This window comes from Spermophilus citellus (assembly GCF_964194105.1).
Source record: "Spermophilus citellus genome assembly, chromosome: 2".
NCBI lineage: Eukaryota > Metazoa > Chordata > Mammalia > Rodentia > Sciuridae > Spermophilus > Spermophilus citellus.
Window position 1 is genome coordinate 118,174,565 of NC_138183.1, and position 576,716 is coordinate 118,751,280.

The following is a 576,716-nucleotide window of genomic DNA, read 5'->3' on the forward strand; positions in this document are numbered from 1 at the left end:
GGCTCACCAAATTTCGTTCTTCTAGGTTAAACTGTTCGTTGGCAGTAACAGTTTAAATTTTTAGGTTTCACTCTGTTTTCTCCTATGAGGATACATATACTTGGAAGTCTAAATCAAACACGGTTTGTGCTAGCTCTTTGAAACTTGACACAATAAAGTAGTTCCAAGTTCTATCTCTACGGTTTGTTTCCTATTAATGTAGCCCTAAGCACAGACCAGCGCAAATCACTTTCATGGAAAGGGGTTGCCAAGCTTCCAAAAAGTACGAGTTTCCTGAAATATCAGCACACATTTTTTCACATAATCTTGATGACACTTACAGGTAATGATCAGTACCCCAATGCCACTTGGCTCACCAAATTTCGTTCTTCTAGGTTAAACCGTTCCTTGGCAGTAACAGTTTTAATTTTTAGGCATCACTCTGTTTTCTCCTATATGGATACATGTAGTTGGAACTCTAAATCAAACACGGTTTGTGCTAGCTCTTTGAAATTTGACACAATAAAGTAGTTCCAAGTTCTATCTCTATGGTTTGTTTCCTATTGATGTAGCCCTAAGCAGAGAGTGGCGCAAATCACTTTAATGGAAAGGTGTTGCCAAGCTTCCAAAAAACTTCGAGTTTCCTGAAATCTCAGCGCACATTTTTTCCCAAAATCTTGATGACACTTACAGGTAATGATCAGTACCGCAATGCCACTTGGCTCACCAAATTTCGTTCTTCTAGGTTAAACCGTTCGTTGGCAGTAACAGTTTTAATTTTTAGGTTTCACTCTGTTTTCTCCTATATGGATACATGTAGTTGGAACTCTAAATCAAACACGGTTTGTGCTAGCTCTTTGAAACTTGACACAATAAAGTGGTTCCAAGTTCTATCTCTACGGTTTGTTTCCTATTAATGTACCCCTAAGCACAGACCGGCACAAATCACTTTCATGGAAAGGGGTTGCCAAGCTTCCAAAAAGTACGAGTTTTATGAAATCTCGGCACACATTTTTTCACCCAATCTTGATGACACTTACAGGTAATGATCAGTACCCCAATGCCACTTGGCTCACCAAATTTCGTTCTTCTAGGTTAAACCATTCGTTGGCAGTAACAGTTTTAATTTTTAGGTTTCACTCTGTTTTCTCCTATATGGATAAATGTCGTTGGAACTCTAAATCAAACACGGTTTGTGCTAGCTCTTTGAAACTTGACACAATAAAGTAGTTCCAAGTTCTATCTCTACGGTTTGTTTCCTATTAATGTAGCCCTAAGCACGGACCGGCGCAAATCACTTTCATGGAAAGGGGTTGCCAAGCTTCCAAAAAGTACGAGTTTCCTGAAATCTCAGCACACATTTTTTCACCCAATCTTGATGACACTTACAGGTAATGATCAGTACCCCAATGCCCCTTGGCTCACCAAATTTCGTTCTTCTAGGTTAAACCGTTCGTTGGCAGTAACAGTTTTACTTTTTAGGTTTCACTCTGTTTTCTCCTATATGGATACATGTAGTTGAAACTCTAAATCAAACACGGTTTGTGCTAGCTCTTTGAAACCTGACACAATAAAGTAGTTCCAAGATCTATCTCTATGGTTTGTTTCCTATTGATGTAGCACTAAGCAAAGACCGGCACAAATCACTTTCATGGAAAGGGGTTGCCAAGCTTCCAAAAAACTTCGAGGTTCCTGAAATCTCAGCACACATTTTTCACCCAATCTTGATGACACTTTCAGGTAATGATCAGTACCCCAATCCCACTTGGCTCACCAAATTTCGTTCTTCTAGGTTAAACCGTTCGTTGGCAGTAACAGTTTTAATTTTTAGGTTTCACTCTGTTGTCTCCTATATGGATACATGTAGTTGGAACTCTAAATCAAACACGGTTTGTGCTAGCTCTTTGCAACTTGACACAATAAAGTAGTTCCAAGTTCTATCTCTATGGTTTGTTTCCTATTGATGTAGACGTAAGCAGAGACTGGCGCAAATCACTTTAATTTAAAGGGGTTGCCAAGCTTCCAAAAAACTTCTATTTTCCTGAAATCTCAGCACACATTTTTTCCCAAAATCTTGATGACACTTACAGGTAATGATCAGTACCGCAATGCCACTTGGCTCACCAAATTTCGTTCTTCTAGGTTAAACCGTTCGTTGGCAGTAACAGTTTTAATTTTTAGGTTTCACTCTGTTTTCACCTATATGGATACATGTAGTTGGAACTCTAAATCAAACACGGTTTGTGCTAGCTCTTTGAAACTTGACACGATAAAGTAGTTCCTAGTTCTATCCCTATGGTTTGTTTCCTATTGATGTAGCCCTAAGCAGAGACTGGCGCAAATCACTTTCATAGAAAGGGTTTGCCAAGCTTCCAAAAAACTACAAGTTTCCTGAAATCTCAGCACACATTTTTTCACCCAATCTTGATGGCACTTACAGGTAATGATCAGTACCCCAATGCCACTTGGCTCACCAAATTTCGTTCTTCTAGGGTAAACCGTTCGTTGGCAGTAACAGTTTTAATTTTTAGGCTTCACTCTGTTTTCTCCTATATTGATACATGTAGTTGGAACTCTAAATCAAACACGGTTTGTGCTAGCGCTTCGAAACTTGACACAATAAAGTAGTTCCAAGATCTATCTCTATGGTTTGTTTCCTGTTGATGTAGCCATAAGCAAAGACTGGTGCAAATCACATTCATGGAAAGGGGTTGCCAAGCTTCCAAAAAACTTCGAGGTTCCTGAAATCTCAGCACACATTTTTCACCCAGTCTTGATGACACTTTCAGGTAATGATCAGTACCCCAATCCCACTTGGCTCACCAAATTTCGTTCTTCTAGGTTAAACCGTTCGTTGGCAGTAAAGTTTTAATTTTTAGGCTTCACTCTGTTTTCTCCTATATGCATACATGTAGTTGGAACTCTAAATCAAACACGGTTTGTGCTAGCTCCTTGAAACTTGACACAATAAAGTAGTTCCAAGTTCTATCTCTATGGTTTGTTTCTTATTGATGTAGACCTAAGCAGAGACTGGCGCAAATCACTTTCATAGAAAGGGGTTGCCAAACTTCCAAAAAACTACGAGTGTGCTGAAATCTCAGCACACTTTTTTTCACCCAATCTCTATGGCACTTACAGGTAATGATCAGTTCCCCAATGCCACTTGGCTCACCAAATTTCGTTCTTCTAGGTTAAACCGTTCGTTGGCAGTAACAGTTTTAATTTTTAGGTTTCACTCTGTTTTCTCCTGTATGGATACATGTAGTTGGAACTCTAAATCAAACACGGTTTGTGCTAGCTCTTTGAAACTTGACACAATAAAGTAGTTCCAGGATCTATCTCTATGGTTTGTTTCCTATTGATGTAGCCCTAAGCAAAGACTGGCACAAATCATTTGCATGGAAAGGGGTTGCCAAGCTTCCAAAAAACTTCGAGGTTCCTGAAATCTCAGCACACATTTTTCACCCTATCTTGATGACACTTTCAGGTAATGATCAGTACCACAATCCCACTTGGCTCACCAAATTTCGTTCTTCTAGGTTAAACCATTCGTTGGCAGTAACAGTTTTAAATTTTAGGCTTCACTCTGTTTTCTCCTATATTGATACATGTAGTTGGAACTATAAAACAAACACGGTTTGTGCTAGCTCTTTGAAACTTGACACAATAAAGTAGTTCCAAGTTCTATCACTATGGTGTGTTTCTTATTGATGTAGACCTAAGCAGAGACTGGCGCAAAACACTTTCATGGAAAGGGGTTGCCAAGCTTCCAAAATACTACGAGTTTCCTGAAATCTCAGCAAACATTTTTTCACCCAATCTTGATGACACTTTCAGGTAATGATCAGTACCGCAATGCTACTTGGCTCACCAAATTTCGTTTTTCTAGGTTAAACCGTTCGTTGGCAGTAACAGTTTAAATTTTTAGGTTTCACTCTGTTTTCTCCTATGAGGATACATATACTTGGAAGTCTAAATCAAACACGGTTTGTGCTAGCCCTTTGAAACTTGAGACAATAAAGAAGTTCCATGATCTATCTCTACGGTTTGTTTCCTATTGATGTAGCCCTAAGCAGAGACTGGCGCAAATCACTTTCATGGAAAGGGTTTGCCAAGCTTCCAAAAAACTTCGAGTTTCCTGAAATCTCAGCAAACTATTTTCACCCAATCTTGATGACACTTTCTGGAAATGATCAGTACCCCAATCCCACTTGTCTCACCAAATTTCGTTCTTCTAGGTTAAACCGTTCGTTGGCAGTAACAGTTTTAATTTTTAGGTTTCACTCTGTTTTCTCCTATATGGATACATATAGTTGGAACTCTAAATCAAACACGGTTTGTGCTAGCTCTTTGAAACTTGACACAATAAAGTAGTTCCAAGTTCTATCTCTATGGTTTGTTTCCTATTGATGTAGCCCTAAGCACAGACCGGCGCAAAACACTTTCATAGAAAAGGGTTGCCAAGCTTCCAAAAAACTAGGAGTTTCCTGAAATCTCAGCACACATTTTTTCCACCAATGTTGATGACTCTTTCAGGTAATGATCAGTACCCCAATCCCACTTGGCTCACCAAATTTCGTTCTTCTAGGTTAAACCGTTCGTTGGCAGTCACAGTTTTAATTTTTAGGCTTCACTCTGTTTTCTCCTATATGGATATATGTAGTTGGAACTCTAAATCAAACACGGTTTGTGCTAGCTCTTTGAAACTTGACACAATAAAGTAGTTCCAAGTTCTATCTCTATGGTTTGTTTCCTATTGATGTAGCCCTAAGCAGAGAGTGGCGCAAACCACTTTCATGGAAAGGGGATGCCAAGCTTCCAAAAAACTTCGAGTTTCCTGAAATCTCAGCAAACTATTTTCACCCAATCTTGATGACACTTTCAGGTAATGATCAGTACCCCAATCCCACTTGGCTCACCAAATTTCGTTCTTCTAGGTTAAAACGTTCGTTGGCAGTAACAATTTTTTTTTTAGGTTTCACTCTGTTTTCTCCTATGAGGATACATATACTTGGAAGTCTAAATCAAACACGGTTTGTGCTAGCTCTTTGAAACTTGACACAATAAAGTAGTTCCAAGTTCTATCTCTACGGTTTGTTTCCTATTAATGTAGCCCTAAGCACAGACCGGCACAAATCACTTTCATGGAAAGGGGTTGCCAAGCTTCCAAAAAGTACGAGTTTCCTGTAATCTCAGCACACATTTTTCAACCAATCTTCATGACACTTACAGGTAATGATCAGTACCCCAATGCCCCTTGGCTCACCAAATTTCATTCTTCTAGGTTAAACCGTTCGTTGGCAGTAACAGTTTAAATTTTTAGGTTTCACTTTGTTTTCTCCTATATGGATACATGTAGTTGGAACTCTAAATCAAACACGGTTTGTGCTAGCTCTTTGAAACTTGACACAATAAAGTAGTTCCAGGATCTATCTCTATGGTTTGTTTCCTATTGATGTAGCCCTAAGCAAAGACTGGCGCAAATCATTTTCATGGAAAGGGGTTGCCAAGCTTCCAAAAAACTTCGAGGTTCCTGAAATCTCAGCAAACTATTTTCACCCAATCTTGATGACACTTTCAGGTAATGATCAGTACTCCAATCCCACTTGGCTCACCAAATTTCGTTCTTCTAGGTTAAACCGTTCGTTGGCAGTAACAGTTTTTATTTTTAGGTTTCACTCTGTTTTCTCCTATATGGATACATATAGTTGGAACTCTAAATCAAACACGGTTTTTGCTAGCTCTTTGAAACTTGACACAGTAAAGAAGTTCCAATTTCTATCTCTATGGTTTGTTTCCTATTGTTGTAGCCCTAAGCAGCGACTGGCGCAAATCACTTTCATAGAAAGGGGTTGCCAAGCTTCCAAAAAGTACGAGTTTCCTGAAATTTCAGCACACATTTTTTCACCCAATCTCGATGGCACTTACAGGTAATGATCAGGACCCCAATGCCACTTGGCTCACCAAATTTCGTTCTTCTAGGTTAAACCGTTCGTTGGCAGTAACAGTTTTAATTTTTAGGTTTCACTCTGTTTTCTCCTATATGGATACATGTAGCTGGAACTCTAAATCAAACACGGTTTGTTCTAGCTCTTTGAAACTTGACACAATAAAGTAGTTCCAAGTTCTATCTCTGGGGTTTGTTTCCTATTGATGTAGCCCTACACAGAGACTGGCGCAAATCACTTTAATGGAAAGGGGTTGCCAAGCTTCCAAAAAACTTCGAGTTTCCTGAAATCTCAGCACACATTTTTTCCCAAAATCTTGATGACACTTACAGGTAATGATCATACCGCAATGCCACTTGGCTCACCAAATTTCGTTCTAGGTTAAACCGTTCGTTGGCAGTAACAGTTTTAATTTTTAGGTTTCACTCTGTTTTCTCCTATATGGATACATGTATTTGGAACTCTAAATCAAACATGGTTTGTGCTAGCTCTTTGAAACTTGACACAATAAAGTAGTTCCAAGTTCTATCTCTATGGTTTGTTTCCTATTAATGTAGCCCTAAGCACAGACCGGCGCAAATCACTTTAATGGAAAGGGGTTGCCAAGCTTCCAAAAAGTACGCGTTTCCTGAAATCTCAGCACACATATTTTCACCCAAACTTGATGACACTTACAGGTAATGATCAGTACCCCAATGCCACTTGGCTCACCAAATTTCGTTCTTCTAGGTTAAACCGTTCGTTGGCAGTAACAGTTTTAATTTTTAGGTTTCACTCTGTTTTCTCCTATATGGATACATGTCGTTGGAACTCTAAATAAAACCCGGTTTGTGCTAGCTCTTTGAAACTTGACACAATAAAGTAGTTCCAAGTTCTATCTCTATGGTTTGTTTCCTATTAATGTAGCCCTAAGCACAGACTGGCGCAAATCACTTTCATGGAAAGGGGTTGCCAAGCTTCCAAAAAGTACGAGTTTCCTGAAATCTCAACACACATTTTTTCACCCAATCTTGATGACACTTACAGGTAATGATCAGTACCCCAATGCCACTTGGCTCACCAAATTTCGTTCTTCTAGGTTAAACCGTTCGTTGGCATTAACAGTTTTAATTTTTAGGTTTCACTTTGTTTTCTCCTATATGGATACATGTAGTTGGAAGTCTAAATCAAACACGGTTTGTGCTAGCTCTTTGAAACTTGACACAATAATGTAGTTCCAAGATCTATCTTATGGTTTGTTTCCTATTGATGTAGCCCTAAGCAAAGACCGGCACAAATCACTTTCATGGAAAGGGGTTGCCAAGCTTCCAAAAAACTTCGAGGTTCCTGAAATCTCAGCACACATTTTTCACCCAATCTTGATGACACTTTCAGGTAATGATCAGCACCCCAATCCCACTTGGCTCACCAAATTTCATTTTTCTAGATTAAACCGTTCCTTGGCAGTAACAGTTTTAATTTTTAGGTTTCACTCTGTTTTCTCCTATATGGATACATGTAGTTGGAACTCTAAATCAAACACGGTCTGTGCTAGCTCTTTGCAACTTGACACAATAAAGTAGTTCCGAGTTCTATCTCTATGGTTTGTTTCCTATTGATGTAGACCTAAGCAGAGACTGGCGCAAATCACTTTAATTTAAAGGGGTTGCCAGGCTTCCAAAAAACTTCGAGTTTCCTGAAATCTCAGCACATATTTTTTCCCAAAATCTTGATGACACTTACAGGTAATGATCAGTACCGCAATGCCACTTGGCTCACCAAATTTTGTTCTTCTAGGTTAAACCGTTCATTGGCTGTAACAGTTTTAATTTTTAGGTTTCACTCTGTTTTCTCCTATATGGATACATGTAGTTGGAACTCTAAATGAAACACGGTTTGTGCTAGCTCTTTGAAACTTGACACAATAAAGTAGTTCCAGGATCTATCTCTATGGTTTGTTTCCTATTGATGTAGCCCTAAGCAAAGACTGGCACAAATCATTTTCATGGAAAGGGGTTGCCAAGCTTCCAAAAAACTTCGAGGTTCCTGAAATCTCAGCACACATTTTTCACCCTATCTTGATGACACTTTCAGGTAATGATCAGTACCCCAATCCCAGTTGGCTCACCAAATTTCGTTCTTCTATGTTAAACCGTTCGTTGGCAGTAACAGTTTTAATTTTTAGGTTTCACTCTGTTTTCTCCTATATGGATACATGTAGTTGGAACTCTAAATCAAACACGGTTTGTGCTAGCTCTTTGAAACTTGACACAATAAAGTAGTTCCAGGATCTATCTCTATGGTTTGTTTCCTATTGATGTAGCCCTAAGCAAAGACTGGCACAAATCATTTTCATGGAAAGGGGTTGCCAAGCTTCCAAAAAACTTCAAGGTTCCTGAAATCTCAGCACACATTTTTCACCCAATCTTGATGTCACTTACAGGTAATGATCAGTACCCCAATGCCACTTGGCTCACCAAATTTCATTCTTCTAGGTTATTCTGTTCGTTGGCAGTAACTGTTTTAATTTTTAGGTTTCACTCTGTTTTCTCCTATATGGATACATGTAGTTGGAAATCTAAATCAAACACGGTTTGTGCTAGCGCTTTGAAACTTGACACAATAAAGTAGTTCCAAGTTGTATCTCTATGGTTTGTTTCCTATTGATGTAGCCCTAAGCAGAGACTGGCGCAAATCACTTACATTGAAAGGGTTTGCCAAGCTTCCAAAAAACTACGAGTTTCCTGAAATCTCAGCACACATTTTTTCACCCAATCTTGATGACACTTACAGGTAATGATCAGTACGCTAATGCCAGTTGGCTCACCAAATTTCATTCTTCTAGGTTAAACCGTTCGTTGGCAGTAACAGTTTTAATTTTTAGGTTTCACTCTGTTTTCTCTTATATGGATACATGTAGTTGGAACTCTAAATCAAACACGGTTTGTGCTAGCTCTTTGAAACTTGACACAATAAGGTAGTTCCAAGTTCTATCTCTTTGGTTTGTTTCCTATTGATGTAGCCCTAAGCAGAGACTGGCGCAAATCACTTTAATGGAAAGGGGTTGCCAAGCTTCCAAAAAACTACGAGTTTCCTGAAATCTCAGCACACATTTTTTCACCCAATCTTGATGACACTTTCAGGTATGATCAGTACCCCAATCCCACTTGGCTCACCAAATTTCGTTCTTCTAAGTTAAACCCTTGGTTGGCCTTAACAGTTTTAAATTTTAGGTTTCACTCTGTTTTCTCCTATATGGATACATGTAGTTGGAAGTCTAAATCAAACACGGTTTGTGCTAGCTCTTTGAAACTTGACACAATAAAGTAGTTCTAATTTGTATCTCTATGGCTTGTTTCCTATTGATGTAGCCCTATGCAGAGACCGGCGCTAATCACTTTCATTGAAAGGGGTTGCCAAACTTCCAAAAAACTACGAGTTTCCTGAAATCTAAGCACACATTTTTTCACCTAATCTTGATGACACTTACAGGTAATGATCAGTACCCCAATCCCACTTAGTTCACCGAATTTTTTTCTTCTAGGTTAAACCGTTCGTTGGCAGTAACAGTTTTAATTTTTAGGTTTCACTCGGTTTTCTCGTATATGGATACATGTAGTTGGAACTCTAAATCAAACACGGTTTGGGCTAGCTCTTTGAAACTTGACACAATAAAGTAGTTCCAAGTTCTATCTCTATGGTTTGTTCCCTATTGATGTAGCCCTAAGCAGAGACTGGCGCAAATCACTTTCAGGGAAATGGGTTGCCAAGCTTCAAAAAACTTCGAGGTTCATGAAATCTCAGCACACATTTTTTTCACCCAAACTTAATGGCACTTACAGGTAATGATCAGTACCGCAATGCCACTTGGCTCACCAAATTTCGTTCTTCTAGGTTAAACCATTCGTTGGCTGTAACAGTTTTAATTTTTAGGTTTCACTCTGTTTTCTCTTATATGGATACACGTAGTTGGAACTCTAAATCAAACACGGTTTGTGCTAGCTCTTTAAAACTTGACACAATGAAGTAGTTGCAAGTTCTGTCTCTATGGTTTGTTTCCTATTGATGTAGCCCTAAGCAGAGACCGGCGCAAATCACTTTCATGGAAAGGGGTTGCCAACCTTCCAAAAAACTACGAGTTTCCTGAAATCTCAGCACACATTTTTTCAACCAATCTTGATGACACTTTCAGGTAATGATCAGTACCCCAATCCCACTTGGCTCACCAAATTTCGTTCTTCTACGTTAAACCGTTCGTTGACAGTAACAGTTTTAATTTTTGGTTTCACTCTGTTTTCTCCTATATGGATACATGTAGTTGGAACTCTAAATCAAACACGGTTTGTGCTAGCTCTTTGAAACTTGACACAATAAAGTAGTACCAAGTTCTATCTCTATGGTTTGTTTCCTATTCATGTATCCCTAGGCAGAGACTGGCGCATATCACTTTCATGGAAAGGGGTTGCCAAGCTTCCAAAAAACTACGAGTTTCCTGCAATCTCAGCACACATTTTTTCACCCAATCTTGATGGCACTTTCCGGTAATGATCAGTACCCCAATGCCACTTGGCTCACCAAATTTCGTTCTTCTAGGTTATTCTGTTCGTTGGCAGTAACTGTTTTAATTTTTAGGTTTCACTCTGTTTTCTCCTATATGGATACATGTAGTTGGAACTCTAAATCAAACAGGGTTTGTGCTAGCGCATCGAAACTTGACACAATAAAGTAGTTCCAAGATCTATCTCTATGGTTTGTTTCCTATTTATGTAGCCCTAAGCAAAGACTGGCGCAAATCACTTTCATGGAAAGGGGTTGCCAAGCTTCCAAAAAACTTCGAGGTTCCTGAAATCTCAGCACACATTTTTCAACCAATCTCGATGGCACATACAGGTAATGATCAGTACCCCAATGCCCCTTGGCTCACCAAATTTCGTTCTTCTAGGTTAAACCGTTCGTTGGCAGTAACAGTTTTAATTTTTAGGTTTCACTCTGTTTTCTCCTATATGGATACATGTAGTTGGAACTCTAAATCAAACACGGTTTGTGCTATTGAAACTTGACACAATAAAGTAGTTCCAAGTTCTATCTCTACCGTTTGTTTCCTATTAATGTAGCCCTAAGCACAGACCGGCACAAATCACTTTCATGAAAAGGGGTTGCCAAGCTTCCAAAAAGTACGAGTTTCCTGAAATCTCAGCACACATTTTTCACCCAATCTTGATGACACTTACAGGTAATGATCAGTACCCCAATCCCACTTAGTTCACCGAATTTTTTTCTTCTAGGTTAAACCGTTCGTTGGCAGTAACAGTTTAAATTTTTAGGTTTCACTCTGTTTTCTCCTATATGGATACATGTAGTTGGAACTCTAAATCAAACACGGTTTGTGCTAGCTCTTTGAAACTTGACACAATAAAGTAGTTCCAGGATCTATCTCTATGGTTTGTTTCCTATTGATGTAGCCCTAAGCAAAGACTGGCACAAATCATTTTCATGGAAAGGGGTTGCCAAGCTTCCAAAAAACTTCGAGGTTCCTGAAATCTCAGCACACATTTTTCACCCTATCTTGATGACACTTTCAGGTAATGATCAGTACCCCAATCCCAGTTGGCTCACCAAATTTCGTTCTTCTAGGTTAAACCGTTCGTTGGCAATAACAGTTTTAATTTTTAGGTTTCACTCTGTTTTCTCCTATATGGATACATGTAGTTGGAACTCTAAATCAAACACGGTTTGTGCTAGCTCTTTGAAACTTGACACAATAAAGTAGTTCCAGGATCTATCTCTATGGTTTGTTTCCTATTGATGTAGCCCTAAGCAAAGACTGGCACAAATCATTTTCATGGAAAGGGGTTGCCAAGCTTCCAAAAAACTTAGAGGTTCCTGAAATCTCAGCACACATTTTTCTCCCAATCTTGATGTCACTTACAGGTAATGATCAGTACCCCAATGCCACTTGGCTCACCAAATTTCGTTCTTCTAGGTTATTCTGTTCGTTGGCAGTAACTGTTTTAATTTTTAGGTTTCACTCTGTTTTCTCCTATATGGATACATGTAGTTGGAACTCTAAATCAAACACGGTTTGTGCTAGCTCTTTGAAACTTGACACAATAAAGTAGTTCCAAGTTCTATCTCTATGGTTTGTTTCCTATTGATGTAGCCCTAAGCAGAGACTGGCGCAAATCACTTACATTGAAAGGGTTTGCCAAGCTTCCAAAAAACTACGAGTTTACTGAAATCTCAGCACAAATTTTTTCACCCAAACTTGATGACACGTTCAGGTAATGATCAGTACCCCAATCCCACTTGGCTCACCAAATTTCGTTCTTCTAGGTTAAACCGTTCGTTGGCAGTAACAATTTTAATTTTTAGGTTTCACTTTGTTTTCTCCTATATGGATACATGTAGTTGAAACTCTAAGTCAAACACGGTTTGTGCTAGCTCTTTGAAACTTGACACAATAAAGAAGTTCCAAGTTCTATCTCTATGGTTTGTTTCCTATTATGTTGCCCTAAGCAGAGACTGGCTCAAATCACTTTCATGGAAAGGGGTTGCCTAGCTTCCAAAAAACTACGAGTTTCCTGAAATGTCAGCACACATTTTTTCACCCAACCTTGATGACACTTTCAGGTAATGATCAGTACCCCAATCCCAGTTGGCTCACCAAATTTGGCTCTTCTAGGTTAAACAGTTTGTTGTCAGTAAGAGTTCTAATTTTTGGTTTCACTCCGTTTTCTCCTATAGGGATACATGTATTTGGAACTCTAAATCAAAGACAGATTGTGCTAGCTCTTTGAAACTTGACACAATAAAGTAGTTTCCAGGTCTATCTCTATGGTTTGTTTCCTATGGATGTAGCCCTAAGCAGAGACTGGTGCAAATCACTTTCATGGAAAGGGGTTGCCAACTTCTAAAAAACTACGAGTTTCCTGAAATGTCAGCACACATTTTTTCACCCAACCTTGGTGACACTTTCAGGTAATGATCAGCACCCCAATGCCACTTGGCACACCAACTTTCGTTCTTCTAGGTTAAACCGTTCGTTAGCAGTAACAGTTTTAATTTTTAGGTTTCACTGTTTTCTCCTATATGGATACATGTAGTTGGAACTCTAAATCAAACACGGTTTGTGCTAGCTCTTTGAAACATGACACAATAAAGTAGTTCCAAGTTCTATCATTATGGTTTGTTTCCTATTGATGTAGCCCTAAGCAGAGACTGGCGCAAATCACTTTAATGGAAAGGCGTTGCCAAGCTTCCAAAAAACAACGAGTTTCCTGAAATCTCCACACATATTTTTTCAACCAATCTGAATGACACTTTCAGAAATGATCAGCACCCCAATCCCACTTGGCACACCAAATTTCGTTCTTCTAGGTTAAACCGTTCGTTGGCAGTAACAGTTTTAATTTTTAGGTTTCACTCTGTTTTCCTTTATATGGATGCATGTAGTTGGAACTCTAAATCAAAGACGGTTTGTGCTAGCTCTTTGAAACTTGACACAATAAAGTAGTTCCAAGTTCTATCTCTATGTTTTGTTTACTATTGATGTAGCCCTAAGCAGAGACTGGTGCAAATAACTTTCATGGAAAGGGGTTGCCAAGCTTCCAAAAAACTACGAGTTTCCTGAAATCTCAGCACACATTTTTTCAACCAATCTGGATGACACTTTCAGTTAATGATCAGCACCCCAATCCCACTTGGCACACCAAATTTCGTTCTTCTAGGTTAAACCGTTCGTTGGCAGTAACAGTTTTAATTTTTAGGTTTCACTCTGTTTTCTACTATATGGGTACATGTAGTTGGAACTCTAAATCAAACACGGTTTGTGCTAGCTCTTTGAAACTTGAGAAAATAAAGAAGTTCCAAGTTCTATCTCTATGGTTTGATTGCTATTGATGTAGCACTAAGCAGAGACTGGCGCAAATCACTTCCATGGAAAGGGGTTGCCAAGCTTCCAAAAAACTACGAGTTTCCGGAAATCTCAGCACACATATTTTCACCCATTCTGGATGACAAGTTCAGGTAATGAGAGTACCCCAATCCCACTTGGCTCACCAAATTTCGTTCTTCTAGGTTAAACCGTTCGTTGGCAGTAACCGTTTTAATTTTTAGGTTTCACTCTGTTTTCTCCTATATGGGTACATGTAGTTGGAACTCTAAATCAAACACGGTTTGTGCTACCTCTTTGAAACTTGACACAATAAAGAAGTTCCAAGTTCTATCACTATGGTTTGTTTCCTATTGATGTAGCCCTAAGCAGAGACTGGCGCAAATCACTTTCATGGAAAGGCATTGCCAAGCTTCCAAAAAACAACGAGTTTCCTGAAATCTCCACACATATTTTTTCACCCAATCTTGATGACACTTTCAGGTAATGATCAGTACCCCAATCCCACTTGGCTCACCAAATTTCGTTCTACTAGGTTAAACCGTTCGTTGGCAGTAACAGTTCAAATATTTAGGTTTCACTCTGTTTTCTCCTATATGGATACATGTATTTGGAACTCTAAATAAATGACCCCTTGTGCTAGCTCTTTGAAACTTGACACAATAAAGTAGTTCCAAGTTCAATCTCTATGTTTTGTTTCCTATTGATGTAGCCCTAAGCAGAGAATGGTGCAAATCACTTTCATGGAAAGGGGTTGCCAAGCTTCCAAAAAACTACGAGTTTCCTGAAATCTCAGCACACATTTTTTCACCCAATCTGGATGACACTTTCAGTTAATGATCAGCACCCCAATCCCACTTGGCTCACCAACTTTCGTTCTTATAGTTTAAACCTTCGTTGGCAAGTAACAGTTTTAATTTTTAAGTTTCACTCTTTTTTCTCCTATATGGATACATGTAGTTGGAACTCTAAATCAAACACGGTTTGTGCTAGCTCTTTGAAAATTGACACAATAAAGTAGTTCCAAGTTCTATCTGTATGTTTTGTTTCCTATTGATGTAGCCCTAAGCAGAGACTGGCGCAAATCACTTTCATGTAAAGGGGTTGCCAAGCTTCCAAAAAACTACGAGTTTCCTGAAATCTCAGCACACATTTTTTCACCCAATCTTGATGACACGTTCAGGTAATGATCAGTTCCCAAATCCCACTTGGCTCACCAAATTTCGTTCTTCTAGGTTAAACCGTTCGTTGGCAGTAACAGTTTTAATTTATAGGTTTCCCTCTGTTTTCTCCTATATGGATACATGTAGTTGGAACTCTAAATCAAACACGGTTTGTGCTAGCTCTTTGAAACTTGACACAATGAAGAAGTTCCAAATTCTATCTCTATGGTTGGTTTCCTATTGATGTAGCCCTAAGCAGAGACTGGTGCAAATCACTTTCATGGAAAGGGGTTGCCAAGCTTCCAAAAAACTACGAGTTTCCTGAAATCTCAGCACACATTTTTTCACCCAATCTGATGACACTTTCCGGTAATGATCAGTATCCCAGTCCCACTTGGCACACCAAATTTCGTTCTTCTAGGTTAAACCGTTCGTTGGCAGTAACCGTTTTAAATTTTAGGTTTCACTCTGTTTTCTCCTACATGGGTACATGTAGTTGGAACTCTAAATCAAACACAGTTTTTGCTAGCTCTTTGAAACTTCACACAATAAAGTAGTTCCAAGTTCTGTCTCTATGGTTTGTTTCCTATTGATGTAGCCCTAAGCAGAGACTGGCGCAAATCACTTTAATGGAAAGGGGTTGCCAATCTTCCAAAAAACAACGAGTTTCCTGAAATCTCAGCACACATTTTTTCACCCAATCTTGATGACACTTTCAGGTAATGATCAGTACCCCAAACCCACTTGACTCACCAAATTTCGTTCTTCTAGGTTAAACCGTTCGTTGGCAGTAACCGTTTTAATTTCTGGTTTCACTCTGTTGTCTCCTATATGTGTACATGTGGTTGGAACTCTAAATCAAACAGGGTTTGTACTACCTCTTTAAAACTTGACACAATAAAGAAGTTCCGAGTTCTATCTCTATGGTTTGTTTCCTACTGATGTAGCCCTAAGCAGAGACTGGCGCAAATCACTTTCATGGAAAGGGGTTGCCAAGTTTCCAAAAAACTATGAGTTTCCTGAAATCTCAGCACACATTTTTTCACCCAATCTTGATGACACTTTCAGGTAATAATCAGTACCCCAATCCCACTTGGCTTACCAAATTTCGTTCTTCTAGGTTAAACCGTTCATTGGCAGTAACCGTTTTAATTTTTAGGTTTCACTCTGTTTTCTCCTATATGGGTACATGTAGTTGGAACTCTAAATCAAACACGGTTTCTGCTAGCTCTTTGAAACTTGACACAATAAAGTAGTTCCAAGTTCTATCTCTATGGTTTGTTTCCTATTGATGTAGCCCTAAGCAGAGACTGGCGCAAATCAATTTCATGGAAAGGGGTTGCCAAACTTCGAAAAAACTATGAGTTTCCTGAAATCTCAGCACACATTTTTTCACCCAATCTTGATGACACTTTCAGGTAATGATCAGTACCCCAATCCCACTTGGCTCACCAAATATCGTTCTTCTAGGTTAAACCGTTTTTTAGCAGTAACAGTTTTAATTTTTAGGTTTCACTCTGTTTTCTCCTATATGGATACATGTATTTGGAACTTTAAATCAAACAGGGTTTGTTCTAGCTCTTTGAAACTTGACACAATAAAGTAGTTCCAAGTTCTATCTCTATGGTTTGTTTCCTATTGATGTAGCCCTAAGCAGAGACTGGCGAAAATCACTTTCATGGAAAGGGTTTGCCAAGCTTCCAAAAAACTACGAGTTTCCTGAAATCTCAGCACACATTTTTTCACCCAATCTGGATGACACTTTCAGGTAATGATCAGTACCCCAATCCCACTTGGCTCACCAAATTTGTTCTTCTAGGTTAAACCGTTCGTTGGCAGTAACAGTTTTAATTTTTAGGTTTCACTCTGTTTTCTCCTATATGGGTACATGTAGTTGGAACTCTAAATCAAAGACGGTTGTGCTAGCTCTTTAAAACTTGACACAATAAAGTAGTTCCAAGTTCTATCTCTATGGTTTGTTTCCTATTGATGTAGCCCTAAGCAGAGACTGCCGCAAAACACTTTCATGGAAAGTGGTTGGCAAGCTTCCAAAAAACTATGAGTTTCCTGAAATCACAGCACACACTTTTTCACCCAATCTTGATGACACTTTCAGGCAATGATCAGTACCCGAATCCCACTTGGCTCACCAAATTTCGTTCTTCTAGGTTAAACCGTTCGTTGGCAGTAACAGTTTTAATTTTTAGGTTTCACTCTGTTTTCTCCTATATGGGTACATATAGTTGGAACTCTAAATCAAACACGGTTTGTGCTAGCTCTTTGAAACTTGACACAATAAAGTAGTTACAAGTTCTATCACTATGGTTTGTTTCCTATTGATGTAGCCCTAAGCAGAGACTGGCGCAAATCACTTTCGTGGAAAGGGGTTGCCAAGCTTCCAAAAAACTACGAGTTTCCTGAAATCTCAGCATACATTTTTTCACCCAATCTGGATGACACTTTCAGGTAATGATCAGTACCCCAATCCCAGTTGGCTCACCAAATTTCGTTCTTCAACGTTAAACGGTTCGTTGGCAGTAACAGTTTTAAGTTTTAGGTTTCACTCTCTTTTCTCCTATATGGATACATGTAGTTGGAACTCTAAATAAAACACCGATTGTGCTAGCTCTTTGAAACTTGACACAATAAAGTAGTTCCAAGTTCTATCTCTATGGTTTCTTTCCTATTGATGTAGACCTAAGCAGAGACTTGCACAAATGACTTTCATTGAAAGGTGTTGCCAAGCTTCCAAAAAACTACGAGTTTCCTGAAATCTCAGCACACATTTTTTCACCCAATCTTGATTACACTTTCAGGTAATGATCAGTACCCCAATCCCACTTGGCTCACCAAATTTCGTTCTTCTAGGTTAAACCGTTCGTTAGCAGTAACAGTTTTAATTTTTAGGTTTCACTCTGTTTTCTCCTATATGGGTACATGTAGATGGAACTCTAAATCAAAGACGGTAGTGCTAGCTCTTTGAAATTTGACACAATAAAGTAGTTCCAATTTCTATCTCTATGGTTTGTTTCCTATTGATGTAGCCCTAAGCAGAGACTGGCGCAAAACACTTTCATGGAAAGGGGTTGGCAAGCTTCCAAAAAACTACGAGTTTCCTGAAATCACAGCACACACTTTTTCACCCAATCTGGATGACACTTTCAGGCAATGATCAGAACCCAAATCCCACTTGGCTCACCAAATTTCGTTCTTCTAGGTTAAACCGTTCGTTGGCGGTAACAGTTTTAATTTTTAGGTTTCACTCTGTTTTCTCCTATATGGGTTCATGTAGTTGGAACTCTGAATCAAACACGGTTTGTGCTAGCTCTTTGAAACTTGACACAATAAAGTAGTTCCATGTTCTATCACTATGGCTTGTTTCCTATTGATGTAGCCCTAAGCAGAGACTGGCGCAAATCACTTTCATGGAAAGGGGTTGACAAGCTTCCAAAAAACTAGGAGTTTCCTGAAATCTCAGCACACATTTTTTCAACCAATCTTGATGACACTTTCATGTAATGATCAGTACCCCAGTCCCACTTGGCTCACCAAATTTCGTTCTTTTAGGTTAAACCGTTCGTTGGCAGTAAGTTTTAATTTTTAGGTTTCACTCTATTTTCTCCGATATGGATACATATAGTTGGAACTCTAAATCAAACACGGTTTGTGCTAGCTCTTTGAAACGTGACACAATAAAGTAGTTCAAAGTTCTATCTCTATGGTTTGTTTCCTATTGATGTAGCACTAAGCAGAGACTGGCGCAAATTACTTTCATGGAAAGGGGTTGCCAAGCTTCCAAAAAACTACGAGTTTCCTGAAATATCAGCACATATTTTTTCACCCAATCTGGATGACACTTTCAGGTAATGATCAGTCCCGCATCCTACTTGGCTCACCAAATTTCGTTCTTCTAGGTTAAACCGTTTGTTGCCAGTAACAGTTTTAATTTTTAGGTTTCACTCTGTTTTCCTTTATATGGATGCATGGAGTTGGAACTCTAAATCAAACCCGGTTTGTGCTAGCTCTTTGAAACTTGACACAATAAAGAAGTTCCAAGTTCTATCTCTATGGTTTGTTTCCTATTGATGTTGCCCTAAGCAGAGACTGGCTCAAATCACTTTCATGGAAAGGGGTTGCCAAGCTTCCAAAAAACTACGAGTTTCCTGAAATCTCAGCACACAATTTTTCACCCAATCTTGATGACACGTTCAGTTAATGATCAGTACCCCAATCCCACTTGGCTCACGAACTTTCGTTCTTCTAGTTTAAACCTTCGTTGGCAAATAACAGTTTTAATTTTTAGGTTTCACTCTGTTTTCTCCTATATGGATACATGTATTTGGAACTCTAAATCAAACACGGTTTGTGCTAGCTCTTTGAAACTTGACACAATAAAGAAGTTCCAAGTTCTATCTCTATGGTTTGTTTCCTATTGATGTAGCCCTAAGCAGAGACTGGTGCAAATCACTTTCATGGAAAGGGGTTGGCAAGCTTCCAAAAAACTACGAGTTTACTGAAATCTCAGCACAAATTTTTTCACCCAAACTTGATGACACGTTCAGGTAATGATCAGTACCCCAATCCCACTTGGCTCACCAAATTTCGTTCTTCTAGGTTAAACCGTTCGTTGGCAGTAACAATTTTAATTTTTAGGTTTCACTCTGTTTTCTCCTATATGGATACATGTAGTTGGAACTCTAAATCAAACACGGTTTGTGCTAGCTCTTTGAAACTTGACACAATAAAGAAGTTCCAAGTACTATCTCTATGGTTTGTTTCCTATTGATGTTGCCCTAAGCAGAGACTGGCTCAAATCACTTTCATGGAAAGGGGTTGCCAAGCTTCCAAAAAACTACGAGTTTCCTGAAATGTCAGCACACATTTTTTCACCCAACCTTGATGACACTTTCAGGTAATGATCAGTACCCCAATCCCAGTTGGCTCACCAAATTTGGCTCTTCTAGGTTAAACAGTTTGTTGTCAGTAAGAGTTTTAATTTTTGGTTTCACTCTGTTTTCTCCTATAGGGATACATGTATTTGGAACTCTAAATCAAAGACAGATTGTGCTAGCTCTTTGAAACTTGACACAATAAACTAGTTTCCAGGTCTATCTCTATGGTTTGTTTCCTATGGATGTAGCCCTAAGCAGAGACTGGTGCAAATCACTTTCATGGAAAGGGGTTGCCAACTTCTAAAAAACTACGAGTTTCCTGAAATGTCAGCACACATTTTTTCACCCAACCTTGGTGACACTTTCAGGTAATGATCAGCACCCCAATGCCACTTGGCACACCAACTTTCGTTCTTCTAGGTTAAACCGTTCGTTAGCAGTAACAGTTTTAATTTTTAGGTTTCACTCTGTTTTCTCCTATATGGATACATGTAGTTGGAACTCTAAATCAAACACGGTTTGTGCTAGCTCTTTGAAACATGACACAATAAAGTAGTTCCAAGTTCTATCTCTATGGTTTGTTTCCTATTGATGTAGCCCTAAGCAGAGACTGGCGCAAATCACTTTAATGGAAAGGCGTTGCCAAGCTTCCAAAAAACAACGAGTTTCCTGAAATCTCCACACATATTTTTTCAACCAATCTGAATGACACTTTCAGGTAATGATCAGCACCCCAATCCCACTTGGCACACCAAATTTCGTTCTTCTAGGTTAAACCGTTCGTTGGCAGTAACAGTTTTAATTTTTAGGTTTCACTCTGTTTTCTACTATATGGGGACATGTAGTTGGAACTCTAAATCAAACACGGTTTCTGCTAGATCTTTGAAACTTGACACAATAAAGTAGTTCCAAGTTCTATCTCTATGGTTTGTTTCTTATTGATGTAGCCCTAAGCAGAGACTGGCGCATATCACTTTCATGGAAAGGGGTTGCCAAGCTTACAAAAACTAGGAGTTTCCTGAATTCTCAGCACACATTTTTTCACGCAATCTGAATGACACTTTCAGGTAATGATCAGTTCCCCAATCCCACTTGGCACACCAAATTTCGTTCTTCTAGGTTAAACCGTTCGTTGGCAGTAACAGTTTTAATTTTTAGGTTTCACTCTGTTTTCTCCTATATGGGTACAAGTATTTGGAAATCTAAATCAAACACGGTTTGTGCTAGCTCTTTGAAACTTGACACAATAAAGTAGTTCCAAGTTCTATCTCTATGGTTTGTTTCCTATTGATGTAGCCCTAAGCAGAGACTGGCGCAAATCACGTTAATGGAAAGGGGTTGCCAAGCTTCCAAAAAACAACGAGTTTCCAGAAAACTCAGCACATATTTTTTCACCCAAACTTGATGACACTTTCAGGTAATGATCAGTACCCCAATCCCAGTTGGCTCACCAAATTTGTTTCTTCTAGGTTAAACAGTTTGTTGGCAGTAACAGTTCTAATTTTTAGGTTTCACTCTGTTTTCTCCTATATGGATACATGTAGTTGGAACTCTAAATCAAAGACCGCTTGTGCTAGCTCTTTGAAACTTGACACAATAAAGTAGTTCCAAGTTCTATCTCTATGGTTTGTTTCCTATTGATGTAGCCCTAAGCAGAGACTGATGCAAATCACTTTCATGGAAAGGGGTTGCAAAGCTTCCAAAAAACTACGAGTTTCTTGAAATCTCAGCACACATTTTTTTAACCAATCTGGATGACACTTTCAGGTAATGATCAGCACCCCAATCCCACTTGGCACACCAAATTTCGTTCTTTTAGGTTAAACCGTTCGTTGGCAGTAACAGTTTTAATTTTTAGGTATCACTCTGTTTTCTACTATATGGATACATGTTGTTGGAACTCTAAATCAAACATGGTTTGTGCTAGCTCTTTGAAACTTGACACAATAAAGTAGTTCCAATTTCTATCTCTATGATTTGTTTCCTATTGATGTAGCCCTAAGCACACTGGCGCAAATCACTTTCATGGAAAGGGGTTGCCAAGCTTCCAAAAAACTACGAGTTTCCTGAATTCTCAGTACACATTTTTTCACCCAATCTGGATGACACTTTCAGGTAATGATCAGCACCCCAATCCCACTTGGCACACCAAATTTCGTTCTTCTAGGTTAAACCGTTCGTTGGTAGTAACTGTTTTAATTTTTAGGTTTCACTCTGTTTTCTCCTATATGGGTACATGTATTTGAAAATCTAAATCAAACACGGTTTGTGCTAGCTCTTTGAAACTTGACACAATATAGTAGTTCCAAGTTCTATCTCTATGGTTTGTTTCCTATTGATGTAGCCCTAAGCAGAGACTGGCGCAAATCACTTTCATGGAAAGGGGTTGCCAAGCTTCCAAAAACTACGGGTTTCCTGAAATCTCAGCACACATTTTTTCACCCATTCTTGATGACACTTTCAGTTAATGATCAGTACCCCAATCCCACTTTGTTCACCAAATTTCGTTCTTCTAGGTTAAACCGTTCGTTGGCAGTAAAACTTTTAATTTTTAGGTTTCACTCTGTTTTCTCCTATATGGATGCATGTATTTGGAACTCTAAATCAAAGACGGTTTGTGCTAGCTCTTTGAAACTTGACACAATAAAGAAGTTCCAAGTTCCATCTCTATGGTTTGTTTCCTATTGATGTAGCCCTAAGTAGAGACTGGCACATATCCCTTTCATGAAAAGGGTTTGCCAAGCTTCCAAAAAACTACGAGTTTCCTGAATTCTCAGCACACATTTTTTCACCCAATCTGGATGACACCTTCAGGTAATGATCAGTACCCCAATCCCACTCGGCACACCAAATTTCGTTCTTCTAGGTTAAACCGTTCGTTGGCAGTAACCATTTTAATTTTTAGGTTTCACTCTGTTTTCTCCTATATGGGTAAATGTACTTGGGACTCTAAATCAAACATGGTTTGTGCTACCTCTTTGAGAATTGACACAATAAAGAAGTTCCAAGTTCTATCTCTATGGTTTCTTTCCTATTGATGTAGCCCTAAGCAGAGACTGGCGCAAATCACTTTCATGGAAAGGGGTTGCAAAGCTTCCAAAACACTACGAGGTTCCTGAAATCTCAGCACACATTTTTTCACCCAACCTTGATGACACTTTCAGGTAATGATCAGTACCCCAATCACAGTTGGCTCACCAAATTTGATTCTTCTAGGTTAAACCGTTTGTTGGCAGTAACAGTTCTAAATTTTAGGTTTCACTCTGTTTTCTCCTATATGGATACATATAGTTGGCACTCTAAATCAAAGACTGCTTCTGCTAGCACTTTGAAACTTGACATAATAAAGTAGTTCCAGTTCTATCTCTATGGTTTGTTTCCTATTGATGTAGCCCTAAGCCGAGACTGGTGCAAATCACATTCATGGAAAGGGGTTGCCAACTTCCAAAAAACTACGAGTTTCCTGAAATCACAGCACACGTTTTTTCTACCAATCTGGATGACACTTTCAGGTAATGATCAGCACCCCAATCCCACTTAGCACACCAAATTTCGTTCTTCTAGGTTAAACCGTTCGTTGGCAGTAACAGTTTAAATATTTAGGTTTCACTCTGTTTTCTACTATATGGGTACATGTAGTTGGAACTCTAAATAAAACACGGTTTGTGCTAGCTCTTTGAAACTTGACACAATAAAGTAGTTCCAAGTTCTATCTCTATGGTTTGTTTCCTATTGATGTAGCCCGTTTCCTATTGATGTAGCCCTAAGCAGAGACTGGCGCAAATCACTTTAATGGAAAGGGGTTGCCAAGCTTCCAAAAAACAACGAGTTTCCTGAAATCTCAGAACACATTTTTTCACCCAATCTTGATGACACTTTCAGGTAATGATCAGTACCCCAATCCCAGTTGGCTAACCAAATTTTGTTCTTCTAGGTTAAACCGTTCGTTGGCAGTAACCGTTTTAATTTTTAGGTACCACTCTGTTTTCTCCTATATGGGTACATGTAGTTGGAACTCTAAATCAAACACGGTTTGTGCTAGCTCTTTGAAACTTGACACAATAAAGTAGTTCCAAGTTCTATCTCTATGGTTTGTTTCCTATTGATGTAGCCCTAAGCAGAGACTGGCGCAAATCACTTTCATGGAAAGGGGTTGGCAAGCTTCCAAAAAACTACGAGTTTCCTGAAATCTCAGCACACATTTTTTAACCCAACCTTGATGACACTTTCAGGTAATGATCAGTACCCCAATCCCTGTTGGCTCACCAAATTTGGTTCTTCTTGGATAAACCGTATGTTGGCAGTAACAGTTCTAATTTTTAGGTTTCACTCTGTTTTCTCCTATATGGATACATGTAGTTGGAACTCTAAATCAAAGACCGCTTGTGCTAGCTCTTGGAAACTTGACAAAATAAAGTAGTTCCAAGTTCTATCTCTATGGTTTGTTTCCTATTGATGTAGCCCTAAGCAGAGACTGGTGCAAATCACTTTCATGGAAAGGGGTTGCCAACTTCCAAAAAATACGAGTTTCCTGAAATCTCAGCACACATTTTTTCTACCAATATGGATGACACTTTCAGGTAATGATCAGCACCCCAATCCCACTTGGCTCACCCAATTTTGTTCTTCTAGGTTAAACCGTTCGTTGGCAGTAACCGTTTTAATTTTTAGGTATCACTCTGTTTTCTCCTATATGGGTACATGTAGTTGGAACTCTAAATCAATCACGGTTTGTGCTAGCTCTTTGAAACTTGACAGAATAAAGAAGTTCCAAGTTCTATCTCTATGGTTTGTTTCCTATTGATGTAGCCCTAAGCAGAGACTGGCGCAAATCACTTTCATTGAAAGGGGTTGCCAAGCTTCCAAAAAACTACGAGTTTCCTGAAATCTCAGCACACATTTTTTTAACCAATCTGAATGACACTTACAGATAATGATCAGCACCCCAATCCCACTTGGCACACCAAATTTCATTCTTCTAGGTTAAACCGTTCGTTGGCAGTAACAGTTTTAATTTTTAGGTTTCACTCTGTTTTCTCCTATATGGATACATGTAGTTGGAACTCTAAATCAAACACGGTTTGTGCTACCTCTTTGAAAATATACACAATAAAGAAGTTCCAAGTTCTATCTCTCTGGTTTCCTTCCTATTGATGTAGCCCTAAGCAGAGACTGGCGCAAATCACTTTCATGGAATGGGGTTGCCAAGCTTCCAAAAAACTACGAGTTTCCTGAAATTTCTGCACACATTTTTTCACCCAAACTTGATGACACTTTCAGGTAATGATCAGTACCCCAATCCCACTTGGCTCTCCAAATTTCGTACTTCTAGTTTAAACCGTTCGTTGGCAAGTAAGAGTTTTAATTTTTAGATTTCACTCTGTTTTCTCCTATATGGATACATGTAGTTGGAACTCTAAATCAAACACGGTTTGTGCTAGCTCTTTGAAACTTGACACAATAAATAAGTTCCAAGTTCTCTCTCTATGGTTTGTTTCCTATTGATGTAGCCCTAAGCAGAGACTGGCGCAAATCACTTTCATGGAAAGGGGTTGCCAAGCTTCCAAAAAACTATGAGTTTCCTGAAATCTCAGCACACATTTTTTCACCCAATCTTGATGACACGTTCAGGTAATGAACAGTACCCCAATCCCTGTTGGCTCACCAAATTTGGTTCATCTAGGTTAAACCGTTTGTTGCCAGTAACAGTTCTAATTTTTAGGTTTCACTCTGTTTTCTCCTATATGGATACATGTAGTTGGAACTCTAAATCAAAGACCGCTTGTGCTAGCTCTTTGAAACTTGACAAAATAAAGTAGTTCCAAGTTCTATCTCTATGGTTTGTTTCCTATTGATGTAGCCCTAAGCAGAGACTGGTGCAAATCACTTTCATGGAAAGGGGTTGCCATCTTCCAAAAAACTACAAGTTTCCTGAAATCTCAGCACACATTTTTTCACACAATCTTGATGACACGTTCAATTAATGATCAGTAACCCAATCCCACTTGGCTCACCAAATTTCGTTCTTCTAGGTAAAACCGTTCGTTGGAAGTAACAGTTTAAATTTTTAGGTTTCACTCTGTTTTCTACTATATGGGTACATGTAGTTGGAACTCTCAATCAAACACGGTTTGTGCTAGCTCTTTGAAACTTGACACAATAAAGTAGTTCCAAGTTCTCTCTCTATGGTTTGTTTCCTATAGATGTAGCCCTAAGCAGAGACCGGCGCAAATCACTTTAATGGAAAGGGGTTGCCAAGCTTCCAAAAAACAACGAGTTTTCTGAAATATCAGCACACATTTTTTCACCCAATCTTGATGAAACTTTCAGGTAATGATCAGTACCCGGATTCCACTTGGCTCACCAAATTTCGTTCTTCTAGGTGAAACCATTCTTTGGCAGTAACTGTTTTAATTTTTAGGTTTCACTCTGTTTTCTGCTATATGGATACATGTAGTTTTAACTCTAAATCAAACACGGTTTGTGCTAGCTCTTTGAAACTTGACACAATAAATAAGTTCCAAGTTCTCTCTCTATGGTTTGTTTCCTATTGATGTAGCCCTAAGCAGAGACTGGCGCAAATCACTTTCATGGAAAGGGGTTGCCAAGCTTCCAAAAAACTATGAGTTTCCTGAAATCTCAGCAAACATTTTTTCACCCAATCTTGGTGACACATTCAGGTAATGATCAGTACCCCAATCCCTGTTGGCTCACCAAATTTCGTTCATCTAGGTTAAACCGTTTGTTGCAAGTAACAGTTCTAATTTTTAGGTTTCACTCTGTTTTCTCCTATATGGATACATGTAGTTGGAACTCTAAATCAAAGACCGCTTCTGCTAGCTCTTTGAAACTTGACAAAATAAAGTAGTTCCAAGTTCTATCTCTATGGTTTGTTTCCTATTGATGTAGCCCTAAGCAGAGACTGGTGCAAATCACTTTCATGGAAAGGGGTTGCCATCTTCCAAAAAACTACAAGTTTCCTGAAATCTCAGCACACATTTTTTCACACAATCTTGATGACACGTTCAATTAATGATCAGTAACCCAATCCCACTTGGCTCACCAAATTTCGTTCTTCTAGGTAAAACCGTTCGTTGGAAGTAACAGTTTAAATTTTTAGGTTTCACTCTGTTTTCTACTATATGGGTACATGTAGTTGGAACTCTCAATCAAACACGGTTTGTGCTAGCTCTTTGAAACTTGACACAATAAAGTAGTTCCAAGTTCTCTCTCTATGGTTTGTTTCCTATAGATGTAGCCCTAAGAAGAGACCGGCGCAAATCACTTTAATGGAAAGGGGTTGCCAAGCTTCCAAAAAACAACGAGTTTTCTGAAATATCAGCACACATTTTTTCACCCAATCTTGATGAAACTTTCAGGTAATGATCAGTACCCGGATTCCACTTGGCTCACCAAATTTCGTTCTTCTAGGTGAAACCATTCTTTGGCAGTAACTGTTTTAATTTTTAGGTTTCACTCTGTTTTCTGCTATATGGATACATGTAGTTGGAACTCTAAATCAAACACGGTTTGTGCTAGCTCTTTGAAACTTGACACAATAAATAAGTTCCAAGTTCTCTCTCTATGGTTTGTTTCCTATTGATGTAGCCCTAAGCAGAGACTGGCGCAAATCACTTTCATGGAAAGGGGTTGCCAAGCTTCCAAAAAACTATGAGTTTCCTGAAATCTCAGCAAACATTTTTTCACCCAATCTTGGTGACACATTCAGGTAATGATCAGTACCCCAATCCCTGTTGGCTCACCAAATTTCGTTCATCTAGGTTAAACCGTTTGTTGCAAGTAACAGTTCTAATTTTTAGGTTTCACTCTGTTTTCTCCTATATGGATACATGTAGTTGGAACTCTAAATCAAAGACCGCTTCTGCTAGCTCTTTGAAACTTGACAAATTAAGTAGTTCCAAGTTCTATCTCTATGGTTTGTTTCCTATTGATGTAGCCCTAAGCAGAGACTGGTGAAAATCACTTTCATGGAAAGGGGATGCCATCTTCCAAAAAACTACAAGTTTCTTGAAATCTCAGCACACATTTTTTCACACAATCTTGATGACACGTTCAATTAATGATCAGTACCCCAATCCCACTTGGCTCACCCAATTTCGTTCTTCTAGGTTAAACCGTTCGTTGGAAGTAACAATTTAAATTTTTAGGTTTCACTCTGTTTTCTACTATATGGGTACATGTAGTTGGAACTCTCAATCAAACACGGTTTGTGCTAGCTCTTTGAAACTTGACACAATAAAGTAGTTCCAAGTTCTCTCTCTATGGTTTGTTTCCTATAGATGTAGCCCTAAGCAGAGACTGGCGCAAATCACTTTAATGGAAAGGGGTTGCCAAGCTTCCAAAAAACAACGAGTTTTCTGAAATCTCAGCACACATTTTTTCACCCAATCTTGATGACACTTTCAGGTAATGGTCAGTACCCCAATCCCACTTGGCTCACCAAATTTTGTTCTTCTAGTTTAAACCGTTCGCTGGCAAGTAACAGTTTTAATTTCTCTGTTTCACTCTGTTTTCTCCTATATGGATACATGTATTTGGAACTCTAAATCAAACACGGTTTGTGCTAGCTCTTTGAAACTTGACACAATAAAGAAGTTCCAAGATCTATCTCTATGGTTTGTTTCCTATTGATGTAGCCCTAAGCAGAGACTGGCGAAAATCACTTTCATAGAAAGGGGTTGACAAGCTTCCAAAACACTACGAGGTTCCTGAAATCTCAGCACACATTTTTTCACCCAACCTTGATGACACTTTCAGGTAATGATCAGTACCCTAATCACAGATGGTTCACCAAATTTGGTTCTTCTAGGTTAAACCGTTTGTTGGCAGTAACAGTTCTAATTTTTAGGTTTCACTCTGTTTTCTCTTTTATGGATACATGTAGTTGGAACTCTTAATCAAAGACCGCTTGTGCTAGCACTTTGAAACTTGACACAATAAAGTAGTTCCAGTTCTATCTCTATGGTGTGTTTCCTATTGATTTAGCCCTAAGCAGAGAATGGTGCAAATCACTTTCATGGAAAGGAGTTGCCAAGCTTCCAAAAAACTACGAGTTTCCTGAAATCTCAGCACACATTTTTTCACCCAATCTGGATGACACTTTCAGGTAATGATCAGTACCCCAATCCCACTTGGCACACCAAATTTCATTCTTCTAGGTTAAACCGTTCGTTGGCAGTAACAGTTTTAATTTTTAGGTTTCACTCTGTTTTCTCCTATATGGATACATGTAGTTGGAACTCTAAATCAAAGACCGCTTCTGCTAGCTCTTTGAAACTTGACAAATTAAGTAGTTCCAAGTTCTATCTCTATGGTTTGTTTCCTATTGATGTAGCCCTAAGCAGAGACTGGTGAAAATCACTTTCATGGAAAGGGGATGCCATCTTCCAAAAAACTACAAGTTTCTTGAAATCTCAGCACACATTTTTTCACACAATCTTGATGACACGTTCAATTAATGATCAGTACCCCAATCCCACTTGGCTCACCCAATTTCGTTCTTCTAGGTTAAACCGTTCGTTGGAAGTAACAATTTAAATTTTTAGGTTTCACTCTGTTTTCTACTATATGGGTACATGTAGTTGGAACTCTCAATCAAACACGGTTTGTGCTAGCTCTTTGAAACTTGACACAATAAAGTAGTTCCAAGTTCTCTCTCTATGGTTTGTTTCCTATAGATGTAGCCCTAAGCAGAGACTGGCGCAAATCACTTTAATGGAAAGGGGTTGCCAAGCTTCCAAAAAACAACGAGTTTTCTGAAATCTCAGCACACATTTTTTCACCCAATCTTGATGACACTTTCAGGTAATGGTCAGTACCCCAATCCCACTTGGCTCACCAAATTTTGTTCTTCTAGTTTAAACCGTTCGCTGGCAAGTAACAGTTTTAATTTCTCTGTTTCACTCTGTTTTCTCCTATATGGATACATGTATTTGGAACTCTAAATCAAACACGGTTTGTGCTAGCTCTTTGAAACTTGACACAATAAAGAAGTTCCAAGATCTATCTCTATGGTTTGTTTCCTATTGATGTAGCCCTAAGCAGAGACTGGCGAAAATCACTTTCATAGAAAGGGGTTGACAAGCTTCCAAAACACTACGAGGTTCCTGAAATCTCAGCACACATTTTTTCACCCAACCTTGATGACACTTTCAGGTAATGATCAGTACCCTAATCACAGATGGTTCACCAAATTTGGTTCTTCTAGGTTAAACCGTTTGTTGGCAGTAACAGTTCTAATTTTTAGGTTTCACTCTGTTTTCTCTTTTATGGATACATGTAGTTGGAACTCTTAATCAAAGACCGCTTGTGCTAGCACTTTGAAACTTGACACAATAAAGTAGTTCCAGTTCTATCTCTATGGTGTGTTTCCTATTGATTTAGCCCTAAGCAGAGAATGGTGCAAATCACTTTCATGGAAAGGAGTTGCCAAGCTTCCAAAAAACTACGAGTTTCCTGAAATCTCAGCACACATTTTTTCACCCAATCTGGATGACACTTTCAGGTAATGATCAGTACCCCAATCCCACTTGGCACACCAAATTTCATTCTTCTAGGTTAAACCGTTCGTTGGCAGTAACAGTTTTAATTTTTAGGTTTCACTCTGTTTTCTCCTATATGGATACATGTAGTTGGAACTCTAAATCAAACACGGTATGTGCTAGCTCTTTGAATCTTGACACAATAAAGTAGTTCCAAGTTCTATCTCTATGGTTTGTTTCTTATTGATGTAGCCCTAAGTAGAGACTGGCACATATCCCTTTCATGAAAAGGGTTTGCCAAGCTTCCAAAAAACTACGAGTTTCCTGAATTGTCAGCACACATTTTTTCACCCAATCTGGATGACACCTTCAGGTAATGATCAGTACCCCAATCCCACTCGGCACACCAAATTTCGTTCTTCTAGGTTAAACCGTTCGTTGGCAGTAACCATTTTAATTTTTAGGTTTCACTCTGTTTTCTCCTATATGGGTAAATGTACTTGGGACTCTAAATCAAACATGGTTTGTGCTACCTCTTTGAGAATTGACACAATAAAGAAGTTCCAAGTTCTATCTCTATGGTTTCTTTCCTATTGATGTAGCCCTAAGCAGAGACTGGCGCAAATCACTTGCATGGAAAGGGGTTGCAAAGCTTCCAAAACACTACGAGGTTCCTGAAATCTCATCACACATTTTTTCACCCAACCTTGATGACACTTTCAGGTAATGATCAGTACCCCAATCACAGTTGGCTCACCAAATTTGGTTCTTCTAGGTTAAACCGTTTGTTGGCAGTAACAGTTCTAAATTTTAGGTTTCACTCTGTTTTCTCCTATATGGATACATGTAGTTGGCACTCTAAATCAAAGACTGCTTCTGCTAGCACTTTGAAACTTGACATAATAAAGTAGTTCCAGTTCTATCTCTATGGTTTGTTTCCTATTGATGTAACCATAAGCCGAGACTGGTGCAAATCACATTCATGGAAAGGGGTTGCCAACTTCCAAAAAACTACGAGTTTCCTGAAATCACAGCACACGTTTTTTCTACCAATCTGGATGACACTTTCAGGTAATGATCAGCACCCCAATCCCACTTGGCACACCAAATTTCGTTCTTCTAGGTTAAACCGTTCGTTGGCAGTAACAGTTTAAATATTTAGGTTTCACTCTGTTTTCTACTATATGGGTACATGTAGTTGGAACTCAAAATAAAACACGGTTTGTGCTAGCTCTTTGAAACTTGACACAATAAAGTAGTTCCAAGTTCTATCTCTATGGTTTGTTTCCTATTGATGTAGCCCGTTTCCTATTGATGTAGCCCTAAGCAGAGGCTGGCGCAAATCACTTTAATGGAAAGGGGTTGCCAAGCTTCCAAAAAACAACGAGTTTCCTGAAATCTCAGGACACATTTTTTCACCCAATCTTGATGACACTTTCAGGTAATGATCAGAACCCCAATCCCACTTGGCTAACCAAATTATGTTCTTCTAGGTTAAACCGTTCGTTGGCAGTAACCGTTTTAATTTTTAGGTACCACTCTGTTTTCTCCTATATGGGTACATGTAGTTGGAACTCTAAATCAAACACGGTTTGTGCTAGCTCTTTGAAACTTGACACAATAAAGTAGTTCCAAGTTCTATCTCTATGGTTTGTTTCCTATTGATGTAGCCCTAAGCAGAGACTGGCGCAAATCACTTTCATGGAAAGGGGTTGGCAAGCTTCCAAAAAACTACGAGTTTCCTGAAATCTCAGCACACATTTTTTAACCCAACCTTGATGACACTTTCAGGTAATTATCAGTACCGCAATCCCTGTTGGCTCACCAAATTTGGTTCTTCTAGGATAAACCGTATGTTGGCAGTAACAGTTCTAATTTTTAGGTTTCACTCTGTTTTCTCCTATATGGATACATGTAGTTGGAACTCTTAATCAAAGACCGCTTGTGCTAGCTCTTGGAAACTTGACAAAATAAAGTAGTTCCAAGTTCTATCTCTATGATTTGTTTCCTATTGATGTAGCCCTAAGCAGAGACTGGTGCAAATCACTTTCATGGAAAGGGGTTGCCAACTTCCAAAAAATACGAGTTTCCTGAAATCTCAGCACACATTTTTTCTACCAATATGGATGACACTTTCAGGTAATGATCAGCACCCCAATCCCACTTGGCACACCAAATTTTCTTCTTCTAGGTTAAACCGTTCGTTGGCAGTAACAGTTTAAATATTTAGGTTTCACTCTGTTTTCTCCTATATGGGTACATGTAGTTGGAACTCTAAATCAAACACGGTTTGTGCTAGCTCTTTGAAACTTGACACAATAAAGTAGTTCCAAGTTCCATCTCTATGGTTTGTTTCCTATTGATGTAGCTCTAAGCAGAGACTGGCGCAAATCACTTTAATGGAAAGGGGTTGCCAAGCTTCCAAAAAACAACGAGTTTCCTGAAATCTCAGGACACATTTTTTCACCCAATCTTGATGACACTTTCAGGTAATGATCAGTACCCCAATCCCACTTGGCTCACCAAATTTTGTTCTTCTAGGTTAAACCGTTCGTTGGCAGTAACCGTTTTAATTTTTAGGTTTCACTCTGTTTTCTCCTATATGGGTACATGTAGTTGGAACTCTAAATCAATCACGGTTTGTGCTAGCTCTTTGAAACTTGACACAATAAAGAAGTTCCAAGTTCTATCTCTATGGTTTGTTTCCTATTGATGTAGCCCTAAGCAGAGACTGGCGCAAATCACTTTCATTGAAAGGGGTTGCCAAGCTTCCAAAAAACTACGAGTTTCCTGAAATCTCAGCACACATTTTTTTAACCAATCTGGATGACACTTTCAGGTAATGATCAGCACCCCAATCCCACTTGGCACACCAAATTTCATTCTTCTAGGTTAAACCGTTCGTTGGCAGTAACAGTTTTAATTTTTAGGTTTCACTCTGTTTTCTACTATATGGGTACATGTAGTTGGAACTCTCAATCAAACACGGTTTGTGCTAGCTCTTTGAAACTTGACACAATAAAGTAGTTCCAAGTTCTCTCTCTATGGTTTGTTTCCTATTGTTGTAGCCCTAAGCAATGACCGGCGCAAATCACTTTAATGGAAAGTGGTTGCCAAGCTTCCAAAAAACAACGAGTTTTCTGAAATCTCAGCACACTTTTTTTCACCCAATCTTGATGACACTTTCAGGTAATGATCAGTACCCGAATTCCACTTGGCTCACCAAATTTCGTTCTTCTAGGTGAAACCATTCTTTGGCAGTAATTGTTTTAATTTTTAGGTTTCACTCTGTTTTTTCCTATATGGATACATGTAGTTGGAACTCTAAATCAAACACGGTTTGTGCTAGCTCTTTGAAACTTGACACAATAAATAAGTTCCAAGTTCTCTCTCTATGGTTTGTTTCCTATTGATGTAGCCCTAAGCAGAGACTGGCGCAAATCACTTTCATGGAAAGGGGTTGCCAAGCTTCCAAAAAACTATGAGTTTCCTGAAATCTCAGCACACATTTTTTCACCCAATCTTGATGACACGTTCAGGTAATGATCAGTACCCCAATCCCTGTTGGCTCACCAAATTTGGTTCATCTAGGTTAAACCGTTTTTTGCCAGTAACAGTTCTAATTTTTAGGTTTCACTCTGTTTTCTCCTATATGGATACATGTAGTTGGAACTCTAAATCAAAGACCGCTTGTGCTAGCTCTTTGAAACTTGACAAAATAAAGTAGTTCCAAGTTCTATCTCTATGGTTTGTTTCCTATTGATGTAGCCCTAAGCAGAGACTGGTGCAAATCACTTTCATGGAAAGGGGTTGCCATCTTCCAAAAAACTACATGTTTCCTGAAATCTCAGCACACATTTTTTCACACAATCTTGATGACACGTTCAATTAATGATCAGTACCCCAATCCCACTTGGCTCACCAAATTTCGTTCTTCTAGGTAAAACCGTTCGTTGGAAGTAACAGTTTAAATTTTTAGGTTTCACTCTGTTTTCTACTATATGGGTACATGTAGTTGGAACTCTCAATCAAACACGGTTTGTGCTAGCTCTTTGAAACTTGACACAATAAAGTAGTTCCAAGTTCTCTCTCTATGGTTTGTTTCCTATAGATGTAGCCCTAAGCAGAGACCGGCGCAAATCACTTTAATGGAAAAGGGTTGCCAAGCTTCCAAAAAACAACGAGTTTTCTGAAATCTCAGCACACATTTTTTCACCCAATCTTGATGACGCTTTCAGGTAATGATCAGTACCCGAATTCCACTTGGCTCACCAAATTTCGTTCTTCTAGGTGAAACCATTCTTTGGCAGTAACTGTTTTAATTTTTAGGTTTCACTCTGTTTTCTCCTATATGGATACATGTAGTTGGAACTCTAAATCAAACACGGTTTGTGCTAGCTCTTTGAAACTTGACACAATAAATAAGTTCCAAGTTCTATCACTATGGTTTGTTTCCTATTGATGTAGCCCTAAGCAGAGACTGGCGCAAATCACTTTCATGGAAAGGGGTTGCCAAGCTTCCAAAAAACTATGAGTTTCCTGAAATCTCAGCAAACATTTTTTCACCCAATCTTGGTGACACATTCAGGTAATGATCAGTACCCCAATCCCTGTTGGCTCACCAAATTTCGTTCATCTAGGTTAAACCGTTTGTTGCAAGTAACAGTTCTAATTTTTAGGTTTCACTCTGTTTTCTCCTATATGGATACATGTAGTTGGAACTCTAAATCAAAGACCGCTTGTGCTAGCTCTTTGAAACTTGACAAATTAAGTAGTTCCAAGTTCTATCTCTATGGTTTGTTTCCTATTGATGTAGCCCTAAGCAGAGACTGGTGAAAATCACTTTCATGGAAAGGGGTTGCCAACTTCCAAAAAACTACAAGTTTCTTGAAATCTCAGCACACATTTTTTCACACAATCTTGATGACACGTTCAATTAAGGATCAGTACCCCAATCCCACTTGGCTCACCAAATTTTGTTCTTCTAGGTTAAACCGTTCGTTGGAAGTAACAGTTTAAATTTTTAGGTTTCACTCTGTTTTCTACTATATGGGTACATGTAGTTGGAACTCTCAATCAAACACGGTTTGTGCTAGCTCTTTGAAACTTGACACAATAAAGTAGTTCCAAGTTCTCTCTCTATGGTTTGTTTCCTATAGATGTAGCCCTAAGCAGAGACCGGCGCAAATCACTTTAATGGAAAGGGGTTGCCAAGCTTCCAAAAAACAACGAGTTTTCTGAAATCTCAGCACACATTTTTTCACCCAATCTTGATGACACTTTCAGGTAATGATCAGTACCCGAATTCCACTTGGCTCACCAAATTTCGTTCTTCTAGGTGAAACCATTCTTCGGCAGTAACTGTTTTAATTTTTAGGTTTCACTCTGTTTTCTCCTATATGGATACATATAGTTGGAACTCTAAATCAAACACGGTTTCTGCTAGCTCTTTGAAACTTGACACAATAAAGAAGTTCCAAGTTCTATCTCTATGGTTTGTTTCCTATTGATGTAGCCCTAAGCAGAGACTGGCGCAAATCACTTTCATGGAAAGGGGTTGACAAGCTTCCAAAAAACTACGAGTTTCCTGAAATCTCAGCACACATTTTTTCAGCCAATCTTGATGACACGTTCAGGTAATGATCAGTTCCCCAATGCCACTTGGCTCACCAAATTTCGTTCTTCTAGGTTAAACCGTTTGTTGCAAGTAACAGTTCTAATTTTTAGGTTTATCTCTGTTTTCTCCTATATGGATACATGTAGTTGGAACTCTAAATCAAAGACCGCTTGTGCTAGCTCTTTGAAACTTGACAAAATAAAGTAGTTCCAAGTTCTATCTCTATGGTTTGTTTCCTATTGATGTAGCCCTTAGCAGAGACTGGTGCAAATCACTTTCATGGAAAGGGGTTGCCATCTTCCAAAAAACTACAAGTTTCCTGAAATCTCAGCACACATTTTTTTACACAATCTTGATGACACGTTCAATTAATGATCAGTACCCCAATCCCACTTGGCTCACCAAATTTCGTTCTCCTAGGTTAAACCGTTCGTTGGAAGTAACAGTTTAAATTTTTACGTTTCACTCTGTTTTCTCCTATATGGATACATGTAGTTGGAACCCTAAATCAAACACGGTTTGTGCTAGCTCTTTGAATCTTGACACAATAAAATAGTTCCAAGTTCGATCTCTATGGTTTGTTTCCTATTGATGTAGACCTAAGCAGAGACTGGCGCAAATCACTTTCATGGAAAGGGGTTGCCAAGCTTCCAAAAAACTACGAGTTTCCTGAATTCTCAGCACACATTTTTTCACCCAATCTTGATGACACTTTCAGGTAATGATCAGTACCCCAATCCCACTTGGCTCACCAAATTTCGTTCTTCTAGGTTAAACCGTTCGTTGGCAGTAACAGTTTTAAATTTTAGGTTTCACTCTGTTATCTCCAATATGGATACATGTAGTTGGAACTCTAAATCAAACACGGTTTTTGCTAGCTCTTTGAAACTTGACACAATAAAGTAGTTCCAAGTTCTATCACTATGGTTTGTTTCCTATTGATGTAGCCCTAAACAGAGACTGGCGCAAATCACTTTCATTGAAAGGGGTTGCCAAGCTTCCAAGAAACTACGAGTTTCCTGAAATCCCCGCACACATTTTTTCACCCAGTAATGATGACACTTTCAGGTAATGATCAATATCCCGATCCCACTTTGCTCACAAAATTTCGTTCTTCTAGGTTAAACCGTTCGTTGGCAGTAACAGTTTTAATTTTTAGGTTTCACTCTGTTTTCTCCTATATGGATACATGACATTGGAACTCTAAATCAAACACGGTTTCAGCTAGCTCTTTGAAACTTTACACAATAAAGTAGTTCCAAGTTCTATCTCTATGGTTTGTTTCCTATTGATGTAGCCCTACGCAGAGACTGGCGCAAATCACGTTCATGGAAAGGGGTTGCCAAGCTTCCAAAAAATTACGAGTTTCCTGAAATCTCAGCACACATGTTTTTTATCCAATCTTGATGGCACTTTCAGGTAATGATCGTTACCCCAATCCCACTTGGCTCACCAAATTTCGTTCTTCTAGGTTAAACCATTCGTTGGCAGTAACAGTTTTAATTTTTAGATTTCCCTCTGTTTTCTCCTATATGGATACATGCAGTTGGAACTCTAAATCAAACATGGTTTGTGCTAGCTCTTTGAAACTTGACACAATAAAGTAGTTCCAAGTTCTATCTCTATGGTTTGTTTCCTATTGATGTAGCCCTAAGCAGAGACTGGCACAAATCACTTTCATGGAAAGGGGTTGCCAAGCTACCAAAAAACTACGAGTTTACTGAAATCTCAGCGCACATTTTTCACACAATCTTGATGGCCCTTTCAGGTAATGATCAGTACCCCAATACCACTTGGCTCACCAAATTTCGTTCTTCTAGGTTAAACCGTTCCTTGCCAGTAACAGTTTTAATTTTTAGGTTTCACTCTGTTTTCTCCTATATGGATAAATGTACTTGGGACTCTAAATCAAACACGGTTTGTGCTAGCTCTTTGAAACTTGACACAATAAAGTACGTCCAAGTTCTATCACTAAGGTTTGATTCCTATTGATGTAGCCCTACGCAGAGACTGGCGCAAATCACTTTCATGGAAAGGGGTTGCCAAGCTTCCAAAAACTACGAGTTTCCTGAAATCTCAGCACACATTTTTTCACCCAATCTGGATGACACTTTCAGGTAAAGATCAGTACCCCAATCCCACTTGGCTCACCAAATTTCCTTCTTCTAGGTTAAACCGTTCATTGGCAGTAACAGTTTTAATTTTTAGGTTTCACTCTGTTTTCTCCTATATGGATACATGTAGTTGGAACTCTAAATCAAACACGGTTTGTGCTTGATCTTTGAAACTTGACACAATAAAGTAGTTCCAAGTTCAATCTCTATGGTTTGTTTCCTATTGAAGTAGCCCTTAGCAGAGACTGGCGCAAATCACTTTCATGGAAAGGGGTTGCCAAGCTTACAAAAAACTACGTGTTTCCTGAAATCTCAGCACACATTTTTTCACACATTCTGGATAACACTTTCATGTAATGATCAGTACCCCAATCCCACTTGGCTCACCAAATTTCGTTCTTCTAGGTTAAACCATTCATTGCAGTTACAGTTTTAATTTTTAGGTTTCACTCTGTTTTCTCCAATATGGATACATGACGTTGGAACTCTAAATCAAACACGGTTTCTGCTAGCTCTATGAAACTTGACACAATAAAGTAGTTCCAAGTTCTATCTCTATGGTTTGTTGCCTATTGATGTAGACCTACGCAGAGACTGGCGCAAATCACTTTCATGGAAAAGGGTTGCCAAGCTTCCAAAAAACTACGAGTTTCCTGAAATCTCAGCACACATTTTTTCACCCAATCTTGATGGCAATTTCAGGTAATGATCAGTACCCCAATCCCACTTGGCTCACCAAATTTCGTTCTTTTAGGTTAAACCGTTCGTTGGCAGTAACAGTTTTAATTTTTAGGTTTCACTCTGTTTTCTCCAATATGGATAAATGTAGATGGAACTCTAAATCAAACACGGTTTGTGCTAGCTCTTTGAAACTTGACAGAATAAATTAGTTCCAAGTTTCATCTTTATGGTTTGTTTCTTATTGATGTAGCCCTAAGCAGAGACTTACGCAAATCACTTTCAAGGAAATGGGTTGCCAGGCTTCAAAAAAACAACGAGTTTCCTGAAATCTCAGCACACATTTTTTCACCCAATCTTGATGACACATTCAGGTTATGATCAGTACCCGAATTCCACATTTCTCACCAAATTCGTTCTTCTATATTAAACCGTTCGTTGCCAATAACAGTTTTAATTTTTAGGTTTCACTCTTTTTTCTCCTATATGGATATATGTAGTTGGAACTCTAAATCCAACATGGTTTGTGCTTGCTCTTTGAAAATTGACACAATAAATTAGTTCCAAGTTCTATCTCTATGGTTTGTTTCCTATTGATATGGCCCTAAGCAGAGACTGGCGCAAATCACTTTCATGGAAAGGGTTTGCCAAGCTTCCAAAAAACTACGAGTTTCCTGAAATCTCAGCACACATTTTTTCACCCAATCTTCATGACACTTTCAGGTAATGATCAGTACCCCAATCCCACTTGGCTCACCAAATTTCTTTCTTCTAGGTTAAACCGTTTGTTGGCAGTAACAGTTTTAATTTTTAGGTTTCACTCTGCTTTCTCCTATATGGATACATGTAGTTGGAACTCTAAATCAAAGACGGTTTGTGCTAGCTCTTTGAAACTTGACACAATAAAGTAGTTCCAAGTTCCATCTCTATGGTTTGTTTCCTATTGATGTAGCCCTAAGCAGAGACTTACGCAAATCACTTTCAAGAAAAGGGTTTGCCAAGCTTCCAAAAAACTACGAGTTTCCTAAAATCTCAGCACACATTTTTTCACCCAATCTTGATGACACTTTCAGTTAATGATCAGTACCCCAATCCCACTTGTTTCACCAAATTTCGTTCTTCTAGGTTGAACCGTTGGTTGCCAATAACAGTTTTAATTTTTAGGTTTCACTCTGTTTTCTACTATATGGATACATGAATTTGGAACTCTAAATCAAACACGGTTTGTGCTAGCTCTTTGAAACTTGACACAATAAAGTAGTTCCAAGTTCTATCTCTATGGTTTGTTTCCTATTGATGTAGCCCTAAGCAGAGACTGGCGCAAATCACTTTAATGGAAAGGGGTTGCCAGGCTTCAAAAAATCTACGAGTTTCCTGAAATCTCAGCACACATTTTTTCACCCAATCTTGATGAGACTTTCAGGTAATGATCAGTACCCCAATCCCACTTGGCTCACCAAATTTCGTTCTTCTAGGTTAAGCCGTTCGTTGGCAGTAACAGTTTTAATTTTTAGGTTTCACTCTGTTTTCTCCTATATGGATACATGTATTTGAACTCTAAATCAAACACGGTTTGTGCTAGCTCTTTGAAACTTGACACAATAAAGTAGTTCCAAGTTCTATCTCTATGGTTTGTTGCCTATTGATGTAGCCCTAAGCAGAGACTGGCGCAAATCACTTTAGTGGAAAGGGGTTGCCAAGCTTCCAAAAAACTACGAGTTTCCTGAAATCTCAGCACACATTTTTTCACCCAATCTGGATGACACTTTCAGGTAGTGATCAGTACCCCGATCCCACTTGGCTCACCAAATTTCGTTCTTCTAGGTTAAACCGTTCGTTGGCAGTAACAGTTTTAAATTTTAGGTTTCACTCTGTTATCTCCAATATGGATAAATGTAGTTGGAACTCTAAATCAAACACGGTTTTTGCTAGCTCTTTGAAACTTGACACAATAAAGTAGTTCCAAGTTCTATCACTATGGTTTGTTTCCTATTGATGTAGCCCTAAACAGAGACTGGCGCAAATCACTTTCATTGAAAGGGGTTGCCAAGCTTCCAAGAAACTACGAGTTTCCTGAAATCCCCGCACACATTTTTTCACCCAGTAATGATGACACTTTCAGGTAATGATCAATATCCCGATCCCACTTGGCTCACAAAATTTCGTTCTTCTAGGTTAAACCGTTCGTTGGCAGTAACAGTTTTAATTTTTAGGTTTCACTCTGTTTTCTCCTATATGGATACATGTAGTTGGAACTCTAAATCAAACACGGTTTGTTCTAGCTCTTTGAAACTTGACACAATAAAGTAGTTCCAAGTTCTATCTCTATGGTTTGTTTCCTATTGATGTAGCCCTAAGCAGAGACTGGCGCAAATCACTTTCATGGAAAGGGGTTGCCAAGCTTCCAAAAAACTACGAGTTTGCTGAAATCTCAGCACATATTTTTTCACCCAATCTTGATGACACTTTCAGGTAATGATCAGTACACCAATCCCCCTTGGCTCACCAAATTTCGTTCTTCTAGGTTAAACCATTCGTTGGCAGTAACAGTTTTAATTTTTAATTTTCACACTGTTTTCTCCTATATGAATCCATGTAGCTGGAACTTTAAATCAAACACGGTTTGTGCTAGCTCTTTGAAACTTGACACAATAAAGTAGTTCCAAGTTCCATCTCTATGGATTGTTTCCTATTGATGTAGCCCTTAGCAGAGACTGGCGCAAATCACTTTCATGGAAAATGGTTACCAATCTTCCAGAAAACTATGAGTTTCCTGAAATCTCAGCACACATTTTTTCACCCAATCTTGATGACACTTTCAGTTAATGATCAGTACCCCATTCCCACTTGGCTGACCAAATTTTGTTCTTCTAGGTTAAACCGTTCGTTGGCAGTTACAGTTTTAATTTTTAGGTTTCACTCTGTTTTCTCCTATATGGATACATGACATTGGAACTCTAAATCAAACACGGTTTCAGCTAGCTCTTTGAAACTTTACACAATAAAGTAGTTCCAAGTTCTATCTCTATGGTTTGTTTCCTATTGATGTAGCCCTACGCAGAGACTGGCGCAAATCACGTTCATGGAAAGGGGTTGCCAAGCTTCCAAAAAATTACGAGTTTCCTGAAATCTCAGCACACATTTTTTTATCCAATCTTGATGGCACTTTCAGGTAATGATCGTTACCCCAATCCCACTTGGCTCACCAAATTTCGTTCTTCTAGGTTAAACCATTCGTTGGCAGTAACAGTTTTAATTTTTAGATTTCCCTCTGTTTTCTCCCATATGGATACATGCAGTTGGAACTCTAAATCAAACATGGTTTGTGCTAGCTCTTTGAAACTTGACACAATAAAGTAGTTCCAAGTTCTATCTCTATGGTTTGTTTCCTATTGATGTAGCCCTAAGCAGAGACTGGCACAAATCACTTTCATGGAAAGGGGTTGCCAAGCTACCAAAAAACTACGAGTTTACTGAAATCTCAGCGCACATTTTTCACACAATCTTGATGGCCCTTTCAGGTAATGATCAGTACCCCAATACCACTTGGCTCACCAAATTTCGTTCTTCTAGGTTAAACCGTTCCTTGCCAGTAACAGTTTTAATTTTTAGGTTTCACTCTGTTTTCTCCTATATGGATAAATGTACTTGGGACTCTAAATCAAACACGGTTTGTGCTAGCTCTTTGAAACTTGACACAATAAAGTACGTCCAAGTTCTATCACTAAGGTTTGATTCCTATTGATGTAGCCCTACGCAGAGACTGGCGCAAATCACTTTCATGGAAAGGGGTTGCCAAGCTTCCAAAAACTACGAGTTTCCTGAAATCTCAGCACACATTTTTTCACCCAATCTGGATGACACTTTCAGGTAAAGATCAGTACCCCAATCCCACTTGGCTCACCAAATTTCCTTCTTCTAGGTTAAACCGTTCATTGGCAGTAACAGTTTTAATTTTTAGGTTTCACTCTGTTTTCTCCTATATGGATACATGTAGTTGGAACTCTAAATCAAACACGGTTTGTGCTTGATCTTTGAAACTTGACACAATAAAGTAGTTCCAAGTTCAATCTCTATGGTTTGTTTCCTATTGAAGTAGCCCTTAGCAGAGACTGGCGCAAATCACTTTCATGGAAAGGGGTTGCCAAGCTTACAAAAAACTACGTGTTTCCTGAAATCTCAGCACACATTTTTTCACACATTCTGGATAACACTTTCATGTAATGATCAGTACCCCAATCCCACTTGGCTCACCAAATTTCGTTCTTCTAGGTTAAACCATTCATTGCAGTTACAGTTTTAATTTTTAGGTTTCACTCTGTTTTCTCCAATATGGATACATGACGTTGGAACTCTAAATCAAACACGGTTTCTGCTAGCTCTATGAAACTTGACACAATAAAGTAGTTCCAAGTTCTATCTCTATGGTTTGTTGCCTATTGATGTAGACCTACGCAGAGACTGGCGCAAATCACTTTCATGGAAAAGGGTTGCCAAGCTTCCAAAAAACTACGAGTTTCCTGAAATCTCAGCACACATTTTTTCACCCAATCTTGATGGCAATTTCAGGTAATGATCAGTACCCCAATCCCACTTGGCTCACCAAATTTCGTTCTTTTAGGTTAAACCGTTCGTTGGCAGTAACAGTTTTAATTTTTAGGTTTCACTCTGTTTTCTCCAATATGGATAAATGTAGATGGAACTCTAAATCAAACACGGTTTGTGCTAGCTCTTTGAAACTTGACAGAATAAATTAGTTCCAAGTTTCATCTTTATGGTTTGTTTCTTATTGATGTAGCCCTAAGCAGAGACTTACGCAAATCACTTTCAAGGAAATGGGTTGCCAAGCTTCAAAAAAACAACGAGTTTCCTGAAATCTCAGCACACATTTTTTCACCCAATCTTGATGACACATTCAGGTTATGATCAGTACCCGAATTCCACATTTCTCACCAAATTCGTTCTTCTATATTAAACCGTTCGTTGCCAATAACAGTTTTAATTTTTAGGTTTCACTCTTTTTTCTCCTATATGGATATATGTAGTTGGAACTCTAAATCCAACATGGTTTGTGCTTGCTCTTTGAAAATTGACACAATAAATTAGTTCCAAGTTCTATCTCTATGGTTTGTTTCCTATTGATATGGCCCTAAGCAGAGACTGGCGCAAATCACTTTCATGGAAAGGGTTTGCCAAGCTTCCAAAAAACTACGAGTTTCCTGAAATCTCAGCACACATTTTTTCACCCAATCTTCATGACACTTTCAGGTAATGATCAGTACCCCAATCCCACTTGGCTCACCAAATTTCTTTCTTCTAGGTTAAACCGTTCATTGGCAGTAACAGTTTTAATTTTTAGGTTTCACTCTGCTTTCTCCTATATGGATACATGTAGTTGGAACTCTAAATCAAAGACGGTTTGTGCTAGCTCTTTGAAACTTGACACAATAAAGTAGTTCCAAGTTCCATCTCTATGGTTTGTTTCCTATTGATGTAGCCCTAAGCAGAGACTTACGCAAATCACTTTCAAGAAAAGGGTTTGCCAAGCTTCCAAAAAACTACGAGTTTCCTAAAATCTCAGCACACATTTTTTCACCCAATCTTGATGACACTTTCAGTTAATGATCAGTACCCCAATCCCACTTGTTTCACCAAATTTCGTTCTTCTAGGTTGAACCGTTGGTTGCCAATAACAGTTTTAATTTTTAGGTTTCACTCTGTTTTCTACTATATGGATACATGAATTTGGAACTCTAAATCAAACACGGTTTGTGCTAGCTCTTTGAAACTTGACACAATAAAGTAGTTCCAAGTTCTATCTCTATGGTTTGTTTCCTATTGATGTAGCCCTAAGCAGAGACTGGCGCAAATCACTTTAATGGAAAGGGGTTGCCAGGCTTCAAAAAATCTACGAGTTTCCTGAAATCTCAGCACACATTTTTTCACCCAATCTTGATGAGACTTTCAGGTAATTATCAGTACCCCAATCCCACTTGGCTCACCAAATTTCGTTCTTCTAGGTTAAGCCGTTCGTTGGCAGTAACAGTTTTAATTTTTAGGTTTCACTCTGTTTTCTCCTATATGGATACATGTTTTTGAACTCTAAATCAAACACGGTTTGTGCTAGCTCTTTGAAACTTGACACAATAAAGTAGTTCCAAGTTCTATCTCTATGGTTTGTTGCCTATTGATGTAGCCCTAAGCAGAGACTGGCGCAAATCACTTTAGTGGAAAGGGGTTGCCAAGCTTCCAAAAAACTACGAGTTTCCTGAAATCTCAGCACACATTTTTTCACCCAATCTGGATGACACTTTCAGGTAGTGATCAGTACCCCAATCCCACTTGGCTCACCAAATTTCGTTCTTCTAGGTTAAACCGTTCGTTGGCAGTAACAGTTTTAATTTTTAGGTTTCACTCTGTTTTCTCCTATATGGATACATGTAGTTGGGACTCTAAATCAAACACGGTTTGTGCTAGCTCTTTGAAACTTGACACAATAAAGTAGTTCCAAGTTCTATCTCTATGGTTTATTTCCTATTGATGTTGCCCTAAGCAGAGACTGGCGCAAATCACTTTCAAGGAAAGGGGTTGCCAAGCTACCAAAAAACTACGAGTTTCCTGAAATCTCAGAACACATTTTTTCAACCAAACTTGATGACACCTTCAGGTAAGATCAGTACCCCAATTCCACTTGGCTCACCCAATTTCGTTCTTCTAGGTGAAACCGTTCATTGGCAGTAACAGTTTAAATTTTTAGGTTTCACTCTGTTTTCTCCTATATGGATACATGTAGGTGGAACTCTAAATCAAAGACGGTTTGTGCTAGCTCTTTGAAACTTGACACAATAAAGTAGTTCCAAGTTCCATCTCTATGGTTTGTTTCCTATTGATGTAGCCCTTAGGAGAGACTGGCGCAAATCACTTTCATGGAAAGGGGTTGCCAAGCTTCCAAAAAACTACGAGTTTCCTGAAATCTAAGCACACATTTTTTCACCCAATCTGGATGACAATTTTAGGTAATGATAAGTACCCCAATCCCACTTGGCTCACCAAATTTCGTTCTTCTAGGTTAAACCGTTCGTTGGCAGTAACAGTTTTAATTTTTAGGTTTCACTCTGTTTTCTCCTATATGGATACATGAATTTGGAACTCTAAATCAAACACGGTTTGTGCTAGCTCTTTGAAACTTGACACAATAAAGTAGTTCCAAGTTCTATCTCTATGGTTTGTTTCCTATTGATGTAGCCCTAAGCAGAGACTGGTGCAAATCACTTTCATGGAAAGGGTTGCCAACCTTCCAAAAAACTACGAGTTTCTTGAAATCTCAGCACACATTTTTTCAACCAATCTTGATGACACTTTCAGGTAATGATCAGTACCCTAATCCCGTTGGCTCACGAAATTTTATTCTTCTAGGTTAAACCGTTCGTTGGCAGTAACAGTTTTAATTTTTAGGTTTCACTCTGTTTTCTCCTATATGGATACATGTATTTGGAACTCTAAATCAAACACGGTTTGTGCTAGCGCTTTGAAACTTGACACAATAAAATAGTTCTAAGTTCTATCTCTATGGTTTGTTTCCCATTGATGTAGCCCTAAGCAGAGACCAGCGCAAATCACTTCCATGGAAAGGGGTTGCTAAGCTTCCAAAAAACTACGATTTTCCTGAAATCTCAGAACACATTTTTTCACTCAATCTGGATGACACTTTCAGGTAGTGATCAGTACCCCAATCCCACTTGGCTCACCAAATTTCGTTCTTCTAGGTTAAACCGTTCGTTGGCAGTAACAGTTTTAATTTTTAATTTTCACTATGTTTTCTCCTATATGGATACATGTAGTTGGGACTCTAAATCAAACACGGTTTGTGCTAGCTCTTTGAAACTTGACACAATAAAGTAGTTCCAAGTTCTATCTCTATGGTTTGTTTCCTATTGATTTAGCCCTTAGCAGAGACCGTTGCAAATCACTTTCATGGAAAGGGGTTGCCAAGCTTCCAAAAAACTACGAGTTTCCTGAAATCTCAGCACACATTTTTTCACCCAATCTGGATGACACTTTCAGATAATAATCAGTACCTCAATCCCACTTGGCTCACCAAATTTCATTCTTCTAGATGAAACCGCTCATTGGGAGTAACAGTTTTAATTTTTAGTTTTCACTCTGTTTTCTTCTATATGGATATGTTGTTTGAACTCGAAATCAAACATGGTTTGTGCTAGCTCTTTGAAACTTGACACACTAAAGTAGTTCCAAGTTCTATCACTATGGTTTGTTTACTATTGATGAAGCCCTAAGCAGAGACTGGCGCAAATCACTTTCATGGAAATTGGTTGCCAAGCTTCCAAAAAAGTATGAGTGTCCTGAAATCTCAGCACACATTTTTTCATCCAATCGGGATGACACTTTCAGGTAATGATCAGTACCCCAATTCCACTTGGCTCACCAAATTTCATTCTTCTAGGTTAAACTGTTCATTGGCAGTAACAGTTTTAATGTTTAGGTTTCACTCGGTTTTCGCCTATATGGATACATGTAGTTGGAACTCTAAATCAAACACGGCTTGTGCTAGCTCTTTGAAACTTGACACAATAAAGTAGTTCCAAGTTCTATCTCTATGGTTTGTTTCCTATTGATGTAGCCCTAAGCAGAGACTGGCGCAAATCACTTTAGTGGAAAGGGGTTGCCAAGCTTCCAAAAAACTACGAGTTTCCTTAAATCTCAGCACACATTTTTTCACCCAATCTCGATGACACTTTCAAGTAGTGATCAGTACCCCGATCCCACTTGGCTCACCAAATTTCGTTCTTCTAAGTTAAACCGTTCGTTGACAGTAACAGTTTTAATTTTTAGGTTTCACTCTGTTTTCTCCTATATGGATACATGTAGTTGGGACTCTAAATCAAACACGGTTTGTGCTAGCTCTTTGAAACTTGACACAATAAAGTAGTTCCAATTTTTATCTCTATGGTTTGTTTCCTATTGATGTAGCCCTTAGCAGAGACTGGCGCAAATCTCTTTCGTGGAAAAGGGTTGCCAAGCTTCCAAAAAACTACGAGATTCCTTAAATCTCAGCACACATTTTTTCACCCAATCTGGATGACACTTTCAGGTAATAATCAGTACCCCAATCCCACTTGGCTCACCAAATTTCATTCTTCTAGATGAAACCGCTCATTGGGAGTAACAGTTTTAATTTTTAGTTTTCACTCTGTTTTCTCCTATATGGATACATGTAGTTGGAACTCGAAATCAAACACGGTTTGTGCTAGCACTTTGAAACTTGACACAATAATAGTTCCAAGTTCTGTCACTATGGTTTGTTTCCTATTGATGTAGCCCTAAGCAGAGACCGGTGCAAATCACTTCCATGGAAAGGGGTTGCCAACCTTCCAAAAAACTACGAGTTTCCTGAAATCTCAGCACACATTTTTTCATCCAATCTGGATGACACTTTCAGGTAATGATCAGTACCCCAATCCCACTTGGCTCACCAAATTTCGTTCTTCTAGGTTAAACCCTTCGTTGGCAGTAACAGTTTTAATTTTTAGGTTTCACTCTGTTTTCTCCTATATGGATACATGTAGTTGGAACTCTATATCAAACACGGTTTGTGCTAGCTCTTTGAAACTTGACACAATAAAGTAGTTCCAAGTTCTATCTCTATGATTTATTTCCTATTGATGTTGCCCTAAGCAGAGACTGGCGCAAATCACTTTCATGGAAAGGGGTTGCCAAGCTACCAAAAAACTACGAGTTTCCTGAAATCTCAGCACACATTTTTTCAACCAAACTTGATGACACTTTCAGGTAATGATCAGTACCCCAATCCCACTTGGCTCACCCAATTTCGTTCTAGTTAAACCGTTCATTGGCAGTAACAGTTCTAATTTTTAGGTTTCACTCTGTTTTCTCCTATATGGATACATGTAGGTGGAACTCTAAATCAAAGACGGTTTGTGATAGCTCTTTGAAACTTGACACAATAAAGTAGTTCCAAGTTCCATATCTATGGTTTGTTTCCTATTGATGTAGCCCTTAGCAGAGACTGGCGCAAATCACTTTCATGGAAAGGAGTTGCCAAGCTTCCAAAAAATTACGAGTTTCCTGAAATCTCAGCACACATTTTTTCAAACAATCTTGATGACACTTTCAGGTAATGATCAGTACCCTAATCCCGTTGGCTCACCAAATTTAGTTCTTCTAGGTTAAACCGTTCGTTGGCAGTAACAGTTTTAATTTTTAGGCTTCACTCTGTTTTCTCCTATATGGATACATGTAGTTGGAACTCTAAATCAAACACGGTTTGTGCTAGCTCTTTGAAACTTGACACAATAAAGTAGTTCCAAGTTCTGTCTCTATGGTTTATTTCCTATTGATGTAGCCCTAAGCAGAGACTGGTGCAAATCACTTTAGTGGAAAGGGGTTGCCAAGCTTCCAAAAAACTACAAGTTTCCTGAAATCTCAGCACACATTTTCTCACCCAATCTGGATGACACTTTCAGGTAGTGATCAGTACCCCGATCCCACTTGGCTCACCAAATTTCGTTCTTCTAGGTTAAACCGTTCGTTGACAGTAACAGTTTTAATTTTTAGGTTTCAATCTGTTTTCTCCAATATGGATACATGTAGTTGGGACTCTAAATCATACACGGTTTGTGCTAGCTCTTTGAAACTTGACACAATAAAGTAGTTCCAATTTCTATCTCTACGGTTTGCTTCCTATTGATGTAGCCCTTAGCAGAGACTGGCGCAAATCTCTTTCATGGAAAGGGGTTGCCAAGCTTCCAAAAAACTACGAGTTTCCTGAAATCTCAGCACATATTTTTTCACCCAATCTTGATGACACTTTCAGGTAATGATCAGTACCCCAATCCCACTTGGCTCACCAAATTTCGTTCTTCTAGGTTAAACCGTTCGTTGGCAGTAACAATTTTAATTTTTAGGTTTCACTCTGTTTTCTCCTATATGGATACATGTAGTTGGAACTCTAAATCAAACACGGTTTGTGCTAGCTCTTTGAAACTTGACACAATAAAATAGTTCCAACTTCTATCACTATGGTTTGTTTCCTATTGATGTAGCCCTAAGCAGAGACCGGCGCAAATCACTTCCATGGAAAGGGGTTGCCAAGCTTCCAAAAAACTACGAGTTTCCTGAAATCTCAGCACACATTTTTTCACCCAATCTGGATGACACTTTCAGGTAATAATCAGTACCCCAATCCCCCTTGGCTCACCAAATTTCATTCGTCTAGATGAAACCGCTCATTGGGAGTAACAGTTTTAATTTTTAGTTTTCACTCTGTTTTCTCCTATATGGATACATGTAGGTGGAAGTCTAAATCAAAGACGGTTTGTGCTAGCTCTTTGAAACTTGACACAATAAAGTAGTTCCAAGTTCCATCTCTATGGTTTGTTTCCTATTGACGTAGCCCTTAGCAGAGAGTGGCGCAAATCACTTTCATGGAAAGGGTTTGCCAAGCTTCCAAAAAACTACGAGTTTCCTGAAATCTCAGCACACATTTTTTCACCCAATCTGGATGACAATTTTAGGTAATGATAAGTACCCCAATCCCACTTGGCTCACCAAATTTCGTTCTTCTAGGTTAACCGTTCGTTGGCAGTAACAGTTTTAATTTTTAGGTTTCACTCTGTTTTCTCCTATATGGATACATGTAGTTGGAACTCTAAATCAAACACGGTTTGTGCTAGCTCTTTGAAACTTGACACAATAAAATAGTTCTAAGTTATATCTCCATGGTTTGTTTCCTATTGATGTAGCCCTAAGCAGAGACTGGCACAAATCACTTTAATGGAAAGGGGTTGCCAAGCTTCCAAAAAACTACGAGTTTCCTGAAATCTCAGCACACATTTTTTCACCCAATCTTGATGACACTTTCAGGTAATGATCAGTACCCCAATCCCACTTGGCTCACCAAATTTCGTTCTTCTAGGTTAAACTGTTCGTTGGAAGTAACAGTTTTAATTTTTAGGTTTCACTCTGTTTTCTCCTATATGTATACATGTAGTTGGAACTCTAAATCAAACACGGTTTGTGCTAGCTATTTGAAACTTGCCACAATAAAGTAGTTCCAAGTTCTATCTCTATGGTTTGTTTCCTATTGATGTAGCCCTAAGCAGATACTGGCGCAAATCACTTTCGTGGAAAGGCGTTGCCAAGCTTCAAAAAAACTACGAGTTTCCTGAAATCTCAGCACACATTTTTTCACCCAATCTGGATGACACTTTCAGGTAGTGATCAGTACACCAATCCCACTTGGCTCACCAAATTTTGTTCTTCTAGGTTAAACCGTTCGTTGGCAGTAACAGTTTTAATTTTTAATTTTCACTATGTTTTCTCCTATATGGATACATGTAGTTGGAACTCTAAATCAAACACGGTTTGTGCTAGCTCTTTGAAACTTGACACAATAAAGTAGTTCCAAGTTCTATCTCTATGGTTTTTTCCTATTGATGTAGCCATTAGCAGAGACTGGCGCAAGTCACTTTAATGGAAAGGGGTTGTCAAGCTTCCAAAAAACTACAAGTTTCATGAAATCTCAGCACACATTTTTTCACCCAATCTTGATGACACTTTCAGGTAATGATCAGTACCCGAATCCCACTTGGCTCACCAAATTTTGTTCTTCTAGGTTAAACTGTTCGTTGGCAGTAACAGTTTTAATTTTTAGGTTTCACTCTGTTTTCTCCTATATGGATACATGTAGTTGGAACTCTAAATCTAACACGGTTTGTGCTAGCTCTTTGAAACTTGACACAATAAAGTAGTTCCAAGTTCTATCTCTATGGTTTGTTTCCTATTGATGTAGCCCTAAGCAGAGACTGGCGCAAATCACTTTCATGGAAAGGGGTTGCCAACCTTCCAAAAAACTACGAGTTTCCTGAAATCTCAGCACACATTTTTTCACCCAATCTGGATGACACTTTCAGGTAATAATCAGTACCCCAATCCCACTTGGCTCACCAAATTTCATTATTCTAGATTAATCCGCTCGTTGGGAGTAACAGTTTTAATTTTTAGTTTTCTCTCTGTTTACTCCTATATGGATATATGTTGTTGGAACTCGAAATCAAACACGGTATGTGCTAGCTCTTTGAAACTTGACACCATAAAGTAGTTCCAAGTTCTATCACTATGGTTTGTTTACTATTGATGAAGCCCTAAGCAGAGACTGGCGCAAATCACTTTCATGGAAATTGGTTGCCAAGCTTCCATAAAACTATGAGTCTCCTGAAATCTCAACAGACATTTTTTCATCCAATCTGGATGACACTTTCAGGTAATAATCAGTACCCCAATCCCACTTGGCTCACCAAATTTCGTTCTTCTAGGTTAAACCGTTCGTTGGCAGTAACAGTTTTAATTTTTAAGTTTCACTCTGTTTTCTCCTATATGAATACATGTAGTTGGAACTCTAAATCAAACATGGTTTGTGCTAGCTCTTTTAAACTTGACAAAATATAGTAGATCCAAGTTCTTTCTCTATGGTTTATTTCCTATTGATGTAGGCCTAAGCAGGGACTGGCGCAAATCAATTTCATGGAAAGGGGTTGCCAAGCTACCAAAAAACTACGAGTTTCCTGAAATCTCAGCACACATTTTTCCAACCAAACTTGATGACACTTTCAGGTAATGATCCGTACCCCAATCCCACTTGGCTCACCCAATTTCGTTCTTCTAGTTTAAACCGTTCGTTGGCAGTAACAGTTTTAATTTTTAGGTTTCACTCTGTTTTCTCCTATATGGATACATGTAGTTGGAACTCTAAATCAAACACGGTTTGTGCTAGCACTTTGAAACTTGACACAATAATAGTTCCAAGTTCTGTCACTATGGTTTGTTTCCTATTGATGTAGCCCTAAGCAGAGACCGGTGCAAATCACTTCCATGTAAAGGGGTTGCCAACCTTCCAAAAAACTACAAGTTTCCTGAAATCTCAGCACACATTTTTTCACCCAATCTGGATGACACTTTCAGGTAATAATCAGTACCCCAATCCCACTTGGCTCACCAAATTTCATTCTTCTAGATTAATCCTCTCGTTGGGAGTAACAGTTTTATTTTTTAGATTTCTCTCTGTTTTCTCCAATATGGATATATGTTGTTGGAACTCGAAATCAAACACGGTATGTGCTACCCCTTTGAAACTTGACATAATAAAGTAGTTCCAAGTTCCATCTTTATGGTTTTTTTTCCTATTGATGTAGTCCTTAGCAGAGACTGGCGCAAATCACTTTCATTGAAAGGGGTTGCCAAGCTTCCAAAAAACTACGAGTTTCCTGAAATTTCAGCACACATTTTTTCACCCAATCTGGATGACAATTTTAGGTAATGATAAGTACCCCAATCCCACTTGGCTCACCAAATTTCGTTCTTCTAGGTTAAACCATTCGTTGGCAGTAACAGTTTTAATTTTTAGGTTTCACTCTGTTTTCTCCTATATGGATACATGAAGTTGGAACTCTAAATCAAACACGGTTTGTGCTAGCTCTTTGAAACTTGACACAATAAAGTAGTTCCAAGTTCTATCTCTATGGTTTGTTTCCTATTGATGTAGCCCTAAGCAGAGACTGGTGCAAATCACTTTCATGGAAAGGTCTTGCCAACCTTCCAAAAAACTACGTGTTTCCTGAAATCTCAGCACACATTTTTTCACCCAATCTTGATGACACTTTCAGGTAATGATCAGTACCCGAATCCCACTTGGCTCACCAAATTTTATTCTTCTAGGTTAAACCGTTCGTTGGCAGTAACAGTTTTAATTTTTAGGTTTCACTCTGTTTTCTCCTATATGTATACATGTAGTTGGAACTCTAAATCAAACACGGTTTGTGCTAGCTCTTTGAAACTTGACACAATAAAGTAGTTCCAAGTTCTATCTCTATGGTTGTTTCCTATTGATGTAGCCCTTAGCAGAGAGTGGCGCAAATCACTTTCATGGAAAGGGGTTGCCAAGCTTCCAAAAAACTACAAGTTTCCTGAAATCTCAGAACACATTTTTTCACCCAATCTTGATGACACTTTCAGGTAATGATCAGTACCCGAATCCCACTTGGCTCACCAAATTTCGTTCTTCTAGGTTAAACCGTTCGTTGGCAGTAACAGTTTTAATTTTTAGGTTTCACTCTGTTTTCTCCTAAATGGATACATGTAGTTGGAACTCTAAATCAAACACGGTTTGTGCTAGCTCTTTGAAACTTGACAATATAAAGTAGTTCCACGTTCTATCTCTATGGTTTGTTTCCTATTGATGTAGCCCTAAGCAGATACTGGCGCAAATCACTTTCGTGGAAAGGGGTGGCCAAGCTTCCACAAAACTACGAGTTTCCTGAAATCTCAGCACACATTTTTTCACCCAATCTGGATGACACTTTCAGGTAGTGATCAGTACCCCAATCCCACTTGGCTCAGCAAATTTAGTTCTTCTAATTTAAATCGTTCGTTGGCAGTAAAAGTTTTAATTTTTAATTTTCACTATGTTTTCTCCTATATGGATACATGTAGTTGGGACTCTAAATCAAACACGGTTTGGGCTAGCTCTTTGAAACTTGACACAATAAAGTAGTTCCAAGTTCTATCTCTATGGTTTGTTTCCTATTGATGTAGCCCTAAGCAGAGACTGGCGCAAAACACTTTCATGGAAAGGGGTTGGAAAGCTTCCAGAAAACTACGAGTTTCCTGAAATCTCAGCACAAACTTTTTCACCCAATCTTGATGACACTTTCAGGTAATGATCAGTACCCCAATCCCACTTGGCTCACCAAATTTCGTTCTTCTAGGTTAAACCGTTCGTTGGCAGTAACAGTTTTAATTTTTAGGTTTCACTCTGTTTTTTCCTATATGGGTACATATAGTTGGAACTCTAAATGAAAGACGGTTTGTGCTAGCTCTTTGAAACTTGACACAATAAAGTAGTTCCAAGTTCTATCTCTATGGTTTGTTTCCTATTGATGTAGCCCTAAGCAGAGACTGGCGCAAATCACTTAAATGGAAAGGGGTTGCCAACCTTCCAAAAAACTACGAGTTTCCTGAAATATCAGCACACATTTTTTCACCCAATCTTGATGGCACTTTCAGGTAATGATCAGTACCCCAATCCAACTTGGCTCACCAAATTTCGTTCTTCTAGGTTAAACCGTTCGTTGGCAGTAACAGTTTTAATTTTTACATTTCACTCTGTTTTCTCCTATATGGATACATATAGATGGAACTCTAAATCAAAGACGGTTTGTGCTAGCTCTTTGAAACTTGACACAATAAAGAAGTTCCAAGTTCCATCTCTATGGTTTGTTTCCTATTGATCTAGCCCTAAGCAGAGACTTACGCAAATCACTTTCAAGAAAAGGGGTTGCCAAGCTTCCAAAAACTACGAGTTTCCTAAAATCTCAGCACACATTTTTTCACCCAATCTTGATGGCACTTTCAGGTAATGATCAGTACCCCAATCCCACTTGGCTCACCAAATTTCGTTCTTCTAGGTTAAACCGTTCGTTGGCAGTAACAGTTTTACTTTTTAGGTTTCACTCTGTTTTCTCCTATATGGATACATGTAGTTGGAACTCTAAATCAAACACGGTTTGTGCTAGCTCTTTGAAACATGACACAATAATAGTTCCAAGTTCTATCACTATGGTTTGTTTCCTATTGATGTAGCCCTAAGCAGAGACCGGCGCAAATCACTTCCATGGAAAGGGGTTGCCAAGCTTCCAAAAAACTACGAGTTTCCTGAAATCTCAGCACACATTTTTTCATCCAATCTGGATGACACTTTCAGGTAATGATCAGAACCCCAATCCCACTTGGCTCTCCAAATTTCGTTCTTCTAGGTTAACCCGTTCGTTGGCAGTAACAGTTTTAATTTTTAGTTTTCACTCTGTTTTCTCCTATATGGATACATGTAGGTGGAACTCTAAATCAAAGACGGTTTGTGATAGCTCTTTGAAACTTGACACAATAAAGTAGTTCCAAATTTTATCTCTATGGTTTGTTTCCTATTGATGTAGCACTAAGCAGAGACTGGTGCAAATCACTTTCATGGAAAGGGGTTGCCAACCTTCCAAAAAACTACGAGTTTCCTGAAATATCAGCACACATTTTTTCACCCAATCTGGATGACACTTTCAGGTAATAATCAGTACCCCAATCCAACTTGGATCACCAAATTTCATTCTTCTAGATTAAACCGCTCGTTGGGAGTAACAGATTTAATTTTTAGTTTTCTCTCTGTTTTCTCCTATATGGATATATGTTGTTGGAACTCGAAATCAAACACAGTTTGTGCTAGCTCTTTGAAACTTGACACAATAATGTAGTTCCAAGTTCTATCTCTATGGTTTTTTCCTATTGATGTAGCCCTTAGCAGAGACTGGCGCAAATCACTTTCCTGGAAAGGGGTTGCCAAGCTTCCAAAAAACTACAAGTTTCCTGAAATTTCAGCACACATTTTTTCACCCAATCTTGATGACACTTTCAGGTAATGATCAGTACCCGAATCCTACTTGGCTCACCAAATTTAGTTCTTCTAGGTTAAACCGTTCGTTGGCAGTAAAAGTTTTAATTTTTAGGTTTCACTCTGTTTTCTCCTATATGGATACATGTAGTTGGAACTCTAAATCTAACACGGTTTGTGCTAGCTCTTTGAAACTTGACAATATAAAGTAGTTCCAAGTTCTATCTCTATGGTTTGTTTCCTATTGATGTAGCCCTAAGCAGAGACTGGCGCAAATCACTTACATGGAAAGGGGTTGCCAATCTTACAAAAAACTACGAGTTTCCTGAAATCTCAGCACACATTTTTTCACCCAATGTTGATGACACTTTCAGGTAATGATCAGTACCCCAATCCCACTTGGTTCACCAAATTTCGTTCTTCTAGGTTAAACCGTTCATTGGCAGTAACAGTTTTAATTTTTAGGTTTCACTCTGTTTTCTCCTATATATATACATGTAGTTGGAAATCTAAATCAAACACGGTTTGTGCTAGCTGTTTGAAACTTGACACAATAAAGTAGTTCCAAGTTCTATCTCGATGGTTTGTTTCCTATTGATGTAGCCCTAAGCAGATACTGGCGCAAATCACTTTCGTGGAAAGAGGTTGCCAAGCTTCCAAAAAACTACGAATTTCCTGAAGTCTCAGCACACATTTTTTCACCCAATCTGGATGACACTTTCAGGTAGTGATCAGTACCCCAATCCCACTTGGGTCACCAAATTTCGTTCTTCTAGGTTAAACCGTTCGTTGGCAGTAAGAGTTTTAATTTTCAATTTTCACTATGTTTTCTCCTATATGGATACATGTAGTTGGGACTCTAAATCAAACACGGTTTGTGCTAGCTCTTTGAAACTTGACACAATAAAGTAGTTCCAAATTTTATCTCTATGGTTTGTTTCCTATTGATATAGCACTAAGCAGAGACTGGTGCAAATCACTTTCATGGAAAGGGGTTGCCAACCTTCCAAAAAACTACGAGTTTCCTGAAATCTCAGCACACATTTTTTCACCCAATCTGGATGACACTTTCAGGTAATAATCAGTACCCCAATCCCACTTGGATCACCAAATTTCATTCTTCTAGATTAAACCGCTCGTTGGGAGTAACAGATTTAATTTTTAGTTTTCTCTCTGTTTTCTCCTATATGGATATATGTTGTTGGAACTCGAAATCAAACACAGTTTGTGCTAGCTCTTTGAAACTTGACACAATAATGTAGTTCCAAGTTCTATCTCTATGGTTTTTTCCTATTGATGTAGCCCTTAGCAGAGACTGGCGCAAATCACTTTCCTGGAAAGGGGTTGCCAAGCTTCCAAAAAACAACAAGTTTCCTGAAATTTCAGCACACATTTTTTCACCCAATCTTGATGACACTTTCAGGTAATGATCAGTACCTGAATCCCACTTGGCTCACCAAATTTAGTTCTTCTAGGTTAAACCGTTCGTTGGCAGTAACAGTTTTAATTTTTAGGCTTCACTCTGTTTTCTCCTATATGGATACATGTAGTTGGAACTCTAAATCAAACACGGTTTGTGCTAGCTCTTTGAAACTTGACACAATAAAGTAGTTCCAAGTTCTGTCTCTATGGTTTATTTCCTATTGATGTAGCCCTAAGCAGAGACTGGCGCAAATCACTTACATGGAAAGGGGTTGCCAATCTTACAAAAAACTACGAGTTTCCTGAAATCTCAGCACACATTTTTTCACCCAATGTTGATGACACTTTCAGGTAATGATCAGTACCCCAATCCTACTTGGTTCACCAAATTTCGTTCTTCTAGGTTAAACCGTTCATTGGCAGTAACAGTTTTAATTTTTAGGTTTCACTCTGTTTTCTCCTATATATATACATGTAGTTGGAAATCTAAATCAAACACGGTTTGTGCTAGCTGTTTGAAACTTGACACAATAAAGTAGTTCCAAGTTCTATCTCGATGGTTTGTTTCCTATTGATGTAGCCCTAAGCAGATACAGGCGCAAATCACTTTCGTGGAAAGAGGTTGCCAAGCTTCCAAAAAACTACGATTTTCCTGAAGTCTCAGCACACATTTTTTCACCCAATCTGGATGACACTTTCAGGTAGTGATCAGTACCCCAATCCCACTTGGGTCACCAAATTTCGTTCTTCTAGGTTAAACCGTTCGTTGGCAGTAAGAGTTTTAATTTTCAATTTTCACTATGTTTTCTCCTATATGGATACATGTAGTTGGGACTCTAAATCAAACACGGTTTGTGCTAGCTCTTTGAAACTTGACACAATAAAGTAGTTCCAAGTTCTATCACTATGGTTTGTATACTATTGATGAAGCCCTAAGCAGAGACTGGCACAAATCACTTTCATGGAAATTGGTTGCCAAGCTTCCAAAAAACTATGAGTTTCCTGAAGTCTCAGCACACATTTTTTCACCCAATCTGGATGACACTTTCAGGTAGTGATCAGTACCCCAATCCCACTTGGCTCACGAAATTTCGTTCTTCTAGGTTAAACCGTTCGTTGGCAGTAACAGTTTAAATTTTTAGGTTTCACTCTGTTTTCTCCTATATGGATACATGTTGTTGGAACTCTAAATCAAACATGGTTTGTGCTAGCTCTTTGAAACTTGACACAATAAAGTAGTTCCAAGTTCTATCTCTATGGTTTATTTCCTATTGATGTAGCCCTAAGCAGAGACTGGCGCAAATCACTTTCATGGAAAGGGGTTGTCAAGCTACCAAAAAACTACGAGTTTCCTGAAATATCAGCACACATTTTTTTAACCAAACTTGATGACACTTTCAGGTAATGATCAGTACCCCAATCCCACTTGGTTCACCCAATTTCGTTCTTCTAGGTTAAACCGTTCGTTGGCAGTAACAGTTTTAATTTTTAGGTTTCACTCTGTTTTCTCCTATATGGATACATGTATTTGGAACTCTAAATCAAACACGGTTTGTGCTAGCTCTTTGAAACTTGACACAATAATAGTTCCAAGTTCTATCACTATGGTTTGTTTCCTATTGATGTAGCCCTAAGCAGAGACCGGCGCAAATCACTTCCATGGAAAGGGGTTGCCAAGCTTCCAAAAAACTACGAGTTTCCTGAAATCTCAGCACACATTTTTTCACCCAATCTGGATGACACTTTCAGGTAATGATCAGAACCCCAATCCCACTTGGCTCACCAAATTTCGTTCTTCTAGGTTAAACCGTTCGTTTGCAGTAACAGTTTTAATTTTTATATTTCACTCTGTTTTCTCCTATATGGATACATGTAGGTGGAACTCTAAATCAATGACGGTTTGTGATAGCTCTTTGAAACTTGACACAATAAAGTAGTTCCGAGTTCCATCTCTATGGTTTATTTCCTATTGATGTAGCCCTTAGCAGAGAGTGGCGCAAATCACTTTCATTGAAAGGGGTTGCCAAGTTTCCAAAAAACTACGTGTTTTCTAAAATCTCAGCACACATTTGTTCACCCAATCTGGATGACAATTTTAGGTAATGATAAGTACCCCAATCCCACTTGGCTCACCAAATTTCGTTCTTCCAAGTTAAACCATTCGTTGGCAGTAACAGTTTTAATTTTTAGGTTTCACTCTGTTTTCTCCTATATGGATACATGAAGTTGGAACTCTAAATCAAACACGGTTTGTGCTAGCTCTTTGAAACTTGACACAATAAAGTAGTTCCACGTTCTATCTCTATGGTTTGTTTCCTATTGATGTAGACCTAAGCAGATACAGGCGCAAATCACTTTCGTGGAAAGGGGTTGCCAAGCTTCCAAAAAACTATGAGTTTCCTGAAATCTCAGCACACATTTTTTCACCCAATCTAGATGACACTTTCAGGTAGTGATAAGTACACCAATCCCACTTGGCTCACCAAATTTCGTTCTTCTAGGTTAAACCGTTCGTTGGCAGGTAACAGTTTTAATTTTTAATTTTCACTATGTTTTCTCCTATATGGATACATGTAGTTGGGACTCTAAATCAAACACGCTTTGTGCTAGCTCTTTGAAACTTGACACAATAAAGTAGTTCCAAGTTCTATTTCTATGGTTTTTTCCTATTGATGTAGCCCTTAGCAGAGACTGGCGCAAATCACTTTCCTGGAAAGGGTTTGCCAAGCTTCCAAAAAACTACAAGTTTCCTGAAATCTCAGCACACATTTTTTCACCCAATCTTTATGACACTTTCAGGGAATGATCAGTACCCGAATCCCACTTGGCTCACCAAATTTAGTTCTTCTAGGTTTAACCGTTCGTTGGCAGTAACAGTTTTAATTTTTAGGTTTCACTCTGTTTTCTCCTAAATGGATACATGTTGTTGGAACTCTAAATCAAACACGGTTTGTGCTAGCTTTTTGAATCTTGACAATATAAAGTAGTTCCAAGTTCTATCTCTATGGTTTGTTTCCTATTGATGTAGCCCTAAGCAGAGACTGGCGCAAATCACTTTCATGGAAAGGGGTTGCCAACCTTCCAAAAAACTACGAGTTTCCTGAAATCTCAGCACACATTTTTTCACCCAATCTGGATGACACTTTCAGGTAATAATCAGTACCCCAATCCCACTTGGCTCACCAAATTTCATTATTCTAGATTAATCCGCTCGTTGGGAGTAACAGTTTTAATTTTTAGTTTTCTCTCTGTTTACTCCTATATGGATATATGTTGTTGGAACTCGAAATCAAACACGGTATGTGCTAGCTCTTTGAAACTTGACACCATAAAGTAGTTCCAAGTTCTATCACTATGGTTTGTTTACTATTGATGAAGCCCTAAGCAGAGACTGGCGCAAATCACTTTCATGGAAATTGGTTGCCAAGCTTCCATAAAACTATGAGTCTCCTGAAATCTCAACAGACATTTTTTCATCCAATCTGGATGACACTTTCAGGTAATAATCAGTACCCCAATCCCACTTGGCTCACCAAATTTCGTTCTTCTAGGTTAAACCGTTCGTTGGCAGTAACAGTTTTAATTTTTAAGTTTCACTCTGTTTTCTCCTATATGAATACATGTAGTTGGAACTCTAAATCAAACATGGTTTGTGCTAGCTCTTTTAAACTTGACAAAATATAGTAGATCCAAGTTCTTTCTCTATGGTTTATTTCCTATTGATGTAGGCCTAAGCAGGGACTGGCGCAAATCAATTTCATGGAAAGGGGTTGCCAAGCTACCAAAAAACTACGAGTTTCCTGAAATCTCAGCACACATTTTTCCAACCAAACTTGATGACACTTTCAGGTAATGATCCGTACCCCAATCCCACTTGGCTCACCCAATTTTGTTCTTCTAGTTTAAACCGTTCGTTGGCAGTAACAGTTTTAATTTTTAGGTTTCACTCTGTTTTCTCCTATATGGATACATGTAGTTGGAACTCTAAATCAAACACGGTTTGTGCTAGCACTTTGAAACTTGACACAATAATAGTTCCAAGTTCTGTCACTATGGTTTGTTTCCTATTGATGTAGCCCTAAGCAGAGACCGGTGCAAATCACTTCCATGGAAAGGGGTTGCCAACCTTCCAAAAAACTACGAGTTTCCTGAAATCTCAGCACACATTTTTTCACCCAATCTGGATGACACTTTCAGGTAATAATCAGTACCCCAATCCCACTTGGCTCACCAAATTTCATTCTTCTAGATTAATCCTCTCGTTGGGAGTAACAGTTTTATTTTTTAGATTTCTCTCTGTTTTCTCCAATATGGATATATGTTGTTGGAACTCGAAATCAAACACGGTATGTGCTACCCCTTTGAAACTTGACATAATAAAGTAGTTCCAAGTTCCATCTTTATGGTTTTTTTTCCTATTGATGTAGTCCTTAGCAGAGACTGGCGCAAATCACTTTCATTGAAAGGGGTTGCCAAGCTTCCAAAAAACTACGAGTTTCCTGAAATTTCAGCACACATTTTTTCACCCAATCTGGATGACAATTTTAGGTAATGATAAGTACCCCAATCCCACTTGGCTCACCAAATTTCGTTCTTCTAGGTTAAACCATTCGTTGGCAGTAACAGTTTTAATTTTTAGGTTTCACTCTGTTTTCTCCTATATGGATACATGAAGTTGGAACTCTAAATCAAACACGGTTTGTGCTAGCTCTTTGAAACTTGACACAATAAAGTAGTTCCAAGTTCTATCTCTATGGTTTGTTTCCTATTGATGTAGCCCTAAGCAGAGACTGGTGCAAATCACTTTCATGGAAAGGTCTTGCCAACCTTCCAAAAAACTACGTGTTTCCTGAAATCTCAGCACACATTTTTTCACCCAATCTTGATGACACTTTCAGGTAATGATCAGTACCCTAATCCCGTTGGCTCACCAAATTTTATTCTTCTAGGTTAAACCGTTCGTTGGCAGTAACAGTTTTAATTTTTAGGTTTCACTCTGTTTTCTCCTATATGTATACATGTAGTTGGAACTCTAAATCAAACACGGTTTGTGCTAGCTCTTTGAAACTTGACACAATAAAGTAGTTCCAAGTTCTATCTCTATGGTTGTTTCCTATTGATGTAGCCCTTAGCAGAGACTGGCGCAAGTCACTTTCATGGAAAGGGGTTGCCAAGCTTCCAAAAAACTACAAGTTTCCTGAAATCTCAGCACACATTTTTTCACCCAATCTTGATGACACTTTCAGGTAATGATCAGTACCCGAATCCCACTTGGCTCACCAAATTTCGTTCTTCTAGGTTAAACCGTTCGTTGGCAGTAACAGTTTTAATTTTTAGGTTTCACTCTGTTTTCTCCTAAATGGATACATGTAGTTGGAACTCTAAATCAAACACGGTTTGTGCTAGCTCTTTGAAACTTGACAATATAAAGTAGTTCCACGTTCTATCTCTATGGTTTGTTTCCTATTGATGTAGCCCTAAGCAGATACTGGCGCAAATCACTTTCGTGGAAAGGGGTGGCCAAGCTTCCACAAAACTACGAGTTTCCTGAAATCTCAGCACACATTTTTTCACCCAATCTGGATGACACTTTCAGGTAGTGATCAGTACCCCAATCCCACTTGGCTCAGCAAATTTAGTTCTTCTAATTTAAATCGTTCGTTGGCAGTAAAAGTTTTAATTTTTAATTTTCACTATGTTTTCTCCTATATGGATACATGTAGTTGGGACTCTAAATCAAACACGGTTTGGGCTAGCTCTTTGAAACTTGACACAATAAAGTAGTTCCAAGTTCTATCTCTATGGTTTGTTTCCTATTGATGTAGCCCTAAGCAGAGACTGGCGCAAAACACTTTCATGGAAAGGGGTTGGAAAGCTTCCAGAAAACTACGAGTTTCCTGAAATCTCAGCACAAACTTTTTCACCCAATCTTGATGACACTTTCAGGTAATGATCAGTACCCCAATCCCACTTGGCTCACCAAATTTCGTTCTTCTAGGTTAAACCGTTCGTTGGCAGTAACAGTTTTAATTTTTAGGTTTCACTCTGTTTTTTCCTATATGGGTACATATACTTGGAACTCTAAATGAAAGACGGTTTGTGCTAGCTCTTTGAAACTTGACACAATAAAGTAGTTCCAAGTTCTATCTCTATGGTTTGTTTCCTATTGATGTAGCCCTAAGCAGAGACTGGCGCAAATCACTTAAATGGAAAGGGGTTGCCAACCTTCCAAAAAACTACGAGTTTCCTGAAATATCAGCACACATTTTTTCACCCAATCTTGATGGCACTTTCAGGTAATGATCAGTACCCCAATCCAACTTGGCTCACCAAATTTCGTTCTTCTAGGTTAAACCGTTCGTTGGCAGTAACAGTTTTAATTTTTACATTTCACTCTGTTTTCTCCTATATGGATACATATAGATGGAACTCTAAATCAAAGACGGTTTGTGCTAGCTCTTTGAAACTTGACACAATAAAGAAGTTCCAAGTTCCATCTCTATGGTTTGTTTCCTATTGATCTAGCCCTAAGCAGAGACTTACGCAAATCACTTTCAAGAAAAGGGGTTGCCAAGCTTCCAAAAACTACGAGTTTCCTAAAATCTCAGCACACATTTTTTCACCCAATCTTGATGGCACTTTCAGGTAATGATCAGTACCCCAATCCCACTTGGCTCACCAAATTTCGTTCTTCTAGGTTAAACCGTTCGTTGGCAGTAACAGTTTTACTTTTTAGGTTTCACTCTGTTTTCTCCTATATGGATACATGTAGTTGGAACTCTAAATCAAACACGGTTTGTGCTAGCTCTTTGAAACATGACACAATAATAGTTCCAAGTTCTATCACTATGGTTTGTTTCCTATTGATGTAGCCCTAAGCAGAGACCGGCGCAAATCACTTCCATGGAAAGGGGTTGCCAAGCTTCCAAAAAACTACGAGTTTCCTGAAATCTCAGCACACATTTTTTCATCCAATCTGGATGACACTTTCAGGTAATGATCAGAACCCCAATCCCACTTGGCTCTCCAAATTTCGTTCTTCTAGGTTAACCCGTTCGTTGGCAGTAACAGTTTTAATTTTTAGTTTTCACTCTGTTTTCTCCTATATGGATACATGTAGGTGGAACTCTAAATCAAAGACGGTTTGTGATAGCTCTTTGAAACTTGACACAATAAAGTAGTTCCAAATTTTATCTCTATGGTTTGTTTCCTATTGATGTAGCACTAAGCAGAGACTGGTGCAAATCACTTTCATGGAAAGGGGTTGCCAACCTTCCAAAAAACTACGAGTTTCCTGAAATATCAGCACACATTTTTTCACCCAATCTGGATGACACTTTCAGGTAATAATCAGTACCCCAATCCAACTTGGATCACCAAATTTCATTCTTCTAGATTAAACCGCTCGTTGGGAGTAACAGATTTAATTTTTAGTTTTCTCTCTGTTTTCTCCTATATGGATATATGTTGTTGGAACTCGAAATCAAACACAGTTTGTGCTAGCTCTTTGAAACTTGACACAATAATGTAGTTCCAAGTTCTATCTCTATGGTTTTTTCCTATTGATGTAGCCCTTAGCAGAGACTGGCGCAAATCACTTTCCTGGAAAGGGGTTGCCAAGCTTCCAAAAAACTACAAGTTTCCTGAAATTTCAGCACACATTTTTTCACCCAATCTTGATGACACTTTCAGGTAATGATCAGTACCCGAATCCTACTTGGCTCACCAAATTTAGTTCTTCTAGGTTAAACCGTTCGTTGGCAGTAAAAGTTTTAATTTTTAGGTTTCACTCTGTTTTCTCCTATATGGATACATGTAGTTGGAACTCTAAATCTAACACGGTTTGTGCTAGCTCTTTGAAACTTGACAATATAAAGTAGTTCCAAGTTCTATCTCTATGGTTTGTTTCCTATTGATGTAGCCCTAAGCAGAGACTGGCGCAAATCACTTACATGGAAAGGGGTTGCCAATCTTACAAAAAACTACGAGTTTCCTGAAATCTCAGCACACATTTTTTCACCCAATGTTGATGACACTTTCAGGTAATGATCAGTACCCCAATCCCACTTGGTTCACCAAATTTCGTTCTTCTAGGTTAAACCGTTCATTGGCAGTAACAGTTTTAATTTTTAGGTTTCACTCTGTTTTCTCCTATATATATACATGTAGTTGGAAATCTAAATCAAACACGGTTTGTGCTAGCTGTTTGAAACTTGACACAATAAAGTAGTTCCAAGTTCTATCTCGATGGTTTGTTTCCTATTGATGTAGCCCTAAGCAGATACTGGCGCAAATCACTTTCGTGGAAAAAGGTTGCCAAGCTTCCAAAAAACTACGAATTTCCTGAAGTCTCAGCACACATTTTTTCACCCAATCTGGATGACACTTTCAGGTAGTGATCAGTACCCCAATCCCACTTGGGTCACCAAATTTCGTTCTTCTAGGTTAAACCGTTCGTTGGCAGTAAGAGTTTTAATTTTCAATTTTCACTATGTTTTCTCCTATATGGATACATGTAGTTGGGACTCTAAATCAAACACGGTTTGTGCTAGCTCTTTGAAACTTGACACAATAAAGTAGTTCCAAATTTTATCTCTATGGTTTGTTTCCTATTGATATAGCACTAAGCAGAGACTGGTGCAAATCACTTTCATGGAAAGGGGTTGCCAACCTTCCAAAAAACTACGAGTTTCCTGAAATCTCAGCACACATTTTTTCACCCAATCTGGATGACACTTTCAGGTAATAATCAGTACCCCAATCCCACTTGGATCACCAAATTTCATTCTTCTAGATTAAACCGCTCGTTGGGAGTAACAGATTTAATTTTTAGTTTTCTCTCTGTTTTCTCCTATATGGATATATGTTGTTGGAACTCGAAATCAAACACAGTTTGTGCTAGCTCTTTGAAACTTGACACAATAATGTAGTTCCAAGTTCTATCTCTATGGTTTTTTCCTATTGATGTAGCCCTTAGCAGAGACTGGCGCAAATCACTTTCCTGGAAAGGGGTTGCCAAGCTTCCAAAAAACAACAAGTTTCCTGAAATTTCAGCACACATTTTTTCACCCAATCTTGATGACACTTTCAGGTAATGATCAGTACCTGAATCCCACTTGGCTCACCAAATTTAGTTCTTCTAGGTTAAACCGTTCGTTGGCAGTAACAGTTTTAATTTTTAGGCTTCACTCTGTTTTCTCCTATATGGATACATGTAGTTGGAACTCTAAATCAAACACGGTTTGTGCTAGCTCTTTGAAACTTGACACAATAAAGTAGTTCCATGTTCTGTCTCTATGGTTTATTTCCTATTGATGTAGCCCTAAGCAGAGACTGGCGCAAATCACTTACATGGAAAGGGGTTGCCAATCTTACAAAAAACTACGAGTTTCCTGAAATCTCAGCACACATTTTTTCACCCAATGTTGATGACACTTTCAGGTAATGATCAGTACCCCAATCCTACTTGGTTCACCAAATTTCGTTCTTCTAGGTTAAACCGTTCATTGGCAGTAACAGTTTTAATTTTTAGGTTTCACTCTGTTTTCTCCTATATATATACATGTAGTTGGAAATCTAAATCAAACACGGTTTGTGCTAGCTGTTTGAAACTTGACACAATAAAGTAGTTCCAAGTTCTATCTCGATGGTTTGTTTCCTATTGATGTAGCCCTAAGCAGATACAGGCGCAAATCACTTTCGTGGAAAGAGGTTGCCAAGCTTCCAAAAAACTACGATTTTCCTGAAGTCTCAGCACACATTTTTTCACCCAATCTGGATGACACTTTCAGGTAGTGATCAGTACCCCAATCCCACTTGGGTCACCAAATTTCGTTCTTCTAGGTTAAACCGTTCGTTGGCAGTAAGAGTTTTAATTTTCAATTTTCACTATGTTTTCTCCTATATGGATACATGTAGTTGGGACTCTAAATCAAACACGGTTTGTGCTAGCTCTTTGAAACTTGACACAATAAAGTAGTTCAAAGTTGTATCTCTATGGCTTTTTTCCTATTGATGTAGCCCTAAGCAGAGACCGGCTCAAATCTCTTTCATGGAAAGGGGTTGCCAACCTTCCAAAAAACTACGAGTGTCCTGAAATCTCAGCACACATTTTTTCACCCAATCTTGATGACACTTTCAGGCAATGATCAGTACCCCAATCCCACTTGGCTCACCAAATTTTGTTATTCCAGGTTAAACCGTTCGTTGGCAGTAACAGTTTTAATTTTTAGGTTTCACTCTGTTTTCTCCTATATGGATACATGTAGTTGGAACTCTAAATGAAACACGGTTTGTGCTAGCTCTTTGAAACTTGACACAATAAAGTAGTTCCAAGTTGTATCTCTATGGCTTGTTTCCTATTGATGTAGCCCTAAGCAGAGACCGGCGCAAATCACTTTCATGGAACAGGGTTGCCAAGTTTCCAAAAAAACTACGAGTTTCCTGAAAATTCAGCACACATTTTTTGACCCAATCTTGATGACACATTCAGGTAATGATCAGGACCCCAATCCCACTTGGCTCACCAAATTTCGTTCTTCTAGGTTAAACCGTTCGTTGGCAGTAACAGTTTTAATTTTTAGGTTTCACTCTGTTTTCTCCTATATGGATACATGTAGTTGGAACTCTTAATCAAACACGGTTTGTGCTAGCTCTTTGAAACTTGACACAATAAAGTAGTTCCAACTTCTATCTCTATGGTTTGTTTCCTATTGATGTAGCCCTAATCAGAGACTGGCGCAAATCACTTGCATGGAAAGGGGTTTCCAGGCTTCCAAAAAACTAAGAGTTTCCTGAAATCTCAGCAAACATTTTTTCACCCAATCTTGATGACACTTTCAGGTAATGATCAGTACCCCAATCCCACTTGGCTCACCAAATTTCGTTCTTCAAGGTTAAACCGTTAGTCGGTAGTAACAGTTTTAATTTTTAGGTTTCACTCTGTTTTCTCTTATATGGATACATGTAGTGGGAACTCTAAATCAAACACGGTTTGTGCTAGCTCTTTGAAACTTGACACAATAAAGTAGTTCCAAGTTCTATCTCTATGGTTTGTTTCCTATTGATGTAGCCCTAATCAGAGACCAGCACAAATCACTTTCAAGGAAAGGGGTTGCCAAGCTTCCAAAAAACTACGAGTTTCCTGAAATCTCAGCACACATTTTTTCACCCAATCTTGATGACACTTACAGGTAATGATCAGTACCCCAGTGCCACTTGGCTCACCAAATTTCGTTCTTCTAGGTTAACCCGTTCGTTGGCAGTAACAGTTTTAATTTTTAGATTTCACTCTGTTTTCTCCTATATGGATACATGTAGTTGGAACTCTAAATCAAACACGGTTTGTGGTAGCTCTTTGAAAGTTGACACAATAAAGTAGTTCCAAGTTCTATCTCTATGGTTTGTTTCCTATTGATGTAGCCCTAAGCAGAGACTGGCGCAAATCACTTTCATGGAAAGGGGTTGCCAAGCTTCCAAAAAACTACGAGTTTCCTGAAATCTCAGCACACATTTTTTCACCCAATCTTGATGACACTTTCAGGTAAAGATCAGTACCCCAATCCCACTTGGCTCCCCGAAAATCGTTCTTCTAGGTTAAACCGTTTGTTGGCAGTAACATTTTAATTTTTTAGGTTTCACTCTCTTTTCTCCTATATGGATACTTGTAGTTGGAACTCTAAATCAAACACGGTTTGTGCTAGCTCTTTGAAACTTGACACAATAAAGTAGTTCCAAGTTGTATCTCTATGGCTTGTTTCCTATTGATGTAGCCCTAAGCAGAGACCAGCGCAAATCACTTTCATGGAAAGGGGTTGCCAAGCTTCCAAAAAACTACGAGTTTTCGGAAATCTCAGCACACATTTTTTCACCCAATCTTGATGACACTTTTAGGTAATTATCAGTACCCCAATGCCACTTGGCTCACCAAATTTCGTTCTTCAAGATTAAACCGTTCGTTGGTAGTAAGAGATTTAATTTTTAGGTTTCACTCTGTTTCTCCTATATGGATACATGTAGTTGGAACTCTAAATCTAACACGGTTTGTGCTAGCTCTTTGAAACTTGACACAATAAAGTAGTTCCAAGTCCTATCTCTATGGTTTGTCTCCTATTGATGTAGCCCTAAGCAGAGACTGGCGCAAATCACTTTCATGGAAAGGAGTTGCCAAGCTTCCAAAAAACTACGAGTTTCCTGAAATCTCAGCACACATTTTTTCACCCAATCTTGATGACACTTTCAGGTAATGATCAGTACCCCAGTGCCACTTGGCTCACCAAATTTCCTTCTTCTAGGTTAAACCGTTCGTTGGCAGTAGTAGTTTTAATTTTTAGGTTTCACTCTGTTTTCTCCTACATGGATACATGTAGTTGGAACTCTAAATCAAACACGGTTTTTGCTAGCTCTTTCAAACTTGACACAATAACGTAGTTCCAAGTTCTATCTCTATGGTTTGTTTCCTATTGATGTAGCCCTAAGCAGAGACTGGCGCAAATCACTTTCATGGAAAGGGGTTGCCAAGCTTCCAAAAAACTACGAGTTTCCTGAAATCTCAGCACACATTTTTTCACCCAATCTTGATGACACTTTCAGGTAATGATCAGTACCCCAATCACACTTGGCTCACCAAATTTCGTTCTTCTAGGTTAAACCGTTCGTTGGCAGTCACAGTTTTAATTTTTAGGTTTCACTGTTTTCTCCTATATGGATACATGTAGTTGGATCTCTAAATCAAACATGGTTTGTAGAATCTCTTTGACACTTGACTCAATAAAGTAGTTCCAAGTCCTATCTCTATGGTTTGTCTCCTATTGATGTAGCCCTAAGCAGAGACTGGCGCAAATCACTTTCATTGAAAGGGGTTGCCAAGCTTCCAAAAAACTACGAGTTTCCTCACATCTCAGCACACATTTTTTCACCCAATCTTGATGACACATTCAGGTCATGATCAGTACCCCAATCCCACTTGGCTCACCAAATTTCCTTCTTCTAGGTTAAACTGTTCGTTGGCAGTAACAGTTTTAATTTTTAGGTTTCACTGTTTTCTCCTATATGGATACTTGTAGTTGGAACTCTAAATCAAACACGGTTTGTGCTAGCTCTTTGAAACTTGACACAATAAAGTAGTTCCAAGTTGTATCTCTATGGCTTGTTTCCTATTGATGTAGCTCTAAGCAGAGACCGGCGCAAATCACTTTCATGGAAAGGGGTTGCCAAGCTTCCAAAAAACTATGAGTTTCCTGAGTCTCAGCACACATTTTTTCACAAAATCTTGATGACACTTTCAGGTAATGATCAGTACCCCAATCCCACTTGGCTCACCAAGTTTTGTTCTTCTAGGTTAAACCGTTCGTTGGCAGTAACAGTTTTAATTTTTAGGTTTCACTCTGTTTTCTCCTATATGGATACATGTAGTTGGAACTCTAAATCAAACATGGTTTGTGCTAGCTCTTTGAAACTTGACACAATAAAGTAGTTCCAAGTTCTATATCTATGGTTTTTTCCTATTGATGTAGCCCTAAGCAGAGACTGGCGCAAATCACTTTCATGGAAAGGGGTTGCCAAGCTTCCAAAAAACTACGAGTTTCCTGAAATCTCAGCACACATTTTTTCACCCAATCTTGATGACACTTTTAGTTAATGATCAGTACCCCAATCCCACTTGGCTCACCAAATTTCGTTCTTCAAGGTTAACCCGTTCGTTGGTAGTAAGAGATTTAATTTTTAGGTTTCACTCTGTTTCTCCTATATAAATATATGTAGTTGGAACTCTAAATCAACAAGGGTTTGTGCTAGCTCTTTGAAACTTGACACAATAAAGTAGTTCCAAGTTGTATCTCTATGGCTTTTTTCCTATTGATGTAGCCCTAAGCAGAGACCAGCGCGAATCACTTTCATGGAAAGGGGTTGCCAACCTTCCAAAAACTACGAGTTTCCTGAAATCTCAGCACACATTTTTTCATCCAAACTTGATGACACTTTCAGGTAATGATCAGAACAGCAATCCCACTTGGCTCCTCAAATTTCATTCTTCTAGGTTAAACCGTTCGTTGGCAGTAACAGTTATAATTTTTAGGTTTCACTCCATTTATTCCTATATGGATACATGCCGTTGGAACTCTAAATCAAACACGGTTTGTGCTAGCTCTTTGAAACTTGATACAATAAAGTAGTTCCAAGTTGTATCTCTATGACTTGTTTCCTATTGATGTAGTCCTAAGCAGAGACCGGCTCAAATCACTTTCATGGAAAGGGGTTGCCAAGATTCCAAAAAACTACGAGTTTCCTGAAATCTCAGCACACATTTTTTCACCCAATCTTGATGACACTTTCAGGTGAAGATCAGTACCCCAATCCCACTTGGCTCCCCGAAAATCGTTCTTCTAGGTTAAACCATTCGTTGGCAGTAACATTTTTATTTTTTAGGTTTCACTCTCTTTTCTCCTATATGGATAATTGTAGTTGGAACTCTAAATCAAACACGGTTTGTGCTAGCTCTTTGAAACTTGACACAATAACGTAGTTCCAAGTTGTATCTCTATGGCTTGTTTCCTATTGATGTAGCTCTAAGCAGAGACCGGCGCAAATCACTTTCATGGAAAGGGGTTGCCAAGCTTCCAAAAAACTACGAGTTTCCTGAGTCTCAGCACACATTTTTTCACAAAATGTTGATGACACTTTCAGGTAATGATCAGTACCCCAATCCCACTTGGCTCACCAACTTTTGTTCTTCTAGGTTAAACCGTTCGTTGGCAGTAACAGTTTTAATTTTTAGGTTTCACTCTCTTTTCTCCTATATGGATACATGTAGTTGGAACTCTAAATCAAACACGGTTTGTGCTAGCTCTTTGAAACTTGACACAATAAAGTAGTTCCAAGTTCTATATCTATGGTTTTTTCCTATTGATGTAGCCCTAAGCCGAGACTGGCGCAAATCACTTTCATGGAAAAAGGTTGCCAAGCTTCCAAAAAACTACGAGTTTCCTGAAATCTCAGCACACATTTTTTCACCCAATCTTGATGACACTTTCAGGTAATGATCAGTACCCTAATCCCGTTGGCTAACCAAATTTTATTCTTCAAGGTTAAACCGTTCGTTGGCAGTAACAGTTTTAATTTTTAGGTTTCACTCTGTTTTCTGCTATGTGGATACATGTAGTTGGAACTCTTAATCAAACACGGTGTGTGCTAGCTCTTTGGATCTTGACACAATAAAGTAGTTCCAAGTTGTATCTCTATGGCTTGTTTCCTATTGATGTAGCCCTAAGCAGAGACCGGCGCAAATCACTTTCATGGAAAGGGGTTGCCAAGCTTCCAAAAAACTACGAGTTTCCTGAAATCTCAGCACACATTTTTTCACCCAATCTTGATGACACTTTCAGGTAATGATCAGTACCCCAATCCCACTTGGCTCCCCGAATTTCGTTCTTCTAGGTTAAACCGTTCGTTGGTAGTAAGAGATTTAATTTTTAGGTTTCATTCTGTTTCTCCTATATGGATACATGTAGTTGGAACACTAAATCAAACAGGGTTCGTGGTAGCTCTTTGAAACTTGACACAATAAAGTATTTCCAAGTTGTATCTCTATGGCTTTTTTCCTATTGATGTAGCCCTAAGCAGAGACCGGCTCAAATCACTTTCATGGAAAGGGGTTGCCAAGCTTCCAAAAAACTACGAGTTTCCTGAAATCTCAGCACACATTTTTTCACCCAATCTTGATGACACTTACAGGTAATGATCAATACCCCAGTGCCACTTGGCTCACCAAATTTCGTTCTTCTAGGTTAAACCGTTCATTGGCAGTAACAGTTTTAATTTTTAGGTTTCACTCTGTTTTCTCCTATATGGGTACATGTAGTTGGAACTCTAAATCAAACACGGTTTCTGCTAGCTCTTTGAAACTTGACACAATAAAGTAGTTCCAAGTTCTACTCTATGGCTTGTTTCCTATTGATGTAGCCCTAAGCAGAGCCCGGCACAAATCACTTTCATGGAAAGGGGTTGCCAACCTTCCAAAAAACTACGAGTGTCCTGAAATCTCAGCACACACTTTTTCACCCAATCTTGATGACACTTACAGGTAATGATCAGTACCCCAGTGCCACTTGGCTCACCAAATTTCGTTCTTCAAGGTTAAACCGTTAGTCGGTAGTAACAGTTTTAATTTTTAGGTTTCACTCTGTTTTCTCTTATATGGATACATGTAATGGGAACTCTAAATCAAACACGGTTTGTGCTAGCTCTTTGAAACTTGACACAATAAAGTAGTTCCAAGTTCTATCTCTATGGTTTGTTTCCTATTGATGTAGCCCTAATCAGAGACCAGCACAAATCACTTTCAAGGAAAGGGGTTGCCAAGCTTCCAAAAAACTACGAGTTTCCTGAAATCTAAGCACACATTTTTTCACCCAATCTTGATGACACTTACAGGTAATGATCAGTACCCCAGTGCCACTTGGCTCACCAAATTTCGTTCTTCAAGGTTAACCCGTTCGTTGGCAGTAACAGTTTTAATTTTTAGATTTCACTCTGTTTTCTCCTATATGGATACATGTAGTTGGAACTCTAAATCAAACACGGTTTGTGGTAGCTCTTTGAAAGTTGACACAATAAAGTAGTTCCAAGTCCTATCTCTATGGTTTGTTTCCTATTGACGTAGCCCTAAGCAGAGACTGGCGCAAATCACTTTCATGGAAAGGGGTTGCCAAGCTTCCAAAAAACTACGAGTTTCCTGAAATCTCAGCACACATTTTTTCACCCAATCTTGATGACACTTTCAGGTAAAGATCAGTACCCCAATCCCACTTGGCTCCCCGAAAATCGTTCTTCTAGGTTAAACCGTTCGTTGGCAGTAACATTTTAATTTTTTAGGTTTCACTCTCTTTTCTCCTATATGGATACTTGTAGTTGGAACTCTAAATCAAACACGGTTTGTGCTAGCTCTGTGAAACTTGACACAATAAAGTAGTTCCAAGTTGTATCTCTATGGCTTGTTTCCTATTGATGTAGCCCTAAGCAGAGACCGGCGCAAATCACTTTCATGGAAAGGGGTTGCCAAGCTTCCAAAAAACTACGAGTTTTCGGAAATCTCAGCACACATTTTTTCACCCAATCTTGATGACACTTTTAGGTAATTATCAGTACCCCAATGCCACTTGGCTCACCAAATTTCGTTCTTCAAGATTAAACCGTTCGTTGGTAGTAAGAGATTTAATTTTTAGGTTTCACTCTGTTTCTCCTATATGGATACATGTAGTTGGAACTCTAAATCAAACAGGGTTTGTGCTAGCTCTTTGAAACTTGACACAATAAAGTAGTTCCAAGTCCTATCTCTATGGTTTGTCTCCTATTGATGTAGCCCTAAGCAGAGACTGGCGCAAATCACTTTCATGGAAAGGAGTTGCCAAGCTTCCAAAAAACTACGAGTTTCCTGAAATCTCAGCACACATTTTTTCACCCAATCTTGATGACACTTTCAGGTAATGATCAGTACCCCAGTGCCACTTGGCTCACCAAATTTCCTTCTTCTAGGTTAAACCGTTCGTTGGCAGTAGTAGTTTTAATTTTTAGGTTTCACTCTGTTTTCTCCTACATGGATACATGTAGTTGGAACTCTAAATCAAACACGGTTTTTGCTAGCTCTTTCAAACTTGACACAATAACGTAGTTCCAAGTTCTATCTCTATGGTTTGTTTCCTATTGATGTAGCCCTAAGCAGAGACTGGCGCAAATCACTTTCATGGAAAGGGGTTGCCAAGCTTCCAAAAAACTACGAGTTTCCTGAAATCTCAGCACACATTTTTTCACCCAATCTTGATGACACTTTCAGGTAATGATCAGTACCCCAATCACACTTGGCTCACCAAATTTCGTTCTTCTAGGTTAAACCGTTCGTTGGCAGTCACAGTTTTAATTTTTAGGTTTCACTGTTTTCTCCTATATGGATACATGTAGTTGGATCTCTAAATCAAACATGGTTTGTAGAATCTCTTTGACACTTGACTCAATAAAGTAGTTCCAAGTCCTATCTCTATGGTTTGTCTCCTATTGATGTAGCCCTAAGCAGAGACTGGCGCAAATCACTTTCATTGAAAGGGGTTGCCAAGCTTCCAAAAAACTACGAGTTTCCTCACATCTCAGCACACATTTTTTCACCCAATCTTGATGACACATTCAGGTCATGATCAGTACCCCAATCCCACTTGGCTCACCAAATTTCCTTCTTCTAGGTTAAACTGTTCGTTGGCAGTAACAGTTTTAATTTTTAGGTTTCACTGTTTTCTCCTATATGGATACTTGTAGTTGGAACTCTAAATCAAACACGGTTTGTGCTAGCTCTTTGAAACTTGACACAATAAAGTAGTTCCAAGTTGTATCTCTATGGCTTGTTTCCTATTGATGTAGCTCTAAGCAGAGACCGGCGCAAATCACTTTCATGGAAAGGGGTTGCCAAGCTTCCAAAAAACTATGAGTTTCCTGAGTCTCAGCACACATTTTTTCACAAAATCTTGATGACACTTTCAGGTAATGATCAGTACCCCAATCCCACTTGGCTCACCAAGTTTTGTTCTTCTAGGTTAAACCGTTCGTTGGCAGTAACAGTTTTAATTTTTAGGTTTCACTCTGTTTTCTCCTATATGGATACATGTAGTTGGAACTCTAAATCAAACATGGTTTGTGCTAGCTCTTTGAAACTTGACACAATAAAGTAGTTCCAAGTTCTATATCTATGGTTTTTTCCTATTGATGTAGCCCTAAGCAGAGACTGGCGCAAATCACTTTCATGGAAAGGGGTTGCCAAGCTTCCAAAAAACTACGAGTTTCCTGAAATCTCAGCACACATTTTTTCACCCAATCTTGATGACACTTTTAGTTAATGATCAGTACCCCAATCCCACTTGGCTCACCAAATTTCGTTCTTCAAGGTTAACCCGTTCGTTGGTAGTAAGAGATTTAATTTTTAGGTTTCACTCTGTTTATCCTATATAAATATATGTAGTTGGAACTCTAAATCAACAAGGGTTTGTGCTAGCTCTTTGAAACTTGACACAATAAAGTAGTTCCAAGTTGTATCTCTATGGCTTTTTTCCTATTGATGTAGCCCTAAGCAGAGACCAGCGCAAATCACTTTCATGGAAAGGGGTTGCCAACCTTCCAAAAACTACGAGTTTCCTGAAATCTCAGCACACATTTTTTCATCCAAACTTGATGACACTTTCAGGTAATGATCAGAACAGCAATCCCACTTGGCTCCTCAAATTTCATTCTTCTAGGTTAAACCGTTCGTTGGCAGTAACAGTTATAATTTTTAGGTTTCACTCCATTTATTCCTATATGGATACATGCCGTTGGAACTCTAAATCAAACACGGTTTGTGCTAGCTCTTTGAAACTTGATACAATAAAGTAGTTCCAAGTTGTATCTCTATGACTTGTTTCCTATTGATGTAGTCCTAAGCAGAGACCGGCTCAAATCACTTTCATGGAAAGGGGTTGCCAAGATTCCAAAAAACTACGAGTTTCCTGAAATCTCAGCACACATTTTTTCACCCAATCTTGATGACACTTTCAGGTGAAGATCAGTACCCCAATCCCACTTGGCTCCCCGAAAATCGTTCTTCTAGGTTAAACCATTCGTTGGCAGTAACATTTTTATTTTTTAGGTTTCACTCTGTTTTCTCCTATATGGATAATTGTAGTTGGAACTCTAAATCAAACACGGTTTGTGCTAGCTCTTTGAAACTTGACACAATAACGTAGTTCCAAGTTGTATCTCTATGGCTTGTTTCCTATTGATGTAGCTCTAAGCAGAGACCGGCGCAAATCACTTTCATGGAAAGGGGTTGCCAAGCTTCCAAAAAACTACGAGTTTCCTGAGTCTCAGCACACATTTTTTCACAAAATGTTGATGACACTTTCAGGTAATGATCAGTACCCCAATCCCACTTGGCTCACCAACTTTTGTTCTTCTAGGTTAAACCGTTCGTTGGCAGTAACAGTTTTAATTTTTAGGTTTCACTCTGTTTTCTCCTATATGGATACATGTAGTTGGAACTCTAAATCAAACACGGTTTGTGCTAGCTCTTTGAAACTTGACACAATAAAGTAGTTCCAAGTTCTATATCTATGGTTTTTTCCTATTGATGTAGCCCTAAGCCGAGACTGGCGCAAATCACTTTCATGGAAAAAGGTTGCCAAGCTTCCAAAAAACTACGAGTTTCCTGAAATCTCAGCACACATTTTTTCACCCAATCTTGATGACACTTTCAGGTAATGATCAGTACCCTAATCCCGTTGGCTAACCAAATTTTATTCTTCAAGGTTAAACCGTTCGTTGGCAGTAACAGTTTTAATTTTTAGGTTTCACTCTGTTTTCTGCTATGTGGATACATGTAGTTGGAACTCTTAATCAAACACGGTGTGTGCTAGCTCTTTGGAACTTGACACAATAAAGTAGTTCCAAGTTGTATCTCTATGGCTTGTTTCCTATTGATGTAGCCCTAAGCAGAGACCGGCGCAAATTACTTTCATGGAAAGGGGTTGCCAAGCTTCCAAAAAACTACGAGTTTCCTGAAATCTCAGCACACATTTTTTCACCCAATCTTGATGACACTTTCAGGTAATGATCAGTACCCCAATCCCACTTGGCTCCCCGAATTTCGTTCTTCTAGGTTAAACCGTTCGTTGGTAGTAAGAGATTTAATTTTTAGGTTTCATTCTGTTTCTCCTATATGGATACATGTAGTTGGAACACTAAATCAAACAGGGTTCGTGGTAGCTCTTTGAAACTTGACACAATAAAGTATTTCCAAGTTGTATCTCTATGGCTTTTTTCCTATTGATGTAGCCCTAAGCAGAGACCGGCTCAAATCACTTTCATGGAAAGGGGTTGCCAAGCTTCCAAAAAACTACGAGTTTCCTGAAATCTCAGCACACATTTTTTCACCCAATCTTGATGACACTTACAGGTAATGATCAATACCCCAGTGCCACTTGGCTCACCAAATTTCGTTCTTCTAGGTTAAACCGTTCATTGGCAGTAACAGTTTTAATTTTTAGGTTTCACTCTGTTTTCTCCTATATGGGTACATGTAGTTGGAACTCTAAATCAAACACGGTTTCTGCTAGCTCTTTGAAACTTGACACAATAAAGTAGTTCCAAGTTCTACTCTATGGCTTGTTTCCTATTGATGTAGCCCTAAGCAGAGCCCGGCACAAATCACTTTCATGGAAAGGGGTTGCCAACCTTCCAAAAAACTATGAGTGTCCTGAAATCTCAGCACACACTTTTTCACCCAATCTTGATGACACTTACAGGTAATGATCAGTACCCCAGTGCCACTTGGCTTACCAAATTTCGTTCTTCTAGGTTTAACTGTTCATTGGCAGTAACAATTTTAATTTTTAGGTTTCACTCTGTTTTATCCTATATGGGTACATGTAGTTGGAACTCTAAATCAAACACGGTTTCTGCTAGCTCTTTGAAACTTGACACAATAAAGTAGTTCCAAGTCCTATCTCTATGGTTTGTCTCCTATTGATATAGCCCTAAGCAGAGACTGGCGCGAATAACTTTCATGGAAACGGGTTGCCAAGCTTCCAAAAAACTACGAGTTTCCTGAAATCTCAGCACACATTTTTTCACCCAATCTTGATGACACTTTCAGGTAATGATCAGTACCCCAATCCCACTTGGCTCCCCAAATTTCGTTCTTCTAGGTTAAATCGTTCGTTGGCAGTAACAGTTTTAATTTTTAGGTTTCACTCTGTTTTCTCCTATATGGATACATGTATATGGAACTCTAAATCAAACACGGTGTGTGCTAGCTCTTTGAAACTTGACACAATAAAGTAGTTCCAAGTTCTATCTCTATGGTTTGGTTCCTATGGATGTAGCACTAACCAGAGACTGGCGCAAATCACTTTCATGGAAAGGGGTTGCCAACCTTCCAAAAACTACGAGTTTCCTGAAATCTCAGCACACATTTTTTCATTCAAACTTGATGACACTTTCAGGTAATGATCAGAACCCCAATCCCACTTGGCTCCTAAAATTTCATTTTTCTAGGTTAAACCGTTCGTTGGCAGTAACAGTTTTAATTTTTAGGTTTCACTCTGTTTTCTCCTATATGGATACATGTAGTTGGAACTCTAAATCAAACACGGTTTCTGCTAGCTCTTTGAAACTTGACACAATAAAGTAGTTCCAAGTTCTATCTCTATGGCTTGTTTCCTATTGATGTAGCCCTAAGCAGAGCCCGGCACAAATCACTTTCATGGAAAGGGGTTGCCAACCTTCCAAAAAACTATGAGTGTCCTGAAATCTCAGCACACACTTTTTCACCCAATCTTGATGACACTTACAGGTAATGATCAGTACCCCAGTGCCACTTGGCTTACCAAATTTCGTTCTTCTAGGTTTAACTGTTCATTGGCAGTAACAGTTTTAATTTTTAGGTTTCACTCTGTTTTATCCTATATGGATACATGTAGTTGGAACTCTAAATCAAACATGGTTTGTGCTAGCTCTTTGAAACTTGACACAATAAAGTATTTCCAAGTTCTATCTCTATGGTTTGTCTCCTATTGATGTACCCCTAAGCAGATACTGGCGCAAATCACTTTCATGGAAAAGGGTTGCCAAGCTTCCAAAATCTACGAGTTTCCTGAAATCTCAGCACACATTTTTTCACCCAATCTTGATGACACTTTCAGGTAATGATCAGTACCCCAATCCCACTTGGCTCCCCAAATTTCGTTCTTTTGGTTAAACCATTCGTTGGCAGTAACAGTTTTAATTTTTAGGTTTCACTCTGTTTTCTCCTATATGGATACTTGTTGTTAGAACTCTAAATCAAACACGGTTTGTGCTAGCTCTTTGAAACTTGACAAAATAAAGTAGTTCCAAGTTGTATCTCTATGGCTTGTTTCTTATTGATGTAGCCCTAAGCAGAGACCGGCGCAAATCACTTTCATGGAAAGGGGTTGCCAAGCTTCCAAAAAACTACGAGTTTCCTGAAATCTCAGCACACATTTTTTCACAAAATCTTGATGACACTTTCAGGTAATGATCAGTACCCCAATCCCACTTGGCTCACCAAATTTCCTTCTTCTAAGTTAAACCGTTCGTTGGCATTAACAGTTATAATTTTTAGGTTTCACTGTTTTCTCCTATATGGATACATGTAGTTGGAAATCTAAATCAAACACGGTTTGTGCTAGCTCTTTGAAACTTGACACAATGAAGTAGTTCCAAGTCCTATCTCTATGGTTTGTCTCCTATTGATATAGCCCTAAGCAGAGACTGGCGCAAATGACTTTCATGGAAACGGGTTGCCAAGCTTCCAAAAAACTACGAGTTTCCTGAAATCTCAGCACACATTTTTTCACCCAATCTTGATGACACTTTCAGGTAATGATCAGTACCCCAATCCCACTTGGCTCCCCAAATTTCGTTCTTCTAGGTTAAATCGTTCGTTGGCAGTAACAGTTTTAATTTTTAGGTTTCACTCTGTTTTCTCCTATATGGATACATGTATATGGAACTCTAAATCAAACACGGTGTGTGCTAGCTCTTTGAAACTTGACACAATAAAGTAGTTCCAAGTTCTATCTCTATGGTTTGTTTCCTATTGATGTAGCACTAACCAGAGACTGGCGCAAATCACTTTCATGGAAAGGGGTTGCCAACCTTCCAAAAACTACGAGTTTCCTGAAATCTCAGCACACATTTTTTCATTCAAACTTGATGACACTTTCAGGTAATGATCAGAACCCCAATCCCACTTGGCTCCTAAAATTTCATTTTTCTAGGTTAAACCGTTCGTTGGCAGTAACAGTTTTAATTTTTAGGTTTCACTCTGTTTTCTCCTATATGGATACATGTAGTTGGAACTCTAAATCAAACACGGTTTCTGCTAGCTCTTTGAAACTTGACACAATAAAGTAGTTCCAAGTTCTATCTCTATGGCTTGTTTCCTATTGATGTAGCCCTAAGCAGAGCCCGGCACAAATCACTTTCATGGAAAGGGGTTGCCAACCTTCCAAAAAACTACGAGTGTCCTGAAATCTCAGCACACACTTTTTCACCCAATCTTGATGACACTTACAGGTAATGATCAGTACCCCAGTGCCACTTGGCTTACCAAATTTCGTTCTTCTAGGTTTAACTGTTCATTGGCAGTAACAGTTTTAATTTTTAGGTTTCACTCTGTTTTATCCTATATGGATACATGTAGTTGGAACTCTAAATCAAACATGGTTTGTGCTAGCTCTTTGAAACTTGACACAATAAAGTATTTCCAAGTTCTATCTCTATGGTTTGTCTCCTATTGATGTACCCCTAAGCAGATACTGGCGCAAATCACTTTCATGGAAAAGGGTTGCCAAGCTTCCAAAAAAACTACGAGTTTCCTGAAATCTCAGCACACATTTTTTCACCCAATCTTGATGACACTTTCAGGTAATGATCAGTACCCCAATCCCACTTGGCTCCCCAAATTTCGTTCTTTTGGTTAAACCATTCGTTGGCAGTAACAGTTTTAATTTTTAGGTTTCACTCTGTTTTCTCCTATATGGATACTTGTAGTTAGAACTCTAAATCAAACACGGTTTGTGCTAGCTCTTTGAAACTTGACAAAATAAAGTAGTTCCAAGTTGTATCTCTATGGCTTGTTTCTTTTTGATGTAGCCCTAAGCAGAGACCGGCGCAAATCACTTTCATGGAAAGGGGTTGCCAAGCTTCCAAAAAACTACGAGTTTCCTGAAATCTCAGCACACATTTTTTCACAAAATCTTGATGACACATTCAGGTAATGATCAGTACCCCAATCCCACTTGGCTCACCAAATTCTGTTCTAGGTTAAACCGTTCGTTGGCATTAACAGTTTTAATTTTTAGGTTTCACTCTGTTTTCTCCTATATGGATACAAGTATTTGGAACTCTAAATCAAACACGGTTTGTGCTACCTCTTTGAAACTTGACACAGTAAAGTAGTTCCAAGTCCTATTTCTATGGTTTGTCTCCTATTGATGTAGCCCTAAGCAGAGACTGGCGCAAATCACTTTCATGGAAAGGAGTTGCCAAGCTTCCAAAAAACTACGAGTTTCCTGAAATCTCAGCACACATTTTTTCACCCAATCTTAATGACACTTTCAGGTAATGATCAGTACCCCAGTGCCACTTGGCTCACCAAATTTCCTTCTTCTAGGTTAAACCGTTCGTTGGCAGTAACAGTTTAAATTTTTAGGATTCACTCTGTTTTCTCCTACATGGATACATGTAGTTGGAACTCTAAATCAAACACGGTTTCTGCTAGCTCTTTCAAACTTGACACAATAACGTAGTTCCATGTTCTATCTCTATGGTTTGTTTCCTATTGATGTAGCCCTAAGCAGAGACTGGCACAAATCACTTTCATGGAAAGGGGTGCCAAGCTTCCAAAATCTACGAGTTTCCTGAAATCCCAGCACACATTTTTTCACCCAATCTTGATGAATCTTTCAGGTAATGATCAGTACGCCAATCTCATGTGGCTCACCAAATTTCGTTCTTCTAGGTTAAACCGTTCTTTGGCAGTAACAGTTTTAATTTTTAGGTTTCACTGTTTTCTCCTATATGGATACATGTAGTTGGAACTCTAAGTCAAACACGGTTTGTGCTAGCTCTTAGAAACTTGACACAATAAATTAGTTCCAAGTCCTATCTCTATGGTTTGTCTCCTATTGATTTAGCCCTAAGCAGAGACTGGCGCACATCACTTTCATGGAAAGGGGTTGGCCAGCTTCCAAAAAACTACGAGTTTCCTGAAATCTCAGCACACATTTTTTCACTCAAACTTGATGACACTTTCAGGTAATGATCAGTACCCCAATCCCACTTGGCTCCCCAAATTTCGTTCTTTTAGGTTAAACTTTCATTGGCAGTAACAGTTTTAATTTTTAGGTTTCACTCTGTTTCTCCTATATGGATACATGTAGTTGGAAATCTAAATCAAACAGGGTTTGTGCTAGCTCTTTCAAACTTGACACAAAAAAGTAGTTCCATGTTCTATCTCTATGATTTGTTTCCTATTGATGTAGCCCTAAGTAGAGTCTGGCGCAAATCACTTTCATGGAAAGGGGTGGAAGCTTCCAAAATCTACGACTTTCCTGAAATCTCAGCTCACATTTTTTCACAAAATCTTGATTGCACTTTCAGGTAATGATCAGTACCCCAATCCCACTTGGCTCACCAAATTTCGTTCTTCTAGGTTAAACCGTTCGTTGGCAGTAACAGTTATAATTTTTAGGTTTCACTATTTTCTCCTATATGGATACATGTAGTTGGAACTCTAAATCAAACACGGTTTGTGGAAGCTTTTTGAAACTTGACACAATAAAGTAGTTCCAAGTACTATCTCTATGGTTTGTCTCCTATTGATGTAGCCCTAAGCAGAGACTGGCGCAAATCACTTTCATGGAAAAGGGTTGCCAAGCTTCCAAAAAACTACGAGTTTCCTGAAATCTCAGCAAACATTTTTTCACCCAATCTTGATGACACTTTCAGGTAATGATCAGTACCCCAATCCCACTTGGCTCCCCAATTTTCGTTCTTCTAGGTTAAACCGTTCGTTGGCAGTAACAGTTTTAATTTTTAGGTTTCACTCTGTTTTCTCCTATATGGATACATGTATTTGGAACTCTAAATCAAACACGGTTTGTGCTAGTTCTGTGAAACTTGACACAATAAAGTAGTTCCAAGTTCTATCTCTATGGTTTGTTTTCTATTGATGTAGCCCTAAGCAGAGACTGGCACAATTCACTTTCATTGAAAGGGGTTTCCAAGCTTCCAAAAAACTACGAGTTTCCTGAAATCTCAGCACACATTTTTTCACCCAAACTTGATGACACTTTCAGGTAATGATCAGTACCCCAATCCCACTTGGCTCACCAAATTTTGTTTTTCTAGGTTAAACCGTTCCTTGGCAGTAACAGTTTTAATTTTTAGGTTTCACTCTGTTTTCTCCTATATGGATACATGTAGTTGGAACTCTAAATCAAACACGGTTTCTGCTAGCTCTTTGAAACTTGACACAATAAAGTAGTTCCAAGTTCTATCACTATGGCTTGTTTCCTATTGATGTAGCCCTAAGCAGAGCCCGGCACAAATCACTTTCATGGAAAGGGGGTGCCAACCTTCCAAAAAACTACGAGTTTCCTGAAATCTCAGCACACAGTTTTTCACCCAATCTTGATGACACTTTCAGGTAATGATCAGTACCCCAGTGCCACTTTGCTCACCAAATTTCGTTCTTCTAGGTTTAACTGTTCATTGGCAGTAACAGTTTTAATTTTTAGATTTCACTCTGTTTTCTCCTATATGGATTCATGTAGTTGGAACTCTAAATCAAACACGGTTTGTGCTAGCTCTTTGAAACTTGACACAATAAAGTAGATCCAAGTACTATCTCTATGGTTTGTCTCCTATTAATGTAGCCCTAAGCAGAGACTGGCACAAATCACTTTCATGGGAAGGGGTTGCCAAGCTTCCAAAAAACTACGAGTTTCCTGAAATCTCAGCACACATTTTTTCACCCAATCTTGATGACACTTTCAGGTAATGATCAGTACCCCAATCCCACTTGGCTCCCCTATTTTCGTTCTTCTAGGTTAAACCGTTCGTTGGCAGTAACAGTTATAAATTTTAGGTTTCACTCCGTTTTCTCCTATATGGATATATGTCGTTGGAACTCTAAATCAAACACGGTATGTGCTAACTCTTTGAAACTTGACACAATAAAGAAGTTCCAAGATGTATCTCTATGGCTTGTTTCCTATTGATGTAGCCCTAAGCAGAGACCGGCGCAAATCACTTTCATGGAAAAAAGTTGCCAAGCTTCAAAAAACTACGAGTTTCCTGAAATCTCAGCACACATTTTTTCACCCAATTTTGATGACACTTTCAGGTAATGATCAGTACCCCAATCCCACTTGGCTCACCGAATTTTGTTCTTCTAGGTTAAACCGTTCGTTGTCAGTAACAGTTTTAATTTTTAGGTTTCACTCTGTTTTCTCCTATATGGATACATGTATTTGGAACTCTAAATCAAACACGGTTTGTGGTAGCTCTTTGAAACTTGACACAATAAAGTAGTTCCAAGTCCTATCTCTATGGTTTGTCTCCTATTGATGTAGCCCTAAGCAGAGACTGGCGCAAATCACTTTCATGGAAAGCAGTTGCCAAGCTTCCAAAAAATTACGAGTTTCCTGAAATCTCAGCACACATTTTTTCACCGATCTTGATGACACTTTCAGGTAATGATCAGTACCCCAATCCCACTTGGCTCACCAAATTTCGTTCTTCAAGGTTAAACCGTTCGTCGGTAGTAAAAGTTTTAATTTTTAGGTTTCACTCCCTTTTCTCCTATATGGATACATGTAGTTGGAACTCTCAATCAAACACTGTTTGTACTAGCTCTTTGAAACTTGACACAATAAAGTAGGTCCAAGTTCTATCTCTATGGTTTGTTTCCTATTGATGTAGCCCTAAGCAGAGACCAGCACAAATCACTTTAATGGAAAGGGGTTGCCAACCTTCCAAAAAACTACGAGTTTCCTGAAATCTCAGCACACACTTTTTCACCCAATCTTGATGACACTTACAGGTAATGATCAGTACCCCAGTGCCACATGGCTCACCAAATTTCGTTCTAGGTTAAACCGTTCGTTGGCAGTAACAGTTTTAATTTTTAGGTTTCACTCTGTTTTCTCCTATATGGATACATGTATTTGGAACTCTAAATCAAACACGGTTTGTGCTAGTTCTGTGAAACTTGACACAATAAAGTAGTTCCAAGTTCTATCTCTATGGTTTGTTTTCTATTGATGTAGCCCTAAGCAGAGACTGGCAAAAATCACTTTCATGGAAAGGGGTTTCCAAACTTCCAAAAAACTACGAGTTTCCTGAAATCTCAGCACACATTTTTTCACCCAAACTTGATGACACTTTCAGGTAATGATCAGTACCCCAATCCCACTTGGCTCACCAATAATTGTTTTTCTAGGTTAAACCGTTCCTTGGCAGTAACAGTTTTAATTTTTAGGTTTCACTCTGTTTTCTCCTATATGGATACATGTAGTTGGAACTCTAAATCAAACACGGTTTGTGCTAGCTCTTTGAAACTTGACACAATAAAGTAGTTCCAAGTCCCATCTCTATGGTTTGTCTCCTATTGATGTAGCCCTAAGCAGAGACTGGAGCAAATCACTTTCATGGAAAGGGGTTGCCAAGCTTCCAAAAAACTACGAGTTTCCTTAAATCTCAGCACACATTTTTTCACCCAATCTTGATGACACTTTCAGGTAATGATCAGTACCCCAATCCCACTTGGCTCACCAAATTTCGTTCTTCAAGGTTAAACCGTTCGTTGGTAGTAACAGTTTTAATTTTTTAGGTTTCACTCTGTTTCTCCTATATGGATACATGTAGTTGGAAATCTAAATCAAACAGGGTTTGTGCTAGCTCTTTGAAACTTGACACAATAAAGTAGTTCCAAATTCTATCTCTATGGTTTGTTTCCTATTGATGTAGCCCTAAGCAGAGACTGGCACAAATCACTTTCATAAAAAGGGGTTGCCAAGCTTCCAAAAACTACGACTTTCTTGAAATCTCAGCACACATTTTTTCACCCAATCTTGATGACACTTTCAGGTAATGATCATACCCCAGTCACACTTGGCTCACCAAATTTCGTTCTTCTAGGTTAAACCGTTCGTTGGCAGTCACAGTTTTAATTTTTAGGTTTCAATGTTTTCTCCTATATGGATACATGTAGTTGGATCTCTAAATCAAACATGGTTTGTGGAAGCTCTTTGACACTTGACTCAATAAAGTAGTTTCAAGTCCTATATATATGGTTTGTCTCCTATTGATGTAGCCCTAAGCAGAGACTGGCGTAAATCACTTTCATGGAAAGGGGTTGCCAAGCTTCCAAAAAACTACGAGTTTCCTCACATCTCAGCACACATTTTTACACCCAATCTTGATTACACATTCAGGTCATGATCAGTACCCCAATCCCACTTGGCTCTCCAAATTTCCTTCTTCTAGGTTAAACTGTTCGTTGGCAGTAACAGTTTTAATTTTTAGGTTTCACTGTTTTCTCCTATATGTATACATGTAGTTGGAACTCTAAATCAAACACGGTTTGTGCTAGCTCTTTGAAACTTGACACAATAAAGTAGATCCAAGTACTATCTCTATGGTTTGTCTCCTATTAATGTAGCCCTAAGCAGAGACTGGCACAAATCACTTTCATGGAAAGGGGTTGCCAAGCTTCCAAAAAACTACGAGTTTCCTGAAATCTCAGCACACATTTTTTCACCCAATCTTGATGACACTTTCAGGTAATGATCAGTACCCCAATCCCACTTGGCTCCCCGAATTTCGTTCTTCTAGGTTAAACCGTTCATTGGCAGTAACAGTTTTAATTTTTAGGTTTCACTCTGTTTTCTCCTATATGGATACATGTAGTTGGAACTCTACATCAAACACGGTTTGTGCTAGCTCTTGTAAACTTGACACAATAAAGTACTTCCATGTTCTGTCTCTATGGTTTGTTTCCTATTGATGTAGCCATAAGCAGAGACTGGCGCAAATCACTTTCATGGAAAGGGGTTGCCAAGCTTCCAAAAAACTATGAGTTTCCTGAAATTTCAGCACACATGTTTTCACCAAATCTTGATGACACTTTCAGGTAATGATCAGTACCCCAATCCAACTTGGCTCCCCAAATTTCGTTCTTTTAGGTTAAACAGTTCGTTGGCAGTAACAGTTTCAATTTTTAGGTTTCACTCTGTTTTCTCCTATATGGATACATGTAGTTGGAACTCTAAATCAAACACGGTTTGTGCTAGCTCTTTCAAACTTGACACAATAACGTAGTTCCAAGTTCTATCTCTATGGTTTGTTTCCTATTGATGTAGCCCTAAGCAGAGACTGGCGCAAATCACTTTCATGGAAAAGGGTTGCCAAGCTTCCAAAAAACTACGAGTTTCCTGAAATCTCAGCACACATTTTTTCACCCAATCTTGATGACACTTTCAGGTAATGATCACTAGCCCAATCCCACTTGGCTCCCCGAATTTCGTTCTTCTAGGTTAAACCGTTCGTTGGCAGTAACAGTTTTAATTTTTAGGTTTCACTCTGTTTTCTCCTATATGGATACTTGTAGTTGGAACTCTAAATCAAACACTGTTTGTGCTAGCTCTTTCAAACTTGACACAATAAAGTAGTTCCATGTTCTATCTCTATAGTTTGTTTCCTATTGATGTAGCCCTAAGCAGAGACTGGCGCAAATCACTTTCATGGAAAGGGGTTGCCAAGCTTCCAAAAAACTACGAGTTTCCTGAAATCTCAGCACACATTTTTTCACCCAATCTTGATGAAACTTTCAGGTAATGATCAGTACGCCAATCCCAATTGGCTCACCAAATTTCCTTCTTCTAGGTTAAACCGTTCGTTGGCAGTCACAGTTTTAATTTTTAGGTTTCACTGTTTTCTCCTATATGGATACATGTAGTTGGAACTCTAAATCAAACACAGTTTGTGCTATCTCCTTGAAACTTGACACAATAAAGTAGTTCCAAGTCCTATCTCTGTGGTTTGTCTCCTATTGATGTAGCCCTAAGCAGAGACTGGCGCAAATCACTTTCATGGAAAGGGGTTGCCAAGCTTCCAAAAAACTACAAATTTCCTGAAATCTCACCACACATTTTTTCACCCAATCTTGATGACACTTTCAGGTAATGATCACTAGCCCAATCCCACTTGGCTCCCCGAATTTCCTTCTTCTAGGTTAAACCGTTCGTTGGCAGTAACAGTTTTAATTTTTAGGTTTCACTCTGTTTTCTCCTATAGGGATACATGTAGTTGGAACACTAAATCAAACAGGGTTTGTGCTAGCTTTTTGAAACTTGACACAATAAAGTATTTCCAAGTTCTATCTCTATGGTTTGTCTCCTATTGATGTAGCCCTAGGCAGAGACTGGCGCAAATCACTTACATAAAAAGGGGTTGCCAAGCTTCCAAAAAACTACGAGTTTCCTGAAATCTCAGCACACATTTTTTCACCCAATCTTGATGACACTTTCAGGTAATGATCAGTACCCCAATCCCACTTGGCTCCCCGAATTTCGTTCTTCTAGGTTAAACCGTTCGTTGGCAGTAACAGTTTTAATTTTTAGGTTTCACTCTGTTTTCTCCTATATGGATACTTGTATTTGGAACTCTAAATCAAACACGGTTTGTGCTAGCTCTTTGAAACTTGACACAATAAAGTAGTTCCAGGTTGTATCTCTATGGCTTGTTTCCTATTGATGTAGCCCTAAGCAGAGACCAGCGCAAATCACTTTCATGGAAAGGGGTTGCCAACCTTCCAAAAAACTACGAGTTTCCTGAAATCTCAGCACACATTCTTTCACAAAATCTTGATGACACTTTCAGGTAATGATCAGTACCCCAATCCCCCTTGGCTCACCAAATTTTGTTCTTCTAGGTTAAACCGTTCGTTGGCAGTAACAGTTTTAATTTTTAGGTTTCACTCTGTTTTCTCCTATATGGATACATGTATTTGGAACTCTAAATCAAACACGGTTTGTGCTAGCTCTTTGAAACTTGACACAATAAAGTAGTCCCAAGTTCTATCTCTATGGTTTGTTTCCTGTTGATGTCGACCTAAGCAGAGACCGGTGCAAATCACTTTAATGGAAATGGGTTGCCAAGCTTCCAAAAAACTATGAGTTTCCTGAAATCTCAGCACACATTTTTTTCACCCAATCTTGATGACACTTTCACGTAATGATCAGTACCCCAATCCCACTTGGCTCACCAAATTTCGTTATTCTAGATTAAACAATTCGTTGGCAGTAACAGTTTTAATTTTTAGGTTTCACTCTGTTTTCTCCTATATGGATACATGTAGTTCGAACGCTAAATCAAACACGGTTTGTGCTAGCTCTTTGAAACTTGACACAATAAAGTAGTTCCAAGTCCTATCTCTATGGTTTGTCTCCTATTGATGTAGCCCTAGGCAGAGACTGGCGCAAATCACTTTCATAAAAAGGGGTTGCCAAGCTTCCAAAAAACTACGAGTTTCCTGAAATCTCAGCACACATTTTTTCACCCAATCTTGATGACACTTTCAGGTAATGATCAGTACCCCAATCCCACTTGGCTCCCCGAATTTCGTTCTTCTAGGTTAAACCGTTCGTTGGCAGTAACAGTTTTAATTTTTAGGTTTCACTCTGTTTTCTCCTATATGGATACTTGTATTTGGAACTCTAAATCAAACACGGTTTGTGCTATCTCTTTGAAACTTGACACAATAAAGTAGTTCCAGGTTGTATCTCTATGGCTTGTTTCCTATTGATGTAGCCCTAAGCAGAGACCAGCACAAATCACTTTCATGGAAAGGGGTTGCCAACCTTCCAAAAAACTACGAGTTTCCTGAAATCTCAGCACACATTCTTTCACAAAATCTTGATGACACTTTCAGGTAATGATCAGTACCCCAATCCCCCTTGGCTCACCAAATTTTGTTCTTCTAGGTTAAACCGTTCGTTGGCAGTAACAGTTTTAATTTTTAGGTTTCACTCTGTTTTCTCCTATATGGATACATGTATTTGGAACTCTAAATCAAACACGGTTTGTGCTAGCTCTTTGAAACTTGACACAATAAAGTAGTCCCAAGTTCTATCTCTATGGTTTGTTTCCTGTTGATGTAGACATAAGCAGAGACCGGTGCAAATCACTTTAATGGAAAGGGGTTGCCAAGCTTCCAAAAAACTATGAGTTTCCTGAAATCTCAGCACACATTTTTTTCACCCAATCTTGATGACACTTTCACGTAATGATCAGTACCCCAATCCCACTTGGCTCACCAAATTTCGTTATTCTAGTTTAAACAATTCGTTGGCAGTAACAGTTTTAATTTTTAGGTTTCACTCTGTTTTCTCCTATATGGATACATGTAGTTCGAACGCTAAATCAAACACGGTTTGTGCTAGCTCTTTGAAACTTGACACAATAAAGTAGTTCCAAGTCCTATCTCTATGGTTTGTCTCCTATTGATGTAGCCCTAAGCAGAGACTGGCGCAAATCACTTATATGGAAAGGAGTTCCAAGCTGCCAAAAAACTACGGGTTTCCTGAAATCTCAGCACACATTTTTTCACCCAATCTTCATGACACTTTCCGATAATGATCAGTACCCCGATCCCACTTGGCTCACCAAATTTCCTTCTTCTAGTTTAAACCGTTCGTTGGCAGTAACAGTTTTAATTTTTAGGTTTCACTCTGCTTTCTCCTATATGGATACATGTAGATGGAACCCTAAATCAAACACGGTTTGTGCTAGCTCTTTGAAACTTGACACAATAAAGTACTTCCAAGTTCTATCTCTATGGTTTGTTTCCTATTTATGTAGCCCTAAGCAGAGACTGGCGCAAATCACTTTCATGGAAAGGGGTTCCAAGTTTCCAAAATCTATGAGTTTCCTGAAATATCAGCACACATTTTTTCAGCCAATCTTGATGAAACTTTCAGGTATTGATCAGTACCCCAATCGCACTTGGCTCACCGAATTTCGTTCTTCTAGTTTAAACCGTTCGTTGGCAGAAACAGTTAAAATTTTTAGGTTTCACTGTTTTCTCCTATATGGATACATGTAGTTGGAACTCTAAATCAAACACGGTTTGTGCTAGCTCTTTGAAACTTGACACAATAAAGTAGTTCCAAGTCCCATCTCTATGGTTTGTCTCCTATTGATGTAGCCCTAAGCAGAGACTGGAACAAATCACTTTCATGGAAAAGGGTTGCCAAGCTTCCAAAAAACTACGAGTTTCCTTAAATCTCAGCACACATTTTTTCACCCAATCTTGATGACACTTTCAGGTAATGATCAGTACCCCAATCCCACTTGTCTCACCAAACTTCGTTCTTCAAGGTTAAACCGTTCGTTGGTAGTAACAGTTTTAATTTTTTAAGTTTCACTCTGTTTCTCCTATATGGATACATGTAGTTGGAAATCTAAATCAAACAGGGTTTGTGCTAGCTCTTTGAAACTTGACACAATAAAGTAGTTCCAAATTCTATCTCTATGGTTTGTTTCCTATTGATGTAGCCCTAAGCAGAGACTTGCGCAAATAACTTTCATAAAAAGGGGTGGCCAAGCTTCCAAAAAACTACGACTTTCCTGAAATCTCAGCACACATTTTTTCACCCAATCTTGATGACACTTTCAGGTAATGATCAGTACCCCAGTCACACTTGGCTCACCAAATTTCGTTCTTCTAGGTTAAACCGTTCGTTGGCAGTCATAGTTTTAATTTTTAGGTTTCAATGTTTTCTCCTATATGGATACATGTAGTTGGATCTCTAAATCAAACATGGTTTGTGGAAGCGCTTTGACACTTGACTCAATAAAGTAGTTTCAAGTCCTATATCTATGGTTTGTCTCCTATAGATGTAGCCCTAAGCAGAGACTGGCGTAAATCACTTTCATGGAAAGGGGTTGCCAAGCTTCCAAAAAACTACGAGTTTCCTCACATCTCAGCACACATTTTTTCACCCAATCTTGATTACACATTCAGGTCATGATCAGTACCCCAATCCCACTTGGCTCACCAAATTTCCTTCTTCTAGGTTAAACTGTTCGTTGGCAGTAACAGTTTTAATTTTTAGGTTTCACTGTTTTCTCCTATATGTATACATGTAGTTGGAACTCTAAATCAAACACGGTTTGTGCTAGCTCTTTGAAACTTGACACAATAAAGTAGATCCAAGTACTATCTCTATGGTTTGTCTCCTATTAATGTAGCCCTAAGCAGAGACTGGCACAAATCACTTTCATGGAAAGGGGTTGCCAAGCTTCCAAAAAACTACGAGTTTCCTGAAATCTCAGCACACATTTTTTCACCCAATCTTGATGACACTTTCAGGTAATGATCAGTACCCCAATCCCACTTGGCTCCCCTATTTTCGTTCTTCTAGGTTAAACCGTTCGTTGGCAGTAACAGTTATAAATTTTAGGTTTCACTCCGTTTTCTCCTATATGGATATATGTCGTTGGAACTCTAAATCAAACACGGTATGTGCTAACTCTTTGAAACTTGACACAATAAAGAAGTTCCAAGATGTATCTCTATGGCTTGTTTCCTATTGATGTAGCCCTAAGCAGAGACCGGCGCAAATCACTTTCATGGAAAAAAGTTGCCAAGCTTCAAAAAACTACGAGTTTCCTGAAATCTCAGCACACATTTTTTCACCCAATCTTGATGACACTTTCAGGTAATGATCAGTACCCCAATCCCACTTGGCTCACCGAATTTTGTTCTTCTAGGTTAAACCGTTCGTTGTCAGTAACAGTTTTAATTTTTAGGTTTCACTCTGTTTTCTCCTATATGGATACATGTATTTGGAACTCTAAATCAAACACGGTTTGTGGTAGCTCTTTGAAACTTGACACAATAAAGTAGTTCCAAGTCCTATCTCTATGGTTTGTCTCCTATTGATGTAGCCCTAAGCAGAGACTGGCGCAAATCACTTTCATGGAAAGCAGTTGCCAAGCTTCCAAAAAACTACGAGTTTCCTGAAATCTCAGCACACATTTTTTCACCGATCTTGATGACACTTTCAGGTAATTATCAGTACCACAATCCCACTTGGCTCACCAAATTTCGTTCTTCAAGGTTAAACCGTTCGTCGGTAGTAAAAGTTTTAATTTTTAGGTTTCACTCCCTTTTCTCCTATATGGATACATGTAGTTGGAACTCTCAATCAAACACGGTTTGTGCTAGCTCTTTGAAATTTGACACAATAAAGTAGTTCCAAGTTCTATCTCTATGGTTTGTCTCCTATTGATGTAGCCCTAGGCAGAGACTGGTGCAAATCACTCTCATAAAAAGGGGTTGCCAAGCTTCCAAAAAACTACGAGTTTCCTGAAATCTCAGCACACATTTTTTCACCCAATCTTGATGACACTTTCAGGTAATGATCAGTACCCCAATCCCACTTGGCTCCCCGAATTTCGTTCTTCTAGGTTAAACCATTCGTTGGCAGTAACAGTTTTAATTTTTAGGTTTCACTCTGTTTTCTTCTATATGGATACTAGTATTTGGAACTCTAAATCAAACACGGTTTGTGCTAGCTCTTTGAAACTTGACACAATAAAGTAGTTTCAAGTTGTATCTCTATGGCTTGTTTCCTATTGATGTAGCCCTAAGCAGAGACCAGCGCAAATCAGTTTCATGGAAAGGGGTTGCCAAGCTTCCAAAAAACTACGAGTTTCCTGAAATCTCAGCACACATTTTTTCACAAAATCTTGATGACACTTTCAGGTAATGATCAGTACCCCAATCCCCCTTGGCTCACCAAATTTTGTTCTTCTAGGTTAAACCGTTCGTTGGCAGTAACAGTTTTAATTTTTAGGTTTCACTCTGTTTTCTACTATATGGATACAAGTATTTGGAACTCTAAATCAAACACGGTTTGTGCTAGCTCTTTGAAACTTGACACAATAATGTAGTCCCAAGTTCTATCTCTATGGTTTGTTTCCTGTTGATGTAGCCCTAAGCAGAGACCGGTGCAAATCACTTTAATGGAAAGGGGTTGCCAAGCTTCCAAAAAACTACGAGTTTCCTGAAATCTCAGCACACATACTTTCACCCATTCTTGATGACACTTTCAGGTAATGATCAGTACTGCAATCCCACTTGGCTCACCAAATTTCGTTATTCTAGTTTAAACCATTCATTGGCAGTAACAGTTTTAATTTTTAGGTTTCACTCTGTTTTCTCCTATATGGATACATGTAGTTGGAACTCTAAATCAAACACGGTTTGTGCTAGCTCTTTGAAACTTGACACAATAAAGTAGTCCCAAGTTCTATCTCTATGGTTTGTTTCCTGTTGATGTAGCCCTAAGCAGAGATCGGTGCAAATCACTTTAATGGAAAGGGGTTGCTAAGCTTCCAAAAAACTACGAGTTTCCTGTATTCTCAGCACACATATTTTCACCCAATCTTGATGACACTTTCAGGTTATGATCAGTACCCCAATCCCACTTGGCTCACCAAATTTCGTTATTCTAGTTTAAACCATTCATTGGCAGTAACAGTTTTAATTTTTAGGTTTCCCTCTGTTTTCTCCTATATGGATACATGTAGTTGGAACTCTAAATCAAACACGGTTTGTGCTAACTTTTTGAAACTTGACACAATAAAGTATTTCCAAGTTCTATCTCTATGGTTTGTCTCCTATTGATGTAGCCCTAGGCAGAGACTGGCGCAAATCACTTTCATAAAAAGGGGTTGCCAAGCTTCCAAAAAACTACGAGTTTCCTGAAATCTCAGCACACATGTTTTCACCCAATCTTGATGACACTTTCAGGTAATGATCAGTACCCCAATCCCACTTGGCTCCCCAAATTTCGTTCTTTTAGGTTAAACAGTTCGTTGGCAGTAACAGTTTCAATTTTTAGGTTTCACTCTGTTTTCTCCTATATAGATACATATAGTTGGAACTCTAAATCAAACACGGTTTGGGCTAACTCTTTGAAACTTGACACAATAAAGTAGTTCCAAGTTGTATCTCTATGGCTTGTTTCCTATTGATGTAGCCCTAAGCAGAGACCGGTGCCAATCACTTTAATGGAAAGGGGTTGCCAAGCTTCCAAAAAACTACGAGTTTCCTGAAATCTCAGCACACATGTTTTCACCCAATCTTGATGACACTTTCAGGTAATGATCACTAGCCCAATCCCACTTGCTCCCAGAATTTCGTTCTTCTAGGTTAAACCGTTCGTTGACAGTAACAGTTTTAATTTTTAGGTTTCATTCTGTTTTCTCCTATAGGGATACATGTAGTTGGAACTCTAAATCAAACACGGTTTGTGCTAGCTTTTTGAAACTTGACACAATAAAGTATTTCCAAGTTCTATCTCTATGATTTGTCTCCTATTGATGTAGCCCTAGGCAGAGACTGGCGCAAATCACTTTCATAAAAAGGGGTTGCCAAGCTTCCCAAAACTACGAGTTTCCTGAAATCTCAGCACACATTTTTTCACCCAATCTTGATGACACTTTCAGGTAATGATCAGTACCCCAATCCCACTTGGCTCACCAAATTTCCTTCTTCTAGGTTAAACCATTCGTTGGTAGTAACAGTTTTAATTTTTAGGTTTCATTCTGTTTTCTCCTATATGGATACATGTAGTTGGAACTCTAAATCAAACACGGTTTGTGCTAGCTCTTTCAAACTTGACACAATAACGTAGTTCCAAGTTCTATCTCTATGGTTTGTTTCCTATTGATGTAGCCCTAAGCAGAGACTGGCGCAAATCACTTTCATGGAAAGGGGTTGCCAAGCTTCCAAAAAACTACGAGTTTCCTGAAATCTCAGCACACATTTTTTCAGGCAATCATGATGACACTTTCAGGTAATGATCACTAGCCCAATCCCACTTGGCTCCCCGAATTTCGTTCTTCTAGGTTAAACCGTTCGTTGGCAGTAACAGTTTTAATTTTTAGGTTTCACTCTGTTTTCTCCTATATGGATACATGTAGTTGGAACTCTAAATCAAACACTGTTTGTGCTAGCTCTTTCAAACTTGACACAATAAAGTAGTTCCATGTTCTATCTCTATGGTTTGTTTCCTATTGATGTAGCCCTAAGCAGAGACTGGCTCAAATCACTTTCATGGAAAGGGGTTGCCAAGCTTCCAAAAAACTACGAGTTTCCTGAAATCTCAGCACACATTTTTTCACCCAATCTTGATGAAACTTTCAGGTAATGATCAGTACGCCAATCCCATGTGGCTCACCAAATTTCGTTCTTCTAGGTTAAACCGTTCGTTGGCAGTAACAGTTATAATTTTTAGGTTTCACTGTTTTCTCCTATATGGATATATGTAGTTGGAACTCTAAGTCAAACACGGTTTGTGCTAGCTCTTTGAAACTTGACACAATAAAGTAGTTCCAAGTCCTATCTCTATGGTTTGTCTCCTATTGATGTAGCCCTAAGCAGAGACTGGCACAAATCACTTTCATGGAAAGGGGTTGGCAAGCTTCCAAAAAACTACGAGTTTCCTGAAATCTCAGCACACCTTTTTTCACCCAATCTTGATGACACTTTCAGGTAATGATCAATACCCCAATCCCACTTGGCTCCCCAAATTTCGTTCTTTTAGGTTAAACAGTTCGTTGGCAGTAACAGTTTAAATTTTTAGGTTTCACTCTGTTTTCTCCTATATGGATACATGTAGTTGGAACTCTAAATCAAACACGGTTTGGGCTAGCTCTTTGAAACTTGACACAATAAAGTAGTTCCAAGTTGTATCTCTATGGCTTGTTTCCTATTGATGTAGCCCTAAGCAGAGACCGGCGCAAATCACTTTCATGGAAAGGGGTTGCCAAGCTTCCAAAAAACTACGAGTTTCCTGAAATCTCAGCACATATTTTTTCACAATATCTTGATGACACTTTCAGGTAATGATCAGTACCCCAATCCCACTTGGCTCCCCGAATTTCGTTCTTCTAGTTTAAACAATTCGTTGGCAGTAACAGTTTTAATTTTTAGGTTTCACTCTGTTTTCTCCTATAGGGATACATGTAGTGGGAACTCTAAATCAAACACGGTTTGTGCTAGCTCTTTGAAACTTGACACAATAAAGTAGTTCCAAATTCTATCTCTACAGTTTGTTTCCTATAGATGTAGCACTAAGCAGAGACTGGCACAAATCACTTTCATGGAAATGGGTTGCCAAGCATCCAAAAAACTACGAATTTCCTGAAATCTCAGCACTCATTTTTTCACCCAATCTTGATGACACTTTCAGGTAATGATCAGTACCCCAATCCCACTTGGCTCACCAAATTTCCTTCTTCTAGGTTAAACCGTTCGTTGGCAGTCACAGTTTTAATTTTTAGGTTTCACTCTGTTTTCTCCTATATGGATACATGTAGTTGGAACTCTAAACCAAACACGGTTTGTGGTAGCTCTTTGAAACTTGACACAATAAAGTAGTTCCAAGTCCTATCTCTATGGTTTGTCTCCTATTGATGTAGCCCTAAGCAGAGACTGGCGCAAATCACTTTCATGGAAAGCAGTTGCGAAGCTTCCAAAAAATTACGAGTTTCCTGAAATCTCAGCACACATTTTTTCACCGATCTTGATGACACTTTCAGGTAATGATCAGTACCCCAATCCCACTTGGCTCACCAAATTTCGTTCTTCAAGGTTAAACCGTTCGTCGGTAGTAAAAGTTTTAATTTTTAGGTTTCACTCCCTTTTCTCCTATATGGATACATGTAGTTGGAACTCTCAATCAAACACGGTTTGTGCTAGCTCTTTGAAACTTCACACAATAAAGTAGGTCCAAGTTCTATCTCTATGGTTTGTTTCCTATTGATGTAGCCCTAAGCAGAGACCAGCACAAATCACTTTAATGGAAAGGGGTTGCCAACCTTCCAAAAAACTACGAGTTTCCTGAAATCTCAGCACACACTTTTTCACCCAATCTTGATGACACTTACAGGTAATGATCAGTACCCCAGTGCCACATGGCTCACCAAATTTCGTTCTAGGTTAAACCGTTCATTGGCAGTAACAGTTTTAATTTTTAGGTTTCACTCTGTTTTCTCCTATATGGATACATGTATTTGGAACTCTAAATCAAACACGGTTTGTGCTAGTTCTGTGAAACTTGACACAATAAAGTAGTTCCAAGTTCTATCTCTATGGTTTGTTTTCTATTGATGTAGCCCTAAGCAGAGACTGGCAAAAATCACTTTCATGGAAAGGGGTTTCCAAACTTCCAAAAAACTACGAGTTTCCTGAAATCTCAGCACACATTTTTTCACCCAATCTTGATGACACTTTCAGGTAATGATCAGTACCCCAGTCACACTTGGCTCACCAAATTTCGTTCTTCTAGGTTAAACCGTTCGTTGGCAGTCACAGTTTTAATTTTTAGGTTTCAATGTTTTCTCCTATATGGATACATGTAGTTGGATCTCTAAATCAAACATGGTTTGTGGAAGCTCTTTGACACTTGACTCAATAAAGTAGTTTCAAGTCCTATATCTATGGTTTGTCTCCTATTGATGTAGCCCTAAGCAGAGACTGGCGTAAATCACTTTCATGGAAAGGGGTTGCCAAGCTTCCAAAAAACTACGAGTTTCCTCACATCTCAGCACACATTTTTTCACCCAATCTTGATTACACATTCAGGTCATGATCAGTACCCCAATCCCACTTGGCTCACCAAATTTCCTTCTTCTAGGTTAAACTGTTCGTTGGCAGTAACAGTTTTAATTTTTAGGTTTCACTGTTTTCTCCTATATGTATACATGTAGTTGGAACTCTAAATCAAACACGGTTTGTGCTAGCTCTTTGAAACTTGACACAATAAAGTAGATCCAAGTACTATCTCTATGGTTTGTCTCCTATTAATGTAGCCCTAAGCAGAGACTGGCACAAATCACTTTCATGGAAAGGGATTGCCAAGCTTCCAAAAAACTACGAGTTTCCTGAAATCTCAGCACACATTTTTTCACCCAATCTTGATGACACTTTCAGGTAATGATCAGTACCCCAATCCCACTTGGCTCCTCGAATTTCGTTCTTCTAGGTTAAACCGTTCGTTGGCAGTAACAGTTTTAATTTTTAGGTTTCACTCTGTTTTCTCCTATATGGATACATGTAGTTGGAACTCTAAATCAAACACGGTTTGTGCTAGCTCTTGTAAACTTGACACAATAAAGTACTTCCATGTTCTGTCTCTATGGTTTGTTTCCTATTGATGTAGCCATAAGCAGAGACTGGCGCAAATCACTTTCATGGAAAGGGGTTGCCAAGCTTCCAAAAAACTATGAGTTTCCTGAAATCTCAACACACATGTTTTCACCCAATCTTGATGACACTTTCAGGTAATGATCAGTACCCCAATCCAACTTGGCTCCCCAAATTTCGTTCTTTTAGGTTAAACAGTTCGTTGGCAGTAACAGTTTTAATTTTTAGGTTTCACTCTGTTTTCTCCTATATGGATACATGTAGTTGGAACTCTAAATCAAACACGGTTTGTGCTAGCTCTTTGAAACTTGACACAATAAAGTAGTCCCAAGTTCTATCTCTATGGTTTGTTTCCTGTTGATGTAGACCTAAGCAGAGACCGGTGCAAATCACTTTAATGGAAAGGGGTTGCCAAGCTTCCAAAAAACTACGAGTTTCCTGAAATCTCAGCACACATATTTTCACCCAATCTTGATGACACTTTCAGGTAATGATCAGTACCCCAATCCCACTTGGCTCCCCAAATTACGTTCTTTTAGGTTAAACCATTCGTTGGCAGTAACAGTTTAAAATTTTAGGTTTCACTCTGTTTTCTCCTATATGGATACATGAAGTTGGAACTCTAAATCAAAGACGGTTTGTGCTAGCTCTTTGAATCTTGACACAAAAAAGTAGTTCCAAGTTGTATCTCTATGGCTTTTTTCCTATTGATGTAGCCCTAAGCAGAGACCGGCACAAATCACTTTCATGGAAAGGCGTTGCCAAGCTTACAAAAAACTACAAGTTTCCTGAAATCTCAGCACACATTTTTTCACCCATTCTTGATGACACTTTCAGGTAAGAATCAGTACCCCAATCCCACTTGGCTCCCCGAATTTCGTTATTCAAGGTTAAACCGTTCGTTGGCAGTAACAGTTTTAATTTTTAGGTTTCACTGTTTTCTTTTATATGGATACATGCCGTTGGAACTCTAAATCAAACACGGTTTGTGCTAGCTCTTTGAAACTTGACACAATAAAGTATTTCCAAGTTCTATCTCTGTGGTTTGTTTCCTATTGATGTAGCCCTAAGCAGAGACTGGCGCAAATCACTTTCATGGAAAGGGGTTGCCAAGCTTCCAAAAAACTACGAATTTCCTGAAATCTCAGCACACATTTTTTCACCCAATCTTGATGACACTTTCAGGTAATGATCAGTAATCCAATCCCACTTGGCTCACCAAATTTCTTTATTCTAGTTTAAAACATTCATTGGCAGTAACAGTTTTAATTTTTAGGTTTCACTCTGTTTTCTCCTATATGGATACATGTAGTCGGAACTCTAAATCAAACATGGTTTGTGCTAGCTTTTTGAATCTTGACACAATTAAGTAGTTCCAAGTTGTATCTCTATGGCTTTTTCATATTGATGTAGCCCTAAGCAGAGACTGGCGCAAATCACTTTCATGGAAAGGGGTTGCCAAGCTTCCAAAAAACTACGAGTTTCCTGAAATCTCAGCACACATTTTTTCACCCAATCTTGATGACACTTTCAGGTAATGATCAGTACCTCAATCCTACTTGGCTCCCCGAGTTTCGTTCTCCTAGGTTAAACCATTCGTTGGCAGTAACAGTTATAATTTTTAGGTTTCACTGTTTTCTCCTATATGGATACATGTAGTTGGAACTCTAAATCAAACACGGTTTGTGCTAGCTCTTTGAAACTTGACACAATAAAGTAGTTCCAAGTCCTATCTCTATGGTTTGTCTCCTATTGATGTAGCCCTAAGCAGAGACTGGCGCAAATCACTTTCATGGAAAGGGGTTGCCAAGCTTCCAAAAAACTACGAGTTTCCTGAAATCTCAGCACACATTTTTTCACCCAGTAATGATGACACTTTCAGGTAATGATCAGTACCCCAATCACACTTGGCTCACCAAATTTCCATCTTCTAGGTTAAACCGTTCGTTGGCAGAAACAGTTTTAATTTTTAGGTTTCACTCTTTTCTCCTATATGGATACATGTTGTTGGAACTCTAAATCAAACACGGTTTGTGCAAGCTCTTTGAAACTTGACACAATAAAGTAGTTCCTTGTTCTATCTCTATGGTTTGTTTCCTATTGATGTAGCCCTAAGCAGAGACTTGCACAAATCACTTTCATGGAAACAGGTTGCCAAGCTTCCAAAAAACTACGAGTTTCCTGAAATCTCAGCACACATTTTTTCACCCAATCTTGATGACACTTACAGGTAATGATCAGTACTCCAGTGCCACTTGGCTCACGAAATTTCTTTCTTCTAGGTTAAACCATTCGTTAGCAGTAACAGTTTAAATTTTTAGGTTTCACTCTGTTTTTTCCTATATGGATACATGTAGTTGGAACTCTAAGTCAAACACGGTTTGTGCTAGCTCTTTGAAATTTGACACAATAAAGTACTTCCAAGTTCTATCTCTATGGTTTGTATCCTATTGATGTAGACCTAAGCAGAGAGCGGCTCAAATCACTTTAATGGAAAGGGGTTGCCAAGCTTCCAAAAAACTATGAGTTTCCTGAAATCTCAGCACACATTTTTTTCACCCAATCTTGATGACACTTTCACGTAATGATCAGTACCCCAATCCCACTTGGCTCACCAAATTTCGTTATTCTAGTTTAAACCATTCGTTGGCAGTAACAGTTTTAATTTTTAGGTTTCACTCTGTTTTCTCCTATATGGATACATGTAGTTCGAACGCTAAATCAAACACGGTTTGTGCTAGCTCTTTGAAACTTGACACAATAAAGTAGTTCCAAGTCCTATCTCTATGGTTTGTCTCCTATTGATGTAGCCCTAAGCAGAGACTGGCGCAAATCACTTATATGGAAAGGAGTTCCAAGCTGCCAAAAAACTACGGGTTTCCTGAAATCTCAGCACACATTTTTTCACCCAATCTTCATGACACTTTCCGATAATGATCAGTACCCCGATCCCACTTGGCTCACCAAATTTCCTTCTTCTAGTTTAAACCGTTCGTTGGCAGTAACAGTTTTAATTTTTAGGTTTCACTCTGCTTTCTCCTATATGGATACATGTAGATGGAACCCTAAATCAAACACGGTTTGTGCTAGCTCTTTGAAACTTGACACAATAAAGTACTTCCAAGTTCTATCTCTATGGTTTGTTTCCTATTTATGTAGCCCTAAGCAGAGACTGGCGCAAATCACTTTCATGGAAAGGGGTTCCAAGCTTCCAAAATCTATGAGTTTCCTGAAATATCAGCACACATTTTTTCAGCCAATCTTGATGAAACTTTCAGGTATTGATCAGTACCCCAATCGCACTTGGCTCACCAAATTTCGTTCTTCTAGTTTAAACCGTTCGTTGGCAGTAACAGTTAAAATTTTTAGGTTTCACTGTTTTCTCCTATATGGATACATGTAGTTGGAACTCTAAATCAAACACGGTTTGTGCTAGCTCTTTGAAACTTGACACAATAAAGTAGTTCCAAGTCCCATCTCTATGGTTTGTCTCCTATTGATGTAGCCCTAAGCAGAGACTGGAGCAAATCACTTTCATGGAAAGGGGTTGCCAAGCTTCCAAAAAACTACGACTTTCCTTAAATCTCAGCACACATTTTTTCACCCAATCTTGATGACACTTTCAGGTAATGATCAGTACCCCAATCCCACTTGGCTCACCAAATTTCGTTCTTCAAGGTTAAACCGTTCGTTGGTAGTAACAGTTTTAATTTTTTAAGTTTCACTCTGTTTCTCCTATATGGATACATGTAGTTGGAAATCTAAATCAAACAGGGTTTGTGCTAGCTCTTTGAAACTTGACACAATAAAGTAGTTCCAAATTCTATCTCTATGGTTTGTTTCCTATTGATGTAGCCCTAAGCAGAGACTTGCGCAAATCACTTTCATAAAATGGGGTTGCCAAGCTTCCAAAAAACTACGACTTTCCTGAAATCTCAGCACACATTTTTTCACCCAATCTTGATGACACTTTCAGGTAATGATCAGTACCCCAGTCACACTTGGCTCACCAAATTTCGTTCTTCTAGGTTAAACCGTTCGTTGGCAGTCATAGTTTTAGTTTTTAGGTTTCAATGTTTTCTCCTATATGGATACATGTAGTTGGATCTCTAAATCAAACATGGTTTGTGGAAGCGCTTTGACACTTGACTCAATAAAGTAGTTTCAAGTCCTATATCTATGGTTTGTCTCCTATTGATGTAGCCCTAAGCAGAGACTGGCGTAAATCACTTTCATGGAAAGGGGTTGCCAAGCTTCCAAAAAACTACGAGTTTCCTCACATCTCAGCACACATTTTTTCACCCAATCTTGATTACACATTCAGGTCATGATCAGTACCCCAATCCCACTTGGCTCACCAAATTTCCTTCTTCTAGGTTAAACTGTTCGTTGGCAGTAACAGTTTTAATTTTTAGGTTTCACTGTTTTCTCCTATATGTATACATGTAGTTGGAACTCTAAATCAAACACGGTTTGTGCTAGCTCTTTGAAACTTGACACAATAAAGGAGATCCAAGTACTATCTCTATGGTTTGTCTCCTATTAATGTAGCCCTAACCAGAGACTGGCACAAATCACTTTCATGGAAAGGGGTTGCCAAGCTTCCAAAAAACTACGAGTTTCCTGAAATCTCAGCACACATTTTTTCACCCAATCTTGATGACACTTTAAGGTAATGATCAGTACCCCAATCCCACTTGGCTCCCCTATTTTCGTTCTTCTAGGTTAAACCGTTCGTTGGCAGTAACAGTTATAAATTTTAGGTTTCACTCCGTTTTCTCCTATATGGATATATGTCGTTGGAACTCTAAATCAAACACGGTATGTGCTAACTCTTTGAAACTTGACACAATAAAGAAGTTCCAAGATGTATCTCTATGGCTTGTTTCCTATTGATGTAGCCCTAAGCAGAGACCGGCGCAAATCACTTTCATGGAAAAAAGTTGCCAAGCTTCAAAAAACTACGAGTTTCCTGAAATCTCAGCACACATTTTTTCACCCAATCTTGATGACACTTTCAGGTAATGATCAGTACCCCAATCCCACTTGGCTCACCGAATTTCGTTCTTCTAGGTTAAACCGTTCGTTGTCAGTAACAGTTTTAATTTTTAGGTTTCACTCTGTTTTCTCCTATATGGATACATGTATTTGGAACTCTAAATCAAACACGGTTTGTGGTAGCTCTTTGAAACTTGACACAATAAAGTAGTTCCAAGTCCTATCTCTATGGTTTGTCTCCTATCGATGTAGCCCTAAGCAGAGACTGGCGCAAATCACTTTCATGGAAAGCAGTTGCCAAGCTTCCAAAAAACTACGAGTTTCCTGAAATCTCAGCACACATTTTTTCACCGATCTTGATGACACTTTCAGGTAATGATCAGTACCACAATCCCACTTGGCTCACCAAATTTCGTTCTTCAAGGTTAAACCGTTCGTCGGTAGTAAAAGTTTTAATTTTTAGGTTTCACTCCCTTTTCTCCTATATGGATACATGTAGTTGGAACTCTCAATCAAACACGGTTTGTACTAGCTCTTTGAAACTTGACACAATAAAGTAGGTCCAAGTTCTATCTCTATGGTTTGTTTCCTGTTGATGTAGCCCTAAGCAGAGACCAGCACAAATCACTTTAATGGAAAGGGGTTGCCAACCTTCCAAAAAACTACGAGTTTCCTGAAATCTCAGCACACACTTTTTCACCCAATCTTGATGACACTTACAGGTAATGATCAGTACCCCAGTGCCACATGGCTCACCAAATTTCGTTCTAGGTTAAACCGTTCGTTGGCAGTAACAGTTTTAATTTTTAGGTTTCACTCTGTTTTCTCCTATATGGATACATGTATTTGGAACTCTAAATCAAACACGGTTTGTGCTAGTTCTGTGAAACTTGACACAATAAAGTAGTTCCAAGTTCTATCTCTATGGTTTGTTTTCTATTGATGTAGCCCTAAGCAGAGACTGGCAAAAATCACTTTCATGGAAAGGGGTTGCCAAGCTTCCAAAAAACTACGAGTTTCCTTAAATCTCAGCACACATTTTTTCACCCAATCTTGATGACACTTTCAGGTAATGATCAGTACCCCAATCCCACTTGGCTCACCAAATTTCGTTCTTCAAGTTTAAACCGTTCGTTGGTAGTAACAGTTTTAATTTTTTAGGTTTCACTCTGTTTCTCCTATATGGATACATGTAGTTGGAAATCTAAATCAAACAGGGTTTGTGCTAGCTCTTTGAAACTTGACACAATAAAGTAGTTCCAAATTCTATCTCTATGGTTTGATTCCTATTGATGTAGCCCTAAGCAGAGACTGGCACAAATCACTTTCATAAAAAGGGGTTGCCAAGCTTCCAAAAAACTACGACTTTCCTGAAATCTCAGCACACATTTTTTCACCCAATCTTGATGACACTTTCAGGTAATGATCAGTACCCCAGTCACACTTGGCTCACCAAATTTCGTTCTTCTAGGTTAAACCGTTCGTTGGCAGTCACAGTTTTAATTTTTAGGTTTCAATGTTTTCTCCTATATGGATACATGTAGTTGGATCTCTAAATCAAACATGGTTTGTGGAAGCTCTTTGACACTTGACTCAATAAAGTAGTTTCAAGTCCTATATCTATGGTTTGTCTCCTATTGATGTAGCCCTAAGCAGAGACTGGCGTAAATCACTTTCATGGAAAGGGGTTGCCAAGCTTCCAAAAAACTACGAGTTTCCTCACATCTCAGCACACATTTTTTCACCCAATCTTGATTACACATTCAGGTCATGATCAGTAACCCAATCCCACTTGGCTCACCAAATTTCCTTCTTCTAGGTTAAACCGTTCGTTGGCAGTAACAGTTTTAATTTTTAGGTTTCACTATGTTTTCTCCTATATGGATACATGTAGTTGGAACTCTAAATCAAACACGGTTTGTGCTAGCTCTTGTAAACTTGACACAATAAAGTACTTCCATGTTCTGTCTCTATGGTTTGTTTCCTATTGATGTAGCCATAAGCAGAGACTGGCGCAAATCACTTTCATGGAAAGGGGTTGCCAAGCTTCCAAAAAACTATGAGTTTCCTGAAATCTCTGCACACATGTTTTCACCCAATCTTGATGACACTTTCAGGTAATGATCAGTACCCCAATCCAACTTGGCTCCCCAAATTTCGTTCTTTTAGGTTAAACAGTTCGTTGGCAGTAACAGTTTCAATTTTTAGGTTTCACTCTGTTTTCTCCTATATGGATACATGTAGTTGGAACTCTAAATCAAACACGGTTTGTGCTAGCTCTTTCAAACTTGACACAATAATTTAGTTCCAAGTTCTATCTCTATGGTTTGTTTCCTATTGATGTAGCCCTAAGCAGAGACTGGCGCAAATCACTTTAATGGAAAGGGGTTGCCAAGCTTCCAAAAAACTACGAGTTTCCTGAAATCTCAGCACACATTTTTTCACCCAATCTTGATGACACTTTCAGGTAATGATCACTAGCCCAATCCCACTTGGCTCCCCGAATTTCGTTCTTCTAGGTTAAACCGTTCGTTGGCAGTAACAGTTTTAATTTTTAGGTTTCACTCTGTTTTCTCCTATATGGATACTTGTAGTTGGAACTCTAAATCAAACACTGTTTGTGCTAGCTCTTTCAAACTTGACACAATAAAGTAGTTCCATGTTCTATCTCTATGGTTTGTTTCATATTGATGTAGCCCTAAGCAGAGACTGGCGCAAATCACTTTCATGGAAAGGGGTTGCCAAGCTTCCAAAAAACTACGAGTTTCCTGAAATCTCAGCACACATTTTTTCACCCAATCTTGATGAAACTTTCAGGTAATGATCAGTACGCCAATCCCAATTGGCTCACCAAATTTCCTTCTTCTAGGTTAAACCGTTCGTTGGCAGTCACAGTTTTAATTTTTAGGTTTCACTGTTTTCTCCTATATGGATACATGTAGTTGGAACGCTAAATCAAACACAGTTTGTGCTATCTCCTTGAAACTTGACACAATAAAGTAGTTCCAAGTCCTATCTCTGTGGTTTGTCTCCTATTGATGTAGCCCTAAGCAGAGACTGGCGCAAATCACTTTAATGGAAAGGGGTTGCCAAGCTTCCAAAAAACTACGAGTTTCCTGAAATCTCAGCACACATTTTTTCACCCAATCTTGATGACACTTTCAGGTAATGATCAGTACCCCAGTTTCACTTGGCTCCCCGAATTTCGTTCTTCCATGTTAAACCGTTCGTTGGCAGAAAGACTTTTAATTTTTAGGTTTCACTCTGTTTTCTTCTATATGGATACATGTAGTTGGAACTCTAAATCAAAAACGGTTTGTGCTAGCTCTTTGAAACTTGACACAATATTGTAGTTCCAATTTGTATCTATATGGCTTGTTTCCTATTGATGTAGCCTTAAGCAGAGACCGGTGCAAATCACTTTCATTGAAAGGGGTTGCCAAGCTTCCAAAAAACTACGAGTTTCCTGACATCTCAGCACATTTTTTTTCACCCAAACTTGATGACACTTTCAGGTAATGATCAGTACCCCAATCCCACTTGGCTCACCAAATTTTGTTCTTCTAGGTTAAACCGTTCGTTGGCAGTAACAGTTTTAATTTTTTGGTTTCACTCTGTCTTCTCCTATATAGATACATGTAGTTGGAACTCTAAATCAAATACGGTTTGTGCTAGCTCTTTGAAACTTGACACTGTAAAGTAGTTCCAAGTTCTATCTCTATGTTTTTTTTTCCTATTGATGTAGCCCTAAGCAGAGACTGGCACAAATCACTTTCAGGAAAAGGGTTGCCAAGCTTTTAAAAATCTACGAGTTTCCTGAAATCTCAGCACACATTTTTTCACCCAATCTTGATGACACTTTCAGGTAATGATCAGTACCCCAATCCCACTTGGCTCACCGAATTTCGTTCTTCTAGGTTAAACCGTTCGTTGTCAGTAACAGTTTTAATTTTTAGGTTTCACTCTGTTTTCTCCTATATGGATACATGTATTTGGAACTCTAAATCAAACACGGTTTGTGGTAGCTCTTTGAAACTTGACACAATAAAGTAGTTCCAAGTCCTATCTCTATGGTTTGTCTCCTATTGATGTAGCCCTAAGCAGAGACTGGCGCAAATCACTTTCATGGAAAGCAGTTGCCAAGCTTCCAAAAAACTACGAGTTTCCTGAAATCTCAGCACACATTTTTTCACCGATCTTGATGACACTTTCAGGTAATGATCAGTACCACAATCCCACTTGGCTCACCAAATTTCGTTCTTCAAGGTTAAACCGTTCGTCGGTAGTAAAAGTTTTAATTTTTAGGTTTCACTCTGTTTTCTCCTATATGGATACATGTAGTTGGAACTCTCAATCAAACACGGTTTGTACTAGCTCTTTGAAACTTGACACAATAAAGTAGGTCCAAGTTCTATCTCTATGGTTTGTTTCCTGTTGATGTAGCCCTAAGCAGAGACCAGCACAAATCACTTTAATGGAAAGGGGTTGCCAACCTTCCAAAAAACTACGAGTTTCCTGAAATCTCAGCACACACTTTTTCACCCAATCTTGATGACACTTACAGGTAATGATCAGTACCCCAGTGCCACATGGCTCACCAAATTTCGTTCTAGGTTAAACCGTTCGTTGGCAGTAACAGTTTTAATTTTTAGGTTTCACTCTGTTTTCTCCTATATGGATACATGTATTTGGAACTCTAAATCAAACACGGTTTGTGCTAGTTCTGTGAAACTTGACACAATAAAGTAGTTCCAAGTTCTATCTCTATGGTTTGTTTTCTATTGATGTAGCCCTAAGCAGAGACTGGCAAAAATCACTTTCATGGAAAGGGGTTTCCAAACTTCCAAAAAACTACGAGTTTCCTGAAATCTCAGCACACATTTTTTCACCCAAACTTGATGACACTTTCAGGTAATGATCAGTACCCCAATCCCACTTGGCTCACCAAATTTTGTTTTTCTAGGTTAAACCGTTCCTTGGCAGTAACAGTTTTAATTTTTAGGTTTCACTCTGTTTTCTCCTATATGGATACATGTAGTTGGAACTCTAAATCAAACACGGTTTGTGCTAGCTCTTTGAAACTTGACACAATAAAGTAGTTCCAAGTCCCATCTCTATGGTTTGTCTCCTATTGATGTAGCCCTAAGCAGAGACTGGAGCAAATCACTTTCATGGAAAGGGGTTGCCAAGCTTCCAAAAAACTACGAGTTTCCTTAAATCTCAGCACACATTTTTTCACCCAATCTTGATGACACTTTCAGGTAATGATCAGTACCCCAATCCCACTTGGCTCACCAAATTTCGTTCTTCAAGTTTAAACCGTTCGTTGGTAGTAACAGTTTTAATTTTTTAGGTTTCACTCTGTTTCTCCTATATGGATACATGTAGTTGGAAATCTAAATCAAACAGGGTTTGTGCTAGCTCTTTGAAACTTGACACAATAAAGTAGTTCCAAATTCTATCTCTATGGTTTGTTTCCTATTGATGTAGCCCTAAGCAGAGACTGGCACAAATCACTTTCATAAAAAGGGGTTGCCAAGCTTCCAAAAAACTACGAGTTTCCTGAAATCTCAGCACACATTTTTTCACCCAATCTTGATGACACTTTCAGGTAATGATCAGTACCCCAGTCACACTTGGCTCACCAAATTTCGTTCTTCTAGGTTAAACCGTTCGTTGGCAGTCACAGTTTTAATTTTTAGGTTTCAATGTTTTCTCCTATATGGATACATGTAGTTGGATCTCTAAATCAAACATGGTTTGTGGAAGCTCTTTGACACTTGACTCAATAAAGTAGTTTCAAGTCCTATATCTATGGTTTGTCTCCTATTGATGTAGCCCTAAGCAGAGACTGGCGTAAATCACTTTCATGGAAAGGGGTTGCCAAGCTTCCAAAAAACTACGAGTTTCCTCACATCTCAGCACACATTTTTTCACCCAATCTTGATTACACATTCAGGTCATGATCAGTACCCCAATCCCACTTGGCTCACCAAATTTCCTTCTTCTAGGTTAAACCGTTCGTTGGCAGTAACAGTTTTAATTTTTAGGTTTCACTATGTTTTCTCCTATATGGATACATGTAGTTGGAACTCTAAATCAAACACGGTTTGTGCTAGCTCTTGTAAACTTGACACAATAAAGTACTTCCATGTTCTGTCTCTATGGTTTGTTTCCTATTGATGTAGCCATAAGCAGAGACTGGCGCAAATCACTTTCATGGAAAGGGGTTGCCAAGCTTCCAAAAAACTATGAGTTTCCTGAAATCTCTGCACACATGTTTTCACCCAATCTTGATGACACTTTCAGGTAATGATCAGTACCCCAATCCAACTTGGCTCCCCAAATTTCGTTCTTTTAGGTTAAACAGTTCGTTGGCAGTAACAGTTTCAATTTTTAGGTTTCACTCTGTTTTCTCCTATATGGATACATGTAGTTGGAACTCTAAATCAAACACGGTTTGTGCTAGCTCTTTCAAACTTGACACAATAACGTAGTTCCAAGTTCTATCTCTATGGTTTGTTTCCTATTGATGTAGCCCTAAGCAGAGACTGGCGCAAATCACTTTAATGGAAAGGGGTTGCCAAGCTTCCAAAAAACTACGAGTTTCCTGAAATCTCAGCACACATTTTTTCACCCAATCTTGATGACACTTTCAGGTAATGATCACTAGCCCAATCCCACTTGGCTCCCCGAATTTCGTTCTTCTAGGTTAAACCGTTCGTTGGCAGTAACAGTTTTAATTTTTAGGTTTCACTCTGTTTTCTCCTATATGGATACTTGTAGTTGGAACTCTAAATCAAACACTGTTTGTGCTAGCTCTTTCAAACTTGACACAATAAAGTAGTTCCATGTTCTATCTCTATGGTTTGTTTCATATTGATGTAGCCCTAAGCAGAGACTGGCGCAAATCACTTTCATGGAAAGGGGTTGCCAAGCTTCCAAAAAACTACGAGTTTCCTGAAATCTCAGCACACATTTTTTCACCCAATCTTGATGAAATTTTCAGGTAATGATCAGTACTCCAATCCCAATTGGCTCACCAAATTTCCTTCTTCTAGGTTAAACCGTTCGTTGGCAGTCACAGTTTTAATTTTTAGGTTTCACTGTTTTCTCCTATATGGATACATGTAGTTGGAACTCTAAATCAAACACAGTTTGTGCTATCTCCTTGAAACTTGACACAATAAAGTAGTTCCAAGTCCTATCTCTGTGGTTTGTCTCCTATTGATGTAGCCCTAAGCAGAGACTGGCGCAAATCACTTTAATGGAAAGGGGTTGCCAAGCTTCCAAAAAACTACAAATTTCCTGAAATCTCACCACACATTTTTTCACCCAATCTTGATGACACTTTCAGGTAATGATCACTAGCCCAATCCCACTTGGCTCCCCGAATTTCCTTCTTCTAGGTTAAACCGTTCGTTGGCAGTAACAGTTTTAATTTTTAGGTTTCACTCTGTTTTCTCCTATAGGGATACATGTAGTTGGAACACTAAATCAAACAGGGTTTGTGCTAGCTTTTTGAAACTTGACACAATAAAGTATTTCCAAGTTCTATCTCTATGGTTTGTCTCCTATTGATGTAGCCCTAGGCAGAGACTGGCGCAAATCACTTTCATAAAAAGGGGTTGCCAAGCTTCCAAAAAACTACGAGTTTCCTGAAATCTCAGCACACATTTTTTCACCCAATCTTGATGACACTTTCAGGTAATGATCAGTACCCCAATCCCACTTGGCTCCCCGAATTTCGTTCTTCTAGGTTAAACCGTTCGTTGGCAGTAACAGTTTTAATTTTTAGGTTTCACTCTGTTTTCTCCTATATGGATACATGTAGTTGGAACTCTAAATCAAACACGGTTTGTGCTAGCTCTTGTAAACTTGACACAATAAAGTACTTCCATGTTCTGTCTCTATGGTTTGTTTCCTATTGATGTAGCCATAAGCAGAGACTGGCGCAAATCACTTTCATGGAAAGGGGTTGCCAAGCTTCCAAAAAACTATGAGTTTCCTGAAATCTCTGCACACATGTTTTCACCCAATCTTGATGACACTTTCAGGTAATGATCAGTACCCCAATCCAACTTGGCTCCCCAAATTTCGTTCTTTTAGGTTAAACAGTTCGTTGGCAGTAACAGTTTCAATTTTTAGGTTTCACTCTGTTTTCTCCTATATGGATACATGTAGTTGGAACTCTAAATCAAACACGGTTTGTGCTAGCTCTTTCAAACTTGACACAATAACGTAGTTCCAAGTTCTATCTCTATGGTTTGTTTCCTATTGATGTAGCCCTAAGCAGAGACTGGCGCAAATCACTTTAATGGAAAGGGGTTGCCAAGCTTCCAAAAAACTACGAGTTTCCTGAAATCTCAGCACACATTTTTTCACCCAATCTTGATGACACTTTCAGGTAATGATCAGTACCCCAGTTTCACTTGGCTCCCCGAATTTCGTTCTTCCATGTTAAACCGTTCGTTGGCAGAAAGACTTTTAATTTTTAGGTTTCACTCTGTTTTCTTCTATATGGATACATGTAGTTGGAACTCTAAATCAAAAACGGTTTGTGCTAGCTCTTTGAAACTTGACACAATATTGTAGTTCCAATTTGTATCTATATGGCTTGTTTCCTATTGATGTAGCCTTAAGCAGAGACCGGTGCAAATCACTTTCATTGAAAGGGGTTGCCAAGCTTCCAAAAAACTACGAGTTTCCTGACATCTCAGCACATTTTTTTTCACCCAAACTTGATGACACTTTCAGGTAATGATCAGTACCCCAATCCCACTTGGCTCACCAAATTTTGTTCTTCTAGGTTAAACCGTTCGTTGGCAGTAACAGTTTTAATTTTTTGGTTTCACTCTGTCTTCTCCTATATGGATACATGTAGTTGGAACTCTAAATCAAATACGGTTTGTGCTAGCTCTTTGAAACTTGACACTGTAAAGTAGTTCCAAGTTCTATCTCTATGTTTTTTTTTCCTATTGATGTAGCCCTAAGCAGAGACTGGCACAAATCACTTTCAGGAAAAGGGTTGCCAAGCTTTTAAAAATCTACGAGTTTCCTGAAATCTCAGCACACATATTTTCACCCAAACTTGATGACACTTTCAGGTAATGATCAGTACCCCTATCCCACTAGGCTCCCCAAATTTTGTTCTTCTAGTTTAAAACGTTCGTTGGCAGTAACAGTTTTAATTTTTAGGTTTCACTCTGTTTTCTCCTATATGGATACATGTATTTGGAACTCTAAATCAAACACGGTTTGTGCTAGTTCTGTGAAACTTGACACAATAAAGTAGTTCCAAGTTCTATCTCTATGGTTTGTTTTCTATTGATGTAGCCCTAAGCAGAGACTGGCAAAAATCACTTTCATGGAAAGGGGTTTCCAAACTTCCAAAAAACTACGAGTTTCCTGAAATCTCAGCACACATTTTTTCACCCAAACTTGATGACACTTTCAGGTAATGATCAGTACCCCAATCCCACTTGGCTCACCAAATTTTGTTTTTCTAGGTTAAACCGTTCCTTGGCAGTAACAGTTTTAATTTTTAGGTTTCACTCTGTTTTCTCCTATATGGATACATGTAGTTGGAACTCTAAATCAAACACGGTTTGTGCTAGCTCTTTGAAACTTGACACAATAAAGTAGTTCCAAGTCCCATCTCTATGGTTTGTCTCCTATTGATGTAGCCCTAAGCAGAGACTGGAGCAAATCACTTTCATGGAAAGGGGTTGCCAAGCTTCCAAAAAACTACGAGTTTCCTTAAATCTCAGCACACATTTTTTCACCCAATCTTGATGACACTTTCAGGTAATGATCAGTACCCCAATCCCACTTGGCTCACCAAATTTCGTTCTTCAAGTTTAAACCGTTCGTTGGTAGTAACAGTTTTAATTTTTTAGGTTTCACTCTGTTTCTCCTATATGGATACATGTAGTTGGAAATCTAAATCAAACAGGGTTTGTGCTAGCTCTTTGAAACTTGACACAATAAAGTAGTTCCAAATTCTATCTCTATGGTTTGTTTCCTATTGATGTAGCCCTAAGCAGAGACTGGCACAAATCACTTTCATAAAAAGGGGTTGCCAAGCTTCCAAAAAACTACGAGTTTCCTGAAATCTCAGCACACATTTTTTCACCCAATCTTGATGACACTTTCAGGTAATGATCAGTACCCCAGTCACACTTGGCTCACCAAATTTCGTTCTTCTAGGTTAAACCGTTCGTTGGCAGTCACAGTTTTAATTTTTAGGTTTCAATGTTTTCTCCTATATGGATACATGTAGTTGGATCTCTAAATCAAACATGGTTTGTGGAAGCTCTTTGACACTTGACTCAATAAAGTAGTTTCAAGTCCTATATCTATGGTTTGTCTCCTATTGATGTAGCCCTAAGCAGAGACTGGCGTAAATCACTTTCATGGAAAGGGGTTGCCAAGCTTCCAAAAAACTACGAGTTTCCTCACATCTCAGCACACATTTTTTCACCCAATCTTGATTACACATTCAGGTCATGATCAGTACCCCAATCCCACTTGGCTCACCAAATTTCCTTCTTCTAGGTTAAACCGTTCGTTGGCAGTAACAGTTTTAATTTTTAGGTTTCACTATGTTTTCTCCTATATGGATACATGTAGTTGGAACTCTAAATCAAACACGGTTTGTGCTAGCTCTTGTAAACTTGACACAATAAAGTACTTCCATGTTCTGTCTCTATGGTTTGTTTCCTATTGATGTAGCCATAAGCAGAGACTGGCGCAAATCACTTTCATGGAAAGGGGTTGCCAAGCTTCCAAAAAACTATGAGTTTCCTGAAATCTCTGCACACATGTTTTCACCCAATCTTGATGACACTTTCAGGTAATGATCAGTACCCCAATCCAACTTGGCTCCCCAAATTTCGTTCTTTTAGGTTAAACAGTTCGTTGGCAGTAACAGTTTCAATTTTTAGGTTTCACTCTGTTTTCTCCTATATGGATACATGTAGTTGGAACTCTAAATCAAACACGGTTTGTGCTAGCTCTTTCAAACTTGACACAATAACGTAGTTCCAAGTTCTATCTCTATGGTTTGTTTCCTATTGATGTAGCCCTAAGCAGAGACTGGCGCAAATCACTTTAATGGAAAGGGGTTGCCAAGCTTCCAAAAAACTACGAGTTTCCTGAAATCTCAGCACACATTTTTTCACCCAATCTTGATGACACTTTCAGGTAATGATCACTAGCCCAATCCCACTTGGCTCCCCGAATTTCGTTCTTCTAGGTTAAACCGTTCGTTGGCAGTAACAGTTTTAATTTTTAGGTTTCACTCTGTTTTCTCCTATATGGATACTTGTAGTTGGAACTCTAAATCAAACACTGTTTGTGCTAGCTCTTTCAAACTTGACACAATAAAGTAGTTCCATGTTCTATCTCTATGGTTTGTTTCATATTGATGTAGCCCTAAGCAGAGACTGGCGCAAATCACTTTCATGGAAAGGGGTTGCCAAGCTTCCAAAAAACTACGAGTTTCCTGAAATCTCAGCACACATTTTTTCACCCAATCTTGATGAAATTTTCAGGTAATGATCAGTACTCCAATCCCAATTGGCTCACCAAATTTCCTTCTTCTAGGTTAAACCGTTCGTTGGCAGTCACAGTTTTAATTTTTAGGTTTCACTGTTTTCTCCTATATGGATACATGTAGTTGGAACTCTAAATCAAACACAGTTTGTGCTATCTCCTTGAAACTTGACACAATAAAGTAGTTCCAAGTCCTATCTCTGTGGTTTGTCTCCTATTGATGTAGCCCTAAGCAGAGACTGGCGCAAATCACTTTAATGGAAAGGGGTTGCCAAGCTTCCAAAAAACTACAAATTTCCTGAAATCTCACCACACATTTTTTCACCCAATCTTGATGACACTTTCAGGTAATGATCACTAGCCCAATCCCACTTGGCTCCCCGAATTTCCTTCTTCTAGGTTAAACCGTTCGTTGGCAGTAACAGTTTTAATTTTTAGGTTTCACTCTGTTTTCTCCTATAGGGATACATGTAGTTGGAACACTAAATCAAACAGGGTTTGTGCTAGCTTTTTGAAACTTGACACAATAAAGTATTTCCAAGTTCTATCTCTATGGTTTGTCTCCTATTGATGTAGCCCTAGGCAGAGACTGGCGCAAATCACTTTCATAAAAAGGGGTTGCCAAGCTTCCAAAAAACTACGAGTTTCCTGAAATCTCAGCACACATTTTTTCACCCAATCTTGATGACACTTTCAGGTAATGATCAGTACCCCAATCCCACTTGGCTCCCCGAATTTCGTTCTTCTAGGTTAAACCGTTCGTTGGCAGTAACAGTTTTAATTTTTAGGTTTCACTCTGTTTTCTCCTATATGGATACATGTAGTTGGAACTCTAAATCAAACACGGTTTGTGCTAGCTCTTGTAAACTTGACACAATAAAGTACTTCCATGTTCTGTCTCTATGGTTTGTTTCCTATTGATGTAGCCATAAGCAGAGACTGGCGCAAATCACTTTCATGGAAAGGGGTTGCCAAGCTTCCAAAAAACTATGAGTTTCCTGAAATCTCTGCACACATGTTTTCACCCAATCTTGATGACACTTTCAGGTAATGATCAGTACCCCAATCCAACTTGGCTCCCCAAATTTCGTTCTTTTAGGTTAAACAGTTCGTTGGCAGTAACAGTTTCAATTTTTAGGTTTCACTCTGTTTTCTCCTATATGGATACATGTAGTTGGAACTCTAAATCAAACACGGTTTGTGCTAGCTCTTTCAAACTTGACACAATAACGTAGTTCCAAGTTCTATCTCTATGGTTTGTTTCCTATTGATGTAGCCCTAAGCAGAGACTGGCGCAAATCACTTTAATGGAAAGGGGTTGCCAAGCTTCCAAAAAACTACGAGTTTCCTGAAATCTCAGCACACATTTTTTCACCCAATCTTGATGACACTTTCAGGTAATGATCAGTACCCCAGTTTCACTTGGCTCCCCGAATTTCGTTCTTCCATGTTAAACCGTTCGTTGGCAGAAAGACTTTTAATTTTTAGGTTTCACTCTGTTTTCTTCTATATGGATACATGTAGTTGGAACTCTAAATCAAAAACGGTTTGTGCTAGCTCTTTGAAACTTGACACAATATTGTAGTTCCAATTTGTATCTATATGGCTTGTTTCCTATTGATGTAGCCTTAAGCAGAGACCGGTGCAAATCACTTTCATTGAAAGGGGTTGCCAAGCTTCCAAAAAACTACGAGTTTCCTGACATCTCAGCACATTTTTTTTCACCCAAACTTGATGACACTTTCAGGTAATGATCAGTACCCCAATCCCACTTGGCTCACCAAATTTTGTTCTTCTAGGTTAAACCGTTCGTTGGCAGTAACAGTTTTAATTTTTTGGTTTCACTCTGTCTTCTCCTATATGGATACATGTAGTTGGAACTCTAAATCAAATACGGTTTGTGCTAGCTCTTTGAAACTTGACACTGTAAAGTAGTTCCAAGTTCTATCTCTATGTTTTTTTTTCCTATTGATGTAGCCCTAAGCAGAGACTGGCACAAATCACTTTCAGGAAAAGGGTTGCCAAGCTTTTAAAAATCTACGAGTTTCCTGAAATCTCAGCACACATATTTTCACCCAAACTTGATGACACTTTCAGGTAATGATCAGTACCCCTATCCCACTAGGCTCCCCAAATTTTGTTCTTCTAGTTTAAAACGTTCGTTGGCAGTAACAGTTTTAATTTTTAGGTTTCACTCTGTTTTCTCCTATATGGATACATGTAGTTGGAACTCTAAATGAAACACGGTTTGTGCTAGCTCTTGAAACTTGACACCATAAAATAGTTCCAAGTTCTATCTCTATGGTTTGTTTCCTATTGATGTAGCCCTAAGCAGAGACTGGCGCAAATCACTTTCATGGAAAGGGGTTTCCAAGCTTCCAAAAAACTACGAGTTTCCTTAAATGTCAGCACACATTTTTTCACCCAATCTTGATGACACTTTCAGGTAATGATCAGTACCCCAATCCCACTTGGCTCACCAAATTTCGTTCTTCAAGATTAAACCATTCGTTGGTAGTAACAGTTTTAATTTTTAGTTTACACTCTGTTTTCTCCTATATGGATACAAGTAGTTGGAACTCTAAATCAACATGGGTTTGTGCTAGCTCTTTGAAACTTGACACAATATAATAGTTCCAATTCCTATCTCTATGGTTTGTTTTTTATTGATGCAGACCTAAGCAGAGACTGGCGCAAATCACTTTCATGGAAAGGGGTGCCAAGCTTCCAAAATCTACGAGTTTCCTGAAATCTCAGCACACATTTTTTCACCCAATCTTGATGACACTTTCAGGTAATGATCAGTACCCCAATCCCACTTGGCTCCACGAATTTCATTCTTCTAGGTTAAACCGTTCGTTGGCAGTAACAGTTTTAATTTTTAGGTTTCACTCTGTTTTACCTATATGGTTACATGTAGTTGGAACTCTAAATCAAACACGGTTTGTGCTAGCTCTTTGAAACTTGACACAATAAAGTAGTTCCAAGTTCTATCTCTATGGTTTGTTTCCTATTGATGTAGCGCTAAGCTGAGACTGGCGCAAATCACTTTCATGGAAATGGGTTGCGAAGCTTCCAAAAAACTACGAGTTTCCTGAAATCTTAACACACATTTTTTCACCCAAACTTAATGGCACTTACAGGTAATGATCAGTACCGCAATGCCACTTGGCTCACCAAATTTCGTTCTTCTAGGTTAAACCATTCGTTGGCAGTAACAGTTTTAATTTTTAGGTTTCACTCTGTTTTCTCCTATATGGATACATGTTGTTGGAAGTCTAAATCAAACACGGTTTGTGCTAGCTCTTTGAAACTTGAAACAATAAAGTAGTTCCAAGTTCTATCTCTATGGTTTGTTTTCTATTGATGTAGCCCTAAGCAGAGACCGGCGCAAATCACTTTCATGTGAAGGGGTTGCCAAGCTTCCAAAAAACTATGAGTTTCCTGAAATCTCAGCACACATTTTTTCTCCCAATCTTGATAACACTTACAGGTCATAATCCGTACCCCAATGCCACTTGGCTCACCAAATTTCGTTCTTCTAGGTTAAACCGTTCCTTGGCAGTAACAGTTTTAATTTTTAGGTTTCACTCTGTTTTCTCCTATATGGATACCTGTAGTTGGAACTCTAAATCAAACACGGTTTGTGCTAGCTCTTTGAAACTTGACACAATAAAGTAGTTCCAAGTTCTATCTCTATGGTTTGTTTCCTATTGATGCAGACCTATGCAGAGACTGGCGCAAATCACTTTCATGGAAACGGGTGCCAAGCTTCCAAAATCTACGAGTTTCCTGAAATCTCAGCACACATTTTTTCAACCAATCTTGATGAAACTTTCAGGTAATGATCAGTACCCCAATCCCACTTGGCTCCCCGAATTTCGTTCTTCTAGGTTAAACCGTTCATTGGCAGTAACAGTTTTAATTTTTAGGTTTCACTCTGTTTTCTCCTATATGGATACATTTAGTTGGAACTCTAAATCAAACAGGGTTTGTGCGAGCTCTTTGAAACTTGACACAATAAAGTAGTTCCAAGTTCTATCTCTATGGTTTGTTTCCTATTGATGTAGCCCTAAGCAGAGACTGGCGCAAATCACTTTCATGGAAAGGGGTTGCCAAGCTTCCAAAAAACTACAAGTTTCCTGAAATCTCAGCACACATTTTTTCACCCAATCTTGATGACACTTTCAGGTATAGATCAGTACCCCATTCCCACTTGGCTCAACAAATTTCATTCTTCTAGTTTAAACCATTCGTTGGCAGTAAGAGTTTTAATTATTAGGTTTCACTCTGTTTTCTCCTATATGGATACATGTAGTTGGAACTCTAAATCAAACACGGTTTGTGCTAGCTCTTTGAAACTTGACACAATAAAGTACTTCCAAGTTCTATCTCTATGGTTTTTTTCCTATTGATGTAGTCCTAAGCAGAGACTGGCGCAAATCACTTTCATGGAAAGGGGTTGCCAAGCTTCCAAAAAACTACGAGTTTCCTGAAATCTCAGCACACATTTTTTCACCCAATCTTGATGACACATACATGTCATGATCAGTACACCAATGTCACTTGGCTCACCAAATTTCGTTCTTCTAGGTTAAACTGTTCATTGGCAGTAACAGTTTTAATTTTTAGGTTTCACTCTGTTTTCTCCTATATGGATACATGTAGTTGAAACTCTAAATCAAACACGGTTTGTGCTAGCTCTTTGAAACTTGACACAATAAAGTAGTTCCAAGTTCTATCTCTATGGTTTATTTCGTATTGATGTAGCCCTAAGGAGAGACTGGCGCAAATCACTTTCATGGAAAGGGGTTGCCAAGCTTCCAAAAAACTACGAGTTTCCTGAAATATCAGCACACATTTTTTCACCCTGTCTTGATGACACTTTCAGGTAATGATCAGTACCCCAATCCCACTTGGCACACCAAATTTCGTTCTTCTAGGTTAAACCGTTCCTTGGCAGTAACAGTTTTAATTTTTAGGTTTCACTCTGTTTTCTCCTATATGGATACATGTAGTTGGAACTCTAAATCAAACACGGTTTGTGCTAGATCTTTAAAACTTGACACAATAAAGTAGTTCCAAGTTCTATCTCTATGGTTTGTTTCCTATTGATGTAGTCCTAAGCAGAGACTGGCGCAAATCACTTTCATGGAAAGGGGTTGCCATGCATCCAAAAAACTACGAGTTTCCTGAAATCTCAGCACACATTTTTTCACCCAATCTTGATGACACATACATGTCATGATCAGTACACCAATGTCAGTTGGCTCACCAAATTTCGTTCTTCTAGGTTAAACCGTTCCTTGGCAGTAACAGTTTTAATTTTTAGGTTTCACTCTGTTTTCTCCTATATGGATACATGTAGTTGGAACTCTAAATCAAACACGGTTTGTGCTAGCTCTTTGAAACTTGACACAATAAAGTAGTTCCAAGTTCTGTCTCTATGGTTTTTTTCCTAATGATGTAGCCCTAAGCAGAGACCGGCGCAAATCACTTTCATGGAAAGGGGTTGCCAAGCTTCCAAAAAACTACGATTTTCCTGAAATCTCAGCACACATTTTTTCACCCAATCTTGATGATAATTTCAGGTAATGATCAGTACCCCAATCACACTTGGCTCACCAAATTTCGTTCTTCTAGGTTAAACTGTTCGTTGGCAGTAACAGTTTTAATTTGTAGGTTTCACTCTGTTTTCTCCTATATGGATACCTGTAGTTGGAACTCTAAATCAAACACGGTTTGTGCTAGCTCTTTGAAACTTGACACAATAAAGTAGTTCCAAGTTCTATCTCTATGGTTTGTTTCCTATTGATGCAGACCTATGCAGAGACTGGCGCAAATCAAATTCATGGAAAGGGGTGCAAGCTTCCAAAATCTACGAGTTTCCTGAAATCTCAGCACACATTTTTTCAACCAATCTTGATGAAACTTTCAGGTAATGATCAGTACCCCAATCCCACTTGGCTCCCCGAATTTCGTTCTTCTAGGTTAAACCGTTCGTTGGCAGTAACAGTTTTAATTTTTAGGTTTCACTCTGTTTTCTCCTATATGGATACATTTAGTTGGAACTCTAAATCAAACAGGGTTTGTGCGAGCTCTTTGAAACTTGACACAATAAAGTAGTTCCAAGTTCTATCTCTATGGTTTGTTTCCTATTGATGTAGCCCTAAGCAGAGACTGGCGCAAATCACTTTCATGGAAAGGGGTTGCCGAGCTTCCAAAAAACTACGAGTTTCCTGAAATCTCAGCACACATTTTTTCACCCAATCTTGATGACACATACATGTCATGATCAGTACACCAATGTCACTTGGCTCACCAAATTTCGTTCTTCTAGGTTAAACTGTTCATTGGCAGTAACAGTTTTAATTTTTAGGTTTCACTCTGTTTTCTCCTATATGGATACATGTATTTGAAACTCTAAATCAAACACGGTTTGTGCTAGCTCTTTGAAACTTGACACAATAAAGTAGTTCCAAGTTCTATCTCTATGGTTTATTTCCTATTGATGTAGCCCTAAGGAGAGACTGGCGCAAATCACTTTCATGGAAAGTGGTTGCCAAGCTTCCAAAAAACTACGAGTTTCCTGAAATATCAGCACACATTTTTTCACCCTGTCTTGATGACACTTTCAGGTAATGATCAGTACCCCAATCACACGTGGCACACCAAATTTCGTTCTTCTAGGTTAAACCGTTCCTTGGCAGTAACAGTTTTAATTTTTAGGTTTCACTCTGTTTTCTCCTATATGGATACATGTAGTTGGAACTCTAAATCAAACACGGTTTGTGCTAGCTCTTTGAATCTTGACACAATAAAGTAGTTCCAAGTTCTATCTCTATGGTTTATTTCCTATTGATGTAGCCCTAAGTAGAGACTGGCGCAAATCACTTTCATGGAAAGGGGTTGCCAAGCTTCCAAAAAACTACGAGTTTCCTGAAATCTCAGCACACATTTTTTCACCCTGTCTTGATGACACTTTCAGGTAATGATCAGTACCCCAATCCCACTTGGCACACCAAATTTCATTCTTCTAGGTTAAACCGTTCCTTGGCAGTAACAGTTTTAATTTTTAGGTTTCACTCTTTTTTCTCCTATATGGATACATGTAGTTGGAACTCTAAATCAAACACGGTTTGTGCTAGCTCTTTGAAACTTGACACAATAAAGTACTTCCAAGTTCTATCTCTATGGTTTGTTTCCTATTGATGTAGACTTAGCAGAGACCTGCGCAAATCCCTTTCATGGAAAGGGGTTGCCATGCGTCCAAAAACTACGAGTTTCCTGAAATCTCAGCACACATTTTTTCACCCAATCTTGATGACGCATACATGTCATGATCAGTACACCAATGTCAGTTGGCTCACCAAATTTCGTTCTTCTAGGTTAAACCATTCCTTGGCAGTTACAGTTTTAATTTTTAGGTTTCACTCTGTTTTCTCCTATATGGATACATGTAGTTGGAACTCTAAATCAAACACGGTTTGTGCTAGCTCTTTGAAACTTGACACAATAACGTACTTCCAAGTTCTATCTCTATGGTTTGTTTCCTATTGATGTAGCCCTAAGCAGAGACCGGCGCAAATCACATTCATGGAAAGGGGTTGCCAAGCTTCCAAAAACTACGTGTTTCCTGAAATCTCAGCACACATTTTTTCACCCAATCTTGATGACACATACATGTCATGATCAGTACACCAATGTCACTTGGCTCACCAAATTTCGTTGTTCTAGGTTAAACTGTTCGTTGGCAGTAACAGTTTTAATTTTTAGGTTTCACTCTGTTTTCTCCTATATGGATACATGTAGTTGGAACTCTAAATCAAACACGGTTTGTGCTAGCTCTTTGAAACTTGACACAATAAAGTAGTTCCAAGTTCTATCTCTATGGTTTGTTTCCTATTGATGTAGCCCTAAGGAGAGACTGGCGCAAATCACTTTCATGGAAATGGGTTGCCAAGCTTCCAAAAAACTACGAGTTTCCTGAAATCTCAGCACACATTTTTTCACCCTGTCTTGATGACACTTTCAGGTAATGATCAGTACCCCAATCACACTTGGCACACCAAATTTCATTCTTCTAGGTTAAACCGTTCCTTGGCAGTACAGTTTTAATTTTTAGGTTTCACTCTGTTTTCTCCTATATGGATACATGTTGTTGGAACTCTAAATCAAACAGGGTTTGTGCTAGCTCTTTGAAACTTGACACAATAAAGTACTTCCAAGTTCTATCTCTATGGTTTGTTTCCTATTGATGTAGCCCTAAGCAGAGACTGGCGCAAATCACTTTCATGGAAAGGGGTGCCAAGCTTCCAAAATCTACGAATTTCCTGAAATCTCAGCACACATTTTTTCACCCAATCTTGATGACACTTTCATGTAATGATCAGAACCCCAATCCCACTTGGCTCCCCAAATTTTGTTCTTCTAGGTTAAACCGTTCGTTGGCAGTAACAGTTTTAATTTTTAGGTTTCACTCTGTTTTCTCCTATATGGATACATGTAGTTGGAACTCTAAATCAAACACGGTTTGTGCTAGCTCTTTGAAACTTGACACAATAAAGTAGTTCCAAGTTCTATCTCTATGGTTTGTTTCCTATTTATGTAGCCCTAAGCAGAGACTGGCGCAAATCACTTTCATGGAAAGGGGTTTCCAAGCTTCCAAAAAACTATGAGTTTCCTGAAATGTCAGCACACATTTTTTCACCCAATCTTGATGACACTTTCAGGTAATGATCAGTACCCCAATCCCACATGTCTCACCAAATTAGGTTCTTTAATTTAAAACGTTCGTTGGTAGTAAGTGTTTTAATTTTTAGGTTACATTCTGTTTTCTCCTATATGGATACATATAGTTGGAACTCTAAATCAAAAATGGTTTGTGCTAGCTCTTTGAAACTTGACACAATAAAGTAGTTCCAAGTTCTATCTCTATGGTTTGTTTCCTATTGATGTAGTCCTAAGCAGAGACCGGCACAAATCACTTTCATAAAAAAGGGTTTGCCCACCTTCCCAAAAAATACGAGTTTCCTGAAATCTCAGCACACATTTTTTCACCCAATCTTGATGACACTTTCAGGTAATGATCAGTACCCCAATCACACTTGGCTCACCAAATTTCATTCTTCTAGGTTAAACTGTTTGTTGTCAGTAACAGTTTAAATTTTTAGGTTTCACTCTGTTTTCTCCTATATGGATACATGTAATTAGAACTTTAAATCAAACACGGTTTGTGCTAGCTCTTTGAACTTGACACAATAATGTAGTTCCAAGTTCTATCTCTATGGTTTGTTTCTTATTGATGTAGCCCTAAGCAGAGACTGGCGCAAATCACTTTCATGGAAAGTGTTGGCCAAGCTTCCAACAAACTATGAGTTTCCTGAAATCTCAGCACATATTTTTTCACCCAATCTTGATGACACTTACATGTCATGATCAGTAAACCAATGTCACTTGGCTCACCAAATTTCGTTCTTCTAGGTTAAACCGTTCGTTGGCAGTAACAGTTTTAATTTTTAGGTTTCACTCTGTTTTCTCCTATGTGGATACACGTAGTTGGAACTCTAAATAAAACACGGTTTGTACTAGCTCTTTGAAACTTGACACAATAAAGTAGTTCCAAGTTATATCTCTATGGTTTGTTTTCTATTGATGTAGCCCTAAGCAGAGACTGGCGCAAATCACTTTCATGGAAATGGGTTGCGAAGCTTCCAAAAAACTACGAGTTTCCTGAAATCTTAACACACATTTTTTCACCCAAACTTGATGGCACTTACAGGAAATGATCAGTACCGCAATGCCACTTGGCTCAACAAATTTAGTTCTTCTAGGTTAAACCGTTCGTTGGCAGTAACAGTTTTAATTTTTAGGTTTCACTCTGTATTCTCCTATATGGATACATGTAGTTGGAACTCTAAATCAAACACGGTTTGTGCTAGCTCTTTGAAACTTGACACAATAAAGTAGTTCCAAGTTCTATCTCTATGGTTTGTTTCCTATTGATGTAGCCCTAAGCAGAGACCGGCGCAAATCACTTTCATGTAAAGGGGTTGCCAAGCTTCCAAAAAACTACGAGTTTTCTGAAATCTCAGCACACATTTTTTCTCCCAATCTTGATAACACTTACAGGTAATGATCAGTACCCCAATGCCACTTGGCTCACCAAATTTCGTTCTTCTAGGTTAAACCGTTTGTTGGCAGTAACAGTTTTAATTTTTAGTTTTCACTCTGTTTTCTCCTATATGGATACATGTAGTTGGAACTCTAAATCAAACACGGTTTGTGCTAGCTCTTTGAAACTTGAAACAATAAATTAGTTCCAAGTTCTGTCTCTATGGTTTGATTCCTATTGATGTAGCCCTAAGCAGAGACCGGCGCAAATCACTTCCATGGAAAAGGGTTGCCAAGCTTCCAAAAAACTAAGAGTTTCCTGAAATCTCAGCACACATTTTTTCACCCAATCTTGATGACACTTTCAGGTAATGATCAGTACCCCAATCACACTTGGCTCACCAAATTTCATTCTTCTAGGTTTAACCGTTCGTTGGCAGTAACAGTTTTAATTTTTAGGTTTCACTCTGTTTTCTCCTATATGGATACATGTATTTGGAACTCTAAATCAAACACGGTTTGTGCTAGCTCTTTGAAACTTGACACAATAAAGTAGTTCCAAGTTCTATACCTATGGTTTGTTTCCTATTGATGTAGCCCTAAGGAGAGACTGGCGCAAATCACTTTCATGGAAAGGGGTTGCCAAGCTTCCAAAAAACTACGAGTTTCCTGAAATATCAGCACACATTTTTTCACCCTGTCTTGATGACACTTTCAGGTAATGATCAGTACACCAATCCCACTTGGTACACCAAATTTCGTTCTTCTAGGTTAAACCGTTCCTTGGCAGGAACAGTTTTAATTTTTAGGTTTCACTCTGTTTTCTCCTATATGGATACATGTAGTTGGAACACTAAATCAAACACGGTTTGTGCTAGCTCTTTGAAACTTGACACAATAAAGTACTTCCAAGTTCTATCTCTATGGTTTGTTTCCTATTGATGTAGTCCTAAGCAGAGACAGGCGCAAATCACTTTCATGGAAAGGGGTTGCCATGCGTCCAAAAAACTACGAGTTTCCTGAAATCTCAGCACACATTTTTTCACCCAATCTTGATGACACATACATGTCATGATCAGTACACCAATGTCACTTGGCTCACCAAATTTCGTTCTTCTAGGATAAACCGTTCCTTGGCAGTAACAGTTTTAATTTTTAGGTTTCACTCTGTTTTCTCCTATATGGATACATGTAGTTGGAACTCTAAATCAAACACGGTTTGTGCTAGCTCTTTGAAACTTGACACAATAAAGTAGTTCCAAGTTCTATCTCTATGGTTTGTTTCCTATTGATGTAGCCCTAACAGAGACTTGCACAAATCACTTTCATGGAAAGGGGTTGCCAAGCTTCCAAAAAACTACGAGTTTCCTGAAATATTAGCACACATTTTTTCACCCAAACTTGATGGCACTTACAGGTAATGATCAGTACCCCAATGCCACTTGGCTCACCAAATTTCGTTCTTCTAGGTTAAACCGTTTGTTGGCAGTAACAGTTTTAATTTTTAGGTTTCACTCTGTTTTCTCCTATATGGATACATGTAGTTGGAACTCTAAATCAAACACGGCTTGTGCTACCTCTTTGAAACTTGACACAATAAAGTACTTCCAAGTTCTATCTCTATGGTTTGTTTCCTATTGATGTAGTCCTAAGCAGAGACTGTCGCAAATCACTTTCATGGAAAGGGGTTGCCAAGCTTCCAAAAAACTACGAGTTTCCTGAAATCTCAGCACACATTTTTTCACCCAATCTTGATGACACATACATGTCATGATCAGTACACCAGTGTCACTTGGCTCACCAAATTTCGTTCTTCTAGGTTAAACCGTTCGTTGGCAGTAACAGTTTTAATTTTTAGGTTTCACTCTGTTTTCTCCTATGTGGATACATGTAGTTGGAACTTTAAATCAAACACGGTTTGTACTAGCTCTTTGAAACTTGACACAATAAAGTAGTTCCAAGTTCTATCTCTATGTTTCGTTTCCTATTGATGTAGTCCTAAGGAGAGACTGGCGCAAATCACTTTCATGGAAAGGGGTTGCCAAGCTTCCAAAAATCTACGAGTTTACTGAAATCTCTGCACACATTTTTTCACCAAAACTTGATGACACTTACAGGTAATGATCAGTACCCCAATGCCACTTGGCACAACAAATTTCGTTCTTCTAGGTTAAACCGTTCGTTGGCAGTAACAGTTTTAATTTTTAGGTTTCACTCTGTTTTTTCCTATATGGATACATGCATTTGGAACTCTGAATCAAACACGGTTTGCGCTAGCTCTTTGAAACTTGACACAAAAATGTAGTTCCAAGTTCTATATCTATGGTTTGTTTCTTATTGATGTAGCCCTAAGCAGAGAACAGCACAAATCACTTTCATGGAAAGGGGTTGCCAAGCTTCCAAAAATCTACGAGTTTCCTGAAATCTCAGCACACATTTTTTCACCCAATCTTGATGACACTTTCAGGTAATGATCAGTACCCAATCCCACTTGGATCACCAGATTTCGTTCTTCTAGGTTCAACCGCATGTTGGCAGTAACAGTTTTAATTTTTAGGTTTCACTCTGTTTTCTCCTATATGGATACATGTAGTTGGAAATCTAAATCAAACACGGATTGTGCTAGCTCTTTGAAACTTGACACAATAAAGTAGTTCCAAGTTCTATCTCTATGGTTTGTTTCTTATTGATGTAGCCCTAAGCAGACACTTGAACAAATCACTTTCATGGAAAGGGGTTGCCCAGCTTCCAAAAAACTCGAGTTTCCTGTAATCTTAGCACACATTTTTTCACCCAATCTTGATGGCACTTACAGGTAATGATGAGTACCACAATGCCACTTGCCTCACCAAATTTTGTTCTTCTAGGTTAAACCTTTCGTTGGCAGTAACAGTTTTAATTTTTAGGTTTCACTCTGTTTTCTCCTGTGTGGATACATGTAGTTGGAACTCTAAATCAAACACGGTTTGTGCTAGCTCTTTGAAACTTGACACAATAAAGTAGTTCCAAGTTCTGTCTCTATGGTTTGTTTCCTATTGATGTAGCCCTAAGCAGAGACTGGCGCAAAACACTTTCATGGAAAGGGGTGGCCAAGCTTCCAAAAAACTACGAGTTTCCTGAAATCTCAGCACACATTTTTTCACCCAATCTTGATGACACTTTCAGGTAATGATCAGTACCCCAATCACACTTGGCTCACCAAATTTCGTTCTTCTAGGTTAAACTGTTCGTTGACAGTAACAGTTTTAATTTTTAGGTTTCACTCTGTTTTCTCCTATATGGATACATGTAGTTGGAACTCTAAATCAAACACGGTTTGTGCTAGCTCTTTGAAACTTGACACAATAAAGTAGTCCCAAGTTCTATCTCTATGGTTTGTTTCCTATTGATGTAGCCCTAAGAAGAGACTGGCGCAAATCACTTTCATGGAAATGGGTTGCAAAGCTTCCAAAAAACTACGAGTTTCCTGAAATAGCAGCACACATTTTTTCACCCTGTCTTGATGAGACTTTCAGGTAATGATCACTACCCCAATCCCACTTGGCACACCAAATTTCGTTCTTCCAAGTTAGACTATTCCTTGGCAGTAACAGTTTTAATTTTTAGGATTCACTCTGTTTTCTCCTATATGGATACATGTAGTTGGAACTCTAAATCAAACACGGTTTGTGCTAGCTTTTTGAAACTTGACACAATAAAGTACTTCCAAGTTCTATCTCTATGGTTTGTTTCCTATTGATGTAGTCCTAAGCAGAGACTGGCACAAATCACTTTCATGGAAAGGGGTTGCCAAGCTTCCAAAAAACTATGAGTTTCCTGAAATCTCAGCACACATTTTTTCACCCTGTCTTGATGACACTTTCAGGTAATGATCAGTACCCCATTCCCACTTGGCACACCAAATTTTGTTTTTCTAGGTTAAACAGTTCCTTGGCAGTAACAGTTTTAATTTTTAGGTTTCACTCTGTTTTCTCCTATATGGATACATGTAGTTGGAACTCTAAATCAAACACGGTTTGTGCTAGCTCTTTGAAACTTGACACAATAACGTACTTCCAAGTTCTATCTCTATGGTTTGTTTCCTATTGATGTAGCCCTAAGCAGAGACCGGCGCAAATCACTTTCATGGAAAGGGGTTGCCAAGCTTCCAAAAACTACGTGTTTCCTGAAATCTCAGCACACATTTTTTCACCCAATCTTGATGACACTTTCAGGTAATGATCAGTACCCCAATCCCACTTGGCACACCAAATTTCGTTCTTCCAGGTTAAACCGTTCCTTGGCAGGAACAGTTTTAATTTTTAGGTTTCACTCTGTTTTCTCCTATATGGATACATGTAGTTGGAACTCTAAATCAAACACGGTTTGTGCTAGCTCTTTGAAACTTGACACAATAAAGTACTTCCAAGTTCTATCTCTATGGTTTGTTTCCTATTGATGTAGTCCTAAGCAGAGACTGGCGCAAATCACTTTCATGGAAAGGGGTTGCCGAGCTTCCAAAAAACTATGAGTTTCCTGAAATCTCAGCACACATTTTTTCACCCAATCTTGATGACACATACATGTCATGATCAGTACACCAATGTCACTTGGCTCACCAAATTTCGTTGTTCTAGGTTAAACTGTTCGTTGGCAGTAACAGTTTTAATTTTTAGGTTTCACTCTGTTTTCTCCTATATGGATACATGTAGTTGGAACTCTAAATCAAACACGGTTTGTGCTAGCTCTTTGAAACTTGACACAATAAAGTAGTTCCAAGTTCTATCTCTATGGTTTGTTTCCTATTGATGTAGCCCTAAGGAGAGACTGGCGCAAATCACTTTCATGGAAAGGGGTTGCCAAGCTTCCAAAAAACTACGAGTTTCCTGAAATATCAACACACATTTTTTCACCCTGTCTTGATGACACTTTCAGGTAATGATCAGTACCCCAATCACACTTGGCACACCAAATTTCGTTCTTCTAGGTTAAACCGTTCCTTGGCAGTACAGTTTTAATTTTTAGGTTTCACTCTGTTTTCTCCTATATGGATACATGTAGTTGGAACTCTAAATCAAACAGGGTTTGTGCTAGCTCTTTGAAACTTGACACAATAAAGTACTTCCAAGTTCTATCTCTATGGTTTGTTTCCTATTGATGTAGCCCTAAGCAGAGACTGGCGCAAATCACTTTCATGGAAAGGGGTGCCAAGCTTCCAAAATCTACGAATTTCCTGAAATCTCAGCACACATTTTTTCACCCAATCTTGATGACACTTTCATGTAATGATCAGAACCCCAATCCCACTTGGCTCCCCAAATTTTGTTCTTCTAGGTTAAACCGTTCGTTGGCAGTAACAGTTTTAATTTTTAGGTTTCACTCTGTTTTCTCCTATATGGATACATGTAGTTGGAACTCTAAATCAAACACGGTTTGTGCTAGCTCTTTGAAACTTGACACAATAAAGTAGATCCAAGTTCTATCTCTATGGTTTGTTTCCTATTGATGTAGCCCTAAGCAGAGACTGGCACAAATCCCTTTCATGGAAAGGGTTGGCCAAGCTTCCAAAAAACTACGAGTTTCCTGAAATCTCAGCACACATTTTTTCACCCAATCTTGGTGACACTTTCAGGTAACTATCAGTACCCGAATCCAACTTGGCTCATCAAATTTCGTTTTTCTAGGTTAAACCGTTCGTTGGCAGTAACAGTTTTAATTTTTAGGTTTCACTCTGTTTTCTCCTATATGGATACATGTAGTTGGAACTCTAAATCAAACACGGTTTGTGCTAGCTCTTTGAAACTTTACACAATAAAGTAGTTCCAAGTTCTATCTCTATGGTTTGTTTCCTATTGATGTAGCCCTAAGCAGAGACTGGCGCAAATCACTTTCATGGAAAGGGTTGGCCAAGCTTCCAAAAAACTACGAGTTTCCTGAAATCTCAGCACACATTTTTTCACCCAATCTTGATGACACTTACAAGTCATGATCAGTACACCAATGTCACTTGGCTCACCAAATTTCGTTCTTCTAGGTTAAACCGTTCGTTGGCAGTAACAGTTTTAATTTTTAGGTTTCACTCTGTTTTCTCCTATATGGATACATGTAGTTGGAACTCTAAATCAAACACGGTTTGTGCTAGCTCTTTGAAACTTGACAAAATAAAGTACATCCAAGTTCTATCTCTATGCTTTGTTTCCTATTGATGTAGTCCTAAGCAGAGACTGGCGCAAATCACTTTCATGGAAAGGGGTTGCCAAGCTTCCAAAAAACTAAGAGTTTCCTGAAATCTCAGCACACATTTTTTCACCCAATCTTGATGACACTTTCAGGTAATGATCAGTACCCATTCCCACTTGGCTCACCAAATTTTGTTCTTCTAGGTTAAACCGTTCGTTGGCAGTAACAGTTTTAATTTTTAGGTTTCACTCTGTTTTCTCCTATATGGATACATGTAGTTGGAACTCTAAATCAAACACGGTTTGTGCTAGCTCTTTGAAACTTGACACAATAAAGTAGTTCCAAGTTCTGTCTCTATGGTTTGTTTCCTATTGATGTAGCCCTAAGCAGAGACCTGCGCAAATCACTTTCATGGAAAGTGGTTGCCAAGCTTCCAAAAAACTACGAGTTTCCTGAAATCTCAGCACATATTTTTTCACCCAATCTTGATGAGCCTTTCAGGTAATGATCAGTACCCCAATCACACTTGGATCACCAAATTTCGTTCTTCTAGGTTAAACTGTTCATTGGCAGTAACAGTTTTAATTTTTAGGTTTCACTCTGTTTTCTCCTATATGGATATATGTAGTTGGAACTCTAAATCAAACACGGTTTGTGCTAGCTTTTGAAACTTGACACAATAAAGTAGCTCCAGGTTCTATCTCTATGGTTTTTTCTTATTGATGTAGCCCTAAGCAGAGAATGGCGCAAATCACTTTCATGGAAAGGGGTTGCCATGCGTCCAAAAAACTACGAGTTTCCTGAAATCTCAGCACACATTTTTTCACCCAATCTTGATGACACATACATGTCATGATCAGTACACCAATGTCACTTGGCTCACCAAATTTCGTTCTTCTAGGATAAACCGTTCCTTGGCAGTAACAGTTTTAATTTTTAGGTTTCACTCTGTTTTCTCCTATATGGATACATGTAGTTGGAACTCTAAATCAAACACGGTTTGTGCTAGCTCTTTGAAACTTGACACAATAAAGTAGTTCCAAGTTCTATCTCTATGGTTTGTTTCCTATTGATGTAGCCCTAACAGAGACTTGCACAAATCACTTTCATGGAAAGGGGTTGCCAAGCTTCCAAAAAACTACGAGTTTCCTGAAATATTAGCACACATTTTTTCACCCAAACTTGATGGCACTTACAGGTAATGATCAGTACCCCAATGCCACTTGGCTCACCAAATTTCGTTCTTCTAGGTTAAACCGTTTGTTGGCAGTAACAGTTTTAATTTTTAGGTTTCACTCTGTTTTCTCCTATATGGATACATGTAGTTGGAACTCTAAATCAAACACGGCTTGTGCTACCTCTTTGAAACTTGACACAATAAAGTACTTCCAAGTTCTATCTCTATGGTTTGTTTCCTATTGATGTAGTCCTAAGCAGAGACTGTCGCAAATCACTTTCATGGAAAGGGGTTGCCAAGCTTCCAAAAAACTACGAGTTTCCTGAAATCTCAGCACACATTTTTTCACCCAATCTTGATGACACATACATGTCATGATCAGTACACCAGTGTCACTTGGCTCACCAAATTTCGTTCTTCTAGGTTAAACCGTTCGTTGGCAGTAACAGTTTTAATTTTTAGGTTTCACTCTGTTTTCTCCTATGTGGATACATGTAGTTGGAACTTTAAATCAAACACGGTTTGTACTAGCTCTTTGAAACTTGACACAATAAAGTAGTTCCAAGTTCTATCTCTATGTTTCGTTTCCTATTGATGTAGTCCTAAGGAGAGACTGGCGCAAATCACTTTCATGGAAAGGGGTTGCCAAGCTTCCAAAAATCTACGAGTTTACTGAAATCTCTGCACACATTTTTTCACCAAAACTTGATGACACTTACAAGTCATGATCAGTACACCAATGTCACTTGGCTCACCAAATTTCGTTCTTCTAGGTTAAACCGTTCGTTGGCAGTAACAGTTTTAATTTTTAGGTTTCACTCTGTTTTCTCCTATATGGATACATGTAGTTGGAACTCTAAATCAAACACGGTTTGTGCTAGCTCTTTGAAACTTGACAAAATAAAGTACATCCAAGTTCTATCTCTATGCTTTGTTTCCTATTGATGTAGTCCTAAGCAGAGACTGGCGCAAATCACTTTCATGGAAAGGGGTTGCCAAGCTTCCAAAAAACTAAGAGTTTCCTGAAATCTCAGCACACATTTTTTCACCCAATCTTGATGACACTTTCAGGTAATGATCAGTACCCATTCCCACTTGGCTCACCAAATTTTGTTCTTCTAGGTTAAACCGTTCGTTGGCAGTAACAGTTTTAATTTTTAGGTTTCACTCTGTTTTCTCCTATATGGATACATGTAGTTGGAACTCTAAATCAAACACGGTTTGTGCTAGCTCTTTGAAACTTGACACAATAAAGTAGTTCCAAGTTCTGTCTCTATGGTTTGTTTCCTATTGATGTAGCCCTAAGCAGAGACCTGCGCAAATCACTTTCATGGAAAGTGGTTGCCAAGCTTCCAAAAAACTACGAGTTTCCTGAAATCTCAGCACATATTTTTTCACCCAATCTTGATGAGCCTTTCAGGTAATGATCAGTACCCCAATCACACTTGGATCACCAAATTTCGTTCTTCTAGGTTAAACTGTTCATTGGCAGTAACAGTTTTAATTTTTAGGTTTCACTCTGTTTTCTCCTATATGGATATATGTAGTTGGAACTCTAAATCAAACACGGTTTGTGCTAGCTTTTGAAACTTGACACAATAAAGTAGCTCCAGGTTCTATCTCTATGGTTTTTTCTTATTGATGTAGCCCTAAGCAGAGAATGGCGCAAATCACTTTCATGGAAAGGGGTTGCCATGCGTCCAAAAAACTACGAGTTTCCTGAAATCTCAGCACACATTTTTTCACCCAATCTTGATGACACATACATGTCATGATCAGTACACCAATGTCACTTGGCTCACCAAATTTCGTTCTTCTAGGATAAACCGTTCCTTGGCAGTAACAGTTTTAATTTTTAGGTTTCACTCTGTTTTCTCCTATATGGATACATGTAGTTGGAACTCTAAATCAAACACGGTTTGTGCTAGCTTTTGAAACTTGACACAATAAAGTAGCTCCAGGTTCTATCTCTATGGTTTTTTCTTATTGATGTAGCCCTAAGCAGAGAATGGCGCAAATCACTTTCATGGAAAGGGGTTGCCAAGCTTCCAAAAAACTACGAGTTTCTTGAAATCTCAGCACATATTTTTTCACCCAATCTTGATGACACTTTCAGGTAATGATCAGTACCAAATCCCACTTGGCTCACCAGATTTCGTTCTTCTAGGTTAACCCGTTCGTTGGCAGTAACAGTTTTAATTTTTAGATTTCACTCTGTTTTCTCCTATATGGATACATGTAGTTGGAACTCTAAATCAAACACGGTTTGTGCTAGCTCTTTGAAACTTGACACAATAAAGTACTTCCAAGTTCTATCTCTATGGTTTGTTTCCTATTGATGTAGTCCTAAGCAGAGACTGGCGCAAATCACTTTCATGGAAAGGGGTTGCCAATCTTCCAAAAAACTACAAGTTTCCTGAAATCTCAACACACATTTTTTCTCCCAATCTTGATAACACTTACAGGTAATGATCAGTACCCCAATGCCCCTTGGCTCACCAAATTTCGTTCTTCTAGGTTGAACCGTTCGTTTGTAGTAACAGTTTTAATTTTTAGGTTTCACTCTGTTTTCTCCTATATGGATACATGTAGTTGGAACTCTAAATCAAACACGGTTTGTGCTAGCTCTTTGAAACTTGACACAATAAAGTAGATCCAAGTTCTATCTCTATGGTTTGTTTCCTATTGATGTAGCCCTAAGCAGAGACTGGCACAAATCCCTTTCATGGAAAGGGTTGGCCAAGCTTCCAAAAAACTACGAGTTTCCTGAAATCTCAGCACACATTTTTTCACCCAATCTTGGTGACACTTTCAGGTAACTATCAGTACCCGAATCCAACTTGGCTCACCAAATTTCGTTTTTCTAGGTTAAACCGTTCGTTGGCAGTAACAGTTTTAATTTTTAGGTTTCACTCTGTTTTCTCCTATATGGATACATGTAGTTGGAACTCTAAATCAAACACGGTTTGTGCTAGCTCTTTGAAACTTTACACAATAAAGTAGTTCCAAGTTCTATCTCTATGGTTTGTTTCCTATTGATGTAGCCCTAAGCAGAGACTGGCGCAAATCACTTTCATGGAAAGGGTTGGCCAAGCTTCCAAAAAACTACGAGTTTCCTGAAATCTCAGCACACATTTTTTCACCCAATCTTGATGACACTTACAAGTCATGATCAGTACACCAATGTCACTTGGCTCACCAAATTTCGTTCTTCTAGGTTAAACCGTTCGTTGGCAGTAACAGTTTTAATTTTTAGGTTTCACTCTGTTTTCTCCTATATGGATACATGTAGTTGGAACTCTAAATCAAACACGGTTTGTGCTAGCTCTTTGAAACTTGACAAAATAAAGTACATCCAAGTTCTATCTCTATGCTTTGTTTCCTATTGATGTAGTCCTAAGCAGAGACTGGCGCAAATCACTTTCATGGAAAGGGGTTGCCAAGCTTCCAAAAAACTAAGAGTTTCCTGAAATCTCAGCACACATTTTTTCACCCAATCTTGATGACACTTTCAGGTAATGATCAGTACCCATTCCCACTTGGCTCACCAAATTTTGTTCTTCTAGGTTAAACCGTTCGTTGGCAGTAACAGTTTTAATTTTTAGGTTTCACTCTGTTTTCTCCTATATGGATACATGTAGTTGGAACTCTAAATCAAACACGGTTTGTGCTAGCTCTTTGAAACTTGACACAATAAAGTAGTTCCAAGTTCTGTCTCTATGGTTTGTTTCCTATTGATGTAGCCCTAAGCAGAGACCTGCGCAAATCACTTTCATGGAAAGTGGTTGCCAAGCTTCCAAAAAACTACGAGTTTCCTGAAATCTCAGCACATATTTTTTCACCCAATCTTGATGAGCCTTTCAGGTAATGATCAGTACCCCAATCACACTTGGATCACCAAATTTCGTTCTTCTAGGTTAAACTGTTCATTGGCAGTAACAGTTTTAATTTTTAGGTTTCACTCTGTTTTCTCCTATATGGATACATGTAGTTGGAACTCTAAATCAAACACGGTTTGTGCTAGCTCTTTGAAACTTGACACAATAAAGTAGCTCCAGGTTCTATCTCTATGGTTTTTTCTTATTGATGTAGCCCTAAGCAGAGAATGGCGCAAATCACTTTCATGGAATGGGGTTGCCAAGCTTCCAAAAAACTACGAGTTTCCTGAAATCTCAGCACATATTTTTTCACCCAATCTTGATGACACTTTCAGGTAATGATCAGTACCAAATCCCACTTGGCTCACCAGATTTTGTTCTTCTAGGTTAACCCGTTCGTTGGCAGTAACAGTTTTAATTTTTAGATTTCACTCTCTTTTCTCCTATATGGATACATGTACTTGGAACTCTAAATCAAACACCGTTTGTGCTAGCTCTTTGAAACTTGACACAATAAAGTACTTCCAAGTTCTATCTCTATGGTTTGTTTCCTATTGATGTAGCCCTAAGCAGAGAGTGGCACAAATCCCTTTCATGGAAAGGGGTTGCCAAGCTTCCAAAAAACTACGAGTTTCCTGAAATCTCAGCACACATTTTTTCACCCAATCTTGATGACTCTTACATGTCATGATCAGTACACCAATGTCACTTGGCTCACCAAATTTCGTTCTTCTAGGTTAAACCGTTCGTTGGCAGTAAGAGTTTTAATTTTTAGGTTTCACTCTGTTTTATCCTATATGGATACATGTAGTTGGAACTCTAAATCAAACACGGTTAGTGCTAGCTCTTTGAAACTTGACAAAATAAAGTACATCCAAGTTCTATCTCTATGCTTTGTTTCCTATTGATGTAGTCCTAAGCAGAGACTGGCGCAAATCACTTTCATGGAAAGGGGTTGCCAAGCTTCCAAAAAACTACAAGTTTCCTGAAATCTCAGCACACATTTTTTCACCCAATCTTGATGACACTTACATGTCATGATCAGTACACCAATGTCACTTGGCTCACCAAATTTCGTTCTTCTAGGTTAAACCGTTCGTTGGCAGTAACAGTTTTAATTTTTAGGATTCACTCTGTTTTCTCCTATATGGATACATGTACTTGGAACTCTAAATCAAACCTGGTTTGTGCTAGTTCTTTGAAACTTGACACAATAAAGTAGTTCCAAGTTCTATCTCTATGGTTTGTTTCCTATTGATGTAGCCCTAAGGAGAGACTGGCGCAAATCACTTTCATGGAAAGGGGTTGCCATGCTTCCAAAAATCTACGAGTTTCCTGAAATCTCAGCACACATTTTTTGACCCAATCTTGATGACACTTACATGTCATGATCAGTACACCAATGTCACTTGGCTCACCAAATTTCGTTCTTCTAGGTTAAACCGTTCGTTTGCAGTAACAGTTTTAATTTTTAGGTTTCACTCTGTTTTCTCCTATATGGATACATGTAGTTGGAACTCTAAATCAAACACGGTTTGTGCTAGCTCTTTGAAACTTGACAAAATACAGTACATCCAAGTTCTATCTCTATGCTTTGTTTCCTATTGATGTAGTCCTAAGCAGAGACTGGCGCAAATCACTTTCATGGAAAGGGGTTGCCAAGCTTCCAAAAAACTACATGTTTCCTGAAATCTCAGCACACATTTTTTCACCCAATCTTGAGGACACTTTCAGGTAATGATCAGTACCCATTCCCACTTGGCTCACCAAATTTCGTTCTTCTAGGTTAAACAGTTCGTTGGCAGTAACAGTTTTAATTTTTAGGTTTCACACTGTTTTCTCCTATATGGATACATGTAGTTGGAACTCTAAATCAAACACGGTTTGTGCTAGCTCTTTGAAACTTGACACAATAAAGTAGTTCTAAGTTCTGTCTCTATGGTTTGTTTCCTATTGATGTAGTCCTAAGCAGAGACCGGCGCAAATCACTTTCATGGAAAGGGGTTCCCAAGCTTCCAAAAAACTACGAGTTTCCTGAAATCTCAGCACACATTTTTTCACCCAAACTTGATGAGACTTTCAGGTAATGATCAGTACCCCAATCACACTTGGCTCACCAAATTTCGTTCTTCTAGGTTAAACTGTTCATTTTCAGTAACAGTTTTAATTTTTAGGTTTTACTCTGTTTTCTCCTATATGGATACATGTATTTGGAACTCTAAATCAAACCTGGTTTGTGCTAGCTCTTTGAAACTTGACACAATAAAGTAGTTCCAAGTTCTATCTCTATGGTTTGTTTCCTATTGATGTAGCCTTAAGCAGAGACTGGCGCAAATCACTTTCATGGAAAGGGTTGGCCAAGCTTCCAAAAAACTACGAGTTTCCTGAAATCTCAGCACACATTTTTTCACCCAATCTTGATGACACTTACATGTCATGATCAGTACACCAATGTCACTTGGCTCACCAAATTTCGTTCTTCTAGGTTAAACCGTTCTTTGCAGTAACAGTTTTAATTTTTAGGTTTCACTCTGTTTTCTCCTATATGGATACATGTATTTGGAACTCTAAATCAAACCTGGTTTGTGCTAGCTCTTTGAAACTTGACACAATAAAGTAGTTCCAAGTTCTATCTCTATGGTTTGTTTCCTATTGATGTAGCCCTAAGGAGAGACTGGCGCAAATCACTTTCATGGAAAGGGGTTGCCAAGCTTCCAAAAATCTACGAGTTTCCTGAAATTTCAGCACACATTTTTTCACCCAATCTTGATGACACTTACATGTCATGATCAGTACACCAATGTCACTTGGCTCACCAAATTTCGTTCTTCTAGGATAAACCGTTCGTTGGCAGTAACAGTTTTAATTTTTAGGTTTCACTCTGTTTTCTCCTATATGGATACACGTATTTGGAACTCTAAATCAAACCTGGTTTGTGCTAGCTCTTTGAAACTTGACACAATAAAGTAGTTCCAAGTTCTATCTCTATGGTTTGTTTCCTATTGATGTAGCCCTAAGTAGAGACTGGCGCAAATCACTTTCATGGAAAGGGGTTGCGAAGCTTCCAAAAATCTACGAGTTTCCTGAAATCTCAGCACACATTTTTTCACCCAATCTTGATGACACTTACATGTCATGATCAGTACACCAATATCACTTGGCTCACCAAATTTCGTTCTTCTAGGTTAAACCATTCGTTGGCAGTAACAGTTTTAATTTTTAGGTTTCACTCTGTATTCTCCTATATGGATACATGTAGTTGGAACTCTAAATCAAACACGGTTAGTGCTAGCTCTTTGAAACTTGACAAAATAAAGTACATCCACGTTCTATCTCTATGCTTTGTTTCCTATTGATGTAGTCCTAAGCAGAGACTGGCGCAAATCACTTTCATGGAAAGGGGTTGCCAAGCTTCCAAAAAACTACAAGTTTCCTGAAATCTCAGCACACATTTTTTCACCCAATCTTGATGACACTTACATGTCATGATCAGTACACCAATGTCACTTGGCTCACCAAATTTCGTTCTTCTAGGTTAAACCGTTCGTTGGCAGTAACAGTTTTAATTTTTAGGTTTCACTCTGTTTTCTCCTATATGGATACATGTATTTGGAACTCTAAATCAAACCTGGTTTGTGCTAGCTCTTTGAAACTTGACACAATAAAGTAGTTCCAAGTTCTATCTCTATGGTTTGTTTCCTATTGATGTAGCCCTAAGGAGAGACTGGCGCAAATCACTTTCATGGAAAGGGGTTGCCATGCTTCCAAAAATCTACGAGTTTCCTGAAATCTCAGCACACATTTTTTCACCCAATCTTGATGACACTTACATGTCATGATCAATACACCAATGTCACTTGGCTCACCAAATTTCGTTCTTCTAGGTTAAACCGTTCGTTTGCAGTAACAGTTTTAATTTTTAGGTTTCACTCTGTTTTCTCCTATATGGCTACATGTAGTTGGAACTCTAAATCAAACACGGTTTGTGCTAGCTCTTTGAAACTTGACAAAATAAAGTACATCCAAGTTCTATCTCTATGCTTTGTTTCCTATTGATGTAGTCCTAAGCAGAGACTGGCGCAAATCACTTTCATGGAAAGGGGTTGCCAAGCTTCCAAAAAACTACAAGTTTCCTGAAATCTCAGCACACATTTTTTCACCCAATCTTGATGACACTTTCAGGTAATGATCAGTACCCATTCCCACTTGGCTCACCAAATTTCGTTCTTCTAGGTTAAACAGTTCGTTGGCAGTAACAGTTTTAATTTTTAGGTTTCACTCTGTTTTCTCCTATATGGATACATGTAGTTGGAACTCTAAATCAAACACGGTTTGTGCTAGCTCTTTGAAACTTGACACAATAAAGTAGTTCCAAGTTCTGTCTCTATGGTTTGTTTCCTATTGATGTAGTCCTAAGCAGAGACCGGCGCAAATCACTTTCATGGAAAGGGGTTCCCAAGCTTCCAAAAAACTACGAGTTTCCTGAAATCTCAGCACACATTTTTTCACCCAAACTTGATGAGACTTTCAGGTAATGATCAGTACCCCAATCACACTTGGCTCACCAAATTTCGTTCTTCTAGGTTAAACTGTTCATTTTCAGTAACAGTTTTAATTTTTAGGTTTTACTCTGTTTTCTCCTATATGGATACATGTATTTGGAACTCTAAATCAAACCTGGTTTGTGCTAGCTCTTTGAAACTTGACACAATAAAGTAGTTCCAAGTTCTATCTCTATGGTTTGTTTCCTATTGATGTAGCCCTAAGCAGAGACTGGCGCAAATCACTTTCATGGAAAGGGTTGGCCAAGCTTCCAAAAAACTACGAGTTTCCTGAAATCTCAGCACACATTTTTTCACCCAATCTTGATGACTCTTACATGTCATGATCAGTACACCAATGTCACTTGGCTCACCAAATTTCGTTCTTCTAGGTTAAACCGTTCGTTGGCAGTAAGAGTTTTAATTTTTAGGTTTCACTCTGTTTTCTCCTATATGGATACATGTAGTTGGAACTCTAAATCAAACACGGTTAGTGCTAGCTCTTTGAAACTTGACAAAATAAAGTACATCCAAGTTCTATCTCTATGCTTTGTTTCCTATTGATGTAGTCCTAAGCAGAGACTGGCGCAAATCACTTTCATGGAAAGGGGTTGCCAAGCTTCCAAAAAACTACAAGTTTCCTGAAATCTCAGCACACATTTTTTCACCCAATCTTGATGACACTTACATGTCATGATCAGTACACCAATGTCACTTGGCTCACCAAATTTCGTTCTTCTAGGTTAAACCGTTCGTTGGCAGTAACAGTTTTAATTTTTAGGATTCACTCTGTTTTCTCCTATATGGATACATGTACTTGGAACTCTAAATCAAACCTGGTTTGTGCTAGCTCTTTGAAACTTGACACAATAAAGTAGTTCCAAGTTCTATCTCTATGGTTTGTTTCCTATTGATGTAGCCCTAAGGAGAGACTGGCGCAAATCACTTTCATGGAAAGGGGTTGCCATGCTTCCAAAAATCTACGAGTTTCCTGAAATCTCAGCACACATTTTTTCACCCAATCTTGATGACACTTACATGTCATGATCAGTACACCAATGTCACTTGGCTCACCAAATTTCGTTCTTCTAGGTTAAACCGTTCGTTTGCAGTAACAGTTTTAATTTTTAGGTTTCACTCTGTTTTCTCCTATATGGATACATGTAGTTGGAACTCTAAATCAAACACGGTTTGTGCTAGCTCTTTGAAACTTGACAAAATAAAGTACATCCAAGTTCTATCTCTATGCTTTGTTTCCTATTGATGTAGTCCTAAGCAGAGACTGGCGCAAATCACTTTCATGGAAAGGGGTTGCCAAGCTTCCAAAAAACTACAAGTTTCCTGAAATCTCAGCACACATTTTTTCACCCAATCTTGATGACACTTTCAGGTAATGATCAGTACCCATTCCCACTTGGCTCACCAAATTTCGTTCTTCTAGGTTAAACAGTTCGTTGGCAGTAACAGTTTTAATTTTTAGGTTTCACACTGTTTTCTCCTATATGGATACATGTAGTTGGAACTCTAAATCAAACACGGTTTGTGCTAGCTCTTTGAAACTTGACACAATAAAGTAGTTCTAAGTTCTGTCTCTATGGTTTGTTTCCTATTGATGTAGTCCTAAGCAGAGACCGGCGCAAATCACTTTCATGGAAAGGGGTTCCCAAGCTTCCAAAAAACTACGAGTTTCCTGAAATCTCAGCACACATTTTTTCACCCAAACTTGATGAGACTTTCAGGTAATGATCAGTACCCCAATCACACTTGGCTCACCAAATTTCGTTCTTCTAGGTTAAACTGTTCATTTTCAGTAACAGTTTTAATTTTTAGGTTTTACTCTGTTTTCTCCTATATGGATACATGTATTTGGAACTCTAAATCAAACCTGGTTTGTGCTAGCTCTTTGAAACTTGACACAATAAAGTAGTTCCAAGTTCTATCTCTATGGTTTGTTTCCTATTGATGTAGCCCTAAGCAGAGACTGGCGCAAATCACTTTCATGGAAAAGGTTGGCCAAGCTTCCAAAAAACTACGAGTTTCCTGAAATCTCAGCACACATTTTTTCACCCAATCTTGATGACACTTACATGTCATGATCAGTACACCAATGTCACTTGGCTCACCAAATTTCGTTCTTCTAGGTTAAACCGTTCTTTGCAGTAACAGTTTTAATTTTTAGGTTTCACTCTGTTTTCTCCTATATGGATACATGTATTTGGAACTCTAAATCAAACCTGGTTTTTGCTAGCTCTTTGAAACTTGACACAATAAAGTAGTTCCAAGTTCTATCTCTATGGTTTGTTTCCTATTGATGTAGCCCTAAGGAGAGACTGGCGCAAATCACTTTCATGGAAAGGGGTTGCCAAGCTTCCAAAAATCTACGAGTTTCCTGAAATTTCAGCACACATTTTTTCACCCAATCTTGATGACACTTACATGTCATGATCAGTACACCAATGTCACTTGGCTCACCAAATTTCGTTCTTCTAGGATAAACCGTTCGTTGGCAGTAACAGTTTTAATTTTTAGGTTTCACTCTGTTTTCTCCTATATGGATACACGTATTTGGAACTCTAAATCAAACCTGGTTTGTGCTAGCTCTTTGAAACTTGACACAATAAAGTAGTTCCAAGTTCTATCTCTATGGTTTGTTTCCTATTGATGTAGCCCTAAGTAGAGACTGGCGCAAATCACTTTCATGGAAAGGGGTTGCGAAGCTTCCAAAAATCTACGAGTTTCCTGAAATCTCAGCACACATTTTTTCACCCAATCTTGATGACACTTACATGTCATGATCAGTACACCAATATCACTTGGCTCACCAAATTTCGTTCTTCTAGGTTAAACCATTCGTTGGCAGTAACAGTTTTAATTTTTAGGTTTCACTCTGTTTTCTCCTATATGGATACATGTAGTTGGAACTCTAAATCAAACACGGTTAGTGCTAGCTCTTTGAAACTTGACAAAATAAAGTACATCCAAGTTCTATCTCTATGCTTTGTTTCCTATTGATGTAGTCCTAAGCAGAGACTGGCGCAAATCACTTTCATGGAAAGGGGTTGCCAAGCTTCCAAAAAACTACAAGTTTCCTGAAATCTCAGCACACATTTTTTCACCCAATCTTGATGACACTTACATGTCATGATCAGTACACCAATGTCACTTGGCTCACCAAATTTCGTTCTTCTAGGTTAAACCGTTCGTTGGCAGTAACAGTTTTAATTTTTAGGTTTCACTCTGTTTTCTCCTATATGGATACATGTATTTGGAACTCTAAATCAAACCTGGTTTGTGCTAGCTCTTTGAAACTTGACACAATAAAGTAGTTCCAAGTTCTATCTCTATGGTTTGTTTCCTATTGATGTAGCCCTAAGGAGAGACTGGCGCAAATCACTTTCATGGAAAGGGGTTGCCATGCTTCCAAAAATCTACGAGTTTCCTGAAATCTCAGCACACATTTTTTCACCCAATCTTGATGACACTTACATGTCATGATCAATACACCAATGTCACTTGGCTCACCAAATTTCGTTCTTCTAGGTTAAACCGTTCGTTTGCAGTAACAGTTTTAATTTTTAGGTTTCACTCTGTTTTCTCCTATATGGCTACATGTAGTTGGAACTCTAAATCAAACACGGTTTGTGCTAGCTCTTTGAAACTTGACAAAATAAAGTACATCCAAGTTCTATCTCTATGCTTTGTTTCCTATTGATGTAGTCCTAAGCAGAGACTGGCGCAAATCACTTTCATGGAAAGGGGTTGCCAAGCTTCCAAAAAACTACAAGTTTCCTGAAATCTCAGCACACATTTTTTCACCCAATCTTGATGACACTTTCAGGTAATGATCAGTACCCATTCCCACTTGGCTCACCAAATTTCGTTCTTCTAGGTTAAACAGTTCGTTGGCAGTAACAGTTTTAATTTTTAGGTTTCACTCTGTTTTCTCCTATATGGATACATGTAGTTGGAACTCTAAATCAAACACGGTTTGTGCTAGCTCTTTGAAACTTGACACAATAAAGTAGTTCCAAGTTCTGTCTCTATGGTTTGTTTCCTATTGATGTAGTCCTAAGCAGAGACCGGCGCAAATCACTTTCATGGAAAGGGGTTCCCAAGCTTCCAAAAAACTACGAGTTTCCTGAAATCTCAGCACACATTTTTTCACCCAATCTTGATGACACTTACATGTCATGATCAGTACACCAATGTCACTTGTTCACCAAATTTCGTTCTTCTAGGTTAAACCGTTCTTTGCAGTAACAGTTTTAATTTTTAGGTTTCACTCTGTTTTCTCCTATATGGATACATGTATTTGGAACTCTAAATCAAACCTGGTTTGTGCTAGCTCTTTGAAACTTGACACAATAAAGTAGTTCCAAGTTCTATCTCTATGGTTTGTTTCCTATTGATGTAGCCCTAAGGAGAGACTGGCGCAAATCACTTTCATGGAAAGGGGTTGCCAAGCTTCCAAAAATCTACGAGTTTCCTGAAATTTCAGCACACATTTTTTCACCCAATCTTGATGACACTTACATGTCATGATCAGTACACCAATGTCACTTGGCTCACCAAATTTCGTTCTTCTAGGTTAAACCGTTCGTTGGCAGTAACAGTTTTAATTTTTAGGTTTCACTCTGTTTTCTCCTATATGGATACATGTATTTGGAACTCTAAATCAAACCTGGTTTGTGCTAGCTCTTTGAAACTTGACACAATAAAGTAGTTCCAAGTTCTATCTCTATGGTTTGTTTCCTATTGATGTAGCCCTAAGTAGAGACTGGCGCAAATCACTTTCATGGAAAGGGGTTGCCAAGCTTCCAAAAATCTACGAGTTTCCTGAAATCTCAGCACACATTTTTTCACCCAATCTTGATGACACTTACATGTCATGATCAGTACACCAATATCACTTGGCTCACCAAATTTCGTTCTTCTAGGTTAAACCATTCGTTGGCAGTAACAGTTTTAATTTTTAGGTTTCACTCTGTTTTCTCCTATATGGATACATGTAGTTGGAACTCTAAATCAAACACGGTTTGTGCTAGCTCTTTGAAACTTGACAAAATAAAGTACATCCAAGTTCTATCTCCATGCTTTGTTTCCTCTTGATGTAGTCCTAAGCAGAGACTGGTGCAAATCACTTTCATGGAAAGGGTTGGCCAAGCTCCCAAAAAACTACGAGTTTCCTGAAATCTCAGCACACATTTTTTCACCCAATCTTGATGACACTTACATGTCATGATCAGTACACCAATGTCACTTGGCTCACCAAGTTTCGTTCTTCTAGGTTAAACTGTTCGTTGGCAGTAACAGTTTTAATTTTTAGGTTTCACTCTGTTTTCTCCTATATGGATACATGTAGTTGGAACTCTAAATCAAACCTGGATTGTGCTAGCTCTTTGAAACTTGACACAATAAAGTAGTTCCAAGTTCTATCTCTATGGTTTGTTTCCTATTGATGTAGCCCTAAGGAGAGACTGGCGCAAATCACTTTCATGGAAAGGGGTTGCCAAGCTTCCAAAAATCTACGAGTTTCCTGAAATCTCAGCACACCTTTTTTCACCCAATCTTGATGACACTTTCAGGTAATGATCAGTACCCCAATCCCACTTGGCTCCCCGAATTTCGTTCTTCTAGGTTAAACCATTCGTTGGCAGTAACAGTTTTAATTTTTAGGTTTCACTCTGTTTTTTCCTATATGGATACTAGTATTTGGAACTCTAAATCAAACACGGTTTGTGCTAGCTCTTTGAAACTTGACACAATAAAGTAGTTTCAAGTTGTATCTCTATGGCTTGTTTCCTATTGATGTAGCCCTAAGCAGAGACCAGCGCAAATCAGTTTCATGGAAAGGGGTTGCCAAGCTTCCAAAAAACTACGAGTTTCCTGAAATCTCAGCACACATTTTTTCACCCAATTTTGATGACACTTTCAGGTAATGATCAGTACCCAATCCCGCTTGGCTCACCAGATTTCGTTCTTCTAGGTTCAACCGCTTGTTGGTAGTAACAGTTTTAATTTTTAGGTTTCACTCTGTTTTCTCCTATATGGATACATGTAGTTGGAACTCTAAATCAAACACGGTATGTGCTAGCTCTTTGAAACTTGACAAAATAAAGTACATCCAAGTTCTATCTCTATGCTTTGTTTCCTCTTGATGTAGTCCTAAGCAGAGACTGGCGCATATCACTTTCATGGAAAGGGGTTGCCAAGCTTCCAAAAAACTACCAGTTTCCTGAAATCTCAGCACACATTTTTTCACCCAATCTTGATGACACATACATGCCATGATCAGTACACCAATGTCACTTGGTTCACCAAATTTCGTTCTTCTAGGTTTAACCATTCGTTGGCAGTAACAGTTTTAATTTTTAGGTTTCACTCTGTTTTCTCCAATATGGATACATGTAGTTGGAACTCTAAATCAAACACGGTTTGTGCTAGCTCTTTGAAACTTGACACAATAAAGTAGTTCCAAGTTCTATCTCTATGATTTGTTTCCTATTGATGTAGCCCTAAGCAGAGACTTGCACAAATCACTTTCATGGAAAGGGGTTGCCAAGCTTCCAAAAAACTACGAGTTTCCTGAAATCTTAGCAGACATTTTTTCACCCAATCATGATGGCACTTACAGGTAATGATCAGTACCCCAATGCCACTTGGCTCACCAAATTTCGTTCTTCTAGGTTAAACCGTTCGTTGGCAGTAACAGTTTTAATTTTTAGGTTTCACTCTGTTTTCTCCTCTATGGATACATGTAGTTGGAACTCTAAATCAAACACGGTTTGTGCTAGCTCTTTGAAACTTGACACAATAAATTAGTTCCAAGTTCTATCTCTATGGTTTGTTTCCTATTGATGTAGCCCTAAGCAGAGACCGGCACAAATCACTTTCATGGAAAGGGGTTGCCAAGCTTCCAAAAAACTACGAGTTTCCTGAAGTCGCAGCACACATTTTTACACCCAATCTTGATGACACTTTTAGGTAATGATCAGTACCCCAATCCCACTTGGCTCACCAAATTTCGTTCTTCTACGTTAAACCGTTCGTTGGCAGTAACAGTTTTAATTTTTAGGTTTCACTCTGTTTTCTCCTATATGGATACATGTAGTTGGAACTCTAAATCAAACACGGTTTGTGCTAGCTCTCTGAAACTTGACACAATAAAGTAGTTCCAAGTTATATCTCTATGGTTTGTTTCCTATTGATGTAGCCCTAAGTAGAGACAGGCGCAAATCACTTTCATGGAAATGGGTTGCGAAGCTTCAAAAAAACTACGAGTTTCCTGAAATTTCAGCACACATTTTTACTCCCAATCTTGATGACACTTACAGGTAATGATCAGTACCCCAATGCCACTTGGCTCACCAAATTTCGTTCTTCTAGGTTAAACCGTTCGTTGGCAGTAACAGTTTTAATTTTTAGGTTTCACTCTGTTTTCTCCTATATGGATACATGTAGTTGGAACTCTAACCAAACACGGTTTGTACTAGCTCGTTGAAATTGACACAATAAAGTAGTTACAAGTTCTATCTCTATGGTTTGTTTCCTATTGATGTAGCCCTAAGCAGAGACCGGCGCAAATCACTTTCATGGAAAGGGGTTGCCAAGCTTCCAAAAAACTACGAGTTTCCTGAAATCTCAGCACACATTTTTTCACCCAATCTTGATGACACTTACATGTCATGATCAGTACACCAATGTCACTTGGCTCACCAAATTTCGTTCTTCTAGATTAAACCGTTCGTTGGCAGTAACAGTTTTAAATTTTAGGTTTCACTCTGTTTTCTCCTATATGGATACACGTAGTTGGAACTCTAAATCAAACATGGTTTGTGCTAGCTCTTTGAAACTTGACACAATAAAGTACTTCCAAGTTCTATCTCTATGGTTTGTTATCTATTGATGTAGCCCTAAGTAGAGACAGGCGCAAATCACTTTCATGGAAATGGGTTGCGAAGCTTCAAAAAAACTACGAGTTTCCTGAAATTTCAGCACACATTTTTACTCCCAATCTTGATGACACTTCCAGGTAATGATCAGTACCCCAATGCCACTTGGCTCACCAAATTTCGTTCTTCTAGGTTAAACCGTTCGTTGGCAGTAACAGTTTTAATTTTTAGGTTTCACTCTGTTTTCTCCTATATGGATACATGTAGTTGGAACTCTAAACCAAACACGGTTTGTACTAGCTCTTTGAAATTGACACAATAAAGTAGTTACAAGTTCTATCTCTATGGTTTGTTTCCTATTGATGTAGCCCTAAGCAGAGACCGGCGCAAATCACTTTCATGGAAAGGGGTTGCCAAGCTTCCAAAAAACTACGAGTTTCCTGAAATCTCAGCACACATTTTTTCACCCAATCTGGATGACACTTACATGTCATGATCAGTACACCAATGTCACTTGGCTCACCAAATTTCGTTCTTCTAGGTTAAACCGTTCGTTGGCAGTAACAGTTTTAATTTTTAGGTTTCACTCTGTTTTCTCCTATGTGGATACATGTATTTGGAACTCTAAATCAAACACGGTTTGTACTAGCTCTTTGAAACTTGACACAATAAAGCAGTTCCAAGTTCTATCTCTATGGTTTGTTTCCTATTGATGTAGCCCTAAGCAGAGAACAGCGCAAATCACTTTCATGGAAAGGGGTTGCCAAGCTTCCAAAAATCTACGAGTTTCCTGAAATCTCAGCACATATTTTTTCACCCAATCTTGATGACACTTTCAGGTAATGATCAGTACCCAATCCCACTTGGCTCACCAAATTTCGTTCTTCTAGTTTCAACCGTTTGTTGGCAGTAACAGTTTTAATTTTTAGGTTTCACTCTGTTTTCTCCAATATGGATACATGTAGTTGGAACTCTAAACCAAACACGGTTTGTGCTAGCTCTTTGAAACTTGACACAATAAAGTAGTTCCAAGTTCTATCTCTATGGTTTGTTTCCTTTTGATGTAGCCCTAAGGAGAGACTGGCGCAAATCACTTTCATGGAAAGGGGTTGCCAAGCTTCCAAAAAACTACGAGTTTCCTGAAATATCAGCACACATTTTTTCACCCTGTCTTGATGACACCTTTAGGTAATGATCAGTACTCCAATCCCACTTGGCACACCAAATATCGTTCTTCTAGGTTAAATCGTTCGTTGGCAGTAACAGTTTTAATTTTTAGGTTTCACTCTGTTTTCTCCTATATGGATACACGTATTTGGAACTCTAAATCAAACATGGTTTGTGCTAGCTCTTTGAAACTTGACACAATAAATTAGTTCCAAGTTCTATCTCTATGGTTTGTTTCCTATTGATGTAGCCCTAAGCAGAGACCGGCACAAATCACTTTCATGGAAAGGGGTTGCCAAGCTTCCAAAAAACTACGAGTTTCCTGAAGTCGCAGCACACATTTTTTACACCCAATCTTGATGACACTTTTAGGTAATGATCAGTACCCCAATCCCACTTGGCTCACCAAATTTCGTTCTTCTACGTTAAACCGTTCGTTGGCAGTAACAGTTTTAATTTTTAGGTTTCACTCTGTTTTCTCCTATATGGATACATGTAGTTGGAACTCTAAATCAAACACGGTTTGTGCTAGCTCTCTGAAACTTGACACAATAAAGTAGTTCCAAGTTATATCTCTATGGTTTGTTTCCTATTGTTGTAGCCCTAAGTAGAGACAGGCGCAAATCACTTTCATGGAAATGGGTTGCGAAGCTTCAAAAAAACTACGAGTTTCCTGAAATTTCAGCACACATTTTTACTCCCAATCTTGATGACACTTACAGGTAATGATCAGTACCCCAATGCCACTTGGCTCACCAAATTTCGTTCTTCTAGGTTAAACCGTTCGTTGGCAGTAACAGTTTTAATTTTTAGGTTTCACTCTGTTTTCTCCTATATGGATACATGTAGTTGGAACTCTAAACCAAACACGGTTTGTACTAGCTCGTTGAAATTGACACAATAAAGTAGTTACAAGTTCTATCTCTATGGTTTGTTTCCTATTGATGTAGCCCTAAGCAGAGACCGGCGCAAATCACTTTCATGGAAAGGGGTTGCCAAGCTTCCAAAAAACTACGAGTTTCCTGAAATCTCAGCACACATTTTTTCACCCAATCTTGATGACACTTACATGTCATGATCAGTACACCAATGTCACTTGGCTCACCAAATTTCGTTCTTCTAGGTTAAACCGTTCGTTGGCAGTAACAGTTTTAATTTTTAGGTTTCACTCTGTTTTCTCCTATATGGATACACGTAGTTGGAACTCTAAATCAAACATGGTTTGTGCTAGCTCTTTGAAACTTGACACAATAAAGTACTTCCAAGTTCTATCTCTATGGTTTGTTTCCTATTGATGTAGCCCTAAGTAGAGACAGGCGCAAATCACTTTCATGGAAATGGGTTGCGAAGCTTCAAAAAAACTACGAGTTTCCTGAAATTTCAGCACACATTTTTACTCCCAATCTTGATGACACTTCCAGGTAATGATCAGTACCCCAATGCCACTTGGCTCACCAAATTTCGTTCTTCTAGGTTAAACCGTTCGTTGGCAGTAACAGTTTTAATTTTTAGGTTTCACTCTGTTTTCTCCTATATGGATACATGTAGTTTTAACTCTAAACCAAACACGGTTTGTACTAGCTCTTTGAAACTTTACACAATAAAGTAGTTACAAGTTCTATCTCTATGGTTTGTTTCCTATTGATGTAGCCCTAAGCAGAGAACAGCACAAATCACTTTCATGGAAAGGGGTTGCCAAGCTTCCAAAAAACTACGAGTTTCCTGAAATCTCAGCACATATTTTTTCACCCAATCTTGATGACACTTTCAGGTAATGATCAGTACCCAATCCCACTTGGCTCACCAAATTTCGTTCTTCTAGTTTCAACCGTTTGTTGGCAGTAACAGTTTTAATTTTTAGGTTTCACTCTGTTTTCTCCAATATGGATACATGTAGTTGGAACTCTAAATCAAACACGGTTTGTGCTAGCTCTTTGAAACTTGACACAATAAAGTAGTTCCAAGTTCTATCTCTATGGTTTGTTTCCTTTTGATGTAGCCCTAAGGAGAGACTGGCGCAAATCACTTTCATGGAAAGGAGTTGCCAAGCTTCCAAAAAACTACGAGTTTCCTGAAATCTCAGCACACATTTTTTCACCCAATTTTGATGACACTTTCAGGTAATGATCAGTACCCAATCCCGCTTGGCTCACCAGATTTCGTTCTTCTAGGTTCAACCGCTTGTTGGTAGTAACAGTTTTAATTTTTAGGTTTCACTCTGTTTTCTCCTATATGGATACATGTAGTTGGAACTCTAAATCAAACACGGTTTGTGCTAGCTCTTTGAAACTTGACAAAATAAAGTACATCCAAGTTCTATCTCTATGCTTTGTTTCCTATTGATGTAGTCCTAAGCAGAGACTGGCGCAAATCACTTTCATGGAAAGGGGTTGCCAAGCTTCCAAAAAACTACAAGTTTCCTGAAATCTCAGCACACATTTTTTCACCCAATCTTGATGACACTTTCAGGTAATGATCAGTACCCATTCCCACTTGGCTCACCAAATTTCGTTCTTCTAGGTTAAACAGTTCGTTGGCAGTAACAGTTTTAATTTTTAGGTTTCACTCTGTTTTCTCCTATATGGATACATGTAGTTGGAACTCTAAATCAAACACGGTTTGTGCTAGCTCTTTGAAACTTGACACAATAAAGTAGTTCCAAGTTCTGTCTCTATGGTTTGTTTCCTATTGATGTAGTCCTAAGCAGAGACCGGCGCAAATCACTTTCATGGAAAGGGGTTCCCAAGCTTCCAAAAAACTACGAGTTTCCTGAAATCTCAGCACACATTTTTTCACCCAAACTTGATGAGACTTTCAGGTAATGATCAGTACCCCAATCACACTTGGCTCACCAAATTTCGTTCTTCTAGGTTAAACTGTTCATTTTCAGTAACAGTTTTAATTTTTAGGTTTTACTCTGTTTTCTCCTATATGGATACATGTATTTGGAACTCTAAATCAAACCTGGTTTGTGCTAGCTCTTTGAAACTTGACACAATAAAGTAGTTCCAAGTTCTATCTCTATGGTTTGTTTCCTATTGATGTAGCCCTAAGCAGAGACTGGCGCAAATCACTTTCATGGAAAGGGTTGGCCAAGCTTCCAAAAAACTACGAGTTTCCTGAAATCTCAGCACACATTTTTTCACCCAATCTTGATGACACTTACATGTCATGATCAGTACACCAATGTCACTTGGCTCACCAAATTTCGTTCTTCTAGGTTAAACCGTTCTTTGCAGTAACAGTTTTAATTTTTAGGTTTCACTCTGTTTTCTCCTATATGGATACATGTATTTGGAACTCTAAATCAAACCTGGTTTGTGCTAGCTCTTTGAAACTTGACACAATAAAGTAGTTCCAAGTTCTATCTCTATGGTTTGTTTCCTATTGATGTAGCCCTAAGGAGAGACTGGCGCAAATCACTTTCATGGAAAGGGGTTGCCAAGCTTCCAAAAATCTACGAGTTTCCTGAAATTTCAGCACACATTTTTTCACCCAATCTTGATGACACTTACATGTCATGATCAGTACACCAATGTCACTTGGCTCACCAAATTTCGTTCTTCTAGGTTAAACCGTTCGTTGGCAGTAACAGTTTTAATTTTTAGGTTTCACTCTGTTTTCTCCTATATGGATACATGTATTTGGAACTCTAAATCAAACCTGGTTTGTGCTAGCTCTTTGAAACTTGACACAATAAAGTAGTTCCAAGTTCTATCTCTATGGTTTGTTTCCTATTGATGTAGCCCTAAGTAGAGACTGGCGCAAATCACTTTCATGGAAAGGGGTTGCCAAGCTTCCAAAAATCTACGAGTTTCCTGAAATCTCAGCACACATTTTTTCACCCAATCTTGATGACACTTACATGTCATGATCAGTACACCAATATCACTTGGCTCACCAAATTTCGTTCTTCTAGGTTAAACCATTCGTTGGCAGTAACAGTTTTAATTTTTATGTTTCACTCTGTTTTCTCCTATATGGATACATGTAGTTGGAACTCTAAATCAAACACGGTTTGTGCTAGCTCTTTGAAACTTGACAAAATAAAGTACATCCAAGTTCTATCTCCATGCTTTGTTTCCTCTTGATGTAGTCCTAAGCAGAGACTGGCGCAAATCACTTTCATGGAAAGGGTTGGCCAAGCTCCCAAAAAACTACGAGTTTCCTGAAATCTCAGCACACATTTTTTCACCCAATCTTGATGACACTTACATGTCATGATCAGTACACCAATGTCACTTGGCTCACCAAGTTTCGTTCTTCTAGGTTAAACTGTTCGTTGGCAGTAACAGTTTTAATTTTTAGGTTTCACTCTGTTTTCTCCTATATGGATACATGTATTTGGAACTCTAAATCAAACCTGGATTGTGCTAGCTCTTTGAAACTTGACACAATAAAGTAGTTCCAAGTTCTATCTCTATGGTTTGTTTCCTATTGATGTAGCCCTAAGGAGAGACTGGCGCAAATCACTTTCATGGAAAGGGGTTGCCAAGCTTCCAAAAATCTACGAGTTTCCTGAAATCTCAGCACACCTTTTTTCACCCAATCTTGATGACACTTTCAGGTAATGATCAGTACCCCAATCCCACTTGGCTCCCCGAATTTCGTTCTTCTAGGTTAAACCATTCGTTGGCAGTAACAGTTTTAATTTTTAGGTTTCACTCTGTTTTTTCCTATATGGATACATGTATTTGGAACTCTAAATCAAACACGGTTTGTGCTAGCTCTTTGAAACTTGACACAATAAAGTAGTTTCAAGTTGTATCTCTATGGCTTGTTTCCTATTGATGTAGCCCTAAGCAGAGACCAGCGCAAATCAGTTTCATGGAAAGGGGTTGCCAAGCTTCCAAAAAACTACGAGTTTCCTGAAATCTCAGCACACATTTTTTCACCCAATTTTGATGACACTTTCAGGTAATGATCAGTACCCAATCCCGCTTGGCTCACCAGATTTCGTTCTTCTAGGTTCAACCGCTTGTTGGTAGTAACAGTTTTAATTTTTAGGTTTCACTCTGTTTTCTCCTATATGGATACATGTAGTTGGAACTCTAAATCAAACACGGTATGTGCTAGCTCTTTGAAACTTGACAAAATAAAGTACATCCAAGTTCTATCTCTATGCTTTGTTTCCTCTTGATGTAGTCCTAAGCAGAGACTGGCGCATATCACTTTCATGGAAAGGGGTTGCCAAGCTTCCAAAAAACTACGAGTTTCCTGAAATCTCAGCACACATTTTTTCACCCAATCTTGATGACACATACATGCCATGATCAGTACACCAATGTCACTTGGTTCACCAAATTTCGTTCTTCTAGGTTTAACCATTCGTTGGCAGTAACAGTTTTAATTTTTAGGTTTCACTCTGTTTTCTCCAATATGGATACATGTAGTTGGAACTCTAAATCAAACACGGTTTGTGCTAGCTCTTTGAAACTTGACACAATAAAGTAGTTCCAAGTTCTATCTCTATGATTTGTTTCCTATTGATGTAGCCCTAAGCAGAGACTTGCACAAATCACTTTCATGGAAAGGGGTTGCCAAGCTTCCAAAAAACTACGAGTTTCGTGAAATCTTAGCAGACATTTTTTCACCCAATCATGATGGCACTTACAGGTAATGATCAGTACCCCAATGCCACTTGGCTCACCAAATTTCGTTCTTCTAGGTTAAACCGTTCGTTGGCAGTAACAGTTTTAATTTTTAGGTTTCACTCTGTTTTCTCCTATATGGATACATGTAGTTGGAACTCTAAATCAAACACGGTTTGTGCTAGCTCTCTGAAACTTGACACAATAAAGTAGTTCCAAGTTATATCTCTATGGTTTGTTTCCTATTGATGTAGCCCTAAGTAGAGACAGGCGCAAATCACTTTCATGGAAATGGGTTGCGAAGCTTCAAAAAAACTACGAGTTTCCTGAAATTTCAGCACACATTTTTACTCCCAATCTTGATGACACTTACAGGTAATGATCAGTACCCCAATGCCACTTGGCTCACCAAATTTCGTTCTTCTAGGTTAAACCGTTCGTTGGCAGTAACAGTTTTAATTTTTAGGTTTCACTCTGTTTTCTCCTATATGGATACATGTAGTTGGAACTCTAACCAAACACGGTTTGTACTAGCTCGTTGAAATTGACACAATAAAGTAGTTACAAGTTCTATCTCTATGGTTTGTTTCCTATTGATGTAGCCCTAAGCAGAGACCGGCGCAAATCACTTTCATGGAAAGGGGTTGCCAAGCTTCCAAAAAACTACGAGTTTCCTGAAATCTCAGCACACATTTTTTCACCCAATCTTGATGACACTTACATGTCATGATCAGAACACCAATGTCACTTGGCTCACCAAATTTCGTTCTTCTAGATTAAACCGTTCGTTGGCAGTAACAGTTTTAAATTTTAGGTTTCACTCTGTTTTCTCCTATATGGATACACGTAGTTGGAACTCTAAATCAAACATGGTTTGTGCTAGCTCTTTGAAACTTGACACAATAAAGTACTTCCAAGTTCTATCTCTATGGTTTGTTTCCTATTGATGTAGCCCTAATTAGAGACAGGCGCAAATCACTTTCATGGAAATGGGTTGCGAAGCTTCAAAAAAACTACGAGTTTCCTGAAATTTCAGCACACATTTTTACTCCCAATCTTGATGACACTTCCAGGTAATGATCAGTACCCCAATGCCACTTGGCTCACCAAATTTCGTTCTTCTAGGTTAAACCGTTCGTTGGCAGTAACAGTTTTAATTTTTAGGTTTCACTCTGTTTTCTCCTATATGGATACATGTAGTTGGAACTCTAAACCAAACACGGTTTGTACTAGCTCTTTGAAATTGACACAATAAAGTAGTTACAAGTTCTATCTCTATGGTTTGTTTCCTATTGATGTAGCCCTAAGCAGAGACCGGCGCAAATCACTTTCATGGAAAGGGGTTGCCAAGCTTCCAAAAAACTACGAGTTTCCTGAAATCTCAGCACACATTTTTTCACCCAATCTGGATGACACTTACATGTCATGATCAGTACACCAATGTCACTTGGCTCACCAAATTTCGTTCTTCTAGGTTAAACCGTTCGTTGGCAGTAACAGTTTTAATTTTTAGGTTTCACTCTGTTTTCTCCTATGTGGATACATGTATTTGGAACTCTAAATCAAACACGGTTTGTACTAGCTCTTTGAAACTTGACACAATAAAGCAGTTCCAAGTTCTATCTCTATGGTTTGTTTCCTATTGATGTAGCCCTAAGCAGAGAACAGCGCAAATCACTTTCATGGAAAGGGGTTGCCAAGCTTCCAAAAATCTACGAGTTTCCTGAAATCTCAGCACATATTTTTTCACCCAATCTTGATGACACTTTCAGGTAATGATCAGTACCCAATCCCACTTGGCTCACCAAATTTCGTTCTTCTAGTTTCAACCGTTTGTTGGCAGTAACAGTTTTAATTTTTAGGTTTCACTCTGTTTTCTCCAATATGGATACATGTAGTTGGAACTCTAAACCAAACACGGTTTGTGCTAGCTCTTTGAAACTTGACACAATAAAGTAGTTCCAAGTTCTATCTCTATGGTTTGTTTCCTTTTGATGTAGCCCTAAGGAGAGACTGGCGCAAATCACTTTCATGGAAAGGGGTTGCCAAGCTTCCAAAAAACTACGAGTTTCCTGAAATATCAGCACACATTTTTTCACCCTGTCTTGATGACACCTTTAGGTAATGATCAGTACCCCAATCCCACTTGGCACACCAAATATCGTTCTTCTAGGTTAAATCGTTCGTTGGCAGTAACAGTTTTAATTTTTAGGTTTCACTCTGTTTTCTCCTATATGGATACACGTAGTTGGAACTCTAAATCAAACATGGTTTGTGCTAGCTCTTTGAAACTTGACACAATAAATTAGTTCCAAGTTCTATCTCTATGGTTTGTTTCCTATTGATGTAGCCCTAAGCAGAGACCGGCACAAATCACTTTCATGGAAAGGGGTTGCCAAGCTTCCAAAAAACTACGAGTTTCCTGAAGTCGCAGCACACATTTTTTGCACCCAATCTTGATGACACTTTTAGGTAATGATCAGTACCCCAATCCCACTTGGCTCACCAAATTTCGTTCTTCTACGTTAAACCGTTCGTTGGCAGTAACAGTTTTAATTTTTAGGTTTCACTCTGTTTTCTCCTATATGGATACATGTAGTTGGAACTCTAAATCAAACACGGTTTGTGCTAGCTCTCTGAAACTTGACACAATAAAGTAGTTCCAAGTTATATCTCTATGGTTTGTTTCCTATTGTTGTAGCCCTAAGTAGAGACAGGCGCAAATCACTTTCATGGAAATGGGTTGCGAAGCTTCAAAAAAACTACGAGTTTCCTGAAATTTCAGCACACATTTTTACTCCCAATCTTGATGACACTTACAGGTAATGATCAGTACCCCAATGCCACTTGGCTCACCAAATTTCGTTCTTCTAGGTTAAACCGTTCGTTGGCAGTAACAGTTTTAATTTTTAGGTTTCACTCTGTTTTCTCCTATATGGATACATGTAGTTGGAACTCTAAACCAAACACGGTTTGTACTAGCTCGTTGAAATTGACACAATAAAGTAGTTACAAGTTCTATCTCTATGGTTTGTTTCCTATTGATGTAGCCCTAAGCAGAGACCGGCGCAAATCACTTTCATGGAAAGGGGTTGCCAAGCTTCCAAAAAACTACGAGTTTCCTGAAATCTCAGCACACATTTTTTCACCCAATCTTGATGACACTTACATGTCATGATCAGTACACCAATGTCACTTGGCTCACCAAATTTCGTTCTTCTAGGTTAAACCGTTCGTTGGCAGTAACAGTTTTAATTTTTAGGTTTCACTCTGTTTTCTCCTATATGGATACACGTAGTTGGAACTCTAAATCAAACATGGTTTGTGCTAGCTCTTTGAAACTTGACACAATAAAGTACTTCCAAGTTCTATCTCTATGGTTTGTTTCCTATTGATGTAGCCCTAAGTAGAGACAGGCGCAAATCACTTTCATGGAAATGGGTTGCGAAGCTTCAAAAAAACTACGAGTTTCCTGAAATTTCAGCACACATTTTTACTCCCAATCTTGATGACACTTCCAGGTAATGATCAGTACCCCAATGCCACTTGGCTCACCAAATTTCGTTCTTCTAGGTTAAACCGTTCGTTGGCAGTAACAGTTTTAATTTTTAGGTTTCACTCTGTTTTCTCCTATATGGATACATGTAGTTGGAACTCTAAACCAAACACGGTTTGTACTAGCTCTTTGAAACTTTACAGAATAAAGTAGTTACAAGTTCTATCTCTATGGTTTGTTTCCTATTGATGTAGCCCTAAGCAGAGACCGGCGCAAATCACTTTCATGGAAAGGGGTTGCCAAGCTTCCAAAAATCTACGAGTTTCCTGAAATCTCAGCACACATTTTTTCACCCAATCTGGATGACACTTACATGTCATGATCAGTACACCAATGTCACTTGGCTCACCAAATTTCGTTCTTCTAGGTTAAACCGTTCGTTGGCAGTAACAGTTTTAATTTTTAGGTTTCACTCTGTTTTCTCCTATGTGGATACATGTATTTGGAACTCTAAATCAAACACGGTTTGTACTAGCTCTTTGAAACTTGACACAATAAAGCAGTTCCAAGTTCTATCTCTATGATTTGTTTCCTATTGATGTAGCCCTAAGCAGAGAACAGCACAAATCACTTTCATGGAAAGGGGTTGCCAAGCTTCCAAAAAACTACGAGTTTCCTGAAATCTCAGCACATATTTTTTCACCCAATCTTGATGACACTTTCAGGTAATGATCAGTACCCAATCCCACTTGGCTCACCAAATTTCGTTCTTCTAGTTTCAACCGTTTGTTGGCAGTAACAGTTTTAATTTTTAGGTTTCACTCTGTTTTCTCCAATATGGATACATGTAGTTGGAACTCTAAATCAAACACGGTTTGTGCTAGCTCTTTGAAACTTGACACAATAAAGTAGTTCCAAGTTCTATCTCTATGGTTTGTTTCCTTTTGATGTAGCCCTAAGGAGAGACTGGCACAAATCACTTTCATGGAAAGGGGTTGCCAAGCTTCCAAAAAACTACGAGTTTCCTGAAATCTCAGCACACATTTTTTCACCCAATTTTGATGACACTTTCAGGTAATGATCAGTACCCAATCCCGCTTGGCTCACCAGATTTCGTTCTTCTAGGTTCAACCGCTTGTTGGTAGTAACAGTTTTAATTTTTAGGTTTCACTCTGTTTTCTCCTATATGGATACATGTAGTTGGAACTCTAAATCAAACACGGTATGTGCTAGCTCTTTGAAACTTGACAAAATAAAGTACATCCAAGTTCTATCTCTATGCTTTGTTTCCTCTTGATGTAGTCCTAAGCAGAGACTGGCGCATATCACTTTCATGGAAAGGGGTTGCCAAGCTTCCAAAAAACTACCAGTTTCCTGAAATCTCAGCACACATTTTTTCACCCAATCTTGATGACACATACATGCCATGATCAGTACACCAATGTCACTTGGTTCACCAAATTTCGTTCTTCTAGGTTTAACCATTCGTTGGCAGTAACAGTTTTAATTTTTAGGTTTCACTCTGTTTTCTCCAATATGGATACATGTAGTTGGAACTCTAAATCAAACACGGTTTGTGCTAGCTCTTTGAAACTTGACACAATAAAGTAGTTCCAAGTTCTATCTCTATGATTTGTTTCCTATTGATGTAGCCCTAAGCAGAGACTTGCACAAATCACTTTCATGGAAAGGGGTTGCCAAGCTTCCAAAAAACTACGAGTTTCCTGAAATCTTAGCAGACATTTTTTCACCCAATCATGATGGCACTTACAGGTAATGATCAGTACCCCAATGCCACTTGGCTCACCAAATTTCGTTCTTCTAGGTTAAACCGTTCGTTGGCAGTAACAGTTTTAATTTTTAGGTTTCACTCTGTTTTCTCCTCTATGGATACATGTAGTTGGAACTCTAAATCGAACACGGTTTGTGCTAGCTCTTTGAAACTTGACACAATAAATTAGTTCCAAGTTCTATCTCTATGGTTTGTTTCCTATTGATGTAGCCCTAAGCAGAGACCGGCACAAATCACTTTCATGGAAAGGGGTTGCCAAGCTTCCAAAAAACTACGAGTTTCCTGAAGTCGCAGCACACATTTTTACACCCAATCTTGATGACACTTTTAGGTAATGATCAGTACCCCAATCCCACTTGGCTCACCAAATTTCGTTCTTCTATGTTAAACCGTTCGTTGGCAGTAACAGTTTTAATTTTTAGGTTTCACTCTGTTTTCTCCTATATGGATACATGTAGTTGGAACTCTAAATCAAACACGGTTTGTGCTAGCTCTCTGAAACTTGACACAATAAAGTAGTTCCAAGTTATATCTCTATGGTTTGTTTCCTATTGATGTAGCCCTAAGTAGAGACAGGCGCAAATCACTTTCATGGAAATGGGTTGCGAAGCTTCAAAAAAACTACGAGTTTCCTGAAATTTCAGCACACATTTTTACTCCCAATCTTGATGACACTTACAGGTAATGATCAGTACCCCAATGCCACTTGGCTCACCAAATTTCGTTCTTCTAGGTTAAACCGTTCGTTGGCAGTAACAGTTTTAATTTTTAGGTTTCACTCTGTTTTCTCCTATATGGATACATGTAGTTGGAACTCTAACCAAACACGGTTTGTACTAGCTCGTTGAAATTGACACAATAAAGTAGTTACAAGTTCTATCTCTATGGTTTGTTTCCTATTGATGTAGCCCTAAGCAGAGACCGGCGCAAATCACTTTCATGGAAAGGGGTTGCCAAGCTTCCAAAAAACTACGAGTTTCCTGAAATCTCAGCACACATTTTTTCACCCAATCTTGATGACACTTACATGTCATGATCAGTACACCAATGTCACTTGGCTCACCAAATTTCGTTCTTCTAGATTAAACCGTTCGTTGGCAGTAACAGTTTTAAATTTTAGGTTTCACTCTGTTTTCTCCTATATGGATACACGTAGTTGGAACTCTAAATCAAACATGGTTTGTGCTAGCTCTTTGAAACTTGACACAATAAAGTACTTCCAAGTTCTATCTCTATGGTTTGTTTCCTATTGATGTAGCCCTAAGTAGAGACAGGCGCAAATCACTTTCATGGAAATGGGTTGCGAAGCTTCAAAAAAACTACGAGTTTCCTGAAATTTCAGCACACATTTTTACTCCCAATCTTGATGACACTTCCAGGTAATGATCAGTACCCCAATGCCACTTGGCTCACCAAATTTCGTTCTTCTAGGTTAAACCGTTCGTTGGCAGTAACAGTTTTAATTTTTAGGTTTCACTCTGTTTTCTCCTATATGGATACATGTAGTTGGAACTCTAAACCAAACACGGTTTGTACTAGCACTTTGAAATTGACACAATAAAGTAGTTACAAGTTCTATCTCTATGGTTTGTTTCCTATTGATGTAGCCCTAAGCAGAGACCGGCGCAAATCACTTTCATGGAAAGGGGTTGCCAAGCTTCCAAAAAACTACGAGTTTCCTGAAATCTCAGCACACATTTTTTCACCCAATCTGGATGACACTTACATGTCATGATCAGTACACCAATGTCACTTGGCTCACCAAATTTCGTTCTTCTAGGTTAAACCGTTCGTTGGCAGTAACAGTTTTAATTTTTAGGTTTCACTCTGTTTTCTCCTATGTGGATACATGTATTTGGAACTCTAAATCAAACACGGTTTGTACTAGCTCTTTGAAACTTGACACAATAAAGCAGTTCCAAGTTCTATCTCTATGGTTTGTTTCCTATTGATGTAGCCCTAAGCAGAGAACAGCGCAAATCACTTTCATGGAAAGGGGTTGCCAAGCTTCCAAAAATCTACGAGTTTCCTGAAATCTCAGCACATATTTTTTCACCCAATCTTGATGACACTTTCAGGTAATGATCAGTACCCAATCCCACTTGGCTCACCAAATTTCGTTCTTCTAGTTTCAACCGTTTGTTGGCAGTAACAGTTTTAATTTTTAGGTTTCACTCTGTTTTCTCCAATATGGATACATGTAGTTGGAACTCTAAACCAAACACGGTTTGTGCTAGCTCTTTGAAACTTGACACAATAAAGTAGTTCCAAGTTCTATCTCTATGGTTTGTTTCCTTTTGATGTAGCCCTAAGGAGAGACTGGCGCAAATCACTTTCATGGAAAGGGGTTGCCAAGCTTCCAAAAAACTACGAGTTTCCTGAAATATCAGCACACATTTTTTCACCCTGTCTTGATGACACCTTTAGGTAATGATCAGTACCCCAATCCCACTTGGCACACCAAATATCGTTCTTCTAGGTTAAATCGTTCGTTGGCAGTAACAGTTTTAATTTTTAGGTTTCACTCTGTTTTCTCCTATATGGATACACGTAGTTGGAACTCTAAATCAAACATGGTTTGTGCTAGCTCTTTGAAACTTGACACAATAAATTAGTTCCAAGTTCTATCTCTATGGTTTGTTTCCTATTGATGTAGCCCTAAGCAGAGACCGGCACAAATCACTTTCATGGAAAGGGGTTGCCAAGCTTCCAAAAAACTACGAGTTTCCTGAAGTCGCAGCACACATTTTTTACACCCAATCTTGATGACACTTTTAGGTAATGATCAGTACCCCAATCCCACTTGGCTCACCAAATTTCGTTCTTCTACGTTAAACCGTTCGTTGGCAGTAACAGTTTTAATTTTTAGGTTTCACTCTGTTTTCTCCTATATGGATACATGTAGTTGGAACTCTAAATCAAACACGGTTTGTGCTAGCTCTCTGAAACTTGACACAATAAAGTAGTTCCAAGTTATATCTCTATGGTTTGTTTCCTATTGCTGTAGCCCTAAGTAGAGACAGGCGCAAATCACTTTCATGGAAATGGGTTGCGAAGCTTCAAAAAAACTACGAGTTTCCTGAAATTTCAGCACACATTTTTACTCCCAATCTTGATGACACTTACAGGTAATGATCAGTACCCCAATGCCACTTGGCTCACCAAATTTCGTTCTTCTAGGTTAAACCGTTCGTTGGCAGTAACAGTTTTAATTTTTAGGTTTCACTCTGTTTTCTCCTATATGGATACATGTAGTTGGAACTCTAAACCAAACACGGTTTGTACTAGCTCGTTGAAATTGACACAATAAAGTAGTTACAAGTTCTATCTCTATGGTTTGTTTCCTATTGATGTAGCCCTAAGCAGAGACCGGCGCAAATCACTTTCATGGAAAGGGGTTGCCAAGCTTCCAAAAAACTACGAGTTTCCTGAAATCTCAGCACACATTTTTTCACCCAATCTTGATGACACTTACATGTCATGATCAGTACACCAATGTCACTTGGCTCACCAAATTTCGTTCTTCTAGGTTAAACCGTTCGTTGGCAGTAACAGTTTTAATTTTTAGGTTTCACTCTGTTTTCTCCTATATGGATACACGTAGTTGGAACTCTAAATCAAACATGGTTTGTGCTAGCTCTTTGAAACTTGACACAATAAAGTACTTCCAAGTTCTATCTCTATGGTTTGTTTCCTATTGATGTAGCCCTAAGTAGAGACAGGCGCAAATCACTTTCATGGAAATGGGTTGCGAAGCTTCAAAAAAACTACGAGTTTCCTGAAATTTCAGCACACATTTTTACTCCCAATCTTGATGACACTTCCAGGTAATGATCAGTACCCCAATGCCACTTGGCTCACCAAATTTCGTTCTTCTAGTTTAAACCGTTCGTTGGCAGTAACAGTTTTAATTTTTAGGTTTCACTCTGTTTTCTCATATATGGATACATGTAGTTGGAACTCTAAACCAAACACGGTTTGTACTAGCTCTTTGAAACTTTACACAATAAAGTAGTTACAAGTTCTATCTCTATGGTTTGTTTCCTATTGATGTAGCCCTAAGCAGAGACCGGCGCAAATCACTTTCATGGAAAGGGGTTGCCAAGCTTCCAAAAATCTACGAGTTTCCTGAAATCTCAGCACACATTTTTTCACCCAATCTGGATGACACTTACATGTCATGATCAGTACACCAATGTCACTTGGCTCACCAAATTTCGTTCTTCTAGGTTAAACCGTTCGTTGGCAGTAACAGTTTTAATTTTTAGGTTTCACTCTGTTTTCTCCTATGTGGATACATGTATTTGGAACTCTAAATCAAACACGGTTTGTACTAGCTCTTTGAAACTTGACACAATAAAGCAGTTCCAAGTTCTATCTCTATGATTTGTTTCCTATTGATGTAGCCCTAAGCAGAGAACAGCACAAATCACTTTCATGGAAAGGGGTTGCCAAGCTTCCAAAAAACTACGAGTTTCCTGAAATCTCAGCACATATTTTTTCACCCAATCTTGATGACACTTTCAGGTAATGATCAGTACCCAATCCCACTTGGCTCACCAAATTTCGTTCTTCTAGTTTCAACCGTTTGTTGGCAGTAACAGTTTTAATTTTTAGGTTTCACTCTGTTTTCTCCAATATGGATACATGTAGTTGGAACTCTAAATCAAACACGGTTTGTGCTAGCTCTTTGAAACTTGACACAATAAAGTAGTTCCAAGTTCTATCTCTATGGTTTGTTTCCTTTTGATGTAGCCCTAAGGAGAGACTGGCACAAATCACTTTCATGGAAAGGGGTTGCCAAGCTTCCAAAAAACTACGAGTTTCCTGAAATCTCAGCACACATTTTTTCACCCAATTTTGATGACACTTTCAGGTAATGATCAGTACCCAATCCCGCTTGGCTCACCAGATTTCGTTCTTCTAGGTTCAACCGCTTGTTGGTAGTAACAGTTTTAATTTTTAGGTTTCACTCTGTTTTCTCCTATATGGATACATGTAGTTGGAACTCTAAATCAAACACGGTATGTGCTAGCTCTTTGAAACTTGACAAAATAAAGTACATCCAAGTTCTATCTCTATGCTTTGTTTCCTCTTGATGTAGTCCTAAGCAGAGACTGGCGCATATCACTTTCATGGAAAGGGGTTGCCAAGCTTCCAAAAAACTACCAGTTTCCTGAAATCTCAGCACACATTTTTTCACCCAATCTTGATGACACATACATGCCATGATCAGTACACCAATGTCACTTGGTTCACCAAATTTCGTTCTTCTAGGTTTAACCATTCGTTGGCAGTAACAGTTTTAATTTTTAGGTTTCACTCTGTTTTCTCCAATATGGATACATGTAGTTGGAACTCTAAATCAAACACGGTTTGTGCTAGCTCTTTGAAACTTGACACAATAAAGTAGTTCCAAGTTCTATCTCTATGATTTGTTTCCTATTGATGTAGCCCTAAGCAGAGACTTGCACAAATCACTTTCATGGAAAGGGGTTGCCAAGCTTCCAAAAAACTACGAGTTTCCTGAAATCTTAGCAGACATTTTTTCACCCAATCATGATGGCACTTACAGGTAATGATCAGTACCCCAATGCCACTTGGCTCACCAAATTTCGTTCTTCTAGGTTAAACCGTTCGTTGGCAGTAACAGTTTTAATTTTTAGGTTTCACTCTGTTTTCTCCTCTATGGATACATGTAGTTGGAACTCTAAATCGAACACGGTTTGTGCTAGCTCTTTGAAACTTGACACAATAAATTAGTTCCAAGTTCTATCTCTATGGTTTGTTTCCTATTGATGTAGCCCTAAGCAGAGACCGGCACAAATCACTTTCATGGAAAGGGGTTGCCAAGCTTCCAAAAAACTACGAGTTTCCTGAAGTCGCAGCACACATTTTTACACCCAATCTTGATGACACTTTTAGGTAATGATCAGTACCCCAATCCCACTTGGCTCACCAAATTTCGTTCTTCTACGTTAAACCGTTCGTTGGCAGTAACAGTTTTAATTTTTAGGTTTCACTCTGTTTTCTCCTATATGGATACATGTAGTTGGAACTCTAAATCAAACACGGTTTGTGCTAGCTCTCTGAAACTTGACACAATAAAGTAGTTCCAAGTTATATCTCTATGGTTTGTTTCCTATTGATGTAGCCCTAAGTAGAGACAGGCGCAAATCACTTTCATGGAAATGGGTTGCGAAGCTTCAAAAAAACTACGAGTTTCCTGAAATTTCAGCACACATTTTTACTCCCAATCTTGATGACACTTACAGGTAATGATCAGTACCCCAATGCCACTTGGCTCACCAAATTTCGTTCTTCTAGGTTAAACCGTTCGTTGGCAGTAACAGTTTTAATTTTTAGGTTTCACTCTGTTTTCTCCTATATGGATACATGTAGTTGGAACTCTAACCAAACACGGTTTGTACTAGCTCGTTGAAATTGACACAATAAAGTAGTTACAAGTTCTATCTCTATGGTTTGTTTCCTATTGATGTAGCCCTAAGCAGAGACCGGCGCAAATCACTTTCATGGAAAGGGGTTGCCAAGCTTCCAAAAAACTACGAGTTTCCTGAAATCTCAGCACACATTTTTTCACCCAATCTTGATGACACTTACATGTCATGATCAGTACACCAATGTCACTTGGCTCACCAAATTTCGTTCTTCTAGATTAAACCGTTCGTTGGCAGTAACAGTTTTAAATTTTAGGTTTCACTCTGTTTTCTCCTATATGGATACACGTAGTTGGAACTCTAAATCAAACATGGTTTGTGCTAGCTCTTTGAAACTTGACACAATAAAGTACTTCCAAGTTCTATCTCTATGGTTTGTTTCCTATTGATGTAGCCCTAAGTAGAGACAGGCGCAAATCACTTTCATGGAAATGGGTTGCGAAGCTTCAAAAAAACTACGAGTTTCCTGAAATTTCAGCACACATTTTTACTCCCAATCTTGATGACACTTCCAGGTAATGATCAGTACCCCAATGCCACTTGGCTCACCAAATTTCGTTCTTCTAGGTTAAACCGTTCGTTGGCAGTAACAGTTTTAATTTTTAGGTTTCACTCTGTTTTCTCCTATATGGATACATGTAGTTGGAACTCTAAACCAAACACGGTTTGTACTAGCACTTTGAAATTGACACAATAAAGTAGTTACAAGTTCTATCTCTATGGTTTGTTTCCTATTGATGTAGCCCTAAGCAGAGACCGGCGCAAATCACTTTCATGGAAAGGGGTTGCCAAGCTTCCAAAAAACTACGAGTTTCCTGAAATCTCAGCACACATTTTTTCACCCAATCTGGATGACACTTACATGTCATGATCAGTACACCAATGTCACTTGGCTCACCAAATTTCGTTCTTCTAGGTTAAACCGTTCGTTGGCAGTAACAGTTTTAATTTTTAGGTTTCACTCTGTTTTCTCCTATGTGGATACATGTATTTGGAACTCTAAATCAAACACGGTTTGTACTAGCTCTTTGAAACTTGACACAATAAAGCAGTTCCAAGTTCTATCTCTATGGTTTGTTTCCTATTGATGTAGCCCTAAGCAGAGAACAGCGCAAATCACTTTCATGGAAAGGGGTTGCCAAGCTTCCAAAAATCTACGAGTTTCCTGAAATCTCAGCACATATTTTTTCACCCAATCTTGATGACACTTTCAGGTAATGATCAGTACCCAATCCCACTTGGCTCACCAAATTTCGTTCTTCTAGTTTCAACCGTTTGTTGGCAGTAACAGTTTTAATTTTTAGGTTTCACTCTGTTTTCTCCAATATGGATACATGTAGTTGGAACTCTAAACCAAACACGGTTTGTGCTAGCTCTTTGAAACTTGACACAATAAAGTAGTTCCAAGTTCTATCTCTATGGTTTGTTTCCTTTTGATGTAGCCCTAAGGAGAGACTGGCGCAAATCACTTTCATGGAAAGGGGTTGCCAAGCTTCCAAAAAACTACGAGTTTCCTGAAATATCAGCACACATTTTTTCACCCTGTCTTGATGACACCTTTAGGTAATGATCAGTACCCCAATCCCACTTGGCACACCAAATATCGTTCTTCTAGGTTAAATCGTTCGTTGGCAGTAACAGTTTTAATTTTTAGGTTTCACTCTGTTTTCTCCTATATGGATACACGTAGTTGGAACTCTAAATCAAACATGGTTTGTGCTAGCTCTTTGAAACTTGACACAATAAATTAGTTCCAAGTTCTATCTCTATGGTTTGTTTCCTATTGATGTAGCCCTAAGCAGAGACCGGCACAAATCACTTTCATGGAAAGGGGTTGCCAAGCTTCCAAAAAACTACGAGTTTCCTGAAGTCGCAGCACACATTTTTTACACCCAATCTTGATGACACTTTTAGGTAATGATCAGTACCCCAATCCCACTTGGCTCACCAAATTTCGTTCTTCTACGTTAAACCGTTCGTTGGCAGTAACAGTTTTAATTTTTAGGTTTCACTCTGTTTTCTCCTATATGGATACATGTAGTTGGAACTCTAAATCAAACACGGTTTGTGCTAGCTCTCTGAAACTTGACACAATAAAGTAGTTCCAAGTTATATCTCTATGGTTTGTTTCCTATTGCTGTAGCCCTAAGTAGAGACAGGCGCAAATCACTTTCATGGAAATGGGTTGCGAAGCTTCAAAAAAACTACGAGTTTCCTGAAATTTCAGCACACATTTTTACTCCCAATCTTGATGACACTTCCAGGTAATGATCAGTACCCCAATGCCACTTGGCTCACCAAATTTCGTTCTTCTAGGTTAAACCGTTCGTTGGCAGTAACAGTTTTAATTTTTAGGTTTCACTCTGTTTTCTCCTATATGGATACATGTAGTTGGAACTCTAAACCAAACACGGTTTGTACTAGCTCGTTGAAATTGACACAATAAAGTAGTTACAAGTTCTATCTCTATGGTTTGTTTCCTATTGATGTAGCCCTAAGCAGAGACCGGCGCAAATCACTTTCATGGAAAGGGGTTGCCAAGCTTCCAAAAAACTACGAGTTTCCTGAAATCTCAGCACACATTTTTTCACCCAATCTTGATGACACTTACATGTCATGATCAGTACACCAATGTCACTTGGCTCACCAAATTTCGTTCTTCTAGGTTAAACCGTTCGTTGGCAGTAACAGTTTTAATTTTTAGGTTTCACTCTGTTTTCTCCTATATGGATACACGTAGTTGGAACTCTAAATCAAACATGGTTTGTGCTAGCTCTTTGAAACTTGACACAATAAAGTACTTCCAAGTTCTATCTCTATGGTTTGTTTCCTATTGATGTAGCCCTAAGTAGAGACAGGCGCAAATCACTTTCATGGAAATGGGTTGCGAAGCTTCAAAAAAACTACGAGTTTCCTGAAATTTCAGCACACATTTTTACTCCCAATCTTGATGACACTTCCAGGTAATGATCAGTACCCCAATGCCACTTGGCTCACCAAATTTCGTTCTTCTAGGTTAAACCGTTCGTTGGCAGTAACAGTTTTAATTTTTAGGTTTCACTCTGTTTTCTCCTATATGGATACATGTAGTTGGAACTCTAAACCAAACACGGTTTGTACTAGCTCTTTGAAACTTTACACAATAAAGTAGTTACAAGTTCTATCTCTATGGTTTGTTTCCTATTGATGTAGCCCTAAGCAGAGACCGGCGCAAATCACTTTCATGGAAAGGGGTTGCCAAGCTTCCAAAAATCTACGAGTTTCCTGAAATCTCAGCACACATTTTTTCACCCAATCTGGATGACACTTACATGTCATGATCAGTACACCAATGTCACTTGGCTCACCAAATTTCGTTCTTCTAGGTTAAACCGTTCGTTGGCAGTAACAGTTTTAATTTTTAGGTTTCACTCTGTTTTCTCCTATGTGGATACATGTATTTGGAACTCTAAATCAAACACGGTTTGTACTAGCTCTTTGAAACTTGACACAATAAAGCAGTTCCAAGTTCTATCTCTATGATTTGTTTCCTATTGATGTAGCCCTAAGCAGAGAACAGCACAAATCACTTTCATGGAAAGGGGTTGCCAAGCTTCCAAAAAACTACGAGTTTCCTGAAATCTCAGCACATATTTTTTCACCCAATCTTGATGACACTTTCAGGTAATGATCAGTACCCAATCCAACTTGGCTCAACAGATTTCATTCTTCTAGGTTAAACCGTTCATTGGCAGTAACAGTTTTAATTTTTAGGTTTCACTCTGTTTACTCCTATATGGATACATGTAGTTGGAAATCTAAATCAAACACGGATTGTGCTAGCTCTTTGAAACTTGACACAATAAAGTAGTTCCAAGTTCTATTTCTATGGTTTTTTTCCTATTGATGTAGCCCTACGCAGAGACCGGCGCAAATCACTTTCATGGAAAGGGGTTGCCAAGCTTCCAAAAAACTACGAGTTTCCTGAAATATCAGCACACATTTTTTCACCCAATCTTGATGACACTTACATGTCATGATCAGTACACCAATGTCACTTGGCTCACCAAATTTCGTTCTTCTAGGTTAAACCGTTCGTTGGCAGTAACAGTTTTAATTTTTAGGTTTCACTCTGTTTTCTCCTATATGGATACATGTATTTGGAACTCTAAATCAAACCTGGTTTGTGCTAGCTCTTTGAAACTTGACACAATAAAGTAGTTCCAAGTTCTATCTCTATGGTTTGTTTCCTATTGATGTAGCCCTAAGGAGAGACTGGCGCAAATCACTTTCATGGAAAGGGGTTGCCAAGCTTCCAAAAATCTACGAGTTTCCTGAAATCTCAGCACACATTTTTTCACCCAATCTTGATGACACTTACATGTCATGATCAGTACACCAATGTCACTTGGCTCACCAAATTTCGTTCATCTAGGTTAAACCGTTCGTTGGCAGTAACAATTTTAATTTTTAGGTTTCACTCTGTTTTCTCCTATATGGATACATGTAGTTGGAACTCTAAACCAAACACGGTTTGTGCTAGCTCTTTGAAACTTGACAAAATAAAGTACATCCAATTCTATCTCTATGCTTTGTTTCCTATTGATGTAGTCCTAAGCAGAGACTGGCGCAAATCACTTTCATGGAAAGGGGTTGCCAAGCTTCCAAAAAATTACAAGTTTCCTGAAATCTCAGCACACATTTTTTCACCCAATCTTGATGACACTTTCAGGTAATGACCAGTACCCATTCCCACTTGGCTCACCAAATTTCGTTCTTCTAGGTTTAACCGTTCGTTGGCAGTAACAGTTTTAATTTTTAGGTTTCACTCTGTTTTCTCCTATATGGATACATGTAGTTGGAACTCTAAATCAAACACAGTTTGTGCTAGATCTTTGAAACTTGACACAATAAAGGAGTTCCAAGTTCTATCTCTATGGTTTGTTTCCTATTGATGTAGTCCTAAGCAGAGACTGGCGCAAATCACTTTCATGGAAAGGGGTTGCCAAGCTTCCAAAAATCTACGAGTTTCCTGAAATCTCACCACACATTTTTTCACCCAATCTTGATGACACTTACATGTCATGATCAGTACACCAATGTCACTTGGCTCACCAAATTTCGTTCTTCTAGGTTAAACCGTTCGTTGGCAGTAACAGTTTTAATATTTAGGTTTCCCTCTGTTTTCTCCTATATGGATACATGTAGTTGGAACTCTAAATCAAACACAGTTTGTGCTAGATCTTTGAAACTTGACACAATAAAGTACTTCCAAGTTCTATCTATATGGTTTGATTCCTATTGATGTAGCCCTAAGCAGAGACCGGCGCAAATCACTTTCATGGAAAGGGGTTGCGAAGCTTCCAAAAAACTACGAGTTTCCTGAAATCTCAGCAAGCATTTTTTCACCCAATCTTGGTGACACTTACAGGTAATGATCAGTACCCCAATGCCACTTGGCTCACCAAATTTCGTTCTTCTAGGTTAAACCGTTCGTTGGCAGTAACAGTTTTAATTTTTAGGTTTCACTCTGTTTTCTCCTATATGGATACATGTAGTTGGGACTGTAAATCAAACACGGTTTGCGCTAGCTCTTTGAAACTTCACACAAAAAAGTAGTTCCAAGTTCTATATCAATAGTTTGTTTCTTATTGATGTAGCCCTAAGCAGAGAACAGCGCAAATCACTTTCATTGAAAGGGGTTGCCAAACTTCCAAAAAACTACGAGTTTCCTGAAATCTCAGCACACATTTTTTCACCCAATCTTGATGACACTTTCAGGTAATGATCAGTACCCAATCCCACTTGGCTCAACAGATTTCATTCTTCTAGGTTAAACCGTTCATTGGCAGTAACAGTTTTAATTTTTAGGTTTCACTCTGTTTTCTCCTATATGGATACATGTAGTTGGAAATCTAAATCAAACACGGATTGTGCTAGCTCTTTGAAACTTGACACAGTAAAGTAGTTCCAAGTTCTATCTCTATGGTTTTTTTCCTATTGATGTAGCCCTACGCAGAGACCGGCGCAAATCACTTTCATGGAAAGGGGTTGCCAAGCTTCCAAAAAACTACGAGTTTCCTGAAATATCAGCACACATTTTTTCACCCTGACTTGATGCCACTTTCAGGTAATGATCAGTACCCCAATCCCACTTGGCACACCAAATTTCATTCTTCTAGTTTAAACCGTTCCCTGGCAGTAACAGATTTAATTTTTAGGTTTCACTCTGTTTTCTCCTATATGGATACATGTAGATGGAACTGTAAATCAAACACGGTTTGTGCTAGCTCTTTGAAACTTGACAGAATAATGTACTTCCAAATTCTATCTCTATGGTTTGTTTCCTATTGATGTAGTCCTAAGCAGAGACTCGCGCAAATCACTTTCATGGAAAGGGGTTCCCAAACTTCCAAAAAACTACGAGTTTCCTGAAAATTCAGCACACATTTTTTCACCCAATCTTGATGACACATACATGTCATGATCAGTACACCAATGTCACTTGGCTCACCAAATTTCGTTCTTCTAGGTTAAACCGTTCGTTGGCAGTAACAGTTTTAATTTTTAGGTTTCACTCTGTTTTCTCCAATATGGATACATGTAGTTGGAACTCTAAATCAAACACGGTTTGTGCTAGCTCTTTGAAACTTGACACAATAAAGTAGCTCCAAGTTCTATCTCTATGGTTCGTTTCTTATTGATGTAGCCCTAAGCAGAGAACGGTGCAAATCACTTTCATGGAAAGGGGTTGCCAAGCTTCCAAAAAACTACGAGTTTCCTGAAATTTCAGCACACATTTTTTCACCCAATCTTGATGACACTTTCAGGTAATGATCAGTACCCAATCCCAGTATGCACACCAAATTTCGTTTTTCTAGGTTAACCCGTTCGTTGGCAGTAACAGTTTTAATTTTTAGGTTTCACTCTGTTTTCTCCTATATGGATACATGTAGTTGGAACTCTAAATCAAACACGGTTTGTGGTAGCTCTTTGAAACTTGACACAATAAAGTAGTTCCAAGTTCTATCTCTATGGTTTGTTTCCTATTGATGTAGTCCTAAGCAGAGACTGGCGCAAATCACTTTCATGGAAAGGGGTTGCCAAGCTTCCAAAAAACTACGAGTTTCCTGAAAATTCAGCACACATTTTTTCACCCAATCTTGATGACACATACATGTCATGATCAGTACACCAATGTCACTTGGCTCACCAAATTTCATTCTTCTAGGTTAAACCGTTCGTTGGCAGTAACAGTTTTAATTTTTAGGTTTCACTCTGTTTTCTCCAATATGGATACATGTACTTGGAACTCTAAATCAAACACGGTTTGTGCTAGCTCTTTGAAACTTGACAAAATAAAGTACATCCAATTCTATCTCTATGCTTTGTTTCCTATTGATGTAGTCCTAAGCAGAGACTGGCGCAAATCACTTTCATGGAAAGGGGTTGCCAAGCTTCCAAAAAACTACAAGTTTCCTGAAATCTCAGCACACATTTTTTCACACAATCTTGATGACACTTTCAGGTAATGACCAGTACCCATTCCCACTTGGCTCACCAAATTTCGTTCTTCTAGGTTTAACCGTTCGTTGGCAGTAACAGTTTTAATTTTTAGGTTTCACTCTGTTTTCTCCTATATGGATACATGTAGTTGGAACTCTAAATCAAACACGGTTTGTGCTAGCTCTTTGAAACTTGACAAAATAAAGTACATCCAATTCTATCTCTATGCTTTGTTTCCTATTGATGTAGCCCTAAGGAGAGACTGGCGCAAATCACTTTCATGGAAAGGGGTTGCCAATCTTCCAAAAATCTACGAGTTTCCTGAAATCTCAGCACACATTTTTTCACCCAATCTTGATGACACTTACATGTCATGATCAGTACACCAATGTCACTTGGCTCACCAAATTTCGTTCTTCTAGGTTAAACCGTTCGTTGGCAGTAACAGTTTTAATTTTTAGGTTTCACTCTGTTTTCTCCTATACGGATACATGTAGTTGGAACTCTAAATCAAACACGGTTTGTGCTAGATCTTTGAAACTTGACACAATAAAGTACTTCCAAGTTCTATCTATATGGTTTGATTCCTATTGATGTAGCCCTAAGCAGAGACCGGCGCAAATCACTTTCATGGAAAGGGGTTGCGAAGCTTCCAAAAAACTACGAGTTTCCTGAAATCTCAGCAAGCATTTTTTCACCCAATCTTGGTGACACTTACAGGTAATGATCAGTACCCCAATGCCACTTGGCTCACCAAATTTCGTTCTTCTAGGTTAAACCGTTCGTTGGCAGTAACAGTTTTAATTTTTAGGTTTCACTCTGTTTTCTCCTATATGGATACATGTAGTTGGGTCTGTAAATCAAACACGGTTTGCGCTAGCTCTTTGAAACTTGACACAAAAAAGTAGTTCCAAGTTCTATATCTATAGTTTGTTTCTTATTGATGTAGCCCTAAGCAGAGAACAGCGCAAATCACTTTCATTGAAAGGGGTTGCCAAACTTCCAAAAAACTACGAGTTTCCTGAAATCTCAGCACACATTTTTTCACCCAATCTTGATGACACTTTCAGGTAATGATCAGTACCCAATCCAACTTGGCTCAACAGATTTCATTCTTCTAGGTTAAACCGTTCATTGGCAGTAACAGTTTTAATTTTTAGGTTTCACTCTGTTTACTCCTATATGGATACATGTAGTTGGAAATCTAAATCAAACACGGATTGTGCTAGCTCTTTGAAACTTGACACAATAAAGTAGTTCCAAGTTCTATCTCTATGGTTTTTTTCCTATTGATGTAGCCCTACGCAGAGACCGGCGCAAATCACTTTCATGGAAAGGGGTTGCCAAGCTTCCAAAAAACTACGAGTTTCCTGAAATATCAGCACACATTTTTTCACCCTGACTTGATGCCACTTTCAGGTAATGATCAGTACCCCAATCCCACTTGGCACACCAAATTTCATTCTTCTAGGTTAAACCGTTCCCTGGCAGTAACAGATTTAATTTTTAGGTTTCACTCTGTTTTCTCCTATATGGATACATGTAGATGGAACTGTAAATCAAACACGGTTTGTGCTAGCTCTTTGAAACTTGACAGAATAAAGTACTTCCAAATTCTATCTCTATGGTTTGTTTCCTATTGATGTAGTCCTAAGCAGAGACTGGCGCAAATCACTTTCATGGAAAGGGGTTCTCAAGCTTCCAAAAAACTACGAGTTTCCTGAAAATTCAGCACACATTTTTTCACCCAATGTTGATGACACATACATGTCATGATCAGTACACCAATGTCACTTGGCTCACCAAATTTCGTTCTTCTAGGTTAAACCGTTCGTTGGCAGTAACAGTTTTAATTTTTAGGTTTCACTCTGTTTTCTCCAATATGGATACATGTAGTTGGAACTCTAAATCAAACACGGTTTGTGCTAGCTCTTTGAAACTTGACACAATAAAGTAGCTCCAAGTTCTATCTCTATGGTTCGTTTGTTATTGATGTAGCCCTAAGCAGAGAACGGTGCAAATCACTTTCATGGAAAGGGGTTGCCAAGCTTCCAAAAAACTACGAGTTTCCTGAAATCTCAGCACACATTTTTTCACCCAATCTTGATGACACTTTCAGGTAATGATCAGTACCCAATCCCAGTTGGCACACCAAATTTCGTTTTTCTAGGTTAACCCATTCGTTGGCAGTAACAGTTTTAATTTTTAGGTTTCACTCTGTTTTCTCCTATATGGATACATGTAGTTGGAACTCTAAATCAAACACGGTTTGTGCTAGCTCTTTGAAACTTGACACAATAAAGTAGTTCCAAGTTCTATCTCTATGGTTTGTTTCCTATTGATGTAGCCCTAAGCAGAGACTTGCACAAATCACTTTCATGGAAAGGGGTTGCCAAGCTTCCAAAAATCTACGAGTTTCCTGAAATCTCACCACACATTTTTTCAACCAATCTTGGTGACACTTTCAGGTAATTATCAGTACCCGAATCCAACTTGGCTCACCAAATTTCGTTTTTCTAGGTTAAACCGTTCGTTGGCAGTAACAGTTTTAATTTTTAGGTTTCACTCTGTTTTCTCCTATATGGATACATGTAGTTGGAACTCTAAATCAAACACGGTTTGTGCTAGCTCTTTGAAACTTTACACAATAAAGTAGTTACAAGTTCTATCTCTATGGTTTGTTTCCTATTGATGTAGCCCTAAGCAGAGACTGGAGCAAATCACTTTCATGGAAAGGGTTGGCCAAGCTTCCAAAAAACCTACAAGTTTCCTGAAATCTCAGCACACATTTTTTCACCCAATCTTGATGACACTTACATGTCATGATCAGTACACCAATGTCACTTGGCTCACCAAATTTCGTTCTTCTAGGTTAAACCGTTCGTTGGCAGTAACAGTTTTAATTTTTAGGTTTCACTCTGTTTTCTCCTATATGGATACATGTATTTGGAACTCTAAATCAAACCTGGTTTGTGCTAGCTCTTTGAAACTTGACAGAATAAAGTACTTCCAAATTCTATCTCTATGGTTTGTTTCCTATTGATGTAGCCCTAAGGAGAGACTGGCGCAAATCACTTTCATGGAAAGGGGTTGCCAAGCTTCCAAAAATCTACGAGTTTCCTGAAATCTCAGCACACATTTTTTCACCCAATCTTGATGACACTTACATGTCATGATCAGTACACCAATGTCACTTGGCTCACCAAATTTCGTTCTTCTAGGTTAAACCGTTCGTTGGCAGTAACAGTTTTAATTTTTAGGTTTCACTCTGTTTTCTCCTATATGGATACATGTAGTTGGAACTCTAAATCAAACACGGTTTGTGCTAGCTCTTTGAAACATGACACAATAAAGTAGTTCCAAGTTCTATCTCTATGGTTTGTTTCCTATTGATGTAGTCCTAAGCAGAGACTGGCGCAAATCACTTTCATGGAAAGGGGTTGCCAAGCTTCCAAATATCTACGAGTTTCCTGAAATCTCACCACACATTTTTTCACCCAATCTTGATGACACTTACATGTCATGATCAGTACACCAATGTCACTTGGCTCACCAAATTTTGTTCTTCTAGGTTAAACCGTTCGTTGGCAGTAACAGTTTTAATTTTTAGGTTTCACTCTGTTTTCTCCTATATGGATACATGTAGTTGGAACTCTAAATCAAACACGGTTTGTGCTAGGTCTTTGAAACTTGACACAATAAAGTACTTCCAAGCTCTATCTATATGGTTTGATTCCTATTGATGTAGCCCTAAGCAGAGACCGGCGCAAATCACTTTCATGGAAAGGGGTTGCGAAGCTTCCAAAAAACTACGAGTTTCCTGAAATCTCAGCAAGCATTTTTTCACCCAATCTTGATGACACTTTCAGGTAATGATCAGTACCCCAATCCCACTTGGCTCACCAAATTTCGTTCTTCTAGGTTAAACCGTTCGTTGGCAGTAACAGTTTTAATTTTTAGGTTTCACTCTGTTTTCTCCTATATGGATACATGTAGTTGGGACTGTAAATCAAACACGGTTTGCGCTAGCTCTTTGAAACTTGACACAAAAAAGTAGTTCCAAGTTCTATATCTATAGTTTGTTTCTTATTGATGTAGCCCTAAGCAGAGAACAGCGCAAATCACTTTCATTGAAAGGGGTTGCCAAACTTCCAAAAAACTACGAGTTTCCTGAAAACTCAGCACACATTTTTTCACCCAATCTTGATGACACTTTCAGGTAATGATCAGTACCCAATCCCACTTGGCTCAACAGATTTCATTCTTCTAGGTTAAACCGTTCGTTGGCAGTAACAGTTTTAATTTTTAGGTTTCACTCTGTTTTCTCCTATATGGATACATGTAGTTGGAAATCTAAATCAAACACGGATTGTGCTAGCTCTTTGAAACTTGACACAATAAAGTAGTTCCAAGTTCTATCTCTATGGTTTTTTTCCTATTGATGTAGCCCTACGCAGAGACCGGCGCAAATCACTTTCATGGAAAGGGGTTGCCAAGCTTCCAAAAAACTACGAGTTTCCTGAAATATCAGCACACATTTTTTCACCCTGACTTGATGACACTTTCAGGTAATGATCAGTACCCCAATCCCACTTGGCACACCAAATTTCATTCTTCTAGGTTAAACCGTTCCCTGGCAGTAACAGATTTAATTTTTAGGTTTCACTCTGTTTTCTCCTATATGGATACATGTAGATGGAACTGTAAATCAAACACGGTTTGTGCTAGCTCTTTGAAACTTGACAGAATAAAGTACTTCCAAATTCTATCTCTATGGTTTGTTTCCGATTGATGTAGTCCTAAGCAGAGACTGGCGCAAATCACTTTCATGGAAAGGGGTTGCCAAGTTTCCAAAAAACTACGAGTTTCCTGAAAATTCAGCACACATTTTTTCACCCAATCTTGATGACACATACATGTCATGATCAGTACACCAATGTCACTTGGCTCACCAAATTTCGTTCTTCTAGGTTAAACCGTTCGTTGGCAGTAACAGTTTTAATTTTTCGGTTTCACTCTGTTTTCTCCAATATGGATACATGTAGTTGGAACTCTAAATCAAACACGGTTTGTGCTAGCTCTTTGAAACTTGACACAATAAAGTAGCTCCAAGTTCTATCTCTATGGTTCGTTTCTTATTGATGTAGCCCTAAGCAGAGAACGGCGCAAATCACTTTCATGGAAAGGGGTTGCCAAGCTTCAAAAAAACTACGAGTTTCCTGAAATCTCAGCACACATTTTTTCACCCAATCTTGATGACACTTTCAGGTAATGATCAGTACCCAATCCCAGTTGGCACACCAAATTTCGTTTTTCTAGGTTAACCCGTTCGTTGGCAGTAACAGTTTTAATTTTTAGGTTTCACTCTGTTTTCTCCTATATGGATACATGTAGTTGGAACTCTAAATCAAACACGGTTTGTGGTAGCTCTTTGAAAGTTGACACAATAAAGTAGTTCCAAGTTCTATCTCTATGGTTTGTTTCCTATTGATGTAGTCCTAAGCAGAGACTGGCGCAAATCACTTTCATGGAAAGGGGTTGCCAAGCTTCCAAAAAACTACGAGTTTCCTGAAGTCGCAGCACACATTTTTACACCCAATCTTGTTGACACTTTCAGGTAATGATCAGTACCCCAATCCCACTTGGCTCACCAAATTTCGTTCTTCTAGGTTAAACCGTTCGTTGGCAGTAACAGTTTTAATTTTTAGGTTTCACTCTGTTTTCTCGTATATGGATACATGTAGTTGGAACTCTAAATCAAACACGGTTTGCGCTAGCTCTTGGAAATTTGACACAAAACAGTAGATCCCAGTTCTATCTCTATGGTTTGTTTCTTATTGATGTAGCCCTAAGCATAGAACGGCGCAAATCTCTTTCAGGGAAAGGTGTTGCCAAGCTACCCAAAAACTACGATTTTCCTGAAATCTCAGCACACATTTTTTCACCCAATTTTAATGACACTTTCAGGTAATGATCAGTACCCAATCCCACTTGGCTCACCAGATTTCGTTCTTCTAGGTTCAACCGATGTTGGCAGTAACAGTTTTAATTTTTAGGTTTCACTCTGTTTTCTCCTATATGGATACATGTAGTTGGAACTCTAAATCAAACACGGTTTGGGCAAGCTCTTTGAAACTTGAAACAATAAAGTAGTTACAAGTTCTATCTCTATGGTTTTTTTCCTATTGATATAGCCCTACGCAGAGACCGGCGCAAATCACTTTCATGGAAAGGGGTTGCCAAGCTTCCAAAAAACTACGATTTTCCTGAAATATCAGCACACATTTTTTCACCCTGACTTGATGACACTTTCAGGTAATGATCAGTACCCCAATCCCACTTGGCACACCAAATTTCATTCTTCTAGGTTAAACCGTTCCCTGGCAGTAACAGATTTAATTTTTAGGTTTCACTCTGTTTTCTCCTATATGGATACATGTAGATGGAACTGTAAATCAAACACGGTTTGTGCTAGCTCTTTGAAACTTGACAGAATAAAGTACTTCCAAATTCTATCTCTATGGTTTGTTTCCTATTGATGTAGTCCTAAGCAGAGACTGGCGCAAATCACTTTCATGGAAAGGGGTTGCCAAGTTTCCAAAAAACTACGAGTTTCCTGAAAATTCAGCACACATTTTTTCACCCAATCTTGATGACACATACATGTCATGATCAGTACACCAATGTCACTTGGCTCACCAAATTTCGTTCTTCTAGGTTAAACCGTTCGTTGGCAGTAACAGTTTTAATTTTTAGGTTTCACTCTGTTTTCTCCAATATGGATACATGTAGTTGGAACTCTAAATCAAACACGGTTTGTGCTAGCTCTTTGAAACTTGACACAATAAAGTAGCTCCAAGTTCTATCTCTATGGTTCGTTTCTTATTGATGTAGCCCTAAGCAGAGAACGGCGCAAATCACTTTCATGGAAAGGGTTTGCCAAGCTTCAAAAAAACTACGAGTTTCCTGAAATCTCAGCACACATTTTTTCACCCAATCTTGATGACACTTTCAGGTAATGATCAGTACCCAATCCCAGTTGGCACACCAAATTTCGTTTTTCTAGGTTAACCCGTTCGTTGGCAGTAACAGTTTTAATTTTTAGGTTTCACTCTGTTTTCTCCTATATGGATACATGTAGTTGGAACTCTAAATCAAACACGGTTTGTGGTAGCTCTTTGAAAGTTGACACAATAAAGTAGTTCCAAGTTCTATCTCTATGGTTTGTTTCCTATTGATGTAGTCCTAAGCAGAGACTGGCGCAAATCACTTTCATGGAAAGGGGTTGCCAAGCTTCCAAAAAACTACGAGTTTCCTGAAAATTCAGCACACATTTTTTCACCCAATCTTGATGACACATACATGTCATGATCAGTACATCAATGTCACTTGGCTCACCAAATTTCGTTCTTCTAGGTTAAACCGTTCGTTGGCAGTAACAGTTTTAATTTTTAGGTTTCACTCTGTTTTCTCCTATATGGATACGTGTAGTTGGAACTCTAAATCAAACACGGTTTGTGCTAGCTCTTTGAAACTTGACACAATAAAGTAGCTCCAAGTTCTATCTCTATGGTTCGTTTCTTATTGATGTAGCCCTATGCAGAGAACGGCGCAAATCACTTTCATGGAAAGGGGTTGCCAAGCTTCCAAAAAACTACGAGTTTCCTGAAATCTCAGCACACATTTTTTCACCCAATCTTGATGACACTTTCAGGTAATGATCAGTACCCAATCCCAGTTGGCACACCAAATTTCGTTTTTCTAGGTTAACCCGTTCGTTGGCAGTAACAGTTTTAATTTTTAGGTTTCACTCTGTTTTCTCCTATATGGATACATGTAGTTGGAACTCTAAATCAAACACGGTTTGTGGTAGCTCTTTGAAACTTGACACAATAAAATAGTTCCAAGTACTATCTCTATGGTTTGTTTCCTATTGATGTAGCCCTAAGCAGAGACTTGCACAAATCACTTTCATGGAAAGGGGTTGCCAAGCTTCCAAAAAACTACGAGTTTCCTGAAATCTTAGCACACATTTTTTCACCCAATCATGATGGCACTCACAGGTAATGATCAGTATCCCAATGCCACTTGGCTCACCAAATTTCGTTCTTCTAGGTTAAACCGTTCGTTGGCAGTAACAGTTTTAATTTTTAGGTTTCATCTGTTTTCTCCTATATGGATACATGTAGTTGGAACTCTAAATCAAACACGGTTTGTGCTAGCTCTTTGAAACTTGACACAATAAAGTAGTTCCAAGTTCTGTCTCTATGGTTTGTTTCCTATTGATATAGCCCTAAGCAGAGACCAGCGCAAATCACTTTCATGGAAAGGGGTTGCCAAGCTTCCAAAAAACTAAGAGTTTCGTGAAATCTCAGCACACGTTTTTTCACCCAAACTTGATGACACTTTCAGGTAAAGATCAGTACCCCAATCACACTTGGCTCACCAAATTTCGTTCTTCTAGGTTAAACTATTCGTTGGCAGTAACAGTTATAATTTTTAGGTTTCACTCTGTTTTCTCGTATATGGATACATGTAGTTGGAACTCTAAATCAAACACGGTTTGTGCTAGCTCTTTGACTTGACACAATAAATAGTTCCAAGTTCTGTCTCTATGGTTTGTTTCTTATTGATGTAGCCCTAAGCAGAGACTGGCGCAAATCACTTTCATAGAAAGGGGTTGCCAAGCTTCCAAAAAACTACGAGTTTCCTGAAATCTCAGCACACATTTTTTCACCCTATCTTGATGACACTTTCAAGTAATGATCAGTAACCCAATCCCACTTGGCACACCAAATTTCGTTCTTCTAGGTTAAACCGTTCGTTGGCAGTAACAGTTTTAATTTTTAGGTTTCACTCTGTTTTCTCCTATATGGATACATGTAGTTGGAACTCTAAATCAAACACGGTTTGCGCTAGCTCTTTGAAACCTGACACAAAAAAGTAGTTCCAAGTTCTATATCTATAGTTTGTTTCTTATTGATGTAGCCCTAAGCAGAGAACAGCGCAAATCACTTTCATTGAAAGGGGTTGCCAAACTTCCAAAAAACTACGAGTTTCCTGAAATCTCAGCACACATTTTTTCACCCAATCTTGATGACACTTTCAGGTAATGATCAGTACCCAATCCCACTTGGCTCACCAAATTTCGTTCTTCTAGGTTAAACCGTTCGTTGGCAGTAACAGTTTTAATTTTTACGTTTCACTCTGTTTTCTCCTATATGGATACATGTAGTTGGAACTCTAAATCAAACACGGTTTGTGCTAGCTCTTTGAAACTTGACACAATAAAGTAGTTCCAAGTTCTATCTCTATGGTTTTTTTCCTTTTGATGTAGCCCTAAGGAGAGACTGGCGCAAATCACTTTCATGGAAAGGGGTTGCCAAGCTTCCAAAAATCTACGAGTTTCCTGAAATCTCACCACACATTTTTTCACCCAATCTTGGTGACACTTTCAGGTAATTATCAGTACCCGAATCCAACTTGGCTCACCAAATTTCGTTCTTCTAGGTTAAACCGTTCGTTGGCAGTAACAGTTTTAATTTTTAGGTTTCACTCTGTTTTCTCCTATATGGATACATGTATTTGGAACTCTAAATCAAACCTGGTTTGTGCTAGCTCTTTGAAACTTGACACAATAAAGTAGTTCCAAGTTCTATCTCTATGGTTTGTTTCCTATTGATGTAGCCCTAAGTAGAGACTGGCGCAAATCACTTTCATGGAAAGGGGTTGCCAAGCTTCCAAAAATCTACGAGTTTCCTGAAATCTCAGCACACATTTTTTCACCCAATCTTGATGACACTTACATGTCATGATCAGTACACCAATATCACTTGGCTCACCAAATTTCGTTCTTCTAGGTTAAACCATTCGTTGGCAGTAACAGTTTTAATTTTTATGTTTCACTCTGTTTTCTCCTATATGGATACATGTAGTTGGAACTCTAAATCAAACACGGTTTGTGCTAGCTCTTTGAAACTTGACAAAATAAAGTACATCCAAGTTCTATCTCCATGCTTTGTTTCCTCTTGATGTAGTCCTAAGCAGAGACTGGCGCAAATCACTTTCATGGAAAGGGTTGGCCAAGCTCCCAAAAAACTACGAGTTTCCTGAAATCTCAGCACACATTTTTTCACCCAATCTTGATGACACTTACATGTCATGATCAGTACACCAATGTCACTTGGCTCACCAAGTTTCGTTCTTCTAGGTTAAACTGTTCGTTGGCAGTAACAGTTTTAATTTTTAGGTTTCACTCTGTTTTCTCCTATATGGATACATGTATTTGGAACTCTAAATCAAACCTGGATTGTGCTAGCTCTTTGAAACTTGACACAATAAAGTAGTTCCAAGTTCTATCTCTATGGTTTGTTTCCTATTGATGTAGCCCTAAGGAGAGACTGGCGCAAATCACTTTCATGGAAAGGGGTTGCCAAGCTTCCAAAAATCTACGAGTTTCCTGAAATCTCAGCACACCTTTTTTCACCCAATCTTGATGACACTTTCAGGTAATGATCAGTACCCCAATCCCACTTGGCTCCCCGAATTTCGTTCTTCTAGGTTAAACCATTCGTTGGCAGTAACAGTTTTAATTTTTAGGTTTCACTCTGTTTTTTCCTATATGGATACATGTATTTGGAACTCTAAATCAAACACGGTTTGTGCTAGCTCTTTGAAACTTGACACAATAAAGTAGTTTCAAGTTGTATCTCTATGGCTTGTTTCCTATTGATGTAGCCCTAAGCAGAGACCAGCGCAAATCAGTTTCATGGAAAGGGGTTGCCAAGCTTCCAAAAAACTACGAGTTTCCTGAAATCTCAGCACACATTTTTTCACCCAATTTTGATGACACTTTCAGGTAATGATCAGTACCCAATCCCGCTTGGCTCACCAGATTTCGTTCTTCTAGGTTCAACCGCTTGTTGGTAGTAACAGTTTTAATTTTTAGGTTTCACTCTGTTTTCTCCTATATGGATACATGTAGTTGGAACTCTAAATCAAACACGGTATGTGCTAGCTCTTTGAAACTTGACAAAATAAAGTACATCCAAGTTCTATCTCTATGCTTTGTTTCCTCTTGATGTAGTCCTAAGCAGAGACTGGCGCATATCACTTTCATGGAAAGGGGTTGCCAAGCTTCCAAAAAACTACGAGTTTCCTGAAATCTCAGCACACATTTTTTCACCCAATCTTGATGACACATACATGCCATGATCAGTACACCAATGTCACTTGGTTCACCAAATTTCGTTCTTCTAGGTTTAACCATTCGTTGGCAGTAACAGTTTTAATTTTTAGGTTTCACTCTGTTTTCTCCAATATGGATACATGTAGTTGGAACTCTAAATCAAACACGGTTTGTGCTAGCTCTTTGAAACTTGACACAATAAAGTAGTTCCAAGTTCTATCTCTATGATTTGTTTCCTATTGATATAGCCCTAAGCAGAGACTTGCACAAATCACTTTCATGGAAAGGGGTTGCCAAGCTTCCAAAAAACTACGAGTTTCGTGAAATCTTAGCAGACATTTTTTCACCCAATCATGATGGCACTTACAGGTAATGATCAGTACCCCAATGCCACTTGGCTCACCAAATTTCGTTCTTCTAGGTTAAACCGTTCGTTGGCAGTAACAGTTTTAATTTTTAGGTTTCACTCTGTTTTCTCCTATATGGATACATGTAGTTGGAACTCTAAATCAAACACGGTTTGTGCTAGCTCTCTGAAACTTGACACAATAAAGTAGTTCCAAGTTATATCTCTATGGTTTGTTTCCTATTGATGTAGCCCTAAGTAGAGACAGGCGCAAATCACTTTCATGGAAATGGGTTGCGAAGCTTCAAAAAAACTACGAGTTTCCTGAAATTTCAGCACACATTTTTACTCCCAATCTTGATGACACTTACAGGTAATGATCAGTACCCCAATGCCACTTGGCTCACCAAATTTCGTTCTTCTAGGTTAAACCGTTCGTTGGCAGTAACAGTTTTAATTTTTAGGTTTCACTCTGTTTTCTCCTATATGGATACATGTAGTTGGAACTCTAACCAAACACGGTTTGTACTAGCTCGTTGAAATTGACACAATAAAGTAGTTACAAGTTCTATCTCTATGGTTTGTTTCCTATTGATGTAGCCCTAAGCAGAGACCGGCGCAAATCACTTTCATGGAAAGGGGTTGCCAAGCTTCCAAAAAACTACGAGTTTCCTGAAATCTCAGCACACATTTTTTCACCCAATCTTGATGACACTTACATGTCATGATCAGAACACCAATGTCACTTGGCTCACCAAATTTCGTTCTTCTAGATTAAACCGTTCGTTGGCAGTAACAGTTTTAAATTTTAGGTTTCACTCTGTTTTCTCCTATATGGATACACGTAGTTGGAACTCTAAATCAAACATGGTTTGTGCTAGCTCTTTGAAACTTGACACAATAAAGTACTTCCAAGTTCTATCTCTATGGTTTGTTTCCTATTGATGTAGCCCTAATTAGAGACAGGCGCAAATCACTTTCATGGAAATGGGTTGCGAAGCTTCAAAAAAACTACGAGTTTCCTGAAATTTCAGCACACATTTTTACTCCCAATCTTGATGACACTTCCAGGTAATGATCAGTACCCCAATGCCACTTGGCTCACCAAATTTCGTTCTTCTAGGTTAAACCGTTCGTTGGCAGTAACAGTTTTAATTTTTAGGTTTCACTCTGTTTTCTCCTATATGGATACATGTAGTTGGAACTCTAAACCAAACACGGTTTGTACTAGCTCTTTGAAATTGACACAATAAAGTAGTTACAAGTTCTATCTCTATGGTTTGTTTCCTATTGATGTAGCCCTAAGCAGAGACCGGCGCAAATCACTTTCATGGAAAGGGGTTGCCAAGCTTCCAAAAAACTACGAGTTTCCTGAAATCTCAGCACACATTTTTTCACCCAATCTGGATGACACTTACATGTCATGATCAGTACACCAATGTCACTTGGCTCACCAAATTTCGTTCTTCTAGGTTAAACCGTTCGTTGGCAGTAACAGTTTTAATTTTTAGGTTTCACTCTGTTTTCTCCTATGTGGATACATGTATTTGGAACTCTAAATCAAACACGGTTTGTACTAGCTCTTTGAAACTTGACACAATAAAGCAGTTCCAAGTTCTATCTCTATGGTTTGTTTCCTATTGATGTAGCCCTAAGCAGAGAACAGCGCAAATCACTTTCATGGAAAGGGGTTGCCAAGCTTCCAAAAATCTACGAGTTTCCTGAAATCTCAGCACATATTTTTTCACCCAATCTTGATGACACTTTCAGGTAATGATCAGTACCCAATCCCACTTGGCTCACCAAATTTCGTTCTTCTAGTTTCAACCGTTTGTTGGCAGTAAGAGTTTTAATTTTTAGGTTTCACTCTGTTTTCTCCAATATGGATACATGTAGTTGGAACTCTAAACCAAACACGGTTTGTGCTAGCTCTTTGAAACTTGACACAATAAAGTAGTTCCAAGTTCTATCTCTATGGTTTGTTTCCTTTTGATGTAGCCCTAAGGAGAGACTGGCGCAAATCACTTTCATGGAAAGGGGTTGCCAAGCTTCCAAAAAACTACGAGTTTCCTGAAATATCAGCACACATTTTTTCACCCTGTCTTGATGACACCTTTAGGTAATGATCAGTACCCCAATCCCACTTGGCACACCAAATATCGTTCTTCTAGGTTAAATCGTTCGTTGGCAGTAACAGTTTTAATTTTTAGGTTTCACTCTGTTTTCTCCTATATGGATACACGTAGTTGGAACTCTAAATCAAACATGGTTTGTGCTAGCTCTTTGAAACTTGACACAATAAATTAGTTCCAAGTTCTATCTCTATGGTTTGTTTCCTATTGATGTAGCCCTAAGCAGAGACCGGCACAAATCACTTTCATGGAAAGGGGTTGCCAAGCTTCCAAAAAACTACGAGTTTCCTGAAGTCGCAGCACACATTTTTTACACCCAATCTTGATGACACTTTTAGGTAATGATCAGTACCCCAATCCCACTTGGCTCACCAAATTTCGTTCTTCTACGTTAAACCGTTCGTTGGCAGTAACAGTTTTAATTTTTAGGTTTCACTCTGTTTTCTCCTATATGGATACATGTAGTTGGAACTCTAAATCAAACACGGTTTGTGCTAGCTCTCTGAAACTTGACACAATAAAGTAGTTCCAAGTTATATCTCTATGGTTTGTTTCCTATTGTTGTAGCCCTAAGTAGAGACAGGCGCAAATCACTTTCATGGAAATGGGTTGCGAAGCTTCAAAAAAACTACGAGTTTCCTGAAATTTCAGCACACATTTTTACTCCCAATCTTGATGACACTTACAGGTAATGATCAGTACCCCAATGCCACTTGGCTCACCAAATTTCGTTCTTCTAGGTTAAACCGTTCGTTGGCAGTAACAGTTTTAATTTTTAGGTTTCACTCTGTTTTCTCCTATATGGATACATGTAGTTGGAACTCTAAACCAAACACGGTTTGTACTAGCTCGTTGAAATTGACACAATAAAGTAGTTACAAGTTCTATCTCTATGGTTTGTTTCCTATTGATGTAGCCCTAAGCAGAGACCGGCGCAAATCACTTTCATGGAAAGGGGTTGCCAAGCTTCCAAAAAACTACGAGTTTCCTGAAATCTCAGCACACATTTTTTCACCCAATCTTGATGACACTTACATGTCATGATCAGTACACCAATGTCACTTGGCTCACCAAATTTCGTTCTTCTAGGTTAAACCGTTCGTTGGCAGTAACAGTTTTAATTTTTAGGTTTCACTCTGTTTTCTCCTATATGGATACACGTAGTTGGAACTCTAAATCAAACATGGTTTGTGCTAGCTCTTTGAAACTTGACACAATAAAGTACTTCCAAGTTCTATCTCTATGGTTTGTTTCCTATTGATGTAGCCCTAAGTAGAGACAGGCGCAAATCACTTTCATGGAAATGGGTTGCGAAGCTTCAAAAAAACTACGAGTTTCCTGAAATTTCAGCACACATTTTTACTCCCAATCTTGATGACACTTCCAGGTAATGATCAGTACCCCAATGCCACTTGGCTCACCAAATTTCGTTCTTCTAGGTTAAACCGTTCGTTGGCAGTAACAGTTTTAATTTTTAGGTTTCACTCTGTTTTCTCCTATATGGATACATGTAGTTGGAACTCTAAACCAAACACGGTTTGTACTAGCTCTTTGAAACTTTACAGAATAAAGTAGTTACAAGTTCTATCTCTATGGTTTGTTTCCTATTGATGTAGCCCTAAGCAGAGACCGGCGCAAATCACTTTCATGGAAAGGGGTTGCCAAGCTTCCAAAAATCTACGAGTTTCCTGAAATCTCAGCACACATTTTTTCACCCAATCTGGATGACACTTACATGTCATGATCAGTACACCAATGTCACTTGGCTCACCAAATTTCGTTCTTCTAGGTTAAACCGTTCGTTGGCAGTAACAGTTTTAATTTTTAGGTTTCACTCTGTTTTCTCCTATGTGGATACATGTATTTGGAACTCTAAATCAAACACGGTTTGTACTAGCTCTTTGAAACTTGACACAATAAAGCAGTTCCAAGTTCTATCTCTATGATTTGTTTCCTATTGATGTAGCCCTAAGCAGAGAACAGCACAAATCACTTTCATGGAAAGGGGTTGCCAAGCTTCCAAAAAACTACGAGTTTCCTGAAATCTCAGCACATATTTTTTCACCCAATCTTGATGACACTTTCAGGTAATGATCAGTACCCAATCCCACTTGGCTCACCAAATTTCGTTCTTCTAGTTTCAACCGTTTGTTGGCAGTAACAGTTTTAATTTTTAGGTTTCACTCTGTTTTCTCCAATATGGATACATGTAGTTGGAACTCTAAATCAAACACGGTTTGTGCTAGCTCTTTGAAACTTGACACAATAAAGTAGTTCCAAGTTCTATCTCTATGGTTTGTTTCCTTTTGATGTAGCCCTAAGGAGAGACTGGCACAAATCACTTTCATGGAAAGGGGTTGCCAAGCTTCCAAAAAACTACGAGTTTCCTGAAATCTCAGCACACATTTTTTCACCCAATTTTGATGACACTTTCAGGTAATGATCAGTACCCAATCCCGCTTGGCTCACCAGATTTCGTTCTTCTAGGTTCAACAGCTTGTTGGTAGTAACAGTTTTAATTTTTAGGTTTCACTCTGTTTTCTCCTATATGGATACATGTAGTTGGAACTCTAAATCAAACACGGTATGTGCTAGCTCTTTGAAACTTGACAAAATAAAGTACATCCAAGTTCTATCTCTATGCTTTGTTTCCTCTTGATGTAGTCCTAAGCAGAGACTGGCGCATATCACTTTCATGGAAAGGGGTTGCCAAGCTTCCAAAAAACTACCAGTTTCCTGAAATCTCAGCACACATTTTTTCACCCAATCTTGATGACACATACATGCCATGATCAGTACACCAATGTCACTTGGTTCACCAAATTTCGTTCTTCTAGGTTTAACCATTCGTTGGCAGTAACAGTTTTAATTTTTAGGTTTCACTCTGTTTTCTCCAATATGGATACATGTAGTTGGAACTCTAAATCAAACACGGTTTGTGCTAGCTCTTTGAAACTTGACACAATAAAGTAGTTCCAAGTTCTATCTCTATGATTTGTTTCCTATTGATGTAGCCCTAAGCAGAGACTTGCACAAATCACTTTCATGGAAAGGGGTTGCCAAGCTTCCAAAAAACTACGAGTTTCCTGAAATCTTAGCAGACATTTTTTCACCCAATCATGATGGCACTTACAGGTAATGATCAGTACCCCAATGCCACTTGGCTCACCAAATTTCGTTCTTCTAGGTTAAACCGTTCGTTGGCAGTAACAGTTTTAATTTTTAGGTTTCACTCTGTTTTCTCCTCTATGGATACATGTAGTTGGAACTCTAAATCGAACACGGTTTGTGCTAGCTCTTTGAAACTTGACACAATAAATTAGTTCCAAGTTCTATCTCTATGGTTTGTTTCCTATTGATGTAGCCCTAAGCAGAGACCGGCACAAATCACTTTCATGGAAAGGGGTTGCCAAGCTTCCAAAAAACTACGAGTTTCCTGAAGTCGCAGCACACATTTTTACACCCAATCTTGATGACACTTTTAGGTAATGATCAGTACCCCAATCCCACTTGGCTCACCAAATTTCGTTCTTCTATGTTAAACCGTTCGTTGGCAGTAACAGTTTTAATTTTTAGGTTTCACTCTGTTTTCTCCTATATGGATACATGTAGTTGGAACTCTAAATCAAACACGGTTTGTGCTAGCTCTCTGAAACTTGACACAATAAAGTAGTTCCAAGTTATATCTCTATGGTTTGTTTCCTATTGATGTAGCCCTAAGTAGAGACAGGCGCAAATCACTTTCATGGAAATGGGTTGCGAAGCTTCAAAAAAACTACGAGTTTCCTGAAATTTCAGCACACATTTTTACTCCCAATCTTGATGACACTTACAGGTAATGATCAGTACCCCAATGCCACTTGGCTCACCAAATTTCGTTCTTCTAGGTTAAACCGTTCGTTGGCAGTAACAGTTTTAATTTTTAGGTTTCACTCTGTTTTCTCCTATATGGATACATGTAGTTGGAACTCTAACCAAACACGGTTTGTACTAGCTCGTTGAAATTGACACAATAAAGTAGTTACAAGTTCTATCTCTATGGTTTGTTTCCTATTGATGTAGCCCTAAGCAGAGACCGGCGCAAATCACTTTCATGGAAAGGGGTTGCCAAGCTTCCAAAAAACTACGAGTTTCCTGAAATCTCAGCACACATTTTTTCACCCAATCTTGATGACACTTACATGTCATGATCAGTACACCAATGTCACTTGGCTCACCAAATTTCGTTCTTCTAGATTAAACCGTTCGTTGGCAGTAACAGTTTTAAATTTTAGGTTTCACTCTGTTTTCTCCTATATGGATACACGTAGTTGGAACTCTAAATCAAACATGGTTTGTGCTAGCTCTTTGAAACTTGACACAATAAAGTACTTCCAAGTTCTATCTCTATGGTTTGTTTCCTATTGATGTAGCCCTAAGTAGAGACAGGCGCAAATCACTTTCATGGAAATGGGTTGCGAAGCTTCAAAAAAACTACGAGTTTCCTGAAATTTCAGCACACATTTTTACTCCCAATCTTGATGACACTTCCAGGTAATGATCAGTACCCCAATGCCACTTGGCTCACCAAATTTCGTTCTTCTAGGTTAAACCGTTCGTTGGCAGTAACAGTTTTAATTTTTAGGTTTCACTCTGTTTTCTCCTATATGGATACATGTAGTTGGAACTCTAAACCAAACACGGTTTGTACTAGCACTTTGAAATTGACACAATAAAGTAGTTACAAGTTCTATCTCTATGGTTTGTTTCCTATTGATGTAGCCCTAAGCAGAGACCGGCGCAAATCACTTTCATGGAAAGGGGTTGCCAAGCTTCCAAAAAACTACGAGTTTCCTGAAATCTCAGCACACATTTTTTCACCCAATCTGGATGACACTTACATGTCATGATCAGTACACCAATGTCACTTGGCTCACCAAATTTCGTTCTTCTAGGTTAAACCGTTCGTTGGCAGTAACAGTTTTAATTTTTAGGTTTCACTCTGTTTTCTCCTATGTGGATACATGTATTTGGAACTCTAAATCAAACACGGTTTGTACTAGCTCTTTGAAACTTGACACAATAAAGCAGTTCCAAGTTCTATCTCTATGGTTTGTTTCCTATTGATGTAGCCCTAAGCAGAGAACAGCGCAAATCACTTTCATGGAAAGGGGTTGCCAAGCTTCCAAAAATCTACGAGTTTCCTGAAATCTCAGCACATATTTTTTCACCCAATCTTGATGACACTTTCAGGTAATGATCAGTACCCAATCCCACTTGGCTCACCAAATTTCGTTCTTCTAGTTTCAACCGTTTGTTGGCAGTAACAGTTTTAATTTTTAGGTTTCACTCTGTTTTCTCCAATATGGATACATGTAGTTGGAACTCTAAACCAAACACGGTTTGTGCTAGCTCTTTGAAACTTGACACAATAAAGTAGTTCCAAGTTCTATCTCTATGGTTTGTTTCCTTTTGATGTAGCCCTAAGGAGAGACTGGCGCAAATCACTTTCATGGAAAGGGGTTGCCAAGCTTCCAAAAAACTACGAGTTTCCTGAAATATCAGCACACATTTTTTCACCCTGTCTTGATGACACCTTTAGGTAATGATCAGTACCCCAATCCCACTTGGCACACCAAATATCGTTCTTCTAGGTTAAATCGTTCGTTGGCAGTAACAGTTTTAATTTTTAGGTTTCACTCTGTTTTCTCCTATATGGATACACGTAGTTGGAACTCTAAATCAAACATGGTTTGTGCTAGCTCTTTGAAACTTGACACAATAAATTAGTTCCAAGTTCTATCTCTATGGTTTGTTTCCTATTGATGTAGCCCTAAGCAGAGACCGGCACAAATCACTTTCATGGAAAGGGGTTGCCAAGCTTCCAAAAAACTACGAGTTTCCTGAAGTCGCAGCACACATTTTTTACACCCAATCTTGATGACACTTTTAGGTAATGATCAGTACCCCAATCCCACTTGGCTCACCAAATTTCGTTCTTCTACGTTAAACCGTTCGTTGGCAGTAACAGTTTTAATTTTTAGGTTTCACTCTGTTTTCTCCTATATGGATACATGTAGTTGGAACTCTAAATCAAACACGGTTTGTGCTAGCTCTCTGAAACTTGACACAATAAAGTAGTTCCAAGTTATATCTCTATGGTTTGTTTCCTATTGCTGTAGCCCTAAGTAGAGACAGGCGCAAATCACTTTCATGGAAATGGGTTGCGAAGCTTCAAAAAAACTACGAGTTTCCTGAAATTTCAGCACACATTTTTACTCCCAATCTTGATGACACTTACAGGTAATGATCAGTACCCCAATGCCACTTGGCTCACCAAATTTCGTTCTTCTAGGTTAAACCGTTCGTTGGCAGTAACAGTTTTAATTTTTAGGTTTCACTCTGTTTTCTCCTATATGGATACATGTAGTTGGAACTCTAAACCAAACACGGTTTGTACTAGCTCGTTGAAATTGACACAATAAAGTAGTTACAAGTTCTATCTCTATGGTTTGTTTCCTATTGATGTAGCCCTAAGCAGAGACCGGCGCAAATCACTTTCATGGAAAGGGGTTGCCAAGCTTCCAAAAAACTACGAGTTTCCTGAAATCTCAGCACACATTTTTTCACCCAATCTTGATGACACTTACATGTCATGATCAGTACACCAATGTCACTTGGCTCACCAAATTTCGTTCTTCTAGGTTAAACCGTTCGTTGGCAGTAACAGTTTTAATTTTTAGGTTTCACTCTGTTTTCTCCTATATGGATACACGTAGTTGGAACTCTAAATCAAACATGGTTTGTGCTAGCTCTTTGAAACTTGACACAATAAAGTACTTCCAAGTTCTATCTCTATGGTTTGTTTCCTATTGATGTAGCCCTAAGTAGAGACAGGCGCAAATCACTTTCATGGAAATGGGTTGCGAAGCTTCAAAAAAACTACGAGTTTCCTGAAATTTCAGCACACATTTTTACTCCCAATCTTGATGACACTTCCAGGTAATGATCAGTACCCCAATGCCACTTGGCTCACCAAATTTCGTTCTTCTAGTTTAAACCGTTCGTTGGCAGTAACAGTTTTAATTTTTAGGTTTCACTCTGTTTTCTCATATATGGATACATGTAGTTGGAACTCTAAACCAAACACGGTTTGTACTAGCTCTTTGAAACTTTACAGAATAAAGTAGTTACAAGTTCTATCTCTATGGTTTGTTTCCTATTGATGTAGCCCTAAGCAGAGACCGGCGCAAATCACTTTCATGGAAAGGGGTTGCCAAGCTTCCAAAAATCTACGAGTTTCCTGAAATCTCAGCACACATTTTTTCACCCAATCTGGATGACACTTACATGTCATGATCAGTACACCAATGTCACTTGGCTCACCAAATTTCGTTCTTCTAGGTTAAACCGTTCGTTGGCAGTAACAGTTTTAATTTTTAGGTTTCACTCTGTTTTCTCCTATGTGGATACATGTATTTGGAACTCTAAATCAAACACGGTTTGTACTAGCTCTTTGAAACTTGACACAATAAAGCAGTTCCAAGTTCTATCTCTATGATTTGTTTCCTATTGATGTAGCCCTAAGCAGAGAACAGCACAAATCACTTTCATGGAAAGGGGTTGCCAAGCTTCCAAAAAACTACGAGTTTCCTGAAATCTCAGCACATATTTTTTCACCCAATCTTGATGACACTTTCAGGTAATGATCAGTACCCAATCCCACTTGGCTCACCAAATTTCGTTCTTCTAGTTTCAACCGTTTGTTGGCAGTAACAGTTTTAATTTTTAGGTTTCACTCTGTTTTCTCCAATATGGATACATGTAGTTGGAACTCTAAATCAAACACGGTTTGTGCTAGCTCTTTGAAACTTGACACAATAAAGTAGTTCCAAGTTCTATCTCTATGGTTTGTTTCCTTTTGATGTAGCCCTAAGGAGAGACTGGCACAAATCACTTTCATGGAAAGGGGTTGCCAAGCTTCCAAAAAACTACGAGTTTCCTGAAATCTCAGCACACATTTTTTCACCCAATTTTGATGACACTTTCAGGTAATGATCAGTACCCAATCCCGCTTGGCTCACCAGATTTCGTTCTTCTAGGTTCAACCGCTTGTTGGTAGTAACAGTTTTAATTTTTAGGTTTCACTCTGTTTTCTCCTATATGGATACATGTAGTTGGAACTCTAAATCAAACACGGTATGTGCTAGCTCTTTGAAACTTGACAAAATAAAGTACATCCAAGTTCTATCTCTATGCTTTGTTTCCTCTTGATGTAGTCCTAAGCAGAGACTGGCGCATATCACTTTCATGGAAAGGGGTTGCCAAGCTTCCAAAAAACTACCAGTTTCCTGAAATCTCAGCACACATTTTTTCACCCAATCTTGATGACACATACATGCCATGATCAGTACACCAATGTCACTTGGTTCACCAAATTTCGTTCTTCTAGGTTTAACCATTCGTTGGCAGTAACAGTTTTAATTTTTAGGTTTCACTCTGTTTTCTCCAATATGGATACATGTAGTTGGAACTCTAAATCAAACACGGTTTGTGCTAGCTCTTTGAAACTTGACACAATAAAGTAGTTCCAAGTTCTATCTCTATGATTTGTTTCCTATTGATGTAGCCCTAAGCAGAGACTTGCACAAATCACTTTCATGGAAAGGGGTTGCCAAGCTTCCAAAAAACTACGAGTTTCCTGAAATCTTAGCAGACATTTTTTCACCCAATCATGATGGCACTTACAGGTAATGATCAGTACCCCAATGCCACTTGGCTCACCAAATTTCGTTCTTCTAGGTTAAACCGTTCGTTGGCAGTAACAGTTTTAATTTTTAGGTTTCACTCTGTTTTCTCCTCTATGGATACATGTAGTTGGAACTCTAAATCGAACACGGTTTGTGCTAGCTCTTTGAAACTTGACACAATAAATTAGTTCCAAGTTCTATCTCTATGGTTTGTTTCCTATTGATGTAGCCCTAAGCAGAGACCGGCACAAATCACTTTCATGGAAAGGGGTTGCCAAGCTTCCAAAAAACTACGAGTTTCCTGAAGTCGCAGCACACATTTTTACACCCAATCTTGATGACACTTTTAGGTAATGATCAGTACCCCAATCCCACTTGGCTCACCAAATTTCGTTCTTCTACGTTAAACCGTTCGTTGGCAGTAACAGTTTTAATTTTTAGGTTTCACTCTGTTTTCTCCTATATGGATACATGTAGTTGGAACTCTAAATCAAACACGGTTTGTGCTAGCTCTCTGAAACTTGACACAATAAAGTAGTTCCAAGTTATATCTCTATGGTTTGTTTCCTATTGATGTAGCCCTAAGTAGAGACAGGCGCAAATCACTTTCATGGAAATGGGTTGCGAAGCTTCAAAAAAACTACGAGTTTCCTGAAATTTCAGCACACATTTTTACTCCCAATCTTGATGACACTTACAGGTAATGATCAGTACCCCAATGCCACTTGGCTCACCAAATTTCGTTCTTCTAGGTTAAACCGTTCGTTGGCAGTAACAGTTTTAATTTTTAGGTTTCACTCTGTTTTCTCCTATATGGATACATGTAGTTGGAACTCTAACCAAACACGGTTTGTACTAGCTCGTTGAAATTGACACAATAAAGTAGTTACAAGTTCTATCTCTATGGTTTGTTTCCTATTGATGTAGCCCTAAGCAGAGACCGGCGCAAATCACTTTCATGGAAAGGGGTTGCCAAGCTTCCAAAAAACTACGAGTTTCCTGAAATCTCAGCACACATTTTTTCACCCAATCTTGATGACACTTACATGTCATGATCAGTACACCAATGTCACTTGGCTCACCAAATTTCGTTCTTCTAGATTAAACCGTTCGTTGGCAGTAACAGTTTTAAATTTTAGGTTTCACTCTGTTTTCTCCTATATGGATACACGTAGTTGGAACTCTAAATCAAACATGGTTTGTGCTAGCTCTTTGAAACTTGACACAATAAAGTACTTCCAAGTTCTATCTCTATGGTTTGTTTCCTATTGATGTAGCCCTAAGTAGAGACAGGCGCAAATCACTTTCATGGAAATGGGTTGCGAAGCTTCAAAAAAACTACGAGTTTCCTGAAATTTCAGCACACATTTTTACTCCCAATCTTGATGACACTTCCAGGTAATGATCAGTACCCCAATGCCACTTGGCTCACCAAATTTCGTTCTTCTAGGTTAAACCGTTCGTTGGCAGTAACAGTTTTAATTTTTAGGTTTCACTCTGTTTTCTCCTATATGGATACATGTAGTTGGAACTCTAAACCAAACACGGTTTGTACTAGCACTTTGAAATTGACACAATAAAGTAGTTACAAGTTCTATCTCTATGGTTTGTTTCCTATTGATGTAGCCCTAAGCAGAGACCGGCGCAAATCACTTTCATGGAAAGGGGTTGCCAAGCTTCCAAAAAACTACGAGTTTCCTGAAATCTCAGCACACATTTTTTCACCCAATCTGGATGACACTTACATGTCATGATCAGTACACCAATGTCACTTGGCTCACCAAATTTCGTTCTTCTAGGTTAAACCGTTCGTTGGCAGTAACAGTTTTAATTTTTAGGTTTCACTCTGTTTTCTCCTATGTGGATACATGTATTTGGAACTCTAAATCAAACACGGTTTGTACTAGCTCTTTGAAACTTGACACAATAAAGCAGTTCCAAGTTCTATCTCTATGGTTTGTTTCCTATTGATGTAGCCCTAAGCAGAGAACAGCGCAAATCACTTTCATGGAAAGGGGTTGCCAAGCTTCCAAAAATCTACGAGTTTCCTGAAATCTCAGCACATATTTTTTCACCCAATCTTGATGACACTTTCAGGTAATGATCAGTACCCAATCCCACTTGGCTCACCAAATTTCGTTCTTCTAGTTTCAACCGTTTGTTGGCAGTAACAGTTTTAATTTTTAGGTTTCACTCTGTTTTCTCCAATATGGATACATGTAGTTGGAACTCTAAACCAAACACGGTTTGTGCTAGCTCTTTGAAACTTGACACAATAAAGTAGTTCCAAGTTCTATCTCTATGGTTTGTTTCCTTTTGATGTAGCCCTAAGGAGAGACTGGCGCAAATCACTTTCATGGAAAGGGGTTGCCAAGCTTCCAAAAAACTACGAGTTTCCTGAAATATCAGCACACATTTTTTCACCCTGTCTTGATGACACCTTTAGGTAATGATCAGTACCCCAATCCCACTTGGCACACCAAATATCGTTCTTCTAGGTTAAATCGTTCGTTGGCAGTAACAGTTTTAATTTTTAGGTTTCACTCTGTTTTCTCCTATATGGATACACGTAGTTGGAACTCTAAATCAAACATGGTTTGTGCTAGCTCTTTGAAACTTGACACAATAAATTAGTTCCAAGTTCTATCTCTATGGTTTGTTTCCTATTGATGTAGCCCTAAGCAGAGACCGGCACAAATCACTTTCATGGAAAGGGGTTGCCAAGCTTCCAAAAAACTACGAGTTTCCTGAAGTCGCAGCACACATTTTTTACACCCAATCTTGATGACACTTTTAGGTAATGATCAGTACCCCAATCCCACTTGGCTCACCAAATTTCGTTCTTCTACGTTAAACCGTTCGTTGGCAGTAACAGTTTTAATTTTTAGGTTTCACTCTGTTTTCTCCTATATGGATACATGTAGTTGGAACTCTAAATCAAACACGGTTTGTGCTAGCTCTCTGAAACTTGACACAATAAAGTAGTTCCAAGTTATATCTCTATGGTTTGTTTCCTATTGCTGTAGCCCTAAGTAGAGACAGGCGCAAATCACTTTCATGGAAATGGGTTGCGAAGCTTCAAAAAAACTACGAGTTTCCTGAAATTTCAGCACACATTTTTACTCCCAATCTTGATGACACTTCCAGGTAATGATCAGTACCCCAATGCCACTTGGCTCACCAAATTTCGTTCTTCTAGGTTAAACCGTTCGTTGGCAGTAACAGTTTTAATTTTTAGGTTTCACTCTGTTTTCTCCTATATGGATACATGTAGTTGGAACTCTAAACCAAACACGGTTTGTACTAGCTCGTTGAAATTGACACAATAAAGTAGTTACAAGTTCTATCTCTATGGTTTGTTTCCTATTGATGTAGCCCTAAGCAGAGACCGGCGCAAATCACTTTCATGGAAAGGGGTTGCCAAGCTTCCAAAAAACTACGAGTTTCCTGAAATCTCAGCACACATTTTTTCACCCAATCTTGATGACACTTACATGTCATGATCAGTACACCAATGTCACTTGGCTCACCAAATTTCGTTCTTCTAGGTTAAACCGTTCGTTGGCAGTAACAGTTTTAATTTTTAGGTTTCACTCTGTTTTCTCCTATATGGATACACGTAGTTGGAACTCTAAATCAAACATGGTTTGTGCTAGCTCTTTGAAACTTGACACAATAAAGTACTTCCAAGTTCTATCTCTATGGTTTGTTTCCTATTGATGTAGCCCTAAGTAGAGACAGGCGCAAATCACTTTCATGGAAATGGGTTGCGAAGCTTCAAAAAAACTACGAGTTTCCTGAAATTTCAGCACACATTTTTACTCCCAATCTTGATGACACTTCCAGGTAATGATCAGTACCCCAATGCCACTTGGCTCACCAAATTTCGTTCTTCTAGGTTAAACCGTTCGTTGGCAGTAACAGTTTTAATTTTTAGGTTTCACTCTGTTTTCTCCTATATGGATACATGTAGTTGGAACTCTAAACCAAACACGGTTTGTACTAGCTCTTTGAAACTTTACACAATAAAGTAGTTACAAGTTCTATCTCTATGGTTTGTTTCCTATTGATGTAGCCCTAAGCAGAGACCGGCGCAAATCACTTTCATGGAAAGGGGTTGCCAAGCTTCCAAAAATCTACGAGTTTCCTGAAATCTCAGCACACATTTTTTCACCCAATCTGGATGACACTTACATGTCATGATCAGTACACCAATGTCACTTGGCTCACCAAATTTCGTTCTTCTAGGTTAAACCGTTCGTTGGCAGTAACAGTTTTAATTTTTAGGTTTCACTCTGTTTTCTCCTATGTGGATACATGTATTTGGAACTCTAAATCAAACACGGTTTGTACTAGCTCTTTGAAACTTGACACAATAAAGCAGTTCCAAGTTCTATCTCTATGATTTGTTTCCTATTGATGTAGCCCTAAGCAGAGAACAGCACAAATCACTTTCATGGAAAGGGGTTGCCAAGCTTCCAAAAAACTACGAGTTTCCTGAAATCTCAGCACATATTTTTTCACCCAATCTTGATGACACTTTCAGGTAATGATCAGTACCCAATCCAACTTGGCTCAACAGATTTCATTCTTCTAGGTTAAACCGTTCATTGGCAGTAACAGTTTTAATTTTTAGGTTTCACTCTGTTTACTCCTATATGGATACATGTAGTTGGAAATCTAAATCAAACACGGATTGTGCTAGCTCTTTGAAACTTGACACAATAAAGTAGTTCCAAGTTCTATTTCTATGGTTTTTTTCCTATTGATGTAGCCCTACGCAGAGACCGGCGCAAATCACTTTCATGGAAAGGGGTTGCCAAGCTTCCAAAAAACTACGAGTTTCCTGAAATATCAGCACACATTTTTTCACCCAATCTTGATGACACTTACATGTCATGATCAGTACACCAATGTCACTTGGCTCACCAAATTTCGTTCTTCTAGGTTAAACCGTTCGTTGGCAGTAACAGTTTTAATTTTTAGGTTTCACTCTGTTTTCTCCTATATGGATACATGTATTTGGAACTCTAAATCAAACCTGGTTTGTGCTAGCTCTTTGAAACTTGACACAATAAAGTAGTTCCAAGTTCTATCTCTATGGTTTGTTTCCTATTGATGTAGCCCTAAGGAGAGACTGGCGCAAATCACTTTCATGGAAAGGGGTTGCCAAGCTTCCAAAAATCTACGAGTTTCCTGAAATCTCAGCACACATTTTTTCACCCAATCTTGATGACACTTACATGTCATGATCAGTACACCAATGTCACTTGGCTCACCAAATTTCGTTCATCTAGGTTAAACCGTTCGTTGGCAGTAACAATTTTAATTTTTAGGTTTCACTCTGTTTTCTCCTATATGGATACATGTAGTTGGAACTCTAAACCAAACACGGTTTGTGCTAGCTCTTTGAAACTTGACAAAATAAAGTACATCCAATTCTATCTCTATGCTTTGTTTCCTATTGATGTAGTCCTAAGCAGAGACTGGCGCAAATCACTTTCATGGAAAGGGGTTGCCAAGCTTCCAAAAAATTACAAGTTTCCTGAAATCTCAGCACACATTTTTTCACCCAATCTTGATGACACTTTCAGGTAATGACCAGTACCCATTCCCACTTGGCTCACCAAATTTCGTTCTTCTAGGTTTAACCGTTCGTTGGCAGTAACAGTTTTAATTTTTAGGTTTCACTCTGTTTTCTCCTATATGGATACATGTAGTTGGAACTCTAAATCAAACACAGTTTGTGCTAGATCTTTGAAACTTGACACAATAAAGGAGTTCCAAGTTCTATCTCTATGGTTTGTTTCCTATTGATGTAGTCCTAAGCAGAGACTGGCGCAAATCACTTTCATGGAAAGGGGTTGCCAAGCTTCCAAAAATCTACGAGTTTCCTGAAATCTCACCACACATTTTTTCACCCAATCTTGATGACACTTACATGTCATGATCAGTACACCAATGTCACTTGGCTCACCAAATTTCGTTCTTCTAGGTTAAACCGTTCGTTGGCAGTAACAGTTTTAATATTTAGGTTTCCCTCTGTTTTCTCCTATATGGATACATGTAGTTGGAACTCTAAATCAAACACAGTTTGTGCTAGATCTTTGAAACTTGACACAATAAAGTACTTCCAAGTTCTATCTATATGGTTTGATTCCTATTGATGTAGCCCTAAGCAGAGACCGGCGCAAATCACTTTCATGGAAAGGGGTTGCGAAGCTTCCAAAAAACTACGAGTTTCCTGAAATCTCAGCAAGCATTTTTTCACCCAATCTTGGTGACACTTACAGGTAATGATCAGTACCCCAATGCCACTTGGCTCACCAAATTTCGTTCTTCTAGGTTAAACCGTTCGTTGGCAGTAACAGTTTTAATTTTTAGGTTTCACTCTGTTTTCTCCTATATGGATACATGTAGTTGGGACTGTAAATCAAACACGGTTTGCGCTAGCTCTTTGAAACTTCACACAAAAAAGTAGTTCCAAGTTCTATATCAATAGTTTGTTTCTTATTGATGTAGCCCTAAGCAGAGAACAGCGCAAATCACTTTCATTGAAAGGGGTTGCCAAACTTCCAAAAAACTACGAGTTTCCTGAAATCTCAGCACACATTTTTTCACCCAATCTTGATGACACTTTCAGGTAATGATCAGTACCCAATCCCACTTGGCTCAACAGATTTCATTCTTCTAGGTTAAACCGTTCATTGGCAGTAACAGTTTTAATTTTTAGGTTTTACTCTGTTTTCTCCTATATGGATACATGTAGTTGGAAATCTAAATCAAACACGGATTGTGCTAGCTCTTTGAAACTTGACACAGTAAAGTAGTTCCAAGTTCTATCTCTATGGTTTTTTTCCTATTGATGTAGCCCTACGCAGAGACCGGCGCAAATCACTTTCATGGAAAGGGGTTGCCAAGCTTCCAAAAAACTACGAGTTTCCTGAAATATCAGCACACATTTTTTCACCCTGACTTGATGCCACTTTCAGGTAATGATCAGTACCCCAATCCCACTTGGCACACCAAATTTCATTCTTCTAGTTTAAACCGTTCCCTGGCAGTAACAGATTTAATTTTTAGGTTTCACTCTGTTTTCTCCTATATGGATACATGTAGATGGAACTGTAAATCAAACACGGTTTGTGCTAGCTCTTTGAAACTTGACAGAATAATGTACTTCCAAATTCTATCTCTATGGTTTGTTTCCTATTGATGTAGTCCTAAGCAGAGACTCGCGCAAATCACTTTCATGGAAAGGGGTTCCCAAACTTCCAAAAAACTACGAGTTTCCTGAAAATTCAGCACACATTTTTTCACCCAATCTTGATGACACATACATGTCATGATCAGTACACCAATGTCACTTGGCTCACCAAATTTCGTTCTTCTAGGTTAAACCGTTCGTTGGCAGTAACAGTTTTAATTTTTAGGTTTCACTCTGTTTTCTCCAATATGGATACATGTAGTTGGAACTCTAAATCAAACACGGTTTGTGCTAGCTCTTTGAAACTTGACACAATAAAGTAGCTCCAAGTTCTATCTCTATGGTTCGTTTCTTATTGATGTAGCCCTAAGCAGAGAACGGTGCAAATCACTTTCATGGAAAGGGGTTGCCAAGCTTCCAAAAAACTACGAGTTTCCTGAAATTTCAGCACACATTTTTTCACCCAATCTTGATGACACTTTCAGGTAATGATCAGTACCCAATCCCAGTATGCACACCAAATTTCGTTTTTCTAGGTTAACCCGTTCGTTGGCAGTAACAGTTTTAATTTTTAGGTTTCACTCTGTTTTCTCCTATATGGATACATGTAGTTGGAACTCTAAATCAAACACGGTTTGTGGTAGCTCTTTGAAACTTGACACAATAAAGTAGTTCCAAGTTCTATCTCTATGGTTTGTTTCCTATTGATGTAGTCCTAAGCAGAGACTGGCGCAAATCACTTTCATGGAAAGGGGTTGCCAAGCTTCCAAAAAACTACGAGTTTCCTGAAAATTCAGCACACATTTTTTCACCCAATCTTGATGACACATACATGTCATGATCAGTACACCAATGTCACTTGGCTCACCAAATTTCATTCTTCTAGGTTAAACCGTTCGTTGGCAGTAACAGTTTTAATTTTTAGGTTTCACTCTGTTTTCTCCAATATGGATACATGTACTTGGAACTCTAAATCAAACACGGTTTGTGCTAGCTCTTTGAAACTTGACAAAATAAAGTACATCCAATTCTATCTCTATGCTTTGTTTCCTATTGATGTAGTCCTAAGCAGAGACTGGCGCAAATCACTTTCATGGAAAGGGGTTGCCAAGCTTCCAAAAAACTACAAGTTTCCTGAAATCTCAGCACACATTTTTTCACACAATCTTGATGACACTTTCAGGTAATGACCAGTACCCATTCCCACTTGGCTCACCAAATTTCGTTCTTCTAGGTTTAACCGTTCGTTGGCAGTAACAGTTTTAATTTTTAGGTTTCACTCTGTTTTCTCCTATATGGATACATGTAGTTGGAACTCTAAATCAAACACGGTTTGTGCTAGCTCTTTGAAACTTGACAAAATAAAGTACATCCAATTCTATCTCTATGCTTTGTTTCCTATTGATGTAGCCCTAAGGAGAGACTGGCGCAAATCACTTTCATGGAAAGGGGTTGCCAATCTTCCAAAAATCTACGAGTTTCCTGAAATCTCAGCACACATTTTTTCACCCAATCTTGATGACACTTACATGTCATGATCAGTACACCAATGTCACTTGGCTCACCAAATTTCGTTCTTCTAGGTTAAACCGTTCGTTGGCAGTAACAGTTTTAATTTTTAGGTTTCACTCTGTTTTCTCCTATACGGATACATGTAGTTGGAACTCTAAATCAAACACGGTTTGTGCTAGATCTTTGAAACTTGACACAATAAAGTACTTCCAAGTTCTATCTATATGGTTTGATTCCTATTGATGTAGCCCTAAGCAGAGACCGGCGCAAATCACTTTCATGGAAAGGGGTTGCGAAGCTTCCAAAAAACTACGAGTTTCCTGAAATCTCAGCAAGCATTTTTTCACCCAATCTTGGTGACACTTACAGGTAATGATCAGTACCCCAATGCCACTTGGCTCACCAAATTTCGTTCTTCTAGGTTAAACCGTTCGTTGGCAGTAACAGTTTTAATTTTTAGGTTTCACTCTGTTTTCTCCTATATGGATACATGTAGTTGGGTCTGTAAATCAAACACGGTTTGCGCTAGCTCTTTGAAACTTGACACAAAAAAGTAGTTCCAAGTTCTATATCTATAGTTTGTTTCTTATTGATGTAGCCCTAAGCAGAGAACAGCGCAAATCACTTTCATTGAAAGGGGTTGCCAAACTTCCAAAAAACTACGAGTTTCCTGAAATCTCAGCACACATTTTTTCACCCAATCTTGATGACACTTTCAGGTAATGATCAGTACCCAATCCAACTTGGCTCAACAGATTTCATTCTTCTAGGTTAAACCGTTCATTGGCAGTAACAGTTTTAATTTTTAGGTTTCACTCTGTTTACTCCTATATGGATACATGTAGTTGGAAATCTAAATCAAACACGGATTGTGCTAGCTCTTTGAAACTTGACACAATAAAGTAGTTCCAAGTTCTATCTCTATGGTTTTTTTCCTATTGATGTAGCCCTACGCAGAGACCGGCGCAAATCACTTTCATGGAAAGGGGTTGCCAAGCTTCCAAAAAACTACGAGTTTCCTGAAATATCAGCACACATTTTTTCACCCTGACTTGATGCCACTTTCAGGTAATGATCAGTACCCCAATCCCACTTGGCACACCAAATTTCATTCTTCTAGGTTAAACCGTTCCCTGGCAGTAACAGATTTAATTTTTAGGTTTCACTCTGTTTTCTCCTATATGGATACATGTAGATGGAACTGTAAATCAAACACGGTTTGTGCTAGCTCTTTGAAACTTGACAGAATAAAGTACTTCCAAATTCTATCTCTATGGTTTGTTTCCTATTGATGTAGTCCTAAGCAGAGACTGGCGCAAATCACTTTCATGGAAAGGGGTTCTCAAGCTTCCAAAAAACTACGAGTTTCCTGAAAATTCAGCACACATTTTTTCACCCAATGTTGATGACACATACATGTCATGATCAGTACACCAATGTCACTTGGCTCACCAAATTTCGTTCTTCTAGGTTAAACCGTTCGTTGGCAGTAACAGTTTTAATTTTTAGGTTTCACTCTGTTTTCTCCAATATGGATACATGTAGTTGGAACTCTAAATCAAACACGGTTTGTGCTAGCTCTTTGAAACTTGACACAATAAAGTAGCTCCAAGTTCTATCTCTATGGTTCGTTTGTTATTGATGTAGCCCTAAGCAGAGAACGGTGCAAATCACTTTCATGGAAAGGGGTTGCCAAGCTTCCAAAAAACTACGAGTTTCCTGAAATCTCAGCACACATTTTTTCACCCAATCTTGATGACACTTTCAGGTAATGATCAGTACCCAATCCCAGTTGGCACACCAAATTTCGTTTTTCTAGGTTAACCCATTCGTTGGCAGTAACAGTTTTAATTTTTAGGTTTCACTCTGTTTTCTCCTATATGGATACATGTAGTTGGAACTCTAAATCAAACACGGTTTGTGCTAGCTCTTTGAAACTTGACACAATAAAGTAGTTCCAAGTTCTATCTCTATGGTTTGTTTCCTATTGATGTAGCCCTAAGCAGAGACTTGCACAAATCACTTTCATGGAAAGGGGTTGCCAAGCTTCCAAAAATCTACGAGTTTCCTGAAATCTCACCACACATTTTTTCAACCAATCTTGGTGACACTTTCAGGTAATTATCAGTACCCGAATCCAACTTGGCTCACCAAATTTCGTTTTTCTAGGTTAAACCGTTCGTTGGCAGTAACAGTTTTAATTTTTAGGTTTCACTCTGTTTTCTCCTATATGGATACATGTAGTTGGAACTCTAAATCAAACACGGTTTGTGCTAGCTCTTTGAAACTTTACACAATAAAGTAGTTACAAGTTCTATCTCTATGGTTTGTTTCCTATTGATGTAGCCCTAAGCAGAGACTGGAGCAAATCACTTTCATGGAAAGGGTTGGCCAAGCTTCCAAAAAACCTACAAGTTTCCTGAAATCTCAGCACACATTTTTTCACCCAATCTTGATGACACTTACATGTCATGATCAGTACACCAATGTCACTTGGCTCACCAAATTTCGTTCTTCTAGGTTAAACCGTTCGTTGGCAGTAACAGTTTTAATTTTTAGGTTTCACTCTGTTTTCTCCTATATGGATACATGTATTTGGAACTCTAAATCAAACCTGGTTTGTGCTAGCTCTTTGAAACTTGACAGAATAAAGTACTTCCAAATTCTATCTCTATGGTTTGTTTCCTATTGATGTAGCCCTAAGGAGAGACTGGCGCAAATCACTTTCATGGAAAGGGGTTGCCAAGCTTCCAAAAATCTACGAGTTTCCTGAAATCTCAGCACACATTTTTTCACCCAATCTTGATGACACTTACATGTCATGATCAGTACACCAATGTCACTTGGCTCACCAAATTTCGTTCTTCTAGGTTAAACCGTTCGTTGGCAGTAACAGTTTTAATTTTTAGGTTTCACTCTGTTTTCTCCTATATGGATACATGTAGTTGGAACTCTAAATCAAACACGGTTTGTGCTAGCTCTTTGAAACATGACACAATAAAGTAGTTCCAAGTTCTATCTCTATGGTTTGTTTCCTATTGATGTAGTCCTAAGCAGAGACTGGCGCAAATCACTTTCATGGAAAGGGGTTGCCAAGCTTCCAAATATCTACGAGTTTCCTGAAATCTCACCACACATTTTTTCACCCAATCTTGATGACACTTACATGTCATGATCAGTACACCAATGTCACTTGGCTCACCAAATTTTGTTCTTCTAGGTTAAACCGTTCGTTGGCAGTAACAGTTTTAATTTTTAGGTTTCACTCTGTTTTCTCCTATATGGATACATGTAGTTGGAACTCTAAATCAAACACGGTTTGTGCTAGGTCTTTGAAACTTGACACAATAAAGTACTTCCAAGCTCTATCTATATGGTTTGATTCCTATTGATGTAGCCCTAAGCAGAGACCGGCGCAAATCACTTTCATGGAAAGGGGTTGCGAAGCTTCCAAAAAACTACGAGTTTCCTGAAATCTCAGCAAGCATTTTTTCACCCAATCTTGATGACACTTTCAGGTAATGATCAGTACCCCAATCCCACTTGGCTCACCAAATTTCGTTCTTCTAGGTTAAACCGTTCGTTGGCAGTAACAGTTTTAATTTTTAGGTTTCACTCTGTTTTCTCCTATATGGATACATGTAGTTGGGACTGTAAATCAAACACGGTTTGCGCTAGCTCTTTGAAACTTGACACAAAAAAGTAGTTCCAAGTTCTATATCTATAGTTTGTTTCTTATTGATGTAGCCCTAAGCAGAGAACAGCGCAAATCACTTTCATTGAAAGGGGTTGCCAAACTTCCAAAAAACTACGAGTTTCCTGAAAACTCAGCACACATTTTTTCACCCAATCTTGATGACACTTTCAGGTAATGATCAGTACCCAATCCCACTTGGCTCAACAGATTTCATTCTTCTAGGTTAAACCGTTCGTTGGCAGTAACAGTTTTAATTTTTAGGTTTCACTCTGTTTTCTCCTATATGGATACATGTAGTTGGAAATCTAAATCAAACACGGATTGTGCTAGCTCTTTGAAACTTGACACAATAAAGTAGTTCCAAGTTCTATCTCTATGGTTTTTTTCCTATTGATGTAGCCCTACGCAGAGACCGGCGCAAATCACTTTCATGGAAAGGGGTTGCCAAGCTTCCAAAAAACTACGAGTTTCCTGAAATATCAGCACACATTTTTTCACCCTGACTTGATGACACTTTCAGGTAATGATCAGTACCCCAATCCCACTTGGCACACCAAATTTCATTCTTCTAGGTTAAACCGTTCCCTGGCAGTAACAGATTTAATTTTTAGGTTTCACTCTGTTTTCTCCTATATGGATACATGTAGATGGAACTGTAAATCAAACACGGTTTGTGCTAGCTCTTTGAAACTTGACAGAATAAAGTACTTCCAAATTCTATCTCTATGGTTTGTTTCCGATTGATGTAGTCCTAAGCAGAGACTGGCGCAAATCACTTTCATGGAAAGGGGTTGCCAAGTTTCCAAAAAACTACGAGTTTCCTGAAAATTCAGCACACATTTTTTCACCCAATCTTGATGACACATACATGTCATGATCAGTACACCAATGTCACTTGGCTCACCAAATTTCGTTCTTCTAGGTTAAACCGTTCGTTGGCAGTAACAGTTTTAATTTTTCGGTTTCACTCTGTTTTCTCCAATATGGATACATGTAGTTGGAACTCTAAATCAAACACGGTTTGTGCTAGCTCTTTGAAACTTGACACAATAAAGTAGCTCCAAGTTCTATCTCTATGGTTCGTTTCTTATTGATGTAGCCCTAAGCAGAGAACGGCGCAAATCACTTTCATGGAAAGGGGTTGCCAAGCTTCAAAAAAACTACGAGTTTCCTGAAATCTCAGCACACATTTTTTCACCCAATCTTGATGACACTTTCAGGTAATGATCAGTACCCAATCCCAGTTGGCACACCAAATTTCGTTTTTCTAGGTTAACCCGTTCGTTGGCAGTAACAGTTTTAATTTTTAGGTTTCACTCTGTTTTCTCCTATATGGATACATGTAGTTGGAACTCTAAATCAAACACGGTTTGTGGTAGCTCTTTGAAAGTTGACACAATAAAGTAGTTCCAAGTTCTATCTCTATGGTTTGTTTCCTATTGATGTAGTCCTAAGCAGAGACTGGCGCAAATCACTTTCATGGAAAGGGGTTGCCAAGCTTCCAAAAAACTACGAGTTTCCTGAAGTCGCAGCACACATTTTTACACCCAATCTTGTTGACACTTTCAGGTAATGATCAGTACCCCAATCCCACTTGGCTCACCAAATTTCGTTCTTCTAGGTTAAACCGTTCGTTGGCAGTAACAGTTTTAATTTTTAGGTTTCACTCTGTTTTCTCGTATATGGATACATGTAGTTGGAACTCTAAATCAAACACGGTTTGCGCTAGCTCTTGGAAATTTGACACAAAACAGTAGATCCCAGTTCTATCTCTATGGTTTGTTTCTTATTGATGTAGCCCTAAGCATAGAACGGCGCAAATCTCTTTCAGGGAAAGGTGTTGCCAAGCTACCCAAAAACTACGATTTTCCTGAAATCTCAGCACACATTTTTTCACCCAATTTTAATGACACTTTCAGGTAATGATCAGTACCCAATCCCACTTGGCTCACCAGATTTCGTTCTTCTAGGTTCAACCGATGTTGGCAGTAACAGTTTTAATTTTTAGGTTTCACTCTGTTTTCTCCTATATGGATACATGTAGTTGGAACTCTAAATCAAACACGGTTTGGGCAAGCTCTTTGAAACTTGAAACAATAAAGTAGTTACAAGTTCTATCTCTATGGTTTTTTTCCTATTGATATAGCCCTACGCAGAGACCGGCGCAAATCACTTTCATGGAAAGGGGTTGCCAAGCTTCCAAAAAACTACGATTTTCCTGAAATATCAGCACACATTTTTTCACCCTGACTTGATGACACTTTCAGGTAATGATCAGTACCCCAATCCCACTTGGCACACCAAATTTCATTCTTCTAGGTTAAACCGTTCCCTGGCAGTAACAGATTTAATTTTTAGGTTTCACTCTGTTTTCTCCTATATGGATACATGTAGATGGAACTGTAAATCAAACACGGTTTGTGCTAGCTCTTTGAAACTTGACAGAATAAAGTACTTCCAAATTCTATCTCTATGGTTTGTTTCCTATTGATGTAGTCCTAAGCAGAGACTGGCGCAAATCACTTTCATGGAAAGGGGTTGCCAAGTTTCCAAAAAACTACGAGTTTCCTGAAAATTCAGCACACATTTTTTCACCCAATCTTGATGACACATACATGTCATGATCAGTACACCAATGTCACTTGGCTCACCAAATTTCGTTCTTCTAGGTTAAACCGTTCGTTGGCAGTAACAGTTTTAATTTTTAGGTTTCACTCTGTTTTCTCCAATATGGATACATGTAGTTGGAACTCTAAATCAAACACGGTTTGTGCTAGCTCTTTGAAACTTGACACAATAAAGTAGCTCCAAGTTCTATCTCTATGGTTCGTTTCTTATTGATGTAGCCCTAAGCAGAGAACGGCGCAAATCACTTTCATGGAAAGGGTTTGCCAAGCTTCAAAAAAACTACGAGTTTCCTGAAATCTCAGCACACATTTTTTCACCCAATCTTGATGACACTTTCAGGTAATGATCAGTACCCAATCCCAGTTGGCACACCAAATTTCGTTTTTCTAGGTTAACCCGTTCGTTGGCAGTAACAGTTTTAATTTTTAGGTTTCACTCTGTTTTCTCCTATATGGATACATGTAGTTGGAACTCTAAATCAAACACGGTTTGTGGTAGCTCTTTGAAAGTTGACACAATAAAGTAGTTCCAAGTTCTATCTCTATGGTTTGTTTCCTATTGATGTAGTCCTAAGCAGAGACTGGCGCAAATCACTTTCATGGAAAGGGGTTGCCAAGCTTCCAAAAAACTACGAGTTTCCTGAAAATTCAGCACACATTTTTTCACCCAATCTTGATGACACATACATGTCATGATCAGTACATCAATGTCACTTGGCTCACCAAATTTCGTTCTTCTAGGTTAAACCGTTCGTTGGCAGTAACAGTTTTAATTTTTAGGTTTCACTCTGTTTTCTCCTATATGGATACGTGTAGTTGGAACTCTAAATCAAACACGGTTTGTGCTAGCTCTTTGAAACTTGACACAATAAAGTAGCTCCAAGTTCTATCTCTATGGTTCGTTTCTTATTGATGTAGCCCTATGCAGAGAACGGCGCAAATCACTTTCATGGAAAGGGGTTGCCAAGCTTCCAAAAAACTACGAGTTTCCTGAAATCTCAGCACACATTTTTTCACCCAATCTTGATGACACTTTCAGGTAATGATCAGTACCCAATCCCAGTTGGCACACCAAATTTCGTTTTTCTAGGTTAACCCGTTCGTTGGCAGTAACAGTTTTAATTTTTAGGTTTCACTCTGTTTTCTCCTATATGGATACATGTAGTTGGAACTCTAAATCAAACACGGTTTGTGGTAGCTCTTTGAAACTTGACACAATAAAATAGTTCCAAGTACTATCTCTATGGTTTGTTTCCTATTGATGTAGCCCTAAGCAGAGACTTGCACAAATCACTTTCATGGAAAGGGGTTGCCAAGCTTCCAAAAAACTACGAGTTTCCTGAAATCTTAGCACACATTTTTTCACCCAATCATGATGGCACTCACAGGTAATGATCAGTATCCCAATGCCACTTGGCTCACCAAATTTCGTTCTTCTAGGTTAAACCGTTCGTTGGCAGTAACAGTTTTAATTTTTAGGTTTCATCTGTTTTCTCCTATATGGATACATGTAGTTGGAACTCTAAATCAAACACGGTTTGTGCTAGCTCTTTGAAACTTGACACAATAAAGTAGTTCCAAGTTCTGTCTCTATGGTTTGTTTCCTATTGATATAGCCCTAAGCAGAGACCAGCGCAAATCACTTTCATGGAAAGGGGTTGCCAAGCTTCCAAAAAACTAAGAGTTTCGTGAAATCTCAGCACACGTTTTTTCACCCAAACTTGATGACACTTTCAGGTAAAGATCAGTACCCCAATCACACTTGGCTCACCAAATTTCGTTCTTCTAGGTTAAACTATTCGTTGGCAGTAACAGTTATAATTTTTAGGTTTCACTCTGTTTTCTCGTATATGGATACATGTAGTTGGAACTCTAAATCAAACACGGTTTGTGCTAGCTCTTTGACTTGACACAATAAATAGTTCCAAGTTCTGTCTCTATGGTTTGTTTCTTATTGATGTAGCCCTAAGCAGAGACTGGCGCAAATCACTTTCATAGAAAGGGGTTGCCAAGCTTCCAAAAAACTACGAGTTTCCTGAAATCTCAGCACACATTTTTTCACCCTATCTTGATGACACTTTCAAGTAATGATCAGTAACCCAATCCCACTTGGCACACCAAATTTCGTTCTTCTAGGTTAAACCGTTCGTTGGCAGTAACAGTTTTAATTTTTAGGTTTCACTCTGTTTTCTCCTATATGGATACATGTAGTTGGAACTCTAAATCAAACACGGTTTGCGCTAGCTCTTTGAAACCTGACACAAAAAAGTAGTTCCAAGTTCTATATCTATAGTTTGTTTCTTATTGATGTAGCCCTAAGCAGAGAACAGCGCAAATCACTTTCATTGAAAGGGGTTGCCAAACTTCCAAAAAACTACGAGTTTCCTGAAATCTCAGCACACATTTTTTCACCCAATCTTGATGACACTTTCAGGTAATGATCAGTACCCAATCCCACTTGGCTCACCAAATTTCGTTCTTCTAGGTTAAACCGTTCGTTGGCAGTAACAGTTTTAATTTTTACGTTTCACTCTGTTTTCTCCTATATGGATACATGTAGTTGGAACTCTAAATCAAACACGGTTTGTGCTAGCTCTTTGAAACTTGACACAATAAAGTAGTTCCAAGTTCTATCTCTATGGTTTTTTTCCTTTTGATGTAGCCCTAAGGAGAGACTGGCGCAAATCACTTTCATGGAAAGGGGTTGCCAAGCTTCCAAAAATCTACGAGTTTCCTGAAATCTCACCACACATTTTTTCACCCAATCTTGGTGACACTTTCAGGTAATTATCAGTACCCGAATCCAACTTGGCTCACCAAATTTTGTTTTTCTAGGTTAAACCGTTCGTTGGCAGTAACAGTTTTAATTTTTAGGTTTCACTCTGTTTTCTCCTATATGGATACATGTATTTGGAACTCTAAATCAAACCTGGTTTGTGCTAGCTCTTTGAAACTTGACAGAATAAAGTACTTCCAAATTCTATCTCTATGGTTTGTTTCCTATTGATGTAGCCCTAAGGAGAGACTGGCGCAAATCACTTTCATGGAAAGGGGTTGCCAAGCTTCCAAATATCTACGAGTTTCCTGAAATCTCAGCACAAATTTTTTCACCCAATCTTGATGACACTTACATGTCATGATCAGTACACCAATGTCACTTGGCTCACCAAATTTCGTTCTTCTAGGTTAAACCGTTCGTTGGCAGTAACAGTTTTAATTTTTAGGTTTCACTCTGTTTTCTCCTATATGGATACATGTAGTTGGAACTCTAAATCAAACACGGTTTGTGCTAGCTCTTTGAAGCATGACACAATAAAGTAGTTCCAAGTTCTATCTCTATGGTTTGTTTCCTATTGATATAGTCCTAAGCAGAGACTGGCGCAAATCCCTTTCATGGAAAGGGGTTGCCAAGCTTCCAAATATCTACGAGTTTCCTGAAATCTCACCACACATTTTTTCACCCAATCTTGATGACACTTACATGTCATGATCAGTACACCAATGTCACTTGGCTCACCAAATTTTGTTCTTCTAGGTTAAACCGTTCGTTGGCAGTAACAGTTTTAATTTTTAGGTTTCACTCTGTTTTCTCCTATATGGATACATGTAGTTGGAACTCTAAATCAAACACGGTTTGTGCTAGGTCTTTGAAACTTGACACAATAAAGTACTTCCAAGTTCTATCTATATGGTTTGATTTTTATTGATGTAGCCCTAAGCAGAGACCGGCGCAAATCACTTTCATGGAAAGGGGTTGCGAAGCTTCCAAAAAACTACGAGTTTCCTGAAATCTCAGCAAGCATTTTTTCACCCAATCTTGGTGACACTTTCAGGTAATGATCAGTACCCCAATCACACTTGGCTCACCAAATTTCGTTCTTCTAGGTTAAACCATTCGTTGGCAGTAACAGTTTTAATTTTTAGGTTTCACTCTGTTTTCTCTTCTATGGATACATGTAGTTGGAACTCTAAATCAAACACGGTTTGTGCTAGCTCTTTGAAACTTGACACAATAAATTAGTTACAAGTTCTATCTCTATGGTTTGTTTCCTATTGATGTAGTCCTAAGCAGAGACTGGCGCAAATCACTTTCATGGAAAGGGGTTGCCAAGCTTCCAAAAAACTACGAGTTTCCTGAAGTCGCAGCACACATTTTTACACCCAATCTTGATGACACTTTCAGGTAATGATCAGTACCCCAATCCCACTTGGCTCACCAAATTTCGTTCTTCTAGGTTAAACCGTTCGTTGGCAGTAACAGTTTTAATTTTTAGGTTTCACTCTGTTTTCTCGTATATGGATACATGTAGTTGGAACTCTAAATCAAACACAGTTTGCGCTAGCTCTTGGAAATTTGACACAAAACAGTAGATCCCAGTTCTATCTCTATGGTTTGTTTCTTATTGATGTAGCCCTAAGCATAGAACGGCGCAAATCTCTTTCAGGGAAAGGTGTTGCCAAGCTACCCAAAAACTACGATTTTCCTGAAATCTCAGCACACATTTTTTCACCCAATTTTAATGACACTTTCAGGTAATGATCAGTACCCAATCCCACTTGGCTCACCAGATTTCGTTCTTCTAGGTTCAACCGATGTTGGCAGTAACAGTTTTAATTTTTAGGTTTCACTCTGTTTTCTCCTATATGGATACATGTAGTTGGAACTCTAAATCAAACACGGTTTGGGCAAGCTCTTTGAAACTTGACACAATAAAGTAGTTACAAGTTCTATCTCTATGGTTTGTTTCCTATTGATGTAGCCCTAAGCAGAGACCGGCGCAAATCACTTTCATGGAAAGGGGTTGCCAAGCTTCCAAAAAACTACGAGTTTCCTGAAATCTCAGCACACATTTTTTCACCCAATCTTGATGACACTTACATGTCATGATCAGTACACCAATGTCACTTGCCTCACCAAATTTCGTTCTTCTAGGTTAAACCGTTCGTTGGCAGTAACAGTTTTAATTTTTAGGTTTCACTCTGTTTTCTCCTATGTGGATACATGTAGTTGGAACTCTAAATCAAACACGGTTTGTACTAGCTCTTTGAAACTTGACACAATAAAGTAGTTCCAAGTTCTATCTCTATGGTTTGTTTCCTATTGATGTAGCCCTAAGCAGAGACTGGCGCAAATCACTTTCATGGAAAGGGGTTGCCAAGCTTCCAAAAAACTACGAGTTTCCTGAAATCTCAGCACATATTTTTTCACCCAATCTTGATGACACTTTCAGGTAACGATCAGTACCGGAATCCCACTTGGCTCACCAAATTTCGTTCTTCTAGGTTAAACCGTTCGTTGGCAGTAACAGTTTTAATTTTTAGGTTTCACTCTGTTTTCTCCTATATGGATACATGTAGTTGGAACTCCAAATCAAACACGGTTTGTGCTAGCTCTTTGAAACTTGACACAATAAATTAGTTACAAGTTCTATCTCTATGGTTTGTTTCCTATTGATGTAGTCCTAAGCAGAGACTGGCGCAAATCACTTTCATGGAAAGGGGTTGCCAAGCTTCCAAAAAACTACGAGTTTCCTGAAGTCGCAGCACACATTTTTACACCCAAACTTGATGACACTTTCAGGTAATGATCAGTACCCCAATCCCACTTGGCTCACCAAATTTCGTTCTTCTAGGTTAAACCATTCGTTGGCAGTAACAGTTTTAATTTTTAGGTTTCACTCTGTTTTCTCCTATATGGATACATGTAGTTGGAACTCTAAACCAAACACGGTTTGTACTAGCTCTTTGAAATTGACACAATAAAGTAGTTACAAGTTCTATCTCTATGGTTTGTTTCCTATTGATGTAGCCCTAAGTAGAGACCGGCGCAAATCACTTTCATGGAAAGGGGTTGCCAAGCTTCCAAAAAACTACGAGTTTCCTGAAATCTCAGCACACATTTTTTCACCCAATCTTGATGACACTTACATGTCATGATCAGTACACCAATGTCACTTGGCTCACCAAATTTCGTTCTTCTAGGTTAAACCGTTCGTTGGCAGTAACAGTTTTAATTTTTAGGTTTCACTCTGTTTTCTCCTATGTGGATACATGTATTTGGAACTCTAAATCAAACACGGTTTGTACTAGCTCTTTGAAACTTGACACAATAAAGTAGTTCCAAGTTCTATCTCTATGGTTTGTTTCCTATTTATGTAGCCCTAAGCAGAGAACAGCGCAAATCACTTTCATGGAAAGGGGTTGCCAAGCTTCCAAAAAACTACGAGTTTCCTGAAATCTCAGCACATATTTTTTCACCCAATCTTGGTGACACTTTCAGGTAATGATCAGTACCCAATCCCACTTGGCTCACCATATTTCATTCTTCTAGGTTAAACCGTTCGTTGGCAGTAACAGTTTTAATTTTTAGGATTCACTCTGTTTTCTCCTATATGGATACATGTAGTTGGAACTCTAAATCAAACACGGTTTGTGCTAGCTCTTTGAAACTTGACACAATAAAGTAGTTCCAAGTTCTGTCTCTATGGTTTGTTTCCTATTGATATAGCCCTAAGCAGAGACCAGCGCAAATCACTTTCATGGAAAGGGGTTGCCAAGCTTCCAAAAAACTAAGAGTTTCGTGAAATCTCAGCACACGTTTTTTCACCCAAACTTGATGACACTTTCAGGTAATGATCAGTACCCCAATCACACTTGGCTCACCAAATTTCGTTCTTCTAGGTTAAACTGTTCCTTGGCAATAACAGTTTTAAGTTTTAGGTTTCACTCTGTTTTCTCCTATATGGATACATGTAGTTGGAACTCTAAATCAAACAGGGTTTGTGCTAGCTCTTTGAAACTTGACACAATAAATAGTTTCAAGTTCTGTCTCTATGGTTTGTTTCCTATTGATGTAGCCCTAAGCAGAGACTGGCGCAAATCACTTTCATAGAAAGGGGTTGCCAAGCTTCCAAAAAACTACGAGTTTCCTGAAATCTCAGCACACATTTTTTCACCCTATCTTGATGACGCATTCAGGTAATGATCAGTAACCCAATCCCACTTGGCACACCAAATTTCATTCTTCTAGGTTAAACCGTTCCTTGGCAGTAACAGTTTTAATTTTTAGGTTTCACTCTGTTTTCTCCTTTATGGATACATGTAGTTGGAACTCTAAATCAAACACGGTTTGTGCTAGCTCTTTGAAACTTGACACAATAAAGTACTCCCACGTTCTAACTCTATGGTTTGTTTCCTATTGATGTAGTCCTAAGTAGAGACTGGCGCAAATCACTTTCATGGAAAGGGGTTGCCAAGCTTCCAAAAAACTACAAGTTTCCTGAAATCTCAGCACAAATTTTTTCATCCAATCTTGATGACACATACATGTCATGATCAGTACAACAATGTCACTTGGCTCACCAAATTTCGTTCTTCTAGGTTAAACTGTTCGTTGGCAGTAACAGTTTTAATTTTTAGGTTTCACTCTGTTTTCTCCAATATAGATACATGTAGTTGGAAGTCTAAATCAAACACGGTTTGTGCTAGCTCTTTGAAACTTGACACAATAAAGTAGTGCCAAGTTCTATCTCTATGGTTTGTTTCCTATTGATGTAGCCCTAAGCAGAGACCGGCGCTAATCACTTTCATGAAAAGGGGTTGCGAAGCTTCCAAAAATCTACGAGTTTCCTGAATTCTCAGCACACACTTTTCTCCCAAACTTGATGACACTTACATGTCATGATCAGTACACCAATGTCACTTGGCTCACCAAATTTTGTTCTTCTAGGTTAAACCGTTCCTTGGCAGTAACAGTTTTAAGTTTTAGGTTTCACTCTGTTTTCTCCTATATGGATACATGTAGTTGGAACTCTAAATCAAACACGGTTTGTGCTAGCTCTTTGAAACTTGACACAAAAAGGTAGTTCCAAGTTCTATATCTATGGTTTGTTTCCTATTGATGTAGCCCTAAGGAGAGACTGGCGGAAATCACTTTCATGGAAAGGGGTTGCCAAGCTTCCAAAAAACTACGAGTTTCCTGAAATATCAGCACACATTTTTTCAACCTGTCTTGATGACACTTTCAGATAATGATCAGTACCCCAATCCCACTTGGCACACCAAATTTCGTTCTTCTAGGTTAAACTTTCCTTGGCAGTAACACTTTTAATTTTTAGGATTCACTCTGTTTTCTCCTATATGGATACATGTAGTTGGAACTCTAAATCAAACACGGTTTGTGCTAGTTCTTTGAAACTTGACACAATAAAGTACTTCCAAGTTCTATCTCTATGGTTTGTTTCCTATTGATGTAGTCCTAAGCAGAGACTGGCGCAAATCACTTTCATGGAAAGGGGTTGCCAAGCTTCGAAAAAACTATTAGTTTCCTGAAATCTCAGCACACATTTTTTCACCCAATATTGATGACACATGCGTGTCATGATCAGTACACCAATGTCACTTGGCTCACCAAATTTCGTTCTTCTAGGTTAAACCATTCGTTGGCAGCAACAGTTTTAATTTTTAGGTTTCACTCTGTTTTATCCAATATGGATACATATAGTTGGAACTCTAAATCAAGCACGGTTTGTGCTAGCTCTTTGAAACTTGACACAATAAAGTAGCTCCAAGTTCTATCTCTATGGTTTTTTCTTATTGATGTAGCCCTAAGCAGAGAATGGCGCAAATCACATTCATGGAAAGGGGTTGCCAAGCTTCCAAAAAACTACGAGTTTCCTGAAATCTCAGCACACATTTTTTCACCCAATCTTGATGACACTTTCAGGTAATGATCAGTACCCAATCCCACTTAGCTCACCAGGTTTCGTTCTTCTAGGTTAACCCGTTCATTGGCAGTAACAGTTTTAATTTTTAGATTTCACTCTGTTTTCTCCTATATGGATACATGTAGTTGGAACTCTAAATCAAACACGGTTTGTGCTAGCTCTTTGAAACTTGACACAATAAAGTACTTCCAAGTTCTATCTCTATGGTTTGTTTCCTATTGATGTAGTCCTAAGCAGAGACTGGCGCAAATCACTTTCATGGAAAGGGGTTGCCAAGCTTCCAAAAAACTACAAGTTTCCTTAAATCTCAACACACATTTTTTCTCCCAATCTTGATAACACTTACAGGTAATGATCAGTACCCCAATGCCACTTGGCTCACCAAATTTTGTTCTTCTAGGTTAAACCGTTCGTTGGCAGTAACAGTTTTAATATTTAGTTTTCACTCTGTTTTCTCCAATATGGATACATGTAGTTGGAACTCTATCAAACATGGTTTGCGCTAGCTCTTTGAAACTTGACACAATAAAGTAGATCCAAGTTCTATCTCTATGGTTTGTTTCCTATTGATGTAGCCCTAAGCAGAGACTGGCACAAATCCCTTTCATTGAAAGGGTTGGCCAAGCTTCCAAAAAACTACGAGTTTCCTGAAATCTCAGCACACATTTTTTCACCCAATCTTGGTGACACTTTCAGGTAACTATCAGTACCCGAATCCAACTTGGCTCACCAAATTTCGTTTTTCTAGGTTAAACCGTTCGTTGGCAGTAACAGTTTTAATTTTTAGGTTTCACTCTGTTTTCTCCTATATGGATACATGTAGTTGGAACTCTAAATCAAACACGGTTTGTGCTAGCTCTTTGAAACTTGACACAATAAAGTAGTTACAAGTTCTATCTCTATGGTTTGTTTCCTATTGATGTAGCCCTAAGCAGAGACTGGCGCAAATCACTTTCATGGAAAGTGTTGGCCAGCTTCCAAAAAACTACGAGTTTCCTGAAATCTCAGGACACATTTTTTCAACCAATCTTGATGACACTTACATGTCATGATCAGTACACCAATGTCACTTGGCTCACCAAATTTCGTTCTTCTAGGTTAAACCGTTCGTTGGCAGTAACAGTTTTAATTTTTAGGTTTCACTCTGTTTTCTCCTATTTGGATACATGTATTTTGAACTCAAAATTAGACACGGTTTGTGCTAGCTCTTTGAAACTTGACACAATAAAGTAGTTCCAAGTTCTATCTGTATGGTTTGTTTCCTATTGATGTAGCCCTAAGCAGGGACAGGTGCAAATCACTTTCATGGAAAGGGGTTGCCAAGCTTCCAAAAAACTACGAGTTTCCTGAAATCTTAGCCCACATTTTTTCACCCAATCTTGATGGCACTTACAGGTAATTTTCAGTACTGCAATGCCACTTGGCTCACCAAATTTCGTTTTTCCAGGTTAAACCGTTCGTTGGCAGTAACAGTTTTAATATTTAGGTTTCCCTCTGTTTTCTCCTATATGGATACATGTAGTTGGAACTCTAAATCAAACACGGTTTGTGCTAGATCTTTGAAACTTGACACAATAAAGTATTTCCAAGTTCTGTCTCTATGGTTTGTTTCCTATTGATATAGCCCTAAGCAGAGACCGGCGCAAATCACTTTCATGTTAAGGGGTTGCCAAGCTTCCAAAAAACTAAGAGTTTCGTGAAATCTCAGCACACATGTTTTCACCCAAACTTGATGACACTTTCAGGTAATGATCAGTACCCCAATCACACTTGGCTCACCAAATTTCGTTCTTCTAGGTTAAACCGTTCGTTGGCAGTAACAGTTTTAATTTTTAGGTTTCCCTCTGTTTTCTCCTATATGGATACATGTAGTTGGAACTCTAAATCAAACACGGTTTGTGCTAGCTCATTGAAACTTGACACAATAAAGTACTCCCACGTTCTACCTCTATGGTTTGTTTCTTATTGATGTAGTCCTAAGCAGAGACTGGCGCAAATCACTTTCCTGGAAAGGGGTTGCCAAACTTCCAAAAAACTACGAGTTTCCTGAAATCTCAGCACACATTTTTCTCTGAATCTTGATGACACTTACAGGTAATGATCAGTACCCCAATGCCACTTGGCTCACCAAATTCCGTTCTTCTAGGTTAAACCGTTCGTTGGCAGTAACAGTTTTAATTTTTACGTTTCACTCTGTTTTCTCCTATATGGATACATGTAGTTGGAACTCTAAATCAAACACGGTTTGCGCTAGCTCTTTGAAATTTGACACAAAAAATAGTTCCAAGTTCTATCTCTATGGTTTGTTTCTTATTGATGTAGCCCTAAGCAGAGAATGGCGCAAATCTCTTTCAAGGAAAGGGGTTGCCAAGCTTCCAAAAAACTACGAGTTTCCTGAACTCTCAGCACACATTTTTTCACCCAATTTTGATGACACTTTCAGGTAATGATCAGTACCGAATCCCACTTGGCTCACCAGATTTCGTTCTTCTAGGTTCAACCGCTTGTTGGTAGTAACAGTTTTAATTTTTAGGTTTCACTCTGTTTTCTCCTATATGGATACATATATTTGGAACTCTAAATCAAACACGGTTTGTGCTAGCTCTTTGAAACTTGACACAATAAAGTAGTTCCAAGTTCTATCTGTATGGTTTGTTTCCTATTGATGTAGCCCTAAGCAGAGACTGGTGGTGCAAATCACTTTCATGGAAAGGGGTTGCCAAGCTTTCAAAAAACTACGAGTTTCCTGAAATCTCAGCACATATTTTTTCAACCAATCTTGATGACACTTTTAGGTAACGATGAGTACCCCAATGCCACTTGGCTCACCAAATTTCGTTCTTCTAGTTTAAACCTTTCGTTGGCAGTAACAGTTTTAATTTTTAGGTTTCACTCTGTTATCTCCTATATGGATACATATAGTTGGAACTCTAAATCAAACACGGTTTGCGCTAGCTCTTTGAAACTTGACACAATAAAGTAGTTCCAAGTTCTATCTCTATGGTTTGTTTCCTATTGATGTAGCCCTAAGTAGAGACAAGCGCAAATCACTTTCATGGAAATGGGTTGCGAAGCTTCCAAAAAACTACGAGTTTCCTGAAATCTCAGCACACATTTTTTCTCCCAATCTTGATGACACTTACAGGTAATGATCAGTACCCCAATCCCACTTGGCTCACCAAATTTCGTTCTTCTAGGTTAAACCGTTCGTTGGCAGTAACAGTTTTAATTTTTAGGTTTCACTCTGTTTTCTCCTATATAGATACATGTATTTGGAACTCTAAATTAAACACGGTTTGCGCTAGCTCTTTGAAACTTGACACAATAAAGTAGTTCCAAGTTCTCTCTCTATGGTTTGTTTCCTATTGATGTAGCCCTAAGCAGAGAACGGCGCAAATCACTTTCATGGAAAGGTGTTGCCAAGCTTCCAAAAAACTACGAGTTTCCTGAAATCTCAGCACACATTTTTTCACCCAATCTTGATGACACTTTCATGTAATGATCAGTACCGCAATGCCACTTGGCTCACCAAATTTCGTTCTTCTAGGTTAAACCGTTCGTTGGCAGTAACCGTTTTAATTTTTAGGTTTCACTCTGTTTTCTCCTATATGGATACATGTAGTTGGAACTCTAAAGCAAACACGGTTTGTGCTAGCTCTTTGAAATTTGACACAATAAAGTAGTTCCAAGTTCTATCACTATGGTTTGTTTCCTATTGATGTAGCCATATGCAGAGACTGGCGCAAAACACTTTCATGGAAAGGGGTTGCCAAGCTTTCAAAAAACTACGAGTTTCCTGTAAACTTAGCCCACATGTTTTCACCCAATCTTTATGGCACTTACAGGCAATGATCAGTAGCGCAATGACACTTGGCTCACCAAATTTCGTTTTTCTAGGTTAAACCATTCATTGGCATTAACAGTTTTAATTTTTAGGTTTCAATCTGTTTTCTCGTATATGGATACATGTAGTTGGAACTCTAAATCAAACACGGTTTGCGCTAGCTCTTTGAAACTTGACAGAATAAAGTAGTTCCAAGTTCTATCTCTATGGTTTGTTTCCTATTGATGTAGCCCTAAGCAGAGAACGGCGCAAATCACTTTCATGGAAAGGGGTTGCCAAGCTTCCAAAAAAACAACGAGTTTCCTGAAATCTCAGCACACATTTTTTCACCCAATCTTGATGACACTTTCAGGTAATGATCAGTACCCAATCCCACTTGGCTCACCAAATTTCGTTCTTCTAGGTTAAACCGTTCATTGGCATTAACAGTTTTAATTTTTAGGTTTCACTCTGTTTTCTCCTATATGGATACATGTAGTTGGAACTCTAAATCAAACACGGTTTGTGCTAGCTTTTTGAAACTTGACACAATAAAGTAGTTCCAAGTTCTATCTCTATGGTTTGTTTCCTATTGATGTAGCCCTAAGGAGAGACTGGTGCAAATCACTTTCATGGAAAGGTTTGGCCAAGCTTCCAAAAAACTACGAGTTTCCTGAAATATCAGCACACATTTTTTCAGCCAATCTTGAAGACACTTTCAGGTAATGATCAGTACCTGAATCCCACTTGGCTCACCATATTTGGTTTTTCTAGGTTAAACCGTTCATTGGCAGTAACAGTTTAAATTTTTAGGTTTCACTCTGTTTTCTCCTATTTGGATACATGTATTTGAACTCAAAATTAGACACGGTTTGTGCTAGCTCTTTGAAACTTGACACAATAAAGTAGTTCCAAGTTCTATCTGTATGGTTTGTTTCCTACGATGTAGCCCTAAGCAGGGACGGGTGCAAATCACTTTCATGGAAAGGGGTTGCCAAGCTTCCAAAAAACTACGAGTTTCCTGAAATCTTAGCCCACATTTTTTCACCCAATCTTGATGGCACTTACAGGTAATTATCAGTACTGCAATGCCACTTGGCTCACCAAATTTCGTTTTTCCAGGTTAAACCGTTCGTTGGCAGTAACAGTTTTAATTTTTAGGTTTCCCTCTGTTTTCTCCTATATGGATACATGTAGTTGGAACTCTAAATCAAACACGGTTTGTACTAGCTCATTGAAACTTGACACAATAAAGTACTCCCACGTTCTACCTCTATGGTTTGTTTCTTATTGATGTAGTCCTAAGCAGAGACTGGCGCAAATCTCTTTCCTGGAAAGGGGTTGCCAAGCTTCCAAAAAACTACGAGTTTCCTGAAATTTCAGCACACATTTTTTCACCCAATCTTGATGACACTTTCAGGTAATGATCAGTACCCCATTCCCACTTGGCTCATCATATTTCGTTCTTCTAGGTTAAACCGTTCGTTGGCAGTAACAGTTTTAATTTTTAGGCTTCACTCTGTTTTCTCCTATAAGGATACATGTAGTTGGAACTCTAAATCAAACACGGTTTGTGCTAGCTCTTTGAAACTTGACACAATGAAGTACTTCCAAGTTCTATCACTATGGTTTGTTTCCTATTGATGTAGACCTAAGCAGAGACTGGCGCAAATCACTTTCATGGAAAGGGGTCGCCAAGCTTCCTAAAAACTACGAGTTTCCTGAAATCTCAGCACACATTTTTTCCCAGAATCTTGATGACACTTTCAGGTAATGATCAGGACGCCAATCCCACTTGGATCACCAAAGTTCGTTCTTCTAGGTTAAACCGTTCTTTGGCAGTAACAGTTTTAATTTTTAGGTTTCACTCTGTTTTCTCCTATATGGATACATGTAGTTGGAACTCTAAAACAAGCACGGTTAGTGCTAGCTCTTTGAAACTTGACTCAATAAGTAGTTCCAAGTTCTATCTCTATGGTTTGTTTTCTATTGATGTAGCCCTAAGCAGAGACCGGCACAAATCACTTTCATGGAAAGGGGTTGCCAAGCTTCCAAAAAACTACGAGTTTCCTGAAATCTCAGCACACATTTTTTTCACACAATCTTGATGACAGTTTCAGGTAATGATCAGTACCCCAATCCCACTTGGCTCACCAAATTTCCTTCTTCTAGGTTAACCCGTTCTTTGGCAGTAATCGTTTTAATTTTTAGGTTTAACTGTTTTCTCCTATATGGATATATGTAGTTGGAACTCTAAATCAAACACGGTTTTTGCTAGCTCTTTGAAACTTGACACAATAAAGTAGTTCCAAGTTCTATCTCTATGGTTTGTTTCCTATTGATGTAGCCCTAAGCAGAGACTGGCGCAAATCACGTTAATTGAAAGGGGATGCCAAGCTTCCAAAAGACTACGAGTTTCCGGAAATCACAGCACACATTTATTCACCCAATCTTGATGACACTTTCAGGTAATGATTACTACCCCAATCCCACCTCGCTCACAAAATTTCGTTCTTCTAGGTTAAACCGTTCGTTGGCAGTAACAGTTTTAATTTTTAGGTTTCATTTGTTTTCTCCTATATGGATACATGTATTTGGAACTCTAAATCAAACACGGTTTGTGCTAGCTCTTTGAAACTTGACACAATAAAGTAGTTCCAAGTTCTGTCTCTATGGTTTGTTTCCTATTGATATAGCCCTAAGCAGAGACCACCGCAAATCACTTTCATGGAAAGGGGTTGCCAACCTTCCAAAAAACTAAGAGTTTCGTGAAATCTCAGCACACGTTTTTTCACCCAAACTTGATGACACTTTCAGGTAATGATCAGTACCCCAATCACACTTGGCTCACCAAATTTCGTTCTTCTAGGTTAAACTGTTCGTTGGCAGTAACTGTTATAATTTTTAGGTTTCACTCTGTTTTCTCGTATATGGATACATGTAGTTGGAACTCTAAATCAAACACGGTTTGTGCTAGCTCTTTGACTTGACACAATAAATAGTTCCAAGTTCTGTCTCTATGGTTTGTTTCTTATTGATGTAGCCCTAAGCAGAGACTGGCGCAAATCACTTTCATAGAAAGGGGTTGCCAAGCTTCCAAAAAACTACGAGTTTCCTGAAATCTCAGCACACATTTTTTCACCCTATCTTGATGACACTTTCAAGTAATGATCAGTAACCCAATCCCACTTGGCACACCAAATTTCGTTCTTCTAGGTTAAACCGTTCCTTGGCAGTAACAGTTTTAATTTTTAGGATTCACTCTGTTTTCTCCTTTATGGATACATGTAGTTGGAACTCTAAATCAAACACGGTTTGTGCTAGCTCTTTGAAACTTGACACAATAAAGTAGTTCCAAGTTCTATCTCTATGGTTTGTTTCCTATTGATGTAGCCCTAAGCAGAGACTGGCGCAAATCACTTTCATGGTAAGGGTTGGCCAAACTTCCAAAAAACAACGAGTTTCCTGAAATCTCAGCACACATTTTTTCACCCAATCTTGATGACACTTACATGTCATGATCAGTACACCAATGTCACTTGGCTCACCAAATTTCGTTCTTATAGGTTAGTCCGTTCGTTGGAAGTTACAGTTTTAATTTTTACGTTTCACTCTGTTTTCTCCTATATGGATACATATAGTTGGAACTCTAAATCAAACACGGTTTGTGCTAGCTCTTTGAAACTTGACACAATTAAGTAGTTTTAAGTTCTATCTCTATGGTTTGTTTCCTATTGATGTAGCCCTAAGGAGAGACTGGCGCAAATCACTTTCATGGAAATGGGTTGCCAAGCTTCCAAAAGACTACGAGTTTCCTGAAATATCAGCACACATTTTTTCACCCTGTCTTGATGACACTTTCAGGTAATGATCAGTACCCCAATCCCACTTGGCACACCAAATTTCGTTCTTCTAGGTTAAACCGTTCGTTGGCAGTAACAGTTTTGATTTTTAGGATTCACTCTGTTTTCTCCTATATGGATACATGTAGTTGGAACTCTAAATCAAACACGGTTTGTGCTAGCTCTTTGAAACTTGACACAATAAAGTAGCTCCAGGTTCTATCTCTATGGTGTTTTCTTATTGATGTAGCCCTAAGCAGAGAATGGCGCAAATCACTTTCATGGAAAGGGGTTGCCAAGCTTCCAAAAAACTACGAGTTTCCTGAAATCTCAGCACATATTTTTTCAACCAATCTTGATGACACTTTCAGGTAATGATCAGTACCCAATCCCACTTGGCTCACCAGATTTCGTTCTTCTAGGTTAACCCGTTCGTTGGCAGAAACAGTTTTAATTTTTAGATTTCACTCTGTTTTCTCCTATATGGATACATGTAGTTGGAACTCTAAATCAAACACGGTTTGTGCTAGCTCTTTGAAAATTGACACAATAAAGTAGTTCCAAGTTCTATCTCTATGGTTTGTTTCCTATTGATGTAGTCCTAAGCAGAGACTGGCACAAATCACTTTCATGGATAGGGGTTGCCAAGCTTCCAAAAAACTACAAGTTTCCTGAAATCTCAACACACATTTTTTCTCCCAATCTTGATAACACTTAGAGGTAATGATCAGTACCCCAATGCCACTTGGCTCACCAAATTTTATTCTTCTAGGTTAAACCGTTCGTTAGCAGTAACAGTTTAAATTTTTAGGTTTCACTCTGTTTTCCCCAATATGGATACATGTAGTTGGAACTCTAAATCAAACACGGTTTGCGCTAGCTCTTTGAAACTTGACACAATAAAGTTGTTCCAAGTTCTATCGGTAAGGTTTGTTTCCTATTGATGTAGCCCTAAGCAGAGAACGGCGCAAATCACTTTCATGGAAAGGGGTTGCCAAGCTTCCAAAAAACTACGTGTTTCCTGAAATCTCAGCACATATTTTTTCTCCCAATCTTGATGACACATACATGTCATGATCAGTACACCAATGTCACTTGGCTCACCAAATTTCGTTCTTCTAGGTTAAACCATTCGTTTGCAGTAACAGTTTTAATTTTTAGGTTTCACTCTGTTTTCTCCTATATGGATACATGTAGTTGGAACTCTAAATCAAACACGGTTTGTGCTAGCTCTTTGAAACTTGACACAATAAAGTAGATCCAAGTTCTATCTCTATGGTTTGTTTCCTATTGATATAGCCCTAAGCAGAGACTGGCACAAATCCCATTCATGGAAAGGGTTGGCCAAGCTTCCAAAAAACTACGAGTTTCCTGAAATCTCAGCACACATTTTTTCACCCAATCTTGGTGACACTTTCAGGTATCTATCAGTACCCGAATCCAACTTGGCTCACCAAATTTCGTTTTTCTAGGTTAAACCGTTCGTTGGCAGTAACAGTTTTAATTTTTAGGTTTCACTCTGTTTTCTCATATATGGATACATGAAGTTGGAACTCTAAATCAAACACGGTTTGTGCTAGCTCTTTGAAACTTTACACAATAAAATAGTTCCAAGTTCTATCTCTATGGTTTGTTTCCTATTGATGTAGCCCTAAGCAGAGACTGGCGCAAATCACTTTCATGGAAAGGGGTTGGCAAGCTTCCAAAAAACTACGTGTTTCCTGAAATCTCAGCACACATTTTTTCACCCAATCTTGATGACACTTACATGTCATGATCAGTACACCAATGACACTTGGCTCACCAAATTTCGTTCTTCTAGGTTAAACCGTTCGTTGGCAGTAACAGTTTTAATTTTTAGGTTTCACTCTGTTTTCTCCTATATGGATACATGTAGTTGGAACACTAAATCAAACACGGTTTGTGCTAGCTCTTTGAAACTTGAAAAAATAAAGTACATCCAAATTCTATCTCTATGCTTTGTTTCCTATTGATGTAGTCCTAAGCAGAGACTGGCGCAAATCACTTTCATGGAAAGGGGTTTCCAAGCTTCCAAAAAACTACAAGTTTCCTGAAATCTCAGCACACATTTTTTCACCCAATCTTGATGACACTTACATGTCATGATCAGTACACCAATGTCACTTGGCTCACCAAATTTCGTTCTTCTAGGTTAAACCGTTCGTTGGCAGTAACAGTTTTAATTTTTAGGTTTCACTCTGTTTTCTCCTATATGGATACATGTATTTGGAACTCTAAATCAAACCTGGTTTGTGCTAGCTCTTTGAAACTTGACACAATAAAGTAGTTCCAAGTTCTATCTCTATGGTTTGTTTCCTATTGATGTAGCCCTAAGGAGAGACTGGCGCAAATCACTTTCATGGAAAGGGGTTGCCAAGCTTCCAAAAATCTACGAGTTTCCTGAAATCTCAGCACACATTTTTTCACCCAATCTTGATGACACTTACATGTCATGATCAGTACACCAATGTCACTTGGCTCACCAAATTTCGTTCATCTAGGTTAAACCGTTCGTTGGCAGTAACAGTTTTAATTTTTAGGTTTCCCTCTGTTTTCTCCTATATGGATACATGTAGTTGGAACTCTAAATCAAACACGGTTTGTGCTAGCTCTTTGAAACTTGACAAAATAAAGTACATCCAATTCTATCTCTATGCTTTGTTTCCTATGGATGTAGTCCTAAGCAGAGACTGGCGCAAATCACTTTCATGGAAAGGGGTTGCCAAGCTTCCAAAAAATTACAAGTTTCCTGAAATCTCAGCACACATTTTTTCACCCAATCTTGATGACACTTTCAGGTAATGACCAGTACCCATTCCCACTTGGCTCACCAAATTTCGTTCTTCTAGTTTTAACCGTTCGTTGGCAGTAACAGTTTTAATTTTTAGGTTTCACTCTGTTTTCTCCTATATGGATACATGTAGTTGGAACTCTAAATCAAACACGGTTTGTGCTAGCTCTTTGAAACTTGACAAAATAAAGTATATCCAATTCTATCTCTATGCTTTGTTTCCTATTGATGTAGCCCTAAGGAGAGACTGGCGCAAATCACTTTCATGGAAAGGGGTTGCCAAGCTTCCAAAAATCTACGAGTTTCCTGAAATCTCAGCACACATTTTTTCACCCAATCTTGATGACACTTACATGTCATGATCAGTACACCAATGTCACTTGGCTCACCAAATTTCGTTCTTCTAGGTTAAACCGTTCGTTGGCAGTAACAGTTTTAATTTTTAGGTTTCACTCTGTTTTCTCCTATATGGATACATGTAGTTGGAACTCTAAATCAAACACAGTTTGTGCTAGATCTTTGAAACTTGACACAATAAAGTACTTCCAAGTTCTATCTATATGGTTTGATTCCTATTGATGTAGCCCTAAGCAGAGACCGGCGCAAATCACTTTCATGGAAAGGGGTTGCGAAGCTTCCAAAAAACTACGAGTTTCCTGAAATCTCAGCAAGCATTTTTTCACCCAATCTTGGTGACACTCACAGGTAATGATCAGTACCCCAATGCCACTTGGCTCACCAAATTTCGTTCTTCTAGGTTAAACCATTCGTTGGCAGTAACAGTTTTAATTTTTAGGTTTCACTCTGTTTTCTCCTATATGGATACATGTAGTTGGGACTGTAAATCAAACACGGTTTGCGCTAGCTCTTTGAAACTTGACAAAAAAGTAGTTCCAAGTTCTATATCAATAGTTTGTTTCTTATTGATGTAGCCCTAAGCAGAGAACAGCGCAAATCACTTTCATTGAAAGGGGTTGCCAAACTTCCAAAAAACTACGAGTTTCCTGAAATCTCAGCACACATTTTTTCACCCAATCTTGATGACACTTTCAGGTAATGATCAGTACCCAATCCCACTTTGCTCAACAGATTTCATTCTTCTAGGTTAAACCGTTCATTGGCAGTAACAGTTTTAATTTTTAGGTTTCACTCTGTTTTCTCCTATATGGATACATGTAGTTGGAAATCTAAATCAAACACGGATTGTGCTAGCTCTTTGAAACTTGACACAGTAAAGTAGTTCCAAGTTCTATCTCTATGGTTTTTTTCCTATTGATGTAGCCCTACGCAGAGACCGGCGCAAATCACTTTCATGGAAAGGGTTTGCCAAGCTTCCAAAAAACTACGAATTTCCTGAAATATCAGCACACATTTTTTCACCCTGACTTGATGCCACTTTCAGGTAATGATCAGTACCCCAATCCCACTTGGCACACCAAATTTCATTCTTCTAGGTTAAACCGTTCCCTGGCAGTAACAGATTTAATTTTTAGGTTTCACTCTGTTTTCTCCTATATGGATACATGTAGATGGAACTGTAAATCAAACACGGTTTGTGCTAGCTCTTTGAAACTTGACAGAATAAAGTACTTCCAAATTCTATCTCTATGGTTTGTTTCCTATTGATGTAGTCCTAAGCAGAGACTCGCGCAAATCACTTTCATGGAAAGGGGTTCCCAAGCTTCCAAAAAACTACGAGTTTCCTGAAAATTCAGCACACATTTTTTCACCCAATCTTGATGACACATACATGTCATGATCAGTACACCAATGTCACTTGGCTCACCAAATTTCGTTCTTCTAGGATAAACCGTTTGTTGGCAGTAACAGTTTTAATTTTTAGGTTTCACTCTGTTTTCTCCAATATGGATACATGTAGTTGGAACTCTAAATCAAACACGGTTTGTGCTAGCTCTTTGAAACTTGACACAATAAAGTAGCTCCAAGTTCTATCTCTATTGTTCGTTTCTTATTGATGTAGAACTAAGCAGAGAACGGTGCAAATCACTTTCATGGAAAGGGGTTGCCAAGCTTCCAAAAAACTACGAGTTTCCTGAAATTTCAGCACACATTTTTTCACCCAATCTTGATGACACTTTCAGGTAATGATCAGTACCCAATCCCAGTTGGCACAACAAATTTCGTTTTTCTAGGTTAACCCGTTCGTTGGCAGTAACAGTTTTAATTTTTAGGTTTCACTCTGTTTTCTCCTATATGGATACATGTAGTTGGAACTCTAAATCAAACACGGTTTGTGGTAGCTCTTTGAAACTTGACACAATAAAGTAGTTCCAAGTTCTATCTCTATGGTTTGTTTCCTATTGATGTAGTCCTAAGCAGAGACTGGCGCAAATCACTTTCATGGAAAGGGGTTGCCAAGCTTCCAAAAAACTACGAGTTTCCTGAAAATTCAGCACACATTTTTTCACCCAATCTTGATGACACATACATGTCATGATCAGTACACCAATGTCACTTGGCTCACCAAATTTCGTTCTTCTAGGTTAAACCGTTCGTTGGCAGTAACAGTTTTAATTTTTAGGTTTCACTCTGTTTTCTCCAATATGGATACATGTACTTGGAACTCTAAATCAAACACGGTTTGTGCTAGCTCTTTGAAACTTGACAAAATAAAGTACATCCAATTCTATCTCTATGCTTTGTTTCCTATTGATGTAGTCCTAAGCAGAGACTGGCGCAAATCACTTTCATGGAAAGGGGTTGCCAAGCTTCCAAAAAACTACAAGTTTCCTGAAATCTCAGCACACATTTTTTCACCCAATCTTGATGACACTTTCAGGTAATGACCAGTACCCATTCCCACTTGGCTCACCAAATTTCATTCTTCTAGGTTTAACAGTTCGTTGGCAGTAACAGTTTTAATTTTTAGGTTTCACTCTGTTTTCTCCTATATGGATACATGTAGTTGGAACTCTAAATCAAACACGGTTTGTGCTAGCTCTTTGAAACTTGACAAAATAAAGTACATCCAATTCTATCTCTATGCTTTGTTTCCTATTGATGTAGCCCTAAGGAGAGACTGGCGCAAATCACTTTCATGGAAAGGGGTTGCCAATCTTCCAAAAATCTACGAGTTTCCTGAAATCTCAGCACACATTGTTTCACCCAATCTTGATGACACTTTCAGGTAATTATCAGTACCCAAATCCAACTTGGCTCACCAAATTTCGTTTTTCTAGGTTAAACCGTTCGTTGGCAGTAACAGTTTTAATTTTTAGGTTTCACTCTGTTTTCTCCTATATGGATACATGTAGTTGGAACTCTAAATCAAACACGGTTTGTGCTAGCTCTTTGAAACTTTACACAATAAAGTAGTTACAAGTTCTATCTCTATGGTTTGTTTCCTCTTGATGTAGCCCTAAGCAGAGACTGGCGCAAATCACTTTCATGGAAAGGGTTGGCCAAGCTTCCAAAAAACCTACAAGTTTCCTGAAATCTCAGCACACATTTTTTCACCCAATCTTGATGACACTTACATGTCATGATCAGTACACCAATGTCACTTGGCTCACCAAATTTCGTTCTTCTAGGTTAAACCGTTCGTTGGCAGTAACAGTTTTAATTTTTAGGTTTCACTCTGTTTTCTCCTATATGGATACATGTATTTGGAACTCTAAATCAAACCTGGTTTGTGCTAGCTCTTTGAAACTTGACAGAATAAAGTACTTCCAAATTCTATCTCTATGGTTTGTTTCCTATTGATGTAGCCCTAAGGATAGACTGGCGCAAATCACTTTCATGGAAAGGGGTTGCCAAGCTTCCAAAAATCTACGAGTTTCCTGAAATCTCAGCACACATTTTTTCACCCAATCTTGATGACACTTACATGTCATGATCAGTACACCAATGTCACTTGGCTCACCAAATTTCGTTCTTCTAGGTTAAACCGTTCGTTGGCAGTAACAGTTTTAATTTTTAGGTTTCACTCTGTTTTCTCCTATATGGATACATGTAGTTGGAACTCTAAATCAAACACGGTTTGTGCTAGCTCTTTGAAACATGACACAATAAAGTAGTTCCAAGTTCTATCTCTATGGTTTCTTTCCTATTGATGTAGTCCTAAGCAGAGACTGGCGCAAATCACTTTCATGGAAAGGGGTTGCCAAGCTTCCAAATATCTACGAGTTTCCTGAAATCTCACCACACATTTTTTCACCCAATCTTGATGTCACTTACATGTCATGATCAGTACACCAATGTCACTTGGCTCACCAAATTTTGTTCTTCTAGGTTAAACCGTTCGTTGGCAGTAACAGTTTTAATTTTTAGGTTTCACTCTGTTTTCTCCTATATGGATACATGTAGTTGGAACTCTAAATCAAACACGGTTTGTGCTAGGTCTTTGAAACTTGACACAATAAAGTACTTCCAAGTTCTATCTATATGGTTTGATTCCTATTGATGTAGCCCTAAGCAGAGACCGGCGCAAATCACTTTCATGGAAAGGGGTTGCGAAGCTTCCAAAAAACTACGAGTTTCCTGAAATCTCAGCAAGCATTTTTTCACCCAATCTTGGTGACACTTACAGGTAATGATCAGTACCCCAATGCCACTTGGCTCACCAAATTTCGTTCTTCTAGGTTAAACCGTTCGTTGGCAGTAACAGTTTTAATTTTTAGGTTTCACTCTGTTTTCTCCTATATGGATACATGTATTTGGGACTGTAAATCAAACACGGTTTGCGCTAGCTCTTTGAAACTTGACACAAAAAAGTAGTTCCAAGTTCTATATCTATAGTTTGTTTCTTATTGATGTAGCCCTAAGCAGAGAACAGCGCAAATCACTTTCATTGAAAGGGGTTGCCAAACTTCCAAAAAACTACGAGTTTCCTGAAAACTCAGCACACATTTTTTCACCCAATCTTGATGACACTTTCAGGTAATGATCAGTACCCAATCCCACTTGGCTCAACAGATTTCATTCTTCTAGGTTAAACCGTTCGTTGGCAGTAACAGTTTTAATTTTTAGGTTTCACTCTGTTTTCTCCTATATGGATACATGTAGTTGGAAATCTAAATCAAACACGGATTGTGCTAGCTCTTTGAAACTTGACACAATAAAGTAGTTCCAAGTTCTATCTCTATGGTTTTTTTCCTATTGATGTAGCCCTATGCAGAGACCGGCGCAAATCACTTTCATGGAAAGGGGTTGCCAAGCTTCCAAAAAACTACGAGTTTCCTGAAATATCAGCACACATTTTTTCACCCTGACTTGATGACACTTTCAGGTAATGATCAGTACCCCAATCCCACTTGGCACACCAAATTTCATTCTTCTAGGTTAAACCGTTCCCTGGCAGTAACAGATTTAATTTTTAGGTTTCACTCTGTTTTCTCCTATATGGATACATGTAGATGGAACTGTAAATCAAACACGGTTTGTGCTAGCTCTTTGAAACTTGACAGAATAAAGTACTTCCAAATTCTATCTCTATGGTTTGTTTCCTATTGATGTAGTCCTAAGCAGAGACTGGCGCAAATCACTTTCATGGAAAGGGGTTGCCAAGTTTCCAAAAAACTACGAGTTTCCTGAAAATTCAGCACACATTTTTTCACCAAATCTTGATGACACATACATGTCATGATCAGTACACCAATGTCACTTGGCTCACCAAATTTCGTTCTTCTAGGTTAAACGGTTCGTTGGCAGTAACAGTTTTAATTTTTAGGTTTCACTCTGTTTTCTCCAATATGGATACATGTAGTTGGAACTCTAAATCAAACACGGTTTGTGCTAGCTCTTTGAAACTTGACACAATAAAGTAGCTCCAAGTTCTATCTCTATGGTTCGTTTCTTATTGATGTAGCCCTAAGCAGAGAACGGCGCAAATCACTTTCATGGAAAGGGGTTGCCAAGCTTCAAAAAAACTACGAGTTTCCTGAAATCTCAGCACACATTTTTTCACCCAATCTTGATGACACTTTCAGGTAATGATCAGTACCCAATCCCAGTTGGCACACCAAATTTCGTTTTTCTAGGTTAACCCGTTCGTTGGCAGTAACAGTTTTAATTTTTAGGTTTCACTCTGTTTTCTCCTATATGGATACATGTAGTTGGAACTCTAAATCAAACACGGTTTGTGGTAGCTCTTTGAAAGTTGACACAATAAAGTAGTTCCAAGTTCTATCTCTATGGTTTGTTTCCTATTGATGTAGTCCTAAGCAGAGACTGGCGCAAATCACTTTCATGGAAAGGGGTTGCCAAGCTTCCAAAAAACTACGAGTTTCCTGAAAATTCAGCACACATTTTTTCACCCAATCTTGATGACACATACATGTCATGATCAGTACACCAATGTCACTTGGCTCACCAAATTTCGTTCTTCTAGGTTAAACCGTTCGTTGGCAGTAACAGTTTTAATTTTTAGGTTTCACTCTGTTTTCTCCTATATGGATACGTGTAGTTGGAACTCTAAATCAAACACGGTTTGTGCTAGCTCTTTGAAACTTGACACAATAAAGTAGCTCCAAGTTCTATCTCTATGGTTCGTTTCTTATTGATGTAGCCCTATGCAGAGAACGGCGCAAATCACTTTCATGGAAAGGGGTTGCCAAGCTTCCAAAAAACTACGAGTTTCCTGAAATCTCAGCACACATTTTTTCACCCAATCTTGATGACACTTACATGTCATGATCAGTACACCAATGTCACTTGGCTCACCAAATTTCGTTCTTCTAGGTTAAACCGTTCGTTGGCAGTAACAGTTTTAATTTTTAGGTTTCACTCTGTTTTCTCCTATATGGATACATGTAGTTGGAACTCTAAATCAAACACGGTTTGTGCTAGCTCTTTGAAACATGACACAATAAAGTAGTTCCAAGTTCTATCTCTATGGTTTGTTTCCTATTGATGTAGTCCTAAGCAGAGACTGGCGCAAATCACTTTCATGGAAAGGGGTTGCCAAGCTTCCAAATATCTACGAGTTTCCTGAAATCTCACCACACATTTTTTCACCCAATCTTGATGACACTTACATGTCATGATCAGTACACCAATGTCACTTGGCTCACCAAATTTTGTTCTTCTAGGTTAAACCGTTCGTTGGCAGTAACAGTTTTAATTTTTAGGTTTCACTCTGTTTTCTCCTATATGGATACATGTAGTTGGAACTCTAAATCAAACACGGTTTGTGCTAGGTCTTTGAAACTTGACACAATAAAGTACTTCCAAGTTCTATCTATATGGTTTGATTTTCATTGATGTAGCCCTAAGCAGAGACCGGCGCAAATCACTTTCATGGAAAGGGGTTGCGAAGCTTCCAAAAAACTACGAGTTTCCTGAAATCTCAGCAAGCATTTTTTCACCCAATCTTGGTGACACTTACATTAATGATCAGTACCCCAATGCCACTTGGCTCACCAAATTTCGTTCTTCTAGGTTAAACCGTTCGTTGGCAGTAACAGTTTTAATTTTTAGGTTTCACTCTGTTTTCTCCTATATGGATACATGTAGTTGGGACTGTAAATCAAACACGGTTTGCGCTAGCTCTTTGAAACCTGACACAAAAAGTAGTTCCAAGTTCTATATCTATAGTTTGTTTCTTATTGATGTAGCCCTAAGCAGAGAACAGCGCAAATCACTTTCATTGAAAGGGGTTGCCAAACTTCCAAAAAACTACGAGTTTCCTGAAATCTCAGCACACATTTTTTCACCCAATCTTGATGACACTTTCAGGTAATGATCAGTACCCAATCCCACTTGGCTCAACAGATTTCATTCTTCTAGGTTAAACCGTTCGTTGGCAGTAACAGTTTTAATTTTTAGGTTTCACTCTGTTTTCTCCTATATGGATACATGTAGTTGGAAATCTAAATCAAACACGGATTGTGCTAGCTCTTTGAAACATGACACAATAAAGTAGTTCCAAGTTCTATCTCTATGGTTTTTTTCCTATTGATGTAGCCCTACGCAGAGACCGGCGCAAATCACTTTCATGGAAAGGGGTTGCCAAGCTTCCAAAAAACTACGAGTTTCCTGAAATATCAGCACACATTTTTTCACCCTGACTTGATGACACTTTCAGGTAATGATCAGTACCCCAATCCCACTTGGCACACCAAATTTCATTCTTCTAGGTTAAACCGTTCCCTGGCAGTAACAGATTTAATTTTTAGGTTTCACTCTGTTTTCTCCTATATGGATACATATAGTTGGAACTGTAAATCAAACACGGTTTGTGCTAGCTCTTTGAAACTTGACAGAATAAAGTACTTCCAAATTCTATCTCTATGTTTTGTTTCCTATTGATGTAGTCCTAAGCAGAGACTGGCGCAAATCACTTTCATGGAAAGGGGTTGCCAAGTTTCCAAAAAACTACGAGTTTCCTGAAAATTCAGCACACATTTTTTCACCCAATCTTGATGACACATACATGTCATGATCAGTACACCAATGTCACTTGGCTCACCAAATTTCGTTCTTCTAGGTTAAACCGTTCGTTGGCAGTAACAGTTTTAATTTTTAGGTTTCACTCTGTTTTCTCCAATATGGATACATGTAGTTGGAACTCTAAATCAAACACGGTTTGTGCTAGCTCTTTGAAACTTGACACAATAAAGTAGCTCCAAGTTCTATCTCTATGGTTCGTTTCTTATTGATGTAGCCCTAAGCAGAGAACGGCGCAAATCACTTTCATGGAAAGGGGTTGCCAAGCTTCCAAAAAACTACGAGTTTCCTGAAATCTCAGCACACATTTTTTCACCCAATCTTGATGACACTTTCAGGTAATGATCAGTACCCAATCCCAGTTGGCACACCAAATTTCGTTTTTCTAGGTTAACCCGTTCGTTGGCAGTAACAGTTTTAATTTTTAGGTTTCACTCTGTTTTCTCCTATATGGATACATGTAGTTGGAACTCTAAATCAAACACGGTTTGTGGTAGCTCTTTGAAACTTGACACAATAAAGTAGCTCCAAGTTCTATCTCTATGGTTCGTTTCTTATTGATGTAGCCCTATGCAGAGAAAGGCGCAAATCACTTTCATGGAAAGGGGTTGCCAAGCTTCCAAAAAACTACGAGTTTCCTGAAATCTCAGCACACATTTTTTCACCCAATCTTGATGACACTTTCAGGTAATGATCAGTACCCAATCCCAGTTGGCACACCAAATTTCGTTTTTCTAGGTTAACCCGTTCGTTGGCAGTAACAGTTTTAATTTTTAGGTTTCACTCTGTTTTCTCCTATATGGATACATGTAGTTGGAACTCTAAATCAAACACGGTTTGTGGTAGCTCTTTGAAACTTGACACAATAAAGTAGTTCCAAGTTCTATCTCTATGGTTTGTTTCCTATTGATGTAGCCCTAAGCAGAGACTTGCACAAATCACTTTCATGGAAAGGGGTTGCCAAGCTTCCAAAAAACTACGAGTTTCCTGAAATCTTAGCACACATTTTTTCACCCAATCATGATGGCACTTACACGTAATGATCAGTACCCCAATGCCACTTGGCTCACCAAATTTCGTTCTTCTAGGTTAAACCGTTCGTTGGCAGTAACAGTTTTAATTTTTAGGTTTCATCTGTTTTCTCCTATATGGATACATGTAGTTGGAACTCTAAATCAAACACGGTTTGTGCTAGCTCTTTGAAACTTGACACAATAAAGTAGTTCCAAGTTCTGTCTCTATGGTTTGTTTCCTATTGATATAGCCCTAAGCAGAGACCAGCGCAAATCACTTTCATGGAAAGGGGTTGCCAAGCTTCCAAAAAACTAAGAGTTTCGTGAAATCTCAGCACACGTTTTTTCACCCAAACTTGATGACACTTTCAGGTAAAGATCAGTACCCCAATCACACTTGGCTCACCAAATTTCGTTCTTCTAGGTTAAACTGTTCGTTGGCAGTAACAGTTATAATTTTTAGGTTTCACTCTGTTTTCTCGTATATGGATACATGTAGTTGGAACTCTAAATCAAACACGGTTTGTGCTAGCTCTTTGACTTGACACAATAAATAGTTCCAAGTTCTGTCTCTATGGTTTGTTTCTTATTGATGTAGCCCTAAGCAGAGACTGGCGCAAATCACTTTCATAGAAAGGGGTTGCCAAGCTTCCAAAAAACTACGAGTTTCCTGAAATCTCAGCACACATTTTTTCACCCTATCTTGATGACACTTTCAAGTAATGATCAGTAACCCAATCCCACTTGGCGCACCAAATTTCGTTCTTCTAGGTTAAACCGTTCCTTGGCAGTAACAGTTTTAATTTTTAGGTTTCACTCTGTTTTCTCCTTTATGGATACATGTAGTTGGAACTCTAAATCAAACACGGTTTGTGCTAGCTATTTGAAACTTGACACAATAAAGTACTCCCACGTTCTACCTCTATGGTTTGTTTCCTATTGATGTAGCCCTAAGCAGAGACCGACGCTAATCACTTTCATGGAAAGGGGTTGCGAAGCTTCCAAAAATCTACGAGTTTCCTGAAATCTCAGCACACACTTTTCTCCCAATCTTGATGACACTTACAGGTAATGTTCAGTATCCCAATGACACTTGGCTCACCAAATTTCGTTCTTCTAGGTTAAACCGTTCGTTGGCAGTAACAGTTTTAATATTTACGTTTCACTCTGTTTTCTCCTATATGGATACATGTAGTTGGAACTCTAAATCAAACACGGTTTGCGCTAGCTCTTTAAAATTTGACACAAAAAAGTAGTTCCAAGTTCTATCTTTATGGTTTGTTTCTTATTGATGTAGCCATAAGCAGAGAACGGCGCAAATCACTTTCATGGAAAGGGGTTGCCAAGCTTCCAAAAAACTACAAGTTTCCTGAAAACTCAGCACACATTTTTTCACCCAATCTTGATGACACTTTCAGGTAATGATCAGTACCAAATCCCACTTGGCTCACCAAATTTCGTTCTTCTAGGTTAAACCGTTCGTTGGCAGTAACAGTTTTAATTTTTACGTTTCACTCTGTTTTCTCCTATATGGATACATGTAGTTGGAACTCTAAATCAAACATGGTTTGTGCTAGCTCTTTGAAACTTGACACAATAAAGTAGTTCCAAGTTCTATCTCTATTGTTTTTTTCCTTTTGATGTAGCCCTAAGGAGAGACTGGCGCAAATCACTTTCATGGAAAGGGGTTGCCAAGCTTCCAAAAATCTACGAGTTTCCTGAAATCTCACCACACATTTTTTCACCCAATCTTGGTGACACTTTCAGGTAATTATCAGTACCCGAATCCAACTTGGCTCACCAAATTTCGTTTTTCTAGGTTAAACCGTTCGTTGGCAGTAACAGTTTTAATTTTTAGGTTTCACTCTGTTTTCTCCTATATGGATACATGTAGTTGGAACTCTAAATCAAACACGGTTTGTGCTAGCTCTTTGAAACTTTACACAATAAAGTAGTTACAAGTTCTATCTCTATGGTTTGTTTCCTATTGATGTAGCCCTAAGCAGAGACTGGCGCAAATCACTTTCATGGAAAGGTTTGGCCAAGCTTCCAAAAAACCTACAAGTTTCCTGAAATCTCAGCACACATTTTTTCACCCAATCTTGATGACACTTACATGTCATGATCAGTACACCAATGTCACTTGGCTCACCAAATTTTGTTCTTCTAGGTTAAACCGTTCGTTGGCAGTAACAGTTTTAATTTTTAGGTTTCACTCTGTTTTCTCCTATATGGATACATGTATTTGGAACTCTAAATCAAACCTGGTTTGTGCTAGCTCTTTGAAACTTGACAGAATAAAGTACTTCCAAATTCTATCTCTATGGTTTGTTTCCTATTGATGTAGCCCTAAGGAGAGACTGGCGCAAATCACTTTCATGGAAAGGGGTTGCCAAGCTTCCAAATATCTACGAGTTTCCTGAAATCTCAGCACACATTTTTTCACCCAATCTTGATGACACTTACATGTCATGATCAGTACACCAATGTCACTTGGCTCACCAAATTTCGTTCTTCTAGGTTAAACCGTTCGTTGGCAGTAACAGTTTTAATTTTTAGGTTTCACTCTGTTTTCTCCTATATGGATACATGTAGTTGGAACTCTAAATCAAACACGGTTTGTGCTAGCTCTTTGAAACATGACACAATAAAGTAGTTCCAAGTTCTATCTCTATGGTTTGTTTCCTATTGATGTAGTCCTAAGCAGAGACTGGCGCAAATCACTTTCATGGAAAGGGGTTGCCAAGCTTCCAAATATCTACGAGTTTCCTGAAATCTCACCACACATTTTTTCACCCAATCTTGATGACACTTACATGTCATGATCAGTACACCAATGCCACTTGGCTCACCAAATTTTGTTCTTCTAGGTTAAACCGTTCGTTGGCAGTTACAGTTTTAATTTTTAGGTTTCACTCTGTTTTCTCCTATATGGATACATGTAGTTGGAACTCTAAATCAAACACGGTTTGTGCTAGGTCTTTGAAACTTGACACAATAAAGTACTTCCAAGTTCTATCTATATGGTTTGATTTTTATTGATGGAGCCCTAAGCAGAGACCGGCGCAAATCACTTTCATGGAAAGGGGTTGCGAAGCTTCCAAAAAACTACGAGTTTCCTGAAATCTCAGCAAGCATTTTTTCAGCCAATCTTGGTGACACTTACAGGTAATGATCAGTACCCCAATGCCACTTGGCTCACCAAATTTCGTTCTTCTAGGTTAAACCGTTCGTTGGCAGTAACAGTTTTAATTTTTAGGTTTCACTCTGTTTTCTCCTATATGGATACATGTAGTTGGGACTGTAAATCAAACACGGTTTGCGCTAGCTCTTTGAAACCTGACACAAAAAAGTAGTTCCAAGTTCTATATCTATAGTTTGTTTCTTATTGATGTAGCCCTAAGCAGAGAACATCGCAAATCACTTTCATTGAAAGGGGTTGCCAAACTTCCAAAAAACTACGAGTTTCCTGAAATCTCAGCACACATTTTTTCACCCAATCTTGATGACACTTTCAGGTAATGATCAGTACCCAATCCCACTTGGCTCAACAGATTTCATTCTTCTAGGTTAAACCGTTCGTTGGCAGTAACAGTTTTAATTTTTAGGTTTCACTCTGTTTTCTCCTATATGGATACATGTAGTTGGAAATCTAAATCAAACACGGATTGTGCTAGCTCTTTGAAACTTGACACAATAAAGTAGTTCCAAGTTCTATCTCTATGGATTTTTTCCTATTGATGTAGCCCTACGCAGAGACCGGCGCAAATCACTTTCATGGAAAGGGGTTGCCAAGCTTCCAAAAAACTACGAGTTTCCTGAAATATCAGCACACATTTTTTCACCCTGACTTGATGACACTTTCAGGTAATGATCAGTACCCCAATCCCACTTGGCACACCAAATTTCATTCTTCTAGGTTAAACCGTTCCCTGGCAGTAACAGATTTAATTTTTAGGTTTCACTCTGTTTTCTCCTATATGGATACATGTAGTTGGAACTGTAAATCAAACACGGTTTGTGCTAGCTCTTTGAAACTTGACAGAATAAAGTACTTCCAAATTCTATCTCTATGGTTTGTTTCCTATTGATGTAGTCCTAAGCAGAGACTGGCGCAAATCACTTTCATGGAAAGGGGTTGCCAAGTTTCCAAAAAACTACGAGTTTCCTGAAAATTCAGCACACATTTTTTCACCCAATCTTGATGACACATACATGTCATGATCAGTACACCAATGTCACTTGGCTCACCAAATTTCGTTCTTCTAGGTTAAACCGTTCGTTGGCAGTAACAGTTTTAATTTTTAGGTTTCACTCTGTTTTCTCCAATATGGATACATGTAGTTGGAACTCTAAATCAAACACGGTTTGTGCTAGCTCTTTGAAACTTGACACAATAAAGTAGCTCCAAGTTCTATCTCTATGGTTCGTTTCTTATTGATGTAGCCCTAAGCAGAGAACGGCGCAAATCACTTTCATGGAAAGGGGTTGCCAAGCTTCCAAAAAACTACGAGTTTCCTGAAATCTCACCACACATTTTTTCACCCAATCTTGATGACACTTTCAGGTAATGATCAGTACCCAATCCCAGTTGCCACACCAAATTTCGTTTTTCTAGGTTAACCCGTTCGTTGGCAGTAACAGTTTTAATTTTTAGGTTTCACTCTGTTTTCTCCTATATGGATACATGTAGTTGGAACTCTAAATCAAACACGGTTTGTGGTAGCTCTTTGAAACTTGACACAATAAAGTAGTTCCAAGTTCTATCTCTATGGTTTGTTTCCTATTGATGTAGTCCTAAGCAGAGACTGGCGCAAATCACTTTCATGGAAAGGGGTTGCCAAGCTTCCAAAAAACTACGAGTTTCCTGAAAATTCAGCACACATTTTTTCACCCAATCTTGATGACACATACATGTCATGATCAGTACACCAATGTCACTTGGCTCACCAAATTTCGTTCTTCTAGGTTAAACCGTTCGTTGGCAGTAACAGTTTTAATTTTTAGGTTTCACTCTGTTTTCTCCAATATGGATACATGTAGTTGGAACTCTAAATCAAACACGGTTTGTGCTAGCTCTTTGAAACTTGACACAATAAAGTAGCTCCAAGTTCTATCTCTATGGTTCGTTTCTTATTGATGTAGCCCTAAGCAGAGAACGGCGCAAATCACTTTCATGGAAAGGGGTTGCCAAGCTTCCAAAAAACTACGAGTTTCCTGAAATCTCAGCACACATTTTTTCACCCAAACTTGATGACACTTTCAGGTAATGATCAGTACCCAATCCCAGTTGCCACACCAAATTTCGTTTTTCTAGGTTAACCCGTTCGTTGGCAGTAACAGTTTTAATTTTTAGGTTTCACTCTGTTTTCTCCTATATGGATACATGTAGTTGGAACTCTAAATCAAACACGGTTTGTGGTAGCTCTTTGAAACTTGACACAATAAAGTAGTTCCAAGTTCTATCTCTATGGTTTGTTTCCTATTGATGTAGTCCTAAGCAGAGACTGGCGCAAATCACTTTCATGGAAAGGGGTTGCCAAGCTTCCAAAAAACTACGAGTTTCCTGAAAATTCAGCACACATTTTTTCACCCAATCTTGATGACACATACATGTCATGATCAGTACACCAATGTCACTTGGCTCACCAAATTTCGTTCTTCTAGGTTAAACCGTTCGTTGGCAGTAACAGTTTTAATTTTTAGGTTTCACTCTGTTTTCTCCAATATGGATACATGTAGTTGGAACTCTAAATCAAACACGGTTTGTGCTAGCTCTTTGAAACTTGACACAATAAAGTAGCTCCAAGTTCTATCTCTATGGTTCGTTTCTTATTGATGTAGCCCTAAGCAGAGAACGGCGCAAATCACTTTCATGGAAAGGGGTTGCCAAGCTTCCAAAAAACTACGAGTTTCCTGAAATCTCAGCACACATTTTTTCACCCAATCTTGATGACACTTTCAGGTAATGATCAGTACCCAATCCCAGTTGGCACACCAAATTTCGTTTTTCTAGGTTAACCCGTTCGTTGGCAGTAACAGTTTTAATTTTTAGGTTTCACTCTGTTTTCTCCTATATGGATACATGTAGTTGGAACTCTAAATCAAACACGGTTTGTGGTAGCTCTTTGAAACTTGACACAATAAAGTAGTTCCAGGTTCTATCTCTATGGTTTGTTTCCTCTTGATGTAGCCCTAAGCAGAGACTTGCACAAATCACTTTCATGGAAAGGGGTTGCCAAGCTTCCAAAAAACTACGAGTTTCCTGAAATCTTAGCACACATTTTTTCACCCAATCATGATGGCACTTACACGTAATGATCAGTACCCCAATGCCACTTGGCTCACCAAATTTCGTTCTTCTAGGTTAAACCGTTCGTTGGCAGTAACAGTTTTAATTTTTAGGTTTCATCTGTTTTCTCCTATATGGATACATGTAGTTGGAACTCTAAATCAAACACGGTTTGTGCTAGCTCTTTGAAACTTGACACAATAAAGTAGTTCCAAGTTCTGTCTCTATGGTTTGTTTCCTATTGATATAGCCCTAAGCAGAGACCAGCGCAAATCACTTTCATGGAAAGGGGTTGCCAAGCTTCCAAAAAACTAAGAGTTTCGTGAAATCTCAGCACACGTTTTTTCACCCAAACTTGATGACACTTTCAGGTAAAGATCAGTACCCCAATCACACTTGGCTCACCAAATTTCGTTCTGCTAGGTTAAACTGTTCGTTGGCAGTAACAGTTATAATTTTTAGGTTTCACTCTGTTTTCTCGTATATGGATACATGTAGTTGGAACTCTAAATCAAACACGGTTTGTGCTAGCTCTTTGACTTGACACAATAAATAGTTCCAAGTTCTGTCTCTATGGTTTGTTTCTTATTGATGAAGCCCTAAGCAGAGACTGGCGCAAATCACTTTCATAGAAAGGGGTTGCCAAGCTTCCAAAAAACTACGAGTTTCCTGAAATCTCAGCACACATTTTTTCACCCTATCTTGATGACACTTTCAAGTAATGATCAGTAACCCAATCCCACTTGGCACACCAAATTTCGTTCTTCTAGGTTAAACCGTTCCCTGGCAGTAACAGTTTTAATTTTTAGGTTTCACTCTGTTTTCTCCTTTATGGATACATGTAGTTGGAACTCTAAATCAAACACGGTTTGTGCTAGCTATTTGAAACTTGACACAATAAAGTACTCCCACGTTCTACCTCTATGGTTTGTTTCCTATTGATGTAGCCCTAAGCAGAGACCGACGCTAATCACTTTCATGGAAAGGGGTTGCGAAGCTTCCAAAAATCTACGAGTTTCCTGAAATCTCAGCACACACTTTTCTCCCAATCTTGATGACACTTACAGGTAATGATCAGTATCCCAATGACACTTGGCTCACCAAATTTCGTTCTTCTAGGTTAAACCGTTCGTTGGCAGTAACAGTTTTAATTTTTACGTTTCACTCTGTTTTCTCCTATATGGATACATGTAGTTGGAACTCTAAATCAAACACGGTTTGCGCTAGCTCTTTAAAATTTGACACAAAAAAGTAGTTCCAAGTTCTATCTCTATGGTTTGTTTCTTATTGATGTAGCCATAAGCAGAGAACGGCGCAAATCACTTTCATGGAAAGGGGTTGCCAAGCTTCCAAAAAACTACGAGTTTCCTGAAAACTCAGCACACATTTTTTCACCCAATCTTGATGACACTTTCAGGTAATGATCAGTACCAAATCCCACTTGGCTCACCAAATTTCGTTCTTCTAGGTTAAACCGTTCGTTGGTAGTAACAGTTTTAATTTTTACGTTTCACTCTGTTTTCTCCTATATTGATACATGTAGTTGGAACTCTAAATCAAACACGGTTTGTGCTAGCTCTTTGAAACTTGACACAATAAAGTAGTTCCAAGTTCTATCTCTATGGTTTTTTTCCTTTTGATGTAGCCCTAAGGAGAGACTGGCGCAAATCACTTTCATGGAAAGGGGTTGCCAAGCTTCCAAAAAACTACGAGTTTCCTGAAATCTCAGCACACATTTTTTCACCCTGTCTTGATGACACCTTCAGGTAATGATCAGTACCCCAATCCCACTTGGCATACCAAATTTCGTTCTTCTAGGTTAAACCGTTCCTTGGCAGTAACAGTTTTAAATTTTAGGTTTCACTCTGTTTTCTCCTATATGGATACATGTAGTTGGAACTCTAAATCAAACACGGTTTGTGCTAGCTCTTTGAAACTTGACACAATAAAGTAGTTCCAAGTTCTATCTCTATGGTTTGTTTCCTCTTGATGTAGTCCTATGCAGAGACTGGCGCAAATCACTTTCATGGAAAGGGGTTGCCAAGCTTCCAAAAAACTACGAGTTTCCTGAAATCTCAGCACATATTTTTTCACCCAATCTTGATGACACTTACATGTCATGATCAGTACACCAATGTCACTTGGCTCACCAAATTTCGTTCTTCTAGGTTAAACCGTTCGTTGGCAGTAACAGTTTTAATTTTTAGGTTTCACTCTGTTTTCTCCTATGTGGATACATGTATTTGGAACTCTAAATCAAACACGGTTTGTACTAGCTCTTTGAAACTTGACACAATAAAGTAGTTCCAAGTTCTATCTCTATGGTTTGTTTCCTATTTATGTAGCCCTAAGCAGAGAACAGCGCAAATCACTTTCATGGAAAGGGGTTGCCAAGCTTCCAAAAAACTACGAGTTTCCTGAAATCTCAGCACATATTTTTTCACCCAATCTTGGTGACACTTTCAGGTAATGATCAGTACCCAATCCCACTTGGCTCACCATATTTCGTTCTTCTAGGTTAAACCGTTCGTTGGCAGTAACAGTTTTAATTTTTAGGATTCACTCTGTTTTCTCCTATATGGATACATGTAGTTGGAACTCTAAATCAAACACGGTTTGTGCTAGCTCTTTGAAACTTGACACAATAAAGTAGTTCCAAGTTCTGTCTCTATGGTTTCTTTCCTATTGATATAGCCCTAAGCAGAGACCAGCGCAAATCACTTTCATGGAAAGGGGTTGCCAAGCTTCCAAAAAACTAAGAGTTTCGTGAAATCTCAGCACACGTTTTTTCACTCAAACTTGATGACACTTTCAGGTAATGATCAGTACCCCAATCACACTTGGCTCACCAAATTTCGTTCTTCTAGGTTAAACTGTTCCTTGGCAGTAACAGTTTTAATTTTTAGGTTTCACTCTGTTTTCTCCTTTATGGATACATGTAGTTGGAACTCTAAATCAAACACGGTTTGTGCTAGCTCTTTGAAACTTGACACAATAAAGTACTCCCACGTTCTAACTCTATGGTTTGTTTCCTATTGATGTAGTCCTAAGTAGAGACTGGCGCAAATCACTTTCATGGAAAGGGGTTGCCAAGCTTCCAAAAAACTACAAGTTTCCTGAAATCTCAGCACAAATTTTTTCATCCAATCTTGATGACACATACATGTCATGATCAGTACACCAATGTCACTTGGCTCACCAAATTTCGTTCTTCTAGGTTAAACTGTTCGTTGGCAGTAACAGTTTTAATTTTTAGGTTTCACTCTGTTTTCTCCAATATAGATACATGTAGTTGGAAGTCTAAATCAAACACGGTTTGTGCTAGCTCTTTGAAACTTGACACAATAAAGTAGTGCCAAGTTCTATCTCTATGGTTTCTTTCCTATTGATGTAGCCCTAAGCAGAGACCGGCGCAAATCACTTTCATGGAAAGGGGTTGCGAAGCTTCCAAAAATCTACGAGTTTCCTGAAATCTCAGCAAACACTTTTCTCCCAAACTTGATGACACTTACAGGTAATGATCATTACCACAATGCCACTTGGCTCACCAAATTTCGTTCTTCTAGGTTAAACTGTTCGTTGGCAGTAACAGTTATAATTTTTAGGTTTCACTCTGTTTTCTCGTATATGGATACATGTAGTTGGAACACTAAATCAAACACGGTTTGCGCTAGCTCTTTAAAATTTGACACAAAAAAGTAGTTCCAAGTTCTATCTCTATGGTTTGTTTCTTATTGATGTAGCCAAAAGCAGAGAACGGCGCAAATCACTTTCATGGAAAGGGGTTGCCAAGCTTCCAAAAAACTACAAGTTTCCTGAAGTCTCAGCACACATTTTTTTCACCCAATCTTGATGACACTTTCAGGTAAGGATCAGTACCAAATCCCAATTGGCTCACCAGATTTCGTTCTTCTAGGTTCAACCGTTTGTTGGCAGTAACAGTTTTAATTTTTAGGTTTCACTCTGTTTTCTCCTATATGGATACATGTAGTTGGAACTCTAAATCAAACACGGTTTCTGCTAGTTCTTTGAAACTTGACACAATAAAGTAGTTCCAAGTTCTATCTCTATCGTTTGTTTCCTTTTGATGTAGCCCTAAGGAGAGACTGGCGCAAATCACTTTCATGGAAAGGGGTTGCCATGCTTCCAAAAAACTACGAGTTTCCTGAAATATCAACACACATTTATTCACCCTGTCTTGATGACACCTTCAGGTAATGATCAGTACCCCAATCCCACTTGGCACACCAAATTTCGTTCTTCTAGGTTAAACCGTTCCTTGGCAGTAACAGTTTTAATTTTTAGGTTTCACTCTGTTTTCTCCAATATGGATACATGTAGTTGGAACTCTAAATCAAACACAGTTTGTGCTAGCTCTTTGAAACTTGACACAATAAAGTAGTTCCAAGTTCTATCTCTATGGTTTGTTTCCTATTGATGTAGCCCTAAGCAGAGAAAAGCGCAAATCACTTTCATGGAAAGGGGTTGCCAAGCTTCCAAAAAACTACGAGTTTCCTGAAATATCAGCACACATTTTTTCACCCTGTCTTGATGACACTTTTAGGTAATGATCAGTACCCCAATCCCACTTGGCACACCAAATTTCGTTCTTCTAGGTTAAACTTTCCTTGGCAGTAACAGTTTTAATTTTTAGGATTCACTCTGTTTTCTCCTATATGGATACATGTAGTTGGAACTCTAAATCAAACACGGTTTGTGCTAGCTCTTTGTAACTTGACACAATAAAGTACTCCCACGTTCTAACTCTATGGTTTGTTTCCTATTGATGTAGTCCTAAGCAGAGACTGGCGCAAATCACTTTCATTGAAAGGGGTTGCCAAGCTCCAAAAATCTACGAGTTTCCTGAAATATCACCACACATTTTTTCACCCAATCTTGATGACACTTACATGTCATGATCAGTACACCAATGTCACTTGGCTCACCAAATTTTGTTCTTCTAGGTTATACCGTTCCTTGGCAGTAACAGTTTTAAGTTTTAGGTTTCACTCTGTTTTCTCCTATATGGATACATGTAGTTGGAACTCTAAATCAAACACGGTTTGTGCTAGCTCTTTGAAACTTGACACAAAAAGGTAGTTCCAAGTTCTATATCTATGGTTTGTTTCCTATTGATGTAGCCCTAAGGAGAGACTGGCGGAAATCACTTTCATGGAAAGGGGTTGCCAAGCTTCCAAAAAACTACGAGTTTCCTGAAATATCAGCACACATTTTTTCAACCTGTCTTGATGATACTTTCAGATAATGATCAGTACCCCAATCCCACTTGGCACACCAAATTTCGTTCTTCTAGGTTAAACTTTCCTTGGCAGTAACAGTTTTAATTTTTAGGATTCACTCTGTTTTCTCCTATATGGATACATGTAGTTGGAACTCTAAATCAAACACGGTTTGTGCTAGCTCTTTGAAACTTGACACAATAAAGTACTTCCAAGTTCTATCTCTATGGTTTGTTTCCTATTGATGTAGTCCTAAGCAGAGACTGGCGCAAATCACTTTCATGGAAAGGGGTTGCCAAGCTTCGAAAAAACTATTAGTTTCCTGAAATCTCAGCACACATTTTTTCACCCAATATTGATGACACATGCATGTCATGATCAGTACACCAATGTCACTTGGCTCACCAAATTTCGTTCTTCTAGGTTAAACCGTTCGTTGGCAGCAACAGTTTTAATTTTTAGGTTTCACTCTGTTTTATCCAATATGGATACATATAGTTGGAACTCTAAATCAAACACGGTTTGTGCTAGCTCTTTGAAACTTGACACAATAAAGTAGCTCCAAGTTCTATCTCTATGGTTTTTTCTTATTGATGTAGCCCTAAGCAGAGAATGGCGCAAATCACATTCATGGAAAGGGGTTGCCAAGCTTCCAAAAAACTACGAGTTTCCTGAAATCTCAGCACACATTTTTTCACCCAATCTTGATGACACTTTCAGGTAATGATCAGTACCCAATCCCACTTAGCTCACCAGGTTTCGTTCTTCTAGGTTAACCCGTTCATTGGCAGTAACAGTTTTAATTTTTAGATTTCACTCTGTTTTCCCCTATATGGATACATGTAGTTGGAACTCTAAATCAAACACGGTTTGTGCTAGCTCTTTAAAACTTGACACAATAAAGTACTTCCAAGTTCTATCTCTATGGTTTGTTTCCTATTGATGTAGTCCTAAGCAGAGACTGGCGCAAATCACTTTCATGGAAAGGGGTTGCCAAGCTTCCAAAAAACTACAAGTTTCCTTAAATCTCAACACACATTTTTTCTCCCAATCTTGATAACACTTACAGGTAATGATCAGTACCCCAATGCCACTTGGCTCACCAAATTTTGTTCTTCTAGGTTAAAACGTTCGTTGGCAGTAACAGTTTTAATATTTAGTTTTCACTCTGTTTTCTCCAATATGGATACATGTAGTTGGAACTCTAAATCAAACATGGTTTGCGCTAGCTCTTTGAAACTTGACACAATAAAGTAGATCCAAGTTCTATCTCTATGGTTTGTTTCCTATTGATGTAGCCCTAAGCAGAGACTGGCACAAATCCCTTTCATTGAAAGGGTTGGCCAAGCTTCCAAAAAACTACGAGTTTCCTGAAATCTCAGCACACATTTTTTCACCCAATCTTGGTGACACTTTCAGGTAACTATCAGTACCCGAATCCAACTTGGCTCACCAAATTTCGTTTTTCTAGGTTAAACCGTTCGTTGGCAGTAACAGTTTTAATTTTTAGATTTCACTCTGTTTTCCCCTATATGGATACATGTAGTTGGAACTCTAAATCAAACACGGTTTCTGCTAGCTCTTTGAAACTTGACACAATAAAGTAGTTCCAAGTTCTATCTCTATGGTTTGTTTCCTTTTGATGTAGCCCTAAGGAGAGACTGGCGCAAATCACTTTCATGGAAAGGGGTTGCCATGCTTCCAAAAAACTACGAGTTTCCTGAAATATCAACACACATTTATTCACCCTGTCTTGATGACACCTTCAGGTAATGATCAGTACCCCAATCCCACTTGGCACACCAAATTTCGTTCTTCTAGGTTAAACCGTTCCTTGGCAGTAACAGTTTTAATTTTTAGGTTTCACTCTGTTTTCTCCAATATGGATACATGTATTTTGAACTCAAAATTAGACACGGTTTGTGCTAGCTCTTTGAAACTTGACACAATAAAGTAGTTCCAAGTTCTATCTGTATGGTTTGTTTCCTATTGATGTAGCCCTAAGCAGGGACAGGTGCAAATCACTTTCATGGAAAGGGGTTGCCAAGCTTCCAAAAAACTACGAGTTTCCTGAAATTTAGCCCACATTTTTTCACCCAATCTTGATGGCACTTACAGGTAATTATCAGTACTGCAATGCCACTTGGCTCACCAAATTTCGTTTTTCCAGGTTAAACCGTTCGTTGGCAGTAACAGTTTTAATATTTAGGTTTCCCTCTGTTTTCTCCTATATGGATACATGTAGTTGGAACTCTAAATCAAACACGGTTTGTGCTAGATCTTTGAAACTTGACACAATAAAGTAGTTCCAAGTTCTGTCTCTATGGTTTGTTTCCTATTGATATAGCCCTAAGCAGAGACCGGCGCAAATCACTTTCATGTTAAGGGGTTGCCAAGCTTCCAAAAAACTAAGAGTTTCGTGAAATCTCAGCACACATGTTTTCACCCAAACTTGATGACACTTTCAGGTAATGATCAGTACCCCAATCACACTTGGCTCACCAAATTTCGTTCTTCTAGGTTAAACCGTTCGTTGGCAGTAACAGTTTTAATATTTAGGTTTCCCTCTGTTTTCTCCTATATGGATACATGTAGTTGGAACTCTAAATCAAACACGGTTTCTGCTAGCTCTTTGAAACTTGACACAATAAAGTAGTTCCAAGTTCTATCTCTATGGTTTGTTTCCTTTTGATGTAGCCCTAAGGAGAGACTGGCGCAAATCACTTTCATGGAAAGGGGTTGCCATGCTTCCAAAAAACTACGAGTTTCCTGAAATATCAACACACATTTATTCACCCTGTCTTGATGACACCTTCAGGTAATGATCAGTACCCCAATCCCACTTGGCACACCAAATTTCGTTCTTCTAGGTTAAACCGTTCCTTGGCAGAAACAGTTTTAATTTTTAGGTTTCACTCTGTTTTCTCCAATATGGATACATGTATTTTGAACTCAAAATTAGACACGGTTTGTGCTAGCTCTTTGAAACTTGACACAATAAAGTAGTTCCAAGTTCTATCTGTATGGTTTGTTTCCTATTGATGTAGCCCTAAGCAGGGACAGGTGCAAATCACTTTCATGGAAAGGGGTTGCCAAGCTTCCAAAAAACTACGAGTTTCCTGAAATCTTAGCCCACATTTTTTCACCCAATCTTGATGGCACTTACAGGTAATTATCAGTACTGCAATGCCACTTGGCTCACCAAATTTCGTTTTTCCAGGTTAAACCGTTCGTTGGCAGTAACAGTTTTAATATTTAGGTTTCCCTCTGTTTTCTCCTATATGGATACATGTAGTTGGAACTCTAAATCAAACACGGTTTGTGCTAGATCTTTGAAACTTGACACAATAAAGTAGTTCCAAGTTCTGTCTCTATGGTTTGTTTCCTATTGATATAGCCCTAAGCAGAGACCGGCGCAAATCACTTTCATGTTAAGGGGTTGCCAAGCTTCCAAAAAACTAAGAGTTTCGTGAAATCTCAGCACACATCTTTTCACCCAAACTTGATGACACTTTCAGGTAATGATCAGTTCCCCAATCACACTTGGCTCACCAAATTTCGTTCTTCTAGGTTAAACCGTTCGTTGGCAGTAACAGTTTTAATATTTAGGTTTCCCTCTGTTTTCTCCTATATGGAGACATGTAGTTGGAACTCTAAATCAAACAGGGTTTGTGCTAGCTCATTGAAACTTGACACAATAAAGTACTCCCACGTTCTACCTCTGTGGTTTGTTTCTTATTGATGTAGTCCTAAGCAGAGACTGGCGCAAATCACTTTCCTGGAAAGGGGTTGCCAAGCTTCCAAAAAACTACGAGTTTCCTGAAATCTCAGCACACATTTTTCTCTGAATCTTGATGACACTTACAGGTAATGATCAGTACCCCAATGCCACTTGGCTCACCAAATTCCGTTCTTCTAGGTTAAACCGTTCGTTGGCAGTAACAGTTTTAATTTTTAGGTTTCACTCTGTTTTCTCCTATATGGATAAATGTAGTTGGAACTCTAAATCAAACACGGTTTGCGCTAGCTCTTTGAAATTTGACACAAAAAATAGTTCCAAGTTCTATCTCTATGGTTTGTTTCTTATTGATGTAGCCCTAAGCAGAGAATGGCGCAAATCTCTTTCAAGGAAAGGGGTTGCCAAGCTTCCAAAAAACTACGAGTTTCCTGAACTCTCAGCACACATTTTTTCACTCAATTTTGATGACACTTTCAGGTAATGATCAGTACCGAATCCCACTTGGCTCACCAGATTTCGTTCTTCTAGGTTCAACCGCTTGTTGGTAGTAACAGTTTTAATTTTTAGGTTTCACTCTGTTTTCTCCTATATGGATACATATATTTGGAACTCTAAATCAAACACGGTTTGTGCTAGCTCTTTGAAACTTGACACAATAAAGTAGTTCCAAGTTCTATCTGTATGGTTTGTTTCCTATTGATGTAGCACTAAGCAGAGACTGGTGCAAATCACTTTCATGGAAAGGGGTTGCCAAGCTTTCAAAAAACTACGAGTTTCCTGAAATCTCAGCACATATTTTTTCAACCAATCTTGATGACACTTTTAGGTAACGATGAGTACCCCAATGCCACTTGGCTCACCAAATTTCGTTCTTCTAGTTTAAACCTTTCGTTGGCAGTAACAGTTTTAATTTTTAGGTTTCACTCTGTTATCTCCTATATGGATACATATAGTTGGAACTCTAAATCAAACACGGTTTGCGCTAGCTCTTTGAAACTTGACACAATAAAGTAGTTCCAAGTTCTATCTCTATGGTTTGTTTCCTATTGATGTAGCCCTAAGTAGAGACAAGCGCAAATCACTTTCATGGAAATGGGTCGCGAAGCTTCCAAAAAACTACGAGTTTCCTGAAATCTCAGCACACATTTTTTCTCCCAATCTTGATGACACTTACAGGTAATGATCAGAACCCCAATCCCACTTGGCTCACCAAATTTCGTTCTTCTAGGTTAAACCGTTCGTTGGCAGTAACAGTTTTAATTTTTAGGTTTCACTCTGTTTTCTCCTATATAGATACATGTATTTGGAACTCTAAATTAAACACGGTTTGCGCTAGCTCTTTGAAACTTGACACAATAAAGTAGTTTCAAGTTCTCTCTCTATGGTTTGTTTCCTATTGATGTAGCCCTAAGCAGAGAACGGCGCAAATCACTTTCATGGAAAGGTGTTGCCAAGCTTCCAAAAAACTACGAGTTTCCTGAAATCTCAGCACACATTTTTTCACCCAATCTTTATGGCACTTACAGGCAATGATCAGTAGCGCAATGACACTTGGCTCACCAAATTTCGTTTTTCTAGGTTAAACCGTTCATTGGCATTAACAGTTTTAATTTTTAGGTTTCAATCTGTTTTCTCGTATATGGATACATGTAGTTGGAACTCTAAATCAAACACGGTTTGCGCTAGCTCTTTGAAACTTGACAGAATAAAGTAGTTCCAAGTTCTATCTCTATGGTTTGTTTCCTATTGATGTAGCCCTAAGCAGAGAACGGCGCAAATCACTTTCATGGAAAGGGGTTGCCAAGCTTCCAAAAAACAACGAGTTTCCTGAAATCTCAGCACACATTTTTTCACCCAATCTTGATGACACTTTCAGGTAATGATCAGTACCCAATCCCACTTGGCTCACCAAATTTCGTTCTTCTAGGTTAAACCGTTCATTGGCATTAACAGTTTTAATTTTTAGGTTTCACTCTGTTTTCTCCTATATGGATACATGTAGTTGGAACTCTAAATCAAACACGGTTTGTGCTAGCTTTTTGAAACTTGACACAATAAAGTAGTTCCAAGTTCTATCTCTATGGTTTGTTTCCTATTGATGTAGCCCTAAGGAGAGACTGGTGCAAATCACTTTCATGGAAAGTTTTGGCCAATCTTCCAAAAAACTACGAGTTTCCTGAAATCTCAGCACACATTATTTCAGCCAATCTTGAAGACACTTTCAGGTAATGATCAGTACCTGAATCCCACTTGGCTCACCATATTTGGTTTTTCTAGGTTAAACCGTTCGTTGGCAGTAACAGTTTAAATTTTTAGGTTTCACTCTGTTTTCTCCTATTTGGATACATGTATTTTGAACTCAAAATTAGACACGGTTTGTGCTAGCTCTTTGAAACTTGACACAATAAAGTAGTTCCAAGTTCTATCTGTATGGTTTGTTTCCTACGATGTAGCCCTAACCAGGGACGGGTGCAAATCACTTTCATGGAAAGGGGTTGCCAAGCTTCCAAAAAACTACGAGTTTTCTGAAATCTTAGCCCACATTTTTTCACCCAATCTTGATGGCACTTACAGGTAATTATCAGTACTGCAATGCCACTTGGCTCACCAAATTTCGTTTTTCCAGGTTAAACCGTTCGTTGGCAGTAACAGTTTAAATTTTTAGGTTTCCCTCTGTTTTCTCCTATATGGATACATGTAGTTGGAACTCTAAATCAAACACGGTTTGTGCTAGCTCATTGAAACTTGACACAATAAAGTACTCCCACGTTCTACCTCTATGGTTTGTTTCTTATTGATGTAGTCCTAAGCAGAGACTGGCGCAAATCTCTTTCCTGGAAAGGGGTTGCCAAGCTTCCAAAAAACTACGAGTTTCCTGAAATTTCAGCACACATTTTTTCACCCAATCTTGATGACACTTTCAGGTAATGATCAGTACCCCATTCCCACTTGGCTCATCATATTTCGTTCTTCTAGGTTAAACCGTTCGTTGGCAGTAACAGTTTTAATTTTTAGGCTTCACTCTGTTTTCTCCTATAAGGATACATGTAGTTGGAACTCTAAATCAAACACGGTTTGTGCTAGCTCTTTGAAACTTGACACAATAAAGTACTTCCAAGTTCTATCACTATGGTTTGTTTCCTATTGATGTAGACCTAAGCAGAGACTGGCGCAAATCACTTTCATGGAAAGGGGTCGCCAAGCTTCCTAAAAACTACGAGTTTCCTGAAATCTCAGCACACATTTTTTCCCAGAATCTTGATGACACTTTCAGGTAATGATCAGTACCCCAATCCCACGTGGCTCACCAAATTTCGTTCTTCAAGGTTTAACCGTTAGTCGGTAGTAACAGTTTTAATTTTTAGGTTTCACTCTGTTTTCTCCTATATGGATACATGTAGTTGGAACTCTAAAACAAGCACGGTTTGTGCTAGCTCTTTGAAACTTGACTCAATAAAGTAGTTCCAAGTTCTATCTCTATGGTTTGTTTTCTATTGATGTAGCCCTAAGCAGAGACCGGCACAAATCACTTTCATGGAAAGGGGTTGCCAAGCTTCCAAAAAACTACGAGTTTCCTGAAATCTCAGCACACATTTTTTTTCACACAATCTTGATGACAGTTTCAGGTAATGATCAGTACCCCAATCCCACTTGGCTCACCAAATTTCCTTCTTCTAGGTTAACCCGTTCTTGGCAGTAATCGTTTTAATTTTTAGGTTTAACTGTTTTCTCCTATATGGATATATGTAGTTGGAACTCTAAATCAAACACGGTTTTTGCTAGCTCTTTGAAACTTGACACAATAAAGTAGTTCCAAGTTCTATCTCTATGGTTTGTTTCCTATTGATGTAGCCCTAAGCAGAGACTGGCGCAAATCACGTTAATTGAAAGGGGATGCCAAGCTTCCAAAAGACTACGAGTTTCCGGAAATCACAGCACACATTTATTCACCCAATCTTGATGACACTTTCAGGTAATGATTACTACCCCAATCCCACCTCGCTCACAAAATTTCGTTCTTCTAGGTTAAACCGTTCGTTGGCAGTAACAGTTTAAATTTTTAGGTTTCACTCTGTTTTCTCCTATATGGATACATGTAGTTGGAACTCTAAATCAGACACGGTTTCTGCTAGCTCTTTGAAACTTGACACAATAAAGTAGTTCCAAGTTCTATCTCTATGGTTTATTTCATCTTGATGTAGCCCTAAGCAGAGACTGGCGCAAATCACTTTCATGAAAAGGGGTTGCCAAGCTTCCAAAAACTACGAGTTTCCTGAAATCTCAGCACACATTTTTTCACCCAATCTTGATGACACTTTCAGGTAATGATCAGTACCCCAATCCCACTTGGCTCACCAAATTTCGTTCTTCAAGTTTAAACCGTTCGTTGGCAGTAACAGTTTTAATTTTTAGGTTTCACTCTGTTTTCTCCTATATGGATACATGTAGTTGGAACTCTAAATCAAACACGGTTTGTGCTAGCTCATGAAACTTGACACAATAAAGTAGTTACAAGTTCTATCTCTATTGTTTGTTTCCTATTAATGTAGCCCTAAGCACAGACCCGTGCAAATCACTTTCATGGAAATGGATTGCCAAGCTTCCAAAAAGTACGAGTTTCCTGAAATCTCTGCACACATTTTTTCACCCAATCTTGATGACACTTTCAGGTAATGATCAGTACCCCAATGCCACGTGGCTCACCAAATTTCATTCTTCTAGGTTAAACCGTTCGTTGGCAGTAACAGTTTTAATTTTTAGGTTTCACTCTGTTTTCTCCTATATTGATACATGTAGTTGGAACTCTAAATCAAACACGGTTTGTGCTAGCTCTTTGAAACTTGACACAATAAAGTAGTTCCAAGTTCTATCTCTATGCTTTGTTTCCTATGGATGTAGCCCTAAGCAAAGACTGGCGCAAATCACTTTCATGGAAAGGGGTTGCCAAACTTCCAAAAAACTTCGAGTTTCCTGAAATCTCAGCACACATTTTTTCACCCTATCTTGATGGCACTTACAGGTAATGATCAGTACCCCAATCCCACTTGGCTCACCAAATTTCGTTCTTCTAGGTTAAACCGTTCATTGGCAGTAACAGTTTTAATTTTTAGGCTTCAGTCTGTTTTCTCCTATATGGATACATGTAGTTGGAACTCTAAATCAAACACGGTTTGCGCTAGCTCTTTGAAACTTGACACAATAAAGTAGTTCCAAGTTCTATCTCTTTGGTTTGTTTCCTATTGATGTAGCCCTAAGCAGAGACTGGCGCAAATCACTTTCATGGAAAGGGGTTGCCAAGCTTCCAAAAAACTACGAGTTTCCTGAAATCTCACCACACATTTTTTCACCCAATCTTGATGACACTTTCAGTTAATGATCAGTACCCCAATCCCACTTGGCTCACCAAATTTCGTTCTTCTAGGTTAAACCGTTGGTTGGCAGTAACAGTTTAAATTTTTAGGTTTCACTCTGTTTTCTCCTAGAAGGATACATATACTTGGAAGTCTAAATCAAACACGGTTTGTGCTAGCTCTTTGAAACTTGACACAATAAAGTAGTTCCAAGTTCTATCTCTATGGTTTGTTTCCTATTGATGTAGCCCTAAGGAGAGACTGGTGCAAATCACTTTCATGGAAAGGTTTGGCCAAGCTTCCAAAAAACTACGAGTTTCCTGAAATCTCAGCACACATTTTTTCAGCCAATCTTGAAGACACTTTCAGGTAATGATCAGTACCTGAATCCCACTTGGCTCACCATATTTGGTTGATCTAGGTTAAACCGTTCGTTGGCAGTAACAGTTTAAATTTTTAGGTTTCACTCTGTTTTCTCCTATTTGGATACATGTATTTTGAACTCAAAATTAGACACGGTTTGTGCTAGCTCTTTGAAACTTGACACAATAAAGTAGTTCCAAGTTCTATCTGTATGGTTTGTTTCCTACGATGTAGCCCTAAGCAGGGACGGGTGCAAATCACTTTCATGGAAAGGGGTTGCCAAGCTTCCAAAAAACTACGAGTTTCCTGAAATCTTAGCCCACATTTTTTCACCCAATCTTGATGGCACTTACAGGTAATTATCAGTACTGCAATGCCACTTGGCTCACCAAATTTCGTTTTTCCAGGTTAAACCGTTCGTTGGCAGTAACAGTTTTAATTTTTAGGTTTCCCTCTGTTTTCTCCTATATGGATACATGTAGTTGGAACTCTAAATCAAACACGGTTTGTGCTAGCTCATTGAAACTTGACACAATAAAGTACTCCCACGTTCTACCTCTATGGTTTGTTTCTTATTGATGTAGTCCTAAGCAGAGACTGGCGCAAATCTCTTTCCTGGAAAGGGGTTGCCAAGCTTCCAAAAAACTACGAGTTTCCTGAAATTTCAGCACACATTTTTTCACCCAATCTTGATGACACTTTCAGGTAATGATCAGTACCCCATTCCCACTTGGCTCATCATATTTCGTTCTTCTAGGTTAAACCGTTCGTTGGCAGTAACAGTTTTAATTTTTAGGCTTCACTCTGTTTTCTCCTATAAGGATACATGTAGTTGGAACTCTAAATCAAACACGGTTTGTGCTAGCTCTTTGAAACTTGACACAATAAAGTACTTCCAAGTTCTATCACTATGGTTTGTTTCCTATTGATGTAGACCTAAGCAGAGACTGGCGCAAATCACTTTCATGGAAAGGGGTCGCCAAGCTTCCTAAAAACTACGAGTTTCCTGAAATCTCAGCACACATTTTTTCCCAGAATCTTGATGACACTTTCAGGTAATGATCAGGACGCCAATCCCACTTGGCTCACCAAAGTTCGTTCTTCTAGGTTAAACCGTTCTTTGGCAGTAACAGTTTTAATTTTTAGGTTTCACTCTGTTTTCTCCTATATGGATACATGTAGTTGGAACTCTAAAACAAGCACGGTTTGTGCTAGCTCTTTGAAACTTGACTCAATAAAGTAGTTCCAAGTTCTATCTCTATGGTTTGTTTTCTATTGATGTAGCCCTAAGCAGAGACCGGCACAAATCACTTTCATGGAAAGGGGTTGCCAAGCTTCCAAAAAACTACGAGTTTCCTGAAATCTCAGCACACATTTTTTTCACACAATCTTGATGACAGTTTCAGGTAATGATCAGTACCCCAATCCCACTTGGCTCACCAAATTTCCTTCTTCTAGGTTAACCCGTTCTTTGGCAGTAATCGCTTTAATTTTTAGGTTTAACTGTTTTCTCCTATATGGATATATGTAGTTGGAACTCTAAATCAAACACGGTTTTTGCTAGCTCTTTGAAACTTGACACAATAAAGTAGTTCCAAGTTCTATCTCTATGGTTTGTTTCCTATTGATGTAGCCCTAAGCAGAGACTGGCGCAAATCACGTTAATTGAAAGGGGATGCCAAGCTTCCAAAAGACTACGAGTTTCCGGAAATCACAGCACACATTTATTCACCCAATCTTGATGACACTTTCAAGTAATGATTACTACCCCAATCCCACCTCGCTCACAAAATTTCGTTCTTCTAGGTTAAACCGTTCGTTGGCAGTAACAGTTTAAATTTTTAGGTTTCACTCTGTTTTCTCCTATATGGATACATGTAGTTGGAACTCTAAATCAGACACGGTTTGTGCTAGCTCTTTGAAACTTGACACAATAAAGTAGTTCCAAGTTCTATCTCTATGGTTTATTTCATCTTGATGTAGCCCTAAGCAGAGACTGGCGCAAATCACTTTCATGAAAAGGGGTTGCCAAGCTTCCAAAAACTACGAGTTTCCTGAAATCTCAGCACACATTTTTTCACCCAAACTTGATGACACTTTCAGGTAATGATCAGTACCCCAATCCCACTTGGCTCACCAAATTTCGTTCTTCAAGTTTAAACCGTTCGTTGGCAGTAACAGTTTTAATTTTTGTGTTCACTCTGTTTTCTCCTATATGGATACATGTAGTTGGAACTCTAAATCAAACACGGTTTGTGCTAGCTCATGAAACTTGACACAATAAAGTAGTTCCAAGTTCTATCTCTATTGTTTGTTTCCTATTAATGTAGCCCTAAGCACAGACCCGTGCAAATCACTTTCATGGAAATGGATTGCCAAGCTTCCAAAAAGTACGAGTTTCCTGAAATCTCTGCACACATTTTTTCACCCAATCTTGATGACACTTTCAGGTAATGATCAGTACCCCAATGCCACGTGGCTCACCAAATTTCATTCTTCTAGGTTAAACCGTTCGTTGGCAGTAACAGTTTTAATTTTTAGGTTTCACTCTGTTTTCTCCTATATTGATACATGTAGTTGGAACTCTAAATCAAACACGGTTTGTGCTAGCTCTTTGAAACTTGACACAATAAAGTAGTTCCAAGTTCTATCTCTATGCTTTGTTTCCTATGGATGTAGCCCTAAGCAAAGACTGGCGCAAATCACTTTCATGGAAAGGGGTTGCCAAACTTCCAAAAAACTTCGAGTTTCCTGAAATCTCAGCACACATTTTTTCACCCTATCTTGATGACACTTTCAGGTAATGATCAGGACCCCAAGGCCAGTTGGCTCACCTAATTTCGTTCTTCTAGGTTAAACCGTTCGTTGGCAGTAACAGTTTTAATTTTTAGGCTTCACTCTGTTTTCTCCTATAAGGATACATGTAGTTGGAACTCTAAATCAAACACGGTTTGTGCTAGCTCTTTGAAACTTGACACAATAAAGTAGTTCCAAGTTCTATCTCTATGGTTTGTTTCCTATTGATGTAGACCTAAGCAGAGACTGGCGCAAATGACTTTCATGGAAAGGGGTTGCCAAGCTTCCAAAAAACTACGAGTTTCCTGAAATCTCAGCACACATTTTTTCACCCAAACTTGATGGCACTTACAGGTAATGATCAGTACCCCAATCCCACTTGGCTCACCAAATTTCGTTCTTCTAGGTTAAACCGTTCATTGGCAGTAACAGTTTTAATTTTTAGGCTTCAGTCTGTTTTCTCCTATATGGATACATGTAGTTGGAACTCTAAATCAAACACGGTTTGCGCTAGCTCTTTGAAACTTGACACAATAAAGTAGTTCCAAGTTCTATCTCTTTGGTTTGTTTCCTATTGATATAGCCCTAAGCAGAGACTGGCGCAAATCACTTTCATGGAAAGGGGTTGCCAAGCTTCCAAAAAACTACGAGTTTCCTGAAATCTCACCACACATTTTTTCACCCAATCTTGATGACACTTTCAGTTAATGATCAGTACCCCAATCCCACTTGGCTCACCAAATTTCGTTCTTCTAGGTTAAACCGTTGGTTGGCAGTAACAGTTTAAATTTTTAGGTTTCACTCTGTTTTCTCCTAGAAGGATACATATACTTGGAAGTCTAAATCAAACACGGTTTGTGCTAGCTCTTTGAAACTTGACACAATAAAGTAGTTCCAAGTTTTATCTCTATTGTTTTTTTCCTATTGATGTAGCCCTAAGGAGAGACTGGCACAAATCACTTTCATGGAAAGGTGTTGCCAAGCTTCCAAAAAAACTACGAGTTTCCTGAAATCTAAGCACACATTTTTTCACCCAATCTTGATGACACTTTCAGGTAATGATCAGTACCCCAATGCAACTTGGCTCACCAAATTTCGTTCTTCTAGGTTAAACCGTTCGTTGGCAGTAACAGTTTTAATTTTTAGGTTTCCCTCTGTTTTCTCCTATATGGATACATGTAGTTGGAACTCTAAATCAAACACGGTTTGTGCTAGCTCATTGAAACTTGACACAATAAAGTACTCCCACGTTCTACCTCTATGGTTTGTTTCTTATTGATGTAGTCCTAAGCAGAGAGTGGCGCAAATCTCTTTCCTGGAAAGGGGTTGCCAAGCTTCCAAAAAACTACGAGTTTCCTGAAATCTCAGCACACATTTTTTCACCCAATTTTGATGACACTTTCAGGTAATGATCAGTACCCAATCCCGCTTGGCTCACCAGATTTCGTTCTTCTAGGTTCAACCGCTTGTTGGTAGTAACAGTTTTAATTTTTAGGTTTCACTCTGTTTTCTCCTATATGGATACATGTAGTTGGAACTCTAAATCAAACATGGTTTGTGCTAGCTCTTTGAAACTTGACACAATAAAGTAGTTCCAAGTTCTATCTGTATGGTTTGTTTCCTATTGATGTAGCCCTAAGCAGAGACTGGTGCAAATCACTTTCATGGAAAGGGGTTGCCAAGCTTTCAAAAAACTACGAGTTTCCTGAAATCTCAGCACATCTTTTTTCAACCAATCTTGATGACACTTTTAGGTAACGATGAGTACCCCAATGCCACTTGGCTCACCAAATTTCGTTCTTCTAGGTTAAACCGTTCATTGGCAGTAACAGTTTTAATTTTTAGGCTTCAGTCTGTTTTCTCCTATATGGATACATGTAGTTGGAACTCTAAATCAAACATGGTTTGCGCTAGCTCTTTGAAACTTGACACAATATAGTAGTTCCAAGTTCTATCTCTTTGGTTTGTTTCCTATTGTTGTAGCCCTAAGCAGAGACTGGCGCAAATCACTTTCATGGAAAATGGTTGCCAAGCTTCCAAAAAACTACGAGTTTCCTGAAATCTCACCACACATTTTTTCACCCAATCTTGATGACACTTTCAGTTAATGATCAGTACCCCAATCCCACTTGGCTCACCAAATTTCGTTCTTCTAGGTTAAACCGTTGGTTGGCAGTAACAGTTTAAATTTTTAGGTTTCACTCTGTTTTCTCCTATAAGGATACATATACTTGGAAGTCTAAATCAAACACGGTTTGTGCTAGCTCTTTGAAACTTGACACAATAAAGTAGTTCCAAGTTCTATCCGTTGGTCTCTTTCCTATTGATGTAGCCCTAAGCAGAGCCTGGCGCAAATCACTTTCATGGAAAGGGGTTGCCAAGCTTCCAAAAAGTATGAGTTTCCTGAAATCTCAGCACACATTCTTTCACCCTATCTTGATGACACTTTCAGTTAATGATCAGTACCCCAATGCCACTTGGCTCACCAAATTTCGTTCTTCTAGGTTAAACCGTTCGTTGGCAGTAATGGTTTTAATTTTTAGGTTTCACTGTGTTTTCTCCTATAAGGATACATATACTTGGAAATCTAAATCAAACACGGTTTGTGCTAGCTCTTTGAAACTTGACACAATAAAGTAGTTCCAAGTTTTATCTCTATGGTTTTTTTCCTATTGATGTAGCCCTAAGGAGAGACTGGCACAAATCACTTTCATGGAAAGGGGTTGCCAAGCTTCCAAAAAAACTACGAGTTTCCTGAAATCTAAGCACACATTTTTTCACCCAATCTTGATGACACTTTCAGGTAATGATCAGTACCCCAATGCCACTTGGCTCACCAAATTTCGTTCTTCTAGGTTAAACCATTCGTTGGCAGTTACAGTTTTAATTTTTAGGTTTCCCTCTGTTTTCTCCTATATGGATACATGTATTTGGAACTCTAAATCAAACACGGTTTGTGCTAGCTCATTGAAACTTGACACAATAAAGTACTCCCACGTTCTACCTCTATGGTTTGTTTCTTATTGATGTAGTCCTAAGCAGAGACTGGCGCAAATCTCTTTCCTGGAAAGGGGTTGCCAAGCTTCCAAAAAACTACGAGTTTCCTGAAATCTCAGCACACATTTTTTCACCCAATTTTGATGACACTTTCAGGTAATGATCAGTACCCAATCCCGCTTGGCTCACCAGATTTCGTTCTTCTAGGTTCAACTGCTTGTTGGTAGTAACAGTTTTAATTTTTAGGTTTCACTCTGTTTTCTCCTATATGGATATATGTAGTTGGAACTCTAAATCAAACACGGTTTGTGCTAGCTCTTTGAAACTTGACACAATAAAGTAGCTCCAGGTTCTATCTCTATGGTTTTTTCTTATTGATGTAGCCCTCAGCAGAGACTGGTGCAAATCACTTTCATGGAAAGGGGTTGCCAAGCTTTCAAAAAACTACGAGTTTCCTGAAATCTCAGCACATATTTTTTCAACCAATCTTGATGACACTTTTAGGTAACGATGAGTACCCCAATGCCACTTGGCTCACCAAATTTCGTTCTTCTAGGTTAAACCGTTCGTTGGCAGTAACAGTTTTAATTTTTAGGTTTCAATATGTTTTCTCGTATATGGATACATGTAGTTGGAACTCTAAATCAAACACGGTTTGCGCTAGCTCTTTGAAACTTGACAGAATAAAGTAGTTCCAAGTTCTATCTCTATGGTTTGTTTCCTATTGATGTAGCCCTAAGCAGAGAATGGCGCAAATCACTTTCATGGAAAGGGGTTGCCAAGCTTCCAAAAAACAAGGAGTTTCCTGAAATCTAAGCACACATTTTTTCACGCAATCTTGATGACACTTTCAGGTAATGATCAGTACCCCAATCCCACTTGGCTCACCAAATTTCGTTCTTCTAGGTTAAACCGTTCGTTGGCAGTAACAGTTTTAATTTTTAGGTTTCAATCTGTTTTCTCGTATATGGATACATGTAGTTGGAACTCTAAATCAAACACGGTTTGCGCTAGCTCTTTGAAACTTGACAGAATAAAGTAGTTCCAAGTTCTATCTCTATGGTTTGTTTCCTATTGATGTAGCCCTAAGCAGAGAATGGCGCAAATCACTTTCATGGAAAGGGGTTGCCAAGCTTCCAAAAAACAAGGAGTTTCCTGAAATCTCAGCACACATTTTTTCACCAAATCTTGATGACACTTTCAGGTAATGATCAGTACCCCAATCCCACTTGGCTCACCAAATTTCGTTCTTCTTGGTTAAACCGTTCATTGGCATTAACAGTTTTAATTTTTAGGTTTCACTCTGTTTTCTCCTATATGGATACATGTATTTGGAACTCTAAATCAAACACGGTTTGTGCTAGCTTTTTGAAACTTGACACAATAAAGTAGTTCCAAGTTCTATCTCTATGGTTTGTTTCCTATTGATGTAGCCCTAAGCAGAGACTGCGCAAATCACTTTCATTGAAAGGGTTGCCAAGCTTCCAAAAAACTACGAGTTTCCTGAAATCTCAGCAAACATTTTTTCCCAGAATCTTGATGACACTTTCAGGTAATGATCAGGACGCCAATCCCACTTGGCTCACCAAAGTTCGTTCTTCTAGGTTAAACTGTTCTTTGGCAGTAATAGTTTTAATTTTTAGGTTTCACTCTGTTTTCTCCTTTATGGATACATGTATTTGGAACTCTAAAACAAACACGGTTTGTGCTAGCTCTTTGAAACTTGACTCAATAAAGTAGTTCCAAGTTCTATCTCTATGGTTTGTTTTCTATTGATGTAGCCCTAAGCAGAGACCGGCACAAATCACTTTCATGGAAAGGGGTTGCCAAGCTTCCAAAAAACTACGAGTTTCCTGAAATCTCAGCACACATTTTTTTCACACAATCTTGATGACAGTTTCAGGTAATGATCAGTACCCCAATCCCACTTGGCTCACCAAATTTCCTTCTTCTAGGTTAACCCGTTCGTTGGCAGTAACCGTTTTAATTTTTAGGTTTAACTGTTTTCTCCTATATGGATATATGTAGTTGGAACTCTGAATCAAACACGGTTTTTGCTAGCTCTTTGAAACTTGACACAATAAAGTAGTTCCAAGTTCTATCTCTATGGTTTGTTTCCTATTGATGTAGCCCTAAGCAGAGACTGGCGCAAATCACGTTAATTGAAAGGGGATGCCAAGCTTCCAAAAGACTACGAGTTTCCGGAAATCACAGCACACATTTTTTCACCCAATCTTGATGACACTTTCAGGTAATGATTACTACCCCAATCCCACCTCGCTCACAAAATTTCGTTCTTCTAGGTTAAACCGTTCGTTGGCAGTAACAGTTTTAATTTTTAGGTTTCACTCTGTTTTCTCCTATATGGATACATGTAGTTGGAACTCTAAATCAGACACGGTTTGTGCTAGCTCTTTGAAACTTGACACAATAAAGTAGTTCCAAGTTCTATCTCTATGGTTTATTTCATCTTGATGTAGCCCTAAGCAGAGACTGGCGCAAATCACTTTCATGAAAAGGGGTTGCCAAGCTTCCAAAAACTACGAGTTTCCTGAAATCTCAGCACACATTTTTTCACCCAATCTTGATGACACTTTCAGTTAATGATCAGTACCCCAATCCCACTTGGCTCACCAAATTTCGTTCTTCAAGTTTAAACCGTTCGTTGGCAGTAACAGTTTTAATTTTTAGGTTTCACTCTGTTTTCTCCTATATGGATACATGTAGTTGGAACTCTAAATCAAACACGGTTTGTGCTAGCTCATGAAACTTGACACAATAAAGTAGTTACAAGTTCTATCTCTATTGTTTGTTTCCAATTAATGTAGCCCTAAGCACAGACCCGCGCAAATCACTTTCATGGAAATGGATTGCCAAGCTTCCAAAAAGTACGAGTTTCCTGAAATCTCACCACATATTTTTTCACCCAATCTTGATGACACTTTCAGGTAATGATCAGTACCCCAATGCCACGTGGCTCACCAAATTTCATTCTTCTAGGTTAAACCGTTCGTTGGCAGTAACAGTTTTAATTTTTAGGTTTCACTCTGTTTTCTCCTATATTGATACATGTAGTTGGAACTCTAAATCAAACACGGTTTGTGCTTGCTCTTTGAAACTTGACAAAATAAAGTAGTTCCAAGTTCTATCCGTTGGTTTCTTTCCTATTGATGTAGCCCTAAGCAGAGCCTGGCGCAAATCACTTTCATGGAAAGGGGTTGCCAAGCTTCCAAAAAGTATGAGTTTCCTGAAATCTCAGCACACATTCTTTCACCCTATCTTGATGACACTTTCAGGTAATGATCAGTACCCCAATGCCACTTGGCTCACCAAATTTCGTTCTTCTAGGTTAAACCCTTCGTTGGCAGTAACAGTTTTAATTTTTAGGCTACACTCTGTTTTCTCCTATATAGATACATGTAGTTGGAACTCTAAATCAAACACGGTTTGTGCTAGCTCTTTGAAACTTGACTCAATAAAGTAATTCCAATTCTATCTCTATGGTTTTTTTTCTATTGATATAGCCCTAAGCAGAGACCGGCACAAATCACTTTCATGGAAAGGTGTTGCCAAGCTTCCAAAAAACTACGAGTTTCCTGAAATCTCAGCACACATTTTTTTCACACAATCTTGATGACACTTTCAGGTACTGATCAGTACCCCAATCCCACTTGTCTCACCAAATTTCCTTCTTCTAGGTTAACCCGTTCGTTGGCAGTAATGGTTTTAATTTTTAGGTTTCACTGTGTTTTCTCCTATAAGGATACATATACTTGGAAATCTAAATCAAACACGGTTTGTGCTAGCTCTTTGAAACCTGACACAATAAAGTAGTTCCAAGTTCTATTTCTATGGTTTGTTTCCTATTGATGTAGACCTAAGCAGAGACTGGCGCAAATCACTTTCATGGAAAGGGGTTGCCAAGCTTCCAAAAAACTACGAGTTTCCTGAAATCTCAGCACACATTTTTTTCCCAGAATCTTGATGACACTTTCAGGTAATGATCAGGACGCCAATCCCACTTGGCTCACCAAATTTCGTTCTTCTAGGTTAAACCGTTCGTTGGCAGTAACAGTTTTAATTTTTAGGTTTCACTCTGTTTTCTCCTATATGGATACATGTAGTTGGAACTCTAAATCAAACACGGTTTTTGCTAGCTCTTTGAAACTTGACACAATAAAGTAGTTCCAAGTTCTATCTCTATGGTTTGTTTCTTATTGATGTAACCCTAAGCAAAGACTGGCGCAAATCACTTTCATGGAAAGAGGTTGCTAAACTTCCAAAAAACTTGGAGTTTCCTGAAATCTCAGCACACATTTTTTCACCCTATCTTATGACACTTTCAGGTAATGATCAGGACCCCAATCCCACTTGGCTCACCAAATATCGTTCTTCTAGGTTAAACCGTTCGTTGGCAGTAACAGTTTAAATTTTTAGGTTTCACTCTGTTTTCTCCTATAACGATACATGTAGTTGAAACTCTAAATCAAACACGGTTTGTGCTAGCTCTTTGAAACTTGACACAATAAAGTAGTTCTAATTTGTATCTCTATGGCTTGTTTCCTATTGATGTAGCCCTAAGCAGAGACCGGCGTAAATCACTTTAATTGAAAGGGGTTGCCAAGCTTCCAAAAAACTACGAGTTTCCTGAAATCTAAGCACACATTTTTTCACCTAATCTTGATGACACTTACAGGTATTGATCAGTAACCCAATGCCACTTGGCTCACCAAATTTCGTTCTTCTAGGTTAAACCGTTCGTTGGCAGTAACAGTTTTAATTTTTAGGTTTCACTCGGTTTTCTCGTATATGGATACATGTAGTTGTGACTCTAAATCCAACACGGTTTGTGCTAGCTCTTTGAAACTTGACACAATAAAGTAGTTCCAAGTTCTATCTCTATGGTTTGTTCCCTATTGATGTAGCCCTAAGCAGAGACTGGCGCAAATCACTTTCAGTTAAAGTGGTTGCTAAGCTTCCAAAAAACTTCGAGTTTCCTGAAATCTCAGCACACATTTTTTTCACGCAATCTTGATGACACTTACAGGTAATCATCAGTACCCCAATGCCACTTGGCTCACCAAATTTCGATCTTCTAGGTTAAACCGTTCGTTGGCTGCAACAGTTTTAATTTTTAGGTTTCACTCTCTTTTCTCTTATATGGATACATGTAGTTGGAACTCTAAATCAAACACGGTTTGTGCTAGCTCTTTAAAACTTGACACAATGAAGTAGTTCCAAGTTCTGTCTCTATGGTTTGTTTCGTATTGATGTAGCCCTAAGCAGAGACCGGCGCAAATCACTTTCATGGAAAGGGGTTGCCAACCTTCCAAAAAACTACGAGTTTCCTGAAATCTCAGCACACATTTTTTCACCCAATCTTGATGACACTTTCAGGTAATGATCAGTACCCCAATCCCACTTGGCTCACCAAATTTCGTTCTTCTAGTTTAAACCGTTCGTTGTCAGTAACAGTTTTAATTTTTGTGTTCACTCTGTTTTCTCCTATATGGATACATGTAGTTGGAACTCTAAATCAAACACGGTTTGTGCTAGCTCTTTGAAACTTGACACAATGAAGTAGTTCCAAGTTCTATCTCTATGGTTTGTTTCCTATTGATGTAGCCCTAAGCAATGACTGGCGCAAATCACTTTCATGGAAAGGGGTTGGCAAGCTTCCAAAAAACTACGAGTTTCCTGAAATCTCAGCACACATTTTTTCACCCAAACTTGATGGCACTTACAGGTAATGATCAGTACCCCAATGCCACTTGGCTCACCAAATTTCGTTCTTCTAGGTTAAACCATTCGTTGGCAGTAACAGTTTTAATTTTTAGGTTTCACTCTCTTTTCTCCTATATGGATACATGTAGTTGGAACTCTAAATCAAACACGGTTTGTGCTAGCTCTTTGAAACTTGACACAATAAAGTAGTTCAAGTTCTATCTCTAAGCTTTGTTTCCTATTGATGTAGCCCTAAGCAAAGACTGGGGCAAATCACTTTCATGGAAAGGGGTTGCCAAGATTCCAAAAAACTACGAGTTTCCTGAAATCTCAGCACACATTTTTTCCCAGAATCTTGATGACACTTTCAGGTAATGATCAGTACCCCAATGCCACTTGGCTCACCAAATTTCGTTCTTCTAGGTTAAACCGTTCGTTGGCAGTAACAGTTTTAATTTTTAGGTTTCACTCTCTTTTCTCCTATATGGATACATGTAGTTGGAACTCTAAATCAAACACGGTTTGTGCTAGCTCTTTGAAACTTGACACAATAAAGTAGTTCAAGTTCTATCTCTATGCTTTGTTTCCTATTGATGTAGCCCTAAGCAAAGACTGGGGCAAATCACTTTCATGGAAAGGGGTTGCCAAACTTCCAAAAAACTTCGAGTTTCCTGAAATCTCAGCACACATTTTTTCACCCTATCTTGATGACACTTTCAGGTACTGATCAGTACCCCAATCCCACTTGGCTCACCAAATTTCCTTCTTCTAGGTTAACCCGTTCGTTGGCAGTAATGGTTTTAATTTTTAGGTTTCACTGTGTTTTCTCCTATAAGGATACATATACTTGGAAATCTAAATGAAACACGGTTTGTGCTAGCTCTTTGAAACTTGACACGATAAACTAGTTCCAAGTTTTATCTCTATGGTTTTTTTCCTATTGATGTAGCCCTAAGCAAAGACTGGCACAAATCACTTTCATGGAAAGGGGTTGCCAAGCTTCCAAAAAAACTACGAGTTTCCTGAAATCTAAGCACACACTTTTTCACCCAATCTTGATGACACTTTCAGGTAATGATCAGTACCCCAATGCCACTTGGCTCACCAAATTTCGTTCTTCTAGGTTAAACCGTTCGTTGGCAGTAACAGTTTTAATTTTTAGGTTTCACTCTGTTTTCTCCTATAAGGATACATATACTTGGAAATCTAAATCAAACACGGTTTGTGCTAGCTCTTTGAAACCTGACACAATAAAGTAGTTCCAAGTTCTCTTTCTATGGTTTGTTTCCTATTGATGTAGACCTAAGCAGAGACTGGCGCAAATGACTTTCATGGAAAGGGGTTGCCAAGCTTCCAAAAAACTACGAGTTTCCTGAAATCTCAGCACACATTTTTTCCCAGAATCTTGATGACACTTTCAGGTAATGATCAGGACGCCAATCCCACTTGGCTCACCAAATTTCGTTCTTCTAAGTTAAACCGTTCGTTGGCAGTAACAGTTTTAATTTTTAGGCTTCAGTCTGTTTCCTCCTATATGGATACATGTAGTTGGAACTCTAAATCAAACAAGGTTTTTGCTAGCTCTTTGAAACTTGACACAATAAAGTAGTTCCAAGTTCTATCTCTATGGTTTGTTTCTTATTGACGTAACCCTAAGCAAAGACTGGTGCAAATCACTTTCATGGAAAGTGGTTGCTAAACTTCCAAAAAACTTGGAGTTTCCAGAAATCTCAGCACACATTTTTTCACCCTATCTTATGACACTTTCAGGTAATGATCAGGACCCCAATCCCACTTGGATCACCAAATATCGTTTTTCTAGGTTAAACCGTTCGTTGGCAGTAACAGTTTAAATTTTTAGGTTTCACTCTGTTTTCTCCTATATGGATACATGTAGTTGGAACTCTAAATCAAACACGGTTTGTGCTAGCTCTTTGAAACTTGACACAATAAAGTAGTTCCAAGTTCTATCTCTATGGTTTGTTTCCTATTGATGCAGCCCTTAGCAGAGACTGGCGCAAATCACTTTCATGGAAAGGGGTTGCCAAGCTTCCAAAGACTACGAGTTTCCTGAAATCTCAGCACACATTTTTTCACCCAATCTGGATGACACTTACAGGTAATGATCAGTACCCCAATCCCACTTGGCTCACCAAATTTCTTTCTTCTAGGTTAAACCGTTCGTTGGCAGTAACAGTTTTAATTTTTAGGTTTCACTCTGTTTTCTTCTATATGGATACATGAAGTTGGAACTCTAAATCAAAGACGGTTTGTGCTAGCTCTTTGAAACTTGACACAATAAATAGTTCCAAGCTCTATCTCTATGGTTTGTTTCCTATTGATGTAGCCCTAAGCAGAGACTGGTGCAAATCACTTTCATGGAAAGGGGTTGGGGGGCTTTCAAAAAACTACGAGTTTTCTGAAATCTCAGCACACATTTTTCACCCAAACTTGATGGCACTTTCAGGTAATGATCAGTACCCCAATCCCACTTGGCTCACCAAATTTCGTTATTCTAGGTTAAACCATTCATTGGCAGTAACAGTTTTAATTTTTAGGTTTCACTCTGTTTTCTCCTTTATGGATGCATGTAGTTGGAACTCTAAATCAAAGACGGTTTGTGCTAGCTCTTTGAAACTTGACACAATAAATAGTTCCAAGTTCTATCTCTATGGATTGTTTCCTATTGATGTAGCCCTAAGCATAGACTGGCGCAAATCACTTTCATGGAAAGGGGTTGCCAAGCTTCCAAAACACTACGAGTTTAGTGAAATCTCAGCACACATTTTTTCACCCAATCTGGATGACATTTTCAGGTAATGATCAGTACCCCAATCCCACTTTTCTCACCAAATTTCGTTCTTCTAGGTTAAACCGTTCGATGGCAGAAACAGTTTTAATTTTTAATTTTCACTCTGTTTTCTCCTATATGGATACATGTAGTTGGGACTCTAAATCAAACACGGTTTGTGTCAGCTCTATGAAACATGACACAATAAAGTAGTTCCAAGTTCTATCTCTATGGTTTGTTTCCTATTGATGTAGCCCTTAGCAGAGATTGGCACAAATCATTTTCATTGAAAGCGGTTGCCAAGCTTCCAAAAAACTATGAGTTTCCTGAAATCTCAGCACACATTTTTTCACCCAATCTTGATGACACTTTCAGGTACTGATCAGTACCCCAATCCCACTTGACTCACCAAATTTCATTCTTCTAGGTAAAACCGTTCGTTGGCAGTAACAGTTTTAATTTTTAGGTTTCACTCTGTTTTCTCCTATATGGATAAAAGTAGTTGGAACTCTAAATCTAACACGGTTTGTGCGAGATCTTTGAAACTTGACAATATAAAGTAGTTCCAAGTTCTATCTCTATGGTTTGTTTCCTATTGATGTAGCCCTAAGCAGAGACTGGCGCAAATCACTTTCATGGAAAGGGGTTGCCAAACTTCCAAAAAACTACGAGTTTTCTGAAATCTCAGCACACATTTTTTCACCCAATCGTGATGGCACTTTCAGGTAATGATCAGTACCCCAATCCCACTTGGCTCACCACATTTCGTAATTCTAGATTAAACCATTCGTTGGCAGTAACAGTTTTAACTTTTAAGTTTCACTAGGTTTTCTCCTATATGGATACATGTAGTTGGGACTCTAAATCAAACACGGTTTGCGCTAGCTCTTTGAAACTTGACACAATAAAGTAGTTCCAAGTTGTATCTCTATGGCTTGTTTCCAATTCATGTAGCCCTTAGCAGAGACTGGCGCATATCACTTTAATGGAAAGGGGTTGCCAAGCTTACAAAAAACTACGAGTTTCCTGAAATCTCAGCACACATTTTTTCACCCAATCTGGATGACAATTTCAGGTAATGATCAGTACCCCAATCCCACTTGGCTCACTAAATTTTGTTCTTCTAGATTAAACCGTTCGTTGGCAGTAACAGTTTTAATTTTTAGCTTTCACTCTGTTTTCTCCTATATGGATTCATGTAGGTGGAACTCTAAATCAAAGACGGTTTGTGCTAGCTCTTTGAAACTTGACATAATAAAGTAGTTCCAAGTTCTATCTCTATGGTTGTTTCCTATTGATGTAGCCCTAAGCAGAGACTGGCGCAAATCACCTTAAAGGAAAGGGGTTGCCAAGCTTCCAAAAAACTACGAGTTTCCTGAAATCTCAGCAAACATTTTTTCACCCAATCTTGATAACACTTTCAGGTAATGATCAGGACCCGAATCCCACTTGGCTCACCAAATTTCATTCTTCTAGGTTAAACCGTTCGTTGGCAGTAACAGTTTTAATTTTTAGGTTTCACTCTGTTTTCTCCTATATGGGTGCATGTATTTGGAACTCTATATCAAAGACAGTTTGTGCTAGCTCTTTGAAACTTGACACAATAAAGTAGTTCCAAGTTCTATCTCTATGGTGTGTTTCCTATTGTTGTAGCCCTAAGCAGAGACTGGCGCAAATCACTTTAATGGAAAGGGGTTTCTAAGCTTCCTAAAAACTACGAGTTTCCTGAAATCTCAGCACACATTTTTTCACCCAAACTTGATGACACTTTCAGGTAATGATCAGTACCCCAATCCCACTTGGCTCACCAAATTTCGTTCTTCTAGTTTAAACAGTTCGTTGGCAGTAACAGTTTTAATTTTTAGGTTTCACTCTGTTTTCTCCTATATGGATACATGTACCTGGAACTCCAAATCAAACACGGGTTTTGCTAGCTCTTTGAAACTTGACAAAATAAAGTAGTTCCAAGTTCTATCTCTATGGTGTGTTTCCTATTGATGTAGCCCTAAGCAGAGACTGGCGCAAATCACTTTCATGGAAAGGGTTGCCAAGCTTCCAAAAAACTACTAGGTTCCTGAAATCTCAGCACACATTTTTTCACCCAATCTTGCTGACATTTTCAGGTAAAGATCAGTACCCCAATCCCACTTGGCTCTCCAAATTTCGTTCTTCTAGGTTAAACCGTTCATTGGTAGTAACAGTTTTAATTTTTAGGTTTCACTCTGTTATCTCCTATATGGATACATGTATTTGGAACTCTAAATCAAACACGGTTTGTGCTAGCTATTTGAAACTTGACACAATTAAGTAGTTAAAAGTTCTATCTCCTTGGTTTGTTTCCTATTGATATAGCCCTAAGCAGAGACTGGCGCAAATCACTTTCATTGAAAGGGGTTGCCAAGCTTCCAAAAAACTACGAGTTTCCTGAAATCTCAGCACATATTTTCTCAAGCAAACTTGATGACACTTTCAGGTAATGATCAGAAACCCAATCCCACTTGGCTCACCAAATTTCGTTCTTCTAAGTTAAACAGTTCGTTGGCAGTAACAGTTGTAATTTTTAGGTTTCATTCTGTTTTCCCCTATATGGATACATGTAGTTGGAACTCTAAATCAAAGACAGTTTGTGCTAGCTCTTTGAAACTTGACACAATAAAATAGTTCCAAGTTCTATCTCTATGGTTTGTTTCCTATTGTTGTAGCCCTAAGCAGAGACTGGCGCAAATCACTTTCATGGAAAGGGGTTGCCAAGCTTCCAAAAAACTAAGAGTTTTCTGAAATCTGAGGACACATTTTTTCAGCCAATCTTGATGACACTTTCAGGTAATGATCAGTACCCCAATCCCACTTGGCTCACAAAATTTCGTTCTTCTAGGTTAAACAGTTCGTTGGCAGTAACAGTTTTAATTTTTAGGTTTCACTCTGCTTTCTCATATATGGGTACATGTATTTGGAACTCTATATCAAAGACAGTTTGTGCTAGCTCTTTGAAACTTGACACAATAAAGTAATTCCAAGTTCTATCTCTATGGTGTGTTTCCTATTGTTTTATCCCTAAGCAGAGACTGGCGCAAATCACTTTCATGGAAAGGGGTTGCCAAGCTTCCAAAAAACTACGAGTTTCCTGAAATCTCAGCACACATTTTTTCACCCAATCTTGATGACACTTTCAGGTAATGATCAGTACCCCAATCCCACTTGGCTCACCAAATTTCATTCTTCTAGGTTAAACCGTTCGTTTGCAGTAACAGTTTAAATTTTTAGGTTTCACTCTCTTTTCTCCTACATGGATGCATGTAGTTTGAACTCTAAATCAAACACGGTTTGTGCTAGCTCTTTGAAACTTGACAAAATAAAGTAGTTCCAAGTTCTATCTCTATGGTTTGTTTCCTATTGATGTAGCCCTAAGCAGAGACTGTCGCAAATCACTTTCATGGAAAGGGGTTTCCAAGCTTCCAAAAAACTACGAGTTTCCTGAAATCTCAGCACACATTTTTTTCACCCAATCTTGATGACACTTTCAAGTAATGATCAGTACCCCAATCCCACTTGGCTCACCAAATTTCGTCCTTCTACGTTAAACCGTTCGTTGGCAGTAACAGTTTTAATTTTTAGGTTTCACTCTGTTTTCTCCTATATGGATGCATGTAGTTGGAAATCTAAATCAGAGACTGTTTGTGCTAGCTCTTTGAAACTTGACATAATAAAGTAGTTCCAAGTTCTATCTCTATGGTTGTTTCCTATTGATGTAGCCCTAAGCAGAGACTGGCGCAAATCACTTTAAAGGAAAGGGGTTGCCAAGCTTCCAAAAAACTACGAGTTTCCAGAAATCTCAGCAAACATTTTTTCACCCAATCTTGATGACACTTTCAGGTAATGATCAGGACCCCAGTCCCACTTGGCTCACCAAATTTCATTCTTCTAGGTTAAACCGTTTGTTGGCAGTAACAGTTTTAATTTTTAGGTTTCACTCTGTTTTCTCCTATATGGGTGCATGTAGTTGGAACTCTAAATCAAAGACGGTTTGTGCTAGCTCCTTGAAACATGACACAATAAAGTAGTTCCAAGTTGTATCTCTATGGTTGTTTCCTATTGTTGTAGCCCTAAGCAGAGATTGGCGCAAATCACTTTCATGGAAAGGGGTTGTCAAGCTTCCAAAAAACTACGAGTTTCCTGAAATCTCAGCAAACATTTTTTCCCCCAATCTTGATGACACTTTCAGGTAATGATCAGTACCCCAATCCCACTTGGCTCACCAAATTTCATTCTTCTAGGTTAAACCGTTCGTTGGCAGTAACAGTTTTAATTTTTAGGTTTCACTCTGTTTTCTCCTATATGGGTGCATGTAGTTGGAACTCTAAATCAAACACGGGTTTTGCTAGCTATTTGAAACTTGACAAAATAAAGTAGTTCCAAGTTCCATCTCTATGGTTTGTTTCCTATTGATGTAGCCCTAAGCAGAGACTGGTGCAAATCACTTTCATGGAAAAAGTTGCCAAGCTTCCAAAAAACTACTAGGTTCCTGAAATCTCAGCACACATTTTTTCACCCAATCTTGAAGACACTTTCACGTAATGATCAGTACCCCAATCACACTTGGCTCACCATGTTTCATTCTTCTAGGTTAAACCGTTCGTTGGCACTAACAGTTTTAATTTTTAGATTTCACTCTTTTTTCTCCTATATGGATACAGGTAGTTGGAACTCTAAATCAAAGATGATTTGTGCTAGCTCTTTGAAATTTGACACAATAAAGAAGTTCCAAGTTCTATCTCTATGGTTTGTTTCCTATTGATGTAGCCCTAAGCAGAGCCTGGCGCAAATCACTTTTGTGGAAAGGGGTTGCCAAGCTTCCAAAAACTACGAGTTTCCTGAAATCTCAGCACACATTTTTTCACCCAATCTTGATGACACTTTCAGGTAATGATCAGTACCCCAATCGCACTTGGCTCACCAAATTTCGTTCTTCTAGGTTAAACCGTTCGTTGGCAATAACAGTTTTAATTTTTAGCTTTCACTCTGTTTTCTCCTATATGGATACATGTAGTTGGAACTCTAAATCAACACGGTTTGTGCTAGCTCTTTGAAACTTGACACAATAAAGTAGTTCCAAGTTCGATCTCTATGATTTTATTTCTATTGATGTAGCCTTAAGCAGAGACTGATGCAAATCACTTTCATGGAAAAGGGTTGCCAAGCTTCCAAAAAACTACGAGTTTCCTGAAATCTCAGCGCACATTTTTTCACCCAATCTTAAAGACACTTTCAGGTAATGATCAGTATCCCAATCCCACCTGGCACACCAAATTTCGTCCTTCTAGGTTTAACTGTTCGTTGGCAGTAACACTTTTAATTTTTAGGTTTCACTCTGTTTTCTCTTATATGGATACATGTATTTGGAACTCTAAATCAAACACGGTTTGTGCTAGCTCTTTGAATCTTGACACACTAAAAAGTTCCAAGTTCTATCTCTATTTTTTGTTTCCCATTGATGTAGCCCTAAGCAGGGACTGGCGCAAATCACTTTCAAAAGGGGTTGCCAAGCTTCCAAAAAACTATGAGTTTCCTGAAATCTCAGCAAACATTTTTTCACCCAATCTTGGTGATACTTTCAGATAATGATCAGTACCACAATCCCACTTGTCACACCAAATTTCGTTCTTCTAGGTCAAACCGTTCATTGGCAGTAACAGTTTTAATTTTTAGTTTTCACTCTGTTTTCTCCTATATGGATACATGTAGTTGGAACGCTAAATCAAACATGGTTTGTGCTAGCTCTTTGAAACTTGACACAATAAAGTAGTTCCAAGTTCTATCACTTGGTTTGTTTCCTTTTGATGTAGCCCTAAGCAGAGACAGGTGCAAATCACTTTCATGGAAAGGGGTTGCCAAGCTTCCAAAAACTACGAGTTTCCTGAAATCTCAGCACACATTTTTTCACCCCATCTTGAAGACACTTTCAGGCAATGATCATTACCCAAATCCCAGTTGGCACACCAAATTTCGTTCTTCCAGGTTAAAGCGTTTGTTGGCAGTAACAGTTTAAATTTTTAGGTTTCACTCTGTTTTCTCCTATATGGATACATATACTTGGAACACTAAATCAAACACGGTTTGTGCTAGCTCTTTGAAACTTGACACAATAAAGTAGTTCCAAGTTCTATCTATATAATTTGTTTCCTATTGATGTAGCCCTAAGCAGAGACTGGCGCAAATCACTTTCATGGAAAGGGGTTGCCAAGCTTCCAAAAAACTATGAGTTTACTGAAAAATCAGCACACATTTTTTCACCCAAACTTGATGACACTTTCAGGTAATGATCAGTACCCCAATCCCACTTGGCTCACCAAATTTCATTCTTCTAGGTTAAACCGTTCGTTTGCAGTAACAGTTTAAATTTTTAGGTTTCACTCTGTTTCTCCTACATGGATGCATGTAGTTTGGACTCTAAATCAAACACGGTTTGTGCTAGGTCTTTGAAACTTGACAAAATAATGTAGTTCCAAGTTCTATCTCTATGGTTTGTTTCCTATTGATGTAGCCCTAAGCAGAGACTGGCGCAAATCACTTTCATGGAAAGTGGTTGCCAAGATTCCAAAAAACTACGAGTTTCCTGAACTCTCAGCTCACATTTTTTCACCCAATCATGATGACACTTTCAGGTAATGATCAGTACACCAATCCCAATTGGCACACCAAATTTCATTCTTCTAGGTTAAACCGTTCGTTGGCAGTAACAGTTTTAATTTTTAGGTTTCACTCTGTTTTCTCCTATATGGATACATGTAGTTGGAACTCTAAATCAAAGACGGTTTGTGGTAGCTCTTTGAAACTTGAAACAATAAAGTAGTTGCAAGTCTATCTCTATGGTTTGTTTCCTATTTATGTAGCCCTAAGCAGAGACTGGCGCAAATCACTTTCATGGAAAGGGGTTGCAAAGATTCCAAAAAACTACGAGTTTTCTGAAATGTCAGCACACATTTTTTCACCCAATCTTGATGACACTTTCAGGTAATGATCAGTACCCCAATGCCACTTGGGGCCCAAATTTCGTTCTTCTAGGTTAAACCGTTTGTTGGCAGTAACAATTTTAATTTTTAGGTTTCACTCTGTTTTCTCCTATATGGATACATGTAGTTGGAACTCTAAATCAAACACGGTTTGTGCTAGCTCTTTGAAACTTAACTCAATAAAGTAGTTAGAAGTTCTATCTCTATTTTGTGTTTCCTGTTGATGTAGTCCTAAGTAGAGACTGGCGCAAATCACTTTCATGGAAAGGGGTTGCCAAGCTTCAAAAAAACTACGAGTTTCCTGAAATCTCAGCACACATTTTTTCACACAGCCTTGATGACACTTTCAGGTAATGATCAGTACCCCAATCCCACTTGGCACACCAAATTTCGTTCTTCTAGGTTAACGTGTTCGTTAGCAGTAACAGTTTAAATTTTTAGGTTTCACTCTGTTTTCTCCTATATGGATATATGTAGTTGGAACACTAAATCAAAGACCGTTAGTGCTAGCTCTTTGAAACTTGACAAAATAAAGTAGTTCCATGTTCTATCTCTATGGTTGTTTCCTAAGGATGTAGCCCTAAGCAGAGACTGGCGCAAATCACTTTCATGGAAAGGGGTTGCCAAGCTTCCAAAAAACTACGAGTTTCCTGAAATCTCAGCACACGTTTTTTCACCCAATCTTGATGACACTTTCAGGTAATGATCAGTACCCCAATGCCACTTGGCTCACAAATTTCGTTCTTCTAGGTTAAACCGTTCGTTGGGAGTAACAGTTTTAATTTTTAGGTTTCACTCTGTTTTCTACTATATGGATACATGTAGTTGGAACTCAAAATCAAACACGGTTTGTGCTAGCTCTTTGAAACTTGACAAAATAAAGTAGTTCCAAGTTAAATCTCTATGGTTTGTTTCTTATTCACGTAGCCCTAAGCAGAGACTTGTTCAAATCACTTTCAAGGAAAGGGGTTGCCAAGCTTCCAAAAAACTACGAGTTTCCTGAATTCTCAGCACACATTTTTTCACCCAATCTGGATGACACTTTCAGGTAATAATCAGTACCCCAATCCCACTTGGCTCACCAAATTTTATTCTTCTAGGTTAAACCGTTCGGCGGCAGTAACAGTTTTAATTTTTAGGATTCATCTGTTTTCTCCTATATGGATACATGTAGTTTGAACTCCAAATCAAATTCGGTTTGTGCTAGCTCTTTGAAAGTTGACACAATAGAGAAGTTCCAAGTTCTATATCTATGGTTTGTTTCCAATTGATGTAGCCCTAAGCAGAGCCTGGCTCGAATCACTTTCGTGGAAAGGGGTTGCCAAGCTTCCAAAAAACTACGAGTTTCCTGAAATCTCAGCACACGTTTTTTCACCCAATCTTGATGACACTTTCAGGTAATGATCAGTACCCCAATGCCACTTGGCTCACAAATTTCGTTCTTCTAGGTTAAACCGTTCGTTGGGAGTAACAGTTTTAATTTTTAGGTTTCACTCTGTTTTCTCCTATATGGATACATGTAGTTGGAACTCTAAATCAAACACGGTTTGTGCAAGCTCTTTGAAACTTGACACAATAAAGTAGTTCCTAGTTCTATCTCTATGGTTTGTTTCCTATTGATGTAGCCCTAAGCAGAGACTGGCGCAAATCACTTTCATGGAAAGGGGTTGCCAAGCTTCCAAAAAACTACGAGTTTCCTGAAATCTCATCACACATTCTTTCACCCAATCTTGATGACACTTTCAGGTACTGATCAGAACACCAGTCCCACTTGGCTCACCAAATTTCGTTCTTCTACGTTAAACCGTTCGTTGGCAGTAACAGTTTTAATTTTTAGGTTTCACTCTGTTTTCCCTTGTATGGATACATGTAGTTGGAACTCTATATCAAACACGGTTTGTGCTAGCTCTTTGAAACTTGACACAATAAAGTAGTTCCAAGTTCAATATCTATGGTTTGCTTCCTATTGATGTAGCCCTAAGCAGACACTGGCACAAATCACTTTGGTGGAAAGGGGTTGCCAAGATTCCAAAAAACTACGAGTTTCCTGAAATCTCAGCACACATTTTTTCACCCAATGTTGATGACACTTTCAGGTAATGATCAGTACCCCAATCCCACTTGGCTCACCAAATTTCGTTCTTCTGGGTTAAACCGTTCGATGGGAGTAACAGTTTTAATTTTTAGGTTTCACTCTGTTTTCTCCTATATGGATACATGTAGTTGGAACTCTAAATCAAACATGGTTTGCGCAAGCTCTTTGAAACTTGACACAATAAAGTAGTTCCAGGTTCTATCTCTATGGTATGTTTCCTATTGATGTAGCCCTAAGCAGAGACTGGCGCAAATCACTTTCATGGAAAGGGGTTGCCAAGCTTCCAGAAAACTACGAGTTTCCTGAAATCTCATCACACATTTTTTGACCCAATCTGGATGACACTTTCAGGTAATGATCAGTACCCCAATCCCACTTGGCTCACCAATTTCGTTCTTCTAGGTCAAACCGTTCGTTGGCAGTAACAGTTTTAATTTTTAGGTTTCACTCTGTTTCCTCCTATATGGATACATGTAGTTGGAACTCTAAATCAAACACGGTTTGTGCTAGCTCTTTGAAACTTGACACAATAAGGTAGTTCCAAGTTCTATCTCTATTGTTTGTTTCCTACTGATGTAGCCCTAAGCAGAGACTGGCACAAATCACTTTCATGGAAAGGGGTTGCAAAGATTCCAAAAAACTACGAGTTTCCTGAAATCTCAGCACACATTTTTCACCCAATCTTGATGTCACTTTCAGGTAATGATCAGTACCCCAATTCCTCTTGGCACACCAAATTTCGTTCTTCTAGGTTAAACCGTTCATTGGCAGTAACAGTTTTAATTTTTAGGTTTCACTCTGTATTCTCCTATAAGGATACATGTAGTTGGAACACTAAATCAAACACGGTTCGTGCTAGCTCTTTGAAACTTGACAAAATAAGGTAGTTCCAAGTTCTATATCTATGGTTTGTTTCCTATTGATGTAGTCCTAAGCAGAGACTGGCACAAATCACTTTCATGGAAAGGGGTTGCCAAGCTTCAAAAAAAAACTATGAGTTTCCTGAAATCTCCGCAGAAATTTTTTCACCCAATCTTGATGACACTTTCAGGTAATGATCAGTACCCCAATCCCACTTGGCACACCAAATTTCGTTCTTCTAGGTTAAACCGTTCATTGGCAGTAACAGTTTTAATTTTTAGGTTTCACTCTGTTTTCTCCTATATGGATACATGTAGTTGGAACTCTAAATCAAAGACGGTTTATGCTAGCTCTTTGAAACTTGACAAAATAATGTAGTTCCAAGTTCTATCTCTATGGTTTGTTTCCATTGATGTAGCCCTAGGCAGAGACTGGCACAAATCACTTTCATGGAAAGGGGTTGCCAAGCTTCAAAAAAAACTACGAGTTTCCTGAAATCTCAGCACACATTTTTTCACCCAATCTTGATGACACTTTCAGGTAATGATCAGTACCCAAATTCCACATGGCACACCAAATTTCGTTCTTCTAGGTTAAACCGTTCATTGGCAGTAACATTTTGAATTTTTAGGTTTCACTCTGTTTTCTCCTATATGGATACATGTAGTTGGAACTCTAAATCAAAGACGTTTTGTGCTAGCTCTTTGAAACTTTACACAATAAAGTAGTTCCAAGTTCTATCTCTATTGTTTGTTTCCTATTGATGTAGCCCTAAGCAAAGACTGGTGCATATCACTTTCATGGAAATGGGTTGCCAAGCTTCCAAAAAACTACGAGTTTCCCGAAATCTCAGCACCCATTTTTTCACCCAATCTTGATGACACTTTCAGGTAATGATCAGTACCCGAATCCCACTTGGCTCACCAAATTTCATTATTCTTGGTTAAACCGTTCGTTGGCAGTAACAGTTTTAATTTTTGGGTTTCACTCTGTTTTCTCCTATATGGATACATGTAGTTTGAACTCTAAATCAAACATGGTTTGTGATAGCTCTTTGAAACTTGACACAATAAGGTAGTTCCAAGTTCTATCTCTATGGTTTGTTTCCTATTGATGTAGCCCTAAGCAGAGACTGGCACAAATCACTTTCATGGAAAGAGGTTGCCAAGCTTCCAAAAAACTACGAGTTTACTGAAATCTCAGCACACATTTTTTCACCCAACTTTGATGACCCTCTCAGGTAATAATCAGTACCCCAATCCCACTTAGCACACCAAATTTCATTCTTCTAGGTTAAAGCATTTGTTGGCAGTATCAGTTTAAATTTTTAGGTTTCACTCTGTTTTCTCCTATATGGATATATGTAGTTGGAACTCTAAATCAAACATGGTTTGTGCTAGCTCTTTGAAACTTGACACAATAAAGTAGTTCCAAGTTCTATCTCTATGGTTTGTTTCCTATTGATGTAGCCCTAAGCAGAGACTGGCGCAAATCACTTTCATGGAAAGGGGTTGTCAAGCTTCCAAAAAACTACAAGTTTCCTGAAATCTCAACACACATTTTTTCACCCAATGTGGATGACACTTTCAGGTAATGATCAGAACCCCAATCCAACTTGGCTCACCAAATTTCGTTCTTCTAGGTTACACTGTTCGTTGGCAGTAACAGTTTTAATTTTTAGGTTTCACTCTGTTTTCTCCTATATGGATACATGTAGTTGGAACTCTAAATCAAACACGGTTTGTGCTAGCTCTTTGAAACTTGACACAATAAGGTAGTTCCAAGTTCTATCTCTATGGTTTGTTTCCTATTGATGTAGCCCTAAGCAGAGACTGGCACAAATCACTTTCATGGAAAGGGGTTGCCAAGCTTCAAAAAAACTACGAGTTTCCTGAAATCTCAGGACACATTTTTTTACCCAATCTAGATGACACTTTCAGATTATGATCAGTACCCCAATCCCACTTGGTTCACCAAATTTCGTTCTTCAAGGTTAAACCGTTCGTTGGCAGTAACAGTTTAAATTTTTCAGTTTCACTCTCTTTTCTTCTATATGGATAGATGTAATTGGAACTCTAAATCAAAGACGGTTTGTGCTAGCTCTTTGAAACTTTACACAATAAAATAGTTCCAAGTTCTATCTCTATGGTTTGTTTCCTATTGATGTAGCCCTAAGCAGATACTGGCACAAATCACTTTCGTGGAAAGGGGTTGCCAAACTTCCAAAAAACTACGAGTTTCCTGAAATCTCAGCACACATTTTTTCACCCAATCTTGATGACACTTTCAGGTAATGATCACTACCCCAACCCACTTGGCTCACCAAACTTCGTTCTTCTAGGTTAAACCGTTCGTTGGCAGTAACATTTTTAATTTTTAGGTTTCACTCTGTTTTCTCGTATATGGATACATGTAGTTGGAACTCTAAATCAAACACGGTTTATGCAAGCTTTTTGAAACTTGACACAATAAAGTAGTTCCAGGTTCTATCTCTATGGTTTGTTTCCTATTGATGTAGCCCTAAGCAGTGACTGGCGCAAATCACTTTCATGGAAAGGGGTTGCCAAGCATCAAAAAAACTAAGAGTTTCCTGAAATCTCAGCACACATTTTTTCATCCAATCTTGATGACACTTTCAGGTAATGATCCTTACCCCAATCCCTCTTGGCACACCAAATTTCGTTCTTTTAGGTTAAACCGTTCCTTGGCAGTAACAGTTTTAATTTTTAGGTTTCACTCTGTTTTCTCCTATATGGATACATGTAGTTGGAACACTAAATCAAAGACCGCTGGTGCTAGCTCTTTGAAACTTGACAAAATAAAGTAGTTCCAAGTTCTATCTCTATGGTTTGTTTCCTATGATGTAGCCATAAGCAGAGACTGGCGCAAATCACTTTCATGGAAAGGGGTTGCCAACTTCCAAAAAACTACGAGTTTCCTGAAATCTCAGCACACATGTTTTCAACCAATCTGGATGACACTTTCAGGTAATGATCAGCACCCCAATCCCACTTGGCAAACCAAATTTCATTCTTCTAGGTTAAACCGTTCGTTGGCAGTAACAGTTTTAATTTTTAGGTTTCACTCTGTTTTCTCCTATATGGATGCATGTAGTTGGAACTCTAAATCAAACACGGTTTGTGCTAGCTCTTTAAATCTTGACACAATAAAGTAGTTCCAAGTTCTATCTCTATGGTTTGTTTCTTATTGATGTAGCCCTAAGTAGAGACTGGCACATATCCCTTTCATGAAAAGGTGTTGCCAAGCTTCCAAAAAACTACGAGTTTCTTGAATTCTCAACACACATTTTTTCACCCAATCTGGATGACCACCTTCAGGTAATGATCAGTACCCCAATCCCACTCGGCACACCAAATTTCGTTCTTCTAGGTTAAACCGTTCGTTGGCAGTAACAGTTCTAATTTTTAGGTTTCACTCTGTTTTCTCCTATATGGGTACAAGTAGTTGGAACTCTAAATCAAACACGGATTGTGCTAGCTCTTTGAAACTTGACACAACAAAGTAGTTCCAAGTTCTATCTCTATGGTTTGTTTCCTATTGTTGTATCCCTAAGCAGAGACGGGCGGAAATCACCTTAATTGAAAGGGGTTGCCAAGCTTCCAAAAAACAACGAGTTTCCTGGAATCTCAGCACATATTTTTTCACCCAATCTTGATGACACTTTCAGGTAATGATCAGTACCCCAATCCCACTTGGCTCACCAAAATTCATTCTTCTAGGTTAAACCGTTCGTTGGCAGTAACCGTTTTAATTTTTAGGTTTCACTCTGTTTTCTCCTATATGGGTAAATGTACTTGGAACTCTAAATCAAACATGGTTTGTGCTACCTCTTTGAAAATTGACACAATAAAGAAGTTCCAAGTTCTATTTCAATGGTTTCTTTCCTATTGATGTAGCCCTAAGCAGAGACTGCCGCAAATCACTTTCATGGAAATGGGTTGCCAAGCTTCCAAAAAACTACGAGTTTCCTGAAATCTCAGCAAACATTTTTTCGCCCAAACTTGATGACACTTTCAGGTAATGGTCAGTACCCCAATCCCACTTGGCTCACCAAATTTTGTTCTTCTAGGTTAAACCGTTCGTTGGCAGTAACCATTTTAATTTTTAGGTTTCACTCTGTTTTCTCCTATATGGGTAAATGTACTTGGAACTCTAAATCAAACATGGTTTGTGCTACCGCTTTGAAAATTGACACAATAAAGAAGTTCCAAGTTCTATTTCTATGGTTTCTTTCCTATTGATGTAGCCCTAAGCAGAGACTGGCGCAAATCACTTTCATGGAAATGGGTTGCCAAGCTTCCAAAAAACTACGAGTTTCCTGAAATCTCAGCAAACATTTTTTCGCCCAATCTTGATGACACTTTCAGGTAATGGTCAGTACCCCAATCCCACTTGGCTCACCAAATTTTGTTCTTCTAGGTTAAACCGTTCGTTGGCAGTAACCATTTTAATTTTTAGGTTTCACTCTGTTTTCTCCTATATGGGTAAATGTACTTGGAACTCTAAATCAAACACGGTTTGTGCTACCTCTTTGAAAATTGACACAATAAAGAAGTTCAAAGTTCTATCTCTATGGTTTCTTTCCTATTGATGTAGCCCTAAGCAGAGACTGGCACAAATCACTTTCATGGAAAGGGGTTGCCAAGCTTCCAAAAAACTACGAGTTTCCTGAAATCTCAGAACACATTTTTTCACCCAATCTTGATGACACTTTCAGGTAATGGTCAGTACCCCAATCCCACTTGGCTCACCAAATTTTGTTCTTCTAGTTTAAACCGTTCGCTGGCAAGTAACAGTTTTATTTTCTAGGTTTCACTCTGTTTTTTTCCTATATGGATACATGTAGTTGGAACTCTAAATCAAACACTGTTTGTGCTAGCTCTTTGAAACTTGACACAATAAAGAAGTTCCAAGTTCTATCTCTACGGTTTGTTTCCTATTGATGTAGCCCTAAGCAGAGACTGGCGCAAATCACTTTAATGGAAAGGGGTTGCCAAGCTTCCAAAACACTACGAGGTTCCTGAAATCTCAGCACACATATTTTCACCCAACCTTGATGACACTTTCAGGTAATGATCACTACCCCAACCCACTTGGCTCACCAAATTTCGTTCTTCTAGGTTAAACCGTTCGTTGGCAGTAACAGTTCTAAATTTTAGGTTTCACTCTGTTTTCTCCTATATGGATACATGTAGTTGGCACTCTAAATCAAAGACTGCTTCTGCTAGCACTTTGAAACTTGACATAATAAAGTAGTTCCAGTTCTATCTCTATGGTTTGTTTCCTATTGATGTAGCCCTAAGCCGAGACTGGTGCAAATCACTTTCATGGATAGGGGTTGCCAACTTCCAAAAAACTACGAGTTTCCTGAAATCTCAGCACACATTTTTTCTACCAATATGGATGACACTTTCAGGTAATGATCAGCACCCCAATCCCACTTGGCACACCAAATTTCCTTCTTCTAGGTTAAACCGTTCGTTGGCAGTAACAGTTTAAATATTTAGGTTTCACTCTGTTTTCTCCTATATGGGGACATGTAGTTGGAACTCTAAATAAAACACGGTTTGTGCTAGCTCTTTGAAACTTGACACAATAAAGTAGTTCCAAGTTCTATCTCTATGGTTTGTTTCCTATGGATGTAGCCCGTTTCCTATTGATGTAGCCCTAAGCAGAGACTGGCGCAAATCACTTTAATAGAAAGGGGTTGCCAAGCTTCCAAAAAACAACGAGTTTCCTGAAATCTCAGGACACATTTTTTCACCCAATCTTGATGACACTTTCAGGTGATGATCAGTACCCCAATCCCACTTGGCTAACCAAATTTTGTTCTTCTAGGTTAAACCGTTCGTTTGCAGTAACCGTTTTAATTTTTAGGTACCACTCTGTTTTCCCCTATATGGGTACATGTAGTTGGAACTCTAAATCAAACACGGTTTGTGCTAGCTCTTTGAAACTTGACACAATAAAGTAGTTCCAAGTTCTATCTCTATGGTTTGTTTCCTATTGATGTAGCCCTAAGCAGAGACTGGTGCAAATCACTTTCATGAAATGGGATTGCCAAGCTTCCAAAAAACTACGAGTTTCCTGAAATCTCTGCACATATTTTTTCACCCAATCGTGATGACACTTTCAGGTCATGATCAGTACACCAATCCCACTTGGCTCACCAAATTTCGTTCTTCTAGTTTAAACCGTTCGTTGGCAAGTAACAGTTTTAATTTTTAGGTTTCACTCTGTTTTCTCCTATATGGATACATGTAGTTGGAACTCTAAATCAAACACGGTTTGCGCAAGCTCTTTGAAACTTGACACAATAAAGTAGTTCCAGGTTCTATCTCTATGGTTTGTTTCCTATTGATGTAGCCCTAAGCAGAGACTGGCGCAAATCACTTTCATTGAAAGGGGTTGCCAAGATTCCAAAAAACAACGAGTTTCCTGAAATCTCAGCACACATTTTTTAACCCAACCTTGAAGACACTTTCAGGTAATGATCAGTACCCCAATCCCTGTTGGCTCACCAAATTTGGTTCTTCTAGGTGAAACCGTTTGTTGGGAGTAACAGTTCTAATTTTTAGGTTTCACTCTGTTTTCTCCTATATGGATACATGTAGTTGGAACTCTAAATCAAAGACCGCATGTGCTAGCTCTTTGAATCTTGACAAAATAATGTAGTTCCAGTTCTATCTCTATGGTTTGTTTCCTATTGATGTAGCCCTAAGCACAGACTGGTGCAAATCACTTTCATGGAAAGGGGTTGCCAACTTCCAAAAAACTATGAGTTTCCTGAAATCTCAGCACACATGTTTTCAACCAATCTGGATGACACTTTCAGTTAATGATCAGCACCCCAATCCCACTTGGCACACCAAATTTCATTCTTCTAGGTTAAACCGTTCGTTGGCAGGACCAGTTGTAATTTTTAGGTTTCACTCTGTTTTCTCCTATATGGATACATGTAGTTGGAACTCTAAATCAAACACGGTTTGTGCTAGCTCTTTGAATCCTGACACAATAAAGTAGTTCCAAGTTCTATCTCTATGGTTTGTTTTTTATTGATGTATCCCTAAGTAGAGACTGGCGCATATCCTTTTCATGAAAAGGGGTTGCCAAGCTTCCAAAAAACTACGAGTTTCCTGAATTCTCAGCACACATTTTTTCACCCAATCTGGATGACACCTGCAGGTAATGATCAGTACCCCAATCCCACTCGGCACACCAAATTTCGTTCTTCTAGGTTAAACCGTTCGTTGGCAGTAACCGTTTTAATTTTTAGGTTTCACTCTGTTTTCTCCTATATGGGTAAATGTACTTGGAACTCTAAATCAAACACGGTTTGTGCTACCTCTTTGAAAATTGACACAATAAAGAAGTTCCAAGTTCTATTTCTATGGTTTCTTTCCTATTGATGTAGCCCTAAGCAGAGACTGGCGCAAATCACTTTCATGGAAAGGGGTTGCCAAGCTTTCAAAAAACTACGAGTTTCCTGAAATCTCAGCACACATTTTTTCACCCAATCTTGATGACACGTTCAGGTAATGGTCAGTACCCTAATCCCACTTGGCTCACCAAATTTTGTTCTTCTAGGTTAAACCGTTCGTTGGCAGTTAGAATTTTAATTTTTAGGTTTCACTCTGTTTTCTCCTATATGGGTAAATGTACTTGGAACTCTAAATCAAACACGGTTTGTGCTACCTCTTTGAAAATTGACACAATAAAGAAGTTCCAAGTTCTATCTCTATAGTTTCTTTCCTATTGATGTAGCCCTACGCAGAGACTGGCGCAAATCACTTTCATGGAAAGGGGTTTCCAAGCTTCCAAAAAACTACGAGTTTCCTGAAATCTCAGCACACAATTTTTCACCCAATCTTGATGACACTTTCAGGTAATGGTCAGTACCCAAATCCCACTTGGCTCACCAAATTTTGTTCTTCTAGTTTAAACCGTTCGCTGGCAAGTAACAGTTTTAATTTCTCTGTTTCACTCTGTTTTCTCCTATATGGATACATGTAGTTGGAACTCTAAATCAAACACGGTTTGTGCTAGCTCTTTGAAACTTGACACAATAAAGAAGTTCCAAGATCTATCTCTATGGTTTGTTTCCTATTGATGTAGCCCTAAGCAGAGACTGGCGCAAATCACTTTCATAGAAAGGGGTTGCCAAGCTTCCAAAACACTACGAGGTTCCTGAAATCTCAGCACACATTTTTTCACCCAACCTTGATGACACTTTCAGGTAATGATCAGTACCGTAATCACAGATGGTTCACCAAATTTGGTTCTTCTAGGTTAAACCGTTTGTTGGCAGTAACAGTTCTAATTTTTAGGTTTCACTCTGTTTTCTCTTTTATGGATACATGTAGTTGGAACTCTTAATCAAAGACCGCTTGTGCTAGCACTTTGAAACTTGACACAATAAAGTAGTTCCAGTTCTATCTCTATGGTTTGTTTCCTATTGATTTAGCCCTAAGCAGAGAACGGTGCAAATCACTTTCATGGAAAGGAGTTGCCAAGCTTCCAAAAAACTACGAGTTTCCTGAAATCTCAGCACAAATTTTTTCACCCAATCTGGATGACACTTTCAGGTAATGATCAGTACCCCAATCCCACTTGGCACACCAAATTTCATTCTTCTAGGTTAAACCGTTCGTTGGCAGTAACAGTTTTAATTTTTAGGTTTCACTCTGTTTTCTCCTATATGGATACATGTAGTTGGAACTCTAAATCAAACACGGTTTGTGCTAGCTCTTTGAATCTTGACACAATAAAGTAGTTCCAAGTTCTATCTCTATGGTTTGTTTCCTATTGAGGTAGCCCTAAGCAGAGACCAGCGCAAATCACTTTCATGGAAAGGGGTTGCCAACTTCCAAAAAACTATGAGTTTCCTGAAATCTCAGCACACATTTTTTCAACCAATCTGGATGACACTGACAAGTAATGATCAGCACCCCAATCCCATTTGGCACACCAAATTTCGTTCTTCTAGGTTATACCGTTCGTTGGCAGTAACAGTTTTAATTTTTACGTTTCACTCTGTTTTCTACTATATGGGTACATGTAGTTGGAACTCTCAATCAAACACGGTTTGTGCTAGCTCTTTGAAACTTGACACAATAAAGTAGTTCCAAGTTCTCTCTCTATGGTTTGTTTCCTATTGTTGTAGCCCTAAGCAATGACCGGCGCAAATCACTTTAATGGAAAGTGGTTGCCAAGCTTCCAAAAAACAACGAGTTTTCTGAAATCTCAGCACACTTTTTTTCACCCAATCTTGATGACACTTTCAGGTAATGATCAGTACCCGAATTCCACTTGGCTCACCAAATTTCGTTCTTCTAGGTGAAACCATTCTTTGGCAGTAACTGTTTTAATTTTTAGGTTTCACTCTGTTTTCTCCTATATGGATACATGTATTTGGAACTCTAAATCAAACACGGTTTGTGCTAGCTCTTTGAAACTTGACACAATAAATAAGTTCCAAGTTCTCTCTCTATGGTTTGTTTCCTATTGATGTAGCCCTAAGCAGAGACTGGCGCAAATCACTTTCATGGAAAGGGGTTGCCAAGCTTCCAAAAAACTATGAGTTTCCTGAAATCTCAGCACACATTTTTTCACCCAATCTTGATGACACGTTCAGGTAATGATCAGTACCCCAATCCCTGTTGGCTCACCAAATTTGGTTCATCTAGGTTAAACCGTTTGTTGCCAGTAACAGTTCTAATTTTTAGGTTTCACTCTGTTTTCTCCTATATGGATACATGTAGTTGGAACTCTAAATCAAAGACCGCTTGTGCTAGCTCTTTGAAACTTGACAAAATAAAGTAGTTCCAAGTTCTATCTCTATGGTTTGTTTCCTATTGATGTAGCCCTAAGCAGAGACTGGTGCAAATCACTTTCATGGAAAGGGGTTGCCATCTTCCAAAAAACTACAAGTTTCCTGAAATCTCAGCACACATTTTTTCACACAATCTTGATGACACGTTCAATTAATGATCAGTACCCCAATCCCACTTGGCTCACCAAATTTCGTTCTTCTAGGTAAAACCGTTCGTTGGAAGTAACAGTTTAAATTTTTAGGTTTCACTCTGTTTTCTACTATATGGGTACATGTAGTTGGAACTCTCAATCAAACACGGTTTGTGCTAGCTCTTTGAAACTTGACACAATAAAGTAGTTCCAAGTTCTCTCTCTATGGTTTGTTTCCTATAGATGTAGCCCTAAGCAGAGACCGGCGCAAATCACTTTAATGGAAAGGGGTTGCCAAGCTTCCAAAAAACAACGAGTTTTCTGAAATCTCAGCACACATTTTTTCACCCAATCTTGATGACACTTTCAGGTAATGATCAGTACCCGAATTCCACTTGGCTCACCAAATTTCGTTCTTCTAGGTGAAACCATTCTTCGGCAGTAACTGTTTTAATTTTTAGGTTTCACTCTGTTTTCTCCTATATGGATACATGTAGTTGGAACTCTAAATCAAACACGGTTTGTGCTAGCTCTTTGAAACTTGACACAATAAATAAGTTCCAAGTTCTCTCTCTATGGTTTGTTTCCTATTGATGTAGCCCTAAGCAGAGACTGGCGCAAATCACTTTCATGGAAAGGGGTTGCCAAGCTTCCAAAAAACTATGAGTTTCCTGAAATCTCAGCAAACATTTTTTCACCCAATCTTGGTGACACATTCAGGTAATGATCAGTACCCCAATCCCTGTTGGCTCACCAAATTTCGTTCATCTAGGTTAAACCGTTTGTTGCAAGTAACAGTTCTAATTTTTAGGTTTCACTCTGTTTTCTCCTATATGGATACATGTAGTTGGAACTCTAAATCAAAGACCGCTTGTGCTAGCTCTTTGAAACTTGACAAATTAAGTAGTTCCAAGTTCTATCTCTATGGTTTGTTTCCTATTGATGTAGCCCTAAGCAGAGACTGGTGAAAATCACTTTCATGGAAAGGGGTTGCCATCTTCCAAAAAACTACAAGTTTCTTGAAATCTCAGCACACATTTTTTCACACAATCTTGATGACACGTTCAATTAATGATCAGTACCCCAATCCCACTTGGCTCACCAAATTTTGTTCTTCTAGGTTAAACCGTTCGTTGGAAGTAACAGTTTAAATTTTTAGGTTTCACTCTGTTTTCTACTATATGGGTACATGTAGTTGGAACTCTCAATCAAACACGGTTTGTGCTAGCTCTTTGAAACTTGACACAATAAAGTAGTTCCAAGTTCTCTCTCTATGGTTTGTTTCCTATAGATGTAGCCCTAAGCAGAGACCGGCGCAAATCACTTTAATGGAAAGGGTTTGCCAAGCTTCCAAAAAACTACGAGTTTTCTGAAATCTCAGCACACATTTTTTCACCCAATCTTGATGACACTTTCAGGTAATGATCAGTACCCGAATTCCACTTGGCTCACCAAATTTCGTTCTTCTAGGTGAAACCATTCTTCGGCAGTAACTGTTTTAATTTTTAGGTTTCACTCTGTTTTCTCCTATATGGATACATGTAGTTGGAACTCTAAATCAAACACGGTTTCTGCTAGCTCTTTGAAACTTGACACAATAAAGAAGTTCCAAGTTCTATCTCTATGGTTTGTTTCCTATTGATGTAGCCCTAAGTAGAGACTGGCACATATCCCTTTCATGAAAAGGGTTTGCCAAGCTTCCAAAAAACTACGAGTTTCCTGAATTCTCAGCACACATTTTTTCACCCAATCTGGATGACACCTTCAGGTAATGATCAGTACCCCAATCCCACTCGGCACACCAAATTTCGTTCTTCTAGGTTAAACCGTTCGTTGGCAGTAACCATTTTAATTTTTAGGTTTCACTCTGTTTTCTCCTATATGGGTAAATGTACTTGGGACTCTAAATCAAACATGGTTTGTGCTACCTCTTTGAGAATTGACACAATAAAGAAGTTCCAAGTTCTATCTCTATGGTTTCTTTCCTATTGATGTAGCCGTAAGCAGAGACTGGCGCAAATCACTTGCATGGAAAGGGGTTGCAAAGCTTCCAAAACACTACGAGGTTCCTGAAAGATCATCACACATTTTTTCACCCAACCTTGATGACACTTTCAGGTAATGATCAGTACCCCAATCACAGTTGGCTCACCAAATTTGGTTCTTCTAGGTTAAACCGTTTGTTGGCAGTAACAGTTCTAAATTTTAGGTTTCACTCTGTTTTCTCCTATATGGATACATGTAGTTGGCACTCTAAATCAAAGACTGCTTCTGCTAGCACTTTGAAACTTGACATAATAAAGTAGTTCCAGTTCTATCTCTATGGTTTGTTTCCTATTGATGTAGCCATAAGCCGAGACTGGTGCAAATCACATTCATGGAAAGGGGTTGCCAACTTCCAAAAAACTACGAGTTTCCTGAAATCACAGCACACGTTTTTTCTACCAATCTGGATGACACTTTCAGGTAATGATCAGCACCCCAATCCCACTTGGCACACCAAATTTCGTTCTTCTAGGTTAAACCGTTCGTTGGCAGTAACAGTTTAAATATTTAGGTTTCACTCTGTTTTCTACTATATGGGTACATGTAGTTGGAACTCAAAATAAAACACGGTTTGTGCTAGCTCTTTGAAACTTGACACAATAAAGTAGTTCCAAGTTCTATCTCTATGGTTTGTTTCCTATTGATGTAGCCCGTTTCCTATTGATGTAGCCCTAAGCAGAGGCTGGCGCAAATCACTTTAATGGAAAGGGGTTGCCAAGCTTCCAAAAAACAACGAGTTTCCTGAAATCTCAGGACACATTTTTTCACCCAATCTTGATGACACTTTCAGGTAATGATCAGTACCCCAATCCCACTTGTCTAACCAAATTTTGTTCTTCTAGGTTAAACCGTTCGTTGCCAGTAACTGTTTTAATTTTTAGGTACCACTCTGTTTTCTCCTATATGGGTACATGTAGTTGGAACTCTAAATCAAACACGGTTTGTGCTAGCTCTTTGAAACTTGACACAATAAAGTAGTTCCAAGTTCTATCTCTATGGTTTGTTTCCTATTGATGTAGCCCTAAGCAGAGACTGGCGCAAATCACTTTCATGGAAAGGGGTTGGCAAGCTTCCAAAAAAACGAGTTTCCTGAAATCTCAGCACACATTTTTTAACCCAACCTTGATGACACTTTCAGGTAATGATCAGTACCCCAATCCCTGTTGGCTCACCAAATTTGGTTCTTCTAGGATAAACCGTATGTTGGCAGCAACAGTTCTAATTTTTAGGTTTCACTCTGTTTTCTCCTATATGGATACATGTAGTTGGAACTCTTAATCAAAGACCGCTTGTGCTAGCTCTTGGAAACTTGACAAAATAAAGTAGTTCCAAGTTCTATCTCTATGGTTTGTTTCCTATTGATGTAGCCCTAAGCAGAGACTGGCGCAAATCACTTTCATGGAAAGGGGTTGGCAAGCTTCCAAAAAACTACGAGTTTCCTGAAATCTCAGCACACATTTTTTAAACCAACCTTGATGACACTTTCAGGTAATGATCAGTACCCCAATCCCTGTTGGCTCACCAAATTTGGTTCTTCTAGGATAAACCGTATGTTGGCAGTAACAGTTCTAATTTTTAGGTTTCACTCTGTTTTCTCCTATATGGATACATGTAGTTGGAACTCTTAATCAAAGACCGCTTGTGCTAGCTCTTGGAAACTTGACAAAATAAAGTAGTTCAAAGTTCTATCTCTATGGTTTGTTTCCTATTGATGTAGCCCTAAGCAGAGACTGGTGCAAATCACTTTCATGGAAAGGGGTTGCCAACTTCCAAAAAATACGAGTTTCCTGAAATCTCAGCACACATTTTTTCTACCAATATGGATGACACTTTCAGGTAATGATCAGCACCCCAATCCCACTTGGCACACCAAATTTCCTTCTTCTAGGTTAAACCGTTCGTTGGCAGTAACAGTTTAAATATTTAGGTTTCACTCTGTTTTCTCCTATATGGATACATGTAGTTGGAACTCTAAATCAAACACGGTTTGTGCTACCTCCTTGAAAATATACACAATAAAGAAGTTCCAAGTTCTATCTCTCTGGTTTCTTTCCTATTGATGTAGCCCTAAGCAGAGACTGGCGCAAATTACTTTCATGGAATGGGGTTGCCAAGCTTCCAAAAAACTACGAGTTTCCTGAAATTTCTGCACACATTTTTTCACCCAATCTTGATGACACTTTCAGGTAATGATCAGTACCCCAATCCCACTTGGCTCTCCAAATTTCGTACTTCTAGTTTAAACCGTTCGTTGGCAAGTAAGAGTTTTAATTTTTAGATTTCACTCTGTTTTCTCCTATATGGATACATGTAGTTGGAACTCTAAATCAAACACGGTTTGTGCTAGCTCTTTGAAACTTGACACAATAAAGTAGTTCCAAGTTCTATCTCTATGGTTTGTTTCCTATTGATGTAGCCCTAAGCAGAGACTGGCGCAAATCACTTTCATGGAAAGGGGTTGCCAACTTCCAAAAAACTATGAGTTTCCTGAAATCTCAGCACACATTTTTTCAACCAATCTGGATGACACTTACAAGTAATGATCAGCACCCCAATCCCATTTGGCACATCAAATTTCGTTCTTCTAGGTTATACCGTTCGTTGGCAGTAACAGTTTTAATTTTTACGTTTCACTCTGTTTTCTACTATATGGGTACATGTAGTTGGAACTCTCAATCAAACACGGTTTGTGCTAGCTCTTTGAAACTTGACACAATAAAGTAGTTCCAAGTTCTCTCTCTATGGTTTGTTTCCTATTGTTGTAGCCCTAAGCAATGACCGGCGCAAATCACTTTAATGGAAAGTGGTTGCCAAGCTTCCAAAAAACAACGAGTTTACTGAAATCTCAGCACACTTTTTTTCACCCAATCTTGATGACACTTTCAGGTAATGATCAGTACCCGAATTCCACTTGGCTCACCAAATTTCGTTCTTCTAGGTGAAACAATTCTTTGGCAGTAACTGTTTTAATTTTTAGGTTTCACTCTGTTTTCTCCTATATGGATACATGTAGTTGGAACTCTAAATCAAACACGGTTTGTGCTAGCTCTTTGAAACTTGACACAATAAATAAGTTCCAAGTTCTCTCTCTATGGTTTGTTTCCTATTGATGTAGCCCTAAGCAGAGACTGGCACAAATCACTTTCATGGAAAGGGGTTGCCAAGCTTCCAAAAAACTACGAGTTTCCTGAAATCTCAGCACACATTTTTTCACCCAATCTTGATGACACGTTCAGGTAATGATCAGTACCCCAATCCCTGTTGGCTCACCAAATTTGGTTCATCTAGGTTAAACCGTTTGTTGCCAGTAACAGTTCTAATTTTTAGGTTTCACTCTGTTTTCTCCTATATGGATACATGTATTTGGAACTCTAAATCAAAGACCGCTTGTGCTAGCTCTTTGAAACTTGACAAAATAAAGTAGTTCCAAGTTCTATCTCTATGGTTTGTTTCCTATTGATGTAGCCCTAAGCAGAGACTGGTGCAAATCACTTTCATGGAAAGGGGTTGTCATCTTCCAAAAAACTACAAGTTTCCTGAAATCTCAGCACACATTTTTTCACACAATCTTGATGACACGTTCAATTAATGATCAGTACCCCAATCCCACTTGGCTCACCAAATTTCGTTCTTCTAGGTAAAACCGTTCGTTGGAAGTAACAGTTTAAATTTTTAGGTTTCACTCTGTTTTCTACTATACGGGTACATGTAGTTGGAACTCTCAATCAAACACGGTTTGTGCTAGCTCTTTGAAACTTGACACAATAAAGTAGTTCCAAGTTCTCTCTCTATGGTTTGTTTCCTATAGATGTAGCCCTAAGCAGAGACCGGCGCAAATCACTTTAATGGAAAGGGGTTGCCAAGCTTCCAAAAAACAACGAGTTTTCTGAAATCTCAGCACACATTTTTTCACCCAATCTTGATGACACTTTCAGGTAATGATCAGTACCCGAATTCCACTTGGCTCACCAAATTTCGTTCTTCTAGGTGAAACCATTCTTTGGCAGTAACTGTTTTAATTTTTAGGTTTCACTCTGTTTTCTCCTATATGGATACATGTAGTTGGAACTCTAAATCAAACACGGTTTGTGCTAGCTCTTTGAAACTTGACACAATAAATAAGTTCCATGTTCTCTCTCTATGGTTTGTTTCCTATTGATGTAGCCCTAAGCAGAGACTGGCGCAAATCACTTTCATGGAAAGGGGTTGCCAAGCTTCCAAAAAACTATGAGTTTTCTGAAATCTCAGCAAACATTTTTTCACCCAATCTTGGTGACACATTCAGGTAATGATCAGTACCCCAATCCCTGTTGGCTCACCAAATTTCGTTCATCTAGGTTAAACCGTTTGTTGCAAGTAACAGTTCTAATTTTTAGGTTTCACTCTGTTTTCTCCTATATGGATACATGTAGTTGGAACTCTAAATCAAACACGGTTTCTGCTAGCTCTTTGAAACTTGACACAATAAAGAAGTTCCAAGTTCTATCTCTATGGTTTGTTTCCTATTGATGTAGCCCTAAGCAGAGACTGGCGCAAATCACTTTCATGGAAAGGGGTTGACAAGCTTCCAAAAAACTATGAGTTTCCTGAAATCTCAGCACACATTTTTTCAGCCAATCTTGATGACACGTTCAGGTAATGATCAGTACCCCAATCCCTGTTGGCTCACCAAATTTGGTTCATCTAGGTTAAACCGTTTGTTGCAAGTAACAGTTCTAATTTTTAGGTTTATCTCTGTTTTCTCCTATATGGATACATGTAGTTGGAACTCTAAATCAAAGACCGCTTGTGCTAGCTCTTTGAAACTTGACAAAATAAAGTAGTTCCAAGTTCTATCTCTATGGTTTGTTTCCTATTGATGTAGCCCTTAGCAGAGACTGGTGCAAATCACTTTCATGGAAAGGGGTTGCCATCTTCCAAAAAACTACAAGTTTCCTGAAATCTCAGCACACATTTTTTTACACAATCTTGATGACACGTTCAATTAATGATCAGTACCCCAATCCCACTTGGCTCACCAAATTTCGTTCTTCTAGGTTAAACCGTTCGTTGGAAGTAACAGTTTAAATTTTTACGTTTCACTCTGTTTTCTCCTATATGGATACATGTAGTTGGAACCCTAAATCAAACACGGTTTGTGCTAGCTCTTTGAATCTTGACACAATAAAATAGTTCCAAGTTCGATCTCTATGGTTTGTTTCCTATTGATGTAGACCTAAGCAGAGACTGGCGCAAATCACTTTCATGGAAAGGGGTTGCCAAGCTTCCAAAAAACTACGAGTTTCCTGAATTCTCAGCACACATTTTTTCACCCAATCTTGATGACACTTTCAGGTAATGATCAGTACCCCAATCCCACTTGGCTCACCAAATTTCGTTCTTCTAGGTTAAACAGTTCGTTGGCAGTAACAGTTTTAAATTTTAGGTTTCACACTGTTATCTCCAATATGGATACCTGTAGTTGGAACTCTAAATCAAACACGGTTTTTGCTAGCTCTTTGAAACTTGACACAATAAAGTAGTTCCAACTTCTATCACTATGGTTTGTTTCCTATTGATGTAGCCCTAAGCAGAGACTGGCGCAAATCACTTTCATTGAAAGGGGTTGCCAAGCTTCCAAAAAACTACGAGTTTCCTGAAAATTCAGCACACATTTTTTCACCCAATCTTGATGACACTTACAAGTCATGATCAGTACACCAATGTCACTTGGCTCACCAAATTTCGTTCTTCTAGGTTAAACCGTTCGTTGGCAGTAACAGTTTTAATTTTTAGGTTTCACTCTGTTTTCTCCTATATGGATACATGTAGTTGGAACTCTAAATCAAACACGGTTTCTGCTAGCTCTTTGAAACTTGACACAATAAAGAAGTTCCAAGTTCTATCTCTATGGTTTGTTTCCTATTGATGTAGCCCTAAGCAGAGACTGGCGCAAATCACTTTCATGGAAAGGGGTTGACAAGCTTCCAAAAAACTACGAGTTTCCTGAAATCCACGCACACATTTTTTCACCCAGTAATGATGACACTTTCAGGTAATGATCAATATCCCGATCCCACTTGGCTCACAAAATTTCGTTCTTCTAGGTTAAACCGTTCGTTGGCAGAAACAGTTTTAATTTTTAGGTTTCACTCTGTTTTCTCCTATATGGATACATGTAGTTGGAACTCTAAATCAAACACGGTTTGTTCTAGCTCTTTGAAACTTGACACAATAAAGTAGTTCCAAGTTCTATCTCTATGGTTTGTTTCCTATTGATGTAGCCCTAAGCAGAGACTGGCGCAAATCACTTTCATGGAAAGGGGTTGCCAAGCTTCCAAAAAACTACGAGTTTGCTGAAATCTCAGCACATATTTTTTCACCCAATCTTGATGTCACTTTCAGGTAATGATCAGTACACCAATCCTTCTTGGCTCACCAAATTTCGTTCTTCTAGGTTAAACCGTTCGTTGGCAGTAACAGTTTTAATTTTTAATTTTCACACTGTTTTCTCCTATATGAATCCATGTAGCTGGAACTTTAAATCAAACACGGTTTGTGCTAGCTCTTTGAAACTTGACACAATAAAGTAGTTCCAAGTTCCATCTCTATGGTTTGTTTCCTATTGATGTAGCCCTTAGCAGAGACTGGCGCAAATCACTTTCATGGAAAATGGTTACCAATCTTCCAAAAAACTATGAGTTTCCTGAAATCTCAGCACAAATTTTTTCACCCAATCTTGATGACACTTTCAGTTAATGATCAGTACCCCATTCCCACTTGGCTGACCAAATTTTGTTCTTCTAGGTTAAACCGTTCGTTGGCAGTTACAGTTTTAATTTTTAGGTTTCACTCTGTTTTCTCCTATATGGATACATGACATTGGAACTCTAAATCAAACACGGTTTCAGCTAGCTCTTTGAAACTTTACACAATAAAGTAGTTCCAAGTTCTATCTCTATGGTTTGTTTCCTATTGATGTAGCCCTAAGCAGAGACTGGCACAAATCACTTTCATGGAAAGGGGTTGCCAAGCTACCTAAAAACTACGAGTTTACTGAAATCTCAGCGCACATTTTTCACACAATCTTGATGGCCCTTTCAGGTAATGATCAGTACCCCAATACCACTTGGCTCACCAAATTTCGTTCTTCTAGGTTAAACCGTTCCTTGGCAGTAACAGTTTTAATTTTTAGGTTTCACTCTATTTTCTCCTATATGGATAAATGTACTTGGGACTCTAAATCAAACACGGTTTGTGCTAGCTCTTTGAAACTTGACACAATAAAGTACGTCCAAGTTCTATCACTATGGTTTGATTCCTATTGATGTAGCCCTACGCAGAGACTGGCGCAAATCACGTTCATGGAAAGGTGTTGCCAAGCTTCCAAAAAATTACGAGTTTCCTGAAATCTCAGCACACATTTTTTTATCCAATCTGGATGGCACTTTCAGGTAATGATCGTTACCCCAATCCTACTTGGCTCACCAAATTTCGTTCTTCTAGGTTAAACCATTCGTTGGCAGTAACAGTTTTAATTTTTAGATTTCCCTCTGTTTTCTCCCATATGGATACATGCAGTTGGAACTCTAAATCAAACATGGTTTGTGCTAGCTCTTTGAAACTTGACACAATAAAGTAGTTCCAAGTTCTATCTCTATGGTTTGTTTCCTATTGATGTAGCCCTAAGCAGAGACTGGCACAAATCACTTTCATGGAAAGGGGTTGCCAAGCTACCAAAAAACTACGAGTTTACTGAAATCTCAGCGCACATTTTTCACACAATCTTGATGGCCCTTTCAGGTAATGATCAGTACCCCAATACCACTTGGCTCACCAAATTTCCTTCTTCTAGCTTAAACCGTTCGTTGGCAGTAACAGTTTTAATTTTTAGGTTTCACTCTGTTTTCTCCTATATGGATACATGTAGTTGGAACTCTAAATCAAACACGGTTTGTGCTTGATCTTTGAAACTTGACACAATAAAGTAGTTCCAAGTTCAATCTCTATGGTTTGTTTCCTATTGAAGTAGCCCTTAGCAGAGACTGGCGCAAATCACTTTCATGGAAAGGGGTTGCCAAGCTTACAAAAAACTACGTGTTTCCTGAAATCTCAGCACACATTTTTTCACACATTCTGGATAACACTTTCATGTAATGATCAGTACCCCAATCCCACTTGGCTCACCAAATTTCGTTCTTCTAGGTTAAACCATTCATTGCAGTTACAGTTTTAATTTTTAGGTTTCACTCTGTTTTCTCCAATATGGATACATGACGTTGGAACTCTAAATCAAACACGGTTTCTGCTAGCTCTATGAAACTTGACACAATAAAGTAGTTCCAAGTTCTATCTCTATGGTTTGTTGCCTATTGATGTAGACCTACGCAGAGACTGGCGCAAATCACTTTCATGGAAAAGGGTTGCCAAGCTTCCAAAAAACTACGAGTTTCCTGAAATCTCAGCACACATTTTTTCACCCAATCTTGATGGCAATTTCAGGTAATGATCAGTACCCCAATCCCACTTGGCTCACCAAATTTCGTTCTTTTAGGTTAAAACGTTCGTTGGCAGTAACAGTTTTAATTTTTAGGTTTCACTCTGTTTTCTCCAATATGGATAAATGTAGATGGAACTCTAAATCAAACACGGTTTTTGCTAGCTCTTTGAAACTTGACAGAATAAATTAGTTCCAAGTTTCATCTTTATGGTTTGTTTCTTATTGATGTAGCCCTAAGCAGAGACTTACGCAAATCACTTTCATGGAAATGGGTTGCCAAGCTTCAAAAAAACAAACAGTTTCCTGAAATCTCAGCACACATTTTTTCACCCAATCTTGATGACACATTCAGTTTGATCAGTACCCGAATTCCACATTTCTCACCAAATTCGTTCTTCTATATTAAACCGTTCGTTGGCAGTAACAGTTTTAATTTTTAGGTTTCACTCTTTTTTCTCCTATATGGATACATGTAGTTGGAACTCTAAATCCAACATGGTTTGTGCTTGCTCTTTGAAAATTGACACAATAAATTAGTTCCAAGTTCTATCTGTATGGTTTGTTTCCTATTGATATGGCCCTAAGCAGAGACTGGCGCAAATCACTTTCATGGAAAGGGTTTGCCAAGCTTCCAAAAAACTACGAGTTTCCTGAAATCTCAGCACACATTTTTTCACCCAATATTCATGACACTTTCAGGTAATGATCAGTACCCCAATCCCAATTGGCTCACCAAATTTCTTTCTTCTAGGTTAAACCGTTCGTTGGCAGTAACAGTTTTAATTTTTAGGTTTCACTCTGCTTTCTCCTATATGGATACATGTAGTTGGAACTCTAAATCAAAGACGGTTTGTGCTAGCTCTTTGAAACTTGACACAATAAAATAGTTCCAAGTTCCATCTCTATGGTTTGTTTCCTATTGATGTAGCCCTAAGCAGAGACTTACGCAAAGCACTTTCAAGAAAAGGGTTTGCCAAGCTTCCAAAAAACTACGAGTTTCCTAAAATCTCAGCACACATTTTTTCACCCAATCTTGATGACACTTTCAGTTAATGATCAGTACCCCAATCCCACTTGTTTCACCAAATTTCGTTCTTCTAGGTTGAACCGTTGGTTGCCAATAACAGTTTTAATTTTTAGGTTTCACTCTGTTTTCTACTATATGGATACATGAATTTGGAACTCTAAATCAAACACGGTTTGTGCTAGCTCTTTGAAACTTGACACAATAAAGTAGTTCCAAGTTCTATCTCTATGGTTTGTTTCCTATTGATGTAGCCCTAAGCAGAGACTGGCGCAAATCACTTTAATGGAAAGGGGTTGCCAGGCTTCAAAAAATCTACGAGTTTCCTGAAATCTCAGCACACATTTTTTCACCCAATCTTGATGAGACTTTCAGGTAATGATCAGTACCCCAATCCCACTTGGCTCACCAAATTTCGTTCTTCTAGGTTAAGCCGTTCGTTGGCAGTATCAGTTTTAATTTTTAGGTTTCACTCTGTTTTCTCCTATATGGATACATGTATTTGAACTCTAAATCAAACACGGTTTGTGCTAGCTCTTTGAAACTTGACACAATAAAGTAGTTCCAAGTTCTATCTCTATGGTTTGTTGCCTATTGATGTAGCCCTAAGCAGAGACTGGCGCAAATCACTTTAGTGGAAAGGGGTTGCCAAGCTTCCAAAAAACTACGAGTTTCCTGAAATCTCAGCACACATTTTTTCACCCAATCTGGATGACACTTTCAGGTAGTGATCAGTACCCCGATCCCACTTGGCTCACCAAATTTCGTTCTTCTATGTTAAACCGTTCGTTGGCAGTAACAGTTTTAATTTTTAGGTTTCACTCTGTTTTCTCCTATATGGATACATGTAGTTGGGACTCTAAATCAAACACGGTTTGTGCTAGCTCTTTGAAACTTGACACAATAAAGTAGTTCCAAGTTCTATCTCTATGGTTTATTTCCTATTGATGTTGCCCTAAGCAGAGACTGGCGCAAATCACTTTCAAGGAAAGGGGTTGCCAAGCTACCAAAAAACTACGAGTTTCCTGAAATCTCAGAACACATTTTTTCAACCAAATTTGATGACACCTTCAGGTAAGATCAGTACCCCAATTCCACTTGGCTCACCCAATTTCGTTCTTCTAGGTGAAACCGTTCATTGGCAGTAACAGTTTAAATTTTTAGGTTTCACTCTGTTTTCTCCTATATGGATACATGTAGGTGGAACTCTAAATCAAAGACGGTTTGTGCTAGCTCTTTGAAACTTGACACAATAAAGTAGTTCCAAGTTCCATCTCTATGGTTTGTTTCCTATTGATGTAGCCCTTAGGAGAGACTGGCGCAAATCACTTTCATGGAAAGGGGTTGCCAAGCTTCCAAAAAACTACGAGTTTCCTGAAATCTCAGCACACATTTTTTCACCCAATCTGGATGACAATTTTAGGTAATGATAAGTACCCCAATCCCACTTGGCTCACCAAATTTCGTTCTTCTAGGTTAAACCGTTCGTTGGCAGTAACAGTTTTAATTTTTAGGTTTCACTCTGTTTTCTCCTATATGGATACATGAATTTGGAACTCTAAATCAAACACGGTTTGTGCTAGCTCTTTGAAACTTGACACAATAAAGTAGTTCCAAGTTCTATCTCTATGGTGTGTTTCCTATTGATGTAGCCCTAAGCAGAAACTGGTGCAAATCACTTTCATGGAAAGGGTTGCCAACCTTCCAAAAAACTACGAGTTTCCTGAAATCTCAGCACACATTTTTTTCAACCAATCTGGATGACACTTTCAGGTAATAATCAGTACCCCAATCCCACTTGGCTCACCAAATTTCATTCTTCTAGATGAAACCGCTCATTGGGAGTAACAGTTTTAATTTTTAGTTTTCACTGTGTTTTCTCCTATATGGATATATGCAGTTGAAACTCGAAATCAAACACGGTTTGTGCTAGCTCTTTGAAACTTGACACTATAAAGTAGTTCCAAGTTCTATCACTATGGTTTGTTTACTATTGATGAAGCCCTAAGCAGAGACTGGGGCAAATCACTTTAATGGAAATTGGTTGCCAAACTTCCAAAAAACTATGAGTTTCCTGAAATCTCAGCACACATTTTTTCATCCAATCTGGATGACACTTTCAGGTAATGATCAGTACCCCAATCCCACTTGGCTCACCAAATTTCGTTCTTCTAGGTTAAACCGTTCGTTGGCAGTAACAGTTTTAATTTTTAGGTTTCACTCTGTTTTCTCCTATATGGATACATGTAGTTGGAACTCTATATCAAACACGGTTTGTGCTAGCTCTTTGAAACTTGACACAATAAAGTAGTTCTAAGTTCTATCTCTATGATTTATTTCCTATTGATGTTGCCCTAAGCAGAGACTGGCGCAAATCACTTTCATGGAAAGGGGTTGCCAAGCTACCAAAAAACTACGAGTTTCCTGAAATCTCAGCACACATTTTTTCAACCAAACTTGATGACACTTTCAGGTAATGATCAGTACCCCAATCCCACTTGGCTCACCCAATTTCGTTCTTCTAGGTTAAACCGTTCATTGGCAGTAACAGTTTTAATTTTTAGGTTTCACTCTGTTTTCTCCTATATGGATACATGTAGGTGGAACTCTAAATCAAAGACGGTTTGTGATAGCTCTTTGAAACTTGACACAATAAAGTAGTTCCAAGTTCCATATCTATGGTTTGTTTCCTATTGATGTAGCCCTTAGCAGAGACTGGCGCAAATCACTTTCATGGAAAGGGGTTGCCAAGCTTCCAAAAAATTACGAGTTTCCTGAAATCTCAGCACACATTTTTTCAAACAATCTTGATGACACTTTCAGGTAATGATCAGTACCCTAATCCCGTTGGCTCACCAAATTTAGTTCTTCTAGGTTAAACCGTTCGTTGGCAGTAACAGTTTTAATTTTTAGTTTTCACTCTGTTTTCTCCTATATGGATACATGTAGTTGGAACTCTAAATCAAACACGGTTTGTGCTAGCTCTTTGAAACTTGACACAATAAAGTAGTTCCAAGTTCTATCTCTATGGTTTATTTCCTATTGATGTAGCCCTAAGCAGAGACTGGTGCAAATCACTTTAGTGGAAAGGGGTTGCCAAGCTTCCAAAAAACTACAAGTTTCCTGAAATCTCAGCACACATTTTTTCACCCAATCTGGATGACACTTTCAGGTAGTGATCAGTACCCCGATCCCACTTGGCTCACCAAATTTCGTTCTTCTAGGTTAAACCGTTCGTTGACAGTAACAGTTTTAATTTTTAGGTTTCAATCTGTTTTCTCCAATATGGATACATTTAGTTGGGACTCTAAATCATACACGGTTTGTGCTAGCTCTTTGAAACTTGACACAATAAAGTAGTTCCAATTTCTATCTCTATGGTTTGCTTCCTATTGATGTAGCCCTTAGCAGAGACTGGCGCAAATCTCTTTCATGGAAAGGGGTTGCCAAGCTTCCAAAAAACTACGAGTTTCCTGAAATCTCAGCACATATTTTTTCACCCAATCTTGATGACACTTTCAGGTAATGATCAGTACCCCAATCCCACTTGGCTCACCAAATTTCGTTCTTCTAGGTTAAACCGTTCGTTGGCAGTAACAGTTTTAATTTTTAGGTTTCACTCTGTTTTCTCCTATATGGATACATGTAGTTGGAACTCTAAATCAAACACGGTTTGTGCTAGCTCTTTGAAACTTGACACAATAAAATAGTTCCAACTTCTATCACTATGGTTTGTTTCCTATTGATGTAGCCCTTAGCAGAGACTGGCGCAAATCACTTTCATGGAAAGGGGTTGCCAAGCTTCCAAAAAACTACGAGTTTCCTGAAATCTCAGCACACATTTTTTCACCCAATCTGGATGACACTTTCAGGTAATAATCAGTACCCCAATCCCACTTGGCTCACCAAATTTCATTCTTCTAGATGAAACCGCTCATTGGGAGTAACAGTTTTAATTTTTAGTTTTCACTCTGTTTTCTCCTATATGGATACATGTAGGTGGAATTCTAAATCAAAGACGGTTTGTGCTAGCTCTTTGAAACTTGACACAATAAAGTAGTTCCAAGTTCCATCTCTATGGTTTGTTTCCTATTGATGTAGCCCTTAGCAGAGACTGGCGCAAATCACTTTCATGGAAAGGGGTTGCCAAGCTTCCAAAAAACTACGAGTTTCCTGAAATCTCAGCACACATTTTTTCACCCAATCTGGATGACAATTTTAGGTAATGATAAGTACCCCAATCCCACTTGGCTCACCAAATTTCGTTCTTCTAGGTTAACCGTTCGTTGGCAGTAACAGTTTTAATTTTTAATTTTCACTATGTTTTCTCCTATATGGATACATGTAGGTGGAACTCTAAATCAAACACGGTTTGTGCTAGCTCTTTGAAACTTGACACAATAAAGTAGTTCCAAGTTCTATCTCTATGATTTGTTTCCTATTGATTTAGCCCTTAGCAGAGACCGTCGCAAATCACTTTCATGGAAAGGGGTTGCCAAGCTTCCAAAAAACTACGAGTTTCCTGAAATCTCAGCACACATTTTTTCACCCAATCTTGATGACACTTTCAGTTAATGATCAGTACCCGAATCCCACTTGGCTCACCAAATTTCGTTCTTCTAGGTTAAACCGTTCGTTGGCAGTAACAGTTTAAATTTTTAGGTTTCACTCTGTTTTCTCATATATGGATACATGTAGTTGGAACTCTAAATCAAACACGGTTTGTGCTAGCTCTTTGACTTGACACAATAAAATAGTTCCAAGTTCTATCAGTATGGTTTGTTTCCTAATGATGTAGCCCTAAGCAGAGACCGGCGCAAATCACTTCCATGGAAAGGGGTTGCCAAGCTTCCAAAAAACTACGAGTTTCCTGAAATCTCAGCACACATTTTTTCACCCAATCTGGATGACACTTTCAGATAATAATCAGTACCCCAATCCCACTTGGCTCACCAAATTTCATTCTTCTAGGTTAAACTGTTCATTGGCAGTAACAGTTTTAATTTTTAGGTTTCACTCTGTTTTCGCCTATATGGATACATGTAGTTGGAACTCTAAATCAAACACGGTTTGTGCTAGCTCTTTGAAACTTGACACAATAAAGTAGTTCCAAGTTCTATCTCTATGGTTTGTTTCCTATTGATGTAGACCTTAGCAGATACCGGTGCAAATCACTTTCATGGAAAAGGGGTTGCCAAGCTTCCAAAAAACTACGAGTTTCCTGAAATCTCAGCACACATTTTTTCAACCAATCTTGATGACACTTTCAGGTAATGATCAGTACCTGAATCCCTCTTGGCTCACCAAATTTCATTCTTCTATATTAAACCTCTCGTTGGGAGTAACAGATTAAATTGTTAGTTTTCACTCTGTTTTCTGCTATATGGATATGTATTTGGAACTCGAAATCAAACACGGTTTGTGCTAGCTCTTTGAAACTTGACACACTAAAGTAGTTCCAAGTTCTATAACTATGGTTTGTTTACTATTGATGAAGCCCTAAGCAGAGACTGGCGCAAATCACTTTCATGGAAATTGGTTGCCAAGCTTCCAAAAACTATGAGTTTCCTGAAATCTCAGCACACATTTTTTCATCCAATCTGGATGACACTTTCAGGTAATGATCAGTACCCCAATTCCACTTGGCTCACCAAGTTTCGTTTTTCTAGGTTAAACTGTTCGTTGGCAGTAACAGTTTTAATTTTTAGGTTTCACTCTGTTTTCTCCTATATGGATACATGTAGTTGGAACTCTAAATCAAACACGGTTTGTGCTAGCTCTTTGAAATTTCACACAATAACGTAGTTCCAAGTTCTATCTCTATGGTTTATTTCCTATTGATGTTGCCCTAAGCAGAGACTGGCGCAAATCACTTTCATGGAAAGGGGTTGCCAAGCTACCAAAAAACTACGAGTTTCCTGAAATCTCAGCACACATTTTTTCAACCAAACTTGATTACACTTTCAGGTAATGATCAGTACCCCAATCCCAATTGCTCACCCAATTTCGTTCTTCTAGGTTAAACCGTTCATTGGCAGTTACAGTTTTAATTTTTAGGTTTCACTCTGTTTTCTCCTATATGGATACATGTAAGTGGAACTCTAAATCAAAGACGGTTTGTGATAGCTCTTTGAAACTTGACACAATAAAGTAGTTTCAAGTTTCATCTCTATGATTTGTTTCCTATTGATGTAGCCCTTAGCAGAGACTGGCGCAAATCACTTTCATGGAAAGGGGTTGCCAAGCTTCCAAAAAACTACGAGTTTCCTGAAATCTCAGAACACATTTTTTCACCCAAACTGGATGACACTTTCAGGTAGTGATCAGTACCCAAATCCCACTTGGCTCACCAAATTTCGTTCTTCTAGGTTAAACCGTTCGTTGGCAGTAACAGTTTTAAAATTAATTTTCACTATATTTTCTCCTATATGGATACATGTAGTTGGGAGTCTAAATCAAACACGGTTTGTGCTAGCTCTTTGAAACTTGACACAATAAAGTAGTTCCAAGTTCTGTCTCTATGGTTTGTTTCCTACTGACGTAGCCCTAAGCAGAGACTGGCGCAAATCACTTTCATGGAAAGGGGTTGCCAAGCTTCCAAAAATCTACGAGTTTCCTGAAATCTCAGCACACATTTTTTCACCCAATCTTGATGACACTTTCAGGTAATGATCAGTACCCCAATCCCACTTGGCTCACCAAATTTCGTTCTTCTAGGTTAAACCGTTTGTTGGCAGTAACAGTTTTAATTTTTAGGTTTCACTCTGTTTTCTCCTATATGTATACATGTTATTGGAACTCTAAACCAAACACGGTTTGTGCTAGCTCTTTGAAACTTGACACAATAAAGTAGTTCCAAGTTCTATCTCTATGGTTTGTTTCCTATTGATGTAGCCCTAAGCAGGGACTGGCGCAAATCACTTCAGTGGAAAGGGGTTGCCAAGCTTCCAAAAAACTACGAGTTTTTTGAAATCTCAGCACACATTTTTTTACAAAATCTGGATGAAACTTTCAGGTAGTGATCAGTACCCGAATCCCACTTGGCTCACCAAATTTCGTTCTTCTAGGTTAAACCGTTCGTTGGCAGTAACAGTTTTAATTTTTAGGTTTCACTCTGTTTTCTCCTATATGGATACATGTAGTTGGAACTCTAAATCAAACACGGTTTGTGCTAGCTCTTTGAAACTTGACACAATAAAATAGTTCCAAGTTCTATCACTATGGTTTGTTTCCTATTGATGTAGCCCTAAGCAGAGACCGGCGCAAATCACTTCCATGGAAAGGGGTTGCCAAGCTTCCAAAAAACTACGAGTTTCCTGAAATCTCAGCACACATTTTTTCACCCAATCTTGATGACATTTTCAGGTAATGATCAGTACCCCAATCCCACTTGGCTCACCCAATTACGTTCTTCTAGGTTAAACCGTTCATTGGCAGTAACAGTTTTAATTTTTAGGTTTCACTCTGTTTTCTCCTATATGGATACATGTAGTTGGAACTCTAAATCAAACACGGTTTGTGCTAGCTCTTTGAAACTTGACACAATAAAGTAGTTCCAAGTTCTATCTCTATGGTTTGTTTCCTACTGATGTAGCCCTAAGCAGAGACTGGCGCAAATCACTTTCATGGAAAGGGGTTGCCAAGCTTCCAAAAATCTACGAGTTTCCTGAAATCTCAGCACACATTTTTACACCCAATCTTGATGACATTTTCAGGTAATGATCAGTACCCCAATCCCACTTGGCTCACCAAATTTCGTTCTTCTAGGTTAAACCGTTCGTTGGCAGTAACAGTTTTAATTTTTAGGTTTCACTCTGTTTTCTCTTATATGTATACATGTATTTGGAACTCTAAATCAAACACGGTTTGTGCTGGCTCTTTGAAACTTGACACAATAAAGTAGTTCCAAGTTCTATCTCTATGGTTTGTTTCCTATTGATATAGCCCTAAGCAGAGACTGGCGCAAATTACTTTAAAGGAAAGGGGTTGCCAAGATTCCAAAAAACTACGAGTTTCCTGAAATCTCAGCACACATTTTTTTACCCAATCTGGATGACACTTTCAGGTAGTGATCAGTACCAAGATCCCACTTGGTTCAAAAAATTTTATTCTTCTAGATTAAACCGCTCGTTGGGAGTAACAGTTTTAATTTTTAGTTTTCACTCTGTTTTCTGCTATATGGATATGTAGTTGGAACTTGAAATCAAACACGGTTTGTGCTAGCTCTTTGAAACTTGACACACTAAAGTAGTTCCAAGTTCTATCACTATGGTTTGTTTACTATTGATGAAGCCCTAAGCAGAGACTGGCGCAAATCACTTTCATGGAAATTGGTTGCCAAGCTTCCAAAAAACTATGAGTTTCCTGAAATCTCAGCACACATTTTTTCATCCAATCTGGATGACACTTTCAGGTAATGATCAGAACCCCAATCCCACTTGGCTCACCAAATTTCGTTCTTCTAGGTTAAGGCGTTCATTGGCCGTAACAGTTTTAATTTTTAGATTTCACTCTGTTTTCTCCTATATGGATACATGTAGGTGGAACTCTAAATCAAAGACGGTTTGTGATAGCTCTTTGAAACTTGACACAATAAAGTAGTTCCAAGTTCCATCACTATGGTTTGTTTCCTATTGATGTAGCCCTTAGCAGAGACTGGCGCAAATCACTTTCACGGAAAGGGGTTGCCAAGCTTCCAAAAAACTACGAGTTTCCTGAAATCTCAGCACACATTTTTTCACCCAATCTGGAAGACAATTTTTGGTAATGATAAGTACCCCAATCCCACTTGGCTCACCAAATTTCGTTCTTCTAGGTTAAACCATTCGTTGGCAGTAACAGTTTTAATTTTTAGGTTTCACTCTGTTTTCTCCTATATGGATACATGCAGTTGGAACTCGAAATCAAACACGGTTTGTGCTAGCTCTTTGAAAGTTGACACAATAAAGTAGTTCCATGTTCTATCTCTATGGTTTGTTTCCTATTGATGTAGCCCTAAGCAGAGACTGGTGCAAATCACTTTCATGGAAAGGTGTTGCCAACCTTCCAAAAAACTACGAGTTTCCTGAAATCTCAGCACACATTTTTTCACCCAATCTTGATGACACTTTCAGGTAATGGTCAGTACCCTAATCCCGTTGGCTCACCAAATTTTATTCTTCTAGGTTAAACCGTTCATTGGCAGTAACAGTTTTAATTTTTAGGTTTCACTCTGTTTTCTCCTATATGGATACATGTAGTTGGAACTCTAAATCAAACACGGTTTGTGCTAGCTCTTTGAAACTTGACACAATAAAGTAGTTCCCAGTTCTATATCTATGGTTTATTTCCTATTAATGTAGCCCTAAGCAGAGACTGGCGCAAATCACTTTCATGGAAAGGGGTTGCCAAGCTACCAAAAAACTACGAGTTTCCTGAAATCTCAGCACACAGTTTTTCAACCAAACTTGATGACACTTTCAGTTAATGATCAGTACCCCAATCCCACTTGGCTCACCAAATTTCATTCTTCTAGATGAAACCGCTCATTGGGAGTAAGAGTTTTAATTCTTAGTTTTCACTCTGTTTTCTCCTATATGGATACATGCAGTTGGAACTCGAAATCAAACACGGTTTGTGCTAGCTCTTTGAAACTTGACACAATAAAGTAGTTCCAAGTTCTATAACTATGGTTTGTTTACTATTGATGTAGCCCTAAGCAGAGACTGGCGCAAATCACTTTCGTGGAAAGGGGTTGCCAAGCTTCCAAAAAACTAGGAGTTTCCTGAAATCTCAGCACACATTTTTTCATCCAATCTGGATGACACTTTCAGGTAATGATCAGTACCCAAATCCCACTTGGCTCACCAAATTTCGTTTTTCTATGTTAAACCGTTCGTTGGCAGTAACAGTTTTAATTTTTAGGTTTCACTTTTTTCTCCTATATGGATACATGTAGGTGGAACTCTAAATCAAACACGGTTCGTGCTAGCTCTTTGAAACTTGACACAATAAAGTAGTTCCAAGTTCTATCTCTATGGTTTATTTCCTATTGATGTTGCCCTAAGCAGAGACTAGCGCAAATCAATTTCATGGAAAGGGGTTGCCAAGCTACCAAAAAACTACGAGTTTCCTGAAATCTCAGCACACATTTTTTCAGCCAAACCTGATGACACTTTCAGGTAATGATCAGTACCCCAATCCCACTTGGCTCACCCAATTTCGTTCTTTTAGGTTAAACCGTTCATTGGCAGTAACAGTTTTAATTTTTAGGTTTCACTCTGTTTTCTCCTATATGGGTACATGTATGTGGAACTCTAAATCAAAGACGGTTTGTGATAGCTCTTTGAAACTTGACACAATAAAGTAGTTCCAAGTTCCATCTCTATGGTTTGTTTCTTATTGATGTAGCCCTTAGCAGAGACTGGCGCAAATCACTTTCATGGAAAGGGGTTGCCAAGCTTCCAAAAAACTACGAGTTTCCTGAAATCTCAGCACACATTTTTTCACCCAATCTGGATGACAATTTTAGGTAATGATCAGTACCCCAATCCCACTTGGCTCACCAAATTTCGTTCTTCTAGGTTAAACCGTTCGTTGGCAGTAACAGTTTTAATTTTTAGGTTTCACTCTGTTTTCTCCTATATGGATACATGTATTTGGAACTCTAAATCAAACACGGTTTGTGCTAGCTCTTTGAAACTTGACACAATAAAATAGTTCTAAGTTCTATCTCTATGGTTTGTTTCCTATTGATGTAGCCCTAAGCAGAGACCGGCGCAAATCACTTCCATGGAAAAAGGTTGCCAAGCTTCCAAAAAACTACGAGTCCTGAAATCTCAGCACACATTTTTTCACCCAATCAGGATGACAATTTTAGGTAATGATCAGTACCCCAATCCCACTTGGCTCACAAAATTTTATTCTTCTAGGTTAAACCGTACGTTGGAAGTAACAGTTTTAGTTTTTAATTTTCACTATGTTTTCTCCTATATGGATACATGTAGTTGGGACTCTAAATCAAACACGGTTTGTGATAGCTCTTTGAAACTTGACAAAATAAAGTAGTTCCAAGTTCCATCTCTATGATTTGTTTCCTATTGATCTAGCCCTAAGCAGAGACTTACGCAAATCACTTTCAAGAAATGGGGTTGCCAAGCTTCCAAAAACTACAAGTTTCCTAAAATCTCAGCACACATTTTTTCACCCAATGTTGATGACACTTTCAAGTAATGATCAGTACCCCAATCCCACTTGGCTCACCAAATTTCGTTCTTCTAGGTTAAACCGTTCGTTGGCAGTAACAGTTTTAATTTTTAGGTTTCACTCTGTTTTCTCCTATATAGATACATGAAGTTGGAACTCTAAATCAAACACGGTTTGTGCTAGCTCTTTGAAACTTGACACAATAAAGTAGTTCCAAGTTCTATCTCTATGGTTTGTTTCCTATTGATGTAGCCCTAAGCAGATACTGGCGCAAATCACTTTCGTGGAAAGGGGTTGCCAAGCTTCAAAAAAACTACGAGTTTCCTGAAATCTCAGCACACATTTTTTCAACCAATCTGGATGACACTTTCAGGTAGTGATCAGTACACCATTCCCACTTGGCTCACCAAATTTCGTTCTTCTAGGTTAAACCGTTCGTTGGCAGTAACAGTTTTAATTTTTAATTTTCACTATGTTTTCTCCTATATGGATACATGTAGTTGGGACTCTAAATCAAACACGGTTTGTGCTAGCTCTTTGAAACTTGACACAATAAAGTAGTTCCAAGTTCTATCTCTATGGTTTTTTCCTATTTATGTAGCCATTAGCAGAGACTGGCGCATATCACTTTCATGGAAAGGGGTTGCCAAGCTACCAAAAAACTACGAGTTTCCTGAAATATCAGCACACATTTTTCCAACCAAACTTGATGACACTTTCAGGTAATGATCAGTACCCCAATCCCACTTGGCTCACCAAATTTCATTCTTCTAGATTAATCCTCTCGTTGGGAGTAACAGTTTTATTTTTTAGATTTCTCTCTGTTTTCTCCAATATGGATATAAGTTGTTGGAACTCGAAATCAAACACGGTATGTGCTACCTGTTTGGAACTTGACATAATAAAGTAGTTCCAAGTTCCATCTTTATGGTTTTTTTCCTATTGATGTAGTCCTTAGCAGAGACTGGCGCAAATCACTTTCATTGAAAGGGGTTGGCAAGCTTCCAAAAAACTACGAGTTTCCTGAAATTTCAGCACACATTTTTTCACCCAATCTGGATGACAATTTTAGGTAATGATAAGTACCCCAATCCCACTTGGCTCACCAAATTTCGTTCTTCTAGGTTAAACCATTCGTTGGCAGTAACAGTTTAAATTTTTAGGTTTCACTCTGTTTTCTCCTATATGGATACATGAAGTTGGAACTCTAAATCAAACACGGTTTGTGCTAGCTCTTTGAAACTTGACACAATAAAGTAGTTCCATGTTCTATCTCTATGGTTTGTTTCCTATTGATGTAGCCCTAAGCAGATACTGGCGCAAATCACTTTCGTGGAAAGGGGTGGCCAAGCTTCCGCAAAACTACGAGTTTCCTGAAATCTCAGCACACATTTTTTCACCCAATCTGGATGACACTTTCAGGTAGTGATCAGTACCCCAATCCCACTTGGCTCACCAAATTTCGTTCTTCTAATTTAAATCGTTCGTTGGCAGTAAAAGTTTTAATTTTTAATTTTCACTATGTTTTCTCCTATATGGATACATGTAGTTGGGACTCTAAATCAAACACGGTTTGGGCTAGCTCTTTGAAACTTGACACAATAAAGTAGTTCCAAGTTCTATCTCTATGGTTTTTTCCTATTGATGTAGCCCTTAACAGAGACTGGCGCAAATCACTTTCATGGAAAGGGGTTGCCAAGCTTCCAAAAAACTACAAGTTTCCTGAAATCTCAGCACACAGTTTTTCACCCACTCTTGATGACACTTTCAGGTAATGATCAGTACCCGAATCCCACTTGGCTCACCAAATTTCGTTCTTCTAGGTTAAACCGTTCATTGGCAGTAACAGTTTTAATTTTTAGGTTTCACTCTGTTTTCTCCTATATGGATTCATGTAGGTGGAACTCTAAATCAAGACGGTTTGTGATAGCTCTTTGAAACTTGACACAATAAAGTAGTTCCATGTTCCATCTCTATGGTTTGTTTCCTATTGATGTAGCCCTTAGCAGAGACTGGCGCAAATCAGTTTCATGGAAAGGGGTTGCCAAGCTTCCAAAACACTACGAGTTTCCTGAAATCTCAGCACAAATTTTTTCACCCAATCTTGATGACACTTTCAGGTAATGATCAGTACCCGAGTCCCACTTGGCTCACGAAATTTAGTTCTTCTATGTTAAACCGTTCGTTGGCAGTAACAGTTTTAATTTTTAGGTTTCACTGTTTTCTCCTATATGGATACATGTAGTTGGAACTCTAAATCTAACACGGTTTGTGCTAGCTCTTTGAAACTTGACAATATAAAGTAGTTCCAAGTTCTATCTCTATGGTTTGTTTCCTATTGATGTAGCCCTAAGCAGATACTGGCGCAAATCACTTTCGTGGAAAGAGGTTGCCAAGCTTCCAAAAAACTACGATTTTCCTGAAGTCTCAGCACACATTTTTTCACCCAATCTGGATGACACTTTTAGGTAGCGATCAGTACCCCAATCCCACTTGGGTCACCAAATTTCGTTCTTCTATGTTAAACCGTTCGTTGGCAGTAAGAGTTTTAATTTTCAATTTTCACTATGTTTTCTCCTATATGGATACATGTAGTTGGGACTCTAAATCAAACACGGTTTGTGCTAGCTCTTTGAAACTTGACACAATAAAGTAGTTCCAAGTTCTATCACTATGGTTTGTTTCCTATTGATGTAGCCCTAAGCAGAGACCGGCGCAAATCACTTCCATGGAAAGGGGTTGCCAAGCTTCCAAAAAACTACGAGTTTCCTGAAATCTCAGCACACATTTTTTCATCCAATCTGGATGACACTTTCAGGTAATGATCAGAACCCCAATCCCACTTGGCTCACCAAATTTCGTTCTTCTAGGTTAAACGGTTCGTTTGCAGTAACAGTTTTAATTTTTATATTTCACTCTGTTTTCTCCTATATGGATACATGTAGGTGGAACTCTAAATCAATGAGGGTTTGTGATAGCTCTTTGAAACTTGACACAATAAAGTAGTTCCGAGTTCCATCTCTATGGTTTATTTCCTATTGATGTAGCCCTTAGCAGAGAGTGGCGCAAATCACTTTCATTGAAAGGGGTTGCCAAGTTTCCAAAAAACTACGTGTTTTCTAAAATCTCAGCACACATTTTTTCACCCAATCTGGATGACAATTTTAGGTAATGATAAGTACCCCAATCCCACTTGGCTCACCAAATTTTGTTCTTCCAAGTTAAACCATTCGTTGGCAGTAACAGTTTTAATTTTTAGGTTTCACTCTGTTTTCTCCTATATGGATACATGAAGTTGGAACTCTAAATCAAACACGGTTTGTGCTAGCTCTTTGAAACTTGACACAATAAAGTAGTTCCACGTTCTATCTCTATGGTTTGTTTCCTATTGATGTAGACCTAAGCAGATACAGGCGCAAATCACTTTCGTGGAAAGGGGTTGCCAAGCTTCCAAAAAACTATGAGTTTCCTGAAATCTCAGCACACATTTTTTCACCCAATCTGGATGACACTTTCAGGTAGTGATAAGTACACCAATCCCACTTGGCTCACCAAATTTCGTTCTTCTAGGTTAAACCGTTCGTTGGCAGGTAACAGTTTTAATTTTTAATTTTCACTATGTTTTCTCCTATATGGATACATGTAGTTGGGACTCTAAATCAAACACGGTTTGTGCTAGCTCTTTGAAACTTGACACAATAAAGTAGTTCCAAGTTCTATTTCTATGGTTTTTTCCTATTGATGTAGCCCTTAGCAGAGACTGGCGCAAATCACTTTCCTGGAAAGGGGTTGCCAAGCTTCCAAAAAACTACAAGTTTCCTGAAATCTCAGCACACATTTTTTCACCCAAACTTTATGACACTTGCAGGGAATGATCAGTACCCAAATCCCACTTGGCTCACCAAATTTAGTTCTTCTAGGTTTAACCGTTCGTTGGCAGTAACAGTTTTAATTTTTAGGTTTCACTCTGTTTTCTCCTAAATGGATACATGTTGTTGGAACTCTAAATCAAACACGGTTTGTGCTAGCTTTTTGAATCTTGACAATATAAAGTAGTTCCAAGTTCTATCTCTATGGTTTGTTTCCTATTTATGTAGCCCTAAGCAGAGACTGGCGCAAATCACTTACATGGAAAGGGGTTGCCAACCTTCCAAAAAACTACGAGTTTCCTGAAATTTCAGCACACATTTTTTCACCCAATCTTGATGGCACTTTCAGGTAATGATCAGTACCCCAATTCCACTTGGCTCACCAAATTTCGTTCTTCTAGGTTAAACCGTTCGTTGGCAGTAACAGTTTTAATTTTTACATTTCACTCTGTTTTCTCCTATATGGATACATGTAGATGGAACTCTAAATCAAAGACGGTTTGTGCTAGCTCTTTGAAACTTGACACAATAAAGTAGTCCAAAGTGCTATCTCTATGGTTTGTTTCCTGTTGATGTAGCCCTAAGCAGAGACCGGTGCAAATCACTTTAATGGAAAAGGGTTGCCAAGCTTCCAAAAAACTACGAGTTTCCTGAAATCTCAGCACACATTTTTTCACCCAATCTGGATGACACTTTCAGGTAATGATCAGTACCCCAATTCCACTTGGCTCACCAAATTTCGTTATTCTAATTTAAACCATTCATTGGCAGTAACAGTTTTAATTTTTAGGTTTCACTCTGTTTTCTCCTATATGGATACATGTAGATGGAACTCTAAATCAAAGACGGTTTGTGCTAGCTCTTTGAAACTTGACACAATAAAGTAGTTCCAAGTTCTTTCTCGATGGTTTGTTTCCTATTGATGTAGCCCTAAGCAGATACTGGCGCAAATCACTTTCGTGGAAAGGGGTTGCGAAGCTTCCAAAAAACTACGAGTTTCCTGAAATCTCAGCACACATTTTTTCACCCAATCTGGATGACACTTTCAGGTAGAGATCAGTACCCGAATCCCACTGGCTCACCAAATTACGTTCTTCTAGGTTAAACCGTTCGTTGGCAGTAAGAGTTTTAATCTTTAATTTTCACTCTGTTTTTTCCTATATGGATACATGTAGTTGGGACTCTAAATCAAACACGGTTTGTGCTAGCTCTTTGAAACTTGACACAATAAAGTAGTTCCAAGTTCTATCTCTTTGGTTTGTTTCCTATTGATGCAGCCCTTAGCAGAGACTGGCGCAAATCACTTTCATGGAAAGGGGTTGGGGGGCTTCCAAAAAACTACGAGTTTTCTGAAATCTCAGCACACATTTTTCACCCAATCTTGATGGCACTTTCAGGTAATGATCAGTACCCCAATCCCACTTGGCTCACCAAATTTCGTTATTCAAGGTTAAAAAATTCATTGGCAGTAACAGTTTTAATTTTTAGGTTTCACTCTGTTTTCTCCTATATGGATGCATGTAGTTGGAACTCTAAATCAAAGACGGTTTGTGCTAGCTCTTTGAAACTTGACACAATAAAGTAGTTCCAAGTTCTATCTCTATCGATTGTTTCCTTTTGATGTAGCCCTAAGCAGAGAATGGCGCAAATCACTTTCATGGAAAGTGATTGGCAAGCTTCCAAAAAACTACGAGTTTCCTGAAATCTCAGCACACATTTTTTCACCCAATCGTGATGAAACTTGCAGGTAATGATCAGTACCCAATCCCACTTGGCTCAACAAATTTCGTACTTCTAGGTTGAACCGTTCGTTGGCAGTAACAGTTTTAATTTTTAGGTTTCTCTCTGTTTTCTCCTATATGGATACATGTATTTGGAACTCTAAATCAAACACGGTTTGTGCTAGCTCTTTGAAACTTGACACAATAATGTAGTTCCAAGTTCTATCTCTATGATTTGTTTCCTATTGATGTAGCCCTAAGGAGAGATTGGCGCAAATCACTTTCATGGAAAGGGGTTGCCAAGCTACCAAAAAACTATGAGTTTCCTGTAATCTCAGCACACATTTTTTCAACCAAACTTGATGACACTTTCAGGTAATGATCAGTACCCCAATCCCACTTGGCTCACCCTATTTGGTTCTTCTAGGTTAAACCATTCGTTGGCAGTAAGAGTTTTAATTTTTAGGTTTCACTCTGTTTTCTCCTATATGGATACATGTAGGTGGAACTCCAAATCAAAGAAAGTTTGTGATAGCTCTTTGAAACTTGACACAATAAAGTAGTTCCAAGTTCCAACTCTATGATTTGTTTCCTATTGATGTAGCCCTTAGCAGAGACTGGCGCAAATCACTTTCATGGGAAGGGGTTGCCAAGCTTCCAAAAAACTACGAGTTTCCTGAAATCTCAGCACACATTTTTTCACCCAATCTTGATGACACTTTCAGGTAATGATCAGTACCCTAATCCCACTTGACTCACCAAATTTCGTTCTTCTAGGTTAAACCGTTCGTTGGCAGTAACAGTTTTAATTTTTAGGTTTCACTCTGTTTTCTCCTATATGGATACATGTATTTGGGACTCTAAATCAAACACAGTTTGTGCTACCTCTTTGAAACTTGACACAATAAAGTAGTTCCAAGGTCTATCGGTAAGGTTTGTTTCCTATTGATGTAGCCCTAAGCAGAGACTGGCGCAAATCACTTTCATGGAAAGGGGTTGCCAAGCTTCCAGAACACTATGAGTTTCCTGAAATATCAGCACACATTTTTTCACCCGATCTTGATGACACTTTCAGGTAACGATCAGTACCACAATCCCACTTGGGTCACCAAATTTCGTTCTTTAGGTTAAACCATTCGTTGGCAGTAAGAGTTTTAATTTTTACGTTTCACTCTGTTTTCTTCTATATGGATACATGTAGATGGAAATCTAAATCAAAGATGGTTTGTGCAAGCTCTTTGAAATTTGACACAATAAAGTAGTTCCAAGTCCCTTCTCTATGGTGTTTCCTTTTGATGTAGCCTTAAGCAGAGACTTACGCAAATCACTCTCAAGAAAGGGATTGCCAAGCTTCCAAAAACTACGAGTTTCCTAAAATCTCAGCACACATTTTTTCACCCAATCTTGATGACACTTTCAGGTAATGATCAGTACCCCAATCCCACTTGGCTCACCAAATTTCAGTCTTCTATGTTAAACTGTTCGTTGGCAGTAACAGTTTTAATTTTTAGGTTTCACTCTGTTTTCTCCTATAGGCATACTTGTAGTTGGAACTCTAAATCAAACACGGTTTGTGCTAGCTCTTTGAAACTTGACACAATAAAGTAGGTCCAAGTTCTATCTCTATGGTTTGTTTCCTATTGATGTAGACCTAAGCAGAGTCCGGCACAAATCACTTTCATGGAAAGGGGATGCCAAGCTTCCAAAAAACTACCAATTTCCTGAAATCTCAGCACACATTTTTTCACCAAATCTTGATGAAACATTCAGGAAATGATCAGTAACACAATCCCACTTGGCTCACCAAATTTCGTTCTTCTGGGTTAAACCGTTCGTTTGCAGTAACAGTTTTAATTTTTAGGTTTCACTCTGTTTTCTCCTATATGGATACATGTAGTTGGAACTCTAAATCAAACACGGTTTGTGCTAGCTCTTTGAAACTTGACACAATAAAGTAGTTCCAAGTTGTATCTCTATGGTTTGTTTCCTATTGATGTAGCCCTAAGCAGAGAGTGGCGCAAATCACTTTTATGGAAAGGGGTTGCCAAGCTTCCAAAAAACTACGAGTTTCCTGAAATCACAGCACACATTTTTTCACCCAATCTTGATGACACTTTCAGGTAATGATCAGTACCCCAATCCCACTTGGCTCCCCAAATTTCGTTCTTCTAGGTTAAACCATTCGTTGGCAGTAACAGTTTTAATTTTTAGGTTTCACTCTGTTTTCTCCTATATGGATACTTGTAGTTAGAACTCTAAATCAAACACGGTTTGTGCTAGCTCTTTGAAACTTGACACAATAACGTAGTTCCAAGTTCTATCTCTATGGTTTGTTTCCTATTGATGTAGCCCTAAGCAGAGACTGGCGCAAATCACTTTCATGGAAAGGGGTGCCAAGCTTCCAAAATCTACGAATTTCCTGAAATCTCAGCACACATTTTTTCACAAAATCTTGATGACACTGTCAGGTAATGATCAATATCCCAATCACACTTGGCTCACCAAATTTCGTTCTTCTAGGTTAAACAGTTCGTTGGCAGTCACAGTTTTAATTTTTAGGTTTCACTGTTTTCTCCTATATGGATACATGTAGTTGGATATCTAAATCAAACATGGTTTGTGGAATCTCTTTGACACTTGACTCAATAAAGTAGTTCCAAGTCCTATCTCTATGGTTTGTCTCCTATTGATGTAGCCCTTAGCAGAGACTGGTGCAAATCACTTTCATGGAAAGGGGTTGCCAAGCTTCCAAAAAACTACGAGTTTCCTCACATCTCAGCACACATTTTTCCACCCAATCTTGATGACACATTCAGGTCATGATCAGTACCCCAATCCCACTTGGCTCACCAAATTTCCTTCTTCTAGGTTAAACTGTTCGTTGGCAGTAACAGTTTTAATTTTTAGGTTTCACTGTTTTCTCCTATATGTATACATGTAGTTGGAACTCTAAATCAAACACGGTTTGTGCTAGCTCGTTGATACTTGACACAATAAAGTAGTTCCAAGTTGTATCTCTATGGCTTTTTTCCTATAGATGTAGCCCTAGGCAGAGACCGGCGCAAATCACTTTCATGGAAAGGGGTTGCCAAGCTTCCAAAACACTACGAGTTTCCTCATATCTCAGCACACATTTTTTCACCCAATCTGGATGACACTTTCAGGTAATGATCAGTACCCCAATCCCACTTGGATCTCCAAATTTCGTTCTTCTAGGTTAAACCGTTCGTTGGCAGTAACAGTTTTAATTTTTAGGTTTCACTCTGTTTTCTCCTATATGGATACATGAAGATGGAACTCTAAATCAAAGACGGTTTGTGCTAGCTCTTTGAAACTTGACACTATAAATAGTTCCAAGTTCTATCTCTATGGTTTGTTTCCTATTGTTGTAGCCCTAAGCAGAGACTGGCGCAAATCACTTTCATGGAAAGGGGTTGGGGGGCTGCCAAAAAACTACGAGTTTTCTGAAATCTCAGCACACATTTTTCAACCAAAATTGATGGCACTTTCAGGTAATGATCAGTACCCCAATCCCACTTGGCTCACCTAATTTCGTTATTCTAGGTTAAACCATTCATTGGCAGTAACAGTTTTAATTTTTAGGTTTCACTCTGTTTTCTCCTATATGGATGCATGTAGTTGGAACTCTAAATCAAAGACGGTTTGTGCTAGCTCTTTGAAACTTGACACAATAAAGTAGTTCCAAGTTCTATCTCTATGGATTGTTTCCTATTGATGTAGCCCTAAGCAGAGAATGGCGCAAATCACTTTCATGGAAAGTGATTGGCAAGCTTCCAAAAAACTACGAGTTTCCTGAAATCTCAGCACACATTTTTTCACCCAATCGTGATGACACTTTCAGGTAATGATCAGTACCCAATCCCACTTGGCTCAACAAATTTCGTTCTTCTAGGTAAAACCATTCATTGGCAGTAACAGTTTTAATTTTTAGGTTTCACTCTGTTTTATCCTATATGGATACATGTAGTTGGAACTCTAAATCAAACACGGTTTGTGCTAGCTCTTTGAAACTTGACAATATAAAGTAGTTCCAAGTTCTATCTCTATGGTTTGTTTCCTATTGATGTAGCCCTAAGCAGAGACTGGCGCAAATCACTTACATGGAAAGGGGTTACCAAGCTTCCAAAAACAACGAGTTTCCTGAAATCTCAGCACATATTTTTTCACCCAATCTTGATGACACTTTCAGGTAATGATCTGTACCCGAATCCCACGTGGCTCACCAAATTTAGTTCTCCTAGGTTAAACCGTTCGTTGGCATAATGTTTTAATTTTTAGGTTTCACTCTGTTTTCTCCTATATGGATACATGTAGTTGGAACTCTAAATCAAACACGGTTTGTGCTAGCTCTTTGAAACTTGACAAAATAATGTAGTTCCAAGTTGTATCTCTATGGCTTTTTTCTTATTGATGTAGCCCTAAGCAGAGACCGGCGCAAATCACTTTCATGGAAAGGGGTTGCCAAGCTTCCAAAAAACTACGAGTTTCCTGAAATCTCAGCACACATTTTTTCACCCAATCTTGATGGAACTTTCAGGTAATGATCAGTACCCCAATCCCACTTGGCAAACCAAATTTCGTTCTTCTAGGTTAAACCGTTCGTTGGCAGTAACAGTTTTAATTTTTACGTTTCACTCTGTTTTCTCCTATATGGATACATGTAGATGGAAATCTAAATCAAAGATGGTTTGTGCAAGCTCTTTGAAATTTGACACAATAAAGTAGTTCCAAGTTCCTTCTCTATGGTGTTTCCTTTTGATGTAGCCTTAAGCAGAGACTTACGCAAATCACTTTCAAGAAAGGGATTGCCAAGCTTCCAAAAACTACGAGTTTCCTAAAATCTCAGCACACATTTTTTCACCCAATCTTGATGACACTTTCAGGTAATGATCAGTACCCCAATCCCACTTGGCTCACCAAATTTCAGTCTTCTATGTTAAACCGTTCTTTGGCAGTAACAGTTTTAATTTTTAGGTTTCACTCTGTTTTCTCCTATAGGGATACTTGTAGTTGGCACTCTAAATCAAACACTGTTTGTGCTAGCTCTTTGAAACTTGACACAATAAAGTAGGTCCAAGTTCTATCTCTATGGTTTGTTTCCTATTGATGTAGACCTAAGCAGAGACCGGCACAAATCACTTTCATGGAAAGGGGTTGCCAAGCTTCCAAAAAACTACCAATTTCCTGAAATCTCAGCACACATTTTTTCACCAAATCTTGATGAAACATTCAGGAAATGATCAGTAACACAATCCCACTTGGCTCACCAAATTTCGTTCTTCTGGTTTAAACCGTTCGTTTGCAGTAACAGTTTTAATTTTTAGGTTTCACTCTGTTTTCTCCTATATGGATACATGTAGTTGGAACTCTAAATCAAACACGGTTTGTGCTAGCTCTTTGAAACTTGACACAATAAAGTAGTTCCAAGTTGTATCTCTATGGTTTGTTTCCTATTGATGTAGCCCTAAGCAGAGAGTGGCGCAAATCACTTTTATGGAAAGGGGTTGCCAAGCTTCCAAAAAACTACGAGTTTCCTGAAATCACAGCACACATTTTTTCACCCAATCTTGATGACACTTTCAGGTAATGATCAGTACCCCAATCCCACTTGGCTCCCCAAATTTCGTTCTTCTAGGTTAAACCATTCGTTGGCAGTAACAGTTTTAATTTTTAGGTTTCACTCTGTTTTCTCCTATATGGATACTTGTAGTTAGAACTCTAAATCAAACACGGTTTGTGCTAGCTCTTTGAAACTTGACAAAATAAAGTAGTTCCAAGTTGTATCTCTATGGCTTGTTTCTTATTGATGTAGCCCTAAGCAGAGACCAGCGCAAATCACTTTCATGGAAAGGGGTTGCCAAGCTTCCAAAAAAACTACGAGTTTCCTGAAATCTCAGCACACATTTTTTCACAAAATCTTGATGACACTTTCAGCTAATGATCACTACCCCAATCCCACTTGGCTCACCAAATTTCGTTCTTCTAGGTTAAACCGTTCGTTGGCAGTAACAGTTATAATTTTTAGGTTTCACTGTTTTCTCCTATATGGATACATGTAGTTGGCACTCTAAATCAAACACGGTTTGTGCTAGCTCTTTGAAACTTGACACAATAAAGTAGTTCCAAGTACTATCTCTATGGTTTGTCTCCTATTGATGTAACCCTAAGCAGAGACTGGCGCAAATCACTTTAATGGAAACGGGTTGAAAAGCTTCCAAAAAACTATGAGTTTCCTGAAATATCAGCACACATTTTTTCACCCAATCTTGATGACACTTTCAGGTAATTTTCAGTACCCCAATCCCACTTGGCTCCCCAATTTTCGTTCTTCTATGTTAAACCGTTCGTTGGCAGTAACAGTTTTAATTTTTAGGTTTCACTCTGTTTTCTCCTATATGGATACATGTATTTGGAACTCTAAATCAAACACGGTTTGTGCTAGCTCTTTGAAACTTGACACAATAAAGTAGTTCCAAGTTCAATCTCTATGGTTTGTTTCCTATTGATGTAGCCCTAAGCAGAGACTGGCACAAATCACTTTCATGGAAAGGGGTTGCCAAGCTTCCAAAAACTACGAGTTTCCTGAAATCTCAGCACACATTTTTTCACCCAAACTTGATAACACTTTCAGGTAATGATCAGTACCCCAATTCCACTTGGCTCACCAAATTTCGTTCTTCAAGGTTAAACCGTTCGTTGGTAGTAAAAGATTTAATTTTTAGGTTTCACTCTGTTTCTCATATATGGATACCTGTAGTTGGAACTCTAAATCAAACAGGGTTTGTGCTAGCTCTTTGAAACTTTACACAATAACGTAATTCCAAGTTCTATCTCTATGGTTTGTTTCCTATTGATGTAGCCCTAAGCAGAGAGCGGCGCAAATCACTTTCATGGAAAGGGGTTGCCAAGCTTCCAAAAAACTACGAGTTTCCTGAAATCTCAGCACACATTTTTTCACCCAATCTTGATGACACTTTCAGGTAATGATCAGGACACCAATCCCACTTGGCTCCCCAAATTTCGTTCTTCTAGGTTAAAACATTTGTTGGCAGTAACAGTTTTAATTTTTAGGTTTCACTCTGTTTTCTCCTATATGGATACTTGTAGTTAGAACTCTAAATCAAACACGGTTTGTGCTAGCTCTTTGAAACTTGACACAATAACGTAGTTCCAAGTTCTATCTCTATGGTTTGTTTCCTATTGATGTAGCCCTAAGCAGAGACTGGCGCAAATCACTTTCATGGAAAGGGGTGTCAAGCTTCCAAAATCTAAGAATTTCCTGAAATCTCAGCACATATTTTTTCACAAAATCTTGATGACACTATCAGGTAATGATCAGTATCCCAATCACACTTGGCTCACCAAATTTCGTTCTTCTAGGTTAAACCGTTCGTTGGCAGTCACAGTTTTAATTTTTAGGTTTCACTGTTTTCTCCTATATGGATACATGTAGTTGGATATCTAAATCAAACATGGTTTGTGGAATCTCTTTGACACTTGACTCAATAAAGTAGTTCCAAGTCCTATCTCTATGGTTTGTCTCCTATTGATGTAGCCCTTAGCAGAGACTGGTGCAAATCACTTTCATGGAAAGAGGTTGCCAAGCTTCCAAAAAACTACGAGTTTCCTCACATCTCAGCACACATTTTTCCACCCAATCTTGATTACACATTCAGGTCATGATCAGTACCCCAATCCCACTTGGCTCACCAAATTTCCTTCTTCTAGGTTAAACTGTTCGTTGGCAGTAACAGTTTTAATTTTTAGGTTTCACTGTTTTCTCCTATATGTATACATGTAGTTGGAACGCTAAATCAAACACGGTTTGTGCTAGCTCGTTGATACTTGACACAATAAAGTAGTTCCAAGTTGTATCTCTATGGCTTTTTTCCTATTGATGTAGCCCTAAGCAGAGACCAGCGCGAATCACTTTCATGGAAAGGGGTTGCCAAGCTTCCAAAACACTACGAGTTTCCTCATATCTCAGCACACATTTTTTCACCCAATCTTGATGACACTTTCCGGTAATGATCAGTACCCCAATCCCACTTGGCTCCCCAAATTTTGTTATTCCAGGTTAAACCGTTCGTTGGCAGTAACAGTTTTAATTTTAGGTTTCACTCTGTTTTCTCCTATATGGATACATGTAGTTGGAACTCTAAATCAAACACGGTTTGTGCTAGCTCTTTGAAACTTGACACAATAAAGTAGTTCCATGTTCTATCTCTATGGTTTGTTTCCTATTGATGTAGCACTAAGCAGAGACTGGCGCAAATCAGTTTCATGGAAAGGGGTTGCCAACCTTCCAAAAACTACGAGTTTCCTGAAATCTCAGCACACACTTTTTCAACCAAACTTGATGACACTTTCAGGTAATGATCAGAACACCAATCCAACTTGGCTCCTCCAATTTCATTCTTCTAGGTTTTACCGTTCGTTGGCAGTAACAGTTTGAATTTTTAGGTTTCACTCTGTTTTCTCCTATATGGATACATGTAGTTGGAACTCTAAATCAAACACGGTTTGTGCTAGCTCTTTGAAACTTGACACAATAAACTATTTCCAAGTTCTATCTCTATGGTTTGTCGCCTATTGATGTAGCCCTAAGCAGAGACTGGCGCAAATCACTTTCATTGAAAGGGGTTGCCAAGCTTCCAAAAAACTACGAGTTTCCTGAAATCTCAGCACAGATTTTTTCACCCAATCTTGATGACACTTTCAGGTATAGATCAGTACCCCAATCCCACTTGGCTCCCCGAAAATCGTTCTTCTAGTTTAAACCATTCGTTGGCAGTAACATTTTTATTTTTTAGGTTTCACTCTGTTTTCTCCTATATGGACATTTGTATTTGGAACTCTAAATCAAACACGGTTTGTGCTAGCTCTTTGAAACTTGAAACAATAAAGTAGTTCCAAGTTCTATATCTATGGTTTTTTCCTATTGATGTAGCCCTAAGCAGAGACTGGCGCAAATCACTTTCATGGAAAGGGGTTGCCAAGCTTCCAAAAAACTACGAGTTTCCTGAAATCTCAGCACACATTTTTTCACCCAATCTTGATGACACTTTTAGGTAATGATCAGTACCCCAATCCCACTTGGCTCAGCAAATTTCGTTCTTCAAGGTTAAACCGTTCGTTGGTAGTAAGAGATTAAATTTTTAGGTTTCACTCTGTTTCTCCTATATGGATACATGTAGTTGGAACTCTAAATCAAACAGGGTTTGTGCTAGCTCTTTGAAACTTGACACAATAAAGTAGTTCAAAGTTGTATCTCTATGGCTTTTTTCCTATTGATGTAGCCCTAAGCAGAGACCGGCTCAAATCTCTTTCATGGAAAGGGGTTGCCAAGCTTCCAAAAAACTACGAGTTTCCTGAAATCTCAGCACACATTTTTTCACCCAATCTTGATGACACTTTCAGGCAATGATCAGTACCCCAATCCCACTTGGCTCACCAAATTTTGTTATTCCAGGTTAAACCGTTCGTTGGCAGTAACAGTTTTAATTTTTAGGTTTCACTCTGTTTTCTCCTATATGGATACATGTAGTTGGAACTCTAAATGAAACACGGTTTGTGCTAGCTCTTTGAAACTTGACACAATAAAGTAGTTCCAAGTTGTATCTCTATGGTTTGTTTCCTATTGATGTAGCCCTAAGCAGAGACCGGCGCAAATCACTTTCATGGAACAGGGTTGCCAAGTTTCCAAAAAAACTACGAGTTTCCTGAAAATTCAGCACACATTTTTTGACCCAATCTTGATGACACATTCAGGTAATGATCAGGAACCCAATCCCACTTGGCTCACCAAATTTCGTTCTTCTAGGTTAAACCGTTCGTTGGCAGTAACAGTTTTAATTTTTAGGTTTCACTCTGTTTTCTCCTATATGGATACATGTAGTTGGAACTCTAAATCAAACACGGTTTGTGCTAGCTCTTTGAAACTTGACACAATAAAGTAGTTCCATGTTCTATCTCTATGGTTTGTTTCCTATTGATGTAGCACTAAGCAGAGACTGGCGCAAATCAGTTTCATGGAAAGGGGTTGCCAACCTTCCAAAAACTACGAGTTTCCTGAAATCTCAGCACACACTTTTTCAACCAAACTTGATGACACTTTCAGGTAATGATCAGAACACCAATCCAACTTGGCTCCTCCAATTTCATTCTTCTAGGTTTTACCGTTCGTTGGCAGTAACAGTTTGAATTTTTAGGTTTCACTCTGTTTTCTCCTATATGGATACATGTAGTTGGAACTCTAAATCAAACACGGTTTGTGCTAGCTCTTTGAAACTTGACACAATAAACTATTTCCAAGTTCTATCTCTATGGTTTGTCGCCTATTGATGTAGCCCTAAGCAGAGACTGGCGCAAATCACTTTCATTGAAAGGGGTTGCCAAGCTTCCAAAAAACTACGAGTTTCCTGAAATCTCAGCACAGATTTTTTCACCCAATCTTGATGACACTTTCAGGTATAGATCAGTACCCCAATCCCACTTGGCTCCCCGAAAATCGTTCTTCTAGTTTAAACCATTCGTTGGCAGTAACATTTTTATTTTTTAGGTTTCACTCTGTTTTCTCCTATATGGACATTTGTATTTGGAACTCTAAATCAAACACGGTTTGTGCTAGCTCTTTGAAACTTGAAACAATAAAGTAGTTCCAAGTTCTATATCTATGGTTTTTTCCTATTGATGTAGCCCTAAGCAGAGACTGGCGCAAATCACTTTCATGGAAAGGGGTTGCCAAGCTTCCAAAAAACTACGAGTTTCCTGAAATCTCAGCACACATTTTTTCACCCAATCTTGATGACACTTTTAGGTAATGATCAGTACCCCAATCCCACTTGGCTCAGCAAATTTCGTTCTTCAAGGTTAAACCGTTCGTTGGTAGTAAGAGATTAAATTTTTAGGTTTCACTCTGTTTCTCCTATATGGATACATGTAGTTGGAACTCTAAATCAAACAGGGTTTGTGCTAGCTCTTTGAAACTTGACACAATAAAGTAGTTCAAAGTTGTATCTCTATGGCTTTTTTCCTATTGATGTAGCCCTAAGCAGAGACCGGCTCAAATCTCTTTCATGGAAAGGGGTTGCCAAGCTTCCAAAAAACTACGAGTTTCCTGAAATCTCAGCACACATTTTTTCACCCAATCTTGATGACACTTTCAGGCAATGATCAGTACCCCAATCCCACTTGGCTCACCAAATTTTGTTATTCCAGGTTAAACCGTTCGTTGGCAGTAACAGTTTTAATTTTTAGGTTTCACTCTGTTTTCTCCTATATGGATACATGTAGTTGGAACTCTAAATGAAACACGGTTTGTGCTAGCTCTTTGAAACTTGACACAATAAAGTAGTTCCAAGTTGTATCTCTATGGTTTGTTTCCTATTGATGTAGCCCTAAGCAGAGACCGGCGCAAATCACTTTCATGGAACAGGGTTGCCAAGTTTCCAAAAAAACTACGAGTTTCCTGAAAATTCAGCACACATTTTTTGACCCAATCTTGATGACACATTCAGGTAATGATCAGGAACCCAATCCCACTTGGCTCACCAAATTTCGTTCTTCTAGGTTAAACCGTTCGTTGGCAGTAACAGTTTTAATTTTTAGGTTTCACTCTGTTTTCTCCTATATGGATACATGTAGTTGGAACTCTTAATCAAACACGGTTTGTGCTAGCTCTTTGAAACTTGACACAATAAAGTAGTTCCAACTTCTATCTCTATGGTTTGTTTCCTATTGATGTAGCCCTAATCAGAGACTGGCGCAAATCACTTGCATGGAAAGGGGTTTCCAAGCTTCCAAAAAACTACGAGTTCCCTGAAATCTCAGCACACATTTTTTCACCCAATCTTGATGACACTTTCAGGTAATGATCAGGACCCCAATCCCACTTGGCTCCCCAAATTTCGTTCTTCTAGGTTAAAACATTCGTTGGCAGTAAGAGTTTTAATTTTTAGGTTTCACTCTGTTTTCTCCTATATGGATACGTGTAGTTAGAACTCTAAATCAAACACGGTTTGTGCTAGCTCTTTGAAACTTGACACAATAACGTAGTTCCAAGTTCTATCTCTATGGTTTGTTTCCTATTGATGTAGCCCTAAGCAGAGACTGGCGCAAATCACTTTCATGGAAAGGGGTGCCAAGCTTCCAAAATCTACGAATTTCCTGAAATCTCAGCACACATTTTTTCACAAAATCTTGATGACACTGTCAGGTAATGATCAGTATCCCAATCACACTTGGCTCACCAAATTTCCTTCTTCTAGGTTAAACCGTTCGTTGGCAGTAACAGTTTTAATTTTTAGGTTTCACTGTTTTCTCCTATATGTATACATGTAGTTGGAACTCTAAATCAAACACGGTTTGTGCTAGCTCGTTGATACTTGACACAATTAAGTAGTTCCAAGTTGTATCTCTATGGCTTTTTTCCTATTGATGTAGCCCTAAGCAGAGACCGGCGCAAATCACTTTCATGGAAAGGGGTTGCCAAGCTTCCAAAACACTACGAGTTTCCTCACATCTCAGCACACATTTTTTCACCCAATCTTGATGACACTTTCCGGTAATGATCAGTACCCCAATCCCAATTGGCTCCCCAAATTTTGTTATTCCAGGTTAAACCGTTCGTTGGCAGTAACAGTTTTAATTTTAGGTTTCACTCTGTTTTCTCCTATATGGATACATGTAGTTGGAACTCTAAATCAAACACGGTTTGTGCTAGCTCTTTGAAACTTGACACAATAAAGTAGTTCCATGTTCTATCTCTATGGTTTGTTTCCTATTGATGTAGCACTAAGCAGAGACTGGCGCAAATCAGTTTCATGGAAAGGGGTTGCCAACCTTCCAAAAACTACGAGTTTCCTGAAATCTCAGCACACACTTTTTCAACCAAACTTGATGACACTTTCAGGTAATGATCAGAACCCCAATCCAACTTGGCTCCTCCAATTTCATTCTTCTAGGTTTTACCGTTCGTTGGCAGTAACAGTTTGAATTTTTAGGTTTCACTCTGTTTTCTCCTATATGGATACATGTAGTTGGAACTTTAAATCAAACACGGTTTGTGCTAGCTCTTTGAAACTTGACACAATAAAGTAGTTCCAAGTTGTATCAATATGGCTTGTTTCCTATTGATGTAGCCCTAAGCAGAGACCGGCGCAAATCACTTTCATGGAAAGGGGTTGCCAAGCTTCCAAAAAACTACGAGTTTCCTGAGTCTCAGCACACATTTTTTCACAAAATCTTGATGACACTTTCAGGTAATGATCAGTACCCCAATCCCACTTGGCTCACCAAATTTTGTTCTTCTAGGTTAAACCGTTCATTGGCAGTAACAGTTTTAAATTTTAGGTTTCACTCTGTTTTCTCCTATATGGACACTTGTAGTTGGAACTCTAAATCAAACACGGTTTGTGCTAGCTCTTTGAAACTTGAAACAATAAAGTAGTTCCAAGTTCTATATCTATGGTTTTTTCCTATTGATGTAGCCCTAAGCAGAGACTGGCGCAAATCACTTTCATGGAAAGGGGTTGCCAAGCTTCCAAAAAACTACGAGTTTCCTGAAATCTCAGCACACATTTTTTTACCCAATCTTGATGACACTTTTAGGTAATGATCAGTACCCCAATCCCACTTGGCTCAGCAAATTTCGTTCTTCAAGGTTAAACCGTTCGTTGGTAGTAAGAGATTAAATTTTTAGGTTTCACTCTGTTTCTCCTATATGGATACATGTAGTTGGAACTCTAAATCAAACAGGGTTTGTGCTAGCTCTTTCCAACTTGACACAATAAAGTAGTTCAAAGTTGTATCTCTATGGCTTTTTTCCTATTAATGTAGCCCTAAGCAGAGACCGGCTCAAATCTCTTTCATGGAAAGGGGTTGCCAAGCTTCCAAAAAACTACGAGTTTCCTGAAATCTCAGCACACATTTTTTCACCCAATCTTGATGACACTTTCAGGCAATGATCAGTACCCCAATCCCACTTGGCTCACCAAATTTTGTTATTCCAGGTTAAACCGTTCGTTGGCAGTAACAGTTTTAATTTTTAGGTTTCACTCTGTTTTCTCCTATATGGATACATGTAGTTGGAACTCTAAATGAAACACGGTTTGTGCTAGCTATTTGAAACTTGACACAATAAAGTAGTTCCAAGTTGTATCTCTATGGTTTGTTTCCTATTGATGTAGCCCTAAGCAGAGACCGGCGCAAATCACTTTCATGGAACAGGGTTGCCAAGTTTCCAAAAAAACTACGAGTTTCCTGAAAATTCAGCACACATTTTTTGACCCAATCTTGATGACACATTCAGGTAATGATCAGGACCCCAATCCCACTTGGCTCACCAAATTTCGTTCTTCTAGGTTAAACCGTTCGTTGGCAGTAACAGTTTTAATTTTTAGGTTTCACTCTGTTTTCTCCTATATGGATACATGTAGTTGGAACTCTTAATCAAACACGGTTTGTGCTAGCTCTTTGAAACTTGACACAATAAAGTAGTTCCAACTTCTATCTCTATGGTTTGTTTCCTATTGATGTAGCCCTAATCAGAGACTGGCGCAAATCACTTGCATGGAAAGGGGTTTCCAATCTTCCAAAAAACTACGAGTTTCCTGAAATCTCAGCAAACATTTTTTCACCCAATCTTGATGACACTTTCAGGTAATGATCAGTACCCCAATCCCACTTGGCTCACCAAATTTCGTTCTTCAAGGTTAAACCGTTAGTCGGTAGTAACAGTTTTAATTTTTAGGTTTCACTCTGTTTTCTCTTATATGGATACATGTAATGGGAACTCTAAATCAAACACGGTTTGTGCTAGCTCTTTGAAACTTGACACAATAAAGTAGTTCCAAGTTCTATCTCTATGGTTTGTTTCCTATTGATGTAGCCCTAATCAGAGACCAGCACAAATCACTTTCAAGGAAAGGGGTTGCCAAGCTTCCAAAAAACTACGAGTTTCCTGAAATCTCAGCACACATTTTTTCACCCAATCTTGATGACACTTACAGGTAATGATCAGTACCCCAATGCCACTTGGCTCACCAAATTTCGTTCTTCAAGATTAAACCGTTCGTTGGTAGTAAGAGATTTAATTTTTAGGTTTCACTCTGTTTCTCCTATATGGATACATGTAGTTGGAACTCTAAATCAAACAGGGTTTGTGCTAGCTCTTTGAAACTTGACACAATAAAGTAGTTCCAAGTCCTATCTCTATGGTTTGTCTCCTATTGATGTAGCCCTAAGCAGAGACTGGCGCAAATCACTTTCATGGAAAGGAGTTGCCAAGCTTCCAAAAAACTACGAGTTTCCTGAAATCTCAGCACACATTTTTTCACCCAATCTTGATGACACTTTCAGGTAATGATCAGTACCCCAGTGCCATTGGCTCACCAAATTTCGTTCTTCTAGGTTAAACCGTTCGTTGGCAGTAGTAGTTTTAATTTTTAGGTTTCACTCTGTTTTCTCCTACATGGATACATGTAGTTGGAACTCTAAATCAAACACGGTTTTTGCTAGCTCTTTCAAACTTGACACAATAACGTAGTTCCATATTCTATCTCTATGGTTTGTTTCCTATTGATGTAGCCCTAAGCAGAGACTGGCGCAAATCACTTTCATGGAAAGGGGTGCCAAGCTTCCAAAATCTACGAGTTTCTTCACATCTCAGCACACATTTTTTCACCCAATCTTGATTACACATTCAGGTCATGATCAGTACCCCAATCCCACTTGGCTCACCAAATTTCCTTCTTCTAGGTTAAACTGTTCGTTGGCAGTAACAGTTTTAATTTTTAGGTTTCACTCTGTTTTCTCCTATATGGATACATGTAGTTGGAACTCTAAATCAAACACGGTTTGTGCTAGCTCTTTGAAACTTGACACAATAACGTAGTTCCAAGTTCTGTCTCTATGGTTTGTTTCCTATTGATGTAGCCCTAAGCAGAGACTGGCGCAAATCACTTTCATGGAAAGGGGTTTCCAAGCTTCCAAAAAACTACGAGTTTCCTGAAATCTCAGCACACATTTTTTCACCCAATCTTGATGACACTTTCAGGTAATGATCAGTACCCCAATCCCACTTGGCTCACCAAATTTCGTTTTTCAAGGTTAAACCGTTCGTTGGTAGTAACAGTTTTAATTTTTAGGTTTCACTCTGTTTCTCCTATATGGATACATGTAGTTGGAAATCTAAATCAAACAGGGTTTCTGCTAGCTCTTTGAAAGTTGACACAATAAAGTAGTTCCAAGTTCTATCTCTATGGTTTGTTTCCTATTGATGTAGCCCTAAGCAGAGACTGGCGCAAATCACTTTCATGGAAAGGGGTTGCCAAGCTTCCAAAAAACTACGAGTTTCCTGAAATCTCAGCACACATTTTTTCACCCAATCTTGATGACACTTTCAGGTAATGATCAGTACCCCAATCACACTTGGCTCACCAAATTTTGTTCTTCTAGGTTAAACCGTTCGTTGGCAGTCACAGTTTTAATTTTTAGGTTTCACTGTTTTCTCCTATATGGATACATGTAGTTGGATCTCTAAATCAAACATGGTTTGTAGAATCTCTTTGACACTTGACTCAATAAAGTAGTTCCAAGTCCTATCTCTATGGTTTGTCTCCTATTGATGTAGCCCTAAGCAGAGACTGGCGCAAATCACTTTCATTGAAAGGGGTTGCCAAGCTTCCAAAAAACTACGAGTTTCCTCACATCTCAGCACACATTTTTTCACCCAATCTTGATTACACATTCAGGTCATGATCAGTACCCCAATCCCACTTGGCTCACCAAATTTCCTTCTTCTAGGTTAAACTGTTCGTTGGCATTAACAGTTTTAATTTTTAGGTTTCACTGTTTTCTCCTATATGGATACTTGTAGTTGGAACTCTAAATCAAACACGGTTTGTGCTAGCTCTTTGAAACTTGACACAATAAAGTAGTTCCAAGTTGTATCTCTATGGCTTGTTTCCTATTGATGTAGCTCTAAGCAGAGACCGGCGCAAATCACTTTCATGGAAAGGGGTTGCCAAGCTTCCAAAAAACTATGAGTTTCCTGAGTCTCAGCACACATTTTTTCACAAAATCTTGATGACACTTTCAGGTAATGATCAGTACCCCAATCCCACTTGGCTCACCAAGTTTTGTTCTTATAGGTTAAACCGTTCGTTGGCAGTAACAGTTTTAATTTTTAGGTTTCACTCTGTTTTCTCCTATATGGATACATGTAGTTGGAACTCTAAATCAAACACGGTTTGTGCTAGCTCTTTGAAACTTGACACAATAAAGTAGTTCCAAGTTGTATCTCTATGGCTTTTTTCCTATTGATGTAGCCCTAAGCAGAGACCAGCGCAAATCACTTTCATGGAAAGGGGTTGCCAACCTTCCAAAAACTACGAGTTTCCTGAAATCTGAGCACACATTTTTTCATCCAAACTTGATGACACTTTCAGGTAATGATCAGAACAGCAATCCCACTTGGCTCCTCAAATTTCATTCTTCTAGGTTAAACCGTTCGTTGGCAGTAACAGTTATAATTTTTAGGTTTCACTCCATTTATTCCTATATGGATACATTCGTTGGAACTCTAAATCAAACACGGTTTGTGCTAGCTCTTTGAAACTTGATACAATAAAGTAGTTCCAAGTTGTATATCTATGACTTGTTTCCTATTGATGTAGTCCTAAGCAGAGACCGGCTCAAATCACTTTCATGGAAAGGGGTTGCCAAGCTTCCAAAAAACTACGAGTTTCCTGAAATCTCAGCACACATTTTTTCACCCAATCTTGATGACACTTTCAGGTGAAGATCAGTACCCCAATCCCACTTGGCTCCCCGAAAATCGTTCTTCTAGGTTAAACCATTCGTTGGCAGTAACATTTTTATTTTTTAGGTTTCACTCTGTTTTCTCCTATATGGATACTTGTAGTTGGAACTCTAAATCAAACACGGTTTGTGCTAGCTCTTTGAAACTTGACACAATAACGTAGTTCCAAGTTGTATCTCTATGGCTTGTTTCCTATTGATGTAGCTCTAAGCAGAGACCGGCGCAAATCACTTTCATGGAAAGGGGTTGCCAAGCTTCCAAAAAACTACGAGTTTCCTGAGTCTCAGCACACATTTTTTCACAAAATGTTGATGACACTTTCAGGTAATGATCAGTACCCCAATCCCACTTGGCTCACCAACTATTGTTCTTCTAGGTTAAACCGTTCGTTGGCAGTAACAGTTTTAATTTTTAGGTTTCACTCTGTTTTCTCCTATATGGATACATGTAGTTGGAACTCTAAATCAAACACGGTTTGTGCTAGCTCTTTGAAACTTGACACAATAAAGTAGTTCCAAGTTCTATATCTATGGTTTTTTCCTATTGATGTAGCCCTAAACCGAGACTGGCGCAAATCACTTTCATGGAAAAAGGTTGCCAAGCTTCCAAAAAACTACGAGTTTCCTGAAATCTCAGCACACATTTTTTCACCCAATCTTGATGACACTTTCAGGTAATGATCAGTACCCTAATCCCGTTGGCTAACAAAATTTTATTCTTCAAGGTTAAACCGTTCGTTGGCAGTAACAGTTTTAATTTTTAGGTTTCACTCTGTTTTCTGCTATATGGATACATGTAGTTGGAACTCTTAATCAAACACGGTGTGTGCTAGCTCTTTGAAACTTGACACAATAAAGTAGTTCCAAGTTCTATCTCTATGGTTTGTTTCCTATTGATGTAGCCCTAAGCAGAGACTGGCAGAAATCACTTGCATGGAAAGGGGTTTCCAAGCTTCCAAAAAACTACGAGTTTCCTGAAATCTCTGCAAACATTTTTTCACCCAATCTTGATGACACTTTCAGGTAATGATCAGTACCCCAATCCCACTTGGCTCACCAAATTTCGTTCTTCAAGGTTTAACCGTTAGTCGGTAGTAACAGTTTTAATTTTTAGGTTTCACTCTGTTTTCTCCTATATGGATACATGTAGTTGGAACTCTATATCAAACACGGTTTGTGCTAGCTCTTTGAAACTTGACACAATAAAGTAGTTCCAAGTTCTATCTCTATGGTTTGTTTCCTATTGATGTAGCACTAATCAGAGACCAGCACAAATCACTTTCATGGAAAGGGGTTGCCAAGCTTCCAAAAAACTACGAGTTTCCTGAAATCTCAGCACACATTTTTTCACCCAAACTTGATGACACTTATAGGTAATGATCAGTACCCCAGTGCCACTTGGCTCACCAAATTTCGTTCTTCTAGGTTAAACCGTTCATTGGCAGTAACAGTTTAAATTTTTAGATTTCACTCTGTTTTCTCCTATATGGATACATGTAATTGGAACTCTAAATCAAACACGGTTTGTGCTAGCTCTTTGAAACATGACACAATAAAGTATTTCCAAGTTCTATCTCTATGGTTTGTCGCCTATTGATGTAGCCCTAAGCAGAGACTGGCGCAAATCACTTTCATGGAAAGGGGTTGCCAAGCTTCCAAAAAACTACGAGTTTCCTGAAATCTCAGCACACATTTTTTCACCCAATCTTGATGACACTTTCAGGTGAAGATCAGTACCCCAATCCCACTTGGCTCCCCGAAAATCGTTCTTCTAGGTTAAACCGTTCGTTGGCAGTAACATTTTAATTTTTAGGTTTCACTCTGTTTTCTCCTATATGGATACTTGTAGTTGGAACTCTAAATCAAACACGGTTTGTGCTAGCTCTTTGAAACTTGACACAATAAAGTAGTTCCAATTCCTATCTCTATGGCTTGTTTCCTATTGATGTAGCCCTAAGCAGAGACCGGCACAAATCACTTTCATGGAAAGGGGTTGCCAAGCTTCCAAAAAACTACGAGTTTCCTGAAATCTCAGCACACATTTTTTCACCCAATCTTGATGACACTTTCAGGTAATGATCAGTACCCCAATCCCACTTGGCTCCCCGAATTTCGTTCTTCAAGTTTAAACCGTTCGTTGGTAGTAACAGATTTAATTTTTAGGTTTCACTCTCTTTCTCCTATATGGATACATGTAGTTGGAACTCTAAATCAAACAGGGTTTGTGCTAGCTCTTTGAAACTTGACACAATAAAGTAGTTCCAAGTTGTATCTCTATGGCGTTTTTCCTATTGATGTAGCCCTAAGCAGAGACCGGCGCAAATCACTTTCATTGAAAGGGGTTGGCAAGCTTCCAAAAAAACTACGAGTTTCCTGAAATCTCAGCACACATTTTTTGACCCAATCTTTATGACACATTCAGGAAATGATCAGTACCCCAATCCCACTTGGCTCCCAAAATTTCGTTCTTCTAGGTTAAACCGTTCGTTGGCAGTAACAGTTTTAATTTTTAAGTTTCACTCTGTTTTCTCCTATATGGATACATGTAGTTGGAACTCTAAATCAAACACGGTTTGTGCTAGCTCTTTGAAACTTGACAAAATAAAGTAGTTCCATGTTCTATCTCTATGGTTTGTTTCATATTGATGTAGCCCTAAGTAGACTCTGCCGCAAATCACTTTCATGGAAAGGGGTGCCAAGCTTCCAAAATCTACGACTTTCCTGAAATCTCAGCACACATTTTTTCACCCAATCTTGATGAAACTTTCAGGTAATGATCAGTACCCCATTCCACTTGGTTCACCAAATTTCGTTCTTCTAGGTTAAACCGTTCGTTGGCAGTAACAGTTATAATTTTTAGGTTTCACTGTTTTCTCCTATATGGATACATGTAGTTGGAACTCTAAATCAAACACGGTTTGTGCTAGCTCTTTGAAACTTGACACAATGAAGTAGTTCCAAGTCCTATCTCTATGGTTTGTCTCCTATTGATGTAGCCCTAAGCAGAGACTGGCGCAAATCACTTTCATGGAAAGGGGTTGCCAAGCTTCCAAAAAACTACGAGTTTCCTGAAATCTCAGCACACATTTTTTCACCCAATCTTGATGACACTTTCAGGTAATGATCAGTACCCCAATCCCACTTGGCTCCCCAAATTTCATTCTTTTGGTTAAACCATTCGTTGGCAGTAACAGTTTTAATTTTTAGGTTTCACTCTGTTTTCTCCTATATGGATACTTGTAGTTAGAACTCTAAATCAAACACGGTTTGTGCTAGCTCTTTGAAACTTGACAAAATAATGTAGTTCCAAGTTGTATCTCTATGGCTTTTTTCTTATTGATGTAGCCCTAAGCAGAGACCGGCGCAAATCACTTTCATGGAAAGGGGTTGCCAAGCTTCCAAAAAACTACGAGTTTCCTGAAATCTCAGCACACATTTTTTCACCCAATCTTGATGACACTTTCAGGTAATGATCAGTACCCCAATCCCACTTGGCTCCCCAAATTTCGTTCTTCTAGGTTAAATCGTTCGTTGGCAGTAACAGTTTTAATTTTTAGGTTTCACTCTGTTTTCTCCTATATGGATACATGTATATGGAACTCTAAATCAAACACGGTGTGTGCTAGCTCTTTGAAACTTGACACAATAAAGTAGTTCCAAGTTCTATCTCTATGGTTTGTTTCCTATTGATGTAGCCCTAAGCAGAGACTGGCGCAAATCACTTTCATGGAAAGGGGTGCCAAGCTTCCAAAATCTACGAGTTTCTTCACATCTCAGCACACATTTTTTCACCCAATCTTGATTACACATTCAGGTCATGATCAGTACCCCAATCCCACTTGGCTCACCAAATTTCCTTCTTCTAGGTTAAACTGTTCGTTGGCAGTAACAGTTTTAATTTTTAGGTTTCACTCTGTTTTCTCCTATATGGATACATGTAGTTGGAACTCTAAATCAAACACGGTTTGTGCTAGCTCTTTGAAACTTGACACAATAACGTAGTTCCAAGTTCTGTCTCTATGGTTTGTTTCCTATTGATGTAGCCCTAAGCAGAGACTGGCGCAAATCACTTTCATGGAAAGGGGTTTCCAAGCTTCCAAAAAACTACGAGTTTCCTGAAATCTCAGCACACATTTTTTCACCCAATCTTGATGACACTTTCAGGTAATGATCAGTACCCCAATCCCACTTGGCTCACCAAATTTCGTTTTTCAAGGTTAAACCGTTCGTTGGTAGTAACAGTTTTAATTTTTAGGTTTCACTCTGTTTCTCCTATATGGATACATGTAGTTGGAAATCTAAATCAAACAGGGTTTGTGCTAGCTCTTTGAAAGTTGACACAATAAAGTAGTTCCAAGTTCTATCTCTATGGTTTGTTTCCTATTGATGTAGCCCTAAGCAGAGACTGGCGCAAATCACTTTCATGGAAAGGGGTTGCCAAGCTTCCAAAAAACTACGAGTTTCCTGAAATCTCAGCACACATTTTTTCACCCAATCTTGATGACACTTTCAGGTAATGATCAGTACCCCAATCACACTTGGCTCACCAAATTTTGTTCTTCTAGGTTAAACCGTTCGTTGGCAGTCACAGTTTTAATTTTTAGGTTTCACTGTTTTCTCCTATATGGATACATGTAGTTGGATCTCTAAATCAAACATGGTTTGTAGAATCTCTTTGACACTTGACTCAATAAAGTAGTTCCAAGTCCTATCTCTATGGTTTGTCTCCTATTGATGTAGCCCTAAGCAGAGACTGGCGCAAATCACTTTCATTGAAAGGGGTTGCCAAGCTTCCAAAAAACTACGAGTTTCCTCACATCTCAGCACACATTTTTTCACCCAATCTTGATTACACATTCAGGTCATGATCAGTACCCCAATCCCACTTGGCTCACCAAATTTCCTTCTTCTAGGTTAAACTGTTCGTTGGCAGTAACAGTTTTAATTTTTAGGTTTCACTGTTTTCTCCTATATGGATACTTGTAGTTGGAACTCTAAATCAAACACGGTTTGTGCAAGCTCTTTGAAACTTGACACAATAAAGTAGTTCCAAGTTGTATCTCTATGGCTTGTTTCCTATTGATGTAGCTCTAAGCAGAGACCGGCGCAAATCACTTTCATGGAAAGGGGTTGCCAAGCTTCCAAAAAACTATGAGTTTCCTGAGTCTCAGCACACATTTTTTCACAAAATCTTGATGACACTTTCAGGTAATGATCAGTACCCCAATCCCACTTGGCTCACCAAGTTTTGTTCTTATAGGTTAAACCGTTCGTTGGCAGTAACAGTTTTAATTTTTAGGTTTCACTCTGTTTTCTCCTATATGGATACATGTAGTTGGAACTCTAAATCAAACACGGTTTGTGCTAGCTCTTTGAAACTTGACACAATAAAGTAGTTCCAAGTTGTATCTCTATGGCTTTTTTCCTATTGATGTAGCCCTAAGCAGAGACCAGCGCAAATCACTTTCATGGAAAGGGGTTGCCAACCTTCCAAAAACTACGAGTTTCCTGAAATCTCAGCACACATTTTTTCATCCAAACTTGATGACACTTTCAGGTAATGATCAGAACAGCAATCCCACTTGGCTCCTCAAATTTCATTCTTCTAGGTTAAACCGTTCGTTGGCAGTAACAGTTATAATTTTTAGGTTTCACTCCATTTATTCCTATATGGATACATTCGTTGGAACTCTAAATCAAACACGGTTTGTGCTAGCTCTTTGAAACTTGATACAATAAAGTAGTTCCAAGTTGTATATCTATGACTTGTTTCCTATTGATGTAGTCCTAAGCAGAGACCGGCTCAAATCACTTTCATGGAAAGGGGTTGCCAAGCTTCCAAAAAACTACGAGTTTCCTGAAATCTCAGCACACATTTTTTCACCCAATCTTGATGACACTTTCAGGTGAAGATCAGTACCCCAATCCCACTTGGCTCCCCGAAAATCGTTCTTCTAGGTTAAACCATTCGTTGGCAGTAACATTTTTATTTTTTAGGTTTCACTCTGTTTTCTCCTATATGGATACTTGTAGTTGGAACTCTAAATCAAACACGGTTTGTGCTAGCTCTTTGAAACTTGACACAATAACGTAGTTCCAAGTTGTATCTCTATGGCTTGTTTTATATTGATGTAGCTCTAAGCAGAGACCGGCGCAAATCACTTTCATGGAAAGGGGTTGCCAAGCTTCCAAAAAACTACGAGTTTCCTGAGTCTCAGCACACATTTTTTCACAAAATGTTGATGACACTTTCAGGTAATGATCAGTACCCCAATCCCACTTGGCTCACCAACTATTGTTCTTCTAGGTTAAACCGTTCGTTGGCAGTAACAGTTTTAATTTTTAGGTTTCACTCTGTTTTCTCCTATATGGATACATGTAGTTGGAACTCTAAATCAAACACGGTTTGTGCTAGCTCTTTGAAACTTGACACAATAAAGTAGTTCCAAGTTCTATATCTATGGTTTTTTCCTATTGATGTAGCCCTAAACCGAGACTGGCGCAAATCACTTTCATGGAAAAAGGTTGCCAAGCTTCCAAAAAACTACGAGTTTCCTGAAATCTCAGCACACATTTTTTCACCCAATCTTGATGACACTTTCAGGTAATGATCAGTACCCTAATCCCGTTGGCTAACCAAATTTTATTCTTCAAGGTTAAACCGTTCGTTGGCAGTAACAGTTTTAATTTTTAGGTTTCACTCTGTTTTCTGCTATATGGATACATGTAGTTGGAACTCTTAATCAAACACGGTGTGTGCTAGCTCTTTGAAACTTGACACAATAAAGTAGTTCCAAGTTCTATCTCTATGGTTTGTTTCCTATTGATGTAGCCCTAAGCAGAGACTGGCAGAAATCACTTGCATGGAAAGGGGTTTCCAAGCTTCCAAAAAACTACGAGTTTCCTGAAATCTCTGCAAACATTTTTTCACCCAATCTTGATGACACTTTCAGGTAATGATCAGTACCCCAATCCCACTTGGCTCACCAAATTTCGTTCTTCAAGGTTTAACCGTTAGTCGGTAGTAACAGTTTTAATTTTTAGGTTTCACTCTGTTTTCTCCTATATGGATACATGTAGTTGGAACTCTATATCAAACACGGTTTGTGCTAGCTCTTTGAAACTTGACACAATAAAGTAGTTCCAAGTTCTATCTCTATGGTTTGTTTCCTATTGATGTAGCACTAATCAGAGACCAGCACAAATCACTTTCATGGAAAGGGGTTGCCAAGCTTCCAAAAAACTACGAGTTTCCTGAAATCTCAGCACACATTTTTTCACCCAAACTTGATGACACTTATAGGTAATGATCAGTACCCCAGTGCCACTTGGCTCACCAAATTTCGTTCTTCTAGGTTAAACCGTTCATTGGCAGTAACAGTTTAAATTTTTAGATTTCACTCTGTTTTCTCCTATATGGATACATGTAATTGGAACTCTAAATCAAACACGGTTTGTGCTAGCTCTTTGAAACATGACACAATAAAGTATTTCCAAGTTCTATCTCTATGGTTTGTCGCCTATTGATGTAGCCCTAAGCAGAGACTGGCGCAAATCACTTTCATGGAAAGGGGTTGCCAAGCTTCCAAAAAACTACGAGTTTCCTGAAATCTCAGCACACATTTTTTCACCCAATCTTGATGACACTTTCAGGTGAAGATCAGTACCCCAATCCCACTTGGCTCCCCGAAAATCGTTCTTCTAGGTTAAACCGTTCGTTGGCAGTAACATTTTAATTTTTAGGTTTCACTCTGTTTTCTCCTATATGGATACTTGTAGTTGGAACTCTAAATCAAACACGGTTTGTGCTAGCTCTTTGAAACTTGACACAATAAAGTAGTTCCAATTCCTATCTCTATGGCTTGTTTCCTATTGATGTAGCCCTAAGCAGAGACCGGCACAAATCACTTTCATGGAAAGGGGTTGGCAAGCTTCCAAAAAAACTACGAATTTCCTGAAATCTCAGCACACATTTTTTGACCCAATCTTTATGACACATTCAGGAAATGATCAGTACCCCAATCCCACTTGGCTCCCAAAATTTCGTTCTTCTAGGTTAAACCGTTCGTTGGCAGTAACAGTTTTAATTTTTAAGTTTCACTCTGTTTTCTCCTATATGGATACATGTAGTTGGAACTCTAAATCAAACACGGTTTGTGCTAGCTCTTTGAAACTTGACAAAATAAAGTAGTTCCATGTTCTATCTCTATGGTTTGTTTCATATTGATGTAGCCCTAAGTAGACTCTGCCGCAAATCACTTTCATGGAAAGGGGTGCCAAGCTTCCAAAATCTACGACTTTCCTGAAATCTCAGCACACATTTTTTCACCCAATCTTGATGAAACTTTCAGGTAATGATCAGTACCCCATTCCACTTGGTTCACCAAATTTCGTTCTTCTAGGTTAAACCGTTCGTTGGCAGTAACAGTTATAATTTTTAGGTTTCACTGTTTTCTCCTATATGGATACATGTAGTTGGAACTCTAAATCAAACACGGTTTGTGCTAGCTCTTTGAAACTTGACACAATGAAGTAGTTCCAAGTCCTATCTCTATGGTTTGTCTCCTATTGATGTAGCCCTAAGCAGAGACTGGCGCAAATCACTTTCATGGAAAGGGGTTGCCAAGCTTCCAAAAAACTACGAGTTTCCTGAAATCTCAGCACACATTTTTTCACCCAATCTTGATGACACTTTCAGATAATGATCAGTACCCCAATCCCACTTGGCTCCCCAAATTTCGTTCTTTTGGTTAAACCATTCGTTGGCAGTAACAGTTTTAATTTTTAGGTTTCACTCTGTTTTCTCCTATATGGATACTTGTAATTAGAACTCTAAATCAAACACGGTTTGTGCTAGCTCTTTGAAACTTGACAAAATAATGTAGTTCCAAGTTGTATCTCTATGGCTTTTTTCTTATTGATGTAGCCCTAAGCAGAGACCGGCGCAAATCACTTTCATGGAAAGGGGTTGCCAAGCTTCCAAAAAACTACGAGTTTCCTGAAATCTCAGCACACATTTTTTCACCCAATCTTGATGACACTTTCAGGTAATGATCAGTACCCCAATCCCACTTGGCTCCCCAAATTTCGTTCTTCTAGGTTAAATCGTTCGTTGGCAGTAACAGTTTTAATTTTTAGGTTTCACTCTGTTTTCTCCTATATGGATACATGTATATGGAACTCTAAATCAAACACGGTGTGTGCTAGCTCTTTGAAACTTGACACAATAAAGTAGTTCCAAGTTCTATCTCTATGGTTTGTTTCCTATTGATGTAGCACTAACCAGAGACTGGCGCAAATCACTTTCATGGAAAGGGGTGGCCAACCTTCCAAAAACTACGAGTTTCCTGAAATCTCAGCACACATTTTTTCATTCAAACTTGATGACACTTTCAGGTAATGATCAGAACCACAATCCCACTTGGCTCCTAAAATTTCATTTTTCTAGGTTAAACCGTTCGTTGGCAGTAACAGTTTTAATTTTTAGGTTTCACTCTGTTTTCTCCTATATGGATACATGTAGTTGGAACTCTAAATCAAACACGGTTTGTGCTAGCTCTTTGAAACTTGACACAATAAAGTAGTTCTAAGTTCTATCTCTATGGCTTGTTTCCTATTGATGTAGCCCTAAGCAAAGCCCGGCACAAATCACTTTCATGGAAAGGGGTTGCCAACCTTCCAAAAAACTACGAGTGTTCTGAAATCTCAGCACACACTTTTTCACCCAATCTTGATGACACTTACAGGTAATGATCAGTACCCCAGTGCCACTTGGCTTACCAAATTTCGTTCTTCTAGGTTTAACTGTTCATTGGCAGTAACAGTTTTAATTTTTAGGTTTCACTCTGTTTTATCCTATATGGATACATGTAGTTGGAACTCTAAATCAAACATGGTTTGTGCTAGCTCCTTGAAACTTGACACAATAAAGTATTTCCAAGTTCTATCTCTATGGTTTGTCTCCTATTGATGTACCCCTAAGCAGATACTGGCACAAATCACTTTCATGGAAAAGGGTTGCCAAGCTTCCAAAAAAACTACGAGTTTCCTGAAATCTCAGCACACATTTTTTCACCCAATCTTGATGACACTTTCAGGTAATGATCAGTACCCCAATCCCACTTGGCTCCCCAAATTTCGTTCTTTTGGTTAAACCATTCGTTGGCAGTAACAGTTTTAATTTTTAGGTTTCACTCTGTTTTCTCCTATATGGATACTTGTAGTTAGAACTCTAAATCAAACACGGTTTGTGCTAGCTCTTTGAAACTTGACAAAATAAAGTAGTTCCAAGTTGTATCTCTATGGCTTGTTTCTTATTGATGTAGCCCTAAGCAGAGACCGGCGCAAATCACTTTCATGGAAAGGGGTTGCCAAGCTTCCAAAAAACTACGAGTTTCCTGAAATCTCAGCACACATTTTTTCACAAAATCTTGATGACACATTCAGGTAATGATCAGTACCCCAATCCCACTTGGCTCACCAAATTCTGTTCTTCTAGGTTAAACCGTTCGTTGGCATTAACAGTTTTAATTTTTAGGTTTCACTCTGTTTTCTCCTATATGGATACAAGTATTTGGAACTCTAAATCAAACACGGTTTGTGCTACCTCTTTGAAACTTGACACAGTAAAGTAGTTCCAAGTCCTATTTCTATGGTTTGTCTCCTATTGATGTAGCCCTAAGCAGAGACTGGCGCAAATCACTTTCATGGAAAGGAGTTGCCAAGCTTCCAAAAAACTACGAGTTTCCTGAAATCTCAGCACACATTTTTTCACCCAATCTTAATGACACTTTCAGGTAATGATCAGTACCCCAGTGCCACTTGGCTCACCAAATTTCCTTCTTCTAGGTTAAACCGTTCGTTGGCAGTAACAGTTTTAATTTTTAGGATTCACTCTGTTTTCTCCTACATGGATACATGTAGTTGGAACTCTAAATCAAACACGGTTTCTGCTAGCTGTTTCAAACTTGACACAATAACGTAGTTCCATGTTCTATCTCTATGGTTTGTTTCCTATTGATGTAGCCCTAAGCAGAGACTGGCACAAATCACTTTCATGGAAAGGGGTGCCAAGCTTCCAAAATCTACGAGTTTCCTGAAATCCCAGCACACATTTTTTCACCCAATCTTGATGAAACTTTCAGGTAATGATCAGTACGCCAATCTCACGTGGCTCACCAAATTTCGTTCTTCTAGGTTAAACCGTTCGTTGGCAGTAACAGTTTTAATTTTTAGGTTTCACTGTTTTCTCCTATATGGATACATGTAGTTGGAACTCTAAGTCAAACACGGTTTGTGCTAGCTCTTAGAAACTTGACACAATAAATTAGTTCCAAGTCCTATCTCTATGGTTTGTCTCCTATTGATGTAGCCCTAAGCAGAGACTGGCGCACATCACTTTCATGGAAAGGGGTTGGCCAGCTTCCAAAAAACTACGAGTTTCTTGAAATCTCAGCACACATTTTTTCACTCAAACTTGATGACACTTTCAGGTAATGATCAGTACCCCAATCTCACTTGGCTCCCCAAATTTTGTTCTTTTAGGTTAAACATTCATTGGCATTAACAGTTTTAATTTTTAGGTTTCACTCTGTTTCTCCTATATGGATACATGTAGTTGGAAATCTAAATCAAACAGGGTTTGTGCTAGCTCTTTCAAACTTGACACAATAAAGAGGTTCCATGTTCTATCTCTATGGTTTGTTTCCTATTGATGTAGCCCTAAGTAGAGTCTGGCGCAAATCACTTTCATGGAAAGGGGTGGAAGCTTCCAAAATCTACGACTTTCCTGAAATCTCAGCTCACATTTTTTCACAAAATCTTGATTGCACTTTCAGGTAATGATCAGTACCCCAATCCCACTTGGCTCACCAAATTTCGTTCTTCTAGGTTAAACCGTTCGTTGGCAGTAACAGTTATAATTTTTAGGTTTCACTATTTTCTCCTATATGGATACATGTAGTTGGAACTCTAAATCAAACACGGTTTGTGCAAGCTTTTTGAAACTTGACACAATAAAGTAGTTCCAAGTACTATCTCTATGGTTTGTCTCCTATTGATGTAGCCCTAAGCAGAGACTGGCGCAAATCACTTTCATGGAAAAGGGTTGCCAAGCTTCCAAAAAACTACGAGTTTCCTGAAATCTCAGCACACATTTTTTCACCCAATCTTGATGACACTTTCAGGTAATGATCAGTACCCCAATCCCACTTGGCTCCCCAATTTTCGTTCTTCTAGGTTAAACCGTTCGTTGGCAGTACCAGTTTTAATTTTTAGGTTTCACTCTGTTTTCTCCTATATGGATACATGTATTTGGAACTCTAAATCAAACACGGTTTGTGCTAGTTCTGTGAAACTTGACACAATAAAGTAGTTCCAAGTTCTATCTCTATGGTTTGTTTTCTATTGATGTAGCCCTAAGCAGAGACTGGCACAATTCACTTTCATTGAAAGGGGTTTCCAAGCTTCCAAAAAACTACGAGTTTCCTGAAATCTCAGCACACATTTTTTCACCCAAACTTGATGACATTTTCAGGTAATGATCAGTACCCCAATCCCACTTGGCTCACCAAATTTTGTTTTTCTAGGTTAAACCGTTCCTTGGCAGTAACAGTTTTAATTTTTAGGTTTCACTCTGTTTTCTCCTATATGGATACATGTAGTTGGAACTCTAAATCAAACACGGTTTCTGCTAGCTCTTTGAAACTTGACACAATAAAGTAGTTCCAAGTTCTATCACTATGGCTTGTTTCCTATTGATGTAGCCCTAAGCAGAGCCCGGCACAAATCACTTTCATGGAAAGGGGGTGCCAACCTTCCAAAAAACTACGAGTTTCCTGAAATCTCAGCACACACTTTTTCACCCAATCTTGATGACACTTACAGGTAATGATCAGTACCCCAGTGCCACTTTGCTCACCAAATTTCGTTCTTCTAGGTTTAACTGTTCATTGGCAGTAACAGTTTTAATTTTTAGATTTCACTCTGTTTTCTCCTATATGGATACATGTAGTTGGAACTCTAAATCAAACACGGTTTGTGCTAGCTCTTTGAAACTTGACACAATAAAGTAGATCCAAGTACTATCTCTATGGTTTGTCTCCTATTAATGTAGCCCTAAGCAGAGACTGGCACAAATCTCTTTCATGGAAAGGGGTTGCCAAGCTTCCAAAAAACTACGAGTTTCCTGAAATCTCAGCACACATTTTTTCACCCAATCTTGATGACACTTTCAGGTAATGATCAGTACCCCAATCCCACTTGGCTCCCCTATTTTCGTTCTTCTAGGTTAAACCGTTCGTTGGCAGTAACAGTTATAAATTTTAGGTTTCACTCCGTTTTCTCCTATATGGATATATGTCGTTGGAACTCTAAATCAAACACGGTATGTGCTAACTCTTTGAAACTTGACACAATAAAGAAGTTCCAAGATGTATCTCTATGGCTTGTTTCCTATTGATGTAGCCCTAAGCAGAGACCGGCGCAAATCACTTTCATGGAAAAAAGTTGCCAAGCTTCAAAAAACTACGAGTTTTCTGAAATCTCAGCACACATTTTTTCACCCAATCTTGATGACACTTTCAGGTAATGATCAGTACCCCAATCCCACTTGGCTCACCGAATGTTGTTCTTCTAGGTTAAACCGTTCGTTGTCAGTAACAGTTTTAATTTTTAGGTTTCACTCTGTTTTCTCCTATATGGATACATGTAGTTGGAACTCTAAATCAAACACGGTTTGTGGTAGCTCTTTGAAACTTGACACAATAAAGTAGTTCCAAGTCCTATCTCTATGGTTTGTCTCCTATTGATGTAGCCCTAAGCAGAGACTGGCGCAAATCACTTTCATGGAAAGCAGTTGCCAAGCTTCTAAAAAACTACGAGTTTTCTGAAATCTCAGCACACATTTTTTCACCGATCTTGATGACACTTTCAGGTAATGATCAGTACCCCAATCCCACTTGGCTCACCAAATTTCGTTCTTCAAGGTTAAACCGTTCGTCGGTAGTAAAAGTTTTAATTTTTAGGTTTCACTCCCTTTTCTCCTATATGGATACATGTAGTTGGAACTCTCAATCAAACACGGTTTGTACTACCTCTTTGAAACTTGACACAATAAAGTAGGTCCAAGTTCTCTATCTATGGTTTGTTTCCTATTGATGTAGCCCTAAGCAGAGACCAGCACAAATCACTTTAATGGAAAGGGGTTGCCAACCTTCCAAAAAACTACGAGTTTCCTGAAATCTCAGCACACACTTTTTCACCCAATCTTGATGACACTTACAGGTAATGATCAGCACCCCAATCCCACTTGGCTCACCAAATTTCGTTCTTCTACGTTAAACCGTTCGTTGGCAGTAACAGTTTTAATTTTTAGGCTTCACTCTGTTTTCTCCTATATGGATACATGTAGTTGGAACTCTAAATCAGACACGGTTTGTGCTAGCTCTTTGAAACTTGACACAATAAAGTAGTTCCAAGTTCTATCTCTATGGTTTGTTTCCTATTGATGTAGCCCTAAGCAGAGACTGGAGCAAATCACTTTCATGGAAAAGGGTTGCCAAGCTTCCAAAAAACTACGAGTTTCCTGAAATCTCAGCACACATTTTTTCACCCAATCTTGATGACACTTTCAGGTAATGATCAGTAACCCAATCCCACTTGGCTCCCCAAATTTCGTTCTTCTAGGTTAAACCATTAGTTGGCAGTAACAGTTTTAATTTTTAGGTTTCACTCTGTTTTCTCCTATATGGATACTTGTAGTTGGAACTCTAAATCAAACACTGTTTGTGCTAGCTATTTCAAACTTGACAGAATAATGTAGTTCCATGTTCTATCTCTATGGTTTGTTTCCTATTGATGTACCCTAAGCAGAGACTGGCGCAAATCACTTTCATGGAAAGGGGTTGCCAAGCTTCCAAAAAACTACGAGTTTCCTGAAATCTCAGCACACATGTTTTCACCCAATCTTGATGACACTTTCAGGTAATGATCAGTACCCCAATCCCACTTGGCTCCCCAAATTTCGTTCTTTTAGGTTAAACAGTTCGTTGGCAGTAACAGTTTCAATTTTTAGGTTTCACTCTGTTTTCTCCTATATAGATACATATAGTTGGAACTCTAAATCAAACACGGTTTGGGCTAGCTCTTTGAAACTTGACACAATAAAGTAGTTCCAAATTGTATCTCTATGGCTTGTTTCCTATTGATGTAGCCCTAAGCAGAGACCGGTGCAAATCACTTTAATGAAAAGGGGTTGCCAAGCTTCCAAAAAACTACGAGTTTCCTGAAATCTCAGCACACATATTTTCACCCAATCTTGATGACACTTTCAGGTAATGATCACTAGCCCAATCCCACTTGGCTCCCCGAATTTCGTTCTTCTAGGTTAAACCGTTCGTTGGCAGTAACAGTTTTAATTTTTAGGTTTCACTCTGTTTTCTCCTATAGGGATACATGTAGTTGGAACTCTAAATCAAACACGGTTTCTGCTAGCTTTTTGAAACTTGACACAATAAAGTATTTCCAAGTTCTATCTCTATGGTTTGTCTCCTATTGATGTAGCCCTAAGCAGAGACTGGCGCAAATCACTTTCATAAAAAGGGGTTGCCAAGCTTCCCAAAACTACGAGTTTCCTGAAATCTCAGCACACATTTTTTCACCCAATCTTGATGACACTTTCAGGTAATGATCAGTACCCCAATCCCACTTGGCTCACCAAATTTCCTTCTTCTAGGTTAAACCATTCGTTGGCAGTAACAGTTTTAATTTTTAGGTTTCATTCTGTTTTCTCCTATATGGATACATGTAGTTGGAACTCTAAATCAAACACGGTTTGTGCTAGCTCTTTCAAACTTGACACAATAACGTGGTTCCAAGTTCTATCTCTATGGTTTGTTTCCTATTGATGTAGCCCTAAGCAGAGACTGGCGCAAATCACTTTCATGGAAAGGGGTTGCCAAGCTTCCAAAAAACTACGAGTTTCCTGAAATCTCAGCACACATTTTTTCACGCAATCATGATGACACTTTCAGGTAATGATCACTAGCCCAATCCCACTTGGCTCCACGAATTTCGTTCTTCTAGGTTAAACCGTTCGTTGGCAGTAACAGTTTTAATTTTTAGGTTTCACTCTGTTTTCTCCTATATGGATACATGTAGTTGGAACTCTAAATCAAACACTGTTTGTGCTAGCTCTTTCAAACTTGACACAATAAAGTAGTTCTATGTTCTATCTCTATGGTTTGTTTCCTATTGATGTAGCCCTAAGCAGAGACTGGCTCAAATCACTTTCATGGAAAGGGGTTGCCAAGCTTCCAAAAAACTACGAGTTTCCTGAAATCTCAGCACACATTTTTTCACCCAATCTTGATGAAACTTTCAGGTAATGATCAGTACGCCAATCCCATGTGGCTCACCAAATTTCGTTCTTCTAGGTTAAACCGTTCGTTGGCAGTAACAGTTATAATTTTTAGGTTTCACTGTTTTCTCCTATATGGATATATGTAGTTGGAACTCTAAGTCAAACACGGTTTGTGCTAGCTCTTTGAAACTTGACACAATAAAGTAGTTCCAAGTCCTATCTCTATGGTTTGTCTCCTATTGATGTAGCCCTAAGCAAAGACAGGCACAAATCACTTTCATGGAAAGGGGTTGGCAAGCTTCCAAAAAACTACGAGTTTCCTGAAATCTTAGCACACCTTTTTTCACCCAATCTTGATGACACTTTCAGGTAATGATCAATACCCCAATCCCACTTGGCTCCCCAAATTTCGTTCTTTTAGGTTAAACAGTTCGTTGGCAGTAACAGTTTAAATTTTTAGGTTTCACTCTGTTTTCTCCTATATGGATACATGTAGTTGGAACTCTAAATCAAACACGGTTTGGGCTAGCTCTTTGAAACTTGACACAATAAAGTAGTTCCAAGTTGTATCTCTATGGCTTGTTTCCTATTGATGTAGCCCTAAGCAGAGACCGGCGCAAATCACTTTCATGGAAAGGGGTTGCCAAGCTTCCAAAAAACTACGAGTTTCCTGAAATCTCAGCACATATTTTTTCACAATATCTTGATGACACTTTCAGGTAATGATCAGTACCCCAATCCCACTTGGCTCCCCGAATTTCGTTCTTCTAGTTTAAACAATTCGTTGGCAGTAACAGTTTTAATTTTTAGGTTTCACTCTGTTTTCTCCTATAGGGATACATGTAGTGGGAACTCTAAATCAAACACGGTTTGTGCTAGCTCTTTGAAACTTGACACAATAAAGTAGTTCCAAATTCTATCTCTACAGTTTGTTTCCTATTGATGTAGCACTAAGCAGAGACTGGCACAAATCACTTTCATGGAAATGGGTTGCCAAGCATCCAAAAAACTACGAATTTCCTGAAATCTCAGCACTCATTTTTTCACCCAATCTTCATGACACTTTCAGGTAATGATCAGTACCCCAATCCCAATTGGCTCACCAAATTTCCTTCTTCTAGGTTAAACCGTTCGTTGGCAGTCACAGTTTTAATTTTTAGGTTTCACTGTTTTCTCCTATATGGATACATGTAGTTGGAACTCTAAATCAAACACAGTTTGTGCTATCTCTTTGAAACTTGACACAATAAAGTAGTTCCAAGTCGTATCTCTGTGGTTTGTCTCTTATTGATGTAGCCCTAAGCAGAGACTGGCGAAAATCACTTTCATGGAAAAGGGTTGCCAAGCTTCCAAAAAACTACAAATTTCCTGAAATCTCACCACACATTTTTTCACCCAATCTTGATGACACTTTCAGGTAATGATCACTAGCCCAATCCCACTTGGCTCCCCGAATTTCCTTCTTCTAGGTTAAACCGTTCGTTGGCAGTTACAATTTTAATTTTTAGGTTTCACTCTGTTTTCTCCTATAGGGATACATGTAGTTGGAACTCTAAATCAAACAGGGTTTGTGCCAGCTTTTTGAAACTTGACACAATAAAGTATTTCCAAGTTCTATCTCTATGGTTTGTCTCCTATTGATGTAGCCCTAGGCAGAGACTGGCGCAAATCACTTTCATAAAAAGGGGTTGCCAAGCTTCCAAAAAACTACGAGTTTCCTGAAATCTCAGCACACATTTTTTCACCCAATCTTGATGACACTTTCAGGTAATGATCAGTACCCCAATCCCACTTGGCTCCCCGAATTTCGTACTTCTAGGTTAAACCGTTCGTTGGCAGTAACAGTTTTAATTTTTAGGTTTCACTCTGTTTTCTCCTATATGGATACTTGTATTTGGAACTCTAAATCAAACACGGTTTGTGCTAGCTCTTTCAAACTTGACACAATAAAGTAGTTCCAGGTGGTATCTCTATGGCTTGTTTCCTATTGATGTAGCCCTAAGCAGAGACCAGCGCAAATCACTTTCATGGAAAGGGGTTGCCAACCTTCCAAAAAACTACGAGTTTCCTGAAATCTCAGCACACATTTTTTCACAAAATCTTGATGACACTTTCAGGTAATGATCAGTACCCCAATCCCCCTTGGCTCACCAAATTTTGTTCTTCTAGGTTAAACCGTTCGTTGGCAGTAACAGTTTTAATTTTTAGGTTTCACTCTGTTTTCTCCTATATGGATACATGTATTTGGAACTCTAAATCAAACACGGTTTGTGCTAGCTCTTTGAAACTTGACACAATAAAGTAGTCCCAAGTTCTATCTCTATGGTTTGTTTCCTGTTGATGTAGACCTAAGCAGAGACCGGTGCAAATCACTTTAATGTAAAGGGGTTGCCAAGCTTCCAAAAAACTACGAGTTTCCTGAAATCTCAGCACACATATTTTCACCCAATCTTGATGACACTTTCAGGTAATGATCAGTACCCCAATCCCACTTGGCTCCCCGAATTACGTTCTTTTAGGTTAAACCATTCGTTGGCAGTAACAGTTTAAAATTTTATGTTTCACTCTGTTTTCTCCTATATGGATACATGTAGTTGGAACTCTAAATCAAACACGGTTTGTGCTAGCTCTTTGAAACTTGACACAACAATGTAGTTCCAAGTTCTATCTCTATGGTTTGTTTCCTATTGATGTAGCCCTAAGAGGAGACTGGCGCAAATCACTTTCAGTGAAAGAAGTTGCCAATCTTCCAAAAAACTTCGAGTTTCCTGAAATCTCAGCACACATTTTTTTCACCCAAACTTGATGACACTTACAGGTAATGATCAGTACCCCAATGCCACTTGGCTCACCAAATTTCGTTCTTCTAGGTTAAACCGTTCGTTGGCAGTAACAGTTTTAGTTTTTAGGTTTCACTCTGTTTTCTCCTATATGGATACATGTAGTTGGAACTCTAAATCAAACACGGTTTGTGCTAGCTCTTTGAAACTTGACACAATAAAGTAGTTCCTAAGCACAGACCCGCACAAATCACTTTCATGGAAAGGGATTGCCAAGCTTCCAAAAAGAACGAGTTTCCTGAAATCTCAGCACACATTTTTTCACCCAATCTTGATGACACTTTCATGTAATGATCAGTACCCCAATGCCACTTGGCTCACCAAATTTCGTTCTTTTATGTTAAAACGTTCGTTGGCAGTAACAGTTTTAATTTTTAGGTTTCACTCTGTTTTCTCCTATAAGGATACATATACATGGAAATCTAAATCAAACACGGTTTGTGCTAGCTCTTTGAAACTTGACACAATAAAGTAGTTCCAAGTTCTATTTCTATGGTTTATTTCCTATTGATGTAGCCCTAAGGAGAGACTGGCGCAAATCACTTTCATGGAAAGGGGTTGCCAAGCTTCCAAAAAAACTACGAGATTTCTGAAATCAAAGCACACATTTTTTCACCCAATCTTGATGACACTTTCAGGTAATAATCAGTACCCCAATGCCACTTGGTTCACCAAATTACGTTCTTCAGCTTAAACCGTTCTTTAGCATAACAGTTTTAATTTTTAGGTTTCACTCTGTTTTCTCCTATATGGATACATGTAGTTGGAAGTCTAAATCAAACACGGTTTGTGCTAGCTCTTTGAAACTTGACACAATAAAGTAGTTCGAAGTTCTATCTGTTGGTTTCTTTCCTATTGATGTAGCCCTAAGCAGAGCCTGGCGCAAATCACTTTCATGGAAAGGTGTTGCCAAGCTTCCAAAAAGTACGAGTTTCCTGAAATCTCAGCATATATTTTTTCACCCTATCTTGATGACACTTACAGGTAATGATCAGTACCCCAATGCCACTTGGCTCACCAAATTTCGTTCTTCTAGGTTAAAGTGTTCGTTGGCAGTAACAGTTTAAATTTTTAGGTTTCACTCTGTTTTCTCCTATATGGATACATGTAGTTGGAACTCTATATCAAACAAGGTTTGTGCTAGCTCTTTGACTTGACACAATAAAGTAGTTTCAAGTTCTATCTCTATGGTTTGTTTCCTATTGATGTAGCCCTAAGCAGAGACTGGCGCAAATCACTTTCATGGAAAGTGTTTGCCAAGCTTCCAAAAAACTACGAGTTTCTTGAAATCTCAGCACACATTTTTTCCCCCAATCTTGATGACACTTTCAGGTAATGATCAGTACCCCAATCTCACTTGGCTCACCAAATTTCGTTCTTCTAGGTTAAACCGTTCTTCAGCAGTAACCGTTTTAATTTTTGGGCTTCACTCTGTTTTCCCCTATATGGATACATGTATTTGGAACTCTAAATCAAACACGGTTTGTGCTAGTTCTTTGAAACTTGACACAATAAAGTAGTTCCAAGTTCTATCTCTATGGTTTGTTTCCTATTAATGTAGCCCTAAGCACAGACCGGCGCAAATCACTTTCATGGAAAGAGGTTGCCAAGCTTCCAAAAAGTAGGAGTTTCCTGAAATCTCAGCACACATTTTTTTCACCCAATCTTGATGGCAATTTCAGGTAATGATCAGTACCCCAATCCCACTTGGCTCACCAAATTTCGTTCTTCTAGGTTATACTGTTCGTTGGCAGTAACAGTTTTAATTTTTAGGCTTCACTCTGTTTTCTCCTATATGGATACATGTAGTTGGAACTCTAAATCAACACGGTTGGTGCTAGCTGTTTGAAACTTGACACAATAAAGTAGTTCCAAGTTCTAACTCTATGGTTTGTTTCCTATTGATGTAGCCCTAAGCACAGACCGGCGCAAATCACTTTCATGGAAAGGGGTTGCCAAGCTTCCAAAAAACTACGAGTTTCCTGAAATCTCAGCACACATTTTTTCACCCAATCTTGATGCCACTTACAGGTAATGATCAGTACCCCAATGCCACTTGGCTCACTAAATTTCGTTTTCCTAGGTTAAACCGTTCGTTGGCAGTAACAGTTTTAATTTTTAGGTTTCACTCTGTTTTCTCCTATATGGATATATGTAGTTGGAACTCTAAATCAAACACGGTTTGTGCTAGCTCTTTGAAACTTGACACAATAAAGTAGTTCCAAGTTCTATGTCTATGGTTTGTTTCCTATTGATGTAGCCCTAAGGAGAGACTGGCGCAAATCACTTTCATGAAAAGGGGTTGACAAGCTTCCAAAAAAACTACAAGTTTCCTGAAATCTAAGCACACATTTTTTCAACCAATCTTGATGACACTTTCAGGTAATAATCAGTACCCCAATGCCACTTGGTTCACCAAATTTCGTTCTTCAGGTTAAACCGTTCGTTGGCATAAAAGTTTTAATTTTTAGGTTTCACTCTGTTTTCTCCTATATGGATACATTTAGTTGGAAGTCTAAATCAAACAAGGTTTGTGCTAGCTCTTTGAAACTTGACACAATAAAGTAGTTCCAAGTTGTATCTGTTGGTTTCTTTCCTATTGATGTAGCCCTAAGCAGAGCCTGGCGCAAATAACTTTCATGGAAAGGGGTTGCCAAGCTTCCAAAAAGTACGAGTTTCCTGAAATCTAAGCACACATTTTTTTACCCTATCTTGATGACACTTTCAGGTAATGATCAGTACCACAATCCTAGTTGGCTCACCAAAATTCGTTCTTCTAGGTTAAACCTTTCGTTGGCAGTAACAGTTTTAATTTTTAGGCTTCACTCTGTTTTCTCCTATATGGATACATGTAGTTGGAACTCTAAATCAAACAAGGTTTGTGCTAGCTCTTTGACTTGACACAATAAAGTAGTTTCAAGTTCCATCTCTATGGTTTGTTTCCTATTGATGTAGGCCTAAGCAGAGAGTGGCGCAAATCACTTTCATGGAAAGGATTTGCCAAGCTTCCAAAAAACTACCAGTTTCTTGAAATCTCAGCACACATTTTTTTCCCCCAATCTTGATGACATTTTCAGGTAATGATCAGTACCCCAATCTCACTTGGCTCACCAAATTTCGTTCTTCTAGGTTAAACCATTCGTCGGCAGTAACCGTTTTAATTTTGGGGCTTCACTCTGTTTTCTCTTATATGGATACATGCATTTGGAACTCTAAATCAAACACGGTTTGTGGTAGCTCTTTGAAACTTGACACAATAAAGTAGTTCCAAGTTCTATCTCTATGGTTTGTTTCCTATTCATGTAGCCCTAAGCAGAGACTGGCGCAAATCTCTTTCATGGAAAGGGGTTGCCAAGCTTCCAAAAAGTAAGAGTTTCCTGAAATCTCAGCACATATTTTTTCACCCAATCTTGATGGCACTTTCAGGTAATGATCAGTACCCCAATCCCACTTGGCTCACCAAATTTCGTTCTTCTAGGTTATACTGTTCGTTGGCAGTAACTGTTTTAATTTTTAGGTTTCACTCTGTTTTCCCCTATATGGATACATGTAGTTGGAACTCTAAATCAAACACGGTTTGTGCTAGCTCTTTGAAACTTGACACCATAAAGTAGTTCCAAGTTCTATCTCTATGGTTTGTTTCCTATTGCTGTAGCCCTAAGCAGAGCCTGGCACAAATCACTTTCATGGAAAGGGTTTGCCAAGCTTCCAAAAAGTACGAGGTTCCTGAAATCTCAGCAAACATTTTTTCAACCTATCTTGATGACACTTTCAGGTAATGATCAGCACCCCAATCCCACTTGGCTCACCAAATTTCGTTCTTCTACGTTAAACCGTTCGTTGGCAGTAACAGTTTTAATTTTTAGGCTTCACTCTGTTTTCTCCTATATGGATACATGTAGTTGGAACTCTAAATCAGACACGGTTTGTGCTAGCTCTTTGAAACTTGACACAATAAAGTAGTTCCTAGTTCTATCTCTATGGTTTGTTTCCTATTGGTGTAGCCTTAAGCAGAGACTGACGTAAATCACTTTCATGGAAAGGGGTTGCCAAGCTTCCAAAAAACTACGAGTTTCCTGAAATCTCAGCACACATTTTTTCACCCAATCTTGATGACACTTTCAGGTAATGGTCAGTACCCCAATCCCACTTGGCTCACCTAATTTCGTTCTTCTAGGTTATACCGTTCGTTGGCAGTAACAGTTCTAATTTTTAGGTTTCACTCTGTTTTCTCCTACATGGATACATGTATTTGGAACTCTAAATCAAACACGGTTTGTGCTAGCTCTTTGAAACTTGACACAATAAAGTAGTTACGAGTTTTACCTCTATGGTTTGTTTCCTATTGATGTAGCAATAAGCAGAGACTGGCGCAAATCACTTTCATGGAAAGGGTTTGCCAAATTCCAAAAAACTACGAGTTTCCTGAAATCTCAGCACACATTTTTTCACCCAATCTTGATGGCACTTACAGGTAATGATCAGTACCCCAGTGCCACTTGGCTCACCAAATTTCGTTCTTCTAGGTTAAACCGTTCATTGGCAGTAACAGTTTTAATTTTTAAGTTTCACTCTGTTTTCTCCTATATGGATACATATACTTGGAAGTCTAAATCAAACACGGTTTGTGCTAGTTTTTTGAAACTTGACACAATAAAGTAGTTCCACGTTCTATCTCTATGGTTTGTTTCTTATTAATGTAGCCCTAAGCACAGACCGGCGCAAATCACTTTCATGGAAAGGGGTTGCCAGGCTTCCAAAAAGTAAGAGTTTCCTGAAATCTCAGCACATATTTTTTCACCCAATCTTGATGGCACTTTCAGGTAATGATCAGTACCCCAATCCCACTTGGCTCACCAAATTTCGTTCTTCTAGGTTATACTGTTCATTGGCAGTAATTGTTTTAATTTTTAGGTTTCACTCTGTTTTCCCCTATATGGATACATGTAGTTGGAACTCTAAATCAAACACGGTTTGTGCTAGCTCTTTGAAACTTGACACCATAAAGTAGTTCCAAGTTCTATCTCTATGGTTTGTTTCCTATTGCTGTAGCCCTAAGCAGACCCTGGCGCAAATCACTTTCATGGAAAGGGTTTGCCAAGCTTCCAAAAAGTACGAGGTTCCTGAAATCTCAGCACACATTTTTTCAACCAATCTTGATGACACTTTCAGGTAATGATCAGCACCCCAATCCCACTTGGCTCACCAAATTTCGTTCTTCTACGTTAAACCGTTCGTTGGCAGTAACAGTTTTAATTTTTAGGCTTCACTCTGTTTTCTCCTATATGGATACATGTAGTTGGAACTCTAAATCAGACACGGTTTGTGCTAGCTCTTTGAAACTTGACACAATAAAGTAGTTCCAAGTTCTATCTCTATGGTTTGTTTCCTATTGGTGTAGCCCTAAGCAGAGACTGACGTAAATCACTTTCATGGAAAGGGGTTGCCAAACTTCCAAAAAACTACGAGTTTTCTGAAATCTCAGCACACATTTTTTCACCCAATCTTGATGACACTTTCAGGTAATGATCAGTACCACAATCCCACTTGGCACACCTAATTTCGTTCTTCTAGGTTAAACCGTTCGTTGGCAGTAACAGTTTTAATTTTTAGGTTTCACTCTGTTTTCTCCTACATGGATACATGTAGTTGGAACTCTAAATCAAACACTGTTTGTGCTAGCTCTTTGAAACTTGACACAATAAAGTAGTTACGAGCTCTATCTCTATGGTTTGTTTCCTTTTGATGTAGCAATAAGCAGAGACTGGCGCAAATCACTTTCATGGAAAGGGTTTGCCAAGCTTCCAAAAAACTACGAGTTTCCTGAAATCTCAGCACACATTTTTTCACCCAATCTTGATGGCACTTACAGGTAATGATCAGTACCCCAGTGCCACTTGGCTCACCAAATTTCGTTCTTCTAGGTTAAACCGTTCATTGGCAGTAACAGTTTTAATTTTTAGGTTTCACTCCGTTTTCTCCTATATGGATACATGTAGTTGGAACTCTAAATCAAACACGGTTTGTGCTAGCTCTTTGAAACTTGACACAATAAAGTAGTTCCAAGTTCTATCTCTATGGTATGTTCCCAATTGATGTAGCCCTAAGAAGAGACTGGCACAAATCTCTTTCATGGAAAGGGGTTGCCAAGCTTCCAAAAAACTACAAGTTTCCTGAAATCTCAGCACACATTTTTTCACCCAATCTTGATTGCACTTACAGGTAATGATCATTACCCCAATGCCACTTAGCTCACCAAATTTCGTTCTTCTAGGTTAAACCGCTTGTTGGCAGTAACAGTTCTAATTTTTAGATTTCACTCTGTTTTCTCCTATATGGATACATGTAGTTGGAACTCTAAATCAAACACGGTTTGTGCTAGCGCTTTGAAACTTGACACAATAAAGTAGTTCCAAGTTCTATCTCTATGGTTTGTTTCCTATTAATGTAGCCCAAAGCACAGACTGGCGCAAATCACTTTCATGGAAAGGGTTTTCCAAGCTTCCAAAAAGTAGAAGTTTCCTGAAATCTCAGCACACATTTTTTCACCCAATCTTGATGGCACTTTCAGGTAATGATTAGTACCCCAATCCCACTTGGCTCACCAAATTTCGTTCTTCTAGGTTATACTGTTCGTTGGCAGTAACAGTTTAAATTTTTAGGCTTCACTCTGTTTTCTCCTATATGGATACATGTAGTTGGAACTCTAAATCAAACACGGTTTGTGCTAGCTCTTTGAAACTTGACACAATAAAGTAGTTCCAAGGTCTATCTCTATGGTTTGTTTCCTATTAATGTAGCCATAAGCAGAGACTGGCGCAAATAACTTTCAAGGAAAGGGATTGCCAAGATTCCAAAAAACTACGAGTTTCCTGAATTCTCAGCACACATTTTTTCACCCAATCTTGATGACACTTGCAGGTAATGATCAGTACCCCAATGCCACTTGGCTCACCAAATTTCGTTCTTCTAGGTTAAACCGTTCGTTGGCAGTAACAGTTCTAATTTTTAGGTTTCACTCTGTTTTCTCCTATATGGATACATGTAGTTGGAACTCTAAATCAAACACAGTTTGTGATAGATCTTTGAAACTTGACACGATAAAGTAGTTCCAAGTTCTATCTCTGTGGTTTGTTTCCTATTGATGTAGCCCTAAGCAGAGACAGGCGCAAATCACTTTACTGGAAAGGGGTTGCCAAGCTTCCAAAAAACTTCAAGTTTCCTGAAATCTCAGCACACATTTTTTCACCCAATCTGGATGACACTTACAGGTAATGATCAGTACCCCAATGCCACTTGGCTCACCAAATTTCGTTCTTCTAGGTTAAACCGATCGTTGGCATTAACAGTTTTAATTTTTAGGTTTCACTCTGTTTTCTCCTATATGGTTACATGTAGTTGGAACTCTAAATCAAACACGGTTTGTGCTAGCTCTTTGAAACTTGACACAATAAAGTAGTTCTAACTTGTATCTCTATGGCTTGTTTCCTATTGATGTAGCACTAACCAGAGACCGGCGTAAATCACTTTCATTGAAAGGGGTTGCCAAACTTCCAAAACCTACGAGTTTCCTGAAATCTAAGCACACATTTTTTCACCTAATCTTGATGACACTTACAGGTAATTATCAGTACCCCAATCCCACTTGGCTCACCGAATTTCGTTCTTCTAGGTTAAACCGTTCTTTGGCAGTAACAGTTTTAATTTTTAGGCTTCACTCTGTTTTCTCCTATAAGGATACATGTAGTTGGAACTCTAAATCAAACAAGGTTTGTGCTACCTCTTTGAAACTTGACACAATAAAGTAGTTCCATGTTCTATCTCTATGGTTTGTGTCCTATTGATGTAGCCCTAAGGAGAGACTGGCGCAAATCACTTTCATGGAAATGGGTTGCCAAGCTTCCAAAATAACTATGAGTTTCCTGAAATCTCAGCACACATTTTATCACCCAATCTTGATGACACTTTCAGGTAATGATCAGTACCCCAATGCCACTTGGCTCACAAAATTTCGTTCTTCTAGGTTAAACCGTTTGTTGGCATTAACAGTTTAAATTTTTAGGTTTCACTCTGTTTTCTCCTATATGGATACATGTAGTTGGAACTCTAAATCAAACACGGTTTGTGCTAGCTCTTTGAAACTTGACACAATAAAGTAGTTCCAAGTTCTATCTCTACGGTTTGTTTCCTATTGATGTAGCCCTAAGCAGAGATTGGCGCAAATCACTTTCATGGAAAGGGGTTGCCAAGCTTCCAAAAAACTACGAGTTTCCTGAAATCTCAGCACACATTTTTTTTAACCAATCTTGAATACACTTTCAGGTAATGATCAGTACCCCAAACCCACTTGGCTCACCAAATTTCGTTCTTCTAGGTTAAACCGTTCGTTGGCAGTAACAGTTTTAATTTTTAGGTTTCACTCGGTTTTCTCCTATATGGATACATGTAGTTGGAACTCTAAATCAAACACGGTTTGTGCTAGCTCTTTGAAACTTGACACAATAAAGTAGTTCCAAGTTCTATCTCTATGGTTTGTTCCCTATTGATGTAGCCCTAAGCAGAGACTGGTGCAAATCACTTTCATAGAAAGGGGTTGCCAAGATTCCAAAAAACTTCGAGTTTCCTGAAATCTCAGCACACATTTTTTTTCACCCAATCTTGATGACACTTACAGGTAATGATCAGTACTCCAATGCCACTTGGCTCACCAAATTTCGTTCTTCTAGGTTAAACCGTTCGATGGCAGTAACAGTTTTAATTTTTAGATTTCACTCTGTTTTCTCCTATAAGGATACATATAGTTGGAAATCTAAATCAAACACGGTTTGTGCTAAATCTTTGAAACTTGACACAATAAAGTAGTTCCAAGTTCTATCTCTATGGTTTGTTTCCTATTGATGTAGCCCTAAGGAGAGACTGGCGCAAATCACTTTCATGAAAAGGGGTTGCCAAGCTTCCAAAAAAACTAAGAGTTTCCTGAAATCTCAGCACACATTTTGTCACCCAATCTTGATGACACTTTCAGGTAATTATCAGTACCCCAATGCCACTTGGCTCACAAAATTTCGTTCTTCTAGGTTAAACCGTTCATTGGCAGTAACAGTTTTAAATTTTAGGTTTCACTCTGTTTTCTTCTATATAGATACATGTATTTGGAAGTCTAAATCAAACACGGTTTGTGCTAGCTCTTTGAAACTTGACACAATAAAGTAGTTCTAATTTGTATCTCTATGGCTTGTTTCCTATTGATGTAGCCCTAAGCAGAGACCGGCGTAAATCACTTTCATTGAAAGGGGTTGCCAAGCTTCCAAAACCTACGAGTTTCCTGAAATCTAAGCACACATTTTTTCACCTAATCTTGATGACACTTACACGTAATTATCCGTATCCCAATCCCACTTGGCTCACCGAATTTCATTCTTCTAGGTTAAATCGTTTGTTGGCAGTAACAGTTTTAATTTTTAGGTTTCACTCTGTTTTCTCCTATATGGATACATGTAGTTGGAACTCTAAATCAAAGACGGTTTGTTCTAGCTCTTTGAAACTTGACACACTAATGTAGTTCCAAGTTCTATCTCTATGGTTTGTTTCCTATTCATGTAGCCCTATGCAGAGACTGGCGCATATCACTTTCATGGAAAGGGGTTGCCAAGCTTCCAAAAAAGTACGAGTTTCCTGAAATCTCAGCACACATTTTTTTACCCAATCTTGATGGCACTTACAGTTAATGATAAGAACCCCAATGCCACTTGGCTCACCAAATTTCGTTCTTCTAGGTTAAACCGTTCGTTGGCAGTAACATTTTTAATTTTTAGGTTTCACTCTGTTTTCTCCTATATGGATACATGTATTTGGAAGTCTAAATCAAGCACGGTTTGTGCTAGCTCTTTGAAACTTGACACAATAAAGTAGTTCCAAGTTCTATCTCTATGGTTTGTTCCCTATTGATATAGCCCTAAGCAGAGACTGGCGCAAATCACATTCAAGGAAATGCGTTGCCAAACTTCCAAAAAACTTCGAGTTTCCTGAAATCTCAGAACACATTTTTTCACCCTATCTAGATGACACTTTCAGGTAATGATCAGGACCCCATTCCCACTTGGCTCACCTAATTTCGTTCTTCTAGGTTAAACCGTTCCTTGGCAGTAACAGTTTTAATTTTTAGGATTCACTCTGTTTTCTCCTATATGGATACATGTAGTTGGAACTCTAAATCAAACACGGTTTGTGCTAGCTCTTTGAAACTTGACACAATAAAGTAGTTCCATGTTCTATCTCTATGGTTTGTTTTCTATTGATGTAGCCCTAAGCAAAGACTGGCGCAAATCACTTTCATGGAAAGGGGTTGCCAAGCTTCCAAAAAACTACGAGTTTCCTGAAATCTCAGCACACATTTTTTCTCCCAATCTTGATAACACTTACAGGTAATGATCAGTACCCCAATGCCACTTGGCTCACCAAATTTCGTTCTTCTAGGTTAAACCGTTCGTTGGCAGTAACAGTTTTAATTTTTAGGTTTCACTCTGTTTTCTCCTATATGGATACATGTAGTAGGAACTCTAAATCAAACACGGTTTGTGCTAGCTCTTTGAAACTTGACACAATGAAGTAGTTCCAAGTTCTATCTCTATGGTTTGTTTTCTATTGATGTAGCCCTAAGCAAAGACTGGCGCAAATCACTTTCATGGAAAGGGTTGGCCAAGCTTCCAAAAAACTACGAGTTTCCTGAAATCTCAGCACACATTTTTTCACCCAATCTTGATGACACTTACATGTCATGATCAGTACACCAATGTCACTTGGCTCACCAAAGTTCGTTCTTCTAGGTTAAACCGTTCGTTGGCAGTAACAGTTTTAATTTTTAGGTTTCACTCTGTTTTCTCCTATATGGATACATGTAGTTGGAACTCTAAATCAAACACGGTTTGTGCTAGCTCTTTGAAACTTGACACAATAAAGTAGTTCCAAGTTCTATCTCTATGGTTTTTTTCCTATTGATGTAGCCCTATGCAGAGACCGGCGCAAATCACTTTCATTGAAAGGGGTTGCCAAGCTTCTAAAAAACTACGAGTTTCCTGAAATATCAGCACACATTTTTTCACCCTGTCTTGATGACACTTTCAGGTAATGATCAGAAACCCAATCCCACTTGGCACACCAAATTTCGTTCTTCTAGGTTAAACCGTTCCTTGGCAGTAACAGTTTTAATTTTTAGGATTCACTCTGTTTTCTCCTATATGGATACATGTAGTTGGAACTCTAAATCAAACACGGTTTGTGCTAGTTCTTTGAAACTTGACACAATACAGTAGCTCCAGGTTCTATCTCTATGGTTTTTTCTTATTGATGTAGCCCTAAGCAGAGAATGGCGCAAATCACTTTCATGGAAAGGGTTTGCCAAGCTTCCAAAAAACTACGAGTTTCCTGAAATCTCAGCACATATTTTTTCACCCAATCTTGATGACACTTTCAGGTAATGATCAGTACCCAATCCCACTTGGCTCACCAGATTTCGTTCTTCTAGGTTTACCCGTTCGTTGGCAGTAACAGTTTTAATTTTTAGATTTCACTCTGTTTTCCCCAATATGGATACATGTAGTTGGAACTCTAAATCAAACACGGTTTGCGCTAGCTGTTTGAAACTTGACACAATAAAGTTGTTCCAAGTTCTATCGGTAAGGTTTGTTTCCTATTGATGTAGCCCTAAGCAGAGAACGGCACAAATCACATTCATGGAAAGGGGTTGCCAAGCTTTAAAAAAACTACGTGTTTCCTGAAATCTCAGCAGATATTTTTTCACCCAATCTTGATGACACATGCATGTCATGATCAGTACACCAATGTCCCTTGGCTCACCAAATTTCGTTCTTCTAGGTTAAACTGTTCGTTTGCAGTAACAGTTTTAATTTTTAGGTTTCACTCTGTTTTCTCCTATATGGATACATGTAGTTGGAACTCTAAATCAAACACGGTTTGTGCTAGCTCTTTGAAACTTGACACAATAAAGTAGATCCAAGTTCTATCTCTATGGTTTGTTTCCTATTGATATAGCCCTAAGCAGAGACTGGCACAAATCCCTTTCATGGAAAGGGTTGGCCAAGCTTCCAAAAAACTACGAGTTTCCTGAAATCTCAGCACACATTTTTTCACCCAATCTTGATGACACTTACATGTCATGATCAGTACACCAATGTCACTTGGCTCACCAAATTTCGTTCTTCTAGGTTAAACCGTTCGTTGGCAGTAACAGTTTTAATTTTTAGGTTTCACTCTGTTTTCTCCTATATGGATACATGTAGTTGGAACTCTAAATCAAATACGGTTTGTGCTAGCTCTTTGAAACTTGACAAAATAAAGTACATCCATGTTCTATCACTATGCTTTGTTTCCTATTGATGTAGTCCTAAGCAGAGACTGGCGCAAATCACTTTCATGGAAAGGGGTTGCCAAGCTTCCAAAAAACTACAAGTTTCCTGAAATCTCAGCACACATTTTTTCACCCAATCTTGATGACACTTACATGTCATGATCAGTACACCAATGTCACTTGGCTCACCAAATTTCGTTCTTCTAGGTTAAACCGTTCGTTGGCAGTAACAGTTTTAATTTTTAGGTTTCACTCTGTTTTCTCCTATATGGATACATGTATTTGGAACTCTAAATCAAACCTGGTTTGTGCTAGCTCTTTGAAACTTGACACAATAAAGTAGTTCCAAGTTCTATCTCTATGGTTTGTTTCCTATTGATGTAGCCCTAAGGAGAGACTGGCGCAAATCACTTTCATGGAAAGGGGTTGCCAAGCTTCCAAAAATCTACGAGTTTCCTGAAATCTCAGCACACATTTTTTCACCCAATCTTGATGACACTTACATGTCATGATCAGTACACCAATGTCACTTGGCTCACCAAATTTCGTTCTTCTAGGTCAAACCGTTCGTTGGCAGTAACAGTTTTAATTTTTAGGTTTCACTCTGTTTTCTCCTATATGGATACATGTAGTTGGAACTCTAAATCAAACACGGTTTGTGCTAGCTCTTTGAAACTTGGCACAATAAAGTACATCCAAGTTCTATCTCTATTCTTTGTTTCCTATTGATGTAGTCCTATGCAGAGACTGGCGCTAATCACTTTCATGGAAAGGGGTTGCCAAGCTTCCAAAAAACTACAAGTTTTCTGAAATCTCAGCACACATTTTCACCCAATCTTGATGACACTTTCAGGTAATGATCAGTACCCAATCCCACTTGGCTCACCAAATTTCGTTCTTCTAGGTTATACTGTTCGTTGGCAGTAACAGTTTAAATTTTTAGGCTTCACTCTGTTTTCTCCTATATGGATACATGTAGTTGGAACTCTAAATCAAACACGGTTTGTGCTAGCTCTTTGAAACTTGACAGAATAAAGTACTTCCAAATTCTATCTCTATGGTTTGTTTCCTATTGATGTAGTCCTAAGCAGAGACTGGCGCAAATCACTTTCATGGAAAGGGGTTGCCAAGCTTCCAAAAAACTACGAGTTTCCTGAAAATTCAGCACACATTTTTTCACCCAATCTTGATGACACATACATGTCATGATCAGTACACCAATGTCACTTGGCTCACCAAATTTCGTTCTTCTAGGTTAAACCGTTCGTTGGCAGTAACAGTTTTAATTTTTAGGTTTCACTCTGTTTTCTCCAATATGGATACATGTAGTTGGAACTCTAAATCAAACACGGTTTGTGCTAGCTCTTTGAAACTTGACACAATAAAGTAGCTCCAAGTTCTATCTCTATGGTTCGTTTCTTATTGATGTAGCCCTAAGCAGAGAACGGCGCAAATCACTTTCATGGAAAGGGGTTGCCAAGCTTCCAAAAAACTACGAGTTTCCTGAAATCTCAGCACACATTTTTTCACCCAATCTTGATGACACTTTCAGGTAATGATCAGTACCCAATCCCAGTTGGCACACCAAATTTCGTTTTTCTAGGTTAACCCGTTCGTTGGCAGTAACAGTTTTAATTTTTAGGTTTCACTCTGTTTTCTCCTATATGGATACATGTAGTTGGAACTCTAAATCAAACACGGTTTGTGGTAGCTCTTTGAAACTTGACACAATAAAGTAGTTCCAAGTTCTATCTCTATGGTTTGTTTCCTATTGATGTAGCCCTAAGCAGAGACTTGCACAAATCACTTTCATGGAAAGGGGTTGCCAAGCTTCCAAAAATCTACGAGTTTCCTGAAATCTCACCACACATTTTTTCACCCAATCTTGGTGACACTTTCAGGTAATAATCAGTACCCGAATCCAACTTGGCTCACCAAATTTCGTTTTTCTAGGTTAAACCGTTCGTTGGCAGTAACAGTTTTAATTTTTAGGTTTCACTCTGTTTTCTCCTATATGGATACATGTAGTTGGAACTCTAAATCAAACACGGTTTGTGCTAGCTCTTTGAAACTTTACACAATAAAGTAGTTACAAGTTCTATCTCTATGGTTTGTTTCCTATTGATGTAGCCCTAAGCAGAGACTGGCACAAATCACTTTCATGGAAAGGGTTGGCCAAGCTTCCAAAAAACCTACAAGTTTCCTGAAATCTCAGCACACATTTTTTCACCCAATCTTGATGACACTTACATGTCATGATCAGTACACCAATGTCACTTGGCTCACCAATTTCGTTCTTCTAGGTTAAACCGTTCGTTGGCAGTAACAGTTTTAATTTTTAGGTTTCACTCTCTTTTCTCCTATATGGATACATGTATTTGGAACTCTAAATCAAACCTGGTTTGTGCTAGCTCTTTGAAACTTGACAGAATAAAGTACTTCCAAATTCTATCTCTATGGTTTGTTTCCTATTGATGTAGCCCTAAGGAGAGACTGGCGCAAATCACTTTCATGGAAAGGGGTTGCCAAGCTTCCAAAAATCTACGAGTTTCCTGAAATCTCAGCACACATTTTTTCACCCAATATTGATGACACTTACATGTCATGATCAGTACACCAATGTCACTTGGCTCACCAAATTTCGTTCTTCTAGGTTAAACCGTTCGTTGGCAGTAACTGTTTTAATTTTTAGGTTTCACTCTGTTTTCTCCTATATGGATACATGTAGTTGGAACTCTAAATCAAACACGGTTTGTGCTAGCTCTTTGAAACATGACACAATAAAGTAGTTCCAAGTTCTATCTCTATGGTTTGTTTCCTATTGATGTAGTCCTAAGCAGAGACTGGCGCAAATCACTTTCATGGAAAGGGGTTGCCAAGCTTCCAAATATCTACGAGTTTCCTGAAATCTCAGCACACATTTTTTCACCCAATCTTGATGACACTTACATGTCATGATCAGTACACCAATGTCACTTGGCTCACCAAATTTTGTTCTTCTAGGTTAAACCGTTCGTTGGCAGTAACAGTTTTAATTTTTAGGTTTCACTCTGTTTTCTCCTATATGGATACATGTAGTTGGAACTCTAAATCAAACACGGTTTGTGCTAGCTCTTTGAAACTTGACACAATAAAGTAGATCCAAGTTCTATCTCTATGGTTTGTTTCCTATTGATATAGCCCTAAGCAGAGACTGGCACAAATCCCTTTCATGGAAAGGGTTGGCCAAGCTTCCAAAAAACTACGAGTTTCCTGAAATCTCAGCACACATTTTTTCACCCAATCTTGGTGACACTTTCAGGTATCAATCAGTACCCGAATCCAACTTGGCTCACCAAATTTCGTTTTTCTAGGTTAAACCGTTCGTTGGCAGTAACAGTTTTAATTTTTAGGTTTCACTCTGTTTTCTCCTATATGGATACATGTAGTTGGAATTCTAAATCAAACACGGTTTGTGCTAGCTCTTTGAAAATTTACACAATAAAGTAGTTCCAAGTTCTATCTCTATGGTTTGTTTCCTATTGATGTAGCCCTAAGCAGAGACTGGCGCAAATCACTTTCATGGAAAGGGTTGGCCAAGCTTCCAAAAAACTACGAGTTTCCTGAAATCTCAGCACACATTTTTTCACCCAATATTGATGACACTTACATGTCATGATCAGTACACCAATGTCACTTGGCTCACCAAATTTCGTTCTTCTAGGTTAAACCGTTCGTTGGCAGTAACAGTTTTAATTTTTAGGTTTCACTCTGTTTTCTCCTATATGGATACATGTAGTTGGAACTCTAAATCAAATACGGTTTGTGCTAGCTCTTTGAAACTTGACAAAATAAAGTACATCCATGTTCTATCTCTATGCTTTGTTTCCTATTGATGTAGTCCTAAGCAGAGACTGGCGCAAATCACTTTCATGGAAAGGGGTTGCCAAGCTTCCAAAAAACTACAAGTTTCCTGAAATCTCAGCACACATTTTTTCACCCAATCTTGATGACACTTACATGTCATGATCAGTACACCAATGTCACTTGGCTCACCAAATTTCGTTCTTCTAGGTTAAACCGTTCGTTGGCAGTAACAGTTTTAATTTTTAGGTTTCACTCTGTTTTCTCCTATATGGATACATGTATTTGGAACTCTAAATCAAACCTGGTTTGTGCTAGCTCTTTGAAACTTGACACAATAAAGTAGTTCCAAGTTCTATCTCTATGGTTTGTTTCCTATTGATGTAGCCCTAAGGAGAGACTGGCGCAAATCACTTTCATGGAAAGGGTTGGCCAAGCTTCCAAAAATCTACGAGTTTCCTGAAATCTCAGCACACATTTTTTCACCCAATCTTGATGACACTTACATGTCATGATCAGTACACCAATGTCACTTGGCTCACCAAATTTCGTTCTTCTAGGTCAAACCGTTCGTTGGCAGTAACAGTTTTAATTTTTAGGTTTCACTCTGTTTTCTCCTATATGGATACATGTAGTTGGAACTCTAAATCAAACACGGTTTGTGCTAGCTCTTTGAAACTTGGCACAATAAAGTACATCCAAGTTCTATCTCTATTCTTTGTTTCCTATTGATGTAGTCCTATGCAGAGACTGGCGCTAATCACTTTCATGGAAAGGGGTTGCCAAGCTTCCAAAAAACTACAAGTTTCCTGAAATCTCAGCACACATTTTCACCCAATCTTGATGACACTTACATGTCATGATCAGTACACCAATGTCACTTGGCTCACCAAATTTCGTTCTTCTAGGTTAAACCGTTCGTTGGCAGTAACAGTTTTAATTTTTAGGTTTCACTCTGTTTTCTCCTATATGGATACATGTATTTGGAACTCTAAATCAAACCTGGTTTGTGCTAGCTCTTTGAAACTTGACACAATAAAGTAGTTCCAAGTTCTATCTCTATGGTTTGTTTCCTATTGATGTAGCCCTAAGGAGAGACTGGCGCAAATCACTTTCATGGAAAGGGGTTGCCAAGCTTCCAAAAAACTACGAGTTTCCTGAAATCTCAGCACACATTTTTTCACCCAATCTTGATGACACATACATGTCATGATCAGTACACCAATGTCACTTGGCTCACCAAATTTCGTTCTTCTAGGTTAAACCGTTCGTTGGCAGTAACAGTTTTAATTTTTAGGTTTCACTCTGTTTTCTCCTATATGGATACATGTAGTTGGAACTCTAAATCAAACACGGTTTGTGCTAGCTCTTTGAAACTTGACACAATAAAGTAGCTCCAAGTTCTATCTCTATGGTTCGTTTCTTATTGATGTAGCCCTAAGCAGAGAACGGCGCAAATCACTTTCATGGAAAGGGGTTGCCAAGCTTCCAAAAAACTACGAGTTTCCTGAAATCTCAGCACACATTTTTTCACCCAATCTTGATGACACTTTCAGGTAATGATCAGTACCCAATCCCAGTTGGCACACCAAATTTCGTTTTTCTAGGTTAACCCGTTCGTTGGCAGTAACAGTTTAAATTTTTAGGCTTCACTCTGTTTTCTCCTATATGGATACATGTAGTTGGAACTCTAAATCAAACACAGTTTGTGGTAGCTCTTTGAAACTTGACACAATAAAGTAGTTCCAAGTTCTATCTCTATGGTTTGTTTCCTATTGATGTAGCCCTAAGCAGAGACTTGCACAAATCACTTTCATGGAAAGGGGTTGCCAAGCTTCCAAAAATCTACGAGTTTCCTGAAATCTCACCACACATTTTTTCACCCAATCTTGGTGACACTTTCAGGTAATAATCAGTACCCGAATCCAACTTGGCTCACCAAATTTCGTTCTTCTAGGTTAAACCGTTCGTTGGCAGTAACAGTTTTAATTTTTAGGTTTCACTCTGTTTTCTCCAATATGGATACATGTAGTTGGAACTCTAAATCAAACACGGTTTGTGCTAGCTCTTTGAAACTTGACACAATAAAGTAGCTCCAAGTTCTATCTCTATGGTTCGTTTCTTATTGATGTAGCCCTAAGCAGAGAACGGCGCAAATCACTTTCATGGAAAGGGGTTGCCAAGCTTCCAAAAAACTACGAGTTTCCTGAAATCTCAGCACACATTTTTTCACCCAATCTTGATGACACTTTCAGGTAATGATCAGTACCCAATCCCAGTTGGCACACCAAATTTCGTTTTTCTAGGTTAACCCGTTCGTTGGCAGTAACAGTTTTAATTTTTAGGTTTCACTCTGTTTTCTCCTATATGGATACATGTAGTTGGAACTCTAAATCAAACACGGTTTGTGGTAGCTCTTTGAAACTTGACACAATAAAGTAGTTCCAAGTTCTATCTCTATGGTTTGTTTCCTATTGATGTAGCCCTAAGCAGAGACTTGCACAAATCACTTTCATGGAAAGGGGTTGCCAAGCTTCCAAAAATCTACGAGTTTCCTGAAATCTCACTACACATTTTTTCACCCAATCTTGGTGACACTTTCAGGTAATAATCAGTACCCGAATCCAACTTGGCTCACCAAATTTCGTTTTTCTAGGTTAAACCGTTCGTTGGCAGTAACAGTTTTAATTTTTAGGTTTCACTCTGTTTTCTCCTATATGGATACATGTAGTTGGAACTCTAAATCAAACACGGTTTGTGCTAGCTCTTTGAAACTTTACACAATAAAGTAGTTACAAGTTCTATCTCTATGGTTTGTTTCCTATTGATGTAGCCCTAAGCAGAGACTGGCACAAATCACTTTCATGGAAAGGGTTGGCCAAGCTTCCAAAAAACCTACAAGTTTCCTGAAATCTCAGCACACATTTTTTCACCCAATCTTGATGACACTTACATGTCATGATCAGTACACCAATGTCACTTGGCTCACCAATTTCGTTCTTCTAGGTTAAACCGTTCGTTGGCAGTAACAGTTTTAATTTTTAGGTTTCACTCTGTTTTCTCCTATATGGATACATGTATTTGGAACTCTAAATCAAACCTGGTTTGTGCTAGCTCTTTGAAACTTGACAGAATAAAGTACTTCCAAATTCTATCTCTATGGTTTGTTTCCTATTGATGTAGCCCTAAGGAGAGACTGGCGCAAATCACTTTCATGGAAAGGGGTTGCCAAGCTTCCAAATATCTACGAGTTTCCTGAAATCTCAGCACACATTTTTTCACCCAATCTTGATGACACTTACATGTCATGATCAGTACACCAATGTCACTTGGCTCACCAAATTTTGTCCTTCTAGGTTAAACCGTTCGTTGGCAGTAACAGTTTTAATTTTTAGGTTTCACTCTGTTTTCTCCTATATGGATACATGTAGTTGGAACTCTAAATCAAACACGGTTTGTGCTAGGTCTTTGAAACTTGACACAATAAAGTACTTCCAAGTTCTATCTATATGGTTTGATTTTTATTGATGTAGCCCTAAGCAGAGACCGGCGCAAATCACTTTCATGGAAAGGGGTTGCGAAGCTTCCAAAAAACTACGAGTTTCCTGAAATCTCAGCAAGCATTTTTTCACCCAATCTTGGTGACACTTACAGGTCATGATCAGTACCCCAATGCCACTTGGCTCACCAAATTTCGTTCTTCTAGGTTAAACCGTTCGTTGGCAGTAACAGTTTTAATTTTTAGGTTTCACTCTGTTTTCTCCTATATGGATACATGTATTTGGAACTCTAAATCAAACCTGGTTTGTGCTAGCTCTTTGAAACTTGACACAATAAAGTAGTTCCAAGTTCTATCTCTATGGTTTGTTTCCTATTGATGTAGCCCTAAGGAGAGACTGGCGCAAATCACTTTCATGGAAAGGGTTGGCCAAGCTTCCAAAAATCTACGAGTTTCCTGAAATCTCAGCACACATTTTTTCACCCAATCTTGATGACACTTACATGTCATGATCAGTACACCAATGTCACTTGGCTCACCAAATTTCGTTCTTCTAGGTCAAACCGTTCGTTGGCAGTAACAGTTTTAATTTTTAGGTTTCACTCTGTTTTCTCCTATATGGATACATGTAGTTGGAACTCTAAATCAAACACGGTTTGTGCTAGCTCTTTGAAACTTGGCACAATAAAGTACATCCAAGTTCTATCTCTATTCTTTGTTTCCTATTGATGTAGTCCTATGCAGAGACTGGCGCTAATCACTTTCATGGAAAGGGGTTGCCAAGCTTCCAAAAAACTACAAGTTTCCTGAAATCTCAGCACACATTTTCACCCAATCTTGATGACACTTACATGTCATGATCAGTACACCAATGTCACTTGGCTCACCAAATTTCGTTCTTCTAGGTTAAACCGTTCGTTGGCAGTAACAGTTTTAATTTTTAGGTTTCACTCTGTTTTCTCCTATATGGATACATGTATTTGGAACTCTAAATCAAACCTGGTTTGTGCTAGCTCTTTGAAACTTGACACAATAAAGTAGTTCCAAGTTCTATCTCTATGGTTTGTTTCCTATTGATGTAGCCCTAAGGAGAGACTGGCGCAAATCACTTTCATGGAAAGGGGTTGCCAAGCTTCCAAAAAACTACGAGTTTCCTGAAATCTCAGCACACATTTTTTCACCCAATCTTGATGACACATACATGTCATGATCAGTACACCAATGTCACTTGGCTCACCAAATTTCGTTCTTCTAGGTTAAACCGTTCGTTGGCAGTAACAGTTTTAATTTTTAGGTTTCACTCTGTTTTCTCCTATATGGATACATGTAGTTGGAACTCTAAATCAAACACGGTTTGTGCTAGCTCTTTGAAACTTGACACAATAAAGTAGCTCCAAGTTCTATCTCTATGGTTCGTTTCTTATTGATGTAGCCCTAAGCAGAGAACGGCGCAAATCACTTTCATGGAAAGGGGTTGCCAAGCTTCCAAAAAACTACGAGTTTCCTGAAATCTCAGCACACATTTTTTCACCCAATCTTGATGACACTTTCAGGTAATGATCAGTACCCAATCCCAGTTGGCACACCAAATTTCGTTTTTCTAGGTTAACCCGTTCGTTGGCAGTAACAGTTTAAATTTTTAGGCTTCACTCTGTTTTCTCCTATATGGATACATGTAGTTGGAACTCTAAATCAAACACGGTTTGTGGTAGCTCTTTGAAACTTGACACAATAAAGTAGTTCCAAGTTCTATCTCTATGGTTTGTTTCCTATTGATGTAGCCCTAAGCAGAGACTTGCACAAATCACTTTCATGGAAAGGGGTTGCCAAGCTTCCAAAAATCTACGAGTTTCCTGAAATCTCACCACACATTTTTTCACCCAATCTTGGTGACACTTTCAGGTAATAATCAGTACCCGAATCCAACTTGGCTCACCAAATTTCGTTCTTCTAGGTTAAACCGTTCGTTGGCAGTAACAGTTTTAATTTTTAGGTTTCACTCTGTTTTCTCCTATATGGATACATGTAGTTGGGACTGTAAATCAAACACGGTTTGCGCTAGCTCTTTGAAACTTGACACAATAAAGTAGTTCCAAGTTCTATCTCTATAGTTTGTTTCTTATTGATGTAGCCCTAAGCAGAGAACAGCGCAAATCACTTTCATTGAAAGGGGTTGCCAAACTTCCAAAAAACTACGAGTTTCCTGAAATCTCAGCACACATTTTTTCACCCAATCTTGATGACACTTACATGTCATGATCAGTACACCAATGTCACTTGGCTCACCAAATTTCGTTCTTCTAGGTCAAACCGTTCGTTGGCAGTAACAGTTTTAATTTTTAGGTTTCACTCTGTTTTCTCCTATATGGATACATGTAGTTGGAACTCTAAATCAAACACGGTTTGTGCTAGCTCTTTGAAACTTGGCACAATAAAGTACATCCAAGTTCTATCTCTATTCTTTGTTTCCTATTGATGTAGTCCTATGCAGAGACTGGCGCTAATCACTTTCATGGAAAGGGGTTGCCAAGCTTCCAAAAAACTACAAGTTTTCTGAAATCTCAGCACACATTTTCACCCAATCTTGATGACACTTTCAGGTAATGATCAGTACCCAATCCCAGTTGGCACACCAGATTTCGTTTTTCTAGGTTAACCCGTTCGTTGGCAGTAACAGTTTTAATTTTTAGGTTTCACTCTGTTTTCTCCTATATGGATACATGTAGTTGGAACTCTAAATCAAACACGGTTTGTGGTAGCTCTTTGAAACTTGACACAATAAAGTAGTTCCAAGTTCTATCTCTATGGTTTGTTTCCTATTGATGTAGTCCTAAGCAGAGACTGGCGCAAATCACTTTCATGGAAAGGGGTTGCCAAGCTTCCAAAAAACTACGAGTTTCCTGAAAATTCAGCACACATTTTTTCACCCAATCTTGATGACACATACATGTCATGATCAGTACACCAATGTCACTTGGCTCACCAAATTTTGTTCTTCTAGGTTAAACCGTTCGTTGGCAGTAACAGTTTTAATTTTTACGTTTCACTCTGTTTTCTCCTATATGGATACATGTAGTTGGAACTCTAAATCAAACACGGTTTGCGCTAGCTCATTGAAACTTGACACAAAAAATAGTTCCAAGTTCTATCTGTATGGTTTGTTTCCTATTGATGTAGCCCTAAGCAGAGACTGGTGCAAATCACTTTCATGGAAAGGGGTTGCCAAGCTTTCAAAAAACTACGAGTTTCCTGAAATCTCAGCACATATTTTTTCAACCAATCTTGATGACACTTTTAGGTAACGATGAGTACCCCAATGCCACTTGGCTCACCAAATTTCGTTCTTCTAGTTTAAACCTTTCGTTGGCAGTAAGAGTTTTAATTTTTAGGTTTCACTCTGTTATCTCCTATATGGATACATGTATTTGGAACTCTAAATCAAACACGGTTTGTGCTAGCTCTTTGAAACTTGACACAATAAAGTAGTTCCAAGTTCTATCTGTATGGTTTGTTTCCTATTGATGTAGCCCTAAGCAGAGACTGGTGCAAATCACTTTCATGGAAATGGGTTGCGAAGCTTCCAAAAAACTACGAGTTTCCTGAAATATAGGCACACATTTATTCACCCTGTCTTGATGACACCTTCAGGTAATGATCAGTACCCCAATCCCATTTGGCACACCAAATTTCGTTCTTCTAGGTTAAACCGTTCCTTGGCAGTAACAGTTTTAATTTTTAGGTTTCACTCTGTTTTCTCCAATATGGATACATGTAGTTGGAACTCTAAATCAAACACTGTTTGTGCTAGCTCTTTGAAACTTGACACAATAAAGTAGTTCCAAGTTCTATCTCTATGGTTTTTTTCCTATTGATGTAGCCCTAAGCAGAGAAAAGCGCAAATCACTTTCATGGAAAGGGGTTGCCAAGCTTCCAAAAAACTACGAGTTTCCTGAAATATCAGCACACATTTTTTCACCCTGTCTTGATGACACTTTCAGGTAATGATCAGTACCCCAATCCCACTTGGCACACCAAATTTCGTTCTTCTAGGTTAAACTTTCCTTGGCAGTAACAGTTTTAATTTTTAGGATTCACTCTGTTTTCTCCTATATGGATACATGTAGTTGGAACTCTAAATCAAACACGGTTTGTGCTAGCTCTTTGAAACTTGACACAATAAAGTACTCCCACGTTCTAACACTATGGTTTGTTTCCTATTGATGTAGTCCTAAGCAGAGACTGGCGCAAATCACTTTCATGGAAAGGGGTTGCCAAGCTTCCAAAAAACTATGAGTTTCCTGAAATCTCAGCACACATTTTTTCATCCTGTCTTGATGACACATGCATGTCATGATCAGTACACCAATGTCACTTGGCTCACCAAATTTCGTTCTTCTAGGTTAAACCGTTCGTTGGCAGTAACAGTTTTAATTTTTAGGTTTCCCTCTGTTTTATCCAATATGGATACATGTACTTGGAACTCTAAATCAAACACGGTTTGTGCTAGCTCTTTGAAACTTGACACAATAAAGTAGCTCCAAGTTTTATCTCTATGGTTTTTTCTTATTGATGTAGCCCTACGCAGAGAATGGCGCAAATCACTTTCATGGAAAGGGGTTGCCAAGCTTCCAAAAAACTACGAGTTTCCTGAAATCTCAGCACACATTTTTTCACACAATCTTGGTGACACTTTCAGGTAATAATCAGTACCCAATCCCACTTAGCTCACCAGATTTCGTTCTTCTAGGTTAACCCGTTCATTGGCAGTAACAGTTTTAATTTTTAGATTTCACTCTGTTTTCTTCTATATGGATACATGTAGTTGGAATTCTAAATCAAACACGGTTTGTGCTAGCTCTTTGAAACTTGACACAATAAAGTAGTTCCAAGTTCTATCTCTATGGTTTGTTTCCTAATGATGTAGTCCTAAGCAGAGACTGGCACAAATCACTTTCATTGAAAGGGGTTGCCAAGCTCCAATAATCTACGAGTTTCCTGAAATATCACCACACATTTTTTCACCCAATCTTGATGACACTTACATGTCATGATCAGTACACCAATGTCACTTGGCTCACCAAATTTTGTTCTTCTAGGTTAAACTGTTCCTTGGCAGTAACAGTTTTAAGTTTTAGGTTTCACTCTGTTTTCTCCTATATGGATACATGTATTTGGAACTCTAAATCAAACACGGTTTGTGCTAGCTCTTTGAAACTTGACACAAAAAGGTAGTTCCAAGTTCTATACCTATGGTTTGTTTCCTATTGATGTAGCCCTAAGGAGAGACTGGCGGAAATCACTTTCATGGAAAGGGGTTGCCAAGCTTCCAAAAAACTACAAGTTTCCTTAAATCTCAACAAACATTTTTTCTCCCAATCTTGATAACACTTACAGGTAATGATCAGTACCCCAATGCCACTTGGCTCACCAAATTTTGTTCTTCTAGGTTAAACCGTTCGTTGGCAGTAACAGTTTTAATTTTTAGTTTTCACTCTGTTTTCTCCAATATGGATACATGTAGTTGGAACTCTAAATCAAACATGGTTTGCGCTAGCTCTTTGAAACTTGACACAATAAATAGATCCAAGTTCTATCTCTATGGTTTGTTTCCTATTGATGTAGCCCTAAGCAGAGACTGGCACAAATCCCTTTCATTGAAAGGGTTGGCCAAGCTTCCAAAAAACTACGAGTTTCCTGAAATCTCAGCACACATTTTTTCACCCAATCTTGGTGACACTTTCAGGTAACTATCAGTACCCGAATCCAACTTGGCTCACCAAATTTCGTTTTTCTAGGTTAAACCATTCGTTGGCAGTAACAGTTTTAATTTTTAGGTTTCACTCTGTTTTCTCCTATATGGATACATGTAGTTGGAACTCTAAATCAAACACGGTTTCTGCTAGCTCTTTGAAACTTGACACAATAAAGTAGTTACAAGTTCTATCTCTATGGTTTGTTTCCTATTGATGTAGCCCTAAGCAGAGACTGGCGCAAATCACTTTCATGGAAAGTGTTGGCCAGCTTCCAAAAAACTACGAGTTTCCTGAAATCTCAGGACACATTTTTTCAACCAATCTTGATGACACTTACATGTCATGATCAGTACACCAATGTCACTTGGCTCACCAAATTTCGTTCTTCTAGGTTAAACCGTTCGTTGGCAGTAACAGTTTAAATTTTTAGGTTTCACTCTGTTTTCTCCTATTTGGATACATGTATTTTGAACTCAAAATTAGACACGGTTTGTGCTAGCTCTTTGAAACTTGACACAATAAAGTAGTTCCAAGTTCTATCTGTATGGTTTGTTTCCTATTGATGTAGCCCTAAGCAGGGACAGGTGCAAATCACTTTCATGGAAAGGGGTTGCCAAGCTTCCAAAAAACTACGAGTTTCCTGAAATCTTAGCCCACATTTTTTCACCCAATCTTGATGGCACTTACAGGTAAATATCAGTACTGCAATGCCACTTGGCTCACCAAATTTCGTTTTTCCAGGTTAAACCGTTCGTTGGCAGTAACAGTTTTAATATTTAGGTTTCACTCTGTTTTCTCCTATATGGATACATGTAGTTGGAACTCTAAATCAAACACGGTTTGTGCTAGCTCTTTGAAACTTGACACAATAAAGTAGTTCCAAGTTCTGTCTCTATGGTTTGTTTCCTATTGATATAGCCCTAAGCAGAGACCGGCACAAATCACTTTCATGTTAAGGGGTTGCCAAGCTTCCAAAAAACTAAGAGTTTCGTGAAATCTCAGCACACATGTTTTCACCCAAACTTGATACACTTTCAGGTAATGATCAGTACCCCAATCACACTTGGCTCACCAAATTTCGTTCTTCTAGGTTAAACCGTTCGTTGGCAGTAACAGTTTTAATTTTTAGGTTTCCCTCTGTTTTCTCCTATATGGATACATGTAGTTGGAACTCTAAATCAAACACGGTTTGTGCTAGCTCATTGAAACTTGACACAATAAAGTACTCCCACGTTCTACCTCTATGGTTTGTTTCTTATTGATGTAGTCCTAAGCAGAGACTGGCGCAAATCACTTTCCTGGAAAGGGGTTGCCAAGCTTCCAAAAAACTACGAGTTTCCTGAAATCTCAGCACACATTTTTCTCTGAATCTTGATGACACTTACAGGTAATGATCAGTACCCCAATGCCACTTGGCTCACCAAATTCCGTTCTTCTAGGTTAAACCGTTCGTTGGCAGTAACAGTTTTAATTTTTACGTTTCACTCTGTTTTCTCCTATATGGATACATGTAGTTGGAACTCTAAATCAAACACGGTTTGCGCTAGCTCTTTGAAATTTGACACAAAAAATAGTTCCAAGTTCTATCTGTATGGTTTGTTTCCTATTGATGTAGCCCTAAGCAGAGACTGGTGCAAATCACTTTCATGGAAAGGGGTTGCCAAGCTTTCAAAAAACTACGAGTTTCCTGAAATCTCAGCACATATTTTTTCAACCAATCTTGATGACACTTTTAGGTAACGATGAGTACCCCAATGCCACTTGGCTCACCAAATTTCGTTCTTCTAGTTTAAACCTTTCGTTGGCAGTAAGAGTTTTAATTTTTAGGTTTCACTCTGTTATCTCCTATATGGATACATGTAGTTGGAACTCTAAATCAAACACAATTTGTGCTAGCTTTTTGAAACTTGACACAATAAAGTAGTTCCAAGTTCTATCTCTATGGTTTGTTTCCTATTGATGTAGCCCTAAGGAGAGACTGGTGCAAATCACTTTCATCGAAAGGTTTGGCCAAGCTTCCAAAAAACTACGAGTTTCCTGAAATCTCAGCACACATTTTTTCAGCCAATCTTGAAGACACTTTCAGGTAATGATCAGTACCTGAATCCCACTTGGCTCACCATATTTGGTTTTTCTAGGTTAAACCGTTCGTTGGCAGTAACAGTTTAAATTTTTAGGTTTCACTCTGTTTTCTCCTATTTGGATACATGTATTTTGAACTCAAAATTAGACACGGTTTGTGCTAGCTCTTTGAAACTTGACACAATAAAGTAGTTCCAAGTTCTATCTGTATGGTTTGTTTCCTACGATGTAGCCCTAAGCAGGGACGGGTGCAAATCACTTTCATGGAAAGGGGTTGCCAAGCTTCCAAAAAACTACGAGTTTCCTGAAATCTTAGCCCACATTTTTTCACCCAATCTTGATGGCACTTACAGGTAATTATCAGTACCCGAATCCAACTTGGCTCACCAAATTTCGTTTTTCTAGGTTAACCCGTTCGTTGGCAGTAACAGTTTTAATTTTTAGGTTTCACTCTGTTTTCTCCTATATGGATACATGTATTTGGAACTCTAAATCAAACACGGTTTGTGGTAGCTCTTTGAAACTTGACACAATAAAGTAGTTCCAAGTTCTATCTCTATGGTTTGTTTCCTATTGATGTAGCCCTAAGCAGAGACTTGCACAAATCACTTTCATGGAAAGGGGTTGCCAAGCTTCCAAAAAACTACGAGTTTCCTGAAATCTTAGCACACATTTTTTCACCCAATCATGATGGCACTTACAGGTAATGATCAGTACCCCAATGCCACTTGGCTCACCAAATTTCGTTCTTCTAGGTTAAACCGTTCGTTGGCAGTAACAGTTTTAATTTTTAGGTTTCACTCGGTTTTCTCCTATATGGATACATGTAGTTGGAACTCTAAATCAAACACGGTTTGTGCTAGCTCTTTGAAACTTGACACAATAAAGTAGTTCCAAGTTCTGTCTCTATGGTTTGTTTCCTATTGATATAGCCCTAAGCAGAGACCAGCGCAAATCACTTTCATGGAAAGGGGTTGCCAAGCTTCCAAAAAACTAAGAGTTTCGTGAAATCTCAGCACAAGTTTTTTTAACCAAACTTGATGACACTTTCAGGTAAAGATCAGTACCCCAATCACACTTGGCTCACCAAATTTCGTTCTTCTAGGTTAAACTGTTCGTTGGCAGTAACAGTTATAATTTTTAGGTTTCACTCTGTTTTCTCGTATATGGATACATGTAGTTGGAACTCTAAATCAAACACGGTTTGTGCTAGCTCTTTGACTTGACACAATAAATATTTCCAAGTTCTGTCTCTATGGTTTGTTTCTTATTGATGTAGCCCTAAGCAGAGACTGGCGCAAATCACTTTCATAGAAAGGGGTTGCCAAGCTTCCAAAAAACTACGAGTTTCCTGAAATCTCAGCACACATTTTTTCACCCTATCTTGATGACACTTTCAAGTAATGATCAGTAACCCAATCCCACTTGGCACACCAAATTCGTTCTTCTATGTTAAACCGTTCCTTGGCAGTAACAGTTTTAATTTTTAGGTTTCACTCTGTTTTCTCCTTTATGGATACATGTAGTTGGAACTCTAAATCAAACACGGTTTGTGCTAGCTATTTGAAACTTGACACAATAAAGTACTCCCACGTTCTACCTCTATGGTTTGTTTCCTATTGATGTAGCCCTAAGCAGAGACCGACGCTAATCACTTTCATGGAAAGGGGTTGCGAAGCTTCCAAAAATCTACGAGTTTCCTGAAATCTCAGCACACACTTTTCTCCCAATCTTGATGACACTTACAGGTAATGATCAGTATCCCAATGACACTTGGCTCACCAAATTTCGTTCTTCTAGGTTAAACCGTTCGTTGACAGTAACAGTTTTAATTTTTACGTTTCACTCTGTTTTCTCCTATATGGATACATGTAGTTGGAACTCTAAATCAAACACGGTTTGCGCTAGCTCTTTAAAATTTGACACAAAAAAGTAGTTCCAAGTTCTATCTCTATATTTTGTTTCTTATTGATGTAGCCATAAGCAGAGAACGGCGCAAATCACTTTCATGGAAAGGGGTTGCCAATCTTCCAAAAAACTACGAGTTTCCTGAAAACTCAGCACACATTTTTTCACCCAATCTTGATGACACTTTCAGGTAATGATCAGTACCAAATCCCACTTGGCTCACCAAATTTCGTTCTTCTAGGTTAAACCGTTCGTTGGCAGTAACAGTTTTAATTTTTACGTTTCACTCTGTTTTCTCCTATATGGATACATGTAGTTGGAACTCTAAATCAAACACGGTTTGTGCTAGCTCTTTGAAACTTGACACAATAAAGTAGTTCCAAGTTCTATCTCTATGGTTTTTTTCCTTTTGATGTAGCCCTAAGGAGAGACTGGCGCAAATCACTTTCATGGAAAGGGGTTGCCAAGCTTCCAAAAATCTACGAGTTTCCTGAAATCTCACCACACATTTTTTCACCCAATCTTGGTGACACTTTCAGGTAATTATCAGTACCCGAATCCAACTTGGCTCACCAAATTTCGTTTTTCTAGGTTAAACCGTTCGTTGGCAGTAACAGTTTTAATTTTTAGGTTTTACTCTGTTTTCTCCAATATGGATATATGTAGTTGGAACTCTAAATCAAACACGGTTTGTGCTAGCTCTTTGAAACTTGACACAAAAAGGTAGTTCCAAGTTATATATCTATGGTTTGTTTCCTATTGATGTAGCCCTAAGGAGAGACTGGCGGAAATCACTTTCATGGAAAGGGGTTGCCAAGCTTCCAAAAAACTACGAGTTTCCTGAAATATCAGCACACATTTTTTCAACCTGTCTTGATGACACTTTCAGATAATGATCAGTACCCCAATCCCACTTGGCACACCAAATTTCGTTCTTCTAGGTTAAACTTTCCTTGGCAGTAACAGTTTTAATTTTTAGGATTCACTCTGTTTTCTCCTATATGGATACATGTAGTTGGAACTCTAAATCAAACACGGTTTGTGCTAGCTCTTTGAAACTTGACACAATAAAGTACTTCCAAGTTCTATCTCTATGGTTTGTTTCCTATTGATGTAGTCCTAAGCAGAGACTGGCGCAAATCACTTTCATGGAAAGGGGTTGTCAAGCTTCCAAAAAACTACAAGTTTCCTTAAATCTCAACACACATTTTTTCTCCCAATCTTGATAACACTTACAGGTAATGATCAGTACCCCAATGCCACTTGGCTCACCAAATTTTGTTCTTCTAGGTTAAACCGTTCGTTGGCAGTAACAGTTTTAATTTTTAGTTTTCACTCTGTTTTCTCCAATATGGATACATGTAGTTGGAACTCTAAATCAAACATGGTTTGCGCTAGCTCTTTGAAACTTGACACAATAAATAGATCCAAGTTCTATCTCTATGGTTTGTTTCCTATTGATGTAGCCCTAAGCAGAGACTGGCACAAATCCCTTTCATTGAAAGGGTTGGCCAAGCTTCCAAAAAACTACGAGTTTCCTGAAATCTCAGCACACATTTTTTCACCCAATCTTGGTGACAATTTCAGGTAAATATCAGTACCCGAATCCAACTTGGCTCACCAAATTTCGTTTTTCTAGGTTAAACCGTTCGTTGGCAGTAACAGTTTTAATTTTTAGGTTTCACTCTGTTTTCTCCTATATGGATACATGTAGTTGGAACTCTAAATCAAACACGGTTTGTGCTAGCTCTTTGAAACTTGACACAATAAAGTAGTTACAAGTTCTATCTCTATGGTTTGTTTCCTATTGATGTAGCCCTAAGCAGAGACTGGCGCAAATCACTTTCATGGAAAGTGTTGGCCAGCTTCCAAAAAACTACGAGTTTCCTGAAATCTCAGGACACATTTTTTCAACCAATCTTGATGACACTTACATGTCATGATCAGTACACCAATGTCACTTGGCTCACCAAATTTCGTTCTTCTAGGTTAAACCGTTCATTGGCAGTAACAGTTTTAATTTTTAGGTTTCACTCTGTTTTCTCCTATTTGGATACATGTATTTTGAACTCAAAATTAGACACGGTTTGTGCTAGCTCTTTGAAACTTGACACAATAAAGTAGTTCCAAGTTCTATCTGTATGGTTTGTTTCCTATTGATGTAGCCCTAAGCAGGGACAGGTGCAAATCACTTTCATGGAAAGGGGTTGCCAAGCTTCCAAAAAACTACGAGTTTCCTGAAATCTTAGCCCACATTTTTTCACCCAATCTTGATGGCACTTACAGGTAATTATCAGTACTGCAATGCCACTTGGCTCACCAAATTTCGTTTTTCCAGGTTAAACCGTTCGTTGGCAGTAACAGTTTTAATATTTAGGTTTCACTCTGTTTTCTCCTATATGGATACATGTAGTTGGAACTCTAAATCAAACACGGTTTGTGCTAGCTCTTTGAAACTTGACACAATAAAGTAGTTCCAAGTTCTGTCTCTATGGTTTGTTTCCTATTGATATAGCCCTAAGCAGAGACCGGCACAAATCACTTTCATGTTAAGGGGTTGCCAAGCTTCCAAAAAACTAAGAGTTTCGTGAAATCTCAGCACACATGTTTTCACCCAAACTTGATGACACTTTCAGGTAATGATCAGTACCCCAATCACACTTGGCTCACCAAATTTCGTTCTACTAGGTTAAACCGTTCGTTGGCAGTAACAGTTTTAATTTTTAGGTTTCCCTCTGTTTTCTCCTATATGGATACATGTAGTTGGAACTCTAAATCAAACACGGTTTGTGCTAGCTCATTGAAACTTGACACAATAAAGTACTCCCACGTTCTACCTCTATGGTTTGTTTCTTATTGATGTAGTCCTAAGCAGAGACTGGCGCAAATCACTTTCCTGGAAAGGGGTTGCCAAGCTTCCAAAAAACTACGAGTTTCCTGAAATCTCAGCACACATTTTTCTCTGAATCTTGATGACACTTACAGGTAATGATCAGTACCCCAATGCCACTTGGCTCACCAAATTCCGTTCTTCTAGGTTAAACCATTCGTTGGCAGTAACAGTTTTAATTTTTACGTTTCACTCTGTTTTCTCCTATATGGATACATGTAGTTGGAACTCTAAATCAAACACGGTTTGCGCTAGCTCTTTGAAATTTGACACAAAAAATAGTTCCAAGTTCTATATCTATGGTTTGTTTCTTATTGATGTAGCCCTAAGCAGAGAATGGCGCAAATCTCTTTCAAGGAAAGGGGTTGCCAAGCTTCCAAAAAACTACGAGTTTCCTGAACTCTCAGCACACATTTTTTCACCCAATTTTGATGACACTTTCAGGTAATGATCAGTACCGAATCCCACTTGGCTCACCAGATTTCGTTCTTCTAGGTTCAACCGCTTGTTGGTAGTAACAGTTTTAATTTTTAGGTTTCACTCTGTTTTCTCCTATATGGATACATGTATTTGGAACTCTAAATCAAACACGGTTTGTGCTAGCTCTTTGAAACTTGACACAATACAGTAGTTCCAAGTTCTATCTGTATGGTTTGTTTCCTATTGATGTAGCCCTAAGTAGAGAAAGGCGCAAATCACTTTCATGGAAATGGGTTGCGAAGCTTCCAAAAAACTACGAGTTTCCTGAAATCTCAGCACACATTTTTTCTCCCAATCTTGATGACACTTACAGGTAATGATCAGTAACCCAATCCCACTTGGCTCACCAAATTTCGTTTTTCCAGGTTAAACCGTTCGTTGGCAGTAACAGTTTTAATATTTAGGTTTCACTCTGTTTTCTCCTATATGGATACATGTAGTTGGAACTCTAAATCAAACACGGTTTGTGCTAGCTCTTTGAAACTTGACACAATAAAGTAGTTCCAAGTTCTGTCTCTATGGTTTGTTTCCTATTGATATAGCCCTAAGCAGAGACCGGCACAAATCACTTTCATGTTAAGGGGTTGCCAAGCTTCCAAAAAACTAAGAGTTTCGTGAAATCTCAGCACACATGTTTTCACCCAAACTTGATGACACTTTCAGGTAATGATCAGTACCCCAATCACACTTGGCTCACCAAATTTCGTTCTACTAGGTTAAACCGTTCGTTGGCAGTAACAGTTTTAATTTTTAGGTTTCCCTCTGTTTTCTCCTATATGGATACATGTAGTTGGAACTCTAAATCAAACACGGTTTGTGCTAGCTCATTGAAACTTGACACAATAAAGTACTCCCACGTTCTACCTCTATGGTTTGTTTCTTATTGATGTAGTCCTAAGCAGAGACTGGCGCAAATCACTTTCCTGGAAAGGGGTTGCCAAGCTTCCAAAAAACTACGAGTTTCCTGAAATCTCAGCACACATTTTTCTCTGAATCTTGATGACACTTACAGGTAATGATCAGTACCCCAATGCCACTTGGCTCACCAAATTCCGTTCTTCTAGGTTAAACCATTCGTTGGCAGTAACAGTTTTAATTTTTACGTTTCACTCTGTTTTCTCCTATATGGATACATGTAGTTGGAACTCTAAATCAAACACGGTTTGCGCTAGCTCTTTGAAATTTGACACAAAAAATAGTTCCAAGTTCTATATCTATGGTTTGTTTCTTATTGATGTAGCCCTAAGCAGAGAATGGCGCAAATCTCTTTCAAGGAAAGGGGTTGCCAAGCTTCCAAAAAACTACGAGTTTCCTGAACTCTCAGCACACATTTTTTCACCCAATTTTGATGACACTTTCAGGTAATGATCAGTACAGAATCCCACTTGGCTCACCAGATTTCGTTCTTCTAGGTTCAACCGCTTGTTGGTAGTAACAGTTTTAATTTTTAGGTTTCACTCTGTTTTCTCCTATATGGATACATGTATTTGGAACTCTAAATCAAACACGGTTTGTGCTAGCTCTTTGAAACTTGACACAATACAGTAGTTCCAAGTTCTATCTGTATGGTTTGTTTCCTATTGATGTAGCCCTAAGTAGAGAAAGGCGCAAATCACTTTCATGGAAATGGGTTGCGAAGCTTCCAAAAAACTACGAGTTTCCTGAAATCTCAGCACACATTTTTTCTCCCAATCTTGATGACACTTACAGGTAATGATCAGTAACCCAATCCCACTTGGCTCACCAAATTTCGTTCTTCTAGGTTAAACCGTTCGTTGGCAGTAACAGTTTTAATTTTTAGGTTTCACTCTGTTTTCTCCTATATAGATACATGTATTTGGAACTCTAAATTAAACACGGTTTGCGCTAGCTCTTTTAAACTTGACACAATAAAGTAGTTCCAAGTTCTCTCTCTATGGTTTGTTTCCTATTGATGTAGCCCTAAGCAGAGAACGGCGCAAATCACTTTCATGGAAAGGTGTTGCCAAGCTTCCAAAAAACTACGAGTTTCCTGAAATCTCAGCACACATTTTTTCCCCAAATCTTGATGACACTTTCATGTAATGATCAGTACCGCAATGCCACTTGGCTCACCAATTTCGTTCTTCTAGGTTAAACCGTTCGTTGGCAGTAACCGTTTTAATTTTTAGGTTTCACTCTGTTTTCTCCTATATGGATACATGTAGTTGGAACTCTAAAGCAAACACGGTTTGTGCTAGCTCTTTGAAACTTGACACAATAAAGTATTTCCAAGTTCTATCACTATGGCTTGTTTCCTATTGATGTAGCCATATGCAGAGACTGGCGCAAAACACTTCCATGGAAAGGGGTTGCCAAGCTTTCAAAAAACTACGAGTTTCCTGTAAACTTAGCCCACATTTTTTCACCCAATCTTTATGGCACTTACAGGCAATGATCAGTAGAGCAATGACACTTGGCTCACCAAATTTCGTTTTTCTAGGTTAAACCGTTCGTTGGCAGTAACAGTTTTAATTTATAGGTTTCAATCTCTTTTCTCGTATATGGATACATGTAGTTGGAACTCTAAATCAAACACGGTTTGCGCTAGCTCTTTGAAACTTGACAGAATAAAGTAGTTCCAAGTTCTATCTCTATGGTTTGTTTCCTATTGATGTAGCCCTAAGCAGAGACCGGCGCAAATCACTTTCATGGAAAGGGGTTGCCAAGCTTCCAAAAAACAACGAGTTTCCTGAAATCTCAGCACACATTTTTTCACCCAATCTTGATGACACTTTCAGGTAATGATCAGTACCCAATCCCACTTGGCTCACCAAATTTCGTTCTTCTAGGTTAAACCGTTCATTGGCATTAACAGTTTTAATTTTTAGGTTTCACTCTGTTTTCTCCTATATGGATACATGTAGTTGGAACTCTAAATCAAACACGGTTTGTGCTAGCTTTTTGAAACTTGACACAATAAAGTAGTTCCAAGTTCTATCTCTATGGTTTGTTCCCTATTGATGTAGCCCTAAGGAGAGACTGGTGCAAATCACTTTCATGGAAAGGTTTGGCCAAGCTTCCAAAAAACTACGAGTTTCCTGAAATCTCAGCACACATTTTTTCAGCCAATCTTGAAGACACTTTCAGGTAATGATCAGTACCTGAATCCCACTTGGCTCACCATATTTGGTTTTTCTAGGTTAAACCGTTCGTTGGCAGGAACAGTTTAAATTTTTAGGTTTCACTCTGTTTTCTCCTATTTGGATACATGTATTTTGAACTCAAAATTAGACACGGTTTGTGCTAGCTCTTTGAAACTTGACACAATAAAGTAGTTCCAAGTTCTATCTGTATGGTTTGTTTCCTACGATGTAGCCCTAAGCAGGGACGGGTGCAAATCACTTTCATGGGAAGGGGTTGCCAAGCTTCCAAAAAACTACGAGTTTCCTGAAATCTTAGCCCACATTTTTTCACCAAATCTTGATGGCACTTACAGGTAATTATCAGTACTGCAATGCCACTTGGCTCACCAAATTTCGTTTTTCCAGGTTAAACCGTTCGTTGGCAGTAACAGTTTTAATTTTTAGGTTTCCCTCTGTTTTCTCCTATATGGATACATGTAGTTGGAACTCTAAATCAAACACGGTTTGTGCTAGCTCATTGAAACTTGACACAATAAAGTACTCCCACGTTCTACCTCTATGGTTTGTTTCTTATTGATGTAGTCCTAAGCAGAGACTGGCGCAAATCTCTTTCCTGGAAAGGGGTTGCCAAGCTTCCAAAAAACTACGAGTTTCCTGAAATTTCAGCACACATTTTTTCACCCAATCTTGATGACACTTTCAGGTAATGATCAGTACCCCATTCCCACTTGGCTCATCATATTTCGTTCTTCTAGGTTAAACCATTCGTTGGCAGTAACAGTTTTAATTTTTAGGCTTCACTCTGTTTTCTCCTATATGGATACATGTAGTTGGAACTCTAAATCAAACACGGTTTGTGCTAGCTCTTTGAAACTTGACACAATAAAGTAGTTCCAAGTTCTGTCTCTATGGTTTGTTTCCTATTGATGTAGCCCTAAGCAGAAACTGGCGCAAATCACTTTCATGGAAAGGGGTTTCCAAGCTTCCAAAAAACTACGAGTTTCCTGAAATGTCAGCACACATTTTTTAACCCAAACTTGATGACACTTTCAGGTAATGATCAGTACCCCAATCCCACTTGGCTCACGAAATTTCGTTCTTCAAGGTTAAACCATTCGTTGGTAGTAACAGTTTTAATTTTTAGGTTACACTTTGTTTTCTCCTATATGGATACATGTAGTTGGAACTGTAAATCAAACACGGTTTTTGCTAGCTCTTTGAAACTTGACACAATAAAGTAGTTCCAAGTTGTATCTCTATGGCTTGTTTCCTATTGATGTAGCCCTAAGCAGAGACTGGCGCAAATCACTTTCATGGAAAGGGTTTGCCAAGCTTCCAAAAAACTACGAGTTTCCTGAAATCTCAGCACATATTTTTTCACCCAATTTTTATGCACTTTCATGTAATGATCAGTACCCCAATCCCACTTGGCTCACCAAATTTCGTTCTTCTAGGTTTAACCGTTTGTTGGCAGTACAGTTTTAATTTTTAGGTTTCACTCTGTTTTCTCCTATATGGTTACATGTAGTTGGAACTCTAAATCAAAGACCGTTTGTGCTAGCTCTTTGAAACTTGACACAATAAAGTAGTTCCAATCCTATCTCTATGGTTTGTCTCCTATTGATGTAGCCCAAAGCAGAGACTGGCTCAAATCACTATCATGGAAAGGGGTTGCCAAGCTTCCAAAAAACTACGAGTTTCTTGAAATCTCAGCACACATTTTTTCACCCAATCTTGATGACACTTTCAGGTAATGATCAGTACCCAATCCCACTTGGCTCCCCGAATTTCGTTCTTCTAGGTTAAACCGTTCGTTGGCAGTAACAATTTTAATTTTTAGGTTTCACTCTGTTTTCTCCTATATGGATACATGTAGTTGGAACTCTAAATCAAAGACCGTTTGTGCTAGCTCTTTGAAACTTGACACAATAAAGTAGTTCCAATCCTATCTCTATTGTTTGTCTCTTATTGATGTAGCCCTAAGCAGAGACTGGCGCAAATCACTTTCATGGAACGGGGTTGCCAAGCTTCCAAAAACCTGCGAGTTTCCTGAAATCTCTGCACACATTTTTTTCACCCAATCTTGATGACACTTTCAGGTAATGATCAGTACCCCAATCCCACTTGGCTCCCGGAATTTCGTTCTTCTAGGTTAAACTTTTCGTTGGCAGTAACACTTTTAATTTTTAGGTTTCATTCTGTTTTCTCCTATATGGATACATGTAGTTGGAACTCTAAATAAAACACAGTTTGTGCTAGCTCTTTGAAACTTGACAAAATATAGTAGTTCCAAATTGTATCTCTATGGCTTGTTTCCTATTGATGTAGCCCTAAGCAGTGACTGGCGCAAATCACTTTCATGGAAAGGGGTTGCCAACCTTCCCAAAAACTCCGAGTTTCCTGAAATCACAGCACACATTTTTTCACCCAATCCTGATGACACTTTCAGGTAATGATCAGAACCCCATTCCCACTTGGCTCCCCGAATTTCGTTCTTCTACGTTAAACCGTTCGTTGGCAGTAACAGTTTTAATTTTTAGGTTTCACTCTGTTTACTCCTATATGGATATATGTAGTTGGAACTCTAAATCAAACACGTTTTGTGCTAGCTCTTTGAAACTTGACACAATAAAGTAGTTCCAAGTTCTATCTCTATGGTTTGTTTCCTATTGATGCAGCCCTAAGCAGAGACCGGCGCAAATCACTTTCATGGAAAGGGGTTGCCAACCTTCCAAAAATCTATGAGTTTTCTGAAATCTCAGCACACATTTTTTCAACGAATCTTGATGACACTTTCAGGTAATGATCAGAACCGCAATCCCACTTGGTTCCCCAAATTTCTTTCTTCTACGTTAAACCGTTCGTTGGCCGTAACAGTTTTAATTTTTAGGTTTCACTCTGTTTACTCCTATATGGATACATGTAGTTGGAACTCTAAATCAAACACGTTTTGTGCTAGCTCTTTGAAACTTGACACAATAAAGTAGTTCCAAGTTCTATCTCTATGGTTTGTTTCCTATTGATGCAGCCCTAAGCAGAGACTGGCGCAAATCACTTTCATGGAAAGGGGTCTCCAAGCTTCCAAAAAACTACGAGTTTCCTGAAATGTCAGCACAAATTTTTTCACCCAATCTTGATGACACTTTCAAGTAATGATCAGTACCCCAATCCCACTTGGCTCACGAAATTTCGTTCTTCTAGGTTTAACCGTTTGTTGGCAGTACAGTTTTAATTTTTAGGTTTCACTCTGTTTTCTCCTATATGGTTACATGTAGTTGGAACTCTAAATCAAACACGGTTTGTGCTAGCTCTTTGAAACTTGACACAATAAAGTAGTTTCAAGTTCTGTCTCTATGGTTTGTTTCCTATTGATGTAGCCCTAAGGAGAGACTGGCGCAAATCACTTTCATGGAAAGGGGTTTCCAAGCTTCCAAAAACCTACGAGTTTCCTGAAATGTCAGCACACATTTTTTAACCCAATCTTGATGACACTTTCAGGTAATGATCAGTACCCCAATCCCACTTGGCTCACGAAATTTCGTTCTTCAAGGTTAAACCATTCGTTGGTAGTAACAGTTTTAATTTTTAGGTTACACTTTGTTTTCTCCTATATGGATACATGTAGTTGGTACTCTAAATCAAACACGGTTTGTGCTAGCTCTTTGAAACTTGACACAATAAAGTAGTTCCAAGTTCTATCTCTATGGTTTGTTTCCTATTGATGTAGCCCTAAGCAGAGACCGGCAAAAATCACTTTCATGGAAAGGGGTTGCCAACCTTCCAAAAAACTACGAGTTTCCTGAAATCTCAGCACACATTTTTTCACCCAATCTTGATGACACTTACAGGTAATGATCAGTACCCCAGTGCTACTTGGCTCACCAAATTTCGTTCTTCTAGGTAATCCGTTCGTTGGCAGTAACACTTTTAATTTTTAGGTTTCACTCTGTTTTCTCCTATATGGATACATGTAGTTGGAACTCTAAATCAAAGACCGTTTGTGCTAGCTCTTTGAAACTTGACACAATAAAGTAGTTCCAATCCTATCTCTATTGTTTGTCTCCTATTGATGTAGCCCTAAGCAGAGACTGGCGCAAATCACTTTCATGGAACGGGGTTGCCAAGCTTCCAAAAACCTGCGAGTTTCCTGAAATCTCTGCACACATTTTTTTCACCCAATCTTGATGACACTTTCAGGTAATGATCAGTACCCCAATCCCACTTGGCTCCCGGAATTTCGTTCTTCTAGGTTAAACTTTTCGTTGGCAGTAACACTTTTAATTTTTAGGTTTCACTCTGTTTTCTCCTATATGGATACATGTAGTTGGAACTCTAAATAAAACACAGTTTGTGCTAGCTCTTTGAAACTTGACAAAATATAGTAGTTCCAAATTGTATCTCTATGGCTTGTTTCCTATTGATGTAGCCCTAAGCAGTGACTGGCGCAAATCACTTTCATGGAAAGGGGTTGCCAACCTTCCCAAAAACTCCGAGTTTCCTGAAATCACAGCACACATTTTTTCACCCAATCCTGATGACACTTTCAGGTAATGATCAGAACCCCATTCCCACTTGGCTCCCCGAATTTCGTTCTTCTACGTTAAACCGTTCGTTGGCAGTAACAGTTTTAATTTTTAGGTTTCACTCTGTTTACTCCTATATGGATATATGTAGTTGGAACTCTAAATCAAACACGTTTTGTGCTAGCTCTTTGAAACTTGACACAATAAAGTAGTTCCAAGTTCTATCTCTATGGTTTGTTTCCTATTGATGCAGCCCTAAGCAGAGACTGGCGCAAATCACTTTCATGGAAAGGGGTCTCCAAGCTTCCAAAAAACTACGAGTTTCCTGAAATGTCAGCACAAATTTTTTCACCCAATCTTGATGACACTTTCAAGTAATGATCAGTACCCCAATCCCACTTGGCTCACCAAATTTCGTTCTTCTAGGTTTAACCGTTTGTTGGCAGTACAGTTTTAATTTTTAGGTTTCACTCTGTTTTCTCCTATATGGTTACATGTAGTTGGAACTCTAAATCAAACACGGTTTGTGCTAGCTCTTTGAAACTTGACACAATAAAGTAGTTTCAAGTTCTGTCTCTATGGTTTGTTTCCTATTGATGTAGCCCTAAGGAGAGACTGGCGCAAATCACTTTCATGGAAAGGGGTTTCCAAGCTTCCAAAAACCTACGAGTTTCCTGAAATGTCAGCACACATTTTTTAACCCAATCTTGATGACACTTTCAGGTAATGATCAGTACCCCAATCCCACTTGGCTCACGAAATTTCGTTCTTCAAGGTTAAACCATTCGTTGGTAGTAACAGTTTTAATTTTTAGGTTACACTTTGTTTTCTCCTATATGGATACATGTAGTTGGTACTCTAAATCAAACACGGTTTGTGCTAGCTCTTTGAAACTTGACACAATAAAGTAGTTCCAAGTTCTATCTCTATGGTTTGTTTCCTATTGATGTAGCCCTAAGCAGAGCCCGGCAAAAATCACTTTCATGGAAAGGGGTTGCCAACCTTCCAAAAAACTACGAGTTTCCTGAAATCTCAGCACACATTTTTTCACCCAATCTTGATGACACTTACAGGTAATGATCAGTACCCCAGTGCTACTTGGCTCACCAAATTTCGTTCTTCTAGGTAATCCGTTCGTTGGCAGTAACACTTTTAATTTTTAGGTTTCACTCTGTTTTCTCCTATATGGATACATGTAGTTGGAACTCTAAATCAAACACGGTTTGTGCTAGCTCTTTGAAACTTGACACAATAAAGTAGTTCCAATTCCTATCTCTATGGTTTGTTTCCTATTGATGTAGCCCAAAGCAGAGACTGGCTCAAATCACTATCATGGAAAGGGGTTGCCAAGCTTCCAAAAAACTACGAGTTTCCTGAAATCTCAGCACACATTTTTTCACCCAATCTTGATGACACTTTCAGGTAATGATCAGTACCCCAATCCCACTTGGCTCCCCGAATTTCGTTCTTCTAGGTTAAACCGTACGTTGGCATTAACACTTTTAATTTTTAGGTTTTAATTTTTAGGTTTTCTCCTATATGGATACATGTAGTTGGAACTGTAAATCAAACACGGTTTCTGCTAGCTCTTTGAAACTTGACACAATAAAGTAGTTCCAAGTTGTATCTCTATGGCTTGTTTCCTATTGATGTAGCCCTAAGCAGAGACTGGCGCAAATCACTTTCATGGAAAGGGGTTGCCAAGCTTCCAAAAAACTACGAGTTTCCTGAAATCCCAGCACATATTTTTTCACCCAATCTTTATGACACTTTCATGTAATGATCAGTACCCCAATCCCACTTGGCTCACCAAATTTCATTCTTCTAGGTTTAACCGTATGTTGGCAGTACAGTTTTAATTTTTAGGTTTCACTCTGTTTTCTCCTATATGGTTACATGTAGTTGGAACTCTAAATCAAACACGGTTTGTGCTAGCTCTTTGAAACTTGACAAAATAAAGTAGTTCCATGTTCTCTCTCTATGGTTTGTTTCCTATTGATGTAGCCCTAAGCAGAGACCGGCAAATATCACTTTCATGGAAAGGGGTTGCCAACCTTCCAAAAAACTACGAGTTTCCTGAAATCTCAGCACACATTTTTACACCCAATCTTGATGACACTTACAGGTAATGATCAGTACCCCAGTGCTACTTGGCTCACCAAATTTCGTTCTTCTAGGTAAACCGTTCGTTGGCAGTAACACTTTTAATTTTTAGGTTTCACTCTGTTTTCTCCTATATGGATACATGTAGTTGGAACTCTAAATCAAACACGGTTTGTGCTAGCTCTTTGAAACTTGACACAATAAAGTAGTTCCAATTCCTATCTCTATGGTTTGTTTCCTATTGAGGTAGCCCAAAGCAGAGACTGGCGCAAATCACTATCATGGAAAGGGGTTGCCAAGCTTCCAAAAACTACGAGCTTCCTGAAATCTCAGCACACATTTTTTCACACAATCTTGATGACACTTTCAGGTAATGATCAGTACCCCAATCCCACTTGGCTCCCCGAATTTCATTCCTCTAGGTTAAACCGTACGTTGGCATTAACACTTTTAATTTTTAGGTTTTAATTTTTAGGTTTTCTCCTATATGGATACATGTAGTTGGAACTGTAAATCAAACACGGTTTCTGCTAGCTCTTTGAAACTTGACACAATAAAGTAGTTCCAAGTTGTATCTCTATGGCTTGTTTCCTATTGATGTAGCCCTAAGCAGAGACTGGCGCAAATCACTTTCATGGAAAGGGGTTGCCAAGCTTCCAAAAAACTACGAGTTTCCTGAAATCTCAGCACATATTTTTTCACCCAATCTTTATGACACTTTCATGTAATGATCAGTACCCCAATCCCACTTGGCTCACCAAATTTCGTTCTTCTAGGTTTAACAGTTTGTTGGCAGTACAGTTTTAATTTTTAGGTTTCACTCTGTTTTCTCCTATATGGTTACATGTAGTTGGAACTCTAAATCAAACACGGTTTGTGCTAGCTCTTTGAAACTTGACACAATAAAGTAGTTCCAAGTTCCGTCTCGATGGTTTGTTTCCTATTGATGTAGCCCTAAGCAGAGACTGGCGCAAATCACTTTCATGGAAAGGGGTTTCCAAGCTTCCAAAAAACTACGAGTTTCCTGAAATGTCAGCACACATTTTTTAACCCAATCTTGATGACACTTTCAGGTAATGATCAGTACCCCAATCCCACTTGGCTCACGAAATTTCGTTCTTCAAGGTTAAACCGTTCGTTGGTAGTAACAGTTTTAATTTTTAAGTTACACTCTGTTTTCTCCTATATGGATACATGTAGTTGGTACTCTAAATCAAACACGGTTTGTGCTAGCTCTTTGAAACTTGACAAAATAAAGTAGTTCCAAGTTCTATCTCTATGGTTTGTTTCCTATTGATTTAGCCCTAAGCAGAGACTGGCGCAAATCACTTTCATGGAAAGGGGTTGCCAACCTTCCAAAAAACTACGAGTTTCCTGAAATCTCAGCACACGTTTTTTCACCCAATCTTGATGACACTTACAGGTAATGATCAATACCTCAGTGCTACTTGGCTCACCAAATTTCTTTCTTCTAGGTAAACCGTTCGTTGGCAGTAACACTTTTAATTTTTAGGTTTCACTCTGTTTTCTCCTATATGGATACATGTAGTTGGAACTCTAAATCAAACACGGTTTGTGCTAGCTCTTTGAAACTTGACACAATAAAGTAGTTCCAATTCCTATCTATATGGTTTGTTTCCTATTGATGTAGCCCTAAGCAGAGACTGGCGCAAATCACTTTCATGGAAAGGGGTTGCCAAGCTTCCAAAAAATACGAGTTTCCTGAAATCTCAGCACATATTTTTTCAGCCAATCTTGATGACACTTTCAGGTAATGATCACTAGGCCAATCCCACTTGGCTCCCCGAATTTTGTTCTTCTAGGTTAAACCGTTCGTTGGCAGTAACACTTTTAATTTTTAGGTTTCACTCTGTTTTCTCCTATATGGATACATGTAGTTGGAACTGTAAATCAAACATGCTTTGTGCTAGCTCTTTGAAACTTGACACAATAAAGTAGTTCCAAGTTGTATCTCTATGGCTTGTCTCCTATTGTTGTAGCCCTAAGCAGAGACCGGCGCAAATCACTTTCATGGAAAAGGGTTGCCAAGCTTCCAAAAAACTATGAATTTCCTGAAATCTCAGCACACATTTTTTCACCCAATCTTGATGACACTTTCAGGTAATGATCAGTAGCCCAATCCCACTTGGCTCACCAAATTTGGTTCTTCTAAGTTAAACCGTTCGTTGGCAGTAACAGTTTTAAATTTTAGGTTTCACTCTGTTTTCTCATATAGGGATACATGTAGTTGGAACTCTAAATCAAAGACGGTTTGTGCTAGCTCTTTGAAACTTGACACAATAAAGTAGTTCCAATCCTATCTCTATGGTTTGTCTCCTATTGATGTAGCCCTAAGCAGAGACTGGCACAAATCACTTTCATGGAACGGGGTTGCCAAGCTTCCAAAAACCTACGAGTTTCCTGAAATCTCTGCACACATTTTTTCACCCAATCTTGATGACACTTTCAGGTAATGATCAGTACCCCAATCCCACTTGGCTCCCCGAATTTCGTTCTTCTAGGTTAAACTTTTCGTTGGCAGTAACACTTTTAATTTTTAGGTTTCACTTTGTTTTCTCCTATATGGATACATGTTCTTGGAATTCTAAATAAAACAGGGTTCGTGCTAGCTCTTTGAAACTTGACACAATAAAGTAGTTCCAAGTTCTATCTCTATGCTTTCTTTCCTATTGATGTAGCCCTAAGCAGAGACCGGCACAAATCACTTTCATGGAAAGGGGTTGCCAACCTTCCAAAAATCTATGAGTTTTCTGAAATCTCAGCACACATTTTTTCACCGAATATTGATGACACTTTCAGGTAATGATCAGAACCGCAATCCCACTTGGCTCACGAAATTTCGTTCTTCAAGGTTAAACCGTTCGTTGGTAGTAACAGTTTTAATTTTTAGGTTTCACTCTGTTTACTCCTATATGGATACATGTAGTTGGAACTCTAAATCAAACACGGTTTGTGCTAGCTCTTTGAAACTTGACACAATAAAGTAGTTCCAAGTTCTATCTCTATGGTTTGTTTCCTATTGAAGCAGCCCTAAGCAGAGATTGGCGCAAATCACTTTCACGGAAAGGGGTTTCCAAGCTTCCAAAAACTACGAGTTTCCTGAAATGTCAGCACAATTTTTTTTACCCAATCTTGATGACACTTTCAGGTAATGATCAGTACCCCAATCCCACTTGGCTCACCAAATTTCGTTCTTCAAGTTTAAACCGTTCGTTGGTAGTGACAGTTTTAATTTTTAGGTTACACTCTGTTTTCTCCTATATGGATACATGTAGTTGGAACTCTAAATCAAAAACTGTTTGTGCTAGCTCTTTGAAACTTGACACAATAAAGTAGTTCCAAGTTCTATCTCTATGGTTTGTTTCCTATTGATGTAGCCCTAAGCAGAGACCGGCACAAATCACTTTCATGGAAAGGGGTTGCCAACCTTCCAAAAATCTACGAGTTTTCTGAAATCTCAGCACACATTTTTTCACCCAATCTTGATGACACTAACAGGTAATTATCAGTACCCCAGTGCCACTTGGCTCACCAAATTTCGTTCTTCTAGGTTAAACTGTTCGTTGGCAGTAACAGTTTTAATTTTTAGCTTTCACTCTGTTTTCTCCTATATGGATACATGTAGTTGGAACTCTAAATCAAACACGGTTTGTGCTAGCTCTTTGAAACTTGACACAATAAAGTAGTTCCAAGTCATATCTCTATGGTTTGTTTCCTATTGATGTAGCCATAAGCAGAGACTGGCGCAAATCACTTTCATGGAAGGGGTTGCCAAGCTTCCAAAAAACTACGAGTTTCCTGAAATCTCAACACACATTTATTCACCCAATCTTGATGACACTTTCAGGTAATGATCAGTACCCGAATCCCACTTGGTTTCCGAATTTCGTTCTTCTAGGTTAAACCGTTCGTTGGCATTAACACTTTTAATTTTTAGGATTTAATTTTTAGGATTTCTCCTATATGGATACATGTAGTTGGAACTGTAAATCAAACACGGTTTCTGCTAGTTCATTGAAACTTGACACAATAAAGTAGTTCCAAGTTGTATCTCTATGGCTTGTTTCCTATTGATGTAGCCCTAAGCAGAGACTGGCGCAAATCACTTTCATGGAAAGGGGTTGCCAAGCTTCCAAAAAACTACGAGTTTCCTGAAATCTCAGCACATATTTTTTTACCCAATCTTTATGACACTTTCATGTAATGATTAGTACCCCAATCCCACTTGGCTCACCAAATTTCGTTCTTCTAGGTTTAACCGTTTGTTGGCAGTACAGTTTTAATTTTTAGGTTTCACTCTGTTTTCTCCTATATGGATACATGTAGTTGGAACTGTAAATCAAACACGGTTTGTGCTAGCTCTTTGAAACGTGACACAATAAAGTAGTTCCATGTTCTATCTCTATGGTTTGTTTCATATTGATGTAGCCCTAAGTAGACTCTGAAGCAAATCACTTTCATGGAAAGGGGTGCCAAGCTTCCAAAATCTACGACTTTCCTGAAATCTCAGCACACATTTTTTCACCCAATCTTGATGACACTTTCAGGTAATGATCAGTAGCCCAATCCCACTTGGCTCACCAAATTTGGTTCTTCTAGGTTAAACCATTCGTTGGCAGTAACAGTTTTAATTTTTAGGTTTCACTCTGTTTTCTCCTATATGGATACATGTAGTTGGAACTCTAAATCAAAGACGGTTTGTGCTAGCTCTTTGAAACTTGACACAATAAAGTAGTTCCAATCCTATCTCTATGGTTTGTCTCCTATTGATGTAGTCCTAAGCAGAGACTGGCGCAAATCACTTTCATGGAACGGGGTTGCCAAGCTTCCAAAAACCTACGAGTTTCCTGAAATCTCTGCACACATTTATTCACCCAATCGTGATGACACTTTCAGGTAATGATCAGTACCCCAATCCCACTTGGCTCCCCGAATTTCGTTCTTCTAGGTTAAATTTTCGTTGGCAGTAACACTTTAAATTTTTACGTTTCACTCTGTTTTCTCCTATATGGATACATGTAGTTGGAACTCTAAATAAAACACAGTTTGTGCTAGCTCTTTGACACTTGACAAAATATAGTAGTTCCAAGTTGTATCTCTATGGCTTGTTTCCTATTGATGTAGCCCTAAGCACAGACTGGCGCAAATCACTTTCATGGAAAGGGGTGGCCAACCTTCCAAAAAACTCCGTGTTTCCTGAAATCACAGCACACATTTTTTCACCCAATCCTGATGACACATTCAGGTAATGATCAGAACCCCATTCCCACTTGGCTCCCCGAATTTCGTTCTTCTAAGTTAAACCATTCGTTGGCAGTAACACTTTTAATTTTTAGGTTTCACTTTGTTTTCTCCTATATGGATACATGTTCTTGGAATTCTAAATAAAGCAAGGTTTGTGCTGGCTCTTTGAAACTTGACACAATAAAGTAGTTCCAAGTTCTATCTCTATGCTTTCTTTCCTATTGATGTAGCCCTAAGCAGAGACCGGCACAAATCACTTTCATGGAAAGGGGTTGCCAACCTTCCAAAAATCTATGAGTTTTCTGAAATCTCAGCACACATTTTTTCACCGAATCTTGATGACACTTTCAGGTAATGATCAGAACCACAATCCCACTTGGCTCCCCAAATTTCGTTCTTCTACGTTAAACCGTTCGTTGGCAGTAACAGTTTTAATTTTTAGGTATCACTCTGTTTACTCCTATATGGATACATGTAGTTGGAACTCTAAATCAAACACGGTTTGTGCTAGCTCTTTGAAACTTGACACAATAAAGTAGTTCCAAGTTCTATCTCTATGGTTTTTTTCCTATTGATGCAGCCCTAAGCAGAGACTGGCGCAAATCACTTTCATGGAAAGGGGTTTCCAAGCTTCCAAAAAACTACGAGTTTCCTGAAATGTCAGCTCAAATTTTTCACCCAATCTTGATGACACTTTCAGGTAATGATCAGTACCCCAATCCCACTTGGCTCACCAAATTTCGTTCTTCAAGTTTAAACCGTTCGTTGGTAGTAACAGTTTTAATTTTTAAGTTACACTCTGTTTTCTCCTATATGGATACATGTAGTTGGAACTCTAAATCAAAAACTGTTTGTGCTAGCTCTTTGAAACTTGACACAATAAAGTAGTTCCAAGTTCTATCTCTATGGTTTGTGTCCTATTGATGTAGCCCTAAGCAGAGACTGGCGAAAATCACTTTCATGAAAAGGGGTTGCCAAGCTTCCAAAAAACTACGAGTTTCCTGAAATCTCAGCACATATTTTTTCACCCAATTTTGATGACACTTTCAGGTAATGATCAGTACCCCAATCCCACTTGGCTCACCAAATTTCATTCTTCTAGGTTTAACCGTTCGTTGGCAGTATCAGTTTTAATTTTTAGGTTTCACTCTGTTTTCTCCTATATGGTTACATGTATTTGGAACTCTAAATCAAACACGGTTTGTGCTAGCTCTTTGAAATTTGACACAATAAATTATTTCCAAGTTCTATCTCTATGGTTTGTTTCCTATTGATGTAGCCCTAAGCAGAGACTGGCGCAAATCACTTTCATGGAATGTGGTTGCCAAGCTTCCAAAAATCTACGAGTTTTCTGAAATCTCAGCACACATTTTTTCACCCAATCTTGATGACACTAACAGGTAATTATCAGTACCCCAGTGCCACTTGGCTCACCAAATTTCGTTCTTCTACGTTAAATCGTTCGTTGGCAGTAACAGTTTTAATTTTTAGGTTTCACTCTGTTTTCTCCTATATGGATACATGTAGTTGGAACTCTAAATAAAACACAGTTTGTGCTAGCTCTTTGAAACTTGACAAAATATAGTAGTTCCAAGTTGTATCTCTATGGCTTGTTTCCTATTGATGTAGCCCTAAGCAGAGACTGGCGCAAATCACTTTCATGGAATGTGGTTGCCAAGCTTCCAAAAAACTACGAGTTTCCTGAAATCTCAGCACATATATTTTCACCCAATTTTGATGACACTTTCAGGTAATGATCAGTACCCCAATCCCACTTGGCTCACCAAATTTCATTCTTCTAGGTTTAACCGTTCGTTGGCAGTATCAGTTTTAATTTTTAGGTTTCACTCTGTTTTCTCCTATATGGATACATGTAGTTGGAACTCTAAATAAAACACAGTTTGTGCTAGCTCTTTGAAACTTGACACAATAAAGTAGTTCCAAGTCCTATCTCTATGGTTTGTTTCCTATTGATGTAGCCCTAAGCAGAGACTGGCGCAAATCACTTTCATGGAAGGGGTTGCCAAGCTTCCAAAAAACTACGAGTTTCCTGAAATCTCAACACACATTTTTTCACCCAATCTTGATGACACTTTCAGGTAATGATCAGTACCCGAATCCCACTTGGTTCCACGAATTTTGTTCTTCTAGGTTAAACCGCTCGTTGGGAGTAACAGTTTTAATTTTTAGGTTTCACTCTGTTTTCTCCTATATGGATACATGTAGTTGGAACTCTAAATCAAACAGGTTTGTGCTAGCTCTTTGAAACTTGACACAATAAAGTAGTTCCAATTCCTATCTCTATGGTTTGTTTCCTATTGATGTAGGCCAAAGCAGAGACTGGCTCAAATCACTATCATGGAAAGGGGTTGCCAAGCTTCCAAAAATCTACGAGTTTCCTGAAATCTCAGCACACATTTTTTCACCCAATCTTGATGACACTTTCAGGTAATGATCAGTACACCAATCCCACTTGGCTCCCCGAATTTCATTCTTCTAGGTTAAACCGTACGTTGGCATTAACACTTTTAATTTTTAGGTTTTAATTTTTAGGTTTTCTCCTATATGGATACATGTAGTTGGAACTGTAAATCAAACACGGTTTCTGCTAGCTCTTTGAAACTTGACACAATAAAGTAGTTCCAAGTTGTATCTCTATGGCTTGTTTCCTATTGATGTAGCCCTAAGCAGAGACTGGCGCAAATCACTTTCATGGAAAGGGGTTGCCAAGCTTCCAAAAAACTACGAGTTTCCTGAAATCTCAGCACATATTTTTTCACCCAATCTTTATGACACTTTCATGTAATGATCAGTACCCCAATCCCACTTGGCTCACCAAATTTCGTTCTTCTAGGTTTAACCGTATGTTGGCAGTACAGTTTTAATTTTTAGGTTTCACTCTGTTTTCTCCTATATGGTTACATGTAGTTGGAACTCTAAATCAAACACGGTTTGTGCTAGCTCTTTGAAACTTGACACAATAAAGTAGTTCCAAGTTCTCTCTCTATGGTTTGTTTCCTATTGATGTAGCCCTAAGCAGAGACCAGCAAAAATCACTTTCATGGAAACGGGTTGCCAACCTTCCAAAAAACTACGAGTTTCCTGAAATCTCAGCACACATTTTTTCACCCAATCTTGATGACACTTACAGGTAATGATCAGTACCCCAGTGCTACTTGGCTCACCAAATTTCGTTCTTCTAGGTAAACCGTTCATTGGCAGTAACACTTTTAATTTTTAGGTTTCACCCTGTTTTCTCCTATATGGATACATGTAGTTGGAACTCTAAATCAAACACGGTTTGTGCTAGCTCTTTGAAACATGACACAATAAAGTAGTTCCAATTCCTATCTCTATGGTTTGTTTCCTATTGATGTAGCCCAAAGCAGAGACTGGCGCAAATCACTATCATGGAAAGGGGTTGCCAAGCTCCCAAAAAACAACGAGTTTCCTGAAATCTCAGCACACATTTTTTCACCCAAACGTGATGACACTTTCAGGTAATGATCAGTACCCCAATCCCACTTGGCTCACCAAATTTCGTACTTCTAGTTTAAACCGTTCGTTGGCAAGTAACAGTTTTAATTTTTAGGTTTCACTCTGTTTTCTCCTATATGGATACATGTAGTTGGAACTCTAAATCAAACACGGTTTGTGCTAGCTCTTTGAAACTTGACACAATAAAGTAGTTCCATGTTCTATCTCTATGGTTTGTTTCGTATTGATGTAGCACTAAGCAGAGACTGGCGCAAATCACTTTCATGGAAAGGGGTTGCCAGGCTCCCAAAAAACGACGAGTTTCCTGAAATCTCAGCACACATTTATTCACCCAATCTTGATGACACTTTCAGGTAATGATCAGTACCCCAATCCCACTTGGCTCACCAAATTTCGTTCTTCTATGTTAAACCGTTCGTTGGCAGTAACAGTTTTAATTTTTAGTTTCACTCTGTTTTCTCCTATATGGATACATGTAGTTGGAACACTAAATCAAACACGGTTTGTGCTACCTCTTTGAAACTTGACACAATAAAGATGTTCCAAATTGTATCTCTATGGTTTGATTCCTAGTGATGTAGCCCTAAGCAGAGACTGGCGCAAATCACTTCCATGGAAAGGGGTTGCCAAGCTTCCAAAAAAACCAGTTTCCTGAAATCTCCGCACATATTTTTTCACCCAATCTTGATGACACTTTCAGGTAATGATCAGTACCCCAATCCCACTTGGCTCACCAACTTTCATTCTTCTAGTTTAAACCTTCGTTGGCAAGTAACAGTTTTAATTTTTAGGTTTCACTCTGTTTTCTCCTTTATGGATACATGTATTTGGAACTCTAAATCAAACACGGTTTGTGCTAGCTCTAAGAAACTTGACACAATAAAGTAGTTCCAAGTTCTATCTCTATGGTTTGTTTCCTATTGATGTAGCCCTAAGCAGAGACTGGAGCAAATCACTTTCATTGAAAGGGGTTGCCAAGCTTCCAAAAAACGACGAGTTTCCTGATATCTCAGCACACATTTTTTCACCCAATATTTATGACACTTTCAGGTAATGATCAGTACCCCAATCCCACTTGGCTCACCAAATTTCGTTTTTCGAAATTAAACCGTTCGTTGGCAGTAACAGTTTTAATTTTTAGGTTTCACTCTGATTTCTCCTATATGGATACATGTATTTGGAACTCTAAATCAAACACGGTTTATGCTATCTCTTTGAAACTTGACACAATAAAGAAGTTCCAAGTTCTATCTCTATGGTTTGTTTCCTATTGATGTAGCCCTAAGCAGAGACTGGTGCAAATCACTTTCATGGAAAGGGGTTGCCAAGCTTCCAAAAAACAACGAGTTTCCTGAAATCTCAGCACACATTTTTTCACCCAATCTTGATTACACATTCAGGTAATGATCAGTACCCCAATCCCACTTGGCACACCAAATTTCGTTCTTCTAGGTTAAACCGTTCATTGGCAGTAACCGTTTTAATTTTTAGATTTCACTCTGTTTTCTCCTATATGTGTACATGTAGTTGGAACTCTAAATCAAACACGGTTTGTGCTACCTCTTTGAAACTTGACAGAATAAAGAAGTTCCAAGTTCTATCTCTATGGTTTGTTTCCTATTGATGTAGCCCTAAGCAGAGACTGGCGCAAATAACTTTCATGGAAAGGGGTTGCCAAGCTTCCAAAAAACAACGAGTTTCCTGAAATCTCCACACATATTTTTTCACCCAATCTTGATGACACTTTCAGGTAATGATCAGTACCCCAATCCCACTTGGCTCACCAAATTTCGTTCTTCTAGTTTAAACCGTTTGTTGGCAAGTAGCAGTTTTAATTTTTAGGTTTCACTCTGTTTTCTCCTATATGGATACATGTAGTTGGAACTCTAAATCAAACACGGTTTGTGCTAGCTCTTTGAAACTTGACACAATAAAGTAGTTCCAAGTTCTATCTCTATGGTTTGATTCCTATTGATGTAGCCCTAAGCAGAGACTGGCGCAAATCACTTCCATGGAAAGGGGTTGCCAACTTCCAAAAAACTACGAGTTTCCTTAAATCTCAGCACACATTTTTTCAACCAATCAGGATGACACTTTCAGGTAATGATCAGCACCCCATTCCCACTTGGCACACCAAATTTTGTTCTTCTACGTTAAACCGTTCGTTGGCAGTAACAGTTTTAATTTTTTGGTTTCACTCTGTTTTCTACTATATGGGTACATGTATTTGGAACTCTAAATCAAACACGGTTTGTGCTAGCTCTTTGAAACTTGACACAATAAAGAAGTACCAAGTTCTATCTCTATGGTTTGATTCCTATTGATGTAGCCCTAAGCAGAGACTGGCGCAAATCACTTCCATGGAAAGGGGTTGCCAAGCTTCCAAAAATCTACGAGTTTCCTGAAATCTCAGCACACATTTTTTCACCCAATCTGGATGACACGTTCAGGTAATGATCAGTACCCAAATCCCACTTGGCTCACCAAATTTCGTACTTCTAGTTTAAACCGTTCGTTGGCAAGTAACAGTTTTAATTTTTATGTTTCACTCTGTTTTCTCCTATATGGATACATGTAGTTGGAACTCTAAATCAAACACTGTTTGTGCTAGCTCTTTGAAACTTGACACAATAAAGTAGTTCCATGTTCTATCTCTATGGTTTGTTTCGTATTGATGTAGCACTAAGCAGAAACTGGCGCATATCACTTTCATGGAAGAGGTTGCCAAGCTTCCAAAAATCTAGGAGTTTCCTGAATTCTCAGCACACATTTTTTCACCCAATCTGGATGACACTTTCAGGTAATGATAAGTACCCCAATCCTACTTGGCACACCAAATTTCGTTTTTCTAGGTTAAACCGTTCGTTTGCAGTAACAGTTTTAATTTTTAGGTTTCACTCTGTTTTCTCCTATATGGGTACATGTAGTTGGAACTCTAAATCAAACACGGTTTGTGCTAGCACTTTGAAACTTGACACAATAAAGAAGTTCCAAGTTCTATCTCTATGGTTTGTTTCCTATTGATGTAGCCCTAAGCAGAGACTGGCGCAAATCACTTTCATGGAAAGATGTTGCCAAGCTTCCAAAAAACGAAGAGTTTCCTGAAATCTCAGCACACATTTTTTCACCCAATCTTGATTACACTTTCAGGTAATGATCAGTACCACAATCCCACTTGGCACACCAAATTTCGTTCTTCTAGGTTAAACCGTTCATTGGCAGTAACCGTTTTAATTTTTAGATTTAACTCTGTTTTCTCCTATATGGGTACATGTAGTTGGAAATCTAAATCAAACACGGTTGGAGCTACCTCTTTGAAACTTGACAGAATAAAGAAGTTCCAAGTTCTATCTCTATGCTTTGTTTGCTATTGATGTAGCCTTAAGCAGAGACTGGCGCAAATCACGTTAATGGAAAGGGGTTGCCAAGCTTCCAAAAAACAACGAGTTTCCTGAAATATCAGCACATATTTTTTCACCCAATCTTGATGAAACTTTCAGGTAATGATCAGTAACCCAATCCCACTTCGCTCACCAAATTTTGTTCTTCTACGTTAAACCGTTTGTTGGCAGTAACCATTTTAATTTTTAGGTTTCACTCTTTTTTCTCCCATATGGGTACATGTAGTTGGAACTCTAAATCAAACACGGTTTGTGGTACCTCTTTGAAACTTGACACAATAAGGTAGTTCCAAGTTCTATCTCTATGGTTGGTTTCCTATTGATGTAGCCCTAAGCAGAGACTGGCGCAAATCACTTTCATGGAACGGGGTTGCCAAGCTTCCAAAAAACTACGAGATTCCTGAAATCTCAGCACACATTTTTTCACCCAATCTTGATGACACGTTCAGGTATAATCAGTACCCCAATCCCACCTGGCTCACCAACTTTCGTTCTTCTAGATTAAACCTTCGTTGGCAAGTAACAGTTTTAATTTTGAGGTTTCACTCTGTTTTCTCCTATATGGATACATGTAGTTGGAACTCTAAATCAAACACGGTTTGTGCTAGCTCTTTGAAAATTGACACAATATACTAGTTCCAAGTTCTATCGCTATGGTTTGTTTCCTATTGATGTAGCCCTAAGCAGAGACTGGCGGAAATCACTTTCATGGAAAGGGGTTGCCAAGCTTCCAAAAAACTACAAGTTTCCTGAAATCTCAGGACACATTTTTTCACCCAATCTTGATGACACGTTCAGGTAATGATCAGTACCCCAATCCCACTTGGATCACCAAATTTCGTTCTTCGAGGTTAAACCGTTTGTTGGCAGTAACAGTTTTAATTTTTAGGTTTCACTCTGTTTTCTCCTATATGGATACATGTAGTTGGAACTCTAAATCAAACACGGTTTGTGCTAGCTCTTTGAAACTTGACACAATAAAGTAGTTCCAAGTTCTATCTCTATGGTTGGTTTCCTATTGATGTAGCCCTAAGCAGAGACTGGCGCAAATCCCTTTCATGCAAAGGGGTTGCCAAGCTTCCAAAAAACGACGAGTTTCCTGAAATCTCAGCACACATTTTTTCACCCAATCTGGATGACACGTTCAGGTAATGATCAGTACCCCAATCCCACATGGCTCAAAAAATTTCGTTCTTCTAGGTTAAACCGTTCGTTGGCAGTAACCGTTTTAATTTTTAGGTTTCACTCTGTTTTCTCCTATATGGGTACATGTAGTTGGAACTGAAAATCAAACACGGTTTGTGCTAGCTCTTTGAAACTTGACACAATAAAGAAGTTCCAAGTTCTATCTCTATGGTTTCTTTCCTATTGATGTAGCCCTAAGCAGAGACTGGCGCAAATCACTTTCATGGAAAGGGGTTGCCAAGCTTCCAAAAAACAACGAGTTTCCTGAAATCTCCGCACATATTTTTTCACCCAATCTTGATGACACTTTCAGGTAATGCTCAGTACCCCAATCCCACTTGGCTCACCAACTTTCGTTCTTCTAGTTTAAACCTTCGTTGGCAAGTAACAGTTTTAATTTTAAGTTTCACTGTATTTTCTCCTATATGGTTACATGTATTTGGAACTCTAAATCAAACACGGTTTGTGATAGCTCTTTGTAACTTGAAACAATAAAGTAGTTCCAAGTACTATCTCTATGGTTTGTTTACTATTGATGTAGCCCTAAGCAGAGACTGGTGCAAATCACTTTCATGGATAGGGGTTGGGAAGCTTCCAAAAAACTATGAGTTTCCTGAAATCTCAGCACACATTTTTTCACCCAACCTTGATGACACTTTCAGGTAATGATCAGTACCCCAATCCCACTTGGCTCACCAAATTTGGTTCTTCTAGGTTAAACCGTTTGTTGGCAGTAACAGTTCTAAATTGTAGGTTTCACTCTGTTTTCTCCTATAGGGATACATGTAGTTGGAACTCTAAAACAAAGACAGCTTGTGCTACGTCTTTGAAACTTGACACAATAAAGTAGTTCCAAGTTCTATCTCTATGGTTTGTTTCCTATTAATGTAGCCCTAAGCAGAGACTGGAGCAAATCACTTTCATTGAAAGGGGTTGCCAAGCTTCCAAAAAACGACGAGTTTCCTGAAATCTCAGCACACATTTTTTCACCCAATATTTATGACACTTTCAGGTAATGATCAGTACCCCAATCCCACTTGGCTCACCAAATTTCGTTCTTCTAGGTTAAACCGTTCGTTGGCAGTAACAGTTTTAATTTTTACGTTTCACTCTGTTTTCTACTATATGGGTACATGTAGTTGGAACTCTAAATCAAAGACGGTTTGTGCTAGCTCTTTGAAACTTGACACAATAAAGATGTTCCCAATTCTATCTCTATGGTTTGATTCCTAGTGACGTAGCCCTAAGCAGAGACTGGCGCAAATCACTTCCATGGAAAGGGGTTGCCAAGCTTCCAAAAAACTACGAGTTTCCTGAAATCTCAGCACACATTTTTTCACCCAATCTTGATGACACGTTCAGGTAATGATCAGTACCCCAATCCTACTTGGCACACCAAATTTCATTCTTCTAGGTTTAACCGTTCGTTGGCAGTAACAGTTTTAATTTTTAGGTTTCACTCTGTTTTCTCCTATATGGGTTCATGTATTTGGAACTCTAAATCAAACACGGTTTGTGCTAGCTCTTTGAAACTTGACACAATAAAGTAGTTCCTAGTTCTATCTCTATGGTTTGTTTCCTATTGATGTAGCCTTAAGCAGAGACTGGCGCAAATCACTTTCATGGAAAGGGGTTGCCAAGCTTCCAAAAAACTACAAGTTTCCTGAAATCTCAGCACACATTTTTTCACCCAAACTTGATGACACTTTCAGGTAATGATCAGTACCCAAATCCCACTTGGCTCACCAAATTTTGTTCTTCTAGGTTAAACCGTTCGTTGGCAGTAACAGTTTTAATTTTTAGGTTTCACTCTGTTTTCTCCTATATGGATATATGTAGTTGGAAATGTAAATCAAACCCGGTTTGTGCTAGCACTTTGAAACTTGACACAATAAAGTAGTTCCAAGTTCTATCTCTATGGTTTGTTTCTTATTGATGTAGCACTAAGCAGAGACTGGCGCATATCACTTTCATGGAAAGGGGTTGCCAAACTTCCAAAAAACTACGAGTTTCCTGAAATCTTAGCACACATTTTTTCACCCAATCATGATGGCACTTACAGGTAATGATCAGTACCCCAATGCCACTTGGCTCACCAAATTTCGTTCTTCTAGGTTAAACCGTTCGTTGGCAGTAACAGTTTTAATTTTTAGGTTTCATCTGTTTTCTCCTATATGGATACATGTAGTTGGAACTCTAAATCAAACACTGTTTGTGCTAGCTCTTTGAAACTTGACACAATAAAGTAGTTCCAAGTTCTGTCTCTATGGTTTGTTTCCTATTGATATAGCCCTAAGCAGAGACCAGCGCAAATCACTTTCATGGAAAGGGGTTGCCAAGCTTCCAAAAAACTAAGAGTTTCGTGAAATCTCAGCACAAGTTTTTTTAACCAAACTTGATGACACTTTCAGGTAAAGATCAGTACCCCAATCACACTTGGCTCACCAAATTTCGTTCTTCTAAGTTAAACTGTTCGTTGGCAGTAACAGTTATAATTTTTAGGTTTCACTCTGTTTTCTCCTATATGGATACATGTAGTTGGAACTCTAAATCAAACACGGTTTGTGCTAGCTCTTTGACTTGACACAATAAATATTTCCAAGTTCTGTCTCTATGGTTTGTTTCTTATTGATGTAGCCCTAAGCAGAGACTGGCGCAAATCACTTTCATAGAAAGGGGTTGCCAAGCTTCCAAAAAACTACGAGTTTCCTGAAATCTCAGCACACATTTTTTCACCCTATCTTGATGACACTTTCAAGTAATGATCAGTAACCCAATCCCACTTGGCACACCAAATTCGTTCTTCTATGTTAAACCGTTCCTTGGCAGTAACAGTTTTAATTTTTAGGTTTCACTCTGTTTTCTCCTTTATGGATACATGTAGTTGGAACTCTAAATCAAACACGGTTTGTGCTAGCTATTTGAAACTTGACACAATAAAGTACTCCCACGTTCTACCTCTATGGTTTGTTTCCTATTGATGTAGCCCTAAGCAGAGACCGACGCTAATCACTTTCATGGAAAGGGGTTGCGAAGCTTCCAAAAATCTACGAGTTTCCTGAAATCTCAGCACACAGTTTTCTCCCAATCTTGATGACACTTACAGGTAATGATCAGTATCCCAATGACACTTGGCTCACCAAATTTCGTTCTTCTAGGTTAAACCGTTCGTTGGCAGTAACAGTTTTAATTTTTACGTTTCACTCTGTTTTCTACTATATGGATACATGTAGTTGGAACTCTAAATCAAACACGGTTTGCGCTAGCTCTTTAAAATTTGACACAAAAAAGTAGTTCCAAGTTCTATCTATATATTTTGTTTCTTATTGATGTAGCCATAAGCAGAGAACGGCGCAAATCACTTTCATGGAAAGGGGTTGCCAAGCTTCCAAAATACGACGAGTTTCCTGAAATCTCAGCACACATTTTTTCACCCAATCTTGATGACACTTTCAGGTAATGATCAGTACCAAGTCCCACTTGGCTCACCAAATTTCGTTCTTCTAGGTTAAACCGTTCGTTGGCAGTAACAGTTTTAATTTTTACGTTTCACTCTGTTTTCTCCTATATGGATACATGTAGTTGGAACTCTAAATCAAACACGGTTTGTGCTAGCTCTTTGAAACTTGACACAATAAAGTAGTTCCAAGTTCTATCTCTATGGTTTTTTTCCTTTTGATGTAGCCCTAAGGAGAGACTGGCGCAAATCACTTTCATGGAAAGGGGTTGCCAAGCTTCCAAAAATCTACGAGTTTCCTGAAATCTCACCACACATTTTTTCACCCAATCTTGGTGACACTTTCAGGTAATTATCAGTACCCGAATCCAACTTGGCTCACCAAATTTCGTTTTTCTAGGTTAAACCGTTCGTTGGCAGTAACAGTTTTAATTTTTAGGTTTTACTCTGTTTTCTCCAATATGGATATATGTAGTTGGAACTCTAAATCAAACACGGTTTGTGCTAGCTCTTTGAAACTTGACACAAAAAGGTAGTTCCAAGTTCTATATCTATGGTTTGTTTCCTATTGATGTAGCCCTAAGGAGAGACTGGCGGAAATCACTTTCATGGAAAGGTGTTGCCAAGCTTCCAAAAAACTACGAGTTTCCTGAAATCTCAGGACACATTTTTTCAACCAATCTTGATGACACTTACATGTCATGATCAGTACACCAATGTCACTTGGCTCACCAAATTTCGTTCTTCTAGGTTAAACCGTTCGTTGGCAGTAACAGTTTTAATTTTTAGGTTTCACTCTGTTTTCTCCTATTTGGATACATGTATTTTGAACTCAAAATTAGACACGGTTTGTGCTAGCTCTTTGAAACTTGACACAATAAAGTAGTTCCAAGTTCTATCTGTATGGTTTGTTTCCTATTGATGTAGCCCTAAGCAGGGACAGGTGCAAATCACTTTCATGGAAAGGGGTTGCCAAGCTTCCAAAAAACTACGAGTTTCCTGAAATCTTAGCCCACATTTTTTCACCCAATCTTGATGGCACTTACAGGTAATTATCAGTACTGCAATGCCACTTGGCTCACCAAATTTCGTTTTTCCAGGTTAAACCGTTCGTTGGCAGTAACAGTTTTAATATTTAGGTTTCACTCTGTTTTCTCCTATATGGATACATGTAGTTGGAACTCTAAATCAAACACGGTTTGTGCTAGCTCTTTGAAACTTGACACAATAAAGTAGTTCCAAGTTCTGTCTCTATGGTTTGTTTCCTATTGATATAGCCCTAAGCAGAGACCGGCACAAATCACTTTATTGTTAAGGGGTTGCCAAGCTTCCAAAAAACTAAGAGTTTCGTGAAATCTCAGCACACATGTTTTCACCCAAACTTGATGACACTTTCAGGTAATGATCAGTACCCCAATCACACTTGGCTCACCAAATTTCGTTCTTCTAGGTTAAACCGTTCGTTGGCAGTAACAGTTTTAATTTTTAGGTTTCCCTCTGTTTTCTCCTATATGGATACATGTAGTTGGAAGTCTAAATCAAACACGGTTTGTGCTAGCTCATTGAAACTTGACACAATAAAGTACCTCCATGTTCTACCTCTATGGTTTGTTTCTTATTGATGTAGTCCTAAGCAGAGACTGGCGCAAATCACTTTCCTGGAAAGGGGTTGCCAAGCTTCCAAAAAACTACGAGTTTCCTGAAATCTCAGCACACATTTTTCTCTGAATCTTGATGAAACTTACAGGTAATGATCAGTACCCCAATGCCACTTGGCTCACCAAATTCCCTTCTTCTAGGTTAAACCGTTCGTTGGCAGTAACAGTTTTAATTTTTACGTTTCACTCTGTTTTCTCCTATATGGATACATGTAGTTGGAACTCTAAATCAAACACGGTTTGCGCTAGCTCTTTGAAATTTGACACAAAAAATAGTTCCAAGTTCTATCTCTATTGTTTGTTTCTTATTGATGTAGCCCTAAGCAGAGAATGGCGCAAATCTCTTTCAAGGAAAGGGGTTGCCAAGCTTCCAAAAAACTACGAGTTTCCTGAACTCTCAGCACACATTTTTTCACCCAATTTTGATGACACTTTCAGGTAATGATCAGTACCGAATCCCACTTGGCTCACCAGATTTCGTTCTTCTAGGTTCAACCGCTTGTTGGTAGTAACAGTTTTAATTTTTAGGTTTCACTCTGTTTTCTCCTATACGGATACATGTATTTGGAACTCTAAATCAAACACGGTTTGTGCTAGCTCTTTGAAACTTGACACAATAAAGTAGTTCCAAGTTCTATCTGTATGGTTTGTTTCCTATTGATGTAGCCCTAAGTAGAGAAAGGCGCAAATCACTTTCATGGAAATGGGTTGCGAAGCTTCCAAAAAACTACGAGTTTCCTGAAATCTCAGCACACATTTTTTCTCCCAATCTTGATGACACTTACAGGTAATGATCAGTAACCCAATCCCACTTGGCTCACCAAATTTCGTTCTTCTAGGTTAAACCGTTCGTTGGCAGTAACAGTTTTAATTTTTAGGTTTCACTCTGTTTTCTCCTATATAGATACATGTATTTGGAACTCTAAATTAAACACGGTTTGCGCTAGCTCTTTGAAACTTGACACAATAAAGTAGTTCCAAGTTCTCTCTCTATGGTTTGTTTCCTATTGATGTAGCCCTAAGCAGAGAACGGCGCAAATCACTTTCATGGAAAGGTGTTGCCAAGCTTCCAAAAAACTACGAGTTTCCTGAAATCTCAGCACACATTTTTTCCCCAAATCTTGATGACACTTTCATGTAATGATCAGTACCGCAATGCCACTTGGCTCACCAATTTCGTTCTTCTAGGTTAAACCGTTCGTTGGCAGTAACCGTTTTAATTTTTAGGTTTCACTCTGTTTTCTCCTATATGGATACATGTAGTTGGAACTCTAAAGCAAACACGGTTTGTGCTAGCTCTTTGAAACTTGACACAATAAAGTAGTTCCAAGTTCTATCACTATGGCTTGTTTCCTATTGATGTAGCCATATGCAGAGACTGGCGCAAAACACTTTCATGGAAAGGGGTTGCCAAGCTTTCAAAAAACTACGAGTTTCCTGTAAACTTAGCCCACATTTTTTCACCCAATCTTTATGGCACTTACAGGCAATGATCAGTAGAGCAATGACACTTGGCTCACCAAATTTCGTTTTTCTAGGTTAAACCGTTCGTTGGCAGTAACAGTTTTAATTTATAGGTTTCAATCTGTTTTCTCGTATATGGATACATGTAGTTGGAACTCTAAATCAAACACGGTTTGCGCTAGCTCTTTGAAACTTGACAGAATAAAGTAGTTCCAAGTTCTATCTCTATGGTTTGTTTCCTATTGATGTAGCCCTAAGCAGAGACCGGCGCAAATCACTTTCATGGAAAGGGGTTGCCAAGCTTCCAAAAAACAACGAGTTTCCTGAAATCTCAGCACACATTTTTTCACCCAATCTTGATGACACTTTCAGGTAATGATCAGTACCCAATCCCACTTGGCTCACCAAATTTCGTTCTTCTAGGTTAAACCGTTCATTGGCATTAACAGTTTTAATTTTTAGGTTTCACTCTGTTTTCTCCTATATGGATACATGTAGTTGGAACTCTAAATCAAACACGGTTTGTGCTAGCTTTTTGAAACTTGACACAATAAAGTAGTTCCAAGTTCTATCTCTATGGTTTGTTTCCTATTGATGTAGCCCTAAGGAGAGACTGGTGCAAATCACTTTCATGGAAAGGTTTGGCCAAGCTTCCAAAAAACTACGAGTTTCCTGAAATCTCAGCACACATTTTTTCAGCCAATCTTGAAGACACTTTCAGGTAATGATCAGTACCTGAATCCCACTTGGCTCACCATATTTGGTTTTTCTAGGTTAAACCGTTCGTTGGCAGGAACAGTTTAAATTTTTAGGTTTCACTCTGTTTTCTCCTATTTGGATACATGTATTTTGAACTCAAAATTAGACACGGTTTGTGCTAGCTCTTTGAAACTTGACACAATAAAGTAGTTCCAAGTTCTATCTGTATGGTTTGTTTCCTACGATGTAGCCCTAAGCAGGGACGGGTGCAAATCACTTTCATGGAAAGGGGTTGCCAAGCTTCCAAAAAACTACGAGTTTCCTGAAATCTTAGCCCACATTTTTTCACCCAATCTTGATGGCACTTACAGGTAATTATCAGTACTGCAATGCCACTTGGCTCACCAAATTTCGTTTTTCCAGGTTAAACCGTTCGTTGGCAGTAACAGTTTTAATTTTTAGGTTTCCCTCTGTTTTCTCCTATATGGATACATGTAGTTGGAACTCTAAATCAAACACGGTTTGTGCTAGCTCATTGAAACTTGACACAATAAAGTACTCCCACGTTCTACCTCTATGGTTTGTTTCTTATTGATGTAGTCCTAAGCAGAGACTGGCGCAAATCTCTTTCCTGGAAAGGGGTTGCCAAGCTTCCAAAAAACTACGAGTTTCCTGAAATTTCAGCACACATTTTTTCACCCAATCTTGATGACACTTTCAGGTAAGGATCAGTACCCCATTCCCACTTGGCTCATCATATTTCGTTCTTCTAGGTTAAACCATTCGTTGGCAGTAACAGTTTTAATTTTTAGGCTTCAATCTGTTTTCTCCTATATGGATACATGTAGTTGGAACTCTAAATCAAACACGGTTTGTGCTAGCTCTTTGAAACTTGACACAATAAAGTAGTTCCAAGTTCTATCTCTATGGTTTGTTTCCTATTGATGTAGCCCTAAGCAGAGACTGGCGAAAATCACTTTCATGAAAAGGGGTTGCCAAGCTTCCAAAAAAAACTACGAGTTTCCTGAAATCTCAGCACACATTTTTTCACCCAAACTTGATGACACTTTCTGGTAATGATCAGTACCCAATAACACTTGGCTCACCAGATTTCGTTCTTCTAGGTTAAACCATTCGTTGGCAGTAACAGTTTTAATTTTTACGTTTCACTCTGTTTTCTACTATATGGATACATGTAGTTGGAACTCTAAATCAAACACGGTTTGTGCTAGCTCTTTGAAACTTGACACAATAAAGTAGTTCCAAGTTCTGTCTCTATGGTTTGTTTCCTATTGATGTAGCCCTAAGCAGAGACTGGCGCAAATCACTTTCATGGAAAGGGGTTTCCAAGCTTCCAAAAAACTATGAGTTTCCTGAAATGTCAGCACACATTTTTTAACCCAAACTTGATGACACTTTCAGGTAATGATCAGTACCCCAATCCCACTTGGCTCACGAAATTTCGTTCTTCAAGGTTAAACCATTCGTTGGTAGTAACAGTTTTAATTTTTAGGTTACACTTTGTTTTCTCCTATATGGATACATGTAGTTGGAACTGTAAATCAAACACGGTTTCTGCTAGCTCTTTGAAACTTGACACAATAAAGTAGTTCCAAGTTGTATCTCTATGGCTTGTTTCCTATTGATGTAGCCCTAAGCAGAGACTGGCGCAAATCACTTTCATGGAAAGGGTTTGCCAAGCTTCCAAAAAACTACGAGTTTCCTGAAATCTCAGCACATATTTTTTCACCCAATTTTTATGCACTTTCATGTAATGATCAGTACCCCAATCCCACTTGGCTCACCAAATTTCGTTCTTCTAGGTTTAACCGTTTGTTGGCAGTACAGTTTTAATTTTTAGGTTTCACTCTGTTTTCTCCTATATGGTTACATGTAGTTGGAACTCTAAATCAAAGACCGTTTGTGCTAGCTCTTTGAAACTTGACACAATAAAGTATTTCCAATCCTATCTCTATGGTTTGTCTCCTATTGATGTAGCCCAAAGCAGAGACTGGCTCAAATCACTATCATGGAAAGGGGTTGCCAAGCTTCCAAAAAACTACGAGTTTCTTGAAATCTCAGCACACATTTTTTCACCCAATCTTGATGACACTTTCAGGTAATGATCAGTACCCCAATCCCACTTGGCTCCCCGAATTTCGTTCTTCTAGGTTAAACCGTTCGTTGGCAGTAACAATTTTAATTTTTAGGTTTCACTCTGTTTTCTCCTATATGGATACATGTAGTTGGAACTCTAAATCAAAGACCGTTTGTGCTAGCTCTTTGAAACTTGACACAATAAAGTAGTTCCAATCCTATCTCTATTGTTTGTCTCCTATTGATGTAGCCCTAAGCAGAGACTGGCGCAAATCACTTTCATGGAACGGGGTTGCCAAGCTTCCAAAAACCTGCGAGTTTCCTGAAATCTCTGCACACATTTTTTTCACCCAATCTTGATGACACTTTCAGGTAATGATCAGTACCCCAATCCCACTTGGCTCCCGGAATTTCGTTCTTCTAGGTTAAACTTTTCGTTGGCAGTAACACTTTTAATTTTTAGGTTTCACTCTGTTTTCTCCTATATGGATACATGTAGTTGGAACTCTAAATAAAACACAGTTTGTGCTAGCTCTTTGAAACTTGACAAAATATAGTAGTTCCAAGTTGTATCTCTATGGCTTGTTTCCTATTGATGTAGCCCTAAGCAGTGACTGGCGCAAATCACTTTCATGGAAAGGGGTTGCCAACCTTCCCAAAAACTCCGAGTTTCCTGAAATCACAGCACACATTTTTTCACCCAATCCTGATGACACTTTCAGGTAATGATCAGAACCCCATTCCCACTTGGCTCCCCGAATTTCGTTCTTCTACGTTAAACCGTTCGTTGGCAGTAACAGTTTTAATTTTTAGGTTTCACTCTGTTTACTCCTATATGGATATATGTAGTTGGAACTCTAAATCAAACACGTTTTGTGCTAGCTCTTTGAAACTTGACACAATAAAGTAGTTCCAAGTTCTATCTCTATGGTTTGTTTCCTATTGATGCAGCCCTAAGCAGAGACCGGCGCAAATCACTTTCATGGAAAGGGGTTGCCAACCTTCCAAAAATCTATGAGTTTTCTGAAATCTCAGCACACATTTTTTCAACGAATCTTGATGACACTTTCAGGTAATGATCAGAACCGCAATCCCACTTGGTTCCCCAAATTTCTTTCTTCTACGTTAAACCGTTCGTTGGCAGTAACAGTTTTAATTTTTAGGTTTCACTCTGTTTACTCCTATATGGATACATGTAGTTGGAACTCTAAATCAAACACGTTTTGTGCTAGCTCTTTGAAACTTGACACAATAAAGTAGTTCCAAGTTCTATCTCTATGGTTTGTTTCCTATTGATGCAGCCCTAAGCAGAGACTGGCGCAAATCACTTTCATGGAAAGGGGTCTCCAAGCTTCCAAAAAACTACGAGTTTCCTGAAATGTCAGCACAAATTTTTTCACCCAATCTTGATGACACTTTCAAGTAATGATCAGTACCCCAATCCCACTTGGCTCACCAAATTTCGTTCTTCAAGTTTAAACCGTTCGTTGGTAGTAACAGTTTTAATTTTTAGGTTACACTCTTTTTTCTCCTATATGGATACATGTAGTTGGAAATCTAAATCAAAAACTGTTTGTGCTAGCTCTTTGAAACTTGACACAATAAAGTAGTTCCAAGTTCTATCTCTATGGTTTGTTTCCTATTGATGTAGCCCTAAGCAGAGACCGGCACAAATCACTTTCATGGAAAGGGGTTGCCAACCTTCCAAAAATCTACGAGTTTTCTGAAATCTCAGCACACATTTTTTCACCCAATCTTGATGACACTAACAGGTAATTATCAGTACCCCAGTGCCACTTGGCTCACCAAATTTCGTTCTTCTAGGTTAAACCGTTCGTTGGCAGTAACAGTTTTAATTTTTAGCTTTCACTCTGTTTTCTCCTATATGGATACATGTAGTTTGAACTCTAAATCAAACACGGTTTGTGCTAGCTCTTTGAAACTTCACACAATAAAGTAGTTCCAAGTCCTATCTCTATGGTTTGTTTCCTATTGATGTAGCCCTAAGCAGAGACTGGCGGAAATCACTTTCATGGAAGGGGTTGCCAAGCTTCCAAAAAACTACGAGTTTCCTGAAATCTCAGCACATATTTTTTCACCCAATTTTTATGCACTTTCATGTAATGATCAGTACCCCAATCCCACTTGGCTCACCAAATTTCGTTCTTCTAGGTTTAACCGTTTGTTGGCAGTACAGTTTTAATTTTTAGGTTTCACTCTGTTTTCTCCTATATGGTTACATGTAGTTGGAACTCTAAATCAAAGACCGTTTGTGCTAGCTCTTTGAAACTTGACACAATAAAGTATTTCCAATCCTATCTCTATGGTTTGTCTCCTATTGATGTAGCCCAAAGCAGAGACTGGCTCAAATCACTATCATGGAAAGGGGTTGCCAAGCTTCCAAAAAACTACGAGTTTCTTGAAATCTCAGCACACATTTTTTTCACCCAATCTTGATGACACTTTCAGGTAATGATCAGTACCCCAATCCCACTTGGCTCCCCGAATTTCGTTCTTCTAGGTTAAACCGTTCGTTGGCAGTAACAATTTTAATTTTTAGGTTTCACTCTGTTTTCTCCTATATGGATACATGTAGTTGGAACTCTAAATCAAAGACCGTTTGTGCTAGCTCTTTGAAACTTGACACAATAAAGTAGTTCCAATCCTATCTCTATTGTTTGTCTCCTATTGATGTAGCCCTAAGCAGAGACTGGCGCAAATCACTTTCATGGAACGGGGTTGCCAAGCTTCCAAAAACCTGCGAGTTTCCTGAAATCTCTGCACACATTTTTTTCACCCAATCTTGATGACACTTTCAGGTAATGATCAGTACCCCAATCCCACTTGGCTCCCGGAATTTCGTTCTTCTAGGTTAAACTTTTCGTTGGCAGTAACACTTTTAATTTTTAGGTTTCACTCTGTTTTCTCCTATATGGATACATGTAGTTGGAACTCTAAATAAAACACAGTTTGTGCTAGCTCTTTGAAACTTGACAAAATATAGTAGTTCCAAGTTGTATCTCTATGGCTTGTTTCCTATTGATGTAGCCCTAAGCAGTGACTGGCGCAAATCACTTTCATGGAAAGGGGTTGCCAACCTTCCCAAAAACTCCGAGTTTCCTGAAATCACAGCACACATTTTTTCACCCAATCCTGATGACACTTTCAGGTAATGATCAGAACCCCATTCCCACTTGGCTCCCCGAATTTCGTTCTTCTACGTTAAACCGTTCGTTGGCAGTAACAGTTTTAATTTTTAGGTTTCACTCTGTTTACTCCTATATGGATATATGTAGTTGGAACTCTAAATCAAACATGTTTTGTGCTAGCTCTTTGAAACTTGACACAATAAAGTAGTTCCAACTTCTATCTCTATGGTTTGTTTCCTATTGATGCAGCCCTAAGCAGAGACCGGCGCAAATCACTTTCATGGAAAGGGGTTGCCAACCTTCCAAAAATCTATGAGTTTTCTGAAATCTCAGCACACATTTTTTCAACGAATCTTGATGACACTTTCAGGTAATGATCAGAACCGCAATCCCACTTGGTTCCCCAAATTTCTTTCTTCTACGTTAAACCGTTCGTTGGCAGTAACAGTTTTAATTTTTAGGTTTCACTCTGTTTACTCCTATATGGATACATGTAGTTGGAACTCTAAATCAAACACGTTTTGTGCTAGCTCTTTGAAACTTGACACAATAAAGTAGTTCCAAGTTCTATCTCTATGGTTTGTTTCCTATTGATGCAGCCCTAAGCAGAGACTGGCGCAAATCACTTTCATGGAAAGGGGTCTCCAAGCTTCCAAAAAACTACGAGTTTCCTGAAATGTCAGCACAAATTTTTTCACCCAATCTTGATGACACTTTCAAGTAATGATCAGTACCCCAATCCCACTTGGCTCACCAAATTTCGTTCTTCAAGTTTAAACCGTTCGTTGGTAGTAACAGTTTTAATTTTTAGGTTACACTCTGTTTTCTCCTATATGGATACATGTAGTTGGAACTCTAAATCAAAAACTGTTTGTGCTAGCTCTTTGAAACTTGACACAATAAAGTAGTTCCAAGTTCTATCTCTATGGTTTGTTTCCTATTGATGTAGCCCTAAGCAGAGACCGGCACAAATCACTTTCATGGAAAGGGGTTGCCAACCTTCCAAAAATCTACGAGTTTTCTGAAATCTCAGCACACATTTTTTCACCCAATCTTGATGACACTAACAGGTAATTATCAGTACCCCAGTGCCACTTGGCTCACCAAATTTCGTTCTTCTAGGTTAAACCGTTCGTTGGCAGTAACAGTTTTAATTTTTAGCTTTCACTGTGTTTTCTCCTATATGGATACATGTAGTTTGAACTCTAAATCAAACACGGTTTGTGCTAGCTCTTTGAAACTTCACACAATAAAGTAGTTCCAAGTCCTATCTCTATGGTTTGTTTCCTATTGATGTAGCCCTAAGCAGAGACCGGCGGAAATCACTTTCATGGAAGGGGTTGCCAAGCTTCCAAAAAACTACGAGTTTCCTGAAATCTCAGCACATATTTTTTCACCCAATCTTTATGACACTTTCATGTAATGATTAGTACCCCAATCCCACTTGGCTCACCAAATTTCGTTCTTCTAGGTTTAACCGTTTGTTGGCAGTACAGTTTTAATTTTTAGGTTTCACTCTGTTTTCTCCTATATGGTTACATGTAGTTGGAACTCTAAATCAAACACGGTTTGTGCTAGCTCTTTGAAACTTGACACAATAAAGTAGTTTCAAGTTCTGTCTCTATGGTTTGTTTCCTATTGATGTAGCCCTAAGGAGAGACTGGCGCAAATCACTTTCATGGAAAGGGGTTTCCAAGCTTCCAAAAACCTACGAGTTTCCTGAAATGTCAGCACACATTTTTTAACCCAATCTTGATGACACTTTCAGGTAATTATCAGTACCCCAATCCCACTTGGCTCACGAAATTTCGTTCTTCAAGGTTAAACCATTCGTTGGTAGTAACAGTTTTAATTTTTAGGTTACACTTTGTTTTCTCCTATATGGATACATGTAGTTGGAACTCTAAATCAAACACGGTTTGTGCTAGCTCTTTGAAACTTGACACAATAAAGTAGTTCCAATTCCTATCTCTATGGTTTGTTTCCTATTGATGTAGCCCAAAGCAGAGACTGGCTCAAATCACTATCATGGAAAGGGGTTGCCAAGCTTCCAAAAAACTACGAGTTTCCTGAAATCTCAGCACACATTTTTTCACCCAATCTTGATGACACTTTCAGGTAATGATCAGTACCCCAATCCCACTTGGCTACCCGAATTTCGTTCTTCTAGGTTAAACCGTACGTTGGCATTAACACTTTTAATTTTTAGGTTTTAATTTTTAGGTTTTCACCTATATGGATACATGTAGTTGGAACTGTAAATCAAACACGGTTTCTGCTAGCTCTTTGAAACTTGACACAATAAAGTAGTTCCAAGTTGTATCTCTATGGCTTGTTTCCTATTGATGTAGCCCTAAGCAGAGACTGGCGCAAATCACTTTCATGGAAAGGGGTTGCCAAGCTTCCAAAAAACTACGAGTTTCCTGAAATCTCAGCACATATTTTTTCACCCAATCTTTATTACACTTTCATGTAATGATCAGTACCCCAATCCCACTTGGCTCACCAAATTTCATTCTTCTAGGTTTAACCGTATGTTGGCAGTACAGTTTTAATTTTTAGGTTTCACTCTGTTTTCTCCTATATGGTTACATGTAGTTGGAACTCTAAATCAAACACGGTTTGTGCTAGCTCTTTGAAACTTGACACAATAAAGTAGTTCCATGTTCTCTCTCTATGGTTTGTTTCCTATTGATGTAGCCCTAAGCAGAGACCGGCAAATATCACTTTCATGGAAAGGGGTTGCCAACCTTCCAAAAAACTACGAGTTTCCTGAAATCTCAGCACACATTTTTACACCCAATCTTGATGACACTTACAGGTAATGATCAGTACCCCAGTGCTACTTGGCTCACCAAATTTCATTCTTCTAGGTAAACCGTTCTTTGGCAGTAACACTTTTAATTTTTAGGTTTCACTCTGTTTTCTCCTATATGGATACATGTAGTTGGAACTCTAAATCAAACACGGTTTGTGCTAGCTCTTTGAAACTTGACACAATAAAGTAGTTCCAAGTTCTCTCTCTATGGTTTGTTTCCTATTGATGTAGCCCTAAGCAGAGACTGGCGCAAATCACTTTCATGGAAAGGGGTTTCCAAGCTTCCAAAAAACTACGAGTTTCCTGAAATGTCAGCACACATTTTTTAACCCAATCTTGATGACACTTTCAGGTAATGATCAGTACCCCAATCCCACTTGGCTCACGAAATTTCGTTCTTCAAGGTTAAACCGTTCGTTGGTAGTAACAGTTTTAATTTTTAGGTTACACTCTGTTTTCTTTTATATGGATACATGTAGTTGGTACTCTAAATCAAACAGGGTTTGTGCTAGCTCTTTGAAACTTGACACAATAAAGTAGTTCCAAGTTCTATCTCTATGGATTGTTTCCTATTGATGTAGCCCTAAGCAGAGACTGGCAAAAATCACTTTCATGGAAAGGGGTTGACAACCTTCCAAAAAACTACGAGTTTCCTGAAATCTCAGCAAACGTTTTTTCACCCAATCTTGATGACACTTACAGGTAATGATCAGTACCCCAGTGATACTTGGCTCACCAAATTTCGTTCTTCTAGGTAAACCGTTCTTTGGCAGTAACACTTTTAATTTTTAGGTTTCACTCTGTTTTCTCCTATATGGATACATGTAATTGGAACTCTAAATCAAACACGGTTTGTGCTAGCTCTTTGAAACTTGACACAATAAAGTAGTTCCAATTCCTATCTCTATGGTTTGTTTCCTATTGATGTATCCCTAAGCAGAGACTGGCACAAATCACTTTCATGGAAAGGGGTTGCCAAGCTTCCAAAATACTAAGAGTTTCCTGAAATCTCAGCACACATTTTTTCAGCCAATCTTAATGACACTTTCAGGTAATGATAGGTACCCCAATCCCACTTGGCTCCCCGAATTTTGTTCTTCTAGGTTAAACCGTTCGTTGGCAGTAACAGTTTTAATTTTTAGGTTTCACTCTGTTTTCTCCTATATGGATACATGTAGTTGGAACTCTAAATCAAAGACGGTTTGTGCTAGCTCTTTGAAACTTGACACAATAAAGTAGTTCCAATCCTATCTCTATGATTTGTCTCCTATTGATGTAGTCCTAAGCAGAGACTGGCGCAAATCACTTTCATGGAACGGGGTTGCCAAGCTTCCAAAAACCTACGAGTTTCCTGAAATCTCTGCACACATTTATTCACCCAATCTTGATGACACTTCCAGGTAATGATCAGTACCCCAATCCCACTTGGCTCCCCGAATTTCGTTCTTCTAGGTTAAACTTTTCGTTGGCAGTAACACTTTAAATTTTTAGGTTTCACTCTGTTTTCTCCTATATGGATACATGTAGTTGGAACTCTAAATAAAACACAGTTTGTGCTAGCTCTTTGACACTTGACAAAATATAGTAGTTCCAAGTTGTATCTCTATGGCTTGTTTCCTATTGATGTAGCCCTAAGCACAGACAGGCGCAAATCACTTTCATGGAAAGGGGTGGCCAACCTTCCAAAAAACTCCGTGTTTCCTGAAATCACAGCACACATTTTTTCACCCAATCCTGATGACACATTCAGGTAATGATCAGAACCCCATTCCCACTTGGCTCCCCGAATTTCGTTCTTCTAAGTTAAACCATTCGTTGGCAGTAACACTTTTAATTTTTAGGTTTCACTTTGTTTTCTCCTATATGGATACATGTTCTTGGAATTCTAAATAAAACAAGGTTTGTGCTAGCTCTTTGAAACTTGACACAATAAAGTAGTTCCAAGTTCTATCTCTATGCTTTCTTTCCTATTGATGTAGCCCTAAGCAGAGACCGGCACAAATCACTTTCATGGAAAGGGGTTGCCAACCTTCCAAAAATCTATGAGTTTTCTGAAATCTCAGCACACATTTTTTCACCGAATCTTGATGACACTTTCAGGTAATGATCAGAACCACAATCCCACTTGGCTCCCCAAATTTCGTTCTTCTACGTTAAACCGTTCGTTGGCAGTAACAGTTTTAATTTTTAGGTATCACTCTGTTTACTCCTATATGGATACATGTAGTTGGAACTCTAAATCAAACACGGTTTGTGCTAGCTCTTTGAAACTTGACACAATAAAGTAGTTCCAAGTTCTATCTCTATGGTTTTTTTCCTATTGATGCAGCCCTAAGCAGAGACTGGCGCAAATCACTTTCATGGAAAGGGGTTTCCAAGCTTCCAAAAAACTACGAGTTTCCTGAAATGTCAGCACAAATTTTTCACCCAATCTTGATGACACTTTCAGGTAATGATCAGTACCCCAATCCCACTTGGCTCACCAAATTTCGTTCTTCAAGTTTAAACCGTTCGTTGGTAGTAACAGTTTTAATTTTTAAGTTACACTCTGTTTTCTCCTATATGGATACATGTAGTTGGAACTCTAAATCAAAAACTGTTTGTGCTAGCTCTTTGAAACTTGACACAATAAAGTAGTTCCAAGTTCTATCTCTATGGTTTGTTTCCTATTGATGTAGCCCTAAGCAGAGACCGGCACAAATCACTTTCATGGAATGTGGTTGCCAAGCTTCCAAAAATCTACGAGTTTTCTGAAATCTCAGCACACATTTTTTCACCCAATCTTGATGACACTAACAGGTAATTATCAGTACCCCAGTGCCACTTGGCTCACCAAATTTCGTTCTTCTAGGTTAAACCGTTCGTTGGCAGTAACAGTTTTAATTTTTAGGTTTCACTCTGTTTTCTCCTATATGGATACATGTAGTTGGAACTCTAAATAAAACACAGTTTGTGCTAGCTCTTTGAAACTTGACAAAATATAGTAGTTCCAAGTTGTATCTCTATGGCTTGTTTCCTATTGATGTAGCCCTAAGCAGAGACTGGCGCAAATCACTTTCATGGAATGTGGTTGCCAAGCTTCCAAAAAACTACGAGTTTCCTGAAATCTCAGCACATATTTTTTCACCCAATTTTGATGACACTTTCAGGTAATGATCAGTACCCCAATCCCACTTGGCTCACCAAATTTCATTCTTCTAGGTTTAACCGTTCGTTGGCAGTATCAGTTTTAATTTTTAGGTTTCACTCTGTTTTCTCCTATATGGATACATGTAGTTGGAACTCTAAATAAAACACAGTTTGTGCTAGCTCTTTGAAACTTGACAAAATATAGTAGTTCCAAGTTGTATCTCTATGGCTTGTTTCCTATTGATGTAGCCCTAAGCAGAGACTGGCGCAAATCACTTTCATGGAAAAGGGTGGCCAACCTTCCAAAAAACTCCGAGTTTCCTGAAATCACAGCACACATTTTTTCACCCAATCCTGATGACACTTTCAGGTAATGATCAGAACCCCATTCCAACTTGGCTCCCCGAATTTCGTTCTTCTAATTTAAACCATTCGTTGGCAGTAACACTTTCAATTTTTAGGTTTCACTTTGTTTTCTCCTATATGGATACATGTTCTTGGAATTCTAAATAAAACAAGGTTTGTGCTAGCTCTTTGAAACTTGACACAATAAAGTAGTTCCAAGTTCTATCTCTATGCTTTCTTTCCTATTGATGTAGCCCTAAGCAGAGACCGGCACAAATCACTTTCATGGAAAGGGGTTGCCAACCTTCTAAAAATCTATGAGTTTTCTGAAATCTCAGCACACATTTTTTCACCGAATCTTGATGACACTTTCAGGTAATGATCAGAACCAAAATCCCACTTGGCTCCCCAAATTTCGTTCTTCTACGTTAAACCGTTCGTTGGCTGTAACAGTTTTAATTTTTAGGTATCACTCTGTTTACTCCTATATGGATACATGTAGTTGGAACTCTAAATCAAACACGGTTTGTGCTAGCTCTTTGAAACTTGACACAATAAAGTAGTTCCAAGTTCTATCTCTATGGTTTGTATCCTATTGATGCAGCCCTAATCAGAGACTGGCGCAAATCACTTTCATGGAAAGGGGTTTCCAAGCTTCCAAAAAACTACGAGTTTCCTGAAATGTCAGCACAAATTTTTCACCCAATCTTGATGACACTTTCAGGTAATGATCAGTACCCCAATCCCACTTGGCTCACCAAATTTCGTTCTTCAAGTTTAAACCGTTCGTTGGTAGTAACAGTTTTAATTTTTAAGTTACACTCTGTTTTCTCCTATATGGATACATGTAGTTGGAACTCTAAATCAAAAACTATTTGTGCTAGCTCTTTGAAACTTGACACAATAAAGTAGTTCCAAGTTCTATCTCTATGGTTTGTTTCCTATTGATGTAGCCCTAAGCAGAGACCGGCACAAATCACTTTCATGGAAAGGGGTTGCCAAACTTCCAAAAATCTACGAGTTTTCTGAAATCTCAGCACACATTTTTTCACCCAATCTTGATGACACTAACAGGTAATTATCAGTACCCCAGTGCCACTTGGCTCACCAAATTTCGTTCTTCTAGGTTAAACCGTTCGTTGGCAGTAACAGTTTTAATTTTTAGCTTTCACTCTGTTTTCTCCTATATGGATACATGTAGTTGGAACTCTAAATCAAACACGGTTTGTGCTAGCTCTTTGAAACTTGACACAATAAAGTAGTTCCAAGTCCTATCTCTATGGTTTGTTTCCTATTGATGTAGCCCTAAGCAGAGACTGGCGCAAATCACTTTCATGGAAGGGGTTGCCAAGCTTCCAAAAAACTACGAGTTTCCTGAAATCTCAACACACATTTTTTCACCCAATCTTGATGACACTTTCAGGTAATGATCAGTACCCGAATCCCACTTTGTTCCACGAATTTCGTTCTTCTAGGTTAAACCGCTCGTTGGGAGTAACAGTTTTAATTTTTAGGTTTCACTCTGTTTTCTCCTATATGGATACATGTAGTTGGAACTCTAAATCAAACAGGTTTGTGCTAGCTCTTTGAAACTTGACACAATAAAGTAGATCCAATTCCTATCTCTATGGTTTGTTTCCTATTGATGTAGCCCAAAGCAGAGACTGGCTCAAATCACTATCATGGAAAGGGGTTGCCAAGCTTCCAAAAATCTACGAGTTTCCTGAAATCTCAGCACACATTTTTTCACCCAATCTTGATGACACTTTCAGGTAATGATCAGTACACCAATCCCACTTGGCTCCCCGAATTTCATTCTTCTAGGTTAAACCGTACGTTGGCATTAACACTTTTAATTTTTAGGTTTTAATTTTTAGGTTTTCTCCTATATGGATACATGTAGTTGGAACTGTAAATCAAACACGGTTTCTGCTAGCTCTTTGAAACTTGACACAATAAAGTAGTTCCAAGTTGTATCTCTATGGCTTGTTTCCTATTGATGTAGCCCTAAGCAGAGACTGGCGCAAATCACTTTCATGGAAAGGGGTTGCCAAGCTTCCAAAAAACTACGAGTTTCCTGAAATCTCAGCACATATTTTTTCACCCAATCTTTATGACACTTTCATGTAATGATCAGTACCCCAATCCCACTTGGCTCACCAAATTTCGTTCTTCTAAGTTTAACCGTATGTTGGCAGTACAGTTTTAATTTTTAGGTTTCACTCTGTTTTCTCCTATATGGTTACATGTAGTTGGAACTCTAAATCAAACACGGTTTGTGCTAGCTCTTTGAAACTTGACACAATAAAGTAGTTCCAAGTTCTCTCTCTATGGTTTGTTTCCTATTGATGTAGCCCTAAGCAGAGACCAGCAAAAATCACTTTCATGGAAAGGGGTTGCCAACCTTCCAAAAAACTACGAGTTTCCTGAAATCTCAGCACACATTTTTTCACCCAATCTTGATGACACTTACAGGTAATGATCAGTACCCCAGTGCTACTTGGCTCACCAAATTTCGTTCTTCTAGGTAAACCGTTCATTGGCAGTAACACTTTTAATTTTTAGGTTTCACCCTGTTTTCTCCTATATGGATACATGTAGTTGGAACTCTAAATCAAACACGGTTTGTGCTAGCTCTTTGAAACATGACACAATAAAGTAGTTCCAATTCCTATCTCTATGGTTTGTTTCCTATTGATGTAGCCCAAAGCAGAGACTGGCGCAAATCACTATCATGGAAAGGGGTTGCCAAGCTCCCAAAAAACAACGAGTTTCCTGAAATCTCAGCACACATTTTTTCACCCAAACGTGATGACACTTTCAGGTAATGATCAGTACCCCAATCCCACTTGGCTCACCAAATTTCGTACTTCTAGTTTAAACCGTTCGTTGGCAAGTAACAGTTTTAATTTTTAGCTTTCACTCTGTTTTCTCCTATATGGATACATGTAGTTGGAACTCTAAATCAAACACGGTTTGTGCTAGCTCTTTGAAACTTGACACAATAAAGTAGTTCCATGTTCTATCTCTATGGTTTGTTTCGTATTGATGTAGCACTAAGCAGAGACTGGCGCAAATCACTTTCATGGAAAGGGGTTGCCAGGCTCCCAAAAAACGACGAGTTTCCTGAAATCTCAGCACACATTTATTCACCCAATCTTGATGACACTTTCAGGTAATTATCAGTACCCCAATCCCACTTGGCTCACCAAATTTCGTTCTTCTATGTTAAACCGTTCGTTGGCAGTAACAGTTTTAATTTTTAGGTTTCACTCTGTTTTCTCCCATATGGATACATGTAGTTGGAACACTAAATCAAACACGGTTTGTGCTACCTCTTTGAAACTTGACACAATAAAGATGTTCCAAATTGTATCTCTATGGTTTGATTCCTAGTGATGTAGCCCTAAGCAGAGACTGGCGCAAATCACTTCCATGGAAAGGGGTTGCCAAGCTTCCAAAAAAACCAGTTTCCTGAAATCTCCGCACATATTTTTTCACCCAATCTTGATGACACTTTCAGGTAATGATCAGTACCCCAATCCCACTTGGCTCACCAACTTTCATTCTTCTAGTTTAAACCGTTCGTTGGCAAGTAACAGTTATAATTTTTAGGTTTCACTCTGTTTTCTCCTATATGGATACATGTAGTTGGAACTCTAAATCAAACACTGTTTGTGCTAGCTCTTTGAAACTTGACACAATAAAGTAGTTCCATGTTCTATCTCTATGGTTTGTTTCGTATTGATGTAGCCTTAAGCAGAGACTGGCGCAAATCACGTTAATGGAAAGGGGTTGCCAAGCTTCCAAAAAACAACGAGTTTCCTGAAATATCAGCACATATTTTTTCACCCAATCTTGATGAAACTTTCAGGTAATGATCAGTACCACAATCCCACTTGGCACACCAAATTTCGTTGTTCTAGGTTAAACCGTTCATTGGCAGTAACCGTTTTAATTTTTAGATTTAACTCTGTTTTCTCCTATATGGGTACATGTAGTTGGAAATCTAAATCAAACACGGTTGGTGCTACCTCTTTGAAACTTGACAGAATAAAGAAGTTCCAAGTTCTATCTCTATGCTTTGTTTGCTATTGATGTAGCCTTAAGCAGAGACTGGCGCAAATCACGTTAATGGAAAGGGGTTGCCAAGCTTCCAAAAAACAACGAGTTTCCTGAAATATCAGCACATATTTTTTCACCCAATCTTGATGAAACTTTCAGGTAATGATCAGTAACCCAATCCCACTTCGCTCACCAAATTTTGTTCTTCTACGTTAAACCGTTTGTTGGCAGTAACCATTTTAATTTTTAGGTTTCACTCTTTTTTCTCCCATATGGGTACATGTAGTTGGAACTCTAAATCAAACAGGGTTTGTGGTACCTCTTTGAAACTTGACACAATAAGGTAGTTCCAAGTTCTATCTCTATGGTTGGTTTCCTATTGATGTAGCCCTAAGCAGAGACTGGCGCAAATCACTTTCATGGAACGGGGTTGCCAAGCTTCCAAAAAACTACGAGATTCCTGAAATCTCAGCACACATTTTTTCACCCAATCTTGATGACACGTTCAGGTATAATCAGTACCCCAATCCCACCTGGCTCACCAACTTTCGTTCTTCTAGATTAAACCTTCGTTGGCAAGTAACAGTTTTAATTTTGAGGTTTCACTCTGTTTTCTCCTATATGGATACATGTAGTTGGAACTCTAAATCAAACACGGTTTGTGCTAGCTCTTTGAAAATTGACACAATATAGTAGTTCCAAGTTCTATCGCTATGGTTTGTTTCCTATTGATGTAGCCCTAAGCAGAGACTGGCGGAAATCACTTTCATGGAAAGGGGTTGCCAAGCTTCCAAAAAACTACAAGTTTCCTGAAATCTCAGGACACATTTTTTCACCCAATCTTGATGACACGTTCAGGTAATGATCAGTACCCCAATCCCACTTGGATCACCAAATTTCGTTCTTCGAGGTTAAACCGTTTGTTGGCAGTAACAGTTTTAATTTTTAGGTTTCACTCTGTTTTCTCCTATATGGATACATGTAGTTGGAACTCTAAATCAAACACGGTTTGTGCTAGCTCTTTGAAACTTGACACAATAAAGTAGTTCCAAGTTCTATCTCTATGGTTGGTTTCCTATTGATGTAGCCCTAAGCAGAGACTGGCGCAAATCCCTTTCATGCAAAGGGGTTGCCAAGCTTCCAAAATACGACGAGTTTCCTGAAATCTCAGCACACATTTTTTCACCCAATCTGGATGACACGTTCAGGTAATGATCAGTACCCCAATCCCACATGGCTCAAAAAATTTCGTTCTTCTACGTTAAACCGTTCGTTGGCAGTAACCGTTTTAATTTTTAGGTTTCACTCTGTTTTCTCCTATATGGGTACATGTAGTTGGAACTGAAAATCAAACACGGTTTGTGCTAGCTCTTTGAAACTTGACACAATAAAGAAGTTCCAAGTTCTATCTCTATGGTTTCTTTCCTATTGATGTAGCCCTAAGCAGAGACTGGTGCAAATCACTTTCATGGAAAGGGGTTGCCAAGCTTCCAAAAAACAACGAGTTTCCTGAAATCTCCGCACATATTTTTTCACCCAATCTTGATGACACTTTCAGGTAATGCTCAGTACCCCAATCCCACTTGGCTCACCAACTTTCGTTCTTCTAGTTTAAACCTTCGTTGGCAAGTAACAGTTTTAATTTTAAGTTTCACTGTATTTTCTCCTATATGGTTACATGTATTTGGAACTCTAAATCAAACACGGTTTGTGATAGCTCTTTGTAACTTGAAACAATAAAGTAGTTCCAAGTACTATCTCTATGGTTTGTTTACTATTGATGTAGCCCTAAGCAGAGACTGGTGCAAATCACTTTCATGGATAGGGGTTGGGAAGCTTCCAAAAAACTACGAGTTTCCTGAAATCTCAGCACACATTTTTTCACCCAACCTTGATGACACTTTCAGGTAATGATCAGTACCCCAATCCCACTTGGCTCACCAAATTTGGTTCTTCTAGGTTAAACCGTTTGTTGGCAGTAACAGTTCTAAATTGTAGGTTTCACTCTGTTTTCTCCTATAGGGATACATGTAGTTGGAACTCTAAAACAAAGACAGCTTGTGCTACGTCTTTGAAACTTGACACAATAAAGTAGTTCCAAGTTCTATCTCTATGGTTTTTTTCCTATTGATGTAGCCCTACGCAGAGACCGGCGCAAATCACTTTCATTGAAAGGGGTTGCCAAGCTTCCAAAAAACGACGAGTTTCCTGAAATCTCAGCACACATTTTTTCACCCAATATTTATGACACTTTCAGGTAATGATCAGTACCCCAATCCCACTTGGCTCACCAAATTTCGTTCTTCTAGGTTAAACCGTTCGTTGGCAGTAACAGTTTTAATTTTTACGTTTCACTCTGTTTTCTACTATATGGGTACATGTAGTTGGAACTCTAAATCAAAGACGGTTTGTGCTAGCTCTTTGAAACTTGACACAATAAAGATGTTCCAAATTCTATCTCTATGGTTTGATTCCTAGTGACGTAGCCCTAAGCAGAGACTGGCGCAAATCACTTCCATGGAAAGGGGTTGCCAAGCTTCCAAAAAACTACGAGTTTCCTGAAATCTCAGCACACATTTTTTCACCCAATCTTGATGACACGTTCAGGTAATGATCAGTACCCCAATCCTACTTGGCACACCAAATTTCATTCTTCTAGGTTTAACCGTTCGTTGGCAGTAACAGTTTTAATTTTTAGGTTTCACTCTGTTTTCTCCTATATGGGTTCATGTATTTGGAACTCTAAATCAAACACGGTTTGTGCTAGCTCTTTGAAACTTGACACAATAAAGTAGTTCCTAGTTCTATCTCTATGGTTTGTTTCCTATTGATGTAGCCTTAAGCAGAGACTGGCGCAAATCACTTTCATGGAAAGGGGTTGCCAAGCTTCCAAAAAAGTACGAGTTTACTGAAATCTCAGCACACATTTTTTCACCCAATCTTGATGACACTTTCAGGTAATGATCAGTACCCCAATCCCACATGGCTCACCAACTTTCGTTCTACTAGTTTAAACCTTCGTTGGCAAGTAACAGTTTTAATTTTTAGGTTTCACTCTATTTTCTCCTATATGGATACATGTATTTGGAACTCTAAATCAAACACGGTTTGTGCTATCTCTTTGAAACTTGACAAAATAAAGTAGTTCCAAGTTCTATCTCTATGGTTTGTTTCCTATTGATGTAGCCCTAAGCAGAGACTGGTGCAAATCACTTTCATGGAAAGGGATTGGCAAGCTTCCAAAAAACTACGAGTTTCCTGAAATCTCAGCACACATTTATTCACCCAAACTTGATGACACTTTCAGGTAATGATCAGTACCCAAATCCCACTTGGCTCACCAAATTTTGTTCTTCTAGGTTAAACCGTTCGTTGGCAGTAACAGTTTTAATTTTTAGGTTTCACTCTGTTTTCTCCTATATGGATATATGTAGTTGGAAATGTAAATCAAACCCGGTTTGTGCTAGCACTTTGAAACTTGACACAATAAAGTAGTTCCAAGTTCTATCTCTATGGTTTGTTTCTTATTGATGTAGCACTAAGCAGAGACTGGCGCATATCACTTTCATGGAAAGGGGTTGCCAAACTTCCAAAAAACTACGAGTTTCCTGAAATCTCAGCACACATTTTTTCAACCAATCTGGATGACACGTTCAGGTAATGATCAGTACCCCAATCCCACTTGGCACACCAAATTTCATTTTTCTAGGTTAAACCGTTCGTTGGCAGTAACAGTATTAATTTTTAGGTTTCACTCTGTTTTCTCCTATATGGGTTCATGTATTTGGAACTCTAAATCAAACACGGTTTGTGCTAGCTCTTTGAAACTTGACACAATAAAGTAGTTCCAAGTTCTATCTCTATGGTTTGTTTCCTATTGATGTAGCCTTAAGCAGAGACTGGCGCAAATCACTTTCCTGGAAAGGGGTTGCCAAGCTTCCAAAAAACTACGAGTTTACTGAAATCTCAGCACACATTTTTTCACCCAACCTTGATGACACTTTCAGGTAATGATCAGTACCCCAATCCCTGTTGGCTCACCAAATTTGGTTCTTCTAGGTTAAACCGTTTGTTGGCAGTAACAGTTCTAATTTTTAGGTTTCACTCTGTTTTCTCCTATAGGGATACATGTATTTGGAACTCTAAATCAAAGACCGCTTGTGCTACCTCTTTGAAACTTGACACAATAAAGTAGTTCCAAGTTCTATCTCTATGGTTTGTTTCCTATTGATGTAGCCCTAAGAAGAGACTGGTGCAAATCACTTTCATGGAAAGGGGTTGCCAACTTCCAAAAAACTACGAGTTTCCTTAACTCTCAGCACACATTTTTTCAGCCAATCTGGATGACACTTTCAGTTAATGATCAGCACCCCAATCCCACTTGGCACACCAAATTTTGTTCTTCTATGTTAAACCGTTCGTTGGCAGTAACCATTTTAATTTTTAGGTTTCACTCTGTTTTCTACTATATGGGTACATATAGTTGGAACTCTAAATCAAACACGGTTTGTGCTAGCTCTTTGAAACTTGACACAATAAAGAAGTTTCAAGTTCTATCTCTATGGTTTGATTTTTATTGATGTAGCCCTAAGCAGAGACTGGCGCAAATCACTTCCATGGAAAGGGGTTGCCAAGCTTCCAAAAAACTACGAGTTTCCTGAAATCTCAGCACACATTTTTTCAACCAATCTGGATGACACGTTCAGGTAATGATCAGTACCGCAATCCCACTTGGCTCAAAAAATTTCGTTCTTCTAGGTTAAACCGTTCGTTGGCAGTAACCGTTTTAATTTTTAGGTTTCACTCTGTTTTCTCCTATATGGATACATGTAGTTGGAACACTAAATCAAACACGGATTGTGCTACCTCTTTGAAACTTGACACAATAAAGAAGTTCCAAGTTCTATCTTTATGGTTTGTTTCCTATTGATGTAGCCCTAAGCAGAGACTGGTGCAAATCACTTTCATGGAAAGGGGTTGCCAAGCTTACAAAAAACAACGAGTTTCCTGAAATCTCCGCACATATTTTTTCACCCAATCTTGATGACACTTTCAGGTAATTATCATTACCCCAATCCCACTTGGCTCACCAACTTTCGTTTTTCTAGTTTAAACCTTCGTTGGCAAGTAACAGTTTTAATTTTAAGTTTCACTCTATTTTCTCCTATATGGATACATGTATTTGGAACTCTAAATCAAACACGGTTTGTGCTAGCTCTGTGCAACTTGACACAATAAAGTAGTTCCAAGTTCTATCTCTATGGTTTGTTTCCTATTGATGTAGTCCTAAGCAGAGACTCGCAAATCACTTTCATGGAAAGGGGTTGCCAAGCTTCCAAAAAACAACGAGATTCCTGAAATCTCCGCACACATTTTTTCACCCAATCTTAATGACACGTTCAGGAAATGATCAGTACCCCAATCCCACCTGGCTCACCAAATTTCGTTCTTCTAGGTTAAACCGTTTGTTGGCAATAACAGTTTTAATTTTTAGATTTCACTCTGTTTTCTCCTATATTGATATATGTAGTTGGAACTCTAAATCAAACACGGTTTGTGCTAGCACTTTGAAACTTGACACAATAAAGTAGTTCCAAGTTCTATGTCTATGGTTTGTTTCTTATTGATGTAGCACTAAGCAGAGACTGGCGCAAATCACGTTAATGGAAAGGGTTGCCAAGCTTCCAAAAAACAACGAGTTTCCAGAAATCTCAGCACACATTTTTTCACCCAACCTTGATGACACTTTCAGGGAATGATAAGTACCACAATCCCAGTTGGCTCACCAAATTTGGTTCTTCTAGGTTAAACCGTTTGCTGGCAGTAACAGTTCAAATTTTTAGGTTAATCTCTGTTTTCTCCTCTATGAAAACATGTATTTGGAACTCTAAATCAAAGACCGCATGTGCTAGCTCTTTGAAACTTGCCACAATAAAGTAGTTCCAAGTTCTATCTCTATGGTTTGTTTCCTATTGATGTAGCCCTAAGCATAGAGTGGCGCAAATCACTGTCATGGAAAGGGGTTGCCAAGCTTCCAAAAAACAACGAGATTCCTGAAATCTCCGCAAACATTTTTTCACCAAATCTTGATGACACTTTCAGGTAATGATCAGTACCCCAATCCCACTTGGCTCACCAACTTTCGTTCTTCTAGTTTAAACCTTCGTTGGCAAGTAACAGCTTTAATTTTTAGGTTTCACTCTGTTTTCTCTTATATGGGTACATGTAGTTGGAAATCTAAATCAAACACTGTTTGTGCTAGCTTTTTGAAAATTGACACAATAAAGTAGTTCCAAGTTCTATCTCTATGGTTTGTTTCCTATTGATGTAGCCCTAAGCAGAGACTGGCGCAAATCCCTTTCATGGAAAGGGGTTGCGAAGCTTCCAAAATACTACGATTTTCCTGAAATCTCAGCAGACATTTTTTCACCCAAACGTGATGACACTTTCAGGTAATGATCAGTACCCCAATCCCACTTGGCTCACCAAAATTCGTTCTTCTAGTTTAAACCGTTCGTTGGCAAATAACAGTTTTAATATTTAGGTTTCACTCTGTTTTCTCCTATATGGATACATGTAGTTGGAACTCTAAATCAAACACGGTTTGTGCTAGCTCTTTGAAACTTGACACAATAAAGTAGTTCCATGTTCTATCTCTATGGTTTGTTTCGTATTGATGTAGCACTAAGCAGAGACTGGCGCATATCACTTTCATGGAAGGGGTTGCGAAGCTTCCAAAAAACTACGAGTTTCCTGAAATCTCAGCACACATTTTTTCACCCAAACGTGATGACACTTTCAGGTAATGATCAGTACCCCAATCCTACTTCACACACCAAATTAAGTTTTTCTAGGTTAAACCGTTCGTTTGCAGTAACAGTTTTAATTTTTAGGTTTCACTCTGTTTTCTCCTATATGGGTACATGTATTTGGAACTCTAAATCAAACACGGTTTGTGCTAGCTCTTTGAAACTTGACACAATAAAGTAGTTCCAAGTTCTATCTCTATGGTTTGTTTCCTATTGATGTAGCCCTAAGCAGAGACTGGCGCAAATCACGTTAATGTAAAGGGGTTGCCAAGCTTCCAAAAAACAACGAGTTTCCTGAAATATCAGCACATTTTTTTTCACCCAATCTTGATGAAACTTTCAGGTAATGATTAGTAACCCAATCCCACTTGGCTCACCAAATTTCGTTCTTCTAGGTTAAACCGTTTGTTGGCAGTAAGCGTTTTAATTTTTAGGTTTCACCTTTTTTTCTCCCATATGTGTACATGTAGTTGGAACTCTAAATCAAACACGATTTGTGCTACCTCTTTGAAACTTGACACAATAAAGTAGTTCCAAGTTCTATCTCTATGGTTTGTTTCCTATTGATGTAGCCCTAAGCAGAGACTGGCGCCAATCACTTTCATTGAAAGGGGTTGCCAAGCTTCCAAAAAACTACGAGTTTCCTGAAATCTCAGCAGACATTTTTTTACCCAATCTTGATGACACTTTCAGGTAATGATCAGTACCCCAATCCCAGTTGGCTCATCAAATTTGATTCTTCTAGGTTAAACCGTTTGTTGGCAGTAACAGTTCTAATTTTTAGGTTTCACTCTGTTTTCTCCTATATGGATACATGTAGTTGGAACTCTAAATCAAAGACCGCTTGTGCTAGCTCTTTGAAACCTGACACAATAAAGTAGTTCCAAGTTCTATCTCTATGGTTTGTTTCATATTGATGTAGCCCTAAGCAGAGACTGGCGCAAATCACTTTAATGAAAAGGGGTTGCCAAGCTTCCAAAAAACAACGAGTTTCCTGAAATCTCAGCACACATTTTTTCACCCAATCTTGATGAAACTTTCAGGTAATGATCAGTACCCCAATCCCAGTTGGCTCACCAAATTTCGTTCTTCAAGGTTAAACGGTTCATTGGCAGTAACAGTTTTAATTTTTAGGTTTCACTCTGTTTTCTCCTATATGGTTACATGTAGTTGGAACTCTAAATCAAACACGGTTTGTGCTACCTCTTTGAAACTTGACACAATAAAGAAGTTCCAAGTTCTATCTCTATGGTTTGTGTCCTATTGATGTAGCCCTAAGCAGAGACTGGTGCAAATCACTTTCATAAAAAGTGGTTGCCAAGCTTCCAAAAAACAACGAGTTTCCTGAAATCTCCGCACACCTTTTTTCACTCAATCTTGATGACACTTTCAGGTAATGATCAGTACCCCATTCCCACTTGGCTCACCAACTTTCGTTCTTCTAGTTTAAACCTTCGTTGGCATGTAACAGTTTTAATTTTTAGGTTTCACTCTGTTTTCTCCTATATGGATACATGTATTTGGAACTCTAAATCAATCACGGTTTGTGCTAGCTCTTTGAAACTTGACACAATAAAGTTGTTCCAAGTTCTATCTCTATGGTTTTTTTTTCCTATTGATGTAGCCCTAAGCAGAGACTGGTGAAAATGACTTTCATGGAAAGGGGTTGCCAAGCTTCCAAAAAACTACGAGTTTCCTGAAATCTCAGCACACATTTTTTCACCCAATCTGGATGACACTTTCAGGTAATGATCAGTACCAAAATCCCACTTGGCTCACCAAAGTTTCGTTCTTCTAGGTTAAACCTTTCTTTGGCAGTAACTGTTTTAATTTTTAGGTTTCACTCTGTTTTCTCCTATATGGATACATGTAGTTGGAACTCTAAATCAAACACGGTTTGTGCTAGCTCTTTGAAACTTGACACAATAAAGAAGTTCCAAGTTCTATCTCTATGGTTTCTTTCCTATTGATGTAGCCCTAAGCAGAGACTGGCACAAATCACTTTCATGGATAGGGGTTGCAAGGTTCCAAAAAACTACGAGTTTCCTGAAATCTCAGCACACATTTTTTCACCCAATATTGATGACACTTTCAGGTAATGATCAGTACCCCAATCCCACTTGGCTCACCAAATTTCGTTCTTCTAGGTTAAACCGTTCGTTGGCAGTAACAGTTTAAATTTTTAGGTTTCACTCTGTTTTCTCCTATATGGATACATGTAGTTGGAACTCTAAATCAAACACGGTTTGTGCTAGCTCTTTGAAACTTGACACAATAAAGTAATTCCAAGTTCTATCTCTATGGTTTGCTTCCTATTGATGTAGCCCTAAGCAGAGACTGGCGCAAATCACTTTCTTGGAAAGGGGTTGCCAAGCTTCCAAAACACTACGAGTTTCCCGAAATCTCAGCACACATTTTTTCACCCAATCTTGATGACAATTTCAGGTAATGATCAGTACCCCAATCCCACTTGGCTCAGGAAATTTCGTTCTTCTAGGTTAAACCGTTCGTTGGCAGTAACAGTTTTAATTTTTAGGTTTTTTACTCTGTTTTCTCCTATATGGATAAATGTAGTTGGAACTCTAAATCAAACACGGTTTGTGCTAGCTCTTTGAAACTTCACACAATGAAGTAGTTTCATGTTCTATCCCTATGGTTTGTTTCTTACTGATGTAGCCCTAAGCAGAGACTGGCGCAAATCACTTCCATGGAAAGGGGTTGCCAAGCTTCCAAAAAACGTCGATTTTCCAGAAATAAGCACACATTTTTTCACCCAATGTTCATGACACTTTCAGGTCATGATCATTACCCCATTCCCACTTGACTCACCAAATTTCATTCTTCTATGTTAAACCGTTCGTTGGCCGTAACAGTTTAAATTTTTAGGTTTCACTCTGTTTTATCCTATATGGATACATGTAGTTGGAACTCTAAATCAAACACGGTTTGTGCTACCTCTTTGAAACTTGACACAATAAAGTAGTTCCAAGTTCTATCTCTACATTTTCTTTCCTATTGATGTAGCCCTAAGCAGAGACTGGCGCAAATCACTTTCATGGAAAGGGCTTGCCAAGATTCCAAAAAAGTAGGAGTTTTTTGAAATCTCAGCAAACATTTTTCAAACCAATCTTGATGACACTTTCAGGTAATGATTAGTACCCCAATCCCACTTGGCTCACCAAGTTTCGTTCTTCTAGGTTAAACCGTTCGTTGGCAGTAACGATTTTAATATTTAGGTTTCACTCTGTTTTCTCCTATATGGAGACATGTAGTTGGAACTCTAAATCAAACACGGTTTGTGCTAGCTCTTTGAAACTTGACACAATACAGTAGTTCAAAGTTCTGTCTCTATGCTTTGTTTCCTGTTGATGTAGCCCTAAGCAGAGACTGGACCAAATCACTTTCATGGAAAGGGGTTGCCAAACTTCCAAAAAACTACGAGTTTCCTGAAATCCCAGCACATATTTTTTCACCCAATCTTGATGACACTTTCAGGAATTGATCAGTACCCCAATCCCACTTGGCTCACCAAATTTCGTTCTTCTAAGTTAAACCGTTCGTTGGCAGTAACAGTTTTAATTCTTAGGTTTCACTCTGTTTTCTCCTATATGGATACATGTAGTTGGAACTCTAAATCAAACATGGTTTGTGCTATCTCTTTGAAACTTGATACAACAAAGCAGTTCCAAGTTCTATCCCTATGGTTTGTTTCCTATTGATGTAGCCCTAAGCAGAGACTGGCACAAATCACTTTCATGGAAAGGGTTTGCCAAGCTTTCAAAAAACTAGGAGTTTCCTGAAATCTCAGCACACATTTTGTCACCCAATCCTTTTGACACTTTCAGGTAATGATCAGTACCCCAATCCCAATTGGCTCACGAAATTTTGTTCGTCTAGTTTAAACCGTTCGTTGGCAGTAACAGTTTTAATTTTTAGGTTTCACTCTGTTTTCTCATATATGGATACATGTATTTGGAACTCTAAATCAAACACGGTTTGTGCTAGCTCTTTGAAACTTGATACAATAAAGTAGTTCCAAATTTTGTCTATATGGTTTGTTTCCTATTGATGTAGCCCTAAGCAGAGACTGGCGCAAATCACTTTCTTGGAAAGGGGTTGCCAAGCTTCCAAAACACTACGAGTTTCCTGAAATCTCAGCACACATTTTTTCACCCAATCTTGATGACACTTTCAGGTAATGATCAGTACCCCAAGCCCACTTGGCTCAACAAATTTAATTCATCTAGGTTAAACGGTTCGTTGACAGTAACAGTTTTAATTTTTAGGTTTCACTCTGTTTTCTCCTATATGGATAAATGTAGTTGGAACTCTAAATCAAACACGGTTTGTGCTAGCTCTTTGAAACTTGACACAATAAAGTAATTCGAAGTTCTATCTCTATGGTTTGTTTCCTATTGATGTAGCCCTAAGCAGTGACTGGCGCAAATCACTTCCATGGAAAGGGTTGCCAAGCTTACAAAAAACGACGAGTTTCCAGAAATCAGCACACATTTTTTCACCCAATCTTGATGACACTTTCAGGTAATGATCATTACCCCATTCCCACTTGGCTCACCAAATTTCATTTTTCTATGTTAAACCGTTCGTTGGCAGTAACATTTTAAATTTTTAGGTTTCACTCTGTTTTCTCCTATATGGATACATGTAGTTGGAACTGTAAATCAAACACGGTTTGTGCTAGCTCTTTGAAACTTGACACAATAAAGTAATTCCAAGTTCTATCTCTATGGTTTGCTTCCTATTGATGTAGCCCTAAGCAGAGACTGGCGCAAATCACTTTCATGGAAAGGTGTTGCCAAGCTTCCAAAAAACTACGAGTTTCCTGAAATCTCAGCACACATTTTTTCAACCAATCTGGATGACACTTTCAGGTAATGATCAGTACCCCAATCCCAGTTGGCTCACCAAATTTCGTTCTTCTAGGTTAAACCGTTCGTTGGCAGTAACGGTTTTAATATTTAGGTTTCACTCTGTTTTCTCCTATATGGATACATGTAGTTGGAACTCTAAATCAAACACGATTTGTGCTAGCTCCTTGAAACTTGACACAATAAAATAGTTCCTACTTCTATCTCTATGGTTTGTTTCATATTGATGTAGCCCAAAGCAGAGACTGTCGCAAATCACTTTCATGGAAAGGGGTTACCAACCTTCCATAAAACTACGAGTTTCCTTAAATCTCAGCACACATTTTTTCAACCAATCTTGATAACACTTTCAGGTAATGATCAGTACCCCAATCCCACTTGGCTCACCAAATTTCGTTCTTCTAGGTAAAATCGTTCATTGGTAGTAACAGTTTTAATTTTTAGGTTTCACTCTGTTTTCTCCTATATGGATACATGTAGTTGGAACTCTAAATCAAACACGGTTTGTGCTAGCTCTTTGAAACTTGACACAATGAAGTAGTTCCAAGACCTATCTCTATGGTTTGTTTCCTATTGATGTAGCCCTAAGCAGAGACTGGCGCAAATCACTTCCATGGTAAGGGGTTGCCAAGCTTCCAAAAAACGACGAGTTTCCTGAAATCTCAGCACAAATTTTTTCACCCAATCTTGATGACACTTTTAGGTAATGATCAGTACCCCAATCCCACTTGGCTCACCAAATTTCGTTCTTCTAGGTAAAATCGTTTGTTGGTAGTAACTGTTTAATTTTGAGGTTTCACTCTTTTTTCTCCTATATGGATACAAGTATTTGGAACTCTAAATCAAACACGGTTTGTGCTAGCTCTTAGAAACCTGACACAATAAAGTAGTTCCAAGTTCTATCTCTATGGTTTGTTTCCTATTGATGTAGCCTTAAGCAGAGACTGGCGCCAATCACTTTCATGGAAAGGGGTTGCCAAGTTTCCAAAAAACTAACGAGTTTCCTGAAATCTCAGCACACATTTTTCAACCCAATCTTGATGACACTTTCAGGTAATGATCAGTACCCCAATCCCACTTGGCTCACCAAATTTCGTTCATCTAGGTTAAACCGTTCGTTGGCAGTAACAGTTTTAATTTTTAGGTTTCACTCTGTTTTCTCCTATATGGATACATATAGTTGGAACTCTAAATCAAAGACGGTTTGTGCTAGCTCTTTGAAACTTGACACAATGAAGTAGTTCCAAGTTCTATCTCTATGGTTTGTTTCCTATTGATGTAGCCCTAAGCAGAGACTGGCGCAAATCACTTCCATGGAAACGGGTTGCCAAGCTTCCAAAAAACGACGAGTTTCCAGAAATCTGCACACATTTTTTCACCCAATCTTGATGACACATTCAGGTAATGATCAGTACCCCAATCCCACTTGGCTCAACAAATTTCATTCATCTAGGTTAAACCGTTCGTTGGCAGTAACGGTTTTAGATTTTAGGTTTCACTCTGTTTTCTCCTATATGGATACATGTATTTGGAACTCTAAATCAAACACGGTTTGTGCTAGCTCTTTGAAACTTGACACAATAAAGTAGTTCCAAGTTCTATCTCCATGGTTTGTTTCCTATTGATGTAGCCCTAAGCAAAGACTGGCGCAAATACTTTCATGGAAAGGGGTTGCCAAGCTTCCAAAAAAGTAGGAGTTTCCTGAAACCTGAGCAAACATTTTTCAACACAATCTTGATGACACTTTCAGGTACTGATCAGTACCCCAATCCCACTTGGCTCACCAAATTTCATTCTTCTAGGTTAAACCGTTCTTTGGCAGTAACAGTTTTAATTTTTTAGGTTTCACTCTGTTTTCTCCTATATGGATACATGTAGTTGGAACACTAAATCAACACGGTTTGTTCTAGCTCTTTGAGACTTGACACAATAAAGTAATTCCAAGTTCTATCTCTATGGTTTGTTTCCTATTGATGTAGCCCTAAGCAGAGACTGGCGCAAATCATTTCCATGGAAAGGGTTGCCAAGCTTCCAAAAAACGACGAGTTTCCAGGAATCAGCACACATTTTTTCACCCAATCTTGATGACACTTTCAGGTAATGATCATTACCCCATTCCCACTTGGGTCACCAAATTTCATTTTTCTATGTTAAACCGTTCGTTGGCAGTAACAGTTTAAATTTTTAGGTTTCACTCTGTTTTCGCCTATATGGATACATGTAGTTGGAATTGTAAATCAAACACGGTTTGTGCTAGCTCTTTGAAACTTGACACAATAAAGTAATTCCAAGTTCTATCTCTATGGTTTGCTTCCTATTGATGTAGCCCTAAGCAGAGACTGGCGCAAATCACTTTCGTGGAAAGGTGTTGCCAAGCTTCCAAAAAACTACGAGTTTCCTGAAATCTCAGCACACATTTTTTCAACCAATCTGGATGACACTTTCAGGTAATGATCAGTACCCCAATCCCACTTGGCTCACCAAATTTTGTTTTTCTAGGTTAAACCGTTCGTTGGCAGTAACAGTTTTAATTTTTAGGTTTCACTCTGTTTTCTCCTATATGGTTACATATAGTTGAAACTCTAAATCAAAGGCAGTTTGTGCTACCTCTTTGAAACTTGACACAGTGAAGTAGTTCCAAGTTCTATCTCTATGGTTTGTTTCCTATTGATGTAGCCCTAAGCAGAGACTGGCGCAAATCACTTCCATGGAAAGTGGTTGCCAAGCTTCCAAAAAACGACGAGTTTTTAGAAATCTGCACACATTTTTTCACCCAATCTTGATGACACTTTCAGGTAATGATCATTACCCCATTCCCACTTGGCTCACCAAATTTCATTCTTCTATGTTAAACCGTTCGTTGGCAGTAACAGTTTTAATTTTTAGGTTTCACTCTGTTTTCTCCTATATGGATACATATAGTTGGAACTCTAAATCAAACACGGTTTGTGCTAGCTCTTTGAAACTTGACACAATAAAGTAATTCCAAGTTCTATCTCTATGTTTTGTTTCCTATTGATGTAGCCCTAAGCAGAGACTGGCGCAAATCACTTTCTTGGAAAGTGGTTGCCAAGCTTCCAAAAAACTAGGAGTTTCCTGAAATCTCAGCGCACATTTTTTCAACCAATCCTGATGACACTTTCAGGTAATGATCAGTACCCCAATCCCACTTGGCTCACCAAATTTCGTTCTTCTAGGTTAAACCGTTCGTTGGCAGTAATGGTTTTAATATTTAGGTTTCACTCTTTTTTCTCCTATATGGATACATGTAGTTGGTACTCTAAATCATACACGGTTTGTGCTAGCTCCTTGAAACTTGACCCAATAAAATAGTTACAAGTTATATCTCTATGTTTTGTTTCCTATTGATGTAGCCCTAAGCAGAGACTTGCGCAAATCACTTTCATGGAAATGGGTTGCCATGCTTACAAAAAACGACGAGTTTCCAGAAATCAGCACACATTTTTTCACCCAATCTTGATGACACTTTCAGGTAATGATCAGTACCTCAATCCCACTTGGCTCACCAAATTTCGTTCTTCTAGGTTAAACCGTTCGTTTTCAGTAACAGTTTTAATTTTTAGGTTTCACTCTGTTTTCTCCTATATGGATACATGTATTTGGATCTCTAAATCAAACACGGTTAGTGCTAGCTCTTTGAAACTTGACACAATAAAGTAGTTCCAAATTTTGTCTCTATCGTTTGTTTCCTATTGTTGTAGCTCTAAGCAGAGACTGGCGCAAATCACTTTCTTGGAAAGGGGTTGCCAAGCTTCCAATACACTACGAGTTTCCTGAAATCTCAGCACACATTCTTTCACCCAATCTTGATGACACTTTCAGGTAATGATCAGTACCCCAATCCCACTTGGCTCAACAAATTTCATTCGTCTAGGTAAAACCGTTCGTTGACAGTAACAGTTTTAATTTTTAGGATTCACTTTCTTTTCTCTATATGGATAAATGTAGTTGGAACTCTAAATCAAACACGGTTTGTACTATCTCTTTGAAACTTGACACAATAAAATAATTCCAAGTTCTATCTCTATGGTTTGTTTCCTATTGATGTAGCCCTAAGCAGAGACTGGCGCAAATCACTTTCATGGAAAGAGGTTGCCAAGCTTCCAAAAAACTACGAGTTTCCTGAAATCTCAGCACACATTTTTCAACCCAATCTTGATGACACTTTCAGGTAATGATCAGTACCCTAGTCCCACTTGGCTCACCAAATTTCGTTCTTCTAGGTTAAACCGTTCGTTGGCAGTAACAGTTTTAATTTTTAGGTTTCACTCTGTTTTCTCCTATATGGATACATGTAGTTGGAACTCTAAATAAAAAACAGGGTTTGTGCTAGCTCTTTGAAACTTGACAAAATGAAGTAGTTTCAAGTTCTATCTCTATGGTTTGTTTCCTATTGATGTAGCCCTAAGCAGAGACTGGCGCAAATCACTTCCATTGAAAGGGGTTGCCAAGATTCCAAAAAACGAGGAGTTTCCAGAAATCAGCACACATTTTCTCACCCAATCTTGATGACACTTTCAGGTAATGATCATTACCTCAATCCCACTTGGCTCACCAAATTTCGTTCTTTTAAGATAAACCGTTCGTTGGCAGTATCAGTTTTAATTTTTAGGTTTCACTCTGTTTTCTCCTATATGGATACATGTAGTTGGAACTCTAAATCAAACACGGTTTGTGCTAGTTCTTTGAAACTTGACACAATAAAGTAGTTCCAAGTTCTATCTCTAAGTTTTGTTTCCTATTGATGTAGCCCTAAGCAGAGACTAGCGCAAATTACTTTCATGGAAAGGGGTTGCCAAGCTTCCAATAAACTACGAGTTTCCTGAAATCTCAGCACACATTTTTTCACCCAATCTTGATGACACCTTCAGGTAATGATCAGTACCCCAATCCCACTTGGCTCACCAAATTTCGTTCTTCTAGGTTAAACCGTTCGTTGGCAGTAACAGTTTTAATTTTTAGGTTTCACTCTGTTTTCTCCTATATGGATATATGTATTTGGAACTCTAAATCAAACACGGTTTGTGCTAGCTCTTTGAAACTTGACACAATAAAGTGGTTCCAAGTTCTGTCTCTATGGTTTGTTTCCTATTGATGTAGCCAAAAGCAGAGACTGGCGCAAATCACTTTCAGGGAAAGGGGTTGCCAAGCTTCCAAAAAACGACGAGTTTCCTGAAATCTCAGCACACATTTTTTCACCCAATCTTGATGACACTTTAAGGTAATGATCAGTACTCCAATCCCACTTGGCTCACCAAATTTCGTTCTTCTAAGTTAAACCGTTCGTTGGCAGTAAGACTTTTAATTTTTAGGTTTCACTCTGTTTTCTCCTATATGGATACATGTAGTTGGAACTCTTAATCAAACATGGTGTGTGCTAGCTCTTTGAAACTTGACAGAATAAAGTACTTCCAAGTTCTGTCTCTATGGTTTGTTTCCTATTGATGTACCCTAGGCAGAGACTGGCGCAAATCACTTTCATGGAAAGGGGTTGCCAAGCTTCCAAAAAACTATGAGTTTCCTGAAATCTCAGCACACATTTTTTCACCCAATCTTGATGACATTTTCAGGTAATGATCAGTACCCCAATCCAACTTGGCTCACCAAATTTCGTTCTTCTAAGTTAAGCCGTTCATTGGCAGTAACGGTTTTAATATTTAGTTTTCACTCTGTTTTCTCCTATATGGATACATGTAGTTGGAATTCTAAATCAAACACGGTTTGTGCTAGCTCTGTGAAACTTGACACAATAAAGTAATTCCAAGTTCTATCTCTATGGTTAGCTTCCTATTGATGTAGCCCTAAGCAGAGACTGGCACAAATCACTTTCTTGGAAAGGGGTTGCCAAGCTTCCAAAACACTACGAGTTTCCCGAAATCTCAGCACACATTTTTTCACCCAATCTTGATGACACTTTCAGGTAATGATCAGTACCCCAATCCCACTTGGCTCAACAAATTTCATTCGTCTAGATTAAACCGTTCGTTGACAGTAACGGTTTAAATATTTAGGTTTCACTCTGTTTTCTCCTATATGGATACATGTAGTTGGAACTCTAAATCATACACGGTTTGTGCTAGCTCCTAGAAACTTGACCCAATAAAATAGTTCCAAGTTCTATCTCTATGTTTTGTTTCCTATTGATGTAGCCCTAAGCAGAGACTGGCGCAAATCACTTTCATGGAAAGGGTTTGCCAAGCTTCCAAAAAACTACGAGTTTCCTGAAATCAGCACACATTTTTTCACCCAATCTTGATGACACTTTCAGGTAATGATCAGTACCCCAATCCTACGTGGATCACCAAATTTCCTTCTTCTAGGTTAAACCGTTCGTTGGCAGTAACGGTTTTAATATTTAGGTTTCACTCTGTTTTCTCCTATATGGATACATGTAGTTGGAACTCTAAATCAAACACGATTTGTGCTAGCTCCTTGAAACTTGACACAATAAAATAGTTCCTAGTTCTATCTCTATGGTTTGTTTCATATTGATGTAGCCCTAAGCAGAGACTGTCGCAAATCACTTTCATGGAAAGGGGTTACCAAACTTCCAAAAAACTACGAGTTTCCTGAAATCTCAGCACACATTTTTTCAGCCAATCTTGATGACACTTTCAGGTAATGATCAGTATCCCAATCCCACTTGGCTCACCAAATTTTGTTCTTCTAGGTAAAATCGTTCATTGGTAGTAACAGTTTAATTTTTAGGTTTCACTCTGTTTTCTCCCATATGGATACATGTAGTTGGAACTCTAAATCAAACACGGCTTCTGCTAGCTCTTTGAAACTTGACAGAATAAAGTAGTTCCAAGTTCTGTCTCTATGGTTTGTTTCCTATTGATGTAGCCCTAGGCAGAGACTGGCGCAAATCACTTTCATGGAAAGGGGTTGCCAAGCTTCCAAAACACTACGAGTTTCCTGAAATCTCAGCACACATTTTTCAACCCAAACTTGATGACACTTTCAGGTAATGATCAGTACCCCAATCCCACTTGGCTCACCAAATTTCATTCTTCTAGGTTGAACCGTTCTTTGACAGTAAGAGTTTTAATTTTTAGGTTTCACTCTGTTTTCTCCTATATGGATACATGTAGTTGGAACTCTAAATCAAACACGGTTTGTGCTAGCTCTTTGAAACTTGATGCAATAAAGTAATTCCAAGTTCTATCACTATGGTTTGTTTCCTATGGATGTAGCACTAAGCAGAGACTGGCGCAAATCACTTTCATGGTAAGGGGTTGCCAAGCTTCCAATAAACGACGAGTTTCCTGAAATCTCAGCACATATTTTTCAACCCAATCTTGATGACACTTTCAGGTAATGATCAGTACTCCAATCACACTTGGCTCACCAATTTTCGTTCTTCTAGGTTAAACCGTTCGTTGGCAGTAACAGTTTTAATTTTTAGGTTTCACTCTGTTTTCTCCTATATGGATACATGTAGTTGGAACTCTAAATCAAACACGGTTTGCTAGCTCTTTGAAACTTGACACAATGAAGTAGTTCAAAGTTTTATCTCTATGGTTTGTTTCCTATTGATGTAGCCCTAAGCAGATACTGGCGCAAATCTCTTCAATTGAAAGGGGTTGCCAAGCATCCAAAAAACGACGAGTTTCCTGAAATCAGCACACATTTTTTCACCCAATCTTGATGACACTTTCAGGTAATGATCAGTACCCCAATCCCACTTGGATCACCAAATTTCGTTCTTCTAGGTAAAACCGTTCGTTGGCCGTAACAGTTTAATTTTTAGGTTTCACTCTGTTTTCTCCTATATGGATACATGTTGTTGGAACTCTAAATCAAACACGGTTTGTACTAGCTCTTTGAAACTTGACACAATAAAGTAGTTCCAAGTTCTATCTCTATGTTTTGTTTCCTATTGATGTAGCCCTAAGCAGAGACTGGCGCAAATCACTTTCATGGAAAGGGGTTGCCAAACTTCCAAAAAACTACGAGTTTCCTGAAATCTCAGCACACATTTCTTCACCCAAACTTGATGACACTTTCAGGTAATGATCAGTACCTAAATCCCACTTGGCTCATCAAATTTCGTTCTTCTAGGTTAAAGCGTTCGTTGGCAGTAACACTTTCAATTTTTAGGTTTCACTCTGTTTTGTCGTATGGAATAATGTAGTTGGAACTGTAAATCAAACACGGTTTGTGCAATCACTTTGAAACTTGACACAATAAAGTGGTTCCAAGTTCTATCTCTATGTTTTGTTTCCTATTGATGTAGCCCTAAGCAGAGACTGGCGCAAATCACTTTCATGGAAAGGGGTTGCCAAACTTCCAAAAAACTACGAGTTTCCTGAAATCTCAGCACACATTTTTTATCCAAACTTGATGACGCTTTCAGGAATTGGTCAGTACCCCAATCCCACTTGGCTCTCCAAATTTTGTTCTTCTAGGTTAAACCCTCGTTGGCAGTAACACTTTTAATTTTTAGGTTTCACTCTGATTTCTCCTATATGGATACATGTAGTTGGAACTCTTAATGAAACACGGTTTGTGCTAGATTTTTGAAACTTGACAGAATAAAGTAGTTCCAAGTTCTGTCTTTATGGTTTTTTTCCTATTGATGTACCCTAGGCAGAGACTGGCGCAAATCACTTTCATGGAAAGGGGTTGCCAAGCTTCCAAAAAACTACGAGTTCCCTGAAATCTCAGCCCACATTTTTTCACCCAATCTTGATGACTCTTTCAGGTAATGATCAGTACCACAATCCCACTTGGCTTACCAAATTTCATTCTTCTAGGTTAAACCGTTCGTTGGCAGTAACACTTTTAGTTTTTAGGTTTCACTCTGTTTTCTCCTATATGGATACACGTAGTTGGAACTCTTAATCAAACACGGTTTGTGCTAGATCTTTGAAACTTGAGAGAATAAAGTAGTTCCAAGTTCTGTCTCTATGGTTTGTTTCCTATTGATGTACCCTAGGCAGTGACTGGCGCAAATCACTTTCATGGAAGGGGGTTGCAAATCTTCCAAAAAAACTAGGAGTTTCCTGAAATCTCAGCACACATTTTTCAACCCAATCTTGATGACACTTTCAGGTAATGATCAGTACTCCAATCCCACTTGGCTCACCAATTTTCGTTTTTCTAGGTTAAACCGTTCGTTGGCAGTAACAGTTTTAATTTTTAGGTTTCACTCTGTTTTCTCCTATATGGATACATGTTGTTGGAACTCTAAATCAAACACGGTTTGTGCTAGCTCTTTGAAACTTGACACAATAAAGTAAATCCAAGTTCTATCTCTATGGTTTGCTTCCTATTGATGTAGCCCTAAGCAGAGACTGGCGCAAATCACTTTCATGGAAAGGGGTTGCCAAGCTTCCAAAAAACGATTAGTTTCCTGAAATCTCAGCACATATTTTTCAACTCAATCTTGATGACACTTTCAGGTAAAGATCAGTACCCCAATCCCACTTGGCTCACCAAATTTCATTCTTCTAAGTTAAACCGTTCGTTGGCAGTAAAGGTTTTAGATTTTATGTTTCACTCTGTTTTCTCCTATATGGATACATGTAGTTGGAACTCTAAATCAAACACGGTTTGTGCTAGCCCTTTGAAACTTGACACAATAAAGTGGTTCCAAGTTCTGTCTCTATGGTTTGTTTCCTATTGATGTAGCCCTAACCAGAGACTGTCGCAAATCACGTTCATGGAAAGGGGTTGCCAAGCTTCCAAAAATCTACGAGTTTCCTGAAATCTCAGCACACATTTTTTCACCCAATCTTGATGACACTTTCAGGTAATGATCAGTACCCCAATCCCACTTTGCTCACCAAATTTCGTTCTTCCAGGTTAAACCGTTCGTTGGCAGTAACGGTTTTAATTTTTAGGTTTCACTCTGTTTTCTCCTATATGGATACATGTACTTGGAACTCTAAATCAAACACGGTTTGTGCTAGCTCTTTGAAACTTGAAACAATAAAGTAATTCCAAGTTCTATCTCTATTTATTGTTTCCTATTGATGTAGCCCTAAGCAGAGACTGGCGCTAATCACTTTCATGGAAAGGGGTTACCAAACTTCCAAAAAACTACGAGTTTCCTGAAATCTCAGCATACATTTTTTCACCCAATCTTGATGACACTTTCAGGTAAGGATCTGTACCCCACTCCCACTTGGCTCACCAAGTTTCGTTCTACTAGGTTAAACGTTCGTTGGCAGTAACGGTTTTAATATTTAGGTTTCACTCTGTTTTCTCCTATATGGATACATGTATTTGGAATTCTAAATCAAACACGGTTTGTGCTAGCTCTTTGAAACATGACACAATAAAGAAATTCCAAGTTCTATCTCTATGGTTTGTTTCCTATTGATGTAGCCCTAAGCAGAGACTGGCGCAAATCACTTCCATGGTAAGGGGTTGACAAGCTTCCAAAAAACGACCAGTTTCCTGAAATCTCAGCACAAATTTTTTCACCCAATCTTGATGACACTTTCAGGTAATGATCAATACCCCAATCTCACTTGGCTCACCAAATTTCGTTCTTCTAGGTAAAATCGATCGTTGGTAGTAACAGTTTAATTTTTAGGTTTCACTCTGTTTTCTCCTATATGGATACATGTATTTGGAACTCTAAATCAAACACGGTTTGTGCTAGCTCTTTGAAACTTGACACAATAAAGTAGTTCCAAGTTCTATCTCTATGGTTTGTTTCCTATCGATGTAGCCCTAAGCAGAGACTGGCGCAAATCACTTTCATGGAAAGGGGTTGCCAAGTTTCCAAAAAAGTAGGAGTTTCCAGAAATCTCAGCAAACATTTTTCAACCCAATCTTGATGACACTTTCAGGTAATGATCAGTACCCCAATCCCACTTGGCTCACCAAATTTCGTTCTTCTATGTTAAACCGTTCGTTGGCAGTAACAGTTTAAATTTTTAGGTTTCACTCTGTTTTCTCCTATATGGATACATGTAGTTGGAACTCTAAATCAAAGACGGTTTGTGGTAGCTCTTTGAAACTTGACACAATGAAGTAGTTCCAAGTTCTATCTCTATGGTTTGTTTCCTATTGATGTAGCCCTAAGCAGAGACTGGCGCAAATCACTTCCATGGAAAGCGGTTGCCAAGCTTCCAAAAAAGTAGGAGTTTCCTGAAATCAGCAGACATTTTTTCATACAATCTTGATGACACTTTCAGGTATTGATCAGTACACCAATCCCACTTGGCTCACCAAATTTCGTTCTTCTATGTTAAACCGTTCGTTGGCAGTAACAGTTTTAATTTTTAGGTTTCACTCTGTTTTCTCCTATATGGATACATGTAGTTGGAACTCTAAATCAAAAACGGTTTGTGGTAGCTCTTTGAAACTTGACACAATAAAGTAATTCCAAGTTCTGTCTCTATGGTTTGTTTCCTATTGATGTAGCCCTGAGCAGAGACTGGCGCAAATCACTTCCATGGTAAGGGGTTGCCAAGCTTCCAAAAAACGACGAGTTTCCTGAAATCTCAGCACAAATTTTTTCACGCAATCTTGATGACACTTTCAGGTAATGATCAGTACCCCAATCCCACTAGGCTCACCAAATTTCGTTCTTCTAGGTTAAACCGTTCGTTGGCAGTAACAGTTTTAATTTTTAGGCTTCACACTGTTTTCTCCTATATGGATACATGTCGTTGGAACTCTATATCAAACACGGTTTGTGCTAGGTCTTTGAAACTTGACACAAAAATAGTTCCAAGTTCTATCTCTATGGTTTGTTTCCTATTGATGTAGCCCTAAGCAGAGACTGGCGCAAATCACTTCCATTGAAAGGGGTTGCTAAGCTTCCAATAAATGAAGAGTTTCCTGAAATCATCACACATTTTTTTCAGCCAATCTTGATGACACTTTCACGTAATGATCATTACCCCAATCCCACTTGGCTCACCAAATTTCGTTCTTCTAGGTTAAACCGTTCGTTGTCAGTAAAAGTTTCAATTTTTAGGTTTCAATCTGTTTTCTCCTATATGGATACATGTATTTGGAACTCTAAATCAAACACGGTTTGTGCTAGCTCTTTGAAACTTGACACAATAAAGTAGTTCCAAGATCTATCTCTATGTTTCGTTTCCTATGGATGTAGCCCTAAGCAGAGACTGCCGCAAATCACTTTCATGGAAAGGGGTTGCCAAGCTTCCAAAAAACTACGAGTTTCCTGAAATCTCAGCACGCATTTTTTCATCCATTTTGATGACACTTTCAGGTAATGATTAGTACCCCAATCCCACTTGGCTCACCAAATTTCATTCTTCTAGGTTAAATCGTTCGTTGGTAGTAACAGTTTAATTTTTAGGTTTCATTCTGTTTTCTCCTATATGGATACATGTAGTTGGAACTCTATATCAAACACGGTTTGTGCTAGCTCTTTGAAACTTGACACAATCAAGTAGTTCCAAGTTCTATCTCTATGGTTTGTTTCCTATTGATGTAGCCCTATGCAGAGACTGGCACAAATCACTTTCATGGAAAGGGGTTGCAAAACTTCCAAAAAACTACGAGTTCCCTTAAATCTCAGCACGCATTTTTTCATCCATTTTGATGACACTTTCAGGTAATGATCAGTACCCCAATCCCACTTGGCTCACCAAATTTTAATCTTCTAGGTTAAATCGTTCGTTGGTAGTAACAGTTTAATTTTTAGGTTTCACTCTGTTTTCTCCTATATGGATACATGTAGTTGGAACTCTATATCAAACACGGTTTGTGCTAGCTCTTTGAAACTTGACACAATAAAGTAGTTCCAAGTTCTATCTCTATGGTTTGTTTCCTATTGATGTAGACCTAAGCAGAGACTGGCGCAAATCACTTTCATGGAAAGGGGTTGCCAAGCTTCCAAAAAAGTAGGAGTTTCCTGAAATCTCAGCAAACCTTTTTCAACCCAATCTTGATGACACTTTCAGGTAATGATCAGTACCCGATTCCCACTTGGCTCACCAAATTTCATTCTTCTAAGTTAAACCGTTCGTTTCGAGTAACAGTTTTAATTTTTAGGTTTCACTCTGTTTTCTCCTGTATGGATACATGTAGTTGGGACTCTAAATCAAACACGGTTTGTGCTAGCTCTTTGAAACTTGACACAATAAAGTAGTTCCAAGTTCTATCTCTATGGTTTGTTTCCTATTGATGTATCCCTAAGCAGAGACTGGCGAAAATCACTTCCATGGAAAGGGATTGCCAAACTTCCAAAAAACTACGAGTTTCCTGAAATCTCAGCACGCATTTTTTCATCCATTTTGATGACACTTTCAGGTAATGATCATTACCCCAATCCCACTTGGCTCACCAAATTTCGTTCTTCTATGTTAAACCGTTCGTTGGCAGTAACAGTTTTAATATTTATTTTTCACTCTGTTTTCCCCTATATGGATACATGTAGTTGGAACTCTAAATCAAACACAGTTTGTGCTAGCTCCTTGAAACTTGACACAATAAAATAGTTCCAAGTTCTATCTCTATGTTTTGTTTCTTATTGATGTAGCCCTAAGCAGAGACTGGCGCATATCACTTTCATGGAAAGGGGTTGCCAAGCTTCCAAAAAACTACGAGTTTCCTAAAATCTCAGCACACATTTTTTCACCCAATCTGGATGACACTTTCAGGTAATGATCAGTACCCCAATCCCACTTGGCTCACCAAATTTCGTTCTTCTAGGTTAAATCGTTCGTTGGTAGTAACAGTTTAATTTTTAGGTTTCACTCTGTTTTCTCCTATATGGATACATGTAGTTGGAACTCTAAATCAAACACGGTTTGTGCTAGCTCTTTGAAACTTGACACAATCAAGTAGTTCCAAGTTCTATCTCTATGGTTTGTTTCCTATTGATGTAGCCCTAAGCAGAGACTGGCGCAAATCTCTTTCATGGAAAGGGGTTACCAAGCTTCCAAAAAACTACGAGTTTCCTGAAATCTCAGCACACATTTTTTAACCCAATCTTGATGACACTTTCAGGTAATGATCAGTACCCCAATCCCACTTGGCTCACCAAATTTTGTTCTTCTAGGTTAAATCGTTCGTTGGTAGTAACAGTTTAATTTTTAGGTTTCACTCTGTTTTCTCCTATATGGATAAATGTATTTGGAACTCTAAATCAAACACGGTTTGTGCTACCTCTTTGAAACTTGACACAATGAAGTAGTTCCAAGTTCTATCTCTATGGTTTGTTTTCTATTGATGTAGCCCTAAGCAGAGACTGGCGCAAATCACTTTCATGGAAAGGGGTTGCCAAGCTTCCAAAAAACGATGAGTTCCCTGAAATATCAGCACAAATTTTATCACCCAATCTTGATGACACTTTCAGGTAATGATCAGTACCCCAATCCCACTAGGCTCACCAAATTTCGTTCTTCTAGGTTAAACCGTTCGTTGGCAGTAACAGTTTTAATTTTTAGGTTTCACTCTGTTTTCTCCTACATGGATGCATGTAGTTGGAACTCTAAATCAAAGACGGTTTGTGCTAGCTCTTTGAAACTTGACACAATAAAGAAGTTCCAAGTTCTATCTCTATGGTTTGTTTCCTATTGATGTAGCCCTAAGCAGAGACTGGCACAAATCACTTTAATGGAAAGGGGTTGCTAAGCTTCCAAAAAACTACGAGTTTCCTGAAATCTCAGCACACAATTTTTTACCCAATCTTGATGACACTTTCAGGTAATGATCAGTACCCCAATCCCACTTGGCTCACGAACTTTCGTTCTTCTAGTTTAAACCTTCGTTGGCAAGTAACAGTTTTAATTTTTAGGTTTCACTCTGTTTTCTCCTATATGGATACATGTAATTGGAACTCTAAATAAAACACGGTTTGTGCTAGCTCTTTGAAACTTGACACAATAAAGTAGTTCCAAGTTCTGTCTCTATGGTTTGTTTCCTATTGATGTAGCCCTAAGGAGAGACTGGCGCAAATCACTTTCATGGAAAGGCGTTGCCAAGCTTCCAAAAAACTACGAGTTTCCTGAAATCTCAGCACACATTTTTTCACCCAACCTTGATGACACTTTCAGGTAATGATCAGTACCCCAATCCCAATTGGCTCACCAAATTTGGTTCTTCTAGGTTAAACAGTTTGTTGGCAGTAACAGTTCTAATTTTTAGGTTTCACTCTGTTTTCTCCGATATGGGTACATATAGTTGGAAGTCTAAACCAAAGACCGCTTGTGCTAGCTCTTTTAAACTTGACAAAATAAAGTAGTTCCAAGTTCTATCTCTATGGTTTGTTTCCTATTTATGAAGCCGTAAGCAGGGACTGGTGCAAATCACTTTCATGGAAAGGGGTTGCCAAGCTTCCAAAAAACTACGAGTTTCCTGAAATCTCAGCACACATTTTTTCAACCAATCTTAATGACAATTTCAGGTAATGATCAGTACCTTAATCCCACTTGGCTCACCAAATTTCGTTCTTCTAATTTAAACCGTTCGTTGGCAAGTAACAGTTTTAATTTTTAGGTTTCACTCTGTTTTCTCCTATATGGATACATGTAGTTGGAACTCTAAATCAAACACGGTTTGTGCTAGCCCTTTGAAACTTGACACAATAAAGTAGTTCCAAGTTCTATCTCTATGGTTTGTTTCCTATTGATGTAGCCCTAAGCAGAGACTGGCGCAAATCACGTTAATGGAAAGGGGTTGCCAAGCTTCCAAAAAACAACGAGTTTCCAGAAATCTCAGCACATATTTTTTCACCCAATCTTGATGACACTTTCAGGTAATGATCTCTATGGTTTGTTTCCTATTGATGTAGCCCTAAGCAGAGACTGGCGCAAATCACTTTCATGGAAAGGGGTTGCCAAGCTTCCAAAAAACTACGAGTTTCCTGAAATCTCAGCACACAATTTTTCACCCAATCTTGATGACTCGTTCAGTTAATGATCAGTACCCCAATCCCACTTGGCTCACGAACTTTCGTTCTTCTAGTTTAAACCTTCGTTGGCAAGTAACAGTTTTAATTTTTAGGTTTCACTCTGTTTTCTCCTATATTGATACATGTAGTTGGAACTCTAAATCAAAGACGGTTTGTGGTAGCTCTTTGAAACTTGACACAATGAAGTAGTTCCAAGTTCTATCTCTATGGTTTGTTTCCTATTGATGTAGCCCTAAGCAGAGTCTGGCGCAAATCACTTCCATGGAAAGCGGTTGCCAAGCTTCCAAAAAAGTAGGAGTTTCCTGAAATCAGCAGACATTTTTTCATACAATCTTGATGACACTTTCAGGTATTGATCAGTACACCAATCGAACTTGGCTCACCAAATTTCGTTCTTCTATGTTAAACCGTTCGTTGGCAGTAACAGTTTTAATTTTTAGGTTTCACTCTGTTTTCTCCTATATGGATACATGTAGTTGGAACTCTAAATCAAAAACGGTTTGTGGTAGCTCTTTGAAACTTGACACAATAAAGTAATTCCAAGTTCTGTCTCTATGGTTTGTTTCCTATTGATGTAGCCCTGAGCAGAGACTGGCGCAAATCACTTCCATGGTAAGGGGTTGCCAAGCTTCCAAAAAACGACGAGTTTCCTGAAATCTCAGCACAAATTTTTTCACGCAATCTTGATGACACTTTCAGGTAATGATCAGTACCCCAATCCCACTAGGCTCACCAAATTTCGTTCTTCTAGGTTAAACCGTTCGTTGGCAGTAACAGTTTTAATTTTTAGGCTTCACACTGTTTTCTCCTATATGGATACATGTCGTTGGAACTCTATATCAAACACGGTTTGTGCTAGGTCTTTGAAACTTGACACAATAATAGTTCCAAGTTCTATCTCTATGGTTTGTTTCCTATTGATGTAGCCCTAAGCAGAGACTGGCGCAAATCACTTCCATTGAAAGGGGTTGCTAAGCTTCCAATAAATGAAGAGTTTCCTGAAATCATCACACATTTTTTCAGCCAATCTTGATGACACTTTCACGTAATGATCATTACCCCAATCCCACTTGGCTCACCAAATTTCGTTCTTCTAGGTTAAACCGTTCGTTGTCAGTAAAAGTTTCAATTTTTAGTTTTCAATCTGTTTTCTCCTATATGGATACATGTATTTGGAACTCTAAATCAAACACGGTTTGTGCTAGCTCTTTGAAACTTGACACAATAAAGTAGTTCCAAGATCTATCTCTATGTTTCGTTTCCTATGGATGTAGCCCTAAGCAGAGACTGCCGCAAATCACTTTCATGGAAAGGGGTTGCCAAGCTTCCAAAAAACTACGAGTTTCCTGAAATCTCAGCACGCATTTTTTCATCCATTTTGATGACACTTTCAGGTAATGATTAGTACCCCAATCCCACTTGGCTCACCAAATTTCATTCTTCTAGGTTAAATCGTTCGTTGGTAGTAACAGTTTAATTTTTAGGTTTCATTCTGTTTTCTCCTATATGGATACATGTAGTTGGAACTCTATATCAAACACGGTTTGTGCTAGCTCTTTGAAACTTGACACAATCAAGTAGTTCCAAGTTCTATCTCTATGGTTTGTTTCCTATTGATGTAGCCCTATGCAGAGACTGGCACAAATCACTTTCATGGAAAGGGGTTGCCAAACTTCCAAAAAACTACGAGTTCCCTTAAATCTCAGCACGCATTTTTTCATCCATTTTGATGACACTTTCAGGTAATGATCAGTACCCCAATCCCACTTGGCTCACCAAATTTTAATCTTCTAGGTTAAATCGTTCGTTGGTAGTAACAGTTTAATTTTTAGGTTTCACTCTGTTTTCTCCTATATGGATACATGTAGTTGGAACTCTATATCAAACACGGTTTGTGCTAGCTCTTTGAAACTTGACACAATAAAGTAGTTCCAAGTTCTATCTCTATGGTTTGTTTCCTATTGATGTAGACCTAAGCAGAGACTGGCGCAAATCACTTTCATGGAAAGGGGTTGCCAAGCTTCCAAAAAAGTAGGAGTTTCCTGAAATCTCAGCAAACCTTTTTCAACCCAATCTTGATGACACTTTCAGGTAATGATCAGTACCCGATTCCCACTTGGCTCACCAAATTTCATTCTTCTAAGTTAAACCGTTCGTTTCGAGTAACAGTTTTAATTTTTAGGTTTCACTCTGTTTTCTCCTGTATGGATACATGTAGTTGGGACTCTAAATCAAACACGGTTTGTGCTAGCTCTTTGAAACTTGACACAATAAAGTAGTTCCAAGTTCTATCTCTATGGTTTGTTTCCTATTGATGTATCCCTAAACAGAGACTGGCGAAAATCACTTCCATGGAAAGGGATTGCCAAACTTCCAAAAAACTACGAGTTTCCTGAAATCTCAGCACGCATTTTTTCATCCATTTTGATGACACTTTCAGGTAATGATCATTACCCCAATCCCACTTGGCTCACCAAATTTCGTTCTTCTATGTTAAACCGTTCGTTGGCAGTAACAGTTTTAATATTTATTTTTCACTCTGTTTTCCCCTATATGGATACATGTAGTTGGAACTCTAAATCAAACACAGTTTGTGCTAGCTCCTTGAAACTTGACACAATAAAATAGTTCCAAGTTCTATCTCTATGTTTTGTTTCTTATTGATGTAGCCCTAAGCAGAGACTGGCGCATATCACTTTCATGGAAAGGGGTTGCCAAGCTTCCAAAAAACTACGAGTTTCCTAAAATCTCAGCACACATTTTTTCACCCAATCTGGATGACACTTTCAGGTAATGATCAGTACCCCAATCCCACTTGGCTCACCAAATTTCGTTCTTCTAGGTTAAATCGTTCGTTGGTAGTAACAGTTTAATTTTTAGGTTTCACTCTGTTTTCTCCTATATGGATACATGTAGTTGGAACTCTAAATCAAACACGGTTTGTGCTAGCTCTTTGAAACTTGACACAATCAAGTAGTTCCAAGTTCTATCTCTATGGTTTGTTTCCTATTGATGTAGCCCTAAGCAGAGACTGGCGCAAATCTCTTTCATGGAAAGGGGTTACCAAGCTTCCAAAAAACTACGAGTTTCCTGAAATCTCAGCACACATTTTTTAACCCAATCTTGATGACACTTTCAGGTAATGATCAGTACCCCAATCCCACTTGGCTCACCAAATTTTGTTCTTCTAGGTTAAATCGTTCGTTGGTAGTAACAGTTTAATTTTTAGGTTTCACTCTGTTTTCTCCTATATGGATAAATGTATTTGGAACTCTAAATCAAACACGGTTTGTGCTACCTCTTTGAAACTTGACACAATGAAGTAGTTCCAAGTTCTATCTCTATGGTTTGTTTTCTATTGATGTAGCCCTAAGCAGAGACTGGCGCAAATCACTTTCATGGAAAGGGGTTGCCAAGCTTCCAAAAAACGATGAGTTCCCTGAAGTATCAGCACAAATTTTATCACCCAATCTTGATGACACTTTCAGGTAATGATCAGTACCCCAATCCCACTAGGCTCACCAAATTTTGTTCTTCTAGGTTAAACCGTTCGTTGGCAGTAACAGTTTTAATTTTTAGGTTTCACTCTGTTTTCTCCTACATGGATGCATGTAGTTGGAACTCTAAATCAAAGACGGTTTGTGCTAGCTCTTTGAAACTTGACACAATAAAGAAGTTCCAAGTTCTATCTCTATGGTTTGTTTCCTATTGATGTAGCCCTAAGCAGAGACTGGCACAAATCACTTTAATGGAAAGGGGTTGCTAAGCTTCCAAAAAACTACGAGTTTCCTGAAATCTCAGCACACAATTTTTTACCCAATCTTGATGACACTTTCAGGTAATGATCAGTACCCCAATCCCACTTGGCTCACGAACTTTCGTTCTTCTAGTTTAAACCTTCGATGGCAAGTAACAGTTTTAATTTTTAGGTTTCACTCTGTTTTCTCCTATATGGATACATGTAATTGGAACTCTAAATAAAACACGGTTTGTGCTAGCTCTTTGAAACTTGACACAATAAAGTAGTTCCAAGTTCTGTCTCTATGGTTTGTTTCCTATTGATGTAGCCCTAAGGAGAGACTGGCGCAAATCACTTTCATGGAAAGGCGTTGCCAAGCTTCCAAAAAACTACGAGTTTCCTGAAATCTCAGCACACATTTTTTCACCCAACCTTGATGACACTTTCAGGTAATGATCAGTACCCCAATCCCAATTGGCTCACCAAATTTGGTTCTTCTAGGTTAAACAGTTTGTTGGCAGTAACAGTTCTAATTTTTAGGTTTCACTCTGTTTTCTCCGATATGGGTACATATAGTTGGAAGTCTAAACCAAAGACCGCTTGTGCTAGCTCTTTGAAACTTGACAAAATAAAGTAGTTCCAAGTTCTATCTCTATGGTTTGTTTCCTATTTATGAAGCCCTAAGCAGGGACTGGTGCAAATCACTTTCATGGAAAGGGGTTGCCAAGCTTCCAAAAAACTACGAGTTTCCTGAAATCTCAGCACACATTTTTTCAACCAATCTTAATGACAATTTCAGGTAATGATCAGTACCTTAATCCCACTTGGCTCACCAAATTTCGTTCTTCTAATTTAAACCGTTCGTTGGCAAGTAACAGTTTTAATTTTTAGGTTTCACTCTGTTTTCTCCTATATGGATACATGTAGTTGGAACTCTAAATCAAACACGGTTTGTGCTAGCCCTTTGAAACTTGACACAATAAAGTAGTTCCAAGTTCTATCTCTATGGTTTGTTTCCTATTGATGTAGCCCTAAGCAGAGACTGGCGCAAATCACGTTAATGGAAAGGGGTTGCCAAGCTTCCAAAAAACAACGAGTTTCCAGAAATCTCAGCACATATTTTTTCACCCAATCTTGATGACACTTTCAGGTAATGATCTCTATGGTTTGTTTCCTATTGATGTAGCCCTAAGCAGAGACTGGCGCAAATCACTTTCATGGAAAGGGGTTGCCAAGCTTCCAAAAAACTACGAGTTTCCTGAAATCTCAGCACACAATTTTTCACCCAATCTTGATGACTCGTTCAGTTAATGATCAGTACCCCAATCCCACTTGGCTCACGAACTTTCGTTCTTCTAGTTTAAACCTTCGTTGGCAAGTAACAGTTTTAATTTTTAGGTTTCACTCTGTTTTCTCCTATATGGATACATGTAGTTGGAACTCTAAATAAAACACGGTTTGTGCTAGCTCTTTGAAACTTGACACAATAAAGTAGTTCCAAGTTCTGTCTCTATGGTTTGTTTCCTATTGATGTAGCCCTAAGGAGAGACTGGCGCAAATCACTTTCATGGAAAGGCGTTGCCAAGCTTCCAAAAAACTACGAGTTTCCTGAAATCTCAGCACACATTTTTTCACCCAACCTTGATGACACTTTCAGGTAATGATCAGTACCCCAATCCAAATTGGCTCACCAAATTTGGTTCTTCTAGGTTAAAGAGTTTGTTGGCAGTAACAGTTTTAAGTTTTAGGTTTCACTCTCTTTTCTCCTATATGGATACATGTAGTTGGAACTCTAAATCAAAGACATTTTGTGCTAGCTCTTTGAAACCTGACACAATAAAGTAGTTCCAAGTTCTATCTCTATGGTTTGTTTCCTATTGATGTAGCCCTAAGCAGAGACTGGCGCAAATCACTTTCGTGGAAAGGGGTTGCCAAGCTTCCAAAAAACTACGAGTTTCCTGAAATCTCAGCATACATTTTTTCACCCAATCTGGATGACACTTTCAGGTAATGATCAGTACCCCAATCCCAGTTGGCTCACCAAATTTCGTTCTTCAACGTTAAACGGTTCGTTGGCAGTAACAGTTTTAAGTTTTAGGTTTCACTCTCTTTTCTCCTATATGGATACATGTAGTTGGAACTCTAAATAAAACACGGTTTGTGCTAGCTCTTTGAAACTTCACACAATAAAGTAGTTCCAAGTTCTATCTCTATGGTTTCTTTCCTATTGATGTAGACCTAAGCAGAGACTTGCACAAATGACTTTCATAGAAAGATGTTGCCAAGCTTCCAAAAATACGAGTTTCCTGAAATCTCAGCACACATTTTTTCACCCAATCTTGATGACACTTTCAGGTAATGATCAGTACCCCAATCCCACTTGGCTCACCAAATTTCGTTCTTCTAGGTTAAACCGTTCGTTAGCAGTAACAGTTTTAATTTTTAGGTTTCACTCTGTTTTCTCCTATATGGGTACATGTAGATGGAACTCTAAATCAACGACGGTAGTGCTAGCTCTTTGAAACTTGACACAATAAAGTAGTTCCAATTTCTATCTCTATGGTTTGTTTCCTATTGATGTAGCCCTAAGCAGAGACTGGCGCAAAACACTTTCATGGAAAGGGGTTGGCAAGCTTCCAAAAAACTACGAGTTTCCTGAAATCACAGCACACACTTTTTCACCCAATCTTGATGACACTTTCAGGCAATGATCAGAACCCAAATCCCACTTGGCTCACCAAATTTCGTTCTTCTAGGTTAAACCGTTCGTTGGCGGTAACAGTTTTAATTTTTAGGTTTCACTCTGTTTTCTCCTATATGGGTACATGTAGTTGGAACTCTGAATCAAACACGGTTTGTGCTAGCTCTTTGAAACTTGACACAATAAAGTAGTTCCATGTTCTATCACTATGGCTTGTTTCCTATTGATGTAGCCCTAAGCAGAGACTGGCGCAAATCACTTTCATGGAAGGGGGTTGCCAAGCTTCCAAAAAACTACGAGTTTCCTGAAATCTCATCACACATTTTTTCAACCAATCTTGATGACACTTTCATGTAATGATCAGTACCCCAGTCCCACTTGGCTCACCAAATTTCGTTCTTCTAGGTTAAACCGTTCGTTGGCAGTAAGTTTTAATTTTTAGGTTTCACTCTATTTTCTCCGATATGGATACATATAGTTGGAACTCTAAATCAAACACGGTTTGTGCTAGCTCTTTGAAACGTGACACAATAAAGTAGTTCAAAGCTCTATCTCTATGGTTTGTTTCCTATTGATGTAGCACTAAGCAGAGACTGGCGCAAATTACTTTCATGGAAAGGGGTTGCCAAGCTTCCAAAAAACTACGAGTTTCCTGAAATATCAGCACATATTTTTTCACCCAATCTGGATGACACTTTCAGGTAATGATCAGTCCCGCATCCTACTTGGCTCACCAAATTTTGTTCTTCTAGGTTAAACCGTTTGTTGCCAGTAACAGTTTTAATTTTTAGATTTCACTCTGTTTTCCTTTATATGGATGCATGTAGTTGGAACTCTAAATCAAAGACGGTTTGTGCTAGCTCTTTGAAACTTGACACAATAAAGAAGTTCCAAGTTCTATCTCTATGGTTTGTTTCCTATTGATGTAGCCCTAAGCAGAGACTGGCACAAATCACTTTCATGGAAAGGGGTTGCCAAGCTTCCAAAAAACTACGAGTTTCCTGAAATCTCAGCACACAATTTTTCACCCAATCTTGATGACACGTTCAGTTAATGATCAGTACCCCAATCCCACTTGGCTCACGAACTTTCGTTCTTCTAGTTTAAACCTTCGTTGGCAAATAACAGTTTTAATTTTTAGGTTTCACTCTGTTTTCTCCTATATGGATACATGTATTTGGAACTCTAAATCAAACACGGTTTGTGCTAGCTCTTTGAAACTTGACACAATAAAGAAGTTCCAAGTTCTATCTCTATGGTTTGTTTCCTATTGATGTAGCCCTAAGCAGAGACTGGTGCAAATCACTTTCATGGAAAGGGGTTGGCAAGCTTCCAAAAAACTACGAGTTTACTGAAATCTCAGCACAAATTTTTTCACCCAAACTTGATGACACGTTCAGGTAATGATCAGTACCCCAATCCCACTTGGCTCACCAAATTTCGTTCTTCTAGGTTAAACCGTTCGTTGGCAGTAACAATTTTAATTTTTAGGTTTCACTCTGTTTTCTCCTATATGGATACATGTAGTTGGAACTCTAAATCAAACACGGTTTATGCTAGCTCTTTGAAACTTGACACAATAAAGAAGTTCCAAGTTCTATCTCTATGGTTTGTTTCCTATTGATGTTGCCCTAAGCAGAGACTGGCTCAAATCACTTTCATGGAAAGGGGTTGCCAAGCTTCCAAAAAACTACGAGTTTCCTGAAATGTCAGCACACATTTTTTCACCCAACCTTGATGACACTTTCAGGTAATGATCAGTACCCCAATCCCAGTTGGCTCACCAAATTTGGCTCTTCTAGGTTAAACAGTTTGTTGTCAGTAAGAGTTCTAATTTTTGGTTTCACTCCGTTTTCTCCTATAGGGATACATGTATTTGGAACTCTAAATCAAAGACAGATTGTGCTAGCTCTTTGAAACTTGACACAATAAAGTAGTTTCCAGGTCTATCTCTATGGTTTGTTTCCTATGGATGTAGCCCTAAGCAGAGACTGGTGCAAATCACTTTCATGGAAAGGGGTTGCCAACTTCTAAAAAACTACGAGTTTCCTGAAATGTCAGCACACATTTTTTCACCCAACCTTGGTGACACTTTCAGGTAATGATCAGCACCCCAATGCCACTTGGCACACCAACTTTCGTTCTTCTAGGTTAAACCGTTCGTTAGCAGTAACAGTTTTAATTTTTAGGTTTCACTCTGTTTTCTCCTATATGGATACATGTAGTTGGAACTCTAAATCAAACACGGTTTGTGCTAGCTCTTTGAAACATGACACAATAAAGTAGTTCCAAGTTCTATCTCTATGGTTTGTTTCCTATTGATGTAGCCCTAAGCAGAGACTGGCGCAAATCACTTTAATGGAAAGGCGTTGCCAAGCTTCCAAAAAACAACGAGTTTCCTGAAATCTCCACACATATTTTTTCAACCAATCTGAATGACACTTTCAGGTAATGATCAGCACCCCAATCCCACTTGGCACACCAAATTTCGTTCTTCTAGGTTAAACCGTTCGTTGGCAGTAACAGTTTTAATTTTTAGGTTTCACTCTGTTTTCTACTATATGGGTACATGTAGTTGGAACTCTAAATCAAACACGGTTTGTGCTAGCTCTTTGAAACTTGACACAATAAAGTAGTTCCAAGTTCTATCTCTATGGTTTGTTTCTTATTGATGTAGCCCTAAGCAGAGACTGGCGCATATCACTTTCATGGAAAGGGGTTGCCAAGCTTACAAAAAACTAGGAGTTTCCTGAATTCTCAGCACACATTTTTTCACCCAATCTGAATGACACTTTCAGGTAATGATCAGTTCCCCAATCCCACTTGGCACACCAAATTTCGTTCTTCTAGGTTAAACCGTTCGTTGGCAGTAACAGTTTTAATTTTTAGGTTTCACTCTGTTTTCTCCTATATGGGTACAAGTATTTGGAAATCTAAATCAAACACGGTTTGTGCTAGCTCTTTGAAACTTGACACAATAAAGTAGTTCCAAGTTCTATCTCTATGGTTTGTTTCCTATTGATGTAGCCCTAAGCAGAGACTGGCGCAAATCACGTTAATGGAAAGGGGTTGCCAAGCTTCCAAAAAACAACGAGTTTCCAGAAAACTCAGCACATATTTTTTCTCCCAAACTTGATGACACTTTCAGGTAATGATCAGTACCCCAATCCCAGTTGGCTCACCAAATTTGTTTCTTCTAGGTTAAACCGTTTGTTGGCAGTAACAGTTCTAATTTTTAGGTTTCACTCTGTTTTCTCCTATATGGATACATGTAGTTGGAACTCTAAATCAAAGACCGCTTGTGCTAGCTCTTTGAAACTTGACACAATAAAGTAGTTCCAAGTTCTATCTCTATGGTTTGTTTCCTATTGATGTAGCCCTAAGCAGAGACTGATGCAAATCACTTTCATGGAAAGGGGTTGCAAAGCTTCCAAAAAACTACGAGTTTCTTGAAATCTCAGCACACATTTTTTTAACCAATCTGGATGACACTTTCAGGTAATGATCAGCACCCCAATCCCACTTGGCACACCAAATTTCGTTCTTTTAGGTTAAACCGTTCGTTGGCAGTAACAGTTTTAATTTTTAGGTTTCACTCTGTTTTCTACTATATGGATACATGTTGTTGGAACTCTAAATCAAACATGGTTTGTGCTAGCTCTTTGAAACTTGACACAATAAAGTAGTTCCAATTTCTATCTCTATGGTTTGTTTCCTATTGATGTAGCCCTAAGCACACTGGCGCAAATCACTTTCATGGAAAGGGGTTGCCAAGCTTCCAAAAAACTACGAGTTTCCTGAATTCTCAGTACACATTTTTTCACCCAATCTGGATGACACTTTCAGGTAATGATCAGCACCCCAATCCCACTTGGCACACCAAATTTCGTTCTTCTAGGTTAAACCGTTCGTTGGTAGTAACTGTTTTAATTTTTAGGTTTCACTCTGTTTTCTCCTATATGGGAACATGTATTTGAAAATCTAAATCAAACACGGTTTGTGCTAGCTCTTTGAAACTTGACACAATATAGTAGTTCCAAGTTCTATCTCTATGGTTTGTTTCCTACTGATGTAGCCCTAAGCAGAGACTGGCGCAAATCACTTTCATGGAAAGGGGTTGCCAAGCTTCCAAAAACTACGGGTTTCCTGAAATCTCAGCACACATTTTTTCACCCATTCTTGATGACACTTTCAGTTAATGATAAGTACCCCAATCCCACTTTGTTCACCAAATTTCGTTCTTCTAGGTTAAATCGTTCGTTGGCAGTAACAGTTTTAATTTTTAGGTTTCACTCTGTTTTCTCCTATATGGATGCATGTATTTGGAACTCTAAATCAAAGACGGTTTGTGCTAGCTCTTTGAAACTTGACACAATAAAGAAGTTCCAAGTTCCATCTCTATGGTTTGTTTCCTATTGATGTAGCCCTAAGCAGAGACTGGCGCAAATCCCTTTCATGGAAAGGGGTTGCCAAGCTTCCAAAAAACTACGAGTTTCCTGAAATCTCAGCACACATTTTTTCACCCAACCTTGATGACACTTTCAGGTAATGATCAGTACCCCAATCCCAGTTGGCTCACCAAATTTGTTTCTTCTAGGTTAAACCGTTTGATGGCAGTAACAGTTCTAATTTTTAGGTTTCACTCTCTTTTCTCCTATATGGATACATGTAGTAGGAACTCTAAATCAAAGACTGCTTGTGCTAGCTCTTTGAAACTTGACACAATAAAGTAGTTCCAAGTTCTATCTCTATGGTTTGTTTCCTATTGATGTAGCCCTAAGCAGAAACTGCCACATATCACTTTCATGGAAAGGGATTGCCAAGCTTCCAAAAAACTACGAGTTTCCTGAAATCTCAGCACACATTTTTTCAACCAATCTCGATGACACTTTCAGGTAATGATCAGGACCCCATTCACACTTGGCACACCAAATTTCGTTCTTCTATGTTAAACCGTTCGTTGGCAGTAACAGTTTTAATTTTTAGGTTTCATTCTGTTTTCTCCTATATGGGTACATGTATTTGCAAATCTAAATCAAACACGGTTTGTGCTAGCTCTTTGAAACTTGACACAATAAAGTAGTTCCATGTTCTATCTCTATGGTTTGTTTCCTATTCATGTAGCCCTAAGCAGAGACTGGCGCAAACCACGTTAATGGAAAGGGGTTGCCAAGCTTCCAAAAAACTACGAGTTTCCTGAAATCTCATCACACATTTTTTCACCCAATCTTGATGACACTTCCAGGTAATGATCAGCACCCCAATCCCACTGGGCACACCAAATTTCGTTCTTCTAGGTTAAACCGTTCGTTGGCAGTAACAGTTTTAATTTTTAGGTTTTACTCTGTTTTCTCCAATATGGTTACATGTTGTTGGAACTCTAAATCAAACACGGTTTGTGCTAGCTCTTTGAAACTTGACACAATTAAGTAGTTCCAAGTTCTATCTCCATGGTTTGTTTCCTATTGATGTAGCCCTAAGCAGACACTGGCGCAAATCCCCTTCATGGAAAGGGGTTGCCAAGCTTCCAAGAAACTACGAGTTTCCTGAAATCTCAGCACACATTTTTTCACCCAATCTTGATGACATTTTCAGGTAATGATCAGTACCCCAATCCCACTTGGCACACCAAATTTCGTTCTTCTAGTTTAAACCGTTCGTTGGCAGTAACAGTCCTAATTTTTAGGTTTCACTCTGTTTTCTCCTATATGGATACATGTAGTTGGAACTCTAAATCAAAGACCGCTTGTGCTAGCTCTTTGAAACTTGACACAATAAAGTAGTTCCAAGTTCTATCTCTATGGTTTGTTAACTATTGATGTAGCCTTAAGCAGAGACTGGAGCAAATCACTTTCATGGAAAGGGGTTGCCAACTTCCAAAAAACTATGAGTTTCCTGAAATCTCAGCACACATTTTTTCAACCAATCTGGATGACACTTTCAGGTAATGATCAGCACCCCAATCCCACTTGGCACACCAAATTTCGTTCTTCTATGTTAAACCGTTCGTTGGCAGTAACAGTTTTAATTTTTAGGTTTCACTCTGTTTTCTACTATATGGGTACATGTAGTTGGAACTCTAAATCAAACACGGTTTGTGCTAGCTCTTTGAAACTTGACACAATATAGTAGTTCCAAGTTCTATCTCTATGGTTTGTTAACTATTGATGTAGCCTTAAGCAGAGACTGGCGCAAATCACGTTATTGGAAAGGGGTTGCCAATCTTCCAAAAAACAACGAGTTTCCTGAAATCTCAGCAAACATTTTTTCACCCAATCTTGATGACACTTTCAGGTAATGATCAGTACCCCAATCCCACTTGGCTCACCAAATTTCGTTCTTCTAGGTTAAACCGTTCGTCGGCAGTAACTGTTTTATTTTTTAGGTTTCACTCTGTTTTCTCCTATATGGGTACATGTAGTTGGAACTCTAAATCAAACACGGTTTGTTCTACCTCTTTGAAACTTGACACAATAAAGAAGTTCCAAGTTCTATCTCTATGGTTTGTTTCCTATTGATGTAGCCCTAAGCAGAGACTGGCGCAAATCACTTTCATGGAAAGTGGTTGCCAAGCTTCCAAAAAACTACGAGTTTCCTGAAATCTCAGCACACATTTTTTCACCCAACCTTGATGAGACTTTCAGGTAATGATCAGTACCCCAGTCCCACTTGGCACACCAAATTTCGTTCTTCTAGGTTAAATCGTTCGTTGGCAGTAACGGTTTTAATTTTTAGGTCTCACTCCATTTTCTCCTATATGGATAGATGTAGTTGGAACTCTAAATCAAGCACGGTTTGTGCTAGCTCTTTGAAACTTGACACAGTAAAGAAGTTACAAGTTCTATCTCTATGGTTTGTTTCCTATTGATGTATCCCTAAGCAGAGACTGGCACAAATTACTTTCATGGAAAGGGGTTGCCAAGCTTCCAAAAAACTACGAGTTTCCTGAAACCTCAGCACATATGTTTTCACCCAATCTTGATGACACTTTCAGGTAATGATCAGTACCCCAATCCCAATGGCTCACCAAATTTCATTCTTCTATTTTAAACCGTTCGTTGGCAGTAACAGTTTTAATTTTTAGGTTTCACTCTGTTTTCTCCTATATGGTTACATGTAGTTGGAACTCTAAATCACACACGGTTTGTGCTAGCTCTTTGAAACTTGACACAATAAAGTAGTTCCAAGTTCTATCTCTATGGTTTGATTCCTATTGATGTAGCCCTAAGCAGAGACTGGCACAAATCACGTTAATAGAAAGGGGTTGCCAAGCTTCCAAAAAACAATGAGTTTCCTGAAATCTCAGCACCTATTTTTTCACCCAATCTTGATGACACTTTCATATAATGATCAGTACCCCAGTCCCACTTGGCTCACCAAATTTCGTTCTTCTAGGTTAAACCGTTCGTTTTCAGTAACAGTTCAAATATTTAGGTTTCACTCTGTTTTCTCCTATATGGATACATGTATTTGGAACTCTAAATAAAAGACCCCTTGTGCTAGCTCTTTGAAACTTGACACAGTAAAGTAGTTCCAAGTTCTATCTCTATGTTTTGTTTCCTATTGATGTAGCCCTAAGTAGAGACTGGTGCAAATCACTTTCATGGAAAGGGGTTGCCAAGCTTCCAAAAAACTACGAGTTTCCTGAAATCTCAGCACACATTTTTTCACCCAATCTGGATGACACTTTCAGTTAATGATCAGCACCCCAATCCCACTTTGCACACCAAATTTCGTTCTTCTAGGTTAAATCGTTCGTTGGCAGTAACAGTTTTATTTTTAGGTTTCACTCTGTTTTCTACTATATGGGTACATGTAGTTGGAACTCTAAATCAAACACGGTTTGTGCTAGCTCTTTGAAACTTGAAAAAATAAAGTAGTTCCAAGTTCTATCTCTATGGTTTGATTCCTACTGATGTAGCCCTAAGCAGAGACTGGCGCAAATCACTTCCATGGAAAGGGGTTGCCAAGCTTCCAAAAAACTCCGATTTTCCTGAAATCTCAGCACACATATTTTCACCCATTCTGGATGACACGTTCAGGTAATGAGAGTACCCCAATCCCACTTGGCTCACCAAATTTCATTCTTCTAGGTTAAACCGTTCGTTGGCAGTAACCGTTTTAATTTTTAGGTTTCACTCTGTTTTCTCCTATATGGGTACATGTAGTTGGAACTCTAAATCAAACACGGTTTGTGCTACCTCTTTGAAACTTGACACAATAAAGAAGTTCCAAGTTCTATCTCTATGGTTTGTTTCCTATTGGTGTAGCCCTAAGCAGGGACTGGCGCAAATCACTTTCATGGAAAGGGGTTGCCAAGCCTCCAAAAAACTACGAGTTTCCTGAAATCTCAGCACACATTTTTTCACCCAATCTGATGACACTTTCCGGTAATGATCAGTATCCCAATCCCATTTGGCACACCAAATTTCGTTCTTCTAGGTTAAACCGTTCGTTGGCAGTAACCGTTTTAAATTTTAGGTTTCACTCTGTTTTCTCTACATGGGTACATGTAGTTGGAACTCTAAATCAAACACGGTTTGTGCTAGCTCTTTGAAACTTGACACAATAAAGAAGTTCCAGTTCTATATCTATGGTTTGCTTCCTATTGATGTAGCGCTAAGGAGAGACTGGCGCAAATCACTTTCATGGAAAGGGGTTGCCAAGCTTCCAAAAAACAATGAGTTTCCTGAAATCTCCACACATATTTTTTCACCCAATCTTGATGACACTTTCAGGTAATGATCAGTACCCCAATCCCACTTGGCTCCCCGAATTTCGTTCTTCTAGGTTAAACCGTTCGTTGGCAGTAACAGTTTTAATTTTTAGGTTTCACTCTGTTTTCTCCTATATGGATACATGTAGTTGGAACTCTAAATCAAACACGGTTTGTGCTAGCTCTTTGAAACTTGACAAAATAAAGTAGTTCCAAGTTGTATCTCTATGGCTTGTTTCTTATTGATGTAGCCCTAAGCAGAGACCGGCGCAAATCACTTTCATGGAAAGGGGTTGCCAAGCTTCCAAAAAACTACGAGTTTGCTGAAATCTCAGCACATATATTTTCACCAATCTTGATGACACTTTCAGGTAACGATCAGTACCCCAATCTCACTTGGCTCACCAAATTTCCTTCTACTAGGTTAAACCGTTCGTTGGCAGTAACAGTTCAAATATTTAGGTTTCACTCTGTTTTCTCCTATATGGATACATGTATTTGGAACTCTAAATCAAAGACCCCTTGTGCTAGCTCTTTGAAACTTGACACAATAAAGTAGTTCCAAGTTCTATCTCTATGTTTTGTTTCCTATTGATGTAGCCCTAAGCAGAGACTGGTGCAAATAACTTTCATGGAAAGGGGTTGCCAAGCTTCCAAAAAACTACGAGTTTCCTGAAATCTCAGCACACATATTTTCACCCATTCTGGATGACACGTTCAGGTAATGAGAGTACCCCAATCCCACTTGGCTCACCAACTTTCGTTCTTATAGTTTAAACCTTCGTTGGCAAGTAACAGTTTTAATTTTTAAGTTTCACACTTTTTTCTCCTATATGGATACATGTAGTTGGAACTCTAAATCAAACACGGTTTGTGCTAGCTCTTTGAATATTGACAAAATAAAGTAGTTCCAAGTTCTATCTCTATGTTTTGTTTCCTATTGATGTAGCCCTAAGCAGAGACTGGCGCAAATCACTTTCATGGAAAGGGGTTGCCAAGCTTCCAAAAAACTACGAGTTTCCTGAAATCTCAGCACACATTTTTTCACCCAATCTTGATGACACGTTCAGGTAATGATCAGTACCCCAATCCCACTTGGCTCACCAAATTTCGTTCTTCTAGGTTAAACCGTTCGTTGGCAGTAACAGTTTTAATTTTTAGGTTTCCCTCTGTTTTCTCCTATATGGATACATGTAGTTGGAACTCTAAATCAAACACGGTTTGTGCTAGCTCTTTGAAACTTGACACAATGAAGAAGTTCCAAATTCTATCTCTATGGTTGGTTTCCTATGGATGTAGCCCTAAGCAGAGACTGGCGCAAATCCCTTTCATGCAAAGGGGTTGCCAAGCTTCCAAAAAACTACGAGTTTCCTGAAATCTCAGCACACATTTTTACACCCAATCTTGATGACACTTTTAGGTAATGATCAGTACCCCAATCCCACTTGGCTCACCAAATTTGTTCTTCTAGGTTAAACCGTTCGTTGGCAGTAACAGTTTTAATTTTTAGGTTTCACTCTGTTTTCTCCTATATGGGTACATGTAGTTGGAACTCTAAATCAAAGACGGTTGTGCTAGCTCTTTAAAACTTGACACAATAAATAGTTCCAAGTTCTATCTCTATGGTTTGTTTCCTATTGATGTAGCCCTAAGCAGAGACGGCCGCAAAACACTTTCATGGAAAGTGGTTGGCAAGCTTCCAAAAAACTATGAGTTTCCTGAAATCACAGCACACACTTTTTCACCCAATCTTGATGACCCTTTCAGGCAATGATCAGTACCCGAATCCCACTTGGCTCACCAAATTTCGTTCTTCTAGGTTAAACCCTTCGTTGGCAGTAACAGTTTTAATTTTTAGGTTTCACTCTGTTTTCTCCTATATGGGTACATGTAGTTGGAACTCTAAATCAAACACGGTTTGTGCTAGCTCTTTGAAACTTGACACAATAAAGTAGTTACAAGTTCTATCACTATGGTTTGTTTCCTATTGATGTAGCCCTAAGCAGAGACTGGCGCAAATCACTTTCGTGGAAAGGGGTTGCCAAGCTTCCAAAAAACTACGAGTTTCCTGAAATCTCAGCATACATTTTTTCACCCAATCTGGATGACACTTTCAGGTAATGATCAGTACCCAAATCCCAGTTGGCTCACCAAATTTCGTTCTTCAACGTTAAACGGTTCGTTGGCAGTAACAGTTTTAAGTTTTAGGTTTCACTCTCTTTTCTCCTATATGGATACATGTAGCTGGAACTCTAAATCAAACACGGTTTGTGCTAGCTCTTTGAAACTGGACACAATAAAGTAGTTCCAAGTTCTATCACTATGGCTTGTTTCCTATTGATGTAGCCCTAAGCAGAGACTGGCACAAATCACTTTCATGGAAAGGGGTTGCCAAGCTTCCAAAAAACTACGAGTTTCCTGAAATCTCAGCACACATTTTTTCAACCAATCTTGATGACACTTTCATGTAATGATCAGTACCCCAGTCCCACTTGGCTCACCAAATTTCGTTCTTCTAGGTTAAACCGTTCGTTGGCAGTAAGTTTTAATTTTTAGGTTTCACTCTATTTTCTCCGATATGGATACATATAGTTGGAACTCTAAATCAAACACGGTTTGTGCTAGCTCTTTGAAACGTGACACAATAAAGTAGTTCAAAGTTCTATCTCTATGGTTTGTTTCCTATTGATGGAGCACTAAGCAGAGACTGGCGCAAATTACTTTCATGGAAAGGGGTTGCCAAGCTTCCAAAAAACTACGAGTTTCCTGAAATATCAGCACATATTTTTTCACCCAATCTGGATGACACTTTCAGGTAATGATCAGTCCCGCATCCTAGTTGGCTCACCAAATTTCATTCTTCTAGGTTAAACCGTTCGTTGGCAGTATCAGTTTTAATTTTTAGGTTTCACTCTGTTTTCTCCTATATGGAAAAATGTAGTTGGAACTCTAAATCAAACACGGTTTGTGCTAGCTCTTTGAAACTTGACACAATAAAGTAGTTCCAAGTTCTATCTCTATGGTTTGTTTCCTATTGATGTAGCCCTAAGCAGAGACTGGCGCAAATCACTTTCATGGAAAGGGGTTGAGAACTTCAATAAACTACGAGTTTCCTGAAATCTCACCACACATTTTTTCAGCCAATCTGGATGACACTTTCAGGTAATGATCTGTACCCCAATCCCACTTGGCTCACCAAATTTCGTTCTTCTATGTTAAACTGTTCGTTGGCAGTAACAGTTTTAATTTTAAGTTTCACTCTTTTTTTTTCCTATATGGATACATGTAGTACGAACTCTAAATCAAAGACATTTTGTGCTAGCTCTTTGAAACCTGACACAATAAAGTAGTTCCAAGTTCTCTCTCTATGGTTTGTTTCCTATTGATGTATCCCTAAGCAGAGACTGGCAGAAATCACTTTCATGGAAAGGGGTTGCCAAGCTTCCAAAAAACTACGAGTTTCCTGAAATCTCAGCACACATTTTTTCACCCAATCTTCATGACACTTTCAGGTAATGATCAGTTCCCAAATCCCACTTGGCTCACCAAATTTTGTTCTTCTAGGTTAAACCATTCGTTGGCAGTATCAATTTTAATTTTTAGGTTTCACTCTGTTTTCTCCCATATGGATACATGTAGTTGGAACTCTAAATCAAACACGGTTTGTGCTAGCTCTTTGAAACTTGACACAATAAAGTAGTTCCAAGTTCTATCTCTATGGTTTCTTTCCTATTGATGTAGACCTAAGCAGAGACTTGCGCAAATGACTTTCATGGAAAGGTGTTGCCAAGCTTCCAAAAAACTACGAGTTTCCTGAAATCTCAGCACACATTTTTTCACCCAATCTTGATGACACTTTCAGGTAATGATCAGTACCCCAATCCCACTTGGCTCACCAAATTTCGTTCTTCTAGGTTAAACCGTTCATTGGCAGTAATCCTACATGGATACATATAGTTGGAACTCTAAATCAAACACGGTTTGTGCTAGCTGTTTGAAACTTGACACAATAAAGTAGTTCCAAGTTCTATCTCTATGGTTTGTTTCCTATTGATGTAGCCCTAAGCAGAGACTTGCGCAAAACACTTTCATGGAAAGGGGTTGGCAAGCTTCCAAAAAACTACGAGATTCCTGAAATCACAGCACACACTTTTTCACCCAATCTTGATGACACTTTCAGGCAATGATCAGTACCCAAATCTCACTTGGCTCACCAAATTTCGTTCTTCTAGGTTAAACCGTTCGTTGGCAGTAACAGTTTTAATTTTTAGGTTTCACTCTGTTTTCTCCTATATGGGTACATGTAGTTGGAACTCTAAATCAAACACGGTTTGTGCTAGCTCTTTGAAACTTGACACAATAAAGTAGTTCCAAGTTATATCACTATGGCTTGTTTCCTATTGATGTAGCCCTAAGCAGAGACTGGCGCAAATCACTTTCATTGAAAGGGGTTGCCATGTTTCCAAAAAACTACGAGTTTCCTGATATCTCAGCACACATTTTTTCACCCAATCTGGATGACACTTTCAGGTAATGATCAGTACCCCAGTCCCACTTGGCTCACCAAATTTCGTTCTTCTAGGTTAAACCGTTCGTTGGCAGTAACAGTTTTAATTTTTAGGTTTCACTCTATTTTCTCAGATATGGATACATATAGTTTTAACTCTAAATCAAACACGGTTTGTGCTAGCTGTTTGAAACGTGACACAATAAAGTAGTTCAAAGTTCTATCTCTATGGATTGTTTCCTATTGGTGTAGCCCTAAGCAGGGACTGGCGCAAATCACTTTAATGGAAAGGCGTTGCCAAGCTTCCAAAAAACAACGAGTTTCCTGAAATCTCCACACATATTTTTTCACCCAATCTTGATGACACTTTCAGGTAATGATCAGTACCCCAATCCCACTTGGCTCACCAACTTTCGTTCTTATATTTTAAACCTTCGTTGGCAAGTAACAGTTTTAATTTTTAAGTTTCACTCTTTTTTCTCCTATATGGATACATGTAGTTGGAACTCTAAATCAAACACGGTTTGTGCTAGCTCTTTGAAAATTGACACAATAAAGTAGTTCCAAGTTCTATCTCTATGTTTTGTTTCCTATTGATGTAGCCCTAAGCAGAGACTGGCGCAAATCACTTTCATGGAAAGGGGTTGCCAAGCTTCCAAAAAACTACGAGTTTCCTGAAATCTCAGCACACATTTTTTCACCCAATCTTGATGACACGTTCAGGTAATTATCAGTACCCCAATCCCACTTGGCTCACCAAATTTCGTTCTTCTAGGTTAAACCGTTCGTTGGCAGTAACAGTTTTAATTTTTAGGTTTCCCTCTGTTTTCTCCTATGTGGATACATGTAGTTGGAACTCTAAATCAAACACGGTTTGTGCTAGCTCTTTGAAACTTGACACAATGAAGAAGTTCCAAATTGTATCTCTATGGTTGGTTTCCTATGGATGTAGCCCTAAGCAGAGACTGGCGCAAATCCCTTTCATGCAAAGGGGTTGCCAAGCTTCCAAAAAATTACGAGTTTCCTGAAATCTCAGCACACATTTTTACACCCAATCTTGATGACACTTTTAGGTAATGATCTGTACCCCATTCCCACTTGGCTCACCAAATTTCGTTCTTCTAGGTTAAACCGTTCGTTGGCAGTAACCGTTTTAATTTTTAGGTTTCACTCTGTTTTCTCCTATATGGGTACATGTGGTTGGAACTCTAATTCAAACAGGGTTTGTGCTACCTCTTTAAAACTTGACACAATAAGGTAGTTCCAAGTTCTATCTCTATGGTTTGTTTCCTATTGATGTAGCCCTAAGCAGAGACTGGTGCAAATCACTTTCATGGAAAGGGGTTGCCAAGCCTCCAAAAAACTACGAGTTTCCTGAAATCTCAGCACACATTTTTTCACCCAATCTGATGACACTTTCCGGTAATGATCAGTATCCCAATCCCATTTGGCACACCAAATTTCGTTCTTCTAGGTTAAACCGTTCGTTGGCAGTAACCGTTTTAAATTTTAGGTTTCACTCTGTTTTCTCCTACATGGGTACATGTAGTTGGAACTCTAAATCAAACACGGTTTGTGCTAGCTCTTTGAAACTTGACACAATAAAGAAGTTCCAAGTTCTATATCTATGGTTTGTTTCCTATTGATGTAGCGCTAAGGAGAGACTGGCGCAAATCACTTTCATGGAAAGGGGTTGCCAAGCTTCCAAAAAACAATGAGTTTCCTGAAATCTCCACACATATTTTTTCACCCAATCTTGATGACACTTTCAGGTAATGATCAGTACCCCAATCCCACTTGGCTCACCAAATTTCGTTCTTCTAGGTTAAACCGTTCGTTGGCAGTAACAGTTTTAATTTTTAGGTTTCACTCTGTTTTCTCCTATATGGATACATGTAGTTGGAACTCTAAATCAAACACGGTTTGTGCTAGCTCTTTGAAACTTGACAAAATAAAGTAGTTCCAAGTTGTATCTCTATGGCTTGTTTCTTATTGATGTAGCCCGAAGCAGAGACCGGCGCAAATCACTTTCATGGAAAGGGGTTGCCAAGCTTCCAAAAAACTACGAGTTTGCTGAAATCTCAGCACATATATTTTCACCAATCTTGATGACACTTTCAGGTAATGATCAGTACCCCAATCTCACTTGGCTCACCAAATTTCCTTCTACTAGGTTAAACCGTTCGTTGGCAGTAACAGTTCAAATATTTAGGTTTCACTCTGTTTTCTCCTATATGGATACATGTATTTGGAACTCTAAATCAAAGACCCCTTGTGCTAGCTCTTTGAAACTTGACACAATAAAGTAGTTCCAAGTTCTATCTCTATGTTTTGTTTCCTATTGATGTAGCCCTAAGCAGAGACTGGTGCAAATAACTTTCATGGAAAGGGGTTGCCAAGCTTCCAAAAAACTACGAGTTTCCTGAAATCTCAGCACACATATTTTCACCCATTCTGGATGACACGTTCAGGTAATGAGAGTACCCCAATCCCACTTGGCTCACCAACTTTCGTTCTTATAGTTTAAACCTTCGTTGGCAAGTAACAGTTTTAATTTTTAAGTTTCACTCTTTTTTCTCCTATATGGATACATGTAGTTGGAACTCTAAATCAAACACGGTTTGTGCTAGCTCTTTGAATATTGACACAATAAAGTAGTTCCAAGTTCTATCTCTATGTTTTGTTTCCTATTGATGTAGCACTAAGCAGAGACTGGCGCAAATCACTTTCATGGAAAGGGGTTGCCAAGCTTCCAAAAAACTACGAGTTTCCTGAAATCTCAGCACACATTTTTTCACCCAATCTTGATGACACGTTCAGGTAATGATCAGTACCCCAATCCCACTTGGCTCACCAAATTTCGTTCTTCTAGGTTAAACCGTTCGTTGGCAGTAACAGTTTTAATTTTTAGGTTTCCCTCTGTTTTCTCCTATATGGATACATGTAGTTGGAACTCTAAATCAAACACGGTTTGTGCTAGCTCTTTGAAACTTGACACAATGAAGAAGTTCCAAATTCTATCTCTATGGTTGGTTTCCTATGGATGTAGCCCTAAGCAGAGACTGGCGCAAATCCCTTTCATGCAAAGGGGTTGCCAAGCTTCCAAAAAACTACGAGTTTCCTGAAATCTCAGCACACATTTTTACACCCAATCTTGATGACACTTTTAGGTAATGATCAGTACCCCAATCCCACTTGGCTCACCAAGTTTCGTTCTTCTAGGTTAAACCGTTCGTTGGCAGTAACCGTTTTAATTTCTGGTTTCACTCTGTTGTCTCCTATATGTGTACATGTGTTTGGACCTCTAAATCAAAAAGGGTTTGTACTACCTCTTTAAAACTTGACACAATAAAGAAGTTCCGAGTTCTATCTCTATGGTTTGTTTCCTACTGATGTAGCCCTAAGCAGAGACTGGCGCAAATCACTTTCATGGAAAGGGGTTGCCAAGTTTCCAAAAAACTATGAGTTTCCTGAAATCTCAGCACACATTTTTTCACCCAATCTGGATGACACTTTCAGGTAATGATCAGTACCCCAATCCCACTTGGCTCACCAAATTTCTTTCTTCTAGTTTAAACCGTTCGTTGGCAAGTAACAGTTTTAATTTTTATGTTTCACTCTGTTTTCTCCTATATGGATACATGTAATTGGAACTCTAAATCAAACACGGTTTGTGCTAGCTCTTTGAAACTTGACACAATAAAGTAGTTCCAAGTTCTATCTCTATGGTTTGTTTCCTATTGATGTAGCCCTAAGCAGAGACTGGCGCAAATCACTTCCACGGAAAGGGGTTGGCAAGCTTCCAAAAATCTACGAGTTTGCTGAAATCTCAGCACACATTTTTTCAACCAATCTTGATGACACTTTCAGGTAACGATCAGTACCAAAATCCCACTTGGCTCACCAAATTTCGTTCTTCTAGGTTAAACCGTTCGTTGGCAGTAACAGTTTTAATTTTTAGGTTTCACTCTGTTTTCTCCTATATGGATACATGTAGTTGGAACTCTAAATAAAACACGGTTTGTGCTAGCTCTTTGAAACCTGACACAATAAAGTAGTTCCAAGTTCTATCTCTATGGTTTGTTTCCTATTGATGTAGCCCTAAGCAGAGAATGGCGCAAATCACTTTCATGTAAAGGGGTTGCCAAGCTTCCAAAAAACTACGAGTTTCCTGAAATCTCAGCACACATTTTTTCACCCAATCTTGATGACACTTTCAGGTAATGATCAGTGCCCCAATCCCACTTGGCTCACCAAATTTCGTTCTTCTATGTTAAACCGTTCGTTGGCAGTAACAGTTTTAATTTTTAGGTTTCACTTTTTTTTCTCCTATATGGATACATGTAGTTGAAACTCTAAATCAAACAGGGTTTTTGCTAGCTCTTTGAAACTTGACACAATAAAGTAGTTCCAAGTTCTATCTCTATGGTTTGTTTCCTATTGATGTATCCCTAAGCAGAGACTGGCGCAAATCTCTTTCATGGAACGGGGTTGCCAAGCTTCCAAAAAACTGTGAGTTTCCTGAAATCTCACCACACATTTTTTCACCCAATCTGGATGACACTTTCAGGTAATGATCTGTACCCCAATCCCACTTGGCTCACCAAATTTCGTTCTTCTAGTTTAAACCGTTCGTTGGCAGTAACAGTTTTAATTTTTAGGTTTCACTCTTTTTTTTTCCTATATGGATACATGTAGTACGAACTCTAAATCAAAGACATTTTGTGCTAGCTCTTTGAAACCTGACACAATAAAGTAGTTCCAAGTTCTATCTCTATGGTTTGTTTCCTATTGATGTATCCCTAAGCAGAGACTGGCACAAATCACTTTCATGGAAAGGGGTTGCCAAGCTTCCAAAAAACTACAAGTTTCCTGAAATCTCAGCACACATTTTTTCACCCAATCTTGATGACACTTTCAGGTAATGATCAGTTCCTAAGTCCCACTTGGCTCACCAAATTTCGTTCTTCTAGGTTAAACCATTCGTTGGCAGTATCAATTTTACTTTTTAGGTTTCACTCTGTTTTCTCCCATATGGATACATGTAGTTGGAACTCTAAATCAAACACGGTTTGTGCTAGCTCTTTGAAACTTGACACAATAAAGTAGTTCCAAGTTCTATCTCTATGGTTTCTTTCCTATTGATGTAGACCTAAGCAGAGACTTGCGCAAATGACTTTCATGGAAAGGTGTTGCCAAGCTTCCAAAAAACTACGAGTTTCTTGAAATCTCAGCACACATTTTTTCACCCAATCTTGATGACACTTTCAGGTAATGATCAGTACCCCAATCCCACTTGGCTCACCAAATTTCGTTCTTCTAGGTTAAACCGTTCGTTGGCAGTAACAGTTTTAATTTTTAGGTTTCACTCTGTTTTCTCCTATATGGATACATATAGTTGGAACTCTAAATCAAACACGGTTTGTGCTAGCTGTTTGAAACTTACACAATAAAGTAGTTCCAAGTTCTATCTCTATGGTTTGTTTCCTCTTGATGTAGCCCTAAGAAGAGACGGGAGCAAATCACTTTCATGGAACGGATTTGCCAAGCTTCCAAAAACTACGAGTTTCCTGAAATCTCAGCACACATTTTTTCACCCAATCTGGATGACACTTTCAGGTAATGATCAGTAGCCCAATCCCACTTGGCTCACCAAATTTCTTTCTTCTAGTTTAAACCGTTCGTTGGCAAGTAACTGTTTTAATTTTTATGTTTCACTCTGTTTTCTCCCATATGGATACATGTAGTTGGAACTCTAAATCAAACACGGTTTGTGCTAGCTCTTTGAAACTTGACACAATAAAGTAGTTCCAAGTTCTTTCTCTATGGTTTGTTTCCTATTGATGTAGCCCTAAGCAGAGACTGGCGCAAATCACTTTCATGGAACGGGGTTGCCAAGCTTCCAAAAAACTATGAGTTTCCTGAAATCTCACCACACATTTTTTCACCCAATCTGGATGACACTTTCATGTAATGATCTGTACCCCAATCCCACTTGGCTCACCAAATTTCGTTCTTCTAGTTTAAACCGTTCGTTGGCAGTAACAGTTTTAATTTTTAGGTTTCACTCTTTTTTTTTTCCTATATGGATACATGTAGTACGAACTCTAAATCAAAGACATTTTGTGCTAGCTCTTTGAAACCTGACACAATAAAGTAGTTCCAAGTTCTATCTCTATGGTTTGTTTCCTATTGATGTAGCCCTAAGCAGAGACTGGCGCAAATCACTTTCATGGAAAGGGGTTGCCAAGCTTCCAAAAAACTACGAGTTTCCTGAAATCTCAGCACACATTTTTTCACCCAATCTTGATGACACTTTCAGGTAATGATCAGTTCCTAAATCCCACTTGGCTCACCAAATTTCGTTCTTCTAGGTTAAACCATTCGTTGGCAGTATCAATTTTAATTTTTAGGTTTCACTCTGTTTTCTCCCATATGGATACATGTAGTTGGAACTCTAAATCAAACACGGTTTGTGCTAGCTCTTTGAAACTTGACACAATAAAGTAGTTCCAAGTTCTATCTCTATGGTTTCTTTCCTATTGATGTAGACCTAAGCAGAGACTTGCGCAAATGACTTTCATGGAAAGGTGTTGCCAAGCTTCCAAAAAACTACGAGTTTCTTGAAATCTCAGCACACATTTTTTCACCCAATCTTGATGACACTTTCAGGTAATGATCAGTACCCCAATCCCACTTGGCTCACCAAATTTCGTTCTTCTAGGTTAAACAGTTCGTTGGCAGTAACAGTTTTAATTTTTAGGTTTCACTCTCTTTTCTCCTATATGGATACATGTAGTTGGAACTCTAAATAAAACACGGTTTGTGCTAGCTCTTTGAAACTTGACACAATAAAGTAGTTCCAAGTTCTATCTCTATGGTTTCTTTCCTATTGATGTAGACCTAAGCAGAGACTTGCGCAAATGACTTTCATGGAAAGGTGTTGCCAAGCTTCCAAAAAACTACGAGTTTCCTGAAATCTCAGCACACATTTTTTCACCCAATCTTGATGACACTTTCAGGTAATGATCTGTACCCCAATCCCACTTGGCTCACCAAATTTCGTTCTTCTAGGTTAATCCGTTCGTTGGCAGTAACAGTTTTAATTTTTAGGTTTCACTCTTTTTTTTTTCCTATATGCATACATGTAGTACGAACTCTAAATCAAAGACATTTTGTGCTAGCTCTTTGAAACCTGACAAAATAAAGTAGTTCCAAGTTCTATCTCTATGGTTTGTTTCCTATTGATGTATCCCTAAGCAGAGACTGTCACAAATCACTTTCATGGAAAGGGGTTGCCAAGCTCCCAAAAAACTACGAGTTTCCTGAAATCTCAGCACACATTTTTTCACCCAATCTTGATGACACTTTCAGGTAATGATCAGTTCCCAAATCCCACTTGGCTCACCAAATTTCGTTCTTCTAGGTTAAACCATTCGTTGGCAGTATCAATTTTAATTTTTAGGTTTCACTCTGTTTTCTCCCATATGGATACATGTAGTTGGAACTCTAAATCAAACACGGTTTGTGCTAGCTCTTTGAAACTTGACACAATAAAGTAGTTCCAAGTTCTATCTCTATGGTTTCTTTCCTATTGATGTAGACCTAAGCAGAGACTTGCGCAAATGACTTTCATGGAAAGGTGTTGCCAAGCTTCCATAAAACTACGAGTTTCCTGAAATCTCAGCACACATTTTTTCACCCAATCTTGATGACACTTTCAGGTAATGATCAGTACCCCAATCCCACTTGGCTCACCAAATTTCGTTCTTCTAGGTTAAACCGTTCGTTGGCAGTAACAGTTTTAATTTTTAGGTTTCACTCTGTTTTCTCCTATATGGATACATATAGTTGGAACTCTAAATCAAACACGGTTTGTGCTAGCTGTTTGAAACTTGACACAATAAAGTAGTTCCAAGTTCTATCTCTATGGTTTGTTTCCTATTGATGTAGCACTAAGCAGAGACTGGCACAAATCACTTTCATGGAAAGGGGTTGCCAAGCTTCCAAAAAACTACGAGTTTCCTGAAATCTCAGCACACATTTTTTCACCCAATCTTGATGACACTTTCAGGTAATGATCAGTACCAAAATCCCACTTGGCTCACCAAATTTCGTTCTTCTAGGTTAAACCGTTCGTTGGCAGTAACAGTTTTAATTTTTAGGTTTCACTCTGTTTTCTCCTATATGGATACATGTAATTGGAACTCTAAATAAAACACGGTTTGTGCTAGCTCTTTGAAACTTGACACAATAAAGTAGTTCCAAGTTCTATCTCTATGGTTTGTTTCCTATTGATGTAGCCCTAAGCAGAGACTGGCACAAATCACTTTCATGGAAAGGGGTTGCCAAGCTTCCAAAAAACTACGAGTTTCCTGAAATCTCAGCACACATTTTTTCAACCAATTTTGATGACACTTTCATGTAATGATCAGTACCCCAGTCCCACTTGGCTCACCAAATTTCGTTCTTCTAGGTTAAACCGTTCGTTGGCAGTATCAGTTTTAATTTTTAGGTTTCACTCTGTTTTCTCCTATATGGAAAAATGTAGTTGGAACTCTAAATCAAACACGGTTTGTGCTAGCTCTTTGAAACTTGACACAATAAAGTAGTTCCAAGTTCTATCTCTATGGTTTGTTTCCTATTGATGTAGCCCTAAGCAGAGACTGGCGCAAATCACTTTCATGGAAAGGGGTTGAGAACTTCAATAAACTACGAGTTTCCTGAAATCTCACCACACATTTTTTCAGCCAATCTGGATGACACTTTCAGGTAATGATCTGTACCCCAATCCCACTTGGCTCACCAAATTTCGTTCTTCTATGTTAAACTGTTCGTTGGCAGAAACAGTTTTAATTTTTAGGTTTCACTCTTTTTTTTTCCTATATGGATACATGTAGTACGAACTCTAAATCAAAGACATTTTGTGCTAGCTCTTTGAAACCTGACACAATAAAGTAGTTCCAAGTTCTATCTCTATGGTTTGTTTCCTATTGATGTATCCCTAAGCAGAGACTGGCAGAAATCACTTTCATGGAAAGGGGTTGCCAAGCTTCCAAAAAACTACGAGTTTCCTGAAATCTCAGCACACATTTTTTCACCCAATCTTCATGACACTTTCAGGTAATGATCAGTTTCCAAATCCCACTTGGCTCACCAAATTTTGTTCTTCTAGGTTAAACCATTCGTTGGCAGTATCAATTTTAATTTTTAGGTTTCACTCTGTTTTCTCCCATATGGATACATGTAGTTGGAACTCTAAATCAAACACGGTTTGTGCTAGCTCTTTGAAACTTGACACAATAAAGTAGTTCCAAGTTCTATCTCTATGGTTTCTTTCCTATTGATGTAGACCTAAGCAGAGACTTGCGCAAATGACTTTCATGGAAAGGTGTTGCCAAGCTTCCAAAAAACTACGAGTTTCCTGAAATCTCAGCACACATTTTTTCACCCAATCTTGATGACACTTTCAGGTAATGATCAGTACCCCAATCCCACTTGGCTCACCAAATTTCGTTCTTCTAGGTTAAACCATTCATTGGCAGTAATCCTACATGGATACATATAGTTGGAACTCTAAATCAAACACGGTTTGTGCTAGCTGTTTGAAACTTGACACAATAAAGTAGTTCCAAGTTCTATCTCTATGGTTTGTTTCCTATTGATGTAGCCCTAAGCAGAGACTGGCGCAAAACACTTTCATGGAAAGGGGTTGGCAAGCTTCCAAAAAACTACGAGTTTCCTGAAATCACAGCACACACTTTTTCACCCAATCTTGATGACACTTTCAGGCAATGATCAGTACCCAAATCTCACTTGGCTCACCAAATTTCGTTCTTCTAGGTTAAACCGTTCGTTGGCAGTAACAGTTTTAATTTTTAGGTTTCACTCTGTTTTCTCCTATATGGGTACATGTAGTTGGAACTCTAAATCAAACACGGTTTGTGCTAGCTCTTTGAAACTTGACACAATAAAGTAGTTCCAAGTTATATCACTATGGCTTGTTTCCTATTGATGTAGCCCTAAGCAGAGACTGGCGCAAATCACTTTCATTGAAAGGGGTTGCCATGTTTCCAAAAAACTACGAGTTTCCTGATATCTCAGCACACATTTTTTCACCCAATCTGGATGACACTTTCAGGTAATGATCAGTACCCCAGTCCCACTTGGCTCACCAAATTTCGTTCTTCTAGGTTAAACCGTTCGTTGGCAGTAACAGTTTTAATTTTTAGGTTTCACTCTATTTTCTCAGATATGGATACATATAGTTTTAACTCTAAATCAAACACGGTTTGTGCTAGCTCTTTGAAACATGACACAATAAAGTAGTTCAAAGTTGTATCTCTATGGTTTGTTTCCTATTGATGTAACCCTAAGCAGAGACTGGCGCAAATCACTTTCATGGAAAGGGGTTGCCAAGCTTCCAAAAAACTACGAGTTTCCTGAAATATCAGCACACCCAATCTGGATGACACTTTCAGGTAATGATCAGTACCGCATCCTACTTGGCTCACCAAATTTCATTCTTCTAGGTTAAACCGTTCGTTGGCAGTATCAGTTTTAATTTTTAGGTTTCACTCTGTTTTCTCCTATATGGATACATGTAGTTGGAACTCTAAATCAAACACGGTTAGTGCTAGCTCTTTGAAACTTGACACAATAAAGTAGTTCCAAGTTTTATCTATATGGTTTGTTTCCTATTAATGTAGACCTAAGCAGAGACTGGCGCAAATCACTTTCATGGAAAGGGGTTGCCAAGCTTCCAAAAAACTACGAGTTTCCTGAAATATCAGCACACATTTTTTCACCCAATCTGGATGACACTTTCAGGTAATGATCAGTACCCCAATCCCACTTGGCTCACCAAATTTCTTTCTTCTAGTTTAAACCGTTCGTTGGCAAGTAACAGTTTTAATTTTTATGTTTCACTCTGTTTTCTCCTATATGGATACATGTAGTTGGAACTCTAAATCAAACACGGTTTGTGCTAGCTGTTTGAAACTTGACACAATAAAGTAGTTCCAAGTTCTATCTCTATGGTTTGTTTCCTATTGATGTAGCCCTAAGCAGAGACTGGCGCAAATCACTTCCACGGAAAGGGGTTGGCAAGCTTCCAAAAATCTACGAGTTTGCTGAAATCTCAGCACACATTTTTTCAACCAATCTTGATGACACTTTCAGGTAATGATCAGTACCAAAATCCCACTTGGCTCACCAAATTTCGTTCTTCTAGGTTAAACCGTTCGTTGGCAGTAACAGTTTTAATTTTTAGGTTTCACTCTGTTTTCTCCTATATGGATACATGTAGTTGGAACTCTAAATAAAACACGGTTTGTGCTAGCTCTTTGAAACCTGACACAATAAAGTAGTTCCAAGTTCTATCTCTATGGTTTGTTTCCTATTGATGTAGCCCTAAGCAGAGTATGGCGCAAATCACTTTCATGTAAAGGGGTTGCCAAGCTTCCAAAAAACTACGAGTTTCCTGAAATCTCAGCACACATTTTTTCACCCAATCTTGATGACACTTTCAGGTAATGATCAGTGCCCCAATCCCACTTGGCTCACCAAATTTCGTTCTTCTATGTTAAACCGTTCGTTGGCAGTAACAGTTTTAATTTTTAGGTTTCACTTTTTTTTCTCCTATATGGATACATGTAGTTGAAACTCTAAATCAAACAGGGTTTTTGCTAGCTCTTTGAAACTTGACACAATAAAGTAGTTCCAAGTTCTATCTCTATGGTTTGTTTCCTATTGATGTAGCCCTAAGCAGAGACTGGCGCAAATCTCTTTCATGGAACGGGGTTGCCAAGCTTCCAAAAAACTGTGAGTTTCCTGAAATCTCACCACACATTTTTTCACCCAATCTGGATGACACTTTCAGGTAATGATCTGTACCCCAATCCCACTTGGCTCACCAAATTTCGTTCTTCTAGTTTAAACCGTTCGTTGGCAGGAACAGTTTTAATTTTTAGGTTTCACTCTTTTTTTTTCCTATATGGATACATGTAGTACGAACTCTAAATCAAAGACATTTTGTGCTAGCTCTTTGAAACCTGACACAATAAAGTAGTTCCAAGTTCTATCTCTATGGTTTGTTTCCTATTGATGTATCCCTAAGCAGAGACTGGCACAAATCACTTTCATGGAAAGGGGTTGCCAAGCTTCCAAAAAACTACAAGTTTCCTGAAATCTCAGCACACATTTTTTCACCCAATCTTGATGACACTTTCAGGTAATGATCAGTTCCTAAGTCCCACTTGGCTCACCAAATTTCGTTCTTCTAGGTTAAACCATTCGTTGGCAGTATCAATTTTACTTTTTAGGTTTCACTCTGTTTTCTCCCATATGGATACATGTAGTTGGAACTCTAAATCAAACACGGTTTGTGCTAGCTCTTTGAAACTTGACACAATAAAGTAGTTCCAAGTTCTATCTCTATGGTTTCTTTCCTATTGATGTAGACCTAAGCAGAGACTTGCGCAAATGACTTTCATGGAAAGGTGTTGCCAAGCTTCCAAAAAACTACGAGTTTCTTGAAATCTCAGCACACATTTTTTCACCCAATCTTGATGACACTTTCAGGTAATGATCAGTGCCCCAATCCCACTTGGCTCACCAAATTTCGTTCTTCTAGGTTAAACCGTTCGTTGGCAGTAACAGTTTTAATTTTTAGGTTTCACTCTGTTTTCTCCTATATGGATACATATAGTTGGAACTCTAAATCAAACACGGTTTGTGCTAGCTGTTTGAAACTTGACACAATAAAGTAGTTCCAAGTTCTATCTCTATGGTTTGTTTCCTCTTGATGTAGCCCTATGAAGAGACGGGAGCAAATCACTTTCATGGAACGGATTTGCCAAGCTTCCAAAAACTACGTGTTTCCTGAAATCTCAGCACACATTTTTTCACCCAATCTGGATGACACTTTCAGGTAATGATCAGTACCCCAATCCCACTTGGCTCACCAAATTTCTTTCTTCTAGTTTAAACCGTTCGTTGGCAAGTAACTGTTTTAATTTTTATGTTTCACTCTGTTTTCTCCCATATGGATACATGTAGTTGGAACTCTAAATCAAACACGGTTTGTGCTAGCTCTTTGAAACTTGACACAATAAAGTAGTTCCAAGTTCTATCTCTATGGTTTGTTTCCTATTGATGTAGCCCTAAGCAGAGACTGGCGCAAATCACTTTCATGGAACGGGGTTGCCAAGCTTCCAAAAAACTATGAGTTTCCTGAAATCTCACCACACATTTTTTCACCCAATCTGGATGACACTTTCAGGTAATGATCTGTACCCCAATCCCACTTGGCTCACCAAATTTCGTTCTTCTAGTTTAAACCGTTCGTTGGCAGTAACAGTTTTAATTTTTAGGTTTCACTCTTTTTTTTTCCTATATGGATACATGTAGTACGAACTCTAAATCAAAGACATTTTGTGCTAGCTCTTTGAAACCTGACACAATAAAGTAGTTCCAAGTTCTATCTCTATGGTTTGTTTCCTATTGATGTAGCCCTAAGCAGAGACTGGCGCAAATCACTTTCATGGAAAGGGGTTGCCAAGCTTCCAAAAAACTACGAGTTTCCTGAAATCTCAGCACACATTTTTTCACCCAATCTTGATGACACTTTCAGGTAATGATCAGTTCCTAAATCCCACTTGGCTCACCAAATTTCGTTCTTCTAGGTTAAACCATTCGTTGGCAGTATCAATTTTAATTTTTAGGTTTCACTCTGTTTTCTCCCATATGGATATATGTATTTAGAACTCTAAATCAAACACGGTTTGTGCTAGCTCTTTGAAACTTGACACAATAAAGTAGTTCCAAGTTCTATCTCTATGGTTTCTTTCCTATTGATGTAGACCTAAGCAGAGACTTGCGCAAATGACTTTCATGGAAAGGTGTTGCCAAGCTTCCAAAAAACTACGAGTTTCTTGAAATCTCAGCACACATTTTTTCACCCAATCTTGATGACACTTTCAGGTAATGATCAGTACCCCAATCCCACTTGGCTCACCAAATTTCGTTCTTCTAGGTTAAACAGTTCGTTGGCAGTAACAGTTTTAATTTTTAGGTTTCACTCTCTTTTCTCCTATATGGATACATGTAGTTGGAACTCTAAATAAAACACGGTTTGTGCTAGCTCTTTGAAACTTGACACAATAAAGTAGTTCCAAGTTCTATCTCTATGGTTTCTTTCCTATTGATGTAGACCTAAGCAGAGACTTGCGCAAATAACTTTCATGGAAAGGTGTTGCCAAGCTTCCAAAAAACTACGAGTTTCCTGAAATCTCAGCACACATTTTTTCACCCAATCTTGATGACACTTTCAGGTAATGATCAGTACTCCAATCCCACTTGGCTCACCAAATTTCGTTCTTCTAGTTTAAACCGTTCGTTGGCAGTAACAGTTTTAATTTTTAGGTTTCACTCTTTTATTTTCCTATATGGATACATGTAGTACGAACTCTAAATCAAAGACATTTTGTGCTAGCTCTTTGAAACCTGACACAATAAAGTAGTTCCAAGTTCTATCTCTATGGTTTGTTTCCTATTGATGTAGCCCTAAGCAGAGACTGGCGCAAATCACTTTCATGGAAAGGGGTTGCCAAGCTTCCAAAAAACTACGAGTTTCCTGAAATCTCAGCACACATTTTTTCACCCAATCTTGATGACACTTTCAGGTAATGATCAGTTCCTAAATCCCACTTGGCTCACCAAATTTCGTTCTTCTAGGTTAAACCATTCGTTGGCAGTATCAATTTTAATTTTTAGGTTTCACTCTGTTTTCTCCAATATGGATACATGTAGTTGGAACTCTAAATAAAACACGGTTTGTGCTAGCTCTTTGAAACCTGACACAATAAAGTAGTTCCAAGTTCTATCTCTATGGTTTGTTTCCTATTGATGTAGCCCTAAGCAGAGAATGGCGCAAATCACTTTCATGTAAAGGGGTTGCCAAGCTTCCAAAAAACTACGAGTTTCCTGAAATCTCAGCACACATTTTTTCACCCAATCTTGATGACACTTTCAGGTAATGATCAGTGCCCCAATCCCACTTGGCTCACCAAATTTCGTTCTTCTATGTTAAACCGTTCGTTGGCAGTAACAGTTTTAATTTTTAGGTTTCACTTTTTTTTCTCCTATATGGATACATGTAGTTGAAACTCTAAATCAAACAGGGTTTTTGCTAGCTCTTTGAAACTTGACACAATAAAGTAGTTCCAAGTTCTATCTCTATGGTTTGTTTCCTATTGATGTAGCCCTAAGCAGAGACTGGCGCAAATCTCTTTCATGGAACGGGGTTGCCAACCTTCCAAAAAACTGTGAGTTTCCTGAAATCTCACCACACATTTTTTCACCCAATCTGGATGACACTTTCAGGTAATGATCTGTACCCCAATCCCACTTGGCTCACCAAATTTCGTTCTTCTAGTTTAAACCGTTCGTTGGCAGTAACAGTTTTAATTTTTAGGTTTCACTCTTTTTTTTTCCTATATGGATACATGTAGTACGAACTGTAAATCAAAGACATTTTGTGCTAGCTCTTTGAAACCTGACACAATAAAGTAGTTCCAAGTTCTATCTCTATGGTTTCTTTCCTATTGATGTATCCCTAAGCAGAGACTGGCACAAATCACTTTCATGGAAAGGGGTTGCCAAGCTTCCAAAAAACTACAAGTTTCCTGAAATCTCAGCACACATTTTTTCACCCAATCTTGATGACACTTTCAGGTAATGATCAGTTCCTAAGTCCCACTTGGCTCACCAAATTTCGTTCTTCTAGGTTAAACCATTCGTTGGCAGTATCAATTTTACTTTTTAGGTTTCACTCTGTTTTCTCCCATATGGATACATGTAGTTGGAACTCTAAATCAAACACGGTTTGTGCTAGCTCTTTGAAACTTGACACAATAAAGTAGTTCCAAGTTGTATCTCTATGGCTTGTTTCCTATTTATGTAGCCCTAAGCACAGACCAGCAAAAATCACTTTAATTTAAAGGGGTTGCCAAGCTTCGAAAAAACTACGAGTTTCCTGAAATCTCAGCACACATTTTTTCACCCAATCTTGATGACACTTTCATGTAATGATCAGTACCCCAATCCCACTTGGCTCACCAAATTTCGTTCTTCTAGGTTAAACCGTTCGTTGGCAGTAACAGTTTTAATTTTTAGGTTTCACTCTGTTTTCTCCTATATGGATACATATAGTTGGAACTCTAAATCAAACACGGTTTGTGCTAGCTGTTTGAAACTTACACAATAAAGTAGTTCCAAGTTCTATCTCTATGGTTTGTTTCCTCTTGATGTAGCCCTAAGAAGAGACGGGAGCAAATCACTTTCATGGAACGGATTTGCCAAGCTTCCAAAAACTACGAGTTTCCTGAAATCTCAGCACACATTTTTTCACCCAATCTGGATGACACTTTCAGGTAATGATCAGTACCCCAATCCCACTTGGCTCACCAAATTTCTTTCTTCTAGTTTAAACCGTTCGTTGGCAAGTAACTGTTTTAATTTTTATGTTTCACTCTGTTTTCTCCCATATGGATACATGTAGTTGGAACTCTAAATCAAACACGGTTTGTGCTAGCTCTTTGAAACTTGACACAATAAAGTAGTTCCAAGTTCTATCTCTATGGTTTGTTTCCTATTGATGTAGCCCTAAGCAGAGACTGGCGCAAATCACTTTCATGGAACGGGGTTGCCAAGCTTCCAAAAAACTATGAGTTTCCTGAAATCTCACCACACATTTTTTCACCCAATCTGGATGACACTTTCATGTAATGATCTGTACCCCAATCCCACTTGGCTCACCAAATTTCGTTCTTCTAGTTTAAACCGTTCGTTGGCAGTAACAGTTTTAATTTTTAGGTTTCACTCTTTTTTTTTTCCTATATGGATACATGTAGTACGAACTCTAAATCAAAGACATTTTGTGCTAGCTCTTTGAAACCTGACACAATAAAGTAGTTCCAAGTTCTATCTCTATGGTTTGTTTCCTATTGATGTAGCCCTAAGCAGAGACTGGTGCAAATCACTTACATGGAAAGGGTAGGCCAAGCTTCCAAAAAACTACGAGTTTCCTGAAATCTCAGCACACATTTTTTCACCCAATCTTGATGACACTTTCAGGTAATGATCAGTTCCTAAATCCCACTTGGCTCACCAAATTTCGTTCTTCTAGGTTAAACCATTCGTTGGCAGTATCAATTTTAATTTTTAGGTTTCACTCTGTTTTCTCCCATATGGATACATGTAGTTGGAACTCTAAATCAAACACGGTTTGTGCTAGCTCTTTGAAACTTGACACAATAAAGTAGTTCCAAGTTCTATCTCTATGGTTTCTTTCCTATTGATGTAGACCTAAGCAGAGACTTGCGCAAATGACTTTCATGGAAAGGTGTTGCCAAGCTTCCAAAAAACTACGAGTTTCTTGAAATCTCAGCACACATTTTTTCACCCAATCTTGATGACACTTTCAGGTAATGATCAGTACCCCAATCCCACTTGGCTCACCAAATTTCGTTCTTCTAGGTTAAACAGTTCGTTGGCAGTAACAGTTTTAATTTTTAGGTTTCACTCTCTTTTCTCCTATATGGATACATGTAGTTGGAACTCTAAATAAAACACGGTTTGTGCTAGCTCTTTGAAACTTGACACAATAAAGTAGTTCCAAGTTCTATCTCTATGGTTTCTTTCCTATTGATGTAGACCTAAGCAGAGACTTGCGCAAATGACTTTCATGGAAAGGTGTTGCCAAGCTTCCAAAAAACTACGAGTTTCCTGAAATCTCAGCACACATTTTTTCACCCAATCTTGATGACACTTTCAGGTAATGATCTGTACCCCAATCCCACTTGGCTCACCAAATTTCGTTCTTCTAGGTTAATCCGTTCGTTGGCAGTAACAGTTTTAATTTTTAGGTTTCACTCTTTTTTATTCCTATATGCATACATGTAGTACGAACTCTAAATCAAAGACATTTTGTGCTAGCTCTTTGAAACCTGACAAAATAAAGTAGTTCCAAGTTCTATCTCTATGGTTTGTTTCCTATTGATGTATCCCTAAGCAGAGACTGTCACAAATCACTTTCATGGAAAGGGGTTGCCAAGCTCCCAAAAAACTACGAGTTTCCTGAAATCTCAGCACACATTTTTTCACCCAATCTTGATGACACTTTCAGGTAATGATCAGTTCCCAAATCCCACTTGGCTCACCAAATTTCGTTCTTCTAGGTTAAACCATTCGTTGGCAGTATCAATTTTAATTTTTAGGTTTCACTCTGTTTTCTCCCATATGGATACATGTAGTTGGAACTCTAAATCAAACACGGTTTGTGCTAGCTCTTTGAAACTTGACACAATAAAGTAGTTCCAAGTTCTATCTCTATGGTTTCTTTCCTATTGATGTAGACCTAAGCAGAGACTTGCGCAAATGACTTTCATGGAAAGGTGTTGCCAAGCTTCCAAAAAACTACGAGTTTCCTGAAATCTCAGCACACATTTTTTCACCCAATCTTGATGACACTTTCAGGTAATGATCAGTACCCCAATCCCACTTGGCTCACCAAATTTCGTTCTTCTACGTTAAACCGTTCGTTGGCAGTAACAGTTTTAATTTTTAGGTTTCACTCTGTTTTCTCCTATATGGATACATATAGTTGGAACTCTAAATCAAACACGGTTTGTGCTAGCTGTTTGAAACTTGACACAATAAAGTAGTTCCACGTTCTATCTCTATGGTTTGTTTCCTCTTGATGTAGCCCTAAGAAGAGACGGGAGCAAATCACTTTCATGGAACGGATTTGCCAAGCTTCCAAAAAACTACGAGTTTCCTGAAATCTCAGCACACATTTTTTCACCCAATCTTGATGATACTTTCATGTAATGATCAGTACCCCAGTCCCACTTGGCTCACCAAATTTCGTTCTTCTAGGTTAAACCATTCATTGGCAGTAACAGTTTTAATTTTTAGGTTTCACTCTATTTTCTCCTATATGGATACATATATTTGGAACTCTAAATCAAACACCGTTTGTGCTAGCTCTTTGAAACGTGACACAATAAAGTAGTTCAAAGTTCTATCTCTATGGTTTGTTTCCTATTGATGTAGCCCTAAGCAGAGACTGGCGCAAATCACTTTCATGGAAAGAGGTTGAGAACTTCCAAAAAACTACGAGTTTCCTGAAATATCAGCACACATTTTTTCACCCAATCTGGATTACACTTTCAGGTAATGATCAGTACCCCAATCCCACTTGGCTCACCAAATTTCGTTCTTCTAGTTTAAACCGTTCGTTGGCAGTAACAGTTTTAATTTTTAGGTTTCACTCTATTTTCTCCTATATGGATACATATATTTGGAACTCTAAATCAAACACCGTTTGTGCTAGCTCTTTGAAACGTGACACAATAAAGTAGTTCAAAGTTCTATCTCTATGGTTTGTTTCCTATTGATGTAGCCCTAAGCAGAGAACAGCGCAAATCACTTTCATGGAAAGGGGTTGCCAAGCTTCCAAAAAACTACGAGTTTCCTGAAATCTCAGCACATATTTTTTCACCCAATCTTGGTGACACTTTCAGGTAATGATCAGTACCCCAATCCCACTTGGCTCACCAAATTTCGTTCTTCTAGTTTAAACCGTTCGTTGGCAGTAACAGTTTTAATTTTTAGGTTTCACTCTGTTTTCTCCCATATGGATACATGTAGTTGGAACTCTAAATCAAACACGGTTTGTGCTAGCTGTTTGAAACTTGACACAATAAAGTAGTTCCAAGTTCTATCTCTATGGTTTGTTTCCTAGTGATGTAGCCCTAAGCAGAGACTGGCGCAAATCACTTTCATGGAAAGGGGTTGAGAACTTCAAAAAACTACGAGTTTCCTGAAATATCACCACACATTTTTTCACCCAATCTGGATGACACTTTCAGGTAATGATCTGTACCCCAATCCCACTTGGCTCACCAAATTTCGTTCTTCTAGGTTAAACCGTTCGTTGGCAGTAACAGTTTTAATTTTTAGGTTTCACTCTTTTTTTTTCCTATATGCATACATGTAGTACGAACTCTAAATCAAAGACATTTTGTGCTAGTTCTTTGAAACCTGACACAATAAAGTAGTTCCAAGTTCTATCTCTATGGTTTCTTTCCTATTGATGTAGACTTAAGCAGAGACTTGCGAAAATGACTTTCATGGAAAGGTGTTGCCAAGCTTCCAAAAAACTACGAGTTTCCTGAAATCTCAGCACATATTTTTTCACCCAATCTTGATGACACTTTCAGGTAATGATCAGTACCCCAATCCCACTTGGCTCACCAAATTTCGTTCTTCTAGGTTAAACCATTCGTTGGCAGTAACAGTTTTAATTTTTAGGTTTCACTCTGTTTTCTCCTATATGGATACATATAGTTGGAACTCTAAATCAAACACGGTTTGTGCTAGCTGTTTGAAACTTGACACAATAAAGTAGTTCCAAGTTCTATCTCTATGGTTTGTTTCCTATTGATGTAGCCCTAAGCAGAGACTGGCGCAAGACACTTTCATGGAAAGGGGTTGGCAAGCTTCCAAAAACCTACGAGTTTCCTGAAATCACAGCCCACACTTTTTCACCCAATCTTGATGACACTTTCAGGTAATGATCAGTGCCCCAATCCCACTTGGCTCACCAAATTTCGTTCTTCTAGGTTAAACCGTTCGTTGGCAGTAACAGTTTTAATTTTTAGGTTTCACTTTTTTTTCTCCTATATGGATACATGTAGTTGGAACTCTAAATCAAATAGGGTTTTTGCTAGCTCTTTGAAACTTGACACAATAAAGTAGTTCCAAGTTCTATCTCTATGGTTTGTTTCCTATTGATGTAGCCCTAAGCAGAGACTGGCGCAAATCTCTTTCATGGAACGGGGTTGCCAAGCTTCCAAAAAACTGTGAGTTTCCTGAAATCTCACCACACATTTTTTTCACCCAAACTGGATGACACTTTCAGGTAATGATCTGTACCCCAATCCCACTTGGCTCACCAAATTTCGTTCTTCTAGTTTAAACCGTTCGTTGGCAGTAACAGTTTTAATTTTTAGGTTTCACTCTTTTTTTTTCCTATAAGGATACATGTATTACGAACTCTAAATCAAAGACATTTTGTGCTAGCTCTTTGAAACCTGACACAATAAAGTAGTTCCAAGTTCTATCTCTATGGTTTGTTTCCTATTGATGTATCCCTAAGCAGAGACTGGCACAAATCACTTTCATGAAAAGGGGTTGCCCAGCTTCCAAAAAACTACGAGTTTCCTGAAATCTCAGCACACATTTTTTCACCCAATATTGATGACACTTTCAGGTAATGATCAGTGCCCCAATCCCACTTGGCTCACCAAATTTCGTTCTTCTAGGTTAAACCGTTCGTTGGCAGTAACAGTTTTAATTTTTAGGTTTCACTCTGTTTTCTCCTATATGGGTACATGTAGATGGAACTCTAAATCAAAGACGGTAGTGCTAGCTCTTTGAAACTTGACACAATAAAGTAGTTCCAAGTTCTTTCTCTATGGTTTGTTTCCTATTGATGTAGCCCTAAGCAGAGACTGGCGCAAAACACTTTCATGGAAAGGGGTTGGCAAGCTTCCAAAAAACTACGAGTTTCCTGAAATCACAGCACACACTTTTTCACCCAATCTTGATGACACTTTCAGGCAATGATCAGTACCCAAATCCCACTTGGCTCACCAAATTTCGTTCTTCTAGGTTAAACGGTTCGTTGGCAGTAACAGTTTTAATTTTTAGGTTTCACTCTGTTTTCTCCTATATGGGTACATGTAGTTGGAACTCTAAATCAAACACGGTTTGTGCTAGCTCTTTGAAACTTGACACAATAAATAGTTCCAAGTTCTATCACTATGGCTTGTTTCCTATTGATGTAGCCCTAAGCAGAGACTGGCGCAAATGACTTTCATGGAAATGGGTTGCCAAGCTTCCAAAAAACTACGAGTTTCCTGAAATCTCAGCACACATTTTTTCAACCAATCTTGATGACACTTTCATGTAATGATCAGTACCCCATTCCGACTTGGCTCACCAAATTTCGTTCTTCTAGGTTAAACTGTTCGTTGGCAGTAACAGTTTTAATTTTTAGGTTTCACTCTATTTTCTCCGATATGGATACATATAGTGGGAACTCTAAATCAAACACGGTTTGTGCTAGCTCTTTGAAACGTGACACAATAAAGTAGTTCAAAGTTCTATCTCTATGGTTTGTTTCCTATTGATGTAGCACTAAGCAGAGACTGGCGCAAATCACTTTCATGGAAAGGGGTTGCCAAGCTTCCAAAAAACTACGAGTTTCCTGAAATATCAGCACACATTTTTTCACCCAATCTGGATGACACTTTCAGGTAATGATCAGTACCGCATCCTACTTGGCTCACCAAATTTCATTCTTCTAGGTTAAACGGTTCGTTGGCAGTAACAGTTTTAATTTTTAGGTTTCACTCTGTTTTCTCCTATATGGATACATATAGTTGGAACTCTAAATCAAACACGGTTTGTGCTAGCTGTTTGAAAGTTGACACAATAAAGTAGTTCCAAGTTCTATCTCTATGGTTTGTTTCCTCTTGATGTAGCCCTAAGAAGACACGGGAGCAAATCACTTTCATGGAACGGATTTGCCAAGCTTCCAAAAAACTACGAGTTTCCTGAAATCTCAGCACACATTTTTTCACCCAATCTGGATGACACTTTCAGGTAATGATCAGTACCCCAATACCACTTGGCTCACCAAATTTCTTTCTTCTAGTTTAAACCATTCGTTGGCAAGTAACTGTTTTAATTTTTATGTTTCACTCTGTTTTCTCCTATATGGATACATGTAGGTGGAACTCTAAATCAAACACGGTTTGTGCTAGCTCTTTGAAACTTGACACAATAAAGTAGTTCCAAGTTCTATCTCTATGGTTTGTTTCCTAGTGATGTAGCCCTAAGCAGAGACTGGCGCAAATCACTTCCACGGAAAGGGGTTGGCAAGCTTCTAAAAATCTACGAGTTTGCTGAAATCTCAGCACACATTTTTTCACCCAATCTGGATGACACTTTCAGGTAATGATCAGTACCAAAATCCCACTTGGCTCACCAAATTTCGTTCTTCTAGGTTAAACAATTCGTTGGCAGTAACAGTTTTAATTTTTAGGTTTCACTCTCTTTTCTCCTATATGGATACATGTAGTTGGAACTCTAAATCAAACACGGTTTGTGCTAGCTCTTTGAAACTTGACACAATAAAGTAGTTCCAAGTTCTATCTCTATGGTTTCTTTCCTATTGATGTAGACCTAAGCAGAGACTTGCGCAAATGACTTTCATGGAAAGGTGTTGCCAAGCTTCCAAAAAACTACGAGTTTCCTGAAATCTCAGCACACATTTTTTCACCCAATCTTGATGACACTTTCAGGTAATGATCAGTACCCCAATCCCACTTGGCTCACCAAATTTCGTTCTTCTAGGTTAAACCGTTCGTTGGCAGTAACAGTTTTAATTTTTAGGTTTCACTTTTTTTTCTCCTATATGGATACATGTAGTTGGAACTCTAAATCAAACAGGGTTTTTGCTAGCTCTTTGAAACTTGACACAATAAAGTAGTTCCAAGTTCTATCTCTATGGTTTGTTTCCTATTGATGTAGCCCTAAGCAGAGACTGGCGCAAATCTCTTTCATGGAACGGGGTTGCCAAGCTTCCAAAAAACTATGAGTTTCCTGAAATCTCACCACACATTTTTTCACCCAATCTGGATGACACTTTCAGGTAATGATCTGTACCCCAATCCCACTTGGCTCACCAAATTTCGTTCTTCTAGTTTAAACCGTTCGTTGGCAGTAACAGTTTTAATTTTTAGGTTTCACTCTTTTTTTTTCCTATATGGATACATGTAGTACGAACTCTAAATCAAAGACATTTTGTGCTAGCTCTTTGAAACCTGACACAATAAAGTAGTTCCAAGTTCTATCTCTATGGTTTGTTTCCTATTGTTGTATCCCTAAGCAGAGACTGGCACAAATCACTTTCATGGAAAGGGGTTGCCCAGCTTCCAAAAAAGTACGAGTTTCCTGAAATCTCAGCACACATTTTTTCACCCAATCTTGATGACATTTTCAGGTAATGATCAGTTCCTAAATCCCACTTGGCTCACCAAATTTCGTTCTTCTAGGTTAAACCATTCGTTGGCAGTATCAATTTTACATTTTAGGTTTCACTCTGTTTTCTCCCATATGGATACATGTAGTTGGAACTCTAAATCAAACATGGTTTGTGCTAGCTCTTTGAAACTTGACACAATAAAGTAGTTCCAAGTTCTATCTCTATGGTTTCTTTCCTATTGATGTAGACCTAAGCAGAGACTTGCGCAAATGACATTCATGGAAAGGTGTTGCCAAGCTTCCAAAAAACTACGAGTTTCCTGAAATCTCAGCACACATTTTTTCACCCAATCTTGATGAAACTTTCAGGTAATGATCAGTACCCCAATCCCACTTGGCTCACCAAATTTCGTTCTTCTAGGTTAAACCGTTCGTTGGCAGTAACAGTTTTAATTTTTAGGTTTCACTCTGTTTTCTCCTATATGGATACATGTAGTTGGAACTCTAAATCAAACACCGTTTGTGCTAGCTCTTTGAAACGTGACACAATAAAGTAATTCCAAGTTCTATCTCTATGGTTTGTTTCCTATTGATGTAGCCATAAGCAGAGACTGGCGCAAATCACTTTCCTGGAAAGAGGTTGAGAACTTCCAAAAAACTACGAGTTTCCTGAAATATCAGCACACATTTTTTCACCCAATCTGGATGACACTTTCAGGTAATGATCAGTGCCCCAATCCCACTTGGCTCACCAAATTTCGTTCTTCTAGTTTAAACCGTTCGTTGGCAGTAACAGTTTAAATTTTTAGGTTTCACTCTGTTTTCTCCCATATGGATACATGTAGTTGGAACTCTAAATCAAAGACGGTTTGTGCTAGCTCTTTGAAACTTGACACAATAAAGTAGTTCCAAGTTCTATCTCTATGGTTTGTTTCCTATTGATGTAGCCCTAAGCAGAGACTGGCGCAAATCACTTTCATGGAAAGGGGTTGGCAAGCTTCCAAAAAACTACGAGTTTCCTGAAATATCACCACACATTTTTTCTCCCAATCTGGATGACACTTTCACGTAATGATCTGTACCCCAATCCCACTTGGCTCACCAAATTTCGTTCTTCTAGGTTAAACCGTTCGTTGGCAGTAACAGCTTTAATTTTTAGGTTTCACTCTGTTTTCTCCTATGGATACATATAGTTGGAACACTAAATCAAACACGGTTTGTGCTAGCTCTTTGAAACTTGACACAATAAAGTACTTCCAAGTTCTATCTCTATGGTTTGTTTCCTATTGATGTAGCCCTAAGCAGAGACTGGCGCAAAACACTTTCATGGAAAGGGGTTGGCAAGCTTCCAAAAAACTACGAGTTTCCTGAAATCACAGCACACACTTTTTCACCCAATCTTGATGACACTTTCAGGCAATGATCAGTACCCAAATCCCACTTGGCTCACCAAATTTCGTTCTTCTAGGTTAAACAGTTCGTTGGCAGTAACAGTTTTAATTTTTAGGTTTCACTCTGTTTTCTCCTATATGGGTACATGTAGTTGGAACTCTAAATCAAACACGGTTTGTGCTAGCTCTTTGAAACTTGACACAATAAAGTAGTTCCTAGTTCTATCTCTATGGTTTCTTTCCTATTGATGTAGACCTAAGCAGAGACTTGCGCAAATGACTTTCATGGAAAGCTGTTGCCAAGCTTCCAAAAAACTACGAGTTTCCTGAAATCTCAGCACGCATTTTTTCACCCAATCTTGATGACACTTTCAGGTAATGATCAGTACCCCAATCCCACTTGGCTCACCAAATTTCGTTCTTCTAGGTTGAACCGTTCGTTGGCAGTAACAGTTTTAATTTTTAGGTTTCACTCTGTTTTCTCCTATGGATACATATAGTTGGAACTCTAAATCAAACACGGTTTGTGCTACCACTTTGAAACTTGACACAATAAAGTAGTTCCAAGTTCTATCTCTATGGTGTGTTTCCTATTGATGTAGCCCTAAGAAGAGACTGGCGCAAATCACTTTCATGGAACGGATTTCCCAAGCTTCCAAAAAACTACGAGTTTCCTGAAATCTCAGCACACATTTTTTCACCCAATCTGGATGACACTTTCAGGTAATGATCAGTACCCCAATCCCACTTGGCTCACCAAATTTCGTTCTTCTAGGTTAAACCGTTCGTTGGCAGTAGCAGTTTTAATTTTTAGGTTTCACTCTGTTTTCTCCTATATGGGTACATGTAGATGGAATTCTAAATCAAAAACGGTAGTGCTAGCTCTTTGAAACTTGACACAATAAAATAGTTCCAAGTTCTATCTCTATGGTTTGTTTCCTATTGATGTAGCCCTAAGCAGAGACTGGCGCAAAACACTTTCATGGAAAGGAGTTGGCAAGCTTCCAAAAAACTACGAGTTTCCTGAAATCACAGCACACACTTTTTCACCCAATCTTGATGACACTTTCAGGCAATGATCAGTACCCAAATCCCACTTGGCTCACCAAATTTCGTTCTTCTAGGTTAAACGGTTCGTTGGCAGTAACAGTTTTAATTATTAGGTTTCACTCTGTTTTTCCTATATGGGTACATGTAATTAGAACTCTAAATCAAACACGGTTTGTGCTAGCTCTTTGAAACTTGACACAATAAAGTAGTTCCAAGTTCTATCACTATGGCTTGTTTCCTATTGATGTAGCCCTAAGCAGAGACTGGCACAAATCACTTTCATGGAAAGGGGTTGCCAAGCTTCCAAAAATCTATGAGTTTGCTGAAATCTCAGCACACATTTTTTCACCCAATCTTGATGACACTTTCTGGTAATGATCAGTACCCCAATCCCACTTGGCTCACCAAATTTCATTCTTCTAGGTTAAACCGTTCGTTGGCAGTAACAGTTTTAATTTTTAGGTTTCACTCTGTTTTCTCCTATATGGATACATGTAGTTGGAACTCTAAATCAAACACGGTTTGTGCTAGCTCTTTGAAACATGACACAATAAAGTAGTTCAAAGTTATATCTCTATGGTTTGTTTCCTATTGATGTAGCCCTAAGCAGAGACTGGCACAAATCACTTTCATGGAAAGAGGTTGAGAACTTCCAAAAAACTACGAGTTTCCTGAAATATCAGCACATATTTTTTCACCCAATCTGGATGACACTTTCAGGTAATGATCAGTACCCCAATCCCACTTGGCTCACCAAATTTCTTTCTTCTAGTTTAAACCGTTCGCTGGCAAGTAACAGTTTTAATTTTTATGTTTCACTCTGTTTTCTCCTATATGGATACATGTAGTTGGAACTCTAAATCAAACACGGTTTGTGCTAGCTCTTTGAAACTTGACACAATAAAGTAGTTCCAAGTTCTATCTCTATGGTTTGTTTCCTATTGATGTAGCCCTAAGCAGAGACTGGCGCAAATCCCTTCCACAAAAAGGGGTTGGCAAGCTTCCAAAAATCTACGAGTTTGCTGAAATCTCAGCACACATTTTTTCACCCAATCTTGATGACACTTTCAGGAAATGATCAGTACCAAAATCCCACTTGGCTCACCAAATTTCGTTCTTCTAGGTTAAACCGTTCGTTGGCTGTAACAGTTTTAATTTTTAGGTTTCACTCTGTTTTCTCCTATATGGACACATGTAGTTGGAACTCTAAATAAAACATGGTTTGTGCTAGCTCTTTGAAACATGACACAATAAAGTAATTCCAAGTTCTATCTCTATGGTTTGTTTCCTATTGATGTAGCCCTAAGCAGAGACTGGTGCAAATCACTTTCATGGAAATGTGTTGCCAAGCTTCCAAAAAACTACGAGTTTCCTGAAATCTCAGCACACATTTTTTCACCCAATCTTGATGACAATTTCAGGTAATGATCAGTTCCCCAATCCCACTTGGCTCACCAAATTTCGTTCTTCTAGGTTAAACCGTTCGTTGGCAGTAACAGTTTTAATTTTTAGGTTTCACTTTTTTTTCTCCTATATGGATATATGTAGTTGGAACTCTAAATCAAACACGGTTTGTGCTAGCACTTTGAAAGTTGACACAATAAAGTAATTCCAAGTTCTATCTCTATGGTTTGTTTCCTATTGATGTAGCCCTAAGCAGAGACTGGCGCAAATCACTTTCATGGAAAGGGGTTGCCGAGCTTCCAAAAAACTACGAGTTTCCTGAAATCTCAGCACACATTTTTTCACCCAATCTGAATGACACTTTCAGGAAATGATAAGTACCCGAATCCCACTTGGCTCAACAAATTTCGTTCTTCTAGGTTAAACCGTTCGTTGACTGTAACAGTTTTAATTTTTAGGTTTCACTCTTTTTTCTCCTATATGGATACATGTATTTGGAACTCTAAATGAAACACGGTTTGTGCTAGCTCTTTGAAACTTGACACAATAAAGTAATTCCAAGTTCTATCTCTATGGTTTGTTTCCTATTGATGTAGCCCTAAGCAGAGACTGGCACAAATCACTTTCAGGGAAAAGGGTTGCCAAGCTTCCAAAAAACTACGAGTTTCCTGAAATCTCAGCACACTTTTTTTCACCCAATCTTGATGACATTTTCAGGTAATGATCAGTACCCCAATCCCACTTGGCTCACCAAATTTCGTTCTTCTAGGTTAAACCGTTTTTTGGCAGTAACAGTTTTAATTTTTAGGTTTCACTCTGTTTTCTCCTATATGGGTACATGTAGATGGAACTCTACATCAAAGACGGTTGTGCTAGCTCTTTGAAACTTGACACAATGAAGTAGTTCCAAGTTCTATCTCTATGGTTGTTTCCTATTGATGTAGCACTAAGCAGAGACTGGCGCAAAACACTTTCATGGAGAGGGGTTGGCAAGCTCCCAAAAAACTACGAGTTTCCTGAAATCACAGCACACACTTTTTCACCCAATCTTGATGACACTTTCAGGCAATGATCAGTACCCCAATCCCACTTGGCTCACCAAATTTCGTTCTTCTAGGTTAAACCGTTCGTTGGCAGTAACAGTTTTAATTTTTAGGTTTCACTCTGTTTTCTCCTATATGGATACATGTAGTTGGAACTCTAAATGAAACACGGTTTGTGCTAGCTCTTTGAAACTTGACACAATAAAGTAGTTCCAAGTTCTATCTCTATGGTTTGTTTCCTATTGATGTATCCCTAAGCAGAGACAGGCACAAATCACTTTCATGGAAAGGGGTTGCCAAGCTTTCAAAAACTACGATTTTTCTGAAATCTCAGCACACATTTTTTCACCCAATCTGGATGACACTTTCACTTAATGATCAGTACCGCAATTCCACTTGGCTCACCAAATTTCGTTCTAGGTTAAACCGTTTGTTGGCAGTAAGAGTTTTAATTTTTAGGTTTCACTCTGTTTTCTCCTATATGGATACATGTAGTTGGAACTCTAAATCAAACAGGGTTTGTACTAGCTCTTTGAAACTTGACACAATAAAGTAGTTCCAAGTTCTATCTCTATGGTTTATTTCCTATTGATGTAGCCCTAAGCAGAGACTGGCGCAAAACACTTCCATGGAAAGGGGTTGGCAGGCTTCCAAAAATCAACGAGTTTTCTGAAATCTCAGCACACATTTTTTCACCCAATCTTGATGACACTTTCAGGTAATGATCAGTACCCCAATCCCACTTGGCTCACCAAATTTCTTTCTTCTAGTTTAAACCGTTTGCTGGCAAGTAACAGTTTTAATTTTTATGTTTCACTCTGTTTTCTCCTATATGGATACATGTAGTTGGAACTCTAAATCAAACACGGTTTGTGCTAGCTCTTTGAAACTTGACACAATAAAGTAGTTCCAAGTTCTATCTCTATGGTTTGTTTCCTATTGATGTAGCCCTAAGCAGAGACTGGCGCAAATCCCTTCCACAAAAAGGGGTTGGCAAGCTTCCAAAAATCTACGAGTTTGCTGAAATCTCAGCACACATTTTTTCACCCAATCTTGATGACACTTTCAGGAAATGATCAGTACCAAAATCCCACTTGGCTCACCAAATTTCGTTCTTCTAGGTTAAACAGTTCGTTGGCAGTAACAGTTTTAATTTTTAGGTTTCACTCTGTTTTCTCCTATATGGGTACATGTAGTTGGAACTCTAAATCAAACACGGTTTGTGCTAGCTCTTTGAAACTTGACACAATAAAGTAGTTCCTAGTTCTATCTCTATGGTTTCTTTCCTATTGATGTAGACCTAAGCAGAGACTTGCGCAAATGACTTTCATGGAAAGCTGTTGCCAAGCTTCCAAAAAACTACGAGTTTCCTGAAATCTCAGCACGCATTTTTTCACCCAATCTTGATGACACTTTCAGGTAATGATCAGTACCCCAATCCCACTTGGCTCACCAAATTTCGTTCTTCTAGGTTGAACCGTTCGTTGGCAGTAACAGTTTTAATTTTTAGGTTTCACTCTGTTTTCTCCTATGGATACATATAGTTGGAACTCTAAATCAAACACGGTTTGTGCTACCACTTTGAAACTTGACACAATAAAGTAGTTCCAAGTTCTATCTCTATGGTGTGTTTCCTATTGATGTAGCCCTAAGAAGAGACTGGCGCAAATCACTTTCATGGAACGGATTTCCCAAGCTTCCAAAAAACTACGAGTTTCCTGAAATCTCAGCACACATTTTTTCACCCAATCTGGATGACACTTTCAGGTAATGATCAGTACCCCAATCCCACTTGGCTCACCAAATTTCGTTCTTCTAGGTTAAACCGTTCGTTGGCAGTAGCAGTTTTAATTTTTAGGTTTCACTCTGTTTTCTCCTATATGGGTACATGTAGATGGAATTCTAAATCAAAAACGGTAGTGCTAGCTCTTTGAAACTTGACACAATAAAATAGTTCCAAGTTCTATCTCTATGGTTTGTTTCCTATTGATGTAGCCCTAAGCAGAGACTGGCGCAAAACACTTTCATGGAAAGGAGTTGGCAAGCTTCCAAAAAACTACGAGTTTCCTGAAATCACAGCACACACTTTTTCACCCAATCTTGATGACACTTTCAGGCAATGATCAGTACCCAAATCCCACTTGGCTCACCAAATTTCGTTCTTCTAGGTTAAACGGTTCGTTGGCAGTAACAGTTTTAATTATTAGGTTTCACTCTGTTTTTCCTATATGGGTACATGTAATTAGAACTCTAAATCAAACACGGTTTGTGCTAGCTCTTTGAAACTTGACACAATAAAGTAGTTCCAAGTTCTATCACTATGGCTTGTTTCCTATTGATGTAGCCCTAAGCAGAGACTGGCACAAATCACTTTCATGGAAAGGGGTTGCCAAGCTTCCAAAAATCTATGAGTTTGCTGAAATCTCAGCACACATTTTTTCACCCAATCTGGATGACACTTTCACTTAATGATCAGTACCGCAATTCCACTTGGCTCACCAAATTTCGTTCTAGGTTAAACCGTTTGTTGGCAGTAAGAGTTTTAATTTTTAGGTTTCACTCTGTTTTCTCCTATATGGATACATGTAGTTGGAACTCTAAATCAAACAGGGTTTGTACTAGCTCTTTGAAACTTGACACAATAAAGTAGTTCCAAGTTCTATCTCTATGGTTTATTTCCTATTGATGTAGCCCTAAGCAGAGACTGGCGCAAAACACTTCCATGGAAAGGGGTTGGCAGGCTTCCAAAAATCAACGAGTTTTCTGAAATCTCAGCACACATTTTTTCACCCAATCTTGATGACACTTTCAGGTAATGATCAGTACCCCAATCCCACTTGGCTCACCAAATTTCTTTCTTCTAGTTTAAACCGTTTGCTGGCAAGTAACAGTTTTAATTTTTATGTTTCACTCTGTTTTCTCCTATATGGATACATGTAGTTGGAACTCTAAATCAAACACGGTTTGTGCTAGCTCTTTGAAACTTGACACAATAAAGTAGTTCCAAGTTCTATCTCTATGGTTTGTTTCCTATTGATGTAGCCCTAAGCAGAGACTGGCGCAAATCCCTTCCACAAAAAGGGGTTGGCAAGCTTCCAAAAATCTACGAGTTTGCTGAAATCTCAGCACACATTTTTTCACCCAATCTTGATGACACTTTCAGGAAATGATCAGTACCAAAATCCCACTTGGCTCACCAAATTTCGTTCTTCTAGGTTAAACCGTTCGTTGGCTGTAACAGTTTTAATTTTTAGGTTTCACTCTGTTTTCTCCTATATGGATACATGTAGTTGGAACTCTAAATAAAACATCGTTTGTGCTAGCTCTTTGAAACATGACACAATAAAGTAATTCCAAGTTCTATCTCTATGGTTTGTTTCCTATTGATGTAGCCCTAAGCAGAGACTGGTGCAAATCACTTTCATGGAAATGGGTTGCCAAGCTTCCAAAAAACTACGAGTTTCCTGAAATCTCAGCACACATTTTTTCACCCAATCTTGATGACAATTTCAGGTAATGATCAGTTCCCCAATCCCACTTGGCTCACCAAATTTCGTTCTTCTAGGTTAAACCATTCGTTGGCAGTAACAGTTTTAATTTTTAGATTTCACTTTTTTTTCTCCTATATGGATACATGTAGTTGGAACTCTAAATCAAACACGGTTTGTGCTAGCACTTTGAAAGTTGACACAATAAAGTAATTCCAAGTTCTATCTCTATGGTTTGTTTCCTATTGATGTAGTCCTAAGCAGAGACTGGCGCAAATCACTTTCATGGAAAGGGGTTGCCGAGCTTCCAAAAAACTACGAGTTTCCTGAAATCTCAGCACACATTTTTTCACCCAATCTGAATGACACTTTCAGGAAATGATAAGTACCCGAATCCCACTTGGCTCAACAAATTTCGTTCTTCTAGGTTAAACCGTTCGTTGACTGTAACAGTTTTAATTTTTAGGTTTCACTCTTTTTTCTCCTATATGGATACATGTAGTTGGAACTCTAAATGAAACACGGTTTGTGCTAGCTCTTTGAAACTTGACACAATAAAGTAATTCCAAGTTCTATCTCTATGGTTTGTTTCCTATTGTTGTAGCCCTAAGCAGAGACTGGCACAAATCACTTTCAGGTAAAGGGGTTGCCAAGCTTCCAAAAAACTAAGAGTTTTCTGAATTCTCAGCACACATTTTTTCACCCAATCTTGATGACATTTTCAGGTAATGATCAGTACCCCAATCCCACTTGGCTCATCAAATTTCGTTCTTCTAGGTTAAACCGTTTTTTGGCAGTAACAGTTTTAATTTTTAGGTTTCACTCTGTTTTCTCCTATATGGGTACATGTAGATGGAACTCTACATCAAAGACGGTTGTGCTAGCTCTTTGAAACTTGACACAATGAAGTAGTTCCAAGTTCTATCTCTATGGTTTGTTTCCTATTGATGTAGCACTAAGCAGAGACTGGCGCAAAACACTTTCATGGAGAGGGGTTGGCAAGCTCCCAAAAAACTACGAGTTTCCTGAAATCACAGCACACACTTTTTCACCCAATCTTGATGACACTTTCAGGCAATGATCAGTACCCCAATCCCACTTGGCTCACCAAATTTCGTTCTTCTAGGTTAAACCGTTCGTTGGCAGTAACAGTTTTAATTTTTAGGTTTTACTCTGTTTTCTCCTATATGGATACATGTAGTTGGAACTCTAAATGAAACACGGTTTGTGCTAGCTCTTTGAAACTTGACACAATAAAGTAGTTCCAAGTTCTATCTCTATGGTTTCTTTCCTATTGATGTATCCCTAAGCAGAGACAGGCACAAATCACTTTCATGGAAAGGGGTTGCCAAGCTTCCAAAAAACTAAGAGTTTTCTGAATTCTCAGCACACATTTTTTCACCCAATCTGGATGACACTTTCAGGTAATGATCAGTACCGCAATTCCACTTGGCTCACCAAATTTCGTTCTTCTAGGTTAAACCGTTTGTTGGCAGTAAGAGTTTTAATTTTTAGGTTTCACTCTGTTTTCTCCTATATGGATACATGTAGTTGGAACTCTAAATCAAACAGGGTTTGTACTAGCTCTTTGAAACTTGACACAATAAAGTAGTTCCAAGTTCTATCTCTATGGTTTATTTCCTATTGATGTAGCCCTAAGCAGAGACTGGCGCAAAACACTTCCATGGAAAGGGGTTGGCAGGCTTCCAAAAATCAACGAGTTTTCTGAAATCTCAGCACACATTTTTTCACCCAATCTTGATGACACTTTCAGGTAATGATCAGTACAAAAATCCCACTTGGCTCACCAAATTTCGTTCTTCTAGGTTAAACCGTTCGTTGGCAGTAAGAGATTTAATTTTTAGGTTTCACTCTGTTTTCTCCTATATGGATACATGTAGTTGGAACACTAAATCAAAGACGGTTTGTGCTAGCTCTTTGAAACTTGACACAATAAAGTAGTTCCAAGTTCTATCTCTATGGTTTGTTTCCTATTGATGTAGCCCTAAGCAGAGACTGGCGCAAATCACTTTCATGGAAAGGGGTTGCCAAGCTTCCAAAAAACTACGAGTTTCCTGAAATCACGGCACACATTTTTTCACCCAATCTGGATGACACTTTCAGGTAATGATCAGTACCCCAATCCCACTTGGCTCACCAAATTTCGTTCTTCTAGGTTAAACCGTTCATTGGCAGTAACAGTTTTAATTTTTAGGTTTCACTCTGTTTTTTCCTATATGGATACATGTAGTTGGAACTCTAATACAACACGGTTTGTGCTAGCTCTTTGAAACTTGACACAATAAAGTAGTTCCAAGTTCTATCTCTATGGTTTGTTTCCTATTGATGTAGCCCTAAGCAGAGACTGGCGCAAATCACATCCATGGAAAGGGGTTGGCAAGCTTCCAAAAATCTACGAGTTTCCTGAAATCTCAGCACACATTTTTTCACCCAATCTTGATGACACTTTCAGGTAATGATCAATACCAAAATCCCACTTGGCTCACCAAATTTCGTTCTTCTAGGTTAAACCGTTCGTTGGCAGTAACAGTTTTAATTTTTAGGTTTCACTCTGTTTTCTCCTATATGGGTACATGTAGTTGGAACTCTAAATAAAACACGGTGTGTGCTAGCTCTTTGAAACTTGACACAATAAAGTAGTTCCAAGTTCTATCACTATGGTTTGTTTCCTATTGATGTAGCCCTAAGCAGAGACTGGCGCAAATCACTTTCATGGAAAGGGGTTGCCAAGCTTCCAAAAAACTACGAGTTTCCTGAAATCTCAGCACACATTTTTTCACCCAATCTTGATGACACTTTCAGGTAATGATCAGTACCCCAATCCCACTTGGCTCACCAAATTTCGTTCTTCTAGGTTAAACCGTTCGTTGGCAGTAACAGTTTAAATTTTTAGGTTTCACTCTTTCTTCTCCTATATGGATACATGTAGTTGGAACTCTAAATCAAACACTGTTTGTGCTAGCTCTTTGAAACTTGACACAATAAAGTAATTCCAAGTTCTATCTCTATGGTTTGTTTCCTATTGATGTAGCCCTAAGCAGAGACTGGCCCAAATCACTTTCATTGAAAGGGGTTGCCAAGCTTCCAAAAATCTATGAGTTTGCTGAAATCTCAGCACACATTTTTTCACCCAATCTTGATGACACTTTCTGGTAATGATCAGTACCCCAATCCCACTTGGCTCACCAAATTTCGTTCTTCTAGGTTAAACCGTTCGTTTACAGTAACAGTTTAATTTTTAGGTTTCAATCTGTTTTCTCCTATATGGATACATGTAGTTGGAACTCTAAATGAAACACGGTTTGTGGTAGCTCTTTGAAACTTGACACAATAAAGTAGTTCCAAGTTCTATCTCTATGGTTTCTTTCCTATTGATGTAGCCCTAAGCAGAGACTGGCGCAAATCACTTTCATGGAAAGGGGTTGCCAAGCTTAAAAAAAACTACGAGTTTCCTGAAATGTCAGCACATATTTTTTCACCCAATCTTGATGACACTTTCAGGTAATGATCAGTACCCCAATCCCACTTGGCTCACCAAATTTCGTTCTTCTAGGTTAAACCGTTCGTTGGCAGTAACAGTTTTAATTTTTAGGTTTCACGCTTTTTTCGCCAATATGGATACATGTAGTTGGAACTCTAAATCAAACACGGTTTGTGCTAGCTCTTTGAAACTTGACACAATAAAGTAGTTCCACGTTCTATCTCTATGGATTGTTTCCTATTGATGTAGCCCTAAGCATAGGCTGGCGCAAATCACTTTCATGGAAAGGGGTTTCCAAGCTTCTAAAAAACTACGAGTTTCATGAAATGTCAGCACACATTTTTTCACCCAATCTTGATGACACTTTCAGGTAATGATCAGTACCCCAATCCCACTTGGCTCACCAAATTTCGTTCTTCTAGGTTAAACCGTTCGTTGGCAGTAGCAGTTTTAATTTTTAGGTTTCACTCTGTTTTCTCCTATATGGGTACATGTAGATGGAATTCTAAATCAAAAACGGTAGTGCTAGCTCTTTGAAACTTGACACAATAAAATAGTTCCAAGTTCTATCTCTATGGTTTGTTTCCTATTGATGTAGCCCTAAGCAGAGACTGGCGCAAAACACTTTCATGGAAAGGGGTTGGCAAGCTTCCAAAAAACTACGAGTTTCCTGAAATCACAGCACACACTTTTTCACCCAATCTTGATGACACTTTCAGGCAATGATCAGTACCCAAATCCCACTTGGCTCACCAAATTTCGTTCTTCTAGGTTAAACGGTTCGTTGGCAGTAACAGTTTTAATTATTAGGTTTCACTCTGTTTTTCCTATATGGGTACATGTAATTAGAACTCTAAATCAAACACGGTTTGTGCTAGCTCTTTGAAACTTGACACAATAAAGTGGTTCCAAGTTCTATCACTATGGCTTGTTTCCTATTGATGTAGCCCTAAGCAGAGACTGGCACAAATCACTTTCATGGAAAGGGGTTGCCAAGCTTCCAAAAATCTATGAGTTTGCTGAAATCTCAGCACACATTTTTTCACCCAATCTTGATGACACTTTCTGGTAATGATCAGTACCCCAATCCCACTTGGCTCACCAAATTTCATTCTTCTAGGTTAAACCGTTCGTTGGCAGTAACAGTTTTAATTTTTAGGTTTCACTCTGTTTTCTCCTATATGGATACATGTAGTTGGAACTCTAAATCAAACACGGTTTGTGCTAGCTCTTTGAAACATGACACAATAAAGTAGTTCAAAGTTATATCTCTATGGTTTGTTTCCTATTGATGTAGCCCTAAGCAGAGACTGGCGCAAATCACTTTCATGGAAAGAGGTTGAGAACTTCCAAAAAACTACGAGTTTCCTGAAATATCAGCACATGTTTTTTCACCCAATCTGGATGACACTTTCAGGTAATGATCAGTACCCCAATCCCACTTGGCTCACCAAATTTCTTTCTTCTAGTTTAAACCGTTCGCTGGCAAGTAACAGTTTTAATTTTTATGTTTCACTCTGTTTTTCCTATATGGATACATGTAGTTGGAACTCTAAATCAAACACGGTTTGTGCTAGCTCTTTGAAACTTGACACAATAAAGTAGTTCCAAGTTCTATCTCTATGGTTTGTTTCCTATTGATGTAGCCCTAAGCAGAGACTGGCGCAAATCCCTTCCACAAAAAGGGGTTGGCAAGCTTCCAAAAATCTACGAGTTTGCTGAAATCTCAGCACACATTTTTTCACCCAATCTTGATGACACTTTCAGGAAATGATCAGTACCAAAATCCCACTTGGCTCACCAAATTTCGTTCTTCTAGGTTAAACCGTTCGTTGGCTGTAACAGTTTTAATTTTTAGGTTTCACTCTGTTTTCTCCTATATGGACACATGTAGTTGGAACTCTAAATAAAACATGGTTTGTGCTAGCTCTTTGAAACATGACACAATAAAGTAATTCCAAGTTCTATCTCTATGGTTTGTTTCCTATTGATGTAGCCCTAAGCAGAGACTGGTGCAAATCACTTTCATGGAAATGTGTTGCCAAGCTTCCAAAAAACTACGAGTTTCCTGAAATCTCAGCACACATTTTTTCACCCAATCTTGATGACAATTTCAGGTAATGATCAGTTCCCCAATCCCACTTGGCTCACCAAATTTCGTTCTTCTAGGTTAAACCGTTCGTTGGCAGTAACAGTTTTAATTTTTAGGTTTCACTTTTTTTTCTCCTATATGGATACATGTAGTTGGAACTCTAAATCAAACACGGTTTGTGCTAGCTCTTTGAAACTTGACAATATAAAGTAGTTCCAAGTTCTATCTCTATGGTTTGTTTTCTATTGATGTAGCCCTAAGCGGACACTGGCGCAAATCACTTTCATGGAAAGGGGTTGCCGAGCTTCCAAAAAACTACGAGTTTCCTGAAATCTCAGCACACATTTTTTCACCCAATCTGAATGACACTTTCAGGTAATGATCAGAACCGCAATCCCACTTGGCTCACCATATTTCGTTCTTCTAGTTTAAACCATTCGTTGGCAGTAAGAGTATTTATTTTTATGTTTCACGCTGGTTTTTCCTATATGGATACATGTATTTGGAACTCTAAATAAAACACGGTTTGTGCTAGCTCTTTGAAACTTGACACAATAAAGTAATTCCAAGTTACATCTCTATGCTTTGTTTCCTATTGATGTAGCCCTAAGCAGCGACCGGCGCAAATCACTTTCATGGAAAGGGGTTGCCAAGCTTCCAAAAAACTACGAGTTTCCTGAAATCTCAGCACACATGTTTTCACCCAATCTTGATGACACTTTCAGGTAATGATCAGTACCCGAATCCCACTTGGTTCACCAAATTTCGTTTTTCTAGGTTAAACCGTTCGTTGGCAGTAACAGTTTTAATTTTTATGTTTCACTCTGTTTTCTCCTATATGGATACATATAGTTGGAACTCTAAATCTAACACGGTTTGTGCTAGCTCTTTGAAACTTGACAATATAAAGTAGTTCAAAGTTCTATCTCTATGGTTTGTTTCCTATTGATGTAGCCCTAAGCAGAGACTGGCGTAAATCACTTACATGGAAAGGGGTTACCAACCATCCAAAAAACTACGAGTTTCCTGAAATCTCAGCACACATTTTTTCACCCAATCTGGATGACACATTCAGGTAGTGATCAGTACCCCAATCCCACTTGGCTCACCAAATTTCGTTCTTCTAGGTTAAACCGTTCGTTGGCAGTAAGAGTTTTAATTTTTTATTTTCAATATATATTCTTCTATATGGATACATGTAGTTGGGACTCTAAATCAAACACAGTTTGTGCTAGCTCTTTGAAATTTGACACAATAAAGTAGTTCCAAGTTCTATCTCTATGGTTTGTTTCCTATTGATGTAGCCATAAGCAGAGACTGGCGCAAATCACTTTCATGGAAAGGGGTTGCCAAGCTTCCAAAAAACTACGAGTTTCCTGATATCTCAGCACACATTTTTTCACCCAATCTGGATGACACTTTCAGGTAGTGATCAGTACCCGAATCCCACTGGCTCACCAAATTACGTTCTTCTAGGTTAAACCGTTCGTTGGCAGTAAGAGTTTTAATTTTTAATTTTCACTGTTTTCTCCTATATGGATACATGTAGTTGGGACTCTAAGTCAAACACGGTTTCTGCTAGCTCTTTGAAACTTGACACAATAAAGTAGTTCCAAGTTCTATCTCTATGGTTTGTTTCCTATTGATGAAGCCCTAAGTAGAGACTGGCGCAAATCACTTTCATGGAAAGGGGTTGCCAAGCTTCCAAAAAAATACGAGTTTCCTGAAATCTCAGCACACATATTTTCACCCAATCTGGATGACACTTTCAGATAGTGATCAGTACCCCAATCCCACTTGGCTCACCAAATTTCGTTCTTCTAGGTTAAACCGTTCGTTGGCAGTAATAGTTTTAAATTTTAGGTTTCACTCTGTTTTCTCCTATATGGATACATGTAGTTGGAACTCTAAATCTAACACGGTTTGTGCTAGCTCTTTGAAACTTGACACAATAAAGTAGGTCCAAGTTCCATCTCTATGGTTTGTTTCCTATTGATCTATCCCTAAGCAGAGACTTACGCAAATCACTTTCAAGAAAAGGGGTTGCCAAGCTTCCAAAAATTACGAGTTTTTTAAAATCTCAGCACACATTTTTTCACCCAATCTAGATGACACTTTCAAGTAATGATCAGTACCCCAATCCCTCTTGACTCACCAAATTTCGTTCTTCTAGGTTAAACCGTTCGTTGGCTGTAACAGTTTGACTTTTTAGGTTTCACTCTGTTTTCTCCTATATGGATACATGTAGTTGCAACTCTAAATCAAACACGGTTTGTGCTAGCTCTTTGAAACTTGACACAATAAAGTAGTTCCAAGTTCTATCTCTATGGTTTGTTTCCTATTGATGCAGCCCTTAGCAGAGACTGGCGCAAATCACTTTCATGGAAAGGGGTTGCCAAGCTTCCAAAGACTACGAGTTTCCTGAAATCTCAGCACACATTTATGCACCCAATCTTGATGACACTTTCAGGTAATGATCAGTACCCCAATCCCACTTGGCTCACCAAATTTCGTTCTTCTAGGTTAAACCGTTCGTTGGCAGTAACAGTTTTAATTTTTAGGTTACACTCTGTTTTCTTCTATATGGATACATGAAGTTGGAACTCTAAATCAAAGACGGTTTGTGCTAGCTCTTTGAAACTTGACACAATAAATAGTTCCAAGTTCTATCTCTATGGTTTGTTTCCTATTGATGTAGCCCTAAGCAGAGACTGGTGCAAATCACTTTCATGGTAAGGGGTTGGGGGGCTTCCAAAAAACTACGAGTTTTCTGTAATCTCAGCACACATTTTTCACCCAAACTTGATGGCACTTTCAGGTAATGATCAGTACCCCAATCCCACTTGGCTCACCAAATTTCGTTATTCTAGGTTAAACCATTCATTGGCTGTAACAGTTTTAATTTTTAGGTTTCACTCTGTTTTCTCCTTTATGGATGCATGTAGTTGGAACTCTAAATCAAAGACGGTTTGTGCTAGCTCTTTGAAACTTGACACAATAAAGTAGTTCCAAGTTCTATCTCTATGGATTGTTTCCTATTGATGTAGCCCTAAGCATAGACTGGCGCAAATCACTTTCATGGAAAGGGGTTGCCAAGCTTCCAAAACACTACGAGTTTCCTGAAATCTCAGCACACATTTTTTCACCCAATCTGGATGACATTTTCAGGTAATGATCAGTACCCCAATCCCACTTTTCTCACCAAATTTTGTTCTTCTAGGTTAAACCGTTCGATGGCAGAAACAGTTTTAATTTTTAATTTTCACTCTGTTTTCTCCTATATGGATACATGTAGTTGGGACTCTAAATCAAACACGGTTTGTGCTAGCTCTATGAAACATGACACAATAAAGTAGTTCCAAGTTCTATCTCTATGGTTTGTTTCCTATTGATGTAGCCCTTAGCAGAGATTGGCACAAATCATTTTCATGGAAAGCGGTTGCCAAGCTTCCAAAAAACTATGAGTTTCCTGAAATCTCAGCACACATTTTTTCACCCAATCTGGATGACACTTTCAGGTACTGATCAGTACCCCAATCCCACTTGACTCACCAAATTTCATTCTTCTAGGTAAAACCGTTCGTTGTCAGTAACAGTTTTAATTTTTAGGTTTCACTCTGTTTTCTCCTATATGGATAAATGTAGTTGGAACTCTAAATCTAACACGGTTTGTGCGAGATCTTTGAAACTTGACAATATAAAGTAGTTCCAAGTTCTATCTCTATGGTTTGTGTCCTATTGATGTAGCCCTAAGCAGAGACTGGCGCAAATCACTTTCGTGGAAAGGGGTTGCCAAGCTTCCAAAAAACTACGAGTTTCCTGAAATCTCAGCACACATTTTTTCACCCAATCTGGATGACACTTTCAGGTAGTGATCAGTACCCGAATCCCACTGGCTCACCAAATTACGTTCTTCTAGGTTAAACCTTTCGTTGGCAGTAAGAGTTTTAATTTTAATTTTCACTATGTTTTCTCCTATATGGATACATGTAGTTGGGACTCTAAGTCAAACACGGTTTCTGCTAGCTCTTTGAAACTTGACACAATAAAGTAGTTCCAAGTTCTATCTCTATGGTTTGTTTCCTATTGATGCAGCCCTAAGTAGATACTGGCGCAAATCACTTTCATGGAAAGGGGTTGCCAAGCTTCCAAAAAAATACGAGTTTCCTGAAATCTCAGCACACATATTTTCACCCAATCTGGATGACACTTTCAGGTAGAGATCAGTACCCCAATCCCACTTGGCTCACCAAATTTCGTTCTTCTAGGTTAAACCGTTCGTTGGCAGTAAGAGTTTTAATTTTTAATTTTCAATATATTTTCTTCTATATGGATACATGTAGTTGGGACTCTAAATCAAACACGGTTTGTGCTAGCTCTTTGAAACTTGACACAATAAAGTAGTTCCAAGTTCTATCTCTATGGTTTGCTCCTATTGATGTAGCCCTTAGCAGAGACTGGCACAAATCACTTTCATGGAAAGGTGTTGCCAAGCTTCCAAAAATCTACGAGTTTCCTGAAATCTCAGCACACATTTTTTCACCCAATCTTGATGACACTTTCAGGTAATGATCAATACCAAAATCCCACTTGGCTCACCAAATTTCGTTCTTCTAGGTTAAACCGTTCGTTGGCAGTAATAGTTTTAATTTTTAGGTTTCACTCTGTTTTCTCCTATATGGATACATGTAGTTGGAACTCTAAATCTAACACGGTTTGTGCTAGCTCTTTGAAACTTGACACAATAAAGTAGGTCCATGTTCCATCTCTATGGTTTGTTTCCTATTGACCTATCCCTAAGCAGAGACTTACGCAAATCACTTTCATGGAAAGGGGTTGCCAAGCCTCCAAAAATTACGAGTTTTTTAAAATCTCAGCACACATTTTTTCACCCAATCTAGATGACACTTTCAAGTAATGATCAGTACCCCAATCCCTCTTGACTCACCAAATTTCGTTCTTCTAGGTTAAACCGTTCGTTGGCAGTAACAGTTTGACTTTTTAGGTTTCACTCTGTTTTCTCCTATATGGATACATGTAGTTGGAACTCTAAATCAAACACGGTTTGTGCTAGCTCTTTGAAACTTGACACAATAAAGTAGTTCCAAGTTCTATCTCTATGGTTTGTTTCCTATTGATGCAGCCCTTAGCAGAGACTGGCGCAAATCACTTTCATGGAAAGGGGTTGCCAAGCTTCCAAAGACTACGAGTTTCCTGAAATCTCAGCACACATTTTTTCAACCAATCTGGATGACACTTTCAGGTAATGATCAGTACCCCAATCCCACTTGGCTCACCAAATTTCTTTCTTCTAGGTTAAACCGTTCGTTGGCAGTAACAGTTTTAATTTTTAGGTTTCACTCTGTTTTCTTCTATATGGATACATTAAGTTGGAACTCTAAATCAAAGACGGTTTGTGCTAGCTCTTTGAAACTTGACACAATAAATAGTTCCAAGTTCTATCTCTATGGTTTGTTTCCTATTGATGTAGCCCTAAGCAGAGACTGGTGCAAATCACTTTCATGGAAAGGGGTTGGGGGGCTTCCAAAAAACTACGAGTTTTCTGAAATCTCAGCACACATTTTTCACCCAAACTTGATGGCACTTTCAGGTAATGATCAGTACCCCAATCCCACTTGGCTCACCAAATTTCGTTATTCTAGGTTAATCCATTCATTGGCAGTAACAGTTTTAATTTTTAGGTTTCACTCTGTTTTCTCCTTTATGGATGCATGTAGTTGGAACTCTAAATCAAAGACGGTTTGTGCTAGCTCTTTGAAACTTGACACAATAAAGTAGTTCCAAGTTCTATCTCTATGGATTGTTTCCTATTGATGTAGCCCTAAGCATAGACTGGCGCAAATCACTTTCATGGAAAGGGGTTGCCAAGCTTCCAAAACACTACGAGTTTAGAGAAATCTCAGCACACATTTTTTCACCCAATCTGGATGACATTTTCAGGTAATGATCAGTACCCCAATCCCACTTTTCTCACCAAATTTCGTTCTTCTAGGTTAAACCGTTCGATGGCAGAAACAGTTTTAATTTTTAGGTTTCACTCTGTTTTCTCCTATATGGATACATGTAGTTGGGACTCTAAATCAAACACGGTTTGTGCCAGCTCTATGAAACATGACACAATAAAGTAGTTCCAAGTTCTATCTCTATGGTTTGTTTCCTATTGATGTAGCCCTTAGCAGAGATTGGCACAAATCATTTTCATGGAAAGCGGTTGCCAAGCTTCCAAAAAACTATGAGTTTCCTGAAATCTCAGCACACATTTTTTCACCCAATCTGGATGACACTTTCAGGTACTGATCATTACCCCAATCCCACTTGACTCACCAAATTTCATTCTTCTAGGTAAAACCGTTCGTTGGCAGTAACAGTTTTAATTTTTAGGTTTCACTCTGTTTTCTCCCATATGGATAAAAGTAGTTGGAACTCTAAATCTAACACGGTTTGTTCGAGATCTTTGAAACTTGACAATATAAAGTAGTTCCAAGTTCTATCTCTATGGTTTGTTTCCTATTGATGTAGCCCTAAGCAGAGACTGGCGCAAATCACTTTCATGGAAAGGGGTTGCCAAACTTCCAAAAAACTACGAGTTTTCTGAAATCTCAGTACACATTTTTTCACCCAATCTTGATGGCACTTTCAGGTAATGATCAGTACCCCAATCCCACTTGGCTCACCACATTTCGTAATTCTAGATTAAACCATTCGTTGGCAGTAACAGTTTTAATTTTTAAGTTTCACTAGGTTTTCTCCTATATGGATACATGTAGTTGGGACTCTAAATCAAACACGGTTTGCGCTAGCTCTTTGAAACTTGACACAATAAAGTAGTTCCAAGTTGTATCTCTATGGCTTGTTTCCAATTGATGTAGCCCTTAGCAGAGACTTGCACATATCACTTTAATGGAAAGGGGTTGCCAAGCTTACAAAAAACTACGAGTTTCCTGAAATCTCAGCACACATTTTTTCACCCAATCTGGATGACAATTTCAGGTAATGATCAGTACCCCAATCCCTCTTGGCTCACTAAATTTCGTTCTTCTAGATTAAACCGTTCGTTGGCAGTAACAGTTTTAATTTTTAGCTTTCACTCTGTTTTCTCCTATATGGATTCATGTAGGTGGAACTCTAAATCAAAGATGGTTTGTGCTAGCTCTTTGAAACTTGACATAATAAAGTAGTTCCAAGTTCTATCTCTATGGTTGTTTCCTATTGATGTAGCCCTAAGCTGAGACTGGCGCAAAACACTTTCATGGAAAGGGGTTGCCAAGCTTCCAAAAAACTACGAGTTTCCTGAAATCTCAGCAAACATTTTTTCACCCAATCTTGATAACACTTTCAGGTAATGATCAGGACCCGAATCCCACTTGGCTCACCAAATTTCATTCTTCTAGGTTAAACCGTTCGTTGGCAGTAACAGTTTTAATTTTTAGGTTTCACTCTGTTTTCTCCTATATGGGTGCATGTATTTGGAACTCTATATCAAAGACAGTTTGTGCTAGCTCTTTGAAACTTGACACAATAAAGTAGTTCCAAGTTCTATCTCTATGGTGTGTTTCCTATTGTTGTAGCCCTAAGCAGAGACTGGCGCAAATCACTTTCATGGAAAGGGGTTGCCAAGCTTCCAAAAAACTACGAGTTTCCTGAAATCTCAGCACACATTTTTTCACCCAATCTTGAAGACACTTTCAGGTAATGATCAGTTCCCCAATCCCACTTGGCACACCAAATTTCGTCCTTCTAGGTTAAACTGTTCGTTGGCAGTAACAGTTTTAATTTTTAGGTTTCACTCTGTTTTCTCCTATATGGATGCATGTAGTTGGAAATCTAAATCAAAGACTGTTTGTGCTAGCTCTTTGAAACTCTACATAATAAAGTAGTTCCAAGTTCTATCTCTATGGTTGTTTCCTGTTGATGTAGCCCTAAGCAGAGACTGGCGCAAATCACTTTAAAGGAAAGGGGTTGCCAAGCTTCCAAAAAACTACGAGTTTCCTGAAATCTCAGCAAACATTTTTTCACCCAATCTTGATGACACTTTCAGGTAATGATCAGTACCCTATCCCACATGGCTCACCAAATTTTATTCTTCTAGATTAAACCGTTCGTTGGCAGTAACAGTTTTAATTTTTAGGTTTCACTCTGTTTTCTCCTATATGGGTGCATGTAGTTGGAACTCTAAATCAAACTCGGTTTGTGGTAGCTCTTTGTAACTAGACACAATAAAGTAGTTCCAAGTTATATCTCTATGGTTTGTTTCCTATTGATGTAGCCCTAAGCAGAGACTGGTGCAAATCACTTTCCTGGAAAGGGGTTGCCAACCTTCCAAAAAACTACGAGTTTCCTGAAATCTCAGCACACATTTTTTCACCCAGCCTTGATGACACTTTCATGTAATGATCAGTACCCCAATCCCACTTGGCACACCAAATTTCGTTCTTCTAGGTTAAAGCGTTTGTTGGCAGTAACAGTTTAAATTTTTAGGTTTCACTCTGTTTTCTCCTATATGGATACATGTACCTGGAACTCAAAATCAAACACGGGTTTTGCTAGCTCTTTGAAACTTGACACAATAAAGTAGTTCCAAGTTCCATATCTATGGTTTGTTTCCTATTGATGTAGCCCTTAGCAGAGACTGGCGCAAATCACTTTCATGGAAAGGGGTTGCCAAGCTTCCAAAAAATTACGAGTTTCCTGAAATCTCAGCACACATTTTTTCAAACAATCTTGATGACACTTTCAGGTAATGATCAGTACCCTAATCCCGTTGGCTCACCAAATTTAGTTCTTCTAGGTTAAACCGTTCGTTGGCAGTAACAGTTTTAATTTTTAGTTTTCACTCTGTTTTCTCCTATATGGATACATGTAGTTGGAACTCTAAATCAAACACGGTTTGTGCTAGCTCTTTGAAACTTGACACAATAAAGTAGTTCCAAGTTCTATCTCTATGGTTTATTTCCTATTGATGTAGCCCTAAGCAGAGACTGGTGCAAATCACTTTAGTGGAAAGGGGTTGCCAAGCTTCCAAAAAACTACAAGTTTCCTGAAATCTCAGCACACATTTTTGAACCCAATCTGGATGACACTTTCAGGTAGTGATCAGTACCCCGATCCCACTTGGCTCACCAAATTTCGTTCTTCTAGGTTAAACCGTTCGTTGACAGTAACAGTTTTAATTTTTAGGTTTCAATCTGTTTTCTCCAATATGGATACATGTAGTTGGGACTCTAAATCAAACACGGTTTGTGCTAGCTCTTTGAAACTTGACACAATAAAGTAGTTCCAAGTTATATCTCTATGGTTTGTTTCCTATTGTTGTAGCCCTTAGCAGAGACTGGCGCAAATCTCTTTCATGGAAAGGGGTTGCCAAGCTTCCAAAAAACTACGAGTTTCCTGAAATCTCAGAACACATTTTATTCAACCAAACTGGATGACACTTTCAGGTAGTGATCAGTACCCCAATCCCACTTGGCTCACCAAATTTCGGTCTTCTAGGTTAAACCGTTCGTTGGCAGTAACCGTTTTAAAATTAATTTTCACTATATTTTCTCCTATATGGATACATGTAGTTGGGACTCTTAATCAAACATGGTTTGTACTAGCTCTTTGAAACTTGACACAATAAAGTAGGTCCAAGTTCTGTCTCGATGGTTTGTTTCCTATTGATGTAGCCCTTAGCAGAGACCGGCGCAAATCACTTCTATGGAAAGGGGTTGCCAAGCTTCCAAAAAACTACGAGTTTCCTGAAATCTCAGCACACATTTTTTCACCCAATCTTGATGACATTTTCAGGTAATGATCAGTACCCCAATCCCACTTGGCTCACCCAATTTCGTTCTTCTAGGTTAAACCGTTCATTGGCAGTAACAGTTTTAATTTTTAGGTTTCACTCTATTTTCTCCTATATGGATACATGTAGGTGGAACTCTAAATCAAACACGGTTTGTGCTAGCTCTTTGAAACTTGACACAATAAAGTAGTTCCAAGTTCTATCTCTATGGTTTGTTTCCTATTGATGTAGCCCTAAGCAGAGACTGGCGCAAATCACTTTCATGGAAAGGGGTTGCCAAGCTTCCAAAAATCTACGAGTTTCCTGAAATCTCAGCACACATTTTTTCACCCAATCTTGATGACATTTTCAGGTAATGATCAGTACCCCAATCCCACTTGGCTCACCAAATTTCGTTCTTCTAGGTTAAACCGTTCGTTGGCAGTAACAGTTTTAATTTTTAGGTTTCACTCTGTTTTCTCCTATATGTATACATGTATTTGGAACTCTAAATCAAACACGGTTTGTGATAGCTCTTTGAAACTTGACACAATAAAGTAGTTCCAAGTTCTATATCTATGGTTTGTTTCCTATTGATATAGCCCTAAGCAGAGACTGGCGCAAATTACTTTAAAGGAAAGGGGTTGCCAAGATTCCAAAAAACTACGAGTTTCCTGAAATCTTAGCACACATTTTTTTACCCAATCTGGATGACACTTTCAGGTAGTGATCAGTACCAAGATCCCACTTGGTTCAAAAAATTTCATTCTTCTAGATTAAACCGCTCGTTGGGAGTAACAGTTTTAATTTTTAGTTTTCACTCTGTTTTCTGCTATATGGATATGTAGTTGGAACTTGAAATCAAACACGGTTTGTGCTAGCTCTTTGAAACTTGACACACTAAAGTAGTTCCAAGTTCTATCACTATGGTTTGTTTACTATTGATGAAGCCCTAAGCAGAGACTGGCGCAAATCACTTTCATGGAAATTGGTTGCCAAGCTTCCAAAAAACTATGAGTTTCCTGAAATCTCAGCACACATTTTTTCATCCAATCTGGATGACACTTTCAGGTAATGATCAGAACCCCAATCCCACTTGGCTCACCAAATTTCGTTCTTCTAGGTTAAGGCGTTCGTTGGCCGTAACAGTTTTAATTTTTAGATTTCACTCTGTTTTCTCCTATATGGATACATGTAGGTGGAACTCTAAATCAAAGACGGTTTGTGATAGCTCTTTGAAACTTGACACAATAAAGTAGTTCCAAGTTCCATCACTATGGTTTGTTTCCTATTGATGTAGCCCTTAGCAGAGACTGGCGCAAATCACTTTCACGGAAAGGGGTTGCCAAGCTTCCAAAAAACTACGAGTTTCCTGAAATCTCAGCACACATTTTTTCACCCAATCTGGATGACAATTTTAGGTAATGATAAGTACCCCAATCCCACTTGGCTCACCAAATTTCGTTCTTCTAGGTTAAACCATTCGTTGGCAGTAACAGTTTTAATTTTTAGGTTTCACTCTGTTTTCTCCTATATGGATACATGCAGTTGGAACTCGAAATCAAACACGGTTTGTGCTAGCTCTTTGAAACTTGACACAATAAAATAGTTCTAAGTTATATCTCCATGGTTTGTTTCCTATTGATGTAGCCCTAAGCAGAGACTGGCACAAATCACTTTAATGGAAAGGGGTTGCCAAGCTTCCCAAAACTACGAGTTTCCTGAAATCTCAGCACACATTTTTTCACCCAATCTTGATGACACTTTCAGGTAATGATCAGTACCCCAATCCCACTTGGCTCACCAAATTTCGTTCTTCTAGGTTAAACTGTTCGTTGGAAGTAACAGTTTTAATTTTTAGGTTTCACTCTGTTTTCTCCTATATGTATACATGTAGTTGGAACTCTAAATCAAACACGGTTTGTGCTAGCTCTTTGAAACTTGCCACAATAAAGTAGTTCCAAGTTCTATCTCTATGGTTTATTTCTTATTGATGTAGCCCTAAGCAGATACTGGCGCAAATCACTTTCGTGGAAAGGGGTTGCCAAGCTTCAAAAAAACTACGAGTTTCCTGAAATCTCAGCACACATTTTTTCACCCAATCTGGATGACACTTTCAGGTAGTGATCAGTACACCAATCCCACTTGGCTCACCAAATTTTGTTCTTCTAGGTTAAACCGTTCGTTGGCAGTAACAGTTTTAATTTTTAATTTTCACTATGTTTTCTCCTATATGGATACATGTAGTTGGAACTCTAAATCAAACACGGTTCGTGCTAGCTCTTTGAAACTTGACACAATAAAGTAGTTCCAAGTTCTATCTCTATGGTTTTTTCCTATTGATGTAGCCATTAGCAGAGACTGGCGCAAGTCACTTTAATGGAAAGGGGTTGTCAAGCTTCCAAAAAACTACATGTTTCATGAAATCTCAGCACACATTTTTTCATCCCAATCTTGATGACACTTTCAGGTAATGATCAGTACCCCAATCCCACTTGGCTCACCAAATTTCATTATTCTAGATTAATCCGCTCGTTGGGAGTAACAGTTTTAATTTTTAGTTTTCTCTCTGTTTACTCCTATATGGATATATGTTGTTGGAACTCGAAATCAAACACGGTATGTGCTAGCTCTTTGAAACTTGACACCATAAAGTAGTTCCAAGTTCTATCACTATGGTTTGTTTACTATTGATGAAGCCCTAAGCAGAGACTGGCGCAAATCACTTTCATGGAAATTGGTTGCCAAGCTTCCAAAAAACTATGAGTTTCCTGAAATCTCAACACACATTTTTTCATCCAATCTGGATGACACTTTCAGGTAATAATCAGTACCCCAATCCCACTTGGCTCACCAAATTTCGTTCTTCTACGTTAAACCGTTCGTTGGCAGTAACAGTTTTAATTTTTAGGTTTCACTTTTTTCTCCTATATGGATACATGTAGGTGGAACTCTAAATCAAACACGGTTCGTGCTAGCTCTTTGAAACTTGACACAATAAAGTAGTTCCAAGTTCTATCTCTATGGTTTATTTCCTATTGATGTTGCCCTAAGCAGAGACTAGCGCAAATCAATTTCATGGAAAGGGGTTGCCAAGCTACCAAAAAACTACGAGTTTCCTGAAATCTCAGCACACATTTTTTCAGCCAAACTTGATGACACTTTCAGGTAATGATCAGTACCCCAATCCCACTTGGCTCACCCAATTTCGTTCTTTTAGGTTAAACCGTTCATTGGCAGTAACAGTTTTAATTTTTAGGTTTCACTCTGTTTTCTCCTATATGGGTACATGTATGTGGAACTCTAAATCAAAGACGGTTTGTGATAGCTCTTTGAAACTTGACACAATAAAGTAGTTCCAAGTTCCATCTCTATGGTTTGTTTCCTATTGATGTAGCCCTTAGCAGAGACTGGCGCAAATCACTTTCATGGAAAGGTGTTGCCAAGCTTCCAAAAAACTACGAGTTTCCTGAAATCTCAGCACACATTTTTTCACCCAATCTGGATGACAATTTTAGGTAATGATCAGTACCCCAATCCCACTTGGCTCACCAAATTTTATTCTTCTAGGTTAAACCGTTCGTTGGCAGTAACAGTTTTAATTTTTAGGTTTCACTCTGTTTTCTCCTATATGGATACATGTATTTGGAACTCGAAATCAAACACGGTTTGTGCTAGCTCTTTGAAACTTGACACAATAAAGTAGTTCCAAGTTCTATAACTATGGTTTGTTTACTATTGATGTAGCCCTAAGCAGAGACTGGCGCAAATCACTTTCGTGGAAAGGGGTTGCCAAGCTTCCAAAAAACTAGGAGTTTCCTGAAATCTCAGCACACATTTTTTCATCCAATCTGGATGACACTTTCAGGTAATGATCAGTACCCAAATCCCACTTGGCTCACCAAATTTCGTTTTTCTAGGTTAAACCGTTCGTTGGCAGTAACAGTTTTAATTTTTAGGTTTCACTTTTTTCTCCTATATGGATACATGTAGGTGGAACTCTAAATCAAACACGGTTCGTGCTAGCTCTTTGAAACTTGACACAATAAAGTAGTTCCAAGTTCTATCTCTATGGTTTATTTCCTATTGATGTTGCCCTAAGCAGAGACTAGCGCAAATCAATTTCATGGAAAGGGGTTGCCAAGCTACCAAAAAACTACGACTTTCCTGAAATCTCAGCACACATTTTTTCAGCCAAACTTGATGACACTTTCAGGTAATGATCAGTACCCCAATCCCACTTGGCTCACCCAATTTCGTTCTTTTAGGTTAAACCGTTCATTGGCAGTAACAGTTTTAATTTTTAGGTTTCACTCTGTTTTCTCCTATATGGGTACATGTATGTGGAACTCTAAATCAAAGACGGTTTGTGATAGCTCTTTGAAACTTGACACAATAAAGTAGTTCCAAGTTCCATCTCTATGGTTTGTTTCCTATTGATGTAGCCCTTAGCAGAGACTGGCGCAAATCACTTTCATGGAAAGGGGTTGCCAAGCTTCCAAAAAACTACGAGTTTCCTGAAATCTCAGCACACATTTTTTCACCCAATCTGGATGACACTTTCAGGTAATAATCAGTACCCCAATCCCACTTGGCTCACCAAATTTCATTATTCTAGATTAATCCGCTCGTTGGGAGTAACAGTTTTAATTTTTAGTTTTCTCTCTGTTTACTCCTATATGGATATATGTTGTTGGAACTCGAAATCAAACACGGTATGTGCTAGCTCTTTGAAACTTGACACCATAAAGTAGTTCCAAGTTCTATCACTATGGTTTGTTTACTATTGATGAAGCCCTAAGCAGAGACTGGCGCAAATCACTTTCATGGAAATGGGTTGCCAAGCTTCCAAAAAACTATGAGTTTCCAGAAATCTCAGCACACATTTTTTCATCCAATCTGGATGACACTTTCAGGTAATAATCAGTACCCCAATCCCACTTGGCTCACCAAATTTCGTTCTTCTAGGTTAAACCGTTCGTTGGCAGTAACAGTTTTAATTTTTAAGTTTCACTCTGTTTTCTCCTATATGAATACATGTAGTTGGAACTCTAAATCAAACATGGTTTGTGCTAGCTCTTTTAAACTTGACAAAATATAGTAGATCCAAGTTCTTTCTCTATGGTTTATTTCCTATTGATGTAGCCCTAAGCAGAAACTGGCGCAAATCACTTTCATGGAAAGGGGTTGCCAAGCTACCAAAAAACTACGAGTTTCCTGAAATATCAGCACACATTTTTCCAACCAAACTTGATGACACTTTCAGGTAATGATCCGTACCCCAATCCCACTTGGCTCACCCAATTTCGTTCTTCTAGTTTAAACCGTTCGTTGGCAGTAACATTTTTAATTTTTAGGTTTCACTCTGTTTTCTCCTATATGGATACATGTAGTTGGAACTCTAAATCAAACACGGTTTGTGCTAGCTCTTTGAAACTTGACACAATAATAGTTCCAAGTTCTATCTCTATGGTTTATTTCCTATTAATGTAGCCCTAAGCAGAGACTGGCGCAAATCACTTTCATGGAAAGGGGTTGCCAAGCTACCAAAAAACTACGAGTTTCCTGAAATCTCAGCACACATTTTTTCAACCAAACTTGATGACACTTTCAGGTAATAATCAGTACCCCAATCCCACTTGGCTCACCAAATTTCATTCTTCTAGATTAATCCTCTCGTTGGGAGTAACAGTTTTATTTTTTAGATTTCTCTCTGTTTTCTCCAATATGGATATATGTTGTTGGAACTCGAAATCAAACACGGTATGTGCTACCTCTTTGAAACTTGACATAATAAAGTAGTTCCAAGTTCTATCTCTATGGTTTATTTCCTATTAATGTAGCCCTAAGCAGAGACTGGCGCAAATCACTTTAATGGAAAAGGGTTGCCAAGCTTCCAAAAAACTACGAGTTTCCTGAAATCTCAGCACACATTTTTTCACCCAATCTGGATGACACTTTCAGGTAATGATCAGTACCCCAATCCCACTTGGCTCACCAAATTTCGTTATTCTAATTTAAACCATTCATTGGCAGTAACAGTTTTAATTTTTAGGTTTCACTCTGTTTTCTCCTATATGGATACATGTAGATGGAACTCTAAATCAAAGACGGTTTGTGCTAGCTCTTTCAAACTTGACACAATAAAGTAGTTCCAAGTTCTTTCTCGATGGTTTGTTTCCTATTGATGTAGCCCTAAGCAGATACTGGCGCAAATCACTTTCGTGGAAAGGGGTTGCGAAGCTTCCAAAAAACTACGAGTTTCCTGAAATCTCAGCACACATTTTTTCACCCAATCTGGATGACACTTTCAGGTAGAGATCAGTACCCGAATCCCACTGGCTCACCAAATTACGTTCTTCTAGGTTAAACCGTTCGTTGGCAGTAAGAGTTTTAATCTTTAATTTTCACTCTGTTTTTTCCTATATGGATACATGTAGTTGGGACTCTAAATCAAACACGGTTTGTGCTAGCTCTTTGAAACTTGACACAATAAAGTAGTTCCAAGTTCTATCTCTTTGGTTTGTTTCCTATTGATGCAGCCCTTAGCAGAGACTGGCGCAAATCACTTTCATGGAAAGGGGTTGCCAAGCTTCCAAAGACTACTAGTTTCCTGAAATCTCAGCACACATTTTTTCACCCAATCTGGATGACACTTTCAGGTAATGATCAGTACCCCAATCCCACTTGGATCACCAAATTTCGTTCTTCTAGGTTAAACCGTTCGTTGGCAGTAACAGTTTTAATTTTTAGGTTTCACTCTGTTTTCTCCTATATGGATACATGAAGTTGGAACTCTAAATCAAAGACGGTTTGTGCTAGCTCTTTGAAACTTGACACAAAAAATAGTTCCAAGTTCTATCTCTATGGTTTGTTTCCTATTGATGTAGCCCTAAGCAGAGACTGGCGCAAATCACTTTCATGGAAAGGGGTTGCCAAGCTTCCAAAAAACTACGAGTTTCCTGAAATCTCAGCACACATTTTTTCACCCAATCTTGATGACACTTTCAGGTAATGATCAGTGCCCCAATCCCACTTGGCTCCCCAAATTTCGTTCTTCTAGGTTAAACCATTCGTTGGCAGTAACAGTTTTAATTTTTAGGTTTCACTCTGTTTTCTCCTATATGGATACTTGTAGTTAGAACTCTAAATCAAACACGGTTTGTGCTAGCTCTTTGAAACTTGACAAAATAAAGTAGTTCCAAGTTGTATATCTATGGCTTGTTTCTTATTGATGTAGCCCTAAGCAGAGACCGGCGCAAATCACTTTCATGGAAAGGGGTTGCCAAGCTTCCAAAAAAACTACGAGTTTCCTGAAATCTCAGCACACATTTTTTCACAAAATCTTGATGACACTTTCAGCTAATGATCACTACCCCAATCCCACTTGGCTCACCAAATTTCGTTCTTCTAGGTTAAACCGTTCGTTGGCAGTAACAGTTATAATTTTTAGGTTTCACTGTTTTCTCCTATATGGATACATGTAGTTGGCACTCTAAATCAAACACGGTTTGTGCTAGCTCTTTGAAACTTGACACAGTAAAGTAGTTCCAAGTACTATCTCTATGGTTTGTCTCCTATTGATGTAGCCCTAAGCAGAGACTGGCGCAAATCACTTTAATGGAAACGGGTTGAAAAGCTTCCAAAAAACTATGAGTTTCCTGAAATCTCAGCACACATTTTTTCACCCAATCTTGATGACACTTTCTGGTAATTTTCAGTACCCCAATCCCACTTGGCTCCCCAATTTTCGTTCTTCTATGTTAAACCGTTCGTTGGCAGTAACAGTTTTAATTTTTAGGTTTCACTCTGTTTTCTCCTATATGGATACATGTATTTGGAACTCTAAATCAAACACGGTTTGTGCTAGCTCTTTGAAACTTGACACAATAAAGTAGTTCCAAGTTCAATCTCTATGGTTTGTTTCCTATTGATGTAGCCCTAAGCAGAGACTGGCACAAATCACTTTCATGGAAAGGGGTTGCCAAGCTTCCAAAAAACTACGAGTTTACTGAAATCTCAGCACACATTTTTTCACCCAAACTTGATAACACTTTCAGGTAATGATCAGTACCCCAATTCCACTTGGCTCACCAAATTTCGTTCTTCAAGGTTAAACCGTTCGTTGGTAGTAAAAGATTTAATTTTTAGGTTTCACTCTGTTTCTCATATATGGATACCTGTAGTTGGAACTCTAAATCAAACAGGGTTTGTGCTAGCTCTTTGAAACTTTACACAATAAAGTAGTTCCAAGTTGTATCTCTATGGTTTGTTTCCTATTGATGTAGCCCTAAGCAGAGAGTGGCGCAAATCACTTTCATGGAAAGGGGTTGCCAAGCTTCCACAAAACTACGAGTTTCCTGAAATCTCAGCACACATTTTTTCACCCAATCTTGATGACACTTTCAGGTAATGATCAGGACCCCAATCCCACTTGGCTCCCCAAATTTCGTTGTTCTAGGTTAAAACATTCGTTGGCAGTAACAGTTTTAATTTTTAGGTTTCACTCTGTTTTCTCCTATATGGATACTTGTAGTTAGAACTCTAAATCAAACACGGTTTGTGCTAGCTCTTTGAAACTTGACACAATAACGTAGTTCCAAGTTCTATCTCTATGGTTTGTTTCCTATTGATGTAGCCCTAAGCAGAGACTGGCGCAAATCACTTTCATGGAAAGGGGTGCCAAGCTTCCAAAATCTATGAATTTCCTGAAATCTCAGCACACATTTTTTCACAAAATCTTGATGACACTGTCAGGTAATGATCAGTATCCCAATCACACTTGGCTCACCAAATTTCGTTCTTCTAGGTTAACCGTTCGTTGGCAGTCACAGTTTTAATTTTTAGGTTTCACTGTTTTCTCCTATATGGATACATGTAGTTGGATATCTAAATCAAACATGGTTTGTGGAATCTCTTTGACACTTGACTCAATAAAGTAGTTCCAAGTCCTATCTCTATGGTTTGTCTCCTATTGATGTAGCCCTTAGCAGAGACTGGTGCAAATCACTTTCATGGAAAGGGGTTGCCAAGCTTCCAAAAAACTACGAGTTTCCTCACATCTCAGCACACATTTTTCCACCCAATCTTGATTACACATTCAGGTCATGATCAGTACCCCAATCCCACTTGGCTCACCAAATTTCCTTCTTCTAGGTTAAACTGTTCGTTGGCAGTAACAGTTTTAATTTTTAGGTTTCACTGTTTTCTCCTATATGTATACATGTAGTTGGAACTCTAAATCAAACACGGTTTGTGCTAGCTCGTTGATACTTGACACAATAAAGTAGTTCCAAGTTGTATCTCTATGGCTTTTTTCCTATTGATGTAGCCCTAAGCAGAGACCGGCGCAAATCACTTTCATGGAAAGGGGTTGCCAAGCTTCCAAAACACTACGAGTTTCCTCATATCTCAGCACACATTTTTTCACCCAATCTCGATGACACTTTCAGGTAATGATCAGTACCCCAATCCCACTTGGATCTCCAAATTTCGTTCTTCTAGGTTAAACCGTTCGTTGGCAGTAACAGTTTTAATTTTTAGGTTTCACTCTGTTTTCTCCTATATGGATACATGAAGATGGAACTCTAAATCAAAGACGGTTTGTGCTAGCTCTTTGAAACTTGACACTATAAATAGTTCCAAGTTCTATCTCTATGGTTTGTTTCCTATTGATGTAGCCCTAAGCAGAGAATGGCGCAAATCACTTTCATGGAAAGTGATTGGCAAGCTTCCAAAAAACTACGAGTTTCCTGAAATCTCAGCACACATTTTTTCACCCAATCGTGATGACACTTTCAGGTAAAAATCAGTACCCAATCCCACTTGGCTCAACAAATTTCGTTCTTCTAGGTAAAACCGTTCATTGGCAGTAACAGTTTTAATTTTTAGGTTTCACTCTGTTTTATCCTATATGGATACATGTAGTTGGAACTCTAAATCAAACACGGTTTGTGCTAGCTCTTTGAAACTTGACAATATAAAGTAGTTCCAAGTTCTATCTCTATGGTTTGTTTCCTATTGATGTAGCCCTAAGCAGAGACTGGCGCAAATCACTTACATGGAAAGGGGTTACCAAGCTTCCAAAAACAACGAGTTTCCTGAAATCTCAGCACATATTTTTTCACCCAATCTTGATGACACTTTCAGGTAATGATCTGTACCCGAATCCCACGTGGCTCACCAAATTTCGTTCTCCTAGGTTAAACCGTTCGTTGGCATAATGTTTTAATTTTTAGGTTTCACTCTGTTTTCTCCTATATGGATACATGTAGTTGGAACTCTAAATCTAACACGGTTTGTGCTAGCTCTTTGAAACTTGACAAATTAAAGTAGTTCCAAGTTCTATCTCTATGGTTTGTTTCCTATTGATGTAGCCCTAATCAGAGACCGGTGCAAATCACTTACATGGAAAGGGGTTGCCAAACTTCCAAAAAACTACGAGTTTCCTGAAATCTCAGCACACATTTTTTCACCCAATCTTGATGGAACTTTCAGGTAATGATCAGTACCCCAATCCCACTTGGCAAACCAAATTTCGTTCTTCTAGGTTAAACCGTTCGTTGGCAGTAACAGTTTTAATTTTTACGTTTCACTCTGTTTTCTCCTATATGGATACATGTAGATGGAAATCTAAATCAAAGATGGTTTGTGCAAGCTCTTTGAAATTTGACACAATAAAGTAGTTCCAAGTTCCTTCTCTATGGTGTTTCCTTTTGATGTAGCCTTAAGCAGAGACTTACGCAAATCACTTTCAAGAAAGGGATTGCCAAGCTTCCAAAAACTACGAGTTTCCTAAAATCTCAGCACACATTTTTTCACCCAATCTTGATGACACTTTCAGGTAATGATCAGTACCCCAATCCCACTTGGCTCACCAAATTTCAGTCTTCTATGTTAAACCGTTCGTTGGCAGTAACAGTTTTAATTTTTAGGTTTCACTCTGTTTTCTCCTATAGGGATACTTGTAGTTGGAACTCTAAATCAAACACGGTTTGTGCTAGCTCTTTGAAACTTGACACAATAAAGTAGGTCCAAGTTCTATCTCTATGGTTTGTTTCCTATTGATGTAGACCTAAGCAGAGACCGGCACAAATCACTTTCATGGAAAGGGGTTGCCAAGCTTCCAAAAAACTACCAATTCCCTGAAATCTCAGCACACATTTTTTCACCAAATCTTGATGAAACATTCAGGAAATGATCAGTAACACAATCCCACTTGGCTCACCAAATTTCGTTCTTCTGGGTTAAACCGTTCGTTTGCAGTAACAGTTTTAATTTTTAGGTTTCACTCTGTTTTCTCCTATATGGATACATGTAGTTGGAACTCTAAATCAAACACGGTTTGTGCTAGCTCTTTGAAACTTGACACAATAAAGTAGTTCCAAGTTGTATCTCTATGGTTTGTTTCCTATTGATGTAGCCCTAAGCAGAGAGTGGCGCAAATCACTTTTATGGAAAGGGGTTGCCAAGCTTCCAAAAAACTACGAGTTTCCTGAAATCACAGCACACATTTTTTCACCCAATCTTGATGACACTTTCAGGTAATGATCAGTACCCGAGTCCCACTTGGCTCACGAAATTTCGTTCTTCTAGGTTAAACTGTTCGTTGGCAGTAACAGTTTTAATTTTTAGGTTTCACTGTTTTCTCCTATAGGGATACATGTAGTTGGAACTCTAAATCTAACACGGTTTGTGCTAGCTCTTTGAAACTTGACAATATAAAGTAGTTCCAAGTTCTATCTCTATGGTTTGTTTCCTATTGATGTAGCCCTAAGCAGAGACTGGCGCAAATCACTTAAATGGAAAGGGGTTGCCAACCTTCCAAAAAACTACGAGTTTCCTGAAATATCAGCACACATTTTTTCACCCAATCTTGATGGCACTTTCAGGTAATGATCAGTACCCCAATCCAACTTGGCTCACCAAATTTCGTGCTTCTAGGTTAAACCGTTCGTTGGCAGTAACAGTTTTAATTTTTACATTTCACTCTGTTTTCTCCTATATGGATACATGTAGATGGAACTCTAAATCAAAGACGGTTTGTGCTAGCTCTTTGAAACTTGACACAATAAAGAAGTTCCAAGTTCCATCTCTATGGTTTGTTTCCTATTGATCTAGCCCTAAGCAGAGACTTACGCAAATCACTTTCAAGAAAAGGGGTTGCCAAGCTTCCAAAAACTACGAGTTTCCTAAAATCTCAGCACACATTTTTTCACCCAATCTTGATGACACTTTCAAGTAATGATCAGTACCCCAATCCCACTTGGCTCACCAAATTTCGTTCTTCTAGGTTAAACCGTTCGTTGGCAGTAACAGTTTTACTTTTTAGGTTTCACTCTGTTTTCTCCTATATGGATACATGTAGTTGGAACTCTAAATCAAACACGGTTTGTGCTAGCTCTTTGAAACTTGACACAATAATAGTTCCAAGTTCTATCACTATGGTTTGTTTCCTATTGATGTAGCCCTCAGCAGAGACCGGCGCAAATCACTTCCATGGAAAGGGGTTGCCACGCTTCCAAAAAACTACGAGTTTCCTGAAATCTCAGCACACATTTTTTCATCCAATCTGGATGACACTTTCAGGTAATGATCAGAACCCCAATCCCACTTGGCTCACCAAATTTCGTTCTTCTAGGTTAACCCGTTCGTTGGCAGTAACAGTTTTAATTTTTAGTTTTCACTCTGTTTTCTCCTATATGGATACATGTAGGTGGAACTCTAAATCAAAGACGGTTTGTGCTAGCTCTTTGAAACTTGACACAATAATAGTTCCAAGTTCTATTACTATGGTTTGTTTCCTATTGATGTAGCACTAAGCAGAGACTGGTGCAAATCACTTTCATGGAAAGGGGTTGCCAACCTTCCAAAAAACTACGAGTTTCCTGAAATCTCAGCACACATTTTTTCACCCAATCTGGATGACACTTTCAGGTAATAATCAGTACCCCAATCCCACTTGGATCACCAAATTTCATTCTTCTAGATTAAACCGCTCGTTGGGAGTAACAGATTTAATTTTTAGTTTTCTCTCTGTTTTCTCCTATATGGATATATGTTGTTGGAACTCGAAATCAAACACAGTTTGTGCTAGCTCTTTGAAACTTGACACAATAATGTAGTTCCAAGTTCTATCTCTATGGTTTTTTCCTATTGATGTAGCCCTTAGCAGAGACTGGCGCAAATCACTTTCCTGGAAAGGGTTTGCCAAGCTTCCAAAAAACTACAAGTTTCCTGAAATTTCAGCACACATTTTTTCACCCAATCTTGATGACACTTTCAGGTAATGATCAGTACCCGAATCCCACTTGGCTCACCAAATTTAGTTCTTCTAGGTTAAACCGTTCGTTGGCAGTAAAAGTTTTAATTTTTAGGTTTCACTCTGTTTTCTCCTATATGGATACATGTAGTTGGAACTCTAAATCTAACACGGTTTGTGCTAGCTCTTTGAAACTTGGCAATATAAAGTAGTTCCAAGTTCTATCTCTATGGTTTGTTTCCTATTGATGTAGCCCTAAGCAGAGACTGGCGCAAATCACTTACATGGAAAGGGGTTGCCAATCTTACAAAAAACTACGAGTTTCCTGAAATCTCAGCACACATTTTTTCACCCAATGTTGATGACACTTTCAGGTAATGATCAGTACCCCAATCCCACTTGGTTCACCAAATATCGTTCTTCTAGGTTAAACCGTTCATTGGCAGTAACAGTTTTAATTTTTAGGTTTCACTCTGTTTTCTCCTATATATATACATGTAGTTGGAACTCTAAATCAAACACGGTTTGTGCTAGCTGTTTGAAACTTGACACAATAAAGTAGTTCCAAGTTCTATCTCGATGGTTTGTTTCCTATTGATGTAGCCCTAAGCAGATACTGGCGCAAATCACTTTCGTGGAAAGAGGTTGCCAAGCTTCCAAAAAACTACGATTTTCCTGAAGTCACAGCACACATTTTTTCACCCAGTCTGGATGACACTTTCAGGTAGTGATCAGTACCCCAATCCCACTTGGGTCACCAAATTTCGTTCTTCTAGGTTAAACCGTTTGTTGGCAGTAAGAGTTTTAATTTTCAATTTTCACTATGTTTTCTCCTATATGGATACATGTAGTTGGGACTCTAAATCAAACACGGTTTGTGCTAGCTCTTTGAAACTTGACACAATAAAGTAGTTCCAAATTTTATCTCTATGGTTTGTTTCCTATTGATGTAGCACTAAGCAGAGACTGGTGCAAATCACTTTCATGGAAAAGGGTTGCCAACCTTCCAAAAAACTACGAGTTTCCTGAAATCTCAGCACACATTTTTTCACCCAATCTGGATGACACTTTCAGGTAATAATCAGTACCCCAATCCCACTTGGATCACCAAATTTCATTCTTCTAGATTAAACCGCTCGTTGGGAGTAACAGATTTAATTTTTAGTTTTCTCTCTGTTTTCTCCTATATGGATATATGTTGTTGGAACTCGAAATCAAACACAGTTTGTGCTAGCTCTTTGAAACTTGACACAATAATGTAGTTCCAAGTTCTATCTCTATGGTTTTTTCCTATTGATGTAGCCCTTAGCAGAGACTGGCGCAAATCACTTTCCTGGAAAGGGGTTGCCAAGCTTCCAAAAAACTACAAGTTTCCTGAAATTTCAGCACACATTTTTTCACCCAATCTTGATGACACTTTCAGGTAATGATCAGTACCCGAATCCCACTTGGCTCACCAAATTTAGTTCTTCTAGGTTAAACCGTTCGTTGGCAGTAAAAGTTTTAATTTTTAGGTTTCACTCTGTTTTCTCCTATATGGATACATGTAGTTGGAACTCTAAATCTAACACGGTTTGTGCTAGCTCTTTGAAACTTGACAATATAAAGTAGTTCCAAGTTCTATCTCTATGGTTTGTTTCCTATTGATGTAGCCCTAAGCAGAGACTGGCGCAAATCACTTACATGGAAAGGGGTTGCCAATCTTACAAAAAACTACGAGTTTCCTGAAATCTCAGCACACATTTTTTCACCCAATGTTGATGACACTTTCAGGTAATGATCAGTACCCCAATCCCACTTGGTTCACCAAATTTCGTTCTTCTAGGTTAAACCGTTCATTGGCAGTAACAGTTTAAATTCTTAGGTTTCACTCTGTTTTCTCCTATATATATACATGTAGTTGGAAATCTAAATCAAACACGGTTTGTGCTAGCTGTTTGAAACTTGACACAATAAAGTAGTTCCAAGTTCTATCTCGATGGTTTGTTTCCTATTGATGTAGCCCTAAGCAGATACTGGCGCAAATCACTTTCGTGGAAAGAGGTTGCCAAGCTTCCAAAAAACTACGATTTTCCTGAAGTCTCAGCACACATTTTTTCACCCAATCTGGATGACACTTTCAGGTAGTGATCAGTACCCCAATCCCACTTGGGTCACCAAATTTCGTTCTTCTAGGTTAAACCGTTCGTTGGCAGTAAAAGTTTTAATTTTCAATTTTCACTATGTTTTCTCCTATATGGATACATGTAGTTGGGACTCTAAATCAAACACGGTTTGTGCTAGCTCTTTGAAACTTGACACAATAAAGTAGTTCCAAGTTCTATCACTATGGTTTGTATACTATTGATGAAGCCCTAAGCAGAGACTGGCACAAATCACTTTCATGGAAATTGGTTGCCAAGCTTCCAAAAAACTATGAGTTTCCTGAAGTCTCAGCACACATTTTTTCACCCAATCTGGATGACACTTTCAGGTAGTGATCAGTACCCCAATCCCACTTGGCTCACGAAATTTCGTTCTTCTAGGTTAAACCGTTCGTTGGCAGTAACAGTTTAAATTTTTAGGTTTCACTCTGTTTTCTCCTATATGGATACATGTAGTTGGAACTCTAAATCAAACATGGTTTGTGCTAGCTCTTTGAAACTTGACACAATAAAGTAGTTCCACGTTCTATCTCTATGGTTTATTTCCTATTGATGTAGCCCTAAGCAGAGACTGGCGCAAATCACTTTCATGGAAAGGGGTTGCCAAGCTACCAAAAAACTACGAGTTTCCTGAAATATCAGCACACATTTTTTCAACCAAACTTGATGACACTTTCAGGTAAAGATCAGTACCCCAATCCCACTTGGTTCACCCAATTTCGTTCTTCTAGGTTAAACCGTTCGTTGGCAGTAACAGTTTTAATTTTTAGGTTTCACTCTGTTTTCTCCTATATGGATACATGTAGTTGGAACTCTAAATCAAACACGGTTTGTGCTAGCTCTTTGAAACTTGACACAATAATAGTTCCAAGTTCTATCACTATGGTTTGTTTCCTATTGATGTAGCCCTAAGCAGAGACCGGCGCAAATCACTTCCATGGAAAGGGGTTGCCAAGCTTCCAAAAAACTACGAGTTTCCTGAAATCTCAGCACACATTTTTTCATCCAATCTGGATGACACTTTCAGGTAATGATCAGAACCCCAATCCCACTTGGCTCACCAAATTTCGTTCTTCTAGGTTAAACCGTTCGTTTGCAGTAACAGTTTTAATTTTTATATTTCACTCTGTTTTCTCCTGTATGGATACATGTAGGTGGAACTCTAAATCAATGACGGTTTGTGATAGCTCTTTGAAACTTGACACAATAAAGTAGCTCCGAGTTCCATCTCTATGGTTTATTTCCTATTGATGTAGCCCTTAGCAGAGAGTGGCGCAAATCACTTTCATTGAAAGGGGTTGCCAAGTTTCCAAAAAACTACGTGTTTTCTAAAATCTCAGCACACATTTTTTCACCCAATCTGGATGACAATTTTAGGTAATGATAAGTACCCCAATCCCACTTGGCTCACCAAATTTCGTTCTTCCAAGTTAAACCATTCGTTGGCAGTAACAGTTTTAATTTTTAGGTTTCACTCTGTTTTCTCCTATATGGATACATGAAGTTGGAACTCTAAATCAAACACGGTTTGTGCTAGCTCTTTGAAACTTGACACAATAAAGTAGTTCCAAGTTCTATTTCTATGGTTTTTTCCTATTGATGTAGCCCTTAGCAGAGACTGGCGCAAATCACTTTCCTGGAAAGGGGTTGCCAAGCTTCCAAAAAACTACAAGTTTCCTGAAATCTCAGCACACATTTTTTCACCCAATCTTTATGACACTTTCAGGGAATGATCAGTACCCGAATCCCACTTGGCTCACCAAATTTAGTTCTTCTAGGTTTAACCGTTCGTTGGCAGTAACAGTTTTAATTTTTAGGTTTCACTCTGTTTTCTCCTAAATGGATACATGTTGTTGGAACTCTAAATCAAACACGGTTTGTGCTAGCTTTTTGAATCTTGACAATATAAAGTAGTTCCAAGTTCTATCTCTATGGTTTGTTTCCTATTGATGTAGCCCTAAGCAGAGACTGGCGCAAATCACTTACATGGAAAGGGGTTGCCAACCTTCCAAAAAACTACGAGTTTCCTGAAATTTCAGCACACATTTTTTCACCCAATCTTGATGGCACTTTCAGGTAATGATCAGTACCCCAATTCCACTTGGCTCACCAAATTTCGTTCTTCTAGGTTAAACCGTTCGTTGGCAGTAACAGTTTTAATTTTTACATTTCACTCTGTTTTCTCCTATATGGATACATGTAGATGGAACTCTAAATCAAAGACGGTTTGTGCTAGCTCTTTGAAACTTGACACAATAAAGTAGTCCCAAGTGCTATCTCTATGGTTTGTTTCCTGTTGATGTAGCCCTAAGCAGAGACCGGTGCAAATCACTTTAATGGAAAAGGGTTGCCAAGCTTCCAAAAAACTACGAGTTTCCTGAAATCTCAGCACACATTTTTTCACCCAATCTGGATGACACTTTCAGGTAATGATCAGTACCCCAATCCCACTTGGCTCACCAAATTTCGTTATTCTAATTTAAACCATTCATTGGCAGTAACAGTTTAAATTTTTAGGTTTCACTCTGTTTTCTCCTATATGGATACATGTAGATGGAACTCTAAATCAAAGACGGTTTGTGCTAGCTCTTTGAAACTTGACACAATAAAGTAGTTCCAAGTTCTTTCTCGATGGTTTGTTTCCTATTGATGTAGCCCTAAGCAGATACTGGCGCAAATCACTTTCGGGGAAAGGGGTTGCGAAGCTTCCAAAAAACTACGAGTTTCCTGAAATCTCAGCACACATTTTTTCACCCAATCTGGATGACACTTTCAGGTAGAGATCAGTACCCGAATCCCACTGGCTCACCAAATTACGTTCTTCTAGGTTAAACCGTTCGTTGGCAGTAAGAGTTTTAATCTTTAATTTTCACTCTGTTTTTTCCTATATGGATACATGTAGTTGGGACTCTAAATCAAACACGGTTTGTGCTAGCTCTTTGAAACTTGACACAATAAAGTAGTTCCAAGTTCTATCTCTTTGGTTTGTTTCCTATTGATGCAGCCCTTAGCAGAGACTGGCGCAAATCACTTTCATGGCAAGGGGTTGCCAAGCTTCCAAAGACTACTAGTTTCCTGAAATCTCAGCACACATTTTTTCACCCAATCTGGATGACACTTTCAGGTAATGATCAGTACCCCAATCCCACTTGGATCACCAAATTTCGTTCTTCTAGGTTAAACCGTTCGTTGGCAGTAACAGTTTTAATTTTTAGGTTTCACTCTGTTTTCTCCTATATGGATACATGAAGTTGGAACTCTAAATCAAAGACGGTTTGTGCTAGCTCTTTGAAACTTGACACAAAAAATAGTTCCAAGTTCTATCTCTATGGTTTGTTTCCTATTGATGTAGCCCTAAGCAGAGACTGGCGCAAATCACTTTCATGGAAACGGGTTGGGGGGCTTCCAAAAAACTACGAGTTTTCTGAAATCTCAGCACACATTTTTCACCCAATCTTGATGGCACTTTCAGGTAATGATCAGTACCCCAATCCCACTTGGCTCCCCAAATTTCGTTCTTCTAGGTTAAACCATTCGTTGGCAGTAACAGTTTTAGTTTTTAGGTTTCACTCTGTTTTCTCCTATATGGATACTTGTAGTTAGAACTCTAAATCAAACACGGTTTGTGCTAGCTCTTTGAAACTTGACAAAATAAAGTAGTTCCAAGTTGTATATCTATGGCTTGTTTCTTATTGATGTAGCCCTAAGCAGAGACCGGCGCAAATCACTTTCATGGAAAGGGGTTGCCAAGCTTCCAAAAAAACTACGAGTTTCCTGAAATCTCAGCACACATTTTTTCACAAAATCTTGATGACACTTTCAGCTAATGATCACTACCCCAATCCCACTTGGCTCACCAAATTTCGTTCTTCTAGGTTAAACCGTTCGTTGGCAGTAACAGTTATAATTTTTAGGTTTCACTGTTTTCTCCTATATGGATACATGTAGTTGGCACTCTAAATCAAACACGGTTTGTGCTAGCTCTTTGAAACTTGACACAGTAAAGTAGTTCCAAGTACTATCTCTATGGTTTGTCTCCTATTGATGTAGCCCTAAGCAGAGACTGGCGCAAATCACTTTAATGGAAACGGGTTGAAAAGCTTCCAAAAAACTATGAGTTTCCTGAAATCTCAGCACACATTTTTTCACCCAATCTTGATGACACTTTCTGGTAATTTTCAGTACCCCAATCCCACTTGGCTCCCCAATTTTCGTTCTTCTATGTTAAACCGTTCGTTGGCAGTAACAGTTTTAATTTTTAGGTTTCACTCTGTTTTCTCCTATATGGATACATGTATTTGGAACTCTAAATCAAACACGGTTTGTGCTAGCTCTTTGAAACTTGACACAATAAAGTAGTTCCAAGTTCAATCTCTATGGTTTGTTTCCTATTGATGTAGCCCTAAGCAGAGACTGGCACAAATCACTTTCATGGAAAGGGGTTGCCAAGCTTCCAAAAAACTACGAGTTTACTGAAATCTCAGCACACATTTTTTCACCCAAACTTGATAACACTTTCAGGTAATGATCAGTACCCCAATTCCACTTGGCTCACCAAATTTCGTTCTTCAAGGTTAAACCGTTCGTTGGTAGTAAAAGATTTAATTTTTAGGTTTCACTCTGTTTCTCATATATGGATACCTGTAGTTGGAACTCTAAATCAAACAGGGTTTGTGCTAGCTCTTTGAAACTTTACACAATAAAGTAGTTCCAAGTTGTATCTCTATGGTTTGTTTCCTATTGATGTAGCCCTAAGCAGAGAGTGGCGCAAATCACTTTCATGGAAAGGGGTTGCCAAGCTTCCAAAAAACTACGAGTTTCCTGAAATCTCAGCACACATTTTTTCACCCAATCTTGATGACACTTTCAGGTAATGATCAGGACCCCAATCCCACTTGGCTCCCCAAATTTCGTTGTTCTAGGTTAAAACATTCGTTGGCAGTAACAGTTTTAATTTTTAGGTTTCACTCTGTTTTCTCCTATATGGATACTTGTAGTTAGAACTCTAAATCAAACACGGTTTGTGCTAGCTCTTTGAAACTTGACACAATAACGTAGTTCCAAGTTCTATCTCTATGGTTTGTTTCCTATTGATGTAGCCCTAAGCAGAGACTGGCGCAAATCACTTTCATGGAAAGGGGTGCCAAGCTTCCAAAATCTATGAATTTCCTGAAATCTCAGCACACATTTTTTCACAAAATCTTGATGACACTGTCAGGTAATGATCAGTATCCCAATCACACTTGGCTCACCAAATTTCGTTCTTCTAGGTTAAACCGTTCGTTGGCAGTCACAGTTTTAATTTTTAGGTTTCACTGTTTTCTCCTATATGGATACATGTAGTTGGATATCTAAATCAAACATGGTTTGTGGAATCTCTTTGACACTTGACTCAATAAAGTAGTTCCAAGTCCTATCTCTATGGTTTGTCTCCTATTGATGTAGCCCTTAGCAGAGACTGGTGCAAATCACTTTCATGGAAAGGGGTTGCCAAGCTTCCAAAAAACTACGAGTTTCCTCACATCTCAGCACACATTTTTCCACCCAATCTTGATTACACATTCAGGTCATGATCAGTACCCCAATCCCACTTGGCTCACCAAATTTCCTTCTTCTAGGTTAAACTGTTCGTTGGCAGTAACAGTTTTAATTTTTAGGTTTCACTGTTTTCTCCTATATGTATACATGTAGTTGGAACTCTAAATCAAACACGGTTTGTGCTAGCTCGTTGATACTTGACACAATAAAGTAGTTCCAAGTTGTATCTCTATGGCTTTTTTCCTATTGATGTAGCCCTAAGCAGAGACCGGCGCAAATCACTTTCATGGAAAGGGGTTGCCAAGCTTCCAAAACACTATGAGTTTCCTCATATCTCAGCACACATTTTTTCACCCAATCTCGATGACACTTTCAGGTAATGATCAGTACCCCAATCCCACTTGGATCTCCCAATTTCGTTCTTCTAGGTTAAACCGTTCGTTGGCAGTAACAGTTTTAATTTTTAGGTTTCACTCTGTTTTCTCCTATATGGATACATGAAGATGGAACTCTAAATCAAAGACGGTTTGTGCTAGCTCTTTGAAACTTGACACTATAAATAGTTCCAAGTTCTATCTCTATGGTTTGTTTCCTATTGATGTAGCCCTAAGCAGAGACTGGCGCAAATCACTTTCATGGAAAGGGGTTGGGGGGCTGCCAAAAAACTACGAGTTTTCTGAAATCTCAGCACACATTTTTCACCCAAAATTGATGGCACTTTCAGGTAATGATCAGTACCCCAATCCCACTTGGCTCACCTAATTTCGTTATTCTAGGTTAAACCATTCATTGGCAGTAACAGTTTTAATTTTTAGGTTTCACTCTGTTTTCTCCTATATGGATGCATGTAGTTGGAACTCTAAATCAAAGACGGTTTGTGCTAGCTCTTTGAAACTTGACACAATAAAGTAGTTCCAAGTTCTATCTCTATGGATTGTTTCCTATTGATGTAGCCCTAAGCAGAGAATGGCGCAAATCACTTTCATGGAAAGTGATTGGCAAGCTTCCAAAAAACTACGAGTTTCCTGAAATCTCAGCACACATTTTTTCACCCAATCGTGATGACACTTTCAGGTAATGATCAGTACCCAATCCCACTTGGCTCAACAAATTTCGTTCTTCTAGGTAAAACCGTTCATTGGCAGTAACAGTTTTAATTTTTAGGTTTCACTCTGTTTTATCCTATATGGATACATGTAGTTGGAACTCTAAATCAAACACGGTTTGTGCTAGCTCTTTGAAACTTGACAATATAAAGTAGTTCCAAGTTCTATCTCTATGGTTTGTTTCCTATTGATGTAGCCCTAAGCAGAGACTGGCGCAAATCACTTACATGGAAAGGGGTTACCAAGCTTTCAAAAACAACGAGTTTCCTGAAATCTCAGCACATATTTTTTCACCCAATCTTGATGACACTTTCAGGTAATGATCTGTACCCGAATCCCACGTGGCTCACCAAATTTCGTTCTCCTAGGTTAAACCGTTCGTTGGCATAATGTTTTAATTTTTAGGTTTCACTCTGTTTTCTCCTATATGGATACATGTAGTTGGAACTCTAAATCAAACACGGTTTGTGCTAGCTCTTTGAAACTTGACAAATTAAAGTAGTTCCAAGTTCTATCTCTATGGTTTGTTTCCTATTGATGTAGCCCTAATCAGAGACCGGTGCAAATCACTTACATGGAAAGGGGTTGCCAAACTTCCAAAAAACTACGAGTTTCCTGAAATCTCAGCACACATTTTTTCAACCAATCTTGATGGAACTTTCAGGTAATGATCAGTACCCCAATCCCACTTGGCAAACCAAATTTCGTTCTTCTAGGTTAAACCGTTCGTTGGCAGTAACAGTTTTAATTTTTACGTTTCACTCTGTTTTCTCCTATATGGATACATGTAGATGGAAATCTAAATCAAAGATGGTTTGTGCAAGCTCTTTGAAATTTGACACAATAAAGTAGTTCCAAGTTCCTTCTCTATGGTGTTTCCTTTTGATGTAGCCTTAAGCAGAGACTTACGCAAATCACTTTCAAGAAAGGGATTGCCAAGCTTCCAAAAACTACGAGTTTCCTAAAATCTCAGCACACATTTTTTCACCCAATCTTGATGACACTTTCAGGTAATGATCAGTACCCCAATCCCACTTGGCTCAACAAATTTCAGTCTTCTATGTTAAACCGTTCGTTGGCAGTAACAGTTTTAATTTTTAGGTTTCACTCTGTTTTCTCCTATAGGGATACTTGTAGTTGGAACTCTAAATCAAACACGGTTTGTGCTAGCTCTTTGAAACTTGACACAATAAAGTAGGTCCAAGTTCTATCTCTATGGTTTGTTTCCTATTGATGTAGACCTAAGCAGAGACCGGCACAAATCACTTTCATGGAAAGGGGTTGCCAAGCTTCCAAAAAACTACCAATTCCCTGAAATCTCAGCACACATTTTTTCACCAAATCTTGATGAAACATTCAGGAAATGATCAGTAACACAATCCCACTTGGCTCACCAAATTTCGTTCTTCTGGGTTAAACCGTTCGTTTGCAGTAACAGTTTTAATTTTTAGGTTTCACTCTGTTTTCTCCTATATGGATACATGTAGTTGGAACTCTAAATCAAACACGGTTTGTGCTAGCTCTTTGAAACTTGACACAATAAAGTAGTTCCAAGTTGTATCTCTATGGTTTGTTTCCTATTGATGTAGCCCTAAGCAGAGAGTGGCGCAAATCACTTTTATGGAAAGGGGTTGCCAAGCTTCCAAAAAACTACGAGTTTCCTGAAATCACAGCACACATTTTTTCACCCAATCTTGATGACACTTTCAGGTAATGATCAGTACCCGAGTCCCACTTGGCTCACGAAATTTCGTTCTTCTAGGTTAAACTGTTCGTTGGCAGTAACAGTTTTAATTTTTAGGTTTCACTGTTTTCTCCTATAGGGATACATGTAGTTGGAACTCTAAATCTAACACGGTTTGTGCTAGCTCTTTGAAACTTGACAATATAAAGTAGTTCCAAGTTCTATCTCTATGGTTTGTTTCCTATTGATGTAGCCCTAAGCAGAGACTGGCGCAAATCACTTAAATGGAAAGGGGTTGCCAACCTTCCAAAAAACTACGAGTTTCCTGAAATATCAGCACACATTTTTTCACCCAATCTTGATGGCACTTTCAGGTAATGATCAGTACCCCAATCCAACTTGGCTCACCAAATTTCGTGCTTCTAGGTTAAACCGTTCGTTGGCAGTAACAGTTTTAATTTTTACATTTCACTCTGTTTTCTCCTATATGGATACATGTAGATGGAACTCTAAATCAAAGACGGTTTGTGCTAGCTCTTTGAAACTTGACACAATAAAGAAGTTCCAAGTTCCATCTCTATGGTTTGTTTCCTATTGATCTAGCCCTAAGCAGAGACCGGCGCAAATCACTTCCATGGAAAGGGGTTGCCAAGCTTCCAAAAAACTACGAGTTTCCTGAAATCTCAGCACACATTTTTTCATCCAATCTGGATGACACTTTCAGGTAATGATCAGAACCCCAATCCCACTTGGCTCACCAAATTTCGTTCTTCTAGGTTAACCCGTTCGTTGGCAGTAACAGTTTTAATTTTTAGTTTTCACTCTGTTTTCTCCTATATGGATACATGTAGGTGGAACTCTAAATCAAAGACGGTTTGTGATAGCTCTTTGAAACTTGACACAATAAAGTAGTTCCAAATTTTATCTCTATGGTTTGCTTCCTATTGATGTAGCACTAAGCAGAGACTGGTGCAAATCACTTTCATGGAAAGGGGTTGCCAACCTTCCAAAAAACTACGAGTTTCCTGAAATCTCAGCACACATTTTTTCACCCAATCTGGATGACACTTTCAGGTAATAATCAGTACCCCAATCCCACTTGGATCACCAAATTTCATTCTTCTAGATTAAACCGCTCGTTGGGAGTAACAGATTTAATTTTTAGTTTTCTCTCTGTTTTCTCCTATATGGATATATGTTGTTGGAACTCGAAATCAAACACAGTTTGTGCTAGCTCTTTGAAACTTGACACAATAATGTAGTTCCAAGTTCTATCTCTATGGTTTTTTCCTATTGATGTAGCCCTTAGCAGAGACTGGCGCAAATCACTTTCCTGGAAAGGGTTTGCCAAGCTTCCAAAAAACTACAAGTTTCCTGAAATTTCAGCACACATTTTTTCACCCAATCTTGATGACACTTTCAGGTAATGATCAGTACCCGAATCCCACTTGGCTCACCAAATTTAGTTCTTCTATGTTAAACCGTTCGTTGGCAGTAAAAGTTTTAATTTTTAGGTTTCACTCTGTTTTCTCCTATATGGATACATGTAGTTGGAACTCTAAATCTAACACGGTTTGTGCTAGCTCTTTGAAACTTGGCAATATAAAGTAGTTCCAAGTTCTATCTCTATGGTTTGTTTCCTATTGATGTAGCCCTAAGCAGAGACTGGCGCAAATCACTTACATGGAAAGGGGTTGCCAATCTTACAAAAAACTACGAGTTTCCTGAAATCTCAGCACACATTTTTTCACCCAATGTTGATGACACTTTCAGGTAATGATCAGTACCCCAATCCCACTTGGTTCACCAAATTTCGTTCTTCTAGGTTAAACCGTTCATTGGCAGTAACAGTTTTAATTTTTAGGTTTCACTCTGTTTTCTCCTATATATATACATGTAGTTGGAACTCTAAATCAAACACGGTTTGTGCTAGCTGTTTGAAACTTGACACAATAAAGTAGTTCCAAGTTCTATCTCGATGGTTTGTTTCCTATTGATGTAGCCCTAAGCAGATACTGGCGCAAATCACTTTCGTGGAAAGAGGTTGCCAAGCTTCCAAAAAACTACGATTTTCCTGAAGTCTCAGCACACATTTTTTCACCCAGTCTGGATGACACTTTCAGGTAGTGATCAGTACCCCAATCCCACTTGGGTCACCAAATTTCGTTCTTCTAGGTTAAACCGTTCGTTGGCAGTAAGAGTTTTAATTTTCAATTTTCACTATGTTTTCTCCTATATGGATACATGTAGTTGGGACTCTAAATCAAACACGGTTTGTGCTAGCTCTTTGAAACTTGACACAATAAAGTAGTTCCAAATTTTATCTCTATGGTTTGTTTCCTATTGATGTAGCACTAAGCAGAGACTGGTGCAAATCACTTTCATGGAAAAGGGTTGCCAACCTTCCAAAAAACTACGAGTTTCCTGAAATCTCAGCACACATTTTTTCACCCAATCTGGATGACACTTTCAGGTAATAATCAGTACCCCAATCCCACTTGGATCACCAAATTTCATTCTTCTAGATTAAACCGCTCGTTGGGAGTAACAGATTTAATTTTTAGTTTTCTCTCTGTTTTCTCCTATATGGATATATGTTGTTGGAACTCGAAATCAAACACAGTTTGTGCTAGCTCTTTGAAACTTGACACAATAATGTAGTTCCAAGTTCTATCTCTATGGTTTTTTCCTATTGATGTAGCCCTTAGCAGAGACTGGCGCAAATCACTTTCCTGGAAAGGGCTTGCCAAGCTTCCAAAAAACTACAAGTTTCCTGAAATTTCAGCACACATTTTTTCACCCAATCTTGATGACACTTTCAGGTAATGATCAGTACCCGAATCCCACTTGGCTCACCAAATTTAGTTCTTCTAGGTTAAACCGTTCGTTGGCAGTAAAAGTTTTAATTTTTAGGTTTCACTCTGTTTTCTCCTATATGGATACATGTAGTTGGAACTCTAAATCTAACACGGTTTGTGCTAGCTCTTTGAAACTTGACAATATAAAGTAGTTCCAAGTTCTATCTCTATGGTTTGTTTCCTATTGATGTAGCCCTAAGCAGAGACTGGCGCAAATCACTTACATGGAAAGGGGTTGCCAATCTTACAAAAAACTACGAGTTTCCTGAAATCTCAGCACACATTTTTTCACCCAATGTTGATGACACTTTCAGGTAATGATCAGTACCCCAATCCCACTTGGTTCACCAAATTTCGTTCTTCTAGGTTAAACCGTTCATTGGCAGTAACAGTTTAAATTCTTAGGTTTCACTCTGTTTTCTCCTATATATATACATGTAGTTGGAAATCTAAATCAAACACGGTTTGTGCTAGCTGTTTGAAACTTGACACAATAAAGTAGTTCCAAGTTCTATCTCGATGGTTTGTTTCCTATTGATGTAGCCCTAAGCAGATACTGGCGCAAATCACTTTCGTGGAAAGAGGTTGCCAAGCTTCCAAAAAACTACGATTTTCCTGAAGTCTCAGCACACATTTTTTCACCCAATCTGGATGACACTTTCAGGTAGTGATCAGTACCCCAATCCCACTTGGGTCACCAAATTTCGTTCTTCTAGGTTAAACCGTTCGTTGGCAGTAAAAGTTTTAATTTTCAATTTTCACTATGTTTTCTCCTATATGGATACATGTAGTTGGGACTCTAAATCAAACACGGTTTGTGCTAGCTCTTTGAAACTTGACACAATAAAGTAGTTCCAAGTTCTATCACTATGGTTTGTATACTATTGATGAAGCCCTAAGCAGAGACTGGCACAAATCACTTTCATGGAAATTGGTTGCCAAGCTTCCAAAAAACTATGAGTTTCCTGAAGTCTCAGCACACATTTTTTCACCCAATCTGGATGACACTTTCAGGTAGTGATCAGTACCCCAATCCCACTTGGCTCACGAAATTTCGTTCTTCTAGGTTAAACCGTTCGTTGGCAGTAACAGTTTAAATTTTTAGGTTTCACTCTGTTTTCTCCTATATGGATACATGTAGTTGGAACTCTAAATCAAACATGGTTTGTGCTAGCTCTTTGAAACTTGACACAATAAAGTAGTTCCACGTTCTATCTCTATGGTTTATTTCCTATTGATGTAGCCCTAAGCAGAGACTGGCGCAAATCACTTTCATGGAAAGGGGTTGCCAAGCTACCAAAAAACTACGAGTTTCCTGAAATATCAGCACACATTTTTTCAACCAAACTTGATGACACTTTCAGGTAATGATCAGTACCCCAATCCCACTTGGTTCACCCAATTTCGTTCTTCTAGGTTAAACCGTTCGTTGGCAGTAACAGTTTTAATTTTTAGGTTTCACTCTGTTTTCTCCTATATGGATACATGTAGTTGGAACTCTAAATCAAACACGGTTTGTGCTAGCTCTTTGAAACTTGACACAATAATAGTTCCAAGTTCTATCACTATGGTTTGTTTCCTATTGATGTAGCCCTAAGCAGAGACCGGCGCAAATCACTTACATGGAAAGGGGTTGCCAACCTTCCAAAAAACTACGAGTTTCCTGAAATCTCAGCACACATTTGTTCATCCAATCTGGATGACACTTTCAGGTAATGATCAGAACCCCAATCCCACTTGGCTCACCAAATTTCGTTCTTCTAGGTTAAACCGTTCGTTTGCAGTAACAGTTTTAATTTTTGTATTTCACTCTGTTTTCTCCTGTATGGATACATGTAGGTGGAACTCTAAATCAATGACGGTTTGTGATAGCTCTTTGAAACTTGACACAATAAAGTAGCTCCGAGTTCCATCTCTATGGTTTATTTCCTATTGATGTAGCCCTTAGCAGAGAGTGGCGCAAATCACTTTCATTGAAAGGGGTTGCCAAGTTTCCAAAAAACTACGTGTTTTCTAAAATCTCAGCACACATTTTTTCACCCAATCTGGATGACAATTTTAGGTAATGATAAGTACCCCAATCCCACTTGGCTCACCAAATTTCGTTCTTCCAAGTTAAACCATTCGTTGGCAGTAACAGTTTTAATTTTTAGGTTTCACTCTGTTTTCTCCTATATGGATACATGAAGTTGGAACTCTAAATCAAACACGGTTTGTGCTAGCTCTTTGAAACTTGACACAATAAAGTAGTTCCAAGTTCTATTTCTATGGTTTTTTCCTATTGATGTAGCCCTTAGCAGAGACTGGCGCAAATCACTTTCCTGGAAAGGGGTTGCCAAGCTTCCAAAAAACTACAAGTTTCCTGAAATCTCAGCACACATTTTTTCACCCAATCTTTATGACACTTTCAGGGAATGATCAGTACCCGAATCCCACTTGGCTCACCAAATTTAGTTCTTCTAGGTTTAACCGTTCGTTGGCAGTAACAGTTTTAATTTTTAGGTTTCACTCTGTTTTCTCCTAAATGGATACATGTTGTTGGAACTCTAAATCAAACACGGTTTGTGCTAGCTTTTTGAATCTTGACAATATAAAGTAGTTCCAAGTTCTATCTCTATGGTTTGTTTCCTATTGATGTAGCCCTAAGCAGAGACTGGCGCAAATCACTTACATGGAAAGGGGTTGCCAACCTTCCAAAAAACTACGAGTTTCCTGAAATTTCAGCACACATTTTTTCACCCAATCTTGATGGCACTTTCAGGTAATGATCAGTACCCCAATTCCACTTGGCTCACCAAATTTCGTTCTTCTAGGTTAAACCGTTCGTTGGCAGTAACAGTTTTAATTTTTACATTTCACTCTGTTTTCTCCTATATGGATACATGTAGATGGAACTCTAAATCAAAGACGGTTTGTGCTAGCTCTTTGAAACTTGACACAATAAAGTAGTCCCAAGTGCTATCTCTATGGTTTGTTTCCTGTTGATGTAGCCCTAAGCAGAGACCGGTGCAAATCACTTTAATGGAAAAGGGTTGCCAAGCTTCCAAAAAACTACGAGTTTCCTGAAATCTCAGCACACATTTTTTCACCCAATCTGGATGACACTTTCAGGTAATGATCAGTACCCCAATCCCACTTGGCTCACCAAATTTCGTTATTCTAATTTAAACCATTCATTGGCAGTAACAGTTTAAATTTTTAGGTTTCACTCTGTTTTCTCCTATATGGATACATGAAGTTGGAACTCTAAATCAAAGACGGTTTGTGCTAGCTCTTTGAAACTTGACACAAAAAATAGTTCCAAGTTCTATCTCTATGGTTTGTTTCCTATTGATGTAGCCCTAAGCAGATACTGGCGCAAATCACTTTCGTGGAAAGGGGTTGCGAAGCTTCCAAAAAACTACGAGTTTCCTGAAATCTCAGCACACATTTTTTCACCCAATCTGGATGACACTTTCAGGTAGAGATCAGTACCCGAATCCCACTGGCTCACCAAATTACGTTCTTCTAGGTTAAACCGTTCGTTGGCAGTAAGAGTTTTAATCTTTAATTTTCACTCTGTTTTTTCCTATATGGATACATGTAGTTGGGACTCTAAATCAAACACGGTTTGTGCTAGCTCTTTGAAACTTGACACAATAAAGTAGTTCCAAGTTCTATCTCTTTGGTTTGTTTCCTATTGATGCAGCCCTTAGCAGAGACTGGCGCAAATCACTTTCATGGCAAGGGGTTGCCAAGCTTCCAAAGACTACTAGTTTCCTGAAATCTCAGCACACATTTTTTCACCCAATCTGGATGACACTTTCAGGTAATGATCAGTACCCCAATCCCACTTGGATCACCAAATTTCGTTCTTCTAGGTTAAACCGTTCGTTGGCAGTAACAGTTTTAATTTTTAGGTTTCACTCTGTTTTCTCCTATATGGATACATGAAGTTGGAACTCTAAATCAAAGACGGTTTGTGCTAGCTCTTTGAAACTTGACACAAAAAATAGTTCCAAGTTCTATCTCTATGGTTTGTTTCCTATTGATGTAGCCCTAAGCAGAGACTGGCGCAAATCACTTTCATGGAAACGGGTTGGGGGGCTTCCAAAAAACTACGAGTTTTCTGAAATCTCAGCACACATTTTTCACCCAATCTTGATGGCACTTTCAGGTAATGATCAGTACCCCAATCCCACTTGGCTCCCCAAATTTCGTTCTTCTAGGTTAAACCATTCGTTGGCAGTAACAGTTTTAATTTTTAGGTTTCACTCTGTTTTCTCCTATATGGATACTTGTAGTTAGAACTCTAAATCAAACACGGTTTGTGCTAGCTCTTTGAAACTTGACAAAATAAAGTAGTTCCAAGTTGTATATCTATGGCTTGTTTCTTATTGATGTAGCCCTAAGCAGAGACCGGCGCAAATCACTTTCATGGAAAGGGGTTGCCAAGCTTCCAAAAAAACTACGAGTTTCCTGAAATCTCAGCACACATTTTTTCACAAAATCTTGATGACACTTTCAGCTAATGATCACTACCCCAATCCCACTTGGCTCACCAAATTTCGTTCTTCTAGGTTAAACCGTTCGTTGGCAGTAACAGTTATAATTTTTAGGTTTCACTGTTTTCTCCTATATGGATACATGTAGTTGGCACTCTAAATCAAACACGGTTTGTGCTAGCTCTTTGAAACTTGACACAGTAAAGTAGTTCCAAGTACTATCTCTATGGTTTGTCTCCTATTGATGTAGCCCTAAGCAGAGACTGGCGCAAATCACTTTAATGGAAACGGGTTGAAAAGCTTCCAAAAAACTATGAGTTTCCTGAAATCTCAGCACACATTTTTTCACCCAATCTTGATGACACTTTCTGGTAATTTTCAGTACCCCAATCCCACTTGGCTCCCCAATTTTCGTTCTTCTATGTTAAACCGTTCGTTGGCAGTAACAGTTTTAATTTTTAGGTTTCACTCTGTTTTCTCCTATATGGATACATGTATTTGGAACTCTAAATCAAACACGGTTTGTGCTAGCTCTTTGAAACTTGACACAATAAAGTAGTTCCAAGTTCAATCTCTATGGTTTGTTTCCTATTGATGTAGCCCTAAGCAGAGACTGGCACAAATCACTTTCATGGAAAGGGGTTGCCAAGCTTCCAAAAAACTACGAGTTTACTGAAATCTCAGCACACATTTTTTCACCCAAACTTGATAACACTTTCAGGTAATGATCAGTACCCCAATTCCACTTGGCTCACCAAATTTCGTTCTTCAAGGTTAAACCGTTCGTTGGTAGTAAAAGATTTAATTTTTAGGTTTCACTCTGTTTCTCATATATGGATACCTGTAGTTGGAACTCTAAATCAAACAGGGTTTGTGCTAGCTCTTTGAAACTTTACACAATAAAGTAGTTCCAAGTTGTATCTCTATGGTTTGTTTCCTATTGATGTAGCCCTAAGCAGAGACTGGCGCAAATCACTTACATGGAAAGGGGTTGCCAACCTTCCAAAAAACTACGAGTTTCCTGAAATTTCAGCACACATTTTTTCACCCAATCTTGATGGCACTTTCAGGTAATGATCAGTACCCCAATTCCACTTGGCTCACCAAATTTCGTTCTTCTAGGTTAAACCGTTCGTTGGCAGTAACAGTTTTAATTTTTACATTTCACTCTGTTTTCTCCTATATGGATACATGTAGATGGAACTCTAAATCAAAGACGGTTTGTGCTAGCTCTTTGAAACTTGACACAATAAAGTAGTCCCAAGTGCTATCTCTATGGTTTGTTTCCTGTTGATGTAGCCCTAAGCAGAGACCGGTGCAAATCACTTTAATGGAAAAGGGTTGCCAAGCTTCCAAAAAACTACGAGTTTCCTGAAATCTCAGCACACATTTTTTCACCCAATCTGGATGACACTTTCAGGTAATGATCAGTACCCCAATCCCACTTGGCTCACCAAATTTCGTTATTCTAATTTAAACCATTCATTGGCAGTAACAGTTTAAATTTTTAGGTTTCACTCTGTTTTCTCCTATATGGATACATGAAGTTGGAACTCTAAATCAAAGACGGTTTGTGCTAGCTCTTTGAAACTTGACACAAAAAATAGTTCCAAGTTCTATCTCTATGGTTTGTTTCCTATTGATGTAGCCCTAAGCAGATACTGGCGCAAATCACTTTCGTGGAAAGGGGTTGCGAAGCTTCCAAAAAACTACGAGTTTCCTGAAATCTCAGCACACATTTTTTCACCCAATCTGGATGACACTTTCAGGTAGAGATCAGTACCCGAATCCCACTGGCTCACCAAATTACGTTCTTCTAGGTTAAACCGTTCGTTGGCAGTAAGAGTTTTAATCTTTAATTTTCACTCTGTTTTTTCCTATATGGATACATGTAGTTGGGACTCTAAATCAAACACGGTTTGTGCTAGCTCTTTGAAACTTGACACAATAAAGTAGTTCCAAGTTCTATCTCTTTGGTTTGTTTCCTATTGATGCAGCCCTTAGCAGAGACTGGCGCAAATCACTTTCATGGCAAGGGGTTGCCAAGCTTCCAAAGACTACTAGTTTCCTGAAATCTCAGCACACATTTTTTCACCCAATCTGGATGACACTTTCAGGTAATGATCAGTACCCCAATCCCACTTGGATCACCAAATTTCGTTCTTCTAGGTTAAACCGTTCGTTGGCAGTAACAGTTTTAATTTTTAGGTTTCACTCTGTTTTCTCCTATATGGATACATGAAGTTGGAACTCTAAATCAAAGACGGTTTGTGCTAGCTCTTTGAAACTTGACACAAAAAATAGTTCCAAGTTCTATCTCTATGGTTTGTTTCCTATTGATGTAGCCCTAAGCAGAGACTGGCGCAAATCACTTTCATGGAAACGGGTTGGGGGGCTTCCAAAAAACTACGAGTTTTCTGAAATCTCAGCACACATTTTTCACCCAATCTTGATGGCACTTTCAGGTAATGATCAGTACCCCAATCCCACTTGGCTCCCCAAATTTCGTTCTTCTAGGTTAAACCATTCGTTGGCAGTAACAGTTTTAATTTTTAGGTTTCACTCTGTTTTCTCCTATATGGATACTTGTAGTTAGAACTCTAAATCAAACACGGTTTGTGCTAGCTCTTTGAAACTTGACAAAATAAAGTAGTTCCAAGTTGTATATCTATGGCTTGTTTCTTATTGATGTAGCCCTAAGCAGAGACCGGCGCAAATCACTTTCATGGAAAGGGGTTGCCAAGCTTCCAAAAAAACTACGAGTTTCCTGAAATCTCAGCACACATTTTTTCACAAAATCTTGATGACACTTTCAGCTAATGATCACTACCCCAATCCCACTTGGCTCACCAAATTTCGTTCTTCTAGGTTAAACCGTTCGTTGGCAGTAACAGTTATAATTTTTAGGTTTCACTGTTTTCTCCTATATGGATACATGTAGTTGGCACTCTAAATCAAACACGGTTTGTGCTAGCTCTTTGAAACTTGACACAGTAAAGTAGTTCCAAGTACTATCTCTATGGTTTGTCTCCTATTGATGTAGCCCTAAGCAGAGACTGGCGCAAATCACTTTAATGGAAACGGGTTGAAAAGCTTCCAAAAAACTATGAGTTTCCTGAAATCTCAGCACACATTTTTTCACCCAATCTTGATGACACTTTCTGGTAATTTTCAGTACCCCAATCCCACTTGGCTCCCCAATTTTCGTTCTTCTATGTTAAACCGTTCGTTGGCAGTAACAGTTTTAATTTTTAGGTTTCACTCTGTTTTCTCCTATATGGATACATGTATTTGGAACTCTAAATCAAACACGGTTTGTGCTAGCTCTTTGAAACTTGACACAATAAAGTAGTTCCAAGTTCAATCTCTATGGTTTGTTTCCTATTGATGTAGCCCTAAGCAGAGACTGGCACAAATCACTTTCATGGAAAGGGGTTGCCAAGCTTCCAAAAAACTACGAGTTTACTGAAATCTCAGCACACATTTTTTCACCCAAACTTGATAACACTTTCAGGTAATGATCAGTACCCCAATTCCACTTGGCTCACCAAATTTCGTTCTTCAAGGTTAAACCGTTCGTTGGTAGTAAAAGATTTAATTTTTAGGTTTCACTCTGTTTCTCATATATGGATACCTGTAGTTGGAACTCTAAATCAAACAGGGTTTGTGCTAGCTCTTTGAAACTTTACACAATAAAGTAGTTCCAAGTTGTATCTCTATGGTTTGTTTCCTATTGATGTAGCCCTAAGCAGAGAGTGGCGCAAATCACTTTCATGGAAAGGGGTTGCCAAGCTTCCAAAAAACTACGAGTTTCCTGAAATCTCAGCACACATTTTTTCACCCAATCTTGATGACACGTTCAGGTAATGATCAGGACCCCAATCCCACTTGGCTCCCCAAATTTCGTTGTTCTAGGTTAAAACATTCGTTGGCAGTAACAGTTTTAATTTTTAGGTTTCACTCTGTTTTCTCCTATATGGATACTTGTAGTTAGAACTCTAAATCAAACACGGTTTGTGCTAGCTCTTTGAAACTTGACACAATAACGTAGTTCCAAGTTCTATCTCTATGGTTTGTTTCCTATTGATGTAGCCCTAAGCAGAGACTGGCGCAAATCACTTTCATGGAAAGGGGTGCCAAGCTTCCAAAATCTATGAATTTCCTGAAATCTCAGCACACATTTTTTCACAAAATCTTGATGACACTGTCAGGTAATGATCAGTATCCCAATCACACTTGGCTCACCAAATTTCGTTCTTCTAGGTTAAACCGTTCGTTGGCAGTCACAGTTTTAATTTTTAGGTTTCACTGTTTTCTCCTATATGGATACATGTAGTTGGATATCTAAATCAAACATGGTTTGTGGAATCTCTTTGACACTTGACTCAATAAAGTAGTTCCAAGTCCTATCTCTATGGTTTGTCTCCTATTGATGTAGCTCTTAGCAGAGACTGGTGCAAATCACTTTCATGGAAAGGGGTTGCCAAGCTTCCAAAAAACTACGAGTTTCCTCACATCTCAGCACACATTTTTCCACCCAATCTTGATTACACATTCAGGTCATGATCAGTACCCCAATCCCACTTGGCTCACCAAATTTCCTTCTTCTAGGTTAAACTGTTCGTTGGCAGTAACAGTTTTAATTTTTAGGTTTCACTGTTTTCTCCTATATGTATACATGTAGTTGGAACTCTAAATCAAACACGGTTTGTGCTAGCTCGTTGATACTTGACACAATAAAGTAGTTCCAAATTGTATCTCTATGGCTTTTTTCCTATTGATGTAGCCCTAAGCAGAGACCGGCGCAAATCACTTTCATGGAAAGGGGTTGCCAAGCTTCCAAAACACTACGAGTTTCCTCATATCTCAGCACACATTTTTTCACCCAATCTCGATGACACTTTCAGGTAATGATCAGTACCCCAATCCCACTTGGATCTCCAAATTTCGTTCTTCTAGGTTAAACCGTTCGTTGGCAGTAACAGTTTTAATTTTTAGGTTTCACTCTGTTTTCTCCTATATGGATACATGAAGATGGAACTCTAAATCAAAGACGGTTTGTGCTAGCTCTTTGAAACTTGACACTATAAATAGTTCCAAGTTCTATCTCTATGGTTTGTTTCCTATTGATGTAGCCCTAAGCAGAGACTGGCGCAAATCACTTTCATGGAAAGGGGTTGGGGGGCTGCCAAAAAACTACGAGTTTTCTGAAATCTCAGCACACATTTTTCACCCAAAATTGATGGCACTTTCAGGTAATGATCAGTACCCCAATCCCACTTGGCTCACCTAATTTCGTTATTCTAGGTTAAACCATTCATTGGCAGTAACAGTTTTAATTTTTAGGTTTCACTCTGTTTTCTCCTATATGGATGCATGTAGTTGGAACTCTAAATCAAAGACGGTTTGTGCTAGCTCTTTGAAACTTGACACAATAAAGTAGTTCCAAGTTCTATCTCTATGGATTGTTTCCTATTGATGTAGCCCTAAGCAGAGAATGGCGCAAATCACTTTCATGGAAAGTGATTGGCAAGCTTCCAAAAAACTACGAGTTTCCTGAAATCTCAGCACACATTTTTTCACCCAATCGTGATGACACTTTCAGGTAATGATCAGTACCCAATCCCACTTGGCTCAACAAATTTCGTTCTTCTAGGTAAAACCGTTCATTGGCAGTAACAGTTTTAATTTTTAGGTTTCACTCTGTTTTATCCTATATGGATACATGTAGTTGGAACTCTAAATCAAACACGGTTTGTGCTAGCTCTTTGAAACTTGACAATATAAAGTAGTTCCAAGTTCTATCTCTATGGTTTGTTTCCTATTGATGTAGCCCTAAGCAGAGACTGGCGCAAATCACTTACATGGAAAGGGGTTACCAAGCTTTCAAAAACAACGAGTTTCCTGAAATCTCAGCACATATTTTTTCACCCAATCTTGATGACACTTTCAGGTAATGATCTGTACCCGAATCCCACGTGGCTCACCAAATTTCGTTCTCCTAGGTTAAACCGTTCGTTGGCATAATGTTTTAATTTTTAGGTTTCACTCTGTTTTCTCCTATATGGATACATGTAGTTGGAACTCTAAATCAAACACGGTTTGTGCTAGCTCTTTGAAACTTGACAAATTAAAGTAGTTCCAAGTTCTATCTCTATGGTTTGTTTCCTATTGATGTAGCCCTAATCAGAGACCGGTGCAAATCACTTACATGGAAAGGGGTTGCCAAACTTCCAAAAAACTACGAGTTTCCTGAAATCTCAGCACACATTTTTTCACCCAATCTTGATGGAACTTTCAGGTAATGATCAGTACCCCAATCCCACTTGGCAAACCAAATTTCGTTCTTCTAGGTTAAACCGTTCGTTGGCAGTAACAGTTTTAATTTTTACGTTTCACTCTGTTTTCTCCTATATGGATACATGTAGATGGAAATCTAAATCAAAGATGGTTTGTGCAAGCTCTTTGAAATTTGACACAATAAAGTAGTTCCAAGTTCCTTCTCTATGGTGTTTCCTTTTGATGTAGCCTTAAGCAGAGACTTACGCAAATCACTTTCAAGAAAGGGATTGCCAAGCTTCCAAAAACTACGAGTTTCCTAAAATCTCAGCACACATTTTTTCACCCAATCTTGATGACACTTTCAGGTAATGATCAGTACCCCAATCCCACTTGGCTCACCAAATTTCAGTCTTCTATGTTAAACCGTTCGTTGGCAGTAACAGTTTTAATTTTTAGGTTTCACTCTGTTTTCTCCTATAGGGATACTTGTAGTTGGAACTCTAAATCAAACACGGTTTGTGCTAGCTCTTTGAAACTTGACACAATAAAGTAGGTCCAAGTTCTATCTCTATGGTTTGTTTCCTATTGATGTAGACCTAAGCAGAGACCGGCACAAATCACTTTCATGGAAAGGGGTTGCCAAGCTTCCAAAAAACTACCAATTCCCTGAAATCTCAGCACACATTTTTTCACCAAATCTTGATGAAACATTCAGGAAATGATCAGTAACACAATCCCACTTGGCTCACCAAATTTCGTTCTTCTGGGTTAAACCGTTCGTTTGCAGTAACAGTTTTAATTTTTAGGTTTCACTCTGTTTTCTCCTATATGGATACATGTAGTTGGAACTCTAAATCAAACACGGTTTGTGCTAGCTCTTTGAAACTTGACACAATAAAGTAGTTCCAAGTTGTATCTCTATGGTTTGTTTCCTATTGATGTAGCCCTAAGCAGAGAGTGGCGCAAATCACTTTTATGGAAAGGGGTTGCCAAGCTTCCAAAAAACTACGAGTTTCCTGAAATCACAGCACACATTTTTTCACCCAATCTTGATGACACTTTCAGGTAATGATCAGTACCCGAGTCCCACTTGGCTCACGAAATTTAGTTCTTCTAGGTTAAACTGTTCGTTGGCAGTAACAGTTTTAATTTTTAGGTTTCACTGTTTTCTCCTATAGGGATACATGTAGTTGGAACTCTAAATCTAACACGGTTTGTGCTAGCTCTTTGAAACTTGACAATATAAAGTAGTTCCAAGTTCTATCTCTATGGTTTGTTTCCTATTGATGTAGCCCTAAGCAGAGACTGGCGCAAATCACTTAAATGGAAAGGGGTTGCCAACCTTCCAAAAAACTACGAGTTTCCTGAAATATCAGCACACATTTTTTCACCCAATCTTGATGGCACTTTCAGGTAATGATCAGTACCCCAATCCAACTTGGCTCACCAAATTTCGTGCTTCTAGGTTAAACCGTTCGTTGGCAGTAACAGTTTTAATTTTTACATTTCACTCTGTTTTCTCCTATATGGATACATGTAGATGGAACTCTAAATCAAAGACGGTTTGTGCTAGCTCTTTGAAACTTGACACAATAAAGAAGTTCCAAGTTCCATCTCTATGGTTTGTTTCCTATTGATCTAGCCCTAAGCAGAGACTTACGCAAATCACTTTCAAGAAAAGGGGTTGCCAAGCTTCCAAAAACTACGAGTTTCCTAAAATCTCAGCACACATTTTTTCACCCAATCTTGATGACACTTTCAAGTAATGATCAGTACCCCAATCCCATTTGGCTCACCAAATTTCGTTCTTCTAGGTTAAACCGTTCGTTGGCAGTAACAGTTTTACTTTTTAGGTTTCACTCTGTTTTCTCCTATATGGATACATGTAGTTGGAACTCTAAATCAAACACGGTTTGTGCTAGCTCTTTGAAACTTGACACAATAATAGTTCCAAGTTCTATCACTATGGTTTGTTTCCTATTGATGTAGCCCTAAGCAGAGACCGGCGCAAATCACTTCC